General features: G+C 39.8%; 1 protein-coding gene and 1 pseudogene across 6 annotated transcripts; one reads left to right on the top strand and one right to left on the bottom strand.

Annotated features, from left to right (window-relative positions):
* Window positions 1-142,125: 142,125 nt before the first annotated feature.
* On the bottom strand, window positions 142,126-460,690 carry CADM1 (cell adhesion molecule 1). Of its 6 annotated transcripts, XM_036220674.1 has the most exons (13): window positions 460,420-460,582; window positions 207,501-207,647; window positions 205,785-205,937; window positions 198,912-199,049; window positions 196,739-196,897; window positions 184,569-184,668; window positions 181,248-181,420; window positions 176,624-176,704; window positions 167,362-167,370; window positions 165,630-165,662; window positions 158,160-158,213; window positions 146,434-146,565; window positions 142,126-144,421 (listed from the first exon to the last, which is right to left on the bottom strand). In XM_036220674.1, exons 1-13 carry the CDS (start codon window positions 460,559-460,561, stop codon window positions 144,303-144,305), a joined length of 1,440 nt encoding a protein of 479 aa, XP_036076567.1. In that variant the 5' UTR covers window positions 460,562-460,582; the 3' UTR covers window positions 142,126-144,302. The 6 variants fall into 6 exon arrangements, with proteins under 6 accessions (XP_036076567.1, XP_015990413.1, XP_036076568.1 ...); XM_016134927.2 differs by lacking the exon at window positions 167,362-167,370; XM_036220675.1 differs by lacking the exon at window positions 158,160-158,213 and having other exon boundaries at window positions 460,420-460,581.
* Window positions 316,640-316,758, top strand: LOC118603689 (annotated as a pseudogene).
* Window positions 460,691-576,716: the final 116,026 nt, after the last annotated feature.

Genomic DNA, 576,716 nt, shown 5'->3' with positions numbered 1-576,716 from the left:
CTCTGTTGCTAGCAAGTTCAAGGTGCTAGAATGCCCTTTACCCTTTTATTGAGTCCTTAAAGGCTGCCCGGTGCCCTTTGGTGACTTTTCCCTGCTTTTCCTCAGGGCTCTTTGCTGCCGATATCTATGTTAGCCTGATTTTACATGGATACAAATTTGGAGAGGATATGGTAGTGAGGAGATCATTGAGGAAGTTTCCTAATTCAACAGGTTCTGGGGAATCTTTTTTCTTTTTTGTTTTAATTTCAGTATTCACTTTTTGTGTTTCTGAATTTGTTTCTTATTTTCTGATTTCTGACCATTCCTTTTTCACAGCACCTAATTCCTTTTTCTAATGATATGATATTATCTTGACTTTATTTGAGCAATATTAACAATTTTTAAAGCTTGGTTTTGCTTTGTTTTTTAGAAACTCTTCTTTAGGAATAATCTTAATTGTATCCAAGATCTTTATTTCTCTATTTATTTATCTTGATTTTTCTTGAGTTGCAGATTTCCCCCAAGAGCTCATAATAATTAATATTATAGATTATATTTTCCAAAGATGGGCACAATAATATCTTACATCCCACATGATTTTCTATAATGAAACCCACTCCTCCATCGAGAAGTGAAGTCTGTCTTCACCCTCTTGAATCTGGGAAGACCCTGTGATTGCTTTGACCAAAAGAATAAGGCAGATGCAGGGTGCTAGTTCCAGGTACTCTTCGGCTCAACATCTTCTGCTCTTTCTCTTGGAAACCAGCCTTCATGTAATAAGTGTGATGACTCCAAGACTGCCATGCTGAGAGAAGACAAAGCCACATGGAGAGAAAGAGAGAAACAAAGCACTAGACATGTGAGTAAGACGCCATCTTGGATATCCAGCTCATTGGAGCCTCAGATGACTACAGACCCAACTGCCATCTGACTGTAACTACAGAGAGATTCCAAGTGAGAACCACAAGGTAAACTAAACAACCTAGAAGACAACGAGAGATCACTAATACATGATATTGTTATTTTTAAAATATTAATAAATTTTATTAATATAGAAATTGTTATTTTAAGCCACTGAATTTTGAAGCGGTTCCTTGGGCAGCAATACATTACCAGACTACTTAGTTTCACATTCATATTTAAAATGTGGCAATATGAACACTGGAAGTATGTGGGGTGGGCATATTGTGCTGGCAGCCTTCTTCTTAAGGATACTGATTGAACCTTATCTTTAGGAACTTAAAAATGGAGGGCTTTGCTCCAGAGTGCCAATACCACACCAGTCTCCTACTTCTTTCCAGATAGTTCTTTAGGGAAAAAAAAATCCTGTAATTTTTTTTTTTTTAGACTGAGACTTAAGTACCTGATATAGTATTCTCTTTGGGGAGGGTGAAGGCAAAGGAAGGAATGAGATCAAGTATGTCAATTATTCCATATATATTCCTCAACTCTGTTTCAAGCTATAATTCCCACTGCTTCCATAGTCTGAGTCTGAAGACTCTGGGTGAATTAAATGGCAGACATACTCCCTTCCCAACTATAGTTACTTGGATGGATTTTCTCAACTTTATCTTTCCCCCTTCACTTTTTCTCTAGCTTTCCATCTTTCAGGAATTTCTAGAGTTTTTTTTAGCTAATAGAATACCTCCAACTCTCTATTTTATTCTTATGTGTGTGTGTGTGGGGGGGGGGGATTATGCATTGTTTTATGTCTTTAAAATCATTTTAAAATTTGGTTTTAGATGATTTTAAAATTAGATAAAAATAGATGTGTTTACATTCTGGAATCTATGTTTTATCTAAATTTAAAATACTTTAACATGTCTCCTAAGAATGTTTGGGTCCTACATATTTAAAAACAAATTTAAAAAAACAAAACTAGAACCAAAAGTATTGAATATTTTTATTTCGCTTCCCATTTGGATATAGAATTATGCAAGAGAATCACTCTCAGCCTAACCATTAAAAGAAACCAGGTAACTTACAAAATTATAGATTATAAAAATTTGTCAGAGAAAAACACAGAGTAATCCAAATAAAACAAATTTCAATAAGCTAGAAGCTCCTTATATTAGAGAAAGGACTTACACTACTCTTATCCATGGCAAAACTGTAGGAGAAGGAGAAATTTACCATAGTGAGGTAAGAAGAACTTTGAAGGAAGCTCTAAAGAACTTGTTAAGGCCATTCGTGGGCTGATATAATAAATCAGAATCCATAGTCACAGAACTAGCCTCCCACATATCCCCCAAAATCCCATGGGTCCTCACAAAATGTTTGGAAATAGTATACCAAAAGGAAAAGGCAAAAGAGAGCTGAGAGAGATCCACTATGAATGAGACAGGTGGGACTACTACCAAATGGAAGGTGTATAATATTTGAAATCAGGAGGGAGGGATAGAATAGGAGAGCTGAGCTAAATGCAACAGAAGCACTCTAAGTTCACAGGCTCTAGGCAAGAAAAACTGAAATGACCAGTAATTCGAGTACTCTAGAATTTAAACTAAGGGAGATTGGAATGGAGAATAAAAGTCAAAGAAATACTCCAAGACACTTCTTAGCTTTAATCTACCAAAGACTGGCAAGAGGCAGAAATTCTGCAAGTAATCCCTTTATTCATCCCAGGTCTTCGTGAAGAGGAGGGATGCTGTTCTAAGAAGACCCAGGGGTAGAGCAACAGAACTGAAAAAGATATCCCTGGGTTCAGAAAGAAGGAAGACGAACTCATGAGCAAAGAGAACTCCTCAAAGACCCAAGAGACAGGCAATTGAGCTGTAAATCAGGGAGAGATTTTGCAGAATTCAGAAAGCATGTATTAGTTCTCAGATATCAAGCACTATTAGAGAAAATGTCATAATTTAATTATCAAAATATTTAAAGTCAGTGATGAATTGAATCAAACTAAACCACACAAAACCCAAACCTGATTTAACTACAGATCTAGTAGCCTGACATAAGAAAGGGCATGCCCTACTCTGAAGACAAATATTATTTGTGTTAGCTCTTACTTTTATTTTTAAAAAATGTCCAGAAAAAAATCTCACAAAAATAAAAAAGAATAAAATGATACCCTGGTCAAGAGAGGAAATGCTCATAGAAGCAGACCCAGAGATGACCCAAAGGACAGAGAAGCACTTTAAAATAGCTATGATAAAAATGTTTAAAAATCTTGTGTAAAAAAATGTACAAGAAGAATAAAGAGTTGGAATAATTTAGTATAAACATGGAAACTATAAAATGGAATGCAAGAAAAATGCTAAAAATGAAAATATAAAAAATGAAGGGGTCATTAGATGGGCTTAATGGCAGAATGGACATAAAGAAGGAAAGGATTGGTGAACTAGAATGCAAATAAAAAGAAACTATCCAAACTGAAATATAAGGACAACGGAAAAAGAAAGAGAGAGAGAGAGAGAGAGAGAGAGAGAGAGAGAGAGAGAGAGAGAGAGAGAGAGAGAAGGAAAAGAAAAAAACAGAAGAGGACATTCAAGATCAGTGGAACAATCTCAACAGTCTCATATATGTAAATGGACTGCCGGAAGGAGAGGAAAGAGAAAATGGAGAAAAAGAAATACTTGAAAAGAAAAAAATAATGCTCAAGAACATGTACCTGGGAAAAAGGAACCTATAACAATCAAATCTAAGATATTTATAATTCATAGTATTAGGGATACTACTTTAAGTCTACAAGAAGTAAGGAATATTGTATGTATATGCCTTGTGAGAAGTCTCCTCAAGGACACCCTTCATCCAACCAAGAGGTAACTAGAGATCCTTGGGCAAGAGGACTAATGGTGAGTAGTGAACATTCATTAGCCTGTAGAACTAAAGCTAAAACAATGGTGAAGACAAGAGTGGAAGAGTAATATGTAAATGATATAGGTTTTGACAAAGTAGAAATAAAACAACTAAAATCAGTAGAATAAACTCATTGATTGACATATAGATACTGAGTAGGAGACAAAGAAGTCTTACAAACCCAGTAGTAGTAACCCATGTAAGGAAAAAAGGGGACTTCAAGCATTAGAAATTATTAGTAGAAAGGTGAATACTAGGGCAAATAAAACAAGTTTTCTTAAAAAGCACAAAATTATTAAAAAAGAAAAAATCACATAAAGAAAAACATTAAATCAACAAGAAAAAGACATACAACCTATTTTCTTTTCATGAGCAAAAGGCTTAACAGACACATTACAAAAGAGGATAGCCAAATGATAAGTAGTATATGAAGAGATGTTCAACAATAATTAGCTACCTGTATGCATATATTTGAATAACAAAAAATTTAAAACAGTACCAAGTGTTGATAAGAATAAAGAGTAAATTGAAATTGTGTACATAGAAGATGGGTTTGTAAATTGGTACAACTACTTTGAAAAACTATGTAAGCAGTATCTACCAAACCTGAATAATTGCATAGTCTATGATCTAGCAACTGGGTTCCTGATATGTATGTATCCAACAGAAATGTATGTATACGTGCAGGTATAGACATGAACAAGTGCATTCATAGCAATTTTAGTTAGAAAATGAAAGCAACACAAACATCAACTATAGAATATCTAAATAAAGAATAGTATATTTATGAAAAGGAATATAATACGGTTATAATAAATAGCTACATGCAGTCATCTCCAAGACATAAATTTTGAGAAAAATGCCAGATATAAAAGAGTACATACTATATCAGTCCATTTACATAAGTTTCAAAAGGAGACACAAGTAATTTATAGTGATAGAAGCAGAATTGGAGAAATACTGACAAGAGATAACACACAGAATGCTAGTAACTTGATCTAGGTGGTAGTCATCAGGGTTTATTCATTTTTAAAATAAAGTCATAAGTTTGTCTACTTCATATGTTATAGTTCAATTAAAAGTTTTATTTTAATTAAGACTAAAAATTAATGAATACACTTTCCAACTCAAATGATAAAAAAAAGAATAATGAATTAAAAATAGTGCAAGAGAAAGGAAATAGTAATGATAAAACCAGAAAATAGAAAACAGTAGAAATAATAAATAAATGAAAAATACTTCTTGCTTAAAAAAAAGTCATTGTTACAGGAAAACACTATCTAATCTAATCAATAAAAAGGATTAAAACACAAATGTAAAAATTAATGATTAAAATGTGACAATAACCATTGAGACAGAGGAAGTAAAATAAGAGACTACTTAGCATAACTATGCAAATAAACTGAAAAGCTACATGAAATGGATAAATTTATAGAACAATGCAATTACCAATTTGACCTCAGTGGGCATAAAAAGCTTAATCAAATCAATTCCCATAAAAGAAATAAAGTCATCACCAAAATATACCAGAAAAGAAACATCAGGTCCAGATGATTTCACAAGTAAACTCTACTAAGACTCCAAAGATTGTAATATCTGAATGGTACTTAAATTGTTGTAGAGCACTGAAAAAGAAGAAACATCTGCTCTAGGCTGAATGTTTGTGTCTCCCCACCCCCAAAATTCATGTTGAAATTCTAACGCTCAAGGAGATAATATTTGAAGGTAGGGCCTTTGGGAGGTGCTTAGGTCATGAGAATGGAGCCCTCAATGAAAGAGACCCCAAAGAGCTCCATTATCCCTTTTTTGCCATGTGAGGACACAACAAAAAGATGGTCATCTATGAACTGAGAAGCAGGCCTTCGCTGGGCATCAAATCTGCCAGCACCTTCATCTTGGTATTTTGTTATAGCAACCTGAATGGGCTAAGACATACCAAAATTCTTTTTGTAAAGCAAATATAACATTTTGACCAAAACCTGGTAAAAATAGCACTCTCCCCAAATTACAAATCAATGTCATTTATAAATTTGATGTAAAAAAATCATAAATAAAATGTTAGCAAACAGAATTAAAGATCATGTTAAAAATAAAGAAAGAAAATAAAACAAGACCAAATTGGATTTATTCCAGTAAGGCAAGAATAGATTGAAATGAAGAAAGCTGTGTAATTTACCATATTAATAGAAGCAAATAGAAAATAAATATGATTTTCTTTAAAGATTTTGCAAATGCTTAGATAAAATTCTAATAGAAATATTAGAGGCATTCTCTTTAAACTCAGGATCAAGGCAAGGTTGTCCATTATGTATTGAAGGCATTAGCCAATGGGATCAGACAAGAAAAAACCTTTAGAAACCCGTGAATTAGAAAAGAAGTGTATCTCTACTGATGTGATAATATACCTGAGAGTATATGTCAAAGCACAATCAATACAAACAATAAAATGTCTAAGTAAGATAACAGAATATTAAATTACCATGCAAACCAGTAACTTTTATATATCCACTCAATAATCAATTCAAATATATAATGATGAAGAATTCTCAATTTTAAAAAATGAAAAAAATTAGGAATTAGGCTTAACGCAAATGTGTAAACTCTATATAGAGAAAACTTATTTGGTTCTGAAATCACAAAAATAAATTTGAAAAATGAAAAGACATTGTTTTTTCTTGGATAGTATGGTAGACAGAATAATGGTCCCTCAAAGGCGTCCACGTCCTTAATCTCATAGCCTTTGAATACGTTACCTTATATGGCAAAAGGGACTTTGCAGCTATGATTACATTAAGGATATAGAGATGGGTATATTATCCTGATTATCTGTTTGAATCCAATATAATCACACGTGTCCTTATTGGAGGGAGCAGGAGGGTCAGAGTTAGAGAAGGCAGTATGACCACAAAAGCGGGGTGGGGTGGGTGGTGCAGAGAATAAGAGAGAGAGAGATTTGAAGATGCCATACTGAGTTTGGAGAAGAGAGAAGCCACAAACCAAGGAAGATGGAAAAGACAAGGAAACAAATTTTCTCTTAATACCCAGAAATCAACATAGCCATGTTGACACCTTCATTTTAGCCTAGTGAGACTTATTTTGAACTTCTGACTTACAGAATTGTAAGACCATAAATATATGTTTTTTGTTTGTTTTTTACTTTATTTTAAAATAATTTTTGTTTTTTAAATTAGTATTGGTATACAAGATATTATTTTTATTTGTACAACAAAATGATTAGACATTTCAATAACTTATAAAGTGATCAACCCAATAAATCTAGTACCCATCTAACACCATACATAGTCATTACAGTATTATTGACTCTATTCATTAGGCTATACTTTATATCCCCATGACTATTTTGTAACTACCAATTTGTACTTCTTAATCTCACCTCTTTCACCAAGACCCCCAATACCCCTCCCATTTGTCAACCATCAAAATGTTATTTGTATCTATAATTTGTTCCTGTTTAGTTTGTTTATTTTATTCCTTAGATTCCATATGTAACTGAAATCATGTCATTTGTCTTTCTCTGTCTGATTTACTACACTCAGCATAGTACCCTCTAGGTCTATCTACATTGTTGCAGATGGCAAGATTTCATTCTTTTAAAAAAAAATTTTATGGCTGAGTGATATTCTATTATATATAGGTACCACCTCTTCTTTATTCATTTGTCCATTGATAGACACTAAGATTTCCTCCATATCTTGGTTATTGTATATAATACTGCAAAAAACATATGGCTGTGCCTGTCCCTTCAAAGTAGTATTTTGAGTTTCTTTGGATATATATACCCAAAAGTGGGATTAGCCTTTGTTTTAAGGCCAATTTTTTTTCTGGTATAAGTATTGCTATCCCAGATTGTTTTTTCATTTTCATGAAATATCTTTTCCTACACCTTCACTTTCAGTCTATGTGTGTCCCTCAATTTTAATTGAGTCTCTGGTAGGTAGCATATGCAAGGGTTTTGTTTTTGTATCCATGCAGTCACCTGTCTTTTGGTTGGAGCATTTAATCCTTTTTCATCTGAAGTAATTATTAATAGATATGTAGTTATTGCCATTTTATTATTCATATTTTTGATATTTATTTTTCTCCTTCTTCTTAAATAACTCTCTAACATTTCTTGTAATATTGGTTTGGTGGTAATAAACCCCTTTAGCTTTTTCTTATCTGAGAAGCTCTTTATCCGTCCTTCAATTCTAAATGATACTTTGCTAAGTAGAGTAATCTTGGATCCTTGCTTTTCATCACCTTGAATTTCCTGCCAATCCCTTCTGGCCTGTAAAGTTTCTGTTGAGAAATCAGCTGACAGTCTTATGAGAATCATCTTGTAGGTTACTAACTGCTTTTCTCAGGCTGCTTTTAAGATTCCCTTTTTAGCTTTACTCTTCAGCATTTTAGTTATGATGTGTCTTGGTGTGGGCCTCTTTGGGTTTATCTTGTTTGGGACTTTCTGAGCTTCCTGGGCCTGTATGTCTATTTCCTTTGCCAGATTAGAGAAGTTTTCTATCATTATTTTCTCAAACAGGTTTTCAATTTCTTGTTCCCTCTCTTCTCCTCCTGGTACCCCTATAATGAGAATGTTGGCGCACTTGATATTGTTTTAGAGGCCCCTTAAACTATCCACATGTTTTTGGATTCTTTGTTCTTGTTGCTGTTCTCATTGGGTATTTTCTACTACTTTATCTTCTAAATTGCTGCTCATTCTTCTGCTTCTTGTAATCTACTGTTGATTTCCTCTAATGCATTCTTCATTTCAGTGTTTGTATTCTTCATTTGTGACTGGTTCTTTTTTATGTTTCTGCCTCCATTTTTATGTTTTTTATTTTTTTGTTAAATTTCTCACTGAGTTCATCTACTCTTCTCAATTCATGCAGGTGTGGGACTAGCCCGTTTCACATCTTTGCCCTTTCTTCTAGTCTCACGGTGGCCTCTTATGTCTGTCCCTAGTTGTAGGACTTCTGTTTAGACAGACTTCAAGCAACTCTCAATGGTGGCTGTTCTGTAGTTTAGTTGTAATTTTGATGTGATTGCCAGAGGAGGTGACCACAGTGTCTACCTACTATGCCATCATAAGAAGTCCAAAGTATATTGTTTAAAGCCACTGAGTTTTTGGTAATTTGTTACAGCAGCAATAGGAAACAAATACAGATTTAATGACTCAACAGCTTAAAAATGCCAGTTTTCCCACATTAATATGATCCCCATAAAAATATCACTTAATTTTATTTTCTAGAACTAGATAAATTGTTTCCAACTTGCTCATATCAAATATATAATATATATTATATTACATATTTATATATTACATATGCTATATAATATATGTAAATGTAAGAATAACTAGGGTAAAAAAACCCTGAAAGAAAAAGAGAAGTGAGGGGAGGCTAGCCATACCAGAAATTGAAACATATTACAAAACCACTATAATTCAAACATTTTGGAAATGGAGCACAAGTAGATAGACCAGTGGAAATGTATGAAAAATCAAGAAACAAATCCAAGTATATCTATAAATGTAGTATTTGAAAAAGATTGCATTTAAAGGGCTGAGGCAAAAAAAACAAATTTTTAATAAATGATAATGAGACAACTTAGTATTCATTGGAAGAAAATAATATTGGATTCATTCCTCAGATCCGATACCAAAATAAACTCTAAATGGATCAAAGGTCTAAATTTAAACTAAGTACTAAAAGGAAATATGGGTGAATTCTTTTATAACCTACATGTGGAGAAATTCTTTCTAAACTATAATTCAGAATCCAGAAAAAATAAAGGTAAACTCAATCATATACATATGAATAAAATTTACATGACCAAAATTAAAGATAAAAATAAACAAATTATAAACCAGTAAAAACAATTGCAAAATATGGATAAAGGGCTAATCTCCCTCATATATAAAATAGTTAATTGCGAGGAAAATACCAAAACACTATTTTCATAAAAAGTGGGAGATAGGGAAAAATGCATGAATAGACAGTTCATACATAGGTAAAGATATACGAATGTCCTTTAAACATAGAAAAATACTCAACTTCACTCACAATCAGAGACATGCAAAATAAAACTATATTGAGACATCATTTCTCACCGTTAGATTGCCAAGAATTCAAAAGCTTGACAACATTCTGTTAGCAAGGCTGTTGAGAAACCAACAATCTCACACACTGCTGGTGGAAGTACAAAACAGTATAATTCAATGTAGGGGAATCTGGCAATATCAAACAAAATTGCATCTATCTTAACCCTTTGACTCTTTAATATCACTTTTAGGATTTTATTCTTGAGATATACTATGTAAAGTGATGAATGTTAGCTAAACTTATTGTGATAATTGTTTCTCAATATATACATATGTCAAATCATTATGCTGTACACCTTAAATTAATACAATGTCAACTATATATCATATATGACATATATGTCATTATGTAGCAATTATATGTCAATTATGTCTCAATAAAATGGGGTGGTGGGAGATATACTTCCAAAATTTCCATGAACTTCTAGTTTCTGGTCTGACATGTAAAAAGCTTAGAAGTCATCACTTTCACCCTCACAACAAGAAAAAAAGCTGAAGAAACTGAAAATAAACAATTCTTAGGGTCATCAGATAATTGAAGACAAAGGAGAAACTGCTCTGAAAACTGGATGGACAAATACAGAGAACCACAGCCTACTGAGAGAAAAAATGCCACTGGAGCTGGCAACTGGGAGGAAATCAGTGGGGAAATAAAAGTAATTGGCTAATTGCTCGAGACCAAATATGCACTAGCTTGACACAAAAATCCTTGAGGCCTTCCATAATGGGCTTCACACCTATGTGAGTTTTACCTCCAAGAGGCTCACAGTTTCTGAGTAAAGATCTGAAAAAAAATATCCCTTGTATTTCCAGAAAGGAAGGGGAAAATTATTCATCTCAAAATAAACCCAGAGTTTTCTCTTTCTCTTAACAAAGACCTGCCCTCAAGAAAAAATATTTTACCAGAGCCTAATTGACATGAGGGAAGAGAAATACCCAAGTCTAGACTCCTCTAGCCTTTCTTTCTCACCTAAAAGGGGGGAAATAAGCTGACTTGTGAAGGTCACAGCCTTAGACACAAGCTCACTAAAAGACTGAGACCTAATCATAGGATTATAGAACATTCCCCCTACCCCGTTGCCACCACCTCACATCAAAAAGGTTCTTATATAATATCAAAGAAGTATAATGGAAAGAACTACAAGTCTCAGACTTTATTTAAGAAGAATTCTCTAGGAAACCAAAAGACCACTAGGAGACAAAAAATGACACCAGAGGAAAGTTTAGCCTCTGACACCTATAGCTACAACACATAGTAAACACGGCCTAACTTTTAGCCTGATAAACATAAAACCTCACACTCACAGCCTATTTATCTCACTACCTTTTACTTGATACAGCACATCCAATTTTATAGAAAAAAAGGCAAAACACACGGTCTGAAGAAGCAGAGAAAACGTTATAACCAGATTCTGATATGGCAGAGATTTTGGAATTATCAAACCAGAAATTTAAAATAACTGATTAATATGCTAAGTACTCTAAAGGAAAAAGTGGACCACATGCAAGAAAAGATAGGGAGTGTAAGCAAAGAGATGACAACATGCAGAAAAAATCAAAAGGAAATGCTAGAAATCAAAAACACAGTGATAAAAATGAAGAATGCTTTTGGTGGGCTCATCAGTAAATGGGATACACCTGAGGAAAGAATCAGAGAACTTGAGGATATCTCACTAGAAACTTCCCAAACTGAAAAACAATGAAAAAGAATTTTAAGAAATGAACAGGATATCAAAGAACTATAGGACAATTACAAAAGGTACAGCATATGTAAGGTGAGAATACCAGAAGGAGAAGAAAGAGAGAAAGGAGCTGAAGGTACACCTCCACAAACGTAAAAAAACATATGCACACTGTCATTCATGAGCATTATTTGTAGTAGCAAAATACTGGAAGCAACATAAATGCTGAGCCATAAAAAGCTAGATAAATAAATAATGATTTATCTTCTCACTGTGTAGCACTATATATCAGCAACGAAAAATGGGGAAGATTTCTACTAACTGATGTAGACTGATTTCTAGATACATTGTTAAATTTTTTATTAAAAAATTTTGACTTAAAAAAGTACCAAAGAGTTATACATATTATTTATATATTTTAGTATATTACATTATAAACTGTTTATAGATAAATTAGAATACGGTTTTCTCTGTGTGTGTGTGTGTGTGTGTGTGTGTGTGTGTGTGTGTGTGTGTGAAAGAAGGGCTTAGTTTTGCAAAAGGAAACTTGGTAAAGGCAAAATAGAAAAAAAATCATGATCTATAATGGGTGAGTGGAAAAGGGGAGGGAGTAAGACTTCTCTAAATATAACTTTTATACTGTTTGGACTATTAAGCCATGTAATCCTTTTGCATATTCAAAGGTAAAATTACATCAAAAAGGGATGAAAAAAAGCAAAGCATAAAAGTGAATGCAAACAGAAATAAATGAACCTAACAAAATATTGAAAGATACCTAAATGCCATAAAAGACTGAATAAACTATGACTTATCCTCTCACAGTATAGTACTACAGAGTAGTATAAAGCAGTAACATAACCATACAAAGAAAAAGAATTTTTGGAGTTGCTCTGGTTATATATACATTGTGGCATATATTCTAAGATTTTTTTAAAAGGCAAAAAAATTTAAACTTTATTTCATAAGTTTGTAGTTAAAGGCAGTATTGGTATAATAATTCTGAAACTCTTTATTGTGTATAGTAAGTGTGTAAATAAATAAATTCAGCAATGTTTTGGGGAATAGATTTCTCACTGAGGAAAGGGGAGAATCAAATATGATGAAGATGGGTGATGTTTAATTTCAATTAGAGGTATCAATATAATCCATGATTTTGTAATATGTTTTCTAGCTCAGTATACTGAGATGCCCTATAGGAAATGACACCCAGCATATTAAATGATATCCTCTGAGAAACTTCATTGGCATTCCTATTCCTCCGCTTCGTTCCCACCCACTGCCCATAGGTAATCATTCCCATTTGTTTCTGATTTATCCTTATTGAGCTTCTTTTTTGCAAAATAAGCAAACACACATGCACACATGAAACATTCTTAATTCTCCTTTCTTACACAAAAGGAGGCATATAATTAAACTTAGTGTCTGGTACTTGATTTCTAAATACCAGTCTTCACTAAAAGAAACTAAGTCTCCTTAAAGAAATGACTGATTCCATATCTGAGGTAGAAAAATAAAGTGAGCTTAGAACATTTTCCATGCCAGAAAACAAGGGAGACTCAAAGACCAAAGGTGATAATAACCAAAGGACATAGGAGCTGGCTTGAAAAGGCTCTGATTAGAAAAATGTCAGACGATTTGAGCATCAAAATTACTGGTGAAGGTAATAAGCTATAATACACAGGAATTTAAAAATCCATGAATTCATAGTGATACTCAAAGAAAGACAGAAGGGGGAAGGAAGGTGAAAGAAAAATGTTCTTTATGGGAAATTGCCATCTAATAAAGGCAGAAAGAATGAGAATTAGAAAAACCATCATTTTGGAGTCATCAGTATAATAATTGCTTCAAGTAATGATCATCGACAGGCTAAAACCATTGGGTTAAAGATTATTGAGGAATAGTATATTTACAAGGCTACAAAATATCGCCCATCTCTCACCTTCCCACCCCACAACCCAGTTTACTTATTAACTATAAATATAAAGATAATGGGCTATCTTTATTTATCTTTTTTTCTTTAAGGCGTAAACTCAAAGATAAGAACAGCATATTCTCAAGTTAGTGCACACCTAAGCCCTCGCTGCCTCCACATCTCAACACAGTCCCAGGGAGGCAAAAGCCTTCACGCTTCTCAAGTTGAGGGACACAAAGGGAGGGCATGATAACCGACCATTCAAAATAAAACAAAACACTACTAAGGAGAAGATTTTTAAAAAATTTGATTACATAATTTTTTAAAAAAAGCAACATTATTCCCCTCCCCTGTGTGGACTCCAGTGAGAACAGCCCTTCTTAGTGAGAAGCTGGGAGGCTTTCGGGCAAGCAAGGGATGTCCAGTAACAATGCATCTCATAGTATTTGGAATAACTATTCCAAAAAAGAACAATGTACAATCAAAGTCCTTGATCACTTGTAGAACTTTAGGGATGTGATAATGAGCTACCTTTATAGAGAGATTTGTAATATACCACATTATCCAAGGGACCAAATTTAGCAACACTAATAATGGAACTAACTACCTGATGTTATAGACCTCCTTATGTGATGTATGAGAAAGACACCACATCGACTATGTAGTATTCTTGCTAAACTAAAGATAAATGATAACCAAATGTAGTACCTGATCTTTGATTGGATTTCAGAATGGGGGAGAGAGGAAACAGCATTAAAGAAAATATTTGAATCAATTAGGAAATGTTGAAAATGGGCTATACATTAACTAGTATTGTTGTATTTACATTAAATCTTTTGGGTGTAATAATAGTGTTGTTATGTAGGAAAATAGTCTTTGAAGAATCATGCTGACAGTTTAGAGATGAAATGTCAGAATGTCTGCAACTTACTTTCAAATGATTGAGAAATAAAATTATATGTTCTTAGAGTAAAAGACATGGAGCTAAAGCAAGAGTGAGAGAGAGAGAGAGAGAGAGATAAAAGCACAAATGTGGCAAAATATTAACAACTGATAAATTCAAGTGCGGATATGTTGATGTTCACTTTATTATTCAATCTTTCTATAGGCTTGACATTTTTCAAAATAAACACGAAGAAAATACACAGAAATTAGAAATAAAAGACTTGTAAATGAGTGAAAATGGGAAATTTAAATCTATTTTAACATAATTTGTAACTATAACCATGTAAATTACTTCTACGGTAAATAACTGAGTAGCTGAGTGGCAGGAATGATGATAAAACTGTACAAGTAAAAAGAAGATTAAATGTTATGTTATTTTGAGCAATAAGTAAATTATAATTTTAATAAAAAATTTAATTTCCTCATATTTCTACTACATAAACATTGAACAAATTTAAAGACTATTATTTGGAACTTCCAGTTCAAGATAGGGGATTTGATGTATGCATTTAGCTCTGCTCTCGTCCAGATTCCAGATTTATTTTAGTTTTGGAATGAACCCACAAGGACAAAGAGTACTGGAGAGGAAACTACAACAACAAAATTTTGAAAGCTAAAAAATAGATGGGCAGGTCATACCTGACTCAGCAGTTGGGAGAATGCGGAAGCCTGAACCTGTAGTGAAGAAAGTCAAAAGCAACTCAATTTACACTGCAGAGCCTCCAAAAGGCACAGAAATTGGCAACACAAGGTATTTTAGAAGTAAGGGCCAAAGTGTCTTAAAAAGAGGACTGGCTAGAAGTTTGTTAAGAAAGAATCTTTTTTATATTCTTAGTAACCGTGAGTCAGTCCCTTCCCCATAAACTGGAGGTTTATTCTCCAGAAAGCATAAAACAGAAATGTTGAGGGGAAGAGTACCATACTAAACCCAGAGAGCTTAAGTAAAAGTTTATGTCAAACTATTGAGAACAGACCTCCAACCCTTTTTCCCCACTTGACTTCCATTAAACTAGCAGCCAGGCACAGGGAATTAGAAGAGTCTATACTGATGTGACCAATCCAAAGAAGAGACTTAAAGATGGGAGTTTCCTAATGTGACAGCCAGACAGATCACACAACAGGCGAGTCACAGCTGACAACTTCCACCACATAAGCTTTTAAATGCCCCAGACTTAATGTGACGAAGGATCATGAGCACCTGCAAAAACATTTAATGTAAAAGGCAAAGCTCAAAAGAACAAAGAAAGAAAAGTAACAGAGAAAACAGAAATGATTCAAGACGACAAATAAAAAAACTCTCATTAAAATTCTCAGAGAGATTCAAGATGGTGTAGAAGGTAAAGGCTGTACACACCCCCTCTAGCAAACACACCAAAATTATAAAAAAAATTATAGAGCAACCAGTATGTGGAGTCATCAGAGGTCTGGCTGAACAGAAGCCCTACAACTAGGTCACCTCAAATAACAACAGGTCACCTCAAAACAGTAGGCAGGGTGGAGACACAAAATGGCCCGGTCCCACAATCACAAGTGGCAATTGAGAATCAGTTGGCCTACTTTGGCTACAAAGCCACCTCCCATCCTGAGGAGAAGAGTGTCCCGGCTACACACTGGGCTTCTCAGGCTAGGGTTCCAGTGTTGGGAAGAGAAGTCCCCACTGCCTCTGCCTGTGAAAACCAGTGGAGGTTTGTGGCTGAGTGAGATGGAGAGCTGTGGCAAGTGAAGACCTTCCTCTTAAAGGGCCCATACCCAGCATTATTCACTGACACACTTGCTTACTCTGAGCTCCAGTGCTGGGGCAGTGGCTCGAGGGGTGCCAGGGATATACAGGGAGGCGTTGAGCTATGGGGCTTCAGGGTGATGGCTAGAGGGGTGATTTGCTCCCAGACAAAGGTGGAGGCAGAAGCCATTGTTCCTTTGTTGAGCCCTACACCCTCCCAGCCTGCAGACACAGGCACCACCAACCTGAATAAGAAAGGTTGCTCTGCCCAGGACTCTCTCTTCCTCTCCCAACTTGTGGGTCCACCCAAGCCACTTCCAGTAATTTTATTCCATACAAACTGGCTGTCTTGGCAACTGATGTGAACTCTCATAAAATTTCTCAAAGGTTCACAAAACTGAAAGAAGCAGCATCTGGCCTTGGTGTGCCTTGTACCTCTTTGCTGAGCAGCCCCAAACCCTGCACTAGTTGCAGCCAGCCTCAGTTTTGGACTTGATCCCTCAAGGCACCTACAAGTCCAGCACAGGTGGCAACCATGTGTGGATTGCTTGGTAACTATTATCAGGTGGCTCTGAAGGTGCACAGACTGAGGCTGAACTTGGCCTGTGCTAGACCCTTCCCAGGTCTGTGCCAAGGGGCCCCGCAGCACACCTACTACATAAAGCCACTCCACCAAGACCAGGAGACTCAGGAGCCCTGCCTAATACATAAAAAACAGACACAGGGAGGCAGCCAAAATGGGGAAACAAAGAAGCATCTCCCATATGAAAAAACAAAACACTGCTTCAGGAAAAGAATTCACCAAAATGGACAAGCAATCTACCAGATGCAGAGTTCAAAACACTGGTTATAAGGATGTTCAAGGAACTTAGGGGAAGAGTAGATGAACTCAGTGAGCACTTCAATAAAGAGATAAAAACATAAAACTGGAGGTGAAATTATAAAAGTCAGAAATGAAGAATACAATATCTGAGATGAAGAGTATATTAGAGAGAATCATCAGAGTGGAGGGAGCAGAAGATCAAATCACTGACATAGATGATGAGATAGCAGAGGACACCCAATCAGAATGGTAACAAGAAAAAAAAAAACCAAAATAATGATAATATAAGGACCCTATGGGATAACAGCAAATGTAACAGCATTTGCATCACACGGATACCCGAAAGAGAAGAAGAGCCAGAAGTTGAAAACCTATTTTAAAAAATAATGATGGAAAACTTCCCCAGCCTGATGAAAGAAATAGACATACAACTCCAGGAAGCTCAGAGAATCCCAAAAAAGATGAACCCAAAGCGGCTCACACCAAGACATATCATAATTAAAATGCCAAAGGTTAAATACAAAGAGAAAATCTTAAAAGCAGCAAGAAAAAAAGCAGTTAGTTACTTACAAAGGAGCTCCCATAAGACCTGCAGCTGATTTCTCAAAAGAAATTTTGCAGAAGAGTTTGTCGCAAAATATTCAAAGTGCTGAAAACCTAGGATCTATAACCAAGATTATTTTGTCTAGCAAAGCTATTGTTTAGTATCGAAGAACAGATAAAGAGCTTCCCAGAAAAGAAAAAGTTAAAAGACTTCATCATCACCAAGCCAGCATTATAGGAAATGTTGGAGGGAGAAGAAGAAGAAGAAGAAGAAGAAGGAGGAGGAGGAGGAGGAGGAGGAGGAGGAGGAGAAGGAGGAGAAGGAGAAGGAGAAGGAGAAGGAGAAGGAGAAGGAGAAATATATAGCAAAAATATGAAGAAAGAATGGCAGTAACTATATATCTATTAACAAGTACTTCAAATGAAAAAGAATTAAGTGTCTGATCAAGAATTGACCATATACTGGGACACAGAAATAGCCTCAACAAATAGAAGAAGGTTGAAATCATAACAATCATATTCTCTGATCATAATGCTTTGAAATTAGAGATTAAATGCAAAAAGAAATCGGGAAGAACCACAAATACATGGAGATTAAACAATATACTACTGAAGAATAATTGAGTCAGAGAAGAAATAAAAAGAGAGATCAAGACATACATAGCAACAAATGATAATGATAGTACAACATATTAAAACTTTTGGGACATGGCAAAAGCGGTCATAAGAAAAGTCCATATCATTACAAACCTATCTCCAAAAACGAAAACAATCCCAAATAAACGACCTAATGCTTCATCTTAAAAAAACTAGAGTAGGAAGAACAAATGAAGCCTAAAATCAGCAGAAGGAAAGAAATCATCAAAATTAGAGCAGAAATAAATTAAATTGAAAACAAACAAACAAAAAACAATAGAAAAAATAAATACAACAAGGAGCTGGTTCTTTGAGAAGGTTAATAAAATTGACAAACCCCTGGCTAGACTCACTAAAGAAAAAAGAGAAAGGACACAAATAAACAAAATCAGGGATGAAAGAGGGGAAATTATGACTGACATAGAAGAAATACAGAGGATCATGCAAGAAGACTTTGAAAAAGTATATTATGACAAATTTAATAACCAAGAAGAAATTGACTGGTACTTAGAAAAATAGAATATTCCTAGACTGAATCAAGAAGATCTGGAAAATCTAAATAGACCAATCAGCAGTATGGAAATTGAAACATTCATCAAAGCCTACCAAACAGGAAAAGTCCAGAACCAGATGGCTTCACCAGTGAATTCTACCAAACATTCAAAGAAGATTTAATACCTATTCTCCTAAAACTCTTCCAAAAAATTGAAGAGGAGGCACTACTTTCCAACTTATTTTATGAGACCAATATTACTCTGAAACCTGGTAAAGATAACACAAAAAAAGAAAACTACAGACCAATATCTCTCATGAATACAAATGTAAAAATCCTAAATAAGTACTAGCGAACCGAATACAGCAACATATTTAAAAGATTATACACCACAATCAAGTGGGCTTCATCCTAGAGGCACAGGGATGGTTCAACATATGCAAATAGATTAATGTGATAAACCACATAAATTAAAAAAGAAGAATCGTATGATCATATCAATAAGTGCAGAAAAAGCCTTTGACAAGATACATCCATTCATGATCAAAACACTTAAGAAAATCGGTATAGAAGGAAAGTACCTTAACATAATAAAGGCCATATATGACAAACCCTCAGCTAACGTTATACTTAATAGTGCAAAACTAAACACCTTCCCTTTAAGATCAGGAACAGGCAAGGTTGTCCACTATCGCCACCATTATTCATTATAACATTGGAGGCCCTAATGAGTGCAATCAGGCAAGACAAAGATACAAAAGGCATCCAAATAGGAAATGAAGAAGTCAAATTGTCACTATTTGAGGATGACATGATTCTCTATGTAGAAAAACCTAAAGACTCCACAAGAACACTACTAGAAACAATAAGCAAATACGGTAAAGTCTCTGGATACAAAATCAACGTTCAAAAATCCATAGCATTCTTGTACTCTAATAACAAAGCATCAGAAAAAGTAGAAAAAAATAATTCCTTTTGCAATTATAATAAAAAGAATAAAATACTTAGGAATTAATTTAACAAAACATGTCAAGGACCTATATAATAAAAACTATAAGACCCTATTCAAAGAAATTGAAGAAGATACAAAGAAATGGAAAGGTATTCCATGTTCTTGGATTGGAAGAATCAACATAGTTAAAATGAGATTACCTAAAGCATTATACAGATTTAATGCAATCCCTATCAAAACCCCATCAGCATTTTTTAAAGAAATGGAACAGAAAAATCATCAGATTTGTATGGAAGCACAAAACACCCCAAATTGCCAAAGCCATCCTGAGAAAAAAGAATGAGGCTGACTTCAAATTATACTACAAAGCAACAGTAATCAAAACGGCATGGTATTGGCAGAAAAACAGAAACATGGACCAGTGGAACAGAATCGAGAGTCCAGAGGTAAACCCATATTTATATGGGCAAATAATTTTTGACGAAGAAGCCAAAAACATACAGTGGAGAAAGAAAAGCCTCTTCAATAAATAGTGCTGGGAAAATTGGAAGGCCACCTGCAAAAGAATTAAACTAGACTGTTGTCTATCACTACACACCAAAATTAACTCAAAATGGATTAAGACCTGAATATAAGACTGGAATAAAAATGCAAAGAAGAAAACATAGGAACTAAACTCAAGGACCTTGGACTTAAAGAGGACTTTATGAATTTGACCTCAAAGGGAAGGGAAGTAAAAGCAAAAATAAATGAATGGGACTACAACAAACTAAGAAGTGTCTGCTCAGCAAAAGAAATCATCAACAAGGTAAAGAGGCAAACAACTGAATGGGAAAATATATTTACAAGCCATGCCTCCAATAAGGGCCTAATATCCAAAATATACAAAGAACTCATACAACTCAATAACAACTGCAACAAAAATCAAATGATCCAATCAAAAAATGGGCGGAGGATCTGAACAGACACTTCTCCCTAGAGGACTTACAAATGGCCAACAAACATATGAAAAGATGCTCAATATTGCTAGTTATTAGGGGAATGCAAATCAAAACCACAATAAGATACCATCTCAAACCCGTTAGAATAGCTATAATCAACAGAACAAGTAATAACAAATGTTGAAGAGGATGCGGAGAAAAAGGAACCCTCATACACTACTGGTGGGACTGAAAATTGGTATAGCCGCTGTGGAAAACAGTGTGGAGTTTCCTCAAAAAAGTAAGAATTGATCTACCATATGATCCAGTAATCCTTTTATAGGTATTTACCCCAAAGACTTGAAAACCCATATCCAAAAAGATATTTGCACACTGATGTTCACAGTAGCCCTATTCACAGTGGCCAGGACATGGAAGCAACTAAAATGTCCTACAATAGATAATTGGCTAAAGAAGTTGTGATACATATATATAATGGAATATTACTCAGCCATAAGAAGAGATGAAATACTGCCATTTGCGACAACCTGGATGGACCTTGAGATAATCATGCTAAGTGAAATAAGCCAGACTGGAAAAGTAGAAAATCACATGATATCACTTATATGTGAGATATAAACCTAAAAGTAACAAATGAGTAAGACAAACAGAGACTCAGGAACATGAGCAATGGACTAGTGGTTACCAGAAGGCAGAGGGTGGGGGAGGAAGGAAGAGGGAGACAGGGTAAAAGGGGTCAAATATAAGGGTGTTGGGGGAAGGTGAAGTGGGTAAAGGGGATCAAATACATGGTAGCTGAAGGAAACTGGACTCTGCATGGTAATCACACAGTAGAATACATAGATGTCAAATTATAATAAACACCTGAAAATTATATAACCATATTAACCAATGTTACCCCAATAAACTTAAAAAAAAGAAATGAATAATAAATATATAAATAAACATAAATAAAAAAAATAAAATAAATTAAAAATCTTCCTCCTAGAATTTTACCCAAACTATCAATTAAATGTGAATTTACACTAAAACATTTAAACGTGCCTTAAGGGCTTTGTACTAATTATTCCCTCTGTATGAAATATTCTTTCTAAAAACAATATTATGGCTAACCACTGCACCTCCTTAAGACTGTTCTCACATGTCAGCTTCTCAACAAGGCTACCTTGACTTACTTCAACTGGCACTCCTGATCCCAATGCACCTCTGAGATCTAAGCAAGAGAGCCTCTGATGAACACACACATCATTAAAAATATATGAATATCTTCATTAGTTGGAATCTGACCCTCCGAGCTGGTCTAGCACTATCACTGTAAATATCCACTATTGTGACTGACACCATTCAGGCCCCCCAAAAATGCATCTCTCAATCTCTTTCCCTGTGTCCTTGAAATAAAAGAAAACTGTGTCTGAATGTATGAAGGTTTATGGATTGGACCACTGCCAACATCAAAGAGGACACTGCTTTGGAGTGCAGGGAGGATCTGAGCAGCAGAAACACTTAAGGAAGAGCAAATTAATCAATTTATGAAATCTTTTCTCCCAGATGATGTGAATGCAATAGATTCTTATATAAGAAAGTAACATTTTCCAGTGATGCTGTACATCCATTTTCTTACTTTTCTTTGAATTCGAACTTATGTTTCCAAGGTACTCACAAATTCAAAAGCTATCTACAGCAGTTGCACATGGCAGCTGAAGAATATTTTGCAATATGAAACCATCCATATTGCTCTTAAATTTATGTATGTGTAGGTCTAGATGTAAGTCAAATGTGATTTCAATTAAATGGGTTCTCAATTAAACTCTTACTTCAGGCTCCACAGATGTTAGAGGCAGGACTTTCTGATCCCCTCATTCTTCTCCACTTTTTCTTTCTTGGTGGCACTTGCCACTTCCTAAAATACTATTTAATTTACTTATTCATTATGTTTTTTTTTTTTTAAATCAGACTTTCCCTACTAGAATGTAAGGTCCTCAAATGCAGGGATCTTGGATTTTGTTAATTGATGAGCTCAAATACCTATGCCCCACGCCTAAAAAATATTTTTTCTTAGAATTCTTAGCAAGTGTTCAATGAAATTGAATAAATGAATGAATGAATGATGTATTAATTCTATGTATCTTTTTTCAAGAAGCAACTGAAGAATGCGCACCCTAAAAAACAAGGAATAAATCAAATAATAGGAATACATGGGGTTCGAAAAACATGTAATCATATATAAAAGAGAACCACAGGGCATTTTCAAGATGATGGGAAAGAAAAGCCCAAGATGGTAGCTGTGGAACAGGCCTGAAGATTGACAAGTACACACCAGGTTAGGCCAGAAGGCTTCAGAGAGATTTTAAGAAGATGAAACTGACAAAATAACTAACAGAGTTGAACATATTGAAAGGAAATCTATGCAACTGAGGAAGTATTTGAGGTTGAATTATTGACAATAACAAGGGAAAATAAATAAGCAAGACAATTATTAATTCCAGGAACAACACGGTGGAAGATGAAGAGTAGGCATAATATATCACAGGACTTAGAATAGTCATAATAATGAAAACCAAAACATTGATGCGAGTGTGCAGTGGGAACCAGGGGAAAAGACAACCAAATCCTCATTTCAAGAGATTATGCCTGAAACGAAACACTTAAGGATAGTTATAAATGGGGTGAAGGATTAAAGAAGTGCAAATTAGTAGTTGATAGTTGGACACAAGGATGGGGAGCACGAAACAGGGAATGCAGTTAGCATTAATTTGTTGGCTAAGTGGAGGGCCAGGGGAGAGAGGGAGCAATTGAGGTGATTGTTTTACAAACTATATAGATATCGAACCTATGTACTATATACTTGAAACTAATTTAAATAAATTTATTTTTTTAAAAGAATAGTTATATAAAAATTGTACTTAGCAATATAAGGATAAATACCCAAAGAATCAGCTAAGAGACTAGAGATGAGTTGTTTCTGGAAAGAGAGCAAAACAGGGGTGGAGAGAGGGGAGGACTTCAGTTTCTCATAATAAACCTGGAGGAATAGCTGATTCTGTAAACTATATGCATATAAAACTTTTGATGAAACTAAATACTAAATTAAACACAAATAAAGCTCACAATATATGCATGTATAGACATATGGATGTAAATGGAGGGAGAGGAGGTTCGTATGCCAAAGCACAGTCATTACTTGTGGTAACCAAGGTACCTCTGGAGAAGGGACTGAGATGAGGGGAGGAGGGCAAGTACTCTCATGTTTTGCTCCATTTACTTCTATATTGTTTCTATCTTAATGAAAATGCACTCATGTATTATTTGAGAAATTAGACAAAAAGATACAATATGTGTGTGTGGAGGGGGAAATGCCATTTTGAAGAAGTATCAAATTAACAGTTAATCTGGAGCAGCCCCTTATCTAACTGAATTGGAACAGGAGACAGAGAAGGGGGGGAAAGCCAAAGAGCTCCATGATGATAGGAAGTTGAGGATCGAAGTTCTCCAGAGTCCAGAAGAGAACTTTCAACCCTGAACAAAACATTCTGGGTCTTAGAGTGGTGGCAAAGGGCTTCTGCAGAGAGACTGGTCCTCAGAACCCAGAACCATCTCCTCACAGCCAAATGCAACAGCAAAGCCACCAGTAAAAACATGCCCATCCTATACCTAGAGTTTAGGTTTGTATCATTCTGTGAGGTGTTTTCTTTTGTTTTGTTCTGTTCATTTTTTTTTTTTAAGCAAAGGAAGAGCCTTCCTTAGGATAGGCTGCATGAAACCTGCGTCCTGCCCTCTGGCCAGCCTCACAGATGGGCCGCTTGGGCCAGCAGACACAAGCCTTGCCCTTGAGTGTTCTCAGCTCATTCAACCCTGGCCTGCTCCCCTGCCAGAGACTCCCGGGAGCCATATGTTGTAGACCATTACAGCAGAACATTGCCTCTGCTGCAGGGGCAGCTGGCTAGCCCCAAGAGAGCTGGGCCTCAACAGATGTTATACCTCCCTCCCCACCATCACCAGTGAGCAAGGGAAGTGTGTCTCCTACTGGACCGATCAGGGCCCTCCAGCAGGCAGCAGGATGCCTGAGAGGCAGAGCCTTTACCTAAAACAACACTTCTGGCATAATTGTCTGCCAGAAAAAAAAAAATGCTGTTTTGCGGGGTTTACATGATTTTTGCTTGGAGTGGGGTATCTGAAGAAGGAAACGAACTGTCAAATCACAATAAATTACCTATCTATGCATACATTAAGCCTTGCCAATTTTATTTATTGCCTCAATCAACATTAATTGAGAAATACTGTAATAATAGCTAACATTTGTTCAATACTTAACAGTGTGTCTCACTTCGTGATAATATTTCATATCTGTTATCTTGGTTAAACATCACAAACTTAGATGAGGAAATGAGAATTGAGTTAAATAACTAGCCCAAGATGATGAAGAATTCTGAGCACTAATGTTAAACTACTTGTCTCTAGTTCTTAAGTATTGCACTCTACTACCTCCCATAAAATTAGAAGCAGGTTTTGAGAGATACTCTATGTCAATACAAATTTATATTTACTTTAAGTTCCAGTCTTTCTAAGCCATCTGTGGTTTGAGGACAATGAAGTTAAGTACACATGGTTGGGTTGGGGGAGAAAGCCACTAGGGTGGTGATAGCCCAGGCCTTGTGTACTCAAGGTAAAGGACAAATCCAGAATGTGTTTATTGGTGCAACAGCAAATTCATTACCTGCAGGCCTGTTTCTCAGTGGTTTAGGAAGCATGTCAGACTGAGGATGCAAGAAGCTGGCCTTCAGCAGCTGAGCAAGGAAAGGGCAAGCAGAAGTGATGGATGGGATTGAAATGTTGGGGGAGCAAGAGAGGGGGATTAGAGGGTCAGTCAGAGAACATTACCTGAGATGCCATCAGAGCCACTAAAGGCTTTTGAGGAGGGCAGAATTGTGATTAAAAAAAAATTGCATAGCAAATATGTATGTATAGCACTTGTATGCAAAATGGAGTGGAACAAGAAAAAATGAGAATTAAAGAAGCAGTTCAAAGGGTCATGAAGCCATTCTTATAAATCTTAAAAGCCTCATGGCTATGGAAATAATGGAAATGACATTTAAGATGATCAAAACAGCCTTGAAAAAGAAAGAGAACCCGGCTTCCACCACCTTCTAAGAAATGCCCTCTGAACTGCTTCCCTGCCTGCTTTCTTCTTCATTCCTTCTGTCCTCCTACAGGAGAATTCTCTGTTGACAGTGACCACGATGGGGCAGGAGGCCAAGGATGATTTCTTTTCCATGTGGACTGCTTTGCAATTGCCCAGTGCCAGCAATACATACGCAGCTCTGTGTAGAGGGGAGTTCGCATTGAATCTGTTAGAAAGGAAACTCCAAAAACCTCTGTCGGAAATGACAGCTCTTGACAAGATGAAAGGAGGTGTCTTGCTCAGATCTTCACTTAAAACAATCTGGAGTTCCATTAGTATTCATTGAGGAGATGCAGCATGGAACAAGTACAAGCCCCATGAATAAAATTAAAACTGGTATTGACTCTCAGCACAGATGGAGGGTGGGAGGGGGCTGCCAGGAGCTGGCCAGGCTCCGACACCCTTGATTCTTAGTGGTCAGATGTGACCCATCAAGGCATCGCATGTACATTTTAATCTGGCTGGTGTCAACAACCGGCCCACGACTACACCTTTAAGCCAACCCACACCCACGTTCCAAATTCCAGGAGTAGAGTCAGCCACAGGCACCCCCTTTGTTCTTCCCTGATGAACCTTGTCCGGGTGCTGCCTCCGTCTGGCTCTTGACTCTTGCCTTCATTCCGTGCTGCGATTCTTACCCTGACCTTTGAACTCCATGTTGGTATTCATTCTCACTCTCTTCTTGAGGCCTTGGGTTTATGTGTTTTTACCTTCCCATCCTGCCAGACCATTCTACCCTAATTCACAAAATACCCTGGCCTGGTTTTCCCACTGAGCTCCAATCCCCAGCTTTCAATCCAGACTACTTAAGTGGAAGCTTTATACAAGTGGGCAGTAGGGTAGGACCCAAAATTGTTCCCTCCACAGCCCATCAAGTTAAACCTCATCACAGTCTTCATTTCCCTGCCCCAGCCCCAAGTGTATAATGTACACCTGGGATGGGGAAAGGAGAATAATCCCCTAGAAGGTAAAATTATTCCAGAAAAAAAGAGTTGATAAATCCCACTTGCCTTTTTGGGCTTCCTTTTGTGATTCCTATAGTGTTAGGATGTCCTGGCTCTTTGGAAGTCTGATGTGTCCTCAGCACTTATTTGCAAGGCCATGTTAGCTCCTAATTGTGTTTGCAGCTGCAGCCATAGGCTCCAGAAGGTCTTCTGTGCAGGAAAACACCTCCGTCTGTTGCTGCTGCCCGTATGTTTCCCATTTCCTAGACCCGCCTGAGCAGCTGTCTCCAATGAGCCACAGAAAAGATTTCTGCTCCAGAGAATCCGAACTGAGTAGGGCATCCCTGAGTGCAAGGCCCGCCACCATGACAGCCTGTGCACTGTGAGCATTTAAAGCATGGGAAAAGACACGTTGGCTACTTGGCAGGACCACCGCTCCACACCAGGTGAACTTCATCAGCTAACCTCTAAAATGACAAAGACAGCGTTTCCAGTCAAATTTCATACAGCTTTTCAAGTTCATTTTATGAGAAAAAGCAAAAATTACTTCCTCAGTAATGTTCAGGGATTCTAGAAAATGTTATCTTGGGCTCCCTTGCCCCCACAAACCACTTACTCTCTTCCCTCCTTACCTCGGTCTTACTCCCCTATTCTGTTTTAGTCCACCTCACACTACAGCACTCCCTTCTCACCTTTGCCTCCTGAAGGCCCGCTCTGAGTCTGAACAAACTAATTGGTTCAGTGTGACCATGGCTCTGCTTTTCAGATGATGACATGGCTCTTGGTCCTACTGAGTCCAGAGGCCGAGGACCTCCATGATAAATGGCAGGGACCCTCTTATAGTGAAGGCCTGAGAAGCCAGGACCTGGAAATAGTGGGACTGGGACTTTGGTGCTCTGAGCAACTACCATCAGCACACAATTACTTGCACAGAGAATCTCTCTGTTGTCTGTAGTCTAGGCATAAAAAGGATTGGATTGGAGCTGGTTCAGAAGAAGTAACTAACTCTTCTCCTATTGTCATTTGGTGAACTCCAGATACCCCAGGTCTCTGCAAAATGATTCAGATCTAATATGGTGCCTCCTTTAACTGAGCTACATTTAACAAAGTCACTTCCATACCCCACCACATTCCAGAAGCTGCTATCAGAAGATGTAGCTGGTAAAGTTGGGTGATGGCCACCTTGGTGATGAAAGTGGAGACCCTGGTGATATCAATCAATAATAAAGTTTTAGAGCATGCCCATATCTACCCATAGAAGGCTTCAGGATCTAATTCAAATCTCATGGCCACCTGGATGCATTCCTGAATGACTCATGGTGACCGGATCTCTCCTCCAAATGATGTAAGTACTCTCCTAATGATGTGTTTTGCCCCGTACTTTAACAACCACAGCAAATATTTCTGTCATGCTTACCATGTGCTAGGCATCATACTATGCACTTTACTAATATTGTAAACCCACGTGATTCCCACAACAAAACTTTGAAGCAGATTCTATTGCTATCATCCCTATATTTTAGATGAAAAAACTGGCACTGGCAGGTTGGCGTGCCTGGATTTGAAGCCTAAAAGTCTGGCTTTACAATTCAGGTCTCTTAAGTAGCAGAATAAAATTATTTCAATGACAACATCCCTTTGTCTATTATGTGTTGCTGTTGCTTCATTTTTGGTCATTTCTGGTGCTTATGCTTCATCCTTAAATTAGATCATAAGGTACTTGAAGGCCAAAACTGTGATCGATACATCTTTGTATTTCTCACAGTGTCTTACATACATAATCGCTTAATAAATGATTACTGATTAACATGGTGAAGAACAAAAAAGGAAAGTAATACAACAAATTCAGATCTTTTCTATAACTTATTTGCCTCCTAAGAATCTCTCCAAGAGTATATTTTACTCCCTCAGGAGAAATTATTTTAAAAACTAAATAACCAAGTACTTAAGAGAAATTCATCCCTCCTGATAAACTGATGTTCATGCTGTTTCCTGTTTTATTTCTGCTTATAAGAAGCTCAAGGCTATGTTTTTTCTTTAGAAGACTTGTTATACTTAGTCTAAATATTCTGGTTCAATTATACCCCCCTTGATTATCTGACCTTAAATATCTTAGCTTTATACATTTTTCTACCCATGTATTTTATTGTAAGCTATCTAACTTTCTTTTTGGATGTCAAATAGTAGTCAACAGGAGGTGTGCTTCAGTTTCCTCATCTATAAAATGGGAGTATATAATGGTTCCTACCTCACAGGGTTGCTGTGAGGATCAAGTGAGTCGAAGCATGAAAAACACTACACTTGAGAGAGACAGAGCCTGGTAATTAATAAACATTCAAATGGTAGGGAAGGTGAGGAGAGGAAGGAAGGAGATCGGGATATTCTTCCAGGTGTACATAGAACATTTACGTGTATGTGTGTTGATAATAATTTATATCTCTGGGCCATGACTCTTTCCTGAACTCCAAGCTTATATATCCAACCATATACACGTAACCCCCACTTCTATAGCTAATAGACACCTCAAACATGTCCAAAACTTAACCCCTAAATTACCATCGCAAATCTTCCTATAATCTTCCTCATTTCAGGTAATGGCAACTTCTCTCTTCCAGTTACTCAGGCCAAAAAAAAAAAAATTAAAATTATCTTTAACTCCCCTTACAGCCCACATTTAACCCATCAGGAAATCTTTTGTCTCTACCTTCAATATAGACCCAGAAGTCAATCTTCACTGCTGTCATTCCCCACCCCTTTATTACTGTCACCCAACTCTAAGGCACCTGGAATACTACAGTTGCTTCCTAACTGACTCTATCTTTCCTGTCCCTAGATACCCCACAGTCTGTTTTCCATGAGTGATCCTGCCAAAACTAAGTCAGCTTCTCATTTCACTCATAGTAGAAGCCAAAATTTTTACCCCACACCAGGTGGACCTCTTCAGTTATCCTCCAAAATGATGAAGGCACCATTTCCAGACACTCTTTATACAGTCCCTAAATGACCTGCCTCACAGGTCCTCTTTGACCCCCTCTCCTTCTCTGCCACTCACCTCACTGTCCTTTCTTGAGAAAGGTAGACATGTGTTCACCTCCAGCCCTTTTTCACTTCCATCTTCCCCAGATTCTTCAAGGCTGTCCCTCACTTCTTTTAAACCTCAGAATGTCATAGGTCCTTCCCTGACCACCCAATCTAAAATTGTGACCTACATGCATATGTGTACACACACACACACACATCCCATCCTTCTCCCTTGCTTTTTCTCTAAATAGCTCTTAGCACCATGTAACATACTATATGGAGATGCCGTATAGCTTACTGATCAAGAGCACAGCCTCTAGATCCAAATTACCTGGGCTGAGTCTCAGCTCCATCGTCAGTAGCTGTGTGATCTTGTGCAAGTTACTTAGCCTTTCTGTGCCTATTTTTAAAATGGGATCGTTGTGACAATTAAATGAGTTAACATATATAAAGCATCTAGAACAATGCCTGATATAAAGTAATCACTCTGCATGTGTTAGCTACTATTAATTTTGTTAATATCTGTCTCCCCAATTAGAATAAAAGTTTCCCCATAAGTAAGTGTTATGTGTTTTATTCACTGCTCTATTATGGTACCTAGAGAAGTGCCTGATATTTATTAGGTGTTCAATAATGTTTGCCAAATGAATAAATCTAGACCCTTGGAGGAAGGTCATATATAGAATTAGCAGTAATTCATTTACAAATGGCATTGAAGCTTTAAAAGTGAGAAAACAGAATAGAGAGAAAAAAAGCTAGAATGCTAAGAGAAATTGAGGTCTAAATATTAGATTTTTTTTTTTTTTTGCATCAACAGTTATGGGGTAAATAAAAGAATCAATAAATGAGTCCAAGAAATGGCCAGCAAGTTTAGACAAGACTCAAGATAGTGTATTATTATAAAAACCAAGGACAAGAAACCTTTAAAAAGTAGATGCGAGCAATAATGTTGAACACTACCAAGAGAGGGAACAGGTACAACTCTCCACTGGATTTGGCATGCAAAAAAGTACCGATTCCTCTCAAAAGGGCAAATGTAGTAACGAGGTAGGAAGGCAGTCAAGGCCAAAATAAGCCAAGGAGGAACAGCAAATTAGGAAGAGGAGGCAGCAATTATTGACTCCCCTGGATGTTAAATAGTGAAAGCAAATGGAAAAGAAAAAAGGTCAAACTATAACTTCTTATTTTACACATAGAAACCAAAGTCTTTACTATGACATTTTACATGAAATATTATTTTCCAAGGGAAGGATTGTTATATCTTGCTAATTATTTTAATATACAATACATTTATTGGTCACTATATATGCACTGTTTTTATGTATAGAAAATCTATCCCTCTCCTAGTTACATATTATGAGATTATGAGCGTTATTTATTTATTTATTTATTTATTTATTTAGAATAGGTACAATTTGGGTATATGTGCATATAACTGGTAAACTTCATAAACTCTAATTTCTTTTTCCCTCACAGAACTCAAAATCTCTTTGTGGGCTGAATTCACGAATAAATGAACATGCCTAGATGAAAAAAAAAAATGATGTGTTCTAAATTAGGAGCTTGAGAGAATACCATTCCCCACCTACCCTACAGAGGAACTAATTGATTTTCTAAATTCTTTCATGTCACCCAAAACAAGTAGGATTATAACTTGAGTTCATTTTTTTCATTATCTGTCCTGTGCAACAACTGTTGCAACAGGGTTAAAAAGCAACTGTCTCCCCCACAAGCACCAAGGAGGCCCATGTGAAGCAGCAGGCCTCTGGAGCTACCTGTAATGGGCTGCAGAGAAGCAGGAGAATACAGAAGCCAAATCCTGGAGGGCCTCTGGTCTGCACGGAGGCCAGAGGAGTGTGCCAGCTTCCCGGAGTTGTGTTCTGGAGTTAAATCCATAACACTCAGGACCAGGTTGTAAATTTCAGGCCATAGTTCATTAACTCCAGAAGTTCAAAATGATACCCCCTGCTCGCCCAGTCAATGCAGCTGAGAGTTTTCCCGGTGTGTGATGATCCATCAACAATTGGATTCCAATATCTTTTGCTTCATTAATAGAGTCACACGGGCCCCTCCTATGGAGCTGGGTAAAGCTCCTGCCTACATGCTTTCCTGACTGGGCTGCATTTATACCAGCCTGCATTTTTGAGCCTCGGCTATAGGCAGACTCCAGGTGTGCCTTTTCTAGGTCTCTTCTAGCCCAGAATCTCCAGTATGACTGAAATTAGCATCAAGGGACCTCCCATGGGGCTGGTTTAGCTTTAATGAGATGATTCCAGTGTTGATTCAAGGAAGTGTTTAACTCAGAAAACGCTACACAGCTTTAGGAATTTGTATTATTTCCTAAAATTTACATGCATGACATAGTTTGCTTTCAACTTGAGAGTTTTCTACAGTCTACGATGAAAGTCACTTTTACTTATTGGGCTTATTGGAAGTCACTTCACCTACATATATTGGCCAAGCAGTTGTCATCCCCTAGTATGGGGCTGGGGCAAATCATGCCAACAGCTGCCCACTTGAGCCACAGCCAAGAAAAGGACCCTAAACTCAGAGTTTGTTAAATGGAGTGTGATCCAAAGAAGCTGAACGCATAATGAGGCAGGGTGTAAGCACAATCCACGTTCAGAGCACAGTGGTAACTGCCAAATTAGGAAATCAAAATCAGTCACTAAGTCTAAAGACAAGTTTGAACTTGGAAATGAGGCAAAACCAAAGGCAGCAGACTATCCAAGGAAGTAAGGGCAACAGTGAAGGCAGTGGATTCTAAGCTATTTACTATAAACATCACTTGAGATGTGATGGGTCAGCCTGGCTTATGAGCACAAGGTGGTATTTGGCTTGGGCATAGAATCACAAGCCTTTCCCCTTCTCTTACTCAAACCTCCTTCTTCCACCATCTGACAGCCCTTGAAACAATAAGGGTCTGCAATACAAACAGGAAGGCACCACTGCCACAATTTTTAAAACCTTTGTGAAATTCAAATGAGGGTTGTCTTTTTATTTTTTTTCCTTAGCAACCTTCCCTTATTGGGAATTCATTTTTTTTTTCCAGCTCCCAAAGTCTCTTGCCTTCTCAGCCACTGAAACTACATATATTGTGGACTTCATAAACTTCCATTGCTCATAAGCAGTAGTAACATTTTCTGCCTCCTGTTAATAAATTGTTCCTCTCTTTGCACGGCAGAGAAAAGATGAAGACGAAATTGGGGGGAATTATTTCCCGAGTATTGTTTCTCTAACAATAGCAGTCCCTGCTCTTGAGAACTCTATTTTGCTTAATATGTTCTTTCTGCAAAGTGGTAAAATGTGACAGTGTAATAACCCAAAAAGCAGCATGAAGGGCTTCATTCCTCAAAGTGTCCACTGAGAAAACATGCAAGTGTTTCCATCAAGAAGGAATTGTGTGTGTTGAGAGAAGGTAAGTGCACAAAATAAGGGTCTGCCATAAAGTGGGTCTAGGATTCAAGGATTAAATGTTTGGATTTTTTGCTTCACAATAGAAGCATTTGTAGAAAGAATGGGTCTCTGCCTTAATGGGGATGTCTCTCTCTCTCTCTCAATCTCTCCCCACCCCTTACACACACACACACACAGAGCGACTGTGTCTTTCAGGATAAAAGGAAAACTGGTTAGTTTAAACATAAAAAAGATCTGACCAACAAAAACAGCAATAATGCTGAGCAAAATCAGAATAGATTTCAAAGACAATGGACATTGGGGAGAACTTCTAGACATCATGTGTCTGGACTCATGAGACATACAGCCAAGAAGTATTTTGGAGAGGGATCCAAAGTGACCTTTGTAAGTCAGTTCAAATATCTGTGGGTATCAGACTGAAGGAATGGACTAGGTCGTCAAATCTGTGACTTCTAGAAAATACTTTCTTTTTTTCAATTCCTTATCATTTTCCCCTATTGTAGTTCCTAACTCCTCCTGAACACACTCTTGGACCACCTTATGTCCTGGCAACACCTTGACACACGAGAGGAATGTTTGCCAGGGTTGAAAGAGGTTGGGGTACAACCTAAAGCAGTCAAAATATGATTTGCCTTGAGAGAAGGGTAAGATACCAGTCTAAAGAGACCAAAAAAAACAGACGACAAGACCAAGTATGCATCACACCTGAAGTGAAGGTCATACGTTCGAGGCAGACGCAGAATGGGATGCAGATTCAAGTTGGGCCAGGAAATTCAGGGCTCAGAAAGAACTTCTGTGCCCGTGGGGCTACAACACATGGTCAGGCGTGTTGTGTCCTACACGCAGTGCCTTCATGCATTAATGGTCCTAATTCTTCACCCTTCCCCTTGTCATTCTACTGTTTCTCTCACCAGAGAGGCAAATTAAAATTCCTTGCTCTATGACTTTGGATTTGGCCATGTGACCTGCTCTGGCTGGTTAGCCAACATAATGGCCAAGGGCTTCAAAAGCACTTGAGTCTGCTTTCTACACTCAGTGATTGTCACGAGAAGACCAGATACAGATTAACCTGTCAGTCCTGGGAGGGGGATGAGGGACATATGGAACAGAGAAGAACTGTCCCAGCTGTGCCCTTCTTAGTGAACCTACCCTTCCTTGGCCACCCAAGCTATGTGAATAAGCCTCCAGAGACCAGAAGAACTGCCCAACTGAACTCAGCCAACCTTCAATCGACCATCAGATTCATAAGAATATAAGATTGCTATTTTATACCATTATGCTTTGAGGTGGTTCGTTACACAGGATTTTGCGGCAGTAGCTAACTAATATAGAGAGGAAGATGAGTGGGGGCTAAAATCAAGCCTGCACTCTGCTGTGCAGCCTGGCCTGGAGCTGTGTCACCCTGAGTAAAAGACTCTGTTTTCTAACTCACACAAAGGTACCACGTGGGGTAGTGGCAATCCCTTTAAAATTCAATGCCGTGCATTCCTCCCTCTCTCTTTCCCATTCTCCCAGTCTTCCCAGTCTAAAAGCCTCTTCCTAGCTTTCCTTGGCCTCCTCATAGTCTGAAATTCAGGCTCTGCTATTTAGCCTTCTTCTTGTGAACACTTTAGGCTCTCATAGCCTTGCCCTTCTAAAGCTCTTTCTGTGTTGATCTCCTTCCCTGGTCAGCCCCATCCTATGCCTTTTCTTCTGTCCCTTGCACAGGTGGATAAAGGGTTCTACTGACAATCCCCACAGTCACAGTCCCTAATTTCAGCAGGCTGTCACAGTGCTGAGCAGGCTCTGCACCTCTCCAGGGTTGACTCCTCACGGTGCTGGCCAGCTTCCTTCACCCAGCAGGCAGGGGTCAGCCACATTCTACAGGTAAAACAGGGTGCAGATGCCGGGGAGAAGAGAGAGGTAAGACAACTACGCAGAACACGGAGCAGAGGGTGGTTAGCATCATCAGTGAGCTACAGATTAAGGGCTGCCAGTGTTCAGGGGAGAAGTTTACTTTTAGCTGAGGGTCTCAGGGGAGATTTCAAGGAAGAGGTGACTTTGAAGCAAATCTTGAAGGCTGGAAAGGCTTTACAGATGCAGAGAAAGGGAGGTTGGGGTGAGTGAAGCCCTCCAGGCAGAGGAAGCAGCAGGAAAACAGGTACAACGCCTTCCTCAAATTTATGAAATCACCTCAGAACTGCTGAGAGACATTTGGCGTGGGTCCATATGCAGCGTCGGCACACAGGGATGGGGAATCTCCTTCCGAAAATCTAATTTGTCAACACCCTGGGCTCAGAGGAGAAAAACAGAAGCCAGAGTCTCGTTAGCTTTGAACGTCCACAGTCCCTTGTAACCGAGTGGCTGCTGCGACGTAGACGCGGCCTGTGTAAATAGCGCCGGATGGGATTGCAGCTAATAGGGTTATTAATACCTGTCACATCCCAGGATGGCAGAATAATGTGGAGGTTTTCTACTATAGATTAAAACCAACCAACAGGGAATGTTCCGAGTCTGGCAGGCACAGCTTTCTCTTCAGACAACTTTTCCTCCAGCCATGCAGACGGGGGTAAGTAATTGTCCTGGGGAAGAATTGTCACATGGAAAATGCAAAAGCATGAACAAACCTGCCTCACTTAGCCTCAGGCAAGAACATGGGTGTTTGAAATTCACAGATAATCCCAAACCTCACTTTAGCCAGCAGCTTTGACCTCTTTCCTGGCCCAGGAAGCCACTTCCCCACCAAAAAAAAAAAAAAAAAAAAAAAAGATACATTTTTATTTGGGCTTCATGTCTTCTGCTCCTGGAAAGAATCAGAACAAGGTGGGAAGGAAAGAGAGAAGGGAGTAGAATGTGGGGTCTGGTTGTTCTGCAGAAAGCTGGCTCTGCAGCTGGGGCACACGCAGGGCAGCTCCAGAAAGGACATGTACCACTTGAGCTGGGCTTGCCCCTGTCCCCTCTTGGGCCCACAGCCGGTGACTGGAGCATGAACATCTCTATACCCTTTCACAAAGGTGCCCAGGAAGCCCACTGGCAAATAGGCCAAGGGAGACTTGCTGGAGGCTTCTCCTTAAATAAGACACACCAGCAGCATCTCTCCCAGGAGATCTTCCCCAGGACAAAGCACCTGGTGAAAGCACAGTGGCCCTCGTTTTGGCACCCTTGGTCAAAAGGGTCAGCAGGTATCTCAAGAGAGACTGCTTATAGCATTGTCCTAATCCGCCTTCCAGGTCTACTTCCCTCCCTTTTCAAAAGGAAAGTCCTCGTCACTAGTGAAAGGTTATGAGTGTCTAAGTGAAGCTTTAGCTAGTGCCAGGGGACACACACCACTCTTTACTAGCTCTCTGCCGGGTGTCCATCCTGTAGGGCTCACCAGTCACGGGCTCCAGGCAAGCCCTGGGGTAAATCTCTGGTACCCAACAGAGCAAGAGAATAGAATGAAACATAGGGCTCACGCTGTCCTCTTTGGATAGGCCTGCCCCACAGTCACGCTGGCTTCAGTCCCCTGGAAGAGTCAGGTTCATTGAAGAAGGTCCTGCCCTGATACAGTGATGGTTCCCTTCAGAGAAGGAGACTCGGTTCTACCTTTGTTTTGTGGGTTCTCCGTTATTTCCCCTGTGTATTTTCAACTACTTTCGGGAGTCAAATTCTTCACTCCCTACTGTTATAGAATGAAATTGTTCCCTTCCCCATCCATATGTTGAAGCCCTAACTTCCAATATGGCTGAATACAGATAAGGCCTTTAGGGAAGTAATGAAGGTTAAATTAGATCATGAAGATGGAAGAGATATAAGAAGAGGAAGAGATATTGGGGGGTGGGTCGGTGCATAGGGAAAGGGGATGAGAGGACACAGTGATAAGGTAGCCCTCTGTCAACCAACGAGAGAGTCCTCGCCAGAGAGCAGCCCTGTCCACACCTTGTGCTTGGACTTCTAGTTTCCAGAACTGTGGCAGAGGTGGGGGGCGGGGGACGGGGGGTGGAATTTCTGTTGTTTAAGTCATCAAGTCTGTGGTATTCTTAATAGCAGCCCAAGAAAACTAATACACCTGCTTACCCTTTCTGCTCCTGTGCACCTTGGTGTCTTACTGGAGAAGAAGCTGACTTGTTCTAAATTAGCGTCAAGGGCAGAAATGTTGCACACTTGATTTGAGGGCAGTGTGACTAGTAGTTAAGGACATGAGTTTTGAACTGATGAGCTGGGCCTATGAGAAAGTTAATTTTCCTCACCATTCCCAAGGATCTTCATCTGTCAAATGGGATGAAAATTGTACCATTATCACAGTCATAGTAAAAGTAAAATTAAATAACAGCACAGAGTAGGCATTCATGTTTCTCATTATCTTATTGGCCCTACCACTAGTGTACAGTATGACCTTGGGTCTGATTTCTCCAAGTGTAAATAATGAAGATCGATGCTTCTCATGTTCCAAGTATGGCAAGAGTTTGAAAAGAAGTAAAGATAAAGAAGAGGTAGGAAAGAAAAATGCCTCAGAGATATAAAATTGCTTTTATCATATCATCATTGTCATCGTCATCATCATCATCTGGCTCTTATGTTTCTTCTCTATATGAGTGATGTCCGGCAGTCATGCCCTGAGATTCCACCCTGTACTCTGACTCTTACCCTTGTGGCTGACTCATAGGTATGGTCAGCTGGCAATGTGGTGACCTGCTACTTGCTTCTGTAGCCGCTTGCACACACAGAAACCCACTTCCCCAGCTTTCCTGCACCACTCAGACTCCAGTAGCACAAACAGTAGCTGGTGGGAGGACAGGCGAGAATGCTGAATGAGTCACTGTTGCACCTTCTCACCACCATCCCTGCCTGCTGGGTCCTGGTCCAGTGCCAACAGGGAGGGAATGCCCTTGCCTCTCTCCTTCCGATAGTATTAGACAAATGAGGTGGGGGCAGGGGGTGGTGGAGTGCACACAGAGAACCCACAGAACACAGTCACTATCCAAATGCAAGCTGCATTGTGGAGAACTGAGTGACAGGCCTGCCCTCTCCATCCTCCCACTTCAGCAGGGCTCTGGAAAAAGACAATGCCCAGCAGCTGGCAGCCCTGAGAATGATCCTGGGTGGTCAGCTGCTTGCAGCCCAGCTCTCTCCTCCTTTCCTGAGAACCCATATGCCCATTCCAGCAGCCGAAGCACTATGCAATGGCCAAGGCTGGCTGACAGGGCTTCTTAGACATTTCTGGGTGACTCTTTGATTGATGGAACAGTCCAGAAGGGAAGGCCTTTGGGTGTCTCAGGTGCCCCTGAAAACTTAAGATTTAGACCTGGATTGGTTTTGTCTCCAGCAGCCATTGACATTCCTTCTACCAGAAACTTCAAGAGACTCAAAGCAGAAGAAAATACGGGCATGCTCAGAAGGAGAATGAGAGCATTTTGGAATGCATTCTCTGTGGCCAAGGCCAGCTTACCATAAAAGGCCTTCACAAGTTCTTCCTTCTCTTCCCCAACTCCACTCAAAAAAAAAAAAAAAAAAAAGGAAAGAAAAAAAGATAAGAAAAGAAGAATAGTGAGAAGCACAATAAACTCAGCAGGTGACTTTGGTATTAATCCCAGGACTCTCACACATGGAACAATTTAAAGAGCTAGTAAAGAAGAACACATGAGAAGTGTTATTTCTGAGTGGGGACAAAGCACTCAATACTGCCACGATGAGCGAGTCCCTGCACACTGCCCTCCGCCCTCTCTGCTGTTTACAGTAAAACTTCATCACAAGATGCTATTAAGCTTGGCAGTTACTGTAAATGCTACTGTCGCTGTTGACTTCCACAGCCCCAGGAAATTTTATCCAAGACAGAGTGGCTTCAACAGAGAGACCCAAACTGCCACTTGTTTCTCTTCAGAAAGTAGAAGGTGCCCTAGAGAGAGATATTAGCCATTCTTGGGCTGCCGAGTGTCGGCTCCCTCCCTCCACTCTCTGTGCTATAAGGACGATAATGAAGTCAGCAGGGCTGGTGGGATAGATTCCAGAGCAAAATGAAAAGCAGTTTGGCCATTACGAGGAAGGCCAGAGAGTATCGTCCAACCTCTTCTATTTGTCTTCTCCGCTACCTTGATGGAGGGAAAGAAATAGCCTGTTCTGGGATCTATAAATAAAAAATAGACACGGGGCCAGTTTGAATTATTCGGGGTAGAGAGGCAACAGGATCTGCACTTGCCTGAACAATGATGACAAGACACAAGGACATACCTGAATTTGTCAGCCACCTACACCAGTTTCCACTTCCCTTCCCCAAAGCAGATATAACCTCTGAATATAAGCCACTGAGGGACTTGTTTAAAATTCTCTGTGATTAATTCATGGCATTCATCTTACTTTCATCTGAATTTTAGAAGAGGGAAAAGCTTTGGTGCCTCACCCAACATCCTGAAGCAAAGCCTTATTCATCTCTATATCTCTGGTGACACATGAGGCATTCACTAAACACTGGTTGAATAGATGGTGTTGCACATATGAGCCAGATGTGGAAAGAGCAGTGGGCTTTTAAACAAGAAAACCTGGGGTCGAACCTCAGCTCCGTGATTTGTTAGCTATGTAACTTGGAAGCATAAATCCAATTTCCTCTTTTGTAATTTGGGGGTAATAATATGTACATTATTAAGCCATTGGGTAGATTAAATGAAATAGAGATGTTAAAGTGCTTATCACAGTGTCTGACACATCAATAAGTCTTGTTGAATCTGAATCTGAAGGATCAAATATTGACCTCAGCAAGACCTCTAGAGAAATGCCTACACCTCTGAATTGGGCACAGTCAGCAACAGGGATCATCTGCTACAAATCCAGGCTCAGTTGCCACTCCCTCCCAGCATCTCTGGGCGCTTGATTTCTATTTCCTCCTGCCCACTCCCCACCTGATGCATGCTTGGGAAAAGCTGAAAAATTTTAATATCATCCCAAGTCAAATATCATTATGAAAGTAAATCTGCAGGGAAAAAATTATATAATGCAACCCAAGGCCAAATGTAAATGGTTTTTAGATTGTCCATTATTTTACATTACCTATGCCCAAGAGAGACTGGGAAGATAACCTAGATTCACGCAGATAATCTAGGGTTATACTTCTGGACAGTTTGCTTGTTCTAGATTCTAAAGCAAAGACCCTCAGCCTGGTCCCAGAGAGAAAGAATCTACTGCTTGCATTCCAAGGAGCTTACAGTCACTCGAGTTAGGGATGATAAGTGGGCAGACGATCCAAATGCCTGGGTATGATGACTGTGGCTGCTAATGGCTACCCTTAAGCTGTGGAGTGGTCTCATGTTCTGGAAGCTTCTGAAATACAATAACTTGCCTGGTTCCTTAAATCTGCTGAAGACTATCAGCAGGCTCTATTCTGCTCCAACCTCAAAAGAGTAATCTTAACTGTAAACAGGGGAGGACTAGCACGCCTACGTTTCTCTCAGTGTCAGCTATTTACACTCTAGATGTCAAGTCACGGGGTATTGTCTTATCCATTGAGGAGTAGTTCCAGAAGCCATGTTTCCTCTCTGATAATTCAGAGGTGATGATTGTCCTTAAGTGTCCCAGCAGCACTCCCCTGCATGTCTGTAGCCTGCCACCTCCAATTCTGCCCTGCAAACCCCTACAGATTGTCGGCCAGGAGATTAAATAGCCACCTGGAACCTGAAATTCAGCTCTGTTCTCGGATGACACCACTCCATAGATTATGAACTCAAGAAGAGCAGATTTTTGTCCACTGTATTCATCGACATGTCCCATGTGACTAAGATATTAGAATATTATCTGGCACAAAGTAGGTCTCAATAAATAATGAATGTCTTACCTGTCTCTTCCCTGAACTCCTAGTCTCTCTCAATCTTCGAACACAAGTTCTTGTGTCCCCACCTCTGGAACACTCAGTCTCTGACTCGCTCCTAAATAAAGTGTATGGTATAGTAGAAAGTCCAAGGACTTCACAGTCAGAAAAATCTAAAATCTCAACTATACTACCCATAAGTTATGTAGATCTGGGTAAGTTGCTTCATTTTTTGCTCAGCTTCCTTATCTCTATCTCAAAAATGGGTATAATAGTATTTGCAAAATTGTTTAAAAGATTAAATTATGTACAGAAAGTCCCTAGCAGAATACCAGGTGCATAGATCAGGTTTGGCAAATGTTATTCTCTTTTCTATTTTCCCACACACAGAGATGTGGTCAAGAGTCAGTGGACAACTTAGATACCATTCTTTGCATATTTATGTTGTCTAATAATTGCTAGTTCCTTTGTTTTTATGTTCCTTCGTTCATGAAAGAAACATTTGCTGAGCCCCACAATGTGCCAGGCATCCTACTAGTTGATGGGACCCCGAAGATGAAAAGACATAGGCACTACCCCCAGAGATGTCATGGTCTGGGGTAATGCAGCAGACACTTGTATAAAACTAGATAAGGGTGACAATAAAGAAATGCACAAGGAATGTGAGGGCCCTGAGGAAGGCACTGACCTTTGACCACCTGACTCTACCTGTACATGAATTCTTGACCTTGCTTAGAGAGCCAGGACCCAGCCCTGACTGTCAAAGTGATGCTAATAATGGACAATAATTGGTGCTGTTGAGGTTCAAGATTACCTGGTCCTAGAACTGTAGAATATTAGAATATGGAGTTTCCCAAAACCCATGGAGCAGATCATTCCAGTAAATTGCTACTCCTTCTCTCCACTACCTCCCCCAGCCCTTCTGCAGCAGGTGTTGCTGTCAACTCATCTCTTCCTTCACCCACTCCTGGGGTAGGCAGGAATTTTGAAGGAAAAAATGTCTCCAATATTATTTTGTGAGGGAAGGGGAAACAAACTGACATTATGTACCCACTTTGTGCCAGGCACCCTGCTATGCATTTTACGTGTTTGCTCATTTAATTCATTCACAGAAGCTCCATAGGACAGATGAGTATTGCTTTACCCATTCCACTGATATGGAAAGTTAGAGTATAAAATACTAATTTAAAGTTAGTTACCAAGTTACAAAGAAAGCCTGCTTTGGTCAAGACTAGGCTGTCCACTGGCCAAAGGCACTCAGCTGAGGGGCTGGAATTCAGCCTGTGCTCTGCTCACAGAGATGAGCCTGGTATGGGGGTGCTGCATCCACCTGGGGAAGGTACATACAGTCTGCTTGCCGTGCCATTCCTCAACAGGCTGCACCCCCTTACTCTTCTTCAGACAAAGGTGCCTTATGGGCTGACAGCAGCCTCAGTTGGGAACCAGATTAGCCAATTCCAGAGTTCGAGTACTCGTGCTGCTGCCCACCTCCCAACCCCAATATCTTCACTTTACAAATGAGGACACAGGGGCTACCAAACTCTAGGCATTACCCTGTGGCAGTTGTTGAAATAACAGTGCAAGTGAGAATTACTGTCCCCACTTAACAAGCAAGAAAACAAAGAGTGGAAAGGCTAAATGGGTTGTCTTAAGTAATATGAGTTAGTGCCAGAAGAGGATTTGAACTTAGAATTCTTTGACCCTGAAGCATAGCTCTTTCCATTATGTCAGGGTTCCTTAGAATAACTGTTTGGTCAGAGTCGTAGAGCTACCTAGCAGCTCAGCTAGGATAAGAACCTGGCTTTCTGGTTCCAAATTCATTGAACAGTTGTTGTTGACTGGTTGGGAACAGTCCTGGTCATCTATTGGTACATAACAACCCATTTCAAAACATAGAGATTTAAAACAAAAACAATGATTAATTTTGCTCAAAAGTCTACAATCTGGGCAGGACTCTGTGGGAATGGCTGGTCTCTGTTCTCTGTGGTTTTCACAAGGATAGACTGACTGGAGGATTCCATTCTAAGAAGGCTGTCACTTTGGGAACTCAAATAGGGCTGTCATCCAGGGGTCTGGATTTTTCTCCATGTGGCCCTCTTGGCTGGAGTGACTCAGACTCCCTCATTACATGGTAGCCAGCTTCCAAGAACAACTGTTCTAAAAAACCTACAAGTTTTCTTTTGACCTAGTCTGGAAAGTTTCAGATTGTCATTTCTTCTGCATTCTATTGATCAAGAAAATCACTAAAGCCAGCCCAGACTCAAGAGGAAGAGAATTAGACTACACTTCTCAATGGGAGGAGCAGAAGAGAATTGGTAGCAAATTTTAATTCACCACAGGGACCTAGGTTCTGGAGAAAGTTATCACTGGCACTTTTCAAAACAGGCTTCCTTCAAGTGTTACAGCACCAAACTGTCTTGCTACACAAATAGCTGAATGCCCAAGGGTCGGGATGGGTAAAGGCTGGACAGGCACTCACACTTCTGACCTACAATGACTGTGACAGCCAGAGAGACCTGAACTGGTTCTGAGCCCAGAGCTTTGGGCACATCACAACCCTGGTTGCCCCTCACTAGCAGAAAAAATCACCAGAGCAAAATCAATCAGCACAGCATCTGGTCTCTACGCACCCGCTGACTCCAGCCAGGCCCTCGGCCCCTCATTGTCACAGGTACTAAATTCCCCTGGACATGCATGCCAGAGAAAGCCAGGGTCGAAAAATACTAATAAATCTATCTGAGCACAGTGCTCTCTTGGGGCTTATCAGTATTTCAGTTCTAGTCACAAAAATAACATACTGTAAAAGACTGATTAGTCATCGGATAATTGAGTTCTTAAATGTCAAAAACAATATCGTATGAATATTCAACAGCTCATGCTACTGAAACTTACCTGTTCCATCAACAATGACTAACATTTCTCCCCCATTGTTCTTTCCCAGAAATTATGTTAATATGACTTTTCTGGGGTGATGAATGTGGTTCTCTTTAAAACATATTGTCTTACAGGTTAATGCATAATGAGCTGGTTAAAGGGAAATGGGTGGGGAGTCTCAGAATTTGCATCTCTCTGCCTTAGCTTCACCTCCCTGTGCAGACAGAGGGGGCATCAGAGCAGAAATCCTTCCGGCAGTGGATAGACTCTAGAGCTCTACTCTCTGTGGATTCTATTTCATATATCATTTATTTATGTGTTTATAGGTTGCTCGAGACCTGGGGGATGCACCATTTTCATGCAGCTTAAGTTTAAATAAGGACCAAGTTTCAATTTTATTTTATTTTTTTTATTTATTTATTTATTTATTTATTTTGGAAGCTGGTGTATAACTTAATTCCATGAGAAATTAGGCTATGGCAGGCTAAATGTATTTGTAAGAACTTATCTATGTTTTTCTGAATGCATGCACATGCCCGCATTCACGCACACACACACCCTTTCTATCTGGTGGGGGAGAGGGGAGGGTGTATAGTTGTGGGTAGGAGGAATTTCCTGAGCCTGGAGTCCGGAGAGAAAGGAAGTCCCCCAAGCAGATCCTGATTTCCATTAGCCCGGCCTCAGCAGATGCTGCAACAGCTGGAGCCAGGAGCAGCTTGGTGGGGTGGGAGCTGATGTTGGGGTCAGCTCACAGGCCCTACAGCATGTCAGGGACCTTGCTCTTAGTGGGAGCAGCAGGATATGGCAGACACCAACTGCTCCTTTACTGGACACTGTCTGCTCCGGAGGCTGTTCTGGCTCTTCCTAGCCAGAAGTATGAGACCCTTTAGCTGGAGTTCTTAACTGCCCGCCAGCCTCAGCCAATTCCAGCCCAGCCCAGCCCAAGGGGACTAGAATGTCCATGGATGAAGATGCTCTTGGCCCCTCCCTGGTTCTCTGTTTTGAGGATTTATAATCATGTCCACTATCCAATATCTGACCCCTGCTTCATCCTCGGCACATTTCTGCATGTCCTAAACCTTCAAGAACTTTATAACGTTTCTGCTCTCCCACTCCTTTCTCTTCCAGTAGAGCTTTTACAGTCATGTGTCACCTAATGATGTAGATATGTTCTGAGAAATGCATTAGGCGATGGTGTCGTTGTGTGAACACCACAGAGTGCACTTACACAAACCTAGATGGTACAGTCTATCACATGCTTAGGCTCATGGTACAGCCTACTGCTCTTAGACTACCAGCCTGGACAGCATGTTACTGTTACGGAATACTGTAGGCAATTTAACACAATGGTAAGTATTTGTGTGTCTAAACTTATCTCAATGTAGAAAAGGAACAGTAAAAATAGGGTATAAAAGATTAAAAAAAAAAATAGAACACCTATGGGCACCTAGCGTACGTGGAGCTTGCAGGACCAGGATTGGCTCTGGGTGAGTCAGTGAATGAGTGGCAGGTGAACGTGAAGGCCTGGGATGTCACTGTACACTTAGGCTGCACTAAATTAACGAAAACTTATTTAAAACTATTCTCTTTCTTCAATAATAAATTAATCTCGGTTTACTGTAATTTTCCTACTTTATAAACTTTTTAATTTTTTAACTTTTCATCTTTTATAGTAACACTTAGCTTAAAACACCAACACATTATACAGCTGCACGAAATATTTTATTTCCTTATATCCTAATTCTATAAGCTTTTTTCTACTTTTAAAATATTTTATTTCTTTTTACTTTTGAAACTTTTTTTTTTGTTAAAAACTAAGACACGAACACACACACCAGCCTGGGCCTACACAGAGTCAGGATCATCAATATCACCATCTTCCACCTCCACATCCTGTCCCACTGCAGGTCTTCAGGGACGATAACACACAGGGAGCTGTCATCCCCGATACCAATGCCTTCTTCTGGAATACACCCTGAAGGACCTGCCTGAGGCTTTTCCTGCGGAGAAGCCATTCTTTTCAAAAATATGTCCACGGTGGTTTGCTTGGTTTGTTTTTTGTTTGTTTGTTTCTTTTTTTTTTTTTTATCAGAGATTTGCTTGTAAGCAGATAATGCACCATGAGCATTCCTCTCTATTAATAAAAACCTTTCGGCACTGGGGTCCATGTGTTCAAATATTTTAAGGAGCTCATCGAGGTTTGCAAAAGCTTCTGCTAAACTTTCACTGTGAAATTTCTTGGGGGTTCTTTTTTGTCTTCCACTGCAGTTTCTTTTTCTCTTGTCTATTCTTTAGCTATGTATTTTTGTTCCAGGTCCAACAAGTCCTCGTTAGTCAATTCCTCAGGAACCACCTCTAGGAACTCCTCAATGTTAGCCTCAGCCACCCCAGGCTAAAGTTGTTTGCCATCTCGACCATTTTGCAATCTTCATTTCATGATGTTATGACAGCTACAACATCACTAAGCGATAGGAATTTTTCAGCTCCGTCATAATCTTATGGGACCACCATCATACATGTAGTCCATCATTGACAGAAATGTCATTATACAGCACATGACTGTATTGATTTCCCAGACATCTTGGCAAAAACTCACATAGATACAGAAAGCAGTCTCAGATCTTACCGTAGTTACCGGCCTCATCCATGTTTTCCAGTCTGTCCCACCTGACATGCTTTCTCATGCTTCTGTCCTGCAGATGCTGGATCCCCTCAGGAGTACAGCAACACAACCATCTGCTTACAGAAAACATGTCAAGAGCCACTTCTTTCCTCTCCCAGGATTCCAGGAACTCAAAGAACCAAAAGGAAACACTGAAATTATTCATACATCCCAGATTTTCCTTCCGCCTGCTGCCCAGTTTCAAATGCACAGGCCTGGCTTTATACGCGGTTAGGTTAGCTTATCAATGGCAGATAATAAGCAGCTTGACTTAAAGCTGTTAGGCCGTCCATGAGAGTTGAGTGCTGCCCCTGCACAGAGCCCTCACGTGAGGCATCGGGGGCTGGAGAAGGAATCTCAACTGCACAGAAGACCGTTCCTCCCCCAGAGGGACTTACAGACTATTTTCAGAAGCAACACTCTACGGAGAGCTGCCCTGAGCAACTGAGCAGGCAGGCAGGCTGGCTTCTATCTCCCGGGGAGGGTGTGGGCTTGGCTGCCAACCCACTAGGCCAGAACGGACTGGAAACTCGGCCTGGCCCTCACCCTTGCCAACCAAGTCTTAGAAGCAGAGGGGTTGAGTCTTCTTAAGCATGTTTTTAATTACTGCAAAAATGTGTCATCCTAAGCGGCAGCGTGGTTCTGAGTTACCCACATGCAGATTGATGCTCTCTGTATGAAGCGGTTAGCACAGACATTTAAAAACAATTAGGATCGTGGTGAGGCAGCTAAGAAAGAGCTCGTTAGGCAGGGGGATGGGGAAGTCGGGCCATTACGCTCACCAGATAACGAAGTTATTTGTACTTTTGATAGGGAGGAGGGAGATGATTGCTTTCTTTAATATTTTCCTTTTGATGTCAGAAAGAAGCTCTGGACCCACACATGAGCAACGTTCCCAGATGATGAGACAAATGCAATTTTAATGCTTTAGGAGGCCCCAGTGATGAAGACGGCTAGAGAAACGGCAGCTATCTCTTTGACAAAGCCTCTGACACCCTGTCATGCCCAGCAGGTTGTGGGGGGTGGGGATGGGGCAGGCCCAATCAGAACTGGGCTTGGGGATGCAGGTGAGCCCAGGGTACTGCAGAAGCCCTCCCTGTTCAGGGCCCACAGTGGGGACCATGGCACCTGCCTTAGGGAAGTGTCCCCTGGAACCAAGGAAATGCTGGGGGGGATGTCACTGGGGCATCACCTTCCTGCCTTATGTCCTTGGTTAATGCCAGGTATGAGGCAAAACCCTCAAGGGTTTCTGAGGGGTGGTGGGTAAAGGCAGGGAAGGGAAGAGAGAGAAAGCTATCTTGCAGTCTCAGTATGGAGTTCCTCTGTTCCTCCACAAGCCACCACAAGAAGTCTCAGAAACCTGATTCCTGGGTTTCCAGGGAGCAGTGAGCTTGGATATCTTGCTCAGCACCTACGCTTACTCTCACCTGCCCATGCAGAGGCCTCTGAAGACAGTATTTATGTTAACCCACTTTGTTACAACATATATTCATCACTCAAACATTTATTGAGGGGACTGGGCCAGGAAGTATGCCAGGAGTGGATGGAAAGGCTGAGAAAGAACTGTGTAGCCATGGTCAGGGGTCTCAGAGCTGTGAAAGGCCACTGCTCGAATCCACCACCCTCTCCCCAGCCTTCTCATCACGCTTTCTCACTGCACACTGTTCCCTAAGGTCTTGCACACCATGGAAAGAACATGGGCTTTGGGGTCTGTATGATCTAAGTTTGAAACCTGGTTCAGCCACATCTAGCTCTGTCATCTGGGGTAATTACTTGAACCCTCTCTGACATCGTTTTCTTCCCTTTAGATTAGGAACTGTTGTGGAGATTAACTAAGATGATATATGTAGCAATTGTAATAGTAATAATACCGGTATGAGTAGTAGTGATGTTATGTGGGCCTTTGTTGTACCTATGCTTTCTTCACAGATGAGAACTCTGCATCCACAAAGATCATCTGAACTTATACTTTCCCCAGGGTTTGCACCACGGGCAAACAGCTCAGATTCTCTCCGAGCATGAGTCAGTGAGACCTCTTGGCCCATCTACCCTACGTTTTCCCAATTACTGGTTTTTAAAAATGGCATCAAAAATGTGAGGTACATTAGGCTTGTTAAGGATTATTCTCTGATAACGCCAAAAATATTATTCCAGTTAATGGGGAGAATGGTACTATTTTAAATAAACACCAGTGAAGGTTTGCATTTATTTTCAACTCAGCTCTCGGCATAGGAGTGAGCCAAAGACCACGCACCTAGATTTATCTCTAGGCCTCTCTCCAAGCTCTGGGCCAGAAGCAGAGAAATCGCAGCAGAGGGTGCTAAACTGACCGGTGGGAGCCAGCTGCTGCCCCTTCCTGTGGGCAGACCCAGACCCCAGACCTTTCCCCGTGGTCAGCCCAACTACTTGCAGGCACCCAAGACACTGGGAGTATTTTTGAGCGCTGATGATTTTGTAATTTGCAGAGATGTTGATATCTCCATATGCTGCCTCAGAGTGGGATTGTCTCACAACAAGCATGAGAGAATCACACCTCGGCGAGGAGTTCAGTAAATTCATCTGTGAAACATATTTCAATTCCAAAGGCAATTTTCTAATTAGTAACGACACACAAAGCCTTGGCAATCTGAAGGCAGTTCTCTCAGCAGAGCTGGGTCTTAGGCTAAACTAAGCTTGAGAACGAGACACCAGCTGCCTCCTTGGTCCAAGACACGGGTTTCTGAATACCCGAGGACCTTGATTTGGAAAAGAGTGGGGGCACACAGCCTGTTGGGCACCAGAATACCCATGAGCAGACAAAGAAGTGGATCTTCCTCTCCACTAAGACCCATTCTCTACAGGCTGGCCTGGGAGCTAATAGGCTTCTCTGGCAGTACAGTGTATTCATTTAACATTTATTGAAGACTTGCCAAGGGTATAACCAAGAAAGACATGGTTCTTGCCCTCCTGGAGCCTATAATTAATGGGAAAACATAGATATTATTACAGAAATAATTGAGTAACTAAGGAGTAGCAGAAGGGGCTGTGACAAGGATCCCAGCTAGTTGGCAAGGCAGACAAAGTTTTCTCAAAGAAAATGATGCTGAAGCATAGTGAAGTAGATTTGAATTCCAACTGTATCACTTTAGGTGTAAATTTTGGCTAGGTAATCATACTTTCTTAGTCTCAGTATCTTCACCTATAAAATGGGCACATGAAAAATACCTCATGGGTTTACTATATGGATCAACTAAGATAATATACTTGTAGTGCCTGGCACATCTTAAGGCTCTTAATAACTGCTCAGAAAAAAATACTTCTTGCTATAATTTCAAAAGGCCTCCCACCCTGTGGCAGATGAGATGCACAGGAAGCACAACTCAATCTTCCACTCCCTCCCTCCCCAAAAGAGGACCGACAGGTTATCTGAAAAATAAGAAATCTGCAGCATCTGACAGGACAAGCGAAGAAGTACTGCAGAAGCACATCTGACAAGGATCCTGTAAGTAAATCACATCCCATTGGGTCTTACAAGCTTAGAACTGAGGCCACTGAGAATGGCCCTTGTGAGGAGGAAGACCCAGTGCCAGGGGAGGAGACAGCATTTCTAGTGCCCAGGCTGCAGGGCTTGGGCATCCCTGTCTCTGCAGGAGCAGCAGCATGCCCCCACCTGTAACCAGGGGCCTTGGATCTCCAGACTACACTCCCTTAGGAGACTTGAGTTTTAATCCAATTTACCCCAACTGCATGGCCTTTATCATCTCCCTGTCCTGGGTTCTCAACTTCCCCATTTCTAAAATGGGAAGACTCCTTCCCCGTTTTTTCCAATGTCTCAGGCAGGCTGTAAAAGCCAATGAGATCCTGGCAGAAGCGCGTCTTAAGCTCTCAAGAAGATATCCCAAGGAGTAACACCTGCAACGAATCGATTCTTTTTGTCTCCATGAGAAGGAGACAGCAGCACAGAGAAGCCTGGGGACCGAGGCACCCCCTCTTCCACCCGCATTTGTGAGTTCTTCCCTCCTCTGCTCTGCCGCATCCAGGGGTTTGCACCTGCAGCACCTTGGGAGACTCTCCCTCTCTCTCCTTTACATTTCATTCCACTCCCTTCTGCCTTCCCCGGGGCCACACTCCCACCCGCTGTTCCCAGAGCCCTGAGCCCTCTCAAGCTACAGGGCCGTCATCGTCCGCGGCCCTGGGCATTTGTTTTCTCGCTGCACGGGGCTGCACACTGATACATTTGTACCACAGGAAGCAGAAAACTAGTTTAACATCTCATTTATTTCATAGATGAGAAAGTAATTCCCTGCTGAATGATTGTCCCGAACCAACAATTCAGAAAGGAAGAATTTACAGTGCTGCCAAGGACCGGGGTGCATTACTGTAGCGCCGTTATATAATGGAGCTGGAACCTTTTTTTCTCTCTCCTGTTAGCCTGAAGAGAAAAGCCATTAAATATGATTAAGGTTAAGAGATTGCTAAAATTACAAACAGCCGCCATTCAATTATTTTGCTCTATAAAATGCAACACAGATTGGAGTTATTTCTCTGAAATGTGTTTTTAGAAAATAACATAACACAACTAATGTGGTTTGATCTAGCAAATCAGGTTTCAGATACCACTTCTAATGCAAAGCTAAAAGGTTCATAATTTAACTCAAAGTTTGTAACTTAAAGTCGTCAGGTGCTTACTTTAGAGAAAAGCTTCATAAAGAGAAAAAAAAATCAATATCATCCCAACTAATATTCTGAAGTCATCTGCAGCCTGAGAGTTAATCAATTTTATCACCCATTAAAGGGATAGACAGAAAAACAACAACAACAACAAAATTTTTAAAGAACCAGCAACCACTTGGCCTAACAGATCTACATTTGGGGGTAGACAGTAAATCTCTCAGATACTTTGTCAGCTTTCACAGGGTCAAAGTTGGATGCTGAGGGTGTTGGTTTCCCGGGGAAGGTGGGAGGTAAGTGGAAAATAGCTCCTCCAAACCTATTCAATCCACATGGCTCAGGAGACGACTCCTGGTAGCAGAGAGAAGTCCAGAAAAATCCCCTAGACTTGCAGGTCACATAGCAGATGACCTACACTTAGCTTAGAGAGAATAAAAAGCTCAACTGCATTGAAATGAATTTTCTGTCCAGTTTATGTTGAATGTTAAAATAATTGGAAATTCAGAGAAACCTCTATGCAGATATATTTGTGGTTGGAGACTTCTGGTTATTATGGTTAATAAAACAAGAATTATATTACACTCTGCTCACAGACTCTAGCCAGGACTCAATAGTCCCTCTAGACAGAATATCAGCCATTTGTGAAAGTAAACTTTGTACACAAGCTAAACACATAAAGCCGTATATTGGAATTGGACAAAACATTGCAGGCCAAATAAAAGCCAGCTACATGCCATATTCCCAAGGGCAGTTGGGGGTGAACTCCTGCTTTCATGAACCACACGTAGATTTTTCTCTTTCTGTTCCAGCAACTAAAAAACAGTAGCCTCCCACAACTGGTGGCTGATAGGGAACTGGACGGAATCTCTGCTCTCTGATCATATTTTCAAACCTAGATTCACTCATACCTCAAATCCCAGCACGCTGGACATGAACAGACCTCTACAAAATGGAACAGAGATAAGGAATGTCAGAAATTTGTGAGAGGGAAGGCACCAGGGAGAAGGTGCAGAACCACTTTGCAGAGGATCCAGTCACCTATTCGTTACAGTGATGATGTTACCCAAAGCAGAAATAGAAACTCATAGTCAGACAAAAGATTTAATGTGACTTATAAATGTATGCACATAAAAAGAAAACAGGAACAAGTATTTTACACTAGGAGAATCTCTGAAATTCAGTGACAATGACCACTGGGGACATTGTGAGGACAGAAAAGCTGTACTCTCCCCATCTCCTCTGAGCTCCCAGACCTACACATCCTCCCCTCTCATCTTGCAAACATCTTACATTTATTCAATATCATTTGTTGGACACCTACAGTCTATGCCAAGCATCGTGCTAGGAGTTTAATTCCAGCACCAAGGAGCTCTTTAGTGAGGGAGAACTGTATGTGTACAAGTAATTATAAATCAATATAATAAATGATTGAGATGGGAGCAATGTGTTACAGAAGCAAGGAGAAAGATGATGCTCTGACTCCCTGGGGCACACGGGAGAGGCTTCATGAAGAAGGGAGAATTTAGTCTTGGCCGAGCGTGGGTTAAGTATTAACCAGGCAGCCAGAGGGAGGCAGGTAGAGGATGGAGGGTACACAAAAGACACAACGATGTGAATGAAAAGGCCTGTCAGAGAATGGTAAGTAGTTCAGCATGTCTAGAGTATAGGACAGGAAGGGAGAAGATGAGCCCAGAAAGACTGACTGAAGGCAAATTGTGAAGGTCCTTGGACAACACACTGAAGAAGATGGAGAGCCACTGAAGGTTTTCAGCAGGACAGTGACATGATCAGTTACATCTGAGAAAGACAGCTCTGGACGCAATGTGGTGGATTAAGGGGGATGGGATGGCATGAGGGGCAGTAATGCCGGGAAGAAACCACGAAGTTCTGAGCTAAGGCTGTGGTTGCAGAGGTGATCAGGAGGTGATTGATTTAAGAGGTATTTAGACAGCAGACTCTATCGCACTTGGTGTTGATTGAATGTGAGCAATAAAGACAAGGGAGAATTCAAGAACGAATCTGTAGCAGAGATATCCAGCAGGCATTTTGGAAATGAGGTTTCTATGATTCCAGAGGGAATTTGGGCCTCATAGGTACTACAACCACTGCTCAAGGTTACAGACAGACAGCCATGGTTCCCAGATTCACAGGCACAAGTGACCCTTTGCTGTGGGTCAAAAGTCCCTAACTCAAAATCAAAGCATAAGAGGTGAATGGGAGAGTGGGCTGACTGAGGATGCTAGCACTCACCTTCGGCAACTGCACCTGACACCAGGGCTCTCTTAGGAGCACACCATCCAAATATCTTCCATTCTTTCAAGTTTGATAAAATTTTTTTTTTTTTTGGCAGGGGGAAGGACAAACAAAGAAGCACTTACAGCCATGGGTCCATCTGAACTCTAATAGACCTCAAGAGACACCTTTCCTATAAAAAAGCAGTTATTATGCCAATGTAGCTAACCAGGTATGCCTATTCCTGATTTTATTCTAACCCTCAAAGTGTCACCTCTGCCAACAACTTTCCATGACACTCCCCCACCCACTCCTTCTTCCACACTTAGCCGACTTGAGTACAGACCCAGCAGCAGAACCTACATGATGAGAGGTGGGTCACTGCTCACCAATAAGGGAAGAAAGAAGAGATGCTTGCATATTGCCAAGACTTCTGTTGTACAATGTTGTGACAGGCAAGGCTGGCGATCCTTATATACTTAATCACGTTCCATTTCCAGCTGGCACAACTCAATAGTTTATGACACAGCACCACTTAATAAGACTCACTTTCAACTTGGCACAAGGGTTGATGAAGCCAAGGGAGGGAGTGATGAGGGAAGCTGGGAGGAAAGAATGAAAATGATAGGACCTTTTTTAAAAAACAGAAAGTCTGTTGTCAGTTTAGATTATAGTCTTAGCAACCAGGGCAGGTCCTTGGAGGTTAGAAACATCTCCCAAACAGAGCAGAACCTTCTGTACAGAGGCACTGAGCTGGAAGAAGCCAAATCTCTTCTTAAGAAAATGGGATAGCCATGGATATAGGGTCAAGACAGTATTTATCTTGGCTTCTGAGAACAGAAGAGACCTTGAAAGCAATGGTTCCTTTTCACCACTCCTGACCTGGAGAGGTGCCCAAACTTATCTCTCCCACTAATCAGTAATTTCTTTGAAGGCAAGGAGCGCATCCTCTTCTTATCTTTGTAGAACTGTGCACCAGCAAGCAGTTGCTGGCTCACATTGGGCAGCCAGCAAAGATGTGTTGATCTGACAGAAAACATTGTTTCTACCCAAGAGAAGGTCTTATCTCTCTTGATGAGATAGAGAATAAATAGAAATTTAGAGTGTGGAGGAGCCTTAGAAATCAAATCATCAACTTTTCTCATTTCACCCGTTGGAAAACAGCACAAAGATGTAAAGAAAATTGCAAACAATGACACAACTCAGTGATCCAGCCAGACCCAAACCCAGATCTTCTGAGTTTTTGTGCTACTGTTCCTTTAATGACACTTCACTGACTCTCCAGAATAAGGGCATATGTCTTCAGAGGCATCTATTCACACATCTACCCATCCCGCCATCCAACCACCCATCCATCCATCCATCCATCCATCCATCCATCCATCCATCCATCCATCCCTCCATCTATCTAACCATTTTTTCCCTCTCTTCTACAATGCAAGCCTAGGTGTATGCATGGGATAGTGGGGGGTGGAGGTGGTGAAGCACAAAAAGGTGAATGAAGTCATATCCTGCTCCTCCTATTTCTTGGAGGAGAAGGTAATGCAGGCATGAAAAATATAGCTGAGCCCAATATTCTGAAAGTTAGAGCATGTGTATAGTGCTTTTCAGCACAGAGTATAGAGCAGGTTAGGTAAAACGGGAGTGAAGTGATTTGGGAACCCTTCACACGAAAGAGGTCCAATTTTAATTTTCCTAAAAAAGAATAGCTGGTGGCCAGTCACAGGAAGAAAGGAAGGTGTTCTTTGGCTTCAGGTGTACCATTCTGCTATGGCTCTTCTGCTGTCCCTCAGAGCACTCCTTGAAGTCTTTCTCAAGGGCAATTTTATAGTCATCACACAACTGGAAAGCATTTCTTGCATTTGGTAATTAGGCGGCAACTGGACACTGTCACTGGTCTAATAACAAGGTCAGATCTGCCTATTGTTTGCTCTTATATTACCGTATCTCAGACCTTCTTAACAATTTTCACCATTGTCATCCGGCATTTATTTATGTCATCTGTATTGATGTCTTCCTGTCCTACTAGATGGGAATAAGGTCCTAAAGATAGAAACCTCTTGGCTGTATTTCCAACGCCTGGTGTGTTTGTGACACACTGTAGATGCTCAATAAGTATTGAGCAACTAAAGCATACATGAACTGTAGGAACAGAAACTCATTTTCATGGGCTGGAGAGCTAATGAAATACAAACCAGGATGACAAATGGTGATCACTTTTTCAAGGAATGTATGGTGAAAGGAAAGAGATGGTATGGAGCAGAAGGGAATGCGGGATTTAGGGAGGGCCTGAGTAGGGGAAAGGCTTGTCTAAAGATTGAGGGGTAGAAGCAGTGGCCAGGTAGGAATTGAAGTTACAAGGTAGAGCAAGGTGGGAGTGATGACACGGGGCCAGGTTTACAGAGGAAGGAGATCACAAACACGGACGAAGTCTCTGCCAAGAACAGGAGGACATGTTTTCCATAATGGAGAGAAGCGAATACTCCACATAAAAATTAGATAGTCACAACACACTATGCTGATATCTTATCCACCTTAACTGTTGTGGAATATTTTTTTCAACTTGAATTTACCAAAAAAAAAGGGGAGGGGGAGGGATATTTATGAATTTTTTTAACTTGGCTCCAAGAGGAGGATAAAAGTGTCTCCTCTAGACAGCTGTGGTCCTCCATCCACTGTCTCATGAAATCCACGGCACAGGCTCCCCAGGCCCACCAGAGAACACCTTCCTGAAAGTCTCTGCCCCTCCCTCCACCCTAGGATATTCTCTCTTTGACCTCCTCCACCCCACTTTCTGCATCGAACTCTGTAAGTCCAAATCTCCAGTGTCAGCACAACTCCCTAGCTTTTTCCATGTTGTCCTTTCAATTAGCTTCCTGAACAAAGTGCTCCAGCCCAAGAAGCTTCAAATCTTGGTGTAAGTCTCTGATTTCAGTCACTCAAAAACAGAACTCAGGGCGAGAGATTTCTGGGCACTGAAAGCACCTGTCATGACATTGCAGAACTGGGTGCTGCCCTCCCAGGATGGTCTCCAGCAGTCATTGTTCAAGTCAGGTACTGCTGTGGAGGCTAAACTGTCAGCCTCTCTATCCAATGGCCACTCCCCTATTTGACCAGGGCTGCTCTCCAGACCCACACACCAAGCCCCATTTCCCTCCTCTTGACCGGAAAGGAAAATGGACACTCTGCTCAAGAGTATGGGAACCATGGTGATGGCCATAACTAAGGCATGGGAAAAGAGAGGAGCTAGTGAGGGCCATAGAGAGAAAGAGACCTTATGGCATAGAGCACCAGCCCCTTCTGTCTGGACCGAAGAGCAGCCCTACTGGCAGAAAGTGCTACAATTACATCTTGATCCTTCTCTGAAAGCAGAACCACCACTGTGGAAAGTCCCTGTGACCTCATACAAATCGAAGGGGAGTTTACTGATTCTTTTCCCTCCTGAATGATTTGTTGGACAACTTGGCTTGTAAATGCTTATAGAGGGATGCTGTTATCTTGCAGGTGAGAGTGGTATAATAGATGGAGCACAACCTTTGGAGTCAGACTGTTCTAGATCTCGATTCTTCATCTGTTAGTAGCTGTGTGACTTAGGGCAAGTCACTTAGTCTCTCGGCCAGCCCCCGGATTCCTCCTCACACAACGATGGTGATGATATCATCTTGCAGGGTTGTTGAGAAGGTTGGAAATGAAGTAGGGGAAGCACCCCACACCATGCCTGGCACATGGTGAGGATTCAGCACAGTGGAGCTTATTATTGTGACTGGGGCCTGTGAGAAAGCCCAGAGGAAAAGGCTTGAAGACCAGCACAATTCGTCTTGGCCCTACACTGCCTCCTACTTCCCTTTCCCAGTTCAGCTGTGTCCTCAGGAGCTATGATACTTATAGCCAGCCAAGAGGTCAGGACCAGGAGCAATGGCCAAGGACAGTGGAGGAGGAAGAGCACATCCCTCCAGCTCACCCTTCTCACACTAACACGACAACAGCAATCAGCTTCTCCTCTTCCCTAAGCTGTTTCCATGGTTCCCGCCCAGACTGCCTCTAAAAATCTGTCACACTTTTAGCATAATGTGCAGCGAGCACCATGGCAAATAGCAATGTGTCACTGGCAGGGTCCAGGCGGGGCTCTTACTCCTCTTCCTGGGGAGGCTTCTGGCCCAGAGGGTCAGGCTGGGCACCTGAAGCCCAGATCTCCCTTGAGTGCTCCACTCTGTCCAAATTACCTGTGCATGCCAGGTCCTCTCACAGGTGGACCCATTAACGGCATCGCATGTACAGCCTGTCAGCTCTCTAATTATACCCTTCAGTAGAAAGCTGGCTGGGAGAGTTCCACGCTTTCCATTGTGTACCTTGCTCCTTGCTGTTGTTAAAAAGTTACGGTGCTGCCTGCCAGTCAAAGGGTAGCTTTTGCCCCTGGTTAGTTGATGTATTTATTTGCATTTTTTTTTGTTTTTGTTTTGTTTTGTTTTTTGTTGTTGTTGTTGTTTTAAGGTAAGCTGGCTTTTGAAGGGAGAACTGAAAAAAAAAAAGCCACAAGGAAAGAACATAGAACTTGAAGTCAGGAAACATGGCTTTAAGGCTCACTTCATCATTTCTTTGTTGGGCAGTTCTGAACATGTCCCTTAACCTTTCTGGGTCTGTGAAATGGGGATAATAATAATACCTGGCCCTTTAACTTCGTCGTGACAATCAGATGAGATAGTGTACGAGGCAGTCTTTCTTAGCTATGCAGCAATAAATAAAAGTTCATTATTCTTGCAGAACCATGAATTTTGGACCTGAGCATGAAGTTAACTTGTTGAATGACTAGATAAATCACTTAATCACTTAACCTCTATGAGCCTGTTTCCTTATCTATAAAATAAGATTAATAACATATACCGTATCTTATAGAGGACCAGCTAAGATTAAAGACATGAGATCACTTTGAAAAATATGAAGAGCTCCCTCCATACCCATAAGGCAGTGGTGTCACTTAAAGCAGACTTACAAATGAGAACGAGAGATTCGCAGGTTCTGGATATTTCACTGGCCCCATTCTGGAGGGCATGCGCCACTGTGCTGGAGTGAAGGGGCACCAGGAAGCAGTGGGAACACAAGCCGTGGAGAAGGTCTCAGTGGCAGTGCAGGGACCACACAATGTAACTTAATAGAACAAAGTGTTTTATTCTATGTTCCAAATGTTGTGCTATGTACTTCACGTACCTGATCTCATTTAACCCTCCTAACAGCCGCATAACTCTTTGGTATGTACTATTATCTTCATTCGGTAGCTGAGAAACTGAAGCTCGGAAAGATTAAGCAACAACCCAAAGCACCATATCTAATTAAATTTAGTTCTATCTGATACCATAGCCAAATAATAATAGCTGTTAACATTTCTTGAGTATCTACTGTGTGCATGGCGTGTTCCAATGCCTCGCATGCATTAACCCATTTAATTCACACCTGTGATATAGATATTTTGTTGTTCCTGTTTTACAAAGGAGGAAACAAAGGCATAGAGTGTTAAGTAACTTTCCTAAGGTTTCGCAGCTAGTAAAACCACTGCATTCTTTCCGCCATCCTTGAGTTGTGAGTATCCCTAGTGTCCCAAAAGCCCATTTGGGGTGGGGCAGGAGCCAAGGATTCTGGTTGCTCAGATTCTTCATCCCAAAGTGGAAACAGTTTCTTACTCAGGATCTAACACTAAGACTGTGCATCCTCTCTACCCTGCACCGTGCAGGGTTTGTGCTTAACAAAGACCCATCATCTGTGGAATCATCCTTTTTTGTCATACTGCTAATGCTACTACCAACTTGCGAATGACTATTCCGAGTTAACAAAATATTGTTTACCAATTGCCTCACTTCATTTGAAAACAGTCATATGGAGCCTTTGTTGAGAGGGCTACAGAATTAGCTTAGGAACAGGGGATAAGCATTTAGTATGTTCTGTGTCATGTGATCACTCACAATAGTCCCATCACACAAATGAAAATTCCAGGGCTCAGACAGATTAAGTAACCAGCTCAAGGTCACACGACTAGTAAGAGGCAAAGCAAGGTTTGAACTCATCCATGCACTTTCCACTGCACCCTGAAATGTTCAATGGAAAGCACCTCTGAGAGCTCTTGTACATTCACCCCAGGAGATAGAAGGGACGATAGCCTGGGAACAAAGCTCCAAGGATAGGAGCTGGTACCAAATGCCAGGAAAGGATGAGAAGTCCTTACAGAACCTATATCACTCCTTGCAGAGAAGCTACAAATCACTGCCCCTGTCTCCAGGGCAGTGTCCCCTTCTCTAATGCACATGCACACGCACACATGGCACACACACATACACACACCTGCTCCTTTGTGATCCAGACAGAAAGAATTCACCTCATGTAACTCCAAGGGCCCGGCTCCTGCTACCTGCCTCACCAGATGTCACCACCAGAAGTCATCGATCAACAGCTCAGCCCTCATCCTCCCTGACAGCAGGGCAACACTCTTCACTTACCTCCAAAGGGCCTGTCTCTCTCAATGGACTCTGCTAGATAGATACAGAAAGTGAAGTCCCCAGCAAGCCCTACTCTACTCCAGGATTCCCACTTTCTAAAGAAAACATTTCTTAATGCAAAACAGAGAGCTGAGAGAGCACTGCCCTGAAGAGAATCCACCCTTTCCTGGCCAGCTCAGTCTCATGACCAGTGGGGCAGCATTTATGACAGCTATGCAGTTGGCATCCAGAGCAGGGTTCAAGTCTCAGCTTTGCCATGTGCCCTCAGCAGTTTATTCCCCCTCTATGGGCTTCTTTTCCCTCTGCACAATCAAGAGGTTAAACTCAGAGTCTCTTTGGGCTGTAAGAATCTACGCCCATGGTCTCCACCAGAGCGATTCATTTCTCAGTGCCCTGCATGGACCGTAAAGGAACAGTCAGTGATGACTAGAAAAGTTCAGCTCTTCCTTGGAAGCTGGAGATCTGAGGCCTTCAGATTTCCCACCTTCTTTCTGCCAGCTCAGGTAAGAACCTCAGGCAGCTGCTGCCCTGATTTGTGATAAACACAGCTCCTGGCAAAGAAGCTGGCTCAGAAAGGGTGTTTGAGAAAGGTTTGCTGGATGGAGGGATGAGGAAATGAATGAGCATCTTTGGATTGCTGCTCCCCTTGCTCCATTATCTCCTGGTCTACCCAAGGTGACCACTTCCTAGAGTCCACTTCAGGACCCCACCTGGCCCCATGGCCTTCACTTGGATGATGGTTTGCCCTCAGTGCTGTGGTCCTGGCCTTGCCCATGCCCTTATGGATAAATGCCTCCGTGCAATGAGTAGCCTTTTATATCTGACAGGTAATTAGCTAGGGAGAAAGCCAATTAAAAGAGAGATCACCTTAATAAGAGGATATGGGTATGCATTTGACTACAGATGCACAATGAATTACTTTAATTTCCAAAGAAAATTCTTCTCGTCTGAAGAGCTTGCTTTGCTGCCAGAGAGATGGATCTTTCCCCACACTTCAGGGGAGCCCAGTGTGAGAGAAAGGCTAAGGATGCAAATATTCGAATCTCTCCTTTACTGGACATGTTATTCCAACATCTGTACAGTGGTCCGGGTGTCAGCATCCCTCCGCCCATGATGGCTGTGGCAGTGACAGGGCAGCTGCCCAAGCAGCCCCTGCAGCACCCACAGAAAGAGGAGCCTCTGGCTGCTGTCACTGAGCATTTATTTCTGTGGGCAACAGGCTTAGGAGAGGAAGTAAGCCCTGGGACAACCTCACCTGGGCACTAGAGGGTGCCTGGGATTTAAATTCTGTGCGTTGCACTGAGAGTGAACTTCCCCTTTGCTATTGAGCTGGACGAGCTCAGTGTCTCTGAGGACCCAGCTAAGATACCACCTCCTCTGCAAGGCTTCCTCTGACCACCTAAATCTTTTTTTCCTATCGTTAGTTACCCAGGGGCAGCTAGGGTGAAAGGCAAGCCTGGAGTCAAGTATCTGTTCAAATCCCTGCTCTGTATAACTTTGGGCAAGTTAACTTAACTTGTCAGCGCCTGACTGTTCTCATATGTAAAATGGACTCACAGCATCTTTCTCATATATTGTTATGAAAATTAAATGAGATTACGCACTAATACATCTGAAACAGTGTCTGGTGCATGGTAATCGGCAGCATCATCTCTATTTTCTGTTTCCTTATTAATGCCCCTCTGGGAACTTGCCAGTTCTGAGAAGGCAGAACACACACACACACACACACACACACTCACACACACACACACACACACACATTTTCCTGTAGTTCCATAATATTTTGCTCAGTGACCAAAGGAAGGATCAGGCAGTACTGCACCTCCATATCGAACCCCAAGTGGGCTTCTGGAAGTACACACCTTGCAGGAGAGCATGACCTGTCGCTTGGCACAGCTCTCCCTCCTGTGGGCTACTCCCTTCCGCACAGATTATAGTTGATAAAAGCAAGTGAGGACGAGAAAGAGAAAAGAACAAACAGCTGAGTGTAAATGTGTGGGAGATCCCAGCCTCCCCAGGTGGGCTGGGGCCTCTGGGGAGGGAAGCAGCGGCATCACCCCTCAGTGCGGAACCCAGGAGGTACTGGTGACATTAAATGCCGATTACCCCGGGCTGTGGTTATAACGCTGCGGCGGCCCACCCCCTGCAGCGCCTGATTGCTTAAGCATTTCTTTGCAAAATGTTTATTTTATTTATTTTTTCCCCATGAATGTTTAATCAGGTACCTTGACGAGGCACACAGCAGCCTCTCCAGAGAGCAACAGAAGCGGCGTGATCAGCCCTGTTCGTGCGGTCACTGCCCTGCGCTCTCTGTCTCACTGTCCGCAGCCCATGCCTCCAGCGTTCCCCACCCCACTGCACCAAGCCCAGGGCACCCTGATCCTTGGCTAACAGAAAGACTAGAGGTGCAGCCACACTGACCCTGCACAACCTAGCCTTGTGCGATCAGATTCCTTGTTTCACTTCCTATCTGCCAGCTGCAGAGCCTGACCTCCAGGGTGCAGAGGGAAGGCAGAGGGGCTCTCAGCCAGCCCTAGCCAAACCCGTGTTTGGACAATTCTGCCTCTCAGGACCCATTCTGAAGCAGAAGGAAACCCAAGGCCGGCCCACCTGAAAATCCTAAAGTGGCTTGTTATCACCTCATTCCTGGCCTCCCCTCGGTTTTTCTTCTTTACCGAAAGCCATCTGCATAAACAAAGACCAAAAGGATTGTCCTCTCCTCCCCTCACCCCCGTGCTGGCAGAATGTGTTCCCAAAGTGACTAGCCATTTTGATGGCCCGTACCTCAGAGGGGTGAGACGCTGGAGTTATCTGGGACCCTCAGCTGAAGGGGGACAGCCAAACTCTCCTTTTTCTTTCCCGTTCCCACTCACTCTCAGCTCTGCTTCAGGCAACTCCTGGCTTCCATCTCCCCTTCACTTATCCCCAGCCGCCTGGGATTATGGGGAAAGCCATTACCTCAGGATTAAGCTTCCATTTGATTCTCATCAAAGACTCTGGTCACCGAGTATTTGCTTAACACCAGACCTTTCAGGTCCCATCACATTTAACAAGGCCTGACAGATTTGGGATTAAATAGAGAAACCCAGACAAATCCATACTTTCATAGGAGCCCCCGGTGACTGCAGCAGGACAAGCAGGATTCTTGAGAAATGGCGACCCTAAGGGTAGCTTCTTCCTTGGGTGACCGTGGCAAGGGCTCTGCTTCCCAGGCTGGCACCCCTCACCTCTGTTCAGCTGCCCCTGGACTGGATTTGATGCTTTCATTCCTTAGAGTGAGGGAACTCAACTCGGTCATGTCCAATGCAGCATTGATTCAGGAAGGAGGGGAAGATGGGGCTCTGGGGGTGAGGCAACTGAGACTGTAAGGGAGGAACTCACCTCTCTGCATTCCTGCTCAGTCTGTCCCCTGGGCCCTGCGTTTTACTCAGCTACTCTGCTCTCCCAAGGCCTCCCCGGGAGGTGGCCCTTGGATGGCTCTCTCTAGATCTTATCTCTCCAGCTGCAGGTGCCCACCACCGTCACCCCAATTCCCGACTCTCAATCAAGCTCGACGTAGAGCAGCAGCAACACTGAACTCTGGGCAGGAGACTCAGCACAGCCTTGCAAAATGATTTCAAAAAATCATTTAGTTACACATGTAATTGAAGAGACAGCACGATGACATGGGAAGCTTAGAGGCTGCAGAGCAGGTTGCGAATCTGATTTATTGGTCATGTGGCTTTGGGCCCTCGGTTTTGTCATCTGTAATATGGGAGCCAATAGTAATTTTCTTCTTCTGAGAACTGACAAATGAGCTGAGAAGGTATTTTAAATTCCCCAGCCCGGCGCTTGGCAAAGTCATGCAAAGTAGATGCTTTATTACTTCCTTTCTTCTTTTCTTCTTATTTGGTTATGCAATTTGATTAATTAGAATATAATAATATAACGCCTCCACCTCTTGCTTTCCCATTTAGTATTTCTACCGGAAGCTGGTACAGATTAACTTTTTCCCTCCCGGCTCCTAAAAGGTGCAGAGTTGGATGAAAATCATACACAATGAACACCAGAGAGGTATCAATTGTTGCATTTCTTTGAAGCCTGTTGCTCGATTTCTCTCAGGCTCTCTCCCCAGTTCTTTTCAGCCTCACCTAACTGCTAATTTGCCCACCTCCCAAAACCTGGCTTAAGCTCAAACTTTTTATTTATAGTGGGGAGGGGTGAGAGGGTGGAAGGCTAGGGAGGCATCATTCTAAATTTTATTATCAAAATAAGGAAAAACAATGGCTTGTTTACTGAAAATTAATTTTTTGGAAATTACTTTGTCATTTGTTTTCGTCTTCTTAATTAAAATTTACTTGTAGAAGAAAACACGCCATAAATTAACTCAAACGCAATAGCAAATTAATTAGCATTTAGTTACTAGACATTACTCACAGGCTGGACAAATTGTTTTCAGGCTGTTTTCTGAATTTGGCATCAGAAGATGGGGGCGGGGTTGACAGAGGCAGTGGGCTGTTTTGGCTGGTGCTCTCCAAAGAGGCCCTGCTGAGGGAGGTCCTTTTGTCACCTGCCTTTCCAGGCATACAGGCCACTCTTGGAGCAAAGTCTCTCTGACCTCTGGTCCAGCTCAGCCCTTTGTATCTTCACAGAGGATACTTCCTCTCTCCCTGGAAACAATCAGGAGAAAAGGTATCATCAAGACAGCAAGGCTTGTTGGAGCGGTCTTGCCTGGGGGCCAGAAGATAGGCACAGGGACCTCAGGAGGCCCCTTCTAGCCACAGGGATCTTAGGCTCTGTGAAACACAGGCTCAGAAAACACAGTGCCAAGCCCTTTCTTTCCATCCTTGTTCTGTGAGAGAATCCTGTTGGACCTGAGGAAGAACTTCCCAAAGGAAAGAACTGGAAGGAGGAAGAGAGAAAGGAGTGAATGCAAGAAAAAAGCTCAATTGCACTGCTTCTCCTGACAAGTCATCTTAAGTCTTGCAAAAGGGGATAAGATGCTCAGAGATAGGTGGCAAAGGACTCTGCCTGGATTTGGATGCCAGCTCACTTTGCTGCTGTGTGATCTTGGGTAAGTTACTAAACCTCTCTCTGTCTTGCTTTCCGTGGATCACAATAGTTCCTATCTTCGAGGGCTGCTGGGAGGGGTAAACAAGGCAGTACACGTGAAGCCCTGAGAAGAGGTTCTGGCTCACAGTAAGGGCTCAGAGAGCACCGGCAATGGCTGTGAGGGTGGCTGGGTGCACTTGAGCTTGAAGCCAAACTTCTCTGTGCCTCAGTTTCCTCATCTGCATAGTCAGGACAAAAGAAACTTCTTGTTTTGAGGAGTAAAAGATATAATATATGCAAAGTGCTTAGAGTAGGAGAACAGTCTCTGGCACATAATAAATGCTCAATAAATAGTTGTTATTAATATTATTATAGTATTATTTCATCGATACCCTTTTTGACACTGTGATCAAGTCAGGAATATGCAGCCAGAAGCTAATGAGGGGGCTAGTTCCCCCTCAGCAACCTGAGGGGAGCAGAGCTACCAGTGCAGAGGTGGGATCTTCCTGAGAGAGACTCATACAAGGCACCAGGCCCTGCAAATGAGCAAACAAGTCAGCCCAGGCCGCAGCAATGCCACTGCTAACGCAGCCTGATTTCCTTCTAGCTATGAAGAGCAACAGCCCCATAAATAGTCCACCTTCCTGATAAGCAGGAGGATGGCCTGAATTGGGTACTTGCTGATAAACAATGAAGTATGGCCGCTTCCACAGCAAAACGAGTGCACTCTTACAGAGGACCACGGCTCCTGGGGGCAGGGAGGCGGATGTGGGAGTGACTTGAGTCTGTGATCAGAAGAAGGGTTGTCACAAGAAGGATTCAAACCTGTCCTATACCCTCCCTCCACCCGCATTGTCTCCTCCATGCACCAAGGGAGAGGCCCTCCAGAGGTGGTCTATCCGCTCTTCCAACAGTCAGGCACCAAGGACAGTCACGGCTAGGGTTGGGGGCAGTGGAGAGGCAGCTGAGCCCTCTTACCAGATGGGCTGTCCCCTCTTCAGTAGACAGAAGACTGCTAGGGACAAAGCCAGAATACCAGGCTGAAGAAGTCTTGCTGGGCACCGCGTCAAGAGCAGGTACTTAGAGCCAAGCAAGCTCATTCAAATCCCAGCCCCACCCACTAACCACCTATGTGGCCCAGGGTGAGTTAGTTAAGGCCTCTGTGCCTCAGTTTTCTTAGCTGTAAAATAGGGATAACTATAATACCTAGCCCACAGGGTTGTTATGAAAATTAAAGGAATTAATTTGTATAAAGTGCTTACTTATCCCAAAATCTGAAATAGAGCTCCACTGTGTAAGGATCTGCTATTATTATTAAATAATAATTTCTTCTGTAAAATATGTGCTGTCCATTGACTTAACACATTTTTATGGGGCCTTATTATGTGAAACACATTGTATTTGGTGCCAGGAGCACGAGAGCAAGAGAAACACAGCCCTGGCACTCAGCAAGAGGTGCCTATTACATAGTAAGGTGCATTCATGTAAATGGTGGTGTCCCCATCAAATCTCTTATTGCCTGTCATTTATTTCATTCAACAAATATTTATAGAGCATCTACAATGTGCCAGGTACTGTGAAAGACACAGGAGATCTAACAGGCCACACAGAAGTCATCCCTACCTTCAAAGCTTACAGTCTAATGATAATAGTGGCAATAACACAGTCTCTGTCACAAATACTGTTGTTGCCTACAAAGCATCCATCACCCTTTCTTTCTTTCTGTTAGAGTCCCAACGTGGTCCAATACTATCCCTTCCTCAAAACCATGGGCCTGGTTTATCCAAGGGTCCCCTGCCTTTGTCCTAGAAATGGACATAGGAACCAATTCCTATAGAATAAGATGTGAGAGGAAGCCTGCTGGTGGGTTTGGAAAAAGCTTCCTCTCTCTCCCACGAGAGAGCTACAGGGAGAGACAGTCTCTCTCCTTCCTCAGAGTAGTGCTGTATCTGCAGGGAATGCCTGAATCTGCAGAGCCATTTTAACCCAGCCTGAAGATAAAGCTGGTACCCAGAATGGCATAACAGGAAGACAAAAAGAACCTGGGCTCCTAAAGACACCCCAGAGACCAGGAGCCCACCAACCCCGAAGCCTGATCTTACCTTTGAATCTCTTGTTATAAGAGATAATAAATTTTCCTGTTGTTAAGCCAGTTGGAGACAGAGTTTCTGTTCTTTTTTGCTAAAGTATCCTGTGGAATCATAGGCTAATAATAATACACATTACTATTAATGGTTAACATTAAAAAGCACCTGGCATTTCACAATACACTTTCACATTCATTATTTTATTTGATCTTCAAACCAGCACCATCTTTTCATCTTCATTTCCTAAATGAAGAAGTGAAGGCTCAGGGAGTTTTGGTGACTTGCACAAGTTCATATGGAAAATGAGGAATTGGTCCTGCCCATCCCAGCTTAGATCAGCTAACTCCAAATTCTGTGTCTTCGCTCTTTCCACCAGGGTTGCCATTGCTCCAGCATTTTTAAAAACATCTTTCCTGGAATAAACTAACCCATTTTAAGAAATTACAAACATTCCCAGAAAGGGGCTTCCCGCTGGTCTCCAGAGGAATCTGGGTATGCTGGCTTGAACCACCAGGGTGTGTCTTTCTTATAAGGCTTCAACAGTTCTCATCAGAAGTGTGAGACCTTGGGTCTGTCAAGAAGGCAGACAAAGACTGAACTCTAATCTCTTGGCGGTGACCTCCGTTGACTTCTCCCAGTGGAGAATTCAATCCACAGACACTGGTACATCACTGGAAAAGAGAGACAGTCGGTTGTTGCCCTTAACAATGACATTTGTATTATCTCCCAGCATAGTTCCAGAGGGACTTGGTGCCAAATTCAGGGAAGAAGGGCCATAAAATATGAAAGAAGAAGGCACACGAAAGACCTATTAAGAAGCACTGGCTCAGAGAGAAGCAGGGCACAGAGTAGAGCCAGGCCTGGGGTAGAGGTGTCTGGGGGTGATAGTTGTCCTAATCAGGCCTGCATGAAAGGTGGACGAGGGTGGACACCTGCCTGTGTCTGGGGTTAGAGCAGGGCAAGTCAACAAAGACCAAGGATGAGCTCATGGAAAAGGCCAGAATCCCAAGGTGGGTCTGATGTTAGGGAATCCTCAGACTGAGAGGCAGACTGCATAGGCAGAGTGAATGAAACTCAGTCAGAGGCTGTGGACTGAGATGGTCCAGCTGAGGCCTCTCAGGCCACACTGGCTCCTTTCTCTCTTTCTCTCATTCTTAAAGGAGCTGTGTACAGATTCTGAAAGTTTTAGAACGGAGAGAACCATTAGTCCTGGGAGTTGTTGGGGAGCTGGGGAAGGGGTGCTACTCTTCTGTTGGAGTTGATGACTGTCCAGGGAACCACAGAGGAAGTAGAAATGACATACTTTTGGAGAGGTACAAGACCCCCACAATAAGATGAAGGGCCACCTGATCAGAAGCCACACTGATGGCAACTGCAGGTGCCAAGAGGCTGGGGAGTATGGAGACTGGCCCCTTCATATTTAAAAGAAGCTTCTAACGGTCTCCAGGAGAACACCGTGACTCAGTACCTGCAGGTTACAGCAGGGAACAGAAGGGAAGAGCAAGAAGAGCTGTGAGGGCTGAGAAGAAACATCGGTAATTTTTTATAGCAATCTATACCCTTCCCTCTGTGCTGATGTGGCCCGGGAAATTAATGTTACATATATGCCTGTCATGGGTCTATTCTTTATTCTTGGAAGTGTGAATTTGAGATTTACAAAGAGCTGAAGTCTTTTGGAGATAATCATAATAAATAAAGTGGGTAACTAAGGTGGGTTTAAAATCACATTTTGGCCAGTAACCACTTTTTTTTTTGGTAACTTTTTTTTTTTTTAATATACTTTCTAACAATAAAAATCCTGAGACTCAGAAAGAGTATGTGATTGCCCAGGATCATATAAGTCTGCTCCCAGAGTTGGCATGTTTGAGCAGTGAGCACAGGCTTTGAGTTCAGATCATGGTTCTGTCACTTTCTGTATCTATAAAATAAAGATACAAATACCTATCTAACGGCATTTTTCTAAAAGTGTAATGAGATGATGTATGCAAAGGCTTTGGTACAAAATTAGCTATACCGATGGCACATAAGAAACATTAGTTCTTCCCTGTCCTCTACCTGAGAGTCTTGTCAGAGCAAAGGGTCACAGTTTACTCCTTTTAGGACGAACTCTCTCAAAAGCTTCAGAATTTCTACATTACAAGCCTGACTGGGTGTTTGATCTTCTGGAATGAATTCTATGTGGATAATGTTATTGATGCCATGAAATACAGCAACATTGTCTTTACTTCTGGTCTTGGAGCATACTTTCTATGGTCTAGGAGATACAGAAATTCTTCATGGCATTCTAGGGTTCTTAGCTTCCCGCTCACAGTAGAAATGGCAACAACAACAAGTATTAAGTGAGCACCTACTATATGACAGGTACCATACTATTATTTGCATCTAATCTTACGTAACCCTCACAGCAGGCCCATGAGATAAGAAGCATGACTTCCATTTTCTAGAGAAAACTGAAACTTGAAAGGTTAATTAATTTATCCAGGGTTACTTAGCTCATTGTGGAAGAGAATGAAATTAACCCTTGCTGCTTCTGGTGCTAATGTCTAGGCTCTTCTTAATAACTCCCACAATCCCAAGTTACTATTTTATTTCAAAATGTGCTGTTTTATCTATCTTCTTAAAAAAAAAATCAGAGTAATTGCCAAGACTTCATTGTTTCTCCTTATCAGTCAAAACGCACAGCAAAAGTTGTATAAGAACTTTGTTCTTGTTCAGATTTCACTCCGGAATGAATCTGTCCTTTTATCTAATTTTAACTCTTCAGCCATCCTTGTATCTAAATGTGTGAAATCTCTGACCTTTTCAATATCTCCACTGGGCCATTGGACAGCTGCTCCCTGTTTCACTGTGGACAGCTTGACTTTGGTGTTCAAAATGTGGGCGCCTTTACACAGACTTGCTTCTGGCATTACTCCATCTGCATGTGCTACTTTTAACTTGACAGCGATCTCACCTGCAGATTTATTTGCCCTCATCCAAAATGTGACTTTAAAATTTTTCTCTAAACATCAGTCATTCACTTTTATGTCAACACAGGACAGCACACACTTCTGGTTTGAGGGTTGTCTTTGAAGCTATTTCTTCAAAGACAGAGTGACCTACCCTATACCATATTTTAGTAATAACCAAGGATCCTCATCTTCCAGAAACTATCTGAAAACTTCATCTCAGCATTCTAGATTCACACCACAGATATCCAGATCTCTTCATGTAATAGCAAGACTCTACTCTCTATCAAAAATGCAATCTAACAGTTACCCTTTGACTCAGTAATTCCAGTTTTAATAATCTACCCTAAGGAAATAATTGAAATACAGACAAAGATTTGTGTGATGTTCACTGCATATTATACATAATAACCAAAAATCGGAAACCACTGCAGTACCAACAATAAGAGAATGGTTAAATATAGTGTGTAACTATAATGAAATATTATGAAGCCTTTAAAGATCATGTTTTCAAAGAATATTCAAAGATATGGGAAAACGTTCATGATATAGAATTAGATTTAAGAAAAAAGGAAAGAAAAACTATTTTTGAATATATGAAGGGTTGCTAAGTGGAAGAGGGAGTTAACTTATTTTGAGTGGGTCTTTGGTGAGACATAGAAGTAGCACCAATAAGAGAAAGCTACCTAGAAACATATTTGGGGGCAATTATAATTTTGCTAATGGTTATAGTTGCCCAAAGTTGTAAAAGGTATCCTGGATAGGTAATGATCTCCCTGACCCAGGAGGAGTTCACCCTGAGCTGGGCAACCATTAAATGGGATGGCAACCACTAATGGAGACTCACACACTGAATGTGACATTGACCCCAATAACCCTCAAGGATTCTTCTCCTCTTTTATCTGATTGTGCTAGTAGCTTTTGCACTCCAACCACATATGTGAGCATGATCAGTACTAGAGAAGACTTAACAGAGAGGGCATGAAGGATAAAGGCATGGCCATGGAAAGCAGAAAGTCTCATCAGCCATAAAAGTATCCAAATGACAGCAGATGGGTCCAGCTGAGAAACTGCCCCGGGACATATTTTATTAAAGCATGGCTGCCCCTGACTCAGACTTCATGGGGTTAGTCTTTGGCCCTTGCAAATAAAAAGATACCCCTTTTTTTTTCTTAGTGGCCTGTTTTGCATAGGACATTCCTTATATTCAGACAATTTCTTCCTGTCCACTTGAAGCCTATAATCACCTTTTCAGTATGTAGAAATTTTAGAGCTAAAGGCACAGAACAGTCTGTGAGGTTAATAATATTGATACTATACCACTTCCTCGAAAACAGGTTCACAGAGGTGGTCCTTATCACTTTGTTTGCTGTAGATCAGGGTTATTTCATGTATGTTTAGTTTATTCAAGGATGTTGGAAAATATTGGGTTGTGATGTCAGGCCACTGGGAATGAGTAAAGAGAGGATATTTCTATAAGACAAAAAGAAACCTGAAGAGCTGAGTTTTTAAAAAGTCTAAGGAACACCTAGCACCTAGACCTTGATTTTTAATACCATTCGCCAATAAAAAAAATCAAGGCTTCTTAAAGAAATGGCTGATTCTATGGCTGGGGCGGAAAATATATAAAATAAGCCCAGAGCACTTTTAGTACTAGAAAAGTAAGGACATGGTCAAAACATAAAAGAATGAGCAGGTCAAAGGGAGCCAACCCAAAAGAGCTCTCACTGGCCAAAGCTGAAAAAACATTGCACAGAATAAATATGTAATATTTTATTATAACCCAAAATATAAAATATATATCCCTGCATCCATACTGATATTAGTTAATTAATAAAGGAAAAGAGACAAATCTCCTGGACAGAAGAATTCCAAATAGTTTATGTAGCTACTCTGCCCTCAGTGAGAGGATGAGCAGAACATCTCACTCCTTTCGTGTGTGCAGCAAATAGTGACTTCCTTTCAAAGACTATACAGTATGGAAAAAAAGAATACTTCACAGCAGAGGAACCTAACAAACGGAGCCGAGAGTTTAAGGTCAACATCAACAGTGATGAGTCGTGGTGATAGCATGTACCCTTGATACGTTGGGGTGAAAGCAGCACTTTACCTTTGTGGTCTTCCTCCCAGGAATGCATAAGCCCAGTCAAATCATGAGCAAAACATCAAATACGTCATAACCGAGGGACGTTCTGCAAAATACTCGGCAAGGACTCTTGAAAACTATCAAGGTCATCAAATATAAGGGAAGTCTAAGAATTGTTATAGCCAAGAGGAGTGTAAATAGACATGACGACTATGGGTAATATGGTATCCTCAGTGGGGTTCTGGAACAGAAAAGGACGTTGAGGAAAAGTAAAGAAATCTGAATAAAAGTACACTTTAGTTAATAATAAGCTACCAGTACTGGTTTGTTAATTATGACAGATGTATCGTACTTATGTAAGATATTACTGATGAGGGGAATTGGGTGGGGTATGTGGGAACTGTACTATCTTCCGATTTTTCTGTTGATCTAAAACTATTCTATGATAAAACTTTTTAAAAAAGTCTAAGGAGGAAACTAGAGAGGATTTGACCTGTGTGAGTACTTTACAGTAGGTGACTGAAGCCAAATGATCAGAAAAAGGAACAAATTTGGATGGATTTTCAACTTTGGGAAACCAAGGACAAAGCAATCTACCGGGAGAATGGGGGCGCTTTGGGGAGAGCTAGTTTCATCCTGAGCTTGGGAGTTTTACCTGGTTCCTGCCAGAAATGCTCCAGCCTTTACATAAATACTCAGGCCTCCAAATCTGAAAGAGATAATCTGTCTGGTTGAGAGTAAAGAGAGCGTGGGCGAAGATCTGAGGCTTTGTGTTAACGAGATGAAGCTAAGTTTAGAAACTTTGCCATACACCAGCCATTTGAAGACCTGTATTATTTTCTATCATCCTAACTCCAGGATTTACTCACCTGGAATAAAGTTGTTCTTTCATTTTTAACAGATAGCTGAGAGAGTCAATGGCCCATGCACCTTCCAGCAGAGAAGACGGGGATGTAGACGAGGAGCTGGGAGCAAGGCTGCAGGCCCACGAGTCATCATTTGGAGTGGCACATGAGCACATCTTTGTTTTACAATCTCCAACTCATGTTCCTTGGAAGCAGAAAAACTGGAAGCCAGAAAGGATAGTTTGGAGGAGTCCTTGGTTTCTGCCATCCCAGAACTTGGGTAACACTGAGACCTAGAGAGATCCAATGAAAAGGTGACCGGTAATGAAAGAAAGCCTGGGAAGCCAAACACATCCCTTTCTCGGCAATCGGAAATTCGAAATTTAAAAGGGCAGCGCGTGACTTCATGTGATTTAGAACCCTGTGTGCCAGGCCCCCGACTCCTGAGTTCCTGGTGTCCGTGGGTCCAACCCTGCCTGCCTCCCCGTCTGTTGGATTTACCTCCACTTCAGACCAGCCTTCTGCCACAGGCTTCTCTGGGGCTGCTTGGCTCTTTGAGTCCAGAGGGTTCCCTCAAGCGGCCCCTCCTTAATTCTCTCACTTTCTCACACCCCAAGGAAAAGTAGTAGAGAAAAAGTTTGGGGGTTCTTATGATTAAAAAATTGGCTGGGAGATGTTTTATGCATGCATCTGTTATGCTAAAATAACCATCCTTTCTAACCAGGCCCACCTGCTGTCTTTTTCAATTTTAAGTATTTCTAAGTAGCAATCAAATCAGTATAATTTGTTCTTTATCTCGGCAAAACCATTGTGAAAGAAAAATGTGACCATTATGTTACATCAGGGAAAAATACAAGCCCTTTATTTGCAGCCTTCTCTATATTCTATCAGATCTCACAGTTGTCATTATGCCAGTTGTATTTAATGTTGTTCAAATGAACAGAGCTTTCTTTAATCACTACAGCCTTCTTTCCCCTAAATGCTTTTTCCAAGGTTATGGTTTTCAGAGATAAATACATAAATACCAATGTTATGAATACGTTAAGGGTATCCAAGAGACAGCTTTCAGGATTTGTAGCAAGAACCTGCTGTCATTGGAGTTACACAATAGCGGGCTGATGTTTTGAGTACGAAGTTACTGGGTACTAGGAGAAGGCCTGATACCCTGCACGGAGGCGGAAGGCTATTTTGAGCCGATCACAATAGACCAGTCAGCAAATGCTGACTTTATAAATCTGGTATCAGGATCCTCACTGCTAATAACCACAGCCAGTGAGTCCAGAGCTAGGAGCGTCCTCCTCCTTCCGATCTGTCCTGTAGGCTCTGGATCATACCTGCAAGCAGGGTCCCTCATGTCCACTTGACACCAACGGCAGGCAGACATGAGGACAGAGGTAAGGCTTTTAGACAATCTATTGCAAATAGAGTTATTTGCAAATTAGGCACCAGAGGAGTAAAAAGCTTAAATGACATATCCAAAGGCATTGGTCCAGTTTGCTGCAGAGCTGGATTGGAATTAGGACCCAAGTCTGCTAAAAATGTATTTTGCTTCACTGCTGACTTGAGTACTCCAGCTTTAAGCAGACATTACATGGGATGATTTCAAGGTTATATGAATCCTACATCTATTCATTTAGACATTTCCTTAGCAAATATTTACTTTTTGCTGAGATACTGAGAATAATAATAATTATTATCGATAGCTAATAGTTTTGAGTGCCTGTCACCATTCAAAACACTTAATGTAAGTGAAATCATTTATTCTTCAAAGCAACCCTAAGGGGTAGATATTGTTATGCCCCCATCTTACAGATGAAGGAGGTTAGGCACAGCAAGGTTGAATAGCTGCCCAAGGTCACTCATTGAGGAAACCATCTCACCCAGCTATCTGAATCCACAATCAGTACTCTGAATCACTGTGAAGGAAAAATGTGCCCATATCATTGTAAGTGCTGAATAAATGTTTGCTGAATAAAAGCATTGTATCTTGCCCCTGAGAAACTCACAATACAGAGAGGAAAATTTATGTAAACAAGTAACTGAAATGCGAGATATGATATAATGTTTCAAAAGAGAAACATAAACAAGTACCAATGGGAATGCAGGGGAAGGAGCAGTGAATTCCAACCATGAGACTGGGGTGGGAGCACAGCTCAGAGGAAAGCGGGGATGGGGTGGGGGAGAGATGAGGACATGGGGGGGGGGGTAAGAGAAAGGGGTCTCCCCTTGAATCGTCTGCAATCTGGGAGGATCACAAGATATCTCTGCACCTTCTCATGTCTAGTAGGAGAATAATGGTTGTACTTTTAAACTCAAATGGTTATGTTAGGATTTAAAGGAGAGAGGGTAAGTGAGTTATTTATAAATTATAAGTCTCTCGTTGATTTTATGTATAACTGGTAAACTGTGAGCTCCTTGAGAGGAAAACATTTTACTTATTGATTGTTTCAGCAGTGTCTGACATGCAACAGACATTGTTGGATCATGGGAAAAAGGGAGGGAAGGGAAGAGGAAAGAAAGGCTAGAAGGAAGAAAGAGGGGAAGAAGGGAGGAAAGGAGGAGAACAGGCGGGAGGGAGAGAGGAGAGCAATGAACCAAAAGGTCAGAAGGCGTGCTGTATCAGTCAGGCCTCTCCACAGAAACAAAACCAGTAAGATCATACATACACACAAAATAAAAATATTTATTCTAAGTTATTGGTCCATGAAATTGAGGGGGATGGTAAATCTGAACCCTATAGGGCAGGCCAGCAGACTGGAAAAACCCAGGCAACAGCTATTGCTATAGTCTTGAGGCAGAATTTCTTCATTGGGGGAAACCTCTGTTTTTGCTTTTAATGCCTTCAACTGATTGAATGAGGCCCACCCACATTATCCAGGGTAATTTCTTTTACCCAAAGTCAGCTGATGGTAGATGTTGACCACATCTATAAAATACCTCATAGCAACACATTAGTGTTTGATTAAATAACTGGGTACTGCTGTTCCAAAGGGAAGAAACTCGTAGGGTGAGGACCAGAGAAAAGGAACAGAAGGCAGAGTTAGAAATTTACCTTTACCCAGGGGATTTGCCCAGTGGTCTGGGTGGAAAGGGTGGGTTGCCAGCCAGAAGGCATGGTAGTGAGTTGGGTGTTTGGGGGGGTATTTGCTCTTCCATGTGAGATCAAGTCAAGGAGATTGTTAAAACCATGGGTTCAGGGAACCCACTCCAAAACCACTTACACAATATCTCCAGCATGGGCCCCACGATAGGAACTTTAAGCCCCCAGGTGATTCTGATATAACCAAACAACATGGTCACCTAAGTCAGAAAGTGGGAACCGGGAGTGCTTTTTGCAAGAGGCTGGACTGAGGAATCTCAAAGATCTGGGTTCAAGTTCTGCACCTACCTAACTCATGAGCTGTGTGCCCTTCGGTAAGTTACCTTCCCTAAGCCTGAGTTTCCCCATCTAGAAAATGGACCTCTTATTACCCCTAGAGTTGTGAAAGTGAAATAACATATGTAAGGACAAGACAGAGCCCAGCACCTCAAAGGCACTTCACAGACATCTGTGTAACTGCAGTCACTCATCTTGGGACAGTCAGTATCTGGTACTGTGGGTGCCCCCCAAAGTTTGCTACTGAGAGGCTCTGGGATGGAGCATGTTGGAAGGTTGTGCCACCCTGACCCAGGACCACAGCCTGCCCAGGGTCCGTACCGAGCACTTTGGGAACCGCAGGGGGCTCAGAGCCCACCTCCAGGTTCTTGTGCCACTGCTGGGACCACAGTATGTTCTGGGGAGGTCCAGCCCTGCCTCTCAGCTCAGGAAATGCTACGGAATGCAAACATGACCTCTAAGCTTCTTCAAGGTGACTGCCTCTGAGACTGAAGTTTGCACATGGTGGTTGTGCTTTGCTGCCGCTGCTTTTGTTGCTTCCGTTATACCACACCTGTCCCTAATAAGCTTCCTCATCCACACGCCCAGTATGTTTTTGTAATATCTGTGGGAACCATGGGCTATTCCATGACCGCCAAGACCTTGGAAATGAAAACTGAAACTTGACTGGCTCCATCTCCACCCGCTTTGGGTATCCAGTCCCTAGAAGGCAGCAAAGTGGAGTGGGAAAGTGCAGGCTTGAGAGGCTAAAAGCTCAGCCTGGCCTTGCTGTTTCCCAGCTCTATGACCTTAGGCAAATTACTCAATCTCTCTGAGCCACACGGTTTTGTCATCTGTAAAAAGGGAATAAATAAAATCTGAGTTATCAGGTCTAGGGATCAAAAGGGATTACCTATTGTGTGGTGATGCTGGGGCGACTCTCCTCCTCTGTTTTATCCTCAGGCTAGCCCCTCTCTGAGGCCTGCCCTGCATCTCCCCCCCTCCCCTCCACAACACACACACACACACGCACGCACGCACGCACATGCACATGCACACACGCACGCACACGCACACGCACATGCACACACACACACGCACACACACACGCACCCCAGTCTGTCTCGTTGATATCACTTAGATGTTAAGACAAAACTTATTGCTTTTAAAAGGATCTTACTAAGCTGTGGATGATCCAAACATATTTAAACTTTACATATTTGCAAACTAAAAAAAGAGATACAGCCTTGAAGACCAAAATGCTTTAGAGTTCACACACCCCAAAATCAGCCCAACTCCAGCTGGGTCACCTCGGACAAGTTGTTTAATATTTCTAAATCTTCCATTCTTCACCTATAAAATGGGGATTGTCCTGAGGGAAGAAATGAAACAGCTACACACGTGGAACAGCGGCACAACTGCCATTTTTTTTTTTTAAAGACCTAAGGCACCTGGTCTTCCTAGGTGGTCTCCCATCCAAGAACTAACCAAGCCCAACCCTGCTTAGCTTCAAGATGAGGCGCAGTCAGGGTGGCATGACCATAGTCAGCACAAGTGCAATCATGCCAAGTGAATTTCTGGTTGTTGGAATACGTGCATCGAAGGGACCTTCTGGAGCCCACAGTCTTTTCTGCTCTCTCTGTCCCCAGCAAACTGGGCTTCGGGTTGGCACTGCACTTCCCAGAGGCTGGCCCGGCTGTAGGAACCCAGACAGAGCTGCCACAGACAGACATCTCAAAGACCCTTAAACTAAAGGAATTTCTCAAATAGCCAAAACTAACCCCCATGAACCAGAAATCCTTAATTTGTTTATGAATTCAGCTTGCACACTCCTCTCCCATTCCCTCCCACCGCAGACTCATAGACCTTTTAATTCTCAATTTTCTCACAACAGAGGAAACTGGCAAGCTAATGACTGAGTGGAGGTTATATTCTGGAATCCATCTTCAAGGCCAGAATATGCTCAGTTTGGAATCTGGTACCCTTTCTATTCAAGAGCGTGCAGTGTTTTGAGAGGGGCACTGAGTCATCAAAGAGCTAGCCTATTTTGTTTCTAGCTCTACTCGCTAAGGCGGGAAAATAGATTTCGCTCTATTTTACAAAGATGTGTGACTGCACAGGTGAAGACAAAGGGATTTTCTCAGTAACACTCAGTTAATCAGAGAATTTAATTCACTGCCACAGTCGTTGCCACAAATATTGTGTAACTGAGGTGTTAGATTGAGTGATTAAACATTGTTTGGGAGTAAAAGTGGGGGAGGAACAGGATTCATCTAATTAGATGATTCTCAGGGCTAAGGTGGCACAGTGAAGTCTAATAATATTTAAGAATGGGAGTCCATCTTCACTGAGTTCCTCCCATGCGCCAGGTGCCATGCAAAATACTTCTGGATGATCACGTCTTAACTCCCACTTTAGAGATAAGGAAACTGAGGCTCAGCATGAGGATGTGATTTGCTAAGGTCACAAAAATGGCAGAGTTGTTTGACATGAAGTTTCCATGTTTTATCCATAGTGGGCAATGTCGAAGTAAAATAGCACCTTTAATCCTTCTAATATCGAATACTGGAATTTTATAACAATGAGAAAGTGAATTGCAATTCTTCATCCTCGGATGTTGCGCCAACTGAAAGAGAACCACTTCTAGGAATGAGGGTCCTTTGTCCTAAGAGGGTTCATGTAGATCCAGCGGATCAAAGGGAAGGAAAGGGAGGATCTGACTCAGGAGTGTGGGGGACAGGGACGTCGTCAGATTAGAAAAGAAAGGAGGGAACCCGTTCCCACTTCTTCTCCACACCCCTGCACTCCTCCTCCTCCTTCTCCTTCACCCCCGTCCCATCTCCCCCCTAATACCCTGATTCTAAGAACACTTCTTCAGGAACCTCTGGCAGCAGAGAGAAATCCAAACTGGCTTTGGAGAAAATAGAATCATTAATAAATATAAACCATAATGCCCATCTTTATTAGTGAAACTAAGAAATGGGAATAAAAATGAAAATAAGATGCTTTGGAAGGTTTTAAAAGGAAGGAGGATATAGTCACAATTCTTTCCAAATCATACTTTTTTGATTAGAAGTTTTAATGCAGCAAATCCCTCCCAGGATGTCTCAGGATGTAATTCAGATTTCACATTTTTTAAACTTTTGAAATAATAGTATTTAGTATTTATTAGAATATAATAATAATCTACTTTAACTTTTATTTATATTATATAAACATTTTCCTGGCATGCAATAGTATAGGATTATATAAATTATAATAGTTAAATCCTATTATTTTACTATTATAAAAATGACAGTATTTTTCACCAAGAAAAATACTAGTACTTTTGCACTTAAAAATAGTATAGTACCCATGCTGCTGGAATACTCAAAGCCAGTGTTGCAATCATGAATTATGTTCTCTTTCTGTATCACCTCCCATGAAGCCAGCAAACATTTTTATAGCTTCTTGAGAAACACTTTCTTTGCACATTAGCTCATTTGCTCCTCACATCAATGGTACAAAGCAGGAATTATTTTTATACACATTCTGCAGGTGAGAAAACAGAGTCTCAATGTCACAGTTTGAAAATGAGACAGGGTTGGACCCAGGTTTGGGAACTCCTGATCGCAAGCTTTGAGACTGCTTCCTCCGGCGTCTTCTATGTGTGCTTTCTTACGGCAGTGGATCAAGTTTCTGTCTGAGGTCTCTGCACCCTGAATCCTGTAATCCAACCTGCTCTGCTCTCTCAAAGAGCTTTTCCTTTCCTGATGGAAATAGAAAGCAAGAAAAGCAGCGGGCAGCCAGGCCCACCATGTGCAAACATTCCCCCAGCCCTGGCTGGCATTCTAAACCTCCAAGTCACTTCCAGCCAAGTCAGAGGGAGGGTTCTGCTGCTGCCAGGACAGAAAGGTTACAACCATTTTCCCGTGAAAGGGTAAGGTGATCAATAACGTGCACAAATTGTCGTTTTTCACTCTGGGAGACCTCTTGACAAGAACTGGGAGCAGGAGTTGCAGACACATGGGGAGGGAGAACATTCTTCTCTCTTTAGGCCCTGGTTCCCAGCTGCACCCACAATGAGCCCGCACAAGTGGAAAAAGACAGTCCCGCCTAGCAGTCCCCTCACAGTGACCCCTTAGGGATAACTGGGTAGAGGCAAGGGGCAGCGGCAGTGTCAGCCCCTGTGGAACCTGCCCACGGCCCGAGGTGTCTGAGATGAAGATGGAAGGTTTGTAGGAGGTCAGAGGAAGAAAAAAGCCAGAGGAAGAAGCACTTAGAATCGCTAAAAGCAGAACTGGCTTCATGGACAGACATGTGACCACATGGAACCAATGCTCAGAAGGAAGCCCCATGCCTGGGGTTTAGTACTCTGTAGTTGTCTTAATAATTTTATCTTTGAACTTGGGTTTCATAAGTAAAGTACAATGAGACCATGGAGACTGCATTGGGGCTTGGAACTTCAGCTTGCTTGTGGTCCTGACTCCCACCTCCTACCTCCCCAGGACAGGCTCTCAACAGCCCACTCCTCTGACAGCACAGGTGCCCAGCAAGTGTGCTCCACAGCGCTGTGCCCAGGTGTCTGTGCAGGCTTGTACTTGTCCATAAGTTTCATGAGCCTGAGCGAGCACACAATAGCAAATATAAAAAACACCACAACACATCCAGAGAAAGAAAGGAAAAGCTTTTCCCTTCCTTTTTCAACAGAAGCCCCACATTTTTATTTTGTGCTCATCCCTGAAAATTGGTCATTGACCATGCTAAAAGGTATATTTATTCAATGGGAAACTGAGACTCAGAGATGTAGCGTCCTCCCCACTAGTCTCTTGCAATAGAAGAAGATCATTGTGAAGGACAAAATATTTTATTCTAGACACCCCCACATCCTGTGGCAACATTCCTCTTTCACCCCTGGCTTTTTTTTCTCTATCTCTCTGCCTTCCTTCCTGTCAAAGCCAGATCTCAGCTGACCTCACGCTGAAAAGAGATAGACTATAGTTATTCATGCTGTAAAGATACTAAAAGACACTAAAGATATTTGTCCTATAGATATAGTCATACTACAAAAATGATAGAAGATACTAAAAATGTCAATAATGACTTCAGATTTTTACCCCTTTTGAAGAACCTAGAACATTTTTGTTGTAAACAATGCCTTAAACGAGCGAGTTACTAATAGAAGAATTTCAAGTACTTTAAAAAGTCAGTGGGATAATAATAATGATAAGAAATAAACACGACTTATTGAATGCCTACATTGCCAGACATGAATAATAAACATTCTTTCTAATCCTTACACATCACCTCTGAAAAGAAGATAATATTACCTCTATTTTACAGAGGAGAAACTTAGGCTCAGAGAGGTACCTCACCTATAGTCATACGACCATAATGTGATAAAATGGGATTTGAATTCATATTTTTCTGACTCCTGATAGTAACTTTGGTGAACAGACTAGCATCCTACTGCCCCTATACATTAGGGTGGTACAGGATTTAAGAAGGAGGCCAAGAGGGCTTTGATTAAAAGAAATAGCTCATCTAGGATTTCATGCTGGGCCAGGAGGGCTGCTGAGGTCAGCAGAGTGCTGCCCCATGTCCACTCAGCCCAGCTCAGAAAATGCGAGGGCACTGGAAATCTAAAATGCCCTCTTTTCATCAGGGAAAATTAGACTGAAAAACGATCAGCCTAAGCCGGGGGTCCCCGACCCCCAGGCTGTGGACCGGTACTGATCTTTGGCCTATTAGGAACTGGACCGGCTGCACAGCAGGAGGTGAGTGGTAGGCAAGCTAGCGAAGCTTCATCTGTATTTGCAGCCGCTTCCCAGAGCTGGCATCACTGTCTCAGCTCCACCTCAGATCACCAGGCATTAGATTCTCACAGAAGCACAGGTCGCTGGTGCCAAAAAGGTTGGGGAATGTTGGCCTAAGCCATCCACACTGCTTCTCATTAAAGTACCTGGTAGCTCTGGTCACTCAGAATTCATTCATAAATTCATTTTTAACATTTTTTGAAGGCTTACTTTATGAAAGACACTGTGCTTGGTACTGGTGGTTCAGAATAAATGAAACAGACATGGTCCTAGGCCCTCATGGAATTCACAGTTGTGGTAGGGTTGTGGCTCCAAACATTTTTGACCACAAACCCGATTAAGAAATTCATTTTACAAGTCAACTCAACACATAAAACCAATCCACACTCACGTATACTGAAACAAAGGTTTCACAGAACATTATTAACCCTTACTACATATGATATGCTATTATGTATCCTATTAAGTTCTGTTTCACTTTTTAAAATACTGGTCATGAGCAATTGAATTGACTTTAAAGCTAACCGATGCATCACTGGAAAAACTTGTAGTGGGAGACACAGTCAAGTAAATGGTAATATGCTAAGACATTCTAGGTTTATGGAAGCACATGGAATGAAGGATCTTGAACCTACACAGAGGGATCAGGGATGGCTTCCTGGAAGACATGACTGATAAGCCGACATGTGAATCTGAGACAAGTAAGCAGGAGCTGGATCATGTAGAGATTTTTAAGTTCTGTAAAGGAATTTGGACTTTATTCTACGAACTGGGGAAAACCACTGAAGGCTATTAAACAAGTGTGGTCATCATGAGTGCTGCCGACAGTCCAGTTCTCCATGTAGGCACAAGTTAGCCCTGCATGATTTTAACTTCCTTTTGAAGTTAGATGTAGCCATGGACTTGTTTGGTCCAGTGAAGTATGAGCCCAAGTGATGTGTGTCACTTTCCGTGGAAACTTTAAGAGCCAATGGACAATTTGCCACGTTTATTTTCCCCTACCATGGTAACCCTTAGGATGAAACCCAGTGATCCTAATTGATAGAGGAAAAAAAGTGACATAATTTCTTAAAGTTAATGATAAGAGCTAAAAAAAAAAAATTAAAGCAGAGAAAGGGCATAGAAATGTATTCTGTGAAGACTTCACTGAAAAGGTAATTGTGAGTAAAGAGTTGCAGATGAAGGAGGAGTTAGCCACACCCAGGGAGGGAGATCATATCACCAACCAAAGGAAGAGCAAGTGCCCAGGCCCTGAGACAGGAGCATCCCCAGCAAATTTGAGAAAATACAGGAGTCGGTTTGACTGGAGGGAATGATTGCCTAGTATTTTCTCCTGGAGCCACAACTTCTGGCACTGTTGATCCACAGAACATTCTGGGAAACAAGGCCCTGGCCTGTCTCAGTGTAGAAAGGGGCAATGAGTGGCTGAGGGACTCATAGGAGCAGAGTATCCTCGTCTTTCAGAGGGGTCCCCAGAGGCTGAGATCGGAACTCTTGGCAACTTCTGCAAAAGTAACATTAGCTCCTCTGGCCAAAGAGGGCAATTTTCAAACCCCCGCAACTCTCTCCTGAGAAGCAACTTACTTTAAACAAACAATTGTACTGCGTGCCTGGGATTTTAAATCTCTTCTTGCTAAAAATAAATCTATTGTGGAAAATCCCAAAAGATGAAGCACATCCCTAACCTCAGGGGGTCAAACTCCCCTCCCTCATGTGTGGAGCTGGTCTCCAGCTCCTGTCATTAGCAGTAATCTGAGGTCAGGAGGGGTTGCCTGGCTGTTCGGAGCTGCGTGGGCTGATTGCTGATTTCCTGGGGCCCTTGAGGGAAAAACACAAATTCTGTGTTAGAACAGTGCCTTTGTTTATTTATCAGTAATGATCCTCTCCTTAAGATTCTTAAATGCATGGTTCTCCCAATAGTCTTAAATCTCCATCTTGTCCCTGATTACTCACAACATCTGCGAACCAGAGGGTCCGGGAGATCAAGGCCATGCTCACCTTCCCCCCAGCCAAGATTAAAGGAAAAGACAGAAACAGCGTCCCGTGTCTTCTCCAGGGTTTCTAGGGAAAAGGACAGGGAGCTTCATCTCCCAGAGGCAATCTGCAGTGATAATTGGTCCCAGACCACGTCTGTTCCTGCTGTCCCAGCTGTGTGGGTCCTTGCCACCCTGCACACATGTGTAGTAGTAGAGCTGCCATGTGTCTGCTCTCTGCAGAGCTCTGTGCGAAAATGGTCTCTCTTTGCTCCAAAGTTATACACTTATTCCCAGGCGGTCTACTGGTCATAGCAGAGACTTAGAGCAAGAGTACAGGTGGGTCGGAGCCACCCCCAACCCCAGCATTGGAAAGGGAGCTCGGGGCACATGCACCACCAAGCATTATAGCCATTTTAGCCTCTTGTATCAACTGACCAGCTGTTAGATGCTGAAGACTAAATTATGAACAAGGCACAGTCTCTGCTCATTATTACAGATGTATAGCTGTATATAGTATGTGTATGTACATGTGCATATGTATGTAAATGAATGATAAGGTCTGATTCATGCCATATCATACGTGCATGAAAAGCTAGAACAATTAGAGGTAAAGGTATGTGCGATGAAGGGAGAAAGTCAGAAAGGGCAAAGACAATAATATGTGATTGGGTCTTAGAGGATGAATACGGGAGGGCATCTCAGATGGCACAGGGATATGTAAAGGCACAGCGATGTCCAAGTACGTGGCCCATGCACCATTTCCCACACAGCCGGTTTCAAAGTTCACAGGAATCAAATCATTAGCCCGTGCGCATTAGCTCTAACCACCTCAGAAAGGGTAGCTGCATCATTCCATCATTGTGTGAAAGGACTTCTGTCAGCACCGCACAAGCACATATGCATCTCAGCCAGCTATGTTCAAGGCCTGTGCCAAGTAGAGGGCCTACGAATAAGTATAATAATACTCAATAATAGTAACAACGAAAAGGAGTTATTGAACTCCTAATATGTATAGGTACCAACCGGGCTCTTTATCACATTAATTTATTCTCCAAATAAACCTATGGCAAATGGTTATTATTATTTCCACTTTATAAGTAGAGGAATTGAAGCTCATAGACACAGTCTCTACCGTGAGGAACTCACCAATAAGTTGCAGAGACAGGATATGTGCTTAGAAAAAAAAGGAACAAACACAACAATGACACATTTATTGAGCACTTACTATGTAACAGGCCTGGTGCCAAGGGCGTTACATGCATTAGTTCACATAGCTTTGTGATACCTATGAGGTCAACACAATTTCTATACCTATTTCACAGAGAAGAAAACTGAAGAACTAAAGCACAGAGAGATTAAGTTGTTTGTCCAAGATTACACAGCTAGTTCAACTGCAGGGCTCATAACTCATATACCCATAAGTTTAACTCCCATAGTTTACTTCCTCCCACATGCATTGAGCTTCATGAGGTGCAGAGGGCAGATGCTAAAGAATTTAGATGAGGGAGCAGACATCGTCTGCTTCACTGGTGGGAGTGGCAAAGCTGAGCCTTCTAGAAAGGGTAGATTTTAGATGGACTAAGAAGCTGAGGTGGCCAGGGCCAGGGCACAGACTTGTTTCGCTCCAAGCTGGCAGTCTCCAAGGAGCATCCCAGGGTGACATTCATTCCCCTCAAGAATTCACTCCACCCAAAGTTTGGTTGTCAATCTCACAGGCTGAAGCATTTGATTTTGTTAGCCCACCAAGAAAAGAGTCATATTTTAGAGGATAACTAATATTAACATTTAACATATATAAACTTGGAACTCCCTTTTCATTATTTTTTTTATCAAGAATTATATTGTCCCAAGACAGATTAGTTCTGTTTATCTGACTAATACATCCTCTCCTTATGTAGAAAGTCAACTCATAATCACAACACTAACAACAGCTCGTGTTCGTTGCATTCTTACTGCACAGCACACATGTGAAGCATCACCTAAGCAATAAAAACAAAAGAGAGTTAGATAAATTTAAAGTATAGTGGCATCACACTAAGAAGAATTGATGTGTCCATCACCTCGACAGGGATGGTGTGACCAGTCGAGATGAAAATATATGAAATATAATGGCCACAAGGCCCACTCGCATCAGCATAAAGGGGCTGGCCAGAATGCTGCAAGTCTGTTGGGCCAAACTCCGTCTCCTTTGTGTGATCATTGCCTTGGTGACTCTCTTTTCTTTATGCATTATGGCTGAGCAGTGTCACTTCTGATTAACACATGCTTCCTGTAGGTGTGTTAATACATTCAATCAGGTTACTGTCAAGTTTTGCCACCCAGGGAACCATTCTGTCTCCTGAAGGTGACTTTGCATATCTCTGCTCTATACAGATCTTAAAGTTTAATTCTCAGCAGACAATCCTAGTCCCCTTATCTACAGATCCTTGGAAGATCCCTCACTTCGGCCCCCATACACAGGCAACATCAAAAAAGATACCAAACGTACTAGAGAGTAATGAGTTTTACTGAGGCAGAACAATTGTGCAGGGGAGTTACAATTGTAGAAGCAGGTTGGACCATGGAGCACTGAAAGCCAGAATTATCACTATCAAATATCACTTAAAAGTCTACTATTATGCCGGATACTGAATGTTGAAAGCCCAAAGAAAAGGATCTGTCTGTCTGTCTATCTACCTACACACACACACACACACACACACACACACACACACACACACACACACACACAGAGTACCTGCCCTCTGTGAGCTTCTATTTTAGAGCAGACATTACCAATAGGATCATGAATTTATTTATTCACTTTTAGATATACTTGTTCATTCATTTATGCTGCACAGATTTATGAGTGCATTCTGTGGGTAAGGAACTACTCTCAGCAAGGCATCTTGTGGTCTCACAGTGGCTCATGTCCCCCGCCAGCCTTAACACAGGTGGAATAGACTCAGATAAGGAGGAGGAGGAGGAGGAGGAGGAGGAGGAGATCTACCTCGTAACCAGACCAGTCTCACTGCCTCCATGCTACGACAGGTACTGAAGTGGGAAGAATATGAAAGACAAGACTATACATCATTTCTGCTCCAAATCCAAAGCCTGGTCAGGGTTGGAAAAAAAGGAGTAGATGAAATTTGAGTCTGATTTGGGATTTGAAATGTATATTTGACCGAACTGTGTTTTTTCAATACCAAAGGTGACCATAAAATTGAAGACTTTGTCCAAGGTGCCAAGGGGCAGAAAAGTGGCATAGCTGAAAACAGACACTGGAAAATAAGAAATTTAACCCGAGTCCATAAGCATTTACATGGTTTTTCTATTGGTCCAATTCTTCCCAGCCCCACTCCCTCCACAATTGTTACTACATCGTCTCTCACAGGGACCCCCGCAGAAACCTGCTATGGGCCCATCTTCATCCACTCTTGGGCTGATCCAAATTACTTTCCATATAATAGTAAGACTAATTTTTTTTTAAACTTCCGATTATGTTAACCTCCAGATTAAAATCCTCTATTAATTTCTATTGCTCTGGATAAAGACTATAATCTCCACAGTAGAATTTATGATTAAAAGGACATACTTGGGAATCAGATACACAGATTTTAATCCTGGCTCCGCCATGTACTAGCTGTTGGTGAGCGAATTGTTGGCACCCTCTCTGTGCCTCAGCTTCCTTAGTAAAATGAGGATACTAAGGAACCATTACCTCACGGGATAGCTGTAGGATCAAATCAGTAGATATGTGTTAAGCTCTTAGAACAGTGACTGGTATATAGTGTCCCATGTTGTTGCCTTAGGGAGCTGGAGAGCTGGAACTTAGCTAACAGAGTGCAGTGGGCTACCAGATGGGACTGGGATGGCAGGCTCACTCCTGTGTTCTCACTGCCTGGCATGGAGCTTGGGTGTGGGCAGTGTTTAACAAATGTTTGTTAGATGGATGGATGGATGGATGGATGGATGGATGGATGGGATAAAGTCCTCTTCCTAAACACAGGTTGCTGGCATGAGGCCTGAGCACCACTCCCACAAGAGTCTGAAGCCATCTGTGCATCTCCCCTTCCTCAGCAATAAAGGCTGCGTGCAAGGGGCTGTGGTAACTTAGCAACGAGGGCTGCTATAGAGACAAAGTTGCAGCCAAGAAGATCAAGCACAGGTCCCACCTTGCGCTTGAGAGCAGAGTATGTGCAAATAGGAGCCTGCACCTCTGCCCCATGGCCCCTTCTGGTTTTGATACTGCTGTTAGGAGCGGGTCTGGCCTAAATTATCTCAGGCTGAGTATAAGGAGTATCTTAGTAGGCAAGAGTGGTCTTTCTGGCAGTGTGGAAAACATGCTATGCTTTTTGGGGAGGTGAACTGTGGGATGTTCTGCCAGGCCAAGGGAATTTTGAGAGAATAGGAATCCTTTGGAACCCCAGGCACAACAGTGAGAAAAAAAGCTGAAGAAGGAGGGAATCATGGAGACCTCTAAAAAAAGACATTTCAGCCATTATGTGAGGTCCCAAGCTCGTGGTGGGAGGATAGCTTCAGGACTCTCCCCAAGCTACAATTAAACAGACAAGATGACCTTGGAATGAGGGTGGCCAAAACTTGTTATGGCAGGGAAAGCAGGGACCAGCACTCAGACAGCTGACTGGCATGCGCACAGTAAGAGGCCTGCCCACAGAGGGCGCAGCTCTGCACTGGAGTGACGGGCCGCGGTTCTGGTGATGAGGTGACGATCTGGTGCGCCTGCGTTGACATTATGCTCCAGGCATGTTCTTTCCCTTGTAAAAGGACACGGACTAGATGATCCTCAAGGTCTCTCCAAGCTATTGGTCATAAACTCATGCCAAATCCCCACCCCACCCCACAAAAAGATTTATTCATTTGTATTCCTGAAATAAATAAATAAATAATCACAAGTTCTCTTTTTCAGCTTCATTCTCCTAGGACCAATTCCATATTAGATGTCACTTGCTTAGAAGCTACGAGCTCCTCCCAGCCTAACCACCCCCACTCCTACTCCGTGAGATCCTAAGTGCTGCTCACCAGAGGGGGAGATGTGTTCAAACTTGCTCCTGCAGGTCCCTGAGTGAGAATGTGAAGCTGTATGATGAAGTGCCTAAAGGACCCCAGATGGGCCCTTTGAACCAAACACCTGAAGCCACAGTGTGTGTGCAGGAGTTGGGGGCATCAGGGAAGGTCCAGGGGGGAACTAGACGCTAAGGAGACTCCTGGTGGGACCTTTACCATTGTGATGGAGATGGGAGGGGTGAGATGGGCTGATGTTAAACGGGAGGAAGCGGTTCTAGTGTGACACACCCGAGCCAGCTAATCATTAGTGCCAGCAGGCAAGGAGGGCTTGGTGCAAGGCCAAGAGGGTGGCAAGCTGGGGTGGGACGAGGCGGTATGGGATGAGGGAGCACAATTCAGTGTGGCTGCAGCAGCAGGGCCCAGCAGGCCTGCCTGCTCCCTTCCCAGTGCTGAGAAACCTATGCTGGGAAGAGACCTTCCCAGGGAAATGCTTGCCAAAAGGTGGTCACCGGTAATGAGGCAATAAACGGGGTAATTACTGGGTAATTACTGGCCTTCCAAGTGTCTGGGAAACCACAGGTGAGAGAACTTAGCCAACTTGAGGCCTCACGTCTCCCGTGAGCTGGAAGCCCAGCAGAAAATTAGACAGTGTAGATGGGCTAAGGTGAGGCTGCTTTGTGAACATGCACTTCATCTTTTCTTTCCTCTTTGCCTTTTCCTCTCCTTCTGGCACAGGTTCAAGGCTGCCAGCAAGTGCCCGAGGCCTGGGTATTGGCTGGAAAATAGAGGTTGCTGCAGAGTCTCCCGGCTTCTTTGAAGACCAGACCTGACCCCATCCCACCTGCTCCGTCCATTCTTCCAATCCCGCTGCATCCCACAGAGCTGAGCACCTGATCTCTGATGGAGGTAACTGTTTACAAGAACCCAAATCCAGGACTAGCCCAAGACCGGGCCCAGCTGGGAGCCACCTGTTAGCAGAGGCCAATCCACTCGTGTTGCTGCAGGGTAGTGACTTGGTGTCCAAGTGCAGCTTCTTCGCAAATGTCTTCTCTTCTCTTCCCCTTTGAACTCTGGGGTGTAACCCGTAGTAGTTCCTTTCTTCTAATTTGCTAATTTGTACTAGCTAACCTAGAAAAAAATGGGAGTGATTAAACATGCAAAATGTCTGAAACTGTAGAAGCCATTGAATAATATGAGTTCATTTGCTCTGACTGAGGAATGTGAAATTGAACATGATATTTTTTTGTGTGTCTTTTATAGATTGCATGTCACTTTGTAACTTTAGGAGCATTAAAAATGTATAACATAGAGCTTGTTCTGCTCATAAAAAGATCCTCTTTGGCATATTAAAATTTAAAGTATAGTTTATTCAGGCAGTGATTACATTTTTACTAATTGAATTTACCTTTAAATATTTCAAATTTTTGTAATAAATTGAGCTACAAGATACGAAGCCTCAAGGTATTTGTATTCAATGGTGTTTGAGAAACAGGCAAAACATTGAGAACAGACAAAATCACCAGCATTAGAATGAAGTGGAAAAAGGTTTTGTTTTTGGTGTCTTCTAGTGCCCATAATAGGGACAAAAATCACAATAACACATGACATAGCCCTTTACTTTATAAGGCTTCTTTACATATATTATTGTATTTCATTTTCACAACAAAAATCTAAGTAGAAAAAGGAAGGCACGTACATTTAAAGACAAGAAAAATAGAACTCAGAGAAGCTAAGTGGCTTGCTCAAGGTCACACAGGAATGGCAGAGCTCAGAATTGCCTTCTGACCCCAAACCCCATGCTCACTTGCTGTTGGAAAAGATTCTCTGACCAATCGTCCCTCAACAGATGAATGGATTGACAAAATGTGGTCTCTACATACAGTGGAATATCATTCAGCCTTAAAAAGGAATGAAATTCTAATACATGTTATAGCACATATGAAATTTGAAAACATTATGCTAAATGGAATAAACCAGACAAGAGCAAACTTTGTATGAGTCCATTTGTATAAGGCACCTAGAATAGACAAATTCATAGAAATAGAAAGTAGACTATGCATAGTGGTGGTGGTTGGCACAACATCGTGAATGGCTTAATGCCACTGACTTACACACTTAAAATGGTTAAAATGTTAATTTTAAAACAAGAATAGAAAAGATCCCCTGCATATAATTTTTGCCCCCCAAGAAATCCATTTTATTCGTTCAGCTAGTCCTTTCGGCACTTCTTGCTTCTTCCAAATTCCCTAGCTATTATTCACACACTTCTGAGAACCAAAGATTTGCCTTGGTTACCGCAAGATTCTCTTCTGTTACAAACCAACCTAAACCAATTTTATTCTTTCTGCAGATAGTTGAGGGCATGCTCTCATTCCCAGGTGGTATATGACAATAAAAACAAGTTTCAGTCTGAATTCTCTTGTGCATACAAATATTTATTAGCCAGCTGGCCTCAAACAAATAGCATAACCAATAAACTCAGTGAAGTCCCAGCCTTCTGACCTTTGAGGCATGTGACAGCATATTGCATGAAGATGTGGCAACATTCCTGTGGTGGGTTAGGAGGAGTCGGGCCCTGAAATTCTCTGTTTGGTGTCTACAAATAGAACTGATTTAAAATCTTAGGGTGCCATCCCAAAGAGCATATGTTACCACGGGCCTCAGGAAATGTATATACCTTTCCCATACAGGTCAGGGAAACCTCACGTATACCCCTGGTCAATACATACTTCTTAAATTCTACTTGTTTGACCAAAGAAAAACATTTCCAACATCCATTACGCTCATTAGCAAAGCCTCTGGGTTGATAGAGATAAAAATAGCTAAGTCTTGCAGCGGCTGCCAGAGTGTGGCTTCTGTCTGGAGTCTTTCAGATGTTCACCAACCAGCCCTGGGCTACAAACAGTCGGCCTTCATCTCCGTGGGCTGCACATCCATACACTCAACTAACTGTGGATCTAAAATACTTGGGGGGAAAAATGCCACGTTTTTGCTTACGTATGCTGTGTAGTTAGGTCTGTGATAGTTGCATCTTGGCTGAGCAGGGACAAACTTTTTCTTCTGTCATTATGCCTAAACAACACAGCAAAACAACTATTTACATTTCATTTGCATCGTGTTAGGTATTACGAGTAATGTAGAGATGATTTAAAGTTTATGGGAGAATGTGCCTAGGTTATATGCAAAATACTGCACCATTTTACTAAGGGAGTTGAGCCTAGTGGATTTAGGTGTCCACGGGGGTCCTGGAAGTAACCGCCACAGATCCAGAAGGACAATCGTATTGCCAATTAGGATTCTTCGCATGTTAACCAAGCGCCTCCTAGAATTTGAATCAAAAGGTATCTCATAGAGTTGCCAGAGAAAATATATATAATATTTGGAACATACTAAGAAACTATTTGATATTTATCTGAAATTCACACTTAACTGTGTTCTGTATTTTTATTTGTTAAATTTGGCAACTCTACTCACACTCTATACTGTATTGAAGTGTTTTGAAATAAACTACAGACTATATAACATATACTTTTTGTAGGAAAAATATTTTAAGTTAATGTTTCCCTGATTTGACTGTGAACATTTTCGAGTCTGACTTCTCATTCTGCAGAAGGCCAATGATTCTGAGCAGGTGTAACGATAAGCTACTTGTTTTAAAACTGCAGAAATGAAGGAATGTTCCTGCCTTTCTCCATGGTCCTTCACTTAATCCTTTGCCACCTTGGAACATATCCACAGACACTGAGATTGGGGTTCTAAAGGGCACGACCTACAAACAGAACAAAGTTCCTAAATCTCTTCTCTCTCTCTCTCTTTCTCTCTCTCTCTCCCTCACATGTACAGAAATGGTAATGTGTCTTATACTCTTGCATGTGAGAATGGTAGTGCACTACTTGTTCCTGGTGGACAGGAATTACAATGATCTGATATTCTAGGTAGTTTCACATTAAAATCTTTTCCTTGCATAAAAGATGTAGAATTCATTGGTGGAGGGTGGAGAGGGAGAGGAATAATAAAGACAGGATAATAGCACCTTATCTGAAAGATTTTAGTCATCATTCTAAAATAAAATGAATATAAATTTTGCCCCTAAAATGAATTGTATTTTTCAGAATTTCTCTAATTTAAATTTCTACAATTGGTCAGGGGAGAAAATGCTCATGGGAAAAATAAAACAACAACATTGTCTTCCATTCCCGTTCCCCAAGTGTTTGAGGAAGGGAACCAACAGAGGAAATCCTTTTCTTTTCCAGTTGTGGTTTAAATGACTCCTCCCAAATGCCCCAGAGAAGGTGAATGGTAAAAAAAAACAAAAACAAAAACAACAAAAAAAAGGCAACTCCCCCACCCCCACCCACCCACCCACCCACACACACACACACACACACACATCTGGCCTCTGTACCTTGAGAGCTCCTGGGAAAGGTCACTAAGCAGGTCAGACCCTCTGCAGGGTGCCTTAGGAGGCTGGGCTCCCACCACCTCACTCCCTGCAGCTGCAGCTTAATAAAGCTTAATAAAAGGTGTGATTGTCATGGCAACCTCAGCAACACTTTCAAATAGATGGCCAATTATTATTCACTCATTTACTGTTTATTGTAGCGATGCCAATCACAATGCACTCCAGGAGTGTATTAATGGAGATGTGATCTGAGCTCCGGGCCCTGGGGGAATGGCATTGTAATGCCTCATTCATTAGCATAGTGTGTTCAAGGTGGGTGGGCACACAGCCACTCCCCCAGGTCCCTTGGCACCCTGCATAGCCCAAGATCTCACACACGTGCATGTGTGCACTCATGCACACACACACACACACCACACACCACACACCACACACGCATGCATGCACACATGGAGGAATGGACACTGCCAAGAGGTCATTGCAGAACTCACTACCCTGCAGAAAGGCCCCCAGTGCACACACAGATCCCAAGATAAGCGGAGGGTGGGGGGGGGGGGTTAGGGAGGGTAGGGGACAGAATCCTTTACTTGGCCCCCAGCCAGTATTTTCAGCAGGAGTTTTATTATCTTCCACCCTTCCCTCTGAACCCTTTCCTCATTTCAAATGCTATAAACAAGCACACTGCCTCCTTAAACCTCAGCCAAGCTCTCAGGGGAAGGTATACCAGCCTGTTCCTCTTCCCAGTTGGTGGTTCGGGACACTGGGAAAGAAAAATACAGGTAATGCTCTTCCTTTTATGAAAACTCCACCTTTTATTAAAACCCTTCACCCTGTTCCAAGGCCCACTCCTTGCAATCCCCCTCCTGCTCCTCTGAACCTGGCAATGTGAACACCCCTTCATGTCCTCCTGGTGAAGAGAAGCTCAGGCAAGGTGATTTATTGAGATGTTAATTTGTGTTTTGTTCTGAAAGTCATTTTCTCTCCCTCTTCAAGAAGCCAACCATTTCCTGAAACACGTTGTAGGAAGACAACTTACATTCGTGGCTTCTTGGATGGATTATGCCAAGCTTTCCAGAGAAGGTAGGAAGAGGACTAAGTAAATCCAGGAGAAAGGAGAGATTTCCAAGGCTAGTCAGGGCAGAGGCCCTTAGAGGGAATATCTTGTTGGTGCATCCAAGGGGCCTTAGCATGAGTGCCTTCTTATTCCCAAATCTGGTAGGAAAGCAGCAGAAGCAGCCACGCTTCAGGTCCATATTGGCCTAGAAATAGTTTATGTCAGTGAGGACCAGCCGGGACCAGCAGGGATCAAGGACCAAAGGCCTCTCCAGTGCTTGTTCTGTGCACACCCTGGCCCAAGAGAAAAAGGCCTGGGAAGAGTCTCTGCCAATCTGGTGGTATGGGACCCCAATCAATATCAGATTTCATTTACTTTAAAAAGTAAATAGAATAGCATGACATTCTTTGTTCACTAGCATGTGTGGGAAAATCCAGACTCACTACACAGACTGGTAGCTCCAGTTACTAGGGAGACACCACCCTGAGGCAGCCTGATCTTCAGGGCCAGCTTATTCTTGTTCTGCCCACTGGATTCTGGGGTCCTGAGGCTCGGGCCCCACCCTGACTCCTGCAGCAGCTCCCACTCACTGTGCCAGTCAGGACCAAAGACGGACAGGAGTGGGAAGGTGTGAGATGACTCACTTCCTTTTGCTTCTCTCTGTCTCTACTCAAGCTCAGCGTGTGGGGGCAGTGTTAAAGAAAAAGTATTCTGACACTTGTTAAAACGGTGGGGAAGGCTTTATTCAGCACTATCGTGATAGAAGACAGAGATGAGGCTCAACACCAAATCCAGCAAGGACAAGTGAAGATTTATAGCCAAGGAGCAGAGTGAGGAGGTCGGAGGATGGAAAATTACCAAGAGGAGACATCAGGGGTAGGGAGATTGTTGCTGAAGGCAGAAATGGATGACCAGATATCAAGCAGGGCATGTGTACGTGTGTGTGCGGTGGGGTTCTTTCTAAACTGGCTTAGCGGGATCCTTGTTAAAACTGGACTTTGCGAGGATGGACTCAGAAGCCGAAGGTCACAGCCTAGTAGAGAAGAGGGCTCAGAGGAGCCTGACTAAAGTTTGGGCAAGGGAGAGTCTCTGTCAGCACTCTGTCGACGCTGGAAAGAAGCTGGGGGCAGGAGGTGGAAGAGCAGAAGGAGAAATTGGTCAGGGTTCGGTATGTCTTTGTTTTCTGGCAAAAGCAGGCTGCACTCAATGGGCAGCCAGCTAGGAATAGTGTGACTACAAAGCAAAGCGTTGAGAGGGCTGCGTGAAACTATCAGGGTTTCCTGTACCAGGATTAGCTAGACTCAGTGATCCCAACAGCTGTCACTATCGCAGGTCAAATAATTTCAGATATCCAAGAGATTCTTCTGCTTTAGGCCTTTCCTCAGAGAGGGACTGAAATCCCACATCACCAGCTTGCTCTCTGGGGACTGTGGACATGTACAGCCCGAGCTCAGTTACCTCTTCAGCGAGGTGAGGTTAATACAACCACCCTTAGGGTTTGTGACAGTTAGTGATAATGGGGTTTATAAGGTCAGGAGAGGCATGCAGTGAATGTGAGCTCCCTGTCCTCACACCAGTCCAGGAGGACCAGATGAGTTTAAGGCTCTTCTTCTCACCCCAGAGTCCCAGAGAAGGCCCGCAGCCCTCCTAGAGAAGGCACAAAGCCCTGCTCTCTGAATGATCCTGTGCCTTGTGACTTCCTTCCTACTATAGGATGGTGCTCATTACTCCACCCACACATGGCCAGCATTAACCCATCTGGACAATTCCTGAGAGTCAGTCTACATTCTCCGCTTGCTTCTTATAGTGGTGATGAGGTGCTGGAGGGATGGGGAGTGGCAGTGCCACAGGGACTCTGAGAGGTCAGAGACCCAATACAGCCATGGAGTTAGGCGATAATGGTGCCAACACTTTGGGGTTGACTTGACTCTCTTCTGTCAAAAGCTCTTGAAGGAACAAGACCCAGGAGTGGTTTTGAGACGGAACAGCTGGGCAGGGCTCTTGCAAAGCATAGTGCCCGGAAAGCGGACTCAGGTGAGAAGTGTTTGGGGGTGGGGTGTGTCTCTGACAGTTTGACTTTAACTCAGCTCAACAAAAGCATCTAGAACATTTTCATGTGCCATCTACTGACTGTACAAGACACTGGGAATACAAGTATAAATAAGACTCAGCCAGGGATTTTAAAAAACTGTGATACACTGTAGGCTGGGCTCCATAGCAGAGACTTGAGGCAAGTGGTGTGGGAATGCAGGGTAGAACTATTGGATCTTCCTGGAGAGCTGGGGGAGGCTTCATGGAGGAGGTGAGTTTTCATTTGCTCTTTAGAGAAGGGAATAAAAACTGCATGTGCAAGGCATTGAAGTATGGAAACACACAGCCTGAATGGAGAGTGGTGGCTCCAGCTGTGTGCTGGGAGGGAAGCACCAGAAAATGAGGCTGGAAAGATGTGCGAGGAAAGCATGCAAGGTCTTGGAAAGGCCAACCAGGCTGTTGGAATATTAGAAAAGTCATTTCGATGGTAGCCTGGAGGATGGCTTGGGGTAGGGAAGCATGGGGATGCCACTGCAATAGTCCTAGCAAGGGACAAGCCAGTGTGGAGCCTTAGGTGACAGATGACCTGATTTGAATTCTGGCTCCCCACACGCACTAACAATAGGACACGGGGCGGGTCCTTCAGCCTCACTGATCTCCAGGACCTCTGCGTGTAAAATGGGAATACTGGATAATACTTCCTTTGTGGTTGTGGTGAGAGGATTAACTGAGAGAATCTTATCAGCTACCCAACACAATGGTCCTGGCTTGTGTTGTAGACATTCAATTAGTGAAGGTCCAACTTCAGGCAAGATCATAGAAGGGATGTGTTTGAAGTAGAAGCGAAGGACATAGAATAATGTCTTACACATAGTAGGCACTAAAAAAAATATTTGTAGAAAGAACAATAAATTGAATCTGGAAGAAGGGGGAAAGGGGAGTCCAATTGGATTCTGAAGGCTCTAGAATGATCTCTTGGATGGGCATTGATGGCACAGGAGGGAGTCGATATGGCTGCCTTGGGAGCTTATTCCTTCTGCTCTCCTGACTTCCGTCACCAATTCTCCTCTTGTCCTTTAAGTGGCCTCATCCCTGCACCACAAACAAACTTCTTCACCAGGGAGGCGGCTGCTCCTATTTATATTTAGTTCTCTACACGTTTTTAAAAGAAAGGAAAAATACACATTGACACAGGTGCACTCCTTAGGGATTCTGTTGGTGGGCGGCAGTTCTGATATCTGGTCAGAGGGAAGAGGGAAAAAAAATCATGTTCAATGGAGAAAAGAACTCAAATTCCTCGTGTAGCTTCCATGTGCCAAACCTGAGGCATTAATCCATTTAGTCCTCACAATAAACTTATGAGTTTGATACTATTATCATCGTCCGCATTTCACTGAAGGGGAAAATGAGGCCCAGAGAAGCTAAGGGACTAGTCTAAGATCATACAGCTAGTAAAGAGGGAAGGCAGGGTCTAACCTGGCTTCGAAACCCTTGCTTTTTCTATTGCCCCTTCTAAAGAGCCAGCAACTGAAAGAGAAAGAAGAATAATAGTGTCTTAGTACGTTAGGGCTGCTATAATGAAATGCTATAACTTGGGTGGTTTATAAACAACAGAAATTTATTTCTCACAGTTCTGGAGACTGGGAAGTCCAAGATCAAGGTGACAGCAGATTCGAGGGCCCTCCTCTTGGTTCATAAATGATACCTTTTTGCTGTATCCTCACATGGTGAAAAGGTCCAGGGAGATTTCTCAGGCCCTTTTTATAAGGGCATTAATTTCATTCATGAGGGCTCCATCCTCATGATTTATTCACTTTCCAGAGGCTCTGTCTCTTGATACCATCAACTTGGGGGTTAAGATTCAATGTACGAATTTTCTGGGGATATATTCAGACCATAGCAGATAGTAGCATAGATATGAAAAAGAAAGTGTCAGAGTTTGAAAGACTGAAGAGTAGACACAGGGGTGGTACATTTATAGTGAGTCCACTCCTCCAGCCCTGAAGGGGGCAGCATCTCCCAGCTAAAGCCCACTCAGCCTCTGCTCGAATAGCGGCTGCTGGGTTGCGTCCTGCACTTTCCCCCTGATTGCGTTACTCTGCACCCTATCCTTCAAGCATATCCCCCATGCTCCCCCACTAGTTGTCCCAGTGCCCTCAGGGGGCTGGCCCTCTTCTCAGAGGCTCTTCCTGTTCTCATATGCTCTTGGCCCTGTGGAGGACTGGCCCACACATCAGATACTAATCCTCAAACAAAAATAGGCTGAACTGGTCAACTCAGACATCCTGATGCACATCTCCAAACATCTGAATGAGCTCCTGGGGCCTCTGAGGCTCAGTTGGACCCAGTGAGACCCAGTTAATGAGGCACCTTTTCTGTGAGCATGCTCTCTTGACTATATTATTTAAAATAATTATTATTGCTGCTGTTGTTGTTGAAAGTCCCAAGCTTCTAAGCATGGCTTGGTCTTTCCAGTGACCAGTCCCCATCCTGAAGCTATCTAGGTGCTCCCTACTACCAGTCATCTCATTAGCATACAAAAATACACTCTTATCACCCAGGAAATTCCAAAGGACTTAGAGGCTCTTTGTCAGGAACCAAAGTCAAAGAGCAAATATATATTTCCTATTTTACCACAGAATTCAAAAGCTGTCTGATGAGTGATGAGCTGACTAATAAGACATGAGGATGCTGGAGCGGTACCGTCCTCGGGAGGGGTGATTTGGTCTCAGGAAGGAGGACCTTTTGAATTGAGTGGGTCCCTGAAGGCTCCTGTCCATGCTCAGCATCCAGAAACAGGGCCAGGTGACGCCATTGTTCTGTATCTTGGTGGGCATCCGCAAAGTGCAATCCTGAGCAAGTCACTTAAACTCTCAACGCCTTATTTTCCTCATCAGAAAAATGGAAATGACAATACTTGCTTTGTACAAATCATAGAGTTTCATGGGGACTTAATGGGATAATGGATGTGAAACACTTTACAAACTGTAAAGTACCACACAAATGAGGTTTTGTCATTAATTATAGATGAGTATGCACATGCCCACACACCCACCGTCATCGGCACCCATTCATTCATAAAAATTCTCTTGCTCCAAAGGGAAATTAGCATAATGATGCAGCCCCCTGTTAAATCACAGGGACCTCCCTGAACCCTTCAACCTCCCTATGCCATTACCCACTTAGACTGAGTGGGTTCAGGAATATTGAGGAGGGGCTGAAGAGCTTTGAGGAGAAGCAGGTGTGTCTGGAGCACAGACTCCTCAACATGCACCTGCCCATTCTGCCAGGGATTGGGTTATTTGCATTTCCGTGATGCACAGGCACCTGGGAACCATAGGAAGAGCCCACCCCCTAGGAGAAAATGCTTGACAGGGCAGGGTTAACTCTGCATAGGCGGTTCAAATTCAGCATCTCTCTTTGGATGCCTACTGTTCATTCATTCGTCTTCCTATTCAACAAAATTTATTGAGCACCTACTATATTTACATAGAACTGCACTTAGTGTTGAGAATCCAAGACAAGCGAGTCAGCCCCTGCCTTTGAGGAGCTCACAGAGGCAGCTACATAAGCAAAGCCAGACTGTGTGAAACTGAGCGTACTTGGGAGTGGCCTGCAGCTCTGCACAGCTACAGGGGAGATTGGCTGAGCACTGCCAGACAAAAGGGAGACGAAGAGGTCAAAGGCAGGAGCCCAACCCCAAAAGGCCTTGACTCCACGCTGATGAGTTTGAACTTTATCCTGTGTGCAACAGGAGCCACTAAGGATGTTAGAAAGGGGGCGATGTGGGCTAAGCAGATTTCCTTTCTTTTTTTAGAATCTTTCCCATCTTTTACTATATTCCTGTTCAAAATTGAAAACAGTTTCACAGGGTACTAAAACTGGTGAAGGAATGTAAAGTTATGGAAAGAAAACTTGTATAACTTCTCCCACTCCATTTCTACTACTCTGCATCAGTGGTTCTCAAAATATGTTTCTGAAACAAAAGCATTAGCATCTATTGGGGGTTTTTAGAAATGCCATCTGATTATAGCTAATCATACTGTATTATATATTTGAAAGTTACTAAGAGAGTAGATTATAAAAGTCCTCATCACAAGAAAAAAATCGTGATTGTATGTGGTGATGACGGTTAACTAGACTAATTGTGGCGATCATTTTGTAATATATACATATATCGAACCATTATGTTGTATACCTAAAACTAATATAATGTTATATGTCAGTTGTCTCTTAATAAAAAAGAATAGGGAAAAAAAAGGAAAGAAATGCAATCTGCTACAACTTCTTTTGGTGATTCTAATGCTTATGAAGGCTAAAACACACTGTTCCACACCTAGCAATTTTCCATACTTGTTTCCATGCTCATCAAGCAAATATGAACATATACACACATAAATATGCCACTGTTTGCACTAATTGTTTTTTCAAAAATACATCGTACCCTTTACTAAGCAAGCTGCTTATCTCATATGGTGATATACCTTCTAGTCAATAGATGTGGAACTAACTCATTTTAAAAATGTGTATAATTTTCCCATGCATGAATGTAGTAAAATTTATTCAACCACTTACCGTTGAATATTCAGGTTATTTAAATAAATTTATTTAATTATGTTGACACCTAAAAATAATGCAATGGTAAATAGTCTTACCCATATGGGTAAGGATTACATATGGGTGCTTTTATTTCTATGGAATAGAGTGCCAAAAGTGGGAATGCACAAATCAAAAGTTATGGTATTTTTAATTTTAATAGGTATTGCTAGATTGCTAATCATTAAAATTATAGCAATATTACAGTCCCATCAGTAAAATATAAGATACCTGTTTCATCACATCCTCACCATCACTTGATCTTGCAGCTCTTCGAATTTGCATTTAGAAAGCTCACTATGGCAATTCTGTGGAAAATGGATCTGATTCAATGGGGAGAGGGGCAAAGTTGGGAGCCAAGAATCCAGTTGGGGAACTTTTGGATTAGTCCAAGGGATACATGGTAAAGGGGTACATAAAAAAAGTGGCTGTGGGGAGGGAGAGGAGGGGTGAGATCTATGGTAGACACTTTCACTGACTGATTCATTTAATCTACATAATAATCTGCTTTCCAGATAAGGAATCTGGAGAGTTTGTTGTTGAGACACTGTGACTTGCCTACTTGTCCTAGGGTTGCTGATTACCTCCCAACCCATCTACAGCCCATTATAAGGGAAACTACCCCAGCACAGACCCCCATTGCCAAAGCAGCACAGAACTCCATTCTTCCAGCCTCAGATGACTGGATAAATGGTGGACACAGGACCTAAGAGAAACTGATCCATAGTGATTTATGGCCTGAGAGGTTGAAAAAGATCAGGTTCTTTCTGGGGTTTGAGCAAAGACATTGAGAGGAAAACTGCCATTGGCGCTAGCGGGTGGTACAGCAGAAAGTCTGCAAAGACAGGGCTGAGGAGGCCATAGGCACAAATAAGTTGAAATTATTAGTAGATATGAAGAGTAAGCAGTGTACGCTGACTGAATGGAGAGAGAACAGAACAGATGCACAGAGAAAGGCCAAAATGCTGAGAGAGAGAAAAACCAGGCTGCCCAAGAGAGACAGAGAAGCAGTTTCTAAGAGGTACTACGGACCTGAAACCACATTCACCACTATTTCCCATGCAGCCTTGCAGCTCTGCAGCCCCTGCCCTCGGACCTATGAGATGTCTGTTTCTTCAACAATTTCTCCTGTTCAGGCACCCTTAAGTAACCTTCTAGGGATCTCTGCTCCCTATAGCCATAGCTCTGGCAAGAACAAGGCCTCAAAAGTTCATAAGTATTAGAGTTTAGATGTACCAAATCTAAAATTATTTGACTTCAAGCAAAAGCTATACAAAGAAAAAAGAATACTTTATTAAATACCATCTCCAAAAGCACATCATTAATGGAGGCAGAGAGGGTCCTGGAATCCTGGTCATCAGATTGCAAAGCCCACATATGTCCTACCTGCCCTCCTGAGATGGAAAAGGACAGCAGGCCACAGGGTCCTGCTGTCCTTTCCCACTTTACTCCCCACCTGTGTCCCCTTCGTCATCTAGTTATGGTTCTGAAACCTCTTGCTCTATGCTTCGGCTGAGGGGTGTGAATTCTAGTTCAAATGAAGGTCTTGTCTAACTTATGGTTCGCGCCTGGAGCCTGAAATGTGCTCTGAGGTGCTTAGCTGGAAGACCCCAACACTCAAAGGAGGTCACCCTCAGAGAAGTTACTTAGGACTAAAATCTCCATACTCTTCTGGTATAACATTTCCTCAATTAGATCTCTTTAAAAACACATCTATTTTAGCTTTGGAGTGAGTCATTAGCCTCCATCAAGACAGGAGCATGAATAGGTTTAAAACTAAAAATAACTAACACTTATTGAATGTTTATTATGCTTCAGGCATTGTGCTAAGTTCTTTACATAAATTCATTTAAAACTCCCAGTAACCCTATGACATAAGTATTATTATCCTCATTTCTCAGATAAGAAAACTGAAGCTAAGAGAAGTTAATTAACTTGCCTAGGAATATAAGGCTAATGTGTGGTGGAACCTGGATTTGAACCTGGGCAGTCTGCCTTCACTGAGCCTGTCAGATAAGCAGGATACTCTTGCAGAGTGCAGGCCCTAAGGAAATGGATCATGAGAGAAGGAAGCCTGCCGGTGGGCAGAGAACAGTGGGAGGTGCCCCTTGTATCCAGTGCTCTTTGATGAAATCAGACCTGGGCCAGGGCCTAAGGGAGTCCTTAGCATCTGAAGACAAGCCAAGGTTGCTGAGTGACCAGCTTGGAGAGTAGGTATGTGACTCTAAGAGGAGAAAGGAGGAGAGAAAGTTGTTTCCTGAGAAGACAGAATGACTCCTTTTCACACATTATTAACTGGGGGCCGATCGCAATTCCTCCCAGATTTCCATCATCCTATGGCTGCCTCAGACTTTTCCAGAGACAAACTGGTACCATGTCCCTAGACAAAGCCCAGGAGCCAACCGTCCCATCTAGCCTTCACTAATAGCGTCCCAGCCACTTCCCCGGGGAATCCCACCGTAGGATTCCTGGTCTTCACGGGGAATCTGCAGGCATGGCACTTCCGCCTGGTTGGGAATTAGGAACCGCCGGCGCTGGACCCAGAGCCCTGGCCAACTGACTGTGGAACCTCGGCTGAGTCAGCTCTCCTCTCTGGTCTCGCGCTCTCCCCTCTGAAAAATATAGGCATTTAGTGATATTGTCGATGATGCTTCACAATTCTGCCAGTTCAAAGTGTCCAAAAAGAAAGATCGTTAGCTCTGGAGCCAGAAAGCCCTAGGTTCAAGTCCAACCCTATCACTTAACAAGTTGTGTGACTCTGGGTGAGTCATAGAATATCTTCGCACCTCACTTCCAGCTCTGCTTTCATTCCAGCCTCGCTTGGAGTGAATCATGCCTATGGAAATGCTTTGAAGTTGATAAAGCCCTTTATACACACAAGTGCAAGGTACCAAAATCTGTGATTTCTTCTTTCTTCAACCTCTCTTGAAACTAGATATGGCAGGATCTCACACTCCAGCTCCACGGGGAACAGAATCTGGAAGGATGACTTGGAGCCAGCATCGCCCTCTCCCGGCCCTGGCCCACTCAAACCGTGCATACTCCCAGCACAAGAGGTGGCTCTCCTTCACCACTATTCCCGTAGGACTTTTCCACCTCTCCTTATCCCAATGTCACCTCTGGAAGTCAAATCTGCTCCCTGGACTGTAGTCACCTCCAAGTTGAACTTGGGGCCACAAAGATTTGTGACAGAAGGTGCCCAGCCCCACCTGCTCTAGAAAGCAGAAAGAGCTCACCGCACAACCATCTCATAGTCCATTTTTCAAAGTTTGACGTCAATTTGCGGCCTTAGATTGGTTTTTGTTTCTCCGTACTTTGTTTTCTTTTTCGTGATGAATGGTTATTGTCAAGCTGGCTTAGAAGAAGCGATAGGCAGGAGGTGGGGGGTGGGGTGGAGATAGCAGAGCGGTTGGTTTCTTGGTTGGGTTATTGTTTACATTTCTTTTTTAGGGAAGAAAATGGAGTGGGAGGTACCCGGGGTCACAGTGGGTCATATGAGATGGATACTGGGGTCATGTTGTAGCTGCCTGGTCCCTTCATTCAGGCCGAGAGATGCTGAGACCTCTGCCTCTTTCCTTCCCCCACAAGCGCATGCCTGGTCTGGGGGACGGGCGGTATGTCACGGCTGCGGCAGCTGATGCTGTCAACTGCAGATAAATACAACCAAAACAGACCCAGAAAATTATTTCCTCTTAATGGAAAAATTATCAGGCCCTGAGCAGTCTGATCTAAGAGCTTTTAGATGTGCACAGAGAAATATACTTGAGTCTTCTCTCAAGCTCCTCTCTGCTCTCCACTGTCCTTCTACAGAGAACTCTTCTTCTCCCAGAAACCATCTTCTCCTAGACTCTCTGCTGGGAAGAGCACACACCACTGGTTTTCCTGGCTTGAAGACAATAGCCTCTCACAGATCATGGATTGACGAGTGTTTTGGGTCATGGGGAGGGAAATTGGAGTCAAAAGCCATAGTTTCTAAGTAACCAAGGACCTTTGGAAAGTCATTTCTGTCCGGACCTCAATTTAAGTCTCTGGGACATGAGCGAGGTGGGCAGGACGTAACATCCTTACAAGTTCATACATCTGAAGACTTTAAGAAACTCAAAGGTCTGTGGTCACAGTCCTATAGGCCCAGGGACATTGGATTTTAGGCAGGTCACTGCCTTATTTATGATGGTGCTCGTGGTACATTATATGATTTGTCCACAGTTCTTCCTTTCGTGCTCTGCCATGGCTCATAGTCTGCAGCATAAATATCTCCAGCCTATGGACCCTGGATTGTGACTTGCTTTGATTCATGGAATGTTGGTGGATGTGCCATGGGCAGGAGCTTAACTGTGCTTGGATAGTTTGGCTTGGTTGCCTGTGATTCTGCAGTCTGCCACGAAGCTGCCAGTCCCTGAACTGGAGACACGCGAGGCAGATTTGAACACAGTCCTCATCTGGAAGCAGAGCCACCACCACCCTCATCACAAACAGACCTGCGAGTGAGAAATGCAATTGTTTGTCATTGTAAACCTGTAGTTGTTGCAAGGATATCACAGCGGAAATCTGACTAATACAATACTCCAACCATCTCCCATCAAGGCAGGGACTGCCCCAGGTTTCTTCTCCTGGTCATTGGGGACCTCCTCAGTATTACAGAGGAACAGAGAAGAAGGGCCAAGAAATACAGACTGAGCCGAGAGGTGGCCCTACTTTTGTGACACAATCTTCACAGGCTCTACTGTACAGGCTGAATGCGGTCCCGGTCTACCTCCTTCTTTTTCTCCTAGACACCCCTCAATGTCACAATACACCTACTGTATTAGTCAGAGGAGGTTAACTGCTATCTCAAACAATTCTCAAATCTCAGGGGCTTGAATAGTGCATATTATTTCTCAACCACATCACAATCTGAAATGTAAGCAGAGTTGGAAAGGGAGGCTGTGCTCCTCACAGTCATTCAGCTTCTCAGGATCCATCTATCTAATGTCTTGGTCTTCCTCTAAAGCCTTAGAACCCTCCCCTGGATCCACTTTATCCAGCCAGGTGTTGAGCAAAAGAGACAGTGTAGAAGACCTTTTAGGAGATTTTAGAGTCTGAGTCTGAAAGTGGATGCATCTTTTCACCTGCATTTCATTGGCCAAAACTCAGTGTAATGACTCCATTTATCTGCAAAGGAGTCAGGGAGCTTAGAAAATGTAGTTTGATTGTGTGCCAGGACTGAGAGGAGAAGCATTGGTATGTGTGAGCAACCAATCTTTACTACAGCTATGGTGTAATTCTATCTATGTCTATACTATATTGGTCCCTCCTCTGCCCAAGGCAACAGATTCCCTATAAAAATTCCCTGTGGCTAACCTTTCATGAGCTCATGGAATTTCTCTATGTTTCACCTGCAATTGGAACTCTGCCTTTTTTCTAGTCTCCTCAGTTTCCATTGCCTCAGATCCAAATTTCCTAGCTATCCCCAGACTCTTCAGATTGATTTGTTTGACCTGCCTGACTCTGGTCCATTTCTCCACCAGGAGACGTCTTCGAGGATCCACCACATCTCAATCTCTTCTCCAATCACCACAGCCACTCCTAAGCTTGACCAGTCTCCTGAGATACCGTTCTCTGTCCATGCCAGAAGGAAGAAAGGGCCTGCATTGAATCAGAAGAAATTGAACTTATTTTGAGTAATTGGCAAGGGAGTAACATTACAAAGATAGTAGTTTAAGGAAGAGTCTTTTAGCCGAATGAATTAGAACTGACTGAAAGGGATTGAGATTGGGGACAGGGAAACAATTATATGACTGTTACCATAATCTAGGAGAGAGATGTCAAGGGCCTGAACTAGAAGAGAGGTTGTGAGGTAAAGGGAGAAGAAGGCATCCAGGAGATGAGTGAGAAGGCAGGTCTATGCTTTCAAGCACCTCTGGCTGGGGAGCTGGAGAGAGGGAGGAGGCAGGGCCACGTCCCAGGTTCCCAGCCCTGAACTGGTGGTATACTTCCCAGCATCTCTGATTGCTGAGCCCACCTGCTGGCTTCCCTCAACTCAGCCCCACCAAGTAGCAAGACTGCCCGACCCTTCCAATCTACTTGGAAAAAATGTGGAGTTACATTTAATTAAAAGTATCTACACAGAAACGAGATTAATTAAGTCTCTTTTACCCAGGAGCCCTCTCTTTGTGTTCACTTAAATGAGGTTTTAAATGTTGTCTCAATGTTATATCTGGGCAAGATTTCTCCAGACAACACTTCGCATGGTTCTGAGGCTCCCGCGTAGCTGGCTAGAAATTATTTAGTGATGAGAACAATCCAAGGACAGTCTTCTCCCCCCTCAGTCAGCTGAGCTCCAGGCAGGTGGGGACCTTGGGCCACAGAAAGTATAGTTTTATAATGAAATAGAGGGAAGTTCTTTCAGACAAGAGCTGCCTCCCAAGACTACCTCTCGATGAAGCACAGGTGGTCGGGAATGGTCTTTGGGGTCATGTTTATGGAGTGCTCACCTGATCAGAGTTGTTCTGAATACAAATGTGGCCTCCAGGAGGCAAGTGGCTGTGGCAGCACCACCTACGCAGAAGAAGTCTCTTGCCATCAGCGATTCGTTAACATGGGAGTTGCGAGCCAGACTGAGAGAGTGGGAAGCACCCCAACTCTTCACAATCCCTCAGGCTGCTTACCTTTCTCCTGGTGTCTTTTCTTAAAACCACTATTCCAGAAAAATTTATAGATCTAGGGCATTCTAAGAAGGTACCAGTAGAAAACTGGAGATGTGGAGTACACTACCGTCATTTTCCATCAAGTACAGGCAAGCGTCTGAACCCAGTACAAGGCCGATGACTGGGCAGGGTGGAGGCAGGAGCAGGTGCAGCCACCATCACTGCCTTGGCCCCTCAACGAGTCTTCGCTGATGAGCATCCCCAAGGCCAAAGGAAGCATATATAAGACCCCAAGCCTTGAATTTGTTCTTGAACCTTTTTAGCCCAATCAAGACAGAGGTCTGTACAGACCCTGATGATTTCTGTCCCTGGGTTCTATCATTTAAATAAGAAGAGGATTCCCACTATTGGATCAGATGGCACCTTTTGTAGTGCGTAATTTAGATATTCAGTTTTATCTGTACTGCCCAGACCTGGATCATTATTAATTTAACTCGATAAACACATATTGAGCTCCAAAAGAAGTATGAGGCATTGTGTTAGATGCTAAAGTTGGAAAGCCCGATGAGACAAAGGCCTCATTCTTGGCTTCTTACAGTCTCTGGAAAAGAAGATGGGTATCTGGCATTACAGAAGAGCAGGATCAGTGCTAGGAAAAGACTTCTGCCAAGCAAACTGTGGGAGCAGAGAGGAAGGGCATAACATCTGGCCTGAGGTGTGGCATCTTGGAGTACTCCCCAAGGAAAAGGTAAATGTCAAAGCTTGTAAGATGCATGGGGATGATCCAGACAGAGAGGGAGGTGTTCCAGAAGGATGAAACCTTCTCTGTTTAGCCAGGGCACTGTGAGCAGTGTAGCATGGCTCAAAACTGGATGTGAAGCACAGCAGCCTGGCTTCAAACCCAGCTCTGCCTCTCACCAACGAGCCAACTCTCTGAACCCACAGCTTTCTCTACTGTAAAGTGAAGGAAATAATGCATTAGGTATTTGATGGGTTTCGTGAGGATCAGATGGAAGAATTCCTGAGCCTAGCCCATGCCAGTCTCACCAGAAATCTGAATTTCCTTCCTTGCCTCCTCTTCTGTCTGTGAAATGTATTGTTAGAGTCAAATGTGTTAGTTCCAAGTAATAGAACTCACTCTAACAGATTTAAGCAGAAAATGAATTTATTTAAAATCTGTTCTGTAGTTTCCAGTTATCAGGAAGGTCATTGGAAAACCAGCCTTGGAAAATAGGTGAAGGGAATCTACACTTTGTGGCCAGGAGCACCAATACAATCGGGTCACAGAACTTGAACCTGAGGGCACTCCTGCCCTCCTCAGCTGGCACCACCAGCTCCGCCAGCACCTACTGCTGGGATCTGCGGCCCCTGCCACAGACACCAGAAACGAGTCTCTCTTGCTCTTTGTGCTTGACCTGCCTCCTGGGAGGTGGGGGAGTGGGAGTTCAGCCAAGGGTGAGAGGGCCAGATTGGCCTCGTCCCAGCCTGTGCCAGCCCTGCTTCAAATTCCTGCTGGAATTTTCCATCCGTTTAGAGGAGAGCATGCTCCGCCCATACTGAGACTCAAACAGTGGGGGATCCCCAAACCGCCAGCAGGACAGTGGGATGCTGCAGAGCCCCTCACCCCCAGAAGGAGAAAGCAGCAACGACGTCCACTGCCGTCCTCTGTGCCTGGGTCCTCTCCTGCACAGCAGTCTCCCTCAGTGGGCCTGCAGGATGGCCCACGGGCAGGCTCTCTTTCTTCTCCCCGAGCCTTCTCCTGCCTCCACTATGGGGACACTTCCTGAGAGGGTGGCCAGAGCATGGGCTACAGGAGGGTGGGGTTCTCCAGCTCAGACATTCTGCAGCAGTATGGCATCTGCCACTGTCACAGTTCCCTCTTCTCCAGCTCTCTCCAGGGCCCCCGGCCCCCATTGATATGGTAAGCACGAGCCTCGGGTAGCCAAAGATTAATTGGTGGGGGACTGAGAGATTTCCCTTTCATAACAATGGGCTTTTCTGCTTGTGCTAATAAGATGCCAATTAGGATATTTATATTTTAGGTTCAACTAAAGTTATGCCCACCTTCCTGGATGTGGGTTGTGGGGTTGGGCTCTCCCAGCTGGGCTGTCATCAGGGTGGACATCAGGGTGGCCCTCAGCTGGGTGAGACTGAGTCCCTCCTTAGGACATTGGGAAGGCTGCTGGCTCTGGGGAAAACTCGAATGAAGCTGAGCCTCTACCTCATTCCTCCAGTTAGGTTCCAACTGCTCAGAGTGGCTTCAGATGCTGTCTTATTACATATGCCAAATGCTGTTTCAGAAGAAAAAAAACACGGAAAAAGAAAAACTCTATTAGATACAAGAAATGAGTTCTGTTTTAACTTATTTTCACTCTTCCCTTTATTTCTCCTACCTCCTCTTCAAGATCATATCTAATGTCATGCTCCCCATCGCCTCTATTGGATAAAGTCCGGGCCAGGGATCCTGGGCTTCTGGCACTTAGTCATTGGTCCTGCCCGGACATGGCCGCTTTCATTCTCACGACGACAGGAGGGAAGTGCCTGCATTACAGAGTGCTTTCACACCAATAGCATGCTTAAAACAAAGGGTCTCAGAGTCCCTTGGGGAACACACGGTTTGTGCCCTGTTAGATCCTTTTCGGGGACCGTCTGCAGAGAATTTTCAGGGCATTTTCCAGCCTGTGCTAGAAGCTCAACAAATTCAGGAATTAAGGTGCATATTGCACAGGCCAGCACTTCATCAAGCACTATTCTGTTCCATTTGCTAATTGTTTCATGCCTATGCATATTGGTTCCCTAGCTGGCCTGTGAGCATCTTAAGGGCATGGACCATAGCTTCCAACTCCCTGCTAAGCCCACAGTTCCAAACATCATAGTGAAGTCACAGTTAATTTCGACTATTTGGCTGAGCTCAGCGTCAGCCTCACCAACCTGACCCTTTTTCTGAGTGAGGGGCTCTTCCCCGGGCTGATGGAAGGCATGACTGGGCTGGAGTGGAGAGACTTGAGCCTGACTCTCCACAGACATGGCTGGCTTCTCAGCTCCTGCCTCACCACCGTATTCGTTTTCTGTGGCCGTTGTTTCTATAACAAAGTACTACCAAGTAGGTGGCCTAAAACAACAGAAATATATTCTCTCATTGTTCTGGAGTCCTGAAGTTTGAAATCAGTTTCCCTAGGCTGAAATCAGGGTGTCAGCAGGGCTACATCCCCTCCAGACGTTCCAGGGGAGAACCTGTGCCTTGCCTCGTCTGGCCCCTGGTGGGTGCCGGGGCTCCTTGGCTTATGGCCACATCACTCCCGTCTTCAAGGCCAGCATTTTCAACTCTCCCTCTGCTCTGTCTTTATGTTGGGTTCTCTTGTGTGTGTGTGCACGTGTGTGTGCATGAAATCTTCCTCAGACTCTCTCTTACAAGAACACATGATTGCATTTAGGGCCCACCTGGGAAAATTCAAGGTAATCACCCCATCTCAAAATCCTTAAGTTAATCACATGTGCAAAGACCCTTTTTCCGAATAAGGAAACATCCACTGGCTTTTGAGATTAGGACTTGCTATCTTTGGGGGTACTCTTCACTTACTGCACCACCCCTCACTATCTCTTCTGATCTTGAACTAGTGTTCTAGCATCCTAGGGCAGCCTCCCTGAGCCTCTGTTATCCCGTCTGTGGTCCAGAAATGGTTTTCTCCCAGATATGCCAACTTCTTCACAAAGCAGTGGTGAAGACTGAGAGGTAATATATATACTGAAAACATTTTCTAAGCTGTAAAGCTCCACACAAATGCAAGATGATATTATTGCCTTGGGAGAGTGGCAAGTTCAGCACTTGAGAAAACTATCAGATTTTAAAACATGTGAGGGAATAGGAAACCAATGTTATTCAAAAACCTCATTTACACCCCACACCAAAGTCTCCCACCCTCCCTACCTCCACTCTCCCCTGAGGCTGTAGGGGTGTGACAGAGGCCTATCTTGGGGTGGCTTTGTGGCCTAAAAACAAATCATTCTTCACAGCTTGCTTCCAAGTCCAATAAGCCAGAAGGAATTGGTAGAGAGATTTAACGATATGTATTTCAAGAAAAAGATGAAAATGTGTCTACTTTTAGGAGATGCAGTAAAAATGTATCAGCCGCACAATAAACTTTGCAGTGAAGATGCATAGAGGGGAAACATATAATGCAGTCAGGGCAGTAATGTCTCATTTATAGGGAAATCTTCGGAGAGATCTATTCGAATGTGCCCCCTCCCACACCTTATAGCACAATCTCTGCTAACTGTGGGGTCTCCCCTGCCCCTCCAGCTACCTCCAGCCTCTACAAGAAGCCCATTGGTTCAAAGGCAGCCTGACCCTTGGTTTCCCTTTGAAGTCCCTGTAAAATATGCTTGCTGAAACAGTTGGTAGACCAATTACACCAGGGTTGGGAAACTACAGCCCACAGACCAAATCTAGCCGGCTTGTTCTTATAAATAAAGCTCTATTGGGTCACAGCCACGCTCTTTCCATCTATGGCTACTTTAGTGCTATAAAAGAAGAGTTCAGTAATTGCAACTAAGATTGTTGGCCTGACAGTCTAAAATATTTACTCTCTGGTCCTTTACAGAAAAAGTTTGCTGACACCTGAGTTACGCCATTAAGCTACATGTTGTTTTTAGGCAAAACTGCCCTTAAAACTAATAGCAGAATAACAGCTAATGCTTCTGGGGCCTTATTCTGTGCCAGGCATGGTGATGTGCCAAGATGGACAGCACCTTATTTAATCCTCACAAGCGGTCCTATGAAGTAGGTGATACTAGTTATACAGATGAGAAAACTAAGGCTCAGGGAAGTTAAGCAACTTCCTCAAGGGCTCAACAGCTAGAAAGCACTAGAATTGGGATTCATACCCATGTCTGTCTGACTCCACAGCCTTTGACACACTACGGCTTGGGTTTCCAGGTAGGAGATTGCAAAACCCTCTTCCTGTCTTCAGCAGCTTCTAGGTATTTGGGATCTTATTTTCTATATCTAATTTCAGCACATCCTGCATCCTTAGCCTATATACCAAGTCCCCTCTGCTAAGGAATGGAGAAAGGAAGCTCTTCCTAGCCTGCTTCCTCCTTTTTCCCCAACCTTTATTCCCTACCCACGCTGCTCCCCATCTATACATGCATGCTCGGACTGGCTTGGCTGAGTTCGTTCCATATTTCTGCACAACCCCACGTCTCAGCTGTCCTCCCTGCCTGCCCTACTCCTGGGTGAGTTTCTGACTCTGCGCTGAAGGCTCCAGTCTGCTCCCAGTGGGCACCAGTAGAGCGATGGGAAGCAAGGCATTTGCATTCCACTTCCCAGAGCTGTTCAGATTTTACCTGCAATTCTTCTGACAAATCCTTATCAGCGATGCCCATGGCGAAGTCTGTGGTGACTTTGTTCATTCTTATTAGCTCTGCACAGATTAGCTCTTCATAGCGCTTGGCTGGTTCATACCGATTCCTGATAAATGTTTTGACTGATTTCCCTGACTTGGGAACCGCTGCGGACTGAGGCTGGGGTAGAGGTGGAGGACCGTGAGGAGAGGGGTGCTGGCAAGGGAAAGGAGAGAAAATTGTGGACAGGATTACATCTGGGCCATGAAATATTCATCACATGCCTGCAAGAGCGGGGTCAACGCTGCTTCCGCAGGAACAGCTTCTGGACCCAGGCAGCGCTTTGAAATGCACCAGCCCAGGCAGGCTGGGAACCGCTGCTGAGTGGCCCCCCTCTGCATAAGAGGCTTCTTTGAGAAGGGGGCAGAAAAAGTTAAAAGGAAAAAGGAACAAACTGACTCACTTGGGCCTTACCGTCCTCCTTGGTCCCTCCTTTCTCACCTGCTCTTCACGAACAGTTTTCGATGGCGGAATACTGATGTTCCAGGTGGGCTCAGCTGTCCCGTGCTGGGCTTCTTTCTCTTCTTCCTCACAGCCCCAGAAAGCTTCCCTGGATCTCCAGAACCCTTTTCTCTCCTTTCTGTGAATTCAAACTCCCCTCTCTGAGAATTTTAGACAAATGATAATCACAGTGTTTCATCACTGTTTCCCCAACTAGACTAGATTGTGCTTAAAGAGTTACACACACCTCCCTTCCGCTCCCGCCCCCCCCCCCCGCTCCCCCCAAGCTACTAGCACAGGCCCGGGCACATGGTAGCTGCTGGGAACATCTTCGCTGAATTCAACACGCTCCATTTCCCGGGCAGATAGCATTAGCCATGCTGCACCAGCGCAGGCATCGCTAAACAATTTCTACACTCTTTTTTTCCCCAAACCTAGACGAAGCTTTCCAATTTTTCTTAATATGAGCCTCCAAGCAGCCACTTCCAAATCACACAAATCATACAATTCCAATCAAAATGGAATTGACTGGGACACAGACGTCTATTTGCCATCCTGGTCCTCTGGTAACCCCTTGTAAATTTCCTGCAATCAGACGCTACCTTTATATTCTAAGAGGCTGGTGCGGTGCCCCATGTAAAATAGGTGTTCAATATGTATTTGGAAATGAAATAGATGACTGTTCCCCTGCCTAGACGTATGAGTGTGCATTCTAAGCCATCCCTGAACCTATAAGGGAAAGTTATTCCACAACTTCCCATAGGTTTCTGGTACTCTTAAACATTTTTTCACGTCTACCCCAAATCCTTCATGCTGCAGTGCAAGTACACTCCCGGGCTTCTCACCCATGGGACATAAAAGCTGTAGGCGTTGAGAAGTAGGGATCTCCTTCCTCACTGCTCTTTGCCACTGCCCAGAAGTTTCACTCCGGCGCCCAGCCACCTCACTCCAGAAAAACCCGACTCTTGCCCAACCATGGCCCCCTCACTGCAGCCCTCAGAAGGGGACGCGCTCCCTGCCACCAGAGGCTTGGAGACTGTCGCGGGTCCTCTTTTGTTGCAGCCGCAGTTTACTCATTAGCCTTTTGCCAGATTTATCTTCTCACTGGTAGCCTGCAGGCTTTGATTTGTCCTCCTGTCACCAGGACGAATGTTGATGGCAGCACCCCCCGGGGGCATCAGGCTCTCCAGCCTCCTGCCAGAGGCCTCAGGGAAAATAGATGAGCAGCTGACCTGCAAAATAAATACCAGGCTTCCAGGTTCTGATAAAGATTAAATATTAGAGGAGTCATTTCGAATGAATATATAAAAGCAAATGGAAGACACCGACAGAGTGAAATACAGGCAAACAAAGAGAGATGTCTTCGGGGAAGTTCAATGGCAGAGAAGTTGGAGGCTCAGAATATAATCTGCCCACAAATACCTCCGCTTCAGGAAAAATTCCAGTTACCTCTGCTTTCCTCCCCTCCCCCACCCAGACAGTGAAGAAGGGCATGTGCTAAACTCCAAAAGCCACATGCCAGCATGATGGTGATGCTGAAGTCAGCTCTGCCGATGCTGGCCCATCCAACCGAGGGAGAAGCCCCATTACTCAACACCATCTGCCCTTGGTGTGGGGCAGCCAAGAGCCAGGATTATTGGCGGGGATGGGGCTCCAAGGCCCCAAAAGAGGGAGGTACTGGGTAAGAGCAAGGTCAGGCATTGCCACCACAGAACCAGGAGTGAGGTTTGGAGCCAAAAGTCAGCAGATGGAGCCAGTGTTCCTTGAGCCTCGGGCAGATATGGTTTCTGGTCAGAAATTTGTGCGGCTTGGTTGCATATCCAGAACCCACATAACCCAAATTTCTTCTCTAGGATCAAAGGATGCTTCAGTTGGAAAGGAACAAGTGGGGAGCTGGAATACGAGGGGAGAGGGTACCCCAGTCTGCCTCTTGCCTACAATGGGTCTGGCAATGTGCTGGGCACTTAACACCCGTGTCTCACTTACCCCTCCTGGCAGCCCTGTGAGATGGGCATTGCTATCCATAATTCACAGAAAGGAGCCTGAGCTGTGGGGTGTCATGACCTCGAGGTGTGCGGCAGAGAGGAAAAGGGAAGCGTGTGGACTAAGCTCTTACGATGGCCTGGGGCACTGTGCAGATTCTTTATCTAGTTCATTGATTCCTCACAACCCTGGCTGTGGGGACTAGTGACCCCATTTTTACAGATTAGGCACCTGGGACTCAGCGAGGTTGCGAGTATGCAGTTTCAAAGCAGAGGTCCCAGTTGTGTCTGGCTCCCAATTCCATTCTCTTTTCTAACAGGGATGATTTGTAGACAGCCTTAGGGGACTGGGGAGATAGATTAAGCATCACCGAGTTTTAGGCGGAGCTTCCAACTTGAGTTGAGCCATAGAAACTGAGCCCTAAATGTATGTGGCTGCAAAATGGGGGATCAGCTCTCTTCATCCTCTTCTTCAAGCAACAGCAATGCCGGCCTCCAGGGCTCTAATTCTCTGGTCTATGTAGTCACCAGGTGGCAGGACTAGAAGCTCAAAGGCTTTTGTGAGACAGCCTCTCACCATAGTTTGCCTGCCTCCTCTGCTCCACCAGAAACCAGCTGCACAACGCCAGGGGGTGCTGCCCGCGTAGAACACAACCTACAATGACCACCGTGGCTGCCCAGACACAGCCCAAGCCTCCAGCCCCATCTTCCTCAAGGGTGCCGCTCTCTCCATAGATGTAGTATAGAGAAAAGGGGTGCCCAGCACAAAGGGCAAAGAGGGTAACCACAAGTATGTTTCAACCTTTGAGATTTAGAGTGAACCTAAGGTGGGCAGGCAGGGCGTAGGCCCAGGGGTGGTAACAATCACCTTCATCCTGATAAACAATTTAGTCTAGGTCAACAAATATTGGCTGGGTACTTGCTTGGTGCCACAGTCTGTGCCGGCCACAGACCATTCAAAGATGAACAGGGCGGCCCTTGTCCTCAGGAAGCCCACTCCTTGTCTCATGAGGCAGACAGACACAAAAGGTCAGTGTGATCTGTAATGAAAATAACCTCATTTTCTCTGCAAATCAGCAGTCTCCTGTCCATTTTGCATTGCATCCCACAAGGAGTGGGTGTTGTTATTTCCATTTTGGGGGGCCTAATGAGGTTGTGGGACCTGCCCAAGGATACCTACCAGCTGGTGGTAGCTCTGGGTGCAGCACTAGGGACGAGAGCTCCCTGATTCTCTTGGGCTCCACCTGCAGCACCGGGCCACGCCTCTCAGCAAGTTCAGCAGGTTCACTGCTGCCTGGTAACTCCTGAGAGCCAAGAGCCTGATCTTTCATACCGGATGGTTCTGCAGGGCTCCTACGAGCCAAATCACTGGCCTGACAATTATAGCAGAGAGGGTCTATAGAGTCAGGGAAGAACCAAGTGTCCAGAATCATTCCCATCTTCTGGACATCACTCCCTCCGCACCGCTGTGCACCGTTTCCCCGAGCACCAGGGCAATTTAGCAAGTGTATTTTGCATCAGTCCAGCAATTTCTCATATTAATTCTCCATGGGCTTTCATTTCTCATGGCTGCCTCTCCTTCTCCGATACCACCTCTCCTGGCTAGAGGCAGAAACAGGTGACATCTAGGGCTAGCTCTGTTCACCTGGATGACTGATCCGCTCCAAGCTGGACTCTTTTAGGGTGAAGTCTCATGGTTCTAATGGCAGTCTGAGGTCTTTGATGATACACTTGCATTGCTTCCAAGCACTCTTACTACAAGTATGATGAGGTCCATTTCACAAAGGCAGAAACAGTCACACAAACATTACTGACCTGCCACATTAGGATGCTGCCTACTGATTCCCACATTCATTTTTTTCCCCCCACTCTTCTTCCCATCTCTCCCAGGAGAAAAAGCAAAACTACTCCTGTTATTTTCCAGCCAAATAGAACAAATGCCTTAAGGCACAGCGCAGTCCTGAAGCCCCCCACCCCCTATGCCGGGTTAAACCCCTTAATGTGTACTCTTCACAAGGAGGTCTGTGAGGCCAGAGCAAGGGGGAGTGGCTGCCTCGAGGACCAATTTACAGCCCTACTGCTGCAATACCAGCCCTACTGTGGATGCTAATACTGCAGCATTCAATCTCAATCCCACTTTTCCCCTCCCTCCTTCCTCTTCCCTCTCTCTCGCTCTCAGCTCGCTTGCCTTTTTCTTCCACCTTTCTCTGTCTTTCCCTTTAATATGCAGATGAACAAAAGGCTGGGCTCATTCTGATAATTCGAGATCCCTTGCACTGGATGAGGACATGCCAGGATTTGCGGATGAACAAAAGGGAAAGTTCGAAGAGGCTGAAAATTACCGCGTGCCTATTAAAATCCTGCCAGGCTGAAGCCATCCTGACTGTGACTAGCAAACGGGCCTGTAGCTCCAGGGAAGAGGTACTTAAGGGAATTTGCAATTAAGAGAAGCTTGGAGTCTTGCCACAGAGTGCTTCCATTGCCTTATTTATTTATTTTTTTAAATTTAAAACAGAATCACAAAGCAGAAACCTAAATGGAAGATGACAATATTATAAGGTGACAGATGCCAGTTTGGCAGAAAACACCGGGAAGACCAAGTTACTTACCTGTGGCATTCGCACCACTGCCACATGCTCAGTACTCCATCTCCGTCTGGAAGGCAGAGTCTTGGTGGCTGTCCAGGGACAGCTGTCTAAATTCCTGAGAACCAGGCGCATCCAGGTCTCTCCAGCCTCCCTGGGTAAGCTTGGGCATCTGCAGGCAGGAGTCCCGGCCTCGGCCCCAGCAGGCACGCCTGCTCCAGGAACACGGCCTGCTCCAGCTGTCCAATGGGGGGTGGGGAGCTGCCACCACCCAGGCCAGTCTTTCCAGGGACTTGGCAGCCCAGTCTGCCAGGAGCCACATAAATCTTAGAAGAAGATTTCAGACGCAAATGACACAGGGTTCTGGGAGGGAAGGTTTGTAGCTAAGGGCTGGGACACTCAGGAGAAAAAGGGGCTGCTCGTGATGACCGGCTTTACAAGTTGGCAATCACCCCGTTAGGGATTTCCAACCTTGCTGTGCACCAAAGTCATTTGGGGAGCTTTAGATTCCTAGGGACTACCTTCAGATATCTTGGTTCAGAGGAGCCTGGTAGGACCCATGGATCTGTGTGTTCTTTTTTGCAACAGTCCCCAAAAGATTGTGAAGTGCAGGCAGGTTTGAGAACCAGTGGCCCGTATGACAGGATTCGAAGGCCTTCTCTCCTTAAGAACTCCCCGCTGCTGCTGCGTCTGCTGCCCTAGTGCCTCCTTCTCGGGGGCAACACTTGGTTAAGGTGGAGATACCATGACATCTTGATTAGCCTTCTCGATGCTTTCCAGCGTGACATCTAGCTACAGCTGGCATTGCTGGGGGAAGGTGCACGTGTGTGGTAGGGGACGGGGATCGGACACAGGGGCTGCAGCAGGACACTGGCACCTGCTGGTCTCCCATCCCTTTGGGGCACTTAGTCACCTGTCCATGACTGTCTCTTTCTGGAACACGCCCAGGCCCCTTACTGGTAGCAAACTTTGGGCCCAGTGCAGTCCTGAAGCCCCTCACCCCTGTTAAACCCCTGTTTAACCTGGCAGAAGTATGTAGATCACAAAGGTGGAGCCCTCATAAGTGGAACTGATGCCCTTATAAAACAGGCCCCACACAGCTCTCGCACCCCTTCTGCCATGGGAGAATTCAGCAAAAAGGCTGATCTATGAACCAGAAAGTGAGCCCTGACCACACCAAATCTGCCAGCACCTTGGTCTTGGACTTCCAGCCTCTAGGACTGTCAGGAATAAACTTATATTGTTTATAAGCCACCCAGTCTATGGTATTTTGTTATAACAGCTCAGATAGACTAAGACAGTAGCATCTATAGGGCAACTTGCCTGTCTGCATCTCACAGGTGAGAAAACGGGTTCAGAAAGGATAAGCGACTTGCTCTGGACACATGACAGGTCAGGATGAGGCAGGATGAGATCTGACTCTGAATGCTGTGTTTTCGCCAAACACTTGTGCAGGCATTCACTGAGTAGGACTCAGGGCAAAAGTGCTCTGCAGGCAGGAGGGGCCCCTGGTTTATCAGGGTTGGGGTTCGGCATTTACCCCTAAGCAACAAGAGTAAGATCCTCTGTTCTCTCTCAAGAGAACAAGAATCATAGAAGCATTCAGCTCTTGCCTTGTTCAGAGGAGAGTAGCCTCTTGTGAGAATCTGTGCCACTTAACAAGGTTCTCAACTCATCTATTTGGGGCCTGAAACCATGGGAGGCATACAGCTGCCTCTGGCGAAGTGATGCCTCTCGGGTAGTAAGGAGGAGAGTGGTTGAGAGTGAGCTTTGCTCCTGATCATGGCTGCTCCCTTGGGAAGTTAAGGCCCAGTGCACACACACATAAGTGTGCATGGGCTTGTGCGTGTGCAGACACACACACTCACACACACACTCACAAGCCAGGCCTCTGGATCTCAGGCATGAGGGTTCTCCCTTCACCAAACAAGAATCTCTGCAAAGGCAAAGACTCAGCAACCCTCCCAGGCAGAGGCTCACAGAGACTCCAGGCTGCTGAACTCCAATGTCCTGGGCATGGGGTCTTTGTCCTGGACTGGTGTAGGAGACTGGCTACAGTGTGGAGCAGCTGGTTCCACTGGGAATTTAGAGCCCAAGACTCGAGTCCACCTCTGTGTCTAGTGGGCAGTGTGACCTTGCAGTGGTTGCTTAACCTCTTTGCTTCAGCTTTCTCAACTGAAATATGTTGTGGTTATGCTAAACATCCTTTCCGTTCCAACACAGTGAGTCCGATTTCTTGATAGCCTCTCTCTTAAAAATAACAGCTAATGTTTACTGAGCCAGCCCTGCATGCTAAGTGCTTTGTACACATCATCTCATTTAATGCTCAGTGAGAAGAAGCTTTTATTAACCTTAGTGAGCAGATAGTAAAGGAGTTCAGAGAGGTTAAGTAACTTGCTCTATATCAAATGGCTGTCAAGTGGCAGAGTGGGGACTCCAGAGCTCTCGGTCTTACTTTAACCACCATGCTATATATATTTTTTAACTAATTAAAAAAGTATTTATTTCTTTCTCTTAGAAACAATAACTCACTTCACAGAAATAAAATTAGTTTAGGCGAGAGGCAGGAAACTTGTAAAATCATTAAATTCACTGCTACTATTCAACCAGGAGTATCGTTGAAACGTGCAACCAGGGTGGCCTTATACATAATCTCTTGCTATGCTTTTGTTTCACAAGCCTCTTCTCCCAGAGTCTATGGTGGGTGTCTTTTGCTTCTATAAACCAGCAGCCATTGAGCCTTCTTCGGGAGAAAAGAACTCCAATTTCTTTCCAGGGAATCGCTTCTACTGCTGTTTTGGATGTAGTTGGCTCCATGGAGTGGGGGCTGAGGCTGTTGCGTAACCCTGGAAAGGTCAATCATTTTCCTGGCTACGGTGACAGTTTTGGAGATGTTCCTATGACTTATACAGATCCACTGAAACAAAAGATGTTTAAAATTTTTTTTTTTTTTAATGAGCCTGTTGAGAACTATTTTCTCTCCTCGTGACACTAGACTTGGCCCTGGCAGTATGTGGCTTAGAGCTGAGGCCGGTTACCTTGACACCACCTAAGCCCTGCCTGAGAAAGGAGTGAACACAGAGAGCCGGGTTGGCGGATGGAGACGTCGCTTACCCTGTATCCAACCATTCCTAAAAACCTACATCTGCCCTCTGGAATTTTAGGTTCCATATGCCAATAAAATTCTCTCTTCATTTGAAGCCTATATGAGTCTGTGGTCTGTCACTTGCATCTAAAAAGAGTCCTCAGTAAATGAAAATAATGAAAATAAATAAAAGAAAATGCAGAACTAAAGAAGCCAAGAAGCCCAATTTTCTGGCTTCAGCCTCCATCCTGGTGCAAGTGGGCCACTTCCAAGGCGAAGTCTCCATTCTAGCAAAGATTAGAATCCACCTGACATTTCTGGGGATCACTGCTCCTCTGAACTGAGTGGGTGTCTGGGATTTTCCTGATGATCGAGGCCGCTTCTGGCGCCACTGGGACAATGGGCTAAAGAGTATGAAAGCGCAAGAGTTGGTTGTGAGAAGTAGCCCGTCCCCTTCCTTGGGGAGGGCCAGCACTTCTCCCGTAGCGCTGTCCTCTCCCACCAAGCCACGGCTCGGAGAGCCACGGACTAGGAAACACTACTGGAAGGTAATTGTAAACAGATAAATTTACAAACGTAAATTCATATGTATTATGGGTTGAATTCTATCCTCCCCCAATTTATAAATTGAAGTCCTAACTTCCACAGAATGAGACTGAATTTGGAGACAAGGCCTTTAAATTGGTCATTACAGTAAAATGAGGTCATATGGGTGGATCCTGGTCCAGTATGACTGATGTCCTTAGGAGAAGAGAGACTCGGACATAGACATACAGAGGGACAACCATATGAATATGCAGGAGAAGGCAGCTACCTGCAAACCAAGGAGACAGGTTTCAGAAATAATCAACTCTGCAGACACCTTGATCTTGGACTTGAAGCTTCTGCGACTGTGCATAAATAAATTTCTGTTGTTTAAGCTACCTAATCTGTGACACTTTGTCATGGCAGCCGTAGCAAACAAATACAATATATAAATTAAATTATATAAATGGGTGTATACCTATACAAATATGTACTTTAAAATATATGTGTACATACGTGTGTGTGTATACATATACATGTGTATCTCTACATATTTATCTCTATAGTAGGATTCTATCTATGTATGTATATTCTCGTATGACACCTCCATTGTTTCTCCACTGTCGCAGAATGAGATCTTAATCCCAGAATTTGGGGCCCTCCTTTCTTCCTCGGTTCCCACCGCCCCAGTGCTTTCCCCAGCATAGCTTCATTATCACTCAGCTCCTGGCAATCTCCCAAACGGGTCACCCTCTTGGCACATGCCATCCTGGGAGTGCCCTGTCTAGATGCCAGGCAAACGGACTTCTTACCCTGAGGAAACTGTAGCTCTCTTGGCTTTCCAAGAGAACATGAGTCACTTCCTTCCCTGTTCCCTCCCAGCACCTTGTACACACCTCTATTAAGACATTTATTCCATTGTGTGGTAATGATTCGTTTATGGGTTTGTCTCCCGCCAACAGCCTGCGAGTTACTTAAGGAAGGAGCTGGTTCCTTGCTGTCCCTGCAGTGCAGGCAATGTATCGGTTGGTATGAAAAGGGGGCAGACTGGGGTGGGCGGGTGAGGGGGTGCTCCCAGGCTGGGTGTGCAGGGGGAGTTAGCCCTCAGCCTCCCCTCTCAGGCTGTTTTCTCTCCTGTCTCCAGATGGGGATCAAAGGCACAATTTCTGGCTCTCCTCCCCAAGGGGAGCCCAGCCGATTGGACAAACAAAAGCCTCAAGTTCAACGAAGGTGGAGAGAGAATTGCGGGAGCTCTCGACAGCAAATTAGGCATTTAAAGCCAAGCGCAGTGGCTTTCGGAGATTAAATGCATTATAGATTTGCTGAAAGAGAGGCGAACCAAAGAAAAGGTAGACAGATCATTGCCACCCCTCAGGCGGCCGGGTGGGAGAAGACGCGCAGCGGCGGTCGCACAGTCACGCCGCGCGAATACGAGACACGCGGGCTTAATTTTTCATTTGCAATCAAGGCCACGTCCCCATTCTCGCAGTCTCAGAAACATCGGTCCTTCTTCAGGGCAGGCCGCATTGCCGAGAGAAGGGAAAATTACGCAGTGATAATGGTGCTGATTATGGGACAGCAAGTGGTTGAGAAGCTCAGCCAAAGCCTACATACATACACGCAGGAGGGAGGCCCCGGGATGCAGGCCCGTTGCGCCACCGTCCCTCGGCACCCTTGCTAGTCCAAGCGCTTCTGCACCCCGCCCCACCCCCGCAACTGCCGCGGTGGCTCGTCTCTTTCCTGAACCCGGACATGTTCAGGCTTCTTGGGAAGTCCTTTTTTTCTCCATTTCATCCCCCCCCTTCATTAAATCCAAGGAAATAAAAGAAGACAGTTCTAGACTGCAGAGAATTCAGAGATGGCAAAGCATTTGGGATTACGGGAACCAGATTCAGGGAATCAGAGGGTCTGGGCCCTGAGTCCCTGAGCCTGCCACAGACTCGCCTGTGTGAGTCCCGGTGAAGCAAGTGTCCAGCTGGACGCATGGCTGCACCTCGGAAGGGGGAGCAGAAGCAAGCGAGCACTACTGTTGGAGCCTTCACAGCCTGGAAGGGGAAACTCATTATGCTCCTGAAGAAATATCAGAAGAAGACTAGCTGATTCTCGGTCTTTTTTAAAAAAGGAGACGAAAAATTAACTTGAATCACAGCTTTAGGGAGTCAGGTTATACCTTAAAAAAAAAAGAAGAATTATCACAGAGGGGAGTTGTTAAAATATGAAATTGGATACAACAGGAAGTTTCAAAATTTCCTTTTTTTTTCTAGAACTTGAAAGAATCACAGCAGTACAAATTAGTCTGGGATAGACGGTATGTGCCTCCTCTGAGTTGGGGGTGGTTGGCCCCCACTGCCCTCTGAGTTTTCTGACCCATCTTAGTTATATCTACTATTTATCAAGTTCCTTCTACAGCCTGGACACCTACCCAGGCACTCCAGATATACGGCTTCATTTAAGCCTTCATTCAGACCTAGCAGGTGGGTGTTTGATCCCTAAAATAAGCACACAGAAGTTTAGTGGCTTTGCCAAGGTCACCACCAGCTGCACGTGGGAGTTGAACCTGAACCGAAATCTGGCTGGTTTCAAAAGTCATACCTCTTCCAAGGTACATGCCTCTCTTGCTGGATAGGCCAGCAGGGAAAGTGGGCAGCAAGGGCTCTGAGGGCATTTCCGCACAGCCCTGGGTGGGGACCAGCTCCTCAGTGCTCTGTTAAAGGAAGGGGTGACATCTGGGAGGCACATCCTGCGTACTCACTTCGCAGAGCTGACTGCAGGGTCCTGGGCTGGGCTGTACACGTGAAGGAGGGGCCTTGCAGGACCCCCAGCAGGCAGGAAGTACCAGGCCCAGGACTTCAGAGACTGCAGGCTGACAGCAGCCACCTGTGATCAAATATTCCTTTTGCTTCTTTTTTGGGCTTGGCATTGCTGCCGCAAGGCCACGTGATGCCTGACAGTATGGGGGAGCAGGTCATTAAGTCCTGGAAGAGAGAGAGGGGCTATCAGCTCTGGGAGGACTGGGAGGGGTGGCTGGGAAGCCCCAGAACCCCACAAATGGCCCTAGGAGCTTTCAGTGCCTCAGAGGCCCCGAGGACTCAAGCCCTCACCCTGCCACTGTGAGACAGGAGAAGCACTCCCGGATCATGTGGCTTTCAGAGAAAAACGCCAAGCTGCCTTCCTTCTCTCAATCCACTAATTTCCATAAGAACTAGTGCTGAATGGGATCCCAAAACCAAGGGCGCAGGGACGAGGCTGTAGGTGCAATTAGCGACAGACTGCACAGGGCACCAACTCCTGGCTTTGTGTCCTTGGGCATGTGTGACTTCTTTAATCCTCAGTTTCCTCGTCTGTAACTGGCCACAAGATAATGCCTACCTCCAAGGGTAGTTAGGAAGGTTAAATGAGTTAGTACACCTGAAGTGTTTGGAACTGTGCCTGCCAGATCATTAACATTACGTAATTGTTAACTGATAGTGGCCATTATGTCACCTCCACTACCGCTACTTTAGAAACCACTACTATGAAAAGATAGTGGAGGAAGCATTGCGAACACAGAGCAGGAGAAAGGAAGAAGAGGTCTTTTTCTAATGTGATCCCTTCCCATCACCCAAAAACCAGAGGTCTACCCACAGGCTCTGTCCAGGCGGTCAAAACCCAGTCTTGCTTAGGCAAAGACTTGCTCTAAAGCACAGGCTGCAGGGAGACAGAACTTGGTGGACAAGGACCACCAACTGGTCCAGGATTGGGCACTGAAAAAGTCCATTGTCTCCGGAACCTCCTTAATCCCAGGCAAACTGGGGTGGTTGGTTGTCTTACATCAACAGTCGCCTCCGAGAAGACCCCAGTGGGGTCACGCAGTCAAGCACTTATGCAGTCGCTTAGTACACACTGCACTGGGGACCGAACACCCTCCCTCCCCCCATCCCTGACTCCTTCCTTCCCTCCCTCCCTTCCTTCCTTCTTCTCTTATTTTATTTGTTAATTTAGCCTAAACTCTTTTCTGCTCTCCCCCTTGATGTGCTTGCTTGTCAGGCGCACGGAAACACACACACACACACACACACACACACACACACACACACACGAGGACGAAAGAAGAGCCAGCTATTAAGAGACTGGGGAGAGGCCAGTGTTGAATTACCAGGCAGGGTATGAGGTCTGGAAGGGGACCCAGCGCATGCTTCATGCTGATTAATACAAAAACTCCTTGCTGGGGAGAAAGGAGGCAATTTTTTTTCACCAAGTCCAAATTTCTTCAGGGTGGCCATGAAGACACTGGCACCAGAAGCCCTTGGCTCCCTGAGGTGGCTGAGAGAGTGGAGGATGGAGAGGAGCTAGAGCCCCTGCCTCCAGCTATGTCCCCTTCCTCCCAGCGTGGGCTTCAGTAGCTGTTAATTTCATAGAGCCTTTCTTGGCATGTGAGTTGGACTACTCCTTGCTGACCAGGTGTCAGTGCATGTTTGTTTAAGAGAGAGAGTAGAGATTAGAGAGCAAGCAAAGGGTCGGGATGCGGGAAAGAGTGTGTATGTGTGTGTGTGTGTGTGTGTGTGTGTGTGTGTGTGTGCGCGCGTGCGCACGCATGCGTGTGTGCATGTGCGCATGCACACACACATGCACGCAGGTGGACTGGGCTGATTGACAAGATCTGTGAACAGATGTCTTAGTTCACAGAGGCAATTAAGCGGGAGCAGGAGGGAGGACAGGTGGGGGGTTTGAGAAGGGGTGCTAAGAGAGAGCTCCAAATGGATGGGTCCCAGGGCCTTGGTCGACCCACTTTTCTAGGGCCAGGGATTAGGAGGGGGAGGGACATTAGAGACTTCATATCTGGGACCCACACTGCCCCTCAGAGCCTCTGTCCCAGGATGGTCCTGACCTTGGACACAGAGCTGCAGCCACCGAAGCGGTGGTGGGAGCGTCTCTTCTCAGCGCATGCAGGCAGAGGTTCTGGCCCTGACAGCTAGCCGGGCCTTGGCTGTTCCTCATGCTCCTATCCTCAGCTTTGCCCGCCCTCACGGGACTCAGTGAATCATAAGGAATAGGACAAGCACAGTGAAGCGCCTCTCCCCTGCAGTCCCGCTCTGCATTGCAGTTGGGAACCAGAGAAGGAATTCTAGAAGGATGTGTCCAGAATCGCAAGTGTTGTCTCGCACTGGTGTGTTCTCTGACCTCCTTTTCGGGTCCCTTGCACCTTTCACAAAGTGCCATAGTGAATAGGTGGGTGGCAGAAGGGGGTTTCTTACCTCCATCGGCCAGGGACAGAGCTCTGGGCAGGAGAGAGCATTGGTGCTGGGTCTCTGCTCCCTGCAACCCTCATTTGGAGCAGAAGTTGGGCTGGCCCCGTGAGTCTGAGATGTCTCAAACTCCAAATGCAAACCACTCCTCACAAAGGGAGCCAGTGGAGAAGTGAGGGTGCCTCAGTGCTGGGCCATCCCCAGGGACAGGAAAGGGACGCGAAAGAGAACAAGCAGCTTGTCATGCGTCCTCTAGGTGCAGGCGGCCTGTCCTTGTCCTATTATATACCATACTAAGCATCTATTTTTCCTGCCCCATGAAAATGTAAGCTTCATGAAAGCAGGAAGGTTTTTTTTTTTTTTTTTTTTTTTTTTTAGCTTCTGTCTCCCCAGCACCTAGAAGAGCTCCAGGTACCTAGCAGGTCTGAATAAAAATTATTGAATAAAGGCCTCAATTAGGCAGCATTATTGTCCCACTCACTCCTATTTTACAGGTGATGAAAGAAACTGAGGCAGAGATTGGTTCATTAATTCACTCCCAAGGATTCCTCCTAGCATTAGGATTTTAGGGAAGGCATGCTTGCCAACAATCACGACTCCTCGGAAGTTCTTCTACTTGTCTGACTCGCTTCCGCTGTAACACAAGAACAGCCTGTTTCCAGCCGCGAGGGGCAGCTGGGAAACACATTTCTGTGGGATCCCAATTCAGGTGAAGCGAATGGTTTCAGGTAAGGCTGCCGTCTTGGAGAGAAAGTCCTCAAGTCCCTGTCCAAGTGCCCGGCTGTAACAGGAACCGCCTCCCTCTGCACCTGTCTTTCACGTGCGAGGGGAGGGAGGCTTTAATGTACTTGAGCTATAGATCTCACAATTATGCTCCCTCTCCCTAATTTGGATGTTAATGTATTAGCTACAGCTTTGCCTTCTAGGCTAGAAATTGTTTTTTTCTCCCACCCTGAAATTATACATCCAGATAGAGTAGTGTTCATTAAAGCAAGATTAGGAGAGGATAATACGTGAGAGGTATGTAATCTTTTGCAAATGGTTAGTAAATTGGAACTATCCCAATTACAGTGTGGTTCGTCATACAGGGCTGAATTACTCTGCCTGGGACAGGAGTCTCAGCCGCTGCTCTGCTCAGCTCACATTTCATAAATATTGTATACACATGATATTCTCAGCCATCTGCTTCACTGGTTGCCGAGCACATTTTCTGACTTTCTGGTTGACTGCAGAGTGGCAGGAGCAGGGCAGCCATCCTGCTTGCTTGCCTCAAAGCCCAGCGAGGCCAGCCTTCCACAAGCTGGCACCATATGCCTCAGGTGCATTCCCATGGACCCACCCCAGGCTTGCTGGTGTCCTCCCGGCAGGGGAGATGCCCCGCTAATGCCACCGTGTGACTCCAAGTGTCCCGCCGAACAGAGACCTGTGTGCTGTGGGGCTCTGCCGGCCAGGATTATCTCCAGAAGAGGCATGCAGAGGGCGATGGAGGTGACAAAGAATGAGCTTCACTCCCTAGGCCAGGGTGGTGTTGGGGTCCCAGCGATGCCTGAGTCGGCTGTGAGGTTCTGCCTCTGCCTTGCAGGGGCAGACAGTCTACACCATGGAAGGATGCACCCACTGTTCTCGCAAGCAGTCTGCTCAGCATCAGAGGCTGAGCACATCTCTTCCATTCACCCTTTTGGGCCTGGCCATACCTGCTCCCTCTGATTACCTTGTTACCTCAAAATCCCATTTTTTTTCAAATAGGCAGTGAAGCATAGTGGTTAAGAGTGAAGATCCCAGAGCTAGAGTCTCAGAGTGAGTCCTACCCTGTTATTAACCAGTTATGGGGGCCTGAGCAAGTAGTTCAACTGCTCTGCATCCAGCTTTTTCCATCTGTGAAATGGGTACAATAATAATAGCATCTATCCCAGAGAGTGGTAGTGAATCCATACTTAAAACAGTACCTGTAATGTAGTAGCCGCTCAGTAAAAACTAGCTATTATTTTATTGCAAAGGTGATTGGGATCTCTTCTTGCAGATCTGAGCATCTCGCACAAAGAACATAGCAGAGTACTTGTGTTAGATGTAAACTCTAAGCAGGAGGGAACCAAAGAGATGGGGCTGGATCCTTAGAAGTGTTAACTGTGTGCCTGGCACCATGTTTTACAGAGGTTATTTCATTCCATTTTTCCTGGGTCTTTGAAGTATATATATCATTTTGCCCATTGTACAGACGAAGAAGGTGAGGCTCCTAGCATTTAAAAAAGTAGATTTCCTGTTGTTACCTTGTTTAAAACTTTCAGTTTACCATTTGTTTTAGGGTAAAATCCCAAATCGTTGACATGGCCTACAAAATCCTCCATAATCTGGTTCTAGCACAAGTTCATGTTCACCCCACACTCACTCTTGGTTCTCCTACCTTGTTGACCTGTCCTTTGTCCATACCACACACGCTCCTGCTTCAAGGCCTTTGCATATGTTGTTTCTTCTATCTGGGCTTGACCTTTTCCTCCCTTTCTGCTGAAATAATTCCTATTTACTCCTTGGGTCTCAATTTCTGTTTCTCCAGAGAAGTCTTCCTGGGACCCCCTCCTGACTTGATAAGGCCCCACTAATATATGCTTTAATAGAAACCTCTATGTCTCCTTCATGGCATCTCTTACAATTATAACTAAATACTCAACTGTGTGTGTGTGGAGGGAGGCGGGGGTGTTGGCCTGACTAAACATGAGACTCATAGGCAGGGTCTGTACTAGTCAGAAGAGACTGGGTTCTGCAAGGGAAATGTAAATCCCAAATCTCATATTCCTCTCTCATACTACATGTCCCATATGAGTCAGCAAGGGCCTCTGTTCCACCTGGTCATTCAGGGATCAAGGACAGTGAAGGCTTCAGCACCTTGTGGTTGCACCATCTTGAACACCCAAGTTTCTTAGCGTCTACAGCAAGGGAACACAGAGACTGGAGGATCATGTTTAAGCACACCCCTTCTGCCCTACTGCTAGGGGGCTGAGGCATATAGAACAAGCGGGATATTTGATCTGCTACAGAAACCTTATCAAACTTGTTCCTTGGAGTGTTCTCCATGCCTGCCATCTTGCTTGACATATAGTAGGAGCCCCTCTGCCCACAAATATCTGTGTAATGAATGAGTGTGTCAGTGCAATTCGATCAAGATCACATAGTGATCAAACATTGGTGTTGCTCGGCTTTGGACCACGATCTTCCCAATTTCAAAACCTTTGCCCTTTGCCCTCTACCTTGTCATCTTCCCAGGTTTATAGAATGCTTTTTTTTTTTCTCTCAGTATGTAGAGGACAGGGTATCATGCATTTAGGCACTTAATAGATTTTTTCCTGATGAAGGTGATGAAAGTTGCATGTCCTCCAATCAGCTTGCAATCAGCCATTCAGCCACTCACCCAAGATGAGTGGCAATTCAAATTCAGCAAACACTTCTTAAGTGCCTACTATGTGCCAGGTATGTCATCTTGGCTAGTGAGCACAAAAGCCAGGTGAGGTGAGCTCTGTTTCCTGCTTCACAAAGACACTAATGCTCACTAGTAATGCCTGGATTCAAATGCAGGTTTGCTGTCTTTAAGCGAGCGCCCTTTTCTCTAGAGCAGGCATCAGAATAACCTGAGGGGCTCCCTGACATACAGATTGCTAGGCCCCACCTTCAGAGATTCAGATTCGGTATATAGGGGTGGGACCTGAAATCTGCATTTTTAATAAGCTCCAGGCGATACCATGTTGTAAGGTCACAGTTTGAGATCTGCTATCCTGCAGTGTGCAGCCTGATGAGTGAGTGGTGAGGAGCATATTCCGCTTTAACTTAGCTCAGGTGTCTTGGCTGGGGGAGGTGGGGATCAGTAACATAATACCTCACCTCGCGGCTGGTACCTAGCTCTTCTTTGTGAGGCTGCCTGCTATCGAAGTGTGTAAAATGAGGGGTTAGACTGGACGAGCTTTGAGGTGCTCTGCAGACCTGACATTCTATATCCTATGATTAGATGAACTAAACCAAAGCTATAGATTCCATTTAAGTCTTTTCCTAGGTGGGAAGTACTACAGACTAAAAATTGTGTAACAACAAATGCCCAGGAATGTCAGGGCGTTACTGGGTAGCCGCTGTGTGTTCCACATAGTGCAGGGCTCTGGGGAATGGAGGAATGGGCACACATGCTAAGATGCGACCCTGCTGCCCAAGACACTAACAGCCTGATAGGGAGACAAAACACACACCTGAGACAGGAGAGGAAAAAGCGTCAGATCATAACTGAGTGCTAAGTGGTGTGAATCTGTTTCGGGGCTAACGGCAGGGTCCTAGAAGCCCCAGGGAGCTCCTGAAACCTTGAAGTTTGACAACAACCTATAATTAAAATTTGTGTAGCAGCATGGCATTTTTGCCTGCATGATCCCCTTAACCTGGTCAGTATTCTAAGGGTGAAAAAACAAGCTCAGAGACTTGCCTAAAGTGAACTTTTATTAAGCGAACAAGTTGGGATTTGAACCCTAGTTGGCTGATAATAACGAGGAGCAAGAGAGCTGGTTCAAGCTAAGATCTGCAAGGTGCCCATTGCCCAGGCCACAGGGAGGGTCCTGGGTGAGAGGAATTAGCAGAAGAGGTTGGGCTATTTGCCAATTCATTAGATCCAAAGTCTTCCTGCGGATCTTGAGTACTTGGACTATTAATGATCGTGGACTGGCTGAGAGAAGTGTAAGAGAGTGCTAACATGGCTCTCTGGGGGTGTTCACAGAAGTTGCCAGGGCCCAGACGGAGCAGCGCTCAGGAACAGAGCTAGTCTGGATTCTGGAGGCTCTGGCTTTCCACTGCCTCTCTCTAGGCCACCAATGGGCCAGACATCTTTGTGTGAATTGGAAAGATGACATGCCTTCCTCCAAGAAGATGCAACTAGGCATCAGGACACCAAGGTTAACTGGCAGAGGGTAAGCTGGATCCTCATCCCCACACACCCCCTTGATGTGAAGTGAACAATCTGTACAACTGTGTCTGGTACCCTTGCCTTCCTCCTGAAACACACACACACACACACACACACACACACACACACACACACTCATATATTCACACACACTCACACACCTACAGACCAACACCCTCTCCTTGCCCAGAGAATTCACTTTTCCGAGAGACGAGAAACCTCTGTGACTTGAAGCTGCTTCATCTCTCCTTCCCAGCAGGCTTTCTAACTGAGTCTCTTCTAAGAGGGGCTGCTGGCTGGGCTAAAAGCAGCTATGAGAATAAAACCCACAAGGTCAGGGAGAAGCAGAGCAGGAAGCAGAGAGGCTGCATCTGACTTTAAGGACAGAGTAACAAAGGAGATAGTGCTGAGAAGCCTCGGCAAGGGCAGACGCGTCTTTGGAGGCGCCCCCTCCCCCATCAAACTGTTAACATGGAATAAAACGCTCAAGTCTTTATTATAAAAAAAAAAAAAAAAAAAGTGGCAGCAGAAGAGTGTGAGCCAGTGAGAGGTAAAAGAGGAGAGAGCCACACTGAAATCAATACTGGCCAGGACAAGCATTATCCCATGTGGAACACCTCAAGCCTCTGCCTAGAAAATTTGATTGGATCTTCAGAAAAACCTATTAGTGTGTTGTCAGGACCTTCTGGTGATAACTGACCAGCTCTCGCCAATCGATGCTCTTCACTTGTGGAGCTCCTGATTTTTTAACAGCATAATTGTTTTTTTTTAATAACAGGCTAGCTCACCCACTCCAGCAAGCAGGGAGCCAAAGTCAGATGCCCGACTTAAAATATAGAGAAACGCGATGCTCCAGCCACAGCCACTTCTTCCTAATTGCACAAATACTTTATGGATCACCAAGATGGAAAACTGTGGTGGGGGGTAAGGCTTTTTTCCAAGATGTTAAAGAAAAGTCACAGAAGTAATTACACAAGTCAAAATTATTTACTAAATGAAATCTGTTCTTCACAAAAGAGCCTTTATTTATTTTTTAATGAAAAAGGGCAAAAATTGGACGATGTCATCATGGCAAGGATACCATAAATCCAACAGTGAAATTAGTCATCAATTATTACAGCTTTTAAATTGTCAACTCAAGAGCTGGCAACACATTTTATTTGGGGTTTTAAATGCAATATAACAGCGGAAGTACTTTTGCTCTCTACCATGTCTTGGACCTGAGATGTCAAGGTACCTCACAAACAAATAACTCAACAATTTGGGATAGAGGCCCTTTATAAATGGAGAGCAGGGCCCAGGGAGGAAGTGATTTGCCCAAGGTCACGGGGCTGAATCAAAGGCCCAGCTGGAAACAGCACTCATGAATGCTGGCTCCTGAAGTTAGAACTCATCATCACCGGCCTAACCCCCTCCCACGTGAACCAAAACAAAAAACCCAGAGCGGAAGACAGCAGCAGGGCAGGACAGTCACCTGTCCTCCGAAGCCCAGAGAGTCCACGCCGACAATTTGCTGCACAGATTGGAAGCTCGGCGTGCAGGTCAGAGCTCGCTACAGACTGCCAGTGCTGAAACCAGGAGAATCAATCGCTAATGAAAGTTTACAGTGTCCTGTGCATATTTGGGGCAGCTCGGCTTTCCGCCCTGAGCCCTGGGTGTGTTCATCAGATTCTTGCCGAGGGGCAGTCTTCCAGGAGGGCTTGATGACTCACGTAACAGTCAGTACTCTGCCCACCTGGGCCTCTCCTGGGTTGGTTCCCTCCTAAACCTGGTCTGAGTGTTCCCGGTTGGGGTGCAACATCCGGAGGGGTGGGGAGAGATTGCAAAAGGGTGAAAGAGAAAGAGGAAAGGAAAATAAAGGAGTAGTGGCACTGTTTTAAAACCTTTGTGGGCTCTAGGACCTCTTTTGACAAAGACTCTATTCTGCACTATGTCACATACATTAAAAATCTCACCTCTAATACAATTTATACGTGGTTATTTACCAGTTTTGTCTGATCGCAGTTTGCTGGTTGACAATGTTATGGTTTTATAGATATTTAATTGAACGTTCAATAATTTTGCTTATATAGTTTTCTTCTCTGTATTTCTTTCTTTCCGGGTCTCCAATAAGTTCTCAGGCCCTTGAAATATTTATAGGACACAGGCACTGTCCGCATTGACCTCAATAGACAAAACAATCCAGAGAGAGAGAAGGAAGGAGAGATGGGGAAAAACGATGTTGATCAGGACAGCAAGAAACGGAATCAAAACCAAACCGAAAAAGAAATTTAACAGAGCAGACAGAGGGAGTTCTGGAAACTATAGAATTGCTGGTTTGAAAGAAGAAAGCGAGCTTACCAGGATCTTTTCAGGAAAGAGACAGACAGATGAAAGACTAATCTAACCACAGATGAAAAAAAAAAATCTCTCTCTTATTATTCAATAATTTACTGGGCACAGGCCCAGATACCCTGCTTGGCTTCAGAGAGTCAGAGCTGGATCAGATACAGTCTCTACTCTCAATGAATTTACTGTTTTATTGAGGGAGACAGAGAGGTAAACACACAGTTCAGATATGTGATAAGGACACAAATTGAGGAAAGCGTGAGGGGTTGGGAAAGCACAGCCAAGTCACCTAAGGGAGAAGGACGCTTCTGGAATGTTCGAAGGCACAGAGGCGTGGATGACAATGAAATGGAACTTGAGGGATGTGGGGCAGGGGGTCTGCGTGATGGAGCGCCACCAAGTGAGACTGAGTCGATAGCAGATTGTGAGGGTTTAAGTTTGTTCTGCCGTCACAGTTCCCACAATAGTTTCCAAGCAGGGGAGGGACCCCGTTCACCAGGGTTCAGGCCTGACGATGGCGCAGAGGCACGGGGAGCCAGAGGACAGGCTGTTACATCTCTGTGGTTGAAAGAAAAGGGCCTGGACTAGGCAAGGGAGATGACAATGATGAGGTTGGGTCAAGTTGGAGAAGCATTTAGCAGGCAGCAGGCAGGAGACAGGCACCAGCTAGATATGGGACATGAGGAAGGGAGAAGAACCTGGAATGGCTGGCGATGCTGAGAATGGGAATATAAGGGCAGGAGCAGGTCTGAGGAAACTTTTCATTTCCCCAACGCTGTGTGATCCTAAGTAAGGCAGGTGCCATGCTGGAGGGGTGGTGTCCCAACGAGGCCCTTGAAAAGCTGCCAGGAGAACCCAGCAAAAGTCTTTAAGAGGTGAGTAGCATAGAGATGTTATGAGTGTCATTTGGGGCACTTCTGGCCAAGACAGAAACATTACCCAGAGACCAAACACTAGAAATTTATCCACGCAGCCTCAGAAGGAAAGGGTGTGAAGTCAATAGGGACCGAGAGAGGGAATATGACCGATACATCTAAGGCCTGAACACAAGACTGGGGCTCCTGTTGTGATTCAGGGTTGAAGGAAGTTTATTGGAAGTTAGCTAATGAGAGCTCCAAGCTATACCCAGACACCTGTATTCTCCCTGGCTGTCAATGTAACCTACGTAACCGCTAGTGCGGTGGCAGGGCTGGATTGAGACACAGATACCTAGAAATCATACGAAATTCATTGGGTTAAACTCCTGTCACCCAGAGTTGACCCTTTCCTACCAAGGGAAGTGATGAGCCAGAAGTAAGTACCGTGCGAAGCTGAGCCTAAGTAAATCTGTGATCATGGACATTTTAAGCCACAGCTTCGGATTGGGCTTTCAAACAGATGGATACTCTAGCATGACATTGCCAAGATTAAAAAGAGAATGCTAGTTTAATACACATGGCTGCAGAGATGGCTGGGGCCATCCATGGAGCTGGAGTCCCAAATCTTAGCCTTGGACTTGCTCAGCATTCGTGGGAAGTGAACAGCCTCAGAGCAAAGCGACTGCATTTCTTTCCCGGTCTTTGATGCTGGCAATGGGAAGACAAACGAGGGCTCTCTGGTTGGGGACGGCATGAATGAACCACACATATCCATAAATAAACCAGGAGCCCTCCAAACACGCTGCTCATTTGTTCACACAAAAGCCAGGCTGGCAGCCCTCTCGCCGAGCCATGTTCACAGTTGGATCCTTAATGCATTGTGAGTGTTCAATCAAACTTTTAGTGGTGAAACTCTGGGAGCAGAAAGCCAGCTCAGCCCAAATGGTCCCTGTGCTTTTCCATCTTTTGTGGCTGCCTGGCTGTGCTCTTATGGGTTTTGTTGTCAACAAACTCCTGGCTTGCCTTCGAGCACTCCAAATTATTGAAAATGACTACAGCTTAAGACTGGCAGGATGATTGTTAAAAACAGCCCTGGCATTAATCATAGCTTAAGAGCTTTTGGAAAATGATTCTAATTCAGAAGGGGTGGCTTACAAAGAGGCTTGTCGAAAGCGAAGCAGGCATCAAATTCTGAAAGGCAAAAAGCCTCCTTGGTACCCACACCTGGCTTCTTCTGAAATCCAGCTGGCAGAAGTAGGTGGGGGGCATAGCTTCCCCCACCAGCTCACCCCATCTGAGAGTAGCTCAGGTTTTCCACGAGTCCCACGGCAACCTTCCCCCTGATCTGGGCCCTTGAAATGGGAAAGACTTTAGGGAGTGCCCAGAGCTACAAGTCTTACTGGAAGTCCTTAAAATAAGAGGTGGCTGGGCGCCTCGTTTTCCATCAACAGTTGGAATGCCTTAGACTGGCGCTAAAATAAGCCGTGTGCATAGAGGCAGCTGCGTGGGCAAACACATGGTCAGCATTAGTAAGGAGCCGGGCAGGGCAACGCGCTAATACTTCTGCCTTTTGCCTGCCTGGCACAACAAAGGAGAATGATTTTTGCCATCAGCATTCTCCCTATCACAAAATCATTGCGCAATTTAGTATGATTAATGGTTTCCATTTAGGAGAAGCTGAGAATGAAAACAGTGGGGGAGAAGCAGCAACTCGACTCAGGGTGTTCGCGGCTGCGACTAGAGTAGAACGGAGAGAGATCTGGCCGCGCCTGCCGGCCGTGCCCTCTACCGCCCTTCCTGGCATGACTGGGGAGGCACTCTGGGGTGAAGAAACACATGGCTTTGGACACGCTTTTGCAGAAACAGTCTGAAAGCGGCAACCTTGTGATGCACTGTTTACTCTTTCATCCTTGCAGCCTCCCAAACATTTGTGACTGAGAAGCTACTCCCTCTTGGCTCGCCAAAGGGGTGTCATTCTCAGAGGTTCTTAACTAAGGGCTGGGGCTGAGGCGGCACGGTGACAGGCTGTGTAGCTGCAGCGAGCGGAACTAACCACACTGCTGCTCGCCATTCCTGATGACCGCACGGGGATGCCACTTAGGGGAGGACCCCACCCTTGTGCTAGGATGATAGTGGTGGCCTTCAGCACAGCCACTCTGTCTCTGGAGCCCCTGGGCTGGTGGACCTAGTCTCAGGTCCCGTTGGCTGGCTCTCCCAGGAGTGCTTCTTCTCCACTCTGCAGCATCCTTTTCTTTCCACTTCTGTAGGCACCGCTTCTTGTCAATCTCCCAGCTGCTGGAGGTGAGTGGTGAGATAATGGCCGTCATAGCCAGAGACTTGTGGGTGCTGATAGAAACCAACCAGGAAAACAGAGGATTCAAGAGGGCCTGCATTTTTTTTTTTTTTAAAGCAATAGCCTTTGTAACTGAAGCCAGAAAGGGAGAAAACTGGTGATCTTGGCTGGATCTAACGTGACTCAACGCCTTCTCGATGCATTGGTGTCTCTGCAAGGAAATCTATTATTTTCCATAAACTGTCTTAAGCATCTCCCGGGCTACATTTCTGGCTGTGTTAAGAATCAAGCCATCAAGAACAGCTGTGAATGTTACACACTTTCAGCAGCAGCAATGGGCTTTGGCAGGGAAGTAGGAGCAAAAAACCCAAGTAGGACATTTCAGTTGACAGTAATGGCATTTTCCCTTCCTTGTCCAAACGATAAAAGATTCATGCTCCTAATTGCAACACTATAGCTGCCCCCATCACTTTATTCTGGGAGAGGAGGTTAGAGAAAACAGGCCTAGAGAGAGGGAGAGAAAGAGAGAGAGAGAGAGAGAGATGGATAGTAATTTCGTCACTAGCTAACAAAGACTGATTAGTGTGAAGACTTCCTTCCATAGCAATACTTTTTAATCAGGTCTGCTGTGTTTGGGCAAACAGCTTTTGTGGATTAGCTAGACTGGAGCCTGCCAGCATCCGATGCAAGTTTAAACGATGAAATACACAACTACAGAGAAAACAAACCAAAAAGAGTAATAACGTCACACATTTCAATATGCAGCAACCATTAAGGGATTTAAATATTTGCTTGCTATTAAAGGCTTGCATTAGGCTCTTCCAACACCAGCTCTGGAAGACTGAAATATCAATTACGGATCAATTTTCCCCCTAAGTAAACACTAATGCAGGATAAACAGTATTAGAAGATGCAATCGTAACATTGCTGACTTCAGGATGGACTTCCTGCTGGTAACAGCAAGTTTAAGCCTGGTGATTAATTAACCTGAGAAGATAGCACTTAAGGGAGATTTAAGGCGACCACGTCTGCAGTGTGACTGTGAGCCAGTGCACGTCTGGAGGGCAGCTGGCGAAGTCCTGGGCCCAGCGTACGTGTTGATTCAACCCTCAGTAGTGGTCTTCACTTTCGAAATCACCAATCACCGCCCCATAGCTTAACACCTCAAAGGATCAGGAGGTAGTTAAATGGGAGTTAAGGGTGGGTGTGCATGAGGGAGACAGAAGCAGCTGCGGGCTTTAAGTCGGGTTCCTTGGAATTAATTCCATATTTAAATATGTTTAAGGCCTGAGTTGCATTTCCCGGTACTGACCGCCAGGGGCAGTAGACATTTTACGTTCTCTTTGGAATGAAAATGGAAACATAAAAATCGAAACAAATATCATTTCCTGTGTACAAAATTGCCCTAGAACTTGAGGATTGGAAGACTTGAAAACAGAAGAGTCTTGCTTTCAAGTGTCAGTTTTAGGGTGCTCACATTATCCTTGTGCCCAGCACCCTTTTTGGCATGTGTAATGTGGGGGATGGTATGGGTGCATTAAATACTGTGGCTCCTATCAGGAACGCATTTCACAATTTTGAGATGAGTACAGATAAGACAAGGAATGTGGTTTGACTTTTTTTCTAACATACCATACCTCATTCTGAAGACCCCTCACAATATATGCCAGCAATGGTGAGGTTTTGCTTAGCCACTACCAAAAATGTCATTCCCTGCAGGGAAGAACATATACTCTGTCTTGGCAGGTCCTTGAGGATGATGGGACTAATAGCACTTAACCCAGGGCTGGCTGGCTGATTTCTTCAAGGCCACCCGAAAGCTTCCTGTGTTGAGGACAGACTTACAAATGTTGAGGTTTGAGATACTAAGTACAAAGTGGGACTCAGGCAACCAGGTGCTTGATTAGCCTACCTTTAAACTACTTGCTCAGTGTCTACTATGTGTCTACCACTGACTTTAACATATTGGTTCCTAAAGGTCATTTAGATGATCGCCCAGAGTCCCCCTTTCCCTCTCCTGTACAGGGATGGGACATCCAAGTGCTTCCTTTGGAAATAGCTCCAAACAATACATGTGTGGCTGTGGTGCCAAATTTCACTCTGAAGGAATTTGGCTGCCATTTATTCATGACTAAGGGCTATATACTTGGCATTCTGGCAAAAAGGTATGATTAGTCTTGGGCAGAATTTTATAATGATAAAAAAATGCCTTTGCTTAGGCAGAGTCTTTCTACCGGTAGCATGGTTACTGCATGGTTGCTTTAAGGTTCTGGATGACAGAATCAAAGGGACATTTCTCCATGGAGTAAGTCCACAGCAGTACAAGAATTACATTTCAAGTAGACAGAGGACAGTGAAAGATTGCACCAATTAACATCCGCATATCACCTCAGGGTTCCAGTTGATGTATTTGGAGAATGCAAGCAGGGCAAACATTGGAAAACTCTCCAGAGGAAATGAAGTCCATTTCCCCTTCCATACCAAATGAAGGCCCAGGCAACTTATCAACTCTTGCGCCTTGGACTGCTTCCGGCACTTTCTCACTTGCATACCCTGTGGAACACCAAGGCAAACGAGCAGCCAGTCGCCACTTCACATCTGCCTCAGTTCAACGAACTTCTTGGTTCCCTTTTCTGTAGGTCATGGCCAAAACTGGCACCTCATGTTTCAGACAAGCGGAGAGAGTTGGGGACAATAAACATACTGTGTGCCATGTGGCCTGGATTAACTATACTAACGAAGGGTGAGGAAAGGGGTCATTAAACATTCTACGGCAAGCTTTAGGAGGGTGTGACGTGTCCACATGCCTGAGGTTTCACAGCTAGTAAGTGGTGGAGCAGAAACTGGAACCCTGGCAGCCTCCCTTAGCATGCTTTTGATCTCTACCCTCTAGCACCTACAGCAGACTTTTCACACAGCTATGATCAACCGGAGTTGCCCGCTGCTCCCTGCCCTCTAGCGGAGGCTGGGAGAGGCCCCTGAAATCCTGACACCTCTTCCTGGACTTTGAGAACAGCCATAAGACTGATCCCCCTCCCTCCAGACATCCGATTTCGCTTTATTCTTTACTTACAAGTCAGAGGGCTGGCTGGGCTTACTGCCATCAATATCTGTGACTCACATTCCTTGTCCACTTAATCATCCTCTGAGATTCAGCTGGGGTCCCAGTTCCTCCAGAAAGCTGACTGCCCACTCTTCATGGATTTCCCTTCTCCAAGAAATTGCCACAGCACTGTGTGGGCTCCTTCAACTTGTTGGGTGGAGCCCCATCCTCACACCCCTCAGGACCATTTCATGTTTTCATGTGGATGAAACTGATGCCCTGGTTAGCCTCCAGGGACTTTACACTTCTCTGTCTTTCTCACAATGCTGGCTATACAGTACTCAACAACTGTGCATCTCATCAACTGATTTTTATAGAGACAGGCAAGAGACCAGGCCAGGATGAAAGAGACTGAAATGCGACACATGGCCTTTGGCTTTTCTGGAGCTTACCTTTTCTCCCGCTGCTGAGCTTTCCCCTTTCCCTGCCCAAGAGAGAAGAGGGGAAACTCAACTACAGCCGGGTGAGTGGTGGGGAAAGGGCACTTTGGAGCTGCTCAAATATTATCTGCACATTTGTAAGATCAGTCACCAGGAAGGGCAGTCATTGCTAAGTTGGCCTGCAAGGCAAGGAGGATGAGGACAGATCGAGTCCCAGCAGCCTGAACAGGAAGTGGCAAAAATCTTCCGTAGGAGTCCAAGTCAGTCATCCGCAGGGCGTCTTCTTTTAAAGGAGAGAGAACTTGAAATGAAGAGGGCGGAATGAACTGTTAAGACACGAAATCCCAAAGTAAGAGACAGGTGGAGCAGCCAACACAGGAGAGTTGGTGAGGGTGGTGCGTGAAAAGAGGGGGAAGGGGAGGGAGGCGGGAGCCGAATCCACGGCAGGGGCCTGTCCCCGGCTGGCTCGCGGCTGCATCGCGCACACCTGCACAGAGCGCTGAGTCCACGCTGCCAAAGCACCTGGGCCACCTGGCCCCTGAGGGGGGAGAAGAAGAGAACAAGGAAAGGAAGGATGAGTGGAGGAAGAGAGAGAAACTGGATCAAAGAAACCCAGCCGGCAGCACTTCTTGTCATGCACACTGCCTTGTGCTCTGTGCTCACGGCCTGAGGGCGGAGCTCCGTGGGCGGGGCCTGAGGAGGAAGCCGGGCCGGGGCCCATCTCTTCTCTCGCGCCGAGGTGTCCAGTACAAAGTCCATAATGAGATTAAAGGATCACTTTGTAACATTAATTTTTTTTTATTAAGAAGACAGATATTTTATAGTACTTCTTTTTTTCTTTTTCTTTTTTGTAAAAATGGTATACATGAACCAATACAAAATGTGAATGGTAACATGTGGATATGGAGCTTCTTACACCGTAACATTGTTCATGTACACCTCAAAAAACAGAACTGGCCTAAAGGGAAAAATAAGACGTAGGTGTGACTAAAGAACAAGCTTATTTGGCATCAATTGTACATCCTTCATTATTTTATATTCCTTTAAAAAACACAAAAAACAAGTTTGTTCTTTCTTCACTCAAAAAAGTGATCAACCTGTACAAAGTAATACTCAACAATACATTTCAAACAGTGCACTGTATACTTAAGAAAAAAATACATAAACCAATATACAACTAAAATTCATAAATTCCTGTTTTTGCTTTGTTTTATTATTTTTTTTCCAATGTGTGGGGCCTACACTTTGCAATCTACCTGAGACGGAAAACACCAATCGAAACACATGAACCTGAGACATGTCAACATTGTAAGCCATAAAAGTTACATTAGGAACACTGCACTACTGTACACTTTTCAAAACAGAAAGATGGGAGGTCCCAAAAATGAGATGCCAATTCTGTGAGCGATGGTAGGTTTTTTGTTTTTTTTATTTTCCTAAAAAGCACAACTGAAAAAAACCTTTCAACAACATGCTAAATGGTTCTCACCCTTTGATATGTATATACTATGGTAAGAATGGGTGCTAAAAGCTCGGAATAGAGCTGCACGTTATAAAATCCATTGAGAAAAAGGGATGTTCGTTGTGGCTTTTTGTCTTGGTTAAGTGCCTAGGGATAGGAGAGGGGAAAACAAAATGCTGCTCGATATGGATTTTCTTTTACATACCAGTCCGTTCCCAAAAGGCCCCCATATTGCAACGGTTCTATTAAAGGTTAAAATAAAGACAAGAAAAATAAACACACTTTCAAATAACAAAGAGTTGACACTTTTTTCCTCTTAAATAAATCAGCGTAAGTTTTCCACATAATGTAACAATAGTAAAAATGCACCTTGCAAAATCCAAAATTACTCACTGAAAATGTTATATAATATATATTTATATATATATATATATAGATAGATCTATCTTTTTTGATGCCATCTTTCCATAGGGACTGGAGTCTGGAGTCTGGAGCCTTACCAAAACACAAGGTAAGTTTTTAGTTTTGTCCTTCAGGACTACTTCTAGATTTCCTAGACGTTTCAGTGAAAATCCCCACATTTCTTTAAAAAAAATGTAAATGGTAAGTTGACTCCTCTACCTTCTCCCAAGGCTCCCCATCTAAGATATGTTCAAGGTAACTTATTTTAGTAACTATGTACTATGGCTGCCATCATGCGAGGATCTGTAATTTTTTGGCAGATGGTTCTTAAGGCTGAGGAAAGAGGCCAAGGCTAGTGTATGAAAGGTAAAAAGATAAAAACACTCACATTTGAGTTTTGATTAAGTAACTGAAAACCCCTACATGCTGTTTTTCCACCTCTGCTCTGACCTTTTGAGAACTGAGATCGACAGCAGACCAGTGTGAGAACAATACTGGCCCTTCTTTTGTACCTCCTGCCTTTGTCAAGCCAAATCTGAAGGAATGAAAGGTTCACACGGATTCGAGTTGGAAATCCCAGCATGACAAATATCTGTAATATACAGTACATGCAGGCCACATCCTACTGCCTTCCTAACTAAGCACAAAGGGAAAAAAAAAACCCTGTCCCATTCAGTCATTCGCGCACCGCACGGACTTGCTTTTTCCTACAAATTAGTGAGAAGTAAGGCCGATTGGGAAAGGTGGATGGAATCATTTGGAACAGAAATAACCAGAGCAGAACTATCTTTCCCCCCTCCCTACTTCCCCTCCTGTGGCAACTCAAATTTGTCCACTTATATAAAAGGAATAGCCCTCACTGTCAGGTCTGTTTAGGGCATTGAGAAAGGAGGCCGCCTTCCACCCCAAAGCTTTCTGGACAGTGTGGGGTATCTATACTGAGCCGACTACAGATACAGAATTAAACACAGATTCAATCTCATTGTGACACACCTCACTTGCAGATAACCCTGTACAGTAATGTAGTTCCACAGCAAACAGAACATTTTCTGAATCACAGTCTAAGTTTCTAGTCTTCACTGCTCTAAGTATTGGAAACATGGGCAGCAGCAAAGAGTTCTCATTGTTTGTTCACCCAAATCTTTACGACAACAGAGAAGAATGCATTATGGATACACTAAATTCTGAACTATGAAATCTAAACTGTGCTGGTTCTCCTTTTATGAAACTGAATTTTGAACAGAAAGTAGTTACTTCAATAATAAACAGAAAAGTAAAAATAATCGCAAAATAAGGGAGAAAAGATTCTAAGGAATCCCAGCAGGCAAATTCCAAAATGAGAGATTTTGGAAAAAATCCAAAAATTTTTGGGAAAAAACAAATGCGCACAAAAGGGGGAATAAAAAGGAACACAACAAACAAAAACAAGGCACAGAATTTTCTGCAATCTATCCAAACTAAATCCAAGCATCCAAGTTTGACTTGGTAGGAAGAAATAAAAATTCGAAAATCAAACAAACAAAAAAGAGGTGTCAAACAGCAGAGTGTACTTTTCAAAGAACATTTTTTTTTTTTTTACACAGCAAATCCCAAGCCTCCCCAGTCTCGCACCTTTCCACCCATTCATAAAAAAACACACGAATTTCTCGCAAGTTCCAATATCACTGTCTCTTTATCATCTAAATAGGGCCAGTTGGACACCTCATTGAAACAAAAAGGCTGATCTAGATGAAGTACTCTTTCTTTTCTTCGGAGTTGTTCTGTCCTCCTTCTGCATTGATTATAGCTGTGTCTGCGTCTGCTGCGTCATCGGCTCCTTTGGCTTCATGAGTGAAGTATGTACCTGAAAGATGAAGGGGTAAAGCACCGTGACTGTCTGATGGCCTCTGTGTAAAGTGGTACAGAGATGGCAACTTGCTTTATAGCCATCATCAGCCGAAGTGGTGTGCAGGCAGCAGAGGGGAAAAAACAATTGGAAGAAGAGAGCGAGGTGGGTGAGACAAATGGGGATCCGGGGGTTCCAAAGGCACCACTCCAACTGAACCGCTGCGATATAATTCAGCAAATGAGACATTAGAGCAGTGATTATGACCAGAGGATGTCAGCAGAGGAAGACGTGAGTGGGAGCTAAAAATGCAGAAAGCTGGAGAGCTGCTGACTAACATATAAACAGTAAACACCCAGGACCAATGACCAGATGTGTGCACATACATGGTTAAAGACCAAAGCAAGAAGGAGCAATTAGCCAATAAATGAATTAGGGCCCTGATGATGCTCTGTTGTCATCTCGTATCATTTGTACCCTTATCTCCTGTCTTCACAAATCATTATTGCCTATCCATACGTAAGTGAGAATGTGCTCAAACTTGTATGTACAGGTATGTTCGATTTTCTTTTGCCTTCCATGTCAGAGTGGGGTTCCAGGTGGAGAAAAGATCTGACATTATGACAGCTGTAATCGAGGATGGGGATCTATCTTAAGCAACAAGTGTTTCCCTCTCATAGTGTAACTCTGGTCGGACCCAGATTCATGGATTTGCTAATTGGCACAGCCACTTTATAATGACAATAGACAGAAGGGTACAAAATTGGTGACGCTCTTATCACCAAGTCCTAACAGTTTACAGAAAGAAAGACAAGGACTGCACCTCGGTAGGATATATAGGTAGAGCTTACACTGCCTATCATAATCCAATAACCCTCCTCTCACATATTGTATTTTTGAAGACTTATGTAAAAAGAGCATGATGCATTTGTTGTGTATTCAGAGTGACAAACCTGAGAAGGCAGAAGCTGTTTAAAGTTTCCCTCCAGTAACCCTCTTTTCTCTGTAGAGTGACACATCTCCCCACTTCCCTTGGCTCTCCACAGCGGCAGCACAGGCTTCTGCCCTGTTCTCTGGCCTTACCTTCCTGGCTCTGTCACGCTCACCCCTGAGAGGCTGGGAGTTCTCTGCCAAACAGACTGTCTCCTGGATGTGGGCAGAGGGTGAAGTACGCATAGCGCTGAGGGTCCCCAAACGGTTTTACGCTTGAGACTGTTACTTCAGATCTCAAAGGAGGTTGTCAAGTACCTTGGACTTCCACTGCTGTGCTCAAGGGACTACCCCCAAACCCAGTGCTACAGTTGAGCAGTATGCAAACACCTAGAGTTCATACTATAGGAAGCCCCGCAAGCTCGCTGCACAGCGCTTGAGAAAAACAACTGAGAAAGACAAGGGCCGACAAAGAAAAGGAAGAATAAATTACCCAGAGGGGAGAAGAGGATCAGAGCAGCATGGGGCAGAGAGGAGAAGCATTGGAAAAGATGATTGCCCATCCAGATCGCACAGTTGATAAGTGTGTGATTAATGGCAATTTAAATCAATTGCACTGATAATTTTAAAAATACATATTTATGTGGCTTTTAAGGCACATCAAACCAAGGAAGTGTTCCAGCCGCTGTGACCAGCTTACCTGGAGTTTGGGGCCAGGGAGCAGAGCTAGTTCACCTGCTTCACGGAAAGCAGTAGGTTACGGGTGGGCTCTTTCCATGTTTATCGTTTTGGGGTTCACGCCACACCTTGCACACCAGCCTCTACTTTGTAATTTTTATTCTAGCCCCAATTATGGATTGTAGAAAAACGACTCTATAAAGCTTCATATTTAGAGAAAATCCAAATCAAGGAGTGCTACTCATCAACTCTCAGAGTTCTAATCAGCAGCTGCTAAAATTTTTTTTTCCCTCTCCCAGTTTCAGGAATCAAAGAGACTATGCGGCCACATAAACCATAAATTGCCTATCAAAGACAACCTTGTAAAGTCCCCGAATGCAGGGGCCGTGGTGACACGAGGCCTCCTGCCTGCCAAAGCTTACCTTTATGTCTGGCAAAATAGCGCCCCAGAATGATGAGCAAGCACAGCATGGCGAACACCACCACGGCCACGACGCCGCCAATCACGGCATGATCCACTGCCCTTATTGAGCCTTCTTCACCTGCTCGAGAATCTGTTGAGATCAGAAGAGGAGTAGGGATGTAGAGCTCGTTATGAGACACCAGAAGCCCTGGCGACACTGCTTCCAGGGTCAGAGGGCACCTTCTTTTTTAATGGAGGAGTCAGAGAGAACAATCTAGAGATGGATCGAATTACACCGAGGGAACGGACTGACCTGTCCAGTGCAGAATTGATCCTTGCTCCCCACAAGGCAATTTCATTATAAGCAGCATAGGAGCACTAATGCATGTGGAACAAGCTTAGGGAACAGGGAGGGAAGAAATAGGGTCCATCCCATTCTGACTGGTCTTAGTATTCACTCTATGTGTATCCAGTTGCAGATCCTATTAAGGACGATGACCTAACTATTTAAGGGCGCTCGGAATGGTACCTTCAGGCAGTAACAGGAACTGTGGAGGGGAGGCAAGATGCCCAGTGACTTATTTCTATAGATGCCCAGAGACTTACTCCCTGCTAGGCATATGCATAGGAAAAGTAAGGAGCTCCAAAGCCACAGCTGCCTAGAGATAAAGCAAGGATTATGAGACTAAAGACAAGTGACATGCTTGCTACATTTAGGATGTATGAGGGAGTAAGCCTCAATCTAAAACCTAAAAACCTATTTCAAAAAAGACAGCAAGGAATGATTGTCCATCGCCACTGACGATTTTTCTTTTATTTATTTAACACTTTACAATGCAATTAATTTTCCTTTATAAGCATCACTCCCTCAGGATGTCTTCTTCCGACTGAGGAATGACATGTTTGGCTGGGGAACACTCCAAAATGAACCCAGAATGAGCTATGGTGATGTGGAATGGATGTATGGCAGTGTAAACAATTTTAATTTAGGACCGTGGCTACATCACCCCTTGCTGAAATCCTAATGGCACCCGGGATTTATAATGTAGTAAAAAACAATTATTCTCCCGTTGATTAATACATTAACATTTTGGAGTGGAAGCTAAACAATTGTCTTTTTTTTTTTTTTTTTATTGAGTCAAGTACGACACCTCCATTAAAATGATTTACTAGCTGTACCTTACAATTTAAGCACAGCAGCAACAGAAACGGTAAAAATCTTTTAACTTTACATGATTTGTGAAGTCATATGTGAAGGATTTACCATTTAAATCTTTCAGTACAAGAAGCACATGGCCTATAAATCTGTCCCCCTTGCAGTTGCTGGACGCCTAAGAGAAATGCATTTCACCAGGAAGACTGAGAGTGCAAATTCAAGTCAATTTTTAAGAAAGATTTATCTCTGTCTCTCTCCAAAGAACAGAGCAAATCTCTGAAGCCTCCACCTCTAATAATATTTGAAGTTTATCGATCAAGTGTACAGATCCGTGACAGCTAAAGGTAATGGTGCTCTTTTGAGCCGAAACCTGATACAACGCTTTCAGCAGGAGGGCGTGATTTACACTTTCTATCGATATTTCCAATTCTGCTCTGAGATTAACTACTGAAGGATGTGGGGAAACAGCTCGTGACTGAGGGGTCCATGGAAAGAGCTTTAATTGAGAGAGTTTAATTTTAAAAAATGAAGTATTTAAAGTGTTTCATTAAGTTACCGTTGAAAGGACTACCAAAAAAAAAAAAACAAAAAAAACCCAACCCAAATCCAAACCCAAACAGAAATGCCAAATCATATGCAGCAGCAGGTCGCCCAGGACAACAGGATGATGGGAGTTTAATTGGAGAATGGAGATGGGTTGGAGGCAGAGTGCACTGCAGCCAATTAGCCCACTCCGTGATGTGCGAGCCCCTCCAGCAACATGTCTAATAAGCTCGACTTGAAACGTGGCGGAGAGGAATCTCCCTGCTCGGCCGAAAGTGGTGCCTATTGCAGATGCAACAGCCTCAATGTCTTGAAAGTCATTTCAACAAGCAGAACTCAGCCATGGAAACTTTTTATTCCTTTAAGAGACAAAAGAGCTTGTCGAAGGGGAACAGTCCCCTTGGGGTGCCCCTGGACATGGGGTATGTGCTGGAGGATAGTGTTTTACACACTGGAGACTCTCACCCCAACTGCACTGATTCAAAATTGCTCACAAGGAGACAAAAGTAACAGAAAAGCCAGCAGGTTGTGTTTCCAGGGAGCTGTCAAAATGAGGGGTCTTGTCAGAATAGAATGAACTAATCTCCAATTGCCATGAGCTTCAGACCTATTGAAAAATAAAGGTCTTTCAACTATCTCCATGTCTTAGAATCGGGTGAGGAAAACAAAGCGACGTTAGCCATTGAGGTGTAAGAGGCAAGAGGTAAAGACAGGTCCAGTCCTGGAAAGACTGAGAGTAGAGAGAAGCTTTGAGAAGCTGTCCCAGGCAGAGGCCTAACCCCTTTGGAGAAAGATCTCTCGTGTCCCGTTAAGACTGCCTCCTCCATGCCTAGGCACAGGAACATTCTAGAAGCCTGTGTGTGTGTGTGTGTGTGTGTGTGTGTGTGTGTGAGTGAGAGAGAGAGAGAGAGAGAGAGAGAGAGAGAGAGAGAGAGAGAAAGAGAGAGAGAGAGAGAGAGAAGAGAAACTCTGATAAAGAAACACAAACAAACAAAAAACCTTACAGGGCAGTATCTGTGGGATTAATTTCTCTAGCTCAAACCATTCATTTGATCTTTGCTCCCCATGAACTTCATAGCTACAGATGCTCAGTGCCATTTTTTCCCCTTGCACTTTGCCCACATTAAATGCCTGGATTCTAGTTATTTTCCCCTACATACTTTAAATACTTATTTACAAGGGTAACCTCTCCAGCTACCTTCTGTACTCACTTTGATCAGAAAGTTTACTACCACCAGTTAATCACCGAGACATGTTTCCTGCCTTCAATTACTGCAGATGGACACAGAAGGTAAGTGATGTTTAATTTACAGGGAACATTGCAGGTTGCAAGCTCCTCTCCGCCTCTTCCCACCCCCACCCCACCCCCGGGTTTACTGCTGGAGGTATTGATAGAGCTGCGGTGGTTCGCCAGCGCCTGTCATGGTTTGGCATCTCCTATGAAGAGCAGTGCTATTTCTGGACTCTTCTCACTCCTTCCTTTTGTTTCCATGTGCAGGATGGGGTTTGGGAGAGTTTTCACAGGGCTATTTATTGGCCCAAGGTGGTGGGTGGAACAGGGTGAAAGCTGGTTACCTATTACTAGATAAGTGCCTGCAGCTGCCTCAGTCATGGTGCCTCAGTCATGGTATGAAGGATCAGCATGAGCTGTTACTCAAAGAGGCATTGGGCTGCTGGAGCAGAAAGAAAGCTGGAACCTGAAGGAAATACCAACCACCGAAAGGAGCGTGACTCAGACAAAGGCCGTTAGCTGCTTGGCCTTTCCTGTTCCGGTCACAAAGCAAGAGCTCTAGCCGGTTCCCTGAAAAATTACTTTTAAGTGAAAAACTTGGGAATGTCTATGACTTCTGCCATCAACCAAAGATCCTGCTCCTGTTGGGGTGCAGATCCTTTCACTCATGTCCCATGAACTTCTCTGGTTTTCCTGGGGACATCTCCAGATTTCTGGCTCCTTTGTTAAATAGGGCAGAGAAGGACACCAAGGAGTGACTCTACAACTGCCACCAGCTTCAACACTGAAAGGTAAACATGCCTGATCCTGAAGCAAATGGACATCTCCAAGGTTTAGAAGGTAATGTTCTCTTGTTTTCTAACAGACTACAATTGTTCCTCACATTTAGCAACAGGTATAAGAGTGTTCCTATTTCTGGGACTAAAATTTGCCCCATCATCCTGAAGAGCAAAGCCATATGTCTGGTTGGTGTATGCCTATGGCATAAAAGTTATTCCAGCCTTAAGGAACCAAGCATGTTTGGGCGACACCTTCCGACTGCATTGAAGAATTCCATCCGAGTCATTTCACATGTGACCTCAGGTAACTCAGGCCTAGTCATTCCATGAGTCTGAGTTTTAGGTGCACTTTGCAAATGCTGGAAGTGTTCATGACAACTCATACTTATGGCACGATCCTTCTTGCCTGTACTGTCCCATCCTGCAGTCGTGTCTATGGCTCTGAGTGTGACACGAGTCTCTTTAAGGACAGATCAATCATGAACTGTTTAGTATTCGTGAGTTAGCATCCCTTTTGGCAAAAAGCTGGAACAACTTGGCTCTAGGTAAGTGCTTTCAAGCTGCTTGCAGAATATTAAGTTGGCTACTATAGCATGGGTCACAGCTTCAACCTCCTGGGTTCGCGTTAGCATCTTAGAAAATGCAAGGACAAAAATATTTCAAAGAAACTCCCAAGAGTGATGCCCCAAACTGCTTGGATTTCTTTACCATAGATCAGGCGACCTGGCTTGATCCATTCCTCCTGGGTGCTGTAGAGGGGGAGTTCTTAAAGGTAGTAGTTCCCTAGGGCCTGACAAGAAAAGTGATGGCTAGTGGAATGTCAGTCTCGCCCTCCCCCTAGGGGACTCCTCTTTCTCTACTTGCTTTCACTCCTCAGATTACTTGCCAGAATCATCCTTAATGCAGCCCTCCAGTTGCGCTGCCTGTGTTAAAAGAGGGCTCTGCAACAAATCCCAGTTTCTATGGCTACTTTACCACCTGGCATGGAACGCGTAACATAAACTGCCCGGTGAATGCCTTAATCATGGATCTGTGATAAGCCTAGAAGGCTCTGCTGCCAAAAGCAGGGATCCATGGAGAGCCAGTACATCCTAGACCAGCTCCTGGCAAATAGGGACTCTGGCAGGAAGTCACTGAGCAGAATGCTCTCTGCAACTACAGCCTGCCCATCTTGCAGCCAGGTCGCATGGTCTGAGGGCGACCTTTTTGTCAAAGGGTCACCAAGTTTTCTACCTCTGAGGAGCTGAAGTGCGATACATATACAGTAAAATAGATGGCACAGGGCATGACCACCCCGAGCTGGCCTTCCTTCACATTTCAAAACATCCCCGGCTCATTTAAAGACTTGAGGAGAGCCAGACACTCACCTTAAATGCTCATATCTATTCTTTTCAAAGGTTATAAATGACCTTAGGTCCCAATTTAAAAATGAGTAACATGGGGGGGCTCTAATATCAGTTCTACTTCGTGTATTGGACAATACAGATGTTCTACCATCAGTAATTTGCTCATCTGTGGATGACTGAAGAAAAGTTTCTGCAACAGTTCTGTAGCTTGGTTTGGGTCTTGTCTTTTTCCTGGGCTGAAGTCTTGCTGGACATGCCAGTTTAATTAAAACTCTTAGGGTCGGAGCTTATAATGGAAATGCTGTCTCCAGCTGCGTAGGGCTGTAGGGATTAGTCTATCTCACAAGAAGCTTAATGACCATGATGTCATTTGCAACTTCTTGCTAGGAAGAACGAAAAAGCCTGACAGTGGATTTTCCAAATCTGAGGCGAAAACAAAATCTGACCTCGAAGACAAAGCAAAACAAACCAAAAAGCCCGGCACCATCTGAATAATGTCGCTACTCATTCTTACCACCTATTGTAGCTCCCGTCATGGCAACAAAAATAAGTGTGCATTTTAAAAAGCACAACTTTATTACTGAAGGGGAACAAACTGAATGGCATGCGCTGACAAAACGCCACATTATTTGCTAATCCTAATATGTTATTCTTCTTTAAGATTTGCTTTTCTCAGCACCAATTCAATTATAGATGCTACAAATCCTTCTGACATTTAATTCCCTCTTGTCAGAGAGTAGTAAATGTATACAGTACATGCACAGCTTTCCCATTAAGATGTTAATATATATTGGAGTACACTAGCCTCTATGCAGCATAACCTTTCTTTTCTGTCTTCTTAGAAACTGGAAGGGAAGGAATAATGTAAGGCAAGAAAATCACGAAGACTCCTATACAGCATCCCAGGCATCTAGTGCTACCCTTCAGCTGCATTTCATTCTAGCAATGTAACTGCAGCTACACTAACATTTCAAAGGAACTATGTTAAGCTGCTCGAAGAAAAACTGCAGTCATCATCATCATCGTGCCACCCGGAGTTCAGTGTGCGTTCATTTGAATTAGAAGTACTGCACACAGGCTTTGGCTGTACATTGTCACTGCTCAGTGATGAGGACTCGGGGCTCTCTTAGGCTGTTACTGCCTACCTAATCCTACAGAAATAGGCCTGAACATGAGTTGCAGGAAGAGTTAGGATCTCATCTCCTGCAGAGTCCACTGGACTCGCCATCAGATCTGGGGTAGACGCTGGGCTTCACCACTGTCCTCTGTGACTTCAAGCAGATCTTCACTCTGCTACTCTAAGCCATCGAGCACAATCACACATTTCACAGGGTCGTTTTGGGAGGTCAATGTGCTGCTGACTATGAAAGTGTCTCCCTGGCTCAGGGCTTGGCATATCATAGGTATTCTGTGTTTGCCAAATTTAAATGTTATATTAAAGCCCAAGGAGAACTTCATTTCAGTTCTGATCACCGACTCAAGCAAATACTTATCAGCTCGTTGGGGGGTAAGGGTTGTATTGCACACTCAGCATTTGTTCTCAGGTAGTGAGGTGCCCCATAAATAGTTGCTGAGTTGAAGTCACCAAGCTCTCTCCATTTATGCAGACTGGCACAATGTGACTGATGGCCTACCCGTGTGTGCTCAAGGCTATGGGCCTGGCAGCTGAAGGCCACCTAGTCCAAATTATGTTCAGGTGTACCATCTTGAGTATCAGGCTATGAAATACTTGTCAGCTAAATATATGAGCAAGTGTTGTTGTTGGTTTTTTTTTTTTAATGTTGATTTTTCTCCCTTCCCAAGTAACTTCATTTAGTTAATTTAACCAACAGTGGAAATGACTTGTTGCAACAGGATGAAATCTTCCCTAGACATTTAGCATTACCAGAGAGACCAAAAGACATCCTCAGGAGTCCTCTGTCTCATAATAATCAGGGCTTAGAAATGTGATGTCTTTTCCATTTTAAGCACCAGGAAGGCACTAAGAATAGTACTAGAGTTTTCCTTAAAGGCATATACACCCGATAAGAGGACAGGGTTGTAAACTATTTCCAAGCACACATTTCCCACTAGAATCTCTCTCTGGAGAAAGATGCTTCAGTGGACCTCAGGCATTTGGGGGGTGTGAAGATGAAATAATGAATATGGTGAAGTCACCCCAAAGCAGTGTCCAATCTGTAGAACTGGAATTCACATTTTGCCTTGTGGCTTGCCAACTTTTTAATTTGGAGGAAAACTTCCTACTTGAGGTCTCCTTCCTCCCCATGGGATAAACAGTAGCATGTTGGATTATGGGAAGATCAGCAATACAATGAAGTTCAGTCACATCATGAGAAAGTCACAGACAAGCTGGCATGGATTTGTCAGTCTACTGTCTTGTACTAAATAAAATTTTTAAATAAGAGAATCTTCAGGTTTAACCTTCTGCAACCCAACACTTACTTTCTCATGGCATTTAGAACCATCTCAGTGGGAAACTCATCCCATAATTTAGGACAGTCAGGGGGACAATGGAACTGAAAACATTTGAGAAGAATTTAAGGTCTTCTCTGAAAGGGAAAGAGCTTGATTTAATGCTGGAAGAGATCTATCCAGGTCGGCGAGCACGTGGCTACGCCTGACAGGCTGCAGAGAGCCAGACTGCCCTTCCTCATTCCCGGCGTGCACAGGCTGCACTGGAAAGGGTCCAAGCGGAAAAGGAGTCCCAAGACCCCAGAGCAAAGGAAGTACAGATTTCACAGGGGGAAAATAACTACTTTAAATCAGAGTCTCTATCTCCCATAGAGGCAGGAAGACCCAAATGTTCAAATTCTGGCTGTCTCTCGAATAAATCATTTAGCCTCTAGCACCCCCGTTTCCTCATTTGTAAATGGAGACTAACAACATTCCTTAACAATCTCACAAAAACCTTCCCAGGGCCGGCTCATTCTCATCCATTGGTCTTCCTGTCCCAATGGCTTCCCTGGAGAGCTTTTCTAAACCAGCCTCCACCTCTTCCCAGCCCTAGTCACTCACTCTCACTTAACCCAGTTCTGTTTTGTTCCCAGCATTTATGCCTGTCTGACATTATCTTGTGTTTTGAGCCTGTCTCCTCCACTAGAACGTAACTACCCAAGAGCAGGGGCCCGGCCTGGAACACCAGGGCGGCTCCAGCTCCCAGTTGGTCTTGTTCACTGCTCATCCCTGGTGTCCATTCCAGAGCCCAGCCCGTAGGAGGAACTCAAACAACTGTGCTGAGTGAATGAAGATCAAATAAGATCATTAATATGTGCAAAAAGTCTTTCTAAGCTATAAATACTACATAAATATGAGTTAAATACCACACTTTACATTTGTGGGCCATACCCTGAATGGCCCTACACAGCACACCTGGTTTTTGTTGTTTTATCATCATCATTATTACTGTCTCCCCTCAAAGAAATAGACTATTTTCCAAATCTGGGCCACATGTTAGGTGGAAGCTAGTTAAGAGTCCTTCAAAGTGCTATGTCTACTGACAGTTCCTCATGCAGACTGAGGACACGATAGCCAGATGGTCATATATCCCACCCCAGAATGGATCATCTGGATCCAAAGACCCTGAAGTGCTTCTGTTATCTAAATTCAGGCTAGATTTCGAGCCTATGTTTCCTTTGTAATCCATTTAGGGAACTATAGTTGGCTCACCTGGATTCCTCCTTAACACCTGGCATGGATTATCAAAGCCATTTAGAATTTGCCCTCACCCATACTTTCCTGTGGATTATGAGGGAGACGTTGTAGGATTTTTCCAGATCGCTTTCTTGTTTGTAGGGCAAGAGTTGAAAATACATTTTGGGGAAGCATGACAGCTCTGGAATTTCTTGTCCGTGCCTTTGATTCAAAAACAGAAGACTGATGGATTGCTTTGATTGTGCTGGAGGGCCATTCCCTGGCACACGGTATATTTACCGCCGAACTCCACTAAACAGTCCCCAAGGCCCTTTCATTGCTGAGGCAGTTGGAGACAATTTTAAAAAGTTTTAAAATAAAATAGAAGGATAAATATGCTTAAAGCTATTCTATTCCACATGGGTGGCAATAACCACCAGCTGTCACTAAAAACAGCAGATGTAATTGATAAAATAATTCAAAACTCTTGTGGATCCATCATCAATAAAGTTAACACCCAAAAAGTAAATGAAAGGGTTCAAAGTCAAACTAGATAAGCTCCCCAGGTCTGCCAATAATTAAGTCACTGAACTACACACAAGCATAATTTTTTAATGCAGATTAAAGAGGAGGATCAGCTGGGCAACTTGCTTTGCTGGGTGAGGATAGAGCACCATATGTTGCTTATGAAATTGTCATTAGCCGAGGAAGCAGTGGCAAGTGGGGGATGTGGGGGAGGTGGGGGAAATGGGGGCGAGTAGAAGACAGACTATCATTATTCTGAAGGAAATGCGGAATATAACATTTATCCATAATAAGGAAAGGATGAAATTTCCACCCAGATGGGAGCGGGGAATGAATGGTAATATTATTCATTACCACAGTTTAGCATTAAATGTGCAACACCTACTCTAATTTATTGATGGACTGTTTAAGACGGGTGTTAACCTGTTTGTCTTGTATTATAATTGAATTCAGTCTCTAGGCTACAGAAATTTGAGAAGTTCATCCTTTCTCAATCAATATGCTCCCCTTCAGTGACCCATTTCAAGACAGCTTCATAAAAAATAACGTATTTTGTTTTAATAAATTTAAACACTATGACAGCTGCTCAATTTTTATTGGTTGTTTTTTTTTCCCTTTCAGATGTCTCTTTGCTGCCGAGGGAAGTCAAGCTCACAATCAATAGTAATTGATTAATCAGCATCCCCTTTGAACAAAGGTGCTAATCAGTTTTTGATTAGTTCATCAAACCAGATGCAAAGGCAGCCTGGCCCCAGCCTGATAGATCATCAGTGTTCTACATGACTTATGGTTCCTGAGCAATATATGACTGCCCCGTTCCTGGAGGGAGTGGGGGTGGGAGACAATGTAGTTATTAATTTAACCGAATTATGATGAACACAAACAGTTGTTAAGTTTATTGCTCCTGACTTGTGGGTAATTGATGGAACTGCAGCAAGGCCATATCTGACTTGGTGCAGAGCTGAGAGTATTTCTTAATTGATGATGCTGGGGGGAAGGGGCGGATGGCTGATTTTGTCCCATTTTCCTAAAGAGGAGAAAAATTATGCAAATCTGAGTGATCCTTGCCTGGCTAATATGCCAAGAAGGATCAGGGTCAATGAGAACTCTGTCTTTTCTTAGGATCCTTGAGAAGATCCAATTGCCCAGGCCACTGTGTCAGAGAGCAGTTTATTTTGGGTCAGGATCAGAACTGAGTAGAGACTACTTATGCCTGGCACTGCATTCTACGCAGGGAGGACTTATCTACTCTTATTTTTAAAGAAAATTGGGCTAATGTTTTTGGAACTTCTCCAAATATACCACAAAAAAGAGGCAAAAATGAAACACTTTCTTGATGGGCTGGCTAATTTCTAATCTTCTATTTATTTATGTAAATTTATTGGGATTTGGAATTCATTTATTAATCTAAGCATCAATTGAGTGCTTACTATAGGACAGCAGTGAATAAAACCAATAGGGCCTCCCGGAGCTTTCACTCTGTGCGAAAACCCAACAGCTAAGCTTGAACTGGGACATGCTGCATTAACAGAAAACTAAAGGCATCCCTGAGGTTTGGCAGAAGCACACGGTAGGCAATAAAGCTACTGCACTGGAAAGACTGGGTAGTACTATCTTACTCTTTCACTGGGTAAGACCTGTAGTTAATACTGCACCTCAACAACCAACTATTCAAGAGAGCTGTAGTGAAATATCTTCAAGAAGGGGTACCATGGAACCTCCTTCCTTCCAACGGACTGGAGTAAGCGCCTACAGTCCTTCCTATACCTTGGTTTCTCAACACGGTGACGAGGAGGGGGCATTCCTTACTGACTTATTAAGTGACTAATCAAAACGTTTAAGAAGCTGTAACTGGTTGACAGTGAAGTCCTACAACATCATGGGAGCTCATATAATTGTTCAGCTCTGACCGTTTCAAATCCCCTCCCTCTTTAGGATATGCTTCTTATTCTGGATTAGTAACACCTAAATTCTGGAATCAAGCATGAAACCTACTTTTGCAAGAGCTCAGTGGGCTGTGAAAAAGGTCTGAGGTGGATAATTAGTTTACACCATGGTGTGTGACAAAACAATTGCCCTCTCCCTCCTTTTTGCCCCTCCTTACCCCCTGCTTCTAAGATTATTATGACATGGCTTTTCTAGTCTACTTTACAGAGGTAAATGGTCAACATGAGTTTTTTCTTAAAGATCTTGTCTCATAATCCAACATCCTTAAACTGCTTTTTAATGCAACGAAATTTCTCTTGAACCTTTGTGTATCTAGAACATAAAAGTTCATTTTAGTACAATCCCGAAGACGACCTGACCTCCACTGCATTAATAGTACGAGCCCCAATTTGAAATACACATGCCGCTACTACAGGGAAGAGAGGTGGGTGGGAGGAAGAAATTGTTAATAAAAATTTATTTTTCTTTAGTCTCAAAATCCACAATTGTTAATTGATTGCTCGACAAACCAAATGGCCATTTCATAGAAGTGGACAGAGCACCCACAGGTTGGACACTGCAGCGCCTTACCTAATGACTAGCCCTTACCTGCGAGGTCCTCACTGTCCAGTTCTTCTGCGGAATTGGGCAACTGAGTAAGGCCTTACAAGTAAAAACAAATCGTTTTTCTTTCCATTCCTCAAGGGACATAAACAAAACACTTAAGAACTGAGGATGAATTTCTTAAAAACATGAGCCAAATCTCTTGCTATCGCTCTCTTTTTTGGATAGCTCAAATGTATTAATATGTAAGTACATTTCTCCAATCATTTAATTTTGTTACTGATACACAATCGAGGCAGAAAGATTCCTCAGTCTCCACTTTCAAAGCACATGAAACATGAAGGTGAATGTTTAAAATCACTCATAACAGCATGCAAAAAAGAAAAATAAAGCCTGATTGTTAGCTGTTGATGCTCTGATATATCTCTTAAACACAAATATATTTAGATGTTACATACCAATGTATGTAAGTTTTATTTCACATTTAACTGTAAATTGAAATCCTTTGCCAATACTGACAAATATAGTTCATGATCAATTTATGATGCTCTTGGATCACTTGTTTCAAAATGGTATAGCATCTGCTAACTGCAGATTGCAGGTTATGCCTTCATCAGGAAATCTGATTTGCAAAATGATTTTTTTTAAAAAAGAAAAATGTAACAAATCAGAGGAATTCCTGAAGAACAAAACCCTCAAAGCTGAAAAAGCAGTTAGGTCAGGAGGTAATCAAATGGGGGCTTGACGTGCCTATATTCCAGTCACCGCCAATGTTGGCCAGCTGTGATGGCTCTCAGCTAAGCTCTGATTTGAATTAAAAGAGGTGAAGAGGAAAGTAGATAAACAGTTGAGGGGCTCAATTAGGAAATGGCTTCCACTTCCTCATGCTTTATTTGCAGGCTGATCTTTTAATGGAGTTTACTAACCAACACAAAAAGTTGGACGGTCAAGGAGGACTTTACTGTTCTTCCCCGTTCTTCTTGAAGTCCTGTCTGATTGCTCCTGGTTCTCTAAATCACACAATTTGCTGATACTTCTCTAATGGGATTTGTCACTTTTGACGATGTTTGTGGACCTATTAAACTGCAAGGTCCTTGAAGAGAGAGGAATGTCTTATTTATTTTTTCAGCTCTTTCCTTTTCTTATAGCCAGGCACAAAGTATATGTGCTGTACATATCTGCTGAATTAATGATTTGCAAGTAACACTCAATGAACTATTAACTAGAGCATAAAAGCAACCAAAACAAATGCTCTGGAAACAAGTAATGTCAAACCAATCGCACTATTGAAAAAAAAAAACCCAAATTAATAGAAATGCTCATGTAGAAATGGTCAGTAAAAGCTTGGATTTTGTAAGTTGTTTTATAAAGGAGTAGTCACATCATCAGCTCTTGAAAAATTTCCATCAAGACCCCTGGGTGCCAATATTCATTCAAGGGTTGGTGTCAATTAAAAACAGGAGGATTTCAAGTCCATGGATGTTCTCAGACTATGGATTTAGGTAACTAAAGGGAAAGCAGTGAGTGATGCAATAAATTTATACAGGTAACTGAGTAGGGCTGCTATACATTTTTTTTCTGAAATCTGATTGGTTCAAAGTGTTCCTATTTCTAATTGGTTCTATCCATTGTATAAAGACAGATGAATACAATTATTTGAATAATTGTTATAAATGGGCAACATAAAATACTTCTCTGTAGTTAATTATGAATTTGCAGTTCTCAGAAGGCTAATCCCTCACTTTTACGTGGCCCAATGAATATCAAAGCATTCTACATACGTGCTTGGCGCTCACTGAACCATATTAAACAAGGATGTTTCAAGTAGGCAGCTTTACTGCTCAATGCTTGTTTCCTTGGAGAGGGCGTTAGAAAGCTAATTTTAAAAAATAAAGACAAATATGTTTATGAAATATCATTGATATGCAAAGTTTCCCATTAAAAAGCAACAGACAGTTGATATACACCTCATTAAAGATGAAACTGTCATTTTTAATGGCATAAACTTTAAAATATACCAAATCATCTGGAATCTACTGCTCAGATTACATCTGAAAGTAGGAAGCCATTTGGGTTAGTGGCGTTAGTATTTGCACTACTATTGTATTTTATAAATCCATAGTGCTCCACTATAGTTGGATCATTGCTGAATAAATATAATTAGGAAGAGTTTACTGAAGCACTGAGTGTACAAGTGATGACATGCAAAATTTACCTCCTAAAATTGCTTTGATTTACGTAGTTTTCCTCCACGTTAAAAATTATACACCTCTCAATTTCTCAAAGAAGACAAAGATGCATTTTATGAAGCAGAGAATAATCTTCGAAAGGAATTTTTTCAATTTAACAATAAGTGGGAAGCCACTTGTTTTTTTTCTTTAAACTTTCATATCATCCATTAAAGCTCTTTCATCACTTCTGATTAAAATGTACTCAACCAAATTCTTTAAACTTTGCTAAACAAATGAAAGTTTGCTAAACAAATGACCATATGGGAATCTCAAGAGCAATTAATAAAGTCCTAAGATGCAAACATGATAATTTAATATATACGCTACAATGGTCTCTTCTGTGGAGCTGTGTATTTTGCTTCTTCATGGTGCTATAATGTTCTACACATAGCCTGAGCCTCCTCGAATAGTGCTTCTGCAGTTGTTATTCTTCCTTAGAAACAGAAATTGCTATCTTCTAAAAGTGACATGATTTTAAACCAGTTAAGAAAAACTTCAAAAATTAGAAACAGTATAAAATCCTAGATTCATTTAAATAAATTCAAGGTCAAGGTCAAGTAGAATTTGAATGTTCTTTGGTTCATCAGAGTTTCTTTTTTCTTAAGAGAATTTCAAAAGAGAATGATTCAACAAAACCTCTAGGAAACAAAAACTTAAACCCACTGGTCCTAGTACCCTTCCCATTAAGAAAAGATAGGCGATGGTCTCTCTCTTACCTAAACGGCATACATCTGATCACTTGGCCGTATTATGAAAACTGTTACTTCCATCACCAGTCATAGAGATTTCAGACGCCCCCGGTAGTTTTAATCTAAAAGCTCAGTCATCCTGTTCTTCCTGCTTTGTCAGCTTTTGTGGAGAGTTTTTCCCTTCTTCCCATTAGCAGAAATTTGGTTCACGCCGTTAAACAGTAGCACATTGTTTCCAAACTGCATATCAAGGCTGAAATGCAATCTTCAGGTCCTGCAGCCATTCATAAACCTCTTTAGCTTTGTTCTTGAGCAGAACATACAATGTCTGCAGAGTGCCTTGACTGAATGACAGCCTTTGAATGCCATTGTTGTGTACTCATACAGAGAGATGTGCATAAAGGTACATACACAGATGGTGGACATAGAGGTTGTAATAATGCGCACTGCTGGCTATTTTTCTTTAAAATGGGCTTCAGAATTTCCCCACAATTGAATAGAAAGTTAGATAAGAATTTCATGTGCTTTTAAAATTCTAGCATGGCTTGCACTACTTATAAAATAAGTCAGGGAAAGAGACATCTATTGAGGTAGTTACCTAAAGGCACCGGACTAGGGTATGAACATGTACCTAGCACAAGCCAAACATTTTGAAACCGAAAGTGAAAGTGAAAAATTATCCTAGAGGGGTTCCCAGTTTGAGTCTTACCACAATTATATACTGAACTAAAAACTATATTAAAACTCATTTGGGAGCTCTGAATTCATGAGATCATCAGCATCTAATATAACAAGAGGTGGAAGGTAAAAGGACAGGTAGATCTGAAAATATTAAAATAGGAGAGAGAGAGAGAGAGAGACAGAGAGAGACAGAGAGAGACAGAGAGACAGAGAGAGAGACAGAGAGACAGAGAGACCTCAAACCCAGAGGAAGCCAGCTGACTGCAGTGCAGCAAAAGCACAAGCACTATTCCAGAACATGGACATGCTGTCTGTCACCCAAAACCTCACATGGGGGAGGCGGGTGGGATGGGAGGGGACACACAGAGTGGAAAAAGAACAAGGCACAAGACGCTTAACAGAGAAGCACTCACATCTGAACAAACAAAAACCATCACGCGCACCCACACATCAATAACCATAATAACAACTATACCATCCGTGCTTTAAGTCACTCATGCATTTCTGCCATGAAGTTCAGACCAGGTGTATCAGGATTTGGCAGAGTGTGTTTTGCATTGCTCAACATGCACACATAACACAGGATTCTTCCTGTCCAGGCCTTAAGGATGAGCTCCAAAAATACAAATGCTCAAGATCCTTACTCAAAAAAGACCCCTTCGGTCACCCTGATCTAAAAATTCCACTCTTACACTCACATTTATCTTTACTATCAATTAGATCCTTAGAAACACATTGTGGCTGATTATTGTTTGGTTTCTTTTTGGAGAAAATCCATTTGATTTTGAATCATGCCCATGCACTTCTAACCTTCCAATACATGCTTATTATTATTCCGGTCAGATATTGGTAAGAACAAATGGTCAACATACATAAACAACTGGTATACTTCATACATACTCTAGCAACACAAGCATGAATAAAATACTTTAATGAGTCTTCAAAGGGAAAGTTTTTTGTAAAATTATTATTTTTCCTTTTTTTTTATGAAAGAGAAATATGGAAGGAAATCCAGTATAAAAACTTTTAAGACCAGTAAATTGGTCACAACTGACTGACCTAATATGTCTTGTCATTTAAGTTGCCAAGTTATCAAACCACATTTTCCCACATTTTAGGCCCAGATCCCTATCATGAGCATCTCAAGATTATTCTTAAATGGATCTAAGTCAAGTGGTTGCTGCACCAAAGAAGTTGGGTTTTAACCATAATTCACTCAAATAAAATCAGTCCTGTATGTTCATCTATTTGGAAATCTGGTCCCTGCTTTGTACTTTCCACCATATTCCTATTACTGTTTCTACCCCAATAACTGATCTGGAAGACTTTTTCCCCTCTGTCCAGTAAAATTCTAGATATTACTTTGGCTTCATTAAAGCTTTTTGCTGTGGGCTGGAGAGTATGCTGTTCAAAATAGTGGTGGGACCCCTCTTTGGGCATGTTACAAGGATTTTAGGCAAGTTGGAGAATATATTTATAAAAGCACTACATAGGGATCAACCTGGGTTATCACTTCTCTCCTGCTATTAAAGAATCATATATATGGTTGAAAACATATTATGATGATATGTATTATTTTGATATGTGTGTGTGTGTGTGTGTGTGTGTGTGTGTGTGTAATTTATTTATTCTTTTTTCCTCCGCAAATCTCTTGGCTCTAGGTACATTTGTTAGGTAATGCCAGTCAATAACATCCTACTGAGGTATTGCTGGCTTGAACACTGTCCCGGAACTAATAAGACAGTGGCTGCTGCTCACAGCACACAGACATCGGTTTCTTGCCAGAGGAATGCTATAAAGTCCTATTCCAAGTGTCTCTTTATTACACCAAACAAAGAGATCACCTTCACTTTCTCTCTCTCCAGAGAAAGACCCGATCGAAAACAGTGCCCTAAAATCAGGACTGGCCCTGAGTAAACTTCTCATTTTTTCAGGTCATGGGACATATTTCCTACTTTGAACGCCCCACCCAACTCCAAGGCCTACATCCATTAGAATTATGTTAAGTACATGGATTTTACTGAAGGGACCTAGAAAATAGAACTCTGGAGTCTTAGGAGATACGTAATCAATATTTCTTCAAAGATCTTCAAAGAATTTGGGAATCTTATGGTTACATTTGACCCTGGAGTTAATTATAGGAAGCTCGGAACAAAGCATCTTAAAAAGAAGAGAACAAAATCTCTTGAACTACATTAAAATAGCCTTAACGCTCTGAGAATAATCGATAAAAGTCAGGAAGTGCTCAATTAATGATGAAACCTACAAATAACTAAGCTTAATGGAGTGCAATGTCTGAGATGTAGCAAGCACTATGGGGCATTACCTTAGAAAGTAGAAGTTTTATACCTAATTGATATTTCATGATTGTCGGTGTATTTGGCCCTTTAGCTTGTTTTATGAACTTTTTCCTTTGCACAAATGGCAGTGTGAGGTAGGAGTGGGGTGGAAGGGCTATATTGCTTCCTCAAAATTCCTGATCAGCAAGTCCAAATATGGGGGTGATCCGCCAAGCACCAAGGCCTGACCTTCAAAGTCAGCTTACAAAGGGCAGGTTTTCCTTAGAGATTTTCAACGGATGAGTCCTTAAATGTAGGTCTATTTAAGGAAGCAGGTCCATGCTAGCGAGAGATGTTGCTCTAAAAGTTGAATGAATGGTACGGGGTTGGGTGATCACCTGTAATCATTTAAATCAGGGGTCCCCAATCTGTGGCCTGTTAGGAACTGGGCCACATAGCAGGAGTGAGCGGTGGGCAGGTGACCAAAGCTTCATCTCTATTTGCGGCCGCTCCCCTGCACTAGCATCATAGCCTCAGCTCCACCTCAGATGGTCAGGCATCAGATTCTCCTAGGAGGCCCTGTCCCTGATGCCAAAAAGGTTGGGGACCGCTTTGGGGACCAGTTTAAATAATAGATTTCAACCCTCCACAACATGCAAAGTCATCTAAGTAAGATCTTTACCAAATAATTCCCTTGGATTCAATTATTAAAATTCAGCCGATTTTTTAATGAACATATCTATCTGTAAGCACAACATCAGCCTGGTTAGATTTGAGCTAATAACGTAGTACACAGATGAGACACAATTCTAATTTTTCGACTGGAGAAACCTAAGAAGTTAATAGACTTATTCCACCCTAGTAAATAAGTCAGTGGTGGAATTGGGGAAAGGATTTCCTGATGCTTCCTCACCTTTTGGTTAAAATCTTAACTAAGATTTTAGTATTTTTCCTACAAGATACCAATGACACAAGAGAATTTTTTTAAAGTCCCAGCTAATGCTGTTAAAATATTCTTGGTTTGGAGATGTTTCCTGCCAAATGTTAGCATAAACTTTTATGCACACAGAGATTAAGGGTGAACCAGAAATGAGGTTGTGGAGGTAAACATAACTGGGGACATAATTAAAAGAGCAATAATCTTCCTCATCACTACCTCATGAATTTAAACAGGAATCTTCTGCTCTGACCTGTCCTCTAGTCTCAGTTACTAAGTGACACAAATGACTCCACTTCAACATGTACCTAGGAGCCTAGTCTATAAACGAAGAAAGCCATCGGCCCTTTAATTCAGATGCTATGATTTTTAGGCAAATATTAGTTTTTTTGAAGTCCCCTGTTTTTCGGTGTCTGGTGGGGTTACCTAAATAAGGACTATGTGCCACTGAAACTCCTGCCATTCCTGCCAGTCAGTGAGGAGGAGGCTGCACCTCAGACTGCAACCATTGGCTACTGAACTCACAACAGAAATGACAAGACTCGACATCTTTCAAGCCTTTAAAAATTACAGTATATTTATGAGATCAGTCTACTTGAAACACGATTGCCCTTGAAGACTACATTTCTCTTTTTCCCAGGCTTGCCTTGCCTCTCAGCAGTGCTGAGAAAGTAGATAAACAGTAATGTGATACCAACCGTGAACTGCTGGTTCTGTCGTCGCCGTTGTGTCTACAGACAGGAACAGAGGATTGGAGGAAGGGAAGAAACAGGAGGAACGGCATGCAAAAAAAGGGAAAATGGAAAAAAATGGAACAGATAATATATGAGCAAGCTTTCAAAGAACATCGCGTGACAAGCAATAATAAATGAAAAGCCAAAAGCATTTGAAGTGAGTTGCACTGTTTTAAGACATGCCTTCAGCTCAAAGCTGCGAGCCAGTGAGGAAAACAGTAAATTCTTTGGTTCTGCGGGTCTTGCCAGGACACATCTACTTGCTAGTCAATAGTCAGGGAAACATGCAAAATGACAGAAATGCCAGTGAAAACTCAGTGACTGGTAGGTGGCTCTTAACGCATCAAGGCTCAGGACTGTGACAGAAAAGCTCAGTCAAAAGGCTGGCTAAACAACGGATTCATACATTCAAACATTGCCTTTGTTTGAACCCAACCCACCTGGGCACTCGGGCGTCATGACTGCCAATTAGGCTTCACTGAATCAACTGCACTTTCGGATGATTTTATGGCTTATGCTCAGATGCTTGGAGATGAATATATGGGTTCAAGTTTTCTATCCAGTGTGCTATTTCAGTAGAGTTCAGCTGGAAAGTTCAATTAACTGGGAGGCCATGGGAATGAACATGTTAAAGGTTTTCAGATTAGTTTCTGTACACACACACATACCCCACTAATCCATTCTCCACTCTGCAGATCTTACTATGTTACAATCTAAAAGCAGAAGTCTGTCATGGAAATACCCAAGTCCACATAATTTGCCAAATGACACTTCTAATCATGTGATATTTCAAAAATTAAAGTCTCTAGTCATCCTTGTGCTCACAATTCAGAACCAAGTTCACTGCCACGAGCTGCCAGGAGTCCTGCCTTCATGGCTGCATTAGAGATAGCCCTGCCAAATGCCTGTGCTGTGCTAGAAAATGTGGTCTGTCTCTTTCCTCTTCTAGTCCTGATGCTGTTCTAGTTTTCTCCTTTTACCAGGCTTCAAAACTAAGCCTGCCATACTGGTACCTCATCACAGGTAATTCTTCAAGGGGCTCAAGAAATTTTCTCTTTCTTTTTGGCTAGAGGGGAAGTGGGATAAATACCTAACAAAATGAACAACGGCATTCTTTTTCCAGAGTCATTTTAACACCACTATTCTAGCCAACTTCATTCGTGTCAGCCTATCTGTCCACGTTTTAATTTTCAGTTCTACACCTCTCAAATATGTTTCCTCCCACATTCCCCTTCTGGCCAGAAAGAAGTAGACACTGACACATGAGCTGGTCAATCTCTAGCTGGACTGGGATTCTGGATGAAAACCATAAGTAGATACTGGTCCTTTTTTATAATGCAGCTACTTAGCTGGTAGTTATTTTCATGAGTTCTGGAGGCTTCAAAAGACTTTCGGACTCAATACAGGCAATGTTTAAATGCACTAGAATGATGAACATAACTTTTTTTTTTTTTCAAATGAGCCTGGTGCTTCCGATTTATAAATATGACCCGTGAATTCACACTGGTGTTTTTCTTCAGTTGGCATGCTTTCCTTAGGATCCTATACAATAAAAAATTTAGCCCTTCCAAGGAGCCAGAATTAACCAGAAGTCTGAGAGGCCACTGTTACTTAATATAATTTTTAAGTGGGTTTCTGAAGAATAGATGAAGGAAAGAAAAGCATAAAATATACCATATAAGAACATGATACTTACAAGTCAAGTCTGTATGCATAAAATAGCAGTAAAAAAAAAAAAACAATACTGAAAATCGTACAGTCGAAACATCTCTACACCAGATTCTCATGACGTAGTTGACATATCTCCTTACTTGAAACATCCAAGTCAAGTGTTAGTTTGAGGTGCTTTCAATTTGAAGGGCAAAATCAAATGCACATTTGTATAGAAACACTTATATGCATATTAGTACATTTTTATGGCTAGGCACTGGCTCTTTTCCCAAACAAAAAAAGCAATAAACACTTTGGCTCATTATTTTTTTTAGTAGCATTTCTAATATGCCTTTTTTCCCACCAGGTAAATCATTAGTATAAAATGAAAGAAAGGGGGTGGAGAAAAACCTAAGGGTTAGAGTCTTTAAAAATAATTTCTTAGCAATAACCAGTGACTCCCCAATTTACCGTCTTCCTACATCACAACGTAATGTTGGCTTTATGATGAAATTAAGCTAAGTGAAGCTAGACATCAGCTTCTATGTGGGTACTAGAAAATAAATAAAGGAAAGTTCACAGTGCAGCTTGCTTTCCCATTTTTGGGATGGGAAATCCATCAATTGCACCCAAAAGGGGAGGAGAAAGGGATGCTGAGAAGGAAAAAACACATTCTAAAACAGTTAGAGGCAAACACAGGTTCAAGTCAAACGACACAGTTACTGCAGCTGGTAATGGCAAAACCGTGGCCAGCCATGGAGCAGGAGACTACAGCAGTTTAGCTGAGGCATATCCGGGGAGTTGGGACTCCGCTGATTCCATTTCTCTAAGAGCATCTGGTGTGCTATCTGAACAGAGGCTATTTCAAGTAAAGAATTAAAAAAAAAAAATCTTCAGAAGTGACTTTGTGCTCCCCGCAGGAGAGCACTGTGACAGGATCTAATTCTCTTCCATAACTGCATTATGACTTCATGCAGAAACCGCAGACACCCTGGCTCTGAGGTGGGCGCGGCTCTGTGGAGCAGAGATTTTAAGGGCATCTTAATCACAAGACTGGGGAGATGCACGAGCTTGTGCCTGTGACTTGTGGGGTCACTCTAGATTGTTTGATAACATTCTAAGTGTACAACAGGCAAAATGCAAATAGTGAATTTCCAGTATGTCATAAATGCTGTAATTAGCTTGAAAAATGAGAGTGCCTAATTGCCCTAACAAAAGCTTTTTGAAATTTCATTTTGTTGCTGTCTTTAAAGAATCACCTTTGAGCTAGGCCTATGAGGAAAAGAGGTCACAGAAAGTTGAGCTGGACTTAGGTGGAGTAGGGTTAGAAATTAAAAAGGCTTTGCCAAGCTATTGTCTCTATTTTAATTTTAATTACAACAAGGGCAAATTTATTGTACATTTACTTTATATGGTCAACACCAAGCAATCCCATGTTCTTGGAAACCCAGTAAGCATGTAAGTTCTCAAAGGTCACTCTCTATCTCTTTTATGAGTATAATCAAATGAGGTGTCCAAGGGTGGGCTGGGCACTGCTATTTGAAAGATGCACTTTTCACTAAATATTGACTTTTCTTTTTTTAGTCTCTCATCCACACAAACAGTTAATGGGACCGTATCTTGAATAAATTAAACATCACCTATATTTCATGTTGTGGTATATGATACTGACAAAATGAAAAGGCCCTGACAATGTGTGAGATTAGAGACACTAACCATTTACCAAGTAGAAAAAAATGTCACTGCCTCAGAGGCAGCTGGGCCATATTTAGTTGAAACAGTCATGTGTAAGCTCCACTGTGGCACATTCTAATCCTTTCATATGGATTCTCTCCAACTTAGAATTGTTCATTGAGTGTGACAGACTGGGGGTTTAAAACTAATCCATAAATTAGTCCGTGGTCTCAAACACAACGGGTGCCATAAATGAAAATGAAAATCCTAGAACAAAATTAAATTCACAACCTTAAATATTTTTTCTTCTCCAATTGCTCTGTGGTGTTCCTGCGCTACAACGTGCAGATTCACTGCAAGACTGCATTTTGGGGTGTGAGTGAGTAGGGTGTACATTAAAAAATGCACAGTGTAATAACCCAGAGAACTCAATCTGCTCAAAAGAAGAGCTTAATTGTAAAGAATTTAAATTCTCCCATTTTGATTGTCACAAGCTTAAACGAAAGCATACTAAGCAGTCCAGACATATTTTAATACATCTTTCCTCAGTTTATTTTCTTAACTACAGTCAATAAGGAGCCAATGGGTTTTCTTAATTGAATTCTCCTTCAGTTTCTGTTATGGAGATGCTTTAAATCTAGATGCTAGGGCAGGCAAGGAATTCCCCTGACAATTTTATTTTCATACTTGTGTTATGTTGGCCAATATATATTAAATATAGTTTTTTTCCTTATTTATTCATTCGTTCATTCATTCATTCATTTATTTAATTTAGACTTATTTGAAATCTATTGAAGGCAAAAATATGTGCTGGAAAATTAAACTTTGAAATTTATTTTATATTGGTTTCCTGGTTACTTTTCTTTTCATCCATGTTATGCTTTACTTAACCTCCTATTTCTCAGGGATGGGAAAAGTGGATGGGAACAGGCCTAAACAGGAGAGCTATAATAAATCTCTCTTACTTCTTACTGTCATCTCCCCTTTGAGTGAAGAGACTGTGTGTGTCGCTGAACAGCAGAAAGGGAAGTGATTTTTTTTTTTTTTTTGGTTAAGCAATTGAAAATTTTGTTAAAAGCTTCTTCAGAATTGTTCACTAGTGCTGCTATGCCCCTGAGACCTTTTCATTTGAAAACCAGATGTTCTGAAAATAATAGGAATCTGTACAGTGGTTTCATTGAACAAGGAAAACAATTCCTATATCATGTAGTGTGTGAATGCTGGTAGAAGGAGGGACGGGAAGGGGCAAGGCACAGGGAGGGGAGGAAAAGAAGATGATGTTGCAAGGAGGGTGATGGTGGGGAGAGGGAAGCGGCTTGAGAAGCTGGTATTTGTCCCATGGCAGCCACTGGAGGGCTGGGTCCTTCCTGCCAGCTCTTTTATCTCTCACTACCAAGAGAGCTCCAACTCTCACTTTCTAATCCTGAGAAACCTGTGTTTGTAATACCACTTTTAGCACTGTTGATAAATCTTTCGAATGGAAACATGTCAAGTCTTTATCTCTTGGACTATTCGAAAACAAGGAGCATTACGTATGGAAGTTACGATTAGGAAAAAATCTAACTTGTGTTCCTTCTCTTATTTTCTTTTCTTCTCTTTTCTTTCTTTCTTTCTTTTTTTTTTTAATGCAGAACCTGGCAAACCTTCATCACTGTAGTATTCTAATTTCTTCCCTTCTCTCATAAATCAATATGGGTCAAAACTGGTTGGCTATTATGCTATTTGTAATAGGTTTATAATTATCAGCAAAATAAAAATGTACCTACTTAAGACAGTATGAAAAAAATGGTAATGCACTTTTGGGGCAAAACTTATGTAAAGGTAGCTCATTACCTAAAAGGCTGCTCATAAGTATTGACTAATGTACTAATAATGTTTTTGTCACCAGGCATACTGGCATATCAGTAACACTCAATATGTATTCAATAAATGATGAATGAAATTGGTCTTAATGGAGTAGGTGCCAACTCTAGAGAAAATGCAATTTAGTAAACATTCTAGGATGAAAGATGTGAATTTCCTATCAACAGTGGCTTAATATATGCCTGGAACATAGACACACACCAAACATACACACTGAAGATAGATGCTTGAAGTAGAGTTAGGGCTTCATGCTTAATTTCTAAAATGCCACACTTTCCTTCTTTTCTTTTCTTCCCCCTGGCCAATCTTGCTTGCTGTCTCTGACTTCTCATTTCCCAAAGTCATTACAAAAAAAGATTTTTTTCTTTGCCAGAATGATACTGCCACCGAGGTCTCAGAAAATCCAAGTCTGGTTCCCTTTAGGGCAGGGTTTTCTCAATCTCATCACTTTGGGTTAGGCAATTCTTTGTCGTGGGGTCTGTCCTGTGCATTATAGGATATTTAGTGGTATCCCTGGCCTCTATCCATTAGATGCTAGTAGTACCCCACGTTGTGACAACCAAAAATGTCTCCACACATTGCCAAATGTCCCTGCGGGTATGTGGTGGAAGGCCCTGGTGGGAGTGGTTGGTAAAACTGCTTCTGGTTGAGAACCACTGCTTTAGGGGAAGGAAACTCAAGATCTTATTTAGGGTAATTATAGAGAGAAAGGGTTCATCCATGAGGCCCCAAAAGTCAAGGGAGGTACTTATGTCACCCTTTCGTATTCAGATTTCATCCATTCCTTAATGGCACGGACCAAATTCTACTTCTCCTGTGATGTCTCCTCACCTTCTGCCTGTGCCACTGAGTCAGCCCTAACCGATTGTATCATATCCTGTTATTGAGGTCCAATGTACACGTAAAATATAATCATATTTTAAAGGGTTAAAGGAATTTTATGGCTCCATAGGCACCAGCACGGTCCTATATATATTATGCGTACTTGATTTTTATTGAATACATCCTTAAAAGCATATACCCCTTACACCATGTAAACATCGACAACGCAGAGCAGAAGGAATCGGTAGCCAAGACCCTGGAGAGCAGATAGCTCTACGTGGAGGAAAGCTTTCTACTGCAATTTAGATGATCACGTTAGAGAGTCAGTCTTAAACTCAGGTATACTTCTTTCCTCTGTATGTGAAAAACTGAAAACATGCCATGGTGTTGAGTTTCTCCAATTTGGCATGTTCTACAAATATTACGGAACAATAAAGGCTGTGCTCACCTTCTTTATGTGATCTGATCCGCACTACACACATGCAAAAGCTTATGATATTAGACTATGAAAGCCAAAATAATAATGTGAGCCTGAGGGTGGGACTCACTCTCTCCAAGGTATCCTGGAGTTTTGAGTCCTTAGATACCAAAAAGAAAAACCTTGCCATTTTCTTTTCTAAGAAACACAAAATATTTAATTGGGTATATACTTTAAAAAAGAGAAAAACTCATTTAGAAATGACCTACTTCACTCTTATAAAAGGATTTTTAAATGTGTTTCTGAATTTGGCCCTATAGCTATTCATTTCTTATTCTAAGGTGATTTTAATTATTTAATTTATGACAGTCACATGTAGAGTGTGACCTAAAGGTTGAACTCCCCCTGGCCTGAATTTCGTATTTAAGCTGCTAAGGGTGTGTAGACTGAGTGCTAAGTGCTTTCTGTGGTACTCCTCAGCATGGATCTAACTCAGGATGCAATCAAACAGAAAGAATACAATATCTGTATTAACCAGGGAGAGAAACACAAAATACTTTCCTAAGATGGTCAAAGGAAAAGCTTGATCACACTTGCAGACAGGGGTGAAAGTTATCACCAAACAGAGAAACAGGTAATTCTATGTACACATAATACACAAAGTCAATTAACTTCGAAGAAAGTTCAAAACAAAACAAAACAAAACAGACACTCCCGCCCCAGCGATGGCAGTAGGTTCTTTGATTTTGGTTTCTGAGAGGAATCTGCATGAAAGATTCTTAAGCGAGTCATGGCTAGCCGTCTTTGTATTTTAACAGAGGTCTACAGGGACAATTTAAATGATGCAGTTTGCTCTTCTATAAAACAGCATATATTTTCATGAATGACACCACACGGACAACTTGACATGATTAAAAAAAAGAAAAGCATGGGAGTTTGCGAATAGCAATAGTTGGAACAGAAATATATCATCAGAATATAAATCAACATGAAAAAGGGCAGACACCAAAAAATCTTAGGTAAAATAACATTGAGACTCTGCATGGCTCCTATCCCAACTCTGTCCCTCGTGTGTGTGTGTGTGTGTGTGTGTGTGTGTGTGTGTGTGTGTGTGTGTGTGATTTGGAAAGAGAATCTAATGACATTAAAGGCCTAATGTGGTTGTAAAGCCACAACAATAGTGATGTGGCAAACTAAAACCAAATATTCCTTTCGCTACTCTAGAACCTGCAAAAATTCTTCCGTAGATGAAGCTATCCTCCACATGCAGGAGACCCGCTCCATGTAGGATGGAAGGAAGGCAGGGACACCCTGTTCAGCCCATCCATCATGTCTGTGATTCTGAGTGGGCAACCTCAAGTCAGACTTGGCTTATGCTTCCTCTCTTTCAAGGGTCTTCAGGATGAAGCTTTAACCTCTTTTGAGGGAGCTTGGTGCCTGGGAACTCAATGATGGTCTGCCTTCCTGACAAGGGGAACAAGTCTACTATGTTGGTTACAGAAGATAAAAGATAACAAGGGAGCACTTCCTTTCAAGAAATCTGAAATCAACTCTGACCTTTTGAATTTAAAAATCTTTTTTCTATTGTATTTGTGCATTTTCTTATAATGAAACTCTGACCTGGGGAACGGGTTTCAGTTATTGCATTCGACTGGGAAAGAAGAAATAGATGACTGTGGGCTTCTTCTTTTTTTTGTAAGCTCAGGCTTTACGTAACTGTCATTAGATTTAGCTGTTGAAGCTTTTAAGGCTAATGGTGGCTATAATATACCAAACAGTGCAAGAGAGAAGAAGAGTGGAAATTAATTTAGCTATCCATTTGTCAAGATTCAGTCTGGAAGATTTTTTAGGAACCGATCTAAATCTAGGGGATAGCCTGGACCTTTAAAATGGGACACAGAATCATCCAGCTCCATAACCTTTAATCTGTTTGAAGAAAGGAGCAAATGTTAAATTGCACAAGTGTACTTTCTGGGCAAGATAAATAAATATAAGACTGCTTGTTAAGTCGCAGTAAGCCTGTAAGATCACATCCATTAAGGCAACGAATTCTACAACGTTGTTTCAGTGGCAATTTTAGTTTAACTACTCTTGGGTGTGCCAGTGAGAATCTGGGAATTCATTATCACAAATGCATTTTGTGTGTAGAGACGATTCAATTGCTAACATCAGAAGGCTAACTAACGTGCATGCATGAGATCATCTTACACTACCCTGAACCGAGGGGCCAGGAGAGGAAAGAGAGAAGCCAGGACGAGGCCCTGTTAAATGTAGCTCCGATGTGGACAGAGAAATATAGCATTGTTTGTTTTTAAAATTTCCTCGTAAGTGGAGTCTCCGCAGTAGGAACTGTGATAACAGTGAGTTGTAGCTGTGTGAGGACATAAGGTTAGCTGTAGTGTGGAGTAAAGGATTAAATGCTGGGTACAGAAATGTCTCCTTCCAATTGCTGAGATTGATTGTGAGGGGGGAGGAGTTCACGGAGTGCCAAGAAAGGTCTTAAAAAACAAAAACAACAACAACAACAACAAAAACCAAATCTAAGCTAGTGAGAGGCCAGCCACAAAAGAAAAGTGATTTTCCATATGAAAGAGAAATGTGTTCGTACAGAGTAAGGCCTCAGCTGCTTTAAATTGTAAACCTGGGTAGCTATATATGAAACCTTCCACAATGAGAGGTAATAAAGGCCTGCTCATCTCTGGGCAACTTCTACAAAGAAAATACAGACTACCACAGGGTGTTCTTAAACGGTTCACATATGCAGGGGAGTGGAGAATGGAGTGATGTAATTTACACTAACATCCAAAGGGCAGCTCACAGGAAGCTTTACGAAAGCCTGGTAACAAGAGCTCAAGCCTAAACTGGTGTACGACCTGGATCAGAGGTAAGGAATAATAAAAGGTAAATAGCCTAGTTCGTAGGATGGAAAGTTGATAGCATGGTTGCTCTGGAAATCAGAGTTAGGAAGGAGCATCTTCACTGTGCTTATCAATGATCCAGAAAGTGGGAGGAATCTATTCACTATACTGACAGAGTTTACTTACGAAGCAGAAGGGACTAACAAAAAACTGAAACAGAAATACGCACAGACAAAAATTTAGGAAGTAGCCTCCATGGAGATGAGTTTAGAGTGAGACACAAAACAATTGATGGATTTTCAGAAGATTTTAATTTAAGGCACTGATGCTTTTATAAACAACAATCAGAAAAATCCTTACTAGTGGCTTATTTAAAGTTCTCTTTGTTCCACTGTATGGTTAGAAAGGTGAAGAAAGCTAAGATCAGACAATCTTTTGTTATATTTCATAAACAAATGAGGCCTCCTCTTTCATTGACTACTTTGAATTTTCATCATATCTATCTCACTGTCTCCTGTGAAAATTGAAAATATCCCCAGAAAGTCAATGTAAAGAATGGTTGCCGTATCTAGGGTGGTAAAGAGGACTTACACGTGAAGAATGATGAGTAAAATGTTCAGCGTTGTTAAGGAAGTCAAGTGATAGGAATGTATACAGGACGTGTGGCTCCGAGAGACCTTGCAGTCTCATCCAATGACAGAATGAACTAGAAAAGTTATTTTTCAAAGAGTTTTTTTTTTTTCCCTCAGAATAATTTCTTGTACATGTTTCTGTGGCAGCTACCTGGAAACGGTGGGTGGGGAAGGCTTTACCAAAAGGAATCCTCCATATCTAGTTGACATGATGTGGCCATAACCCTTGCTATCTTGTCAGGCACAGGACACTCCCAAGTTTTCCAGACAAGCAACATCAAGTGATGTGAGAGCCACTGGAGACCAGGAAGGGGATGGATGGCATACCTCCTACCTCAGTGACAGTCAGAAAACACGAGATAGTAAATCTCATTTTGAATACGTTTCATATAATCCAAAGAGACAAAGCCATTGAGTTATAACCTCTGTGGCTGCCTCTCCCAACATCTAACTGAGGGCGGCGAGGCGTACATGGGTACTCAGCACGGAAAAGACGGTGACTCCCTCTGATCTCCTATGACCACCCAGGGAACGCAGACAGGCAGTAATGCCATCAGCAGTACTCTCTGGGGCAGGAAGGATGACAACGTACTCAGGAACATGGCCCATATGGGCATGTTAAAGGGTGTGTATTTTCCTTCACATGGATTAAGATGAAATTGAGACAAGGAGAAGATCCAAAGCCATAATACTTACCGTTTCATCAACCACGGCTAAGCATAAGCTATCATCGTGTCCTTTAAGAGCAAGGCTGCCTTTTCCCTAGCCTCTTGCTTTGAATTGTGATGCTTAAAAAAAGAATTCTCTCTTATGGGTAAGCAGCAAAATATCTGATCTACTGTTAAATGCCTGGATGTTAAAAGATTTTCTGAGGTCTTTAAGATTCAACCTAAGAATATAGTATCTAATGTCTCTGAAGTTCCAAAATAAAGGAACAATTAAATCCCAAGGATTTAAAGGGAACTTTTAGGCTTCTTTTTATACATACCAGAAAGACAATATACATTCAGGGTATTTCCAATGGTAATGAAGGTACCATACCTGTGATGATGGTAAGGATGGTGGTGGTGGTGGTGGTGGTGGTGGTGGTTGTTGTGGGAGGAGGGATAGTTGTGGGGGGATCTGGATAAAAAAAAAAAAAGGAAAATCAAACCCACAATGCTGAACACAACAATGATCAGTAATGACAAAACAAAAGCATGAGGACATTGAGATGTTCGATGATTTCCCCCTTTAAAAGCAAGTTTTTCCCCAAAGACTTATGTCTTCTAATTATATCCCAAAGTCTTAGTTGGAAGAGCTAAGAAAAGAAGAGATTTGTATTAATGAAGTAAACTAGGGATGAGGAGAGTTGAAGTAGAGAAGGGAGGAAAAAAAGAACAAAACATCTGACACCTCCCACATCAATTTGATTTCAAAAGTGAGGTTAGACCAACTCAACACCCAAGAGGGTGTGAAGGTTTTCATTTCATTTTCTACTTTTACAGATGGGAGGAAGGAGGAGATGGCGCCACTCTATCTAAAGGGCTCCTATCGGCCAAAGATGAGTGTGTTCCTGCTCCCTTGCTCTCTACGACTGTTAACTTCATCATTCTCCACCTGTACATCCCATCAGGAAGTAAAACTACTTCCATACTTCTAAATAAAGAAGAGAGAATGTCACCACTAAATATCAAGTTCCAGGCATGAGAGATTTTACTGAGATTTTATTTAAAGTCACTAAAAATTTACAACTTATCAATATTAATAAGTTAGTTGCCTTTGCTTATGTTAAAAGCTTGACCTAAGTGCACAACAATGATAAAACTGATAGAACGTTTTCCATCTTGTAAACAAGAGAACTGAGCATAAATGAGGCTTGACCCTCAAAGCCAGGAATCCCAAAGGGAATACATTGTCAGATGCTTGATAACTGTATATTCTTCTATCGTTTCAGAAATTATTTTGGGGAAAAGGGAAGGGCAAATATGAAAGAGAAAAAAAAATTCTAAGCCCAAATGATCAAACTGAATGTGTTAAATTGTCAGCAAGACTTTGAACTAAGCGATCATTCTGCTATAATAGAGCATAAGATGATTTGAAGGCTTTTGATTTTAAATTTTATCTAAAGCACATCAATTTTTTTTTCTCCCCGACACATCTGGTGTCCTTTTATCTCCAAGTGAGCTCTCAGATTGTCTAATTAATACATCAAAACTTTAATTATATACTGCACCTTTACTGGGTTTGATACAACTTCCTGAAAGTTTATGAAAACATTATCTTGGTTCTTGGTTATGAGGTCTGCTTAAAATGATTCTTACTACTGATCAATAACCCGAGGTTTTAATGCTCCTCATGGACTTCTGTCACACATACACAAATGTACAAATATGATAGTGAAGAATCAACAAATTGTTGATAGTGAAGAAACAGCAAACTTTTCTGTTTTACAGGAGACATTGTTCATTTCATTTAAGATGAGGACACAAGCAGTTTAAACTACTGTTTAAAGCAGCCTCACTTGCATCCAGAAGGAATTGCTAAAAACAAACCAAACAAACATTCTTCTCTACTTTTTTAGAAGAATAGGCAGTGTGTTCAGTCTTGCTCCTTGGACACTTTCTTATGGAGGCCATAGGTGGGGAAGCATTTTGTGACCTGGCAGATCATGTCGATGTACCTGTACCCTGCTGCAGGTGTAGCCGTAGATACAGATGAGTCAGGTGCACTGCCCCTTGAGCCAAGCACTGAAGACTTCCTGCTCTCTCCAGTACCTAACTCAATGGTACCCAGAGAAGTACCTGCCCAGCATGTGAATGGCTAATGTGGTTTTTCTGTTTTGGTTCAATTACAATATTTATCACTGAAAAGAAACGTGTACCTTGAAGACTTCCCCTGATATACTATAATGCTATTTCTGTTCTTGTCTTTAAAAGTTTGGCACAAAATATGTGATGTCCACAATACAATCAAAGAGGACCTGAAGGTGACTTGAAAATATGATTATGAACAAAGACTGGACCAGACTAATGAGGGAAGAGACTTCAGAAAAAAAGGTCACCACTTCCTTACATTATGTGAAAAATCACACATTTAGAATTATTTTCATTACTGCTGGGGCGACTGTTGTCCTTCATATCTGGCTCAAGTGACCTAAATGAATTAGATTCTGTTAACAGGTAAAACCTTAATGCTTAGATCATTTCTAGCAATAAGAACAATATAAGACCACTATTAAAAAAATACACAGTGGGAGCTAATGAGCTGGGTTTAACACATAGAAGCTAAAAGAACAAAACAAATGGGGGCTCAGGCACTAAAAATTAAACATGGTAAAGACATGTTAACTCTTAGTTCATAAAGTACATTGAAAGTCACTGTAGTAGTACAGTAAAAGAAAATCTATTTACCACCTTTTCAATTTGCTAGAGTATTCTGTTAAGAGACCAGCAACACCTTAGGTTAGTACGCTAGCCTGCCATGCCAAGCCCTGCTAGGAGCACAGATTTAGGGCGGAAAGAAGGAAAGAGCTAGCAAATCCCTAGTTAAGGACAAGGGCATCATCTAGAGTTGGGGAGATAGGTGTGTGTAGAGGTATTTGCCTAAGCAGCTAGGTCTCTGCTTCTTGGCTTTCAAATAGTGCTCTCTGGCCCCGTAACTTAATTCCAAAAGAGCAGTCTTACATTGGAGGGAAGTGTAGTATTGGAAAACAGAGTAAAAGCAACTACAGAGAAAGATATAAATTTTACTTTGGACTTTGGAATCAAAGCATCGTGGCTCCGATTTAGCAACCTTGTAAACTGTGTTAAGTTATGTGACCTTTCTAAGCTTCATTTTATCATCTGGAAAATGGGATGATGACAGTGCTTACCTCATGTTATTGTGGAGATCAGAGGTGATCATGCATGTAAAACAGTCATCGTAGGGCGTGGACGAAGTGAGCACTCAATAAGTCCTAGCCATAGCTAGTGTCCAAAATTATTCAACTATAGCTGTCCATCAAATCCACAAAATGTTTCTCATCTTGAGATGTAGGAACAGTAGGTACAAAAATAAATCAACATTGTTTTTCTAGATACTTTAGTCTTCAGAATCAAGGAAGCATATAATAGACTGGTAGAAATTTGTCACTGCTTGTTCTAACCTGCCGTTTATAAAATGAGCTGAATGAAAGTCTGTAAACCTGGGTAATGGCAATGTAGGGACTCGCATGAGGTTCAAACCCTGATATACAGAGAGCAGATGGGAGGAGGGACATAGAAGTGGATGGGAGGGATTTACCTTTCCATCCTCCTCTATCAGCAGACTGTGACTAGTCTGAGGAAGAGAGGTAGCTCTGTGGATTGTCGACTTAAAATGGAGCATGAGGAACCCCCCATGCCTTCTCAGGAGAGCCATTCCCTTCACTTTAATCTCTTTAGCTACTGTGGAAAATTAACGATATAATATGTAAACCACAGACAACTTGGGTAGTGAGCAAAGAAAACATACTTTATAAGTCTACAAATAAGGTGATTACATATGATCCTTTAATTTTGCATCATGTTAAGGAAATAAACCCCTCAGGTATAGGCTACGAATTATACATTAATATCCACTGTAGATGTGGTGTAAAGCATGCTTCTATTTCATCAAAAATTCTTGTATTTCTATTTTCTTCATAAGGAAAGCGGCCAGCTTCTAAGACATTATAGTGTAAATATTCCACATGTATGTCTATGTGCGTCTATGTGTATATTCACATACACTTACACTGGGATTATATACACTGCTAATGCAAAGAAGGAAATGAACTCACGTATTCATATATTTTATAAGACACTGAAATTTTCATGTCTATGGCTACTCATTCTGTGTCATGTCAGTTCATGACTATTTTTCCTGGTATAAAGCTAACCAAGAGAATTCAACTGAACAGGAGATACTCAATTTGTCATCATAAGACTAGAGAGGCAGTACACTTTTCACCTAAACAGAGAATATTCACCATGCACAAAACTGACGATAAGATATAAATGGGAAACAAGTTTAAAATGCCTGGCACATGGCAGATGCTCAAAAAGTATTTGTTAACTAGAGAATGAAACTCATAATATGTTTTAACAATCCTGTAAAAAAGATATTAAGAAAATAGACAAATTAAAAAAAAATTGTGTCTAAAGCAGTAGCTATAGGTCGGTCATTCATGCAACTACCAAGGACTGTCTATGTTTTCCAAGTATTTACTGGCTTGCAATATCTTCTGTAAGGTAATAGCTTCATGCTGAAAATAGGATAGCTCTGCTCATCAAAGCAGGAGAAAGGCTCGACCAGGTATCATAGGAGAATACCACTGGGAATAAACTTTCTGAGATGAAAAGCCATTAATTGGTAAGGCTGAATTTTGCAGTCATTATTTCTAATGTAACCTCCACAGCTCGTGCCCGAGGACACAGCTTTCTTACTCAGCACGACCAGAGACCGTGATCTAGTGGGAAATCCACATGAATAGAGGGAGTGAAGAAAAGTCACTGCCCGCCTCGTGGAGACATTGGCGTCCACCCCAGGCCAGGCTTCTTTAAGTTCTTGAAGGAAACAAATGGGGTTTTGGTTTTCGACTTGACCAAAAGCTTTGGGAGTTGAACTGTAAGTGGCAGTTATACGTAAATGAGTCTAACAGAAGGTGTTTTATCTTCTCACGTACCGTATACATACAGCATATAATCCGAATGAGCTTTGCCCACTATGTTTGAAGCTTCACAGCGGTATGTACCATTATCTGTTTTGTTCAGGTTATTGATGAACAGGTTGGGCCCGGACAGTACGGCATGTTGAGGCATTTCATCATCGACTCTCACCCAAGTTACCATCACAGGCCTGCAGAGGAAAGGGAAACAGACAGGTTACATTATTATTTCCCATTAAGATGTCCGCATCAAACTTCTCGCCCACACATTAAATGAATCACAGGCAGGGTGACACAATTAAAGAGGACCTACTGGAGATATTTTAAGTACACAGAATTACAACTGCGATGTCTCCAAAAATCTGTTTGGAATGTTAATTTTTTTTTTTAAAGTATTATCAGGTGTTTAAAAACTTTCAACAGACCACAAGCAGGAGTCTCATTATTTCCAACTCATCTTCAACAAATTAGCAAATAAACCGACGTGCCCTATTTTTATGCCCTGCTGTGTGGTTTCACACCAGTTCAGACAGGACAGAACTCACCCATTGTTAATCATCTCATTAATTAGGGGAAAAAAATCCAATTCTTGGCTAGTGATACATGCATTAATCTGATGGTTACTAACATACCAAGACACTTGCTTAGAAGACACTTGTGATATTTAAATGAAGTTCGAGTTTTATAAAAAAGGAACGGACTTTTACATCTGCATAATCCTTTCTATTGGCCTCTGCTGTTTGAAAAAAACATCTCTTCTCATTCTGAAAGATAGTCACTTCTTCTGTCTTTAACTCCTACCCATTTCCTGCCCTCTTCCAAACCAAGATGCCACTGCCCCAGCCCACCTCATCTACATGTTTCTTGGCAAAATGCCTTCCTTTATAGGCTCTCTCCAAGGCTCACACACCATTACCTCTATCTGTCGTATGTGCACCTGCAGGCCCCACAGCTTAAGGGAGATGCTCCCCAGTTAATCACTGCAGAGTGCATCTCCACATGAATTCCTCAGGTCCTATGGCACTTGCTCATCAGGGACGAATTTGTTTTAGTGATTTAAGTACCGCATTTGTATCCATTAGGAAAAAGAAAATCTTACAAGATGCTCCGGAGCCAAAATTGCACACACGTAAAGTATCTTTCAAACGTACTGACTTTAAAACTTCCGATCTTCAAAGTGGCTCCCCCAACCTCCTGTGAAATCGAGGCCACATCTAGCATTGTGCCTGAAAACTTTCACTTTAGAGGAAGGGAAACACAGATTCAAGCGCAGAGCTAACTTCCTTTCAGTTTCTATCGCTACCTCTAGGAGAGTGACGTGACAGAAGACCCGTGCATAATGATGAACGGATCCGCAAGTTAGCCCTCTCAAGCAGCATTCCGGTTTTCAAATGGGATGTGAAGTTACAATTTTTCTTTAATTACACATGGGTTTGTCATCACGACCTAGTGAATTATTTAAAAATTAGTACTGCATATGTCCTGCTTGCAGGCAATGGCAAATGGGTCTGCCTGGCAATCAGACCTAACGTCCTGCTGTTTGACAGCTGAAACAATCAGTGGGGGTAAGTGCTGAGAATATTCACAACATTTAATGGCAAGTTAAATTACCATTTTTATTGTATGCAATTTCTTGAGAAAATAAATAGGTAATATGCTAGAAGGGATGGCAGCAGAGCGACGCGTGCGTGCTTATACAACCATATACTCGTTCCTATTTGAGAGGAACAAACGAATACCCTCTCTGGCACAAATGTCCCGAAGAAAATGTGTAACTACTGTCCCCGTGGCACATCTGATTGAACACAGTACCTTCTTCAGGAGAAAAATAGAGAAACAAAATACAGGTTAGCAAGTCATATTCTGTAAATGCGGTTAATGTGGCTGAAGATAGGTATTGCAAGTGGCAAGAGGCCCGTGAGAACTTTTTTTTTCTCTACTGGATTGTTTTGGAGGTAAGGTAAGCTGCTAAAGTAAGCTGCTGGTGGGGCATGATGCAGTTTTGGAAAAGAAAGATCTGAGTCTTTTGCATCTTTCAAAGAGAAAAAAGACCACTCTGCCAAAGCTTGAAGCGTTTAAAACCAAATAACTTTGGAACACCAGAGGAAAAACATAACAGACCAAGACCACCTCCTACTTCCTAAAGGTCATCTTTAAAGCTCCAACTGGTTAGTACACAGAGAAGCAAATTCTAGTCCAGGGAGAGGTAAACACCAAACAGGGAGGGCTGAAGTGAGAAGAGAGCGCCGGCAGCGGCCAGACTCCCTTGGGCTCTCAGGTCTCTCTTGTCATAGAACCCTGCTTAGGTGCAATGAAGAGAGTTCTCGGCAAAGCTTTTGGGGAAGCTTTGTTAAGACACTCTGAGTTCCTTACATGAAAAAACTGTGATCATGATGCTGGTAAGCAGAACTCTGAGAGGAACAAAAATCATACCACAGGGACAGCAGAGGGAGCTCAATGCTGTTTTCTTTTTTGTTGGGGAGCACTAACAGTTTGAGAGCTAATCCCAACATTGACCTGTTATACCATTTTATGATTCTTTGGGTTGTTCTTTCCAAAAGAAATAGTTAAAACCAGTCTTCATTCTACTAAAAAGATCAAAGATTCCCTCCATCTCCTCAAACTAAACTGAATAATATCTAAAATGGTATCGTCGCATGGCTTTTGTTGTTGTTTTTGTTGTGTTAATGATGATAGCTACAGTTTCTCTAATTCACTTTCATTCATTCAGCAGGGGTGAAGCAGCTTCTTTACACTTTTCAAAAAAAAAAAAATGTGTTCGTTGGTTCTTTTCCTGCATGCATACATACATTCCTTGAGAAAAGGTCCTGAACCATTTCTTCCGAACAAAGACATTTCTAGGAGTCACTTTTCTTTGAAGGAAGGAGAAGCACAATTACAGGTGGGGCAAATTCATGTGCCTACAGTTGGCACTAAACACAGCAGCTTAGTATATGTCCAAAGACCATCTTTCTAGCCGCTTACACATTACCACAGAAAGTAGCAGACATGTCATTAGATTGTGGGTACGCTAAAAATTTATCAGGATTGTTTTGGGGTGAGAGAAAATCGTTCTGACAACTATGTTGATGATAATAAAATAGAATTAGCTAAGTTTTCGATCTTGGCTGGCATTTCATTCCCCTCCCCCCTACCCTCACCATTAAGAACCATGGTTATTTATTTCCCTTTTCATTGAATATTATTTTATTTCCTGAAAAATTTTCCATCCTTTACAGCAAGAGACAGGTGACAGGCCAATGAGTCGTGAATGCATATCTCTGTGTTGTGACATTCACTGCGCATGACCTTCTGTCAACCTTGGCCTTCGGAACTTACTGGGGTTTCCCGATGGCTTCACATGTTAACTCAAGCGCGTCCCCTTCTCGGGTTAGGCCTTGCAGAGGGTAAGTCATCTGAATATGCACTTGAGGCTTATCTGTATGACAACAACAAAAGTATCATGTTTAGCAAACGATATCGTCAGGTAAAATCAGACTTGTATGCTGCCACAAACCCCATACTACCGGCATTCTCTCTCTCCATCCTTATGCCGTCAGTAACATCCTTCTAATTAGTTAGTAATCCTGGCATTTGCTCAAATTAAATTGACTAATAACTCTAAGGAGTGAACTGCGAATAGATAAGAGATTCATAAGCCAACTGCGCCACATCAAACATTTCCTGTGAAATACATTTTGTTACATTGAAGTTTATCTCCAAACTCACTCAAGCTAAAGGAAACTCATTTGCCTTCATGCTGAGGTGAAGCCACAGATATTTGTGGTGCTTGGAATTGATACATTTTATCATATATCACATATTACTATGTGACAATATGTTGTGACGCTGCATATTAATAAATTTGCTTCTTCCATGTTCTTGCTTTCAAAGGAGAAAGGCAAAACTTCTGAATTCTATTCAAATGGCTTTAAAAATAAAGAAGTGGGACGTTTTGGTGGCCCCTAATTAAACTCTTTGACTTCTAAATGTAAATATATAAGAAGGAAACTGACAATCTACTGAGGGCCTACTACGGTGGGAACAGTAATTGGTGGCGAATAATCCATTTTAGGGATGAGAACACTGGTATCAAGAGTGAAGAAGAGAGAAACCTAATGAGACAGCCCCACGAAATATATGTTGGGAAGTGTTCTTGATTCAAAACCACATTTACCAATAGCAATCCATTATTAAAATCACGGATAGCTTTCTAATGCAGCGAAGTAAGTACTTAGGTAGATGATAGAGGTATTCTTACTTCCACCAGATACTTAAATACTGAGTCTGTGGGGGGTATGGGTATGAGAGACGAATGATGGGAGGTATAGGAAGTAGGGAGGGAAGTGGAAGAGATTGGAATTAAATACACACACAAATACATTTACAAACAAAACTTGGATGAAACTGGGAGGTATTTTTTTCCTATTCTGAACTAACAAGCTATTAATCCCTAAGTCAGTTTTCTCATTTAATTCTGTGGCTCTGTAAATGTATGTTTTGGGAAATTTACCCAAGAGTACTAAATGTGAGAGGGCAAGACATCAGTTGGCTGAAAGGTCAAAACAATTTCCATAACTTTCCTTTCTCAGACAATCACACCACCTAAACAACAGCCTCTTAGCCTTTCACAAGCAGTGGTTAGTTCATTAACATTCATCCTATGGAATAAGGGAGAAAACAGATATGGCAGGGCTCAACTCATCTCAACTTGGACCCAGGTAAGTAAGTTGCACAAGGGAGTTCTCTCTAGGGATGGCTGCTTTCCAGACTCATTTTGGTATTCTTTGTTCCTATCATGGATCTTTCTCTTCTGTTTCTGAAAATCATGTGGCATTCAAAACCTTTTGAGAACGCCTTCTTGTATACCCGTGTGCACTGCATACAGTAAGTTGGTCATGCTTTCTGAGAAGCTAAGTCCCTTGCCAGAAAACATAAGTTAACAGGCCTGAAGCTCCAGCTGACCCTTCTGAGTAACAGGGTTCTATTCTTAGACTTGCTGGCAAAGGAAACACTTAAGAGCAAAATGACATAGAGGGTTCCAGATACTGATAACTGGGCTGGGAAGGTAGTCATTAAAGACAGACAAAAATACAGGAAGAACAGGATGACCTTGAAAGAGCACTGACTGCTGGGTAGAAACAAGAGCTCCTGGGCACTTGCCTCTGAGAGCTACAGACTGTATCTTAGGCTAAATACAACCACTGGGTGACATATGTGGGTCTATTACTTTTAGGGCTATAATGCACACACATACATAGTTGGTTAAACTTATCAAAAACAAACACATTATACAAACAACAACAACAACAACAACAACAACAACAACAAAAAACAACACAGCCAATAAGAAACCATAAGTTCATACTCAGAAACAGCATCATTTACGAAATTCCTGGTTAGGGAACCTCTATCATTCTTATCCATGAACCATTCTTGGTAAGGATAAATTTGAAGCCCAAAATTTGAGCTGAAATGTAACATTTGCTTATAGGTTAATCTCTGATTCATGGAAGGGCTACATTTTCTATGCATTGCTGACTTCAGCCCATTAATTAAGGAGAAGCAGAATGCTTGTTGGCCTATGTAAAAGGCTTTCTGTCCCCCCCCCCCCCGTGTAATTTACAAGCAAACAGAGATGGTATATTTTTCAGCACAGTGCACTAAGGGTTTTACATGCTCAACTTCCATTAATAATAAAGAGGGTGTTGAAAATCTAATCCACTCTGCCTTTTCAGTACCACTGAGTTTGTTTTAGTTAAATGCTTTTTTATGTTATTATGGCTGTTTACCTGTTGTCAATTATACAAATTAGGGAGAAGAAGCTAAGGATCTCCTATACCTGAAACTTATGTTAATAACAACAAAAAAATCATATACTAAGCTATAGAAAATGCACCTTTGATTTTGATAAGTGGTTTTCCTAGTTTACTCTTTAGGTTTCTGGAGAAACATCTACCATCTACTTAAGAGTACAGCTGCCAGAGTTACCTTAATAGCTGGGTGAAAGTAAACATTAATCTTGCTTATATTATACAGAAAAATGCCCTCTTCTGTTGACACATGTAGTATTTAGGCATATCTGACTGTGGGAAAGATAGGAACCAAACAGAAGGTCTGTGTGTCCTGATTCCTCCCTGGTTGAAAGAAACTTATAGACAAATCTCACTCCCTGTCCTTTGCCCAGAAAGAGGAACTTTTAAATATTCTTTACCAGGTGCACTAGAAACCCTGGGATTCCACCGGCACCTCTAAAACGCAGAGATGTTAATGTTTCATAGTTAAGATCCTGACTACAATATAGGTATGTCAAAATACTGAATAATCCTGATGGCTGACTGAATAGCCCAGAGCTCATCATTTATTTTTTAATTATGTTCATAAATCAAATGTTATAACCCACCAAATCTTTTCTGAAACAGAACCAGACTACAAGATTTATTTTTAAGTAATGAGGTAAGGCCCAGTACATTTTCTGGCTGATCATTTTACGCCTCAGTTGGTGTTGTAAGGCACAAGGCTAAAAGCCAGATGACACTTTCTACCCAAGTGCAATAACTGTCCAGAAATGTAGTGCTCAGAATGGCTTAATGTCATTATAAAATGGAACTGCTATATAAAAATCAGAAAAATAGTCAGGTCTGTGCACTTACAGAACATTACAGTTAAAGAGATGGCATCACCAACAGCCAATCGATTAGGTCAAGGAATCTGAGGTTTTCATAATATGCTGTAAATTTTTCTTTTTAAACCTATAAAAGACATTTAGCAAGACTGCTACAGCAGACAAAATTCATTCATTAGTCAAAGTTGCACAGAGGGTTAAACACCAGGAGGCTTTAGGTCACACTACGGTAGCAACCAATTAAAAAACTAATATTAGAAAGACATTCTGATTTGATGAGACTTTCTTGAAATGTACTTTGCTTTCTCTATAAAGGGAAAAAATATACATTAAAAGAAAACTCTTAAAGAGGTTAGAATGGCTTGCTGGCAGATTACAATTGATTTCATGCCAGTCTGACCTTGCACCACACTCTATGATCTTTTCAGAAGACGAAACTCAAGACTCTATAACCTGTATTTCACTTTCCTATGTAAATGAAAACTCATGGTCTCCTCTCTAGATTACAACATTAATGTTATCAGGTCTCTGAAATTTTTTTTATTAAAAAAAAAAAAAAAAGGTACTCTGCAGTTTCCTTTTGCCTGGGATGTCATCCTCCTCATGTCCCGGAGAGGAGCGGAGCCGAGGCCAGTGAAAAGGCCTCTCTGATATTCCAGCACGCCCTCTATCTGAGGGCTCTGGACATTTTCCCGCTCTTCCTGAGAAATCTAAATCAGGTCTGTGGGCGTCAAATGTTCTTTGACAGGCTGACTGCAACCAGGCCCAAGGGCTTGAGTATAAATATGCTCCTACAATTGTTATTTGGAATTCAAGCTCTTCATGTCCCTCACTTAGATTTTGTCCAATATTCTGAAATGTCAGTTAGAGTGGGACTGGATGCCCATGGAGCCTGTGCTAAGCGTTTAACGGCCGACCAGGGAGAACTCAAGAGCAGTGTACCAAGAACTCAAGGGTCCGGACGTATCAGCATGGCTAGGGGAGGGTTTGAGTCAGTGCCTGTGCATTCAGGTGGGGAAGCACTGACTGAAGAGTCTTTGTCAATCACGGAGGATTACTGCTGTTTGGAGAAGTGTGACAATGCAAAGATTAACTTGAGATCTGGTGAGTATTAGGGGCTATTTCTGCTCAAAGCAAGACTCGACCCCTACGAATGGCTGCTGAAATTGTTGGGGAGAGGACAGCTCTGTACCGAAGGAGAGTAATTGGGACTGGTTAGAGCACAGAGTCACACTACGCTCTCAGAGGAGTTAAAGAGAACACCTTGCAGAAGGTTTTCTTTCTATTGTCATAATACATTCATGAATAATTTTTACTGCCATTTGTTTGTTTGCAAGGTGAAGGACCTCCCGCTGTTACATCTGTTGTACGAATCGGAGCACTTCAACTGCACTTCTGGAGGAGGACTGAGCTATTATGAGGGATGAGTCGAATCTGGTGGGACTGATGTGGAATCAAAGAGCATGTGCCACATTACCACAGTAGAATGCAATTTTCTCTTGTTACAATTTGCAAGTGGTTTTATAGATATTGAAATTACTGTTTACCCAACAGAATCAAATTTTGTTTTGTGATGTTGAGGCATAAAGTTATGTTTCCAGTGCTTTTTAAATGGGGTACACACTCACAAAATGTTCTTCCCTGTCTTGGAGAACTCTTTCAAAATTTGAAATGAACTCTGAGCAAGAAAATACTCATAGCAAGATTTTCTGGGCAGCCATGGCCCACTCAGGGCTGTCCTCTGGCAACGGCCAGGGCGCAGAGTAGGGCCAGGCTGGGTGAGCGCATGGCCATGACCCCGTGGCTGCAACTCTGTTCCATCTTCTTTATGGTCAATGCCTGTCCTAACAGCTGGCAGCAGGCCGCGGCTGCAGGCAGCTCCAGCAGAGCATGGGGTGTGGACACCTGTGGCTGGAGGAAGCTGCTAGTTTTATAAATTCAGGATGAATTTCCACTAAACTCTCTAAGACATATGATTAAACTATTGTGGTTTCTCCTAGAAGATATGCTCTGAATGCAACTACTATTTTAAACACAAAAGACATTTTTTCCCATAGTATGATCAAAGGAGCATAACCGGTGACTCTGTTTTTGTTACTCACTGATGGTCTGTGGATAACAATACATTTTTTGGCACGAAACCCAACATTTCAAATCTGTAAAGCAGTCCCAAATTTGTGGCTAATAAAAACATTTATTATCTATTAAAAAAAGATTCTTTGCATAAAAATGTTAACTCTGTAAAAAGAAAAGGTTTTGCTTTTTTGTATCCCTGGTGGCTAGAACAGTACCAGTGTCTTGCATGTAGGCATTCAATATATATTTGCCAAATGAATGAATGAATGAATTATAAAGTAGAGAAATGTTGGGGCATGGATTTCTACTACTTCTGCTGATTAAAAAAAAATCAGACCATGAATCTATCTTAGTCCAGTTATAAACTAGGCACATCACAATTTTCAAGAGTTTATTCAAGCATGCACGAATAGGGCGGTTCAAACTCAAAGTGCTCCTAAGGGAAAGGTTTTTATGAAGAAAATGCAGAAGTCAAGAAATGAAATGATTTGGTTGCTTATAGCTTAAGCAGTTACCTCATCTGGGAACACCCAGTTGACTGTTAGTTTCATTTTCGTGGAGGGCACTGACTTTGGTTTTGGTTCGCTTACATAGAGTGCCAAGGCCTTAGAGAAGACACCTCGGTCTACCGGCCTCCTTGTTTAATTACATTAACGGCCCTCATCACAAAATATAATTGTATTTTTCTCTTGGAAGGTCAATCCAGCTCCTAAATTGTAAAGTTCAGTTCAGATGTTCTGATTTACATACTTCCATTTCACCACACATTTATTTAGCATTTCTGGTATATCTCAAGTTGGCATCTTAAGGGAAATCATAAAGGATGTTGTGTGACCATTCTCTTTAGACTTTTAGATGCCAGCTTCAAAATCACTTAACCTTTCACAGAATCATAATTTGACCTTGAGTTAAAATCCATTAAGTTAGGAGTACACATGAGAAGACTAGTTTCACTATGCAAGTATTAAATGTCCACAACCACAGAGACACATCTTTCACAAGCACACCAGGTTAGACAATGAAAAACAGGAAGACAGTAAGAGGCCTCTTTCTAAGAGGCAAAGGCTCTCTTCCTTAGGAGTCATTCAAGTCTTGCTCACAATGTATTTGGCCAAACATTTACTCTTTGTATTTCGAATATTGGTTACTCAGCTTCCTGCTCCTTCTGGCTCTGCAGAATGCATCACTAACAACCTATAGAGTTAATCATATCAGGAGCTTGGACTCACAACTCCCACTGTGTTACCACACACACAAAAATGACAGGTTAAAACATTAGTTTGAATCAGGGGGTCTCAATGCCTTATTTCTCATGAGGAATAATAAATACTAAAATAACTTCCCTGGGATGCAATTAATTGCTTTAAAAAAATGAAAGGGAGTGTGGGAAAGAGCATATTCTGTTAGAGAGAGAGAGAGAGAGAGAGAGAGAGAGAGAGAGAGACTGGAGATCAGAGAGAAAAAAGCCAGCTATTACACTTTGAAAACTACATCCTAAGAAGAGAATTAATGGGGGAGTGGATGGGATATAGAAACTGCTCTTGGAAACTGCATCTTATCCTCCACTCCAAAAAGGAAAGATTTTCCAATTTCCAGGTTTTTCTCCCTCCTTCGCTGCAGGGCACTATCGATACCAGAGAAACATTTATTTTGGCACAGATAAACAACAGGTTTTGATCATCTCCTCGATGCCCAATTTTCCACCAATTGAGGGAATGAAAGAAGAATTCTAGCCTTCTCTGGACCTTGGATGAACAGGAATATGGATTTACAAAATACCTGACTACATCGAGTCAATAAAACTCATTTTGAAAATGATGCCCATGTACATGATTAACTGTCAGATAATAATCAGAGCAGGGAAGGCATTCAAACACCCATTTCTAGAATCTTTATTTTTCATGCTTCCTTATCTCTTAATTTTTTTCTTTTCTTTCTTTTTTTACACACACACACACACACACACACACACACACCCCTTGAAAAATCAGGAGTTCTACAAAAAACATTTTAAAAGCATGGCTACGATGGAGGAAAAAAGCAAGAGCCACACAACAGTAATTCGAGAGCTTCAGATTCACCTCAGTCCAGAGTAAGGCTCTCCCCGCTTTGCACAGTAATCTGAATTCCACACTGAGGGTCACAGCTTTTCTTTGAATTCCAAGCTTATGTCGCTATGTGTTGCCACCTTGATGCTATTTAGACAGTTTTCTTTCAATGCACAGTGAACTGTTCTCATTTAAACAGGCTTTTATTTGACAAGAGTACATTCCATCAGATCTGAAGCTCTACTAACCGGACTACAATTGCATCGCGCTCTGCTATAATCAACCACGTTGTAAATTCAAGCAACACTATGTACCCAGACGTTCGAAAGTAAAAAATGCACAGAAAGAATTGAGGGTCATATTGCTCAGAAGATTCCAAAGCAAAACTGTTCTCTGACTAACAGCTAAGGCGAGAGAGCTTTGAATTCAAGTTTGCAAGCATAATTTTTTTGTTTGTTTGTTTTAAAGATGTAACTGTGTGCTGCTGCTGTATCCTTGCCGAGCCTGAGAATGAAAGCTAGAAAACCAAGAGCCCTACTGTATGTTCATCATTCCCAGCAACGTTCCTGTGAGAAAACCTTATTAATGAGCTTGCAAACGAGCACCCAACAGGGAAATGTCACAAACAAGAGCAGCTAATGCCCCAGAAAATCAAATAACTGAACACTTGGCTGATTGTAGTGCCTTTCATATTTATAATAAAAATGGGGGGAGGGGGAACTTTAATTCACTAATTCTGAAGGGGTCAACACCTTGCTAACAAAACAACTCATTTATTTATGTTCAAAAATCTCCAGATGATAAATTACATTGATGTTAATCATGTCAACGCATACTACACAATTAATATCTGTACTCACCAAAAACTTAAGGATTACGAAAAGTATGACAGCATACACATCTGGCTGATTTTTCACATAATTGGACACAACAATTTCTCTTGGTACACAGAAATAAGGGTCCTAACAAACAAACACTGCAAAATTCTGTGTTCAATTAATTAGGACTTAAATCCACAAGACAAAAGCAATTCCAGGTTGTAGCTCAAGCCTTGTCATCTATGCAATACAGTAGCACTGCACCCATTTTATCCCTCCTTCTTTTCTTGTTAAGCTGACAGTAAGATATTTATTTAATAGCATACAATGTAGGTTTTCATTATTTAATTTCCTTTTTTAAAAATAGGATTTTTTAAAGAAGACATCATTTACATAGAATTCAACTCTATTTTGTGTTATTTAATCCTGTTCGTATTCTGCCTAACATCTGTTCTTCTTAGATGAGGCAGAGAGAAGTCTCCATACACCTTCATGTGACAAAACGGGCCAGGCTGAACCCAGTGAATGTACTTAATACTAATCTTATCATATTAGATTTGTCCCCAAGGTAATATTATTTGCCTAGAGAAGAGCAATTCTTAATCTAAGGTCCATGAACTCAGTATTTCCTGGTGATTAAGTTAGTATTTATCGCTGATAAGAAATCTTTTTGAGGTGGCAAAAATAATACATTTAAAAATAAGTTGTGCATTTATTTTAATGTTTATTATATATAATATACATAGCAAATAAAACCTTTATTTTTATAGGTATTTTTACATAGGTCTTGGGTAGGCTAAAGTATAAAGTAATTTAAAGATAAATTCTAAATAAGAACAGAGATAACCCATGAATATGGTAAAACTTCTGAAAGTGCCTCTCAAATAACCGAAGTTAGGAAAACTTGGTAGGGTCAATAGACTTTGTAAATTATAAGCAAAATGTGGTGATTATGTGATTTTGTTAGGCTTTTCCAGGTCAATGATCCCCAAAAGACTAAGAACTGCTGACTCCAAGGATTTGAGCCAATTAATAAATAAGGGTCTAATGTCACTCCTCACAGGGTATCCAAAATAATTCAACATCCATGGAGATTGGCTACTGAATCCCAAGCATCAAAGTATCTCTTATCTGCTGCGAGAGGACTCCTAGGGGAAGAATGAAGTTGAACCACTGGCCAATGACTGATAAAATTTTGGCTCCCAGTGACCGAGTGCCTTAGGCATCTGAAGCATGAGGTTTTTTTTTTTTTTATTGCTTAGCTGCTGGTGTTCAAGAAGAATAAAGCTGATAGGTAATGATGTAGAGAATTCCAATTGTGTTTGAAGAAGGTACTTAAGGAATTCCTGGCTGACTGCAAAGTTCTCAGTAGTGCTCCAGGACTGGAGGGCAGTGAACCATCAGGTGATTTTCTTGAGCACAGTGTCTTAAGATGGTAAACTAGATTCTAAATTTCATCGGATTAATATAATGCTTTGTGTTTTTTAACCTTCTTATATGCAAAAAGACTTTTTTTCCTTACATACATTCTAAAAACTGGGAGTATCAAGGATATAATGTTTGTATGGCTTATGTTGGATAAAAGAACAGACTCTCCCATAAAAAGATGCCATGTTAGAGTTAAAAATGATCAACAGATGTGTCTTCATTTTTGGAAGGCATTTTAGAGTCATTTTCCTGCGGTTAAGGGCTAGCAGTGCTTTGTAAGATTGAAGTAAAATAGATTCAAATTTGGTACTTTATTCCTTTTCTTAGAGGGACAAATCTCACTTGAATATACAGAATATGGAAGAGAAGGCTTCTAAAGATCATTATCAAGTCTTCCAAAGGGTAGGAGGTGTAGTACTTGAAATATTTTACATTTGGAAGTGAGTGTAATTTTGTAGGTAGGTGGGGCTATATTCTATTTAGAAGATACTCTAGGAAGCTAGTAAAAGAGTTTAGGGGTAAGAACTGGGTGAATATCTACTCAGGTCTCACAAAAGAGCTAATGTATTATTAAAGTTAATGGGCCCCTACAAGGGAAGTTAATGGATATTAAGTTTGCTTAAATGAATTACATATTAACAAAGTCAAAAGAAATCTACTATCTGCCAATTTAGATAATATCTGATCATTTATGTTTTCCCATTATAGGGACATTACACCACAATAATTTTAGCGATGTGAAAATTATAAGCATGATATCCATAATGAAGCTTCATAATGAAGTAGATGAAATGGATTACAAAGAAAAACCTGCATTATGTAATGTTAAATTGAGCCAAGCTCAAAGAGTAGGAAAAGGTTGGAATGGGATGAAGGTCTCTCAGACGCAACTTTTTATAACTCTCCCTATCCTGTTTTGCTCAATTTAAACACATGATAAAGACTTTAGTAGATTTAATTGTGGTCCCTAAAAGATATGCTCACTTCCTATCCCCTAGAACCTGTGATTGTGGCCTTATTCAAAAGAGGGGTCTTGGCAGATGGAAATACATCAAGGATCTTGAAATAAGAACATTCCAGATTATCTGGGTGGGGCCTAAACTCAATGACAAGAGTCCTTAGAAGAGACACAGAGAGAAAAGGAGAGGGCCATGTTAAGATGGAGACAGAGATTGGAATGACGTGGCTATAAACCAAGAAATGCCTGGAGCCACCAGGATGCCTCCTAGAGTCTTTAGAGAGAAATTGGCTCTGCCATCACATTGATTTTAGACTTCTGTACCCCAGAACTGTGAGAACTGGGTCGTTTTAAGCCACCAAGTTTGTGGTAATCTGTTATGGCAGCCCTAGGAAATAATAGATTTCATAGAAGGTAATTCTTTTCCTTTATCAGATACGTAATCATTGCCATCCAACCAACCCCTTGCAACATTTTCATCAAGCACATTAAAATATCCTCTGGAATTTTTCAGCAGTCACATTATGCGAGCCTTTTGATAAAAAGTGAGAAGTGGCTGCTCAGCCACAACCTTGGTGCAAGGATGGTTTTGTGCAGAAAACAGCTACTTTTTTTTTTTTGACAAGTAGGAGAACCTAGAGATGAGAAGAACATTTTTTAGTCCATAGGGCACAGTGAGGAGATAACCCCACTCACCAGCTTTTATTGATAAAGCCATCAAGACTGTGGCACTGATCCCAAAGATTCCACTTTTAAACTCTCTGCTATAATTTAAGCTAAAATGGAAGAGAATGCGTAATTTAAAACAAAATGCTGATGTGGAATGGGAATAAAAATCTCTTCTATAAAAAATCAATACTTGTGTAGGGTTAACAAAGTGGGGGAGGTTGCCCTAGATTTTAAGGTCGACATAGAAATGATTACAGTCAATATTCATAAAATTAATTAAGTCATATGGTAGAGCAGATTGGAATCATTTTAAAGTTTTATATTTAGGTTAAATCTAGTGTTTTCAAAATCCTCATTGGCACTTTGTAATATGGCAGCATTTCAGTAAAATAATCCTTTGCTTATTTTTCTATGAAGACAACAAGATAAAAACTCTATTTCATATAAAAACATATATATTCAATAAATGGCTTCTGAAGTATTTTTAAGCAACTACTACTCTATGTCCTCAGAACAAAATATTTGGGTACTGGTTTGGTTTGAATGTGTGTCTCTCCCCCAAAATTCCTATGTTGAAATCTGAATTAGAAGGTGGGCCTTTGGGAGGTGCTTAGGTCAGGACAGTAGCGCTTTCAAGAATGGGATTGGTGACTTTATAAAGGAGATTCCAAAGAGATCTCTAGCTCCTCCCACCAAGTAAAGACACAGCAAAAAGGCACCAGATATGTACCAGGAAGGGAGCTTTCACTAGAACATGACAATGCTGGTGCCTGGACCTTAGACTTTCAAGCCTCCAGAACTGTAAGAAATCCATTTCTGTTGTTTATAAGCTACTTGATCTGTGATATTTTGGCATAGTAGCTGAATGTCCTAAGACAGGTACTCACACTGTACTTCTAGATACCGCTGGGTCTGCAAGTTTCCAGTGACAGCAGGGTGCTCCACCTGACAGATCACTGGGACCCCATCGTCCTCCTTGTGCACCTTCAGCATTAGCTGACTGGTCACAGTGTACATGTCTGACCATTCCTCCACCTCCGATTTGCCTGGGGGACATGAAATAAACCAAGAAACCAAAGTTGAGTAAATGTCTATCACTCTGCTTTTCACATTACTTTTTTAACAAAGATGGTGGAAGTCACTTGGGATAGGTAATCTGTGGAGAGAAGACTGCGCAAATGATGAGTTCCTACTTTTCGATCTTGCAGGATAGTATTTAAGATATACTTCAACCCCACATAATATATACACCATTTTCACTTAAATATGTTTCTTCTATCTTAAAATTTCCCACAAAAGGCAGCTGAAAATTGAACCATTTTGACGTCCGACTGCTCAAGGCATTCAGGAAGAGGAAAAGAGAAATGCTTTTCACCCCTAGAACCATCTGTACTTGAAAAGTTTACTAGGCTGTCATTCAGTTTAAAAATTCCAGGACATCATCCAAATCCCCTAAGTAATTCAATCAGGAGTAGAGATGTAAACAACCCCCTTCACCCACCCCCATCAGCAATAATTAAGAGGGAAAGTAACAAAGTGGATTTACATAATTGAAATTGTAATTGAAATGTTTAAACTCTGAGATTTTTGGAAGACCACAAAAAAAAGCAATGGCAGTGGGTAGAGCAAAGTAAGCTATAGGCTGCAGGCCAGATGGGAGACACATCCAAGAACACCCAGAAAAGGAGGGAGGAGGCTTCCGGCTAGGATGAATAGGCCAAGGCAGCCCCTTTCCTGAACTCAGCATTTCCTGGGACACGACGCACCATTAACTTTCTTTTAATGTTTTGTACTTATCGGTACACATTTAATGGCTCAATTCACTTAGAAAACCAGAGGGGAAATGAGAAACTCCTTCCTTCCAAAACCATACCTAGGAAATAGGAGATTAAAAAAGAGTAAGCTTTTTGAAATTTAAGCTATATATAGTTATATAAGTTATATATAGATTTATATGTTTCTAGATATAGATTTTTTTATATCCCCTTTCTAAAAAGACTTATACTTTTCTTCCTGGAATTCTTTTTTTATTTAACAACCACACACAGAAAACTCACCTTAGCCTAGATATAGCCAAATGCTATACAAACATTCATTCGTTTCATCTTCGTAAGAATCGCATACTGTATGTAATATTAATAAACCCATTTTAGATGAAATTCAGGCACAGAGCTAGCATATCTCTCAAATGACCAGAGCAGTTCAGCCTGAGTCCTTTGTGCTGGGTACTACTTGCAAGGACACCTTTTGAAAAGGAAAGGATCGGAATGCTGACACTCATGAGAACTTAGGTTAAATGACAAAAAGGACCAAAGAGAGGATAGGCTACATCCTTTAGCCCATGCAATGGCTAAAGCAGCAGATAGTTGAGGATCCAGGAATCAAAACCTCGAATGCCCTCGCACTGACGGAGAGAAGATGGGAGCAGAGTTACAGGAGTTGCCTATGCTGCCATCATAAAATCATAAACTTTCCAAAAGAATGAGCTGGTGAAGTGGCAACTGAATTACAGGTTTCACAAGAAAGGTGGTATCTACAAATTTACAATTAAGATAAAATTCTTGCTCTGCTTTGCACGATACCATTGTAGGGAAGCACATTGTCACAATAGTTGATAGTGCAACCGATGTTAGAATGACTTGAAATTCACCATGGTTAAGACTGTGATATAATTTAAAAAATGGGTAACATGCAAATTTCGAGTTCTGTCCCACCCTGTGTCACAGGGTAAAAGCAATGAGAAGTGAAGGTACAATGTAGACAGACTGAGCTCGGGGGACACCTAATAAAGGCAGTTCTTCCTGGTCAAAAGAGTAGAAATCGAGCAACAAGTTAACACCATAAACCCTCAAACCACAGAATGAAGAAATGAATTAGAACAAAAAGTTGTTGTTATGCTTTGGCTTCAGACACATTAGCAACTGATGATAAACCATATCTAAATGAATACTTTTGTCTTGGGGGCATGCATTACATTTGTCTTTCTTTTCCACCAAGGCACACCCCTGCTGGAATCGAGTGCGGACTAACTACTTCAGTACAGGGCAAGGTGTATTTTACCTTTTAGCTCCTTGTTCCCTTTGAACCATCGAATAGTGGTGGCTGGTTTGCTGGCCATGGCAGTGCAGTTGACTTCAATCTCCTCGCCTTCCACTGCAGTGTCTTTCTGGATATCGATCATCAGATTACGCGGTGGGACTACAAATTAAACATGTATGCTTTTTAAACACAGAATCTATTTCTAGATATGTTTTCCTATTTACTAGAACCTAGTACCACTGCTATCAAAACAGGAGACAAATAATGGACATTCCTGATGGGAATTTAAAATAAATAAACTGCCACCGAAGGGAGAAAAGAAGACATACAAAGTCATCATCAAATAAAGTGAATTATGTAAAACCACTCAGTTAGGAATTTTGGTCTGAAAGGTATCTTATAAAGTGACCAGCCCCCACTCCTAAGTTATAAGTGATCAAGTTTTAACAATATAGATATTAGACTAGTTAAAAATCAGTTTCTACAAAATTGACCAGAAAGGAGATACAAAAGAGTGCACACTATTGTATTTATCATCCTTGCCTGGAAGTCTCTGAAAGAAATATTTCTCCTTAAACTCAACCCTTAGACTTCAATCTTCACATGAAAGATTCCAAAGTCAACCAGCAAAGATAAAAAACTTGGAGTTCCTTAAAAGAATCACTCACCATAAACACACACAGAAAAGTTGTGCCTCAGAACTAGTTCCATTCAATTAAAATTATTCATAGAGATCCAGAATACAATCATTACCTCCAATGGATGGTGTAGTAATAAAATACTTTGGCTATGAAGATGCAGTAATATAAGAAATGCCAGTTAATTTGCAGTAACTTTCCATATTTTGAAATCTAAGGCTCCAGATTTTAGATAGCAAAGGTAAAAAAGACTATTAAATGCGTAAAAGTAGATTTATGCATCAGAACTAAAACCACTCTTCTCTAAGCATATTAAACATATATGTAATAAAACAGAATAAAATATTTTTGGGCTAAAATACTGGATATCAAATCAAGAGTATATACGATGATGGTGATGATGAAGAAAGCATGCTATCTTTTATGAAACTGAGTTGACAGTGAAACTTCATATAAGGTGCAACCTCACATCAAGACTGAGCTTCTTGAAATAAAAATCAGTAAGAATATTGAATTCAGCAGAGTGAATCTAAGTATATGTGCCCTGACCACCATGAATAAGCAAAGACAGTTCTGAGACTTGTGATTAATAAGTTTCTCAACTCAGAAGAGAAACAAGAAATTAAATATGTATAAACATGCCATCCTGATGATCAAGTTGAATAATAAATCTCTGATACTGCTTCAGTAAATTATAGGATTAAAGCACGTATTTGGGATTTCCAACTGTTCTAGTCCAATGTGAAAATTCTGCCCACAGGAAGACTTTTATACTGAATTAAAGCAGGTGAAAATCCATACCGAGAATGACGGAAAAGTAAAAGTAAAATGATTTGTTGCATATGTTTCTCAGCAAGAGTGTGTGGTGGTAAAAGGTGTAACTATTAGAGCAAAAGCAGGCCTCTTCTTTGATCACCGTGAAAGAGGAAAATAACACATTTGCTCAATTGGATGTGTTGCTAAAGTGATATGGCCCAAATGAGTAGTTAAACATAGGAAAGAACTACCCTAGTTACATTTTAAGGAAAAATAAACGTAAAGAGAGATACTCTAATATCCAATTTGGAGTTGCACATCTGCCAGCATTTTAGGAGACACAGGAAGGCAGTGACAAAAGTAAATGAAACGACTTTGGCTAGCTATTTCCTTAATGCAGTTTATCCTTGCTAGATGACAATCAGATAGATTATAGATTTTCATCAACATGTAATTAGTTAGTAGGAAATACACAGAGATACTAGATGTTTAGGACCAACAAATACTACTGAATTCTGAGTGCAGTATAACAGAAACATTGGGGAAAAAATGCTATTGTTCAAGCAAATGTTAGAGGGAAAGACTGTTCAAGTCTAAAGAAAGTAAGAAGACCTTGGCGAGCTGTGAGGAACAGAATAAGAGGTGATAAAAAGGAAACAACCAAGGAGTAAAAACTCCTTGGAATGTCTTCCCCACAAATATAGGAATGAAAGTGGAACAATAATAATTCCTTTCAAGGTGCAGGCAAAAATAAAAATAAAGTGATGAAAAAAATTTCTGATGTTGACACATGTGATGATTCCCAATGGGAAATGTAACTGAGAAGTGTAATTGATGGGGTACTACTCAATTTAAGGAAACTCAAATTGAGTATGGGCTACAAGGAAGCGGGGGGGGGGCTCCCTTAAGATATGACAAAGAGCAAATAGCTGCGGCTACTAAAATATGCAAAGCTCACTTTCCTGGATAATAATACAGAACAGGACAGATCAGATTCCAGTTTGCATACATAAATCTAGGAAAGACTCCTTGAAAGTCACTTTGGGAATCTTTTTGATGGGAAGAGATCCAAGAGTTGTTAAAAGGTTCCAGCATGTATCACTGTCAAGTCTCAATGGCATTTAGTCTCATAGTCTTTGTCAGACACTTGCTTTCTGTGTATTCCTGAGTATTTTTCCTTCATTCTCTTCTTTTTCATGTTGAACTTGGAGATATCGTAGCTTTCTTTATTACCTCCACTAGCTATTCATCTTCAGCAGTATTTCATAGTGGAGGAAGTATTTATTCTCTCCACAAGATGGAGATGGTCATAAAGATGATGATGGCATGTTCTTTTCACATTGTCAATAATGTCTGCTGGTTCAAAGTAAGGAAATGGAAAGGGGTGGGTAGAAATAAATCCAGAGGAAAATTTACAAATGCCTGTTAGACTCCAGAGGCTGACAGAATGACTGGCAGCAGATAGGTCCTTATCTGGATTACCTATTGTTTGGTTTTATCCATGTTAAGTCCACTTCTTTTGCAAAAGATAAATAGTTGACCCGTGAACATCACAGATTTGAACTGTGCAGATCTACTTACATGCGATTTTAAAAAAATAAATACTGTAAATGTATATTTTCTTTCTTATGATTTTCTTAATAATGTTTTCTTTCTTCTAGCTTACTTTATTGTAAGAATGCAGTATATAATACATATATAAAATGTGTTAATCAAGTGTGCTATTGGCGAGGCTTCCTGTCAACAATAGGCTCTATTAGTAAAGTTTTGGGGGAGTGAAAAGTTATGTGTGGATTTTCGACTGCATGGAGGATTGGCACCTCTAACCCCCGTGTTGTTTGAGGGTCACCTGTACTCTAAAGTTCCCTAACCCTTCAGAGTGATTCCTGTAACAGTGCTACCTCCTCTGGTTATCTTCTTAAAGATCTAGGGTCATCTTTAACTCTATGGCTAAGATAAACATGTGGAAAACCTCAGAGGTGATGGAAATTACGACCAATGTAGAAAAATAAGGGACTTATTTATTGTCGAGAAGAACAATTTATTGTTGAGAAGAACAATACATCTTGAGAAGTAGTAGAATGATTTTTTTCCAAGTCCGTAGATATTTTTTCCCAAAACTGTGATTACTATTCTGATCTTTGCTAAGATTAGAAGAAATAATGAAGGTTAGTAGGAGTTAGTTGGTTTACAAATATAAAATAAAATTTGATAATATGAGTCCTAGTGGTTTATTGATATCAAGTATGAAGTTGACTTCTCTCTCTCTCTCTTTTTTTTAAGAGCAAAAAAGTTTTAAAAAATATAAATGAGGTGATTCTTCCTTTCTGAAGAAAGGAGATTTGACAAGAAATTTTTAGTTTATTTTGGTCTATTAATTCTACCCTATCTTCCTTTTAACTTTAATATGTCTACTCTACTACAAAAGAGGTAGTAAAGTATAAAGAACCATTATTAAAAAATGAATTAAAACTGTTACTAACCAGAGAATACACTTATACATGGTCCACTAAACAGACACATTTAGTAAAAACTGCCTGTAGCCATTAATGAAAATAACTAGATATAGCTAAGGAGGTGCATATAGATGAAAACCTGAATGAAAATCACATAGAAGAAAATACTAGAAAATAGCAAAGAAATGTCAAGGCTTCTCTTAGCTAACTTCGAATCTATAAGAGTGCTAATTATAAACATTACGCCTACGGTATTTAAAAAAAATCAGCAATATCAAGATGAGTCACCTTAATTACAACAAAAGAGGAGTCTTAAAGCTGATCGGTATGTGAAATCTTACTCTAAGACCCTTTAAAATAATTAGTTTCTCCTGTTCCTGGAATCTTAAGAGTGAACACTAATCTTAGAAGGACAGGACTGTAATAATATTAGCTACTATTATCGGTAACTATATTAATCTTAAAGCAATGTATTCTCTCTCTTGTTCATCTCCTCTGATGAATAGCAGTATAAAGAGAGTTCTACACTATGATCTGGAGAAAGAAACATCACAGGTAGAAGGTGGGAATAAATATCCTAACAGGCACCCAAATGCATGCAAAATATCATAGGAGAGTTTTCACTTTTTACATGGGTAAGATAATAAACATAATAATAACTAACAAATACCTATCTCTATGTCTTATAATTATGCTGAAATTTTTGCTGAATGTTTCAAACAACTAATAGACATGCACTAAAATTAGCATCTTCAGCCTATCAAGAAGGCTGACAGCTGTGTAGGTACAGATAGAGTCCTTTTCAGAGAACCATAGATAGACACGAAGATGCTAATATATCATTCTTCATTCACTATAGTATCTAAAAATTCTACACCTTATGAGAAAGGTTTGAATATATGAGTATCAGTGGAAACTGTCAGATTTTGGAACATGAAAGACTCAAACACTGATGACAACAATTTTACTCTATCAAGAAATTGTAAATTCAATAGAAAGAATGTTAAATGAATGCAAAATATCTGCAAAAACAGCACCTACTAGTATTATGTTTAAGTGTATTTAAGTCAATGCTTCTATGCAATATAAGCAGGAGTGTATTACTTCCAGAATAATCAGAACTCCAATAGGATTACAGGTATAATAATGCCTGGCATGCTGACTCCTAGTGCTGGCGGTGTATCCAGTCAAACTGGCCCAATCCAGTGGGTCTGAGAACAAATGTACCAGATACTGGACACTGACAGGCAGTTAACTGTTTGCCAATGGCCAGATATAGTCCTGAAAACAAAAGCTATACACCTCCAGGGAAAGAAATCTTGAAACGGCAGCTTTCAAGGCTTAATTGAAAATAACGTAGGCTAGAAGACACAATGGTTATGAGACAGAATACTGAGTTCTGTTTCAATGTCTGTGATTCTTGATTCTCACTGTGCTTTGTAACTGGGCAAAATGATTAACCTCTGATTATCATCTCTTTTTTTGAAAAAAAAGATATTCATACTTAAAGGTGTATGTAGTGCAACATTCTGAAAATTTTAAATGTCACAAGTAAATTCCATTTTATTGCTTTCACTTTTGTGGAAAAGCCAAAAACAATGGTGGGTCAACCAGTGGGTGGATGGTCAAGTTGAAGTCTATGCAACTAATAACTTACTCCAACAAGCAAAAGACGTTTTCAAATTCTTCTATGCAGAAAACTACAAATATATGCTTAAGATCTTGGTACATTTGCAAAATACCAAAATAGTCATCCCAGCAAAACCTTCACGTTTACTATTTCTACTGGTCTAATATGGATTAAGGCCAAAATTGGAGACAGACAGGTATACTCGAAAGCTGTCCATCATGAAACACAGACTACATTAAAAACTGTATGGCCAGATTTGAAACATGACTCTCTAAAATCAGTATTCTTCTTCTCAAGAACATATATGTAAGCATTAGGGATATGTTTTCATTTAATGAATAAAAAGAAAAATTTCCCTTTGACAGCTGTGTTTAAATAAAGTAATGAGGCAGTAGCTCAATGTGTATATCCATAAATACATATATGTCCACACATACCAAAAAAATCGTCCTTCATATTTATCTTTCCTCTTTAATCTTCATATCATTACACAGAAAAGCTGCAGTCTGCTGCCTCAAATAGACTTTGATTCATCATCTTCCTGAAGGTGTAAATCAGAGATCTTGCCTCACGCTGTAGTGTACATCTTTTAAAACTCCATTTCAGCAATCCTAGTCAGCTGGTGTTATACGCTGGAGTATAAGTTTGTCCAAAAGGGGTCTAATTCAGACCACCTTCCACAGAGGGATATCTGGTATCCAGAAATATACACATGGAAATCTGACTACTGAGATTTTGCTGAAAGTTATATCCTGGCTATCATAAATGAAGACACTCAGCTCACTAGAGGTGTCCCCAGCAGCCTGTCAACAGTCTCTGTTTATTATTAGCCTTCTCTCCCTAGAAGCTCTTAAGTCTTTTAGGTCCAATCGTTGCAATTTGTGGCAAAGTATGTGTTCATGGGATATGATTTGTACAGCATAATCTAGAGTATAAGCAATAAACAAGGCAATAAGTAAAGTGAAAGAAAAGAAGATCAACAATATTAAACGAGATGTAACTCAGGAGGAAAATCGTTAAGTGAATTTCATAACAGCTCTGCCACGGGGTATAGTTGTGGTAGCCCGTCTCCTCCTTTCCTGACAGAAGGGAAAAAAAATCCTAGTGCTTAGAAGCAATGACATTTCACATGGTGAGTGATTCATTTGAGGGTTCTAAATTCTCTTGATCTTTGCTTCTGAAGCTTGAGACTTGAAACCCAAGAGCAGGTGGAATCTATAAAGACTGCTGATTGCCATCCCTTAGTGTTTGGTAAAATAAGCCATTTTAAAAATTCAGCAATATGGGTGGTGATTCTTTCTAAAATAAATTCGAACAGTAAAATTTACCATTAACCTTTCCCTTGCTGCTGGAAGCCGTCTGAGAGTAAGCACCCCACTCTGTTCCCCAGGACAAGCCCCCATGCATTTCTTACCCAGCACTGTGATTGTGGTGTAACTTTCCTGTGGAGGATCAGTGTAGAGCTGGCAAAAATATCTCCCTTCATCAGAAATTGAGACATTTGTCAACGACACTCTGAGTTCACTGCTAGAAAAATTCAGCAACTGAAACCTGCTGTCCTTCAAAGCTGAGAAACAAAACACAGAGTTCGTGACTGTGAGAAAGACAACGGACTGTCTGTTTTCCTTACCTTGGTGAGGAAAATGTCAGGTGACTAGAAAGGCAGATAACAGAGTGGAAACTCTGATTAAGTCTTCCTGCACCTGTTGGGGAAGTACCCTTTGTACTTCCTGAATTATTATTTTGGGTTTCTATAATAACTGCATGTAGACAAATAACCGTGTCCAAAAGGAAATCCATACATGTGGTGCATGTGTGAGTACGTTCACACATGTGTGCATGCACACATACCCTGCCACATTTTGAAGTGCTGTCAGTTTTCAGCACTTATTCCCAAAGGTTTTGGATTTTCTATTGGAGATAGGTAAAATGAAAACAGAAGGACAGGGTGGGCCATGAGTTTCCTTTGGGCACCAGAAAGTCAGGGCGTAGGACCTACAGGCTTTTCAATTGTCTAAAAATCCAAGGCCTTAAAACAGTGGTGCTAAATTATAACAGAAAACCAAAATATCATTTGTAATTTCAAGTCAAAATGAAAATCATTAAAAAAACTTTATAGAAAACCATCCAATTTAACTTGGATGCATCCTGGTATTTGATATGATTTGAGGTGGAGCTGCTACAAGTATGCGCCCGAGGGCCCAGAGAGGCCTTAAACTTTCCTACAGGTTCCTAACTACAGTTAGCGCTACAGTATGAAGCTGAATGGGCATAAAGTAGGAAATCGGAGTCACCACAAAAGTAATATATATGGACTTGTTTATTTATATCAAATATTTACTTTATAAGTCTTTACATTAATTTTTGCAAAAGGTAGATTATTATACAATGACAAAAAAAATTACTCGAAGAATAGAAAGCTGGCTTTTCTCCTTTTACCTTCCTTCATCCTTTTAAATATTCTTTAGATTTATCAACTTTCCACAGGTCATAAATATACTGAGGTGAAAAAGAGGACAGGCAGGCAAGAAGAGACATGCTCAACACCTGTTTTGGATAGGCACCAAGGTTCTCAAATAATTTTTGGAAAGATCTGATTCTTGTTTTTGCCAAGCCCTGACACCCATGTGAACGATTACTATGATATACAATTAAGTTTTGATAATTGGCTTTTGTGATATTACATTTGAAAAGATTTTAGTACATGAACACCTCCACATCTCAGAGGTGTGATGGTGACAGATTTGGTTCTGTCTTTATAGGCACAGATTGCCTTGGAAACGTCAGTCTTCAAACCAAACAGATTACCTTTCAGAATGCTATATTTTCCTTGCCTTACTCTATTTGAGTTGTTTGTGTCAGCTAAGTATTTGGGACTCAATTGCAATTCACCTTGAATTACTACAATCAATTTCTATTGCAAAGTAAGACCGCCTTACTTTTAAAAGGCACCATTCAAGGTTTCTATTAAGTAGGAAGATTATGATTGCATGTCTCTTCTTCCCTCTGAAGAATTAAGCACCTAACATTAAAATTAAAAAAAAAAAAGAGGCCTTGGCAATCTCTTTATCAAGACAACATGTAGGGGAAAAAAAAGTTGCCATTGAATACTATAGAGATAGAAACTTACGCCTGAAGTCCCTGAAATAAATGGTCTGCCTGTTGGGATTCAGTAGTTGAATCACAGAGTCGTCACTCTTATTGACTTGGCAGCTGATGGTTGCAACTTCTCCTTCGATAACTGTCACGTCTTTCGTAAACAAATTCTGTCCATCACCTTTAAACAAAAGGAAAAAAGGTCAGAAAAAAATTTCCATTAGTTAAAATTTGGTTAATGAGATCAATTAAAATGAGAAAATGTGTATGTAGAAAATGGACACCAGTAACAGCATTTAGTATGGCTTGCATACCTTTCTCCATAGATCACAAAATGACTCTGTTAATTCGAGATACATCCGGGCACAAAATATGACTAAGCCTGGAATCAATGTGCTCTCAAAAGTTGTGATGCCAACATTCCAGCCTCCAGTATTTTATACTAGTTGAGTAGTGTATTGGAGAGTTATGGAAAGGTCAGAGGCTTTTATGAGGAGCTGCAGCTGTCACGAATGGAGCAGCAGAGATACATATACTCAGCCTCAGCTCACACGCCCTTTTGCTAAGCTATTTGGTCACCTCACAGAAAAGGGGCCACTTAATAGAAGTTGGTCGGATGGACCAGTAAACAACCTTGTCTTGTCAGTGGATGTCAGCATTCCTAATGTACAGTGGTTCCCCCTTATCCATGGAAGATATGCTCCAAGACACCTTGTGGATGCCTGAAACTGAGGATAGTACTGAACTCTACTTATACACATACTGAACCCTATATATACACACGCATACATACACACCTATACATACATACATACCTATAATAAAGTTTAATTTATAAACTGGTCATAGTAAGAGATTAAACAATAACATAATAGAACAATTACAACAAGATGCAGTTTACTCTTGAATAACACCCCACCTGCCATTTTATACTTGGAAAGTCCAAGTATAACATTTGAATCCCCACAAAACTTAACTACTAATAGTCTATTGTTGACTGGAACTTACTGAGCATATAATCTGACTATTAACCCATATTTTGTATGTTATATGTATTATATACTGTCTTCTTATAATAAAGTAAGCTAGAGAAAAGAAAATGTTATTAAGAAAATTATGAGAGAAAATACATTTACAGTACATTTTTTTTTTTAAAAAACCCACATATAACTAGACCCGCTCAGTTCAATCCTGTGTTATTCAAGGGTCAGCTGTACTGTAATAAAAGCTATGTGAAAATGTTCCCCCTCTTTCTCGCACTCATAATTTTTATATTTCCCAATCCAAACCTAGTCCTGAATCTGTATAACCTCCCTCATTGCAGTAAATGGCTTGGTGTTACTGCTTTCAGGGGATCCCTTGCTGAAGTCTTTGTATAGGCTCAGTGCTTTCTGGCGCGACATGTTGCTGTTGATCAGAACACGTCTTCTGTTCAAGTCTTCCACTCACAAAGTTAATGTCTTTTCCATGTTAACTAAGAACTTATCATACACTGTGGCTGTAACTTTTGCAGTCTGAAGTGCAACAGCAAAACTAGCATGTATTTCTTCTTCACAATTTCATAGACAGAAGATTCATTCATGTCATAGATCTTAGCATCCAGCATGATTTTTTCATTCCTTATTAAGTCAAAAACTTTCACTTTTTCACTTAAAGAAATTACTTTACAGCCTCTCTTTAACATATCCGAAGTACCAGCATCACTATGCCACTCTTGTGCTTTAGGGTCATTATTAAATAAAATAAGGGTGACTTCAACAGTCAGACTGATAATCCAGATGGCTGCTAAGTGACTAATGGGCAGGGAGTGTATATGGGTAATGTGGACACGCTGGATACAGGAATGATTCACGTTGCAGGTGGTACGGAGCAGGACGACTTGAGATTTCATCATGCTAATCAAAATCGATCACAAATTAAAAGTTATGATTTGTTTACTTCTGGAATCTTCTATTTCATATTTTCTGACTACAGCTGACTGTGGGTAACTGATGCCACAGAAAGCGAAACCATGGATAGACAGTTCAGTTATTTATTGTGTGGGAGTGAGGACCTACCTATGACCCTTTGGAATCTCGATCAAATCCTGGAAGGTTTACAGTTCAGTTTCTTACTCTGCTCTCAGATACTCACACCTTCTTGACTCACCCAAAGTTCCCAGCAATACTGAACTATGTACTTTTCTGCAGATTACCACCTTTTAACCATTTAGAAAACCTCTTCCAGAACACATCAGAAGTCAAGGCTTTAGATCCACTGATATAATAGGGCTTATCTCCAGATCTGCTTTATCTGTTGCTTTTAACCTTAATGACAATGGCCAGGGCCCCTCACATATGTCCTAATTGTTCCACAGCACAAGTAGGAAGAGAGAAGAGTTTTCAATTCAAAAGGAAAAGATGAAGTAATTATAAAATGTCCAATTCCATATCAGGCATAGCAGGAGATATGAAAGAATATGACTTTGTTCTAGCCTTTAAGAAGCTGCAATGTGGGTGGAAACTGAAATCTAATCCCCATTTATAGAACATAAGTGTAGTACGGTCAATAGGTATAATGGTCAACCAGGAAGAGGGAGGCAGACGTTACTTTTCAGCTGTATGATCTCAGGTAAATCTTTTAAAGAACTTGGGGCAGTTTCTCCTCTACGAAATGGGGATAGTAATTAAAAGCTACCTCACAGAGCTGTTGGGAGGATTAAGAAAGATAAATACAAGCATTTAGCACTGCGTCTAGCTTCTCATAAAACTGAATAAATGGTAGCTGCTGTTGTCATCACCATCATTTCTTTAGATGTCAGATCCAAACATTTATTCAGCAACTATTATGTGTTAGGAGTAGTGTGGATATAAGAAGGAAAGCTCATTGTCTCTTATCTCAAGGTGCTCTCTGTGTAATTATATATCAACTCGGCGTGGCTTATTCACTCCCTAAAAAGCTCTGTCACATTAAGAAACAAAGGTCAAAGATAAATACTATTCTAAAAAAAAAAATTAGACAGCATAAATAGAGATGCAATTAGAGTCAATGGAGGATTTCACCTGCTATCATATTTCTGCTGAAGGATCCTTTTTGGCAAGACATAGTGAGGAAACGTGAGAAGAGGTGTCTAAAATGGCTTTCAGCCAAATCCACCTAGAAATAGACTAACCTCTGTTAGAGGATTAGAAAAGAGGAAACTAGAGGGATAAGGAAGAAATTATTAGAGCCACAGATAAACAAAACTGCCTGGTGTTTGAAATAAACCAAAATGAAACCCAACCGTGAGATCTCTAATCCACAGAATTAACCTGGGTGTGAGAACGCGAGCCCACAGGGCTTGTAGTGAGTGAAAGGGTAAATCTGCCCTGGCTTGATGCGGCAGTGAACACTCAGTGGGCTGAATAGTGTTACAGAATAACAACAAAGAGAGCGATCAGGAAAAAATGAAGGGATGCTTATTTTTTCCTCAGTGGATTACTGTGACAAACACAGAATTCAGAACCCAGCTGGAGGGAGCAGTTTATTCCCAGATTTGAGAAAAGAACAAGGAAAAGGGAATTCCTGCCAATCAAGCAAGCTTTTCAAGGTGGTTTTGCTGGCCTGGCAAAAGTATGCACAGAAAGGACAATAACCTTATTTCCTCAGGGTAACCCAATCTAGTAAGAAAATGAAGGAAAAATTAAATCGCACAATTCAAATGCTGTAACTGTCTCGAGTCATGGGACTTGCCTTGAGGAGACCAGAATATCAAATGGGGTCTACTGGGTGGTGGGGGAGATTTCTTCTATCTAAAAGAAGTTTATCAGCAGCACAAATAAGAACCTTCTGTTTATAAAAGGAACATAGAGAAAGGCTACTAGATGACTGGCCTTAATCCTGGCGACATAATCCATGGCCTTATAGATACTACTGTCTTGCAGCTATTGTAACTTAAAGCCAGTTGCAATTCAAATTATGCTCTACTAGAAAACTTCCTGTAGAAATAACTATATACTTTTAGTCTTTACTTGGAATTCCAGTATATTCTGAGTAGCATGCTATATTCATATTAAGGCTATAAAACATTTGCACAGGAGATGAGATTAGAGAGGAATTGACTATGTTTTTTGTGTTTTAAGCAATAAAGGTAATAAAACAGAATAAGAGGGTTTTTTTTCCCTTTGTTTTTAAAAAAGTCTAAATGTTCTTAATTATCAGTTAAAATTAAGTAACATAAGACCACATTGGTATAATGTATTATTATGGAATAAACCATTCAGGTAAAATTTTTTGCCATCTGCGAGTTTTTGCCCTTCCTAGGCTTTGGCACATGCTGTGCTCTGCCAATCTGTGGTGATTCATCACCATTGTTGTATTAGTTTTTTGAAATCTCTAATGCCACCTGAAAACACAGTATCTCATAAAATGACAATTCTTAGATATGTTAATATGGTTATAATACTAATGCTAAAAAATTATAAGTAATAATGAAATATTTTGCTGAAAGATATCTAAGTGCCTTGGCTGATGGTAATGGCCCAAGGATGTCTCACTCTGTAAAAATCATCGATAAATTATATGGGTCAGCTGGACGGTAGTTATATTAAACAGAGCTCCATATTTCATGGCTCTATAAGATGGCTGAAATGGAATAATAATGACCTATTTATTCAAGGCAAAGGAAGTGAATTAACAGTGATGAAAATATGATATGTATGTCAGTACTCTTAACTGCCTGAAGCCGTTATGTAAAAATAATTTCTGCTCACATCCTCAAATATTTCTTCCAAACAGAAGGGTGCACTGTGACTTGATAAATTTCCCCTTGAAACAGATATCATGACAATTATTAGGTTGTTACAGAACACTATTTGATGTGTAGCAGAAGGGTACAAACAGGTAACTTTGGTTCCTTTCTTAAATAATCCATTTAAAAAATCTTTCCAATTTTCTAAAACTTAATTAGCAGATACATTGTCAAGGCAGAAATAGCACATGTTCTGGGGCAAAGAAAGCAAGTAGGTACACTATACCATGGCCATTAAAGAAGGCTGTTAACAGCAAGGTAATTTATTTTAAGGGTGGAACAATGTCTGACATGTATAGACATTTTTGACTGCTAATTGGTATATATGGGTGAGTTCTGGGAGACACAATCAACTGGATTTTAATTTATACCAGCAACTGTATTCCCTATGACTTTCCTATTTGCCCCACAATTTCTAAAAATAAAACTCTGGCATTGGAGAGGCCCATTCCCCCACAGGAAAATCTCTCAAAGTAAACTAGCAGTTGCTAGGGCACATTCATAATAAGGAAGAGAAAACATATTACCTTAAAAAAGATAAAATCTATTTTGATGATTAGTGAAGACCATTTCAGCTGAGTTGGTTAGGGCTGGAATGGGGGTGGGGATGCAACTGGCTCATAAATCCCCTATTAATTCATTCTTCAATTGGCTTTACTCATAGAGTCTTTCCTGAAACATTTTATTATAAACTTTATTTAAATGACATTACACAAAATACCAGCATTGACTGTAATCTATTCATTCAACAATATGGCCACCTGAAAGGGGTGATAGGCCAACTCTTAAGGCAAGAAGCCAAAATGAGAAATTGTGCTCTCATACACCAGGAAGTAGGAAAGGGAACATTTACCCAGGGGTAGGCACTGTGCTGGTTGCTTTGCATACTTTTCCCTCTCAAACTTGGAGTTTTCAATATCTCCACTTTATATTTATAGACTAAGAAACTGAGACACAGAGAAATCTAAATAAGTTGTCTGATGTAATCCAGCTAAGTGGCCGAGCTGGTGTTTGAATCCAGTTCTATCAGCTTATCCAGTCCATACAGTTTATACTTTTTAACCAGCCAACAACAGTATTTGTTGCCAACGTTCCACTGGCTCTGCCTTGGAATATTTACTTGTCTTTAAAGAAGGTTGTTTCCCTGTGAGCAACTTCTGATTTTTTTTATTTCCATAATTTATCCGGAACACAATTACATGCTTCAAGATGAGAGAGGAACTGTCCTGAATGTAAAACACCTTGTTTACTACTGCTTCCTTCTTTTAGCACTCAGCACACTTTGCCCCTAGAGAATGCCTTTATTGCCAGTGCATGGTGGGCATTTGCCAGCACCGAGAGTTCTCACCCCCACTGCCCAGCTGTTAATAAATAAAGCACTTCATTTACACCAGGAGAGTCTCTCCAGTCAAGTCTATAATAAAAGGGCAAGTCATAGTTAGAACAGAATTCGGTTTATACTATGGCAACTATGTAAACTCTTACTGACACTGAGGAGCACCAATGACTCTTACCTGTGAAGACAACCTGCCCAGAGAAAGAGCAAATAAAGTCCCCCAACCTACTCCTCCAGTAGCAAAATCATATTAGGGAAACCTTTTCTTTCTCTCTCTCTCTCTTTTTTTTCCTCTGCTATATGGAAGACTGAACCTAACATTAAATCAGCACTGTCAGGTTGTCTAAATAGGCAAAAGTCAAACTAAAAATACAGATTGTCCAAAAAAAAAAAAATCATCCTGCCAATGATCAGTGTGGTCATTAATTTACAAAAGCCACCATAGTTCTTGGAATTTTACACTAATTAAAGGCTTGAGATTATTAATCCTTTCCCTCTAAGAGGTATCCAAATTTAGACTTTATAAAGAGTCAAAAAACTTGCATGTTTTTGAAAACCTTTTCTATTAGTATGTGAGCCCTCTGTGTCTTCGAGCTTCAAATGGCTTTTTCCCCAGTCTCATTTCTGTTGGATCCCATATCACCAACTTGAAAGAACCACCCAATAAAACCATCACCAACAGAGGTATTATATAATTCTCGCTAACATTTCTGAGAGCTAGCACTAGAATTGAATACATTTCAGGAGAAGAAAAAAAAATTTAGATTCTGTTAAAACCCAGAGGGAAAAATTTTTCTAACTGCATTCGCTCCCTCAAGTGAATGTAAACACAGTGTTCACTACAAATCATTAACAAAGCCATTAAGATTTGATTTCTATCTAAGCAATTATTGTCAGCATATTTTGTACATTTCCTTTAAAAGATTCAATCCTATCTTTCAATTCATTAAACTGTTCCTTGCATTTACAGAGTTTTATATCAAATCGGAAACCTATTTGAATTAATAAGAATTAAAGTAAAAGTAATTTGAAAATAAATTATTTGAAGTTCAAGCCATGAAAGCTTTTGATGAAAGAATTTAGTCCCATTTAAATATTACAGTAACATTTTTAGTCATCCAATGTGCAGACGAGAGACAGTGAGAACCAGTGTCCAAAATGAAGAGTCCATCAACTGTGGGTTAAAGTTAAGGGTGAGACCTCTTCAACATAAATACAACTCTTTATTTCAAAGAGAGGCAATACTTCAACCTTTATGAATACTTGATTATTTATTTAAAATCAAAAGCATTAAATCTGTCTACTGTTTACAAAGCTTCTATTAGCCTTCTAGATCCTCATCCATGTTTTGCTGTCCTAAGCAGTAAAGTTGAATATGTTGATTGTCTGCTCCAAGGAGTGTCTGTCTATTTAATGGTCAAAATAATGAATGTGAACCATATAGCTCACAAGCTTACAGTTAAAATAAACTAAACCAACTCAACAAATAACTGAGTGGGCAAGAGTATGTGACACTGACCGAAATATTTCATTGTGCCACCTTCTTTTTCATGAAACCTTTATGGCAGTGGTCCCCAACCTTTGCAGCACCAGGTACTGGTGCTCCTATGAGAATCTAACATCTAATGCTCTGAAGTGGAGCTGAGGCGGTGATGCTAGAGCTGGGGAGCAGCTGCAAATATAGATCAAGCTTCGTTTGCTTGCCTGCTGATCACCTCCTGCTGTGTGGTCCCTGTTTCTAACAGGCCATTGACAGGTACTGGTCTACAGCCCGGGGCCTTGGGACCCCTGCTTTATGGAATCCAGAGAGGAGATACATCTAAAATCACATGGCAAGTGTGAGACACAGTCAAGAGTAGAGATTATATCTCCTAATGGGTCATCAAGGTATTTCTATTTTTGGCTATTTCTAATAACATTTATTGATTTGTTTCTAACTAAAAAAAGCAATATATTCTAGGTTTTGTGTGTGTGTGTGTGTGTGTGTGTGTGTGCTTTTTTAAAGCTTTGTTTCACAAGTAGTATTTGTTAACACTGTATCCTATGGCATGGAGATGGTCAAGATCTCAGAAGAGTCTCTTGTGATATAACTACTGTTCTGTTATTTGAGCTTAGGGAGGAAAAAATATTGAATTTAATCTAATCTCCTTTTATAATCAATAGAAGGTGAGGCAAATTTTTGAATGGTAAGTTAAAGAGTAATCTTCCTCAGTGCTGGTTTTTTCTTCAATTAAAATTGTTGATTTCCCCTGAATACAAAACAAAAAATATCATCTGACACAACATTAAACTATTCATGAATATTCTGTATACACATTCTTGTTTAGTTGACTAATGGCAAATTAACGTTCTCTATTTTAGCTTAAACACATACTATAGGTATGTTTGATTAGCACTGAATTCCAAAAGCTGATTACTATGCATGCTTTGATTATGTAATTACATAATAGAGTATAATGGCTCCTTTGGAGTCATTATGATCTATATGGCAAATATGTTTCAGTTTTGCTATAGTTTAAATACACGTTGAGATGACAGCTCATAACAAGGCTCCACTTTTCAGTCTTATCAGCTAAATGGGCATTTTCCCATTCATCCTAACATCTTCTTGACACCAATTAAGGCCTATTGTGTCAAGATGCACACGCTTTTGAGAAATTCCCTTTGTTTTCTTGGCATTCAAAAAAGGACATTAATTTTAAAGGCTGTATTAAGCAAAAGGCCTGGTTTAAAAAAAAAAAGCTGAAATTCCATCCTTCATCCACCCTTTGAAAGGTCTGCAGGGAATCACATCTAGTTCATTAATCACTGTTCAGACAACCACAAGGGGGTTAAAGATGGAATTTCACCTTTAACTCCAAAATACACATGAAGGGGGAACAGCCGAGAATACTGATGTTTACAGTGGTGGCTCACCACTATGCATTCAGGTCAGGGTCTGTCTAAACATCAACCACATCAACTTTACAAAGGTCCAGTTCTGCAAATCTCATGTCTTATGACATTCCTTATATTTGGAAGCTCCTTTTGAAAGAGATAGTTAAGAAATAGCACAGCCAGATTTCATCTTCACAGTTCCCAAACCTAGTTCTTGGTGGATCTATGGCTAATGAAACTTACGTAGTGAATAGATTTTTGTTAATTCTACTGTCAAGTTATAAACTGGAAAGTAGTCAGGTTTAAAAACATGACAAAAGTTATTATAAAGAATTATGTAAGGTTTCTCTTGTTTCCCTGAAATCTTTTTACACTATTTCATTTACAAGAAGTTATTTCTTCTTTTCTCTCAAGAGAATGATTTCTTATACCATGCCAAGCCAAAGGTGACCTGAGTCTTAACTTTAAAATAAGCGTCAAGCTGTTTTTATCTTTGTGTCTATTGTTCTTCAACATTAAGACTGAAGAACTGAGGTCAAGCACGGTCCAACTTGTATTTACATATAGGATGAGTTTCTCTTTTGTGAAAAGAAACATTGATTAGACGTGTGAAAGTTCTTTTCAAGGAAGACTGTGACAAAACTTGCTATAGCATCTATGCCTATACTATTTTCAATTTTAAACTCACATTAGCCTTTCCTTTTAAAAAAGTCTGAGCTCAATGGACTTTTTAATCACAGTCCACAGTACTAAAGGGGCAAAGCAATTATGATGCTTAAGTTGTGAGCTGCCTGATCCCATAAAATTTAGAGGTGCAATCCCTTCTAGAGGATGTTTGTGGGGAGTGATACCCATCCACTAAACATAAGATCTGAATTAGCTTTTCCATTAAAATTCACTCATCAAAGAAGCAAAGGGCAATAAAAGAAACAGTAATATAAAAATAAACCATAAAAGATAATAATAATCACGGAATCCTTTTGCTCTTCACACTAAAAGGTGAAAATCCCAGACTTTATTTTCCACTCACTCCTTTTCATAGCTGGACAGGTTTCATGGCCTTTTTGTTCATCAAAGATAGCATCTTTTTTTTTTGGAGAGAAGATAGCCTAACCTTGAAGAAAAACTCCCTCCAGTGGACAGGTTTTGTGAGAATTAAAAGAGAGAGGAAAAATAGAGCTTCCAAAGTAGAAAAGTCACTGTTTTATTTGCTTGTGAGATGGCACTGAAATCACCTTGTGGAAGAGTCATTTTAAGCCTGTTAAATCTGCTTAGATATTCTTAGGAGAAAAGGGACTCTTAAAAAATATTAATTAAGAAAGAACCACAATCAGTCGCCTTGGACTTTGGAGAACAATTTGAAGACAGAGGCTTCTTACAAAACCAATTGTGTTGGCAAAGAAAGTAGTTTCTTCTCAATGGTTTGATTCTGTGATGCTCATTCATGGCACAGGAAGAATAGAACAGTTTTAGATGGAGCTGTGTCGGTAGCAATTCAAAGCTGGGTGGTGGTTCCAGCATTTCAAAATATATTGATTCTTTTAGATGAAATGTGCTGAAGGCCAACTGTTGATATTCTGTATCAGCTACTTTGCTAATGAACTGATAAATAGGATACTATGCTCTCTGGGATATATTAAATGACAACTTTTCAGAGTGAAAACTAGTTGCATAAATTTCTGCTGTCTGAGCATGGGCTCCCTGGGAAGAAAGTCATATTCTGAAAGAGATGAATTGTGTAGCTAGAAGCTGGACTCTAACAAATCTCAGACTTGACTCACACCATCCAGTGTGGTCATGGGTCCCAGTTAGCTTAAGCCTGGGATAATGGGAATCCACAATTTTAATTTACATATATCGAGCTATCTACATTTTCCAAATGGAAACTATTAATAACTAAAACAAAAGTTTACATGCTTAAAACTAAAAAAAAAGAAAAGAAAATATTTGAAAATCACAAAGTTAGTTACAAATATTAGGTTCTATTATTCCTATTAAGACTTAAGGGAATCTGGATTTTTCTTTTACCCCAAATCATTTATTATATACACTGCTGCTGCCTCTGGTGAGCTCTCACTCTGTAAGAAAATATAATGTTGCCTTTTTCTAACTAAATGAAAAGAAGAATTTAGGATTTCAACTTTGGAGATGGCCACCTACTCTACTGTGGTCACTATCAATTAAATAGTTTTCGATACCCCTCAGTCACAGCATGTTAGAGACGCAGACTGTTTACAATACTTGCTGTTACTAACGGCTCCTCTACATTTTTTTAAATAGAATTTCCTTACAACCCCAACTTTAAGTCTCAATGAATATGGCACGTCTCTATACCCCATTTTTAAGCCCTGCTTTTAAGCCCTCAATTTAATATCATTTTCCCTTTGATAAGAGGTATTATGATTAAACTTGGGCCACTTTTTGTTTTGACTCACTAAAAGCTGATTTTTTTCCTTTTGCACTGCCTCCAGGGTGTTAAAAGACTAACACTATAGGATATTTAAAATCACAAGGCTATAACATGTAATAATAATTATTGCACACAAGGAAGAAAAGGGAAGTGACAGCTTTTTTACCACATCTGGAGGCAAGAGAAACAAATTCTTTCCAAAGTATTTATTATTATTATTTTTTTTTACTATCAAAAAAATTCTGTTTTTGAGGGGAGCATTATTTTAATCATCTGCATAACAATTGCTAACATATTTTCAAAATGTTTTCTCCGTGCCAGGAGCTATGCTTTGTCTTTTTTTAGGTTATCTTATTTAATCTTCACAGCAATATTTTACCAGAATATCCATTATATAGTTGAGGAAACTGAGATTTATTATACTACATTATATTATATTATATGTTATTATACTATATTATACTGCAATAATATACTATATTATACTATGTATTGTATACTACGTGTAGTATACAATTATATTAATGAGGCTTTATAATGCTAAAAGAATGAAGGGGAACTAATGGAAGAATCTACTATATTTCATTTACATGATTTAGAAGTAAAACTTAAGTAATACTCTCGGCATATAATAATATTTGAAGCCTACCAGCAACAGGATGTTTAATTTGCAACACCGCTAAAACTCGCTCTATAACCAGAGCCTAAATATTGGCTGGGCCTTTAGTATTCAGAGAAAAGATGTCTATTCTGCAGAATGATCCGGACTCAAAAGGCTGCTCAACTCCAAGTTCAGGCATTTACAGTATCTGCTTCAAGGGCATTCATTAGTATTGACAATCTATGTGACTGAAATTCGGCTGTAACAGCAGTCTCTCTCTGCCTCTCCTCGTTCACTTTCCTGCCAACAAGAGCCATTGAAAACCTTCCAAATTTAAAGCTTAGAGCCGATAGGACAAGCAAGTAAGGATATTAGTTGGAACTTATCAGATATGGACTCCGAGTGAATGTCAGCTTCAACTATACAGACATTACTATACAGAAACAGAAAATAGGGAAATGAGGAGAAATGTTTCATGTTCTTATGCTAGAGAGTATTCCAAGTGTGTGTAATATGGTTTGTTCAAGAAACAGCTGTAAATCCATGATAATCATCATGCTGAATAATGCTGCGACATTCAACTTACTTACATCTCCTACCAGGAAGGCAAGTAGCTTTGGACTATTATATGAAATGACAATTTCTTAGCTGGAAAATTGGGTTCCATGACTAAGGCCCTTATTTGGTAAGTTATTCTCTCTATCATCCGTCATTCATAAAGCAACTGGTAGTTTTTTTAACCTCTGGCTCTTGAGTTGCTGGCCCCAGCTGAGCCTGAGAAGAAACACATGAGTTAGAAAGCTCTTTTTAAGCCAGAGTTTGATGAAGGGATGCCTGTGGAGAGTGGCCAAAGGAGATTCCAGATTCTACTTTCATAATTGCCAGGTCTCCAGTACAAAGCCTATCATGTCAGTCAGATATGCACCATAACTATACATATTTGTGCCACTATAAAAATAACTTGATTAGTATTGTCTGAGTGTGGGTTGCTCATGAATTATCATTAAAGTTAGAGATCTGTCATAAGGACATTACTTGGTGCCTTATTTTTCACTTGCAAGAGGGTATCTAAGGAGGAATGAGAACATCAGACTCGGAGAACAGGAATTTGTGCCACAGTTCTGAGCTTACCGGTGGTAAAACTAGGAAAACTGAAAACCTGAATCTGTTTTTATATTTTGAAAAGGGCAAATGGCACTTCTTTGGGGTTTATTATGAGAATAAAGTGAGGAAATGTGTGCGACAGTATTTTTTAAGTCCCAAAATGCTAAAAACAGGATATAACCTTCTCTTCCTCCAGCTTCTTTATCAGCATCATCACTATCTCCAAGCAGCCTCTTTCCTATCACTAGGATCTTATCTTCCATAATCTGCTGGATTTTTTTTTTCCCATTTCAGATCTTTAGCTAGTATTCTTTTTATTCCAAGGCTAACTGAAATACACAGAGTAAACTGAAACACCTTCATTGCTCATGTTAAACTGTAAACTAAAACCACTCTAAGTATGAAAAGTATAAGGCGAATAGCAGATATAGGCAGGGGACTGGTCATTTGAAATTAGGTTCAATCTATAGCATTAAAAACATGACTTATTTTTGATGGCCCTCCTTTAAATATAGGACTGCAATTAGTTCCAAGAACAAGCTGCATGTTCTAAGGATGTGAAGGGTCACCTGTGTTAGGTTAATAACGTATACATCGCCCTCACTGGAAAACTGCAATAGTCAACACCTCAGATACCTAGCTAGCATCTGGAGGGAATATGACATTCCACAAAAATGAGCTTCCCATATGACTGAATCTTTCTCTAAAGACTAAAATTAAAATAAAATGAAACAAAATAATTTCCACAAAGCTTGCTGACTTCCCCATTTTGTCCTATACTCCCATACTGGGAGGATTCCATGAGTTAAGACAATATGTAGGAATGTTTGGTCCTTCTCTAAAACAATCTCAGCCTTGTGAGGCTTGTATGTTTCTCCTGTTGCTTCCCTCCAATGCTGGCCATCACTTTTCACAGAAAATCCCCTCCTTTACTATTAAGTGTAAGAGCTTTGAGAAAGCTACTGGGGTTGAGGTTTTTCCAGCTTACTAGTGTGTTCCTGGATGTGTCTAGGATGTCTGAAGTCTCTAGAAACCTAACCTTCACCAAGTAATATGTTTCTGTGGCACGAAGAGGTATCCTTTTCCTCCTTCATGTGACACTGGACAAAAGAAAAGTAAGCGCACAGACAAAATATAATTAATACGATTTGGTCTAGTTTGACAATTATACTTTGACACTAATAGATATTCTTAGGTAAAAATCTACGTTTGAATGCAGGAAGCACATCAATAAGAAATTGGTGACTGACATTAGCTTGTTACTGACATTAACTTCTTACGTTGTTATTAATGGTTCAAACCCTCTATTACTAATCTATTTATAAAAGCAGGAAAACTGCCCTTGGTGGAATTCCTACTCACCTTGCAGAGTCCAGCTCAAAGTCATTCACTTTCTCTATGAAGCTCTCATGACTCCCCAGGTTTTTAGGTTTCTGGCTCACAGTGTGTTTACTTGTTTTAGTCTCGGCACTCATTACACGGATAGTTGTATGATCTTTCGTTTATAGGGTTGTTTCCTTCTCTCGATTTTGATCTGGGTTCAAATGTTGGCACTACCAGTTATTAGCTAGACCTTGGAAAAGTTACTTAAGCTAAGCCTCAGGTTTCTCACATGTAAAATAGGTATAAAAATACCTCTCTCACTAGGATATTTTGCAAACCAAATGGGATAATCAGTGTATCCATACTGCATGAGAGCCCCCAAAATACTCATTAATATTATTATAATTATTTTTGCTCCCTGAGAACAGTCTACTTCTTCATCTTTTATTCTCAAAGCATAGTACAGTGTCGGCTTATAAAGCAAGTGTTAATAAATGCTTGTTGAATAAAATTACTAAATAAAGGGCTGTTTTAAGACCTTATTAGGCTCTAGGCACTCTCATTTTTGGAGATAACAAGTCTATTAACATCAAAACATATTAAGTTGTATCCATATCCCACATTAAATATAATTTTGAATTTAAAATTTCAAAGGATTTTTATAATTTCGCTTTTGAAATTATTAATTCCAATTGTATATTTTATTATAAAGCCAATACATTTTCTCTTCCATGGCTCATTTTCACAGGACTCTTGAAAAGAGAAAGGCCCTTGTATTGTGCCTATGGTGCTCAATGTAGAAAATGGCCCTGCTTCAAGAGGTCCCTAAGGTTGTGAGAGAGACAGACAAATGTACACACAATGACAACACAACATGATAGGACTTAGAAGTCACTAATCTGCTTTGGGAACCTGGAAGAGGGACAACTCAGTCGGGATGGGGGTGCAGATTCTAGAGGGGGGAAGAGGAAGCATTTGAAAGAAGAATCATGGCATGTTTAGAACAAGGAAAGAGCACAACATGCTCTGAAGAGTGACAGAAAGGAACGCTTTATGGAAAGGTCGTGAGGTCCAGATATTGAAGGACACTGTATGCCAGCCTAGGGAATTTGCACTTTATCTTGTAATTAATAGGGAGCCATTAAGTGATTTTAATCCAGGGAGTGATATGATCACGCCTGTGTTTTGAAAGATAATGTCTATGTGGAGAGGGAGGGAAGACTGGAAATAGGAAAATGGCTGGAGCCAAGAAGATTAGTTAAGAGACTTCTGCCACAGAGTAATCACGGCTGATAAGAGTCAGGTAAGGGAACATGGAGAGGAGAAAGCAGAGCTCACGTTGGGAGGAATGAGTGAGGAGTTGAGAACACTTTGAGTCTAGGAACACGGGCTTTGGCATCAGTTGGTTTTTCAATTCTGTAAAGGAGGCCTAACGTGTTCCTTAGTTGTCTCTACTAAACTGTTAATGTTTAGTGGGCTTCTTAGACCAGCGGAGAGCTACCTTTAAAAAAAGAGTTAGAAGGCACATTGCACGCACATTCCCACCACTTCTGTTGTTCACTACTGAGATGGATTTTTATAGTACTCACTTGTACCAAAAATAGAATTAGGAAACCTGATGTCTCACCCACCTCTACCCCCACTAGAGCCTTGCTATTTTGAGTGGTCAACCAGCAGTTTTGAAAAATCCCTGGGAAAGTATTAAGAATGCAGAATCTTAAGAGTCATACCAGACCTACTGAGTCAGAATCTGCATTTTAACAGGGGACTCAGATCATTCATATGCACATTACAGTTGAGGCACTCTGGCCTAGAGTACAGTAATTCTAAAAGCTTCCTCGAACATAAACATGAGACTGATGGCTTAACCTAGGAAGATCTTAGCAAGAGGTATATTTCTAGACAACTTGTTTCAGGGAAACTGGTGAAACAATGAGTCTTGGGAGAACGATCACGAACCCCTAACGCCAAGTGAGGTCGGTCTGCAGGGAGAAATATGGCTTCGGCAACTTCTTGTTTAAAAAGAGATTTTTAAAAATTCAGGTTTGCATGAAGAAAAATTGATACAAGTTATTCATAAAGTTAATAGGGATTAGAATCTAGCATTCTTCCTTAAGTTTCATAGAACCATTACATAAATGAAATACCCTCTCCCAAAGCAGCTAGCTGACTGCGATCAAAGCATTAGATTACTCTGCATTCAGCTGCAAAAATGACTACTCTAGCCAAGGCGCTCTCACTTACTGAATTTGTCAGTTCACACGCTGTACCCTGGTTAATTTTTGCTTCTCTGGTTTTACCGTTACTACATGTTTTGTACTCACGTGCACTGAGACAGCAAAGAAAAAAGAACAAATGGGGAAATGAAGCAAGTGGCCCAAAATGAAAGGGGAAAAGAAGCTGCTGAGGTGTTATGAAAGTGATGAAATTCAACTATATGATTTGAAGGGAAGAGAAAATAAAAACTGTACTACCCATTACAGCAGGCCTTTTCACTCCGTGTCCAGTAGATAAAATTTGCTGCAAAAATATAGGTAATGACATAAACAGTAGTTTAAGAGAAATAATAAGAGTCTTAAGCTGGAGGCAAAAAGAAGCAAGCACGGAAAGAGCCTCCTACAATGCTCAGGGGAAGAAAAGGTATAAACGACAGTTTCTCTTTTACATGGCCTCTTAATGAGCATCCATGGATCAGCCTGGACCGCAGGCCTTGTTTTCGGCTGCTAGATGGAGTGAATGTGCCTTGCTATTCAGATGCAGGCTAACAGCATCCTTAGCAGCTGCTCACAAGAGGAAATACACTTACCTTGAAAGCAAAGAAGCAAAGGTTTCACCAAGAGTAACAACCTCAGCCTGGAGAGGTTCTAGCCCATCACTCTGAAACTTTACATACCTAGAATTTCAGTCCCTGTACCAGCTTCCCAATAAAACTTTAATATTATCTATCTATCTATCTATCTATCTATCTATCTATCTATCTATCTATCTATCTATTTATTTTTTGGTGGGGGAAAAAAGGGTGGAGCAGCAAAATGGTCAATGCTATGTTCTAGTTTCTGTTTTTCCTGTTCCTTAACATATGGCAATTGCAATTGGTTTGCACTTCATTTCTCTGACAAATGTGTTCACGTATGAAAGCTCTCCGCATTTTTACCACTGGTGCGCCCAGATGCTTTTACTGCAGCGGGAGCAGATCTCTGAATGGTTTTCTGCTGGGTTACTGAAGTGCAGTTTCAGAGAGAATAATGTTCTGAATTTTGGTCTCTTAAAAAAGTCGTTAGGTTTATGGGCAGTCATGCTTGTCACATTTAGAGTGTGAATTACGTACTTCATGGAAACACAGTTAAACCCCCACAGTTGTGCACAGCCATAATTTCTGCAGAAAAAAAGACCAACAATCGGGGGACTTTATTACTACTACTTTTCATGTATAAGATGCCAAAACCAAACCAACCCTCTCAACATTACAAGGTAGTTTTTCTTTTTAAAAAGTTTTAATTTTTTTTTTTTTTAAGTAAAGAGAAAGAAAAAAGAAAACCCCTAATGGGCTGCTTGCTGTTCTATTCACATTTTAGATTTGTCAATTTTTGAGTGACTGCCAACACCAGGGACTCTTTGTAGCACCTTGTACTTGGGATATAATAAAAACATGAAATGATTAAAAATACTGTGAGTGTAACTGCAGAAGGGAATATATATCCTGGGCCCTAAGGAAGGCCGTGTCTTTGCAGAATCAGACAGACTCCATTTATGTTATTAAATTGTAGCACTATTCACTGTCCAGGCTGGAAGCTTCCCCACATCTCAAAAGCACTACTATGGCCCAAGCAAACATTAGAATATTAACCTTTAGAATGCTGGCATCTTCTAGCCTGGTAAGTTAGAAGAGCAGGAATTACAAATCCAGAATTATGACATTGTTTATCTACCACAATGTTCATCTGTCATGTTTCATTTTACCACTAATTCACCCATGAATCAAAAAAAGCATGAGGGTATGAAGATTGTAGAGGTCGTAAGCAGAATAAATTATTAATATAACTGGTAAGGCTAAATAATATTAATAATAACACCAAAACTGGGACTCTATCTATTGAGAGGAGTTCAAAGAAATGTTGTTTCTTTGAACACCAGCTCTATGCCAGGCACTGTGTTGGTAGTTTTGTACACATCTGTGGTTCTCAGCTTTTTTTGGCATGCATCAGAATCACCTGGAGGGTTTGTTTGCTGGGCCCTAGTTTCTAACTGGGCAGGTCTGGGGTGGAACCCAAGCATTTGCATTTCTATTAAGTCGTCAGGTGGTGCTGCTATTGCTGATCTGCGGACCACACTCTGAGAACTGGAATACATACTCTCAATGAATCCTTCACCATGTCTATTTTATAGATGAGGAAACCAACGTTCACACAGAGGCTCTACCACTTCATAGCTATATAAACCTGGGCAAGATTCTTAACTTCTCTGGGTCTCTGTAAGGGTGACCATCCCCATTGGGACTTTTCTCATGGCCAAATCTCATCCTTTCCATCTAAGTGTCCCCCTGACTTTATCTGAATGCTAATCCGTGTCCCTTTTCTACTGCCCATTACTAGTACTGTATCAGCTCAGATTTATGATCTGCCAGCAGTGTTGTGATTAGATGTCATCCCTGTCTTTCTATTACTCCTATATTGATAGATAAAATTCTGTGGTGATGCATCACCTGCCCTTTCAAAGGTTACTGCCAGCAGATGCTAGGAATCAATACAGTTCTTATCTGTCACAAACCACAAGAAAGCATGGTAAACAAGGCTCAATGAAAGGCCTGTGAACAGGTCAAAGAGAGAACTCCGAGATGCCCCGTGCCACCAGTTTTGTTCACCAACCTACTCTAGAACTCGGCTTTGGAGCTCCACTATCTGTTTCAGATTATGGCCACATAATATAGTGGTGCTCAGAACTAGGCCCTGTGTCCAAAACCATCTCTGGTGACCCTTGTCATGGACACTGAGAGCTGAGGCCAAGAGTCTAAAACTCTACTTTCATTGTAATGTGTTACCAAGATCAATAACATATTTGAATTCTTTGGAGGCAAAGGCTAAATAAATCTAAGGGGACATGGTAGGTTCACTTAAACTTTTCGTTTTCTCCATCCTCCTCTCAATAGATAAAGTCCCAGTTTTTGAGGAAATAAAGCACAGTCTTTTTAATGTGTTAGATGTTTGTAGCTCAATACATAAAGAAAACCAAATGATGGTTATGCTCTAGATGCCCTAGAAAGCTTTTTTTTTTTTTTTAAATTAAGTTTATTGGGGTAACATCGGTCAATACAATTATATAATTTTCAGGTGTACATTTTAATTTAACAACTGTATATTCTATTGTGTGTTTACCACACAAAGTCCAGTTTCCTCCAGCTACCATATATTTGATCTCCTTTACCCACTTCACCCTCCCCCTCCCCCTTTTATTTGACCCCCTTTACCCCATCTCCCTCCCCACTCCCTTCCCCTAGGAAGCTTTTTTTTTTAAAAAAAGAGTAGGCAAGTCAACTTTCTAATTTGATTTATTTACAGAGAAAAAGTAGTCCTAGGGTCCCCACATCCCTGTTAGAAATCTGCCCCTTTAAATCTGAGTACAGCCCAAGTGGAGCTAAAGGAATGGTCCCTCCAACACTACAAGTGGAAATCCTGCCATCATCCACAGGTTTCTTGAACTCTTCTGCATCGTTACCTCCCTCTCCCACTTCTGGCTCCATGCCTTCCCACCTCATTTCACTTTGGTTCCAGCCTCCCATTTGCTCACTCCTATCTTGAGCTCTGGTGCCTTAGTCAACTAACTTGCTTTTTCATTGTCTGATCCATCGTCAAGATGATGGCTCGTCTTTACCCTCTTGTTTGAATGTTCATAGACTCACCTCTCTGGCTTGGTCTCAGGACAGCCTCGAATCATCTATGCACACAGAGTCAGCCCGAGCTGCTGGGGCTCAGCATTCTAAGAGCTGTTCCATTCCATGGTTTGTCATCCAAATGTACCATGTCAGAAAGCTCCCAATATGGCCAATGGGCCCTTAGATTTGTGCCTGATGGCCTGAGTGGCCTAGGTCAGACCTAAGTTTTCAGAATAACGATGGTTACAGTTGCTGACAATAGGTCAAATGGATACATGAGAACGGCCGACACTGATAGATAAGGGGATGTGCTTATTTACCATGTTGTAATCAATTATGAGATTAAGACTTCCAAATGCTTTTAATGTGACTATCAGTACCTTTCTGGATTGTGCAATGTAGAATTCACCCACTTGCTACACAGGCCAAGAACCTTTTCTTTTTTCAACACTTGACTTATAAGCCAGGAGGGGAGAGAGGAACCATGAGTATATCTATTACGAACACTTTTTTTCTACACAAAGCCATCAAAGATATTATTTAAAAGCATACTGAGAAATGGTGCATAAAATGAAGCAATATCAAATTATTATTTAAGCTACACAAGAATACTTAGGCCCGCTTTTCTGAACTCTAGAAGGATTCTCATTTTCCTGAAGGCATCTGCGATTCAGGCACTGCATGAGGAGTCCTGGGACACCTCTACACCACCACTTTTAAGAATACTTTTCTCACCATTTTAACTTATATTCTAATTATAAAAGTTATACATAGGAAGAAAAAGTAAAACAAAAAAGTATAAATAAGAAAATCCCTCAATTTCGAAATAATAACTATTATTTTAGTGTAGTCCTTTTCCTTTCCATGTACAGTAGTGTGTGTGTGCACACACACATAACATTCTTGATTAATGTATATGGTACACCACACGAGTAAATCAGAAATCATTTAGCCATTCACTCTTATTATATATCGAAGCTGTTTTTAAATTTTATTATTCTAAAAAATGCTGCAATGAAAATCCTTTTGCATAAATATTTGTTTTGATTTCAGCATATTTTGAAAACATCTTTTTAACATCAAAAATGTCAGGCACACCAATCTAGTTTTACTGGTTAATTAAAAAAAAAATCACAGCAGCACCTATACGCTTTAATGTTACATATTTTTATTGCTAAATAATACTCAAAATAATAAAGATTTCAACCCAGAATAATTTGAGAACTTTTATCCCATATCAAAACTCTATAGCATTTCCTAGGATCTGAAGCACATACACAAAAACTTGTAACACTGTTCTTACTTTTGAGGCATTTAGAATCCAAGAGGAGGAAATTAACTTCAAAATATGTCATTCCTACTAGAAACACTAAAAACGCTTTAAATGAAAGATTGAGCAAGGGGTTCACTGGTGTGAGTTACAAAGGGAGAGCAAGGAACCCGTACAGTCTCTCACAACTGGGTTGAGTGCCTCTCCTATGTGCTCTCATAAGCACCCTACTTGTCCTCTTTCAGCCCTTGTCTAAACCTCCACATGCCCCGCTAGGCTGTGATACTAATAAAAGCTGGTGGCGACAGACATTTCCTCTGAACCAGGCCCTGTACGCCAGCCTGAGCAAAGGAAGAGCACGTGTTCATCTTCTCCACCACTACGTCCTTGGCATTCCATGCAGTGTCTGGCAACGAATATTTGTTGAATGGATGAATAAATAAATGAGTGAATAAATGAATGGGAAAAAAAGAGGATTAATTCCACGGGTTCTTTATCTAAGCTTTCTTATACCCCTTTTTAAATGTTTTATTTTGAAATGCTTTAAAACTTACAGAAAAGTTGCAAAAACAGTGTTCTCATGAAATCCTCACCCAGCTTCCCCCAATGTAAACATCTTAATCATGGTGCAATTATCAAACCTAAGAAATTCACATTGTATAACAGTACTGCATCACCTCAACAGTTTGAAGAGTACTGGTCAGCTAAATTGGTCCTTCAGTTTAAATTTGACGTTTTCTCGGGGTTAGATTGAGACGACAGATTTGGGGGAAGGCTACAACGGAGGTGATGCACCCTTCTCACATCATATCAGGGGATATGTGATGTCAGCATCTTCTACTGGTGTTGTTAACCTTGATCGCTTGGGTAAGGTGTTGTATGCCAGGTGTCTCCACTGGGAAATTACTACTTTTGCATTTCATTCCTTAGAATCGGAGTCACTGAAGTTCAGCTTACACTCATGAAGAGAGGAATTCTGCTCCACCTCCTAGAGGGAGAATTACCGAAAAATCTGTGGGTATGTGTATATGTTAAAACCACCAAAGCAATTAATACATATTTTGGGGGAGATACTGTAAGGCTAGCAACTATCCTGTTTTCTCCTTAAATCTTTGCTCATTAATTTTAGCATTCATTGGTGGATCTCACCTTTAGCAATTACTACTATGGGGTGTTCAAGTGGTGATTTTTTTATTTCACTTCTTTAATTGATATTCTTCTGTATAGAAGAGCTTTCCTTTTTCTCCTATTTATTTATTCAGTTATTTATAGTTGTATGGACTCATGGATGTTTCTTTTATTCTTTGGTTTATAATCCAATATTATCATTATTAATACTATTGTTTATAGATTGTTCCACTTTTCGCCATTGGGAGCTCTTTCTCTTACCTTCAGCATAACAGAATTAGGAAGAATGTAAAACTAAGTTATCGGGAACCAATGGAAACAGGCAAAAAATGAAAAGAGTATAACAGAAAATGAACAACATCTTAGAGAAAGATTTTAGAAAAAGACAGAGGAACAGTACATTGTTTCAAAATCAGAACAACAATAGCAAAAGATCTTGGAATCTGCTATCGTATATGTCTGTCTGTCTGTCTGTCTGTCTATCTATCTGTCTGTCTATCTATCTATCTATCTATCTATCTATCTATAACTTTTCTAATTCCAGTTTGACAGTTTATATTCATGTGAGGCAGCTGGGTGGTGAGGGCACTGTAATGAGAGGAAGATGAGCTAGAGAGTCGAATTCTAACAGTCTCAGAGGCTCCCTACAGACTACTGCCTCCACCCTGTATGTTTAAATACTACTCAATTAGGATCAACATTCATTTTTTATTAATGCTCTTCTGAGACAATGGCTCTTTTATCTGCGTTTTATCTTCCAGCTACATTAAGACCAAGGACACTCTCACAGAAGATCTAAAGGAGGAGACCCTGATGAATTGGGAGTTTAAAATACAAATGGAACTTCCTTTGTCAGTCTTGACTTGTTTTATTAACATCTGAAGGTTGATTTATAGCAGATTAGCAGGCGGGGGAGGATTGTTTGTCCAATCACTTTACTTAACACACAATTAGAAAAAACAAACATTCAAAAATGGCTTCTTTCTATGGGCTAATAGTTGGCACATTCAGTTCTAAAATAGTCACTTCCATTTCTGTCATCTAGTGTCCTGACCAAGGACAGGTGTACCCTATTTCAAGACCACATTCAGGTGTAAAAGACCTGGTTTTTCCATGAACACAGTAAAAGTGCCTGTATAAGGATATTTGTGGTAATGATCGTGGAAGTCAGATGGAGCAAGGCTCAAATTCTTTTTCCTCCTGTATAAGCTTTGTGACCTTGAATAAGTCATTTAACCTAAGCCTCCATTCTGTCACCTACAGAAATGGAAACGTATCAGGAATCAAAGCAGAAGACTGATGTGAAGATTCAATAAAATGATGCATATAGCTAGGGCCTGACATTATAAGAGTTTAATAAATACTAGCTATTACATAATGATGATGATGATTTCTCTTTCTATTCTCATTTCCACACTTAAAAAAATAAATAAATAAATGAGGATAAGCTTGAAGTAGGGTGACCTCAGTTACCAAAGAGGAATGGCATGGAGGTAAGCAAATGGTTGTGTTTCTCCATCCCTTTGTAGGGAAACGAATACATGAAAGCTATTATGCTAGTAATGAAAAGTCAGCCAGCATTAAGAAAAAATTAATGCACTCATTAGACTGCGTTTAAACGTGAAACAAAGTATACTTACTAGGTTGCACTCTACCTTCCCACTCCTCCTCCCCTGAGTACCATGCTTATATCTGGAGAACAATGTTGTGCCAGTTTTTAAAACAAAGAAATTCTAATCTCCTCCTGTTTTTAGGAATTCAATATCAACACTGAACTTTCCTCTTTTCCTAACTAAAATAAAAAGTGAGTCTCACCTCCAATGGGAAGGAACCCGCATGTTTTGTCATGGCTTCTTCAATGTCTAGAATAGTGAGTGCCTGACTTTTAACCTTCCTGGGCCTCTGGTGTCTTAAACATAAAATGGCCCACACCAAACCTGACTGACATCTTGACTGGTGCATTTCTGTTGTATTTTTTGAAGCTCCTGCATTTTTATCACTTCTCATAGCTGACACTTAGCACTATTTCTATCCATAAGGAAGATGTTTTCCTGTATGTATCTTAGATCCTTACATGCCTCAACCCTCATGCCTTCATAAAATCGTGGAAAAGATTTCCTCATCTTGACCATTGAATATACCTACCTCTGCAATAAGCGCAAACGCTCTCCTACAGTACAGGTTGACTTTTTAGATGTATTTGTAACTGGCAGTTCATAGAGTCAATTAAAAAAGCGACTTATAATGGGGAACCATACAAAAGTGCATGCTGTAAACATTTATTTTAACTTAAAACATATAGCTGTACATCCATTTATAATCTCTTGGTGTAAAGTCCAAGCTTTTTGAGGTGTTTTACGAACCAATGAAGTTGATTCTTGGTAAGACTATACTTCAACTAGTAGGACACTGGTGCCTAAAATTGTGCTTCCTGGACCACAGTCTCACATCACAAGGAAAGTCTGTTAGAAACGCAAACTTTCAGGCCCCCACTCCAGACCTACAGATCAACAACTCTAGAGGTGGGGCTCAGGATTCTGTTTAAACAAGCTTCCCGGTGATTCTGAAGTCTCCTAAAGTTTGAGAAAGAAGCACTGTGGTAAGAGATGAGATAGTCAGATGTAGATGGGCAGCCTCTACCCACCAATATTCAGTGTGCTCTGAGTCAGTAGGACTTGCAGAGGGCCTGGAGTGCACTAGCTATTTCATTGAATTAGTTACTGTACTTAAGATAAACATGAATTAGTCAGCTATGCCTTAATATTGGGTAACTAATCCTTAGAGTGGCTTTGATAGATGCTGCTCATAGCAGCAAAAGGCAACACAACCATAACTAACATCTTCAACTCCCAATTTTTCTAGTTCTCAACTGGGACTATGTATAGGGCTTACTGTGCTATTCCGCTCTGCCTATGTCCTCCTGCTAATGATCCCTATGAGATGAGAGTCACCTTGATGTCTGCATTTCTTCAGCCAGTGAAAACCCAGTCAGGGCAGTGGGCTCACATCCCATCAACCACGTAGGGCTGGGCCATGGAGTGAATTAGATCCCTTCCTCGTGAAGCAAACCAAGTCATACACTGTGTGTTACCTTCTCTATTTACTAACTCCATGCCTGCTCTGTGCGAACCAATGAATTACACTCTTTTTTCCACTACAAATTTATAGCCACAGGAGTAAAGGCACGTCCTGGGTTCTTTCATCATTCAAAACTTTGTTCTGTCAGTAATCTGTCATTCTTTGTAGTTCAGTAAGCTCTTTCAAACATACGATATCTATATTTCTAAGTGGAATCTGAGATGAATTTTGATAAACATGCATTCTGTATCTTAATAAAAAAAGGGATTTTCCCCCTTAACTACCTGAATATATAAATGTTTAAAGAGTTTCTGAAACCTGCCTTTGCATTAGGTGAAAATTCAATGTCAAAATAATATTAAAAATACACAAAACTGTAGAAAATTGTTTTAACCATGATGTGATAAATAATAAATCAGAATACAAGTTACTCTGTGATTATGGGTTTTCTCCATTCTTTAAACTTGCCTATTCCACATCAGTGGATCGACAGCCTTTTAGTTTAGCAATTATGCAGAGACAATCCTGTTAGGACTTGATAAAACATTGTCATTGTTTTTGTCCCTGGCATGCAAAGACGATACAGTAAAAGCTATAGTGTACCAAGCTGCCGTGCACTGAGGCACTGTGCCCAAACGAGATAGTTCAAAGCAAAGTTCCGATGGATTGCTTAGAAGTAAGTGCGTGAGGGTGAATGTAGGAGATATAACCCCAATATTACTTTGTCTGTAGGTGATTCTCCATCACTATAGCTCAGTCTACCCTTTAGCTTGTTTGGCTGGCTAATATACCATGCTCCATTTTTGGAAGCTAATGCCTTTAGGTGCTGAGCCTTTTCCAAAAGCCAAGAGCTTCATTTTTAGCAGTGTAGTCTCAGACGAGGCCAGCCAGTATGCTATCTCCTTGAGGGATATTTACTTACATATTCAGTTCAAATTTACAGTGCCTGGCTTGCGAATGAAATGCCACTTAAGAAGAGAATGCCATACCATTGTGGGAGATAAATCAAACAACCACTTCTTATTTTAGCACACGCTGGAAATCACACATTTCTAAAGCAGTATGTAGGTTATCTGCACAGCAGAAACACGTTCCACCCCTTTCAGTACATTTCCCTGGCTGCTACACAAACTAACCTAAAATTGCTTTCTTCGGCAAAAGTCTCCTTACTGGAGAAACCAATTAACCCCTTTGCTTCCTTTAAAGAATATGATGATTAGAAGGCAACGGAGCTGGGTGAAAGTTTAACCTTTGAGAAGGATGCTTTCAAAAGAAGTAAGATTTAGAAGCAGCCCCCTTGGAGGTTGGAATCATATGTACGACATGGTCACTAGGCTGAAATTCAAACCCCAAGGGGACAAACCTGAGTAAGGATTGTCTTGTTAGCAAAAGGATTATTTACTTCTGAGAATATATCATTAACACATACCAAACTCGGAGAAGTGGTGGTTTCACACAGCTGCTCCCTTCTGCTGATGATTTCACTGAATCATCTTCAGTAAGTCTTTACTAAGAATTGTTTTTCCAGTAGTGTTGATGGGTTTGCATTGAATCATTCACACCACTGGCCTCGCAGCCAACAGCCCACACATTTGTGATGCAGCTGGCTTGGGATAAGAGGCTGGTGCCTTGAGTTATTAGCTGCAGATAACTGCTAACATTCAGAGACAGTTGCCTCCTTAGAAGACATTCTTGAGTTTTACACTTGGGCTTGTCTTATTTGGCCACTGTACTAAAATATTTTCAGATTTAGGGATATGCATTTCAGCTTGGGGTGAGGGTGGAAAATTTGCAGGAAAATGCTGGAGACTTATTCTAGAAACATCCTTTTCAGGCAAAGAAAAAAAAAATCCTTACCACACAACAATTAACAAGTCTTTTCTTTAAAGCCCGCCTGAGCTCTCTCCTCAGTGAGTCACAGAGTTACCTGTTAGTACAGGAAAGGGGACACAAAAGACCTTGGGGCCCATGCTCAGTGAATAGTGACAGGTCTCCTAGGAGGAGAGGTCTTCCAGTCCCCAGCTCAGTACCCTGGAAGCGCTGCTGAGGGTAACCAGAGCAGGGCCTAGCACTGCCTCCATTTATTGTCTGCAGATTTTCCTCTTTGCTTTCCTGATGAAACTGTCAATCTTCATAATGGCGTTAGCAATCACAGAAATGTGCTGTGAAGCGGCTTTAAAGGCATCTGATAAAGAGAAAGCCCGTGCTCTCCCGGCCCCGAGCCCCTCTTTAGAGTCAGTTATCGGAGATAAGGTTGGGCATTCTGAGTCACACAGAATACAAGAAATTTGACTTGGCAAGTCAAACTGCCACCACCTCGACAGAACAAGCGAGACTGCAGAGCCGCACTTTTCAGTCCTTCGCACAGGTAGAACTTGACATCACAACACTGCCTTGTTCTGGTTGGCTGCACTGACCAGCAGGAGGTAAAAGTGGTTGGCGTCGGACAGGGACTGGAGTCCCTAGTTCAAAGTATTTCTTTAGCTTAATATGGCTTCTAGACGGGAGTCCCAAGAATAACTATCCTCATATGTGAACGCAGCACGGTGCAACTTCAGTTTGCTAATTCAGAACCTTTGAAATGCTGACATTCAAGCGAGCCCAGACCAACCCAGTGGCCTACACTTTACTTCTGTGAAAGGTGATATGGCAGGATAGAGACCCCATGTGGTCAGAACCCCAACTTCTAAATTCCCCCCAAACGCCATCTAAAACCACCCCAGACCTGGGAGAGCCTGTCATTTCTTCCCAAGGCAACTCTGTCCCAGCAGAGTACCCAAGCCAACTGGGCAAATGACCAAACGGCAGCATGCTGCAAGTGCCCTCTTCATAAGCCCTCCCTATGCTATTCAGGTCTCCTAAATTGCAAACCATTCAAGGACAAAGTGAGGTTTATGTTCCCAATTAGTTATTCTTGAAAACGAGGAGCTGTACTACACATTAAAAAAGGAAAACTGCTTAGTACATACTCTGTGGAGGCCTCCAAACGGCAGGTGATTCCACACACCATATGCGATTCAACTTCTAAAGGCACCGAGGGGAGTAGAGGGCAGAGCTGGAGCCTCTACTCTGACTCCAAATCACAGAAGCCAAATGATTCAGATTCTGAATTGCAAAGTAGTGTGAGATTTCTTACACAAAAAATACCTATCAAGTCATGTGACTTAAAGCATCTGTCACCAGCCCAGCATGCTTCCCCTCTTACAAAGTGGGAGTATCTTTAGCCATGCCCATTTGTACATATTTGGATAGGAGCCCCAAGAAGGAAAGTTATTTCCCTCTGGATTTTATGAGGATTTTAAGGAACAACTTCTCTGCTCTAGTATCTTAGAAAGAAATTTGACTGCACCAAAATAGGTCATTTGTCAAACAGTTATGTGCTGTATTTTTCCTGCTGGAAATTATGCCTTCTGCAAGGAAGGTTTAAGCAACGAAAAGAATTTGTGTAAAAGTGTGCAGCAGCCAACTCCCACTATTTCCTTCTCAAATACATCCCAAAAGGGACATGCATTTAAGTAGCACAGCAGGCCAGTATGACCAAAATGACAGAGCTCTTTCCAATTTATCCTTCTAAAAGAGAATAAGCAGACACACAGTAACAAATGCCTTTAGTCTAGATTTCATATCAGGCACTTTGATGAATAGTAGCCTAAAGGGCAACATATTTATAAGTTTTAAGTCTCTCCTGCAACACAAACTGTCCTGATTTATCCCTAAGATAAAGGCAGTTCTGAGAGCTACTTTGCCATATTTATTATTTTACAGAGGGGGAAAAAATGTTGATTCAGCCTTCAATCTGCCACCATTGAAGTTATAAATGTTGGTAAGAGACCAATGCTGATGTCTATAAATATTAATCTCTTTGCCATACATTCTGACCTGCCCCGCCCCCCCACTTTTCTGCCAAACATTTCCTTCTTATTCTTGCTGCGTCTACAGGATTTGCTTTATTGTTTTAAATCTTAAAGAGAATGGAAAGGGTAGCTTTTTTGAAACCCATTACTGACTGGGTAGCTGGCAGCCCAGCAAAGCTCCAGTTCAATGTTTATTTAAAAGAAAGCTTCATGGACAAATGTTGATACCTATTTTGCCAACTGATAAATAGGCACTCTTATCTGCCTGTATGTATTTCCTATGCTCACCCCTACCTCAATAAAAACTTCAGTATGGAGTACTAAGGTTATAAAATTCCTTTATTTAAAATATAAACCTCTTTACTCTGATCCTTGAATTAAAACAAAATACTCCCATTTTTCTCAGTTAACATATCATTTTGGGGATCCACCTCTAGTCAACTGCTTACTTCAGCTGTCTGTGAAGCAGCACTGGGAGTTTATTCATTAGCAGGTATGAAAAACATCTGAACACAACACAATCAGCAGATTGTGTTTGTCTACAGTGTCAAAGTGAACTATTCATTAGCATGTGTGAGAAACAATCAAGTCACAAAAGGGTATTAAGCCAACCTGGATGAGGGAAAGAGCCTTAGGAACTGATGTGTTAATTCACTGTCTTGGATAAAACACCAGAGACAGGTTCTTAGTACAGCTTCATCTTCACTGGGCTAAGTATCAGGTTGGAAAATGGATGCTCTCCCAGAAGGTTATACTGAAGATCTGCGTATAAGATTTCAGGCTAGGTGTAGTCAACTACTTCTCTACATGTTCTTGTACATTTGTATCCATTATAGGTGAACACAGGTCATAATCTTTTCTATTGTAAGACGTACTTCTTGGAGATGGAGACTTGTGAGAGACTCTTCCATACAAAGAGACTAAGGATTTTCAAGACAGTTTTCAAAACTTTCATTAATATCATTCTTGGCTAAATTTGAAAAATGCTTGGTATAAACACTATATGTGCTGGTTGGGTTGACTGCCAAAGATCCACTGAGATGTGGTATTCCATGTGGATATGCATCTTTAATTAGTCTCAATAGATTTTGTATGTACTCAACATTAATCTACACCACCTGTCCCAGACTAAAAGCATGAAAATGGTTCTTCCTAAACCACTCTTGCACAGAAAATGCTCCGTTACTTCTTCCAATAAACTCTGAAGGCTCTCTGGAAGATTTTAAATGTTGGCTTAACATCACTTCTTCTATTAAAGGTTTTTTTTAGAAACTTGCAAATACTATTGCTCTATGATTTTGTTAAAGCCAAAAGAAAGCAGTTCAAAGATGTTATTAAAATCCTGACCTGAGACACAAGCTAGAGTCTCACCCCTGCATTTTAATTGCAGTCATTGCATTTCACATTTATATTAAGCCTCCTAGCCAAAGGATTACGTTCAGCTATAGCATTTCTTCAACTATTGTATCCAAGCTCAGAAATGAGTTTTTTGAGCACGCTCAATATAAACAGATTTTTTTTTTTTTTTGCTTATTTTCAAACAATTTACTTGGGTTTCAGATCTGTCCAGGTGCTTATAAGCTGACGCTCATGTCTTACTATGCAAGAGAAAAATTGAACACAAATTAAGTTAAAAATCACTTAGAATTAAATAGAACTCACACAACAAATTGATCATTATGAGTTTAACCTCAAAAAAAATAAATAAATAACTCTTCAGCATTCCACGAAGCTTAAGTTTTCAATAGGAGCCAACATTAGCAATCTGAGGACAGATTTTATGATATTCACCAATAACTCAGTAATTGCTTTTCAGAAGTATGGAAACACAAAACAAAAATATGCCCATGACCAAACCCGTGAGAAGAGACCTATACTGATCCTCTTTTATTTCCTAAAGAAAGAAAGCACCATCACAAAGTTTATATGATAGAAAGGTAGAGAGAACAACTTCAACTTCTGCTCATTGGTGAGCAGGGCAGAAGCCTTTGTGTCAGGTGCTCAGACCAATACAGTGCCAGAAAGATAAAGCACTACGACACCAGGACTGGTTCCTAGAAAACTTCTCCGTTGTCTACTCATGAACACATAGTAGAGATCTAGAAAGATACTAAAAGCCATATTTCCGACATGAAGGCTAAAGAACAGAACTGTTTTGCTCTGTGAAGTCACCTGCTTTCACTCTAAAAGGTTTGAATGGCGACTCTAAGCTAGATGTCAGAATAAGAAAAACCATAAAAATTAAAAAAGAAAAGAAAACTTTGCTTGACCATAACCAACAAACTTGAAGCATCATTGTTGTCTAAAAAAGTATGTCTACACCCCTGTGGTAGGTTATCATTTTGCTATCACATTAAAATTAGAAACATCACTTAAATATTCCTCGTTAACTGAACACATTATTCAATTCTGTGCTAAATTTCAAAATAGCTCTTTCAACTAGAAACGAGAAACGAAGTCATACCAGGTATCAGCTTGATAATTAAATGAGTTCACCAGTGTTTCAAAGACAGAGGGGAAAAAAATGCAACCCACTGATCTTTGTTACTAGAAGCATCATGATTTCTATCACATGTTTAACCAAAGACTAGGTACCTTAAATGCCAGATACAAAAATAAATTGTGTTTGGCTTTTAATTAAGTCTTTATCTTTGTGTAAAAAAATTTAGGCCTGGGGGTTTAAATTGTCATTTTACACAAAAGTAAACGGTAAATGCCTTTCTACATGCAAAGACATTAGATATAATTATGCAATGGGTAAAGTGTGTATCACACTATAAATGTCATTTGGTTTTACAGTTATAAACTCATCAACTTTTATCAAAACACTGCCTAGAGAAAAAATGAGATGGCTATAGCTAGTGACAAATTCAATGCCATCTTTGAAAATATATGACAAAGAAGTGTTACAGGAAAATACACACAGGCATACTAAAGTGGTGCTCTTCATACCCATTTAATAGAAATTCCGTTCTCTCCAGAAAGTCCTCCAACCACAATACATTTCGGTGGGATTTTGAGGTCTATTTTCCTCCCTGAAAATTATATCCCCTACCTGATGCTTCTAAACATCAACATAAGGTTTAGTGTGTAATTCCAGCCAATTTCTGCAGGTAGAGAAACGTGTGAATTCATCTAGATGAGCTTTAGGGTTTGATTTCAATTGCTTATTCAACCACAAACCTTAGTGCTTCTTAGTTAGTAATCTCTTAATGGAGTTCTGTTCAAATGGAAACCCAGGGACTATTGCTGCTAGGTTCCCTTTAGACAACAGGGGTTTGTTTCCTATTTCTTGCTCTGAATCACGGAATGGCACAGGTGCTTAAGCACGAGCACCAGGCTCTGCTAGCACACTGTGTTAACAGTTCTCCTTTCTGAGTGCCATTTCACTATCCCCATCAATCTGATAGTTATCGCCCAGGGAGATTTGTCCCCTGAAAAACAAAATGGCTGGGCTTAAAAAAGTCTACTTCTTTCTCTGTCCCCATTTCAGTTTCACACAACTTGTTAATATAAAATCTTGACAATGGTCCAGGGTAATAATGCCACTGGCAATGTTTCTGTCAGTGCCACTCCTGCCCTTTGTCACTCGGTGCCTAAACACTGGGGGAGTGGTCAGCAGCAACAAAAGGCAGAAGGAATAATAACTAGCTCTTCAACATATAATAAAAAAAGTTGATCCATAAGAAAATATTTTGATTTATATAGTCCTCATGCTGTTAATAACTTCATTATACCTTCCCTTACAGGATAGATGCTTCAGATATCTATAAATACCAGTATTTCTTGGGTAGAATAGCTTCCTAGAAACCCAGCAACTGCAAAAGGAGTGCAGATCTTGTGTCTTCTCCCTGATCTGAGCTTTTTTCACCACAAGCATTCTCCTTTTGTCCCTGTCTTGATCCTTCCCATGTGCCCTGGTTCCTCTACAAACCCCCTTCCCACTAATTTGACTCAGAACCATGCCCTCCCACCATGGTCCTTTTCATCAATGGTAACCGAGGTATTTTTCCCCCTTCAATCAAGATTTCGACCACTCTAAATGGTCATCCACCATTCTCTTCACCAGCTCAAGGGGCAGAGAATTACCGAAATGCCCTTGGAAAAACCCTGTTCTTTCAGTTTCACAAAAATCCTCTCCCACTTAGCATCATGGCCCAGGATCGGGTCCATCAACAGCATCATGCTGCCCCTTTTCAGCTTTATCATAGTTGTGGGGATACAATTTTCTTTCTCCGTGCCTCTAAAGCTACCTCCTCTCTCTCCCACATCCTTCTCAGCCCTTCGCTGCCTAGGTAATTCCAACCCATTTTTCACATCCCAGCCCAGATACCATTGCCTTCATGAGGCCTGATCTGACTCCGCCCTCCCTCGCAGGTTCAGGATGCCTTTTTGGACCCCACAACACCCTGCGCTTCTGTATCTTAGAGCTTATAAGCTCTTAAATTGCTTTACGACATAACCTTAGGAAACAGATGCTTTAGGGTTTCCTTCCCATCTATAAGATGGAGAGAAAAATCTCTGTTAATTAAATTTGTGTGCCATATAAGATTAATGAAAAAAGGTAAATATAGTTCATTGATTGCAAAGAGACATATGAACTCAAGAATGGTATAATTGCTTGCTGCTTAAGCCTACTCTTGTATTTTGCAAGTAACTTATTAAATAAAAAGTGAGGCATAACTAAAAATAAAGGTGTTTTTAAAGGAATTTTAGAGGGAGTTGGAGGGAAAGGATTAAAAATATATTTTAGTTAAAGGTTCGTTTTAATTATTTTAAGGGGACTCAGTGAGCCTTAATAAGGAGATAAATAAGAATGCATTAGAAGATAATGGTGCATTTGATCTTTAATGTTCTACATTTCTTTTTTGCCCACTAACAGAAATGCATTTTTTCTTTAAATTTAAGCTGATTCCATTAGCACCAATTTTCAATTTACCAGTCTTTTTAAATAGCCACAGAACATCCAGAAAATACAGAAAAGTATCTATTCCATGACTAAGGTTAGCAGAAGCTTAGTTATTACCTTTACTTGTATTTAATTTCAAGCTTGCCAAACCGTAGCTTCAGAAAGAGGGAAGGAAAAAACAGGTTATTTAAAGTTAATGTGTTTTATCATTACCCATCATTAAAAAATGATGCTGTTGTACCATTTCAGAAGTAGCAGGCAGTGAATATTTAATGCTTATGCTAGTATTTATTAATTTCGCATTTCTACAGTTTTAAATGACTATGAATTCTATTTTTTTGCAGACTCTCTGGCATCTAATTTCTACTCACAAAGCATTTGTATTTGTGCTTAAAAAGCTACTCAGTAGCACCTATAACTCGAGGAACTGTTTAAAACAATAGGCACCACCAGGATTAGGACAGAAAAAAGTCACATGCGTGGGCATTTGGTAAAGAGATAGCATATGGGAGAAGGGAAAGTAGCTGCAGCATACCACTCACGATCTCTGTGTAGAATACATTAGACCAATAAAACAGAGCCAAGTCAACAGACAAAGCTAAGTGGAGACCAATAGAGAAATATACACAAGAATATGTGCATACATCCTCACAATGAAAAATAAAATATTATATATTAAGTCACAAAAATCCACAACGATTTGGAGGATATCAACACATACATTAGTGCTATGTTCTCATTACATCATAAACATCTGGAGGGCAAGAAATGTCTTTAACATATAAATGTCTTTATTTTCCATGTGTCTAGAAACTAGCTTGTTTTTATTGACAAGACTATTTCTTTGATAATTAGTCGTTGATTGGAATACTGCAAAAAGCTCAGTGGGTGCAAATGAGCTATTCCTACCCTCAAATCATCTCTATACTGAGACAGCATTCTGATTCTGAGCACCTAAAAACTCCCATTCTCCTGTCTTCGCTGTCATCTGTCCCCTGTTTCTTCCCTGCACTAAGTATCCTACTGGCTCTGCAGAAGCGGACAAAGAAAAGTCGATCTATGTCAAACACTAATAAAGACCACATTTTCTCAACAAGATTGCATCCAGTAAATTGTGAGCCTGAGGGCAAAGTACAGAATGTTTGGGAGGGGGGAAGGGGGGCTGTCAGCAAAGGAGCATCTCACAGTTGGTAGCCAAGAGCCAGCTTGAGTAGACAAGAATATATTGCTGACCAGCAAAACCATACCCACCACAAAGTCGGCTGGAGACATATCTCTTGCTATGTCAAAGTTTTGTTTTGTTTTACCTATTAGTATTATTATAGACACCCTGAAAGCTCACGGTCAGCCACCAGCTCTAATATTGTTACAGAGACTTGATGAAAGCATGGCCTGACAAAATACACTGGGCCCTGAAATGTATGCTAAAGATAAGGTATGCTTTCTTCTTCAATGTAATAACACAGAATATGTAGAACACCATCACTAATAAGGACAACAACAACAATGGTTCCACGGGCCACTGGAATTTTGGTGACTATTCCACTTAATGTCAAGATTGAAGCAGAACTTAACTAGCAGGAATGCTAGCTATAATCACCCTCACTGCATCCCTTCTGATGACAAAGATTAAAGCAATATAATTATCAGAGTCAAACTGGTAAAAATGGGAAACTGAGAAGCCCTTATATACTTTACAATGTCCTTGCTCCAAGTGGTTTTACATACTACCATCATTCCTGGTTTACAGAAAAAAGCTTCTGTTGAGGGAAGGACAACTGACTGTTGTGATATTTTATTGTTTTGTGCCATAGTCAACATCGAATGTCATTGATTGTACCTTTACTATAGACTAAATGTTGAAACTACAATAAATGAATGAATGAATGAATGAATGAATACACTATATTCCCCTTCTAGTTGTAGAGACAGGATATATAAACAAAAAAGAGAAGAATATAAAGCCACTCGTGCTAAATACAGAGTGAGTGGTACGGGCGGGCACTAAGCTCTATGGAACTCCTTTCCCTATTGCTGGCTATTATACAACATTCATTTCCACTATCCATTTCTTTCATCCCTAATAACATACACAGGGTGCTCATGTACCTCTCTACCTACCCTTCAATTCTTACCTTTCCCCAATCACATTCTCATCCCCCTTTTTCATGGCTGCCCATCTTTACAATAAATTCCCTCCGTACTGTGCCCTGTGGATTGCCGTGAAGGCTTGCCTGAATACACTGCACAGAAGTGACCCTTTTTGCCTCTCTGAATTCCATATGCACTGTTATAATTGTAAATAATAATACAGGCTTCATAAGCTAAAATGAGAAAAAATACATAAAGTATTTAGAACAGTGACTAGCACATGGTAACTGCTTAGTAAATGTTAGCTATAATTATTATTGTTTACAATTTATTATAATTATATGTGGTAAATATAATCAAGTTTAAGAAAAAAAACTTGTCCTCTAGAAACTCAGGATTTAATAGGGTAGATAAGACAGGTCTTAATATAACTAGGATGGAGAGGATGTAATAAAGGCTCCGTGAATGTTTTAGAAAGGTATAGAGTTAAGATGGAAGGAGGAACTTACTTTGTGATTACTATGGAGGGCTCTCAATGTCAGAGGAAGAAATATACATTTTAACCCCTAGCTATTGAAAAGTGACTGAAGGTGGTTAAAAGTCTGTGAGTGTGAAGGGAATGTAGTAAAGAGGTATCACGCATTACTCTATATTTCAAGAAGAATTCTACAGAGGTTTATAAGGTGGATTGAATTTTGTATGTGTGATGAGGGTGGGAAATAGGGGGACCACAAAAGTGAAAAGACTAGCTAAGGGGTTATTGGAGCATTGGCAGGCAAGCCAATGCCAGTCTGAACCAGGGTGGGAGGAGCAGCAGTCAGAAATAAGAAAGATCACATCCTAGAATTACAAAGGAGGGTTCACACAGCCCAGCCGATCTCTAAATGGAAGTGTGGGAGAAGAGTAGAAGGAATGATGGTAAATGCCAAGAGTGAGTCTGGAGGGCTAGGTAGGACTCATCAGTGAAGACAGGACGCCTGGAGGATGCGGGCAGGGAAAAATCGGTGATGCATTCAAATAGTTGAATGATGTGTAGCATTACATTTCTGAAGTGAGTTCAAGTATAAAAAAAGATGCAGATTTGAGTATCATCGAAATCAAGATGACAGCTGAATCTGACCTTCAGAGGTCATTGAAAAGTGAACAAATCTACAGGATTGGGCAAGATGGTCTCTAAGAATGTCAACCCTTCCAAATCCAACTCCTACTAAGCCTTTTATGGGCAAACACTTTAACAACCCACAGATCAGAAAACTAGACACATTAGCATTTATTTCTAATCATTAATTTTATAATTAAATTGATATTCCATGGTTGAAAAAACATGAAGTTTGGATATAGTCAATGCAACCAATGAACTGGCAAGTGAAATTAGACAAATCAGACAAATCACGTATTTCACAGAGCCCACCTAACAATAAAGTGTCAGGCTAAGAAGAGGGCGAAAATCCCGTGCTCAGCTATGACTCTCTCTTGAATATCCAAGATTTACTTTATGCAAAAATTGCTTTTCCTTTTTTAAATGAAAAACAGTTAAGAGCCCAGGGATTTGTTATTAGATAATGCAGAAAGAATTTTGCTCTTCTGTTTTCCAACGTATAGAAGAATGAATTCTTCCCTATTCTCCCAAAGAAGAGAAACACTTAAGGGCCAGGGTAAATGTCACAACTCTCTGTCAAGTATCAGTAATGAAATAATTCCTCTTTAGTAAACGATATCTAAAACTAAAGATCTTAAGCAAGGATGATGGGGGAAAATCCCATTTACAAAAATACATGTAAATTTTTACACAAACCCCAACATATTAAACACATATTTTGCCATGGGCACCAAATTCAGTTTAATTAGAACAACACTCCTTCTAACATGTGTAATATTTAGCTCCTACTCAGCACATCATGCTGCAACGCTCCCCCGTCCCCAAATGAAATTACGGCAAGCCAGTACCCTAGAACGAGCGCGTGACTTGCATACTACACGGCTGTGCAAAGCTAAGCCCCTTCTCATAAAAGGACAACAGATTTGGCTGCCCTGCATGTTAACATCAAGCCACTGAGTTTAATCCAGTTAAACACAATCCTCAATTAGTAAGACATTTGCTTTTCAGTTAAGGATGTGAATCTTGAGTTAATAACCTCTACGGACTATATTATTTGTGTTTAAAAAGTTATCAAGCAAGAAAAGGAGCACAGACAGTGTGGTGTGTGCAGGGCACGCAGTGGTAGTGGGACAATCTCAAACACACAGACCACCTTTTCTGGGACACCTGAGACCAGAGACTCGTCGCTTGCAAGCCAGTTGTCCCACTCTTCCAGCACTCGGTTTAGGTGGTAGATATAAATGTGGCTACAAAATGGAATGCCTTTTTTCACTAAAATGGAATCTGAGCAGTTTTCTTTCTAGAGGGCTTTTAAAAATAAGCTTTTTATTGCTTGCATCTCTAAATTGCTTTATTTGGCATTGTGATGAAAAATCCTGAATTTATATATACGTAGCCACCACATAAGAAAGCAGAAAAAGAAAAGGAACAGGGGATTAATTATCAGTCCTACAGAATGAACTTTACCCTGATAAGGTAATATAGTCCCTATAGGCACAGAAGATGAAAAAATTACAGCATGCCTAATATATAGACAGTTATTCATATTGTGTACAAATCAAAGCAGGCCTCATGTAGCAGTTATGGCTCAGATCTTCACAGATCCACAGTATATTGCCATCATCAGAATGAAATAAGGCAGCGTGCTCTGGGTATGCAGTAACACTGCTGACCAGGCCAGCAGACAGGAGGACATCAAAAAGGTACATTTTCTATCAAGATGTGGCTTTATCATCAGGTTTACTGATTTACCTAGGAGTGTGGTCTCTCAGTGATTAATGAAGAATTCTGCCATGACAAGTAACTTATCCTTAATGCATCCTGCTCAAAAACAGGCAGCAAAGAGCCGCACATCTCCCCAGACAGTTTGTCAATTTCAGCTTCTCAGTGGAATAGAAATAAGAGCTCACTAATGACAATTGTGAGGGCCATGGCCCCTTTGGCCTTGACCTAATGTTTAGCTATAAATGGATTAGATTCCCAATAGATTGGGGAACCCACACAAGTACAAGGCAGAATCTGTTTTTGCGTCATGTGAAAAAAGGCAAAGAAAGAACCGGGCCGTGCCTTTTTGCTTGAGCTTTCTTAAAGGCCCGAGTCATAGAAGACCCTTGACCACAGTTTATGCTAAGCCATTCTGAAAAGACCTAATGAACTTCTCCAGAGCATAGGAGGCAGGCTCTTTTGAACTATAGGGAAGGGCCAAGAACTCCTAATAAAAATAAATCATAATAAATGAAGGTATTAATTCAGACAACATCGAGAGTTTGGCTCTAGGGAATTATTGCCCTCAAGACTTGAGCTTAAAGAGAACTCCAAGATAAATGATACTTTTACCTCCTGAGGGAAATGGATTTTTAAAAAGGGGGACAAAAATATTTTTTAAAAACTCTCCTTTTTTTCCCCCCAATTTCCTATTGTATATTATATATAAACTTATTTCAAAGTTGTTGGGCTTTTGAAAATCATTGTTATCCAGCTTAAGATTCTGAACGGCCACTGCCAATTTCATCTGCCAAATAATGAAACTTGTTCTTCAAGGAAATCATTTAGTTCTATGAAAGTTTAAAATGAGTCTGCTAAAAAAGATGGATCTTCAGATCCAGGGCAAATATGCAGTACAAGGTACACCTTAAGTGGAAATACATGAGCTATCTATAACTACAGCGGTTTTCAATGAAAAAGAGCTTATTTTCTAATACAAAAAAGAATTTACTGTTCAGCTAAATATTGGATGTGCAAAAAAGTAAGTTAAAAGGCATAATACCGTATTTAATAGCTAACTGAAGAAAGAGACAAAACACCACGTCATTGACATTTAATTACGAAGCTACATAACTGGTTCATTTTTAAGGTGTACTTGTATTTACAACACACACTGAACTGGCTTTACAAAGTACAATATGTAACAAAGACACACAAGCCATCCGTCTTGGGAGATCTATTGGAACTGTTTGGCTTATCTGGATTCAGTAAGTTCTTTCTAGGTCCTCATCATCTAATCATTATTTTTTGGTAGGTTCTTAATAAAAGTAAGAATTGAAAATAAATAAATAAAAGTAAGAAATGAAAAAACAGTATTGCTGATTATTGCATGTCAAGTACTATGGTGATCTTTTACATGGATTATCTTGAGCTGTCCTCACAGTAATCCTATGGGATCAGTCTAGTGATTAACCTCATTTTGTAGATGAGGAAACAGGGTAAGCATGACCAAACAGGTGCCCAGGCTGGGACTCAAAACCAGTTTTGTCTACACTATGGCCCAAGCCCTTAATTTCCAGGATATTATCTCATATGCACTTTTTAAAGTATGATGACTTATACACATGACCATGAAGAAATATAAAGAGTCAGACAAGGCATTCAAATCCGAATCACAAAACAAGAGGTATCTTAAGTTTTATTGAAGACACTATAGACAGCGATCACTACTGAGTTTCTATTATAACACTAGAAAAATATAGCCCAGAATGCCCTGGGCTTTGTTCTCATTCTTTTCTGGGTAATTTTGATTATTTGGCCTCTGGGGAGTTGTGAAGGGGGGACCAACGGTTCTCCTAGGGATTGTTACAGCTGACAGATGACCAAGGTGACACTCCATGGAGGCTGCATTTTGGATTTCTAGCTAATGCATTTTCATATGCCAATTTCCTCAACAGGTGAAAGTGGCAGAGAGGCTGTGGATCAGGGGACAGTTAGGGTCTTGGCAATTATTTACAGGGGAAAGAAGGAGCTATAAATGAAGATACATTGATAATGAAATGGAAAGAAAATCTAAGTGGGGTTAGGAAAGAATCCAGGGTTTATAGTAAAATAGGGTCTTCCACAGAGCTTAGAAATTACTGGCCTTAAACATACACCAAGGCAAAGGGCCCCATGAATCTATCTCCTGCCTCTCTGTGGGCTGAATTATACTCCACACGATATACTAAAGACAGTCATGAACAGCTTTTATAGCTTTGATGAATGGCTTTTTAGTTCAGGTTGCATTATGAAAACAAAACAAGTGGTCGTGAATCATAACATTTTATGGGTCTGCTGTTTCATATAGTTTTCTAAAATTAAGCCTCTAAATTATACTCCACCCTCATTAGGAAAATAGTCCCAGAAAGAGGAAAGTATTTTAGAGGCTATGCAAAAGAGGTGATGGTAAATCTGTGCCTGGAGAGCCTGAAGAATAATTAAATTGATGGGTGCTGAGGAAGAAATGATGTGGTGATAGAAAGAAGACATGTTGCTGCCTAGGAACCGAGTGCCAGAAGACACCAGCTATCATCAGCTGGAGTTCACCACCCATAAGCAAAAAAGGTTCAGAAGCTAGCCATTTTCAAATTTTAGAAGGAGGCCTCTGAAAAAATACAGCAAGGGGAAGCCAAAAAAGGAGGGGGGATGGGAAGAGTTTTTAAGTAAATCAGTAAGTGTTTACTGGGTATTTACAATCCATTGAGTGTGGTGCAAGACCTTATAGTTTGAAAAGCAGCATAAAAAAATTAAAATAAAATAAAATGAAATAAAATAAAATAAAAGTAAAAAAGTTCATTATCCACAATGTAGTTATCATTTAGCTAAGGAGATAACAGACAACAAAGAGAACAATGCAAGGTAGCATAAAATTAAATGCCAATTTCCCTGGAAGCTCGTATAGTCACTCTAGACCAGGGGTCCTCAACCTCTGGGCTGCAGACTGGTCAGTCTGTCGCCCGATAGGAACCAGACCACAAAGCAGGAGGTGAGTGGCAGGGGTAGCAAGTGAAGCGTCCTCTGTATTTACAGCTGCTCCCCATTACTGCCTCAGCTCCACCTCAGATTATCACCGGGGATTATATTCTCATGAGAGCACCAGTCCCTTGCACCAAAAAGGTTGGGGACCACTGCTCTAGACAATTCAGGTCAAGGTGAGGATCTGGGAAGAAGACTGGGCAAGGCACCCCTTCTGAGCTCCCATAACACCCAGTAACCCCTGTTGCAGCACCCACCATGCTGCTGTAAATGCCCAACCTTGCCTGCCACTCTCTAAGGTCTGTGAGAGCAGAGGCCATACTCACCTTGTTCAGTACAGGCTCTCCAGGGCCTGGCACTCAATAAACATTTCTGGAACTGAATACAATCCAGAGAGGTAGAGAGAGAAAGAGCTCTTAAGGGGGTTGGATCTTGGACTAGCTCCTAAAAGATGACATAATTATAGAGGCCGAAAGAGGCATTGCATGCACGGAGACGAGCAGGAACCAGCGTGGAGGCTTAAGTCCACAGAAGGTGTCTGCTGTGCATAGGAAGAGAATTACACAGGCAGGCCACGGCTGGACAGACAGCACTTGTAATTTAAAACTTTCTGCTCCTAGAAATGGGTCAGTTATTTCATGACCTTGAGATGATTTATTAATATGTTAACAGAAATATGTGTGAATTATTTAGATACTACTATAGCAGATTTACCCACTGCCAGAAGAAATCGCTCCCATTCCCGGCACAAGATAGGGGGACCGCAGGCTGGCCAGTCCCTTACTGGAGTAATGCTCCCTCCCTTCATTCTCTTCAATAGATTTTAATGTCAGTTTCCCTGCTCTAGTTTACCAATTATTTAAAGGTTAGAGTCAGTCAGACAAGGTTTGTTTAAAGAAAAAGAAAAACATAGAGGAAGATAGTCTTCAAAGAAGAATAAAGCAGATTAGTGTAAGCCTGGAGTCTGTCACAAACCACAATTCCAAATGTCCAGTTTCTCCTTTCCCATTTTTTCCCTAACACCACTACACCCCAGCATCTAATCAATATAGTCACTGTGATGAATTTAAAAAAAAAAAAAGGAAGAAAAAGAAAAAGAAAAAAATTTTTCCAATGCTTTAAAGGTATGTTTAGGCTGCATATTAATGTGAAAGGTTATGTATTACTTTGTGCCTTAGTATTTTCTTGACTTTTTTTAAAAAGGCATTTAACTCTTTAATTAGCGTTCTCCTATTTTCATTACGTCTAAGTGGTTAACACAAGATTTTCTAACTTTGTTCCTATTAAATGAACTGACCAAAGTCTTTACTTCCTAGCTAAATGGACTCCATCCAAGAATGCCATGGAAGACAAAGAATACAACTGGTTCCATGGCTCAATGCGATGAAGCGTTCCCCCTCGGCCCCTGACAGCTCAATCTCAATGCTTCCTGACAGTATGAAGGATTGCTCATTTCTTATGCTCTCACTGGTGGCTCTTAAATGCTCACCAATGAACCAAATGTTGATCAGTCAATGCCAAGGAATCAGAAACCCAAGTGCCAACCCCTGATTTATATAGTCCAAAGGCTCAAGTTTAAAATCAGATCAAACACCTTAGAACTTACTAAAATGTTTTAATAGATGCATTCACAGTGAAAAGACTTGTGAATGCAATTTATAATTTAAAGGGAAAAGGCTAACGTTATAGCTCATAGCATCTAACATTTGTTGAACACTTATTCTGTGATAGGAAGTGTGTACTTCAGATGCATTAACTCATATATCCTCAACAAAAAACCCACTGAGGTCGTACTCTTATCCTCCTTTTACAAATGAAGACACTGAGGCACAGCTAGTTAATGTTGAAGCCTGGAACCTTTGATAGAGGTTTATAGGTATAGAGTCTGTGATTCAAAATGGTATAATAAGGGAAAGCACTAGACATTAACTAGAAATATGAAGAAAAGTTAACAGTCATCGAATGACTCTTAGGTGTTTTCACATCATTTGTTTCATCATAAAACAAAGCAGTAATATTCTAGCCTCATTTTAATAGATGATAAAGCAGAGAAATTAAATAATTTGTCCAAGAGCATGTAAGTTGTTGTGGCTGAGCTCAGAGTTCATGACCTCTCCATGAACCTTCACCTCTCGCCACTGCAGCTTTCTAGTTACTTCCTTCCTGTGGAACAGAGGCTGGCTCTTATTCCCCAGTAATTCCCACAGTCTAGCCTAGAGCCTGAAACCTTGGCGTTCAATATTTACTTTTACTGGGTGACATTAACTTCTCAGCCTCAATACTTTTTCATCTATAAAATTATCAGATATAGTTGTTGTGAGGAGAAAATGAAATAATTCCCCCTCCTCCACCTCACCCCGGCCTGATGAACACAAATTGCATATAGAGTAGTCCCCTCCTTATCTGCAAGGGATACATTCCAAGACCCCCAGTGAGGGTCTATTTGCCTGAATCCGCAAATAGTATTGAACGCTATTCAACTTTAACTCTGCCGGAAATGTGGTGGCAGCTTTTTAATCAGCAGACACAGCCTCTCCAGTAATTTTTACATTTTTTTTAAAGTCCAAACCTATTTTTGAATCTGTGTAACCATCCCTTACTTGCAGTAAATGGCTTGGTGGCACTTGTTTCAGAGGATGCCTTGCTAAAGTCTTCGTATAGGCTCATTGCTTTCTGACGTGACATGTTGCTGTCAATCGCAAAGCGTTTTCTGTTTCAAGTCTTCCACCCACAACCTTAACACCTTTTTCATCTTAACTAAACACTTATCATGCACGATGGCCATAACTTTTGCAGTTTGAGGTGTGATAGCAAAACTATCATGCTTACCGTCGATCTAAGCAACTTCAACATGATTTTTTCTTTCCTTATTAAGTGGAGAACTTTCACCTTTTCAGTTAAAGGAAGCATTTCCCTTTGGCATATCCAAATTGCCAGTATCACTACTCTTGTGCTTGAGGGCCATTATTAAATAAAATAAGGGTGATTTGAACACAAGTGCTGTGATACTGCTACAGTTAATCTAACAACCCAGATAGGTGGGGAGCATTTACACAGAGGATACACTAGACAAAGGGATGATTCATGTCCTGGGAGGGATGGAACTGGGTTCGAGATTTCATCATGCTACTCAGAATGGTGTGCAATTTAAAACTCAAGAATTGTTTATTTCTGAAATTTTCCACTTAATATTTTTGGACTGTAGTTGACTATAGCTAACGGAAGCCACGTAAAGCGAAACAGCCGATAAGGGAGAACTACTATACTTAGGTTGTACATTTGATTTCTTAAAGAAGTGTGCACTGTGAGTACTTATTATACGTACATTGTGAAATGATTACCATAGTCAAGTTAATGACCACATACATCCCCTCACGTGGTTCACTGCAACCATGCGCACTCTAAAGCCACAGAAGCACAGACAATAAGCATGACAAGGTCTTAGGTCTTCGGTTCTTCTAAACGAAGTGGAATTTTAGATGTGTGCAACTAATGTTGTCTAAAAATTAGCAAGCTTAAAAAAATCTATGCCCACTGGTTTATTTTGCAGGTAGGGCAAACATGTATCACCCACTGTAATAAATACCCAACAATGAGTAATATAATTCTCTTTCTCCACCTGCCATATTCACATATACACACTTCTAAAACAAATAAGTTTTATTAAAAAAAAAAAGGAATTCAAAGGGAGTTTCATTTTCCTTAGGCCACTAAACAGCTATTAGTCCTTTTGTTAAAGCCCAGGGCATTCAGCTTACATACAAAACTCATTACTATATGCATTTTAGAAGGATTTAAATGCAGTGACCTGACGATGGGCACAATAATGAAACAAAATTCTCATTACCATACTCTAAGAATACAAAAAAATTAAACCTTGATAATATTTTAATGTAAAGATAAATGCCTGTTTCAAACTTAATCCTTGGCTGCTTAGAATTTCTAGTCGAAACAAAACCCAGCTGGGGTAAAACATACATTCTGATCAATTTGTTATGTTCTGGATAGCTCCTAGCTTCATAGAACTACCTTTCTCCCCAATTAAGGAACACTTTTACCAATCAGTTTTCCTGGCGACTCAGCCTCACAAAAGAGAGAGGGAAGGGAAGAAGCAGGGGGTGTCAAGAAGGTTGCCGTACCTCCTGTCACATCACTACTGATTAAAGAGGCTCTGAAAGAACAGAAGGAAAGTGCATTTCAAGAACAACAGAACCTTTCAGCAAAAGTATATTCGCCTAATTGAAAAGCGACTCAAAGCTGTTATTTTTATACCCTAAAATGCTGAATCATTCTTCAAATAATTTCGCAAAATCAATAAATGAGAAGTAGTTCTCTCCTGACCCCTTATCCTAACCCTTTCTTGTTTGAAACACTGCCTTTCCTTTCTCTCCTGTTTAGATTTAGGGCCAAGTTTCCAAAGAGACACTGTGTTCTCTTGATTAAGAAAGACATGCTATGCAAGGAAAGGGGCTTGTATACCTTGCACAAAAGTTCTTCACACATTTCTACATTGACAATTACAGCACTGGTGGCAAGGTTCTTGGGGATAGGACTAACACGTGCCTTCATAGAGACTGCTTTATTATTAGCTGCTGTTATTTTGTTGAAAAGTATGATGGAGGGAAGGCAAACCCAGATGCCCTGTTTAAGTCAGAAAAACAGGGTGGCCCTTTGAGGTTTTCATGATCTGGCCACACAGACATGACAGAGAGAAGTGTTCAAACACAGTTCAACACATTCTGCTTGAACAATGCTACACTAGAGTCATCTGGGTGTCTGACGGACAGCACAGAGCATCAGCTTTGCCAAATGATTATTTGGTGCAGTGAAAGTGGCAGTGGCCTTTAAGATTTGGCTACAAGAATTACTGAATTATGAATTACTATAAAACACAAATCTTAATTATTTATAGAAGGAATAAAGGAAATTGGAAGAATGGTTAATCTAACCATTCCTTTTGGGATCTGTAACATATCAAGATAGATTTTTTTCACTCAACATATATTTATTGTGACCTACTCTATGCCAGTACTCTTGTAGGTGTTGAGCACATAAAGGTGAACTAGTCCATAGTTCAGGTCTCTAACTTTGTGGAGCGTACAGTCTAAGTATGGGAGTCAGGTCATCGAGAGACAATAATACATAATATGTCATGTGATGATCAGTGCTTTGAAAAATACAGCAGGTTGAGGGGAGTTGGAAAGTACCGTGTGTGAGAGGGTGGTCAGCAAGGCCTGTGTGATGAAGTGACATTTGAGTAGAACCTGGAGGTTATGTGGGAGAGAATCAAATGGATATCTGGGAGGAAGCATGTTTTAGTTCTAGGTAATGGGAGCAATAAAGCAAGAGCCTTACAGGGAGAATGTGCTTTTGGTGTATTCCAGAAACAGCAAGGAAGCCAGCATGGCCAGGAGTAAAAGATGAGAGGACAACTCATCTTCCAGGAACTTACACTTAGAACCAACTAAAACAATAATTTCCTTCTAGAATACCAGGAGAAAAATTATATTTTATATCAAATACTTCAAAGGAACTACAAGGTTTTGCAAATTGAAGGATTTCATGACTGTTTATTTTATATAACTGACAATTATCAAGCCATTTCTACATAATCTGAATGTTTAAACTAGTTTATTCCAAAAAAAGAGCATATTAAAGACAAAATAAAAACCAAAAACTACATTCGGGCACAACTTGTGATCCCTCCCTGATGTACCCTCCCCTACTTCTCTCCCCTCCTCCCCACTTCCCCTGGAAGTCAGGTACAATGTCTCCCTCGTTCCCTGAGACTCTCATGCATTTCTGTATCATGGCACGCATCATGCTGCTCTGCCCTGTCACTTGTCTCCTTCCACTAGAGATAAAAAGGTGTTATTTACTTCATTGCAATGGCTCCTCAATGCCTAAGAAATGCTTATGGAATGGATGAATAAAAACTTGGATAGGCAGTCAGCGTCCCCATCTTGACCACACTAATTCCACTCCAAAGGTAGGTAGATGACTCAGGAGGCCTAGAGGCAGCCCCGATCCCTTTTGCCTTCCTCCCTCTCTGTCCTCTACCTGTTTACCTAACACTACCACCAGCTTTGGATGAACAACAATTAATTTTGCTTAAAAATGGCTTTTCAGGCTGACTATTCTCAGGAAGAATTGAGGACTCCCAGGAAGCTTAAATAATATTTCTGGAGATGAAAGACAAGAGCGATATTTATTTATATATCTGCCTCTTTAATAACTGTTTACCTTTAAGAATGGGGGAAGTTCCAAAACAGTGCTGTATAACAGACCCTTCTGTGATAATGAAAATGTTCTATATCTGCACTGTCCAATAGAGTGGCCACTGTATTTATTGTATTTATGAGGCTATTGAGTACTTCAAGTGTGGCAAGAGTGACTGAGAAACTGAATTTTTAATTGTATTTAATTTTGCTTGGCTTAAATTCAAATAGCCATATGGGGCTAAGTGGCTTCTGTGATGCATGGTGGAAGGCTAGAGCCTCCTATTATGGTGTCCTCTCCTTCAGACAGGTCAAAAGTGACTTGAACACAAAGTTCCATGAGGGCTGGGTCCTTGCTGGTCATGCTCACAGCCTGGAACAGTGTCTGGGAGGTTCTCAGTGAGTGTTTGTGTGTTACACGTGCATGCATGAACAGATGGAGGGAGGGATGGCAAGGTGAAGCCAGAGTTTGCAGAGGCCCAGCTATACTCACTATGGATATGCCAGCATTTTCTCCACATGGCAGCACTAAAGTTCTGAGATATTTCTTTCCAATGAGAATATTTTTCTGTGTGGACTCGACAAAGTACTACTGCTTTTTTTTTTTTTAAACAGAATATTTTTAAATTAGAGAAGAATTCCTATTATGAGAAAGCTGACTCTACTGAGTTGATCGTTCTTGCTCTAGACTACTGCATTAAGTCTGACAGGATGGAAGTCACTTAGCTAACTCCCTGTCTTGCCCTAAAACATTTCAAAAGGCAGGCATACTGTGCAGGAGGAATGAATTTTTTAACCTCATTTGTGATTTTCAGTAGGAAATTAAAACCTGTACACAGGAAGAAAAACAAGTCCTGATATATTTGATCGGGGGTGCTTTATGAAGAATTTTTTTTTTATCAGGTTAGGAATATCAAATGAGAAACAGAAGCCCAATAAAACACCAGCATTTGACAAAATAAAACAGACGCTGATGGGCTTGAGCTGTTGATGGCTGAAGGGATAAGAAAACTAAAAGAAAAGAATTAGAACAAATAAGATGGATGATGTAATTACAAACTGAACACAAGCAGAGAATTAGAGAAATTTGTTTGTTGGCCATGGAAAGTAAGCTACCTCAACCTTTAAAAATACAAAGTAAGAACTGTTTAGAGCTTATCATAAAAACATTCTAAAAAATTATAACACATCATAAAAAAATTCTATATTTAAATATCCAAACATCAAATTGGGCCCACAGTAGGTTGAGGGTTCACAATGACTGGCATCCTGTCTTCAGCAAACCTAAACATCTCCAAATATAATAGCACAGATCACCTTCAGCCGCCTGACATTAACTATATTGCTCCCCACTCCTTGTTCTCATCTGATTGCCTTCAAGATAGCGCAGGGCCCAACATGAAAGTATCACTATGGCAACCTAGGAAGCTCTTTTATCTGCGTGGAGGAGGTTCTGTGAGTGGAGCTGGAAGATCCAGAGGGGAGAGCCCTGAGGAGTGTCCACTGTCAAACCTTCCTAGAGATTCTTAACTGAAGGATGTGTGTTCCAGAAAATGATTAAAGCTTTGAGAGGAAAAAAAAAATGTTCTAATTGAACATACAGTAATTCCGAATTTTCTCTTTGTGTGACAGATAAGATATAATCGTTGAATTTCTTTCTCCAGAGGCTTTGTAGGAAAAAAACCCTTTGTGGAAGCAATATCTTCAGTGTCTGAAAGATAGTCTTTTTATATGAAACAAATTCTGCATTGGGTTACTAAAAGCATCCACCTGCTTATCAATCTAAAAGCTGCATCTCTAAAGGTCACAAGTGAAGGAAAATCAGATAGACTCATTCTAATTCCTAGCAAACGGGAGCTCATTTCTCACCAATCCACCCTGCAGCGCTCAGTAGCATGACCTTTCACTTACAAAGAGAACAGCAGATTTCTGTCTCTCATGTGCTATCCTTCCTTCCTCTTCAGGAATTAAATGCAGTTTTGATATTATCATTACACACTTCCATAACATTCCACTAAGAGAACCTATAAATTAGCATTACTTAGCCAAAACGTCCAGCCAAATCTCTCTCACAATCACCTGGGCCTGAAAAGAAATAATTATAAATAGTTTAGTATATAGTACTAGAGAGTCAGAGAAATCTTATAAAACCTGTCATTTAGAGCAGTGAGTGAATAAAAAAATTAAAAATGAATATTTAATTGCATGTTGCTCTTCCAAATTTGGCCTGACAAATTCAGCTGGGAGAAGAATTCTAAGAGACTACAGAGCTGCCTTTCTTTGGCATTTATGAGAATATAGGCCTCTGAGTGACATTAGGGAGTAATCTGTATATTGAGAACCGATGGAAAACATACTGGGAACAGGATTTCACGTGTAAGAGCAATGATGACTAGGGGCTTATCTTCATTTTCTTACCACCCACTGCAACAACAGCTGGAGGGGTCAGTGACCTGGTGTGATGGCAAAAACAGTTATTTCTGAACAGTCACTGACAACATTGTTCAAGTCTAAAGTCAAAGGACTCCAAATGCATACAGACACACCAAGATGGAAGTATTAAATGGAATGTAGGCAGTCCTGTTTACATTAAAACAGCAGGCAACTGCAAGACTGTATCATTTAATTTTCAGAAGTCTTTTTTTTGTAGCTTCATGCAGTAATTTCAGGCAATCTGAATTTAATTTATACTAAGTGTATTAGGTTCATTAATAATATGCAAGGGAAAAGGATTTAAATTGAAAACAAAAAGCAGTCAATTTGATTTCTACATGCCTCAATTTCCCTAACATGAAAGAGTGAAACTACATCACATTCCTATCAAAGGCCAATTTAAATTCTCTGTGGAAGCCAGAACAAATCAGATGCTTAATACATTTTAAATTAGTAATAATTAATAATTCAGAGATGACAAAGTTTCTTCTGAAATAATAATAACCTACACTTGTATAGCACATTATGGTGTACTGAGTACATTATCACATTTGATCCTCCCAAGAACCTGGGTGCTAGGCAGGACAGACATTGAATGTCCATTTGTAGAGAGAGAGAATGACATAGGGCAGCAGTTCGGCCAATGATGTGTGAAAGATCACTCAATGGGGTAGCTAGAACTCAAACCCTGATCAAATCGGGACACCCAATATCATTTCTACTCTTCCAAAAAAATATTAAAAATTTGGTCACAGACATTGCTTTCTTTTTGCACATGTTGAATCAATATTGATATTCTAATTTTGGAGACAAGGACCCCCTTGCTATTTGCATATTGTAATAGCCTTCAGGATAATTACTGCATAGATCTTTTGAAAAAAGAAGCTACATGTTTACACTACTTCACTGCTTTTTGCAAAGTGGGATACATGACATTTACCAAATGCTGTAGCACAATTAGCTGTCATTTAAACTACTGAAAAGAAATAACATTAAGAAAGAGAAATAAGCAAAAAAAAAAAAAAAATTCAATGACTTCTTTATGGCTAAAAGATTAAATTTAACTGTTCTGTGTGACAGAGACTTCACAAAATTCTTTAAAGATCTCAGGGATTCTTATGCCTTATTCCACTCCACATGAACAACAAAAATTAAAGTTTCTGACAGTCTCAGCAAATCCAAAACCATTAATTTGAGCCAAACAAATGTTATTCTGTACTACCCTGGAGTCAGTACTGTTGAATGACACAACTATAGTAGTTTCTGTCTCATCATCAATAATATTTATTATTATTGGCTATGATTACCTCCATTATTATTCTGCTTAAACTAAGAAACAGCCCAGGATTATGCAGATTTCAATTAGTAATCAACATACTCTAATTTAAGTCCTAATTTCAGGCATAGAACGGAACAAAAAGTAAACCTTTCTTCAACACCATCAGGACAGTTATTCTTCATAAATAATCATTCAGATCAGACTCTATAATTGAGAGGTAAATAAGAAAATCAAGATAGTACCTCTTGAGTCCTTTCACAAGCATGAATAAAAGATCCAAGTATTAAGAAATGGCCATGGCTTTCGATGTCTCCCATAGTCTCGGTATGGAGTTCGAATGGAAAGAAGTAAGTAAATCTTAGCAGTACAGGTAATAACCAGGACAGCGCTCATATGACTAATTGGCAAGGAACAAAATCAAAGCCAGCTGCCTCTTCAGATGCAGCCTCTGGGCTCCTCACAGGGAATCTGAGCTACCTTTGCTTCTACCCCAGAGAAATCCAGCCTTCCCTCCATTAGTGTTGTCTATACTCATTGCTTCCACTTCCTCACTAAACAGTCCTTCACTCAGGTCCTACAATTTTATTGCAAACTATGGAAGCTAGTCTCTTGAAACAACTTCCTCTTAGGCATTACATTTAACGGTCTGTTTTTATCTACGTCAATCTCTTCCAGATGTGCCACTCCCACCTTAAAATCCTCCCTGCCTTCAGCTTCGGGAGTCCCCATTACCCTGGCTACCTTTTCTGGTTTTCGTTCCCCTGCCATCATTCCTCTTCTTTGTGCCCACGAAATGTGGTTATTCCTCTGAGGGTTCTTATAGTAATAAAGTGGACAGAGGAGCAACTGTAAAACTTTCAAAAGGTACTTGTGACAAAGCTCCTAACTCCTGCATAGAATTTTATCAGCTCAATGAGATACAAATGCTTCTTACTTAATAAATACAATTAACTTAGACTCATTTTTTTTATCACAAATTACCTATCAATTCAACTATTGATTGCATGTAGAAGACTCCCAAATCTCTCTCCAACATTTTAACACACTTCATCCACTCCAGTGTTCCTACTGACGATAGACTCCTAGATATTTCCCCCTGGATCAATGAGTGTTCGACAAGCCCACAACAAAATCTATCACATTGATCCATCCAGCTGCCCCTCTTCCTGGCCCATCATTGTTAAGGGCATCCTCCCCAGTCATTTTGAGGCTTCTAATCTGCCATCAATTGCTCTGACTTTGTACATTCTACATCCTAGAGGTCTTCATGGCTATTCTCCACTGTGTATGCCCTGGTTAAAGTTCTCACTACCCCTTGGCTAGACTACTGTGATCTCCCAGTCTTCAGTTTCTCCACTCTGCAATCCATATTCCCTTCTGCAATCCATACATACTTCTATTGTTTCCCCTTCTTAAATGTCTTCAGTGATTTCTTGTTTTCTACTGAAGAAAATCCAAAGTTCCTAACATAATACAGAAATCTCTAAAGGATCTCCTACAATTCACTTTTCCAGAGTTATTTCTCATGTTTTTTTTCTCCCCAGGTTTCAAAGTATCCCACAACACACCATTCTCTCAACAAGACTTGGGGTTTCCTGATTTTTGCTTTATCTCATGCTGGTCCTTCTATTTAGAATACCTTCAACTATTATATTCTAACATGTCATAAATCTTTCCCATTTGTCAAAGCCCACTTTAAGCATTCCTCCTTTCATCAAGCCATTTTTGATTGACCGAAGTAAGTTTTCCTACACCGAAGCATGCCATTTTCTAAGTATTTTCATATCAAAATTATTATATGTTTCTCTTATAATTAATCTATATATATTTCATCTCTTTTCCAAATGGGAACAGAATCTCACTTTTGAATCACATAGGGTCCTACAGACAATGTGTTTGTCTTAACAAATATTTGACAAATAAACTAATGAATAAATTAGTGAATTAAATTCCTAACTTCATACTGCTAATTTTTAAAAAATCAGTACTTAGCAGATTGCAATGTCTAGGAAGAATAAGCTCCTTTTGTATCCAATAAATGTAATGCTTCAAGTATTCCTAAAGTACACTCTCTTCCTTGCTATATATACAGTATTTGGCTTTGAGGCAGACATTAGCACAAGGGCTTCACTGGATATGCAATAGCAAATTAACTTCTCATAAAACAGTTTACTTCAAGTTTATTAGAAAGCTCTCAGTTTTACTGGTTTTCTTTGCAGAAAATTTTGTGTTAACAATGATCAGAATGGTAGAAGGCAGAGCTGTAGTGACAGAACCATCTAGGATCAGAGAGACCTGGACGATGCAATTAAAAGGTGGACAGACAGGTAGACAGATGTTCAGCTGCATGATCAGGAACAAGACTGTATAAAAAGCCTTCTTTGATCATTAGAGATACTGCTATAATGAAGCCCTGGATACCTCCTTGGTGTTTCTGCCGGCTCTCATCTCCAGCAGGTGTCTTCTAGAATAAAATAAGGCAAACACAAACAGATCCACTGCCAGCTAGTCAAAGCTACTTGGCATTTTTTCCTGTTGATTAAGCCACAAATAAAATCATACATGTTGTGCTTCTGACATAGGCAGAGCATGCAGTTCATGAATTTTTACAAACTACATCTTTCTGAAATATTTCAGCATCCATTACTCTGCTGAGATCAAACTAATATACATATATATATATATGTGTGTGTGTATATATATGTATATGTATATGTATGTGTGTGTGTGTGTGTGTGTATATATATATATATATATATATTTTCAATAGAATAGCCTAACTAATCCAACACACCCCAATGGCCAAGAACATGACATAAACTGTAAGCACCAAAATGGATTTAGAAGCCAAACTATAGGATAATAAATTTGGAAAGTGAAAGGTAAATCATGAATCAGTAGGCAGGAAGGACACCGGGGCTTAAGAATAATGAACTCTTGATTACTTAGAAGAATGGAGAGCTGCATTATTGTGGACCAGTCAAAATGGCGAAGCCAAATGTCATTCATATTTGCTTCTGGAATGCACTGTGTGGTCCCTTGCAAGTAATGGTGGCTTCTCATTTCATTTCTACATAGTTGAAAATGAGAGTAGATTCCCTGATCGCACACCATCTTATGTAGATGGTAATTAGGGATTCTCTGGGGAATAACAGTTGCTGTGAATAATCCAAATAGTCGAGACTTGAGCACAAGTCTCAGCACTATTATTGACACCCTTCTGTGTTAGGCATATCAATTCATCTTGTCTTAGGTTCATCATCTGCCACACAGACAATTGTGACATGTGTTATTTGTCTGGGAGGGATTTTAGGAGTATGATTAAGATGCCAGTATATTGCATTCCTCTGTTTAGAAGAAGTTACCTGACTCATGATAGCATCATTTTTTTCAGAGTCCACTGACTGATTCTGGCTCTAGATTTGGGGCGACGGGGAGGAAGAGGAGAAGGAGAAGGGAAGGGAAGAAGGCAGAGAGAAAAAGGAAGAGATCCAGTCACTAGACCTATTTTTATGGCTTGGGGCAGAGATGAATGCCCCAGTAAATCACGCTTTCAGAGACAGGTGGTCCTCTTTAACAACAATTTTTCCTTTTGGAGTCTTCAGTTCATCTTGTAAAAGACTTTAGCTCTATATGTTCATGAATTATTGATCCTGTTACGACAGTAATGGAACAACTCTAAAAGATCTAATTGCCCTATACCAGCATGGTGGACCTTTGACGAGTAAATGGAGAGAGAGATACATCTTAAGTTACAGGTCAGAAAAATCAGCTAAGACACCAGTGTTTTCCCATTTCCTTCTCTACATGTTAGTTACAAAGCCCATTCTCAGCACACTTTAATTAGCCGGTCAGTATCACGTGGCTTTGGCTAAATACAGAAATATTCACAGAGCACAAGCCAAATGAGAACGGCCGTACTCTCTCTCAGTTACAGTGGTTCTCTTTGCACTAGATTTCTGTGAGCAGCCCTTTGCAGCACCAGTTGAAATTTCAATATTATGTTCCAATCTGTGATGTTACCTGAACATTGTCGGGTCAGACACTCTCAGAATACTAATATTAAGAAGATCACCATGACATCTGACTACTGTAGGTAACAATGACCAAACCGTAAAGGTAATCCTAAATTGGGTTCTCTTTCAAGATATCACTAACTCAAATTGCTTTTGTCATAGCTCTTTTCAAAAAAATATTTTCAATTTAGAACTGGAAGGAACATGAAAGCGTAGGCTTGACTGTCCGTGAAGTCCACAGCTATTGCAGTGCTAAATGGGCGCAGTAAGACAAAGGCGCTCTCTCCCTTATGCCCAATTATGGGATTTAATACAGTTGAACACTGCATTAATTTTTATCTTCGACAGGTCCAGGATTGGCCACTTACTTTATCTGCAGATGGGATATTCTTAAAAATATTTTTCCTGTCCCACAGGAGAACATATTTTTTCCAGAGTTCATTAGCAGCAATAATTGGTGAACAATGTGTACGTGCTCCCCCACCCCTTCGATCACCTGGAAAAAAATAAGCATCAGTAACTCTTAATGAATTCTAGAAACAATGGCTGAAAATGAGTGAGAATGGCAAGCCTAGATACCAATATGTATCACCACGGAAGAGCCATTTAAAAGGTATTTCCTCTAAGTTAGGAGATATTTATACAGTATATAGAAGCTCAAAGTTGGACTGCTTTATTATTTTGGAATTCATTCTTATATTCCTGCAGAGTTTTTCAGTTTGACCTATTTGTCTTAAGGTTGGACTGCATTATACATTCTTAAGAAGCAGAAGCACGACGGAGATGGCCCTGAAAATCACCATCAACATTGTAATCAGTCTCTTTGATAGAGGTGATACAGAGCACTGACACTTTAGCCACCATTTTCCCTTAAAATGGTACTCTCATTCATTTGAAGACAGAAGCAGAGGCCTCCGCCTTAAATTTGCAATGTTTAAAAATGAAATAAATACACTGTTTGATTCAATGTTGAAACATTAACAAAATGTACAGAAGGAATCTACATCAGAAAAAAAGGAAAGAAAACTTAGCTTGCAGTAATCTTTCCATAAAGGCATCCAATATTCCTTTCTGATTGAAAACTGATTTCAGATTAGCTACTCTAAATGTATTATTAAAGGCAAATACAACAGATTTTTCAGTTGCTCCAGTCTAAATTAGGCTACAAATAGGGAAGTAAAATAATGAAAATTTTAAAAAACTACCCAAGTAGATATATTAAACTCACAATACCATTAACTGTTCAATGATAATCATGAATAACTTTCCCAGGGACAAGTTGCTGTAAGATAAGAATTTTCAGGGGGCTCCCTCAGCTAAATTATGGCAATAATTCCTACCCTCTTCATTCCAAATGGTGTTACAAATAGAAGAAAGAAACTCTTTTCCTGGCTTTTAGGCTTTTAATACTCACATCCTCACTTTAAAAATGGACCTGTCATCTGTCTTTAGACAGAAATGTCTTTTCTAACAGGAGGGAAGGTCTAAGATGCTGCTTTGAGAAGGATCAAATTAAGGGATCAAAGAATCCAAAAATACAATTTCATACTGATATCTGGCTTCCTTCCTTATTTTATTCCAATACAAAGTAGATCTTATTTCTTAAGCACGTATAAGTATGTCACACAAAGCAGGTACTACCCAAAATCTGTCCCGAAGAAGAACTCTTCAAACAAAATTTTCAGGAGTAATATTCCTAAACCTGTACAAAGAGAATGCTCATATCTTTTATTCGCAATATACTTTAACAGCCTAGGTCCGATTAGATTAGAAGCAAAACTATGAGAAGAAAAGAGAAAAAGAAACCGAGACTATGTAGGGCTGCTTCCTCATAGTTTCTCCATGATGGTCGTTGATTATGGCCACCCTGAAGAGGTGAATACGTTATTTAAAACTATTAAACATGCACGTAGGCTCTGGTCATAAAATCACATTTATGCTCGTCAAGCTCAATTTAAGGTGGCACTCTAGACTGGGAAAGTTTTGGGAGGGGAGCTTCTCTGACCATCTAATGAAGCCCTAGACTTTCTCTGGACAGAGCATTTTACCCATTCCCCCTTTCTTTTCTCCAGATAGAACTCCTAACACTTCCTTTATCGCTCATAGTTTCTCTTGTACTTCAGGGGATTTAAACTGAATGATGGCGGAAGAATCCCTAGTCTAAAGCGAAATTTTGTATTGATATTTAGGATGATTTGAGCATCAGCACATTAGAGTGAAAGCATGGAAGAAAGATTCTGGTTATTATTCCTAAAGCTGACACCCTCACAGAAGAGCCCACAACTACTGAAATGGATTTTATTTTTGAAAAGAGAGAGGATAGTGAGCTGACCAAGGCTAATGAAAAAGCCCAGCTTTAGTTCCTATGTGTAGCGGTATGACACAGCCTAGGGGGGAAATAAACATGACAGTAATGAGACATGAGTGTTGTGAAGTTTAGTCCAAAAAGCACTAATGGTTTCTAGCTGAACCAAGAAGATATTCGATTCACTCCTCTTAGCAGTCTTACCTGAAGTCAAAACAAAGACATAAACAAACAAACAAAACCCCCCTGCTCTACTAAGGTCTTTTGAGAGTGTATCACATAAAAATATTTGTGATCCTTTACAAGATGCAACATCACATTATATTATTTAAAACTCATATGTACACCTTCATACTATTCTGCTAATACAGCTCCACACTACTTTGTGTGAGTGGAAATACAGAATAAAGCTTGAGCTCTGGACCTAGTCCAATCCTGGTTTCACTGTTTATTAGGTGTACAACCTTCACTAAGTTACTTAATTTCTCCGAGTCTCGCTTTCCTCATGAAAAAAATTAAATTAAATTAACAAAAAGAGCGATAAAAGTACACGCCCTGTAACATTATAAGGATTAAATAGCAAATTTTTGGTGTGATGGAGTTTTTCTATATCTTGATAACACATATAAATTTGTTAAAATTTATAGAACTGTGCATAAAAAGGAAAAAATGGAAATTTTACTGCATGATAATTTAAAAATGAAATTAAAAAATATATGTATGCATATAAATTGCATTGGGCAAAGTGTTCAGTAAACACAAATAAACACAGAGCTTATCATGGTGCCTAGCACATAATAAGCATTTAAAAATGCTCATTACTGATGTCGTTGCTGCTAGAGGCTACTGCTGTAGTTATTAGCAAACCAGGTGGAATACATGTAACCAGGGGGGCAAAAATAAAAGGGGAAACTGGTAGACCCAGGTGAGGTCTGATGAGGAAGGGGGATGGAGTCATGAAAAGGAAAATGGGGCTGCGCCAGCTCGTCCCTAGGTTCTGGCCAGGAGCTGTGTGCGAGTGGAAGAATGGCGCTGTTTCTGTGCCACTCCCAGGTTAGAAAGAAGACACATTACCAGTTGCAATTACAAGATGCCAGAAGAAAAAAGAAAAGAAAAAGAGCAGCTATTTCTGCTGCTAGACATGAAAACAAACCAACTGAGAAAAGCGCTTTGATGAGCACACTGTATGCTGCTGGGTGTGTGGGCTGGACTCTGCCTAATATTCCAAAAAAGAAGGAATGAATAATCCCACAGGTTAGGACTCAAATGGGTACAGAAAAGCTACCCAAGTATACATTTTATTTCCAATAACCTTAAATTCTGTTCTCCTTTTTAACGTAAAGGTTCGGCACACAAAGTTAGAAAGAGGAATTCTTTTCTTAAGGAGGCAAAGAATACGGGAAAAAAATTCAATACCAGACATCAGTATGCATGTAATCACTGAGATTTTCTATGCCTTCATTTTAAAAAATGATGTTTTTGCTCAAGAGCCAGTAAGCCATTGGCTGCCATAGACCATATAATGTGTTGATGCTCCCGATGGGCAAGCAGACGACAGGAAAGCACTTATCTGGTTGTAAAAATGTGTTCCCTCTCAATATGCAACTCTATTTTTCTTTCTGCAATAAACTACATTTTGTTTGATGTGGTATCTGATAGTTTTATAGTGTTTGTTCACATACTCACTAATTTGCAAGACTGGATAATTTGCAATGGGTCTCATAGGTTATTAGTGCAAATTAAGCAGCATTCTGTAAAAGATAAAGCAAGAAAAACTGATACCCTGTCATAGTGCACAGTTAAGTATCTTATTTTGATTTAGGAATTTGACACCTTGTATTCTTTCTTCCACAGTAGAAGTGGATTTCATCACTACCACTCCCTGGCAGGGTGGGAGGAAGCATTAATGAAAGAGATTCTAACCCATCTTTAATCTCCAGGTTGTGCTATAGTTTAAAAATATACAACTGTATTAATATCCCTTCCTGGCATTTGTCCACCCTAAACCGTTTATTTATACTTGAACCTGAAAAGAAGGCACAAAGGCCTCCTTCTTACACAATCCCCTAGGCCTTCTTTTTGGCATGGAAAGCACACATATTTTTGCAAAATGACTCAATGTATACAGCTGCTTTTTACAGTTTTCATTAAGAATTCAAGAGACAAAAACTGTTGGCTTCCATAGGAAGGTGACCAAATCTATAGGGATATTATGTACAAATAGTCTGGTTAGAATAATAAATGCTGCATGTGCTTTATAATGTTAGACATGTACAACATGGATTCATTTGTGATCTGAGTCTGATTTTTAAAAACAGATCCTCGCTTGCCTTGAGATAAACTTAAGTAAATAATGTTTGCCATCAACTCTAAATGAAGAATGACAGTTAAATTTTATAATCATCTTCACAGCTTCAGGACTTACTTTATATTTTCTCAGGCTCATGACCCAAAGGTTGCCATAGCAACTAGGAAATCCTACCTTATCAAGCGCTTACATTTACATTCCTTGCAGCAGCTTCCCTTTATGAATTAAATCCATCATGGTTTTCTATTCTCAAAATAAAAAGTTCTTAGGATTATCTTGCAGAAACAAGGATCAAATGCTTTGATAGAAATACACTAAGCAAAAGTTAATTCAATGTGGTTTTCTTTAGGAAGAGATATAACCATGGCATAATAAACAGCTTATGTCCAAACTTCCTGGCATCAAAGAAAACTTAAATAGAGACATTGTGCTAAAAATGACACATCTACCACCTATGCATTTCATCTTAGAATTATCAAAGAAATAATCTGATTGGATATCATACTTCAAACAGGTATACAGACATACAAAGAATTAAAACTGTCTAAGATAAAACCTTGTTACATACAAAGATAAATATTAAAATGGATAACAAACAAATATATTTAAATTCACAACTCAAATAAGAAAAACAAAACAAATGACAAGCTTCACTTTATTAAGTTTTTGTCCGTTTTTTTTCCTTTGAGTCAGTTTTCGTCCTTGTCTTTGGAGTAGTCAATTTACCTGGTAATATGTGATTATTGCCTTTCTATGTTTATAGCTGTGCACAATAATTACGTGAACAACGGGGAAAAAACTATCAACCTACCATCTCTGATTAGAAATGTAGAATAAAGGAATGACTACTCCTGTTAGTTGGCACTACAGTTGAAGATGGCATAGACTGTCTCACAATGCAAAAAACAAATTTATAGAGGAGACAGACGCTCAGCTGGTGAAATGAATACACATTCAGCTAAGTGAGAAACTGACTACTGAGAAATACACTGGAACCCAAATCACTTGGTGGAGCCCTCAAGTCACTGCTTGACAAGTGCTTAATGGAGATGATGTCCAGATAGAAAAAAAAAATTAGATTCTAGCCTCACCTGCCACCAAATCCCCAGACGGGCCAGCAGATTATGGGTACCTTCCAGAGACAAGTCTCTGATTATGTATACAGACCTCAATCCAGTTTGCATTATCAGAAAGAACTTTCCTCTCTTACTGGTTTCAACATGTATCCATCCAATTTTGTCTTTGAAGTTCCTCTCATTTTCTGTATTTGCAGTCCTCTGCTTCCTCTAGTCAGTTTTTGCTTTTTTGTTCTTTTGGTCTCCGCTTCTTATCCACACTTTGATTCTCAATCTTTTCTCTCCTCTCTAGCTTGGAGAGTCACAGCACAATGAGATAAAGGATAAACAGAGCAGTGGCTAGCCACAATGGAAGAAGGATTCTTTAAAGTTCTATTAAAATCTAGTTCCCTCCACCATCACTAGCTCACTCCCTTTTGTATTTTTTGCAGCTAATAGGAAACTGGCATCTTGACTTCAGATTTTATTTGGATGGGCAACAGCCCAATTCTAAAGCATTCAAAGAGGTGAAGCACCAAGGGTGCTCTCAATGGTTTTTTAGTGACTCATGTTAGAACTGGAAACAGACTGGTCATTCATTTCAGGATATCAAATTCTGTTACAAGTAAAATAAAAGTATACAATGGAAACTTTCAGGCAGTGTAATATTTAATTTCGATTACATACAAATCCAATACATTTTTTAAGCATCGAGCCACTTTCAGCAATAAGCATCATTTAACCTCAAAACTTTATTTAAGGTATATCTGTGTGAGACATATACAAACACACATACACACATGCATACATATACGTCAACAACTAAGATTAATAGTCATCCATTCACTTTAACAGTACACTGTTTAAAAAATTCCCAGTCACTGATACAGAACAGGATCCAAGAAAACGTTTACTTGTGCACTGAACAGTTTGAGAGAAAAGGCCTTTTTATGTTTTCTAGATTTATGAGTCATTGAGAATTAGGATTATTTTACATAAAGTAGTAAGCAAGATGAACTGTCATAGTATTATCTTCTCTAACCAGTTTAGAAGTAAACGAAACACTAATACAAGGGAAATTTCTGGGAAGCTCTTTGGTTAAACAAGACTCCATTATACGGTAATGAAATTCACAAAGGCACATCAATAGCCAATACATAGACGTGCACATGTTTTAATTTGGTTAATGCACTTTTTATTCATTATTGGGCCTCAGTAAAAACCTGATATCCAACTCTTGGATGCACTGTTTAATTACTTATGCTTCACTTTTTAAAATGAGAAGCATTTAAGCTGACCATCAATACTTCATGCGGAATAGCAACCAGGAGTGAGTGAGTGGGCGAGTAAGTGAGTGATACAGAGTCAGATGTCATGCTGTTGCATTAAAACAGTTAAAGTATTTCAGGCCAATCAAAAGCTCATTATAAGATTATTTATAACACATTTTCAATGCTTTCATTTCTGTTAATCTAGATTTCCATACTCGAGGGCAAATTTAATTTCCCACACTGCAGAGATATTTGTTATAGATACGCCTCCAACCCATTACAAGTATTTGTTGGTCGTGTTTGCTTGGTAAAAACTTCATGCAGAAGCAAGCATGTATGATAACTAGAGCTTAAGTAATTGTTTGACAACATAATGTCCCTTTGCGAAAAGCAACTTGAAAGGGTAAAATATCCCACCAAATTCTGCAAATCAGAAAATACGTTCCTCAAACGGCCCATCCTTCCATCCATAGGAAGGCCAAAAAAGCAGTTATTCTGTTTTCAATAAGACAAGAAGGCAAAAAATATAAACACAAAAGAGTAAGGTCAGAAGAACATTTAAAAATGGATTTTCATCTATTTAAGCTCAAAAAAATATGCTGAGGTCCAATTACAAGCTCATCCAATACTCCTTTAGGACCAACTTAAAGTACCCCAGTCCTTCCTGTCCAAGTGTTGTGTATCAACCTTGAACTCTGCATATGGTGAGACTTTAATTAATGAGGTTAAAAGGTTCAAGAAAAATTACTAGACCTTATAGATTTAAATTTTTCAAGGTGTATTATCCTTCAAAATAGTTGCCTGGAAAGGCCCCCACACTATTTGAATTATTCCATTTTCCTTTACCTTCCATGACCATCAATGTGTCACACTTACGTCCTAGTATTTTATAATTACACTGAGGCTTTCCCTTTTTTTAAGCCATGACTATAATGTCTACCTTAATAACGTGATTCCAAATGACTGTGGGCTGGTTCCAAACAGATCAAATAACCCCAAAGGATGAAGATCTACTATTGCTAAGACTATTCATATAATCCAAATAAAATTCATAAAGAGAAGTAGAAAAAAATTTTTGCTCAATGGCAGCTTCAATGAAGTAAGTCTGTATAGCCTTCTAAAATGATTACTGTAAAAGACATAAAGTATACATGTGTTTGTTTTTACCTAGGAGAAGGTTTTTGTCCTCAACAGGGAAAATTTTAAACACCACAACAGAAGATTCCAATACTCTGAAGCAAAGCATGCTACGATCGGCTCAAGAAACCTAACATATTTTCTAGAAGTAATTTTTGGGAAATCCATGGTTTAAGTTCAGATATAAAAAGAGGTAAGTCAGAGACAGCAGCAGATGCACGCATATACATTGAAACTGTAACCACGATTAATTTTACATGTTTTCAGTCACTAAATATATTGGAGAGCACTTAAATGAAGACCATGAAAGATAACTTCCATTTAGCACAAAGCTGACCTTTGTGGCTCCTATGGAAAATCGGAATGTTAGAGTGAATTCTTTAAGAAAGTAACCTATTCACTTTTCACATCTGGTTTGCTTGTAGTGAGGCACAGCTATCAGTGACACCAAAAACTTTTTTGTAGTCTGCGCTATTTCTTTAAGCATTAACTTTCATGAAATGTGTAATATAACTATTACACATAGTATACATGCTAATACATCAATCTTTCACTTCTGAATGAAATTGACTCATTCATTCTTCTATTTATTTAGTCAACAAATATTTACGGGCACTGTACTAGATATAAATACGAATTATGATTTACCTCTCTTCACTTTAAATTATCTGCATAGACAATAAGCCCTGAATTAATAAGCTACATGTTACACAAAAGGTAGAGATTTGCTTCCACGACCTGGCAAGAAACATTTAAGCAAGACATAATCTTATTCAAAATTTAGAATTAAATCAGAAATGCTCTCCTGAAACCAATAACTTTGAGTTTCAATTTTCTTTTATCTTCTTTATTTTTACATAAGTTATAAATCTATCACTATCCATTCATTCTTCTAAGACATGGGAACATTTAAGTGAAAGTTGTTTATTCTTGTTCCAAACCACTGATTAAATTTAAATAAAATGTTTTTGGGTTAAAGGAACATGTCATTTCTTTTAAAGTTGTTAACCCTCTAAAAATGTGAAAAAAAGGAAAACCAAAAGAAGAATTGTCAATGCATAATTTTAAACATACAGATTAGCTTTAACCCATGGGCTTTTCAACATACAATCCAAGGATTCTGTCAAAGTAAAAAAGAAAATAATAGAAGAAGTGAATCGTGGTGGTGGTTGGTGTGGGGAGGGAGGGTCATGAACTATCAGTGCTTTTAAAAAAGTTCAATTGCTTTGAGCTAGGTGGTTATATCAATTTGATCGACCAGAGAAGTTTAACAATGGATTTCAGTCAGTCCTTTTTGTCTTCTTACTTTTGGTCAGTTAGGAAACGGGAGGTCAGTTCTTACAAGTTATGGAGAATTCAAATGGCAAAAATCCAGGAATACCAAGTTTCTTGTGAAGTTAGGCAGTGAGACTTGGCAGCTAATATAGAGCTGGCAACGTGGACTACAGCCCCCTGCTCTGTCTGGCAGTGTGATTAGAGGCAAGCCACTCAACTTCTGTGAACTGTCACATCCTCATCTGTAAACAGGAATAAAAAATTGCATCTATCAAATGGGAATAAAAATAGTAACTACCTCAAACAACTGATGCTTTGAGGATTACTGAGCATTCTCTGTGTGCATGGCATCATGCTACACTATGGTGATACTCTGGAGAGTAATCCCTAGCCTCCAGCTTATAAATGTAGTTACAGAGGGGGAAGTAGATACTGATAACAGTTGTTTTTCTGTGGCTGTTGGCACTGTTTAGTATTTGGGGTGAGAGGGTTAATTCAAGGTGGGATGTTTAAAACTAAAAAAAAACAAACTTTGGTAAGTTCAATCTTCAAGATCACTTAAGTTTCTCTACTATGCGTAAACATTTATTTTAAATTCCTTTAAGGGGAAAAACAAGGTAGAGGAGAATCCTACATGCACAATGGGAAAAGGCAAAAGAGGAAACTCATTCAAAAACAAAAGGCCAAGATTTATATTCCAAGAACTTCATATCTAGCAGAAAATGCCAGAGAAAAGAGAAAATTCCTAATTTATCTTAAATTATTTTGAAGCTCTTTATACAGTTTCTTACTTAAATTATATCGATGACAATGTTCTAAAAGTTTATATAGTACCTACCATCTTAAACAAAGTAAAATAAAGATAGCTTCACTTTCATTGATGATTCAGGTCACACTGACGTCTCGTTCACTGTTATCAATGGACTTGTCATGCTACTAAAGGCTACTTATATCTACGACATCCCTCTACACTGTACCTCTCAAACCTCAAATCTTCTGGCTCCAATGTATGGGGACTGGAAAAAAGATAACTAAGATAAGATTTTGTAAAAGGCTCTATAAGGATTGTAAAATTAATAAAAACTTGGTCTTGGTGAAATGTAGGGGGAGGATGTTCCTTGAGTAATCCACATAAATTTTAATGCAAATACTGTATGACATTTTTGATGGCAGTTCCAGAGGCATTTCCCACTTACTCTCTACTCCTCAGCTGTGTTCTAGATAGCTGACGTTATCTAATACATGACCTCCAGATAAGTGAGGTAGTTCTGTACCACACCACTAGATCCTAGAAAGAATAAAAAACATTATCTTCAAAGGCAGGTGTGTGTGTAGTGGGGGATTCCTTAAACATGTTTCTGTTTCTGACCTCTAAATCCACTGTCTAAAATGAAAGAAAAAGAAGAGGACTATTTGTAGGTAATAAAAAAATCTGTGGCATCTTATCATTTCACCATGCTTTGAGCAAGCTTTTGAAACCATCTGATAGCAAGGGATTCTATTAGTTACATGCATTATACGCTGGAAAAACAAACAAGTGCCACTTTACATAGTTCAACCAATTCATGATATGACATCTCCATAACGCAGGGGAAAAGATGATCTTATTATTCTGTTTTTCATGACTGTAGAGAGCTCACTATACTTAACTTTCCCTAAGCCTTTCCTTTCACTATTCACAGTGATGGAGGATGCCACTTGCTGATTTTTGTGAAAACAGTTCCATTTAAGAGCATATTGTAGTAAAACAACGACAACAACAAATAACAGAAATTTTAAATATTTAATCAAGGAAGACTGCTGAGGAAAAGAACAAAGCATAATACTCATCATTATCTTCATGACTAATGCTTGTTGGGACCTTACTACCTGTGAGCCACTAGTGTAACACCTCTCATTCAGTCCTCAGCAGCATGATGAGGTAGTCCAGTTATCGTTTCAGCCTCACAGACAGGTAAATAGGCTTAAGGTAGCAAGGAGTTTGTGGGTGAGGACAGGCAGGAAGTAGGAGAATATCCCCCCATTTTCTCATGAAAAGTTTTTGCTTTTATGACATGAAGAAAATTTTACCATTTTCATCCAACACAGCTACTGTGTATTTTTTCTTGATTTTTGAGGGGAAAAAAAATGAAATAATCAGGTAGGCAGAGAAGGGTAACAAAAAGATTCCCTATGTACAGGAAAAATAAATACCAGTTTTTCCATACTTTGAGGAAAGATTTTTAGATTAGTTACCATCTACTGGCATAGGGATAAGATTTTCCTCTTTTAAGATATTTATTCCTCCATTAATTCATTCATCAAGCATTTATTGAGTAGATGTGCCATGCAAACTTGAACGGAACACGTCCTCTTCCTGCAAGAAGCTCACAGTCTAGTATGAAAGACAGAAATGTAAACAAAAATTTATAGAATGTTGTGACAGTGCAGTGACAGTCATATGAGATGCTATAATAAGTGACCAAGTAAGATGGTCATTGGTTAACTATCAGAAAAAGAAAAAAAAAAAAACAAAAACCTTGTTTCTTGCCCCAATGCTACTTCATTTAAATTTCAGGAACTCTATATTTGGAAAACCTCGGTTTAACATGCCTTAGACGTTAAGCACATTGACAACATTAATATCACCACTAGATAGGTGTGCTTTCTCCCCATCACCTTCAGCAAGCAGTTCCACACTGAATCTCATGTGTTGATCACTGGAGGGTAGGGTGCTATATAAAAATGCAGCTGAAAGATACTAATCCATTAATAGTAGCTTCAATATAGCTGAAATCACAGGACTATGAGCTTGTAGTGAATCATACTCAGAAAACATTCCAAAAAATATCTACTTCCACTGTGCACAGTAGCACCAATACTAAAACAAGCTCTATAAAAAATAGTATATTTAAAATGAAACCACCTTCCTACATAAAATAATATTGACCCTGGCTTAGAATATGCCTGATATTCTTGTCCCTCCCTCACCAAAGATAAAACAAAATTCAAAGTTATTTCATGTTCACACAAAACCAAAATTGTTTGCTTGTGCTATAACTTAAAAAGTCAGATGACTGTCATCTAAATCCTATCTGAAAAATAACTTATATTGCACAGCAAGAATTATGACAATCCTTTGTTTGTGGTAAAGTAGAAGAGGAGATGAAAGCCAATCTCAACAGAGGTTTAAAATCTCAAAAGTCTTTTTTAGAAGGAAAAGATATTTCATCCTAAAGCATCAGGAGATGGTTGGGCATATACTTTCTCTAAACAATGTGAGGAGAAAATCAGACATTGTCTCTAAAATCTAATCAAGGCAGGGAAAATTTGTTTTAGATCCTTGCAGAAAATATACTAGAAAAGCCAAAAGCAATGATATTGGCAACAATTTCTCATGTCAACCCCAAAACTATATCTGAACAAAGATCCTAATGGAAACCTAATTTTACATTAGGCAGTTACCATCTGTATATAGTATACAATAATATTTGCAGACAATAATGATTATGCCTTCTGGGTTTTCCCAAATAACGATTAGCGTACCAACAGTACATACTATGTCTTCCCAAATGAAGAAGAAGGAATTATAAATCTATCAAAACGTCCCTATTTTACCATGCTTCCCAGGAACAAAAAAAGTGGAATGAAGCAAACACTCAAATGTTATAAAATAGCATCTATTTGTTAGAGAGATTTACATTGTGGTTTCAAAGTGTAAAAATATATGTGTGTGAAGTACTCAGCCCTTGATAACTAGGAGGAAGTGAGTTAAAGGCTCTGCCAGTTATTACAATCATCTTTACAAATAACCTGGACCCCAAGATACTAACAGAGAGAATTATCATTGTAGGTCGCATTAGCTATTTTTTAAGTCTAAGATCAACTGTGGGACTTTGCTAAACAAAGCTGACAGACAGATAATTGGGTAGGAAAAGCCCAAGGTCCAAGAGTCCACTCATTTTTCCCCCATCTTCCATGTGGCCTGGCACAAATCTGGCCTGCTACTCTGAACTTCCCAGCATTGCCTGCAGCTAGGTGGGCCAGGTGGCTGAGTTCTTTCCGATGTGAGCAAAAGTGACCTGTACCATTTCTAGTCTGGTACCTAAAAAGCCAGCTGCTCCTCCTGCACTTCCTCTTTCCCCATTCCAGGAGGCTGAACTGGTATGACCAGAATAATTTCAGCAGCTACATGTAGACAATGGCAGAGCCATCATTAGCCTAGGTCACCAAGTGGAAGCCAACCTATCCACAGACCTGGGACATATACCCTATATCATTAAGTAAAATAAATAACATTTCAAAATATTCAAGTCACCGCAAATTTGAAGCGTTCTTCCCTCACTAATACAGTCCTAGAAAACTGCTAATAGAGATGCAAGAGTACTGATAACGATGTAATGGATAATGATCTCAACTGACTCATCATGACTGACCAGTTAATCTTCAAGGTCAACTAAGTGAGTCCACTGGAGCACCACTGCCTCAGGATACCCTGTATAAACACCACCACCACCCTCAGCTGTAAACTTGTAAGCCTAGAGAAGGGCAGGAGTAGAAGCCATTCTCTTCAGGCTTCTCTCATCAAAGCTCACTGGTAAATACTGTGCAAGGGTGAGTGAGTGAACACTGGGGGAGAAAAGAATGGTTGGGAATCACTAAGTAATAAAGTTAATGAGCTCAGGTCCTGATTATGCATCAACATAAGTCACCTTTCCTCCTCATCTCTGGTAAAAACTAATGTAAAAAGTTCATACACACAAAATAATTGCCGCTGCTCTTCAACTCCAAAGGACATGCCTCACTATGATTGATACAACTAAGCCTTACTAATTTCTAAGAAACATGAGCAGGGTAGACAGAGATTCCTCAAAGTCAAGAATCTAAGACTATAGAGTATAATCCTGTAGAAAGTGATCACTTCCCATTCATTTATGAAATATTGATTTTAAGTGCCTTCCAGGTACTATGTGGGATGCCATGGATATGTTAGTAAAGAGACTGTATGAAATTTCTGTGCTTGGGAACTATGAGCAATAGAATTCCTGGAGCCAGCCTGTATGCTAGACATAGCACCAGGGAAAGACGAACAGTAGCAAAACACCCACTAAGCAATCATCCACAAACCCTGCCAGTAGAAATACAGATTGCAAATAGGATTTCGTTTCATAGGCAAAGTGACCATACAAAAACAATAACTCTAAAGCTAAATCAATTTTGACCATGACATATTGGCATCTAGAACAAATGGTCACTTTGAGTGAGAACTTGTTTAGTAAATTAGAGGAGGAAGTTCATGAAATGTTAAAAATTCCAACCAAGCAACTGGGATGTAAATTGTGATCTGATTCAGAGCTGACACGTTAAACAGTTTAATTTAGGTACAGCTCTCAGCAGTGCTGGGCATATGCAAGAGAAACAGATGCCTTGAATCATTTCAAAGTACATTCCTGTCGGAAATGTCCTTTGTGACACTAAAATCAATTTCCTACGCCTTTACTAACTATTCTACTAAAAGAAAAAGGAGGGGAGGAGGAGGGGAAAAAAAGGATTCTTTTAATCGAATGTCTTCCCACTGAGGCAAAATTAAACCCAAACCTATTAAACAGTACCAATTTATGTTCAATTTTTATAATTAGTGTTGCTTTGATAGAAAGGATGGCAACATGACAGGATGGGACATGGTCCATTTTCACTGTGGAGAACTATAAAGTTTTTGACTTGTCCTGGGACACTGAGGGAACCCTTGTAAGGTCTGTTATGTGAAAAAGTTAGACTATAACTCTTGCTCAAACTAGCCCAGAAAACTGCATGAGACCAGATTCTATTTTACTTAGGAATTTCAAATACTTATCCAAACTCAGAAAGTGTTCCCCTCACCCTCCTGCCGATTGTTAAATTCACACGGCCACTTCGCCTAAGAATCTGCAGTGCACCTTTACATATACATTATGAAGGGTGCTCTCGCAGAGTTGGCTTGGAAATTCAATTAAACTCCAGTCTCATATGTTTTGCTAAAAAAAAAAAATCGTGTGTGTGTGTGTGTATAATCAAAACGCTATCAAATAAAACAGAAACAGGAACACACACTGAATATCTAAATACTGTAGTGTGTCACATCTTTCCTGAAGAAGAAAAAGGCTCCCAGTCCCCTTTTCCTGTAGCAACACCAATTAAAGACAATTGATTTCTCCTTTCCTGTTTTAGTTATCTTGACCTACCACAAAAGCCCATACTATAGCTAAAAACAGAGTAAGTAATAATACAGTGCAATTTTCATTAGACTGAGATACAGTATGGCACAAGTTTCTATACCTGTTTCCTCCTGCACTTAAGATATTCTGTGAAGAGAATACTTAGAAAGTCACATCTGACTAGAACCCAAATAAATGTGCCAGCCGCGGCCATGACTGAGAATAACCATCTTTCAAAGGGAAGTTGTCATTTATTGAACTAAAATTCTGTGTGTGTGTGTGTGTGTGCGCGTGTGTGTGCGTTTCAAGTTATCTGGCTTTTAGGGACCTACCCCTACCATTGGGACAAGCAAGCTAACTTATATCCTAGAATGTCTGATCACAATTAAGTTAGCTAGAAAAATCACAGTGACTTATCTATGGAAAATGAGAAAAGGGGTTCATCTTGGAGGAGCAAGTAACTCAGTAGCCAAGGGAGCATTTCAATGTCAGAACAAGGCTCTCTTTCACACCTAAGCTTGGTGACATTTTTCATTCTCTCTGTGACAGCCAGAGAAAGGAAAAGGAAGAGGCAGAGGTTTGGGCCACAGTGTGTGATAGCTCTGAGGCAGAATGCTGATCCCTTCTACTTGGCACCTTCTCTTGCAAAAGCCAAGAGGATTCACAGGCATCAAAAGCAGCAATAAGCAAATACAGGAAATTTTACCCAGACACGTGAAGCAATAAACTCATCCTTAAATGTAGTGTTGCATAAACAGTATTTTGCGCAAACCCCCAGAAAACTGTTATTTTCTTTTAGCAAAGATATCTGGTCGACAGTGATGTAATGACACAAATTCCAGTGATCTATGCTTAGGGCTCTAAAAAGATTTAGCACACTGGGTTATCAAGAGAAACCATGCTTAAGTTCTGTGGAAGTGTTCTACTAGTATCTTTTACAAGAAATAAAAATTGACTATATAGCAAGATAAAGTGAGAGAAAACGCCACATGCTATACTGACTTTCCAGTCAGCAAAAGTTAATGAGTTGCAGATCACGAGCATCTCAATGTAAAACCACAGTGTATGCATGTTATGAAATTACTCTACAAAAGATTGCTTAAGCAAATTTACAATGAAAAACAACATCAAAACACCAAGGAAGTGGAATGAATATAAATATGAAGCAGCACCTCAGATGTCTTATTTTAAGAAGAAAAAAATGGATCTTCAACCTTCAACAATGACTTTTTCAAACTATGAAGCAAGATCAGAGAAGCATCCAGGTCATCTTCATAACAATATATATTTTACACAGGCAAATAAACCTAACCACGGAAAACTGATCTTCAATTGCCCCTTCAGCCATGCAGAAAGCATGAAAAATCCATCCATGGGCACTCTTCAAAGGGTCGAATTGAATAGCAACACCTGGAGATGAACAAGAAAAATTTAAATGGGGCCCATGGGTCTCTAAAGAGCTGTTTTTAACTGGCCCATAAGCTAATAAGAGCGGTTATAAACTGTGAACAACCAATGCCCTACCAGGAGGAACATTTATCACACTAACATGCCTGTAAAGTGGAGAGGGCTCATCCACATGCTCTCTGCAGTTCCTATTAGAATGTTAATTGTTCAAACTGAAGAAAAGGAGACATAAGGAATGGCTTTTATCATCATGTGTTAAGTTTATTTTTGTTCTTCTGACCAGTTCCCAAGGGGCAGGAGGCTAATGACTGTTCTTCATCATCAACTGCAAAGGATATTTACATCCATCCTGTAACCATGACAGCTGTGTCACTAATTCCCTAACTGCCTCCACCACATGAGCCAATCATCTGGCATGAAGCTGCAAGATGGAGTGCCCTGCAGTCATTATTCACCAAGCACTTTCATTAACAAACTGCCCTTAATTACAGCGGTAATTGCAAAATTATTTCATAGCAGCAATTATTTTTCTCAGCCAATCCAGGCGATTTAAGTAGGACATTGCCTATGAAAATGGCAAAAGGCCAAGTAATCTATGACCAAAGATATGTTTTAATTGTACTACAAACTTAGTTTCAAAATATTGCATCTAAGGGCTTCGAAATTATATTATACACTCGGTTACGCATTACACACACACACACACACACACACACACACACACACACACACACACACCAATAAAGCTAACCATCTCTACTTCTTTATTTTAATTTGAAAGAAAAATGCATAACATTCACATTAAGTAGCTAAACTAATGTTATTGTCGAGCAAAGTAAAAATAATGAGTTTCGAGATCTTAACCTATATCTTGAGAATTGCTGAACACACTAATCCATCCATTAGAGACATCAACTTCTCCCCACCCATTCCTTTCACTCAACAGCCCTTTGTTCTTTCCTATTTATACACTTAGACACCTACCTTTGATAAGGAGTGCTGCTGACATACTTATCTATCCGTTGGCCTCATAAACAAAATCATAAAGGGGTTTCCAGAAATCACACCTTGGTATTCAAAGTTACAAACTGAAATGCATCTATGCATCTCTATTTAGTTTCCTCAAGTGTTTCAACTTGAGAATTATTCAATATTTATCCTGAAGATCAAACTAGAGTCACAATTCCCTATTTGGAGAGTAGTGAATTTTCAGTGAAGAAAAAAGAAGTGTGATCTGGAGAGACTCGGGAGGTGTGGCTGAATCAAGATAAAGCTGTTAATACTGCAGTCAGATTATGTAGAGACCTGAATATCATTCTAAAGAGTGTGAATGTTATCTGGGAGATGGGGAAGTCCTGTGGAAAGCAAGGGATGGAGACAGCCTGAATTCAGATAGTGGCAATGTACATGGAAAGGAGAAGGTTGAGAAATTCATGAGCGAATTTTGCCAATAGGATTACACTTGGTGACTGTTATACAGAGATCGCTCTGAGGTTTCTAGATTGTAAGAATAGGTAAGTGGTGAGCTAGAGAATGCAATAAAGATGTAACAAACTTGAACATTTTAGGTTTTAAGTATATGTAGGGAATTAACCTATAGATATTAAGGAAGTAGAAAGAATAATAATTAACATTTATTGCTTACTTATTATATGCCAGGCACTGTGCTAAATCATTAGGTATATTGTAACTTACTTGAAATTCAAAACAATAGGATCTGTTAATTAGATCCCTTTACAACCATTTTTAGAGACAAGGAAGCTGAGGCTCAATGATATTCAATTGCCCTAGGTCACTATGGCTGAGAACGCCAGTTGCTTAGCAAATATCCATTCTTCTCCTTGGAAACAGAATCCTTCTTTTTTAGCTGTGGTAGTAAAGATAACATTTCCTATCTCCTTTACAACTAGGTAACTGCTGTAAAGAAGCAGTGTTGTGTAGATTGGCAACAAAACTGGTTCTGCCTGGAGGAGTTCTTCTTGGTCTTTGCTGCTGCCTAAGAGGCAGCTGCTCTAGCTAAAGCTCCAACAGTCATCTTGGACTAGGAGATGACCTCTAACATAAAAGTCACCAACTGCGGATGGTGAAACAGAAAGACAGGAGGAAGATGAGTCCTGAAGACTGGGTGGAGGTCATAGCTTATCTATCTCTAGACTTCTTTTAGGTGACAAACTAGGATTTAAGCCATTATCTAGGGAGTTCCTCTTAGAGGGAAAGTAAATTTTTAAATGATACAGTCACACAGTTTAGTAAGTAGCACAGTCAGGATTTGAAGGCAAGTCTTTGTTATTCTAAATCCTATAGTCTTAACGAAAAGGCTAGACTACTCAGGAGAGAATGAGGCTGCAGGTGCAGACTGTCAGTTACTGGTGTATGCACATCTCGACAGACTTCCTTATTTCCTTTAACACAAAAATAATACAAAATATTTAGCATCATTGTAAAAAGGAAGTATTATCATTAAATAAACAACCTGGATGATAATTAACACATTACCGATTTTAGAGAACTAAAATAAATAATTCTAACATCTCTAAAATTCTTAGGCATAATTTTATCTTCCTGTTGAGGTCTCATTTTGGGGTCCGTTAAAATTTTTATTATTATTATTATTATTATTATTATTATTAAACAGAGCTACAAAAGAATTGAAAAGTTACCTATATACTGAGCAAATAGAAAATAATCTAGTTCCTTCTTTTCTAAATTTTAATTAGATGAAAACCTTGTTCTGTAAAGAAATGAAATACCAATGATTTTGCAATAAAGTATATTTCCATATAAAAATAATTTGCAATTTCTCCTGTCAAAATCATTAATAATTTGTAGGCCAAAATTAGTTACATGTTAGATTTCCTGTGCAGTGAGATGTTTATAGATATTTCCCCTATAATACACACTGGTGAGTATTAACTAAAAGGTTCTTTTATTACTATAAGAATTGCAAAATAAGTCTTTACACCTTCAGTTTTATATCTTCAATGCCTGAGTGCATTGCAGTTGGTAGGAATCCAGAAAAGAAATGCTTCATTTAATTAATTATAAAAGGTTTCCAAAAAGAACATTTTGTAGGATGATGTAGTTACAGGTTTTGTGGTGACAACACCTTAAAAATCAGAGGAAATAGTTTCTTTAAATAATTTAGAAAAAGATCAATATAAAATGTGGGTTTTCCCAGAGAGAAATTATATCCTCTTTGTTAAAATATTATTTTTGAAGTTCATGATTTAACTATAATTCCAAATCTAGTCTTTGTAGCAAAGAAATGAGACAAATGGAAATCCTCTATCTAAAGCAACGATAGCTATACTTTAAAATATCCACATAGCTCATACTTTGAACAACATTATAGCCAGTAAGTGAATGTACTTCATTCTGATGATTTCATATATTGCATTAATGAGAAAAATTGAGGCTTATTATCTTAGGATCTAAAATATTGTGTAATTACAAGTTTTATGCCAGCTTTCAAGTAATTCAGTTTTTCAAAGACAGTAAAGGGAAAAGAATCTGAGCTAGATGGTCTCTCCCTTCACAATGAAAGAAAATAATTCAGCTTAACAATTTGGTTTTCTCCCTGAAGAGCTGTGTGATCAGTGAGAAGCACTGGATTGATTCCATATTCTCTCTGCTTATGTATGTTTTTTAACATCCTCTGGAGTAAATACGCTTGCGGTAAGCATATAGCACTTGGGGAAAAATGTATATTGCAGGACACTCTCTAGGCTCTCCGTAGTGACTAAAAGCAAACATAATAAAACAACTTGCCATAAATTCAGTGCTCCTCCATTTACCTATTCTTTTCTGAGTACTTTAAAACATGCAAATCATATTCCAATGCATTCTTAATGTTTGACCCAGATTACACAAAAGAATACCAGGGTAATAAAAATCTTCATATGCTTTACTTGCAAATATTAGAGAATAGCGATAGGCAGTAAACTACAACCATACAACGTAATGAATTCCTCTTCCTAATGCCTACTTTCTAGTTCCAACAGAACCTCCTGAGGCACTCAAGTCTTGCTATCAATCGTCCCTATAAGATTTTCTGACCACATTAATACCATGTGCTTGTCTTCCTAGTAATTTTGCAACAGTGATGCGACACTCTCTAGGCAAAGCAATCCATAGGGTTAGAGCACTGCTTGAGGGAACCAGAAGAATGCAATCATCACCCACAAATGCACCATCTGCTGTGTCTTACTGCTTAATTAAACTAAAACTGGTAGGTTCTTAATTCTCACAGCTCATAAAAATAAAGGTCACAACAGAGTATTAGCATCACGCATCATCCACATAACAAACAGTTGCTAAAGTATAATTTGCCAAGGTATCACTCAAAAGAAAAAAGAAACACACCTTTTAGCAGACGTCAAAGCGTAACATGGTTCTATTGGTCTGATATCAGAGCAATGACAGGACAGCTGAACTGTCAGCCTGAGTGAACAGTATTCAATTCCTGGTCATTGTTCTTTACCTCTCTCCTATAGCACATGCTGAAAAAATTCTTCCACACATTTTAAGAACACTCGTGCATTTATTTGTTGTCTCATTCACTCATTCATTCATTCATTCTTCAACTATTTTTCAAGGAATTACTTATATAAGGCATTGTGTTTAGTATTTTGGAAGATATAAAGTTGAATCAGATGCAGACTCTAAGTATGTAATGCTGCTAATTACATATATGTACATACACACATATATACACACACACATAGTATGGACACAAACATTGATACATGAATGTATAAGATTTATTGAGATATAAATCATATATCATACAATTCACTCAAAGTGTACAATCCAATGGTTTTTATTATATTCAGAGATCTACAACTAACATTACTATCTAATTTCAGAACATTGTCTTCATTCAAAAAATAATTTTATACCCATTAGCTGCCACTCTTGTCTTCTTTCCCTAGCCTGTAGTATACTACTAATCTACTTTCTGTCTCTACAGCTTTGCCTATTCTGGACATTTCATATAAATGGAATTAAATAAAATGTGGCCTTTGGACTTCCTTCACTTAGCATATCGAGGTTCATCCATGCTACAGCATGTATCAATACCTCATTCATTTTTATTGCTGAATAATATTCCATTGTATGAATGTACTATTTTGCTTTTTCGTTCATCTGTCCTTGGACATTTGGGTTGTTTCCGTATTTTGGTTATCATGAATAATGCTGCTATAAACATTCATGTTCATGCTTTTGTGTGGACATACGCTTTAATTCTCTCGGGCACAGATCTAAGAAGATAATTGCTGGATTATATGGTAACGCTATATTTAACTTTTTGAGGAACAACCACGCTGTTTTCCAAATTAGCTATACTATTTTACATTACCACCAGCAATGTATGAAGATTCCAATTTCTCTACATCCTTACATCCTTGTCAACGCTTATTATTGTCTATTTTTAATGTTAGTCACCCTAGTGGATATGAAATAATATCTCATTTTAATTTTGATTTGCATTTCTTTAGTGACTAATAATGTTAGGCATTTTTTCATGCACTTATTGGACATTTACATTTCTCCTTTGGAGAGATGCATATATATTTTGAGCAACTTTTATCAACCATTTGGTAGAAATATATTAAGTATTATATTTGTAATCTTCCAGTACCAATGTGTGACATTTCCCATCAAACCACTAATATATTTTCTTATCCTTATGTTCCTTTTGACGTTTAAATGAACATGTTAACACAAATATCCAAACATAGAGAAGTCTTGAAATTCTACAGCATAATTTAATGGGAATAAAGGTGGGAGGGTAGGTAAATTTCACTTGACTACTTAGTTCTTTCTTGCCAGTAGCCCATTTCCCAAATCTACTGAAAATCAACTAGTAAGAATTTCTTAAGAAGATAGCGACTTGGAAGTGGATGATATAGAAAATTCAAGAGAATGAAATGATGGTAAAAAGAATGAAGCAGAAATTCAGCTTCAGAACAAGGAAATTCAAGAAATGTAGAGGTAAAGCAATAGGACTTGACTGATTTGGACTTCAGCAGTGGAGAGGTTTTGAAGATAAGAGGTATTTCTTAAGTAAGTGAATCAATTATGGGGCCATTAGCCTATAAGAAGAGAGAGGAAGGGGAGGGAGAAAACAAAACAAAATGCAGACCCACTGAAGGAGGGCTAGTTATATGATGGTGGGCTCTGTTGCTCTTTTAAGGGAAGAGATTTGAAAAAGAAAATAAATAATGGTATCAATCCAATCTGGGCCACAGTGGATTTGGTCCGGGATATGTGAGATGGTGTTCCAGAACAGAAGAGAGGAACACCACGCACAGAACCCAGTGGAATGCAGCTAGGTTAGAGAAGGTCTGGATTAGAGATGTTCTTGGGGAAAAAAAGAGCTACAGTCTGTTCACACAACAAAGAAAAAAGCCCTACATAGTTCTTAACGCCTTTCAAGCCAAATCATTCTAGTCTGAAACAATGAACTTAATTCAGTGATATAGTTATGAGATACTGACAAATGAAAATAATTCTGATTCTTCTTACTGCACCCATAAAGATAACCATGAATTTCTCTTTACACTTCTCTGAACTGAGCCATGTATCCTTAAAACTTTCTTTGCTGTGTAGGTTTTAAAATCTGTAACATTTCTCTCCGAATAAGACAAATAAAAACAAATAAACAATATCCACGATAAACATGATGATTTGGGTGCTACATTTTCTATGAGAAACAAGGCACAACTGTCGAGCAGTCAGCAGTACCTTTACATGTGATATACTCTGGGCGCCCAATCCATAACTCTGTTCTCTCTTGTTGGTGTGGCCGTGGAAAAGGTGCATGACAGCAGAAACAGAGACCTTAAAAAAGCAATTAAGGGTGAGGAATCTCCTGCCAAACAGCTAGTACGGATGCAACCTTTTTTCTACAGAGCTTAGCAGTATTCTATGGCCAAGAAGAAGCTTGATAAATACTATATGATGAACAAATGATCAAATTTATAAAAACTAAAGATGAGGAGTGACCAATGGGAGGACCCAGGTGCTATGGAGAGGCTGAATTGGTTTCTGTGCTTCCTGCTTCCTGTAGGTGGCGCCAAACTCCTTGAAGAGGAACAGAAAGCAAAGTTAAACGGCTGGTGGGCTGGCGAGTGTCTTATAATGAAGAAGCTCTAAAGAATTTGCTTGTGAGTTGGCAGTTTCTCTTTCAAGGCAGCTTTTCTTCACTAATACTGGCAAGCTTTAAATTTCAAGAGTTATTCACCTACATCATGTTATTTACGAGCTGCTTTTTCCCCCTCTAAGTGCCCAGCCTCACATTGACAATATGACCAGCTTCCCTGCACGGTTCAACTGTGTCCATCACATAAATGGAAGGTTCATTATAGCATTTATTAAAAAGATTTTCAAAGGTAAAACAGCATTTTAAAGCCACTATGATCCCTTAAGATCTGTAGGAAAAAATGTTACAAAACTGTTAGTTACAACCATCAGCCAGAAGTAACCCTGTTTCTGGTACCCAGAGCCACAGGTAACCAGCAATAACTTGGATTACCTTCTCAGAGGGCTCTCACACCCCTAATTGCTCCCAGTCTTTCAGGCCTTGAGGTAAAAGGTATCAACCTCCAGAAACACATCTCAGACACACATCTCCTGGTAGTCCTGCTGTAAAAGGCAGCTGTGGATCAGATCTCAAAGAGTCCTTAATAAGGGTCCTTGCCAAATAGAAGCAGTGGGAGGCAGCAGGGAGACAGGAGGGTTGGTCAAGTTGGAATAAAAGGAGCATGAAGAGAGGCATGTGTCTCTGAGGACATATCCAGGCAAGCGAGAATTAGATATTTTGTCCCAGGTTTTCACTATTATTCTCTAGATCTGATTTTTATAACAAACAAACATTCCCTGCCAACCTCCTAAAATTTTAAAACAGCAGCAGCCAAGACTGACTTCCATTCGGCACAATTACATAAGACCGAGCAGTGCATTGCTCTCATTTTTGGAGCTTTGTTTTAAGCTCTCTCATTAATCTTTCAGTCTTTTCCCATCTCTGCCTGACTATAACTGCCCTGAATTTATCCAAGCCTGCAGTATGCCAGGCTCACTGGTGTCTAAATCACTGAGAGCTGAATACACAGTCTACTCATGGGACTCCACACTTCCATCAGAAAGAACCAATCACAGCTTGGGAGAGGTAAACCTCTTTTTAATTGTATTCTATGATAGTAACAGGCATTCATTACACATGGACCTTAAAACAAGATTTGCTCTTGGCTGCTCATAATTGTATTTCTACAGCAGTTTAAACCGTTGGCACCTGCAATTGCTAGCAGGCCTAAGCTAAGAATTTCTATTATCCCAGTTTCAAGGGTTACATTTAAAATAAAACTCAGAGGGGCAAAACATTACATATACACATATTTACACAAATTAAATACTATGCACAAGTCAATACCTTCTGCACACAAAACTACATTAAACTCAATTAGCCCTAAGCAAAACTACAGGAAGCAGGTTTTCTGTGAACCAACGGAGCTGTTCCGTATAAGAATGTTAAAGCAAGCTAGATTAGAGTCCTGCAGAACTGCCAATGAATGTGTTTAAAAAATCATTATCAATACTGATTTCTAAATTAATTAATGTAAATGAATTAACATAAAACAATCCAACCCAAGGAATTTATACACAAATAACCTCTGACCAGAATTCTGAGTTCTAATAAAGAAGGGCTTTTCAAGAATATATATATTGTTTGGGGCTTTTCTAGAAGGGTATTACTAACCAAGAGCCACAAAACAGTCATCGAACTAAAATGCAATGTCCTTCTTGTTATGGTTTCCTACTTGATTATGACCAAAATTAAATTATACAAATATTTCACTAAATATCTTCTCAAATCTTATAAATATTAATATGAACTCAATCTCCTATGTGCCCAGCATTTAAAAATCCATTTAAAAATCTTGGAAACTAATTTAAGATTTCCATCTAGAATACGAATTAGCAAGTCCCCTTTCTAGCTCTGTTTTGCTCAGCACCCATATCTGCACATTTAGTACTGAATGTCAGTTGGTAGCACTTAAAGATGATGAATATTAAAAGCATGCTTCTGTCTGCTAACATATTAGAGCTCAGCACCCATTGAATTTGTCTTAAGCTATGTTTTCAGCGAAGAAACTACTGCCTTTAAAACACCAAAGCCTTCTGTAAACTCCCAAATTGTGAAAAGGGTACAAAGAGGGTGAAATTTTATTATTAAATACATCAGCTGAGAGGAATGCACAAAACTGAAATCTTTATTAAAACTAACCACCTTACAGTACTACTTGACTGTACTTTCTAAAGTATTTACTTGAAGATTGCATCTGAATAATGAATAATAATAATGCCAGCCACTATTAATTGAATAGCTATTATTCTCAGGGCACTGAGCTAGGCATTTTACACATATACATACATACTATTTTATACACACGCTATCTTATCTACATACCCCCTTTACATACATCTTATTTGCATACATGGACGCTATCTTTACATATGCATCACCATATAAAATTTTCAACCCTGCGAGGAGAGCGGTATTGTTATTCTCAGAGAAGTTAGATGATGTTTTTGAGGTTATAAGCAAATGAAAGATAGAACACAAATTCCAGCTCAGGTTTCTCTCTCCAGCCCCTTACACTCTACTATGTAGCCAGCTTAGGCATTAAAACCTCCTGAAGCGCTTGATATTTGCTGGATACTGCTCACTCTATTGGGTCTGGGAGTTTAATACCTATTTATTTTACATTTGCATTAAGAAAGCCTTCTCAAATGTAAATCTTGTTTCCACAAGGGTTCATTCATCCAGAAGCCTAAACAAAAGTACACCTTTGATTGGAATACATAAGATATTATTATCATTTAATTAAAAATGGTTTGTCGGGATCACCTATTTAATATATGGAAGAACAGCTGGTTTACTCTGCCAAATCTCTGCACAGCATACCTGTTCATACCCAACTGCCTGGTCTGGAAGGCAAGAGTGGATAAAAGCAGATAGCAATTGAGATTGGGCTTTGCAGCCTGAGTTCAAACAAAATACAGTGTGACTTCTCAACAGACATATGGCCAAGCCTCAAAATCCTCATTTGTAATATGAAGATGTTAGTACCTAGTTCATAGATTACTGAGGAGATTGAATGAAACGATGCATACGGAATGCCAGACACAGTAAGTACTCAATAAACAATAGCTATTTTCATTCTTTGGGGTGTCAGATTGTATCAAAACATCTTTACTGCTTTCCTTGGATGCTATATGGTTCTTTAATTTGTCCATTAAGAACTGTCTTACACTCAATAAGTATTTTTCCTACTCAATTTTATGCCATCAGCTCCACAGCTCTCCAAATCATTCTAAATTATCATTCTGTTTCCCTGGGCTTAGAAAGATTCAAATTCTTTTACCAAATTATATACTAAGATATGCTTTAAGAGTTGATTTTTCTAGCTACATAATCACTTCTGTTGACCTCTGATTTTCAACCAGATTGGCCAAATCTTTCTGATATGATGACATCCAAAACAATCTGAATTAACCTTTTGAGAGCCTAAAAATTAGGACTTATTTAAGTTTTGATTTCTGCCTTCCCCAGCAGTTACCAAAATGTTCATTACTGCATGCTAATCTCAACATTTCTTCCATGTTTTACATCATGACAGATGTTTTGTCCAGATTTCAGGGTAAATTTTTTATTTTTCTCTCATACAAGGGAGAAACAGTGAAATTACTTATAAAGTTGTTTGTAGATGAAATTACATTTTCCAAGTATAGATAGTTAATTTATATACAACTTCATTCATTTCTTCAACAAATATTTCCTTAGTGCCTACTATGTGCCATAACAGGTGGATCATATGCTTTTGCAACAAGATTATGTCTTAAGTGCTAAATTCTGTTGTCTGCCTAAATCTCAGAAGTTACTTAAAGGAGTGTTCAAGATTTAAATTAATTATATATTATTTGGAAGTATATGTAGTATATTTATATTTCCAAATTCAATCTCTCTTTGAAAATGAGATAGAAATCTGAGCCTGCAGATTAAAGAAAAGGAAAGGAATGTGAAATTATTCTAGTTTTCTGTAGTTGGATGGGATTATGGTGTCTGTTTGATTCTGTTTTCTGCATTGATATGAAAAATGTCCCTGCAATAATTATCACCGTTGATCCAATTGTTATGCTCTTCCTCAATAATCTCTGGTTTCGAGGTTGTGTCTTTCTAGGCCTCTGTTGCATTCCAACATTTTCCTGAAGTTTATCCTCTATTGCTGGCTGGGTTTTCTAAGTCTGCTTTTTATTATTTTCAATAATTATTGATTTTATTTATTATAGAGTTTTCATTTCACTTTGTTCTTTTAAATTCTCAATTATTGGAGGAATCTCTTTATGTATCTCATTGAGGTTACAAAGCAGAGCTTTTCTAGCAGTTTCTTATTTCATAAAGCAAATCTGTTTCAGAAAGATTTTACTGTAGATTCCTATAAGTTTGCTTTGAAGCTGTTGATTTTTGTTTTAATTATTCATCTCTGTTTCTTTTTTACATTCTTGAACTTAGTTTGTCAACCTTGGTCTTCAACATTTACCACTCTGAGGACTGCTTTAAAGCCCTTAACAATAATCCAGCTTCGTTAATGAACTGACAAATCTCTTGAATGCTTACCATGTGGCTAGGAACTGAGCAGTGCTGGAGATTCAAGGAGAAGGAATTCACCACCAACCTGTCTTCCTTCCCAGACCTTCCGGGGCTTACTAGGGGAGGAAACAAACAAGACCCACACCAGTGACAAAAAGTGGGGTGGGGGTAGGGCAAAGAATGATTGGTGGCAGGTACAAATCCTGGTGCTTGACTTCTTCTAAGGTCAAGCACAGAACCTGGGTGGGAGCCAAGAATCTGTTCAGTGAGAGCAGTCTCTATCTAATTCTTCCCCTGCACTCCACAAAAAAAGCTGAGTAAGTCAGAGAAGGAGCAGGTAGAAGCTATTTACCAAATCAACTGAAGCAATTAACAGCACAAAGATGAACAAAAGGGAAAACAAGTCAGTACAAGAAGTGCAGGATTCCAAATACTTGGGGTAGAGGGGTTGCATAAGGAAGGAGAAGAGGAGATGGAGGTTGCTGAAGAAGGGTGTTTCACCCACAGGTGAAAGGAATAAAAAAAAAAAAATTCCTTCCAAAAATTAGATCGGGCTCAATTTCTGATACTCCTTGTGGTTGCTTCTGGGGATTTGCTTCCTCTTCAGACAATTCCATGGATATTTTAAAGGAAATAAGGAAGATATCGTTCAAAGCACTGTTTTCTTAGAAGTCAGTGGTTCAATTTCAAATGCAACTTCTCACTACTATTAGGTTCAGTTATTTATGCATTCTAAACAATGAATGTTTTTAGGCCAAGATTTCCTAGCCTATCCAACTAAACAAAAGAGCCCCCCTCCAACACATACCCTAGACACACATTTCCATCCAAGCCCTGCACACATACATATCTGTGAAGCTTGCGATCACAAAACTCATTTAATTTTAAATTAAATTAAAGACTCAAAAGGTAAGCACAGTGTTCAGGTTATTCCAACTCATGTCCAAAACTTACAATTTCAATGATTCTCCATCCCACTGATGAGGACTCCTACTATAATAAAGAATTCATGAACCATGGAACCAACTGACAAAATATAAAATAAATAAGTATCACTCACAGCTTAGAAGGAAAAAAAAAGCATTTGCACAGTCTAGTTTCTAACTCACAAAGGGTAAGTATCTGGGGGAAATTCTTATCAAGATCTTTATCCAGTCTATATACCAGTACAGAAAAGAAAATGTGGTACAAAGGCGGATTTTTAAATAAAAACATACAGAGTTAAGAAGTCCCCAAATTTCTGAGCTATCAATTGATTTTATATATATATAATCAATTTTGTATTATGTGTGAATATATATATATATTTTTTGCATTATGTGTGAATATATATATATATATACACACAAGTACACGGGCAAAGCCAGCTGAAACAATAAAATGAAACTAAAATGAAATTCAGATCTTTTTTTCATCATCCAGTTCTAAGGTTCCCTTCTCTCTAGGTGTATGTGTAAAAGGGGTTAGGTAGTTGACTAATTTTTTAAAATTTCAACACTGCCCCAGTTTTTGTGAGGTTCTCAAATAACGCCCAGGTGCCTAAATGAAAGTAGTGGGAGGAAAAAGGATAATAGGGAAAGACCTTGGGTTGGGAATTATCAAAGGAAACTATGTGAGAAAATCTATAGGGCAAACTCAATCACTAGGGAACCATCTGATTATTTCAGAGCTAGGTATGGAAGCAGGATATTGGAAGGGAGTAGATAGCCTCCTCTCGCTCATCTGCCTGCACTGGGAAACAAGGACAGAATAAATGATGTGAACAAGGAATGGGCAGGAGAAAAAACTGCAGGCTCAGGAGAAAAGGGGGGAGACGGGGCAGATAAAAGTTAGAAGGCTATTTCAAAAAGGAGACTAATAGAGTTTGAAATATTGCAAGTGGAGCAGATCTATTAGGCGTGGCATGTGTGTTCACAGTTGAAGTGAAATGAAGATGAAGGCCATTTTAGTTGAGGGAGGAAAACTATGAGATCTGGGTATTATTAGCAAAGTAATCAAAAGGAATGCTATTACTTAAGGAGGATGCTGCATTGAATCTTGTGAAATTATCCTGAAGCTCCAAAATTAAGTGAGGTGAGGCACAGGTAGCAGGAAGGTATTTAAAGCTGGATTAATATGATATTTACATATATTTTTTAAAGTGGCAATTTCCATATGAAGAATGGGGAAGATTAGAGAGATTATAAAACTGGACCCTCAACACATCCTTGGCTTGATGTGCCCCACTGACTTGAAGGCGGTTAGAGTGGTGGTACCTGATTTATGTAAATTTCATGAATTTAAGGTCATTCAAACATAACAGAGTAATCTGATAGTAAATAAAGAGAGTCAAGAAATAGTTAATCCTACTTCTCTACTCAGGAATAGAGATTTTTTCAAAGACCATGCTTGGATTTCCCTAGGCTTCCCTAAAACCATCATTCCAGCCAGCTGAACACTGCCTGACATTTTCTCACTGTTCCATCCCTAGCACTCTTCACTTCTCACCCCACACACTCTAAGCAATGTCGAACTCACCTCACCGGTCCCAGACCAGCACTTCAAACTGCTTACTAGACTTTCTCTCTGGATGTCCTATAAGTTCTTCAAAATCACTAAGTTTATCTTCCTACTTGCCCCTGCTTCTATTTCCTTAGTCAACCAAGCCAGAAAATCATTTTCAAAAACATCTTTTCCCCCCTTTATCTTTCCCCTGCCTCCAACACCAACTGATAAATAAATCTAAAGGATTTCAACTCTTTTGCAAATCCATTGGCTCTTTTCCAATCTGACTGTCAGAAACTTAGAGTCGACCATCTCTTCTCATCTGATCCTTTATGTGGCCTCCTAACTAGCTTTCCACTTCTCTGAAATATCCTCTACATGATCACCAGGGAAGTCTCTAAACAAGAATCTGATCAGATCTCGTTCTCACTTAAAACCTTCAATGGCTCCTTGTGCCTACAGGATGAAACTCAAAACCACTTAAACTCCCAGTTATGCTCTTCTTTAGAAGAGAGAGAGAAAGAGAAAATACCTGCCGTGTTTCCCTCAGAAATATTGGGAGAATCAAATAAAAGTGTATGAAGCAGCACTTTGAAAACTACAAAACATTATCCAGTGGTTCTTAGCTAATTTTATGGGTCCCAGTCCCTTTGGAGAGTCTGACAAAAGCTCTGAAGTTCTCTCAAAAACACAAACACATATCTCCTCATGTAAAATTTGGCACCCAGTTTTTGAGCACCTCAAAAACAATCCAGACTAAGGATTTACTTAGGTTTTATTATTTTCACATTGGTACACAGAATTAGAGTCAGCATCATCTCGATTGCATTTCTAGTCTCACAAACAAGCAAGTGGCTCTCCTGTGGGCAGTCTGATTATTCATGCAGATGTCTAAAATATTCATCAGCAGGGTCACGGGGCACACAGGCAGAAAACTGGTACAGTAGTTAGAGTGTAGGGCTCATAGTCATTTCATCTGAGCACAGCTGTCCCTACACACACAACTGTCTGAATAGAACAGGTTATTTTGAAAACAATCAGCTGAATTCAGTCAAAAAAACTGGCCAGTGAGTCCTCCTCTGACTGAATGAAAATTAAGCGAAGTTCCTTCCTTTTCACATAGCTCATCGATGCAAAAACAGGCACACTGAAGCTATTCCATAGCATAACTGTTCATTATTCACGAGCCTGGTTCTTGCAGCTGCATCTTTCACAATTTGGCTTAGGTTCTATTTGTCTATATGTTCTTCCACATGTTTATGCATATTTACGCTGTATATTTTAGTTCTCAAAAAACTAGAAGGCAAGGAACAATGCTTACTCTGCATGTTTGTACAGGACAGATGACACAGAACTGCTGGGATAAAGTATCTAAGGGACAAAAAACCAAATTCTTCACCATAGCGTGGGCCTGAAATCCTCAACATAAAAAATTGATCACATTCTTCTTCAGAAAAATATGATCAAAGCTTGTGTTAATGACATATGGTTGATTCTCAAGCCCATCACAGGTGATAATGATACGCCAACAAAGGAAAATACCACCATAAACGTTTGTCAGTATTTCGAACAGTAAATACACATTCCGTAGCCTAACATCACATATAAGGAAGGGGCTCTGTGTACTATGATATATGTGTATTGAACGTAAGAACTGTGTTCTCACCATAAGGTTGGCCTAAAACCAATGTTAGTCTTTAAAAATTAACTGTTCCTTGCTTGCCTTCTGAAAATTAATATATTTTTTTGGCACATATATCTTAAGATATATCCTTTGGAAATACAAACTTATGTCTTTCTTTTCTCTTGATAAATTTCCACAAAACAGCCATTCTTAATCATTCCAAGGGCCTTAAAGATGAGCTTTTCAAGAATACCTGCATTTCCCTATTTTGTCACGAGATGGCAATATCATGCATTAGTAAACCATAAAAATCATAAGTCTTAATTTATTATTTTAGAAGTGCAGTTTTCAAACTTCATGTCAGAACCCTTTAAAACTGTTAAGAATTATTGAGGACCCCAAAAAACTTCTGTTTATTTAGATTATATCTGTTTATTTTTACTATATTAGAAGTTAAAAATATTTTTAATTACTTTTATTAATCCACTTTAAATAATAAAATCCATTATATGTTAACATAAATAGCATATTTTTGTAAATGTAACTACATTTCCAAAGCAAAAACATTAGTGAGACTTTTTCTGCAAATCTCTTTAGGGTCTAGCTTAGCAGAGGATACATGGAGTCTTATATCTACTTCTTCAATGTGTTGTGATATGTTTTTTTGGTTAAAGTATATGAAGAAAATTCAGACACATATGCAGGTATGTAGTTAGAAAGGGAAAGTATTGTAATGGTCTTTTCATATAATTACAGATATTCTTCTTTGATACTATACCAAAACTCAACAAGTGGTGGTAGTTCCTTAATCCTAAATTAGAATGTGGAATTGAAAACCATTCTCAAAAAACTTTCATAGTCTGCTACATTAAAATCTATCGGTCTGTTCTGTACTTTGAATGAATCTTTTACCCTTTTTTTTTTTTTTTTTTGCCTGGTTTTTTAAAATATCACGCATTGATCTTTTGGAAAATAGTCACTGAGTTACGTGGATCTTCCAAATGTTGACACCCTTCACTATTATACTTTTTAAAATTATATTCATTAGTATCATCACCAATCTCATCAAAAGTCTTGGCGTATTAGGAAGCTGTCAAGTTCACAGTGGAGAATACAAGTTTTCTAAGATTCTTAGTTTTATTTGAAATAATTTTATCATTAACAACAAACACTGTCCCTTGTTTCTCTTAAACTATAGGCTCCAGGCTCACTTTATTTTTGAGAAAATGTCCATGTAATATCCAAGTCTGAATAACCACAGTTTGTTAATCATTCTGTCAAGAAAAAAATGGTGTTTCATGAAACATTCAACTAGTTTAGCCTGTAACTCAATCTCACAAGTACTTTTCCCTGAGACAATCATCATACTGTGGTATATTATAGCAGAAGTACTTTATGTGTGCTTCTTTTTCATCACGCAGATTATTAAAAGACATGTCCTCAGGTCTACATTTAACAAATTTAATAATTTTTCCTGCCACATCAGGGACATTATTTTTTATAGAAAAGTCCCCATTTTATAGAAAGTGAGGCTCTATAATATGAAATTATTTACTCCACACAAGCCAGAAAATGGCACAGAGGAAATTTAACGTGGGGCTTTGTTCAGTCTGTGTTCTTTCCACTATATGACACTGAATAGAAAACTAAAATGGATTTATGTCAGCATTTAAAAATAAAACTGAGTGACAACTCTGGGGAAAAGAAGAATTCCCAGTACAGAAAAATCTCTATTACTAAAACACTTGACTTAGGGGAATCCTTATTTAATTATCTTGTTAACTCTTCAATTATCCTACACTTTTGATTGCTATCCTTAAAAATTTCAACATATATTTATTTGGATTAAATTATGAACTCAGTAAACACCAGATTTAAATCCTTCCCTTATGTGTACATTCACAATTTAGTCATCTTAATAGGATTACTAGCTCGCACCACTATAATTGGAAGCATTATCATTTCACAGTAGTAAGGTAAGAAATAAGTATAGGAGTATATTTTCAACCTTTTCTTAAAGAAGTAGAACATTAAATAGTTAACATTTTACATGGCATCTCAATATGGGGAAAAAGTAAAATCAAAGTAATTCTATCTGACATTCCGTGCTGCTGTCATTAGTTACCATTATTAATTACTATATATTTGAATTCGTAAGAGCTTTACATATAATTTAATCATTTAATCCTCATATATTTCAAAAGTGCAGCAATCATATTAATATTACTACCAATTTCCAGATGAAGCAATTGAGGTTCAGAGAATTAATTAACTTGTCCACTAATACAATTAGTAAGTAGATGAGTTTAAAACCAAGTCTAAGCTTGATCGAGTTCCTCTTTACAGGGGTTCTGATATACACCAAGCAACTAGATCCTTGATGTTCTCCAGTTACTTAGTTTCCCATTGAGATTTAGCTGGTAGAATCACTTTAATGCATGTGTTAATTTGATGTGTTGAAGACATTAAATCTCACAGTTAACACAGATTTCATTCTTTCCTTGTAATTGTATATCTTCCTAGTTTACCGACTTTGCTGTTTTGTCTTCCTCAGCATAAACTCTCTCTTCCAGTAAAGCTACATTGCTCACGATTGTTTTTTTTTTTTTGAATACACCAAAGATAGCCTTCCTCTACCATTCAACCTGCACCTCCTTCTTCTGTCTACTGAGATTCTGCCTTTTATACTTCTATAAAGTCTTCCCCCAAAACTGGAGGTAGGTATTCTGTCTCTACTTACTTGAACCTCCCTTGGCTATTCAACTGTTTGTTAAGGCTACTTAACTTTTCATATGCATTTGTTCTATCTTTGTGACTAAGCTGTAATTTTCTCTGCCCTCTTTGAATTGCCCACAATTTCTATCATAATAATGTAAAAACTAGAGGCCCACAAATGTTGTTGAATTAATATTCATGGAGCTGTGATGATTTATCAAAAATCCATTTCTTAAGGATCGTACTGGTGCTTTTACTAATAAATCACCTCTGAGATAACCAGTTAAAAACAATGGCCATTACTAAATTGAGGTTGAATTTTTTTAAGTTTTGCTTCCAAGAGACTGGGTTGGAAATAACCTAAGCACAAAGTTGATTGGTTCTGAGTGGACTATAATACCTTGTGCTCTAAAATACTGGTCTAAAATATTGGTTCTTCTGAAGTGGTGAATGACTGAATTAGGAGAAAGTTCACACTTCTACAAATGCTGAGGGCAGAGGAAGAGGAGGAGGAGGAGGATGAGTATATCCGCATCATCACCACCACAAGCATCATCACAGATAACACATGTACAGTGTTGCTATTAGCTAGACACTATTTTAAGCACTTGACATATGTTAACTCAGTACTCACAAAAACCCTGTGAAATAGGAACCATTATTAACTGCACTTTATAAGAGAAAATTAGGTCACAGAAAAATTTAAGTAACTGCCAAAGGTTATAACAGCTAGTAAGTAAGTAGTAGACCTGGGATGCAATAAATTCACTTAAACTGTTTACATATTTGCCTATCACTAAATTACCTAGTATTTATGTCTCAAATTTGAGAGAAATTACCATTTGGAGAAAGATTCAAAGAACTACCAAAATCTAGACACACACTAGTGTGCTCTATTTAACTATGAATTTACTGTCTTTTTAAAGAATATTATAAATCCTTGAACCCAACATGCTTTTTAAATATCATAATCACTTAAGCCTATTGAAGGCTACCCAGTAACCAATGGCAGATGTTTACACACAAGAACTACACAATACAGGAATCACTGTCTGCCTGCTACCACAATTCGTCCCAGCATCCCTACTTTGGTCTATGCCACGGCTCAACTCTCCTTAAATACTGGGCCATTAGATCTCTCTTTTCTTTCTCTCTAAATCTTGATTCTTCAACCTTTCCTGCATTAAAAGTGATAAAAACAGGGAAGGAGATGACAAGTGCTATACATAAGATCCTGTAACCTTCTGTGCTAAAGAGGTTTGTTCCAGCTTTTTTTTTTTTTAAACCAGCTAAAGATCTTGTGATTAAAAAAGCAAACAAATCTAATCATGATTTCATGGAACTTTTGTCATACCTGCTTCATAAAAGCTGCTCTTGCCTTTTGTCTCTTCACTAATTTTACTTCATTCAGAATTTAATTTTAATTTTTAACATTTTCCAATTATTCAATGATATATGGCCATATAAGCAGTTATCTAATATCAGAACACAGGAAATGAAGGAAAGAACATTAGATCCAAAGTTAATTACCATTGGGCAACTTTCATTTTGGCAAGCCTCTTAACATCAACTAAGAGATAGAATTTCCTTTCAATCTGTAACACAAGTGCTTCAAAGCTTTTATAAAGCTCTGGCATTGAACCTTCTTAAATATGTTACCTCTTAAGTCCAACTGAGATTCATATTTTAGGTTAAAAAGAAGTAGAGGAGAAATAATGATCCCGTTAAGTATCCTAAATTTTATCTGTATTTCTAATACGACTACCAAACTAACCGGGATCAAATTTAAAATCAGTCTATTTACCAAGCCTACTCTGCCATCCCAAATCGGGGCATCCAAGTTTTAAGGATGGGATTCCAACTTAAGCCAGGTGCCATAAAACCAGTGTTGCAGTGTGCATGCTGAACACTGGCTGACTTCTTACACAGTTGTTCTCAAGTCCACTCTAATCATATCTTTCTCCCTAAATAACTGAAAAATTCTTTTGATCATGGTGACTACTTAATATTCATATCTAATATATCTAAAATGTTTATTAAATAAAAATAAAAATTAAATAATGCATAGATTTATGGCTGCATTTTTGCTTTTATGCTATTCGCGTCAGGTCTATGATCATCTTAATTTCATTCTTGGTCACAAATGCAAGCTCCATCGTTCCTATGAAGAGATGCAAAACCCTTTATGACAATCCCTTTTATGACATTTTCTTTCTAGGAACTCTCTGACAAACAGGTAGAATTGGCTACACTAAAACAAATTTTTAATGATGAGGCTTATATAGATACTGAAATGTATTAGAGTTTTAGAGTGGGGTTTCAAAAAGAAAAAAAGTCAGATTGTAATACATGTAGTAAAACAGGATATATTTAAAACCAAATTTCCAATATTCTGAGTGTCACAAAACAAAATAAAATTTCACTCCAACAAATGGAAGTACTGGAATCTCTAAATGAAGTCTCTAAAATGTACTATATTTCAAAAAACAACACTGAGTTCCTATTCCTACTTAAGAAGTGACGACATATCATACTTCAAAAAAATTAAATTCATACTAGCTCAAATAGAAGAAATGTCCAAAGTTAACAGCTCTCAGACTAATAGAGAAATCTGCATATTCTAAACTACTTTTTTTTTTTTTTTAGATTTATACCCTTCTAGCTCAGAGATATAATCAGTTTACTCATTCGACAAGTATTTCTTGAGTATTTTTCTGTGGCCAGTCACTAAGTATATCTTAGTGAGCAGGACAGGTTTATATTCTGATCAATTTAAGTGGCCTCCTGCTGGGATATAACAAAGCAAAAAAATTTTAAATGTTAGTAAAAGATCAGTGATGACAGCTAACTAGCTTTAATTAATAAAATTTGAAAGCCTCAAAAAGCATATTCATTCCACCTGCAGAAAATTTAGTTAAGTTGTAAGTAGAATATAAAACAAAATACAAGATAACCTCTAATAAACAAAGCTCTTCACCAAGGAATGCGAGAGCTAGAAAATTCTTTGTTTTGCAATTTTCAGTTTGAGTAAGATAACAAAGTTTACAAAGAAGCACTGTGCTTTTGCTGAGGAGATAAAACATTAATCTAACTGTTGACCTAGAAATAACATATAAAATTATAAATTTGTCACATGAAAGCTTTAAGGAAACAAGCAACCTAAGTAGCTCACAACATTGGCTAACGTTAGATTTAGGTAGACTGTGTATTTATAAGTGTGTGGCAGAGAATTACATAAGAATACTTTTCCAATTGTTTTTGACTGTTTTTTGAACAAAAATTAAGTAGCACGACTTCTCCTTTACCTTCTGGAGTTCAAGTCTAACACATGCTGAAATGACTGTCAACTCTTATATATGTAACTTAAGTCTCACAGCAATACAAAATTACCAATATAAGCTTGGTGAATTGGGTTGCACATTATTATACAAACTGGATCAGAGTACAATTTACTTCTTGCTTGTCAACATAAATGCTTTAACATCTAATCCAATGTTCTAGGCTTACATTTTATGAATTCATAAAAAAATGCATACCTAATATATAAGATCTCCAGTTATGCCCATCTACAGAGCAAAAATAAATTATGCCAGCCATTTGTCATAACTGTCACTGAAAAATAAGTAACAACTCAAAAGGCTTTAACTTACCTTAAGAATTATGACTATATTAAAATACCTATACTTGCAAAGCCTTGTCATCACACTATAACAAGAGATTTTTTCTTCAAAGACATCAGATTAAAGTAATCATAGAGAACCTAGACGCTGAATTTCAATCTGATGAACTAAAGAGTTGCATGTGTACTCTGGCCTGAGTCAGTCTTAAGTAATACCTGATGTAGTATCGTGTTTCTAAGAGAAACTAGAAAACCTAAAAATTGTCTATGCCCTGAAGCAGATGGAGGGAAGATAAAGAGAATCTAGGAGGAAAACAGGGAGTGGAGAGGAGATAAGCTCCTTACCAGTCTGTCTCCGAAGCCGGTGGCTAGTGCTTAAGCCCTCAGGCCCCGAAGACAGAAAGAGCCATAGGGCAGGTCTTGCTATGCCAGTAATAACCTTCCCTATCTCCATCTATCAAAATACTACACATCATCAATATCCAATGTCATCTCTTTGGTGAAGCCTCTCCTGATTTCCCTGAGCCAAAATTAATCCTTCCAATTAATGTGTTTCCACAGTACTTTGTCCCTTTTCAAAGACAGGCATCATGTTGCATACTTCATCATAGTTATTTAGTTTCATCTCTTAATTCTCACATTAGATTATAAAGTCATTACAAATAAGGAACTATTCATTCTTGTATAACCTACTATGCCTAGATTGGCAAATTGTGCCTACTATGTGCTCAATACAAGTTTGTCATTTTTTAAGTATACGAAGCTTTATAAGAGCCCTTTTAAAAATTAAAGACATTTTGGAAAGTTAGGAAGAGCACAGCAATTTCATGTCTAAGAATTTACCCTAAGGAAACATTCACAAAGACATACAAAGGTTTACATGTATGGATGTTCATTACAGCATTATTCATAAGTATAATGATTATGATGGTAATAATGAAAACAATTATCATGTACTGTGTCCTTATTTTAATTCAAGCACCGTGAAAGCACTTTATCTGTATTACCTCACTTAGTTCTCATGGCTGTCCTATAAGGCAGATATTGCCTAAGCTCAGAGAATTTAATATAATTGTCCAAGGTCGAACAACTAGTAAAAGATGGAGCTAGAATTTAAACCCAAAAGGACCAACTCCAAAGTCTATGCTCTTATTATACATAGTTTGCCATGTACCAAAGATTGTTTTAGGTATTTTCCATATCCTTCCTACTTAACTCTCACAGCAATCTTATGAAGTAATAAGCACCATTATCATCCTCATTGACCAATAAGGAAACCGGGGTACAAAGGCTAAGAAACGAACCAAAGATCTCATAGGCAAGAAGTGATAAACTCTGGATTTAAATCTAGGCAGTCAGGCTAACTTACTTACATTGCCTTTTCCTTCTTATAAGAACAAACGACTGGAAATGACCTAAATATTCAAAAACGGATTTAAGTATATTTTTGAATATATGAAATTTGAATATATGAAAGAAACAGCAAATAAAAGGGCAAAAAGCTGGGGACTGCCAGTATCTATTTCTCCAAATTATTTCATCAGATTATGCACATTATTTATCCTTATCTTGTACATAAAGTGCACATCTGTATCATATATATTATAAAAATGATAGCACAGAATAACAGAAAAAGCACTTACAAGGAAAATTGCAACCTGAATCTCAGACCCAAATATACCACTTGTTATCTCTGTGTTGTTAGGCAAAATCCTAGCCACTCTGAGTCCCTGTGTTTTCTTGTATAACGGAAGTCCAGATTGAGTTTCTTCTTAGCATCGATATTCTATATAATCTCAAAATAGCAGAGAAAGAGACAAAGCTTGAGTCAACACTAAAATCTGCCAATTAATAATCAAGGTAGAGTTTAAGTAAGAGTTTAAAATAAACAAATAGCTCCAATGGAGTTTTGATAAAATTTAATGTTTTCAGATAGGGTACCCTAAATATACTTCCAAATGCTTATTATGCCAAATTCTTAATCTCCTTCTGGCAATGTGACTCAAGAGGTAAAGTTGTCCACATTCAGAGTTTGGTGCCAACATCAATATGTCAACTCAAGGTGATAGCCACTAATTTACCCCCAGTCCTCTTCTGTTTCCCCACCCCCCACCAAATTGCAAGAGCAAAATTAACTACTACACTTGTGCGAATCAAGTCATTAAAACTCTGGCATGGATCTCAATCCCAAACTTCAATATCATATCTCTGTTTATTAGCTATTTCTCCTTTAACTGGCACTCTTCTAAGTCAGGTCAGTCAGGGTTAAATATCAGTCATCATTTATTCACCCAAGATCCTGATTCTCCACATTCAGTTTGTCACTAATTCTTAATTCTTCTCCTACATTGTGATTATGTCTACCAGGGACAACTTATGCACAGAGGAGGTGCTACTCCCCTATTCTTTTACCCATGACAGACGTCACTAAATGATCATAGAACTCCCCCCATTAAAGCGAGACATAACTATATAATCCTTCTAATCACAGCACTCCAGGAAGCCATTGCCACACACTGATTTTGGAATATAAGATAAAACTCAGCTCTCATCCCTGGTCTACATATTGTTAACCATGATTACTCCTGCCCCTCTAACACAAACTGTTTATCATACCACGACGGGACTACCTACTACAATAGCCCACCACCCACTTGTATCTCCCTGATACAAGCCTCTCTCCAGGCCATCCCTTACATCGTCTGTCTCCAGCTCAGTCAGTCATCCTCAATGGTGCCCTGTTACCTGGCTACCGGTAAAATCATAACATATTCTCCTTTGTCAGATGTTTGAGATCCACTACAATTTGGTCCAAATCTTCCTTTCCAGGCCTGTCTTGTACAATCCTCTAACATTGGAGCTTTTCAAATATTTATGTTTTAAAATTCTTTCAGCAAACGAAATTTTAGTCAAAATCTCGACAAATTTAACTGACAAAAACAGCACTGTCTGGGTTGAAACAGGCCTAGATGGTCCAGCAGCAGTGTACCACTCAGGACTCTCCTTCGGCAACCCAAGCGGGCTGAGGCTCTTCTACAGAAACACCACCAAGAACTGACCACCACCAAGCTGACCAGAGAACATGAGAATCTAAATCAGACAGACTCCTAACCAGCACTGGTTTGTAAGCTCTTCTGAGACTACAAAACAAACCAAAGACAGAACTAATCAGAAGAGCCTGAACACCTAAAACCAGAGTCCAGCTATACAGACATACATCCCCCTCCTCATACATAAATTTAACATGATTTTTTCTTCTGCTCTGAAAATGTCAGTACTCTGAGAGGGACAGGACAAGGTTAAGAGAATCTGACAGAAAGGACTGGATGGAGTTGAAAGCTGAAGTCCTGCAAGTTTATCTACACAAGCAGCACAAGTTCTCCTGGCATATTCCCAACTCAGCCCATTGCCCTCCAGCTGCATAATAGCAATAATTTTTTTAAACACCCTCATTCTGTCCTACCACATCTCATAATGTGTAAAGCCCAGCTGGATGGTGTGTAGGATTTTGTCAAGCTGTCTTTAATCTTTAGCTTTACCTCCATTCCTAACAACTGAGCTGGCAAGTACTTAAGTTGCTGATGTTTACATCCTGCTTGTTTTATTGTTGATTTCCAAGAAGCACTTTCTGTTGATAGAGGCCAGTGGCAGGGGTGCCATTTATCAGAGCTTAACCACGGTACTCCTTTACCCTACCAGGAACCAAGAACCCTTTTGCTTTACACCTCACAGATGTTCAAGCATTTCTTCAATTTTTTTTCTTTGCATTTAAATTTTATTTTTTAAAATTCTAAATTAAAAAGGGAAAATGGACATGCATCAAACTGTTTCTCCGAAAACATTAGCTGAAATCATCTTCTTTAGGTTTTCCAGATGTCCTTAGGTTTTCCAGATGTCCTTTCTTTTTATCCCTCATTATGCCTAACCATTCAGTAAGTTATCTGCTGATCATCACCACCACTGAAATCAGACAACCTCTGATGGACTCCTCTGCTAATCTGAATCCTATTATCTTAAAAAGTTTCTCTTCCCAGAGATACTCACTTTGCAGGCTGGATAGGGGCAGGGCAGACACAGTCCACTTTCAAATATCCACATGTGGTTTAGCATAATCCCTGACAGCTTTTTAATCCTACATACTACATACATGGCTCAACTTGTATTCTTAAGGTATGTGCCCAGGAACTGTGAATGAACGTCAATATGTAGATAAACAAAAACAGAATTAGATTAACCTACAGGAGTTAAATTCATAAATATTACAAAATCGACTCTAAATAATTTTAGGAATCTGTTGTTGAAAAATATTTCACGAAGCTTCTTTTTTGTTCGAGTGAGTATGGGAGAGCCGACCAGCATTCTTTTTGGAATCCGACTTTTCCCTGGCTCCTCTGGGATGAATAGGAGCTGTCAGGGAGAGACCTAGATTGGGCCAAAGGGATATGGACTAGGCCTCGGAGTCCCCTCAAACTCACCACACCTTATGAGGGTCTGCCCCCAAATTCAGCTCCTAGTTTTTGTTTCGTTTGCTGTTAAACCTTTCCAGTTTATAATAGTGACCATTACGAGCAACAACTGCTAGCAAACTGCCTGAAGTAATTCCTTCTACCTGACCAGAGTATGCATAGCCCTGCTTTAAACAAAATAATAATATCATACATTGTCAGAAAAGAACATCTATTGGTTTATTTAAGAAGTCAAAGGGCTAGAACGAAATCTAGAGTACCTAAACAGAATGAGTATATGAACATACATCTTCAATGCAACACCAACAAACTAAGGTGGAGTTCAGGTGAATACAACAATCCTCACTGACATACGACTGCCCAGGATAGACTGCTATTAATAATCTATACTTCTTTTGCATTCTCAAGTCAAAGGTCAAGGATCGAACCCAGTAACAGCCAGCTTCCTAAGCAAAGGCCACCTAGCTGACTTATACTGTTGCAGGGCACTGGCTGCCCGCCCCCCACCCTTCTTCCTGGTATACGTCTCAGTCCCCTCCTTCACTATTATACTCACCCATTCAATAACTTAAATGAGACTGACATAAAGCCGAGAGCAGGTGTGCGCAATATGTTGCTTTCATCTCCCCTCTCGGAGTTATTAGCACCTCCTATCACTCAATTTGGCAGGTCCATTTTAATATTAGCATCACACACAAGCTGTATCCTTGAGAAAGGAGGCCATTTCAGACTTTTCTGGTGAACTATTACTTAGATAATAGAACATTTATTTCATGTCATTATAAAATTAAACTTTACCTCCCGGTCTTTAAAAGGCTAATAGTTCAACTTCCCTCTTTGACATGCAAGAAGATAAGATTCTCCTGACAGGAAAATATGAAAGGGCATTTTTAACCACTTGATCAGTCTGTTAGGCTGCTGAGTACAACAGATTATTTTTTTCAACTATATAAAAACATGTACAATAAAAACCACACGTTACTCATGTAAAGGAAGTATAATGACCTCACTTTCCGCTACAGTATCTAAGTTATGTACATCCAAAGTAGGTTTCGGAATCATTCATTATGTCAATCATATATTATAACTCAGCTTTCACCAAAGGTATTGTCCATTACACATAGCTACAACCTGTTTAACCCTTTTCCCGTTTAGAATAAAAATGTGCAGCTCATAGCCAACGTTCATTTAACATCATGCATAGGATTGCTAGGTTTTCTAGGATTTGACATTTTCAGTGATCGAACTACTAAAAACAGAACATTATAAATAGAATGTCATTTGTTTCCAAACACTATCGATATACTAAAGCCATGCAAAAATAATAATAAAAGCGAGATATTTCATGGCAAACTTTGGAGTTAGTTTAGGATTGTAATCCATGAGTTATCTTGGAGTCGATGCTGCAGCCACAAGCTGCAAGAATTCTCTCAGCAAATGGAAAATGGGTTAAAAAAGAAAAACATTTGGCAAAGTGGTGCAAGAAAAATAAGGTTAACGTAATGCTCTGCTTCCTCTTCTACAGTTTTATATATTTTGAAGGAATTCTTTGGGAATGTATTCAAAAGAACAGAGCATTCATTTTTGGAAGTTAATTACATATTATTAAGTTCCAAGTATCTTGGGAAATCAGTTTGAGTGCTTAGGCTGTGCTTGAGGATTGAAAAGCCAAACCACACCAAGATTTATTTGTTAAAGGTGAAGTAGGTCATACTTACCCCACACATATCAGTTATTTCTAGATAAACTTAGCTAGGATAGACATGAGTGAAAAAATTACTATTAGAAGTTTTCTAAGTTTGCTAATAAAGATGGTAAATTACTGGGCTGAAATCTGTCATTTGTTAATCAAATTTAATAGTAATTTCTTCCTGCAGACACATGCAGAAGACAAATTATCAATTTCTGTAAATCATAATTAGTTCAGAGGCAAGTTCCAATTCTCCTAAAGATTAGCTCAGTATAGTTTAAATTAAAGGCACTCAGTTACCATGCAAATTATAGAAAACCCCAGCCTTCACTGAGGTGCTTGAAATCCTGGGTTAGACCACTTGAAAATTTGTGGTAATAATTCAAAATGCATTCACTCTGTTATATTCACCGATGCCAGTTTTCACTAAGTGCGCAGGCAAGAGGTTGTGTGGAGAAGTGTCACACACAGCTCTGTTTCCCCTGTTGATGGCTTTGCTGCCGCTGAGACTCGGGGCCCTTTCAGTCTTTAATTTTCTTTAAGAGTGGATAAGTGCCGTGAGCAAAACTGCTCGCCACTGCTCTTGAGGTGCTTATTTAAAAAGAAATAAAACATGATTAATTTCAAGTGCTTTACAATTAAAAATATATGACAGGAGGGTCATCTGAGCAATTTAACTACATCAGAAAGGGTCACGAGCCTTTGAAGTTTGAGAAACCCTGAGCTAAACTCAGTGCATGTATTTACTGTCACTGGTAGCATATAAGATTATTAAAAGGGACATGCTAATGTGACATTTTACTATTACAAAGGAAACTCAGTACTAAAATTAGAGCATAAATCAGGCAGATATGCTTCCAGACATGCAATCAACTCTGTCTTCCACTCATCTTCCTTTACGCATCAAGGGGTTATATTAAATTTCATTTTGTATTTATTTGTTAACTATATGTGTTGCTTCCTTCCTAAGTTCAATGTGAGTAACAAAAATTTAGCTGCATCCTAGTAAAATAGATTAAGTTTAATGCAGATAAAGCAAGGCGATTAGGGTGTCAGAAAAAAATAGACTTTAAAAATCAAGACTAAAATATAAACCTATTAGTTTTGAATATTTATCTAGATTACATTTCATATGCAAGATCCTCTTCAATAAGGCTCTCTTCTTTATTGTAGTAAAGTATTTACATCCATAAAATAGTAACATTTGTCTTTGAAAAAGAGCATGACAACCCACCCAATTCTGTTCCCAAAACAATGGTTAGTTTGGGGGTGTAAACAGCAGACAACATAAAGTAAATCACTGTCATGAAATAATAATTAGCATTGTAAAAATAACCTCGACTGCCTCAGCTGACTAATGCACAATTCCTATTTGAGCCCATATTTCAAGTCTGAAAGTCACCAAATGAAATTAGCACTTTCACTCTGAAGGCAGATTCTGTTGGTATTTTTGCCTGGAAGGAAAAGGAAACCATTTCATACTGTCTCACTAATCCAAAATAGCAAAAACTTGCCATCTTTGTTGCTTAAAGGGAAAGCTGTTCAAGGGCTTGGAAGAGAAGATGATCACAGTTCATTCCAAGAGCATTCTCTTCCTTCTCCTCCTCACCCCGTTGTTCTAGGTTTCCCTATCAGCAAAGAGATTAATGATGCGTATTTCATTCAGAGGGTACATGTCTATAGAACTATGGGACTGGGCAGTTCAGTAACTGAGAGCCCTTGAAACAAGGCCAAAGTATGGGCTTGACCCCCACATGGACGAATTTTCATCTGTTTCACTGCCTTAACTTTATCTCTAACACTATCCGGTACATTGCAAATGCATGCTATATAGGTCAAAGAGTGACTCATGAAGTACATGAGACTGTGGTTCAGTGGATACTTACCATGAAAGGGAGGGAAGAAAGACATAAAAGGGGGAGAAAGGAGAGAACCAGGGAGAGAGAAAGGACCCAATAAAAATCCTAGAAGTGTTCTGCCTTATTGTCTGAGAGCCTGTGTTCCTATCTTTTTATTAAAAGGACAACACATTCATGTGATATATATTTAATCATCAAATGGGACTAACACAGTGATTAAGAAAATGGCTAGCTAGCTAATTTATTCTGAGTTTGTCCTATACAAACTTTCAAAAAATTAACTAAGTCTACATAAAATTAAACAAATGCTTATGAATTAAACACTATATTTCATGCCTTAAAAGAACTCAGCACATTAGCAATTAGCATTTGCTTTGTTTCGAATTCATTGAATTTATATCATCCTTCAACACTGTTTAGCTAAAAGCAAACAAAAACAAGAAAATCACATTATTCTTTCTAAGCCATATAAAAGTGATCTGGAAAGTCACGTTTAAAATCGCTATCATGGATTAGCTTAAGGCAATTATTTTACTCGCTGCATTCTTTTACGAGAAGTTAAAAAAAAATCAAGCTTCTTGCCTAACAAGAAAAATGAAATCCCATTAGTTGTGTCTCCAGTGTATATTAACATTCCTTTTGTTTAGAAAGGTTAATATCCCCCAAATAAAGGAGCATACAGTGCCTGTTAAAATAATTACATCATGACATTTTAGAAAGGTTGGCAGATAGACGTGGTTGCAAGCCAAGAAACAAACAAAAGTAAAAGCGAGTACTTTTTAAATTATCCATGACTTCAAAAAATGGAAAGCACTGGAAATTCCACCATGTTTGCAATTTCCTGCCAGCTTGTCTGGTCTATGGTATTTGGCTATTCTCCTTCTTCTTCAGTATCTTTCTAGGGTAGAAATTTACTAAGGACGTACCTTCATGCTCTAAATCAGATGATCTATTATCTGAAAAGGAAACTACAAATATGACAACAGAATTTCACAACAGGTTGGTGGCGATAGAACGAGGTATGAAACCCAAGTATTTCACGGTCCCTGGGAATCCAAAAAGACAGTATTTGGTGTCATTAAAAAAGAATGTTTGTCCTATCCTCGGCAAGCTGATCTAAAGGCACACCATCATTACGACTGAAATCAGTGACAATTAGTCTTGGAATTCACTCCTATAAGACTTAAAAGAAAACACTTCAAACTTTATGCAAATAAAATAAGGTAGTCTAACCTTGATGCTTGAGGCAGAAAGAAGCAATTCTCCACATAAGTAAAACAAATTCTTAATCTTTCAAACCTTTGGATACAGCAAATATTTCTTAAATAAAAAGAAGACACAATCGTAATATAAAACCTAACTGGCTCTTTCTTTCTCATTTTCTAGGGCATCAAAATTCCCCTGGAGCTCCAGAATGGGGTGTCCTGTTCTGCTACTTCTTCCAGGGAAACAGCCAGTGAAATAGGCAAAACAAAGATGAGGAGAAAAACAATGGTTGTTCCCACCACCACTTAAACTATATAAAGCTTTGTCGGATAATGATAGCTCAACCTCTGGACAGCAGGTCAGGGAATCTAATTGAACAAGTGCTTTAAGAGGCTTATTAATATTCCCAAAAGTCATAGAATGCTTTACATCAGCAATTCCCAATAACACCAATAACAAATTGTACATGTGCAGTGATAAAATGCCACTGCCTGAAGAGTCCAAAAAAGAATATAATAAATACAACTGAAAAGACCCCACGTTACCATAACAAAATATCCAAAAGAGTATAAATCTGTAGGAAATTCAGTGCAACATCTCAGCTGACAGACTCACAACAAATCTGTGAAGAAAAGCCTGCCCTGGCTTTACACAAAGGTAGAGCAGCCAGCCATCCCTTTGGGACAGGGCTTTTCAGCACTGAATGATGCTCCTTAGTCCCAGCTCATGCAAACAGAGTGCTCTGCACTTAAGAAGCAATCCCTGCACACTTGTTGAATGAATGAACGAATGAATGATTTATATGGAATAGTCTTCCAGAGCAGCCTCTAACACATTTAAACTGACATTTTTACTTAACTGTCGCAGGCTATGTAGGGTGTTGGCTAAAATAGGGAAAACATTTTTTTTCTTGAAGCCACCTAAAAGCTTGTCTCCAGGAAAAAATATTAGAGAGTGAGCAAAGTAAATGCCTTTCTCTTCCATATTAAGGAACGTATGTTTCTCAATAAAAAGAAAATGATGATGGCGATGATGGTGGTGACGGCAGCAAACTTGTAGTATCTGTTCAGTGCTGGGCACTCTTCTAAGTATCTTACACAAATTAACTAGTTTAATCCTCACAACAACCCTATGAAATAGGCATTATTATTATCCTCATCTTGCAGCTGTGTTAAGACAGAAGTAAGTTTCATTCAACTAATACCCAACACAGGCAGAGTCAAGGCCGGGCGGTCTAGCTCAAGAGTCTGCACTGTCTACCAACACTATCTGTAACAGTACTGTTCAACAGAACTTTCTGTGATGATGGAAATGTCTATACCTGTGCTGTCCAATACAGAAACACCGGGCCACAGGTAGCTACTGAACATTTGGAATGTAACCAATGCAACTGTTGTACTGAAGGTTTAATTTAACTTAAACTTAAATGTAAATAACCACCTGTTGCTATTTTTACTTAAGTTTAATTCTATAACACAGACAATTTGCTCAGCTAATAGAATGTAAGATCTGTTAACATATATCACCCTTTGTGAAATCAATTCTTTGCAGTTTTCTATGAGTTCACAAGTCAAAGTTCAATAACTACTCAATGTACCATATGAGTAAAACCTCATCTTGTCCCTGTAAGTATGTGGGGTAGGAGGTCAGGGAGGATGGAGAAAATAGCAAATAGTCTTCTTCTAAGTCATATTTCTCAAACAATCTTAAAGGAACCTTTCACATAATTCATTTAACAACTACTACTGGACATCTACTATATAGGTTATGGTGAGGATAAACAGATATAATACAATAAAAACATATTCTCACACATCATCTACACAACATTTTTGGTCCACCATTTGACACATAGTATGTACCCGATAAATGTTGAACAGACCAATGGGCAAATGCTGGGACCTTATCCTCAAGAAACTTACAATCCAAGTAAGAAGACATGATAAAATTTTATAGTTTTCCATCACAAACCTGTTCCACATTTCCTTTATCTGCAGCACTGACTGAAACAAACGAGCTAAAAACTGAAAGTCACCTTCCAGTTATGCTGACTTTGTCTTCTTTCTGTTTCTCAGGCCATTCTATATATTTGGTCTTTACTATCGCGGCTCCAGTATGGCCCCATTTCATTTAGGATAATAGTCTCTGTCCTGGTCTTTCTTCCTCCAATATAGTCATCTTTAAATCCACAAAACTCCCAGACTGATCTTCTTAAAATTCAAGTCTGACCTGGGCAATATTCTGGTTGAAATCCTTTAGCAGGTTGTTACTCTTATTGATAAAATCCAAGTTCCTTAGCATGGTACACCATGGCCACAATAACTTGGTCAGGATAATAGTTCTAGCCTCATCACTCACTTTATTTTTTATTTTGGAAATAACAAATTCCTTATAGTGTTCTGTTTATGTTTGTAGATCTTAACTTTTTCAAGGACTGAAAATCTAGCCTTATACTGTATACTTTCAGGGCTAAGTACAGTACTTCACAGGCAGTAGGCATTGAAAAGACATTTACTGAACTAACTAAAAGAAAAATGATAATGAAAATTGTAAGTTACATTTGTCATAAGTTATACAAATAACTTAAGAATGGCTTCGGGCTGATTAGGAAAGGAATAAAGCATAAATTGGGAAGGCATTCTTAAGGGCATATGAGCAAGAGAAAATTTTAAGTCAAGGGAATATCACAAACATTATTGATTATCATCTCAGGTATAGGAAGAATGGAACTTTTATCACATTTTCTGTGCCATTTACATTTGCCCACTGCCTGCCTAGCTATCACCCAACTCCTCTTCAAGAAAGAAGGATTTTTTAACCTATCATAACAGCACAGAATCTATGGCATTGAGGGCTACAAAGGGACAGGATCACTGAGTTAAAAGTTCAGCACCACTTTTTAGCACTCTCTTGAACTTCTTGCTTCCTGGCTTCTTGTAGTAAGCAGAAACAGACTTGCTCTCATAACCTCTATCTGTTCCTTCTCAATTCTCAGTTTCTTCAGTGGCCAAAAGGCAATACGAGTCCAAGATTAGGATCTGGAACAGGTTCAACACCCACAAATCAATCCAAATTAACAAAATGAAGGATAAAAATCATACGATCATCTCAACAGATGTGGAAAAAAACATTTGACAAAATTCAACATCCATTTATGATAAAAACTATCAACAAAGTATATACAGAGGGAAGGTACCTCAACATAATAAAGGCCATATAGGACAAACCCACAGCTAACATCATAATAGTGAAGAGCTGAAACCTTTTTCTCTAAGATCAGGAAAGACAAAAATGCCCACCCTTGCTATTTTTATTCAACATAATATTAGAAATTCTAGCCACAGCAATTACACACACACACACACACACACACACACACACACACACACATCCAAATTGGAAAGGAAGAAGTAAAACTGTCACTATTTGCAGGTGACATGATAACTGGATGAAGAAAGCATTTAGATTCCACCGAAAACTATTAGAAGTAACAAATGAATTCAGCAAAGTTTCAGGGTACGAAATCAAGGCACAGAAATCTATACTGTTTCTACACACTGATAATGAACTATCAGAAAGAGAAATTAATAAAACTATCCCATATATAATTTCATCAAAAAGAATAAAATATCTAGGAATAAATCTAACAAGTGAGGTAAAAGACTAGTACATTGAAAACTGTAAGATATTATGAAAGAAATTGAAGACACAAAAGGAAAGATATTCTCTGCTTGTGATTACAAGAGAATAAACATTGTTAAAATGTCCATACCACCGAAAGCAATCTGAATATTCAATGCAATCTCTACCAAAATTGTAGTTGCACTTTTCGCAGAACTAGAAGAAAATTTTTCTAAAAGTGTAAAGGGCCACGAAAGATCCCAAATAGTTAAAGCAATCTTGAGAGAAAAGAACAAAGATGGAGGTATCACACTCCCTGATTTCAAAGTATACTACAAAGTTATAGTAATCCAAACAGTATGGTACTGGCTTAAAAATAGACATAGAGATCAATGGAACAGAATTGAGAGGCCAGAAATAAGCCCATACATATATGGACAATTAATTTACTACAAAGGCACCAAGAACATACAATGGAGAAAGAACAGTCTCTTCAATAAATGCTGTTAAGAAAAGTGAACAGCCACATGCAAAAGAATGAAACTAGAGCATTATATTATACCACACATAAAATTTAACTCAAAATGGATTAAATCTTGAACATAAAACCTGAAACCATAAAATTCCCAGAAGAAAAAAACACAGGTAGTAAGCTCCTTGACATTAGTCTTAGCAATGTTTTTGTGGATATGACTCAAGGGCAAGGGAAACAAAAGCAAAAATAAACAAATGGGCCTACATCAAACTAAACTTTTGCACAGCAATAGAAACCACCATCAAAACAAAAAGGCAACTTACTGAATGGGAGAAAATATTTGTAAATCATATATATGAAAAGAGGTCAATATCCAAAAATGTATAAAGAGCTCGCTCATACAACTCAACAACAAAAAACAACCCGATTTAAGAATGAGAAGAAGGTCTATGGCCATACCACCCTGAACAAGCTCGATCCCACCTGATCTTGGAAGCTAAGCAGGGTTGGGCCTTGTTAGTACTTGGATGGGAAAATACCTAGGAAGACCAGGTGCTGTGGGTGTAAAAAATTAAAAAATAAGGGATTGTAAATTGACAAGGTTCTTGCAATTTGTGAGTCAAGCAAGTTTGCCTAGTCTTAAAAAAAAAAAGAAAGAAAGAAAGAAAGAGAATGAGCAGAGGATCTGGATAGATTCTCAAAGAAGACATACAGAGAGCCAAAAGGCATGTGAAGATGTTCAAATCACTAATTATTAGAAAAATATAAATCAGAACCACAATAAGATATCCTCTCATACCCGTTAGAATGGCTATTATCAAAAAGACAAGAAATTACAAGTGTTAGATAGGATGTGGAGAAAAGGGAATCTTCAATACACTGCTAGTGAGAAGGTAAATTGGTGAAGCCACTATGGAAAACAGTACGGAGAATCCTCAAAAAATTAAGAAAGAAACTACCACATGATCCAGCAATCTTACCTGTGGGTATTTATCCTAACAATACAAGATCAATAATTTGAAAAGATATATGCACCTCCGAGTTCATATGGAACCAATCTAAGAGTCCATTGATGGATAAAGAAAATGTAACACACACACACACACACACACACACACACACACGGGCTCAGCCATAAAAAATAAAATCTTGCCAAGTTTGCCTAGCATGGATAGACCTAAAGGGTATTATGTAAGTGAAATACGTCAGACCGAGAAAGATAGAATGATTTCACTCATATGTGGAATCTAAAGAAAAACAAAACAAAAACAAACTGATAAAGAGAACACAGTGGTGGTACAAGAGGGTGGGTAAAATGAGTTAATGGCATCAATAGACTTTTAGTGGTGATCACTTTGCAGTTCATACAGATGTGAATGATAGGTAATGTTGTACACCTGAAACTTACATAATTTGATAAATCAATTTTACCTCAATTAAAAAAAGATTTGGAACAGACAGAGGAGGCATAGCTTGGGTTTGAGTTTGAATCCATTACCTAATCCAGCTTCTATCAGAGCCCTACATCAGTCTCGAGTGCTGGTTACTTCGATTCCCATCCTGTAATTTCTTATACTGGGAAGAAAGGGTAGTGAAGTGGGAGAGGTGATTAGCAGGACAGGGTTTGAGCCTTCCTAGGTCCTTGGATACCTCATCCCAATTCCTAACTAGGAAGTACAGAGTATCAATTTATAAGGAATGTAAAGTATGTGAAGGGAAGTGGTGTAAGAGAAGGCTAGAAAGCTAGGTTATGGTCAGACAGACTGATTACCAACCTAAGTAAATTTCTAAGTTCAAAGCAGTGATAGGTTCTTTGTTGGTTTGTTTTACAGTTATTTACTATCTGCCTAGTATCTAGCAGATAGTAAGTAAATAGTTAATAAATATTTAATCTGGTAGCGCTTTGAATCAACTGACCTAGAAGCAGAAGAGACAAAAAAAAAAAATCAGGAAAAACAGTTGAGATTATTACGATAATGTAGTACAAAGAAGGATTTTAAAAAGTAGCTGATAAAAAGATAAAGGGAAACTATCATTTACTGAGGACTCACTATGTGCCAATCATTATGCTAGTCATTATTTTAATTAGTCTTCACAATTCTATAAATTAAGCACGATTATTCACGCTTTCAAAATAAGAATCTAAGGCACAGAGAATGTGTAACTTACCCAAGGTCACACAGCTGGTAAGAGATATGCAAGCTTGGATCTAGCTGCAGTCAGGGACCAAGCAAACTCTTTCCTACTCACACAACCCTGATTCTCAAGACTTGCAAATCACCTGGATGAAGCAGGGTTGAGGCAGAGAGTCAACACTAGTCAACACTAGGTTTCTGAGCCTTGGTGATGGACCCTTCTGTTAAATGAGCCAACAATTTCTAAGGCTGACTGTGTAGCAGGCCCTGATCAAACTGCTGGGGACACAAACTTCAATGTGACATAGCCTTTGACTTGAAGGGATTTGCAAGTGGCATGACAATTACGGTATAAATAAAACCCTAAATAGCTATAGGGAGGTCATGAGAAAAAGCAAGTTTATGTACATAAGGAATTTCCCTAGAAACTACAGGACTATAATAACTAGGAGTTTTCAAATAAAATCGAAACAAAGGGTAACCACCACAGTCTCCGGTGTTCCTTGATATCATTAAAAAGGACTCTCCACAAATTAGAGATCATTAACTTAATTATAAGATATTATGCATTCATTTTATTCTCCACCAATACACTGCAGAAAGGATTTCCCTAAACATCTCTAATGTATCCACCTATGCCAATTGAAAGAAATCCTGTCTGTGCCCATTTCCTTTCCTCTGAAACAAAAACACTCCTGTACATCTTGGAGAAGTTTAATTTGATAGAATTATACTAATCGAAATTATCAAATTCCAAAACCAAAAACTTTGAGCATTTTCAATCCAGAACACAAAGATAAGAAAATAATTCAAAAGTCATCTCAAGAGAAATTAAGTTATAGGCAGGCAAATTACCTAGAAATCAAAAACTAAATACAGTTCAACTGTGAACTCTCTCTCTCTCTCTCTCTCTCTCTCTCTCTCTCTCTCTCTCTCTCTCTCTCTCTCTCTCTCACACACACACACACACACATACACACACACACACACACACACACATTCAATATGCACAAACAGAGAAAGTGGGCTGATCACTGAATTATTCTCTTATACTTTATGCATTTTTATGACTCTCTTCCCGAAGTACATTATTTGTTATATAATTCACATGGGAAAAGCTGTTACTGTGCCCTTTTCATAAAATAAAAAACGAGGGCAGTAAGGTCAAGTAGCGTGACCTAAATAACCTGTGATTTTGGCAGAGCTGACAAGTAAATACAAGTATACTTCATTTTACTGTGCTCCGTTTTATTGTGTTTCACAGATAATTGCATTTTTTTTCCAACTGAAGGTTAAGACCATCTACCAGCAAAAAGATTACAACTCGCTGAAGGTTTAAATGATGGTTACCATTTTTTAGCAATAGTCTATTTTTCAATTAAGGTATGTACATTGTTTTTTTAGACATTGCTATTGTACACTTAATAGACTACAGTGTAGTATAAGCATAACTTTTATATGCACTCGGAAACCAAAAAATTTGTATGACTTGCTTTATTGCAATATTCACTTTATTCCAGTAGTCTGGAACCAAACTCGCAATGTCTCCACAGTATGCCTGTATAAAAGTATTAACAATTCTGATACTTCTAAAATCTCCAAAAGCAAAACCACAGACAGAAAAGACGAATTCCCTCCACTAAAGCAGAAAACATTTATGCACATTCCCCATTTACGTCCTTCACCTAACACAGACCCTGGCACAAAGTGTAGCCTTGATAGTTTTGAATGAATAAACAAAGAAATTAGAGAATATTAATGAACGATGAATCTAATGAAATCAGTGGTATATTCCACTTTCCTACAAGGGATTGTTTTTAATGGGCCTAATAAAGCATTCCTGGTTTGTTTGTTTGTTTGTTTGTTTGTTTGTTTTAAAGAGCAGTTACAGGGAAAATAGTCTGTATAAATCTCAATGTGACCTCTAACTAGCAGTATATGAGAACACCACTGTTTGGAAACTACTACTTTTAAGCTAAACTCAAAAAATTTTGGCAGTGTTTGTAAGTTTAATGCACTACCATTAAACACACAAAACTGGAGATAAACTGATGTTATAACTGCTTTATTTTTAAAATGCAATTACCTTAAGTAAAGAATATATTTTCAGAAATGTAACCATTCTTTGTATTCTACAATTCTTACACATTGGTATTACAACCAAAAGGGGGGGAATGAATATTCCAACGCTGTTATAATATTACTATGTAAACACTTTTATAATCCCTTTTTGGAATTTTAATGTTGGCCTACAAAAATCAACTACCTTTTACAGGAACCTATCAAATAATACAACGGTGAAGAAATTTACATATATGCAGTTTCCCTCCCTCTCCTGGCATAAAACCTCAAATGTGACAATGGAGAAGAAGTGTTCCTGAGACCCTTCAGGAGTCTGGCTGGATCTGCTGGCAGAAACCTACGTTCCCTCCCCCAAAGGTGTTTTCTTCCGCATGCCCTATCCTGCATGGCATTAGGGTTTCAGGCAATACAAACAAAGCGCTGTGTAAGATGACTACTTTGCTCTATTATTACTGGGAAAATAAACAAAAGGAAAAAGATTTTCCTGTAAGAAGACCTTACAGCACTAGGTTCATTCATTCATTCATTTTTAAATGTTTACTGAGTTCCTACTGTGTTGAATATGAGGTGCTAGGGACTGAGTCTTATAGTCTTTCAAATTTCCCTGTCACAGCTTCATAAAAATCCACATAAAGTAACAAGAAATGTCAAAGGGCTCAAGTGCAAGGTTATCACAAACTTTAAATCAGACAGCCTTGATTTTCATTTTCTCTCCACTTAATAGCCAGTGGTCTAGGGCATGTTTCTTCACTGTTCTAAGCTGTTTTCTTTTCTATAAAATGGGGATAATAAGAAACATGTCATGAAGATTAATAAAGTAATGTATTTTCAGCATAGTACATTGGAAGTGCTCAGTAAATGATAGCTGTCTGCGGCTTAGCTAAATAACATGGCTATTTATTCAGACATCATAATGAAATGAGTACTTAGTAGATACCTCTCTCACAGGTTAGGCAATGAGAACACAGATTAAAAAAAAAAAACAGCCTGTTTTCTTGGAAGTTACAGTGTAGTGTAAGAGACAGATGCTAAACAAGTGATTAGCTGATTAGAAAGTGGCAAGTGCCATAAAAATTATATTTTTTTCTAATAGCTTAACTGAGGTATAATTAACACACAATAAACTCCACATATATGAAGTTACAGTTTAGTAAGATCCGACATGTATACAGCTGTGAAACTATCACCACAATCAAGATAATAAACATACCCACCACTACCCCCAAAACTTCCTTGTACCGATCTGTATGTAATCCCTCCTTCTTGTGCCTCCACCCACCACCACCGCTCAAGCAGTCACAGATCCACTTTTTCTCACTGTAGCTTATTTTGTATTTTCTATAATTTTATATAAAAGGAATCATACAGTATGTGCCTTTTTTTTTAATCTGGCTTATTTTACTCAGAGTATTTATTCTGAGATTCATTTGTGTTACATCAATAATTTAAAAGCCCATTGGACAATAGGATCATCTCATTTAGTCTACCATACACAAATCTGTAACTTTTGCTTCAAAATTCATCCTTCCCACTAAACACTCCTATAAACTCTGAGGAGCATGAATAAATCTAGAATTAACCACTTTTCTATGAGTTTGCCTCCCAAATGCAATGTGCCAAATATTATTTCCTATTAGTCAAATGCTTTACATGCCCATTGATTATTTCACACAGATCACTATTTTATTGTTAGAACAGAAAGATAAATGGTTTGTGCTCCTGATATCAAGCAAACAAAATCAAGATGAGTAATCCTGAATCGATCAGCAAACCAGCCTCTCTGGAAAGCTTTGTACACATATATGCACTACTATTTTTTTAAAAAAAGGTTCTACAAAAGTGAAAGGCACATCTGTGTGGTTTGTCAGAAAATGGTGAGATTTTTTGAGAAAATGCTCCATAGATGTTCTAGGACCTAAAATACTGTTCCTATGAAAACTGACAATTTTCCAGCTGAGTGGTTAAGCACACTGCTCACAGGAGCGCGCTTCTGGTGGAGAACCAGTGCAGATGGCAAGGAAGCAATTCCCTTTACCAGATTATTGGGTAATTTCAGGATACAAAAATTGGATTAAAAATTTTCTTTCATTTCAACACCAAATTTCTTCAAAAACTCTCATTTCATTACTAAATTTCTCACATTTCAAACTCATTTAATATACCAAGATAAGATGATTTATCTCAATCACCAAGTAACAATGGTTGCCAAGTACACAGTAGGTACCTCAATAGAGCACAGACAGTAACATCCTTGGTGGAAGACCAGCCAAAGGCAAAGATATCACATAGTCACATTACAAACCTCCTTAGAGAATGGGTCCCCTTCCTTGATTACAGTGAATCCTACATTTTCGATCAGTCATTCCACAAAACCGCACATCTCCTATATATTCAGCCCTGAGCTAGTTGGCCAATAAATATTTACTGAGTGTCTATTATGTGTCTAGCACTGAACAAGGCATTTTTAAAGATGAGCAAGATAAGATGGTCCTGACTCAATCTTTATTGAATGTTCTAAACGTCTTTAAATATAAGAAAATGCCACATGAAAACACACTCACATTGGCTCTGAACTACTCCAAATGCAATTTGTCTCCTACTGGGGCTAAGTTTGAGACTCTTGAAAATAATAAGGTATACACTAAAATGTGACATTATGCCAGCTTCACCCAATGTTCCTCAAATATCCTCACAATAGCCTTGAGATTTCAACTCCTAGGTGTCCTTCACTCATTTCTGAGCCTTCAATAACAACCGCAATAACAGCTACACCCATTTATTGTGCACCTACTATGCACCAGACTCTGCTATGTCAAATTCTATTGGCAACCAGCTGAAAACATTAATTATATAGAGGGCAAAAATAAGCCTTTTTTGGTAATAAAATAATATACTTACTATTTTGACTTTTGCTTAAATCACTTATCTTAAAGGTGACGTTGATATTGTATGTATTATTGAAGACTCAAAAAGCAGCTAAGTCATGTAAGTACAATACAACACAAATGAGCCACCCAAAAACAACTTGCACTTTTTACTGACTTCGTGGCTGCATTCTCGCCAAAAACGTACAGTGAAATTAAATTACATTGCTGATAAAAGTTTTATGTTCTCAGGTACAGATGAAATGGAGCATTTGCCAAAATCTGCTAGCACTGCTTACGTGATTATTAATGGTAACAGGGATTGCACATGAACAGCATCGAATGGGTAACTAGAGATAGAAAACCATATACACACACATTCCAGATGAAATCCTAGAATTAAATGCTGACACCAAAAAGGCATGCAGGTTAAGCGACTGCAGCAGATGAAAATATTTCAAAGCCGGATACATTTCCTGTTGAAAATTCCTTACATTCCATGACTAAATCCTAAAGGCCACAAGCAGCATTGCAATCTACGATTGTGCTGATGCACAGAAAGGGAACTATACTTGTGCGGTGGTGCTGTCAGCAGAACCCCTAGACAGAACACAGTTGCATTCTTAAGGCAAAATAAATGTGTCTGGGAGGTAATTTACACATTTTCAAAGACAGAGTGGTGACTGTGACCTTGAGCCCTTTCCAAAGGTGCTCTGACTTTAAAGTCTTACTGGGCTCCTGTAGCCCATACATAAGATCCAACAAGAATTTATTATTTTAAGATTTTAATTCAACAGTAAGATGAAGTGGCCTTGATACATCTATGGTCCTCGTGGAGATCACTAATATTTACTGAGTACAATTGTACTTGGCATTCAAGTACTCAAACTACGTTTTAACCTATAATTTATATTCTGACTAAAAATCTCTAAAATGCTATAATGTCTTTATGTAATTGAGAATGCCCGACTTCTTGAATCTCAAATTCCACTACAAAGTAGGGGGCAAGGAGGCAAATTTGCTAAAGAAATGGAAAACAAAAAAGCACTGTTAGGTACGTAAAACACCATCCATTCAGCATACAACATTAAATCACCATCAATATCCAGTACTTGTCTCTTGCAACCTCATTAACAAATAATCCTTTTAATAGTAGAGCTTCTTGACGGGTTTCCAGACATGCAAAGCTGGGTACCTGGTACTTCCCTTGCCAGAAAGAACTCGGTAGGATTATAATGAAGTAGTAGTCATTGTTGTAGGTGACCTATGGCCCATCAAGGAAGTCAGAATGCATAACTCAGTTCCACCTGCGACTACCCAGCTCTCACTTGAAACATTTAAAAAGTTCCAGAGTAGATCCAGCACTGCCGCCTTGGAATATATTGAGTAACCCATGTCTTGTTGAAGTTGACCCAAATGGCATATACAGCCATTATTTATGATTGCTTATGGATCTTTGCCATATTTTGCATCTGATTGGGAAAGAAGCAATTTTATGAACCCAATTTATTTCAAGGAAAATTCATACTGTATCTTCATATAGTGTATGTGTACAGGGACATGTATAGTCATACCCACATATGCACACTCACACAAGCAACCCTGCCCCAAATCACACACCCAAATCTTATCTTTCCATATTCTGAACAATTTTAAACTCTGTTGATTCACTTTGGATATAGGTAGTTTGTCTCATTTAAATAATGGAGTAACATTATTCAAAAACAAGTTCTAACAATGGCTTGTAATAAACTCTTCACTGAGGTTAATGACGCCTACTCCTATGGAATAGTGATGAGGCAGAATTGCTTAAAAAGCACTTGATATAAAATAAAATGAAATCAAGTGCCAAAACAAGGTCAATCCCCTTTGCCCTATCTTGTACCACTAAGAATTAACTAGATTAGCCATTTGGAATGTTGCTTCTCAAAGGAATGTACCTTGATATCAGAAAACGGACAGTTTTGTATTTTTTTCCTTTTAAACCTAACTAGGTTTCCTGTTTTCTATCTTATCTTCAAGAGAAAAGATTGCTAAGTAAAATTCCCACAGGCCCCTAGAGCACTGAGACCTAGTCAACAAAAATAGTTTTAATTAACAGATAAATTTGTAGTTTAGTTGGTAGGAAATTTACTTAAAGCTGTTTTAGGAAAATGCCTGGAGAATAATAGTATAAACAGATTATTAGAGTGCTGTTTTTTTAAGTGTTTCTATAATACAGTCTTCCATATCTATGCAGATCTTGGCAGAGATAGATGGCTTAAACCTCTATTTAACAATGAATGATTAAAACAACGTAAAAGAGGCAAGGATACTATTTAATCATTCTTCACAAATAGACATCAATAAAGTTAGGAGGTCACTAAGCATTTTTATGTTTATAACCCCAAGGGAAATACTTATCATTGTTTAAATGTGTTCAAGTAACATCATCACTTTTGCAAATCCAACAGATTAATATTATTAGACATCTACATCATGTTTCTCAGTCAGAAAATGTAGTTCAGCTGATATTTCTTTCAACAATCAAGGACCTACTGGGTGCTAGGAGACAGAAACAGAGTAAAGCTGTCATTATCTGTTAAAGGATCAGAACTTAACGTTTGCCTCATTCACTGATTTCGTCAAGTCCCTACTGACAGAAAAATCAGACAGACATGCCCAGTCCAGATAAATCTTCCCTTATGAATCAATCACACAAAGCCTAGAGCTCAAGCTCTTTTGCCTCTTGTCACTACACTCAAAGTTCTTTTGGCCCCACACAGTAAAACTGGCACCAGTTCCATGATCAGCAGGATATGGCATAGCTAGCGCCAAAATACCGCATGCGTTCAAGCACCAGTGACCTTAAATGGAGGTCATTATTGCCATCTCCTACCGTTTTTTGACAGTTGGCTGCTGTTCTCTGAATGTCAGAACCCTCTAAATTCTACTGAATCATTCAACTTGTGGACCAAGGTTGATTAGGAGTGCTCCAGGTAATGACTTTTCAATATTAAAGAAAACAGTTCCTTCTCTTCTTATAAGGGCTGTGTGAAAAAGGATTCAGAAACCCTGGACAGTGATAGATTTGTTTATTTGCCAAGTCTGTTTTAGGGTAATTTTCCTTTTTAAGCAACAATCTGGATGACTAAGTTAAGAATAATGAAAAGAATAAGATGAATGCATACAAAGCACAATACAGGAGGTTTAAGATAAACAGAAATTTGTTTCCTTAAATTCAAGGTCCACTGATCATTGCATCAGTTCAACTAGGAACGGCTAAAGAATGTACTTTGTTCCGTAATGAGAAAGGCTAAGATTCTTAGACTATTCTACTGTTTTCACTGGGGCTTGAATCAGATGATCTTGGGATTGCTTCTTTGTATAATTTTGAACATATCTGTAATCCTTCTAGGTGAAATTTAAGATATGTCCATTCTTATTCTGGCAATGAGTGTGTCAGTCTCGAAATCAACAGTTCCTGAAATATTTGCTTCTATAAACTCTTCTCGACCAAGTTTTCCTTTCGAAAGTGTCCTAACATTTACGTTTACATCCATCATTGTGTCTCAGGTACTTGAATCCCTCCCAATTAACATTCTCTTGTATCTTTCTTTCCCTCCTTTTTCTTTTTAAGTAAACATTTGCTGAACTCAACTCCTTCTTTGTATTCCCAATAGCAACACCTGGACTTGGTCTGGTAGAAGCACACATCTATCACCATCATAAATGTCACTGTTTAAAAAGTCCTTCATGCATTTTCTATAGTGGAATCAAACATAAAGTAAGAGGAATGGAGAGGGCAGGGAGCAGAGAAGAAGGAGGCAGAGGACAAGAAGTAGGAGAAAGCAGCAGGAGGAAAAGAAAAAGCCTTTTACTTAACTTGAGTGGTAGGGGCCATATTCACTCTGGTAATATTCTTCTGACATAGTGTATGGGCATCTGTGATGCTGCTAGAATCCTGTCACCGTCAGTACTATACTTAAGTCACTGACAATTTCACTTCTCCAATTCTCTTTCACATTAGGGAGCATACTGCTCTTTACTTTTGAAAATTTTGAACAGCATCACAAATCAATCAATTAATTTACTACATACACAATAAATACTCAAAGTAGTAAAATACCTAATTCAGCCTTGTAATATCAATGTTGACATGTATCTCATTTAACAAGTTTCATTATATTTACTTAACCATACTCTGCTTTTAATTTGAAAAAGAGAAAGGAAAACAACAGTAAAGATTAAATTCTCTATCAGTTTTTAACTGCAGCTATTTATAAATGTTTATAGAAAAACCGGACAGGCTTGATTAAGCGATAACCTCCAATCCCTCTGTAAAACATGCTAACTGATGATGTTCAGGGTATTCTGAACAGTCAGTCATATATGTGGGCTTCTCTAGTACGACCATGCATGACTAGTCCCACCAGTTAAGTCACATATTTAACATGAGTTCCTTGGGTTTGTTTCCAAATCTGTTTGTTTATTCCAGTTAGGTATGTTAATGGAATTTCAAAGTATAATTAAACAGTATATAAACAAATGATACCATGTACATCAATGAACTCTGAGTGTAAAAAGAAAGTGATTCATCACTTCTATCAAAATTAAGCAGAACATTTGAAAGAACATCATAAAGATGAGTCATTTAAAAATTATCATTGAGCCAGATGTAGGTTAGATAACTTAAAAATTTCAAGGTGAAATTCAGTAAAAGTCTAGAAGGATTCTGCACTGAGATGGATTCACAATTTCTTTAAGTTACTACTCCAATGTAAATAGACATGGATTGGAAATCATAGAAATTGAATTGTGGGTATGCTTTATACAAGAAAGACAATAGGAAATTCCAACTTGAAAAGAAAATGTCTTGACCTAACATCTAATACTGGCAAATTTTTAAAAAAAGAAAATATATGCGTACATAAATGAATGTATTTATAATCTGTTAGAAATTTTTTGATTAGCTAGCTCCTAGCATCGAGCAAACTAGACAAGAAGACTTCTATTAACTTTTTAATCGCCTCATATATTATTAGCTCAGGTGTCCTGAATGCAGCAAAATAATAAAAAAAAATTATTTTTGAAATATCAAACCCAAAAGGCTAAAATGCCCACACTGCTAATCCTGTTTAAACTAAAAATCGATTTTCAGGACCAAAACATTTAGAAACTCATTCTTGAAAACAAGGGGAGATTTTACCCAAGTGCCCCACAAGAGTCACAGTTAATGTGTGCACAGCTATTTACTGACCTGGCATTTGTGAGAACAGAGAGTAGGTTTATATAAGAGGGCTGCTGCCATGAAAGTGCCAGGATTAATCCACACACTGTGTGGCAATATTTTCATCCAGATTAATGGCTCCTTTTTGCCAAGGCACATTTATTTCTGTCACCAGAGTCACATGTTATCACACAGCCCTCCACAGATAGCACTTATTCTATACTCTGCTCTGATCATATAATGCATGCGCATTTGGAATCATCAGAGGCAAACATCACATTTCTCTGCGGCACAAAAACAGGCGAACAAAAAGACTTGCTAAGCATATTGCCTGTCTCAGTGCCTCCTTGATAGGAAAAGTCAGGAACCTACTTAAATATTTATTTTTAATTCCTCTGGCTAAGATTCCGACATGCAAAAATACAAAATGCATAGCTTTTTAGTGTCAAGTGATGTCCAAAGCAACAGAGACTACATTTTACATGCAGGTCATCTGTACCGCATTTTGTAAAATGGTAAAGAAGGTTAGTCTTCTAGTACCTAGGAGTTCACGTCTTAGCAAAAGTCCCATTCTAAATACAGCCAGTTTCTCATCCTCTTTTCCTCCACTCTTCACAACAACATGCAAGAAGTAAGTCATTTTGTTACTGAATCTGGATAACGTAACAAGTGGAGCTAGAGTAGAAAAAGAAGAGAAATAGCATTCCAAGAAAATTTTTGACTTAAAATTTCTTAGAACATGCAATTCTTCCAAATAGGTCAAAATAATTTCCCCCAAAAAAGCTTCCTTAAGGTGTCAAATGAGGAGTGATACAGAGGGAACTAGAAGCATATAATCTGACTTACTCAAGGTCATATTAAGTCAATGACAAAAGAAAAAGGAGGCCTAAATTACTTTCACTTCCAAAGTAATCATTCTAAATTATTTCACCAGGAATTAATGTGAAATGGTCTGAAAAGAGCTGAATGCTTTTAAACTATTTGACATGTGGACAATCCTTCCTCTGAGTACCATGCATCCTGACAGCTGGTATTTGGGATATTTCAGACCTTGGATGGGCCATGCAATGTTATTCATATATGATAAACGAAATCTTCATAATTTACATAAGACTTATTTTGTAAGACTTATTTTTTGCACGACATTCTGAAAACTGTTAAAGATGAAAACAAACAAGAGGTGTTGGCTAGATGATGCATTTACTCTTAGAAAAGCCTCCAGTGCCCACACAGAACTAGTCTTTGTTCAAAGAAGCTCTGTCCCTTTACTTAAGGTACAAAGTATGGACCTATAAATCAAATCAAGAGTTCTCTTTAATATGTTCTGTTTTAATGATAACTTTTCTTTTTATTCTAATTATAAAACTAGTGCATATTCATCACAGAAAATGAAAAAGAAAAGAATAAAGGAGCAAAGAGAGATCACAGGAATCTGACTGCCCAGAGTTAACCACTATTAGCATTTTGTTTCATTCGAGGTTTTTATTTTTCTGTGCACTTTTAGCACATTAATATAAGCATAAATTTTATATTTTTTAACATTATTTTAAGGGGATTATTCAGCTGTTTTGTGATTTTACTTTCATTGCTTTAAAAAATTGAAGTCATTCCTTTTCTGCAAATGCTAAGGGTTTCTTTGGGAAAAAAAAGTAAGATCATCTCTAGAAGTAGACATTTTATATATCCAAATTTAAGTGAATCCTAAATATAAAATCTCCCACTTCCCATATGAGACAATACCCTCAAAAGAGAAGGGTTTTTTTTGTTTTGTTTTGTTTTTTACGTTTCACTATATTAACCTTTAGGACTGAGATTGAGATAGCTAAATGTCTAAGCGTATTTCCTTCATTTAGTTACATGTACATGTTCCAAATCACATGGAATATTATGGAGCATATTTAACTTACAAAAAAATTTTGTTTTCTTTCTTCTCACATTTCATTAAGAACTCCTCAGGCACGAAAGTGTTTTCATTATCACTACAGCAGGTTTTTTAGGGATACTTTCCTAAGCGAATCATCTTTCCCTGAAGGTTGTTTGAGACACAGCACTTTTTAAAATTCATGTATGACACAATTGCCACATATGACACAATTACAAATACCAATTCGCTAAATAGGACAGTTTTTCACACATCTTGCAGGCACATAATTGTGATCTCCTTTAGCAAACACTTGCAACATTATTTTACCTGTTTTTTAAAAGGTTTGTTTACAATAACAGCCACCATTATTGTAATTGAGAGATCATACCAAAATCACTAATTCTGTAATTTCTATCCCTTCTTTTTTAATCTGACTCTGTCAAATCATTGCTTTAAGCATCAAAAGCAAACATTCATGAAGGCCATTTTGATGTTCAAAATGTAACTGAGAGATTGATCTATATGAGATCTTTTATAAGAACACACACACACACACAGACACACACACACATATATAAAATGACTTTTTTTGAGAGATAATATTTTAGGGGAAAAAAAACAGTTCTAAATATTAGGAGCATAAACAGTGACAAAAACACATCAACGGCCCACAGTAATCTTCCTTGTCGCATGTTTTTGTTTGTGTCTCACTGTCTGTCCCTTAGTTACTGTAATTCTAAGATTAAAAACACCACTACAGCAACCATATTTTGAATTAAATCTGTAAAATAACCTCTAGTCCAATGCCATCCAGTAGAACTTTCTGGTGTGACAGAAATGTTCTCATTTGCGCTGTCCAACATGGTGACCAATAAACACATGTGGCTACTGAGTACCTATAATGTAGCTACTGTGACTGAGTAACTGAATTTTTAATTTAAATTAGAATTGCTGCAGGTGCCTAGTGACTACTCCATTTGACAGTGGCAAGTGGTGTGTCAGTCCTTCTTATAGCTCCCCAGGGCTATATTTATTCATTCCCCAGAGTGAATAAAACATGTTTTGTGTTTGTTTTTTATTTTGTGTTGTGATTTTTGGCAAACAATAATAATTTTTTAGATAAATCATAAGAAGAGAAGCCCCTCTTCCTTAATAAGGACATCATGGAAACACCGTAAGGAGCTTGGTTAGGCTGTCCTATGTAAAGAGACTCAAACACCACAAACCTGGTCTCACCGTAAAGCAGCAACTAAAAGAAAGACAATTTCCACAATCCATGCATTTATTTCCTATGGCACTTTCTTTGTAACCCTTGGGCAAATCTGCAAAACCTTTTTTTATTTTTAAATTGTCCTAGGATTCAATGAGTACTTACAGAACAAGTAATATAAACTCAACATGTAAGATTTTATAATCGTATTTGCTACCAGAAGCCTGACAGAAGATGCATTAGTTAGCAAATCATAGTCACAATTTTATTTTTCAATTATTTTGAAAATTGGGGAAAAAAAATCTCTCTCAGATGTTCAAGGAAAAGACAGCTAACGAGTTACCGAGTAAATTAAGACACAAAATTCTGATGCCACATAAAATTCTGAACAAATCTGAGGGCATATTGACATCCTGGAATCTTCGTAACAAAATAAATATATTTGCATACAACATTAACAACTAATATAAAATTCAACCACCCCATTCATAGAATATTTTTTATTTCATTACTATCCTTACAGATTTCCCCTGTCCACAAGCATTGATTAGGAAGAAAAAACAGTACTGTGTCTGATTAGGCTTCTGACTCTAATATTAAAAGAAGGGAGAAGCACAAGCAGAAATCGAGCTACAACACATTATTCTGAAATGCTGCCACAAAGACATGGCACTGATTCCATCCACTTCCATTTTCTTTGCAACAAATCTGTCATTTAAGACTAAGATGTTAAGATATGACTTATCCTCGCTGAAGCCATCTCCTTATAAATGCAGATCTCCAAACAGGCTGCACAGCCCTGATCTCTTCCTCCAAGTTGCTCTTGATTTAAGCAGATAATTTTGCTCTCTTTAATCTAGTAGAACTGAATAAGTTCTTGGTACTTTAAAAAGAATTATATAAATTCTCTCACCAGAAAAGTACAAGTATGGTTTCTAGTCTATTATGGGTAAAGTGTTCCTTATATTGCCACAGAACTTCCTAGAGCAGTGAGAAAAATATCATAGAAGATGTATGGTACAGGGACCTTAATTACAAACTGCACGAGTTATACAGAAAAGATTTGGGTTCACTTATGGCTGCTGTTATGAACTCAATGTTTGTATCCTCACGAAATTCGTATATTAAAGCCCCAACTCCCCCAATGTGATTGTATTTAAAGATAGGGTCTTTGGGAGGTAACTAGGGTTAGATGAGGTGATAAAAGTGGGTTTCTGGTGATGGAATTAGTGCCTCTATGAGAAAAGGCACCAGAGAACTTGCGAACTTGCTCCTTCTCTCTCGCTCCTTCTCTCTCGCTCCTCCTCTCTCTCTCTCTCTCTCTCTCTCTCTCTCTCTCTCTCTCTCTCTCTCTCGATGCACAAAGAGGTAGTGTGAACACACAGCAAGATGTCACCCGAAGCTCTCACAAAGAAATCTACTTTGCTGGCACCTGATCTTAGACTTGTTAGCCTCTAGAACTATGAGAAATAAATTTCTGTTCTTTAAGCCACCCAGTCTATGTTATTTTGTTACAGCACCCCAAGCTGACTAATACAGCTACACCCCCAACTTCAGCTTTGTAGTTGGCCACTCTGATTTCTTTATATTCATCTCTGAAGGAAGAGTCAGAAGCATCCACAGTGAGTACTTAATGTCATCACAACCCAGCTATCAAAGAATTCAGCATTAATTAGTAGCGATTTAAAACTTACATTTAAGTTTTACATTTAAGATTTAAGCTTCTGGCAAATATGAATAAATATAACAAATATTTATTTATAAAAAATAAATAAAAAATAAATATTTACCTTCCTACCTAAAACAACAACAAAGACATAATGAAAGAAATGATGGTTTTCAAAACACTGAACATGAGGCAACAAGGACCATAATTCCTGAGAGACAGGAAGCAAATTAAATGAAACTTACTACTCCCTGTAGCTTACTTTCTAGAGAATATCCAGGACACAACCTAGGGAGAGGGCACTGGGATGGAGCCCAAAGACCAAGACAGTTCGAGTTTATAGGAACCCCAAAGATCTGCAAAGGGTCCCTCACAAGTATTCAGCAGAGCACTGACCTGGAGCTGGGGAGACAAAAAGAAAAAAAAACACTATCTGAAACATGAGAGGGAACAGTGTGCAAGATATTCTGGGCTGGGAATAGCACTTGTTCTCACTGGACAGAATGAAAATCTCATAATTTCTAATCATTAGACAGAGTACTCAGTAGTGGGAACAATCAGCCCCAGACTAAACACTGCTCCAGATGAACCTAATAAATCTTAAAAGCAGAACCGAAATGATCAAACTATTTCCAAGTAACATAGCTGCATACTAGAACAAAGTCAAAAGTACATACAAAAATATGCAGCATCAAATAAAAAATAATTCATAATGTCTATCATTTAATCAAAGATTAGCAGCCATATAAAGAAGCAGGAAAATAAGACCTATATTGAGAAGAAAAATTAATCAATTGAAACCAACCCAGGCTGACATAAATGACAGAATTAACAAAGACATTAAAATATACAACATAACCATATTCCAGGTGTTCAAAATAGAGACAGGGAAGACATTTTTTAAAAAGCCCAAATGGAACCTCTACAGGTAGACTTCAATGCGTGAAATGAAATAAAAGAAAGAAAAAGAAAAAAGAAAAAAGAAAAAGGAAAAAAGAAAAAAGGAAAAAAAACCACTAGATAATATTAACAGCAGATTAGACATTTCAGAAGATTTGTTTCTTTGACAAAACAATAGGAACTACCCCAAATGAAACAAAGACAAAAACAAAAACAAAAACAAAAAAACAAGAAGAATTAAAAATAAAACAAAAATAATCATTAAGCTGTGGGACAACCACGTATGTAAGAAGTGTAATAAACTCCAACTACAAAAAAAAAAAAAAACTACATCCAATCATGCCATTCTAAAATTGTTCAAAATCAGTGATAAAGAGAAAACCTTAAAAAGAGGCAGGGACAAATGACACATCATGTACATACAAAAAAAAGAATAGGATAACATCAGATTTCTCATCAGGAATGATGCAAGTGAAAAGACAATGCAATAGCATCTTTGAAGCATGTAAAAAAAAATTGTCAACTTACAATTAAATATCCACTGAAATTAAATTCTCTTCCAAAAACAAAAGCTAAAAATATTCGTCATAAATAGGTATGCGTTATAAGAAATGCTAAGAAAAATTGTCAAGCAAAGGGAAAATCATATCAGATAATCCATCTGATATGAGTCCACAGAGAAAAGTATACCAAAAATGAGAACGACATGGATAAATGTATAAGAATGTTCTTTTATTATTTAAAAGATATCTTTAAATATTTATTTAAATTGCTTATTTTAAAAAGCTAATTGACCCTTTAAACAAAAGTAATAATGTGTTGTAAAGTTTATAAGCATAATGGAAAAATAAAATATATGACAAAAGTAGCACATAGGTTGCAAGAGGAAAATAAAAGTAAGATGAAAGGTTCTTATACTACACATAAGTGGTATAGTATCACTTGTGGATAGACTTCGACAAGTTAAAGATGTATACTAAACCCTAAAACAACCATAAAAAATACCATTTAAAGAATTACAGCCAATAAGCCAACATAAGAGCTAAATTAGAAACATAAAAAGCACTCAACACAATAAAAGGCAGAAAAAGAAGAAAAAGATAATAAAGAACAGATAGGAGAAATAAAAAATAAATAGCAAGATGAATCACCCTAACAATGTCAATAACCACATCAAAAATAAATGTTCTAAATACCCAAATTAAAATTGTCGGATAGAATTTAAAACAAAAACAAAAATAAAGCCCAACTACATACTTACTACACGAAAAGCACTTTAAATATAAAGACACAAATAGGTTAAGAGTAACAAGATGGAAAAAGATATATCACACTAACACTAACACCTAGTGTAAATGCTTCCCATAAACACTGTATTTAGTGTTTGAGATATCTCAAGTGTAAAACTGCCAGTGAATTCACATGACATTGGTTAAGAAGAGTATGAAAACGGTTTCTTTGAATTTATTTTTATATCTTTTACAAAATCTTCGGTGAAGGTCTAATTCATTGTTACAAATATCCCTTAGCAATATCATCCAATGTATTCTTCACAGAATTCAGTGCCAGGGAAATGTCTGCGTTCCATGTGATTTCATGAGCTTTTTTTAATCAGATAAGGATAATATGAGCCAAAGTTTTCCCTTTATGTCTTGGCTAACAATCAGAAAGTTCCAAACTGAATTTAGTGCCAAAAACCTAAAAATAATTTCATTCCAAGCACTGGGCAGGATTCTCACTCTCTCCTTCTAATTGGTTTTTGACCTCTCCTAAAATTATTTTACTTGTGTTGTAATACTGGAAGCTACTTTAAATTCTTTTGTTAAGAGTTGTGTTTTATAATAGAAAGAGTATCAGGAATCAGACGTAATCATTTGTTCTAGCACTTATAATACATGTGATTTAAATCAGAGAGCTTGCTCTGAAGTTTCATTTTGTACCCTAAAGTGAGAACAGTGGTCACTTCACCTCCTTCCCAAGAATATTAAAATAGTAAAGTCTGTAAATTTAAAAACACAAAACAAAGCTAAGTTGATATTACATGAAGTTAAAGGTTTATCACAATGCGGTTAGATTTTTAAAATTCATTTACAGAAGACCTAACTCTTCTTCCTCCAATTATCAATATTAAATCAATTAAAAGTTAGATAGACCCACACAGACCTATATAGTCTGTTTTAAGAAAGAAGCAATAAAATGGCCAGACAGAGTCAGATTTCAGAACTCTAACTACAGAAACAAGAACAAGGAAAACACTGACACTCTCTGGTGAGCATGGATGAAAGAAGGCATAACCCAAACCAGCCCTGAATCCACAGAAGGATTAAAGATGGCCCCCAAAGGCCTGTGAATTCAGGTATGCACTTGCTACTCCTTTGATTGTCAATTAACATTTCTGCATAAGAGGAAAGAAAAGGAACAAGGGTACAAGGACATAAATTGCTCTGATATTTTATCAAATACAGAATTGCCCTTAAGCAAATCTACTCCAAAACCAGGCATTCTGCTCAAAATAGAGAGGATTCTCCCACTGGCCTCAGGCAGAGCCTTAGTTGTGAGGTTCACCTGTATTTTAGCATTCTAAATGGTCAAAGGTAACTGCAGCCTAGCTTTCAGAGGAGTTAAATAACTGCAGTCTTTTCTACTACATGTGTAAAGCAGTGAGTTAAACAAGAAAAAAGAATTCAGATGGTACGTAGGTGGCTCATCAAGAATATGGTCAATTAAGAATGAAAAGGGGAATTTCTTAGAAGAAAATGTGAGGCACAGTTTAAATATCTATAGCTTTAAATGGTTCATAAAATAGATCAATGGTTTTCATATTTTGGTGAACATCAGAATCACCAGTGGAATTTACAAAAATGCGGATGCCAACCCTTCCCTACCAGATACTGTAACAGCATATGCCTGATGTATCCCAGTCGGAGAACCTCCAATATTGGTATCATTAGGAAGCAGGATGTTTGGTATAAGCGAATGAAGATACAAATGCATGATTTAAGTAAAGGCATTGCGTGAAATAAAAACTATGTACCCCTGAATTTGAATCGGAAGGGTCAAGCTGAAGTCATTATGCATTTTATCCTTATGTCAACATAAAGACACATGACTCTATACTTAAAAAGATCTAAAAACAATGGTCTATCCCAAAGCAATAAGTAACCCCTAGTCACCAGATTATAGTTTCTAAATAACACCATCCAATTAAAGGAACGAGCTCCTACAAGAAAAAGCTGATTCCAAGTGTCTAAAATAAAATAATAAAATAAAAATAAAATAAAATAAAAACCTTATAAATAAACTAGGACTATCTTATTATTAAGAGGAAGAAGGATGCTAATGAAGATTCCGGGAACAAGATAAAAGGTCTTAGGAACCAAGACGAAGAGGCTCCTACTGGGAAAGCAGAATAGTTAAGCATTATTAGAATAATAGTAATGGATTGAAGCATAAGAACGTTTAAAGCTACTCTTAAAATACTAAAACAAAACAAAACTCCCATGATTACCTTTGAAGGATGCTAGAGAACCTACTAATTATTTAGACAATCAGTAAATAAAAGTAAAGAATCAATCATTTCTCTTGCCTTTCATATATGTATTGCAGCTGAAACGATGAAAGTTTCTCTTTATAAAGAAGTAATGACAGAATAAAGATTATCACCATCTTGCAGCACCTATTGAAAGAATAAATATGGGCAGTGACTTTCAAATCACTAACATCACACACATACAAAAAGGTACAGATGTTATACACCTACCTACGCAATGTTCTTGCCCTTCATATACCCATCCCCCCCAAAAAAGAAAATCAAACTTGCATCAGATATACTTCTGGTGTGATTTACAGAAAATCAAGATAAACAAACATGTTAAACAACATCATGAGGCTATAAAAGAAGCAAAATCAAATTGTGGAAAACTCTATAGAAAAAACTGTCCAGTTTCTTCAACAAATAAACTTAAAGAAAAAAAGAGGGATGGAGAGAAAAGACATAGGTTAAAGAGACTTGACATATTTATCATCCAGTTGTAATAAATGGAATTTATTTCGCTTGAGTCAAAAAAAACATTTTTGTAAAAAGTAATAATAAGATAAGACAATTATAGAATTTGAATACTGACAGAATATTGTTGATACAAAGAAATTACTGTTCATTTAGGTATAAAAATAGTATTGTGCTTATCTTTTTAAAAAAATTCTGTATTTTAGAGTTATATACTGAAACCTTTATAAATGAGATGATATAATGTCCACAATTTAAAATGATGGGAGGGGCAGCAGCCTAGATAGATGAGATTACAGATACAATAACATTGACCACGAGTTAATAATTGTTAAAATTGAGTGATAGAAACCTGAAGGACCAATAGCCTATTCCCTCTGCTTTTGTATACCTAACATTTTCCACAACAAGAAGTTAAAAAATATCAAAAGCAAATGAAAAATACAAAACTATGGTTTTCAAGTTCAAGTCTGTCTTACCAATTTTGAGAGGACACAAGGGAAACTTCTGGGGTATTGGCAAAATTCTATTTCTTGACATGATGGTTATGCTGGTATTTATTCTGTGATAATTACTGACCTGTACAATTATATTTTATGCCAACTTTCTGATATTATACTCAACCAAAAAATGGTTGAGATTAGTATGCAGAAATCTACCCTAGTATTTAAATACATAGGAAATGTATTTGATAGAATGGAAATAGGGAGTATTTAATATTTTGTAATGTATAATACTTACATAGTGTTTATAGACAATGATCAAAAGCAAAAAGTGTGTTGTGAATGCTGTATTATAGCCTTTAATCTTATGGGAACTAATCATAAGACACAGACTCACAACAGAAACAGGATATATTAAATGCAGAGAAGATGCTAATAATAATAATAATAGCAAATACTTATGAAGTATTGTAATTCCATACTGTACTGTTATTTGAGTTTAAAGGTGGTTATAAATTCTTTTGACTATTCTTTCACATAAATATACTCAACTTTTGCTTATAATATTAAATTCTTTTTTGCAGACATACTAGCCCATTACATTTATTGGTATGTTTTACACTATGACATGAAATTACGGTACTATACAAAAATAAAAGCCTAGCAAATAAACATGGAATTTATTTTAAAAAAAAACAAAATGAGTTAAGAGGCCATGTTGGTAAATAATTGCAAGCAAGACCTTTGGTATCAGGCACTCAGAAATCTTTGCTCCCCTAAAAGTCTTGTGGCAGTAAGCAAGTGCTTAATCTTTTTGTGCCTTAGTTTCCACATTTGTAAGTGTAGTAGTAGTACTATCACTGCTGGTTACTATTAAGATTAAATAAGATAGAACTCTTAACTCAGTGCCTGGCATACAATATCTGCTCAGTAAAAGTTAATTACTACATATTTGTTACCATTATGATTGTAAAAGGATATCCCTCTGTAAGATCTTCTTTAGTACTTTTAAAATATTCCTCTAAAAGATATATGAAGAAAATTACAAAATAGAGAAGATGCTCCAACACTGGTTCTAAAAAAAAAAAAAAAAAAAAAAAAAAAGAGAGAGAGAGAACTCTATATTTCAAATAAGAGGGATAAACATAAAAAATAAAGAGGGATATGGCGTGGCATAGCACAAGTGGATGGCTAAGAATTTAAAAGCGAGATACCAGAAAAGCTAAAATCAAAACATAACTGTTGTAACGGTTTCAGGCAGAAAATATAAAACTTCTCTCAGACTTGAAAGTTTACAAGCCAAGGAAGATTTAGAAAAAATTATTCAATAGTCATAAACCACTGGTTGAGAGAATCAAGTCATGTGGTACAAAAACCCATGGGAAACCCACTTGAACCAAAGAGCCATGAAAAACCCATTACTTTCGTCTGAAGCAAGCAACACTTACCTGAGTATGAAGAAATAGTGCCAATCACTAGGGACCCCATCAAGTAATTCCTGAGGACACTGGCGGCCCTGGTTTCTCTCTGAGGCTCCACAGCCTCTCAGAGCCCATAGGACTTTGAAGGTACTTAAATATGTGGTATATTTTGACAATAGCATGTTTTATAAGTCATTTGTCATCAGCAAACTTTAGACAAGGTTAATGAAAGTTCTGTCACTTTAATGTCTAGCTGGCTTTAAATTACAAATGTCATGCGCCATGACTAAAGAAAGGGCACTGCAATAATACCATAAACCATCGTCTCCAGGGACATACAGGTAATTGCATAGCTCATTAAAAAACTGTTTTAATTATTAATTGACCGTGTCAGAGTTGTCCTTTGAAGTCAATTTTAATTTTTTTTTTCCTTGCAAGCGTTATGATTTCAAGCTGACCTACAGAACTTTGTGCATCACCTAAAAAACTGCCCACAGTCGTTGGGAAGAAAGCAAGCACTCCAATACTTGGAATTATTCTCAAGTCATTTTTCGAGAGGTTTGATGTGTTCCCATCACCTTATAGAGAGAGACCACAGAACAAAAAAAGTAATAAGTAAATAAAAATGCCAGGAGTTGGAGCAAGCATTCATCTTTTTGTTAAATTTTCTTCCAGGATGATGCAAAATAAGTACTAAAAATATTTGCAGGAAACCACAAGGCAATCTGATTAGGACTTAGCTAAACTTACAAAGGGAACAGCTAGTTAAATTTCTAATTTAATAAATAATTCTAGAAACGAGCTGGTTATAATCACCAAAGCCAAGAGTCATCATTCACAATGGGCAACAATAAGAACTCACATGCCTCAATCTATCCTTAAGTTACACGATTCAGGTGAGAAACTCGTAGTCTCACATTTTTTTTCCCCCAGAATGAATCGGGAAGATATGTTATAGAAAGGCAACAGTATGTCCACTCCTGCAAATAAATGCCAATAGCAAGCTGAAATGACTAATTCTATATTTATAAAGAGATAAACATCCATAATGTCAGATGACAGAGTACTCACTGATTTATTAGCAAACTGAACTTTCACCATAAGAGATAGGAATTTCTCAAAAGCTGGATCTTATAAATTAATCCAGTCTTTCTTGAAAACCGTTTTAAAAAGCCAATGCCAACCTTAAGTTTGAATGATTCATTGTCTTATAAAAATTTGAATATGACTGGCAGCAAATTTCTGGAACAAGAATCCTCTCAGCAACACAACCTAAAACCTCAGTTACACAAGTATTAGACAGTTAGGGTGCAGTAATGAAGCCGAGCTCAGGCTATTTCCATCACTACAAACACTGACAGCAAGTCTGACCACCAAGTTTGCAAGGCTAACAACTTACAGCTCAGACCTGGAATCGATTTATGCACTCCACCGTTGTTAATGGCCACGCAGGGAAAGTAACGCCAGAAACCTGACAGCACCCTCCAGACTAACAGGTCATCTCCCAGAATGTGAAAATGAGGTAAGTCAATTCTGCTGCATTGTCTGCACCTTGAGAATTAAATAGCAACTACTAACTGATAACAGAAATGACTCTCATTGGAGGCTGAACACCTGATTCCCCTTTGCCCTAACTATTGAGCAGAGACTGGCAGGTAAAGGAATTAGAGGGAAAAGTCATTCCCACTCACAGTTTTCACTTATGGACAACTGAGCAAGCGAAGATACAGAGCAAACAACCTAAGAGAAAGGTAAGTACATAAATACATCATTATTTAAATAATCAAACAGAAATATAGTAAGAAATGGGACCCTGTACAATGAGGCTCACAAACCAAATCGAGCTCATTGTCTGCTTTTTTATCTCCATAAACTGAAAATCATTTTTATATTTTTAAATTGTTGAAAAGAATATTTTAAAGAATAATGTATCACGCGTCAAGAAAATTATACAAAATTCACAATTCAGTGTCCATAAATAAAGTTTTATTGGAACACGGCCATGCTCATTCGTTTACATATTGTCTGTGGCAGCTTTCACACTGTAGCAGCAGAATGCTGTGGTTGTGAAAGACACCGTATGGCCCATGAAGCCTAACATATTTACTATCTTGCCCTTTACAAAAAAAATTTGCCAACCTCTGTGAGAATGAAATGGGACCTAACCTTGCTAGCATGTCAAGTGAGTCAGACCCATCTCCATTCCTTCAAGCAATCCTGATATTTAATAATTTAAAGCCTTCCTCCAAAAGAAGATATATCACAATAAATGCTAAATATCTCCAGCTAGAGGGTACAGCATGAGTTTCCAAATTGATTATAAAGTTCTGTCTCTGGTATATACATATAAGTGCAATACAATGTACGATATTTAATTAAATTGAAGAATGGCTGCACAAGCCATGTTTCTATTAGCCAGGTCTTATTTGATTTAGCAGCGGTAATGAATGCTGAATCAGGTTAGTGTTGTTAAGCTTATCTGGCTTTGCCAATCTACTGAAATTAAGATAATAAAACTGAAGATATGTAATATTGAAGACGTTTAAAAAGAAAACTCGTTTATCTTCAATTAAAATATCCACATACTGACAATAAACTTATTACTCCTCCCTACAGAAAGGTTAGGTTGAAGAAAACAGCACATTAGAAAGAAATTCAGTTCTGCATGGGGACCGTGAAGTTACATTTTAGAATGAGACCAAAAATACCCCGGTTTTCTTCATACCAACATTTCACACATTTTTTTGGGGGGGGGGGGGAGAGGCAAAACACAGAAGCTCAAAATATTCTCTGACAAAATGATGTACTAGATTTTTGGCTTCAAAAAATATAAAATTTTCTGCATTGAGTAGGGAATGAGTGGGGATAAGTTTCTTGAAATGGGCATAACCCTGTGTGGGCTTGTTGAATTATCTGCTTGGTTGAGTCATTGGGGGGAACTATGGTCACTACCAATCTGATCAAGTTTACTGTTTGAAATAAAAAAAAAAAAATTCATTCTGGCTCATTGCAATTTTCAGATTTTATAAGTTTATTAACATAAACACACAGAAGATATTCCACACTGAAACTACATCAATCATCTTGATATAAAATACAGTATATTTAATATTTGATTTAGGCACCAATTAATTTTACAGAAGAATAATAAAACAGCAGCCTTTTCACTCCCCCTACAGTATGATAAAATCAACAGATATAGGCCAAGTCAGTGGGTGGAAAACAACCCATTTGCAGTCATTCCAACCCCCAAAAGACACTGATTCCTAGGGCTCAGTAGCCCCATCCCGTTCAAAACCAGACTTTATGCTCAGAAAGAAAGATATGCCGTTCCTCTATTTCCCCATTTCCCATAATTTAGAAGACAAAGTGAGTATGGTAAATAAGTCAGACAGGAAACCAAGAAAAGTACAATTTGGGGGAGGGGAGAAGATGTATAAAATGCTCAGTGAGCACCTGAAGAAAAGTTCCACAAAACTGCATTTACACTGGCACTGATGTCAAACTCAAGCTAATTCACATCCCTCACATGCCGGTCCTGATTATGCTCTTAAAAGTGCTACTGTGTGCTATCTTCAAAATATTAAACCATCCATCAATGTAAGTAATCCCATTAAACAATTTCTGGCTATGACTGCCATCCAGCTGAATGAAAATGAAACCCTAATGATTATTTGAAATGAGAACCAAATGATTTAAGGGAAAATATGAAATGTTTTCTGAATGTATCAAAAGGCAAATAATAATTTTAAAACTTTTTTCTTTTCTCTAATACCAAAATAAATAAATAGAAGAAGCAAGCATTAGGCTATCTTGCAACTTTTATGTATTAGGAAATTAGTCTTGAAGGACTACAGTTGCCTAAGCGCTCTTTCATTTTTTTTAGTAACAGAGTAGATAGTGAGACTCTATAATTGTAGGTTATCAAGCAAATGTCAGACGATCACATATGCATGCTGAAATGGGGATTCAAGCATTCGTTTTGGACAAGGACAGTGAATTGAATCAGGTCATGTCTAAACTTTATCTCCTAAGAATAATATTATTTAGACACAGAGACTAGCTTTAACTTAAATATGGAGATTAATATTTGTTTTAAGCTCTTCAGTGGTGACACTTGTAAAAAAATCAGAAATCACCATTTACTTCTCAGAAGTCTTGAGAGTTTCCCTTTGACACAAGCTCAAAACAGAAGGTGAGAACAACTTTCAAGATCATGCAAAATGCAAATCAGAGGAAAATCGCAAAGTATAAATACCATTCAGAAGAAACTCAACCACAGGGAGTAAAAGTGAGAAAGCAGACCATCACATGATCGCAAGGTTAATTCATTAATTATTAGGAGTCGGCAACATTTAGCAAAAACAGCACAACTTTGGAATCTGATGAACCTGGGTTCGTATCTCAAATCTAATCTTTACTAAGCTCTTCGACCTTGGGAATGTCACTTAACCTTTCTGAACCTCAGTTTTCTTATTTATAAAATGGGGACATGTTCCTCATTGAATTGTTAAAGGATTAAATGAGAAAACATACATGTAAACTCTTGAACATTGTATTTAACATGCTAAGTACATAATAAATCCATTCCTTGCCCTACACAATTAAACAATATTCACTAAATTTGAGAATGTGCAGGGCACCATTTCTCAAGTGTGACAAATGAAATAATTTTAAATGGTATATAAATAAAACTTAATTTTTTAATATTTAAAATTTTATATATTAAAAAAAATACAGCTTAACAAACCTGTGGTTTCATGGTAAATACCAATTTGGATAAGATAGGTAAAAAACTAAATCAACTTAAAGGGAAATATAATGTAAATAATAATATTAGCAATATAAAGATAATGGCAAAAAAAAAATCATACAAGAAAGAAACTATCTTTTAGGAATATAGATACATAAGAAAGGGTTTCTAGCCTCAAAAAGTTTAAAATCTAAGGGCTATGTAGTTATAAGTAAACAAACAAATGAAATACACCACATATTTCAAGCTCAAAATCACATTCAAGAAGAATGGTGTTAAAAGTCCCTGTCTTCTTTGCTCCTTTAACATGTTTCACATATAAATGCTCTTTAAAAATAAATGAGTTTAACAATTGTCATGCTGAGTTGTAACATAAGCTGATTGGAAGTCCTTGTATAGTAAGTAGTAGCATGTTAGGGATTTGCATGTTAAATCTTCTCTTTGAATTATCCATAAAATTATTATTTTCTCACTTTTATTTTCTTTATAGGAAAGTAAGAAAACAAAGGTTTCTGCTGGTTTAACAGCTAAATCTCTCAAGGTACTTAGAGCAAAACAAGGAACAATCTACTTAAAACTATAAGATCCAAAAACACTAAATGGTCTTAGATTTCAGCAAGTATCATCCTTAGAGACCATGTACGGGACGGGAACAAGCTGAATTAGCATTTGAAAATAGAGTAAAACAAATTAATTGTCCTTCAAGGAAAATGGGTAGTAAAATAAGATAGAAAAAGAAAGGGACTTTATATGTATTTCCAAGGAAAACCTCAAACTCCTTAAAAGCACTCATAACATGCAGGACCTTCTTGAAACTCTTATGTATCTTGAAAACAAAACAAAACAAAACAAATGTCTTATTATCATCTCATAATTCATACAATATATTAACTTTTGCTTTTTTAATCTCTCTTTAAGTTGTCTTCCAGCATGATGCTTCTATAGCATTTTAATAGTAAACCTCCATCATGTCAAAATTTATCTATACAGAGTATTGGTTTAAAAAAAAAATTTTTTTTTTAATAAAAAAATAAAAAGCGACAGGCAACTGAAGATACACTGAAAAGGATCTAATGCCCAGGGAACATAGAGTTCCACAGCAGAGATGTATGAAAGGGGAATATTCCATGCAAAAATAAATATATAAAACAGAATAAGTAAAAAGATAACTAGCAGTGACATTCTCTAAACTACAAGATATGTTCCTACAGTTTGGACCATACAAGTTTGGACCACACAAGGTGAGAGCATGTTAATGAGTAATTAGGATTCTGTATTAGCTAACAGGCAAAAAGAATAAAGCTTTGCCATATCACAAAATCACTGTGTCATATTGACATTCATTCCAACTGTCACTAGTGTATCGATTTTCTCAGAAGCTTTATGATTCAGCTGCCTCTGAACCACAGTTAGAGCAATGCCCACCTGCATCAATGGCTAAGTACAGATGTAGAAAATAATGAATAGAAGTGGTGAAATTAATAAATGATCATTTTTCTTTATAATTTGCTTTGAGGAACTAGGAACTATGTAAAAAAAATCTGTAAAAATAGATTTTAGACTGAATAGAGTTTCTTAGGAATTTTTTGAAATGTATCAAATAAAATCCTGTTTTCTTTAAAAGCAATATTTTAATCCAAATATCTGGTTCTTTGGCTTCCGAGTTTTTTTTTTTTTTTTAGTCAATTATCCTTAATTATCTTTCATACCAAGAGCCAAGAGTAAGGAACTGGGGGAAAAAAAAAAAAGCAAGTTGGAAGCTCGGTAGACCCCAAGGATTCTACAAGAGTTCCTAAAAAAAAAGAAAAAGAAAAGAAAAAAACGCAACTGATCATCATCTGTGTAGAGAAACACAAATCCCAGGGTCATTCCCACTAAATCATCAAACCAGTGTGATGAGTACTGCTGTCAATATGGCTATTCTACCTTGACTTTTGAATGTCAAAAATAATATGGACAGAATTGACTAAGAAGTCTCGGAGGTACTGCCTTTAAAATTTTTAACTTTATGGCCATTAAATACTGAACAGATAATTTGATTTATCCCCTTCAGTGCTTTATGGACGTACAAAGTACCTACCTTCTCCTGTTTTATTCAAATTAATGGTGCTCTTTTAAAGTGTCTGTCCTGAGCATATACTACAGCCGACTCATTAAAAGGATGCTTCGTCTTCTGCTTACCAACTCTTTGCTCCATTTGCAATGAGAGGGCAAACACCACACTTAAACCCACACCAACAGATGAGGGAAAAATCTACTGAGAGTCACTGCAAAACCTGGAATTTTCCCTCCCCAAATTAAAGCGCATGGTGTGATTTGACAGCCGATTAGCTGTTACCATGGGAAACCACAACATGGTCCATTCCTCTGTTTTTAATTAAAACATTTATAAATACTTCTTTGCAACCAGGTAGCTCAGTGCTATATTTTAAAATCAAATCTGGAGAACACAGGGATGCCAGTATCTCTCTAAAGGATGAGCCAAATGAAACTTGAATTTTGCATTGGACAGGGAAAAAAAATACACCCATGGACAGGCTGTGCAATTTACACTAGCGATAAGGTTATTTCTATCAAGTATGACTAACACCTACAAATGTACAACCTGAAAATAACTCTGGTGGAGGTGTTAGTGGAAAGGGGTTAATGGAAATAATGTTTTCATTTTAAACAATATAAATCCACAACTGGCATTCCATTGGCCCGTGACCTCCCCTTACCCAATCCTTGTTCAAGTCATTTGCTAGTGTAATTGAAACCTTCTTTGAGAGTCTTTAGATTTCATTTCATGTTTTGGGGACAATGCAGCTAAAAGACATTTACCATCCATCTTTCTTAACATTCCTAATCTAAATAGAAGACCTAAATCCACGACTGTGTTTTTGATGGATCACTAGCCTTCCTATACAGTAGAGCTTAAAGAGATCCTATTATTGCTTTCAGAACCTTACAGAAAACATACATTCATACTCATTTCAGTTTCTACCACCTAGTTGAACACCATATATTTATTTTTAAATGTTTTTTTTTAAAAAACATAAGTTTTCAATTACAATTCAAAAGAACAAGTCAAACGTATGTAGAAAAAAAAAGGCTCAATAACATGACATGTTAAAAAATATAAAATTGTAGAAACAGATTTGCTGCTCCTGAGTAAAATGCTCAAGATACTCTAAAGTTTTTCTAATATGAGTACTTTTAATACAGGTCTCCACCTATTAATTTCTCTTATAGTTGAAACAGCCTATGTATGAAGAAATGCCTCCATCTAGCCATTGCAGTGCCATTAATCTGACTCCAGTAGGGGACATAATTTTGACGATTATCTCAATTATTCTATTATATGTTCATTCAAAATAATTGTTTTTATTTTCAGTTTGTCTTTGAATGTGTGTGAGTCCTATCTAATATAAAGCCAAATTAACTGCTTATAGCTAGGAAAATTCGAAGGAGTAAAGAGAAAAAACCCACCTCATTTAGGCACATATTGGACTAGTGGCTAACCTAATCAAGGAGACCTCACAATCTGTTCATCAGAATATCCTTCCCAAATACAAGTAGATTAAAGCCCTCACTTCAACATTCAAACAGGCCTCTCAGAACAGTTAACAGGCTGCACAAAGACAGCCTCCTTTCATATCCATTTCTACTCTCTTTGACTTACCAGAGTCACAACTGCCTAGTATAAAAATGCAAATGAATCTTAATGACAGCCCTTTGGACACAAATTCTAAAGTGTCTCTGGGTGTACAAGCTATTTTATTTCTTTTTGTGCATGGGATTTTTCCTACATAAGAACATCGAGATATTAAGGTTACATGGGTTATCTCTAACAAAACTACCTGCAGGGATGAAAGGAGAAATTGCCAAGTTTGCTGTGCCCTTCCTTCTACAAATCAAGATCTGTCCAGGAACACCATTTCACCTGAAGCAGCCTGGTAGTTGACTAAGTCATTCAGGTTTACCTGTTGCGAGCCCATCATTCAGAAATCCCCAACTGTAATTTTGAACAAGAGGAGGATATAAGAATATCTCATAAGAGAAGTCCACAAATTCCAAACATTTAAAAAAGAAAGCTAAGTTTCACAATGACCCTGTCAGTGCTGATTGAGCTGAATGAGAAGGGAAGGTCTGATGGTGAGATGCCCAGTTGGAAGAATGCATAAGAGGCCGACATGAGAATGAAACGGCAGACACCAACTTTATTATGCGGAGCGCACTTCTGTTTCTAGAAGTGCAGTTCTATTGTGGGGAGTGCAGTACTGCAGGCACTTCTTGTGCTCCCCTTTTGCTCTCCAGGGGACCACATGGCTCCACACATAGCAGAGTACAATAGTGGCATTCAGCCACACATGTGTGATGCAATAAGCTGAAGTATGTTTACATATTTTAGGCACCAGCACCCTATTACACTAATGTAACATTCTAAATCCGGGGTCCTGTTTCTAGCCATGAGCCTGGATCACAGCCAGACTTGGGACCCACCAGGCCTAGGACCCACACACCCAAAGAGGGAGGAACACATTTATATCCCATGTGGAGTTGAAGTATATGTCAGCCTTTTATATTAAATATATTTTAAGCATTCTTGTATTTATAAAAAGCTTTTCATCAGGAGCTTAACTCTTGAAAATGTACATGCTTGATATGCCCACCACTCTTCAAAGTTCAACTAGAAGAGTGAAAACCAGTGAAATTTCTCGCCTAAAAGCTTACCACAAATTCAGAGAGAGAAAAAAGCCAAAAAGGTAGTCAAACAGTGTATGAAATTAGGGAACTTGGTCAACAAGATACACTGACAAAGAAGCTAAAAAGGGATATGTTGTGAAGTCTGTGGCACTTACCCCATTTGTGGACCAAACCTTTCTTATTTCCTACCATATAAAAACCCTAGGTTGGCTACAAGAATCAAGAGTGGCTTATTGTTCCCTCTGAATTCCTAAGAAGTATAAGTATGCATGTCTAGGAAAAAAAGTTAGGAGAACAAAGTAAAGGAACAATTGCAGGGCTACAGCAGGGAAGGTACAAGATCAGCCCAGAACATCTATGTCAGAAAAAATAGTTCTCAAAACACAGGGGAGCACGTCACAAGAACATAGGAGACAAGCTGAGGGAGCGCCCACTGATTAAATCTGAGAGAATTTGAACATAATATGTTTAAGAAAATAAGGAATAAACCACTAAAAAGAGTTTTGAGGCAACACAAATGATAAAAGATTAGACAGACAGATGATAGATAGATAGATAGATAGATAGATAGATAGATAGATAGATAGATAGATAATGGATGGATGGATAGATGGACGATGGATGAGAAGGAGAGTTCTTTATAGGAGAATGTTGACTACTGACTGGTAAATGTTGATGCTATTAGCTGGAAACTCATACAAAAGACTGGTTCAAGCAAGAATTGTCAATAGAAGTTAAATTGGAGGAATTTTTAAAGAAGAATAGATATTTGTATAACTGAAAGTGTATCCCCAAAAACTGCTTATTAGTTATAAGAAAAAATTCATTCACCACTTGGTGAAGAAAAAAGAACACAGCTACCAGATAATCACAATTAACATCACCACTGAATGACACTGGGTACCTCTGGATATAATATACATAAGGACATGACTTAAGTATTTATTCCAGCTGAGTATACATAGCCTTAGCCTCATCATGAGAAAACATCAGATGACCCCAAATGAGGAGCTTTTTTAAAAAAAATGGAGGAGGAGGGCTATATTTGTTTAAATGTCCAGTCATAAAAGACAAACAGCCTGAAAAACTGATCCCCCATTAAGGGAGACATAATAACTAAATGTAATATGTGATGAATGTTGTACTACAAGGGAAAAAATGATATAAAAATACCATTAGATCAATTGACCGAACTGAAATACAGACATATTAAAGCATTATGTCAATGTTAAATTTCCAAAAGTTATAATTGCACTACAGTTACACAAGACATGTTGTTATTCTTTGGAAACACATTCTGAAGTATCTGGAGGCAAAGAGACATGATGTATGCAATTTACTCTCAAAAGGGGCAGGAAAAAAATGTATAAAGATGTGAAAGATCACACCATGGAAAAAGTGTTCATACACACAAATGATAAAGCATATGGAGCAAAATGTCAGTAAAAGTAAATCTCTTTAATGGGAATGTGGTGTTCTTTGTACCATCACTGCAACTTTTCAGTAAATTTTAAACTATTCCCCAAAAAAAGTAAAAAAAAAAAAAAAAAAAAAAAAGACCAACCACCTCTCCCCATACAACCCAGTGAATTTAAAATGACATATGGCAGTGTTTCTAATTTCATAACCTTATTTCTGTTAATATCACTTAAATGTGGAGAAAAATATGGAGAAAGTGTTATGCACAAAGATGGCTGCCACAGCATTGTATATAAAGGCAAAAAATTTAAAAATATCAAATGTGTTTTTTAAAACTGGGCTAATGGTTAATAAAATTAAGCTACGTAAATTCCAAAGAACACTAGGCAGCCTTTAAATATACATACAAAAGTTTATACCAACAATTGGAAACACATGACATGATATTAAGTGACAACAGGAGTAAAGATGATATATACAGTATGATCACATGTAGGTAAAGCAGAAAGATAAAAAGAGGAAAAAATTATAGAAAAAAGGGTAGAAAGAAATCCGTGAATATGCCAAAACTGGTCACGTCTCCTGAGATGGCTTATATATGATTTCTTTCCCTTCTGCTTTCTGCACATTTCAAATATACAATGCTTACATAATAACATTATCATAAAAATAAATTTTATTTTTAGAATAATTTATAGAAGTAAGTTTAATTTACTTAAGTTCTTCAGGGACACCTACTGTATAAAGTAAATGATACTGTTGACGTTCAGCTCTACAAATCTAATTTGAGCTTCTTCTAGTCCCAAAGATGGGACATTGTTAAAATAAAAAAACAGGAAGTCAAGCTAGGAGACATTCTTTAGTAGAAGTTATTTACACTTGTTAATCCACACATTCATGAGCTACAGGTGCCTCTTTTCTGCTTATTATGAACCATCAAATGATGAGATCACTTTACATTATCCCACTGCACCCCACCTCACCCCACCTCAAAGAAGGGAAAAAGAAAAGATAACACTAACAAGAATGAAGCATAATGGTGGCTTCACTGTCACGGTACTGTAACTTGCTGAGCCCAACAGTCCCATTTCTTACCCTTCCCGCTCTGATGCTCAGGAGCATACACACGAGCTATAATTCTTTAATTCAGTTCTAGTAAGTAACTGGTATTCTACAATGCAATTGGTCAAGTCAATAATTCTGTCCACAGAACCTGTCTCTGCATAGAGTTCACTGTGGTATTATTCACTGAGAGAGAGAGAGAAGGGAGTGGGGAAGGAGAGAGAGACTAGGTGGGAGAGACATCAGGAGCAAAAGAGGGAGGAACAGGAAGGGAGAGAGGGGGAGAGTAGGGAAAACTGTTTGGTTAACTGAAAGGTTGAAAGTAGAAATGAAACAGTACTACCATTCATTTTATATAGCAAGTGAGGCTCCCACAGTCACTATGAAAACGTCAGGCTATTTTTTTTAAAAGTGGGGGGGGGGGGGGTTCCTAGGAGATCTGTGTATAACAAAACAAAAGGGAAAGTTTTTTAATTAAACAATTATTATAGCTCAGTTTCCATTTAAGATTTACACTTGAAAGCACTTGATTATATTTATTTCTTACTGTAGCCTGGTTTTGAGTAATCTTGAACTTCACCCGAAACTCCTAACTCAGTCAATGAAATAATTAAAATTCTTTTGCCAACTTGATCTGGATGAAAAAATCAAACACTTCATTTAAAATTTATGTGAGGCACATTCATAAGAGTACACTAATTTGTCATTCAAATTTCAAATGGAATCTACTTAATGATTGCCAATAGGAATTCAAAGAAGAAAAATAGTCATACAATTGACAATTACCCAAAGTTCCTGTCATGTTTTATGAATCAAGGATTGTCTCCAAACTTGTGAAAGAAATCAATGTGTATTAGCTTCTAGAATCTTATAACCTATCTGCACTAAACTATAAAAAATGAATACAATTAGACATACAAGTTAAAGAATTCATCAATTTGAATGAATAAAAATAAAGAACTTCTCTGTGATCTCATGTTCCTTTTCAAAGCAACACAATTCTCAGGGCTGTTTACCACTATTTCTTCTTCCTTGCATTCATGTTCTTTATCAGCAAGATGGTCACGATGTCTTTCAGACTCGAGTGATAAATAACAAAACAACATAGTTCCATTCTAAAATATGAATGGCCTTGGAACACAGCTCTAAAAAGCAACTGCAATGGTTATGCCAGAGAAAAATAACACCCAGCAATGCTATCACGCTATCACATACTAAATTAAGCAGGAAAATGAAGGCGTAGAAATAAAAATAGAAAAAGAAGGCAAAAAAGAAAATGAGAAAGATGGGAGGTAGGAGGGTAAATCTCTGAAATTTCAACACATAAATAATAAAAAGTGAAAGCTCACTCCTATTATCGTTCTCTTGTTTTCTCCTGAAACAAAACTAAACACGAGGACTTAAATACAGGATAGATTAAATTATTTCTATCCAGTGGTAAATAAATACCACTCCAGTTTTACCTCTTGCCTCTCCTCCTTCAATTCACATTTACAAAACTTCTTCAGAGCTGTGTGCATTCTGACACAGGGGCCAAAAAGACATCTTACTGATGCTATAGCTGGCGGGGCTGACCAAAAGCAGAGTTCTTACTGATGTATTCAGGCAGGAAGAATTACTTCCAAACCCTCCGGGAACATAAATGGAAGGTTCTGGACCAAGGTGATTCCATTCCTGTTGCCTGTTGTCTATCCTTTGAGAGAGAGAAAGAGAGAGAGAGAGAGAGAGAGAGAGAGAGAGAGAGAGAGAGAGAGAGAGAGAGAGAGAGAGAGAGAGAGAGAGAGAGAAAGAGAGAGAATCTGCATAAATTCTATGTCTAATTGTACTCATTTTAACAAATCAGAATTAAACCTGATTATTAAAAATAGTTGGCCCACAGTGACAATATCGCTACTAAGAACAAATATTTCTACAAAAGTAAAAACAGTAAATCCAAATCTCGCCCTAATGTCATATTCTCCTTATGCCCAATCCCAACCATCCCATTTAAAACTGCACCATTCCCTAGCACTCAGTCCCTCTCAGCCTGCTCTATTTTGTCCACAGTTGTTCTTACCCTAAAAACACTAGAGAACTTGTTCATTTTGTATGTTAATTGTTTAATTCTCACTCCTATCCCTCTCCCCAGCCCTATCCAAATATAAGTTCTACAGAGGGTGGGATATTTGACTGTTTAGTTTACTAATATGCCCCGGTGCCTGTCACACAATAGACATTCAATAAATGTCTGTTAAATGAATGAATTATTCATTAAGCTAAATGATTTCTTGAAGCTCTTCTTATTCAAGCAGAAAAGGCAAAAATTAGGTGGGGAATCTTTAAAGAGTTATAATAGAACAGATAAAGGGTTATTATCTTTATTATGGAAAGCCTACTTACAAATGATTAAAGACCACATACATACATTCTTAAACATTGATTCAGAAATAAGTAAAGAACCTAAACAGAACAGCAAGTACTTAATAAACATTTAGAGAAAAATAAACTCACCAATATGAAATGAACACTAAAATGATATTTTTCCTCTGAGTAATTAGCAGATATTTTTAAAATTATTATTTATTAAAGTAGAGTTGACAGCAAAGAATTTCAAACAAAGAGTCCCTGACATATCACTGTGCAGTAAAATGGTCATTCCCGACCAGTAGGAATGACATTAAAATCACCATTCTAGACAGTTTTTGGAAATAAGAATTTAGAACTAAAAAATGTCCCTACATCTGATCCAGCAATTTTAATTGTGAAACCTTATTCCAAAGAAATACTCTAAGTTATAGACAGAAATCAAATACAAAGATGTTCATTAAAGCACTATTTACAATAGTGAATTCCGGAAACAATCTAGAGAATTAACAATGGGGAAACAGTTCAGTCAATTATGGTACAACCACTAAATCAATTATTATTACAGTCCTTAAACTGTATGCTTGAATAATTTTATAAAGACAAATAATACAATGTTAAATAAATAAAAGCAAGCAAAGTCTGTACAGATCCATGCAGGGCAATATGAAAGGAAGGCAGATGATATTATTATGAGTATTATCTATGAGTAATAGGATTATAGCTGAATTTTATTTTCTAAACTATACTTTTATCAATTTTTTTATTCATTAAAATAAACATGTTCTACTTGTATAACAAAAAAAGTAATGAAAGATTTCACAGAAGAGTTGAGACAAAATATGCTTTTGAGTTATTATTAGCAAGAAGAACAAAGTTCCAGAAGAAAAGAGCAAATGTTAGCAGTACCAGGAAAACACAGAAGTACCATTTTTAAGAAACAGAACACCCTTAATCACCTTTAAATAAAAACACAGCAAATAATAAACCACAACCCTGAATGACCTCTATAGGGTCCTTTCATTCCAAAATTATATTGTTAGGATCCTTCTTTCAAAATTCAATATCAAATTCGACAGGGAATTTTTAAACAAGAACACTTACAAGTTTTATTTCCTAACTCACATTGCTATGAAAGAGGAACAAACCTGAAAAAAAAAAAAGAGAGAGAAAATAAAAAGCATGTATTGCATTAGCACTGTCCCTTCGCCATGAATATAAACTAAAATTATTGATAATAGACTTCCAAATAAATCAAACAAATATAGAGTCACTGATCACAATGATAAATCATTTGCTAGGAAAAGCCTGAATTTATAAAAACATCTCTATCTTTGTGGATGGTCAGAAGAAGAAACTACCCAAGCTCTTATGAAAGTCCTTTTTAATAATCTGTACAAGCAGAGTAATCATTTAGACTTAGAGTAAATTCAAATGTTTAAAAAGAAGATGATGGTTGTCCTTACAGATACAGATCTACAGACGTTAACATCTGCACGTGCTCTTCCAATATCTACAAGACTGTCAACAGAAATATGAACATCCTTTGCAGTCATCTGACAGCACTGCTTCATGAAATTACATCAGATCTCTATCTAAACCGAGTTTTAGGGCTATGCATAGATACAGTGTAAAAGAGAATATGAAGGAAAGGTAAGAAAATTCAAGCAAATCTATTTCTTTTCTTTTAAGATCAAATATATTTCTTAAGGCTAAACATCAGAAGCAAGATGCTCGGATAGCAACACTTTCCTTTATAACCTTTGCTTTGAATCTAGATCCAGAGGGAAAATCATGTTTACAAGAACCACAAGACATGTGAAAAGCAATAACCAAGATAAATGAAAAAATACTGGGTTAAGGTTTAGTCAGAACTTTATTGCAAAGGTACTTTGTTTTATGAGATGAAGAAATCTACTTTTCCTCTTCTCCACTAGCGTTACAGATTGAAAAAAAAAAAACGAAAACATGATTAAACTATTTTTTAATGTCACCTCATTTATAAAGAGCTTCAGGAAAACAATTTGCATGCAGGCTGAGCACGATGGTATATAGCATGAAACCCAATATCAAAAACTAAAGTTCAATTTCCACTGCTAATCAAGTTTCTAAAACAGGAACTCTGTTCTTTCCCCTACTACCTAATTTTTTTGTTGTTTCAGTCTTAATTCAAAATCTTCTAAAATTTGGGAGTCTTTTTTTTTTTTTAAGACAAAAGTAACATGTCAAAGAAAATATCAGAGGTAATTAGAGCTCATCAATTGTTCTCATTCCAGAAGAACGAGAAAAAAAGAATGAGTCAGAACTTTTGGATCAGTTTAATGATGTGTGTTTAAGAAAGAGGAAGCGAGAGAGTACCGTACGGGACAGATTCAGCATAAAATAGAGAGAGACCAAGTAGATTTCAAAAATCAAGAACATCCGTGATACTGAAACTTGCCCTTTATATCTGAATTTTCAGCCTTTACTACAGCAATCTCTAACCTTTCTGGCACCAGGGACCTGTGCTCCTATGAGAATCTAATGCCAGATGATCTGAGGTGGAGCTGAGGCAGGGATGCTAGCGCTGGGGAGTGAAGCTTCACTCACAAGCCTGCTGCTCACTTCCTGCTCTGTGGCCCAGTTCCTAATCTGCCCATGTCCCTTACTGGCCTGAGGGTTGGAGACCCCTGTTTTACTGCATGTAAAGCAGAAGGCTGCCAGAACTTTCTGTATATTAGAATCATCCACAGTTCTTTTAGAAAGTCCAAAGCCCAGACCACACCCCCAAACAATTAGGCCACAGTTTCCAGGGAATGAAATTAGGCATCAGGGTTTTCAAAGCTCCACAGGTTTGGGACCACTGACTCAAAGTATTGAAACCTCTACTTCTTTTAAGATTTATCATAGATGTCATCTCGGGTGGGGATTGGGGGGAGAGAGAAAGAAAAGGAAAAATCATTGAACCAATGCATTAATCAATATCTGATTTTTAAAGAAAATCATGTACACATATACTCACTGCTGTTACTGAAGCTAGCTTAACAAAATGCTGAAAAAATCATTATTAAGGTACATGGCATATTATGCTGACTTGGGTTTATACCACACAGTATTATTCTGTTGTGGATGCTGATTTGGGTTAGAGAACAGAAGGGAGCGGGTCTTATTACAAACTCAAAACAAGGCTATGCAGATTCTAAGTTGACTACCACAGCTTTCTAGTGACAAATTGGCAGCAATTAGAGGTGTCTGAAGAAGTAAACCTGCTTGCCTCGCCTACCATAGTTTTCTTCTAATAAGTGAAAGAACATTAAAACCCTCTATTAAGTTCAAAACTGGAAAAGGATGCAAAGAAGACAATCCTAAACCTTGTAAAACATTTTTTAAAAAAAGACTCATTGCATTAACGTTCTGATTGTACATATTATTAATACATGGTCCAAAAGATTTTGCTCTTTACATAACATTTTCTTCCCCACCAGCTCCTATATCCCCCATATCTTTAACCAAAAAAAAAAAAAGAAAAATGGTTGTAAGTACATGTATTCTGTTTGTACTATTTGTTCATGACATTCACAGAGATCACGCGTGCAGAGCACCACCTGTGAACTTAGCTTAAATCTGCAGAAATCTTTCATCCCCAGGAAAGAGTATAGATTATTTTTATGCCATCCAAATGGGAGAATGTCCCAGATAGCAGATGATGAAGGGGCCCCGGAGGCACCATAATGCTAACATGCTTACAAGCACTACAAAATTTGGCTTCAAAGACACCTCTGAGTTTGACAGCACTTCTACAGAGCTCCGTGAATAGCGAAGACATATTTGCTAATGGCAGGGGCAGTGGTAGCATGGGGCGTAAGGCAAAAAGCATGTCCTTGTGATTGTGACCACATTAGATTTAAGATAGAAGACATTCTCTTAGAAGAACCCCAGGAAAATTGGTGTATCAATTTATGTGCTACAAACATGGCTGGCTTTGTTACTGTCGCATAGGATTAAAAACATAAATCCTGACCACTCTCAAAGACCTAAGGTCAAGCTGTATAACATTTTTTCGTTAGAGCTGGCTTTTGGCATTTTGGTGATTTTGACGACATTTATAATGGGCGAACTTTCAACAAAGGATCACTTAACTAACTTTTTTTTAATAGCACATAAAGGTGAAGGGAATACTTCTTTGCAGAACAGATATGCTAGAGATTAACTTTAGAGTTGTTCTGTTTCATCTTAAATTTTCTTCTGCCTCTATCCTGCCGTGAAGTCATGATGCATCTGTGACAGAATAACTCCCATGGCAACAAACTGACATCATAAACACCAGATTAAGACTTGGCTGCAAAGCCAAAGGAGATGATGGGCTGGGAAGGAAGAGGCTATAATTCAAACAAATCTCTTCCATAATAGCTATGGGAATACTAAACATTGCTGGCCAAGTAAATTGCTTTCTGTATAAGTGTTCTCCTTTTTGAAGTTTGCCCCAGTGTGAAAGTCTCTCTGTAAGTCAGAACCTTAGTATTATTTTAATGTACTGCTCTGTATTTAATAATCTTATGCTTCAGACATTAGTCTGTTACCATGGGAATGACAGCAGCACAAATACAGGATTATGGCTATCAAGCAGGAGAAAAGAAATTATGAATAAGCCTCGTTATGTTCAATAATTAGCAGCTACATAGTAAAAAACAAAACCATGAATTTAGGTTGATGCATTTATCTCAGTGTTTGAATACAACTCTGAGTGTGTTACTGCTTTAAAATGAGATTCTAACAAACTGCCAAAAAATTCTTGACTAGCAGTTGCTACTCAGTGCTATAATTTAAAAACTCATCCTGTCCATCTCTTCTGCTCCTATTTTAATTCTTTCTATTAGTTGCAGAAGATTGGCAACTAATAGATGATACTCAACATCTCATGACAGATACCAGTACCTTGAGCCAACAATTTTAAGAGAAGAGAATGGAAATACTAAATATTACAGCTCCTCTACCTTAGCTAGGTACAAAAGGGACAACTTCCAGATGACAGAAAAATGTTGCCACAATAAAAAAGAAGTCTCCACACAGAAGCAAAATGGGACAGCTAAGTGCAAGGCATACAAGACTAACTGGGACCAACATCTGATCCATGTAGCCCTGTATTCTTTCTTCTAAAGTGACAATAAAAAACATTATACTCTATGATGTTTACTATGATGAGTAAAAAAGTGTTCCATGCAGTCATAACTTTTCTTAATAAGACACAGAATTTCACTAATTGCAGGAAAGATTAGCAAAATGGAGGAGGTACACATTTAGAGATTATCAAAGACTTCTAAAGTATTATTTTTCTAAACAAAAGACTACATCCAAAATAAAAGCATGTACTAGAGTAATGCCATAGCATCGTCTTCCCTGAATATTTGGGAATATGAACACATTGCCAGACCTTCAACATCTGTGGAATCACCTGCTCTCTTAATGAGAGTAGCAATCCTAACATTGTTCCACCTAAATCATGTGGCAAGAACAAAATCTTAATCTACTCTTAATTCAATAAACATTTAACTAAGATTGTCAGCTCCTTGGTACTTTCAGACTTCCCAACATCTCCCTCCTTCCATGAGGTTTCCACATTCTAAGGCAATGGCACAACACATCATTGGAGGAAAATAATTTTAGAACATGCCACCCAAATTAACTGGTCTTGAATAGGCTCTGATTAAAATATAAAGATCTTTTAAAATAATTTAAAATGATTCACTGGCACTAATTTGGAGATATTTTAATCTCTGAATGTGCGATGAGCTGTAGTCTCCTTTGGCCCCAGGCTCTCTTTAGAGAAGGACATTTCTAGTTTGGCCTTTAGCAATGGGTAAGGGTCATCTGAGCTGTACAAACTAAACTGTCCATGCCTGCATTTCCCTCTGCCTTTTCTGATTTATGTCTTTCCAACTCAGGCACTGTTCTCTTCCACTTTTCAAGCCAGTCTGTGTATACTTCCCCTTCTCAATGAATATTGCTCTTATGTTTATAAGCTAAATAGCTAGATAATTTTTAACACAACAATATGACAATTATTTAAAGAATCATATGAGATCAAAAGACCTCAGCTTACATTCTTTAGTCATTTGTTTGAATTCCATTTTAGATTAAACAAAGGGATATTTTCCCAACATAATGTTCTAACATATTCACAAGGATTCAACTAAGGCCAGTTCTGAACCAATACCTAAGCCACACTTAACTCAGCTTTTCTAATGTGACTGTGAAGTTCAAGGGGATGTTTGCTGCTTTGGAAAGTGCCTTCTGAGACCCACTACAGATTCCTTCACAAAATCTTTGGCGCCTGGTCTCCAAGATTTCCTGAATCTCAGCCAAAAACACTTCAGACAAGAGGAGGAGAGCTGACCTCTATATTCTTGCTCTTTAGACCTTGCTGTTTTGTTCTGGATAAAGCTTGAGTTGAAAAGAAATGAAGAGGGGAGGGGAAATCTACATATTGGAACAGTCTGATAAGCACTGAATTTCCTGACTTAATCCTCCTAACAATCTGATAAAGTAGGTATTATTATACCCACTTAAGAAATGAAGAAATCAAGGGAGAAAGCTATCCAACTATTAACTTCTTGAAAGCAGGAACCCCATCTTTTTATTCTTCTACGTAATCTCAGAGATGACACATATAAAAGAGTTCTTAGCAAAACATGTATAACAAGTAAGAGCAAAAAATTTACAGGACTCTAGTCTAGTATCTTTTGTCAATGCAATCCCCTTCCTCCTACCAGGCCAGAGCACACATGTCAACCACAAGTCCCTACCACAGCGTCAGAGATGAGGGATAGAGCCTCAAGCATCCATCCATTCTGAAGTCGATGTATCCAAGCATAAGATTTTCACTTACCTAAAAGAAAGAAGAAAGAAGACCATTATTGTAATGCAGGCATTTACCTCTTAGAAACTTTATCCACAAAAATATTCAAATGTACTTCCATTTTATAATCAAGTGTCTTGAGCACAACAGCATAAGAGCTATTTCTTCATAGCTCTTAATTTCTCAAGGCCACCTCACATTCTTTGTTACTGAGTATTTAAATTCCAGCCTTTTGCCCATCTTAACCTAAAACAGTCTTTATTTTTTTTTTTGAAAAGTTCGAACATATCAAACTGATGTTTGATGAGTCTTCTCCAGAAAATTACATGCAGACATCTTTCATATAGCTTCAGTGGGTTCACAGTCCTCCTGCAGTCTACCCATTGACCTTATATGATACACATCTGATACGAGACTAGACTATAGGATATTCCTGAATCTTAAAAATGATTCAAATTGCTTCAGAATCCCACATAAAATTTAAATTCCTAAAAATACGAGTGAATTTTGCACACAGCAAACAGAAAAGGCACATTCTGACACATCAACAAAAAATTTGGTCAAGACTAGGTTGTAACCAAAGTTTCTAGAAAGAGCAAAGAGCTGACAATTATCTAAATTTTGTTGGTTACAAAATTCAAAATTTAAATAAATTAAAAACATCGAAACAAATAAGAAATTAATTACCAGGAAAACCTGGAAAAGAAATATTGTGCTTTATGTGATTTATATGTGTGTGTGCATCTACGCTGTATGTTGGAGGGTGGGGATGGGGGGATGGGGCCAGCATTAACAGACAGTGAGCTTTTATAAGTAATGTAGTTGCTGCATAGATAAACAAACAGGAAAATGAAACGAAACAAAAAGCTCAGAAACTGACCCAAGTATACATGGGAAGTTAATATACGATAAGGTAACATCTCAAATCAATGGAGTAAAAGATGAACTTTTTAATATCCAGTCTGGACAAATGGATAACCACTGGGAAAAAAAATTAAATTGCATCTGTATCTCGCATTATACGCAAAAAAGTTAAATTGCATCCATATCTCACATTATATAACAGAATACACTCCAAATGGATCAAAAATAAAATTACACAATTATTGAAAGAAAACCAGTGAATTCCATTATAAACTGAGAGTGAGAAAAGGCTGATCCAGAAATAAAAGATTAATAAATTTGTTTACATAAAATTTACTTTAAAATGGAAATATTTTACATAACAAAAAATGCTATCAGTTAAAAGACCAATAACACACTTAAAAAATACTTGCAACTTATCACAAAGGGATATCCCTCACATACAAAGAGTTACAAAATCTAAAAGAAAAACCAACATCCCCAAAGAAAAACATGGCAAAAGATATGAATAGAATATACTGAATAATAAGTGAAAATGGCCCAAAACATATGAACAGATGCTCAACGTTACTCCTAATAAGAGACATGCATTTATTTTTCACTGATCATGTTGGCGAAAATCCAGAAGTTTGACAACATGCTCTGTGAGGCTAGGGAAATGGCACCTTTGTGTATTGTTAGTGAGAAGGTAAAATGGTACAAACCCCTAAAGAAGGGGACTTGGCAGATTCTAGCAAAGATGTAGATTTATAAATCAGTATAAACGGAAAAGGATAAGTCAAAAAAGGGGAAAAATGGGCCCTAATAAATGGTGCTATAGCATTCCAAAAAAATAAATGTATAAAGAAAGATGGAAACAGAAAATCACTTGGCGAACACCAGAAGCAAGAATAGATGCTAAAACTGCCAAAAGAAAAACAAAAATTTAACTGTGGAGAAATGTGGCAGATAGCACCTTAACCTACTGTGGTGGACATAAACATTTATGGAACCTGGATAAAAGGTCTATGGAATTTTTTGTGTTATTTTTGCAATTTTTTTAAGTCTAAAATTTTTCAGTTAAAATTGTTTTCAAAAAAACGTTTAAGCATTTGAAAAATTTTTAAAAAGCAGAACTGATATAGATATACACATGGAAAAAACTAAAATTAGATCCTTGCTTCATGCCAAACACAAAAATAAAAAACAAAATTCTAAAATTTTCAGGAGAGGGAGGAAGGGAGGAAGAAGGAGGGAAAGGAGGAAGAGAGAGAATGGGGTGCGGGTAGAGAGAAGAGAGAGAGAAAGCATTTTCACAACTTTGAGATTGCACACATTAAAATTAAAAAGTTCTGTACAAAATAACCTGTATGAACAAAAGTAAAAAAGCAAGCAATACACTTGAAATGCATATAACCAACAAAGGATTAGTATTCAGAATATAAAGAATTTCTACATGACAGAAAGACAAAACAATCCAATAGAAAAACAGACAAAGGCAAATGACAGAAGAGAAAATCCAAATGGCCAATAAATATGAAATTAAGCTCAATCTCATGATCGGATAAATTCAAATTAAACCAAGGAAATATCTTTTCACTGCCATCGAATTGACAAAAATGTTATCATCTGGCCATACCAGATAACATGGTCTGATGGAGAATACGGGAAACAACGGGAGCTCGCTCACAGTGCCTGTGACAGCATCAGGGAGCACAGCCACATTAGCGAGGGACAGACTTGTGAAGGACAATAAGGTATATCCAAAGTGACTCCACCTCTGGTATAGTACCCTAGAGAAATTCCTACAGGTGTTCGAAAGCGAAAGACACATACAGGGAGATGCGTGTAAGAATGTACATCGTAGCACTGGGAGTAAAAGTCAAAAACTAGAAAAGACCTAGAAGCTCCTCAAAAGGTGATTAAATAAATAATTCACAAAATGGAGTAATAGACAGCAGTGAGAATAAAGTAGTGCTACAAGCATCAAAATGAATAAATCTCACAAAGGGTGAAGATGAAAAGCAAATTTCAGAATATGGCAGCTCGAAAGTATATCATTATATTTAATACTTTATTTAAAACATGCAAAAATACTGCATACTACATATGGATACATGTTTGCAGGAAAACAACTAAAAAAGATATGGGAATAATAAACACTAAATGCAAAATAACAATTTAACCCTGAGGAGGAGGACAGGGAATAAAGTGAGGGAGAGACCAGTGTATAGAGGGCTTGCACACAGGGCAAAGTATTAAAGTGGGACAAGGCATGACAAAGCTAGGTGTGGTTACTTATTTCCTGTGTATATTATTTTCTGTAAGCTCTTCTATAAATGCAAAACATAATTTCAGAAAGAACATGTATAATAAAATATGACTCTTCAATTTGATTCTGCTTAACTTTGAGGGGTTTTTACATTTCTTTTCAGTAAGGTATTTCTTTTTTTCTTGATTTTTATATAGGTATAAAAACATGCAAGATATCTTTAGACCCCATGTTCTATTTATTTCCTAAAAATACCCAAATACTTCCTCCTTCATTATTCATATATTCAGTTGCTCCCTTAAGGATTTCTATTCAGAAAAAATGAAACCAAATCCCTCTGGAACATGCTAGACCTCAGAATATATTTAGGATGTTAAGATGTTTTAAAGAGGCTTAATTTTTAAAAAATCAGATCATCTACGATGCCTTTAATGAAGATGAAATAACTAAATAAAACTGCAATTTCCATAATAAATGTCAGGTTATACATTACTGTGTAATTTGTATGTTGAAAAGTAATATATAACTGTGAACTACCCCACAGTTAAGGAAGCATAATAAAAATGTAATAATCTAGGATCATATATGTGCATACACACACACACACAAACACACACACATGTGCGCGCGAGATGCAGTTTCCTATATCACACTCAGTGTGATATGTTACTGTTACTGAATTTCACCAGGAACTGTAATGACTTACCACCTGCAAAGTCAACAACACTCTAGCATAAGAAGCGCTACAAAGGTTTGGGTAAAGGCTAAAAAGTCCCAATTCACCTATTTACTGCACTTTTCTAAGACTGTGAGCACTTCTGGTTAATAATGTTAACAACAAGGTCAGGGTCTTTCAAGCTGAACCACTAGATAGTTCAATGCGAATCCGTCACGACGAAAAAGAAAAAGAACCAAGCACAGGTACGGCACGTGGGCCGGCAGTATCCCGGTGAAGAAAGGCTGGAGCATTCGTGTTCATTAAGGGCTGCTGAAATGACTAGATATACAAACAACAATCTGATGATCGACATTAGGAATGTTTAAAAAACACACCAAGAGAACGACTTTTATTTCATGATTAACTTTGAAAAATGACAGGTTGTCATCTAAAGCCAGAGTTTTAATGTTTGTATATTGAATAACAATAAACATTTTAATAGCAAATAAGACCCTTAATTATCAAATTTCTCAAACGTGTTCTCCTTGTTCTAAAGGGCTGGGGGACATAACTTACCTGTGAGCTCAGAAACTGAATGACAACTTTCAGCCCTAAGCAAATTTTCAGTCAAACAGGGTCCTATGAAAAAACTTTTCGAAGGAGGTGGCAAATGTTGGTATTGGCAAGAGCATAAACAAAAGCCACACTGTTCATTATTTTTACATGTGAACATCGGGGATAAGAGTAAAGCAATGAGGTCCATCTTTTAAAAACAAAACAAAACAAAACAAAAACAAAAAACAAAACAACAACAACAAAAACAGTCCAATGTATTAACTTTCCTCTGTCTAAAAAAAAAGTGTCAATTTTAGTTCCTCAAACAACAATTTTTTCCCCCAGCACAATAGCTCATTTATTTATACTACAGCTAGTTGGCTGTCCCTGATCAGTTGCAATCCCTCCACAGCTCAAGATCTGGGACTGAAACCAAAAGGAATAAATCAATGAAGGCCTGGATTTCTATCCTGCTATGCAGGCCAGCACTCTCCTAACATGAGGAACGGCCAAAAGCAGTGGGGAAGTTCACAACTGCGCTGGTCAGTGATCTAAAATCCCACGACATGTGAGGATATGCTCCCATCTATTCCTGGGAAATCTCACTGAATCCTCCTTTTACTATGCTATATTACATCACAAAAGTTCTAATACTTCTTTCTAAAGCACATTTTCAGCATCAACTGTACTCCAAGAAAATTAGTTAAGACATTGCTCTACTATGGAAGGGCTCCTAAATAATCAAACTCCTGAGATAAAAGGCATCACCATTGTTTCATCACACAGAAGCTAGGGGCAGAGGGAGGTGCTGGCCAGAAAAAAAACACATATTCCAACAGAAAAGTTACATTTTGATATTGTTTCAAAAATACTGGCAGGAAAAACTGGCAGGAAAGTCAAGATTTTGTGCTTTCTGCTGCTACTGAAATGAAATAGATTTTAGTTTTAATATCCAGTCATATGAAACAAACCAAAAGCAAGCAGACTGTCAAATACTAACTCTAGATGCAGTGTCACACATCAGCAGTTCAAAGAGGTCAAAAAAGAAGCCCAGGCAGTTATAACGTATATGAGGAGATGAGCAACGAACATTTTTTAAATCCTGATCTAGGGAGGAGGCATAAAAGAGTCCACCTGTGCAGAAGACTTCAAAAGCTAGATAAGGGAGGACAAAGAAAGAGGCTTAAATGGAAAACTCATCAACAAGCCAAGAATATAATAAAGCAAAACCAAACTTCAATTTTTGCAAGAATACTGGCATTCGGGCCCTCAAAGAGGATGTCGCAACACCTCTCTGTGTACAAATGAAATGTGAAATCCTGAAATCCATGCAGCACACAGTCACTGAAGCAACAGCCAGGTAGGGCTAATCCCCAAACAAGATGTCTTAAGAAATTGTATTCTCCGCTTTATCCCTTTTTTGTTTTCTGGATTTTCTTTTTGTTTTGTTTTGTCTTGTCTTTCTCTTCTTTAATTGTTAAATATTGGCATCCAAAGAAAGCAATCACGAAAAAACAATCTTCATTCACTCAAGGGGACAAAGCAATCGCTCTTGAACCCAAGCGTTCACCAACATCAAGGGCATTGGAATGATGGGTTTTTAACGAAGCAGTAGCCCAGCTAAGGAACTGGGAACTGGGGAAAGAAAAGTGAATGAAAAGTGCTGAAATCTGACTGGGTGGCCAAGAAGAAAAGTCAACATATATCTACTGAAAATGCATGCAGTTTTAAGGAATCTGAGTTCCTTTAGTTTCCACACAATCTTCCTCAGGGAATGCTTCCATGTGCTTAAAAAAAATCCATTTCGCCTGCTCCCAGATATATAGCATTAGGGCAGGGATAAATTTCAAGCTGGCGAAAGTCCAAATCCAACAGTTGCAGCTGTAGTAGCTGCCTTGTTTACAAAGCAATTCAGGAAGCTTTTAGAGGGCAGAGTGCACCAGACAGAAGGGGGTCTGTAAGCAAAACATGGATGGGTCCCAATGCATTCAGAGCAGACAACACATCTGTTCCCAGGTCCCCCTTGGAAACATGCCGAATACGAATCCAAGTCAACCTTTAATGCTCATTCTTTCCTGAAAAAAATCATACCTACTTAAGCACTCAAATCAAAATTATATGCTCGTAGCTATTGGGCCCTTGGGCCGTCCCCCATGTTCGAACCAACAAAATACTGGAAACGACATGCCACACAAGCTCTTGAGCATACTCCTATCAACTATGACCAGGGCCACTTTGCTCATTAACCATGCCTTGCATAAGTATGCCTTCCATTGCCATCTCACGCCTCATAGGAGCTCTGCAACTTAGCTTCTCTCTGATAACGTCTATGTCCAGCACCATCAGCTGAGAAAAGGGTAGGCCCCAGAAGCAGCCTGTTACCCTTGGTACTTCCCCATATCCTGAAAGCTTACTCTCACTTGCTTCTATTCCCCTTTAGTCCTTTATAATGCTGTCTCTTTGCCATTTTTCTTTTCTTGGCATAGTTTAATTCAGAATTCCTCTCTAAGAACAAGAAACACAGTCAAGAAGGGGGAAGGGAGGAAAAGAGCAACAGAATAAATGCTGAAAAGGAAGCCGAGAGTACATTATGCCTGTTTACAGAGCTTTAAAAAATGCGCAACGACAATGATGTGGGCGAGGATATGATGGGCACAGATGGGAGTAATTAAAGCAGAAAGGTGCTCTTAGATGTTTAAAAGGGGGTAATTTAGCTAAGAGGGAAAGTAACCAAACATATAAGAGATGGAAGAAAATAACACTTAAAAGCTGAGTTTAACATGGAGCTTAAATATTTAATTATTAATTAATCAATTGAAACAAAATCAAAATATAAAATCTACGCATTCCTGAGTGTGGCTAGCACATTGTCCTGTCCACATGCTCAAGACCATGACACCACATCAAACCTTTCTTCTGTGGGTGCTGGGTAGAATATCTGATATAGCCACAGTAAGAGACAACCATAAGCCAGTTGTTCCCCTGACCATAAAAACACGTCTCCTGCTCTCACATGAAAAGCATATACCCTGATGACAAACCACTGCAGATTTACAGTGGGAGAAAATGGTAAGCATAAAATCCTAACTATTTCTTTGTGCATGCAACACCTATACAATAAATCAGCAGAGAGCCCTGCTCTGCCATACCTCTCACTACGTAATTACACATATTAATTACATGTTTAATCGCACATATTAATAACACCTAGTCTATAATTGCAATGCATTCATGTAAACCTAATCAAGGAAAACTAGAGTGTTTGTATAAAACTTGCAATGAAAAATATAACGACTACACTAACAAGATAGGGATAGGAGTGCATATCTGTGACAAACTGTTTGTGTCAAGAAAAATAGAAAGTGATTCTCTTTCCCGAACATTATTTCAGGCCCATTTAACACAATCTGTACCACTCAATGAATGTACAGTGTCCTACACACGTCAAATCAGATTTGGATAATGTTCCTGACTTCAGATAAAATTTCATTACTATATTTAGTTGTGACATCATATGAAATGCTTACATTTTTAACCTTAATAAAAAGTAGAATATGGTAAAAAATTAAGACAGCCTCATTCCAGTCTCCCATGTGGTATTTAAACAGCAAAATAAGCCTACCCATTGGTGACCCCATACAGTCTCTGACTTAATTTCACCCTTAAAATAAATGATTAAGAAACTGTGTAATTCCTTGTGGTCAAAGAAAGTGAAAGTTAGTGGTTATCCTATTTTATAAGAATTTCACAAAATCAAATTTAATCATCAGTGATCATTTGTTGCCTGTTATTTTATACACCTCACTGGCAAACTAGAACTTCCTAATTTGCTAAAATTTCGTCTCTCCAAATAGAACCAGAGTTTGATAAAAACAGAGTCAATTGAGACGTAGCAAATGCTTTGAACTCCAATAAGCTAAGATGGTAATTAAGTTTCCTCATTCAAATTGTTGTTGGATTTTTATGAAGCATGTCCTTACCAGACTAAAAAATTTTTACAAAACCCTAAGTGACAGACTTCGAGATATTTTAAATGTAAAGCTTGGAAATATTCTAGTTTCACTTTTAGTGATATGAATGTCTTTTTTTTTTTTACTCAAATAAATCAAGTTGTTTTAAGAAAGCACATAAACAACACTATGAAATGGACCTAAGCAATGTTAAAAATGAATACCGCATCTGCTTTTATAAACAGCTTTATGAAGCAAATTTAGGTATTTAAAAAAATTATACCGACTCTGCATTTCGAAAGTAATTCATAATTATATATCTAAACGAGGAAGAACAATAGTGTTCCAACTGATTCTAAAGTTGAGGAACAGTGACGTAGTCAGCACATTGGTGACAAAGCCCTCCTGTAAGTCATTCTCTCTCAGAGAAGCAAAGTCAATACTGAAATTCGTCTTGTACTAAGTCTGTCATTTAGGGTAACCCGATGGCCAGTTAGTGAGGTCCCTACTTCTGCGACATCATTTACCATTAACATATCGTTAGCCAATCCAAAACTATGGGCATTTTACAAGCAGCAAGAGCCCTTAACCATTAAAAATAACTTATAAGTAGGCATGCACCAGAATGGAAGAATGCAATATTTTCCACAAGAAATGATATCATTTATCGTTTCCAAAATTTTATTCACATCTCAATTACTGTTCATCTGTCACCCTACTCCTAAAACCCCAAAGCAAGTAATCAACTGCAAGGTAAATTCTCACTGAACTTCCACTTTGTTTACACATTAGAAAAGAAATTAAAATCGATATCATTCAGCCATTAAATTAGTCACTTTAAGGTTTCTTGGTAAAAATCTAAAGAAATGCATGGTTTATTTACCCATGGAGAGGTAGGGGTGAGAATTGCGACATGAGAGGTAAGAGAGGATGTGCATACGCAAAATTTATATATTTAAATGCTTAGAAGATCTAAGCATGTTTGCTCAAAAGTATAATGAACTCTCATATATCATTCAACAGTAAATTTACATTCTTCTTTCAACAAATATTTATTAGATTATTACTTTGTGGACAAAGAAACAAAAGATAGATGTAGCATTCTTAGGCCACCTTAAACCAGATTTCTTCAGGTTTCCGCCTTCTGAAAAAATGCTATAATTTTAATAATAATCTGAAATAATGATCAATCACAAGTACTAACATTCATTGAGTACTTACTATCTGCCAGGCACTATTCTAGACACTTTGCAAATATTAACCCATTCAATTCTTGAAAGAGCTCTATGAGAAAAGTACCGTATGTTTCAACCTTATCAAGATAGAGAAAGTGCTGCGCAGTGAGATTACATAACTTGAACATGATTTCAACAGCTAGTAAATGGCAGAGGTGGGACAGGATCCCAGAAGTAGGGCTCCAGAATTTATTCTTAATTGCTAGACTAAGATTAATCTCAAGCTGATATCTATCATCAGTCTCATGATACTACACTAGTCCTTTATGTAAATACTATATACACACACAGAGCATATCATTGTTAATCCATTAAGTAATGCTGCATTAAAATGAAGTTCTTTTCTAGAACAATTTGCTTATTTTTGTGTGTGTGACCTCAATTATATTTAGCCTGATAGACTTCTATTTTCATGAAAGTATGTGATTAGGGAATAAAAAAGAAAGCCAACACTTCTACTATGTAAAGAAGAACATTTTTATGATATACAATCATATATTTTTATTAGTTCGAGGAGTCCTACTTATCATAGTATTTATCACTTGAGCCCCATCGTTAGTTAGAAGGCAAAGTCATCATAGCATTAAAATAACACATCAACCACTTATAAAATTAATCCACACCCAAATAACACTAAAGTCTATCTCTATCTATAGAATTATAACTCTTTATAGGTCTCTGGAAAATTCTATACTGCTTATACAAAAACAAACTGCAGCATAAAATTGCAACTGTTATCAAAGATGCAGAATTTCATGAAATCAATGACAGCAATGACAAAGTCTGCTTGAAGCATAAGCAAAATCACTAACCAATAAGTATCTGGCAAAGTTGGACCAAACAGCAACCAAGAGGGAAACTCTACAAGGATGAAGACATGCTAAGCACTAAAATGAAGGTAAGGACATTCTGTCACCCAACTTTATCAGAAAATTTGTGCCGCAAAAACAATCAACACTTAATTCTCTGCTCATTCTAGGAATTACAGAGTTGCAATTATATTTTAAATATTGTTAAATATATGATAAAATAATATTCCTAATTTTTAGTTTCACTCTCCACAATAAAGTTCAATCAAATCTCCTTCTACTTACTATGAAATTCTGGTACCTGCTTCAAGTGAATCCACTTCAGTGACCGTTTCTAGTTATCATTTATTCTCTGATAAAGACGGTCTCCTGTGCACAATCTATATTTTAAAAGGAACCACTACTTTAGACTTAGATGAGGAAGAGAACTAGCATATCTTGTGGCAGAGTGGTCTAACAAGTCTGAAAAACTAGCTTCAAATCCCAATTGAAATGCACAGTAGTGCAGTGCATTTGGATAATCTCTTAACCTTAGACAGTTTTCACACCTGGAAAATGAAATATTCCCTCCTTCATGGTGCTGTTATGAAGAGGAAATGAAGTAGCACATGTGAGAGCAATTTTGAATCGGGAAATGGCTAACCAAATGATGGTTATTCTTATACTCTACCTCCATTTTCATGAGCTGATAGTTTATTCCACCAAACATATATTATATATGGATTGGCAACTGGTTGCCTATGTTAGATGCTGTGAGAAACAGCTAAAAACTAAGACAAGATATCTCCTTTTAAAAGTCTACTTGTTTTGTGAGCTTTCAAAGGTTATAAGAGAAGACATATGTGAACAAAATTAGCATGCATGGCCAATAAGTAATAGGACATTAGAGTTGTAAAAAACAAGAAACAATGGAAATTCTGAGAAACAGTTTGGTTTCAATTAGGATAATCAGGGTAGGCTTCCTAGAAGAAGCTGTGAGAAAGTAAGACAAAGCAGGGTGATCTCTGGGTTGAAAGACCATACATCCACCTCACCGCATTTGGTTCACCCTGTTCCTTTTGTGTCCCTGCAAAAGGAGTCCCCTAAACACGAACAATGGTGATAAAGCAACTCGGGGCTTGTGAAGACCTTCAGTTCATCATTATCCACAATGCCACCTGCCATGTCTGGCATGTGGTTTAAATACTGTAGTGGCATAGCTCTTCTGCTGATAATGCCAAGTCAAACCATTAATATACAACTCCACTGAAGACAGTGACAGAAAATTTCAGCTCCAGGTCACGTGTTTATGAAGAGATAATCAAAGACACATTTTTGTAAAAATCAGGAATCATATTCAAAGCTGTGCATCTCTGGCCAATTGTCTGCTGCTTTCCTGTATTAAATCTCCAGAGTGAAAAAATATGAAACAATATATTTCTATTTTTGCCCATCAGAACCACTAAACCCTGATATGAGGTGAACTGCTCAGATTGTAAACATGGAAGGAATAAATCTGCTGGGTAACAGTAAACTCAAGTAGCACATATCACATCTAGTATTCTTGTAGACTCTCCTTATCAGTATTTAAGCAGCAGAGACGGTTAGAACCAACAACCACAGATAAAGCACACCACACTATTTAAATTCATCTGCTGTTCTGGTATCCTAGTAGTCTGCCCTATACAAACCTAGATGGTTTATTTTCAGATTTGACACATAGCCACAGTACTAAATTTTTGGGTCTTCTGTCAGAGACCATAAGCCACTGACCCCCTCCATGCTGGTTAATTGCAAGGATTATAGGCACACACACAACAAAACGGATAGATTTTATACTCATAGTCTAACTATTCAGTCATGCAACAAGATGCGATAAGCTAGTAACGGGAAAAAAAATTAGAAAATGTGCTATATAAAATTCTGGCTTTTTCAAACTAATTCACTAATTAGTGTTTAGACTGAAACTTATCAGTCACAGGGCATTCAATTGCAATTGACAGTAGAGAGGAAAAGGGGGAAGTTTCTAAAATAATTTAGCAAAAGCAGTTTCAGTGCATTGAGTGGTTTTTAAGACCTTTATTAAATATAAACAGATTTTAAAGTAATTCAATACATCACTTGCAGGTATGTTTAAGAAACACAGGAGAGGAGGAAACCTTTAAGGGGAAATGTGGTCCAATACACGTCCTTCTTTAACCATCCAGGGAAAACAGATTTCAACTCACTTGAAAACTGTCTGCCTGGAGACTACACAATTTCCCCCAGTAGCTCATTAAACTGTTATATCACCTTGACAGTCAATTCTGCAAAGTTAAATGCAAATCAAAACACTTTTAATTGAATCATGCAATACATGACTAAGGGAGCTCACTGTTTATAGGAAACTTGTGGTGAAGTAATACTTCACTGTGCTAGAGTAACTACATCACCCCGATAGACATAACTCAGATTTTTAACATATCAAGTCTACATAATGCAGAGGACACCTGTAGTGAAAAGATACTGCATTTATACTTATCTACCTCAAATTATAGTACTGCTCTGACTCTTTAATGCCTTATTCAGTAGAAGCAATATTGATGAGTAGTAAAGGAATTCAACTTGACATGAAAAAATTGCTCTCTTTTCTCCTACCCTTCACATATGAAAAAGCCTTTCTTCAACAAAGTAAGATTTTATGAAGACACTAGGAGAAAAACATTTGCTTAGCTATCCTTGAATGCAAAGGTCACTTGTGGCTCGATGGTTATGCTCTGTGTATTTTGATAATGCACAGAAGAAAATGAAACTTCTTTAATAATATAGCCCAAGGGTATAAGGAAGGTGGAACACTCAAGTGGTTTATATTATTAGCCTTAACAAGAATGGACAGTCCACTAGTCTACTGCTTCATTTGATCTATTTACAGTCAAGATGGCTACATTTAGAAAAATCCTATAGTACATGAGAACTGAGAGATAAATATCAAACTACTATACTTCCAGGCTTCCAAAAAATTCTATTAGCCTCAGGAAAGCAGGAACCATTAAGGATACGCTTTAGCTAAAATCCACAGCAGAATCTCCACCAGAAATATTATTCCATATTATACACTTTTTAAAAATCCTACTGCAAACTATATTCAGGGCAACACTTTAAGTTGCTCAATATTGAGATCAGGGTTTATACATATTAATATGTCAAAGAACCTATAGCCCAAACTCCAATGTTTATCACTACCTGAAAAATTAAATTAAACATACCACATTAAGCAACCAATCAAATTCTATCTCCATTAAACCCAAGCCAAGAGTGAGGCCTTGACAATAGGATTGAAGAGATTAGGGCTTAATTTAAACAGAGTGACTGCAAGAAAACAATTCAAATGTGAGATTTTACAGGAGCAAGTACTTAAGGCACCTCAAGACAAATATTTACATAAACTATACAACATCATAATCTACTAAAGATAAAAGATTCAGGAATCCATTAAATTATAATTTAGAATACAAATATTATAGAAGGGAAGAAAAGGAGATTGCACAGTTAACTGGGTGCTACAAACAAATGCACAATGAAGGTTCTTTTGAAGGCAAGAGACAAGAGCAAGGAGCAAAATGTAAAAGTATTAACACAAAGCAAAATGGGTCTCTAATTCTGCTATGGTCTGCTGCTGACGGCATATTATACTTCCCAGACAGACCCCTTTGAAGTTTTCATAATTTAGAATTCTCTTCCCCTTTCATTCCATCCTTTTACTGTCACATTTACACACCTTTTGCTTTTCTCCAGTGCCTAAATAATTTCCGTTTGCTTCTTTGCTCATAGACTGCCCATTGTTTCGATCTCCTACTCACTCTTCTTTCTCAAAGAAGTGTTTAATTCCTCATAAACACTCTGAAGCACTCAAGTAAGTTTAAACATTTCTGCCTTTTCCCCCCTTTCCCTAATCTCAGTAGAAGGTAAAAGAATGCTGGTGACTCCCACTGATGCCCCTCCTCTGCCTTTAAAAATACACCATAACCAGACATATGCCTTTTGAATTTTTAAAACCCAAACTACTCATAATAAATATTACAAATTACAATCATTAGAGATTTCCAGTTTGCAAAAGTCACCCAGTTAATGAAAGCTATGTTTCCAGGTTCATAAAGCCAATACCCATCTGGTCTTTTAAAGTAGGAAATTATCTGAATCCTCTAGAGAATTAAGAAATCTTTGACCATGAACCTGAAAAAGAGCCCCTGAGATTCAGTAATCTGATTAGTTAAACTGGGTGAACACAATGACAGGATATACCTTAAATGGGAAGATCGGGAACTGGGAACAGATGCTAGAGTCAAGGAAGTGGCTTCTGTCCAAACCCAAAGTCAGTTACTTGGCTCTTCTACAGAGATTAGTCGAGGAACACATTTTTGTCCTTAGCCACTTTCATCTCAATTGTGCCCACGCCCCTAATATTTATATGCATAATGAGTTGATTCCTTGACCCATCAATTCAGTTTGAGACCTCCCACGACATGGTCTAAATCCTATTACATTCTCCAGTGTTACCTTGAGGCACTCACTAGAATATTTCTCAACCAGGTGTATATGTCAGAAACACCTAGGGAACTTAAAAAAATGCAAATGTCTAGGGTCCCATACCACAACTACTGAATTAGACTCTCCAGGGAGAAACCCTTAAGTAGGAATACATTTTAAGCTCTTTAAACTCCTCTGAAACACACCATTGGTTAAGCACCACTGACTTAGAATTTAGAAAAATGGGTGTAATTTAACAAAGAAAGTCACAGCCACACAGGTCCACCACGTAACTAAGAAGATAAGCAATAGCAGAGAACTTGACCCCCCTGCTCCTCAGCTGATTGAATGCTGTCAGCCAGGCTCTGGTCCCATGAGCAAAGGAAGCATTTGCCATCCCTGGCACGCCTTTGGAATATTCAACAGGTTGTTCCAGGGGGTCTGGACACCGAAAGTTGCCATCATACTACTAGAGCTGGCATCCTGGGGTGTCACAGGTGTATTGATAATTGACTCAGTCTGTTTTGCTTACAATTTCCTGCCCAACAAATTGCATGTTTCTGCAGATGTCTAACAAATTCAGGACATTTAATTCCTCAGCTGCCACTATCCTGCTGTTTCCACCCTCCTCATCCATTGGTTATGATGGTGTCCAAAGACCTATTCACCAGCATTAGGAAAGGTCATTAAAAAGCTCTTAGAACCATCTCTTACAACCATCTGTTCCCAGATGGACAGGTCTCTAGCCAAAATGGATGAGGTCACCACCCCCCCTTAAAAGATGCCCAGATAACCTGATTCCAAGCAGTGCCACAGTTGATTTTTTAAATTATTGTTTGTGGGTCCTGAATTATTTACATTTGAGCTGTAAATCTTAATGACCCATGCCATGTTCTTCTTGGCTTACTGATGGTGAGCAAAGCCAAAGCTGTTTCATTTACCTGATTCAATGCTGCTGTAGGATGGGGGCCAAAGAAAAGTGTATTTTCCCAAATTGCCTTACACAGGTTCTTGGAACAAATCATTCTTGCTTGGATCCTTGTCTAGGTCATTTGCCATATACTTATCAGTTAATTCCCTATCATACTCTTTCATACTCTTTAACATCGGATGGTACATTTTCTATGCAAATAACTCACTGTGTAGGGATTTTTTTAATTCATTGTTCCTTGAATTCCATAATATAAAATAAAATAAAATAAAAAATTGTATTTTATCTTATTTTAATTCAAACTGCAATGACTTTTTACAGTGTGTTTGCAACACATTACAGATTCTTACTATGGTGGCACCGGCTTCTAGACTAAAGGGTTTAAAGTCCATAATGCACCCTGCCAAAGTTTGGCAAGATCTTCATTCACAATTAAACCAAATGCCTGTAAAGAGAGGGTGAAATGGCTTTACTACAACAATACTATTCAGAGAAATCAAATCAACCCAGGGTTTCAGTTAACTTGAACCAAATGAATATGGGAAGAAATGATTCTTTTGCTTACAACTACTTGATAAAACTGGAGATCTCTGTTCCAAGTACTGACCTTCAAAGCACTAATAAAGGAGAATTCTGAATTCCTGTACTCCAACCTCCAGGACTGCCTCAGCCACACCTCTTTATAGTAGCTGCACTTTTTCAGTTCACTCTTTCTGCCTGCCCTTCAGAACTTGAAGCAGACGTGCTCACCAGCGGTGCCAAACTGTTAGACTCATCAAGTTTATGAACACTGCATACAAAATGCAAACATTTTCTTCCATTTGGGCAAACATTGGCACAGGAAACTTTCTTTCCAATGTTAACAGCAGGGAGCTTAAATAAAAGTTCAGTTTCTAGAAGGGTGGGGGAGAGGAAAAGCTAATTCTAAAAATATGTCATCAGCAGCATACCATTGCCAGAGAAAATTTTACATGTTTCCCTCAAGCACCGTTCACTCAAATGAACTTGACAGCTTCAGAGATCATTTAAAAGAAAAAATTTGTTGCGTGAGGCCTGCCAGATACAAAAGGGATCATGTCTCTACAGATAAGACTTGATAGATCCCCATCTTAAATATTTCTGTACGATGATTATGCAAACTCCAAATTAGCACTCTGTCACACATCCACGCACAGGCTTATGCCCTCAGGGTATTCTCCCAGCCCATTCATGGGAATCCTTACTGGAATCTGGCAATTAACTTTAAAATCATGCTACTGTATTAGTTTCCCAGAAAATAAATGAAAGAACATCTGAGCATACAAGTAAAATTACACAGTTTAACTTAAAATAAGCAGTTTTCCCCTTGTCTTCAGTGTGTCCAGGCAAGGTAAACAACTTTAACTGGGTTACAAATTATAGATGTCGGTGCTTCCTCTCCAATTCACCAAATGTTGGAAAACGCTGCTCTTGGTCAGACTGTTTTCTAAAAGGGGACTATTCAGGGTACTTTTCTTTTTAAACATGATATTCAAGTTACTGAAAATACTGTAAAAATCAGATGTAAATATGCTTGTTTGACCTGAAGCTGTAGCCCTCAAATATCAGATTAAAAGGAAAAGTAGGCAGGCATTATAACTCCCCAGAAAACCACAAAAATAAAAGTCTCCATCTTCAAGTTGATCTCCAATTACCACACTGTGCTAGTCTGAAGAAATGCCCAATGCAGTGCTGAGCTGCGACATGCCAATCACACAGCTCTCCCATCTCAACAGGGACAGCATGGCATCTAAGCTATCAAGTCAGATGTAGAAGCTGCACACATCTATTTGTTTTCTCTTCCTCTTAGCTGTAACCCAGATTTCCAGATACTGGCTGAAAATGAATAGACCTTTAACAAGTGCAACTGCTTAGAACAGCACTGGTAGTTCACTTTGCCCTTCGAAAAGACGAGAGGAAAACTATGGGCTGATCTTTATTATTAAATATTCAATGTGTTTTTAACACATTAGCCCTTTAGATTTAATTCTAGACTTAATACGCCTATTAGGAAACTGACTGCTATGGTTTTATTGCAACTATACAGTTTTCTGACATTCAAAAACAGATTTTCAAAAGACTCTATACCCCAGAAAATTCCAAAGTTCAGTTTAACTGGTTTCAAAACATGTACTTGGAAAAAAAATTTCTTACACAGAAAAAATGAAAACAGTTACTAAACACACTAAAATACAGATGTAGAAAATGCTGCAAGTTTTTTTCATATATTTGTGCATTTTTAATACAGGGGAAAAAAGGCTAATCTGTAGTGACAACTAAAACTTAAATACGTTTTAATTTATGTCATCATCCACCTCCAACATTCAAGGAAATCCCTAAGGAAGACAACTGTTAACATTAGTTTGATGCTGGGAATCCTACATTTCCATTAAATGGTAAAATTACAGAATATATATAAATGATGTGACCATATTTAGAAACTTCAGTGGATTTTTTTCCTATAAAGAAAATCCTCAATAATATGCTTTTACACTCATCTCTATGGATTGTACTTGCACCTGGATAAACTTAAAATACCTAACACTTAACGAGGAGGCAAAGCACTTCCCTTTAGACCTAACAAAACCCAGAACTTTGTTTTTTTGTTGCTATGCAGCAAGAAGAGGGGCAACCAAAGGGAGGGAGAGCATATAACTGAGATTAACATTATGAGCATTTCCAGGAGGGACAACAATTTTTAAAATAGACAGCAATCTATCCCGTCTTTTTAATTAGAAAGAGAGCGTGGTATGTTCTTTATCCATGCATCATAGTTCTTATTCTTTCAAGAGTATTATGGCAAGCTCACTTTGAACGTTATTAACTAATATTTATTTAAGTGCAAGGGAACTTGAAGTTTTTGCTCATCTGAAATGCAGAACACATACATATTTTACCAAAAGGTTTACTATGCATATTAATCTTTTATGCATTTTATTCCTCCAAGCGTGAAAAGAAACAAGTTGAAGTAATAGAGGTTGCCAGGTGTTGGTGGCACCCATTCCACTGTAATGACAGCCATGACTTAAGGTTTTGTCTCGCTCTACTCTTCCTCTGAATTGCAAATCTTCAGGTTGCCACAGCAACTCTACACACTGACAGGTAAACTTCAGGAAGCATCCTGGTCATCATTCCCATCTTGTTTGCTTTGCATCAGAGCATTCCCAAACTCCCTGATGCATGGGAGCACCAGGGGATTGTGCCCCTTACTGAGTTATTCTAGTGCACTGTCCAGTAGCAGCGATTAATCATTCCTGCTTCTTGAGCTGACATATCGAGGTGGGGAAATGACATCCTAAATGAGCAGAGCTGATTACCTGGGAAAGCAATTCTTCAAGATAGCACAGCTTAACTAATAGCTCCATCTGCTACACATAAACATATTCCAAAGCCCCAGAAGTAATGTCAGAATACAACTAACAGAGCTCGATCCTGTATGCCAGATTTCTGTGCGTCATCACAGGTGTTTGATGAGCACAGGAAGTACCTGAACTTTTCTTCATCCCTGGGAGAACCAGTGCCTTATCATGTTAGGATCACACACAGACTACCCAGAAAAAGATATTTTAGTAGGCATTCTCAGTTTAGTTTTTTAAAAAATATACGTGAATAAATTTCAATAAGAAGCTACCTGAAGTACATACAAAAAAAGTGGTAGGACAGGCCTGTAATACAACATACTTTTCTAAAACACAGACCAACAAAGTTCAATGATACACTAAAGATAATGATATGTATTGTATAAAAAAATGTGGCTTGTTTTATAGTGATTAAATAAAAATAGACCCTTTAAGAATTGTGACAGTGATGTAAATTAAACAAACTTAAGAAGGCTGTGGTTAGAATTCATCGATAAACTCAGCCGACAGTTAAATACAATTTGGCTAGGAGAAAGAGAGCTATAGTAAGCTATTATAGACGAAAAATATAAATGGCTCTCTGAATTTTTTTAGAAATCTAAATAATCAGCGGCTTCTTAAGTTACCCTAGAGATTCTGTTTGCTCTTTTCTTATTAATAAATCTTTGATAATATAAATCAAATTCTAACATCTCAATGTTGGGTGTTTAAAGAGGCTTTTCAAGTTTCTATTTTCCTGACCGAAGTATTGGCATTTTACAGTAGCTGCATTTAACACTGCTTCTGTATCAAATGGGAACAGGCTCCAGTCCTTTCCACATTAGCTGTGATTTTAATAGCATGCCAAGCAAAACAGGCTAGCCTAATAAGTTTCATTGCACCCACTTCAACAACAGATAAGCACCTCATTTTCATACAGTTTCCACTTGTTGCTAGGTAACCACACCATAACGAGACATCTCTAGGCATTATGCAGAATGCATCCTCTTCACCCAAATTTGATGTGCTTTGGGCATTAAATACTGTTATTCTAACCATACCTATCACTCAAACAGTTTAAGCTCTGGTTTAAATTGCGACATAGGTTTGGGGGATTGTTGTTTCTAAGAGGATTCTGATGTGCAGAGATTGCACAAGATACACTACAATGCGTTCCTCTCTTCCCCCAAAACAAACCCACTGAATTACCCAGTGAACTGACAGCTTGACACTGCATAGACAAAGTAAACCCTCTTGAAAGATGTCCACACTATGCCCTCTTAACAGTAGACAATGTCAATTAAAAACTTCCTTACTGCTTTACGTGAGCATAAAGGGAACTTTGTAAGCAGGGGTCTGTGTGGAGTTGGGTTTCACCTGCGGGCTTCAAACAGAAACCCTTTAACTAGGCGCATCTAGGCCAAAGCGGGAACCCCATCTGTCAGCCAAACAAACCAGCTTTCTGCTGGAGAAAGGGAAAGCTCTGCGGGAACAGATGCAGCCCGACCTAAGATACTGAAGGACTCAGGCGACAAGGAGGCAGGAGGGCTACCTGCAGGAAAGGCAACAAACACTGACATTTTAAAAAGAAAACAGATCTGAGCAAGCAGTACCAGGCATCTCCCAAACACAAATTTTCTTTTGAGCTTCAGGAATATTTTATCCTATGTGATTAATGGATGCTAGAAAATGTTTATTACCTCAACTTGTCAACTAGGCCGAATGGTCAGTCTCTCACATATGATATAAAATCAAAGCAAACTAATCACGATCAGGAGTCATACCAAAACATGTGACCAGATTCTGACCCTTGGCCTCTTTTTGACGCACACTTTAGTTTTTCTATAGTTTCAGTGTCATGGAAAGTATGGCTGCCTTCTCTCTTCACAGGCAGGGGGAGGTGCGGGTCACACGGCAGCTTCACACCCCAGCTTAAATCTTAGCTTGCTAGCAACACTTTCCCTTCCTATCTTTACCCCTGTTTTCTAAGAAGCAGGAGTTCAAAGGGTTTTACCTCAAGGTCTTCTCTAGATGTAACTGGTATGGAAGCATCTAGTAGGAGAATCACCCCTTTACTCTATGCCAAGTAGGACAAGGTCTTTGTGGGCTCTGCTGCACAAGGTTTGGTTTCATCCATGAAATTCTTTTCTTCACTCACCTTCCTTTCCTTCCCTCTGCTCCTTCCGGTTCCCTCCACAGCCAAGATAGTTTGGTTTATTTTATATTTTAGTTCATGTTAAAAATTGGATTATTTTAGTTGGAATGTCAGGACTGAATCACTTCCATTCACAGGGACAGACTAAGACGAAGAAGGAAGAGAAATTCGATGGATAAGGCAAGAGCTGGGAAAACACTGCTGAGTCATGTATGTTAATAAACTTCACTAATGTGTTCTGAAACTCATGAAAACTGTGGTTTGGAAGGGCATGGAAATGTAAGAGGGCATAATGAAATCATCTTTATTTCTGTTCCATGTAAGCACATCGCTTGGTTCGCTCTATTAAAAAAACATATCGCCTAAGTCACTGACAAAGTTTAAAATGATCAGAGCCAGATGTAGAACATAGCAATTAAAATTTAATATGTGCATGTTCTATGGTCCAACAATGCTATTTCTTGGTGTGTATTCTAAATTAACTCTTGCTCATGTGCAAATGGAGACACATACAAGAATTTTTATTGAAGTATGGTTTACAGCAGCAGTCTCCAACCTTTTTGGTGCCAGGGACCAGTGCTCTTATGAGAATTTAATGCTTGACGATCAGAGGTGGAGTTGAGGCGGTGATGCTAGTGCTGGGGAAGAGGATACAAATACAGATAAAGCTTCACTTACTCACTCACCCGCCACTCACAACCTGCCGTGCTGCCCAGCTCTGAACACCAGTCCATGCCCTGGGGGTTGGGGTCCCCCGGTTTACAGCCCAGGCATCTATCAAGAAGGGAATGGCTAAATAAACAGAAGTACACATGTGCTATGGAATATAAGGTAGCACAAAATAGAAGAAAACCTGCATATAACGACAGCTTCTAGGACAGTACTAGTGAAGAACGCAAGCTGCAGAATGATAAATACAGTATAATACCATGTATGCTAACCTACAGATTTTCTATGCATTTTATGTTTAGATAAATAGATAAATGATAGATTAGATAGATGATAGATAGGTAGATAGACAGACAGACAGACAGACAATTGAAAAAGTACAGAAGCAAACAGAAGTTAACTAAGCTAAGATAGATTGAGGGTCACCATCAGGAATTCAGCCTTATTAAACATATTTTTAAAGGGAAATATATTTCATGTATTACTTTGCTAATTATAAATTAAAGAAAAAAGGTATTTATAATAAACTGGAAAATAATTAAAGGGAATAATGTCAAGAACTAAAGGAAATAAGTTAGAGTTTTCAAAATTCTATCAAAGGACTAGTAGATAAGCTTGTTCTATCTCCTTTGAAAGAGTTAATTTTGAAAACCATTCCAAGACAAGGGTACAAGTATTCAGGAAAAGAAACAGTTCTCAGTGGGTTGTGACTTTATGTAAGTTTAAAATATCTAGACATTTAAATTATCTAGATATTTATAGGTTCCTTTAGAAAAGAGCCAACTTGAACAATATAACTACCCTATATTCACATGGCAATACATCAGTTAAATTAAAAAATAATAATAAAATAATAATTCTTATAATGCCTTCAGGATAATTGGCCATGGAAGAAAATATATAAATGAGACTCATTTATATAAAAATGAATCCATTAAGAATGGCAAGAGTCTTTGCATCTGGTGAATTTTTTTAAGAGTTTGGAATTGTGCCTAGAAGTCATCAAATTTGTTGCTAGTGAACCCCCATCTGTCATAGCTTGAATCTGAACTATATATAGCTCTTATTCCCCAAATCAATATGTGTGTTCATGTAATCTAGTATCCAGTCTAGAAGCTTTGCAATTGTCTAGAAGCTCCTCAATTCTTATTTTCACTAGTCCTTGCTTTGTTATAATTCTTAATATACAACTGACAGAATGTAGAAGTCAGTTTAAAGACTTCACTCATCAAGGCTTAGCTGTGGAGAAAAAATAAAAGCTAGTATTGTGTGTGTGTGTGTGCAAAAACTCAGAAAGGATAAAATTATAAAACATTATACTAGTTATAATTAAGTTTATTGCCTCAAAAGATTTCATAAACACAAGTATTAAACAAGACAGTCTTAGTAATTTCTCATCTATGAGGCCAGGTATCCAGTAAGCCCAACTCTCTAGAGTGTCAGAGGGGAGTGTCAGAGCTCCACAGGGGACATCTAAGTCACTCAAATGGCACAGTCTTACTTAAGTCATGGAGGACACTTAACAATATTAAATGTAAGACAATGAGCCTTCACCATTTACTTCATTGACATATTTTTCATACACTTCTACTAATCTTAGTTATTTTGTTTTCCAGCTTACATCAGAATCAAAACAAATTTTTGAAAACTGAAAAAGGATGAGTACAAAAGAAGAGACAAGAAAAACTATTTTAAAAAATTATTGAGAAATCAAAAAGCATAGCAATCTATTTGAGTGTGGAATGGACAAAACAACTCATTTATATGAACAACTTTGAAGCAAAATATGTTAATTAGTATTCTAAAAGATCCCAAGTCATTTACACAAAATGGGATTCTATATACTATATTTTGTAAAAGGCAGAGAACTGTATATTATATTATGGAACAATTTCCACCACACAGCATGCATTAAGTTTCCCTACTGAGCTCCACTGAGTTAACAGTGCCATGAGGTAACTAAAAAAAAAAATGTGATTTTGGTATTAGTAATATGCAAAATAAAGATGTCCATGAAGGAAAGAACTTAGTGTGGCTTGTTCCCTACTCAGTGCCCAATTCCTAGAGCAGTGTCTGGCACTCAGTATTCTGAGGGGATGGAGGTATGAATGAAATGAATGAGTGAGAGGCTAAAGAAACTTATGTATCTGCAGGTTGAAAAAAATGAATTCAGGATTTCTCCAAACTCTACAAATCTATAATTCGAATTAAATATATACATATATATGTATGTGTGTGTGTGTGTGTGTGTGTGTGTGTGTGTGTGTGTGTGTGTATCATGGTCACCTTTGGAAAAATAAATTGTAAGGAATACCATGAATGAAAAGTTATTATGAAAAGAAGGTAATGTAAAACAAATGCAGAAAGAGAATTGAAAACTATAAGTTGATGTCTTTAATTCCAATCTTATTCAAAGGACTCCAGAGATCCCACATTTCCGAACCTCTTCACTTAGTCATCAATCTCAAGCTCTAAATGGAGAGATGGTGCACATGCATACCTATCGCATGAAGATCTCTAAAGTTGGGTGTTTAAAGACCCTGACAGTCTTTGTTCACTTAAGATTTACCTCAAATTTTCATTTTTCACTTTGAAAAGTTTTCTTCCTATAATGTGTTTCAAAAATAAATTTCATCAACATTAAATCACATCTTCTTGAATTATAAACTTATTAAAACAAGAGAATTAGCCTTAAAGTGCCAACATAAAAGCAAAGGAATGTGCCTTTAGTGAGAGCAGCCTACCTGATTTATAGCTCTGTCCGAGGCATTCAGAGCCATGCTAAGTAGAAAACAAAGAGGTTATCAAGTTTCGGTAATTAATATGAGTAAACATGAGTTGAGCTAACGAAAGCAATTACTAGGAATTTTAGTACTATTATCTCAACATTTCATGTTTTGCCTATTTCAATGGAAAGCAAAGATTAAAATGAATGCCTCAGGTCTAGAGATTTGGTCATTTCATTTGAAAGTCACCATCCACCTGTGTAGCAGAGTTGACAGCTAATTTAATACTCTCCTCCAGATAAAATAAATTACTCCAACTTCAGTTTATGAAGAATAAAAGACTCCCTAGTATTTTAACTCACTTTTTGAAATCAGAAAAATCACTTAAGTTTTCTGAATTAAAATCGACAGGGAAGGTAGGAGGCAGCACTGTTTGTTTCTAATGTTATCTTTCCATTTTGCTGACAATGCTGGAAATATTTTACTTTGATACTACCTTCTGGCTTGGGTCTGCTTCTTTTTGCATATCTTTCTGGAGTCATAACAGTACTTCTAGTACCTTACTTATATGAAAAGGAGGGGTAAGAACTGCAATTTCCTTTCTCAACAATAGAAAAAATACAGAAAACTGAAAAACAGATTAACTACTATAAAATATAGACAAAGTTTAATCTTGAAGTAAGGTTTATTTCATATTATTTGTCAGTATAACAAATCAATAAATGGCGTATGACTATAGCATCCTTCAACCACCTTTCTTCTCACAGCCCATATTCGATCCATCACCAAGCTTGCAGGTTTGACCCCCTAAATTCTACTCAACTCAACCCACCTCTCTTCACACTTCCCACACCACTACCCTAATATAAGCCACTGACACCTCTAGTCTAGGCAAGAGCCTCCTGAATTATCTGTACCTATTTGCATCAGACCCCTCCAATATTGTAGTCATAATCATCTTTTCTAGAAACCAACTTAGGATCATGTTACCCCTCATTACCTACTTAAAATGCCTCAAAGTCTTCTCACACCTCCTAGAATAAAGCCCCCATCCTTCCCACAGTCGGCAGGGCCCCGAGGAGCCCAGATGTCCCCACCTCTCCACTATCCTCTCTGCCTTGGCTGACTCCAGCCACAATGGCCTTCTTTGAATTCTTTCAATGCACCTGGTTCCTTCAGGAAAGCTCTTCCTACCCTTTATAGCCTGGGTAACTTACACTGACCCTTCAGATCACAGTTCAATCATCATTTCTTCAGTGAAGACCTCCCTGGCGATCCAATCCAGATCAAATTCTCTTAATATGTGATTTAATTCCACTATAGATTTCTCCTCCATGACACTTGTGCTGCTTTACAACTGTACTTTTGTGTGATTGTCTGGTTAATCAATAATTATATTAAATATATCTAATAGTTGCTCCTTGACTATAAGGAACACAAGGACAGAGGTCAAGTCTGCTTTTGCTCACCACTGTCCCCTTAACCTCCCACCCTGGCACCTAACACATTAAGTAAAAACTAATTAAATAAAAACACCTTGAGTTAATTTATGCATGCATTACAATTCTCTATTTGGAATCTGCCTTCCTCAGTGGACTGTGAGGTCAGAGATTCTGCCTTTTTCCCTCTTGGCATCCTCTGTATCTAGCCTAGAGCCTAGCACATGGTAGAGAGTCGATCAATAATTGTCTAATGAATGTTTGAGAATAGTAAACAGATGTTTTTAGAATATAAAAGCAGTAGCTCTGACCATCTCAGAATGATTAAGAATTCCAATATTTGTATTGCTCTGAAGAATCAATTATCCAAACTTCCTGCAAGGTTGTTATATGAGAAGGGATTTGTTGAAATGAATAAGGCGGCCCTCACAGCCTCAGGGTGTTACACATCCACCTACTTAAAACTGCTCCCTTTACACAAATGCAACATGCCCAACTCACAAATGACAAACCAAAATCTGTCCATTCAAATTTTGTATTTACACAGGAGTCTATCTGTTCACAAAGAAAAAAGAATTAACTCCTATACACTTCTAGAGTTTGATTTGTTATCTTAGATTCCCACAGTACAGTTTCTTAAATGGTCAAGGCCTAGCTTCCTGGTCAAAACCAGGTAAACAAAAAGAGTAAATAAATAACATTCTAAATCTTGGTTAACAACCTCCAAGTTGTCAAGTTCAACACCTCTTTAACAGGATTTTAAGGCCAACAGGAGTATCCAAATAATGTAGCCATCTATCTTTTTTAGGGGGACAGATGTACAGACCCCAAAACACTGCAACACTGTGACACATATCTCTTGACTGTTGTACAGTGGCTTTTCTTCTTCTGCAAAGCCATGTAGATAATATTTCAACAATAACCACACACTTCTCCCTGTGGTATAGACACATACAAAATACATTAGGAAAAATGCCAATAACTGAAATGCTTTTCTCAGTAGCTCTATTCAAGTGAGTGTCTCACAGGTGCCACAGAAGTGCACAGCTTTCTGAATCTGGTTCCAAAGGGAGCTCAAAGTCAATAAGCCTCCTCAGCTATCATCCAGCATGACTAAATCACTCCAAGGGCAAACCTTTCTGAGTTATGTGACCATTTCTTTTGCAGAGTTTTACCGAAAACGGCATGCCATAAACCAATTTAATTCAAGGTAACCCAAGCTGCTGGATAAAAAGGAGCCAAAGAAATGAACAGAAGGAAGAAAACGCAAACGTTTCAAGTTACACAGGATTTTCAATCACAGAGAAATGAGCACAAATTAACAAACCAAAAAGGTTCCCAGGGCCTATAGGCATCATTCCAAATAGAATCCCCATTTCCCATTATTGGAATAAACCTGTCATTATGTTGGAGAGTTTGCCTTTTAAAGGGGTGTGGCCAAGGAAATTCTTTGCCAATGAAACTTACACTGTGCAAACACGTCAGTTGCTTCAATGATGTTCAGAAGACATTCTAGAATGCCTTTTATGTTGTTCTTTTTTGAGCTGTGGATGGGAGGACAAGCGAATTCTCCCCTCAGAAAATACTGAGTTATTTTAATAGGATTACATTTTAGATTGACAATGTTTAAAATAGCCCCCTGAATTTATTAGTCTGCCAGCACTTCAAATAAGTAATTTTAATGCTAAGATCTTTAAGTTTAAGTAAATGACTGGCAATGAGTCAAAAAATTTCCTCCAGCTTTCTAAAACATGACACTCTAGCTATCAAATGCAAGTTCATGAACTCAGTAGTAAAGCACTTCACACTAGTTCTCCATGTCTATGATTTGCCACATTTTTAAATACATGGATTTCTCTGAACTTTTTTTTTTTTTAATTCCTCTTTGGTTTCCAAAAACATGGTCTGGCTTGACAAGATATATTTGACTGCAAGTTTCAACTGAGCCTCTGACAAAGGTATCATATTCTTCAGTTCTTAATGCCTTTATTACTTCCTCATCACCTCTCCCTTACCCTTCACCAGAGATAAATCAATAATGTGTATAGACAGAACCTACCATATACAAGGCATCCAGCTAAGTGCTCTAAATCAACCTAGTGATTTGAGTTTCCCTAGTCAAGAGGACCTACCTAGCCTCAGAGCCTGGGTTGGAATTCAGGCTCTGCCATTTACTGTCACTTTCAAAAAGTTCTTAACACTCCTAGCCTGGTTTCCTTGGCTATACAATGAGGGTGAGAATAGTGTTTCCCTAACAGAAATCTTGTGTGAATTGAGATTATCTGTATATAGCACTCACCGCAGTATCGATGCCCAACAAGGGCTCCGTTACTACTGTCCTTTTTGGCTGGTTTTCACTTCTCCCTTCCCATTCTTTAAGACACCAAATTCCTATCCCAGCCCCAACTAAAATGGGATGGACTACACCCCTTAAAAAAGGAGTTTTTCTGAAAAATTAAGTTCTGATTAGAGTGTCAGTTCTCTGAGGATTATTATAAACCTTTCACTTTCTTACATAGTTGCTACCAATTACAATTAGAATATAGAAAGGATGCAAAATTAACTAATAACATGGGTTGGAAAGCATAAACAGCAAAGGGTTAGCAAACTACAGCCGGTGACCAATTCAAAGAGTAAAGAAAGTTTATACATTATTAAACAGTTGAAAAAAAATCAAAAGAATAACATTTCATGACACATGAAAACAATACAAAATTCAAATTTTCATTATTCAAAATAAAGTTTTATTGGAACACAGCCACACTCTTTAGCTTATGTGGTTCCTATAGCTGTTTTCATATTACAACAGCTAAGTGGAGTAGTTGTGACTGAAATCGTGTGGTCCACAAGGCCTAAAAATATTTACTATTTGACCCTTTACAGAAATACGTTGCCAATTCCTGGTCTGAATCAATGTTTTCTGGTTTAAAAAAAAGTTTAGTACATGACAGTGAATGTTTAAGAAACCTACAAAACCCTCTGGAAAATCTCACATGGTACTATTTGAGTATCTACAGATTCTCTGTAACAGATTTTACTAACCTATACTACAGTGAAAGGGGCTCTGAACTTGACAAAGGTAACTACGTACTGATCATCTTATTCACCAACCCACTCCACCCGATTAAAATAAATTAGAAAAAAAAAAAAAAAAATATATATATATATATATATATATATATATATATATATATTCCTCATACAAAGGAATGCCCACTTTATATGCAGCATATGGTACAAAGGGGCAAGATGGTCCCCATGTTGTTCTTTCTTTCCCAATTCTAAAATCGTCTACAGCTTTTACTTTGGGTAACTATCATTAGAGCTTTATCCAAAAGTGTTCCTGGAAACATGATTTACCTTCGTGGGGTTCTTCGGGTCTTTGCTCTCAACTGCCACTCATTTATTGAATTTTAGTTTTCTATATGGGGGAAACCCCACTGGCATTCTCTTCTTGACTCTCTGCTCTGTATCTTAAATTCCTTTGTCAAATGCTTTGATTCTTTTGAAATTAAATACAGCTGAGGTGATAACAATGACAACATATAATCGATTAGCTCTGCCCCACAAGTCCAAGTCTTGAACTTAATTCTCAATGAACCACTTAGCTTCTCTGTCCCATGATTTGGCAATTTATGTATGTACTTATCAGAACCAAAAGAATGAAGACAGATACATGCAAATCCATCTTCCCCTGTGCCCTTTCAGTATGAGCAGTGAGTGCCTCCATCTATAACAACGTGCTTGTAAGTTTCTGAAATGGAGGGACTAACTGACGCATCATACGATCTCATCCTGCTTCTAAAGTAGAGCTTAAGAGTGCAGTAATAGTGTACTTGATTTTTGCTGAAAAAGGCTCTCTTTCCATGGTTAGTCAGTAAAGTGAAGAGCTGCTACAGAAGGTATCTGAGTCTGATTTGAACTTTGTTCTCTTTACTTTATCCCTAGCAGCTTCAATACTCTTAATAGCATTGTCAATAAAGATATGAAAGGACAATAGAATCCAAGTAATTCTTCTCGTGAGTACAACATCCATTGGAAAAAATCTTCTGAGCAGCACTAAGAATTATATCTACTAATATACAACAAAATCTGGTCAAATAATAAGTTCTAAAAGAATGTATATCCCTGGATGCAATGTTTCTGCCCACCTGGAGATATTTCTACGCCAAAAGATAGGGTAATGGTAACAAATGCAAAACCTGTCCCAGAGGTGGAATGGAAAACTCTATCAGATTACAGAACACATAATTCTTAGCTTGTTCAATCCCTTCATGATCTGAGAAGAAAAGGCTTTTCCTTTTTTGTTTTTTTCTTTTGTTTTGCAGGGATGAGAAGAATGCTAGGCTCCAGTAGACAAGAGCAAGGCCAAATTCTCTCTAGACTTAAGTAACTAACACCATTTTAAATTATATTGCCAACCTGCATCTGCCAAAATCTGCCAGTTGTTGCTATCTGATTTAATCTGACTATTTCTTGACTTGACTTGGAATGCTGTCCTAATTCTATCCAAAAGCTGATAGATAACCAGCAGTTCCACAGAAAACTAGCTGAAGAGAGAAACAGGAATATACCAAAGCAAAAGTCAAGTCAACAACTTGCAATTCCCTTTCATCTTAACTCCCAAATCCTAATCAAACCAAAATTAAAACTTCAAAGTTAGATTATAGAGACTAAAAAAAAGAACTTCCTGCTGACCTTCTTTCCTTAGGAATCATTTCCTGCCACAGATTTAATTTATTACCAGAAAAATGATATCTGTAACCAGAAGTTACAGTGTAGACATTACATCCAACTCATTACCAGGGTGGAGAAAAGGAGAGAGTTTGAGGAGGTTTTTCTACCCTTGATCAAAAGAAATATGTAATGGTGAAAGAAAAAAAAAAAAAACAGGAGACTCTCAACTAATAACACATAGCTTTAAGGCTCCACATGAACAAAAACAGAACTACGGGAATCTCATGAAATGCCTGATTGCTGTGCAAATATATTTTAACATATTAGTTGTCATAAAAAGTCAGTGGGATTTGAGAGCACATTTCTGTTTTGACATCTGGCCTATAACAAAATTACTACTGATCTGTTGTGAGCTTCCAGCAAAACAGTATAACCTAGTCTGAGAACAAAGAAGCATCCACTAAATAACAGGCAATAATCATCCTGTATTTGTGCCTTTGGTCTAAAATAACATCATTGCTGATGTTCTACTTTGGTCCATTTGGGGAAGAGCTTCCTATTCCTAAACAGAGGTGTCCAGACGTTTTTCTTAAAGTGAATTTTACCAGTTCAGGATTAATTTTGTCTTTAAGTAGCCTGGTGGCAGCAGCAGGATAATGCTGACATCTACCTTGAGCACACACTTCGGTTTGCTGATTCTGGAAACTGACAGGACTAGCATTATTTTCCAACAGATGTTCTACAGGCAGTGTAAGGAAACGATGAAACAAATTAGAACTGTTCATAGTGGTTTGGGAGGAGTTAAAAAAAAGAAGAGAAACAAACCATTGGATTCATTTCTGATTTATTTTCACAACTCTAAGAAATCTATAGGTTAAGTATCACTCAGAAAAGACACAGCTTTCATCAAAATGATCATCTAGGATTTTTAGTGGGCTATATTTTTCAATGACACTAATAAACTATTAGAGAACTTTAATATAACATGATTTTTTCCAAAGAACTAAGCTTTTTTTGTAGCATAGTTTAGCTGAATATTGACTATTCGTTCTTCACAATGGTAAATACCCTCCTCATTTCAGGCTTTGGCCATATGCACCCCTAAATATATCATTGCCTCCTTTTCAGAACAAAGCTATATTAACCAAGAAGCTATCTGATGGTTTCTTCTGCCTGCATCAGTCAAAAGAAGACATATGATATAGATCCAGTGCATCTGTGCTCTAGACCGCATTGATTTGTTGCATGTGTGGTTAAATCCTGTCAAGCAGTATTAAAGGTGAAGCATTATCATCAGAGTGCCCACTCTGAAAGAGGTACAGTGAGTCATCAGTGGGTCTTCTAGCTGCCATGGCAAGCCATTACAAAACTTTACCCTTTGCAATCTATGAGCCCCCAGCACTACTTCCAGCAATGGACTCCCAGTAACATGATTTTATAATGAAAGGCCAACTGGGTGTTCATTACCACCAAAGAGAAACTGGCCAAAGGTTAGAGAAAAAAATGAGGTAGAAGGCAAGATATTACAGACATAGGAAGGCCATGTTCTCAAAGGTTTGGTGCCATCATATTTTAAAAAGAACCTAGACAGATGTCCATCTTGGATAGTTTAGGCATAGTCTTGACTGCAGGAAAAAGATAGACCAGATAGCTGCTCTCTTTTAGCAACTCTTCATGACTTCAAACATCTTTGCTTTCTTGTTCTGCCCTTATTGGCCTCTGGATCACTGATTTGTGTAGATTAATACACTGAAACACTGCATATTTCTATTTGAGGCCTCAAAGAATATGGTATGTTGACAGACTACAGCTTAAAAGGACCATCTTTAACGTTTTGCAAAAATGTCCACATGCTGAGCTCAGCAATATTAAAGGCATACAATTATTATACTAAGTCATGAACGTACTCTCATTTCAGAGTTATCTATGGGAAACTGTCAGATCAACTTTAGTGATAAAGCACAGCCAAGCGATGTTTTGAGAGAGGGAATCCATAACGCTCCACTAGCACAGAAGGCCTTTTAATAATGTCTGCACTGAAAGCACAACAATTGCTCATTTTTTTTCTGGTTTATTTTTTCCCATCAAAACACTACAGTAGGGTTCAGAATTTCTGAAATAAATCAGATTTTAATAAATTCTGTTATGCCTTTATTATATGCTAGTAAATTTTTTAAAAAATTTGTTCCCTGCATCAACAGCTCCACAAATTCAGCTCCACAAGTGGCAGAAACCAGAAAGCACAGCCGCCATTTATCCTAGATTTGCCAGGGCAGGTCTGATTTCAAATATTCTACCCCTTTGTACTCATAAATCACTGACATGTCCCAAAAATGAGAAATTCATATATTTTAATGTTCAAACTACATTTTTAAAATTTCTATCCATAGCAAAAGAAAAAAAAGTTATTTGGCATAATTTTTCCCCATAATCTTTTGCACTTTAGTTTTGGTTCAGAATATATAATCACTGTACCAATATATTAAACAGCAAACATTCCATCTCCTGGCAGAGGCTCTCTCACCACACATAATACACTACACTTGTTTAACTGCCTGCATTCTCACAAGAGTCTAAGCTCTTGGAGTGCAGGGATTCTATCTGTATTGTTAACCATTATCTCCCAATGTCTAGCCTGGCACCTGGTACAAAACAGGCATTCAATAATTACTTGCTAAAACCTTGAATAAAAAATAAATCAAATGTAAAGAATGAAATTATACCCTCCAACTGTGAAAAATCTTGAACCAATTAAATAAATACAATAAGATGCTTTACTACTTCAGAGACATGAACTGTTCTTCCTCATATGCAAGTATCCATAAACTGACTCCATAGAGACAGCAAAGGGGGATCCAGAGGAAACACCACTTACTCCCAGTGAGGCACTAGTCTCAAGGAGACCAGGAAGCCACCATGTTAATAGTGATCCAGCTCATTCTGGTTCTTGAAATTTTCCTTCAGAGCTTCTGAAAAACCAGTGGATAATCAGTGATCCTTTGGTTTTCTTTCTTAAAGTACAACATCGGTACGTCTAGTTCAAGATATTAGTAATCACTGCTCTTAGAAATATGGAATAGGTATATGTCTTTTTTTTCTTCTAAAAAAAATATAAAACAAATGACTAGGCCCCAAGGAAGTGAAGTCCTTGACTTTTCAGGATTGTCCCTGTAGATTCAGAAATCATGTACACATTGGCTGAGGGTTTCTCCCATTATATGAAAAGGGTAAGATATTTTGTACCTTCCAGGAAGGATGGAACACACCAATGAAAATAATGACTCGTACTACAATGCCTTGAGGGTTTGACCATTCAAATATAAAACAGATAAGGCTCACAGAGATACTGAATACACTCTAAGACAAAAAAAAAAAAAAATGAGATTAAAAAATAAAAAAAAAAACAACCTAGATTGTGGATTCATTTCTACCAAGATTTCTAATGGTCATTTTAACTCCTACATGGAACTGCAAAAACACTGGAGAAAAGATTAAGCCCCCCACTTGGGAACTGTACATGAGTTTTTATCATGACATTAAAAGCAGGTGAGGGATTTTTTTTTGTATGAGAAAATTGCTCATTGTGCTATTAAATTTATAAACATGATCAAACTTTATAGAAAGTGAGTGAGATACTGACTCTCATTCACACCAACCACCTGGATGCTGCTGGCTAACATTGTCAAAAAGAAATATAGAGTCTGAAATCAATGAAAAGTTATTCCAGGCCATCTTCGGGACCCAGCTTGCTATTTTACAAGCCCCAGTATTATGTAAAACCCTAGGATGAGGCAACTCTGACAGTCATGAGAATTTCAACTGATCTTAAATTCAATGAGCAACATGAACTCCAACATCTTAAAAGTTACATCTATAGGTGGGAGGAAAAAAACAAGAAAAGAAAAGTGATAGTTACTTCTACTCTACACTGGTAGAAACAATATATGTGTAGTAAAATATATTAATAAGAGCTGGGCATTGTACTAGGAATGCAAAATCCAATTAAGCATTACGATCTGATCCCTACCTTCACCGAATTAAGGTCAGCAGGGAGCCAGGTGAACAAATAGGAAACTATAAGTGAACAAATAGGAAACTATAATATAGTACATAGAAAGTACAGGCAGATAAGAGGTATGTATTTGCTAAGAAGGGATGGTGGGGGAGGCAGGCAGAAGAGGAGTGTGGTGAACAAGTGAAGAGACCATCTAACTCTACCTCGGCATTAAAGCAGTAGAAAAACAATGTGAAGAATAGTGGTACAGAGGAACCAACTCTGAACTGAATGATTCAATGATGAGAATGAAAAGGAAGGTTGAGGGTACAGCATTGGCAAAGGCATAGAGATGCTAAAAGCATTTGATATATAAGAGAACTTAAAACAGTGCACAGTCAAGGATGTCACACTAAATGGAGAGTGATGAGCAAGGATTAGACTCTGGGGAGCAAAGTAAGGGACCAATGGGTGGACGTTACAGAGAATAATTAATATCATCATATTTAAAAATCAATCTATTATGGCTATCTAAAAATGAAAGGGCCTACTTCAAAGCTTTTTGCCGAGTATAATCTCTAAGGTCTCTTCCAACACTGCAATTCTGGGACTCACTAATTCCAAATCCTAACATCCAACACTCCCCAAAAAATCCACAAGGAAAGTTCTCATTTGTAACACAAGAGAATAGACTGAATATTACCATCTCTCCATCAGTGCAGGTACATTAGCCAAATCCAAGAGTTCTTCCTTCCTCCCATTGGAAGACCTAATGTAGCTTTAAAAATATACCTACCACAAGCAATGATTTATGACAGATCAGCAATCGTGTATACTTAATTCACTGAGTTTACTCCTCCTGTAAGTAGCAGGGGAAAGAAATTAGGGAAAACAGTCCCAAACTGCTATGTTTTTTGCTGATTGCCAACTAGACTAAGATGTTAATATCCTCAATAAACAGCATGTCTGAAAGTAAATTCATATTATCGTGACTCTCATAAAAGGCCATTTGCTTCTTCTGAAGCAGGATAGTACAGGCATTAATAAGGAGGATAAGTGCAGCTGTTTAGTCCAGCACCCCTGAGGACAAGATACATGATCTAACACCTTTTATTTAACAAGGTTCCAAGCCAAAAGAGTCCTTTCATCAGCATGTTTATAAGCTTACTTGCATATGCTAATGACAGTTTTATAAGAAGATACAAGAAGGCATCATTTCTCCTCTAACCATATGCCAAGGCATACATTTGAAAAAAAAAAAATGTTGCCTTATCATTCACAATACACTCCAGTACATCTTTTATTGAAAACTAAATTTAACTATTCTGATACTAAAGACAAATAGACCCAAACATTCTCTGGCTCTGAGCCAAAGGCTCCTGTGATTTACTATTTAGGTAAATGAAGGTGAAAGAATTTGAATACCAAGAAAGCAATATCCATATGTAGACAGATCCAGCTAGTAGAGGCCTCGTCCTTTAACCAGCTTCTCCAAAAGCCAACAACCTGGTCTTTTAATAATCACTCCCATCACCACTTTATATATTACTTATGTAACAAAAATAAATCACTGCTGTTTTTGATAATACAAGTTATAGAAGATGGTGCAATCTGGTCACAAAGCCCCACAGCAAGGTAACTTGGGGCTTCTTCCAAACCTCTTTTGGTTTGGAGGCCAAGTCAATACTTCCAAATCCAGTGACACCTCTCTCTGGAGTTCTTAAAATCTGGCAAATCATTAGTAACCTTTGATCAATTTCTCTCACCTATAAAATTCAAAGACTATGTGCCACATGCAAATTTTTTCTCGATGGAATAAAAATGATTAAAGCACATGGTTATAAAGGGTTTTAATGTCCTCAAAAGATACTAGATTTCAATAACATTGAAGATTTTTTAGTTATAAATATCCCCCAACAAAAGGAAAAACAAACAAAAAAACGTTTAATTGGTCTTTTAAAAATATTTTCTGCATATCTAGTATGCACTAAGCATTTTGCTACATTTGTGGATACAGTGAAAAGATAGCCAAATCATAAGATGCCCATACTCCCAAAATTTCAGATTACTGGGGAACATGGTCATAAAACTTGGTAAATTATAACATGACATATTAAGTGCTACATAGAAGAATGGACAAAATGAGATAGAAGCAGAGAAGGGAGTACAGAACTTGTTCCATATTATGTCAAGGTAGGAGACAAGAGGTGGTTGGTTGAGTTTTATATATGTACACTGTATTTCTAATAAATCATTCTGAAATCCAAATGAACATAATCTATAGCCAAGATTAAGACCATTAACATAACTCCAGTTAGAATTAAGGAAACATTGCTCCATCTAGTTCTAGTAATCAAAGAATATAAAAGATGAAAATGAGTATAGCTGCCAGCTAAAGTCAAAATAAATTCCAACCAATACTCAATGATAAAGAGAAAATTCATTTGGAAAAATGCTTTCCAGAAGAAATCAGTAAAGAGTTAATAAAGCCTTCTACAAACTTTAGAGAAAAATATCTCTATAAAAACATACATGTAATAAGGCTACAGATCATTGGTTAGCTGCCAGAAAAATGATGGAATATGGTATAGTTTACTTATTTCTTTTTAATGGCTCCAACATTCCACCTGAAAAATTGGTCCTGGAGCTGTATAATTGGGGATAAAAATTAAATGACAGTTTCCATTTGTCACGATGAAAGCTGATCACTTGTATTTTTTCATTTACCCACACTAACTAAAGTGGTTCCTAAAGTCTACCAAGTCAATCTTTTTCCTAACAGTGAAAATAATGCTGTTACTAAAATAAAGTGAGAAATGGAATAAGCTGTTGGCATCTGAACATACACTCTGTTCAGGTTCCCTATCTTGGGTTTCCACGTCCAAATGAATGGGAGGAGGGGCCAGATGACAAGTTTGGGGGCTTGAAAATGTAATCTGAGAATGTGCCATTGGTCTCATTTCCCTATTTATCAATATTGTGAAATTAAATTACCGACATTTTATATTATCAGTATAAAATCAATATGTCTTTGTTTTTCTCATATTTAAAAATATAGCAAAGATAATATCAGTAACCAGATAAGGGACACTGGCAGGAGAAATTAATCCTAGATCCTATGTATAAGGATGAGGGGAATCCATGGAGCTAAATAAAATAAGGTCCTGATTGCTGTTGCTGTGTTATTGAGGGTGAGGATGTGAAGGGGAGAGGGTCGGCTAAGTATGAGGCACAGAAAAGGACTAATAATGACTACGAGAGATCGCAGTGTCAATGATAGTTTTAACCTTAAAACATAAAAAGTTACATGTGTTTGGCTTTCACTTATCCTGATCTTGGAAATCCCCCAAAAATGTATTTGAGACTTAAAATTAGATTTATGCCAAGCTGACTTGAAGTGCATGCCTTCCCTTTCATTCTAGACTCAGGCCAATTTGAGTTTGATTGGATTTTCATCAGTGACCTCTGATGAAGTATTTCAAAACAAGGGTTGAACCAAGTACTAGAGGGGAGGAGTGAAGAGCACTGGCTCTGAAGCCAGACGGTTGCTCCCTCACCCACCGGTAATGTGCCCCCGGGAAAGTCATTTAACCTGTCAATGATGCCTCAGTTTCTCACTCAGACCATGGAGATTATAAGAGAGCTAACTGTGAGTATTAAAGGAATTAGTATGTGCAAATTGAATATTATGTGGAATAATGAGTAGCACATAGTGAATCCCTAATAATGTTACTACTATTACTATTATGCCATGTAATAGTGGTTAAAAAAATCAAAGAATCGTAGTCAGACAGAAAATTACTAACAAGAAATTTAATAAAATTATAAACATGTACTATTTTAAGAAAGAAGAATATGTGCAATCAAGCTTATAAAATAGATAAACTCCAGGGTGATTATTCATATGAAAAGTATCTATAAAGAGACTCAGTTTGGAAAGGGCTCCCCTAGTGGATATAAGCATTTCAATTCAAAATGGTGATATTACTGAGTGCCCATTAGATGTCAAACACTACAAACAATTCAAGGATGACTAAGACAAGGCCCCTGCCCTCAAGGAGCTTATAGTATCATGGGTAATAATAATAGCTACCATTTATAGATCATCTACTATGCGCCAGGGACTGTACAAAGTGCTTTACATATATCCTCTCTCTTACTTCACATGAATACAATGAGCCACGCACTGCTGTTCGCATTATACAAAGTAAAAGGCTAGAACACAGAAAAACGAAACATTGGCTAAGGCCTCATAACAGCTAAGTTTGGGCGCTGAATGTCTACCTTTCTAGGTCTGACTCCAAAGCCACATTCTCAGTAGCACATCATCTGTCTTCCATTTATTTGTAATTCATCAACTACTTGCCAGGGACAGTATCAGGCAACTGAAAGCTCATGTTTGGAACTGCTGCCAAAAGATGTTGAGCTAGAAATAGCCACTGAGTTAGTAAGATGAGGGGAGCTTTAGAAAGGCCATCTCCCTTTATATATTAAAGATAGGATGAAAGAACTAAGCCTCATAGAGGTTAAGTAATTTACCCAGTCAAAAGATAAAGTAGTCCTAAAAATTATAATGTCAATCAGTATGAAAATGACACTTCTTTTACAAAAATCTGAAGAATAAATCCATGATCCCAAATGAGGCAAACATAAGAAGCCTAATAAATCCACAGAGGTTCCAAAAGAGCCCGACTGAAAATTCAACCTCAACCAGGAAACCACCTAGAACAGGATGTCCTGGAAAGACAGTCTTGGGGAGAGAGGCAAGGGAGAGAAAAGGTAACATTTCAGATAAAAAGCCAAGAGCCATCACCATCTTCTCTCCCCATTCCCCAGGTAGTGGTCTCTGGGAGCTGTCAAATGGTCAAACAGATATGGAGCCTGAGCTCAAACTCATAAGGATACAACTAAGACATGGCTAAAGAGAAGCTTCAGGGACCCCGCTGAAATAGATACGACCTATTCCTTTAAGTCTCAAAATCTGAGAATTATGGTAACAACAAAATAGGTAGTTAGTTATATCCACATAGCTACCTTTGTCTGTAGGACCAGAGAGAAATGAAATGAAGGAACGAACTAAAGTGATTCCTGGTCTAATATCTGGACAAGGATATTTGGTGCAATTGTCAGTTTCTAGAGTGGATTGTCATTATTTTTATTTCTAAGAGGCTGGTGGAAAGCACAAGACCTTAGAAAAACTACAAACCTGCAAATATGCATCTGCCATTTTTTAGCTATATGGCCCTGAACAAGTCATTTAATCTCTCTGAGATTAAATCAATTTCCTCACTTGTATAAATGAATAAACAATACTTAATTCTAGTCTCTTTAAGATTAAAAAAAAAAGCATTTCCTTATTGGTTACTGGTTTATTGTCTCTCAACTTCGAATTTATCCTTTCTGCATGCTCTATGAAAATGGATCTGGGCCCTTTAAATGTTTTTCCTTTACCCAATGGCATGATGTTAAGCTTTGTCAATAGAGGGTGCTGGGGGAACACTGCAGAAGTAACAGGGCTCCTCAAGCACCTAGCTCGGAAGGTGCACACAGATTCTCCAGTTTCCACGTCCTACAGAGCAAGGAGACAAGGAGCATCTAGAGGCTTGCAGCTTACCCCAGCACCCTCCACAAGTAATTTTACTGTATTAAACTGCCTCCAAAGAGATACCTTCCACATGAAGTTTTCCCCAGCATCCTAGAGAGCAGATTTCCAGTAAGTTCTATAGCACCACAGCAACTTCTCCCTCACAGCTATATCCACTCTAACAATCTGGATCTCAGCATGGAGGAGGAGGAAGGGGGCTCTTTCTTGGGTGCTGTATCTCCAGCCCAGTGTGGTGGCTGCTGCTTGTATCTGCTATTCCTGTATTCTTTATAGAGTTCTGTTTACTTCTAACCAGCAAATACCTCATCCCAGTTCACTGTTACAGTGAATGAGTCTATACTGAACTTTCCCTATTAAATTACTGTGTGGTTTCTCTCTGATTAGATCCAGATTAACATATTTTCTTAGACTAGTACCTGACATATAGTTAATGTTCGATAAATAGTACATGTCATAATAACTATAAATGATTGAGTTCTCTCATCCCTATTCTTAAAAGGCAATCCTTTCCCTTCTTTGTTCTATTTTGACCAGAACATGAACCTATTTCTACTACAAAAATCTCTATATAGTGTAAGTGGAGTAATGAGTAAGTTAGGAAAAGAATGTCCCTACAGTTTCTGCCAATTATCTGATCAGAAAAAAATAAAGGCTGCCTCATAATTAATTGTCCCCTTATTCAGCACACAGTTTAGAAAATTCTTAGAAGATTCTTTCTTCAGCTTCCTTGGTTGACATAAAGACAATATGACAAAATGTGACAATGTTTTCTTCTCCTTGACAAGGATAGTCCCAAAATGATCTAAAGAACTAAATTCATTAGTATATGAAACTTTTTTAAAATTTAAGTAGTAATCATTTAATCCTCTCATTTTTCAGCTTATTAAAAACTACAATGTTTTGAAAAATCATAGAAAACACGAAACATTACCTATCCCAGAATAACTGATTAATTTGTATTAGTCTTCAAATGTATAAAGTTTCTGTCTTCAAATTCTTTATTTCCAACCTTCAGAATTATTCTTCCTCTGAAAAAAATACTATCACCTTCGACACAATCCGATGTCATCTGTATTTTTACTTCTGTCTGTAAGTCTCACCTAATTATCAATTTAACAAGGAGCAGAGAGCAAAGGTGGGGGCAGGGGGTCTCATCATCTTTTAGGCAGGCACCTTGTCCAATTTCAACAGCTAACCCCCATTTGAAAACGCCCCAAAATAGATACTGCGAGACACAGCAGGACCCCAATATAAAGCAAGCCTCCTCATTAAAAGTAGGAATGGACTTGCCAGAGATGCCTGCAGGGATGCTCAACAATAGCAGTTATACCCCATGCCTTTTCCGACCTAGATTAAATTACTGACAAAATGGACAGACTACCCAAAACTGTGAACGATACATTTTGCCAATAAAAATAATGATTGTGCTTGGTATAGCACACATACCTGCTGCTCAGCTTGTCAGCATTTTCAGTTAAGGGGCTCAATGGTCTTACCAGCCAACCCTTTCCCTGCCAAAACCAATGAGCTACCTTTATTTCTTAAGTCCCCTCAGGGCTTTGAATTACTATCCATATTGCACTTAAGGTCAGTCCTGTAAACCTGTTTTCCCCCCTGGAAAAGCCATAATCAAAAGCAGCCTATACTTAAAACTCAGATGGAGAAAATCCAAGAATATGTGAGCTTCTTATAATTTTCCACTGTCAGTTTTTCACATTTGCATTCTTAAAAGTACCATCTAGTGCTTGAGATGGCAAGGTTCATTACCTAGCAATGTCATCACTTAATGCTCTTGGTGTTTTATATGAAAATATGTATTTCTCTAAGCCATGTATAACAAAGCAATATTTCAAAATGGCTTAACTTTGTAGTAACAAAAATTCCAGAGTTTAACAAACTCATTATATATTATAGTCTCTCTCTCTCCCTCTCTCTCTCTCTCTCTCTCTCTCTCTCTCTCTCTCTCTCTCTCTCTCTCACACACACACACACACACACACACACACCCCTTAAGTATGCATTTTGTTGAAATTTATGCTTCATTTTATACTAGGGAAAAAAGATTATACCAGAACTCTTTATAACAAACAAAATCTGGTCAAAGACTTCATTCATTCATTCACTCATTCATTCAATTCATTCATTTAAGAAATAGCTTACCACTTTAAAAAGCTGTTAGAAACTTTGAAAAGAAAGCTCCTTTCACTTTACCCTATGGTTTATTTTTTCCTACTGCCAGTTCAGTGTAATAAGAATTTATTTATTCGACAAATATTTATTGAATTCTTATATTTCTCAGACACTCTTATTTTTAATAATTGTTTATTTTTCAATTATAGTTATAATATATTAGCTTGAGTACAACATAGTCATTAGACATGCATATAATTATGAAGTGATCACCCCGATAAATCTAGTACTCATCTGACAACATAGTTGGTTATCACAATGTTATTGACTATACTTTACATCCCCATAACTATTTTTGTAGTACCAATTTGTACTTCTCAATCCCTGCACTTTTTTCACCCATTCCCCCAACACCTCTTCCATCTGACAACAGTCAAAATGTTCTCAATATCTATGAGTTTGTTTCTGTTTTGCTCATTGGGTTCTTTAGAATCCACATATAAGTAAGATCACATGGCCTTTGTCTTTCTCTGTCTGACTTACTGCACTCAGCACAATACCCTCTAGGTATATCCATGTTGTCGCAGGTGGCAAGATTTCATTCTTTTTTTTATGGCCAAGTAATATTCCATTGTATATATGTACCACCTCTTCTTTATCCATTCATCCATTGAGGGATACTCAGGTTGCCTCCATATCTGGACTATCATAAATAATGCTACAATGAACATATGGATTCACATCTCTCTTTGAAGTAGTACCTTCAGTTTTTTTGGATACCCAGAGGTGTGTTTACTGGGTCCTTCTTTGTCTCTTATTATGGCCTTTGTTCTGAAGTCATTTTGTCTGGTATAGGTATTGCTACCCCAGCTTTTTTGTTGTTGTTGTTGTTTCTATTTTTGTGAAAAAATTCACAAAAATAATTCAGTCTGTGTGTGTCTTTCAATTTGAAGTAAATCTCTTGCAGGAAGCATATGTAAGGGTCTTGTTTTCTCATCCATTCAGCCTTCCTTTCTCTTGACTACAGCACTTAATTCATTTACGTTCAAAGTAATTGTTGATAGATAATATAGTTATTGACATTATTCACATTTAAAAAAAATTTTTTTCTTCATAAATAAGTACCTCTTAACTTTTCTTGTAATACCGGTTTGGTAGTGTTGAACTCCTTTAGCTTTTTCTTCTCTGGGAAATTCTTTATTTGTCCTTCGATCCTAAATAATAGCTTTGCTGGGTACCATAATCTTGGTTGTATGTTCTTGCTTTTTGTCACTTTGAATAGTTCTGGCCAATCCCTTCTGGCCTACAGAGTTTCTTTTGAAAAGTCAGCTGACAGTCCTATGGGAACTCCTAAGTAGTTAGCTATTTGTTTTTCTTTTGCTACTTTTAAGATTCTTTGTCTTTAATCTCTGGCATTTTAGTGACAATGTGTCTTGGCATAAGCCTCTTTCGGTTCATCCGTTAGGGGCTCTGCACTTCTTGGACTTGTATGTCTATTTCCTTCACCAGGTTAGGGAATATGTACATCACTATTTGTTCTTTTGGTTTACAATTCTTTGCTCTATCTCTTCTCCTTCTGGTATCTCTATGATGTGAATGTTCTTATTCTTGATGTTGTCCCAGAGGCCCTTAAACTATCATCATTTTTTATGATTCTTTTGTCTTGTTGCTGTTCTGATTGCGAGTTTTCTGCTACCTTAACCTCCAAATCACAGATTCAGTCCTGTGCTTCATCCAATCCACTGTTGCTTCCTCCTAAGGTAGTCTTCATTTCAGTTCTTGTATTCTTCACTTCTGACTGGTTCTTTCTTACATTTTCTATCTCCATTTTTTATGTTTTCTATCTCTTTGTGAAAGCTCTCACTGAGTTCATCTACTCTTCCTCTAAGTGTGTTGAGCATCCTTATAACCAGTGTTTCAAACTCTCCACCTGGTGGATCGCCTCCATTTTGTCTAGTTCTTTTTCTGGAGCTTTGTTCTGTTCTCATTTGGGACGTGTTTCCTCTACAGTCAACCTGAGCCAGGTGCTCTAGATGTGTTACTTGTGTGAGTCGTGTGTGACCTTCTATTTTAGCTGAGTCTTGGTTACTGTTTGCGCATCAAGGGGAGGGACTGACCCTGGGGCTGATTGGTTATAAGGATCTGCTGGTGACTGCAGTGGAAGAGCTGCGGTGCAAGGACTGACCAGAGCTATGAAGCAGGATTCACTTTAACAGGTCTCTTGTGGCTGCCCAGCCTGCCTTTCGGATGTGTATTCCTTGGATGTGGTCCTGTGTGGTGCTCTGGCTCAGACCAAAGCCGGCCACCAGGTGTGCAGGCCGGGGCCTCCTGGGAGGCCCTACCACAGGCCAAGATCAGCCACAGTCTATGCCCTGCTGGGGGCCACCTGGAATGAGCCACCAGGCAATCCGCAGATGACCGCCACCCGCTCTGGGCTTGGAGGTGCTTCAAGAGGCCAAGTCACAAACCAAGGCCGGCTACCAAGGGCAACCAGTATTAGCCAGGTTCATGCAGATCAGAAATGGTGACTGCGTATGCATGCTGGGTTGGGAGAGGTCTCAACAAAGGAACTATAGCCTCTGCTACCACTTCTCTCTGGAACAAAAGTGCCTCTCCAGCCCTCTCCCTGAAACTAGACAACTCAGTTCCTCCCCATATGTCCCTAGTGCCTTCTGAGCTGCTGCCCTAGCACATGGAACTCAGGGTGAGAAGATTACTCAGCTGGTAAGTCCCTGTGCATGCTTGGGACTCCCGCAGCTCTTCGTCTCACTCAGCCACAATCTCCACTGATTTTCACATCCAGGTTTTGTAGGGGCTTCTCTTTTTGTCACTGGAACCCTCGGCTGGGGAGCCCAACATGAGTCTAGGAACCCTTGCTCCTCTGGGGTGACCACCACAGCCAAGATAGCCCTCAACTTTTAACTGCCACACAGGGATATGGGACCAGCCCATTCCATGTCTCCGCCCCTCCTACCAGTCTCAACATGGCTGCTTCGGTATGTCCTTAGTTGTAGGACTTCTGTTCAACTAGACTTCAGGTTGTTTTCATTAATGGTTGTTCTGTAGTGTAGTTGTAATTTTGATGTGGTCATGAGAGGAGGCAAGCATAATGTTTGCCTGCTCCACCATCTTGATCAGAAAATGCTCAGGGAAGATTTTTTAAAGTTGTTGTTTTTTTTCAGTTACAGAAGAGGCTACTCAAGTATGAGTATTGGCCACACTAGTCACAGAACTTGTGTGGCTTTCCTGAAATACTGAATGGTTTTCTTAAGAGATTTGACTCTATTGGAGCCTTTTTCACAGTGGAGAAAGTCATTGAATGTTCCAAGAGCTTTGTTCACATTTTGAGTTCTTAGTGCATTATTGAGAGTACATATGGGGATTTTTGCACCAGACACTGTATTTTCCTATTTTTATCCCATTTTTTTTTTCTGCGAAGTACTTATAGTCTTGAGATAGTCCTACTATGTCCCTGCACACACTATTTCTTTTTTATTTTCAAAATGCAATGAAGTTTTGGAAAGAAATGATTAAATTATCAAACTTTTCAGTGAGGTTTGCTCATGATTTTTAGAGTTTCATGTATAAAGTTTTTTGAGTTTGTTTTGATTTTCCAATTGTGAGAAAATGGAAGGCCCTTAAGCTAGTAATTCGTGAGATCCATGAAGCATTCTCTATATTAAGAATCTGAAAAAGAAAGTCCAGAATGACTTCCCCTCCCCTTTGAGGTCTATTCACCACCATGGGGTGGGAGAAGGTTTGAAACATCCTCTACAGTACTTCCAAGAAGTTTGCAAATTTTTATTTTGTGACCCTTCTTAATGTATCAACTTGCAAGAAAGTGGGAGGGGCTGGAAAATGTTTTTATCCTAATATATTGGGAGACAGAGCACAAGACTTGTCCCTTAAGATAGACAGTTGGACAGATATACAATATTCAGCACCATTAACAAGTGCGTTTTCATGATGAAATTTGCCTAAAGGGGTATTCTTTGACCCTCCTTTGTGGTGCCTAATCTGAATGAATGCTTGAAAAGGTAGTCTTCTCAGCTTCACAAAGTGGAGGTGGGGCCTTCACAGTAGGCAAATGGATCTTGGCCCTCAATCAGGTATGCACCTTACGTCCCATCTCCTACTGGAATTTAATGTGCTTTTTGGTTTGGTTTGTCATTTTGCTAGCAGCTTTCAAGGAATTCGAAACATGGTATGATGCAGTGTCTTTCTATTTTTTTTTTTATGAGGTTATACTGTACCGCTTTTCCTTGACCCTGTGGGAAAAACCAGCTTCTTAGGGTTTAAAAATCTTTTTAAAACTATAACACAAAAGTGAACAGGAAACACTGAAAGAGAAATGTCTTCCTGACAAATTGTGATTTTGTTCCAAAAGGAGCAGTTTACTTCCACCTTGATTTACCTGGCAGGAAAGTATCTTTTGTAGATACTACTCAAGTTTTTCTTAAATTCATCTGCTTTGAATTGTGTCTCTGGGAGCCATTCATCTTTGTCACCCGCTTTCCTTCTGCTATTTTTAGCCAGGTGCCAAAGACCTTACAGCTTTCTCGAGTGAAGGATAAAGAATTAAGATCTGTTGTAAACAAAAGCTCATCACAGCATTGTTTTTTTGCAGTGAGGGCTTCTTTCAAATTTTCCTTTGAGTCAGCTTTAATTGCTTAGAACCTGGAAGACTTAGGCCCTCTAAGGGAGAGACTTTTGTCAATTTTGCTTCCAAATCCTAAATCCTTGGAGAGAGGCAAGACTCCCTCCCATACATACACACACATTCCATTAAAGTGTCCAGCAAAGGACACTTCTCTTCCATCTCTATTTTCATGTCAAAATGATAAGCCATACGTCATCATATTAAAAAAGTGGGTGGAGTACCTTCTAGATCTGGGAGGCTATATCTGATAAGATGATCCATTTTGGAATGTGCCAGTATTTGTTTAGCTCAATCAGTTAATTCTTGGGACTGAGGAATTAGTGTTTAAATTTCATTTTCTAGGCTGCTTTAGGGTCTGGGATATTACCCTACCTAATGGTCATAAGGTCTTATCTCCTTGACTTGGATTTATGATAAGAAGGTATGTTTCTGTTGTAAATCACAAGCAGTTTGGATAGAAAAAGTTCAAGGCGCATGCCCCATGAGGAGTACCTCTCTTTCTGTGCAACCAGTACATTTAAATCACAAGTAGACTAGCTAGACAACTAATGCAATTTTATCTAAGTAATTAAATAAAATTAATCCAACTACTAACTAATGTAATTTTATCATGCAAATAAATGTAAGATGCTTATATGTTTCATTTTTCGCTTTAAGAAAGTGAAGCTAAAATCATTTCTTTTATTTCCACGTTGATCACTCCTACCTTCCCCCCTCAATTATTTTGGAGACTGAAGCACTGTATAATAGATATCTTCCAGTAGCAATATTTCTTTTCCATATACACTCTGTACTTATTTTTTAAAAAGGAATAGAACAATATATAGTGAAATATTGCATATGTACAATGCCTAGAATTTGTATTTTATTACATTCTTCTAAGATGAGTTCTGTGTTGGTCTTATTTTTATCTCTCCATCTATGTTTGCAGGGTTGTCTGTTTCCCCCAAGTGTTAATGTAAACACATTTTATTTTGAGACAGATCAGTTCACTTCCCTCTGGAAATCCGTTCCTATAATGTGGTAAACCTCAATATAACTCTCTGGTCCGAATGACATTTCATAACTGTGTACAAATCAAACATACTGTTGATATTAAATGACAACATTTAATGCTTATGTCAACAATTCACTTAAATCTCATTTCATTAAAATACTCCTGATCTGGAGAGGAGCCACTTGTCTGAACAGATAAAGCACTTGACTTTCACCTCTAGTTTCCAGGTTAGAGTACAGTTGGTGAGCTGTAATTCAGACGGATTTCATAGCCAGGGGGATTGGGATTGAAATCTAGTTTACATAATCAGAGGAAACCTTAGGTCAAGAGAGCATCAAAACTAGAGGTTTCTGCTTTACACCTTGGGTACGTCAGCTTGTCTTTGGGAATGATTTCTCCCCGCCCCCCCCCCCAAAAAAAAGAAAGAAAAAAAAGAAATGTTCAAAATAAGAAAGTTAAAGTAGAAATTAGCATGGTTAAGAAAGTTGCCACAGTTCAACACTGGATGACTTATTCTCCCTCCATCACTTACCCTTCACAACTAGCTTCAAGCCCTACACTCTCGCTTTGAGGCTATTTGGAGAACCTTTCTCTTCCATTCTAGCTCTAGATGTGCTCTTGTCCTCTTCCCAGGATCCTCTTGGCTTTTAATGTTTTTCAGAGTGTAATCTTAATTTACATACCAGTCTTTTATACATATTTACTCCTCTGATTGTTTCCATGTACTTGGGAAAGAAGCCCACCCCAATTAGGAACCCCCTCTCATGCCTAAATTAGCAAGAACGATTGTCTCCTGCATTTCAGGGTCATGGTTTCATCATCACTTCAAGAATAGCCTCTTCGTCGGGATTGCTCATGTCTTAAGCTGAAGCCAATGAATAGACTATAACTATAAGTGGTCTGTAGGGAACATTTGAATAAATAATAACAGTTGCTGCTGTATGAATAATCTGATAACATTTTTGTTTCATTCAGCTCACTGAAGTTTAAGGCTTGGCTGAAAATCACCATCTGAATCCTTTGTGTGCTGTATTTCCTGTGAGTCCTTAGCAAATGCAGGATAAGACAGAGGGGGGACATGAGCCTTGTAGCTAGGAGTAACTGACATCTCCAAGTAGCTACAAGTGGTAAGACTCTGGGTTTGTGCTGACTTTGTACATACCTGTGCAAATGCAGAAAGACCCTGAAATAAATTACAACCCTTTTCATAGTGGAACAACCGTAATGTGAAATAAGTGGCTGTTAGGCTTCTCTCAGGTCTTGATAACTTCAGGAAGGTGGATAATTAATACAACCAAGATGACAGTTGGACGTAATTGGCTGTATATTATGAAGTTTAGACATTTCTCTCCCTTCTCTCTCTGGAAGAAAGAAATTGGTCTAACACATATGCGTAGAAGACATAAAACTTGTTACAGCGGTATTTTTATTTCCAAATTATTCTTAAAACTATTCAAAAGTAACTACAGAATGTACATTACAGAAGCAATTTCATGGATCCTTTAGGTTTTCATGTAAATCCAGATAACTGAAATCTTAGCCCTGAATCATTACTGAAAAGAAAGGAAATACACCAAGTTGATGCTGTCTGGGTACAGTACAAAGGAATTAGGGGTGGAAGGCAGATCTCACCAGAGTCTCTTCAATTCTTTCAAAAAAATTGTTGTCATTGCTAATTTAAGGGACATCTGAAAGATGACCATTATTTGAGAAATGTTTCTGGACTAGAAACTTGCTAGCTTTGAGTCCCGCTAACACTCACTGGCAATGATAGCCATTTTCCATTCCATGAGATCAATTTGGAACTTGAGCATAATTTTATTTCTGCTTCACAGTTCTTAAAATCCTGTTTGGAAATGTCATTAGGAGGATAAGGGATGTAATGAAAAATACGTTTTCTCATGTACCAAATCAAAGTGTATAGTTATGGAGCTGGCTATCTATACTGAACAACAGTTAACAAAATGAATTGGCTGCTTTCTGTATTTGAAGTAGTATAGTGTAAAATTCAATGAAACATTCAATAACTGGAAAGATCACATCAGCATCAAGGACGCATTTAGCAGGTTTCGTCCTACCACATTACTAGAGAAGAAGCACAGTTTAGAACCAGGAATAAAAACTATGAATGAAGTTCAGAATTGTGGGAGGCCTGGAGGTAGAAAGATAAGGGGAAGTGACTGTGTCTTAAACCCAAACTTGGATATAAGGGGGGAAAAAAAAAAAACAGACAGAAAGCTAGGCCTTTGGAGACCAGAACATTATAAGACTAGTATTCTTGTCATCATCTTTAACTGAAGCCTGAAAGTTATATTTTGAAATGCAGCTGTCAGACCCTTTCTTAGGACAAAGGACCTTAATTTTAGTAGTTGAACTTCCCAGGTCAAATAGAATGGCTGTCAAATTCTAATGCAGTATGGAAAAACATAGGGTGGAGCGAAGAGACTCTGGTCAAGATGGCGAGCCAGAGAGACGCTGTGCTTGCCTCTTCTCATGACCACATCAAAATTACAACTAAATTACAGAACAACCATTAAGTCTAGCTGAAAAGAAGTCCTACAAATAAAGAATACAGAAGAAACCTACTTGAGACTGGTAGAAGGGTCAAAGATGTGGAATGGGCTGGTCCCACATCCTCATGTGGCAGTTAAAAATTGGGAGAGGTATCTCAGCTGTGGAGGTTCACCCATGGAGGAGCAAGGAGTTCTAGCCACACACCAGGCACCATAGCCTAGTGTTCCAGCACCAAGAAGAGAAGGTTCCACAAGTTTGGGCTATAAAAACCAGTGGAGATTGTGGCTGAGTGAGACGGAGGGCTGCTGGAGCCCCAGGCATCCCTCTTAAAGGGGCCACACATGGATTTACTACTGATGGACTCACTTGCTCTTAGCTACAGTGATAGGGCAGCAGCTGAAAAGGTAACAGGGACATATAGGGAAGAAATGAATTGTCTTGCTTCAGGGTGAGGGCTGGAGGGGCAGCTTTCTCCCAGACAGAAGTGCTGGCAGAAGCCACTCTTTCTTTGCTGAGTCCTTCTCGACTTCCAACATGGAGGCACAGGTGCCTCCATACCAGATTATCCATCAACCTGACTAACACCGGTTGCCCTGCTTCGCCCAACCTGTAACATCCACCTAAGTCGCTTCCGATGGCTTTTCCACACAAACAGCCTGCCTTAACTCATGTTCCAGACTTTCCTAAGATCTCTCAAAGGTTCACAAAACCAAAACAAGCAGCATCTGGTCTCCACATGCCCCATACCTCTCTCTGAGCAGCCTCGAGCTTGGCATTAGTGGTAGCCGGCCTTGGTTTGTGGCTTGGCCTCTTGAAGCACCTCCAAGCCCAGAGCGGGTGGCAGTCATCTGCGGATTGCCTGGTGGCTCATTCCAGGTGGCCCCCAGCAGGGCATAGACTGTGGCTGATCTTGGCCTGTGGTAGGGCCTCCCAGGAGGCCCCGGCCTGCACACCTGGTGGCCGGCTTTGGTCTGAGCCAGAGCACCACACAGGACCACATCCAAGGAATACACATCCGAAAGGCAGGCTGGGCAGCCACAAGAGACCTGTTAAAGTGAATCCTGCTTCATAGCTCTGGTCAGTCCTTGCACCGCAGCTCTTCCACTGCAGTCACCAGCAGATCCTTATAACCAATCAGCCCCAGGGTCAGTCCCTCCCCTTGATGCGCAAACAGTAACCAAGACTCAGCTAAAATAGAAGGTCACACACGACTCACACAAGTAACACATCTAGAGCACCTGGCTCAGGTTGACTGTAGAGGAAACACGTCCCAAATGAGAACAGAACAAAGCTCCAGAAAAAGAACTAGACAAAATGGAGGCGATCCACCAGGTGGAGAGTTTGAAACACTGGTTATAAGGACGCTCAACACACTTAGTGGAAGAGTAGATGAACTCAGTGAGAGCTTTCACAAAGAGATAGAAAACATAAAAAATGGAGATAGAAAATGTAAGAAAGAACCAGTCAGAAGTGAAGAATACAAGAACTGAAATGAAGACTACCTTAGGAGGAAGCAACAGTGGATTGGATGAAGCACAGGACTGAATCTGTGATTTGGAGGTTAAGGTAGCAGAAAACTCGCAATCAGAACAGCAACAAGACAAAAGAATCATAAAAAATGATGATAGTTTAAGGGCCTCTGGGACAACATCAAGAATTAGAACATTCGCATCCTAAGAAAACAAGACCCTTACATATGCTGCCTGCAAGAGACTCACTTCAAATCGAAAGACACACACAGACTGAAAGGGATGGAAAAGGGTATTTCACAAAAATGGAAACAACAACAACAAAAAAGCTGGGGTAGCAATACCTATACCAGACAAAATGACTTCAAAACAAAGGCCATAATAAGAGACAAAGAAGGATCCAGTAAACACACCTCTGGCACTACTTCAAAGAGAGATGTGAATCCATATGTTCATTGCAGCATTATTTACAATAGCCCAGATATGGCAGCAGCCTGGGTATCCCTCAATGGATGAATAGATAAAGAAGAGGTGGTACATATATACAATGGAATATTACTTGGCAATAAAAAATAATGCAATCTTGCCACCTGCAACAACATGGACAAGCCTAGAGGATACCGCGCTGAGTGGAGTAAGTCAGGCAGAGAAAGACAAAGGCCATGTGATCTCACTTATATGTGGACTGCAAAGAACAAAATAAACAAAACAAACAAACTCACAGATACAGAGAACATTTCGATTGTTGTCAGATGGAAGTGGTGTTGGGGGAGTGGGTGAAAATGGGAAGAAATTGAGAAATACAAATTGGTAGTTACAAATAGTTATGGGGATGTAAAATACAGCATAAGAAACATAGTCAGTAATCTTGTGTTAACCATGTACGGCGGTGTTAGATGGGTACTAGATTTATCGGGTGATCACTTCATAAGTCAGATGGGTACTAGATTTATCAAGGTGATCACTTCATAATCACTGTTATACTGCTTAAACTAGTATAATATTATAATGCAACTGTAATTGAAAATTTTTAAAAAAATATTTTAAAAAACATCTTCCCTGCAAAGCCAAAACAAGACAGTCCTTTGAAATGCTCTTCTTATGAGAGGAAAGAACTTGTTAAACTTGTGTGCCCAACATGGAAAAGCATTTTACAAGTCACTGGCCCATTAGTATTTCTATCCATGCACAGCAACTTATTCAAAGATTAAGTTGACAGAGCATGCATGCTATGCATTCTTATTTGGAACTGCCAATAACTGGCAGGATCCAAAGGCAACTCCAGAGTTCAAGTAAATACCAGGAAGTGGCACCATGCTTTTGCCTTTCCCCTTGTACATCCTACAACCAGCACAGTGGCATGGTTCTTAGAGAGCAAAGAGAACGGAAGTGGTTGTGGGGTGGTTAGTTTCTTGTTTGTGCAAGACTTTTAAAAATCAATGATGGCAAAAGATAATCTTAACAGGTTCAACAAAAATCCAACATGTTTGAATCTAGTATAGTGAAATAAACATCTCCCCCTAAAGATGTATCATTGTCATTAATGGACAAAAATAGTAAAAACTGAGTAGATGCAAGCTATTAATTGTATCCTCAGCAAATGTGAATGTATATTAGTAGTGATTCGCCCTTTTTGTAAGATGTTATAAAATATACTGATATAAAAAGGAACTTGAACTTAAAAGTAAAATCCAGAGATGAAATCTGGCTCTACAATACCCTGGCAGTAGAAAGGAAACAACCGCTTTTTTTTTTTTTTAATTCCAAGGTCACAAGTAATGTACATATAGAGGCTAAGTATAACCTCAATGGTTTTATATAATTTTCTCAAGTCAGATGAGTCTGAGTAAAAATGTTTAAGTGAAAAGAACATTCTTAAAGTCTCATCAAATTATCATTAAAAGATTAGTACTTGTGTATATAGATAAGACATACGACAAGTTGAATAATACAACAGAAAGAGTACTGGACAAGAAATGCAAAAACCTAGACTTTGATCCTGGATCTTCCACTATCTGTATGATTTTCGGTAAATCACTCAAATCCTGCTTAACATAGAGACAGTAATTTCTGTCTGCCACAAAGGGTTTTTGCAAGGATCAATAAAATAATGTATGTCCTGTGTATTATACAGTACAAAAATGCCATATCAATTTAGTATTTCAAATTATATTAATGTTAAGATTAGGCATGCTAAAATTTTAACCGTTCGCCAAATAACTGAAGAACTTTAATGGTTCCAAACCTACCTCTGCTCATACTATTCCCTCTGCTTGAATTGCTTCCCAATTGCTAGGCCACCAACTTGGTAAAAACAGGCACCTCTGTCTCATCCACCTCAGAATTCCTAAATGTTGGCATAGTGCCTGGCACAGATTTCATAGTTCCTATACACTGAGTGTCTACTAAAACACTAAGTACTATAGGGCTTGGGCATATGCTTCCATAATCCCTCCTCAGTACTCTGAGGGGTTACAGAAAAGGAAACTGATGCTCAGAAAGGTTCAATAACTTTGAAAGGTGACAGAGGCACATCAGTGCCAGACTCAGAATCCAAACCCAGGTTTTTCAAATTCCCAAACTATTCTTTCCACTCTGCTACTCTGCCTTTCACCTTATAGGTGCACAGTAACTTGAATTTAATACAAGTTTTCATTATAATAATGTTACATAGAGATATAACTCAAAGTAAGTATTTGAGTATAAACTAAAATTTCAAACTTGACTTTTAAAATCCATGGGCTTAGCCTGGATGAGAGCTTAAAAAAATAAATGCCTGAATTTGCAGATATATCAAATCACAACTGAGAAATTCATTTTTAGTTGGCCAGCACAAAACAGGATCGAAAATTGAGTGAGGGGTAGGAGTGAAAATCTGAACCTTATATCTTGCCAGAAAATCCTTAAATAATTCAGCTCCCATCTATTTAAATAATTAAGCAATTGCAACTTTATTTAAAGAGCACTTACATGAATCCAAATGTCTAGGCTGCCAAGAAAAGTGGAACAGACTTTAAAACATCCCCCACAAAAAAAAAAACCTCCTTTCTAAAAGGAAAACCAGCCTAAGGTTTTCAGCCTGATAGATAATTGTTTTGTAAAATTAAAAGCCACAGAAAAATGGAGTTTGGAATGGAAAATATCATCTCAACCGTAACACTAATAAAAACAGCTAATGAATAAGTGCATTCTGGCAAGAATATATAAAAATTGCAAAGCCCAATGTGGACAGTACAGAATACAGAAGGAATCCATGTGAGTAAACATCAAATGAAGGATTATCCTTATTTGTGAAGAATCCATTCCAGCAAGAAATTGAACTAAAAACCTTCTGCACCCAAGAGCAGAAGGACTACCTGTAGCACTCACAGAAAATAGTTACAGATGTGCTATCCTCTTTCCCCTGGTCAGTCTTAGCTGGGGAAGCAAGAAGCTGAAGTGCCCTCCAAATCTCCACAGAGACTCTCCAACCCGTCAAGCTCTGATTAATTTTCAAAAATATAAATGCTTATATGTAGTAAGGAACAATTTGACTAAAATTATAAAGGCTTTAAAAGAATAAGCTATGCTTTCCCAGTATGTTCCACACCAAAGAGCAAAAACAGGCAGTGAGAGGCAACTAGGATCAAGGCCCAGCTTTGACAGCTGTATTATCTTCAGTCAAGAAAACGAAGTAATCTATCCAAAGCTCAGTTTCCTCGTCAGTAAAATGTGGATAATAGTAGACATTTAGAATAGTTATAAGAATCCAATGAGATGATGAATATAAAATGTTTAGCAGAGCGCTTGGCAGACAATATATGCTCATAAATGTTATAACAATCAATATTACGATGATGATGATGATGATGGTGATGATGATGACGACGACGATGATGACGATGTTAAAGATGATGACAAGGATGACGATGTTATACTCTGCCCTTGTCCATGCATCTTGCAATTAAGAAAAAAATTCTCTGGTATTCACCTACAAGACCTCTGTACGTTCCCTTTTCTCCACATCAACATTTAGCACTGTTCTCTTTTATAGGGGTTCAGTAATGACACTTCTCTTCGGGAATACCAGTTCTGAAACTCAAAATCTCACACACACACCAATAACATCCTACCAGACATAATTTCCTTTAACGGTTTGTCCGCAATCAGATAAAATGACTAGCCCAGATATCACACTCAACTGAGATTTCCATTTCTAAGTTAAGACATACAAAGATCTCATAGATTTTTAAAAATTAATCAAAGCCCTTCAAAGTTGGAGCAGAGCAGATACCCGCTCTTACTTCCACTTCGCAAATGAGGCATAGCAAGGCTCCACAATTTAGTTAATCACTCATCGTGTAAACAAAGAAACCTCTCGAGAGCCAAAAAGCAACATGTGCATGGATTCCCGATGCATAAGAGTTTAAAAAAAAAAAAAAAAACAAGAACAATGCAATCTATTTAGTAGAGAAGAGTACACTGTGCCAACTAAATATGTTGAGTTCCATAATTATAACTGCAATAATGAATGGAAAAGAGTGTTATTGCTGCACAATGCACTTCTGTCTTCCAGTCATTTTGATTCCTTTAGAGTCTTCCTCTGATTAGATTTTCCTGCAGCTTACTCTCTACTACAGTAATATTCGCCCCACCCAACAAAATGCCTAACTTTAACAAATAATTTTAAGACCAAAAAAAAAGTATATTCCCTTGTTATAGTTCTATAATTTTTAAACATAAAACTTACAATGCAATGTCACAATTACATTTTCCCAAGAGAAATTAAAAGCTATGAGTAAAATTTCATCAGGCCGGCCTTTCTCTTCAGAAAAGAAATACAGAGATCTCCTTCCTCCTGCCCCAGTTTTCTCCCCTGATAGAGAGGCAGCTCGGAGAGAGGATGAGCAGGGTCTTATTTCCCCCCCAGAAGTCCAGTCTAACGAGAGCATCAACCAGTTGTCTTTCCACCACTTGTGAACCTGAAGAGACTAAATTGAGAGGACTTTCACATGCAGAGTTAATTCAAAATGGCTTAGTCACTGGATGCAACCATCTCAGAAATATAAAGAATTTAATTCTGGACCATATGTGCATATAGTTTCTCTTATCCTCACACTTATGCTTCAGTGGGTTCAATAAGTTTTAAAAATAAATTACCTCCTAGTACTTCACCATAATAGTTAGACTTCCTGGCCTTTCCATACTCAGGCCAGACTGTTTCTGTGTATATATGAGTAATTTGTTTAACCTTCTATTAAACCCTCTACTGATTTCCCAAAAAATAGGAATTAAATTTTGGAACTGTACTTTGCTTAGACCAAAGTTGGTACCTGCAAATCAGCACCTAAACACCAGGCACCTTTTTTCTCCAGTTGGCAGGTAGGCTCACAAAGAAGATTAAGATTCTGTTTCTAGGGAAAGCTCCCACCAATGCTCATGCTTTCTTACGCATATCAGTCTTATCCCCTGGCCGCAAATGCTGCAGCAAAAGCAGTCCACACAGGGTTAAAGAAGCCGCACATCCACTCTTTTTATTTAAGTTGACTCCCAGTGCAAACCTATTCTCTTTGGCCATGGGTATTGGTTTGCCACACTGTAAACAGCTCTTAAGATCAGTCCCAAAAGCCAGGCTTTCCAGGTGCTGGAAGTGTCACACAATATAATTTTTACAAATAGCCCAAAACAATACAACTAAGCAACACACAGCTTTACTGGTAAGTTTGACAAAATCTTTTCCCACCAGTAAACCAAGTGCCAGAAAAATACATCTGAAGGCCTAAAAATCGTGCATTAATCTTTTACAAGATTTTCGTGATTCCCCTCAAAGATCTATAAATTCTCCATCATTTTTTAAAGTGACAATAAAAGGTGAAAACAGAAAAATAAAAGCAACAATAATAATGTATTTATTAATAATTAATATGGTCAGACCCTGCACTTTTTTTCTCATGTATTTTATTCTCCCTTGTCTCAGCCCTTTTAACCATACTGCCATGGTTCTCTCCTGGTTTACCGTAGGTAAAAGCCCAGGTGCCAGAAAAAGGAAAAAGAAAATCATTTCACTTATATCGACAAGTGATCACTCTCTCTCTGTTTCCCATTTTTCTTTTACTAAAATCCTTGTACAACCACAGATTGGTTTCTTTCAAGGATAGATTAATTTATTTCAGGTCCTGAGCCTAAGAACCCATGCTAATTTGCATGGCTAAGTAGAAAGGCTCCAAAAACAATTAGACAAAAGATCTTTAGTAACTTTGGGTTAGACTGCTAACCTAAAGTAGAATTTCTTCATAGGAGTTCATTAGTTCATTCAGTAAATATTTATTAGACCTCTAACATGTAAATGGTACTGTGTTTGGTGGCATACAAAAATTTTTTAAATAATTATTTATATATATTGTTACTTCTGTGGCACTGGTAGGGTGATAAAATGCAAACACAAATAATTCTAAACAATACTGAATATTAAAAGTCTAATAGAGAATAAGAACAGTAGTTCAGATAAAGCCAAAGTGATCAGGAAAGGCTTCATATTTACATAGAAATGTAAAGGGTGACTAGTATCTCAATATATTGGAGAAGATAAATATATATTCTTTTTAATTCTTAGAGGTGAGAAACTGCAAACTGTAGATGACAGTAAGTTAGAACAACAGACTGGCACAGGGGAGCAGTTGGTGAGCGCAGCAAGCCAAATAATTTTGCTTTTAAAACGCTGAAGCTTTGGAGCTCGGTAGCGATAAGAACAGTGTTTAAGGAAGATAAATCCGTCAGCAGTACATGGGATGGATGGGGTCTATAGGGACAAATGCCATAGGAAATAAATAGCTGACCCTGAGCCATGGCAGTGGGAAGTCCACTGTACTAAACGTTTCATTAGAAAGGTCAAGTGAACCTGGTGACTACTTGCATGGAAGGAAGATGAAGATTTCTGCAGAGATTCAGGCCTGGGGCAGCCCAGGAAAACGATGGTGAGCAATAAAAGAGAAAAGGAAATAAACCAGGGCAAAGCAGTTTAGGTGGTGGTTGCTTTCAGTGGTGGTTCCAGAGGCAGCCTTTCAAACTGGGGGTTTTGTCCTTCTCGTGCATTTGTCTATTTGCTTGGGAACTGAGATGGGGATAGGTGGAGATGAGCTCTGTTTTAAACAAGAGGAGTTTGAGGGGATAGTGTGACTCCAGGGGTGGCGAGAACAGCAGGCAGTTGACAATGCAGTTAAGGAATTTTTTTTTAAAGGTTAGGCTAGAGAGAAAAGAAAAGCAACACTTGAAGTTGTGGGAATGAATGAAAGCTAGAACACCAAAGAGGGACTATGGAAAAAGAGAAGAAAATGGCAGAAGACAAAACAATGGGAAAGCATTTAGCTGCTAGAAGGAAAACGAGCCACCACAAGCGCCAATTCCCCTCCCCCCGCCCCCCCCCCAAAAAAAAGTCAACCACAAAAGGTAGAAGCAATGCTGCAGAAGAAATAGAGGAATTTTAAAAAAGGAAACAGGAGATAATGGTGCCAAATGCTGTACGGCAGGCAAGGAAGATCATATTTAACTTAGGGCCACTGGTGCTTGGTGACCTTCAAAAGTACAGCAGAGGGGACAGAAGTTAAACTGTGAAACCCATTTCAGAAAGCAGACTGCTTCAGCTGGACAAATCAATGGCTAAAGAACAGCTGAGGAAGGCAACAGTTAAATAGGAAAGGAACAGCCTTTCATATCACCTACATAACATCCAGCAGCTAAATGTGAGCACCTCGGGGTTATCCGTTAGTCCTCCCACTCAACAGCATGACGCTCCCTCTGCTGAACCACCCAATTTAGGTTTGCAGGCCACCGTGACCTGTGCTCAGCAAGGTGGACCGACATCATCAGCGGCCTCTGCTGACAAGTGCCGCATCTCATCTCACATGGAATTAAAACAGATAAGACCAGAGCAGAGCCCCATGAACCTATTAAATATTCTACAAGTAATTTATTTTTGACGTGGAGGAGAGGGAGAGGACAGAAAGGGATGTTAGAAAACGATCATTACGTTGGAAAGTATCAGAGTATCAACAAGGTAAGGGGTATAACCAAACAAGATTTAATTATTCTGTCCCAGCAGAGCTTGGGAGACTATTCCCTTGACTTTGCGGCAAGGAAGATTTAAGGAAGGCCCTTCAAGTCTGTGTATCAGTCAATATGGCTAGCACCTAGAGCATCCTTTTTTAAAGGTATCACACGTAAGAGAGGCAATGGGGTAAAGGATAGAAGGGGGAGAAAGGAAGGGAGATAAGTCAAGGGGATATCAGTATGATTTGCAGAAGGGGAGGGTAACAGGGAGGGAAGGGGATGAATAGCATGAAACAAAGTTCAGGTTAATCTGGTAAAGCATATATTTAAAATAGCTGGCAGGATTAGCTTTATTCCAGAGTGTTCTCTTTAACTCTTTTAAGTCTGCTTAAAACATGAATCCTTCCAGAAAGGTGCACACAGAACACGGCATATAAGCAGGAGGTTCACAGACCTGCTGAAGGCCATCCGTGGATCTCCTGAGGGACCCCGACATGGGCGTCTACTGCTCTATCTCACCAAACTTATTTTTTCAGCACCTACACTTCTGACCACAACCACTGAAACTAGGCTATCCAACAAGGCCAATCCGGTCTCAGTTTAATAACATCTCTTCTCCAGAAAAAGAGAATAGCTGGGACTAACTCCCAAGATCAAAATTTGCTACAATATTTATATTTCCCGGTTTTCAGTCATTCTTTAACATGCCATTAACCTTCTCTGATTTCAAAAAAAAAAAAAAATGATTTTTCACCTACACACAGCAGCCAACAAAACAACCTCAAAGGAGAATGAGGTATATATGTACACTCATGTTTCAGAATCATACTTAATACAGATCTGCCTTCCTTTCCTTTGTAAAAATCCAGGTACCTGACATTTCACTGGCATTGGGTACTCTCTGAAAGGTTATGTTTTTATAATGGAAAAATTCTCATTGACCCACTGGGGTTTCTACTTCCTCACTCATCAATTAAAATCATCAGCAAATTTCAGCTTGCTTTAGTGAAGTACAGGTAAGTGTTTTAATGCTCCCAACATGCAAAAGAGATGATATCGCTGAAATGCCACATCTACTTGGTCATCTCCCAATCTACATCTGAAGCCTGAAAACAATAAACATTGAGGGGAAAAAAGAAAAATAAAGGCCACATTTTCAATAGAAAAACTCAGTTTTCTAGCTCCCAGGTGCAAGTTAATTTGTTCCCAATTTTGGTCCCATCATTGCTTTTAAGAAATGCAGTATTATCCATAGGCCTACAGCTCTGAGATGAATCATCTTCAATTCAGACTTCTGCAGTCTTGTTTGTTCAAGTCTGCTGACAGAAACGCCAGGCACTCTGCATCTATTTCCTTTTCCTTTACATTGAATCAATTAGCAATGTTAAATATTTAACACATTAGTCTTATTTCACTGAACAAAACAATTCACAAGCAGCCTCGGGAGTGGTAGTGCAAGATAGGGAATGCATCAGACCTGGAGAAAATCGAATGAAGGGAAAAATATGTTGTAGGTGAATGTGTATTTTAAAAAATATAAAATCTATTCACAATTCACTGAAGATGGATTGCTTGTTTCTTTCCTTTTCCTGACAGGTCCTGAATCTTTATAGAGAACATTAAATTAAAGCACATAATGGGTTTATGTAGCATAGTGCACACTGGAGACATCAGTCACATCCCTTAAGTATATTTCTCATTTTCTAAGCCTGACTTAAGCCCCGTTTCCCCACTGATGAGGGAAGTCCACACTAACCCACAAACCACATCTGCGGTCCAGTGTGCCTTTTTTTTTTTTTTTTTGGTGTTGTCAATAGAGGCTGTGTCCTCCACTCAAAGTCATCATGGAATATTACATTTCCAGCACAGTTTACAGGAAATAGTGAAAAGCTAATAAGGTCATTCAAGGGAGAACTTTAATTTTGTTCCCTCTCACCCCCACTTCCACTTTGAAATACACTAAGGTGGGGGAGGGGGAAGAACTCATAGATGCCCTGCAGTGCCCTGAATGAATGAGTTGGACAATTTCTACTCAAGCACACAAGGCAAATCCTCTGCAATACAGCCAGACGCTTAGAACCAACAACCTTAGGTCACTTAGGGATGTCGCTTGTGGGGTCCAGAACTTTCTATGCCAATATCAGCATACTTTATCAATCTCTTAATCCAATAGCATGCTTTAAAGTGATTACCAGGAGGCACTCCTGTCTATCAAGCACGGAGCTTACAATGTTACAATGTCAGGCTGACCCACAGGAATGCTCTTTAAAAGATATCCAAACTGTACAACCACTTAGCAGGGCAAATCTGACTCTAAGAAAGAAACTGAAAAGAACAGGTTGTTTGCCTCATAGCTAGATTTCATTTGCATTATACAAACTCCTGTATCAGATTATGTGAAATAATTAGAGCCCTTGATTTCTGCCTGGGAGCACTATTACCTCAACATACTGTGTCAGAGTTTAAAGGAAAAGTCATACTTACGAGATTCAAAGAGAAAAATAAGATTACTTCAGCAAGATTCACCAATAACCTATTGCATGAATTTTGGGGTAGTCTCATCACATCCAATATTATACTCTCATCAGAAACTTTTTCATGGTTCTAGGCAGCCATATTCTGAGTGACAGAAAAGGTTTCTATAATACTTAAAATCAGTAAAAATAAGATATCTGGTTAATACCTTAGCATATAAAGCCCATGGGTATCTACAAGAGGAAATATATTTACTTTGGTTACAATAGCTACTATTGATGGAACCCTTACCAAGTACCCTGTACTAAGGTAAATATTTTATAAATATAAATATAAACACAGACATGGATATTCCCACAACCTCACAAGAGATTCTTATCCCCATTGCACAGATAAGAAAATTAGGGATCAGACAGGTTAAGTTACTTGCACAAATCACACAGTGGGTATGGGGAAAAGTGAGATATGAATCCTGAAAGGCCTTCACCATTGTATTTACTTACTACATTTGATAGCCTCAGATTTATGTTCCCAAGTGGTCAATTTTGATGAAACAGTATAATTTTTTACAGGAATGAAAAGTGTTGTAAGTTTTAACCTGGGAATTTAGAATGCATTTACCTAGATTTTTCTTGATGTCTTGAAGAGCACTTTAGCGTTAATTCTAGAATAGATTTCTCCTAGAATGGGTACCAGGTAACTTACTGCCTTCCAGTGCGGAGTGGGCAACAAACATGATTTCCATGTACCCAATCCATAAGGCATTATGGGACTCAAGCAATACAACCATGATTTTTAGACAACGTTCATTTAACCATGCAAGTAATTAATAATTTATGTTATTTACTTTCTGGTAAAGACTTTAATAGCCAAAAGGGCTATGAAAAACTCTTTATCATTTCCCCTACCCTGGGCCACACTAAAACCAGAACCACAATGACTTATACAGCACCCTACGTCTGCAAGGGTTACCGGTCTACCAGAGTGAATGAAGGCAGAACTAGTTTGACATTTCCTGCTGACTATGATTAGGGCATCTTTTAATGAAGCTCACTTCAAATGATTTTAAATCCATTTGCTCATGTCAACATCAATGTACTCAGCATTATCTACCAATTAGTAAACCGGGAAATATTCTTTAGATAATCTGAAATCTCAGTAAAATATTCAGCATGCCATTCATTTACTATAAACTGCCCCATAAAAACAAATTAGCAAAACAGCTGTCACAGGACAACATAAACATCCATTAATACAGCCCAACTACTTCGGTCTCTGGTGAGATTTTTCAGGAAAGAGAAAAATGCAGTGAAATTATAAATCAAAGAGAATTTCAGATGCTTAGCATGTCTTCGTACCAAGATGCTGAGTAAATATTAAACTGAGAGATCAAACTTGAACTGGGAAGGAATGAGTTAAATCAAACATTCGTAGCAATTCTTTCAATGAGGATCTCATCTTTGTGCTGTAATAATTCTAGAAGGCCTATACAGCTCTAGCATATGCCATGCTTCATAAAGATCAGAAATGTCAAAGAGCATGAAGGCTAACTAAATATGAATATGATTATGAATATGCAAGGAAACAATCAACTCAATTGCAAGACCTAGATTTTGCACAACTCGCTTACATACATTGCAGAAAGCACCTTCCGAACTTACAGGATGCCAACAAGTACATCACTTACCAGCCAACATTGACTCATCCTTTCCACAAATCAGCCTGACAAAATTCTATAATTTAAATACAGCAATATTTCAATAGCCGCCTTCCACTTAGGACCCTTTCAGTATTTTTCAGTTTAATGCATTGGTTATAAATAAACTGCAGCAGCACCTGCTAAGAGGGATTAAAAAACCCTTTTATATTATGAGAGACCGGGTGAGAGCTTGTTCTCTGATGAACACACTCATGATATTAAGAAGACATCTGTAGTGGAGGAGCAGTATTCTTCAACAATGATTTCGATTTAAGAATCTAAATTAGGCTTCAGTCACTGATGACTACTTCGACCTTCTAAATGATATGGAACACTTCAGAGTGGGTACCTAACACAAAGGCTGCCAATCAAGGAATGGAATACACTTCAATACGCAGACCCAACTGATTGAAGGTATAAAGGCTTGAAGGTGCAAGTCTGCTCTTTCCTTAGAAAAGCCATGATCCCAAAATGATGGATGGACTCACCAGAACCAGTACAAAAGGTGCCCACAAACACTTTCACAAAGTGTTTCCTAAATGCTGAGGGGGGCCCCTAACTATGAAGCAGCTCTATTTCTAGGACATTTCCATTTTGAGTTTTGCTAGGTATTACCAAGGCATAAAGAAATAAACACACTCTAAAAACAGGCAGCTTGTCACCAAGCCTCTCCTCAAAGGCCATGTTGACCAACCAATACCATTGCAATCTTACAACCTTTTCGAAGGAGAAAAGAAATCGAAAACATTCTCATCTTTTTAAGAGCAAATGAGTTTATGGGCACACTAGAGTTTGCTGAAACAAAAGATCTTTCAAACAAAAGAAAAAAATCAAAGGAACCGAAAATAAATTTTTTGTAATCACCAACCCAGTCACATATCTATACATCCTCGTGAGGGAAGTCATAAAGTTGCCCTAAGTTTACACTTATCTTGACATTAATTATTAAGAAAAGCTTTTCATCTTGATTATAGCCATTAATAAATTAAAAGTGAATATATTTCTGTAAGTACTTCAAACCAGGTGCTACGCTCAGCTTGTGGCTTTCATATACAAAAAGACTTAATTAATACAAAAGCATTTTGTATATGATATCTATAAGAATAAATTCCAAAGTATAAATGTTAAGAATTTGCAGTTTCACAGAAATTTTAAATTCCTATTTCCAACATTTACCAGAATTTTTATTTTTTTAAGTTTTTCCACATTTTGTAAAACAAGATATATGTTCATTGGAAAAAAATTCAAGACACAGAGAAAATTACAAAGAAGAAAGAGTGTAAGCACCATGTCAGTCTTTTACTTTCCTAGTACTACATTATGTGGGAAGAAAAAAGCTTGAAGACAGTCAGATTTGGAGCTTTCTCTACAATAATGAAGCCTCTCTTAGAACAGGTGATTTGCCAAACCCAGAAGAACAGATAAAACTTCATGAATAGAATACTTATAGCATATTTTCACTTGTGAAAATTCAAAAAAACTACAGTTTCTAAAGAAAGCAATTAACAACTTCGTTATCACGGAAATGGATAATGTACCTTATACTTTAGGGGGTGTAGTATGCCCCTATCCATGTGGGTGGTCTGGCTGTGTTTCTTTCAGAAAGGCAAAGGGTCTGCCAGTAGGGGAGTGGGGGAGGCATATTATTCTAGTTTATGTAAATTTTGAGCTTTTAAAAACAGAAATGAGGTGCTCCAAATTTTCATCTATCCCAGTGTAGTAAATAAACTTAAGTTCATAGGAAAATCCAGATGGGAGCATGATACCTACCTAAAATGCACTGTATGTGTGTTCTATCCTACTTAGAGGATGGCTTAAGATTTAACAGTTCTGTCGGAAAAAAACTCATGGAAGCCCTGATTTCCATTTCTATTAACTGTGGTTATATCTAAGTACGTTTCTTGTAAGACACTTCAACCACTCTAATAATAACAATAATAATAATAATAATAATAGCTAACACTTATAGAGTGCTTACCACTCTATGTCCCAAGGAGTATTCTAATAGTTTTATATTTATTAACTTATTTTAATATAATAATTCTTAGGTGTGTATCATTATTCTCCCTATTTGACCACTTAGGAAAATGAGGCTCAGCGAGGTTAAATGACTTGCCCAAGACCATACAGAAAGGAAGTAGCATAGCCAGAATTTGGGTCCTAATTGGTCTGACTCCTGTGCCACATTATTAAATTGTACGAGACAGTGATTTTGGATGGCATGAAACTAAGTTATCTCTACGTATTAACCCATGGTGAAGTAGACCTGTTAATCATAACCACGTTATCCTCAATTTCCAGGGGTTTTGTTTTACCTTCTGGTTCGGTGATCTTTGGTAAGTCTGAGCATAAGTTTTCTAATCAGCAAATCAGCAAATATAATAATAATAATAATAATAATAATAATAATACCTACTTCATGTGATATTGGGAGCTAGTATACAATGCATGTATCCTAGCAAAGTACTTTGTAAACTATAACATCTGAAATGCTATTGCAATGATTAAACTCTTCATGTCATCTGCTCACCTCCTCCATGTTAGACCACTGGACAGTTCCATTAAGAGGATGTGTTAGGAAAAGAATAAAAACTAAATAAAGAACCAAGTACCAGTGTAGTTTGAAGCTGTCTTCAAATTATACTGATTAAACTAGCTATTGACAATGAAGCAAGATTCTTGGTAGGGCATTGTGTCAAAAAGCCCATTTAGCTAGCCTAATTTATTCTACTGGAAAAACCATAAAACCTTTCAGATACTATTAGAAAGTAAGATATCATCCATTAAAACTAAAGTTGAATGGAAAAATTTTAAGAAATGCAATAGATTTGTCAAAAAGTCAAGTAATAATTCTTACCATTCGTTAAAGATTGTAAAGCACTGAAACGTCAAAGCCCTGCACAGATTAGGACGCCTGCACAGAACAGAACCAGTAAATGCCATATATATCAGTCAATACACTTACTAAGTGCCTACTATTCAGAGAATAGAACTGCTTCTGTGAAACAATCATTTTTTTAAAACTGCCCTGTCCTACTTGAGTTAACAAAAAAGGTACAATTTATAAAGCCCCTAATGTAGGTCAGGTATTGTATGAGGACATTACCTACCAAATCTCACTTAATCCTTGCAATATAACAATCACATGAAGTAGGCGGTGTTATCCTAATTTTTCAAATGAGAAAACTAAGACCAAATATGTGGATCAATCACTGTAAGAACAGAAGGACCCAGAAGTAAAAACGGGCCCTACTGTCTACAGTGCATGCCCCTTTTTCCTCTTGTCATCTAAAATGTCATAGACTTTTCAATCAATATGCTTCTAATATCAGAGGAGAGGGAATTAAAAATATCTTAGGCGGCTTAAGACAAAGCCAAAAGTTGCCTGAATACAGATATCACTGACCTTGAAAATTCATGCACACTTTGCATTCTACATGGTTATATATATGTATTGTCTTGATATTTTTCATTTTTTTCCCTCAAATCTTCCAGTGAAATTGACATATCAAAAACAATGTATCAAATATATCCAATGCCAGTTTGGGGGAACATAATAAACCATTTTATCTGATGAACGGACAAAATATACATATAGCAATCAGCCAAAGCACTTACATAGTAGCATGGAGCAATAAGGAGAACTTGGCACATTATGAACTGAACACCTATTACTCAGAGAGAGTAAACTGAGCTTTTCTTAAGGAAGTGAATTTTGAACTTTATACTTTAAATGAGAAATTAAAAGTAGCTATAAAAAAGATTGAAGTTAAGTTTTCGAAATTAAGAAAACTAACAGAAGCTAAGAAATAGAGGTGGGCTAAGAAGTAGGATAAGACAACTCAGTATTTGGGACTGAGAACGTGAAATGGAAATATCCCGGGCACTGATTATTAAATAAGTAAGCATCAAGATGACCTGAAGGGCTCATTAAGCACAGATTGCTGCCCTTTCCCCTTCCCCATTGAGTTTCCAATTCCGCAGGTCTGGAGTGGGCTGGCATCAGTAACAAGATCCCAGACTATGCTAATGCTACTGGCCTAGGCACCATGCCAAATTTCAAGAGATCAGAGAAAGGAGGGAGCATATGCACTAGAGTTTTAAAGATAATATGGCAGTCGAGTTATGCCCTCTCTTTCAATCTGCAGATCCTGGGGGAGAAGGGAAGCATCCTGGATGGAATAAGTATCATGAACACTGGTAATAAAAAAAAAAGATTTGGTTTGGCATGCATGGGGTGGAAGCCACTGAACTAAGCTGATGGCTCTAAATGGAGGGAGGAGGAAGAGGGCAATAGTCCACGGGAAGCACTAAGGAGTGAGAAGAGCTGGGTCCAATGCATGCATGTAGAAACAATCAAATTTTTTATGGACTGGATCAGACAAGGTCCAGAGAAATCAAGGTCAAAAATAATTCCGAGGTTCCAAAAATCAAGTCTATCTTACAGAAAATAAAAGGGAAATTGAGAGTGGTTGCTTATTTGTGAGGGTAAAGAGAAAGAGTTCAGTTTTGTGTGTAGGTTTCCAGTAATAAAAGGCCATCCCACATCTCCTAGGGCAAAGACAACAAAATCAAAACTAAAGAAATGGAACTACATCAAACTAAAAAGCTTTTGCACCATGAAGGAAACCACTGACAAAAAGGCAACCTACTGAATAGGAAAATATTTGCAATTGATATATCTAACAAGGGGTTAATACCCAAGATATATAAAGAACTCACACAACTCAACATCAAACAAACAAACAAACAAACAAATGATGTGATTAAAAAATAGGGAACATAAATAGGCATTTCTTCAAGAGGACATACAGATAGCCAACAGACACATGAAACGATACTCAAACATCACTAATCAAGGAAATGCAAATTAAAACCACAATGAGATGTCTAAATGGCTATTATCAAAAAGTCAACAAATAACAAGTGTTGGCAAGGATGTGGAGAAAAAGTTTACTATTGATGGGATTGTAAATTGGTGCAGCCATTATGGAGAACAGTATGGAGACTTCTCAAAAAATTAAAAATATAACTATCATATGACCCAGCGATGATACTTACGATATTTATCTGAAAAAAAAATTGAGCAAGTGGAATATTATTCAGTCATAAAAAAAAATTTGTGACAAGGATGGATATACAGGGTATTATGCTAAGTGAATAAATCGGACAAAGACATATTGAATGTTTCCACTTATGTGCAGAATATCAAAAATAATAACATTAAGTAAACATACAAAACAGAAACCAACTCATAAATGCAGAGAACAGGCTGGTGGAAAAAGAAAAGGTGAAGGAATTAAGAAGTAAAAATTGCTAGTTATAAAATTAGCCACAGAATGTAAAGTACAGAATAGGCAATATAGTTAACATGTTGTAATAATTACATACAGCGCCAGATGAGTACTAGACTTATCATGGTGATTACTTCGTAAGTTAGATAAATGTATAAACATTATGTTGTATACCTGAAACTAATACAATATTGCTTGTCAACTATAATTTAAAAATAACTAATAATAAACTTTTAAAAAGGGTCATCCTAGTAGCTGTATTCTATAGTTAAGTAGATATCAGAGCCCATAGAACAAAGCAAGCTTAACAATGGAATGCAAATAGGCTTTGGAGTCTTTTATCTTTTGAAGAAAGTGAATAAATGGGTTCCCAGACCAAAAAAAAAAAAAGCTTATATAAAAATAATGCCATCTTAAAAGTCCTTGACACAAGAAAAAAAAATAAAAAAATTTTATAACTATATATGGTGATGTTAACTAGACTTAGTGTGGTGATCATTTTGCAATGTATACAAATATCAAATCATTATGTGAAAATCTGAAACTAATAGAATGGTACATGTCAATTATACCTCAATAAATTATACCTCAATAAAAAATATTTTTTTAAGTCCCTAGGCTGATCATTAGAAATGATTCTCAAAGACAATACAGGTGTGTATGTGTGTGTGTGTGTGTGTGTGCACCTAGTTATTAAGTTGTCAATGTACAGGCTTAGTTCTTAAAACTCAGAAGTTAACTAAATATGACATTCTTCAAAATTCCCCAGTTTGCGAATATTGAAATGCTAATTTATTATTCATTGCCACATTAGTATCACTCTCTCACCTCTTACTAAGTTCCTTGCATAAGCTGTTGGGATGTAAGTCACTCTCAGCCCATCTGTGTTCTCACATTCTCAAATCCTAAACATTCTTTTCTTGCCATATAAGAAACATATATACTGCTGCTCCCTTTAAAATAAAGAAAAAATGCATACAGCTATCATGGATTTAGAAAAAAAGTTGTACTTCATTAAAGACATTGATAACTGGTGATTAATAGCCTAGTAATCAGGAAAAAACTCTGATTTCACATTTCAGATAATTCAGAGATGTACTTGTCATGACTACTCTTTCAATGGTATACTGCTCAAACATTTCCTCAAAACCAAAAATTTCAGCCAGGAGATACATAACGAAGATGAAGATAGATGCCAACATAACTTCTCAGCACAGCATAAGTTTTGGAGTCAGGGAGTTTGAGTACTGGTTTGAGTACTGGTGCAGTCACTTGCTAGCGGAATTACTTTAGCCAGGTACTTAATTTGACCAGTATTCAGTTTCCTTATCAGTAATCGGAGGTTAAAAAAGATCAACTTCAATTGGCAGAAAGACAGACACGTTAATCAATTAAAGAGAAAAAGAGTCCAAAAACAGAACCACACAAATATGACGAATTAATTTTTGACAAAGGCACAAAGATAATTCATTTCAAAGGAGAAAGGATGATCTTTTCAACAAATGGTTCTGAAACAACTAACTGAACATTCATCTGCAAAAAAGATAAACTTCAATCTATACCCACCACCTTACACAAAATTAACTCAAAGTGAATCACAGACCTAAATGTAAAATGTAAAACTGTACTATTTTTTGAAGAGAATAGGAGAGTTTTGATGACCTTGGGTTAGGGAATAAGCTCTTAATTACCTCATCAAAACACAAGGCATAAAAGATAAAATTTTAAATTGAATTTCAGCAAAAGATACTGCAGTTGACCTTTTAACAATACAAGGGTAAGGGTGATGACCCCCCACACAATCAAAAATCCACATATAAATTCTCTGACTCCCCAAACACTTAATAGCCTGCTGTGACCAGAAGCCACTGATAAGATAAATAGCTGATTAACACATATTCTGTATATTTATTATATACTGTATTCTTATAATAAAGTATGCTAGAGAAAAGAAAATATTATTAAGAAAAACATAAGAGAAAATACATTTACAGTACTATATGTATTTATTGAAAAAAATCCACATGTAAGTGGACCTGTGCAGTTCAAATCCATGTTGGTCAAAGATCAACTATATTAAAAGAATAAAAAGACAAGCTATAGACTGTGAGAAAATATATGTAAATCACACATCTGACAAAGGACATATACCCAATACTCTGAAAATTCAACAGTAATAAAAAAATTTTTTTTTTAAATGACAAAATACCTGCATAGACACTTTACCAAAGAAATATACAGACAATAAAATAAGCACATTGAAAGATGGTCAATAACAGTAATCATTAGAAAAATACAAAATAAAACTATAGTGAGATACCAAAACATATCCATCAGAATGACTGAACTTAGACACATGCACACATTGACAATATTAAGTGCTGACAAGGATGCAGAGCAAATGGAACTCTCATGCACTGTGGCAGGAATGAAAAATGGTACAGTCACTCTGAAAATTAGTTTGGCAGTTTCATTAAAAGTTAAACATATAATTTACTATATGACCTGGCAATCCTACTTCTAGGCATATACCCAAGAGAAAAGAAAATTTATGTCCACAAAAAACCTGTACACAAGTATTTATTGCCACATTATTCAGGCTGTCAAAAACTGGAAACGGCCTAAATGTTCTTCAATAGATCAATAGATAAACTGCGGTACATCCAAACAATAGACTACTGCTCAGCAATATAGAAGGACTGATACATGCAATAACATTGAAGAATTTCAGATGCAATGTTAAGTAAAAGAAGCATATTCAAAAGAGTGCACCCAATGTGACTCCATTTATCTCCGATTCTGGAAAAGACACAGAAACAAAGGAATGAAGAACAGATCGGTGGCTACTTGTTTCAGAGCTTCATGAATTAACAGTTAGGTGGACTAAAGTGTATTCTTTAAGTTTATACTAAAAAGCTTAGATGAATAAAGTTAACACTAAAGGAAGGAGACCTTCTATGCTCTTGAGAAGAAATGCAGATAAACATCATAATAAATCACAGAACTCCAAGTATCAACTCAAAAACTGTCAAAAAATATTTTTAAAATTTTTTCTTCATTGTAGTCGGCAAACTTATTAAATCCCTTGCATAAAGAAAAGAAAAGCAAGGCAGATGTTTTTTTTTTTTTTTAACAGGCGAGTTTTCTGGATTTAAAAGGTGATTTTTTTAAACAATAATTCTTTTATATTTTCACATTGTATCATTGTAAAATTTTAGATTCACATTTAAAATTAAAGGTGTATTTTGCAAATTATGTCATTAAAATGCATCTTTCTGAAAACAAATTAAACCATAAAAAAATTTTAAAGGGTACAAAAGGAAAGAATAAAGGGGTTTGGTGAATGAGGAAACAGCATACTGTTTGTGGTGGTCACACACCAGAGTATTTATAGGATTCTGTGCATCTGTCAAAATTTGCAGAACAGCACCCTAAAACAAAATTATCACTAGAAAAAGAGTACTGACATCATAGAAGAGGTGTGAGAACTCAATAAGATGATGAATATGTGCTCAGAGTAAGCACTCAGTAAATGTTTAAATTATTATAGTATTTAATATGCAATTCACATTCAAGTCAAATGAATACTTTTATCAAGGATCAATTATGTCCTGGCACAGAGCTGGCTTCTACAGTAAATATGAGACACATACTGTGTCTATACTCTCAAGGGTCTCAAGAATGGAACTTACGTTCCAGTTATAAATCCAAAAATTAAGGCTAAAATTAAGTTATACGATTATATAGGAACAAAGGCAACACTAAATTATCAATAAAGATGACCAAGGCTAAATAATCCAAGATCCTTTCCACATGGTGTGGTTTCTAAGTATATATACTGAGGTGACTGTGATTTGTTTGCCTTTTTTTCCCCCCAGAGGCAGATTCACCTCACCTTGGAGGCTTAGGCCCAGAGGCTTAATTCAATATTACAAAGGGTTTGTATTCTCTATGCATGCATCAGTAAATGGCAGCAGGAGGGGACCAGGAGCATGCTGGGTGGTAGGAGAAAGCAATTCTAGAATTAAACACTCTGTAGTACATAATCCACACTGAGAAAATGCAGACTTTATTAGCATCATTGAATATTCAGACTACTCAACATTTACACGATAAGAGAATCAGAATGATAAAGATTTCCAGGTTAAAAACTCCCTAGGAAAAACGGTAGCTTATAAATCAACAACTGTATACACCTCAAAATGAGTTAGCTTCATTTTGGCATCCTACCATGCTTGCAAACAAACTCTGGGCCACACCACAACTGGAAGTTAACAAACAAACAGCACAGTGAATTTAACAGAAAAAGACAGACAACACTCAAGAAATGAATATAATATTTTAGCAATTTTATTTACTACAATCTGCAATCCTTCCTAGCAATGGTCTTCAAATGGTGGGTCTTAAAATAAATGGAATGGGTCCCACTCATCTTTTGTTTAAATGAAATAGACTAGAAATAGATAGGAAAAGATAGAGTAAGATATGGCTAGGATACAAAAATGAATGAACAGATTCAGGTGGAGAGGATAAAGTGGATTAGGTTTGGATTGAGAGGAAAAAGAAAACATGAAAACATACTGAAAAAAAATCAAGGCAAACAATTAAGTAATATATTGTGCATATATGGTTGTATGAGTCACGGTCAAAAAAAAAAAAAAAACTTTTAAAAACACTAGCTTAAATCTTAACCCATGGCATAGTAATCTCTTATCTAAAACTTCTTTAAAAGTATGTTTTCATGTTCTTCCCAAGGACAAGAATCCAATGGTTATTTCCAAGAAAAGGAATTACCTATAAAAGTTTATGTAACCAAGGCAGAAAATGAGAAAATAAAAAATATAAGGCTGTGTCCTACATTTGTATTGTTGCCAGATCCATAAAATATATCCACAATGTCAACACTAAGACCTAAGATCTACCTCACAATGTGGCTTTATCCTTCAGATAGCATCACTGTACTGAAACAATCAAGCGCACTCGCAGCAAGAGTCTGAAATAGTGATTCTTTTCTGCTCCATACTGTGTGCTAACAAACTAAGCTTATACATAAAACGGCAATAAACGGCTGGCCCATGTGCACTTGCTTTCTAATCCTATTTGCATTGATGACTCCTCTCCAAAAAGACAAACTGTACTAGATAAGACTCCTCCAGATTGCTGTTTCAGTTGGGGTCCAGGCAGACACTGGGAACGAACAAACGAAGGAACACGTGTGTGTGCGTGTGCGCACAGATGTGCACACGCACGCGCACACACACACCCCCAATATATTCCGGACAATAGAATCGGGATCTAGCAAATCATAACCAGATGAAATCCTGAAGACCATAAATCCCATTCCTAAATTCCCTGGTATACAGAGCTTACGTAATTTTAAAATTAAAAAAAAAAAAAACAACTAGTATTTGGGCCACCAAAAAAAACTCGTAATAAAAAGCATAATTGGTTGCAATTAAATAATAGAAATAAAACATTATCTTGCAAAATGATAATCTAAAGAAAACGGTATGCTGTAAAACAACCGAAATGTAAGAAAAAAAAACATGATAGATATCTAGGAAAGAGTTAAAAATCAGTCAGTATAAGGGATATAGGAAACATCAATATAAACATTTCTTCAAAGTCCAAGGTATTTAGACAAACACAAACAGTAACTAAAATGTTTCCTCAAAGTCTAATGTATTTACATGCAGAATCCATTTCAACTGATTATTTTAGATCTTTTAAAGAGCAAGCTTTGTACCATTTCTTCTCAAATTCCAAAGGTAACACATTTGAAATAGAAATTTCGAACAATATATAAATTTCAAGCAATATGTAACTTAAAAGTCCTTCATAATCTCACTCTCCGGAAATAACCACTGTTAATAGTTTTATGTCTATTCTTCAAATTTTAAGTGAATATACTAATTATAATATGCATTATAGACTAATTATACATAAAATATACTTCTTAAAGAAAAACAGGATCATTCCAAGTTTACAGTATTTTGAAACGTGATTTTTTTTCACCTACTGATATAAATCTTAAAAATCTTTTCCTTTCAGTAGACGTAGATCTACATCACTCTTTTTAATGGATACAAAGCATTCTATTCTATGGGCAGACCATAATAATTTATTTAACCAGTCTCTTACTGATGGACATTTGGGTTGTTTCCAAATTTTTGCTATTAAAAATAATATAGCAGTTACATCCTTCTGTATATATATTTAAATTATTTCAGTAAGCTGAATTCCTTTAAGTAGGTTTTTGTTTGGGGTCACGGAATATGCTAAACTTTTCTTTTTAATTATCCACTTAACTTTAATTCACACTACCAAAAATCTTCAAGGTAGCAATTGCTTTAATTGCTTAATTATTTTGATTTTCATCTTTAATACTTTTTTGAGAATAATTTATTCTACTCAAAATTAATTTCCTAGGAATTAAATCGAAAGGTATGTTTTAACACATTCCTGATCACTTATTAGAAAATATGCTTTGTCTATATTCTACATAAAAATATTCCAGTTTCACCAGAGGGGAAGGGGGAGGGGGAAGGAGGCGGTAGAAGAGGGGGGATTAAAATCATTTCTGCAATTTAAAAAGTAAATAAATAAAAATTAAAAAAAGAAAAAATATTCCAGTTTTAAGAAATTTTATGTATCCTGAAAATCATTCAAATGCTCTAGAACTCCACCTTAGATTTGGAAGTTCTTTAACTCAAATAGATTCACTGTAATCACAGTTTCCTGTTTGTCTTCCAAAAACACACACACACACACACACAAGGATCCCCATCCCACATACAGCTTCAATATCCAACCAAAATAAAAAAAAAGGAACCCTACAAAATTGTCACTCCTAAATAGTGCATAAGAAACTCAAATATAAAAAGTCATTCAGAGTCTGATTTCCAGTAAATCACCCAGGACACATTTCATGGCAAACAAAATACTTGCTGAAAAATATAGTTACCAGGGCAACCATAACTGACCTTTTATGTTTTATTTATCAAACATATTGCCGAATTATTCCCATTCTTGGAAACAAAGGAGAAAAAATGTATTATAAACAATGATAATTAATTAAGGGTCCCCCGTTCCACACTAAATCACTCCTGCCAAATCTGTGTTTATCCAACAGACACGCTATTATCTGCTTCTTAGTTCTTGTCTGGGCTAAGGATATAGATGGCAGATCCCAAAGAGAAATTCACAAGTTATCGATATTAAACTTGATATTCTAGATGGAGAAAGTATAATATGAGAATCAATTCTCAACAGACATTCGGACAGACACGGGCATTCTGTGCTACTACATCATCACAATGCCTGGCACCTAGTAGGAAGTTATTCTCAAAATATGGAATAAATAAAATTTAGAATGAATATATGTATGAATGCATAAATCCACCACCTATCTTTAAAATTAGATAGCTTATAAGACTAGAAATTCAAAACAACTCACCACTTTTATGCTTTTATAAGTCTCATAATACTCTCATCTAATCAAATATCATGTCCATGTAGGGAAAAAATGATAAGCCTACTTATTTTTGTCATTCTATAATACTGTTGTACCTGTTTAAAACTGGCACAGAGTGGGAAAACAAGTTAGAGGAGAAAGAAAATGGTTTAGGATTCCCAGTGTCCAAAATAGGATAGTAAGAGCATTTATAATGAATGGTATTATTCCATAATCCTTATCAAGAAGGTACAAGGGTACAGAAAAGAGTACTGGGGCTTAGCCCTGGCTTTGGATTTCCTTGACTAAGTCACTGAAAATATTTCACTTTTCACAAGCCTCTGAAAATACTTCACTTTTCAGAGTCTCAGTTTACTCATTTATAAGATGAGGTTAGTACGATCCCTAATTTCTTTCAGCACTAAATGTCCATAATATGACCTGCCTTCCCTCTGAAAGGGAAGAAGGTATCAAGGACACCTCAGTAGTAGAGTATGTATCTGGGAAATAGGAGCATGCAGTCAGCTGCCCAAGGAGGCCAATCTGCAGCAGCCAGGGGACTGAGGCCACTCCCATAGGGTTTCCAGCCTCTGCCATAATCTTCTGAGTTACCATAGGGGTCTGAAATACCTTCCTTCTCTTCCCCCTGTTCCCAACACCCTCTCCCCACTGCACAGTTCCATGGACAATCTGCAAGTACAACATAGGCTCCTGATTTCCCAAAGAGATCTTCCCTCTCACAGGTTCTTAGCCCTCCAGTATACAATCTAATTTAGCTTCACCCTTGTCCTCAAGGCCCTTTCCCTTACCTCCATCTCAGGGGGAAAAAAAAAATGGTGTCTCCTCCTCTCCAAGCGAATGTCTCCTCATAGGCTTAATCATGACCCTTGCTCCATCAGTCATCAAACTACCCTCCTTATCTTCAACCTCCCTCTATACTACCTCTTATTTTTGATATATATAAATCTTCTCATCTCCCTAATTTAAAAAAATACACTTATTATATTTCCCTCAGTCCTACATCTCCCTACATCCACTTCCATCTTCCTTGCCTTACCTTTACCAGCCAAGCCTCTAAAAATACTTGGCTGTATTCCCTCCTCCTATTCTGCACCATTTGCTCTATCCACTCTATTTGTTTTCTGCACTCACCCAGCACTGAAATTATCAGGCAGCTTGTCCCCTACAAATGCCTAAGTGCTATGTCCATGAATGGCCTTTTATCTTATCTGACCTCCCAGTAGCATCTGACATTGTTTCTCACACCCCTTCTTAGAAGGCTCTTTCTTGGATCTCAAGACAAAAAGCCTTTCCTCATGTTCCTCTAAATTTCTGGCAGTTCCTTCTTCATTCCTTTCACTGGTTTATCCTCCTCTACCTAACAGTATCTGTTGATATTCCCTGAAGTTCTGTCCTAAACGACTCTTCTTACTCAGTGTATACATTCTTAGATATCATCCATGACCATGGCCCCAACGAGTGCTGCAGTGTGCAGCGGGGTATCTCCATCTCAATGTGCCACAAACACCTCAATGCCTTATTTTAATCCCCAACATTCCCCACCTTCTAAACGTCTTATCTTGATTAGTGAACCTATTACCCATCAAGGTAGCTAAGCTCCAACTAGATCATTAACCTAGACTCCTCCTCTTCTCTCTCATGTTGTCATGAAACTCCACCCTCAAATAGGTCTTAAAACCAATTTCTTCCCAAACTGCATATCAAGTATCTTAGTTAAGGCCCTCACAATCTCAGCTAGTCTTCCACAGCTTTTCTATAACCACACTCCTATCTGTGGTGTCTAATTCTCCCAATCCATTCCACACACACAGCTGACCTGACTTCCACCCCCCTCCAACCTTCATGATCCAACTCCTTTGTACCCTTTCCAGCTTGACCTTTTCCTGCTCCCACAAAGGCTTTTCCCTCCAGCCATGCTAAACTATTTGCAGTTCCCAGAATCCCCCAAGCTTTTTACACATCCATACTTGTCCATATATTCTCTCTCTACCTAGAAAGTCTCCTAATACCATCTGTCCTAACTATTTTTCAAGACCCAACTCAAGGGACCTCCTGAAAGTCTTTCCTGATTCAAAGTCTCCTTACGGTGTTAGACAGTCCTCTTCTGTGCTTCTGCAACATTCCCAAACTATGTTTATTATGGTTCTTAGCACATAGCATTGTTTTGGTTTTTTACTGTCTCCCATGCAAGAATCTAAAATAGAGACAAGGGAATATATGGACAGAAGAGATCCTATATAATTTGTCTTTATAAATCTAGTACTTACCAGTGTCTAGCACAAAGTGGCTGATACACATATCCACAAACACATACAAAGCTATACATGCAGTATTTATTGAAAAGTCATTAAAAGGTTGAGGACAAAATTTACAGTCACATTAATGTTAACTATTAGACAAACACTACATCCTGAAGTTTCTCTGTATTCACCATAGCGCAGAGCCTTCTTGAGATGAGTTACAGCATAGTTTCATTTATCATTAGAAGTAGAGGTAGAAGACCTTATGATCTTGTTTCTCTTATAAAATGGTCAATTTCATTTGAAAAATATCTGCTGTGCACTAGACATCACAGGATCCCTTAATGAGGGATCCTGTCTCACAGAATCTGTGGAATACATTTCAAAAAAGGTTTGTTGTAAGGTTTGGGTATATATGTGTTTCAGTGCACCAATGTTGTTTAAAGTGTAAAAAAACAAATGAGTCCACACATAAAAATTGTGTTTTCAAATGGAATATTCATTTCTTATGTTAAGTTTTGAAAGTTAACTCAGGTGTCCTTCTGTTTCCTCTCAGTTTTGTTAGTTATTAGACTTCAAATCATTGTCATTGCAAGCAGTGAATGTGCAATAATTATTTCATATTTTTCTTTCTCATTCTCTATCATCTTTAAATCCATAATATCTCAATCCAACTGATGTCAGTAAATCCAGTCTGTCTCAACTTTTCTCTAAAACTCTTAAAACTATTTGAATGAGGTGTTGAGCAGCTGTCAGTTATGGATTTGAAAATAAAAAAGAGCCTGAAAATTGTACGTTCAGTATAAAAAGATTAGGTGAAGCAATTCAGAATGTTTAAGAACTTTAAATCAAGTTAAAAGCAGTTACTATGGCCAGACCTCATGAAGCCCTGTTTAAGAGTCACATTAACCTGGCAGTCAAAACTATTTAAAATGAATAATGTTTTTTTTCACATTTCACTCACTTTCAGCATCAAAAAAAAAAAAAAGATAACAATGTGAATTGGCATATGGCAGTACAGTCATGTAATAGTAACCTTCAAGATTTAGCTTTCTAAGGACAAAGCTAGGGCTATTAATCTGTGCACTAGATGAGCTATACCCCTCTAAGGCCAAAACGGATAATTCTTCAAATGAAGAAAGGATAATTAAGATATTCCAGAAGCTTTTCGACATGAAAAGCAAGAGAAAAGCAGAGGAAAATGCACAATTTAGATGCACACAAAAGCAGAGTTCAAGATTCAATACAAATCTACTGGATTTGGAATGAAGGCTAATACTCTAAACCAATCCCTCTTCATTTCTCACCAGTTAACACTATTGATGAGCATAACAATTTGGCATCTTACTTTTAAATCTAGAGCCATGCCACCTAATACAGTAGCTACCAGCCTTACGTGGCTATTTAAATTTAAACTAATGAAAAATAAAAAATTCAGCTCCTCAGTTGCACTAGCCACATTTCAAGTGCTCAATAGATACATGAGGCTAATAGCTACTATATTGGACAGGACAGATATAGAATGTTCTCACCACCACAGAAAGTTCTATTGAAAATCACTGGAGAGGCATTGCTTAACAAAAAGATGCTAAAGATGCTAGACTAGCCAGCTCTACATTTCAGATCTCCACTGCTACTTTCTGATCATCCTACCTTTAGAAAAAGGCCAATCATCTCCTAACGGTAACATGCAAAAATTCCAGAAGAGTATATCTTTTACATGGAAGAGTTAAGGAAATGCAGACTACCGCTGAGCAGGTTGCCATATTCTGCCTGAGCTACATTCTCACTACTCAACAGTAAATCAAAATGCTCCCACACATCAATTTAATTCGTAAACCCCTGCTGACTAATAGTCGCTAAGGAACCACGCACAGTCTTTCAGGACGTTGCACAGCGTGTTGAAAACAAGGGTAGCAAACCTTAATCTACCTAAAGAATCGGAGTTGCCAGTAAATTGATCTAGGTTCTTCCTGCCATCCTGAAAGTGCTCCCTGTGCTACACTAGGATTTGTTTTTGTTCACTGGTAGGAGTTATTAAAGAAGCACACTTCCAGAAAAACAGCTCCCATCCATCCTCCCTCCAGGCTTCAGGCTGCCAAAACCATCATTCATTACATGAAATACGAGGACAGTTGGGAGGTTCATTCATTTGCTCTTTATTCAACACCACAACCTCAAGAATCTTAATTAAACTTTTCAAGTACAATGGGCAGGCTGAACAGGTTCTCCACAGTCTCCTATACTATGGTAAAGGCATAATTTGGTGTACTGGTAAACTACAATGAGAACTGAACTCTTTGTAGTATATTCCAGTCCAAAAATCTGGAACCTGGTTGCAGTGTTGCCACGTCCTAGCTCTATGACCGCCTGTTACCCAAGTTTAATTTCATTCTAATACAACCTCTTCTCTAGAGTTTATTCACTTCCAGAAGAATCCTCCCCACTTCCGGACTCTTCAGCATTTTAGTCAAAGGACTTCTATCCCACTTCGACCCTGCCTATCTTCCACCTATTCCTCCCACCTCCTTCCACAACATTCATCTCCAGTCCTCTGACAGTCCTTTCTGTGTTCATCACAGTTGCTTATCTTGTACCTTAAAAACACGCCTTCCTTAAGGTTCTGTCTCTACACACCTCCCCTCAGGATCTCTCATACACTCATCTCCAGCACCCAACACAATGTTTGGCACACACTGGGTATTTCAATACATGTGTATCAAATAAATAACTGAATCAACGCATAATGCAGAACTCTAGCTATCAACTCTTTACGGATAATTTTCATATCTCATCTCTAGCTCTACTCTCTACTTCTCTCCCAAACTCTAGCACCACATTTCCAATCACCTTCTAAACATTTCCACTATGTTCTAATGGTAGGTCATGTTTAACATATCCAAAACCAAGCTCATTGTCTTCCCTTACTAAACCCACCATATGACATTTTTATTTGTTTGTTGGAATAGACATTCCCCTACACCACTCAAGTTCAAAATCAAAGCACACCTTCGTGTCCAGTCTTTATTTTTTCTCAAACCCCATTCTCCAGTCAGCCACCAATTCCAATCAACTCTACCTCCATTCTTCCTCCACTGAACTAGTTACTTGAACTATTATACCCTTAACCAATCTCATTTATAATCTAATCACAAACCACTGACAGATTCACATTCCTAAAACACTGATGTGGTGTTAGTTACTTCACTGTTCAAAATACCTTCAGTAATTTCCAAAGACTTCCTGAATTAAATCTAAATTTGGTATTCAAAAGTTTTCCACACCTGGACCCAGCTATCTCACCTCTCACTAGTCATTTTAGCTTTCCTTCTCTCTCAACCTAGAATTCCTTTCTTCTTATCTCTTTCTCTGTGAAAATCGTCCCCATGTTCTCAAGATTCTGTTTAAATGAAAAGCCTTCTAGACACTCCAACTCCATGTTAACTCCCTCCTTTATATCTCTGTGATGAAAAGATAGAGATTACAGTGATCTGAAATCTCAGCTCCTTATCCACTTCTCTGCTGTGGCCACAATCATACCATCAGGGACCTCAAAGAGAATATGAAGAGAGAAAAGATGAGACAACTAAACATTCCTTGTTATTGCCTGTGGCTTTAGACTCAGTTCTGATGTGCACTCAGTAAACTGGGTTTCATTCTCTCCAGCCCTGTTGTGCTGAACCTGAAGGACTCATTCCGTTTAAGCCATGGTTTTCAAACCTTTTTTAAAAGAGTTAAACTCTTATTTCAAAGGAGATCCTATGGAGATCCAATAAATAAATGTGGATCTTCCCCTGTTGAAATGGTAGAATGCTCTGGGAACATGAGCAGCAGATAAATGTTATAAAATGAATTTAACTCTTATCAGTTATGCCATTATAAGTAATTATATATATATTTTAAGTCTATCCTTTTCTTGTTCCTTTAGTTCACAAAAAGTTCAGGTCAAAATCTTCAACGTGATGACCTCATCTTAAAGAAATCCTAAAATCTTGAAAAATATTCTATTAAAGCATATCTCTGTATGCACTCACCTTATGAAGCAAAGATAAAGAGATATAATCATAGGTAAATTAATATGAAAATGTGAGATATTTTTGGTTAAAAAAGGTGAAGAAAAGTTCTACTACTACTTTAGCCTGAAATTCTAACCTTCTAGGCCTGATTCATGCTACTGTATGAATGGAATATAATATTTGATGGATAACATTTTAAGAGGAAAAGAAAACTGAATGGGATGGTTATTTAAAGAATCATCAACTTGTTTTCATGCAAATGATCAGGATAATGAAATAAGCAATCCTGCCAACAGGACCTAGAAGCAATTGTTTTTAAATAGAATGCTTGAAACATTACCCATCTAATTCTAGAAGAAACTGATTAACTAAACTCTTCTTTTTCTTAGGGAATACCAATCATATACTATACATTAACAAACTGACAAAATTTCTATTTCAAAGATACAATTTTTCTTGACTATCACTATCAAATCATGTAGTTGACAGTAAGACATGCTGATAAAGATATATTTACCAAGACTTATGGTATAAAGGAAGGGTTTGAAGGATTTCTTAAGAAAGCAAGCCTTAAAAAAAGTCTACAACAAAGGGAAAATGGTACATGGAGACTATGTCATTCCACTCAAAGCCTCAACTAATTGCAATAATTCACACATGATACCTAAGTAATGCAAGCCACGTGGCCTAAGACAATATAGAGCTATACAGTTACAAGAGAAGCTTCGATAAAATGCTACGATTCCCCATAATTCAAAACAACAAAACATTTAAAGCACCAAACACAGTCTAGGCTGGATGCATGCCTTAGGTGGGGAAAAGAGAAGTCTAAATGGATGGATAGAAATAGAAAGGAACACTTTAGAAATAGGCCATAAAAGACAAGTTATGATAGGTCCTCCTCCCCCTTCCAGTACTGTCAGGAAGTTAGAGTTATTGAGCAGACATCACTTACGACAGTGAGAAAAAAAGGCTGGCTACCCCCTCCCCTCAAAAAAATCTTTACAAGGTCACAGATATATCAGTGTCACTAATGCATTTTAAGAAGATTACAGCAATAAACTCTGGTTAGAGTGGGTTCCACCTCTGTATGCACAGAAAAGAATGAACTCCACACTTCTCCTAAATTAAAAAGGTAATACTAGCAAACTCTCTCTCTCTCTGCTTGCATATAAAATTTCTCCCATGTTCCATGTAAAACCAAATCTTTCCATTTAAAACTAGATCAGTAGTAGGCGATTAACTTTATAAGCTTAAACTCACAGTCTCATTTAGCACTAACTATACAGTCATGCAGAGTGGAAGCATCCCCACAAAACAAACTGCCTTACCTACCCATCTCATTTTCTTCAGCACAGCAACAAGCCCTTTCTCATATTTGATCCAACCACTGTGATCTTTTTTTGATCCTGTTGCCACCGACTCTACATATATCTTTATTACTGTACAGGAAAACTGTTGCCCTGAGGTTTAAACTTCCCTATGTTCCCCATGCCTCTCCTGAGAATTAATCTCAGTTTCAAGAAAAGACTCTCAGGAAAACTCAGGTGAAAAGGAGCAGATGGCCTCAGAGATAAGTTTCTTGGTTTGTTGCTTCAACTGTAAAGTGTCGATAGGGCCTTAGCAATGACTCAACGTCCAGCCATCCTAGGGATGTTAAGTGATTAAATAAATGGAAACAAGTTCTCTTATCTGGGCCGGTAGTCTAAACCTAACAATTACCCAACAACCAAATATGAACGCACTAAAACTCAGTCCTTCAGCGATAAAAAACTCAGGCATATTAACAGCTCTTCATCTACTATGAGAGAACAAACAACTTCTAATGAGAATTATAGTTCTAGAAGCTGATAATGAGACAACCACTAAATTAAATTCATAAACACAAAGGCCTAGTACAAATTCTGTATCTCAACTACCAGTATTCCTAACAACTGAGAAAAGATAGGCTATATACATATTGGAAATCAGATTGTGTAACAGAAAAGTTATAAGTGAATAAACAATCTTGAGAGATTCATTTTTATACTGGTCCTCAAGACTGACTTAATATCATTGTGTTCTCTGTTCATATTTATGTTGAAAGGGCTAAAAATAATTTAATGGAAATGAGTATCTAATTTTTATTTCATTCATTGCTTCAACAAATATTTATTGAGCACATACTATGTGGGGACATCAGGCTCTTTACCTTTTAGAAGCAAAGATGAGTAAGAAAGAGTCCTTCCTGTAGAAAGGCTAAGTGACATATACCCATGAACACATGTCAACATGTATTTAAAAAGTGTCAAATGTCATAGAATGGCTAGAGAAACTATAATGGGCATTGAATGAAAAACAAACAAGATTTGAAAAAGCAACACTGGACTTGGGTCTTTATGTATGCATAGGATTTAAACATGCTGACATGGGAGGCCAGAAGGTAGGACATTTCTATTGGTAGAAACAAGTTGGACAAAAACGAAGGACACTGGGGCAATTAGGAGAAGGATGCTTGATAGGAAGGAAGAAGATAAGTCAGGAAAAGCCCATAGAGCAGTAGAGAAGAAGGGCACAAAGAAAAGGTACCTAATCTACCTGAAAAGTCATGGAAGTTTCTTTGAGGAATCAGTGCTTGAGCTGGATCTCAAAAGACGTGTAGGAATCAGCCATATATAGAGAAGGGTGTTTCAGGAGGAGGCAGTAACATAGAAAAGCAGAGAGGCCTGAGAGAGCATGACATATCCAAGACACCTTTACTTTGGTAAAGATCACAATGTGTAGCACCTAAAGTAAAGCAAGTTCTAAAGCAAGAACATGGTGTGTACAACTGGCAAGAGATGAGCTTAAAAGGAAGACAGAAGTCAGGTGATGAAGGACATGGTAGGCCATGCTGAAAGGGTGGCAAGCTTCATCTTTAAGGTGCCAAGAAAACACATAGATTTTAAGCAAGAAAGTGACAATTTAATGTGTGTTTTAGAAAGAGCCATCTCGAAGCAGTGTTAAGGAAGCATTACAAGGATGAAACAACAGATAAAAAGACCAATTAAGGGACTGTTGTATCAGTTTAAATCTACTTATCATCACCTGCAAATTAACATAAGGGTAAACTAAGACAGTGGTGGTAAAACAGGAGTTACTGAAAGAGATAGACAGGACTCAGTAATAGAAGGGTAAAAGATAGTGAAGGAAGAGGGATTCTAAGATGTCTCCCAGATTTATTTAACTCATTGTGTCAATGGTAGTACCCTTCTAAGTATAGTAAATGCAGGATAGAAAGTGGTTTAGGGAGAAAAGTTGTTAAGTTTCATACACCTTGAGTTTTAGTAAAATATAGTTAAGTGTTTAAAACTATGGATTTTGAAGACAGACCTGGTGCTGCCATTTATTATTTCTGCCAATTGGACAAGGGACCTATCCTCTCAGCTTCCTCATCTGTAAAATGAAACAAGAGAGGTAACTACTTATAGGGGATTTAATGAGATGATGAAGACACTGAATAAATGATAGTTGCTGTTTTGTCATTAGTATTATTTCAGATAACTGTGGGACATCCAAATTGAAATGTCCAATAGACAGTTTTAGAACATGGTCTGAGGTTTAGATGCAAAAGACTGTACACTTAACAGTAAAAAAAAAATTAAAAAAAAATAGAGGAGGTAGAATTGGGGCAAAGGTCTTGAAACACAGATTTGCCAATTTAATGGATGTGGAGAAGAGTAAAACATGACTGATGAGAAACAAAATAAGGCATCATTATTAAACACAAGAGACACACACTGCATTATATGAAAAGGAGCAGTCCTTATTTTCTTGAAAGTAATTTGGTGAATTAAATGAAAAAATAGATAAAGAATTCTTCCAACTACCCAAACAAAACTATTATCCCAGAAGAAATAAATGAAAAAGAAGACAGTAAAGAAATTGGCTTCTCAAGTAAAATAAAGCCAAATGGAGACAAATCGAATCATCAAAATATAAGAAACAAGGATTTGTCAAATTAAAAGACTGTAAAAGAAGATGTTAACATGGCTCGTGGAAAGTATGAAAAAAAGAACACTACCTATTATTTTTTCAAAAGAGCAAACAGAAAGGATGTATGAGAAAGGAATAAAAATGGCTACTAGAGGAAAGTGGGTGATGAGAGCCAGGCTATAAAGTATAGGAAGAAAATGAGACTTCTATATAGAGTTCTGATTTTTGAGCCTTGTTATTTGTAAACTATGAACACAGTACTCTGTCTACCCTCAATGGGATCTATTTCAAATAGTTAAAAAAGAAAGTGGCAAAAAATCTTGAGCATTACTAAGTAAATTTGTGGTCTTAGTGGAATAATTCCAAACTATTTTGTATTAATTATAAGACATTAGTGTGGCTGAGAAACAAGTTTCTCACCATGGGGGAATAAAGATACAAATTAGGAATGGGAGAAGGAGAAAAAGAACCGTGGGGTGTTAGACTGGAATTAAAGATATCAATATATGATTCAAATAAATAAATATAATATAAAGAAAAAATATAAAGGTAAACTTAAATTTATATAAAAAGAAAACATAAAGGTATTTATTTATAATAAATATATATTTATATTATATATATCCTAGCTCTGTCCACCGAAACAAGTCAATAGCAATGAGCATACTTCTTTGGTGTCTAAATACCACTTTCTCACTAAAAGGAACCAAGACATCTTGGAGAAATAGCTGATTCCACATGTAGGGTATGAAAAATACAAGGTAAGCTTAGACATCTTCTTGCGACATAAAATAAGAAAATGCTTTAAAACTAACAGAGATATAGCAAAAGGATACAGAGCCAGACTAAAGGGATTCCTGCTGACCAAATATGACAATAATAAAATATAGCGCACTGAAATTTTTTGTGATCTGTGAGTCTATTGTGATTTTTCTGCTAAGGCAGTGGGAGAGGAGGAAGAAAGGCAAGTTCTTTCCTAAAGAAACCTTCCACCCAATGCTGGGGAATGACAGACTTAGAAAAATCACAGTTTTGTAACCACTGGTATAACAATTGATTCAGAAAAGGTTTATCGATGTTGCTAAAAATGATAGGTAAAATGTTGTTAGAGAACACGATCATCACTTTCAAAATGCACCCCAAATTACTTATTAATTAAAAGGGGCATAAAGAAACCTATAAATCCACCTCAACGAAGCAACTAAACTTATATTGTTAACCAAGAGATCAAACTTACTATCACTAAAAATAGGACAAAGTGATATTGTGCCCCTTTTGATGTGATGTTAAAAGTGGGTGGCAAGGTGGCAACATCAGCTATTCAGTGTTCTTGTAATCTGAACCAAACCATAAGGAAACAATCAAACAATCTAATAATTTGTAAAACTGTGGGACAGTCTATAAAACAGCAGGTCTGGGCTCATCAAAACATCGATGTCATGACAGACATCCCCACTTTAAAAAAAAAAAAAAAAAAAAAAAAAAAAACCTTAAGAGAAAAGGTGGAGAGCAGGGAAATGGTTTTAGATTAAGAGAGAAAGAGACATGAAAACCAAATCAAATGTGTGATCTGATGGACTGTAGATAATGAAACACAAAGAAACATAAAGAATACTTAATGGGACAACTAGGGAAATCTCGATATGGACTAGATATTAGATAATAATACTGAATCAATGTTAAATTTCTTGAATGTAATAATGGTACTGAGGTTTCGTAAGTAAGTGCCCTTATTCTCAGGAGTTATAAACAAAAGTGTCATGTCACTACGCCTGCAACTTGCTTTCACGCAGTTCAGAAAAAAAACACATATATGTGTGTTCACATTATTTAAAAAGCTAGAGATAAAGCAAATGGGCAGAATGTTAACAGTTGAAATTAAGGAAGGAGTGCAGAAGCATCCATTGTATTTTCCTTTCAACTTTCCTGTGGTTTTCAAATTCTTCAAAATAAAAGTTGAAAAAGGAAATAGACTATAACCTTCTGGAAGACAGCTAATGCGCCTAACAAAGTAAAGTGTCTGATATAAAAGCATATGCTCAATTTAAAAATCATTTTTAAATTCTCATTTTTCTACCAAGTGACTTATCAGTTAGCTACAGAAATACAAATTCTTTATTTAAATGTAGTATATAAAATATAGGAGGCTAGATAAAATAATAAAGTCCTCTCTGTGTTAAAAGTCCCAGAAATTTGAGATTATAATCACTGTCAGTTTCTCTAAGGTACTGGATGATTCCACTTACTTCCAAAAAACATTCAACTCCAGGTCGTTCTTTAGCTTTATCTTAGAGACAGTCGAGTTCATCCTGAATTAATCTTTTCAGCACAGTATTCATTTTTCCAGTATTCTCAAACATGTGAGGGACTTACTTACAAATGTGATTAGTAGTGCTAGTAGTAGCCAGAGACATATCCCTCATCTTTAAGCACTGTCTAATTTAATAAAAGCCAGATGTGTGTGCGTGTGTGTAGGTATGTACATATATACACACACATATACCTATATGCAATACTTTCTTTTCAAGTACGTTTATATATATGATCTTATTTTATTTTTAACACCCTGTAAGGTATGTTGTTTTTTCCATTTCTAACTCACAGGTAAAGCACAAGGTTTTAACATTCTATAACCTAAACTGGGTATTCCATTGGCCAACCTGGCAGAGAGATAGAGAGATTTGCTTCAAAAAAGGGAAAGGAACAGCAACTAACATTCAGGTGATTACTAACCAAACTAAAGAAAGAAAACAGAGGTCTCTTTACAAGGATGTGTGCTCATAAGATATGCACAAGGAAAAGTGAAGTTCAGTGTCATTGAAGCTAATCTCTACTTGAATCTTTTAAGAGATAAAACTATCTGAGCAGTAATTTAGTACTAAATTAACTTGGGTTTTTTTCTCCCTATCTTTGAAGTTTTTGTTGTTTAAGTGTTTCTGCAAGAGAAATGAAGCAATGTTCCTTTCCTATTCAGAAGAGAGAAACAAGCTGATTACTTGTAGTAAGATCTGGGTGGCGTGGCTTACCATAGGCATATTCAGCAAAGAGCCAAATACATACTACATTTTTCATAAAACCTTTTTACTCCAGAATAATCAAGTTTTCATGTCACTGAATTATCATACTACATACATAACCTTCTACTAGCAAAAACTAAACCTGAAGAGGAAGGATGCCAGACAAGGAAAAAAGTAAGGGAAGAACTACAGCAGATAATTACTACCAGATAAAGGCTTTGAAGATCCTTAAGATAACAAGATTAGCAGTTAGACTGAGAATAAATGTTTCATTTTTTTTTTCTCTTAAGCCAGTGACAATTCACCCACAATGTTATCAACTAAAATGTGCTCTACCATGATGCTGGAGATGACTGTGTTTAGACAGGTAGCACTGCTCCCAAAGTCCAACCTATTGAAAACTCTGGCTAATAAAGGCCTGAGTTTTAGCACACTTCCTTTCTGGCTCACCAGGTAGGTACTTCTTAGTAATGAGACATATGAAACGTGAGCACTGAACACTCCGTATAGGTTGCCTATTGGGGGTCATCTTCAGAGGGGCTAATCTCATGTATGGCAAGTCAAGAGCTCCTGACTCTTCCAAACTTCCTACTCCTAAAGAACTTACCTTTTTGTCTGAAAAGTCTTACTTTGCCAGCTTGTAATTTGCTGTTATTCAAACATGGACTGCCAAATAGATGCAATGAATGCACTTTCAGCATTCTAAAGTTTAAAATTTTCATTAAAATAATGACCGTAATATCTATATACTTTGGCTTACTGTAAAGAAACAGATTCAGATGTATACACACACATACACACACACATATATATATACATACATATATATACACATACACATATACATATACATATATATGTATATATCTGAAAAGCATAAAAAGAAATATCTATGTTGGAGTATGTTTTAAAGAAGCATGTGTTAGTTAAACTGAAAGGTGCAAAGGAAAGATGTTTACTCGCAAGTAAAGGAGAATCAGCTGTCCTATATTTATAGAGTGAAACAATTAAGATATACACATATAAGAGCGGTTTTATGCAAAGGCAACCAGCTGAAGACTGACTGATCAGTGGAACCACTTTCTTCCTCTGTTTCACTGGAGAATCATCAGTCTTCCAGTCCCATCAGGATTGGGCTGAAAAGTAATAAGAAATGAGGGCAATTAGAGAGAGAGTGAGACAGCAATTGAGGAAGGAACAACCTAGACAAAACAGCATGGATTTTGAATCCCATTCAAGAAGCCAAGAATTTGAGATTAGGTTTTCTGTAAGGGAGGGGTCGTGATCCCGTCCATAAAGAATTAAAATTGAGGTAGGTAGATTTATATTCAGACTAGCAGAGCCTGGGTCAAGAGAATTGGCTAGGAAGCTTCTGTTAGTAAAACATAGTCTGGAGAAGAAGAATGTTGAGGTTTCCAGAGAATGTCGTGGAGAAACAATCAGCCCATTTTATTTCAGTCCAAGAGTGAAAACTAAAGAAGGAAAAAAAGATTCCAAATTTAGGGGCCTTAGAGACCAGGATGACAATGGTGTCATATGCAATAATGTTGACTGTGAGAAAAGTTGACACCTATGACAGAAAATATGAAAGATTCAATTTCTGACATGTTAACTTTTAGGTCAATCCTAGCCAAGTGAAGATGTGGTACAGACAATAAGAGATACGGGGCAGGTGAACTCTTTGTTTTTAAGCAGATTCCTCCCCTCCCCCTTCAGGGACCTCGTAACTTAATTCCAACTTGACATAGCAGTCTAGTACTGGATAGCTAGAGAGGAATTAGAATGCCTACCTTACCAAAGAAGGCTGACAAGAGCAAGATACTTATTCCAGGCATTTTCAAAAATCTGTGTCACTAGAATATCAACTTCGAACACTGAGTAGCATTTAAATATATATCACAGCACTTTCATTTCAAGCCTATTTAACATTTCTGAAATATCTAGATCAAAATGTTGGGTCAAATGACTATATTCCAGTAAAACATCTACTAAAATAAAAAAAATTTCCCCACCCCAGAACTCTCTTAAGAGATTCAAGACATCTGTCAGTCGTAACAGATTTTCTTAGTACCCACTTTCTCTCAACCTTACAGCCAAGTTTCTTTTTTGAGTAATGATAAAGGCCACACATCATTTTTGCAAGTATATAAATACTTCCCTCTCCCTTTCTTCTAACCCTAGTTCAAGGCCAACTGCACCAAAGCTTTTGAGAACCAGCACTGGAAGATCTTCAAAGAGAAACTGCCCATTAACCACAACAGCAGCTGCTGGCTAGAGCCTGCAATTTAAATCTCTGAAAAAGAAACTGTGGCTTCTGAAATTTAAACAAGGAGGTGCCACTTGTAATTACAAACATTCCAGTGGGTTCCTTCCTTCATTGATGGTTTCCAAACAAAGGCTGTTTATTCGATTTTGGTGGCGCTCCCCAAACTGTGAAGGTAGGCATTCCTTTGTGCTTTTCTTGTGCTGCGGCCAGCTCAGAAGAGGGGTGCAGGTTTTTACCTGGCCATGGCTGCTTAAACCCCTCAAAACCATCTCATGTGTAATTGCCTGTTTGGCTAAAAACCAAAAAAAACAAACAAACAAATGCTTCAGATTTAAAGTCCACATTAAATGCATTTAAGAACTTCTTAAAATACGCACATACGCAAACACAAAACCTCACATTTCACGAAACTTAGAAAATGGAAACAACCTATTTTCTGAGAAAACAAAGAAGTTCAGAAATTAACAACGAAGTATTTCAACATTTCTAGTTAAAATTATAAATTCATATTTTAAATCAATGGGGCAAATACTGAGAAGTAAAAACAATAATCTTTTCTCTTCCTACCCTGTGCCCCTATCCTACAAAAATAAGGGCCAAATACTTACAGCTTGTTGTATGGGTTTCCCACAGCGCAGAAGGCATTTTGTGATCACTTCAGCTACAGAAAACAGGCTGAAATTAGCACTAAGCCAGTTAGAAATGAGAAAAAGAATTTTTTTCTTTTAAGCTTTATATTCAAAAGACATAAAGGCATTTATATTCCTTGGAGGTATTTAAAGATAAATATATGAATGAGGTATCTATCTCACAGCCATCAAACTAAAATAGGCTTTCCTACAGAAGTCCTCATATGGAGCACATTCATTATGAGAACAACTGGAAATAGCCAATCTCACCATGGGTGCTTTCCATAGCACACCAGTTGACAGATTAGCTACAATTACTGCATATTTACACAACCATATTTACACGACAATAAAACTCATCTTATCCGATCCAAAAAAAAACCCTTGCTCAAAATAAGCCAAACCACACAAAAAGGTCTCCTCGGTGCAGGCAGTAATCACACTCTGGCTTCTATGGTTTCTGCCCCAGTTTTTACCCACTATAACAAGCCTTTACCTTCCTCGATAAAGCAAGGGCAAGGCAAAACTTCCGCATACTAGTTTAGAAAGATGTACATTTAGCTAATGATAAGCTAATGATACTCTGATTACCGGCGGGGGTTGGAGGGAAGGACTATATCTTACATACAAAGATTTGTTCTAAAGTAAATTACAGAAGAAATAATAGGACTGTTTGAAATAATCTGGAAAAGGGAGAAAGTATATAGAGTATGCAATGACCATGAGTGGATAATTATTGAACTGGGTGATTTATACACAGGGTTAATTTTGGCATTCTTTCTGCTTTTGTGTATATTTGAACATTTTTTACAGTAAAATTAAAAAATGAAGTATGATCAATGTAAAAAAGTCATCTTGAGAAAATAAAATAACTTTTTTTCTTTAAAAAGGAACAAATTATATTCAGCTTTTTCACTGCTTAATGAAAAGGGACAGGTACCTGGTAAGAAAATCAAGATGTGTTCCTGCTCTTGACTTCAGGATCCTTCCTTTTTTTCCTTAGTTATGTGGAATGAGTTCTAGTGTTAATATTAATCCTTGAAAAGGCAAATCAAAAGCTTAAAACTATAAAGCCGAGCCTTCTAAAACCTAGTTTTCGTGCAGTTGACTTATTATAGCTACACAAATCCAGAGCTCTGCCCTATGAAGGTGCTTTGGACAACAGTCATGTTGTGGCTGCCAAATAAAGTCCAGAGGTTTCAGAATCATTCGTCAACACTGAAGACAACCTTACCAAGAACTGGTCTTTTCTTCCCAGAGGTCACTCCTCTGACCCACGGGTTCATTACCTAGAAGAGCAATTAATCTTGCTGTGTTCAGAATACAAACTATTCCTAGCCAAGATACCGTCCACTCATGATCCATATTCCTCACTGGGCATCCCTGCTGAGAAGTAAAACAAAGTTTCACTGGCTGCGCATCAAGGGACTTAGACCTGTTCCCCATCTAGGATGCACGGCTAACTCAGCCTCAGTTAAATGGTAAGCAAGGTCCTTCCCTCACTTGGTTTCTACTGCCTCACCGCAAAATAACAGGATTTCACCAAACGATTTCTAATATCTTTCCTCTTTCAAAAACTCCATGATTATAAGAATCTCTAATTCCTCAACAGATAATAATAAGAAAAAGCTGTGGTGCTAAAATGGTGCATTTTTCTATTAAAATACTTTTAAACATGAATATTGTATCGAGTGAGTTTGTGTGTGTGTGTGCGTGTGTGTGTATACGTATATATATATATGCACACATATGGATATATACACATTTGTATGAGTACAAATACACACACAACATACACTCACATACACAGCAACTGATATCATTAGGTGCTTATATGGAACTAATTGCTTCTAACTCAAAGCAGCAAATTTTCAATTCTGCAACAGATGTCGCTGTGTGATTTCTCCTTTCTGCGCTGGATTTTCAGTTAAAAATGCCCGGCATTAATGGTCAGTACTATTCTTCCCAAGAAAGAGATACAGCATTTGAGCCCTTTGGATTTATTTCTTATAGCTTTTCTTCATATGCTGGTAAATTACCATTCAAATCATAGCATCGATTAGTTTAGCCCAATTTAAGAGATTCGCCCACATAAAAATGGGCCTTTTTGTTAAAACACACACGAACACACACATAACACACACACACACACACACACACACACACACACTCACTCATTCATTTTTAAAATGTAAATTCTAAGTGGTTAATTAGACATTAAAATGTTACATACAGGAATCCAGAGAATGAGACAGTTTATATTCACAGCAATATTATCAATTTTTTAAAGCTCGAAAATCATTAGCAAGGAATAATAATTCACTTATGTATGGGGCCACAATGTACAAAGTGTGAGCCCAAGTAACTAAAAACTTCAAGAGCACCATTAATGACAATGAAAATTTTAGATTTGTTTTTACAGCATTTCTTTGAAAATAAATAGTAAAGCTAATATTATAATTGCAAGATATCTTACCAATCCGACATTTGTTATCAACCACTTCTTGACACGTCATAGAAAAGTGACATCTCTTTCCCTTCAACCAATATATCCTCCAACGACCATCAATCTCAACAAGTAGCTAGTATTTTCTTCTGTTGAAAGTCAGAGCTAGGAGAAAGGCTTTCAAAATCTCCCTTTTAGACCCAGGAACCTATTACCTTCCGGAGTTTTTCAGGGAGTGGAGCAATGTGCAGTCAGGGGACTGAAGACCAACTAGGGTAAAGATATGAAGTCAGGAAGTGAGAGAGGAAGCGAAAGTGTCCTGCTTGTTGGCTTCTTCCAGGTCCCACTCCCCTTTATGAGGAGGGCCATTAGGGAAAACTGGATAAAGCATGTACAACATCCATATGAATAAAGCTCTTTGTTCCAGAGAACTGCCTCCTCTTTTATTCCCCCCTTTTTCCGTATTTGTTCATTTCAAAAGATTGCTCAATGGGTCTCTTGTTCCTCCAAAATGTCCCAGGCAAATAATGCAAGCTTGTCTCGTCACACAAGTCACTAAATGAAGCCTTGTGCGTCTCCAGTGACACACTGTAAATATAAAGTGGCATTAATGAGGGATATTTTATCAAAGCTATCACAGACAAGTGCAAGTCCCTCCTGTGGCTATTCATTTTGATGCAAGGAAAGGAAACAATAGCAGGGCGGTACTTTTGTAAAGTCCTTATCCTCGATATTCAAGCCCCAACAAGCCACAGCAAGTAAAACTCAGCCCCCAGACTTCCCAGCACCACTACAAACCCCCACCTATCAGCCATCCTTGGAAATGCTGAAAAAGGCAGGAGAATGAACGACCACTGGTACACTCAGGATGGGAAACATCATGCATGCACCTAAAACGTAACAGGCATGATTTACACTGGAGTAATCGTAGAAAACCCTATTTTAGCTGCATTTCATTAACATCAATTTCATCCAAACATCACAGGAGGGCTGGAAGATTTTCTCTAGGGGATGAATGGCTTCAGTTACAGTAGACAGAACCAGAACCCAATGCACAATTGCCCTAGATGGCTATCCCAACGAGGATGTAAATGAAACAAGCCTAATGAAGTCAGAAGGCAGCTCCAACAGGTTTCTCTAACCCTGGGAGTGGGAACTGGAGGCCTCTGAGAAAGCTTAAATTAGGACTAAGGAAGAAAAGTCCCTCAGTGTCCACCTGAAATTTACTCTGGTGGTATAGGACCTGGGGCTAGACCAAGACCCCTTCTCACACTGATAACGCCCGGGCGGGGGGGGGGGGGGGGGGGGGGCGCATTAGAAGAAAAAAGATTTAAAGAAAATCATCTCACCCCCTCACTACAAATCGAACCCAATTACAGTCTAATTTGAACACAATCTGATAACCAGCATACAAACAGGGATGTACACAAGAGTGAGAAGCTGCTTCCATGGTAACTAGCAACAGAATTTTCTTGTAGCTTTGACATGCACGGTTGAGTTCCAGACCGCTCCTTTCTAAGTCAGCATATATTCCTCGCTGGGAAGGCAACTTCTTACCACGAGATAGTTACAAATATAGTATTGTTGCTACTACTCCATGCCTTCAATGAGCAGGGTTGAAAGAGAAGGCATAATCTAATCCTACTCTGCTGCCAAGCAGCATTGCACGGCTCCCATTTTTAGTAGAAAGGCAATATCCCCGATTAGTGCCTTCCCCGACCCCCGCCTTTTCCCCTCCCTGCAGCCAATACAAGTCTATTGTTGCCTCTATTATGCGCCAGTTACCGAGCCTTTACTCACGCTCACGACACTGGCGCTTTTTACAATGCAGCAGCACGAGGGATCTCTTTCAGAAACATTTTATTGAACCCATCCAGTCAGAGACATCACCCGAAATGAAGTTGTAACCACACCGGCCTCGGCTGAACCCAATTATCTCGTAACTCATAAATTAAGAATTCACAAAGGAAAAACACATAAACAACACCCGGAAACAGACTGTGGCGTGAAAGAAAAAATCCTCAGCTCTGGAACCGAGGCTGCTGCCAGATTCCCACCCTCATACGTCCCCAGCATGTTCCCCAAACCAAGCCTGTTTTGGGGGGAAGTAATCAACCCAGCATTCCCCAAATCCCAAGCTAGCACCCCCGCACATCCCCATTTTCTACAGCGTGTCTCCTGCGGTGTTTACGTAACTGTGTGTCCTCTAGCGTGTAAACAAAAGGCACAGCCCAAGCGGAGAGGCGCCCCGAGAGCGGTACCGTGGCCCCAGCACTGAGCTCGCCCGGGCTGGGGGCTCTGCAGGTGGGGGCTGAGCTCTCGCTGTCCTCCGCCACTTGTTGCTCGCGGGTCCTGCAGCTCCTGAGCTGCAAGGAGGGGCTTTGCAGGCGCCGAGCGCTGCTGCATTCCCTCCTGCACCTCCCCCCGCCCTCACCGCGGCCCCATGCCTCCGTGTTTCGGCTTCCCGCCCGACGCCCGCTGCAGGCGGCCAGGATGCTGGGGACGCCGCGCGGCCGCTGAGCTCGGCGGTGGCGGGAACGGGAAGCAGGGTGCAGCACCGCCGGCCTCTCCGCTGGGGAAGAGCTCCGGCTCCCTTTTGTTAGCAAAAGCAAACACTGCCCTCTTCTTTCCCGACCGTGCCAACGCGCCGGGCACACGGGCAGCCACACAGCGTGCTCCTGCCGACTGCTCAGCGTCTTCGGGGAAGGCACCGGGCGCGCAGAGCCGCCCCTGGGCAAATTCCCAAGACAGCTCTGCACACAGGTGGCGCCCGGAGGCCCGCAGGGTGCCCGCCTGGCCGCAGAGGCCCCGAACGCTCCCTCCACCACCCCCGGACTGCCGAAAGGATGGGCAGCCTGGAAATCCGGTGTCCCCACTCGCAGCAGAGGACGCCGTGGGGTAGGCGGGCTACGGGCTCCCGGCTCCTTCCCGCAGAGGCAGCAACAGCAACCGCCCCCCGCGGGGCCGGGCCCGAGGAACTTTCCCGGCCTGGAGCGGGGCCAAGGAGACCCGCAGCCAGGCGAAGGGGGCGGAGGGCCCGCGGTCCGGCTGAAGGGAGCACTAAGGGCGCGCAGTTCTGGAGACAGAGGAGAAAGACAGAGCGCGGGGAGAGCAGGAGCGACCAGACAAGTCTGGGGATGTCCTGTGGACCAGTGAGGAATCACGCTGGAGGCGGCTGCTAGTCAGCCATGGGGAGGCTTCGGGGATAAAGAATTGGGGGGCCCGCTGGTGAGGTGGTGGTGAATGGGCAGCCCTGGGAGACGCGAGAAACTGCAACTTACAGGGACAACGGCGAGTTTGGGGGGGTGGGGGTCCGAACAGTTCTGAGGGTGCCTTCAATTTATTCCCTAACACATATTCTCTAGCACCCAGATCCCCCATTCTCACTCCACTCTACTCCGCGCCAAGCCGGGGAGAAAAGGTGTGGGTGCAGCCATCCCTAAGGGCTCTAATTCACACCAATCTGGGCAAGGGAAAAGAGAATTACCGATCCCCTCAGTTCCTTCCATCTCAGCCCTGAGTTTCCTCTCCACACTCCCTCAGCTTCGGATATAGGAAGTGGGGGAAGGTTGTCATGGAAACGTTTCCCCCCTCCATGTCTACGGCCACTGGGGTGCCTTAGGAGATTTAGGGGGCCAGCGAGTCGGTGCCCACACCTACCTGTGGCGATCAGTGCCGCGGCAGAGAGAAGCAAGAGCAGAAGCCGGAGTCGGAGCCCGGGAGGCGCCGCCGCCGCCGCCACCGCCGCCGCTGCCGCCGCCGCCGCACACTGGGATCCGCTCGGCAGCACAGCACTCGCCATGTCGGGCACCTGCCTCAGACTGGCGGCGGTGGCTTCCTCCCGAGCCCGAGCAGACAGCTAATGAGATGCTAATGACATGCACTGGAGGCGGGGTCCACGCCGACCAATCATAGCGCCGCAAGCCCAACCCGGCTCTCCGAGGACTCGCCCCTTCCCCCACCCCGGCCGTGGCGCTGGCGTGCGGCAGCGCGCCCGCGCCACCTAGGGGCGGGGCCAAGGGGAGGAGCGAATGCAAATATGTTTATGTTAAAATTCGTTTTGCTTTCCTGGGATCTAGGAAAAAGTGTTTTCCCGGACCCCTGGTGCGTGGGGGTTCAGGCTCAAAGGGGGCGGGTCTAGCTTCCCGTACACCTTGACTAGGAATGTTTATAGCAGTCGCTATATCAGACCAACAACTGGAGAATCTCCCTTGGAGGTTCCCCTGTCCGGTACACAGAGTACATCTGTCCTGAAAACCAGAGGTTGCAAATTTCCATCACTCACCTTGCACTTAAGGAATAGATCTTTGGGAAACGGGCTGTACGAGAGTGAGAAGGAAGCGTGCAGGTCCCCGGATTGACAAAACAATCTGGGAGAAGTGCATGCGTGTTTTGCAAATCCGGCGGAGCGGGAGCGTCTGCTCAACAACCTAGCGGTAGACTTCGGCATAGTTGGGAGAAAGGAGCCTGAGTCGGGCTGTGGGATTTTCGAGTCGGTGTCGTTGTGGTAGATTCTCAGGAAAGGTAGCTAGCTCAAGGAGGGTGGGCTCTGGCTCCCCAGCTTGCTGAAGGTTTCCTTCCTGGCTTTAATATATGTGTGTATTTAATATATGTGACCATATATAACATTAAACATGTAAGATTACACACTCGACAACAAAAAACCTGTCAAGGCTTCAGGGTGGAGTGTGGGGACGAGGGATGGCGGGCTGCTAAATAAGGTCTGCAATTTCCTCCTTCAGGGCTCAAACCCACTCCCCGTCCTCTACGCCCCCAGCCCCTCCTAAGGCATCTGGGGACCAACAGGTGCTCTGAGCTTCCCGTGTCTCTGGGAGAGAGTCTCCCACCTGAAGAGACTCTCTTTCGATTCGCTCACCAACCTCCCTGAAACTGCCTTTGCTTTCTTTTGAACCAAGCAGCCGGCTCTCTTGTTTGTCTGCTTTTTAATTACTTATTTTCTTCCCCTCTAGAAGATCATGTGCGCTCTGACCCTCTGCTGCTCAAGCATCAAATTGAAGGACGAGCCATATTAAGTGTAAAGGTTTATAATAATTTAAGTATTCATAGAATGCAGAACAATAAGATGTAGGAAATACAATTTGCATAATAAATATCAATATCACAACAACTAAAACAAACCATGACAAATTATCTGTGGCTAAATGACCAAGAGAGTACTGAATATAAATTGCTAAGTCTGAGCTTAGTCTAGGGGAGCTGCACCGAATGACTTGGTTGGGCCCTCTATCCTCATCTAGCTAAAAAAGAAAATAGGAATGCATGAATGAATGAATAAATGAATGAATAAAGTTATGTATCAAAAAGGAAGTCAAGATCTGCCAACCTACCAAGTGAATTACACTTAAAAACAGCCTTGTATTATCCATTATGCATAAACTAATTTCAAGATTGCCCTGTCTTCACTGCCTTGGATATTCTGCTCCATAATTATAGACCCCAATGCAAGAAATGCAGGCAGTCCTCCAGAAATGGAAAAAGCTCCAGCAGGCAAATCACTACATGAAACAGGAAACTATCACCACATAGTCAACAGTATAACATCCAGTCTACAACATCCTACTTATCCTTATCACCTCTGGAAATAGAGCTACCTAGATCAGAACAAAGGCCAAGCAGAGTACCAACAAAATCAAGATAAACAATTTGAGCCGTATAAATTCTGAAAGTGATGAGTAAACAATAAAATAACGTTCTATATTTCAGGAACAATACCACCCTAGCACAGAGCTTAGCACATAATAATATTAATATTTATTATTGTTACTACTTTTGCATTTATTGAGTTCTTATTAAGTATTTTGCATGCATCTCATTTAACCCTTAGAACAATCCTCATGGTACATACTATTTGTCTCCCATTTCATATTTTTTAAACATAGTTAGAAAGATTAAGTCACTGCTCAAGGTTAAAGTTCTAAGGTGCAGAGCTTATGCAACTAACCACTATGCTATACTGTACCTCAACACATATTTGTCAAGTGAATGAATAATTTCACATTATAATTCATGAATAATAACCATAGGATAGCTACATTTTTAACATAAGGTAAAAATATGCCAGCAGCTCAGAAACATTTTTTTTAAATAACAGGACTGCATTACTCCTAAGGAAAAGCATTCCTCATGAAGCTGAATCTCCAAGAGAATCTAGTTAGGCCCCAGTCCTCCCACACTAGGAACACAGTATGGGGACATTGGAAGATGTGGAGTGTTTTCATCTCCCTTCATTCTCTTGGCACATCAAATGAACACCTACTCAAATTTCCAGTTGGCAAAGAACAACATGGGACATTTCAGTAGGAAATGCTAATGCTGTATGACTTACCTCACCAGAGGAATGCAAATAGCTTTAGAAATTTTCACCAAAAAATGCCACCTGTGCCATAAGTTAAAGAAACTTGCACATCTAAATTCCCAGGTCATGGGACATCTTTAGCACTGGGTCTACATGGAAAGAAACAGAGCTGAAAATTTAGGATTAAGCTGTCGCTACCCTATGCACTAGCCACACTCCTCTCCCACCCCCAGCTCTTTCACACTAAAGATCTCGCCAAGTGATTTAACATATGGAACATGTGAAGTACGTATCAAATTCCCACAGCCGCTAAATGCAAGTTATGACTACTCTGGCTTTCTCATAGTAAAGCTCGTCATTTTCTGTTTTGTGGACTAGAACTCCTCGCCAACTGCAAGTTCCAACATTTTCCCCCTTGCTACATGGATTTAACCAATTTTGAAAACCAGATGGTGTTTTTGCCATTTATAACTGATAATCAATTGTTTTGTGAATTTAATTTTTCAAGAAAGAACTGAAATACTTATCAGAATTACAATCTGGGTGCTACTTGTGTTAGGATAAAGTTGCCAGAAGAACCAAGAGCCCAGTTCTTTTTTTCTTTCCTGAGAAAACTTTAAAGAGTGAAAGGAAGAGGAACCCTATATTGTTTGCCTTCAGTAACACTGCTGAGAAATATGGATAAACAGACATGAAAAATAAGAACAAAGGGAGATTAATGTTCTGGGGAATGCATCAGAGATAATCAGTGAGAACTAGTAACATTTTGCTTTTAAAATGCTAATTAGTTGAGTATGAAAACAATAAAGACGAATTTTTAGGGAAAAGAAAACAGTATTTGGAGTCAGCATTTGCCCTGCTACTGGATTGAGTACCCATAGGAAAGCAGTTTAATCGGTTTATGAACTGAATATTTCGCCCCCAAATTCATGTATTGAAGTCCTAATCCCTATATGATGATATTTGAATGTGGGACCTTTGGGAGGTAATTAGGTTTAGATGTGGCATAATGATGAGGCCACTATGATGGGATTAATGCCTTAGAAAAAGGCACCAAAGCCCTCTCTCTCTACATGCAGGCACTAAAGAAAGGCCATATGAGTAAGCAACTAAAAGGCAGCTTTCTGAAAGCCAGAAGAGGGCTCTCACCAGAATCCAACCTTGCTGGCACCCTACCCTCAGACTTCCAGCCTCTAGAACTGTGAGAAAATAAATGTTTGTTATTTAAACCACCCACTCTATGGTATTTTGTTATAGTATCCCGAGCTGACTAAAATAATCCCTAAGCCTCAGCTTCCATTGTCAAAATTATAATAAATGTCAGCTATTTATAGAAAGTGTTCCATAAAGTAAAGGAAATTAGTAGTATGTTAGAATATTGGACTTGATAGACTCTTGGTCTGTCTAGTAGACAGCTCATCTATACTTAGATTAAGACTAAGCAACTCATCTTTGGGGGAAACAATCTATGAATCTTTATGAGATATAAAGCCAGCTAAATCCATATTCCTAATTGAGTAACTAAACATTTCACCTATAGGTTTTCTCTTCTAAAATCATAGAGTTGATGGTAAAAGGGAGCACTAAAGCAGGTTGCAGAAACAACACATAACCTGGGTCAAAGAGTAGCCCCATGGAAGGAAAATTTGCTGTAGGGATCCTAGTCACAGTTTGTTCCAATCAGATATCTAAGAATATATCCAAGTATACATGGCTGATCCAAATATATATTCAATAAAAAGAAATTATAGAGCACCCCAATGGAACTGTTAAGTTCTGAGAATAATACAAAGATGAATGAGAGACTATATCTAGGAATGAGATACTGTCAGGTAACTCAGAGTATAGTCAGCAAAACAAACATATACCAAATTATTACATGTGATAAAGGTTTTTTAATATGTGCACGCAACTCTATGTGAGCAGAGAAAGGAGGCACCCAACTGTACCCAAGAAGCAGGTGTGAATGTCTGTGTATGAGGAAAAACTTCACACGGGAGAATGTTTACGAGCTGAGTCTTGGCAGTTTAACAAGACTCCACAAGGTAGACAGGGATAGAAATAGAAGATGTGACTATATGAAAAGTCATTTATAAGGCACAAAAGCTTAAGAAAACATGTTGTATTTGGGGGAATGACAAATAGAATGGCTGGATCACAGGCTATCAGACAGCAAGTGGCAAGAGAAGAAGCTGAAAAAAATATACACAGGGGCCAGGGAATGCCTTGATTGACAATGTAAATCATTTCTTTAATTAAAATAATTAATTAATTTTAAATAAATAATTAATTCTGTATTAAAAAAAGAAGTTTCAATTAGTGATTATATGTAATGGGAACCCAGTGAACCAGTGGAATTTCATGGTCAGATTTACATTCTAGCAAGATTGTTCCAGTGATATCATGGTAGAAAAGTCTTAAATGAATTCTAGAGATAACTTTCAGCTTTTGAGTAGATATTGGTACCATTCACCTAAGACGAGTATAGGGGTATGGAACATGTTCATTTGATTGTTTATTGTTTTGTGTGGTGGGGGGGAGGTGGGGAATGGGCAGTGAGAAGAAGATTAATATTCCACTTTGGGATAGTTGGCTTTGTGGTGTTTATGAAATATTCAGCCAGGCAATAAATCATCTGAAATGCTGGTTTAAAACTCAGAAAACTAACTAAGCTGAGTCAAGAGCGTGTAAGTGGAAGTTGAAGCCATAGACTTGGGCAGAGGCTCAGAACAAGGAGGTGATCGCCTAGAGAGAGTACATGGAAGAAGTTTTTAAAAACAAGCCAGGAGTACCACTATAATGAACACCAATTATTTAAGGAGTAAATGGAGCTTGAGAAGGAGGGACATGGAAATAGGGAAAGAATAAAAAGAGAACTAAGCAAGGAAGAGGTGGTAATTAACTACATCAATTGCTACGAAGAAGTCAGAGAAATACATTTCACAAAAATTGTGAAGTTGACATTAGAGATAAAATTCTGAGGTTCAATGTGAGACCAGCCTCACACTCAGTATAAACATTTTGATTAAGTTTGATAAAACAAGGAGAAAGATATGTGCTAATTTTGCTTATCTTGCCAGTAGGGCAGGAAGATGTGATTTGCTGGTGATTTTCTAATATGAAAGAAATAGCTTTAGAGTTTCTCAATTTGACATTCAATTTCATTGACACTGACAGACAGCCTTGGGTGGCATAGAGGGATTGTTGGAACTGAGGTAACTGAACTAATTATCACATCTAGACCTTAGTTTTTACTTCCAACCTAAAATATGATTGGTCATGATGCTGCAAAAGTTTTCCCTATACTTTAAAAGTCATATTTTCCTGATATGATATCATAATTGTCAGATCTAGCTTTGTGATAATTCCATCGCAGTACAGCACAACTTTCCAGGCAGCAGGATTTCAGCAAGATCCATTAAAAATAGATATTGATATCTATAGATTTTCATAAAGCTATAAATATAAAATAGCCATATTATGAATATGAGATTGTATCACTCATGCTGCTAAAAGATGACAATGGTAATATAACTTTTTGTAAAATGGGTTGTAAACAGGACAAGTTCTGAATAGAAATTGTCTTAATATCTATTTTGCAATCCTGAACAAGAAAAGTTTTTAAGAGAATGGTCTCAAAAGCCCATCCTTGGGGTCTTATGATGGCTCTGTCCAGGTTTTCATGTTTGTCCTTATAGTTTTAAATGACACTCAGATCCCTCAACTGCATTTTGAATTGGATATTCTACTTTTGTTTCTTCTTCTTTCTGGTTCACCCTGCATGACCAATGGACTGCTTAGACATTTTGTATTTTTGAACCAAAGTGCCCATGTTTATTCATTCTTCAAACTCTGTCAACTTAAATCAAACCATCGTCTGACTTAGAGCAAATACCGAACCCTAAATTTCCAAAGGACTGTATGTAGTTTAGCAATGCAACTCACGTTAATGTCAATGCCTGGCTAAATCCCATGTGACTCTTTGAAAATGTAGGGGTTTGTCGAAGGGTTCCAGAAGAGGAATAACCATCTTACTCTTGCAGGTTTAGACTTTTTTTTCTTTTTAAAAAGTTATTTCAGCTCTCCCAGGATACCCTTCTATCAGCTAGCAGGAACCCCATGTGGTGCTTTGAATATCTTCTTTTACCTGTCCCCAGACTGTAAAAAACTGAAGTTCATTTTGTTTAAAGATTGTGTTTTGAAGAAAAGCAAGGCATAATTTCAGTCTTTCATGTTCATTGACAACATTGTCACTTGTTAAGCTATTTCTCTAAGATTTTCATTAGTGTACTAATATCTCTCCATATATTTCATTTATATGGCTTGGTCTGAGATGAATAACTCATTTACACAAAAATCTAAATATATTTACAAGATGCCAATACACGGAACCGGCATAATCTCCTACATTGCAGTTAGTAAAAGTGGCAAATAACATATAGTTTTGGAGACAATTAGTAAAGTTCATGACTTCAATTACCAAAAAAAAAAAAAGCCCTTATGATTCATAATATTGTTATTTATCTTTCATGTAAAGTGTTCCTCTTGTCTGTGTCAGCTCTGGCCCAGAAATAGCATTGTCAATAGGGAAAGTGTATAGCTGCAGCTTACTGCACTAGGATGAGAAAGAGGAATCAAGGATCAGGACCCTAGAGTCTACTACTCTTCTTGGAGAGCTACTCCATGGGACTTTGGATTGATCTTATTCTGCTATGCCATCCATTCATGTCCTCCCACCAGAGTCAATTACCTGGCTTCTCAGTTCATACAGCCAACCCGAGGAGTACATTTTGCTTGTTAATGTGAAGGAAGGGAAAATCTCATGAAGTCAATTCAAACTTAAGAAAGGTTAGGAATTCTTAAGTTGGTAAGGTCTCTGGCATATTAGTCTCCTGAAGAGGCACTTTGTAAAGCAAGATCATCTTAATACCAAATGCCACCAACTTACTTCATCTGATTCTGCTCCTTTTGAACATGAAACAAGCCCAAAGAAGGGGCTTTCCTGTCATTTGTTCAGCCCTCCATTTCCAGACAACACCAATGAGTCTACATTCTGCTCCTAAAGGATCTCCTAAGGAGGGTAAAATTCAAGAGGACCCAGAATCAACATATTTGATATTTAAATTACTCTGTGCCCTCTTCTCAAACTTACAAGACATCCATCACACTTATATTCAGGATAATAATATTATGCTGGTAAATTACATATGTTCAGCATGTACTGCAAATAGAATTTCTGATTTATAACTTACAAAATGATCACTTCCATCCTCTGGATTTGCATTGTGACTCATCCAGGGGCTTTTACTCAATATATATTTTGTTATGAAGGAGAAAGAAAGAAAGAAAGAAAGAAAGAAAGAAAGAAAGAAAGAAAGAAAGAAAGAAAGGTCACTCTTCCTTCCTTTCCCCCTCCACCATTGATTGTACTAGTAAAAGAATCTTTTGATTCAGAAGAAATACTATTGAGAACCTAAAGGCATGTCATCCCGGTAGCATCACTCCTTCCTTATCTGATCTTTTTCCAATTGATAATGCTTTATACAGAGCCATATCCTTTCAAAACCAATGGTAAAGGGGTATTTGGAATAAACAGAGGGCCTCCTAGTCAGTGAATACCTTGGCTTGCTATGGATTATGACTTTTAAAGCCAGTTCCTAGGAACTCAGCCTTTTATCTTCAAATGTTCAAAATTAATTTGCCAAGCCATACAGATGGGTTCTCTCCCTTCACTAAAATTGTCTTTAAAATCACTGAAGTGTAGACTATGTTTTCCATATGGAAACAGAGGGGAGGTTAGTTCTAATTTTTTTCTTCTTCTTCCTTTTTAAACTATGTCATTGACTTATTTATTTTGAATAATTGAGAAAAGATCTGTTTTGCAGAGGGCAAGAGGGCTGCAGCTAATGCACAAACATCAAGTGCACAACACTAGCTCAACTCAACTACCTGGGGCCTGGGAAGACTCCAACCTGCCCATTTCTGTTTCTCAGAGGCAGGCCGAAAATCACCCATATGGAACTGTTTTGCTGAATCAGGTTACAATGGCCAATTTCATATATTTACCATTTGCAAAAGATCGCTCCTTCTCTGAAAGACATTACAAATAAACACACACACACACACACACACACACACACACACACACACACGAAAGAAAGAAAGAAAGAAAGAAAGAAAGAAAGAAAGAAAGAAAGAAAGAAAGAAAGAAAGAAAGAAGAAAGAAAGAAAGAAGAAAGAAAGAAAGAAGAAAGAAAGAAAGAAAGAAAGAAGACAGAAAAAAGAAAGACAAAGAAAAAAGAAAGAAAGAAAGAAAGAAAGAAAAGAAAAGAATAGAAAAGAAAAGAAAAAGAAAAGAAAAAAGAAAAGAAAAGAAAAGAAAAAAGAAAAAACCCACTTTCTTCCTGGAAGAGACTTAACTTTAAGGACAGCTGAGCAATCTTATTTCCTAGCATTCCCACAAAGCCGCAAAACTCAGAATCACTGAAAGGACACCAGGAGAACAACCTAAAAGTCACATTAGGAAGACTATTACCATAGTCCCCTACTCACTACTAAATAGTCATTTTTACAGAGCACTTACAGGATGTAATTGTAGGTCTCTGATCCCCCATAAAGTACATCATTTACAGACACTTTACATTTCAGTTAAACCCTATACTCTTGAAGGAATTGTTTTTCTGAAGGTTAGTTGTTCATTCTTTTGACTGTCGAATTTGTTTATTAAGGTAAAAAAGCAAAAGGGAAATAGGAGCAAATTAGTATTTTAGAACACTATGTGCCAGGATATGTGCCAGTTTCCTTACCTGCATAATGTACTCTTTTTTAGAAGCTCTCCCTTTTCTTTCTCCGCTAATAAGCATATCATAAAGAGGTCTTTTCTGGCAGAAAATTTGAGATGGGCTTATTTTGATCCTAAAAAAGGTTAAGGGGACATTATTTGAATTTTTGCTGAGGGTATCCAGATTGTCAAACTACTTCGCTGGATAAAAGAAATAATACAGATAGAATCTGTATTCAAATCCTTTATTGCTGTTTTTCTTTGGTTAGTTTGAAATGCATTTTGACAAAGGTACACAAATTTTAATCAGAGCTGAGAAGTACGGAATGAGGGAGAGAAGCATCAATATTTCCCTCAAGGTTTAAGATATTTTTTTCTAATATCTCTCTCCATGATGCTCAAATTTTGAATAGATCTGCCTTCATCTTCCTTTACAATTGCTTTCCTGGGTATTTCAAAATTAATCACTCAAGCAAATACTTATTGACCAATATACAATGTTCAACACTAAGAAAGATACAAAGCTGAACAAGACATGATATCTTATCTCAAAGAATTTATAATTGAGTTAAAGAGGCAAGATCTGTGAAATGTTAACTAACAGCTAGAGGCAGGATAGGAGAAGCATTAATATGGAGAGGGAAAGAGCTAGGCAAATATATTAAAATCCTGTTAAATGATTCCTTACTGTGCAGATACAGTTACTTTGAAAACCAGTTTGTGTCCCTTATATAAATAAAATGAAAAGATCTTATATAACATGATTAACTATAAGTACAACCAAATTTCAGAAAACATTGCTACACTTAATACGTCCAAATTGTATGCCTACCAATATCGATGCCTTGTTATTCTGAGTTGCCAACTTGGGGAAAAAGAATCAGAACTGGAAATTTGCATATAATATCACTTCGTATAAAAGACGCCCTCTCCCTTCCTGTCCTTTCCTCACTTCTGCCATTCAAAAGCCTGAAGGACATTGTAGCAGGCTGATTAACAAACCCCACCCCACACACCCTCCTGGAATATCTAGGTTCTAATTCCCAGAATTTTTGAATGTTCATTCACAAGGAACTTCACCTTATATGGAATAGTGGTCATTGCAGATGTGATTAAGGTAAGGATCTTGAAATGGGGAGATTATCCAGGTGGGTCCTGAAAGCAATCACAATTATCTGTATAAGAGAGAAGCAGAGCGAAATTTGACATACGCACAGATGAGGTGCTATGAAGTCTGAGCACAGAGAGATTTAAAGATGTTGGTCTTGAAGATTGAAGTGATGCTAATAAAAACCAAGAAATACAAGCAAGGGACCAGAAGGTGAAAGAGGCAAGGAACAGATTGTGCCCTGGAGCTCCTGGAGGCAGAGCAGCTCTGCCAATACCTTGATTTCGGCCCACCTTGGTTTTGGACTTTTGGCCTCCAGAACTGTGAAAAAATAAATTTCTCTCATCTTAAGCCACCATGTTTATGGTGATTAGAAACCAAAACAGACAGTAATGTTTATTGACTGTTCACTATAAGCCAGTTACTCTATGTAAGACATCTCATTTAATTCTTGCGACAAGTATTATTATCATTATTATTATTATTATTATTATTATTATTATTATTATTATATGACTGAGAAAATTGCTGTGCAGAAAGGTTAAGTAAGTTGCACAGATCTATCTGATTTCAAAAGCTCACGCTCTTTAAGCCAAGCCATATTTTCTCAGCTCCCTTTTTCCCCTTGATTGGCAATCATTCTTGTGTCAAGTTGGGATAACCCAGCCTGATGTGAAATATAACCAGCTTAAACATGTACATGTGTAGATTTCTTTCCTTCTGTGTGCTCCATAGGTTTCATTCTAATCTAACACGTGAGCTCAGATCCTGACTTAGTTTAAAACACATAAAACAAAACAAAACGCCATTGTCTTCTCGTTGTGGAATTTGGGCCCGTGAGTTACCCTATGAAACAGTCTCTAATTTATTAGCCCCTGCCTGCCTGGGGAAGTTGTATCTCGGCTCCAGATTGAAAAGTTTCTTCTGGCTACTGCTGCAAACACATCTAATGATAACAGTGTGCACTGCTAGTTAACATTTTGGCAAAGGTTGCTTTCTAATAGAGAAGAGAAGCTGAGGTAGGGAGAGTGGAACTTAATTTTGTCTCTCTTTCCTCTCCTTCCCTTTGATGACTGCCCTGGCCTTTGAAGCTGGGTAAATACACAGCATGGTGGGAGGGGATGCCAGCTGCCCAGACACCACTGGCAGAAGACAGAAGAGCTGTTGCCTTCCCTCCCCAGACTGGGAGGTGTGCCTTGTTGCAACAGTTCTTCTCTAGGGTATTATACATGGGGAGCTGTCAGATCAGTCCTAACCTATATGCTGGTCTTGAGGCCTCAAGTAAGATTAACTCTGGACAAGAGTTTTCTGACTTCAGCTTTGTCTTCTCAGATGATAGTCCCCTCTTTACATCATCATCTGTGATATCAGAAAAATTAGTGGGGAAGACCCTCTGTCCCTTTCCTCTTGCTTCTTTACCCCCTGTTCTCTGCACTACCTCCTGTCCAAATCCTTTTGCAGTTTCAGGGACTGAACTTTATACATATTTTTTCTATTAAAAAGTAAATTTCTACATGAACTAGCATTTATTAAGCATCTGCATGTCACAAGCATTCATTAAGCACCTGCAGTATACAATGCTATTTGCTAGTTTTTGTACTATAATAAGACTTAGCATAGTGCTAAAATAGTGAGCCACAGCAGCTGTATGGAAGGGGCAACAAGCAAGTAGAAAAGGGCTGTGAGTAGAATCCAACATAGCTTTTCCTTCAGGAAAAAGACAAACCTTTCCAAGGATAGCTTCCTACTGAAGCAGACTCACCTAGATGCCACCAAAAGCACTCCAAAGACTGCCAAAAAAGCCCCAGGAGACAGATTAACCCTACTGACCAAATAATTAGAATCAAGCAAACCTGGAGGTCAAAGAGTGGAGGCAAACAAAATCAAGTGCAAAGGAGGAAACTTTTGAAAGGGAGAAAGGATGAAGACTTGAGTAAGTCAAATACTCTTTAAAGGACTGGAGAGAAGGGATCATGCTTAGCATTCCATAGATTAGGGGAAAAGGATGACTAAAAAGTACATTTTCTCACACAGAAGACGACAATCAGCCATGAACAAACTCAGGTAGAAACTTCTGGGACCTGGTATTAGATTCTATTAGGTACCACACTTCTTTCCTTGAGGACTCAACCAAAACCTCATCTTTTCCAAGAAGCCTTCCTAGTTTAAGAAACAATTATAATAGTGCTACTATGTCTTTTAATAATAATAATAATTAAAATTTAGTGAAAACTTTCCATATACACACCAGGGTTTATGCTAAGAGCTGTATCAAATTTAATACTTACTGTAATATGGAGATTCTATTCCTATTCACAGTTCCTTATCTACAGATAAAGAAACTATGGGTTGGAAATATTAAGTAGCTTACCCAAGATAATTGTTAGTAAGTGCTGGAACCAGTTAGGAAATTGGACCTAAGTATTTTTAATTCTGAACTTTATGTGAAATTTCCAAATACATAGTAAACAGTATTGCTGTATACACACACTTGCACACATATGCATGTGCCCTCTTTGGCATCATTCTTATGGAGACAATTCTCTGCAATAGTTCTTTAGTTTTCTCCAAATCCCTTCGTGTCATGACATGCCTTCAAGCAATTTATTTCTGCTACTCTTCCTAGAAATGTTGTCCTAGGATGCAGTGATGCTTATCATGTCCTCCACAATATAAAAAATATCTACCCATCTGTAATTCTCTGTTTTTGGACCATGTCTTTGAATACACCTTGATCCTCCGTGAAGCCTTTATTTTAACACCTAGCATAATATTCATTCTCTTTTCCCAAGTTAAATTTACTACTACTATATGCAAATTTTTCTTAGCCATTAAGGTTCAAAACCAGAATACAAAATAAATGGCAAAACAAAAAGTCATAGGTTTCTCCATAGGACAATAGAGAGCTCAGTGGATGAGTACATTTGCAGCCTGGTGCCTTTTATAGGCTTTGGCTGAGAATGTACCCTCTGTCATGTTAACTCAGTAGTACTCAGTAGCTCGAAGTCTTTAACATGTGTTAGGATCACCTGTTTGTTATACCGCTGGTTACTGTGTCCCGCTTCTGGAGTTCCTGATTCAGTACACTGGGGTTGGGCTCTAGAATTTACATTTCTAACAAGTTCCCAGATGCTGCTGATGCTGATCTGGATGTCACATTTTGAAAACTACTGGTGTCAAGAAGTGGATTTATATACCTATTTTAGAACTAAATAATATAATCATTCTGGGCTGCGTGGGACAGTGTTAATGGGTATACATGTCTCACAATATAATCACTATATATCACATATATAACACTATATAAGTCATATTATATATATCACAAAATATGTGAATATATATATATATAACTGCCCAACGCATGTACATTCAGATTATTTCTTTTTTATCCTTATAACTTCCCCCATGAAGTAGCATCATAACTAGTGCACCTAAGACAGTGAACTCTAATGTAAGACAGACCTCAGTTCAAATACCCAATCTTCCAATTACTAGCCGTGCCACTTTGGGGAACCCACATTAAGCTCTCTAAGAATCATTTCTAAAATTGAAAAAATATGAGTGTGTACTTTGTGGTGGTGTTGTGAGGATTAATGGAGGTAATACGGGAAAAGTGCTCACATACTGACATTTGATAAATAGTCCACGGGCACAGGTGCCCTCGTTTTAGTCCTAATCTCAGACAGTAGAAAAATTAGAGATTTGCTCAAGGGCCCTAACCTGCTGGGGGCAGAGCTGAGCCTCTTGATTTCAAGGCCCAGATTCCGGTTTGGATGATTTCAGCACACTGCAGATTCTATAGGTGGCTTTGGGGAAGGTAGTACCTCTGTTAATGAAGCCTTGGGGAATGGAGCTTTTTTATTCCACATTTTAAAAGAAAACAAAAAACCCTTCATAAATCATTTGAAGAAAAGCTGCATGTATTCACAGCTGCCCATGACAAAAATACCTCTGAGCACAGCTTCCATAAGTCCCTTCCCAATCGAATGTAAATAGGGCTCATCCTAGGCAAATCTGTGAAGACAAAGATATCTTTATTCCACTTCAGTGGCAAATGTCAGGTGTTCTCTTTCTTCCCTTTCCTTTTCAAAAAAAGATGATGCTTGCTGTCAATAATTTACCCCCATTGGTAGATCGACTTTAGTGTGAATGGGTTTCAATATAGGATTGCATCTGTATTTTAAGTCTCTCATATTTAATTACGGGAACCAAAACTTTTTCTTTATTAACCTACATTTTAAGCATTAACTGGCAGACAGAAATGAAGGAAGTTAAGAGAACCTTGGGATATCGTCTCATCTTTCTGAGACATTAGAAGGATGAACTGAGAACCGTCGCACTCTTTCATCTAGACCAGTGACTTGCTGGGGAATGGGACAGGGTGGATGGGTGTGGGAGCTCCCAGAGTTTTTCTTACCCATGCCATTGCCAAATTCCCCAAGTAAACATACAGGTAAAATCAGTGTGTTGCATGGCAAACAGAATTTCAGGACAGGTCTTCCAACCCCACTCAACCAGATTGCCATTCCTATGCTCCTCTTCCCTGCCCTCTTCCCTCTCTTTCTTACCTGACTACAGATTAGGCTCCTTCTTCTAGTCTAGTATATGAACTTGGACAAATTACTTAGTCTTTCTGAGTCTTATTTTGAAAAAGAAATAGCCTCTCCCTCATTGGGAATAGCCTAAATGACAGGAGATACTATATATAAGGCTCCTAGGACACAGCCTGCACCTAGTAGACACTTAATAAATCCTTATTCATTCATTCTATTTGTCAGTCTGCTATTTGGTCAGCCATTAAAAGAAATATTATGTGCACCTACTATGAGCCAGGCACTAAGCTGACTACTGCAGATATAATGACGAGTGAAGCATTGTTCTCTCATGAAATGCATGGTCTAGTGTAGTGGTCCTCATCCCTGTATATAAATCGCGACATCTGGTGGAGGGAGATTTTCCTGGATCCCACCTCAGATCTCCTGGCTGAGAGTCTCTGGGAAGGACAATGTATTAAAGGCTCCTCTGATGTTTCCAATGTATAACCAACATTGAGAACCACTCTGGGGTTAATTCTCTTCTCTTTCCTCCACAACCACCCCCAACATTAACTGTGTCTTCACCTTTCTCCCCCTTACCCGAAAGAAACAGCACAGTTTGTTTTCTCATACGTGTTATTTTAGTTGCTATTTTATATTTTAGTATTTAATATTATTTTGGTCACAATCTTTGTTGACTAGTATGCTGGCACACATCCCTCTACTGCCTATATATTTCTGTATCTGTAATAATTTCTGTGTCTGTTTATGACAGAGAAGTTTGTCATTGAGATGAACCTTCTTTGTTAATAATGGTTGTGTCCGTAGACTTAACCGCGTTGTCTGGCTTAGACTATTGTTTTTCTAGAGCACCAGTGTTCCTTCTTGGTCCTTTGCCCCCATCTTCAGACTCTACCATAGGGGCTGGTTTCTTTCAGTTCAGTTAATTAATATAACAAATTGTGGTAATTTGGAGTTCAAGTTTCCCATCTATATCAGGACAGTTACTGGTTGGCAAAACGATATCTTTGAGTGACAGAGGCCTTATAATTACTAAGTTCATACCAAGTACTGTAATTATCATGATGATTTATCACTCAACAAACTCTTGATAGTACAACCAGGTCCTTCAAAGATCCAACCAATTTAGCTCTGAATCAATATCAAATGTTATCCAAAAGTCAAGTTCTGTTGTAAGACACTAGACTCTTGACTGATCAATAGACAGATAGACAGATATGCAGGCTTTGGGCTGGTCAGTTATAATTCTAAGCTGCCAGTTTTTAAAAAAATAAGGGAAAGAAAAGAGGAAAAAGGTTAAAATCCCTAGATTGGATGGAATGAGCTGAAGTGTTTTCAAATGGATTTGAGAAACTGAACTGTTCCCAGGCGGAAAGATAAAATGTGAAGCTGCAGTCGGTCTGGCTTTTTGGCTCGCCTAACCTTTTTACTGTCGGATAATGAGGAATCAGCTATAATTTAGACACAGTATTCTTTTCACAGATTATAGTGAGGTTTAGGGGGTAGGAGAGAGAAAGAGGAAGGAAGAGAAACTGACTTTATAGTCTTGCATCACTCCCTCTGGCAGAAGAGACTAGTACGCCCTCCCCAAGAGGCACATTAGGGGAGCGTTGCCCTCTGCATATTGTTGTGACGAATTTGAAGTCAAGAGAGTGCTCGAAATGGATTTATTACAATTGGAAGAAAAGGAATTGTAATCTTTATGAGCCAACGACATGGAGTCTTATAATAAGAGAATGAAGGATCATTTCAAATTTAAAGCAAATTAGATTACTGGGGTCAAATCCTTCAGCAGAGACATCATGCCTTTAGAGTGTTGCTCATATATTTGACATTCGTCCCCATCCCCCAGGTTTTGCATTAACTTTAAGTGCTTTTTAAAAACATATTTAATACTCTTATGGAGTGAAAGTGCCCATAAAAAGCCAAATAATGAATGGATAGGAAAGGGGGAATCTATTAAAGGAATTCACTGACCTGTGTGCTAAACCAGGTCTTGCTTTCATTTACTTCTAGAACTGTAAGGAATCTCACCAAGTCATCTGGTCAAGCACCAAGTCTCTAGGTAGGCACACCCAAACCATTCAGGAAAGGGTGTCACATTTTCACATTTTCCGTGGAGGGAGATTTTCTGGCTTTTTCAGTTGCTTGTTCTACTTTTCGATCTCTGAGCAAGACCAATAAATTCTGCCTCGTGTCTATCCAAACTCTTGCCTTACTATTTAAGACTTTGTCTCTAGCCTGTCTTTTTCATTTTCCCCTAGTCCTTCAGAAATACACCACCCACATTGTTTTCCTCCAGGACATTGCCTATAATTAAGCTTCACTCCCAACCAAAGATCTTTCTCATAATATCATTTAGCTTTTAATGTAATCTATGAATTAACATCTATATGTAATATGTGTAATATGTATCCATCCTGCTATAGATCTGTTCTTTCTGTTTCTCACCAAAGCAGGAGCTAGCATAGTTCCCGTCCTTCAAACCCAAATCTAAGTTGCAACACTGTCCTCGTTCTTGGCCATGACTGCAAGCTTCTTGGGGTCTATCTACTTATTTTCCACTTTCTATTTTTTATGTTTCTCAAGAAATTGGCAAAGTAATAAGAAAAAGATTCTAGTTTTAATCCAATGAGTCTGTGACTCATTGAAGACTAAAATAAAGAATGTGAATCCAATTCTGGTCACAGAATTAATGGGGTTTGAGAGTGCAAAGGTGGAAATAAAGAGATGACATTTTCTACTCTCCTGCAGTTTCAGCATTAGAACAATGCAGTGGCTGAAGTTCAAAGCTCTTTCTCTTCTAGCTGAGTCAAGTCTGTGAGTATACACAATATTATTTGCCTTCTATCCAATGGTCTCGACACACCTTGTTAGCACATCTCAACAATTACTCCCATTGCAGAGACAGAGAGTAACAGACAATAATTAGGAACTGAGCCAAGTTGTTCTGGTAAGTGGTGGCTAGAAGTAAAGTCAAGGCTGTGTACCCCACAGATTATTTCTTTTTAGCCAATTTATCTTAATCCTAAAGGGACTTCCCTTGTTCCTCTCACAAGCATCTCCCTTGAAACACAAATGGGTGCCGAGACCCACGATAAGCTTTGGAATAGTAATTTCTCTGTTCCTAAGAAAGGTCTCTCTGGAGAGACTTTGTGCCAAGTAGAAGTTTAGATAATCTAAACATTTAAGTTCATATTGATTGCAGTAAGATACTGTACCCTGACCTGCATCACAAGCTCTGGACTGTATTTCTCTGGAATATTAGCTTTTTATATATTAACCTTCCACCAGCTCCTTGTGGAACAGAGTACAGGCCAAAATTAGAGGCCAGTACAAAGGTTAAAGTTTTACCTATTAAGCTGTGTAGGAGCCTGACCTTGAAAAATGAGTTTTGCATTAACTCAATATTTCTACAGATTTTTTAAAGAATCTAAATAATTGGGTAACTTAACTCACTCTTATTTTGTCAATCTTCTTTTTTAAAAACATGACTGGGAAAAAAAGGCACCAGAAGTGCAGGTTTCTCTCTTTATCCACGTTGCGAGGTTATCATTTACTCACATCCAACTCTGACTGTGGGAAGAGTAGGGATCTCTAAGAAATGCGGATGCTGTAGACATAAGGAAGAAAGAAGTTTTCAGGATAAAGGTGAGCACTCAGACAAGGAAAACCATTAAAATTTCCTTTTATCTTGGGAGAACTAGTTAAGTGATTTACTCAAGGTCACACAGCTAGTGAGTGTCAGAAGTGGTCTCACATTCTGGTACCCTGCCTCCAAGTACAGCACTTGACAAAGGAGAGGTCTACTCATCCACAGAAAGGCAGTACATGTCTGGTCCTTCATCAAAAAACAACTACCTTCAGGCCAGATGGCTAGAGATATAAAATTAGTATTAATTTTTTTTTCCAAAAAGAAATGGAGAATAGAGCAGTGCACTTGAAAGCTCTGTTCAAGAAACATGAGATAGATTTATATAGGATATGATGCTGTCAAGGACAGGCTGGCAAGAGGCCCGCAGGAAGCTTCATGGACTTCAAACCAAATTATTATAGTGATTTCAATCAGAGGATGAGATTCCACAAACAATAACATTTACAAGGTAATCTCTATTCTAAGTAATTACCATTTCCCAAGAGGCAGTTGGTAGGAAGGGTATAGCCATCCCTGGGAAGATGCTTCTGCTTGTGAGTATCTTCTTTACCTTCCATTAGCTTTTGGTTTAACATAGCATAAGATACATTTTGTGCTTACACACACACACACACACACACACACACACACACACACACACACGGCTCCTCAAAAGACCACAGGATAGCTCATCTGTAGGATCTTAATCATTATATGTGTAAGTTTCAGACTTGCTGTACCAATGGTAAAGAGCAAAACAGTGCTGGGCAGCGATGTTCCCGTATCAAAGAACAAAGTTGAAACTCCCATACAATTATGTTTGATCACAGTAGAAGGTGAAATCATTAGATATTAGCGAGGTGCAGTAGAATAAAAATGATGTGTTAGCGGGGGTTCATTACACTGTATTTTCAGAGCCAGGAAGATCAATGCGTTCATGCATCATGAATTAGGCTCCGGCTTTAGCCTTCCCTGCTCTCCGGAAACCCAACATGATCTATCACCAGCCATACATCACCATTTTAGGATTGCACATTAATGAGAAAGCTGCAGTTTCCGCCTGTCAAGCTGACCAGCTGCCTCTTTCTTTGCAGAAGGGCGAATGTTTCTGGTTCAGGATTTTACTTTTAAAACAAAAAGGGGTATAAGAGATCAGCGTCAGCTGGACAGTCACATGGTCTGATCGTTGTGTTGTCCCAATGCTTCATCTGCTGGTACTGTCCTTCCTGGCCTCTGACCATTCTGGATTCAGGCCTGCAGGAACTCACTGTTATGGTTTTAGATGTCAAATAAGGACACGGCCTCTGTGACATGCCTACAGTCTTCTGGGGCATGCTCTCTCTCTCTCCATAAGGTGTGTTTAACATTATTAGGTGCATTTAGAAGTTTCAGAGGGAGATTCATATGTTAAATGCCCCCCTCTTCTATGCCCACTACCCCTCCATCCTCCCCACCTTCCACCTCTTCCATTAATAGAGGCTCTTTCACAGCCCAGCAGTTTGCCACTAACACTTTCCCTTCATTTATTCTCAGTCCACCTCACTTCTCCCCCACCTGACCCCACACCTGCTAGTGCGGCCCCTCTTCCCTGCTGGTGTTCAGATACCCGCAGACAGTTCTGATCGCTGCTTTTAATCGGCGTTTAGCAAGTCTGTCCATATTTAGTTTTTTTAATCTCTCCTCATCATTCAATCCCTTCAGCCTCTTCATCATCTTTTTTTTTTTTTTGGTGTGTTGCTCTTTCCTGAGTTTTATCCAATTTGTCTACATCATTCTGTCTGTGACATGCCCACCGGCCCTGAACTCCATCAGTGCAGGAAGAGTGGTTGGTAGAGCCTCAATTCACCCTTCGCTTTTCCTCTAGCACTTACGCAGGTCTATTCCTCACCAATAGAAGAAGCAAGAGAAGTTGGGATGTGAATTTTGGCTGGGTAAGACCTTCCATTTCCCTGTCTAGCTTGTTGCTGCAACAAAAGCAAAGGCAATAGAAGAGGTGATGTTAGAATGAAAGAGACTGAAACTAAGTACATGGAAGAACTTTGCAATGATCAATTCGTGGGTAACAGAAGAGACCACAACCTCATCTATCTGGACTCTGAGAGAAGGAGGCCACCTTTGGAGATCCCATTGTTCTCCCATTTCTATCCAACAGGGCTTGCAGTGAGCATCAAGGTTGATGACTTGGTGGATATGATCACCTTAGGGAAACCAGCCTCCCCCAGATAACATATGACATATGATGAAACTGAGCACCTGGAAATGGAATTCTAGCGGAGTTTGTAAGACACAGGTAAGAGCTGGCTTTGAGACCTTTGAAGACCTCAGTTTGGGGGGTTATGACTTTATAACAGTAGATATGGTTTGTATGAATACATTTGTTGAAGAAGCTATGGAGCAAGAGCCCAGATTCAGGTGGCTCATACTTTAGAACCATTGGAAAGCAGTTTCTAGGGAAGAGTTGGGTTGGGGCTCATTGGTGGAGGGCAGAGTTTTTAATTTGAATGAGTAAAAAGAAGAGCCATATGTTGGTGAGAATCTTCCCATTTATTAGTTCTGAATCTATTCTTTTATTTCACTCAGGCCTTTTCTTAAATGTCGCTTCCTTTGAAAGAACTTCCTTGAAAATATCACTTAAAATAGTACCCTATTTAGCTTTCTGTCCACTTCCCTGCAAATATACTATGTTCTTTTTGCTTAGCACTTTATCACCCAATTCCCCCACCAGAATGTTAGCTCCCTGAGAGTAAGGATTTCCCCAAAAAGGCAAAGGTGATGCCAGACATTGGTCCCATGTTTGATTGTGAACCTACTAACTGCTATCCTGTTTTCGTGTTACAGATCCCAGTATGGACTGGTGCACACATGGGTTGGCAAGATTTGAGTCAGTCTGGCTCTCTTGGTTCTCCAATCAAAGCCCTGCTGAGTTCAGGTGAGAGAAAATGAGTTGAGAAAAACTGTCCCCTCTATATTGTTTCCTTCTTAACAGCTTGAAGTGAGAGAAAGAGTCAATTGTGGAAAGATGGAAGTGGAAAGAGCATTCCCCCTCCCCCACCTGTCTCCCACAGGCTGCTAGCAAACCTGTTTATCCTGTTTTGCTTTTAAAAGCCCTGTACCAAGGAGAGCTCTGTATTGGCTCTTTCCTCCATGAAAACATAGCTGCTTGTCTTTCAACAACCACCTTGCTTTTATGAATGGTTTAAAGCTCAGAGAGAGATAGGGAAAGAGTTTCTGACTCTCTGAAGGAGACTTCTCACCATTATGCCCAACTCTGAAGGCTACTGAGATCCCAGTTGATCTCTGTTCCCCAGTGCCAGTAATCTACTCATATGTCCTGAAAACCCTAATCAAGATTTCCTGAGGCTTGTGTACATTTTATAAACATTCACTTCATGAATTTTATACTTGCTATGTCTTCAGCTATACAGTTATACTTCTTCATTTTTTTCTCATTCCCCACCCACCCCTGGAAACTTCATGAGAACAAGACAGTTTACTGATTAGTTCACTGCATCTTAGATTCTATGGCTGGTATGTAGTAGTTACTTAACAAATACTTGTCAAATGAAGGAATAGACACATCCCTATATTATCTTGTGTCCTTAGATCTGTAGTTCTTAACGATGATTCTATGCAGTAGAATTACCTCAGAGGCACTTTAAAAATATTCCCATACCTGGACCCTATCCTAGACCATTTAAGTCAGAATCTCTGGAGACATGGTCTGGGAATCAGTGTATATTTTTAATTGGCTCATGTGGAGACTGGCAAATCCAAAATCTGCAGTGTGGGAGAGGAGGCTGGAAACCCAGGAGAGCTGATGGTGCAGATGAAGCCCGAAGTCAGTCTACTGGAGAATTCCCCGGAATCAGTATTTTTAAACAGCCCTAGGGGTGATTCTAAGGTAAGCAAAGATTGAAAGCATCTATAGATGCTTCTGTGTTTGTAAGTGATCTGCTGGTCTAGGTGGGATTGTGTTTGTGTCTCAGATATAGCACAGGATATAAATGTCATATCTTGAGATTCTGTCATGGTGGCTCATTACTCAGAGTGGGGAAAGGAAGATAAGGTGGGATCAGGACCTACTCTTTAGGCCATGTGGGTGGGGAGCCAATACATTTGCAAGAATAACTGAATAATGGTCTTTTTAGTTGTAGTGCAGATATAAAGCCGATAATGGTAGGTGGAAGAGAGGGTGGTGGGCGGGGGGCTGTGGGGAACATTACGAAGTTACCTGTCCAGAAGGAAAAGAATATAGTAAAAGTGAACTAGAGTGGGGGTGTTTAGAAATTCGGACAGACAGACAGTTGGTCTCTCTACAGAGTATCAGGGCCCCAGATAGCAGGGTGGAATTTAAGTTGGAGCCAGTGACCCTGAGTGGTTAGAAAGGGACTTATTAGTGTGAAGCAGAGACTTCTAAGAAAATTGGAGATTGGCCAGGCTGATGGAATAGAACTCAGGGTGGAGATGAAAAACAGAGACATCTACAACACAATAAGGTGCTGCCAGTGAGCTAAGGCTCAGAAATAAAGCTGGAGCCATACACCTCAGATATTAGGAAAGGAAACCTGAATAATAATGTAAAGGGATACTCAAATCTAACACCATCGGATGGCTAGAAGGAGATTTAAGCTACTTAAATAATTCCTGCCATGTCTATTCTGTCCATCAATGTCCAGAGAACCTGGCAAATAAAAGGAAGGAAAAAGCTAAAATATTCTTGAATGTATGTGCAGGTGAGGGACATTAGTAGACATAGTTTTTTTTTTTTTTTTAAAAACAGCTTTATTGATATATAATTCTTCATACCATACAATTTATCCATTTAAAGTGTTCAACGGGTTTTGATATATTACATTATTAATTTTTAAAATTATGGTAAAATATAGATAACATAAAATGTGTCATTTTAAACATTTATGTGTACAATTCAATGGTACTAATTACATTCAAAATGTGTGTTCATCACCACTATCCATTACAAAATGTTTCATTACCCCTAACAGAACCTCTATAACCATAAAGTATTCACCCCCCAGCCTCTGGTAAACTTTAGTCTACTTTCTGTCTTTATGAATTTCTGTATCTAGAATATCCGTTATAGATATTTTATATAAATGGAATCATAGGCTATTTGTCCTTTTGTGTCTGGCTTATTTACTTAGGAAATCTAGTTTTAAGGAGCTGGAAAAGGTGGTTGTATGGCAGGGGAAGTGAGTGAAAAGTTGATAAGTACATTTTTTCACATTGGTGGTAGTAATGATCTTATTGCTGCTCCTGCTTATAAGTCTTGTTTTGTTTTGTTTTGCTAATGCTCTGAGGGCTAGTAGCATTAGCCTCTTCCAATCTCCCTTATCCACCATCCCAATCACCATGGACACAATTGAATGTTCTCTTCAGGGTTGCTTTCCAATCTACTAATAGATCAAGTACTAAGACGTTGTTGCAGCCTCCCAATTAATACATATCTATATGATAATTAGTTGAAGGAATGCTTTGAAGTCCTGAGATAGAATGTTGAACTCATTCTCTTTCTGAAGGAAAAGTCAGTGTTTCCTCTGAATTTTCAACCCAGAGGGAGAGTTGCTCTCAGCTCAGATAGTCAGCTCATCTTAGGCTGTTCCTTTTAGAAGGTTCTATCATAAGGACTCCTCTCAACTTTCTGTCTCCTGCCCTTCTCCTTGCTGTTTTCTCTTCCCCCCTCAGCAACTTCTATCTCTTAGGAGAGCCATAAAATTCCCTTAGTGCTGCTGGGGTCCAAGCTGATCTGCTAATATTCACACTGAACCCTTTGATGTAGAAATATTTTCCCAGCAGTTGCTGAAAAGGGAAGAGGGGCCATCTTAGACAGTTGTCATTTACAGTAAAAGATCAGGGTCCTCTGTGGTAGAAAGGTGTTCCCACTCAATTGGGCCGGGAAGGCAGGACATATTCAGTGTGATAACAGACTGGTAGCCCAGAATCATTCTTTCTAGATGCTCTAGGCAAAGAGAGCCAAGGATTTGTACTAGAGGAGAAGATGGGGAGGCTAGAGAGGGAGTCTGAAAGGGGGAGCTGGTTGGGGAATGAAAAGAGAACAAGGCAAGGGAAGCAAGAACTGAGAGATGACTTTGCCTAAATCTAGGTAACACTCACTGATCTTATTGCCCAAATCATATATGTTGCTCAAACTTATAACTGGAATTCCCCAAAGGTTATTTGTGGGAGAAGAACTCTAATGATCTGGAGGTACTTGCTAAGATATTGATCATATAATATGTGTAATACAGTCACAGTATAAAATCTGATTGGGTTTTCATTATTTTCAAGTGCTGTGGGTTTGATCTCCCTACTTTGGGACACAAGAGACTTGATTTCAATGATTAGCCAAGGCCTATTGGTTCAGGTAGCTATCTTGAATGATATCTGATGGGGTTAACTGTCGACATACTTCAAGCAGTATATCATATTTAACATGGTTCTAACTTCAGTTCTCTTTTCACTAGAGAATTAGAAAAAAAAATCTTTAGCCAAGCAAGTTCTGTTTCTATTTGAATTCTTGTAAAAAAATTTTTCTTAGTTCTGTATCTTCGATTATATCCCCTGTTGCTATAAACAGTGTGCCTAATTTTGAATGGTTGCTTTCTTTTATACTAATTGTAAAAAAAATTCGGTTTCTCTGACAGCAATTTCTTAGTGTTCCCTTTAAGTACAGAACCTCCATTAACTTTATTTCTGTAGCTCTAGCTACTGCCGTTTATAATAGCTACTATACAGATCCATGCGATACGGAACCACTTGTGTGTTCATTCTATGAATTTTCGATAATTTTACCTATAACCTCAAGAACATTAACTTTTTATAGACCATAGCTGCACTCCATCTGCTTTGTATGCCTTCTGAGTTAATGTGAGGCGCTGGGAGGAGTTTTATAGTTCCTGACTTTTTTGGTGGGCATAGTAAGAAAAGAATAATTCCTCACTTTAGTAATAACCAGGAAAGTTTTTCTCACTATACAGAACTTATTGACTACATATTATTTCTTGCATTATTTCATCTTGAGGTGCTTTTTACTGAACAATTTCATGTAACATCCATGTGAACATATGAACATTTATGTGTGGCAAGAACACAAAATTAAATGACAAAGTCAGTTGCTTATTTTGATTAGAGATTTTATTTTTAATCCCAAAACTGGTCATCAGAACAAGCAATCCAAAATGTTCCAGAAGAGGTATTAAAAGCCTCTTAAGTAGGAAGATCTGAGTTCTTCCAATAAGAGAACTTTGTTCACAGGGAGAAATTTTCTGTGTTGCTGTGCCTTTTGTCATCCAAAATAAGACTCAGCCTGGTGTAAAGCCTCTTCCTGGGGCCTTTGGAATGAAGTTGGTGATGGTGAGGCTGTGCAAGCTACATGTTAGTTAGGATAAGTAAGACTAGCTGCTATATTAGGTTAACATTTAAACCTCAGAGGCTCAGTGCAACAGAAGTTCATTACTCACTCAAATTATGCCTTATTGAGGCTGTTCCTAGTTGAGTGGCTTTCTAGGTAATCATTCGTGGACTGAGTCTCCTTTGTTTTGTGGTCTCCCCCTCTGTAGATCTTCAGACTCCCCTTCGCTCAATCGGAAGAAGAGAACAGAGATTGTGTTTAAAGGGGAGAAGATCTACAGGCCAGACCTGTAAGTGGAGAACATTTCTTTCTCCCACATTTCAATATTCAGTCATGAAGTGATACCTCCCTCCAAGGGAGGCTGGGAAATGCCTGCCTATGAGGAAAAGGAGATGGGATTTAGAAAGTATATAGCAGTTTCTGCTGCAGTCTGGGAGAGCCTTTTGGCTTTTACTGCTTACCTCAGATTGCCTAGAGGCATAGTCTTTTCCTCCAGTCCCTCCTAGTAAGGAGAGGACAGCAGTGAACATATCCTTTCTGCCATTTAAGTCTTATTATGCTCCTCATGAAAGGAATGACATCTGTATGTTGAGTATCTGTTATATGCCAGGCACTATGCCAGGGATGTAGACATGGGAAACAGTGTCCCTGATTTAAGAGGATTTAGGAACAACTTGATGAAAATGGAAAAACACCTTCTCTTAAAACATTATCAGGAAGTTTTTCTGAGAACCAGTAGTGAAAGAGATTATTCCAGAACATGTTCTTCTTATAACACTTCAGTTGGCACTGTCCACCTTCCTGCATTCCCACATCACCAATGACAAAATGATAAATTTAAAATTTGAAGCTAATATTTATGGTCCTTTATGATCTGGCCTCTGCATACCCCCCATTTCTCACCATACTCCCCTACACACTCCAAACAGGCTGATGACCCTGCAGTTCCCTAAATCAACCACACTTATACTCAGCATCGTGCACACAATTCCTTCCTCTTAGAACTCTCTTCCCTCTCTCTTTGGTTGCTGAATCTTTTTCTTATTTAGATTCAGCATGGATGTCATTTCTTCGAGGAAGCCTGCACTGGCCTTGCTCCACCCCTAGAGTTTGATATAGGCGCTCCTTCTCTGTGCTCCCACAGGACTCTCTATTGTCTCTGTTATAATTCTTAGTGTTTGCCTTTTTATCATCTGCATCTCCAAGCACCAGGCCACTTTGCTCATTGTTATGTGTTCAGTGCCCAATACAGCGCCTGGACCACAGCAGGCACATGGAGACTAGGTGAAGCACAGCTGGGCCATGTTCTCACAGTAGCATCTCTATTACCTGTGGTTCTCTTCACCCCATTTGTAATTTACAAAAGAAATCAATGGATTTCCATCACTGACCCTGATTTTCTGTTCTGTTGTTATTGTTTTTTGTTTTGATTTTTATTTTCCTTGAAAAATTTCACTTAAAGTAGTGACCTCCCACCCTTAGCTCAGAGTTACCTGGCATGATGAATTGTTCTGGGTTCCCTCACTTACAATTCTTCATGCTAGCATATGCTGTGTGTATTGACCATAGAGACCCATGAAAAGTCTTTCCCATTGGTCAGGCTTCTCTCCCCACCTGCTCCAGATTCTCACAAACACACCTGGACAGCCCAAACTGAAACCTGAAAAGGAGAAGGCAGTGTGCATACACATGGGCATGGAGCCTGATCCTGATTTGGGCTTTGCCACACTCGCGTAATATGAGTAAGGAAGTGAATTCATTGCAAGGCAGGCACTTCCAGACCCGTTGGGCTGGTTGAGGTCCAGACGCTCCAGAAAACATGGAATGAGATTTTCTTTCATGAATCCTGAGATGCAGTCTGCATTATGACTGCAAAACCATGGGTTGCTTCAATGATTCCTTCATGGAATCATTCATTTATTCAACAAAACTTATTAAGCCTCTTATAGACACTGAGGTTACAGAAGAGGGCAAGACAGGAAGAACTCTTGCCATCTTCTAATGAGGAAGAGAGAAGCTAAACAACTACATAGAAAGGAAACAAATATGAAACTATTTCAAATGGTGAGAGGTGCCTTCTCAGTTTTCATGGAGAAGCCAGATTCTTGCTGCAGGTGGAGGACTTATGACCCTCTTCTGAGTCTGAATCATGGTTATCCTCTCAGTTGATAAGGCCTCTTGCCCTCTCAGGACATCTAGATGTCCTAATAAATCCTTGTTCACACACTTACCCCTATCCTACTCCTAGCAAGCATCAGCTGCTCTCCAAGCCCATGTCAGCCCATTTCCCATTCTTTCTGAACTTAGGAGCAAGAAGTCAGGAGATCAGAAACAGCTGGAACAGAACCGGGCTGCATTTATGTTGTCTGTTAGGCCTTACTTGGTGCCCAGACTTTGCACCCCTCTCCTCTTTAAGCTGAATCTACTTGGCTGCCAGATCTGCAGGCTCAACTCTGCCCAGGCTCCAGGATCAATTCTGACTTCAGGCTGGAAGAATTCAAGCTGCTGCTGCCCAACAGTGTTGATTCGCTGTTGTCACCCTGACTACTCGTTTGTTGTCCCTAATCTTGTGACTCATTCTGACAAGTGGACAGTCTGACACATATCCCTGTTTCTAAGTCTCTGCCTTGGTTATTTTCTTGGTGCTCAGGCCCTCAGAGGCTGAGGACATTCCTTGCTTAAGTGTCTTGCCCTTGTTTCCAAGTCTCCTGAGGACTGCGTCTTATTCTTTGACCTTGTTACCTGCAAATGGACATCCCCAGGGGTGGCTTTCTACCTCCTGGAACTTCTGTGTACTGCCTACATTTGACTTATATTTTAGGTGTGTCTCCGTGCCTATCCCCCAAACAGGTGACCCCAAATGCTTCCCACAGAAACCTCAAAGTTAATTTCTTGCTGTCACTCTCATGTGGCCTGTTACTATATCTGTCAAATTCTGTGTTCTTCCCACTAGATTGGTGGACTGCTCTCCCCTTGGTGCTTGCTCCACCTGAGTAAATGAGTTTAATTCTAGAGCTTGGAACCCCTGCTGTCTTTTCTGTCCTAGCGCAGTTAATCAGTCCATGCCCAGCTGTGGTCTAAGATACGACTCTGCCTGTCCCTTGGGAAGCACCATCCTTCTTCCATCTTTTAAGCTTTCCCGATGCCTCAGTTGGGTAATCAAGAGGTACTCAGGGCATCAGATAGCCATAGTACAGAGAGAGGGACTAATGGAGTCCCTTTAGCGACAGTCGGAAAAAAAATTTCAACAGAAGGCCAGGGCAGCTGCAAGCGAGACATGGCAGCTTTGCTAAGTAGGGATCTCAAATCCCTATGGTCTGAGGACAGATGTCCCATAAACCCATGTGCAGCCTAATTTATATTGGATGGTTAGTTAGTTCTGCCATGAGAAGGTTATCTTGCTTGTGCTGGATGCAAGGTTGTCCAGTGGGACCCCTCTTCTCTAAAGCTTGTCTCACACCCAGGAAGGGGCACCAAACCTTCCCCTCAAGGAATGCTACTGAAATCTAGCATTTGCAAGACTTGTCCTAATAGTCTTGACTCGAAAGCCCTTGCTCCATTTTAACTGATTTGTGCTTGACCCCAGGCTATGCCCTTTGGGTTTCCTGTTTGTTGCAGCCAAGCCTCCAGGTTCAATGCCTCAATTGGCCTGCTTCTCTTCCTTCCAGCTAGCTGCTGCTTCTTTTTCTTTCTACTTTTTTTTCCCCTGCCTGATGGCATTCATGTATTTATTCATTAGAGATCCCTACTCCCAAGGAGCTTATAGTTTAGAGGGAAGACAATTACATAAATTGTTCCTGGGTACAATCGTGATTAATGTTACCAAGGGAAACTTGAAGATGAAGTGCTGACCTTCACCTGGTGCATCTGGAATGCTTTCCAGAAGAAGGGACTTTGGAAGCAAGGTGAAAGACACTGGGAGGCTGGTGTGGGGAGACAAGGAGGGCATGAAGAGTGTTTCAGGCTCTGTGGAACAGCTCCTCGTTTCCCACTCTATACCCAGGAAACGAATGAAGGCCTGGCTTTCTTGGTGCGAGAACCTTCTCTTTCACATTATGTCATGGAAACCCTGTGGATACATCTTTTCAATTCCCTAGATCCACCCTTGTGTTGATTTGGTTCTGGGAGGTGGAGTGAGAGCTGTAGGGAGTGCATCTGGGGCATTCTGCATCCTTATTTTCCACAGTGGGCAAAATAAATGGGAGTAAGTGTTTGTGGCCTCATGAAGTTTATTCAAGGCCCTGGCTTTCTTTATTCCTTCAACCCTCATTCGGTGGGCTCAACCTCTTCTGTCACGTTTCAGAGGTGAGGATTTGTGTCTAGCATAGAGCCTGGCTCACAGTAAGCACTCCACAAATGTGGGCTGATTTGATTAGATTTGATCTGGGTCAATGTAAATAGAAGCAGGAGGAGGAATAAAAGAGTGAAATCAAAAGATGATGACTATAACGGGAGCAGTGATATAATTTTAACCTGAAAATTATCTGTGAATAGACTGTACAGTGTATTCAAACCTCAGTCTTTTATAATCTAATTATATGCAAATAGCCCTGTGGTCTTTCTAAGCATCTTGTATACCTGATAGATAGAACATTTGGAGGGAATCCCAGGAAGGCCCCTTGAGGTAAGAAGAAATTAAAGACAAGGGACTTGGAATCTTTGAGTTGAAAGGCAACAACAGTCATTTAATAGAAAGTGGGCCCTCCATACTGCCCTCTACAAACATTCCTTAATACTTCCAGTCAGATTACACTCACTGCTTTACTTCATTATTGAAAATCTTTAATAGGTAGAAATGCCTAATATTGAGCCAAAGTTGTAATTTCTCTTATTAGTACGAGTCCTGGTTTTTGAAATCCTTTAGCATAAATCAGATTACCTTTCCATACAATTTCCATTCGAATGCCATTATTGTGCCAGCTGAGATCTGCTCAGGCATTGGAACTGCAGAAAGGAACCTGGAGGGTCCCTGAATCACAGACAGCTGCTTTTGTGCTGCCCTCATGGCTCCATCTCTAGGTCACATCTGCGCATGATGACCTAGTCAGCTCTGTGGTCCAGCTCCTGTGACTGGGACTACATTTATTTTTTAATGCTTAGATTTCTGCTTCATTTCCCTGTTCAGGACCAATACCTTGGAGCCTTGTCTTCTCTTATTTCCCTGTTTGTGACCAATACCTTGAGGCCTTGCCTTCTCTCATAAGGTAGAGCCAAACCCCTATTCTTTTAGGCGAGTCCCCAGTATTTGATTCCAAGTGCTTCTGCTTGTCTTGTCCTTGTCTCTTTGCCTGTTGCCAGACTCTCCTGGTTCTTTCTAGCCTTGCCTTTGACATTAACTTCCTGCATGACCTCTGGTTCCCTGTTTCCTATCCTGTAAATTGAATGAGATTGAGTATATCAGTGATGATAAAAACTCGTCACATCTTAGAATCACCTGGAAGAAACTTCACAGAGTACCACCACTCAGGATGAGAACTAGGGTGAAGCAAGCCAGGCTCTTAGTGTGCAAAATATAAGGAGGCATCACTCTCAGAAGACAACCTGGCACTTGTAGAACCCTAAGAAAGCTACGTCCTTGCATTTGGTGTCCTAGGAGTCTGGCTTGTCTCACCCTAAAACCAACCTTGCTGAGCCCAAGATCAACTCCCAGAGATTCTGATCTGTTAGGTCTAGGAAGAGGTCCAGATATTGGTATTTAAAAATATATGCAGGGTTATTAATATGTGCAACCAGAGTTGAGAATCATTGCACTAAATGATCTCTTTGGGGTCTCTTGCCCGGAAGTATACTCCAGGACCCCGAGGCCCTTAACTGGACTTCCCTACCCATGTTTAACCTTGAGACTTTGCTAATCACTTGTGATGCTCCACTCTGTTCTGGAAGGTCTGTCTCATTTACAGATTCCAGGCAGGCTCACTCTAGTCCATCTTCCTCCTACCAGGGCTTTGTTCGGACCAACTGTTCTATTTTCCAGGCAAAAGCCTTCATAGATAACTAAGGTTTCAAGTCTTCCATACTATTAGTTCTCCTTTGAACATATAAAAGGTGCCTGTGTACCTTTTATATGATGTGATTTGAAGAGTTTGTGATACTGCAGTATTCTGGTATGTTCTTTTTCATTCATTCAACAGGCATGTACTGAGTACCTGTGGTGTGCCCTGCTCTGTGTTATTTTCTGAGGACAGAAATATATATGATATACTTTATGGTTAGAACAGCTAATGGTAGATGAGTCTTTCCTGAAGAGTGCTTTGATTGTTAACAGGTGTTACACAAAAACAAAACAAAACAAAATTTCCTAATAAAAGAAATCAGAAAGACCTTTAATACAGGACTTCTCATAATGTCTACTATGCTAATATGCACTGTGCATCTCCATAAGGGAAAGCCAACTGCTCCGAAAGTGATTCTTAAATATACATGATTACTAAGCTCTCATTTAACATAGAATATTCCAAAAGACACTTTGGGAAATGCTGTCATAGATCATAAAATGTTAAATCTGAAATGAATCTTAAATTTGGACATGAGAACTTTGTTAATATGACCCAGCTCTTTGAGCAGCCACATCACTATGTTGAGTCATCACAAGCTTGAGGCCAGCTAAATTGCTTGGGTCTTTCCTCACAAACTATCCTTAAGCAGGTCTTTCGCTTTCAGAGTCTGAGCTATAGACATTTTGGGAACCTAAGTATACGACCCATCAAGTTTAACTTTAGCAGTTTTGGCCCATGGTTAAAGACTGTTGGGATCTTTTTTTTTTTTTTTAATCTCTATCTTGTATAGTTTATTAGCTAGGTTTTCCAGCTATCTGTTGTCTATAACTTAAGTAAGTAGGGCTTTCCTTGGAAAGGCCTTCATTCAAGCCTTTGAAGAACATGCTGAATGAGACCAGCCCCTGTAACACACTACTGGAAACTTCCCTTGGAATTGGCATTGATCCTTTAATCAACACTGTTGGGTTTAGCCATTCAGCAAATTCACACAGTTCAGCTATCACTATGCCCATGACTCTCCTTCTGGGTCAAACCATAACATGAGAGATTTGGGAGATCACTTTTTGGAAATCCACATTCCCTGGTTTGGTCCATCTGGTAATACTTCCAAAGAGAATAAAATAAGGTTAATTTGTCATGTAAGTTTTTCAAAGAAGGTAGTATTTTATTTTTGTGATTACAAAAGTAATCTAAGCTCGTTATAGAGAATATGGAAAATAGAGGGAAAAAAACTAGTATAAATAAGAAAACCACCTGACACCTAACCACTGAGACATAATTTCAGTTAACTTTTGTTATCTCTTCCTAGTCTTTTTATTATGCACATATATTGATTTACTCAAGATTATTTATTGCTCATCTTTTATGTGACAAACATTGTTTTAGGTGCGGCACTAAACAAAAGAACAATTCCCTTCCCCGTACAAAAAAAAAAAATCTCTGCCCTCATGAATCTTGCAATCTAGTAGAAGGTTTACAAGTGAATAAATGAATGATTGAATGAATGAATGAATAATATTTTAAATACAATCATTATTAAAAGATACTTGAAGAAATATCTTACTTTTCTTTCCCAACTTGACATTAATCAAACTAACTATCCCTGAAATGACTTGGTGTTAATGGAGCCAGGCCAGCTTCTGATGATTCCTGTTTTCCTTACTAAAATTTCCAATATTCTCTTTAGGAGTACAATCTAGAATTTTGTGGGGCTCACCAGCTAATGGTTTCCAGAATGCAGCTTTTACCTCTCTCTGAAAATCGGAATGAAAGCGCTCATCTCCAGTCAGTTGTCACCTCTTCTTTTTCACTATTTCTGCAGATTTCAGATTTTAATTCCCTGATCCCACCTGTCTGGACAATTTATCTAGGCTTGAAGACTTGAACTCGTTTATGGGCACTCTTTTACTGTCTCTCCACCCATCATGGGCTTCGGTCTATGCCTACTTGAGGTTATTTTCCCTTCCCAGATTGAAAATTAGTATTCTTGGTGGATAGGGTAGAAGTACAAGGAGTAAAGAAGTTTGGTTCTCTCTCTGCTGTCTATTAATGTGATGTTATCTGCCTCAAGTAGTCTCCCCTTCTCCCCTTCTTCTGGAACTAAATTTGAAAAGAAAGATTATGGAGGAGTCCTGATAGTATTCTCGTGCGACTGAGTTATTGTGTTACCCTATTGTAGTTGCATACTCTTATTTTACAAATAAGGAAACTGAGGCTTATGTTCAGTAAGCGGCATGGTAATAATCTGACCCCAAACTAGAATAATAGCGTTCATTTGAATCAACCTTGCAGTATCTGAGGGAAAAAAAAAAAAAGCCTTGCAAAAAACAGATCACTAGGGGAGGAAGAGGACCTCAGGAGAAATTTAATTGAGAACCCCTGACATGGGGAAAAGACAATGGATTTCATTGAATGAGCCCCAGATTGTAGCAAGTTTTTCTTTGGTTGTAGAAGTCCCGCTGGGACCATTCTAGTCTGTTCTGCTTAGGGTAATGGCAAACCCCATCCTCTTTGCCTTTAGTTTTGGGCTCCCACAAGGGAAGCCAAACAGCTGGTTCTTCCCCACATGTGGCCTCCCCAGCCTGACTCTCTGCATTAACTGAAACCCTTCCTCAGGGAGCTGCTGACAGCTTCCTTTGATTGGCTATTGACAGTCATGCTGGGGCTTCTAAGCAGCATCTTGTTAACCTTGAAAGATGACTATTTTAGATTTTTTGGAGTCTGTCACCACCTGCAGACAAAAGTAGAGGATTTAAGAGGTGAGCAAGTAGGAATTCTGTGACCTTCAAATAGAGATATCCCTAAAATCAGTGGACACACTCCGATTGCTACCTGTCTATCTTTATGTCCTGGCTCTATCCTCAGTTCATTGTGTTAGATAAGAAGTTTCATGTTACCCTCTGAAGGGCTGAGATTACTGGACAGGCTTAGAAGGGATCTACAACACTATTCTCTGTAAACATCCTTTGCAAATGCTGGTCTAGTACCAGATTTGGGTAGATGCCATTTTGGCATAGAAAAAGCCATCTTTGGGGGCAAAGGTCAAGAAGGGTAGGTATATAAAACATAAAAATCAAGCTAATTTAGTCTATTTAAATGCATCAATAAATAAAGCTATTTCACTTGTGCACTTTCTAAACCAAGACCAGGAAACATAAATTCTCTGTAATAAATAATAAAATATAAATTGTAGCTTCATTTTCTAGCCAGGAGAGTCAGAAAGTGGCCAAGAAAAGGAGAGAAGATGGCAGTAGGGGAAAAGGAAAGAAGACTGGAAACCTGTGCCAGAGAGAAAGAGAAAGAAAAGGCCAGTCATATAGGTATCATCTTTAAGAGGTGCTACCTCCTCGCTCTTCTCTCTCCGAGATCACATCCATCTGCTGTTAATACTTGAAGGGGTTCTTTAAACTTTATAGAGGATCAGGTCAGGACTTACTTTGTGGAATAAATAATATGATTTATTTGTAGTTAACTGCTCTACCTAGTATACCATTAGAAAGCTGGCTCAGTCCTGTACTAGATGCCTCTAGATGCTTTGTCCTGATCCTCTCTGAACCCTATTCTCTTATTCTGCAGCGGACACAAGTCCCCTTCTGCATCTCCTGCCAGTGGAATTTGGACCTCTCTCTTTCTTGCTGCAAAGCTGATAGGCCAACTGCAGAATTGCAGTTGGCCTCCAACTGTTCACTCTGGAGTATACAGATGTCTGTATTTCTTCTACTTTAGCTATTTCTGCTCCTATTTGCTACCACACATATTCATGCAAATACAGGGATTTTAAGGAGGTGCAATTCTCTTCCAACGTAAACCTGTTCCATGAATGCCTTCTGCAACAAAATCCCTATACAAAATATCTGCGGATGTCTTTCCCAGCTGTTGAAGAAGAGGCTTTATCGTCTTCCATGGGTTTAGAGAGAAAAAGAGGAACTTAAGGATGAAGAGCTGCCTGGAATACGTCCCCCTCTTCCATTAGCAGCTTTTTCCTGTATGGTTTCATCCCATGTCCAACCATTAAACGGCCCTCAGTCACGGCAGCTGTGGCTGAATTTTATTTTGTTTGAATTAACTATTTCCTTCCTATTTTATGTATTCTATGCTTTTGTACTTTCCTTTGATTCCTGATATTTTTGTCAGCCTCCATTATATAAGGGGCATATTACCCCTTCTATCTGATGGCAACCACCTTCCATGTTAACCCAGGCCTCAACACCTTGGCTTCTTTTCCACTGAGGGCCTCAGACAATTGGCTATGGCTGCAAATCTCCACCCAGGACCCATTATTACTGAGACTGAGATCATCCGAAACTTCCAGTTTCTAGGATATTAACCAAAACCATCCTCCTTCCAGCCCGGACTATGTTAATAAAGCAAGTTTGTTCTAACAATATCTCTTTTACTTCCTTTCTAGCACATATGACCAACTTGTAGTAGGCCCAGTATCCTTGTTAACTACAAGTGCTTGGGATTGTAAAAAAACATCCTCTTTCCTTCTGTGCCACCCTCACCCTCACACACGCATCTTTGTTAAAACTATCTGCTTAACATTCTTCAACATCATTCACAGCTGTGTCTCTTTTGAGCTGCTAAGAATGAAGCCTTTCCTCCATAGGAGAGCTGCGTGTGCATGCAATTATATTTATCTTAATCTCTATGAGGTTGTCAGGAGCAAGGTGCAGGCCAGAGGAGAGATGTATTTACCAAAACTTAGAAGGGTTCCAGAGAGAATGAAATTATGATTCCGAGTTTGCTTATATAATCTGTTTCCCTTGACCAGTGTAGAAACAGTTATAGACTGTTTCAGCTTCAACGTGGTGGTAAATCACCTGGAGGTCTTGTTAACATACAGATTCTGATTGAGCACGTGTGTGGAAACAGGCCTCCATATTATTCCAGTATCATAGGTCTAACCAGATTGTGGACCACGTTTTGAGAACTAAGGGGCTGAGGCTCCTCTCACCTTTGGTTCTGGACTTATTCCCATTGCTGGTTCCTCTTAGCTACCTGAGCTTCACCATTTGTAAAACGAGAGTATGGAATTGCCTGATCTTTTAGCCCCTCACAATGTGAATACACTATGTAAAGTGTTAAACCCTGGTCAACAAATGTCAACTCTTCTCTAAAATCTTTCCCAATTCTCCAGTGGAAGTTCTCGCTCTGATATCCTTTCATGTTCAATTCAGTGCAGCTCAGAAGCCTTCACTGAACATTTTTGATGTGTAAGGCAGTGACTTTCTCTGAGACTGAAGAGATGAATGATGCCATTAACAAAAGTGGAAAGTTTGGTTATGCAAATGGACTAGCAGATGGGGAGCAGATAACCAAGTTATTTTTTCTCTACACATATTCAAGTTATTTCATTCCATAATTTTTTCTCAATAACCAAGTTTGTATTGGCCAAAATATGCATCATGTACCTGTAATATGCGGAGTTGGAGAGGTAGAATGGTATGGCACTCTCGGAAGCCAGACCACGTATATTTGGAACTCAGCCTCAGTGCTGCCTAGCTGTAAGATCTTGGACAAGTTTCTTAACTTCTTTGCACCTTGGTTTCCTCACCTTAGACAGAGAAAATAATAACACTCACCTCATTATGTTGTTAGGAGAATTAAATAAATTAATATTTGTAAAGCACTTAGAATATCATTGGTACATGGTATTTTAAAAAATGTTTATTCAACAAATATATGTTCTGAAGGTGTCACTCCTGAAAAGCCCGGGTAGGAGATATAGATTTGAGAGCTTTTGATATGTAGATGTTGCCAAGGACTAGAAACAAAAGATATTTTGCAGGGAGAACTTAAGTTGCAGAATAAGAATCAAAGAGAGAAGAAATGATTGTTTTAGGGAGTACTAACATTTAGGAGGATGCAATAAAGGAGACTGAGAAGTAAAGATGACCCAGGAGAAAATGAAATCAGATGTCAAGTAAGTAGAGAATTTCAAGAAAGGGATAGTGGTCAGCAATGATAAATACCATAGCAACATCAAATACGATAAGGAATAAAACAAAGCAATTTGTTCATATGGCTAATAAAGCATGTTTCAGGCTACATATCATTCCTATTTATGTCTGTCTTTATCCACTAAACCATGAGTCCTAATGTAAGGGACCAGGTTTATTATTCAGCCTTGTATTCCCAGAGGCCTACAGTATAGCAGGGCTTGCTCAGTTTTGTTAAAATATTATATCTGTTGCTAGACTCTCTAATGATTCCTGTTCCTTAGTGGTCCACATCACCCTGCTTGTCAGTTGAATAATGAGACAATAAACAAAGTAGAGAGAATCTCAATTCCTGTCCTGCGGTTTCTTTTTCTGGGGGGTTAGGGAGCAAAGAGAAGGCAATGCCAATACTTCTTAGTACTGGGCATCCTTTTCACATGAGCTTGGGTCATTGTGGAAGTTGAGATCAAGTCATATGAAGACCGGGGTCGGGGAAGAGCTGGCTGGTGAAAATCTCGGGCAAAATCTTCATCTCCAGATGGTGATGGCAGCCCTTCCTTTCAGATGTGAACTAGCAAGGTCCCACAGCTTGTGTACAGGCCTGGACTTTCAGGTTTGTCTACGTCTGAAGGCTCTCTAGTGACAGTCATCTTTGCTCCTAGTTAGATCAAGTGACCACAACTTGGTGGTGCCAAGGAAGAAATTGGTTGGTTCAGCTTCAAGATTCTCAAAACTTGGATCACTCCTGAAGGTGATCAGGAAAGTAGAGTTCAAGAACTTCTATAGGTGGTCAGATGTTGGCAGAGAGGGGAAGTCCTTGGCACACTGGTCTCTGCCGGTGTTTGGGCTTCTGCGGGCTTGTAGAATTCATTGAGACTGGCAGGGAAGGGGGATGGTAAGCCAGAGGAAGGAGGGGGAAGTGTGTGGGTTGTAGGATTGCAGAGTCTCCTGCTGAGATATTGTAATCCCTAAGGCCCCCAGGTGAGAGGGAGAGAGTAAAGACTGGAGGTGGTGGGGGTAGCTCTGACTCATTCTGGTGTTGACAAATAGGCTGTATACCTTTAACTTCACTGGACTTTGCCCTTACAGGATATACAGCCAGCATCAGCACACTGCTAATGGGGCTTTGAGAGTCTCCTTTTGATGAGCGCGTCCCAGAAAGCAGGTATTAGCCATTTCTGCTGGGGAGGCAATGAAGGCATTTGCAGCTGAAATCGGCTTTCCTGGATGCCCTAATAAAGCAGAGACTTTCAAAGCCCCATTAGCAGTGTGCTGACTGCAGCTTTACATCTGTACTAGCCCAGTTCAGGAGGGGAGCACTGAGCACTCATATACTGAACCTCAAGGAATGAACTGCCTTCAGACCAAAGCCAGCTTCTTTTCCATCAGTAAGCTGTGAGCTCCTTGGGGGAGAGATCTTGTCTTTTTATTCTGGGGGCCTAGTATGGAACCGGCACAAAACAGACTCTCAGTATATGCTTATGGAACTGATAAACATCTTTGTGTGGGGGGATGGGGCAATGTCTTCTGCTAAAGGAAGTTAGAACATTACACATGCACAGCTCCTATCTCAGGGCGGGCCGTTGATGAGTGCTCAATATATGATTTTAGATGAATGAATGACAGGTAGGGCTAAGGGGGAAGGACAGGGCAGAGATAATGTGAGAGATAAGGAAAAATAGCTCCTTCCTCTGCCCATTACCTGTCAGTAGGAAGACCATATTTCTCACTCAGCCAGAAGTCACTGCATTTCTATATAAGTAGCAGATCTCACAGCTTCCATGTCTCCCAGAATGAAGCCAGAAGACCTTTCTCTCATTAGATCCCAAAGGTAGCGAGTGGCATGGGGACAAAGGAGCTCTTGGTGCCAGGCTCTTTTACAAATTGTGTATCCCAAGGAATTAATATGGAGAGGATGATCTTCCTTCTGGGAGAGGTATTAGCCTTTTAGAAGTTATATGACTTGTCTAGGTTCACCTGGATGTAAATGACGGAGCCAGAATTCAAGCCCCAGTCAGTTTGCCTTCTAAGTTCACATCTTGCCAACCACCTCCCACTTTCCCTCTGACCACAGAACTCAGCAAGGCTGTCATTCTGAATGTCAACTGTTTCTAGATGGATGACCTCCTTCACCTGCCGCCCCTGTGTGTGCCTGCGAATCATCAGGCAACAGTCTGGAAGTGGATCATCCCCAGTGACCATCAGCTTCTTTCTCCTCCTTGAACCAAAGCAAATTCCTGGGGGGTTGGTGGATGGATCAGTGCAGAGCCCTGTTAGCCATCAGTTTCCATCCAACTACATGATGTTTATCGAGGTGGATGTGCCCTCCACACCTCCCATCTCATCTTTCTGAATGAATATGGTTTCAGACAAGACCTGCCAAGAAGCTCTGGAAAGAAAAATAAATAATAAATAAATAAATGGCATGAAATAGATACATACATAAATGCTTAGTGGGCCAGAGCTGCCTGCCCTTGTGTGTTTATCCCAGTTATTTGTTTGACTCATAATAGGCCTGGTCTCAGGAAGGTCTTGGGTAAGCCGCTGTCGTGTGACTGGGCCTCTTCACCCCATCGTTCTGCCATTTGAATATTTCCAGTCAGGATTTAGTCACTGCACATCTTTGAGAGTCTTCTAATCAGAGAAATTAACTCTCATCAGACACAGGAATTAATCTTTGTTAGTGTTGTTGTCAGTCTAACTTTGGCTTTTTCGGTGCCAGACATGGAGAGGGACGTCCTGGGAGGAAGCTGCCGCCACCACTGCCAGGCCTCGATGGGGGCATGCAGGGCTTTACCTTAGAAATGGATGCTGGCCCCTCCTTCTGCTCAAGGCAGAGTCCAAGAAGCCCCCAAGGACTTCTGCTCCGGTGTTCAGCACCCAGCAGTGCTGTGTGCAGGCTTTAAAAAAGTTGAATGACTAGAATGGTGAATATGTAATGACAGAGAGGAAGAGGAGGTGCTTTGGGAAAGATGCCAAAACAAAATGACAACCAGGCAGGAATTGTGGAGGAGGGGAATTCTTCACTGTTCACCAGTTTGTTAAGAATATAGACCTGTCTTTCGCAGTCATCCTTCAGTGGGTGTGTGTGGTGGGGGTGGGGTAAGGGCAATGAGGGCGGGGACAAACCCTCAATTGCATTATTGAATTTCTGAGACAACTTCAAGATTTGCAGAATCATACCATCTTCGGGCATAGAGAAAGTATAATGCAAAGATTATCAAGTTGCTAAAGAGTAAATAAACATGATATTAACACCATATTCCATAATATATATTTCATATGTGCTCATTTGCTCATAAAAATGTATTTTGGAGAATTGCCTGATAACATCACACTTGTTCACACTGCAGCACTTTATTTTGTTAGTGTCAAGATATCTGTGTACTTGTCGGTCATCACCAGAGTTCTAGAGCAGATTTTCATTTTAAGTTACAACATTCTTTGCATGTATGTTTCTTTTTCAGGATGAGAAAATTGGAAGGACTTTGTTTCTGAGTGAGGAAAAGCACCAGCCTGGGAATCAGGAGAGAAGGTTTCCATCTTACTTTGTCACATTGTATTCTGTGACCTTGGAAAAGTCACTTTTCCTCTGGTCTTCAGTTTCCGCATCTGTAAAATGTATTTACTAGATAAAATTTGTAGTCTATCTTTGACCAGTTACTGAGAAAGTAGAGCAGGAGAATGGCTTTAGCTATGTATGGTGGATAAGAAAAAGGATCAGTTTCTTTATAATTTATGCCAGAATTTATTCCACTTTCAGAGCCGCATGTCAGAGCTGCGGGAGTATCCCACCTGGATAGGGCTTTCTGTTTCACACTCTCCATTTCTTGGATGATTGCTTTCCCTGCTACTGGGATTAAAAAAAAAAAAAAACCTCCAAGACAAGTCACTTTCTCATTGGCCTGTGACATGCTACATGAACCATCTATATTACAGATGCAACCATGGATGCCGCCAACGTTGATTCATACCTTAGTGACCTCATAGATCACTGACAGCCATGCCACCTGGCAGGCTGCCTGGAATTCACCAGGGCCTGTCAGAAGCCCCAGCTGTACCTCCGTTTTGCAGGTGACCACAGGCCTGGCGGTCACCCTTGGGTTTCAAGCCTACTATTGTCAGTCTAAACAACAATCACATTCTCAAATCAAAAGTCAGAAATTGTAACAGGAGCAGTGCTGCTCACAGAACTGAGCGGCGACTTCCAGAAGTACAATGAGATAACAAAGTCTCTTTCAGACATCTTTTCATAATCCAAAGCCCTAGGTAGCCGATAAACAATGCACTGCCAGCCAGCCTGGGTTCTTGCTATCTTGTTGACTGAAGCATTCATTGTGAGGCTTCTTGGGCTGCCTATTAAGGGGGAAAGGACAACTCTGACCACTTCTGCATAGAGCAGATTAATCTGTGGGCTGAGCGACACATCTTTACTCTGTGGTCTTTGTCTCATCGGGAGTCACCAGGGAGGGTGAGTTGCTCTCTCTGGTTTTGGGCACTTGCTTTTTAATCTTTTTTACTGCCTTTGATTTTTACTTTTGGCTCCAGGGAAGGTGGTTGTCATGGATGTAGCTTCATGCCTGGCTTAGCACGCTATGTGCTGGAGGAGTGTGGTAGGTAACTCTGAACACCAGTGGGTTCAGGGCCAAGGTTACTAGATCTCCTTTCTTGGCCTTCATGATTAAAGGATCTCATAAGATCAAACAAGGAACACAGCTATAAACCCCCTCCCCCACCCCGAAAGAATCCCAAAACCACCTCTACCACCACCACAATCCTAAAACTCCACCAAATCAAGTTGCAGGAGATTTAAGAAGGATTGAAGAAAGAGAGGTCTGAGTAATACAGGTCAATGTCATTTTCTGGCAGTAAAAATCATTATTTCCCAAATTTGAAAATTGACCCCCTATTTTTAGCCTGAGTCTTAAAAGAAATAATGCTATATACTTAAAATAAAAGCAATGGAAATAAAATAAATTTAAAATAAGCTTTCCCTTTTTGTTCCTTTTTCATGGTTCTATGAGTCAGCAAGTAATGTATAAAGCAAAAAACAGTGGTTTTGAAATCAGATTTAAATTTGCCTGAGTTCCTACCATCTCTATGTCCTCGTTTACAACTCTGTAATGTAAGGATAATAATTCTTTCTTTGTTCTTGTTGTGAGGTTTAGGGCATTGATAAAGAGCTTGGCACATAGTAGGTGTTTGTTGAACAAAAATGCCAGTTACGTGGGAGCATAAAATCTTCAGAAAAATATGACTCCTTCTGTTTAGATTTGCCAAGAATCAACAATCTAGGTTTAGTAACAGATTTGGTCTGTTAAGTGGCGAAAAGGGCCAATTTTTATGCCTGGGCTTTCTGCGATTTTTGGGGGGAGATGGGTGACTGTCTTGAAGCCAGTAAGAAAATCGACACTTAATTTTTTTTAGGTAGATAGGAACAGTGGTGGCATGTGTCCTGTGTTGTAAGATTTTTCTGCCTCAAAAGAAGAATACGGGCCACAGTCTCGTATCGAACTCCCTTGGGGCCAGATAGGTTTCAGAATTCAGAATTTTTTAGATTTTAGAAAAGTAGTAGGGTATGGTTACAATATATCATGTAATATACCTAGCAGTGTCGAGCAGCAACTTGTAAGGAAAAACCATTCAGATTTCTGCAGCAAATATTCATCCTAAGTGGGATAAATGAGGTCTACAAAGAATCTCAGGTCAGGTTTTGCTGCCAAATGAGTTCTGAAAAATCTTGCAATATTCGGAGCTTTTTTGATTTCAAAATTACAGATTGTTGATTTATAATAATACTAAGGATGATGAGAAATAATAGCATTTGCATTTAATAAACGTTTTCCTTGTGCCAGGGACTCTAAGCGCTTGACATATATTTTCTTACTTGTTCTCTAACAACAGTCCTGAGAGGTTAGTATTATTGTTTTTCTTTTAATGATGAGGAGGATAAAGCTCAGAGATACTAAGAAACTTGCCCCAGGTCACACAGCCAGTAAATGGCAACCCTGGGATTTAAATCTAGAGCCAGCTAATTGCAAAGCCTATGCTGGTAAAATAAATTCATGGAAAAAGCATGGATAGTAGACGTTGACTTACTTATCCCAGGAGACCAGAGAATTTGTCCTGTGGATGATAGAATATTTGCAAGTCTATTTTAGCTGCATGATTTGAGCTGGCATGAAAGTGTCTTAAACTGGCCAGTAGCTGAGAGGTATGACAACATAAGAGGTAAATAAGTTGTTGATGGCATAAATGTGGTCATTTCAACATCGGCAGGCAGGCTACATCAATACAAGCCTAGCCCAGACAGCCTTTGAACCTCGGTCTGGTCTCCCACCCTTAAGGAATACCTTCCTGCAGCTTCAAGTGGCCTTACTTGTAACTCAGCTGTCCATGAAGAGTGAGTGACCTGCCTGAGGCCTGAACCAGGCCTCATCTCTATGTGTGACCTCTATTGTGTGGGTAGAGTACTACAGAGGTAAAAAAAAAAAAAAAGTAAAAAAAAAAGAAAAGAAAATCCTAATGAGTCTTAATGTGGGAGGAAATGACCATCCTAAAAATAACACCAGGCCCTGTGGAGTAATGACATCATTAGCCAACTCCAGCCTTGAGGGATTCTAAGCGGTTTTGACTAGACATTTTTTTTTTAGCACGAGATGTATCAAGTAGATCTATTATGCTTGTCAGCCCAAGCAAGGGTTGCAAGGCAAAAATTAAGTGAAAGGCGCATGTGAAGGGCCATGACATTTCTTTTAATCACATTTTACATAATTGGAATTGTGGCTATTTCCAAATCTTTGGCGGGACAGTCTTCAAGATCACAACAAAACAGATCTGGGAGGAGAGGAAATTCTATCGTCTGGAGAGGACCTGACATTTTCACTTAATTCTAAGTTTTTGGGAGCAGAAGGAGCCTAGGGAACTGGATTAACCAAAAGCTGATGAGGAAAACGGAAGTCGAGGTCATGGAGAATTTCTCACCAGTCTACCCTTTTCTTTTCAGCTGATGTGTGAGTAGGTTTCCTCCTTCGCATGGTCCTTGACCTAACAGGTCCTTAGGACCATGCGTAAAACAGCCTTTGCTTAGCATCCTCTGTTAGACCATGAGCTCCACGAAGCCAGGCTGATCCAAACTTTCACCCCAGCACTCGGCAAAGCACCTGGCAGAGAGTGGAATTCTTGCTAAAAATGTGTTCAATTAGATCAAATGACTGCAAATTCATTTAATAAATAGTGAGGGATTATTTTGTACATCTCTGTTTGTTCACTTGTTCAGAGGTTATTATTAATATACTGTAACCCCAGGAATAGAAGGAAAGTCAGTCTTTCTCTGAGAAGGTGGAGCTGTGAAGTGTGCATTGGGCTAGGAGCAAAGAGGCCTGTATCCTGTTACATCAGCCATTACATGTTTCTATCAACTCAGGCTCCCTTCGCATAATGACAAAACCTGTCGTGTCTCCGAGTTTCACAGAGGGACAATCAGAATTTGATTATAATTCTAAGACGAACCAGCCTACTCTTGAAACTCAGACCTAAAGGGTTTCCCCCTTTCCCATTTCACTGGTCCTACAGCAAGTGTAGCCAGGGAATTCCTGTGTGTTCACCAACCTGAGGATGCAGGGAAGATGAGGTGTGGCCACTCTTTGTGTCTGGCCACATACTCGTTTCTTCCCAGTACAACATGTCTGCTTCAGCTGCCACCCTCTCTCCCTCCCTGTGTCCTCCTTTCCCACTTGCAGTCCTCACTCAGCCTTCCCCTCTCTTTGCTCTGGTCCCCTGGGGCCTGTCATAATTAGAAAAGGAGGAAGGAGAGGAGCCATCCTAGCCCACCGGGGCTTTAGAAGGAGCTGGGACTGCGTGTTAGGGACCCGGGGCTGCAAAGGTTTCAATGTCTTTCTTCTTTTTCAAGCAAAATACCTGCCAACACAGGCAGGTCCTGTGCTGAAGTCAAGGAGTATCCAAGGCAAGGAACACATGGCTTTGCATGTAGATATATGTATGGCAAAAATATGAGAGGGAGAGAGAGAAAGATCGGGGAGAGGGGGGAGAGAGAGAATGTGTAAAGATGTGTATGACCTTGGGTATGTTGTGCTTCAGATGTGGAAGCAATGCAGAAAAGGTATTTTTACCTGGAAACTTTAATCCATATCAAGTTTGGGAGTACAGATTCTCTAGGGACTATCTTTGTAGTCTCCCCTCTTTCCACTCTTACTTGGCACCTCCAGTTCCTCCATTTTACCTTAATAATAAAAAGAAAGCAGTTGTTGGAGTAGTTGGTCAGAGCCATACCAAATCGTTTCTCCCTGCCCCAAATGCCAGGTGTTGGCATGAGCTGAGCGTGTTCATGCTCGGTGTAGTCGCACGTAGGAGATGGATGCAGGTATTTCCAGCTTCCACTGTGCCACAGTCTCACTCCTGTGCTGGTATTTTCCTGGGCAATGCTGAGAGGATTATTAATGTGTCTCCTTGCTATTTTTCTGCCCAGCCCAGGGGACAACTGTGGCTCATAAATCTGCTCAGTATGGAGTGAGAAAATCAAGGAAGGAATACAACGAGGAGGTAAACAACCATTCAGAAAAGATATAGACCGAAGGTGTGAAATCCAGAAAGTGGGGAGGAGGGAGGAAGTGCTCTTTTGAGGAAATAACATGAAGGAAATAGATAGCACCAACCAGGCAGGACCAGACCTGGGACAAAGGAGGTCTGGAATCTGGTCTTCAAGACGTTATTGTAAGCATCTTGCTTCAGCTAATCTCTCTGGGCAACAACTAGGCCATCTGTTAAGGTGGGAATCTTACCATGCCCTCACTCCACGTTGTGCATTCCTGGGAACTATAGCATGTGTGGAGAAACAAAACAAATTTATACATGCAAAGTACTCAAACCCTACATGCTTGCTCATGCAACTTAACTAAGAAAAATTACCCATGGCGAAGATTTCTAAGCAGCACGATAAGTGCTGGGAGGTTGTGTGGCCAGTGGGAAGGACACGGACCTGGAATCAGGTCTGTTACTGATTCTCTGAGCCTCTGGATACCAATCCATTGACCCAGGGCCAACACCTGTTTCCTCATCCTTTAAGATCACTTGGAACTCCAGACTTCTGTGGTAATGGCAGTCATCACCTAAGGGATATGAAGCACTCGAATTTCTCTCAGAGATTTTGCCACAGGCTAAGGGGAGATCCTTAGCCTGCCCTGTAACCACATCTGTAAAATGGGATCACAATATCTGCCCTGCTGGTTTCTTGTGAGCTTTAGGGATAGTGTATAGAGAGAACCTGGTACAGTTCCTGGAGCATAGAGGTGCTCAATGAACAGTAATTATCACCATAATTGGACCATTGGGGTTGAAGACTGTGAAGGAGAGAAGAATGAAAATAAATATATCCCTCAGGCAAACATCTCACAGACCAAGTAAAGTGTGTGTGCACATGTGTGCATAAGCATGTGTTTGGCTGTGCATATAAATGTGTGCGAGAGTGAGTGCATATGTGTGCACAAGTGTGCATGCACAAGTGAGTTGTGGTACAGGTGTGTGGTAGTGTGTGAACACGTGTGTATGTTTGTGTGTATGTTTGAAGAACTACTTATTAGTTCTTCAAATGGGCTTTGTACATGCTCCTCTCTCTCCCTGGAATGCCCTCATCTCCTTTCTTATCCCATAAACACCTATTAATTTATCAAGATTCAAATCGGATCATCTCATCTTTGCAGCCACCCATGAACTTTTTGGGAAGAGTTGATCATTCTCTCTTCTGTCCTTCTCTGTCTTTAAAAAATCTTAGGGAAGCAGAAGCAGGTGGAGGGATTAATTGTATAGGCTCTAGGCACACATATCAAGGGGTTTGAATTTCAGCTACTTAATCTGTAGCTAAGTGATCTCTGACCTTGACCTTTGGCAGCCTCAACTTCCTTATCTGTAACATGGGAATACTAATGGTGTCTTCCTCTTAGGGTTTATAAGAATTTTAGGTAATATAATGCGTTTAGAGTCTTTTATACAATACCTGGTAGATAATAAGTGCTCAGGCCATGTCAGTTATCATTGCTCCTCCTACCACTGCATGTGCCATACCACATAGTATTATAATGTTACAATGTTTCAATTACATTTTCATTTCCTCAAATCTGTGAATTCTCTCAGGGCGGAGTTTTTTCCTCTAGCAGCTTCTCTGTAGCCTAACATCCAGTGGTAGTTTAGTAAGTGTAAAGGAAAGTAGTACCCCTTCTCTTCCTTAGTTCTCAGTTTTTCTCATCCTAGGACTCCCCAGACTCCCCTTCATGTTACCATGAAAAGGCAGATGTGGAGAGTAGAGTGCAGCCTCGTCCCCATACAAAAGACATCCTCAATCAACACATAAAGATCCACACTGTATCTATACTTAGCCCTTCAGCTCTCACATTTATTACATCACCAAGGCTATTTTTTCCTGCAGTTGTTTTCAATAGACTCAATTGAAACATTAGAAAGACCCTTATGGCTCATCAATGAGTCTGCGGCCAAAACTTCTGGTCGGACAACACTGTACTGTTGCTGTCCATAGAAAGCGCTCTGATCTGCTCATTCCCCAAACATGCAACACCAAACCAAATTGTACCCAAGGAGAGAGAGGGCTAGCTCACCACACAGAAATGACCCTCAGACGCCCCAGTGCAAAATGCATACAAATGGACCATTGTATAGCACATGGGCTGTCAGTCTACCTAACTTGTGATCTTTCTTAGTTTTCTCCCATCTGTCCATCTTCCAAAGGGGTTTGGAAGGTGAGTCTGCGTCTCCCTAGTTTTTAAGGCAGTCTTCACTGGGGCACTGGCTTCTGTCCAACCATCCGGTGAAATTGGAACTACTCTGTTATTTGGGCCCCAAGATTTGGTGTTAGATGATCCCTTGGTACCCAGAAGCCTGCTAGTCAGAGTATTTTCTGTGCTTTTACTAGTATTCAGTCCAGAGACCAGGAACTCTGCTCTGATGCCTGACTCTGGAATTTTCTCCCACTCCATAATCTTCTGGGTTCCCTGTCGAGTATGACCAAACCCCTTGCAGCTGGGACCGCTGCCCTGAAACTTATCAATAACAGTAGCTCTAAGAATTCTTTTTTTTGTCTTTTTTCCTGGAGCTTGTTCCATATCTCTACATCTCTCTGCCCACTGTAAGAGTCTTACTGTATGTAGGTAGATTGTCAATGCTGTATCCTTCTCTTTGGCCTTACCTGATCTCTGACTTTTTGACACCCTCAGACTTGTGCTTGCCTTCGCTCAGTTTTATAATGGCAGACATATATACATTAGAATCTTTGGGTCCACCCCAAGGTCCCAGCCAGCAAGGTCTGTCCAGTTGCTCTTAGGGAAGTGAAGCAGTATAAAAACTGGGTGGCTGCTAGCTCTCTGTCTCCACTGTTCCCTAATAAGAGTGGGATATGGTGTCATTCCTGAGCAGGAGGTTTGGCTGAGTGTGTATGTGTATGCATACATGTGAATATGAAATAGAAAGGTCAGTTCAGTTTTGGATGTGTTGAAAGTGAGGTGCTTATTGCATATTCACAGAACTGTTTCCAGTAAGTGACTGGGTTTATGAGAGCAGAACTCAAGAGGGAAGTCTGGGCTACAGATTCAGATTGAGGAATAATTAAGACATGTGAAATCATTGAATCCATGTGTCTGCCTAGGAAGATTATGCGGAATGAGAAGAAGTGGGAGCTGAGGCCTGAAGATTCCCAACATTTATGGTGTGGGCAGCAGAAAGAGAGCTGCAATGAAGTCTGACAAGAAGTAGCTAAAGAAGTAGAAATAGAATTTGGGAAGAATGGTCTCCTCAAAGCCAAGAGGGAAGAGGATTTCAAGAAGGAGGAATGGTAAGTAAGATAAAGGCTGAAAAGTGACTATTGGATTTACTCATAGAATGTCACTGGTGAGTTTGGAAAAGGCTGTTTTAGTGGCCTTGGGGCAGAAGTCAAGAAGTAGGCCATGGAGTCAATGTCAAGAAGTAAGGATGCTTTGGATAAGCTGGCTTAGAAGAGAGAAAGTGGCAGGTGGTGGCTAGAGAGGAATGTAAGCTTCAGGGAAAGCTGGGTTGGTTGTTTTGTTTTTAATGGAAGAGATTTGGGTATTTTTGAGTGCTGAGGGGAGTAGAAAGAGAGAGAGTTTAATATATTGGTTGGAAAGGGGATAACTGTTGGAGAGAAATTTCACATGAGGCAGCAGGGCCTGGGATGCCGAGCACGTGTGCTGAAAGAAGCCTTCAGCAGGAGAGGGCTACCTTTTCACCTTTAGAATGGATCTAGCAACCAACTATTAGAGGAGGAGAAGGGCCTACAATCCAGCATTTGGCAGAGATCATCCACACAGACAAATTAGAGTTGCCTGAACTTGAAATAACCTAAAATGATGAAACTCTCCAAGTGGCATTTCAGGGGCTCTGACCCACATTCACAGTGACCCATGGTGAGACAGGAGGGATTGCAGGTGACCCTGAAATGCCACCACACAGCACCTGCCTAGTGCTAACGGAAGATGTAAATCTTGCTAGGAGAAGAAGGCCAGCTTGGAAGGTGCTGTTCTCCCAAGGGGAGTGCCGGACAGGGGGGCTTCCCTTTGGGGACTGATTGCAAGGCTCCTCTGATAGAGCCTCTCCTTGCCCGCTACCATTTTTCTTCATTATTTCTGCTATGTTGCCCGTCATGTTGTCAGTTTCCTCTCAGAATGGCGATAAATGGCACCTCTCATGTGGTGTCCTTAGGGGACACCTGTTATTTATTTCGATGATGGGCAAGATGCCATGGTTAATTAAGAAAAATTGTGAGCTGCCCACGGCCAATCTATAGTTTCTTGTTAGCTCAGCCTTACGGTTCTTCACCCCACATTGGAGCCATTTCCCCCACTGAGAGCTTGCAGGGGGCAGGAGACAATGGATAATGAGCATCGCTCTCCCTATCTATCCCTAAAAAGAGTTCCACAGCCCTCTTCCTGCTGAAATTCATGATGAGTCATAGATAGCCTAAGCTGGTCACTTCTTCCAAGTCTCATGTCTGAGTAGGAGGAGTCATTCAAGTCCTTCCCTTTGTCCACCCTGAGAAAACTGAAGACACAGCCAGCAGAGTGTTTTCTCCCTCATGACTTGGCAGGGAAAGAAAGACAACTTCTGTGGCCAGGGCAGCTTGGACACAATGACCTAGATAACGGAAGTGACATCTCTCTTGTCAGCCTAGTCTGGGTTTCAAAACAATAGGCATTGCTGGTCCCACCCATATGTAACTAGTTTCTTCTGAATTCTCCAGATTTCTGGGCTCTGTGAAAGGTGATGGGAAGTGTGGGGATGGGGGATGGGCAGCATGGGAAGATCTTATTCATGAAGGTGGCTCCTGCCCTCTGGGGCTAGAGGGTAGGAAGGGGACTCAAGTTAAAATGTGAAACATTCTCTCGGGGTTGGTAGATATTGGAGTGGAGTGTAGAAGAATGTGGACAAGACTTTCTCTGAAGATTTTCTTAAGTAAAAGAGAGTCATACCTCAAAGAGGGTTTAGGCAGAGGCTTCCTGGGACCAGAGAACTGCCCAGATACTTCCCTGTGCTCCATGGTCCCTGCGCATTTTGGAATTCTTGGCAGAAATTTTCTTTTAACTTAGGTGCTCAGGTCACCTCTGTGCCTTGCGGACTCTTTATAGTCCTAACTAAAGAGGCAAAGAGTCTGGGATTCAAACGTAGGGTAAGAAGAGGAAAGAATGACCGGGTTTGGAAAAGAGTTGGCTGGAGGTTGAGTCCAAGCCCAGCATGAAGGTACTGGCGCTATGAGGACCTACAGAACCCTGAGTCCAGAGCCTGGAATTGCGACATCGGGCTCATTGTGCCTTCTCCCTCTGTCAGGTTTGCACAGCTTACAGCCTTTCCTGTGGGTCAGGCTACCAGAGTGCTGCTTGAGAAGAAATTACATTGTATTCTGAGACTCGATAACTTCAGAGCAGGCTGTTTTCTTCACACTGGGACGCAGTGCCGCCTTGCTCTTCTATCTCTTCTTTGATTTCACATTGTACTTGCTTTAGGGCAGAGTCCAGGGAACAAAGCCCCCTGTGTGTGACTCCCTCTTCCTGCTCACCCTCCGTGGCCACTCCCTGCCCCCGTCTATCAGTCTATCAGCGACACACTCCAGGCAGACCACAGAGATGCTATCTGGGGTTGGCATTCCAAGGACCCGGCTGCTTCAGGAATTGCAAATGTCTCTGATTAAAACCAGCGGGGCTAATCTGAGCACAAGTTGCTACAATACTGAAGGAAATAACAGTTTGCTGGGTTTCTTTCACTCCCCAGGTCCAGGAAAGAAAACATTCACAAGTTAAAAAGGAACAAAGAAGAAAAGGGAAAGGAAAACAAGCTGGATTAGGAGGGTTTGGACCTTCTGCCCAGGCCAGGCCAGCTGCTTTCTACACGCAGAAGCCTACACCCAGTCTTACCTCCACTTGTCTTTCTGGGCAGATGCAACTTCTAGAAATCATTGGGAAACCCCTGGAGAATCCTTATGCTCTAGATTCCTGAGATTGGGGTTACCCCCTCCAGGATCCAGATCGACTTTGGCTAAAGAGCTGGACAGGCAGGGAGGAATGCTTGGGCAGCTGAGGGACGAGAGAGGAGCCCTTTATAATCCCAGGAGATCCACAGCTTTTGAAACTTTCAGCCACTCTGTTGTTTTTAGGAAATTGCCTCTGCGCTTTGACCAGTTCTTATGAGACTGAATGTTAGGCTGGACAGGGTTAGTAGAGAACAAAGGAAAGGAAATATCTGGAAGAAAGAACACATGTACAGAAATCCAACATTCCTTGGAAACTCTAGGAACCTGAAACTCACTCAGTGGATTTGAAATCGTCACCATCATAATAATGTGCGTATAGCCAGAACCAATGTGGAGTGCCGGGAGCAGGCTGGGGGACAGTAGTGGAGTCCCTTTTCAGCATCTGCCAAGCTCTCTCAGGCCAGCCCTGAGGTATTACTGCAGCTTTGCCTGTGTCTGCTGTTGTCTGAGGTCTCAGGACACCAACTATAGTTACAGCCATGCTCAGCTTCTAGGAAGTTCTGACAGTAACTTCCCCCTAGAGGCCTGGCAACCTTTGGAGATGACTATTTCACAAACTGTATGGGGATTTGTGTGTGTAAAACAGCAAGCAGGTTAGTAATCTATGTATCAACGTGGAGTCCTGTTTGGCAGTTTTTCTGAATCCCATGATTCTGGAAACATTTCTCCAGGTTTGGGATCTCCATCCAAGTCCCTCGTTACCTCTCTCTGAAAGAAACCTGTGTTCTTTTCTCAATTCAGTTCATTTAGGGAGAACTGGGACTTAGCCCCTGCCTAAGAGTCCACTGGGCACATGATATTTTTTCTTGCGTTCATTCAGCAACCATTTATACCTGATTCTGAATGCCCAGTACTGTGTAGTTATTGGGTTTACAAAGATGAGGTCACCAACTTCAAGGAAGATACAATTCAATGCAGGAGACACACACAGAAATAATTAACTATGATAGAAGGTTGAATGGAACAAGGGCTAAATAGCAGCATTTGAAATGATTTCTGCCTGGAGATTCAATCTGCGGCCATCTGAATTTAGGCTGAGCTTCTGGCTACCTGAGAAGTATGTCTATTGTCTACCAGTTCTTCTGAACTAACTAAATATCACTCATTCTTTAGTTCCTGCCTCTGAATGTCTGTTTTCTTCCTCCTGCCAAGAGTGCCTTGACATGGTTATCTTTTAATCGAATGATGATAATGATCATTTCTCAATGCCCAATGCTTCACAGATACCTCTGGGCCTTGGAGAAGTCACTGTATTTAAGAGAACCTGAATTTTTACCCCAGGACATCTAATTCTTAAGTGCTCTTACTTCTACATCATCTTGCTTCTGTATAAGTTTGGGGGGTGAATTTAAGCCCCATTCAAAATCATTTTAAGATGAGATGGAATATAAATAATTTTTTAAAAATCTTTTTAAAATTCTTGAGTTAGATCATGATGTATACTTGAAAGCATAGAGATTTACCCTGTTTAAAATTGAGTGATAGTAATATTGGATAATTCTGTAGTGCTTTAAAGTTCCCAAAGAGCTTGCATCTACATTATAACATTTCATCCAATTAACCATTACCTATAGAGTCAGATGAAACCAACATTAGTTCTTTCAAGTATATCATCTATTTAAGTAACACTGAATAATGGTTAACTCTTCTACATGCTCGACACGTGAATTTATGAAAAATTGTAAGGAGTTATCATTGTGAAGAGGAAACTAAGAAACAGAAGGGTTAAGTAACTTGCCCTGGATCACAGAACCAGTAAATGCAGAGCTAGGGTTTGAACCCAGGCAGTTTGTCTTTTATGTACTATACTGTACTGAGGAGAACTCCTTCAGCTAATTTTTGAATCAGGCTTCCAGCTATAAGGGGTCAGCTTTTTATCTCAGCTCCCAGCTAGCCAAAGATCCAAAGCTTGTGTGTTTGACTTATTTCTTAGGGATTTCCAGGGGCAAGATGTGCTATAAGTCTTAAGTGGTAACCAGGAAGCTTCAGGCAAAAAAGATTAGACATAGAGTTGTATAAGAGCATGACATTTTGGGGGAACAGTATTCAGTAGGACTGGCTGCAGGTACAAAGGCTAGAATAATGTAGATGAATGTGGACAGTAACTTGGAATCACACTGGGCCTCATATGCAACACTAAGGAATGATCACATTACACTGAAAGTGACGGGGAACCCGTGTAGGATTTAAAGTAGGGGATTGGCATTGCTGTATTCGTTCTATCCTATTCTATATCAGAATAAGAAAATTATTCTTATGTTGGTATAAAGGATGAAATAGAGAAGGAGGCAACTGGTTATCACTGGGAGGCTTTTGCAATGATTCGAACAAGAGGTGATGAGCTCAAGACATGAGGTCATGACTACCTCCAACCTGAGATAGTGGCAGGGGGAATAGGGAAGATGAGACAGACTTGAGGGCTGTTTGAGAGTAAATGGACAAAACTTTGCAACTGGATTAGGACAGAAAGAGAGGGAATCAATGTGTTCATAACCAAAGCTTCTGTCTTGGCTAAATTGGGAGATGGTGATCCCGTTAGCTGAGAGAGGCAAGACAGGGGTAACTACTATTTATGGGAGAGATAATCAGTTTGGTTTTGGAAATTTTGACCTTTAAGTCTTCTGGGGAAATCTGGTTGTAGCCATCTTATAGGTACTTAGAAATGGTACTTAGAAAGGTGAAAGTACACCTTTATGGAATACGATGAACAAAGAAAACAAAAATTCAATTTTCACATAAAGATATACAAGTGGACAAAAGCATATAGAAAAAATAAACATGATTGAAATAATAAGAAAAATAGATATGCAAAATTAAAAATAATGCTACTATCTATTCTTGGCAAGGGTTTGGGGAAACTGGTACTCTCATTCACTGCTGGTGGGAACATACATTGGTACAATCTTGTTTGAGGGAAATTTGACTATACCTATGGACAGCCTTATGAATGTTTGTATATTTTCTCCCAGAAATTTAGCCACAAGGATGCTTGTTGCCATGTTGTTGATTGTAGTGGAAAATACTGAAACAAGTATAATATAAATAGGAAGAAAAGTTTAACAGAATTTTGATATAGTTGTACCATGGAATGCTGCACAGCCACTAAAATGATGTTGAAGAATCATTTTTACTAATTTGAAAGGCAAAAATAAAAAAGATTACCAAGTCATGTATAAAGTATGATCAAAATTTTTGAAAACAAGAATTTAACATTAAATTCAGTATTTCACACAGAAAAGTCCATAAAGTATGAGACTGGCAGAGAAGCCTAAAAGGCTTTTTTTTTTCTTTTTTTTCTTTTTTTTGCATTTTGTATTTTTCTTGCTTGCCTGCATTTCCAAATGTTCTATAGAAAACATGTATTAACTCATGTAATTTTAAAAAGTAATTTAAAATCTGAAGTTTTGAGTGAACAAGATTATTTTTACAAAAGGCATGGATTTGAAGCTTAAGAAGAGATGAGTACTAAAGATAAAGAATTAGGAGTCTTTAGCTTGTAGGTGAGGGTAGATGAAATCAACCAGGAAGAGTAGGTAGGGAGAAGCAAGAACTGAGTCCTGGATAAAAACAACCTTTGTAGAGTTAATAAAAGGGAGTCTGTGAGGGCACCAGATGAGAAATGGTGGGGAAACGATGTTAGAATAAGAACAAGTAGTGTGCTGTGACAAAGATCAAAGTAAAAGAGATGTCTCAAAGAAATAAGTGATCAATTGCGTTTTGTGCAACAAAGAAGTTAGGCTAAAGAGCAGTCATTGGGCATAAAGATGCACAGGTCCGAGAGACCTTAGTGGGTGAGGTTTCAGGAGAGTTTAGGAGGCAGGAGCCAGAGGCTCCGGGCTGGGTGGTGCATGCGCAGTGAGGAATTGGAGATTGCATGTGGAGACTGCTCTTTGAGGGATCTTGATGGAAAGGAAGATGAGAGGACAGTAGCTTTAGGGGAAGCAGAGCTGAAAAATGAGATATTTTTAATGAAAAGAAACTTGAGTATGTTTTTAAGCTTAGTGAAAGGAGCTGTTCTTGGAGAAGAAATGGAAGAGATGAAGAAAAGTGGGGATAATTAATTGGACAAGATTTGAGGAAAATGGAAGAGAAAAAAATAAATAGCATTTGTGAAAGGACTGGTCATGGACTGATGGAGAGGTTTGTCCTGAGAGGATGATCACGTCTTCCTTTGGGGAAGGAGGAAAGGTATCCTGGATTCTGGATCGAGCTGCCCACATTTTCCTTTAAGGACTATGGGATTTACCTACTCCGCCATTGGACATTCCTTACTTTTTTGAGAACTGCCTCAGTTGAAAATGGTTGCCTCAATTGCCACATCTTTTCCTAGAGCATCCGATATCCAATGACTGGTCAACTCGGGATAGAAAGGTCCAGCTCCATCTTTCTAATCTAGACAATTCTCAGGGTCATCCCATCTCCAGAGCTCTCTCCTAGGCTGGCTGAAATCTCATTGTGATGGCACCACAGCCCAATTTCTCCCTCTCCCCAATCTTGATTGCTTCCCCTCCCCACACAGGTGTTGCTCCTGAGAGCATCCCCTAATAAACTTCCTGAATGTTAAGCTCCTTCTCAGGGAGGCCAATGTGTGACAGAACATGCAAACTTAGATGAGAATATATGTAAATTTTGGGGAAAAATTTGTACCTTTTATATTCTAGTTTCTTCTGTAAAATTGGAGGCAAAGTCATTTCACAAGAATAAGAAAACCATGCTATTCATTGCAATGTTGTAGTGTTAGAGGAAAAATTAAAAAGAACTTAAATGTACAGCAATAGGTAAATGGCTGAGTAAATTCTGACATATCGCTTGAAAGAAATACATGATAATTAAGAAGACAATATATCAACATAGAAAATTGTGATTTAGTGGGAATGAGGAGGCTCATATCTAGAGAAAAGGCTTGAAACATCATTTAGAAAGACCGCTATGGAAACAGGAGAGGGAGCTTACTGGATTCCGATAAAAGGAAGGCCAAGTAGCCTGATGGTCCTAATCAGCTAGTCATGCAATCATTGCCAACAATTTTGACATGGAAGCAGTGGTGAAGAAGACAAAGCCAAAGTAATGCAGAGTAAGAAAAGCAAGGTAATTCAAGAGAATAGTGTAGTCATAATGGTTCAGAACCTCCTTTCTGGAAGCAAGGTTTTGAGTTCAAATCCTGATATTACCGCTTATGAAATAAGAACAGGGCTGGCTTTCTGGATGTGTGACAAGTGCCCAGGACAGGGTCCTGTCCTCAGAAGGATCCTGTATTTTGTCAAAAGCTCTGCTAACAATCTTGAAATTCTTAATAATTTTATCTTTGAACCTGTGTTTTATCTAAGTCTGATGGAACAATGGAGCATGCATGTGAGCAGAGGAAGCATGCACACGTGCATGACCTTCATTCCTTGATGCCTCATTTGCATATGGCATTCAGAAGGCTATGCAGCTTCCATACCATGCTGAATTTGTACTCTGAGTCTTGGTGAACTCTCAAGCATTGTGGATCCACCAAATTTGGTGCTCATGTTTCATATCAACAATTCTATAACTGAGTAAGTAGGGCACTGACAACCTCAATCGGGCTATACTTTTTTTTTTCAACCAGAACTTTGAACACAGAAAGAAAGCAGTGGCTTTCTAAGAAACACAAGCAAACAGGAATCCTATCATATCCTTTCTTATTGTCATTACTTTCCTATATTAGCCAACCACTTATGATGAAAATCATGATTTAAAGGAAAAGGAAAAGATAGGGCAACATGTAGTTCCCTTTTCGTTCAGTTTTTCCTTCCTCATGAGTAAGTTGAAGATAAGGAGTGTCGATGGACTGTGCGCATATCAAGAAGTAGAATAAAAACAGCTGGCTTTGTGTAGTGTTTCCACTGCTCAGGTAAGAACAAAGTACAAATTCATGTGCAAGCTATGAAATACCAGTGATTCTGCACAGGAGTTAAATGCTCTTATATTAGCATTTAAGACTGGCATTGCACAATATAAAGATGAACAATAAAAACTTATGCTAATAATTTAAAATTTTAACTTGACTTAGAATGATGATTTCTCGAATTATGTTTTATAAGTAATAAAATATATTTAAAATGAAAAGCTTCATATATTAGTACTTTTAAGGGCACTTTCCCCCTGATTTTTAAGCAAGGACACTGCATTTTCATGTTGCCCTGTGACTTGCAAATTACATGTTTGGCTCTGGATGGGAAGCCTTGGGCAAGTTGCTTGACTCAATTTTCTTCATCTGTAAACTGATGACAAAGATGAAGGTAGTTAATATACAGAAAGGGTCTAGCACAAAAATGCCATTCTTTTTAGAGAAATGATTACATGGTTGAATCTGAAGGTAAAGGAAGGAAAGTCAGAAAGACTGGTTGAGAGATGAGAAGAGTTTAAGAGACTAGAGGTCTTCAGGAGGGTGACGAGCAATTCTAAAGGAGTCACAGATGGAAAGATAAGAAGTCAACTTTGGAGAGTAGGCTTTTTGAAATTAAGAGTTTGGCAATGAAGCAGTTTTAGTTAATGATAACTGCTAGGGTGTTGCCATGGAAATGGGTCACTTAATTGGAATTGAGATTAATTCGTTGAAGTAAAAGAAATCAAGAAACTTTGCCGTTAAGTTATTAGATGAGTCATCCACTTGAAGACTAAAACCATTTGGGATGATGACAGAGTTTCAGGCGTGGAAAGGAGTCATCAGCTAGGGGTCTGTGAAAGTGACTGAGGTCAGTAAATGGCTACGATAGGACTGGGAAGAGGCTTGCCCAGCTGGATGTGCTCAAAAGCCTCAAGAGGAGGAGGGGTGAACATGTCTATTTGCTCCAAAAGGCTGAAAGCAAGAGTAGCTAAAATTTAATGCAGGAAAAAACCAAAAACATATATTCAATCCCAAAGGAAAGTAGGTTGAACCAGGGACTAAGAGGAAAAACACAAAGATCTAATTGGGACATGGTTGGATCATAGACACAAAATGAACCAAGGATCAGAGAATAGCAAAACAGAGAAAGCAACAGAATAGAGCCATGAGTAAGTAGGGAGAGGACCAATAATTGGATGAGGCCCATCAGACTAATAAGAATGCAGTTAAATGCCTGATGGCCCCTGCTGTAGGCATTCTTAAGTAGCTTTTGGGAGCCTGTATGAGCTGCTGAAAGCCCATCCTGTCCCCAGAGGATAATCATAGCTGCTAAGTTCTCTGGGGGCAAATTGTTCACCACCCATCAGTGGGCTGCTGAACACATGATAAAAACATATCCAGAACAGACTCCAAGGTTGCCAATGTCAACATGTTTTCAGGCGTCCTCACATTTAGTAAAAACAAAACAAACAAAAAACTGTTGGCCTTGTTAGGTTTCAGAAGGTGGAGGCGCAGTGTCTTCGGTCTGATCCTTGGTCTGTGGGGGTCACTCAGCTGTACCGTGCTCCTTGCTCAGGCCCACACGGCTGAGCCGATGATGTCTGTGCTAACTTATTCATGGGAAGCCTTCATGGAGTTTCCAAGTCCTTGGCCAGGGTGCCCAGTCCTCACAGACATCCATGCAGCTGTTTTCACCTGAGTCCTCCCTCGTGAGAGGTGTTGTGTTCCTTGGTGTTCAGGTCTCTGCCTCTCTAGAGATTGTAGGCCTCTTCCTTCTCCTTTCCCTTCCTGGGAGCCAGTCTTCCTCTCCAGGGTCAGAGGCAGAACCTCCTCTGTGGCTAGCTCTTTTCTTTTCAAACCTTGTAGTGCAAAGCCACCAAGCTCCTCCTTTACATGACGACTCCTATTTAATTGCTTGATTGTCCCTAAGTTTTAACAAAAATAATGGCATCCGGCAATTTCTCTTTGGTGCTGTGAAACAGTGGTAAATGTTATTAACCAAATGAAGCGACTCAGACCTGAAGCACACAAAAGACTGGGGAAGAAATGGACGAAGGGGTGAGGAGAAGGGAGGGAGATACGTTTCATGCCCTCGTGCTGTGTCTATTGCAGAACAAAACAAGACATAAGGAATCCCTGAGTCAGTTCTTCTGCTCCACTGAAGTGTTAATAAATTTCCCTGCTACATGCAAGTTCTGTGGAATGTGAACATGGTCTTTGGTGGACTCAGGACTCGGCGGGGGAACAGGATGAAGGTGTGGAATTAGTTAGGTGACTATGGCTGGAAGAAGGCTGCTGAACCCGAGGCAGGAACTGTCTAGGCTTTGGGCATCTAATACCCAAGAGGAGCCAAGTTCTTGCTGTGCCCAGTGACCTTCCACTTCCTGCAGTTACCCAGAAAATGACATTAAACCCAATTGCTCTATGTGTTTAGACATACAAATGGATATCAGAAAGAATTTGCCTGAGGTTGGGGTTGATAAAGAGAATGTATTTCCGAGCCAAACACAATAAGCAAAGTGCACAAACCTTCTCAGGATTACTTATTAGCCAAGGGAAAAGGGAATTGGGGGAGGGCGACTGGTCCAAAGATGAGGCTAGGATTCCTACAGCCACAGAACCCAGTGGATCTCAGTCTTTCCCTCTCATTTCTGGTAATAAGGTGAAAGAAAAAGTTAGAATACTCTTTAGTTTTTGTAAATGGAAAAACAGCCTTCTGTTAACACTCACCTCCCCACCTGAGCTCTTACCTCAATGCTAGGGTCAGGGAAAGACTAAAAATAATAGTAGCTCCCACACTTTGCCCAGAAGCCACATCTTTTTTCTTCTTCTTCTTTGTGCTTTCCCTTTTCACGCCTCATTCATTTCCAGAAGTGGTAGCAAATCCATCCATGCTTTTTGCTTTCTGTGGCTGTGTACGTGTGTGTGTGCATGCGTGCGTGCATGCGTGCGTGCGTGCGTGCGTGCGTGTGTGTGTGTGTGTGTGTTTGGCAAGGGGCATTAGTAAGAAAATCAATATTTGTTTCAAATGTTAAATTTACAGGAAGGGCCTGAGGGAGGAGAGAGAAGTTGAGGCAGATAGCTGGAATACTCAGAAAAAGGGCCTTCTTGCAGAATGGCCAGCCAACCCTGGAAGGAGGATGCCGCCCCTGAGGGAGGGGCTGCTCAGACAGCTGGCCCTAACCAGGAGTGGCTCCACGGAAGGCTCCATGAGACTGGTGCAGGGCCGGACAGGCAGGAGAGAAACCTGGGAATGAGGCTGGTAGGCGGACTGGGTGGGCCTTGAAGGGTTTCATCTTGAGAAATAGTAGGGATAATTATCTTAGGTCTACCTCCCAATGGGTGAAGTCAGACTGGTGCCAGGCCAGGCCTGACATCCAAAAAAGGACTTTGCAGAGATTCTTCAAATTAGTCAGGAGGGAGAGTTTTGCTTCATGAAGGTTTCTGTACTTTCCCATAGAACCATCTGTATTGGCTCAGATGCAGGGCTGAGAAAGCTGGTGATGGCTGGGTAAGATGGTGGAAGCTCAGCCAAGCATGCAAGGGTTCAGGGTCATTCTCCACCCCCAGACTCTAGTGGGAATCCCAGGTAGGAGCCCATCGCATTGTCTATGCCATAATAAGTGGGGCCAACTGAAGCTCGGTGAGCATGTAGGGGACCCAAGCCCACCAGATACTGAGTTTAAGACAGCAAAATACAGACTATGCCTCCAGGTATGGATGGAGCTCTCACGTGTCCCATGCTGGAGTCAGCTTCTACTTCGAGCCTAGGAGAGTCTGAGTCTGCAGATTAAAGGTCCTCAGGGCCTATACTAAATGGAACTGAAACTCAGCTGGGACCCATAGGCCCAGGGAAAGACAAGGACTAGGAAAATCGGCATTCAGTGGTTTTCCTAATGAAGGAATGGCAGGAGCCCAATTTGCTTCTGCAGGTGAAGAGGAGTAACGCAGCAGCCATCCAGAGCTTTGCCACCGTCCGGTTGTGGAATCCTCAGTAAATACTTGAACCTTGGTATGTCTCACTTTCCTCCTTAAGGAAATCATATTTAATAGATAAGAATTTCATTTACAATTTAGGATTATAAGAAAAACTCTAAAATTTTAAAAAACTCAACTTAAATCCAATTCTGAGTTTCTATTCTGAGAAAGTTGGAAATTTAGTCATAGTCATTAATGGGACTTCCCATCCTAGAGCCGTGCAAAGGTCCGGGGGTCTAACACAATGCTGAAGCATCTAGAAGTCTTTTTTTATTCATTCAGCAGATACTTTTTGACTCCTTGAACGAAGCACTCTTACAGGCACAGAATATATGGACAGAAAGATAGGATTCCTGCTGTCAAGGAGTTACTTTCTGTAGGGGTTTGTAGGGAGAGAGAAGTATGTGTGTGTGGTAGGGGGAGGGGCAGACAAGAGACTTGTAAACAAATGAATCAACCAATAAACATGATGATTTCAGGAAGAAGTAAATGTTGTGGTTTAGTAGAGCCCATTGATGACATAGCTGTTCCCAGCCTGAGTTCTGAATTGGAGAGAGAGATATGAGTCAGACAGTGGAGACCCAAACACCAGCTTTATGGCTCATCAAAGCTAGGCTGGAGGATATGGCTCAGGAGTGCAACAAGAGTGGGCTTCGTGGTGTTGTACCTTGGAATTAGAAAGACTTGCACATCCAGTCCCAGGAAGTGGTAGCCAATCATAGGCCTCCCCCTGGAGGGGCAGAACCTTTACCACTAACCTACTTCTTGGTCCGGAGCAGATCAGTGTTCATGTTCTCTGCGGGAAGCAGATTCCCACAAAGAGAGGGAGAGGCTGAGCTACCTGGTCTCAGCGACTTCTCAGAACTTGACAATCAGATCAGACACACTGCAGAGATGTGAGTTAAGGCTGGGGAAAGACCAGTAATATTACCCTGTCTAAAAGAAAGATCCTACACGTTGAAGGGAACTTCAGCAGTGTTCACTCCTAAATCTATAAAGAAATAATATAAAATGAGAGGCTAGAAAGTAAAAGGTGGGGAGGCAAGAATGTCGGTATTCATTTAATCAGAGTGGTTGGGAAGGGCTCTCTGAGAAGGTAACATTTGATCAGAGACCAAATGGTGGGAAAGAGGCATCGTGTGAATATTTGGAGAAAGAGCTGTTCAGATGGGGGACAGCAAGTGTGACGTCTCTACAGAGAAAGTAAGTTTGTTCTGCTGAAGGAACTGAAAGGGACCAGTGGTGCTGGAGTGAGTGAGAAAGCAAGGAGTGATAGAAGATAAAGTCAGAAAGGCAGGCAGAGCCTGGGTCTTGCTGGCCCTTCGTGGGTCCCGGTGAAGAGACCAGATGCTATTCTAATTGCAAAGTAGCCCTTGGAGTGCTCTAAGTTGGGGAGAACCCAGAACAAGGGCATAGCTGACCTAGAAGAGGGAGCATCTCTTGATTTCTTCTCTAATATTCTTTTTGTTATTATGTCTTGTCTCTTCCAAAAAAGTGAGGATTTGCTATTCCTGCCCTATCTTCCTCCAACAGTCATGGTGAAGATGAAAATCCAGTGCCTGTGACAATGCTTTGGGAAGTTGCAAGTGCTGTTCACACATAACCCTCTAGTCTTTGCCAAGCTGCTATAGCTATGGCCAGAACTTGTGGCCATTAACTTGGGGCTGAGCAGCCTGGGAAGTTGAAAAAGAAGATCAGATTCAAGAATTGGAAGGAGCCCTAGGGATGATAGACCCCAATCTCTGCATTCTCGGAGGGGCCTGGTCCAGTAAGGTGAATCAGGTAGGGTGGAAGTGGAGTACCCCCCAGGATGCCAGATTCCTAATCTAGAGCTCATTGCACAATGTTAAAGTAATGCTCTCATTTTCCTAACACAGAGTTCTTCTTAAAAGCAGATAAGAGAATATACAAGCATTCACGGAGCATCTACTATGTTGGAAAGCTGTCTGTTTGTCCTGACATTTACTCCCTCATCTCTTTTCTTTTTCTCTTTTCTCTGTCATCATCTACTCCTCTTTTTCTCCCTCTTTTATTTTTCAAGGACCTACTAAGTGTTGAGCTTACTCTGAGATCTGGAGTCTCCCTGATACTCAGTTTCCCCTCCGATAAATAGGCCAGTCATAATTGCCTTCCCTGCGTCACTGGGTTGTTGTGAGAATTCAATGAGATAACAAGTGCAGAACACTCTGTAAACTGTAAGGTTTTACTGAGCTATAATGAGAAATGTTTTTAATCATTAGCCAATGGAAGGTAAGAAATCTTTAGGCTCACCATAATAATGAAACCTTACCCACATTTCCTTGGCCTGACTTCACCACCCCTGGCTCCCCCCAGTTCCCTACCCTGTAGTTTATCTTTTCTGCTTTTGTTTTCTTCTCTCTCTCTTCCTCTCTCTCCAACTCCCAGGGGAAACTCAGCCGGACACAGCAGCTGGAAGTCAGCCAATTGTCTGCTTTTCTGACCTAATTATCTCAATGGTCTTGCCTGGGGCACCGAGGGTCAGGGCATGGATAGGAGATCACACCACAAACTCCCAGGTTGGCTGGGAGTGGGTGTTCCCTTGGCAGCCTCCCAGCATTCTGACCAGTCCCACTGGCACAGGATTTCAAATCTGGGCAGGTTGGGAGGAGAAAATGAAAATAGAGGAGTAGGTTTACGGCAGGATTTCTCAGTCTCCTCTAATGTGGGCCAGATAATTCTTTGTTTTGGAGATGAGATTTTCCTGTAGGATGTTTAGCAATGTTCCTGACCACTTGGTGCCAATAGCACTCCCTACAGTTATGATAACCAAACATGTCTCCAGACATTGCCAAATGTCCCCTGAGGGTGAATTTAATTCCTCCCAGTGAAATCCGGTGGTCTAGAGTATTGCAGATTAGATTTGACTGTAAAAGCAGTAAACACCAGATCAACTTTTTTGTTATTCTAGTGTTAATCTGTGTGTCTATTTTCAAATTTTGTTCATAATGTACTGTGTGTGTAAGTGTGCGAGCAATATTAAATGACTAAAAGAGTTTTCTCTAATTAAAGGTGAATTTGTTCCAATTTGATTGGTATATTAGTGAACGATTTAAACATAATGCAAAATTTGTATTGTTTATGTGTCATGTCATCCTTCAGATACACTGAATGAATACAGACAACTGAATCCAGCTGAACTGAGTTGCACAGGAATATACAAAGTATCGGGGCAGGGCGAGGAGAGGACAGGAGGATGGGGGGGAGGGAGACAGAGAGAGAGAGAGAGAGAGAGAGAGGTAGAGGCAGCTTGGTAGCACTTTGCTTTCTTTTTTGGGTATTACAGAGACCACGTTCTTTTTACAGTCACTTCCTGCCCTTTTTCTTTCTTTGCCCAGTAGATGGAGTCAGAGAGGATGGAAGCTTATTGGAGGCAGGGAGACTGGGAGGAGCTGAGTTTGAGGACAGAGAAAGTCTCTGGATTGTTAGGGAACTAGAGTAGCGGTGGAGGAAATGATAGAAAGCAAAAATAGATGACTTGTACAAATGGGTGGACATCATATAGAAGACAGTCAAGTCAACTTGAGAAGAATTTTCTAACATTTAGAATAACAAGAGAATGAACTGCTTGGGATGGAATGAGTTTCTCATTCCTGGATGAATTCAAGAGGAAGGGGTATTGTAGAGGAAAAGAAAACAAGTAAAAATTTGGACTTAATGACCCATATGGATTTTCCCGACTTTAAGATTCCATAATTTTGTGAAAAGTGTTGTAGGTAGTGATAATTTAAACAAGGGAATGAGTTCCTGGGACTGGTGTCTTAGGAGGATGAATTTGGAAAGTCCGAGGGGTCCTTAAGAAGGGAAAGAGTTTGTGGGGAGGCTTGCAGAGGAAAGGTCTCTGCAGAGTGTATACTGAGGCAAAGAGTAGGAGAGAATGGGCATAAGATGCTAAGGAAGAGGATTTGAGCAGAATTTTAGGATTGATCTGATTTGTACCAAAGGTAGGGAAGATGAAAAGCAATAGGCAAAAACAAAAACAAAAACAAACAAACAAACAAACAAACACCTCCTAACTGTGCGTGGATGATTAAAATGATGTCAGCCATGGGAGAAGATGATGAATCTGGTTTTATGCTATGCTATTTTTGAAATGGTACATGCTGTAATCTGCTTGATGATAGGTTTTATGTAGTAATCATCATTGTATCTCAAGAAGCATCTAGCACAGTGTCAGGCACAGAGTAGGCACAAAATGATGATTTGTTGACTGTTAGTTGAAAGTGTCCTAGTAAAAAAATATAGTTCCTGATATTTCTATATAGATATAGATATACTTTTAGATATCTCCTTGAAAAAGTGACCATTTACATCTCACCTGACACATTTGGTGGAATAAATAAGTTCATGTGACATTCTGGTAGAGACTGGGTTAGCAGGGGAGCATGGAAAATGGAAGAGGGACTTTATAGTTTCTTAAGATGTTTACAGCTTATATTATACAAAAGCAGCACTCACAGGGTCTAGACAGACTGAATGCTAAGTGACAGTGAGAAATCCAAGTAGAAATGTCCAGAAGGCAGTTGGTGACACTTGACTGGAGCTAAAGAAAGAAGTCAGTGCTGTAGCTTGAGATATGGGAGAAGTCATACTTCAAGGTAAAGTGTGAAGGCTGGAGAGCCTAGGGCCATACCTGAGCCTCAGGCAGGCATAGGTAGAGAGAAGAATGAGGGAGTGGAGAGGGGGAAGGTCAGTGAAGGAGAGGTACACTGTTTAGGAGGCTGTGGGAGAGAAGTGGGAGTGTCTAGGAGGACAGAGTCAATGCCGTCAAAAGTCAAATGCAGCAGAAGATCAGGGAATGGTGCTCTGAAAAGCGTATTTGACCTGGCACTGGGGTAAGGCTGCAGGTAATGTCAAAGAATGTAGCTCTAATGGAGTGGTAAAGATAGAATCTGTATTGCAGGATGTTACCAAATCAGTGGGCAGTAAGGAGATGAAAGTAGGGGTATAAATTGACAATTTTCTCTATGAGTGGAAGGCAAAATTTAGAGATGTGTGGTTAAAATAAGTGGTTCAGAAGGAAAGGCCTTGAAGGATACAGAAATGTGTGATTTAAGAAGTCTTAAAGGAGGCTGGATCTGCATTGGGTTCTAAAAACAAGACACCTGGCTGGCAGGGAATAGTAGATGGAAGTTAACATGTGTACATGCGCCTCATGGTAAAATCTGGAAAGCCCCTAGGTTAGTAAAGTGATTTTGAAAGGCTGAGCACTTTGAACTGAATATAGTTCCTACTCGAAGATGTTCTTAGGGTAGTACCCAGTGTAGTATTTACCTCTAGCGTCCTCTGAAAGTTGGGAGAAAGTTAAATAATCAGTAGCAACTATCAGTTTACACATGTAATTGTTGAGGTGATTGACACTTTCGGCTTGGTGTTGAGAGTCAGAGAGACAGAGCTGATGCCTTGAGTTCCCTTACCGGTGACAAGAGCACAATAATACCTTTCAAAGGGTTGCTGTAGGCCTCGATGAGATAATATATGTAAAATCATTTAACACTAATGACTAACCCAAGGTGACCACTCCGCTATAGTTTTTAATGTGATTATCAGACCAATCAGCTATGCATTATCTTTTGAGAGGGAGAAAACTAAAATTGTTAACCAAGGTTGCCCAGTAAGAATGTAGTGGATAAGATTCAAACCTAGTTCTTCTGGTGCCAGAGTCTGCTGTCTTCTCTTGTTTTCCTTCCCTCCCCCCCTTTAACATTTGGGAACATTAAATATTTTGTCTCATGTTTGTTAACTACTTCTTATGGGTCAGACACTAAGCTGCAAATAGTCCTAACTGTGCATCTCTCTCTCTCTCTCTCTCTCTCTCTCTCTTTCTCTCTCTCTCTCTCTGTACTTGTTTAGTGTTGTGTTGTGGGAGCGGGGTAGAGAGAAGGGTATGAAGATAAATTAGACAAAGATTCTGTCCTTGAAGTATCCATGGTCCAGGCTAGTGAGGAAGGTATTACATAGACAAGTAATTAAAATAAAATGTGATAAGCACCAGGATAGACTATAAACAGAATGTTGTGGCAACCCGGAAGTGAGAAAAGCTATGTCTGGGAAAATTGGGAAAGGCTTCACAGGAAGAAGTGATGCTCATCTTGGATCCTGAAGAATAAACCAGCATCTGTCAGGTGGAGAGCAGGGAACAGGTGTTTCAGATAGCAATAACACAAATGCAAAGGCCTAGGTTCCAGTGGCAGCCACGGCATGGTGTGTTCCAGAACAGGAGAGGCTCTGAGGCTCAGGGTTTAGGTGCTTGTCAAGGGGAGTGAAAGATAAACCTGAAAAATAGGGTAAGAATTAAATTGCCAAGGGACTTTTTTTGTGTGTGTGGCGAGTCAAGGAGCTTGGGCTTTATTTCCTGATGATGGGAAACTAGCAGAAGTCTTTGGTAGGGAAATGTGCATATTAAAATTTTTTTCTTCAATATTTCAGTAATAATTCCATTGAGATGTAATTCACATACCATATAATTTATTTATTTAAATGTAAAATGCAATTTTTTTTTGGTATACTCACCGAGTTGTTCAGCCATAACCACAATCGATTTTAGAACATTTCATCACCCCCAAAGAAACCTCGTACCCTTTAGACTAACGTCTACCCTGGCCCTCCACATTCTACCACAGTCCTCCCAGCCCTAAGCAACCACTAATCTACTTTTAGTGTTTATGGCTCTGTTTATTCTGGACATTTTATGTAAATGGACTCATATAACATGCACACTTTTGTGACTGGTTTCTTTCATTAACAAAGTGTTTTCAAGATTCTTCCATGTTGCCAAATAATTGTATTTATCAATTTTATTTATTTATTCACTATATCTATCATTTCATTTATCCATTCATCATTCATTAATAGGCTGTTAGATGTTAGCGTTGTTTCCACCCTTTCGCTACTATGAACAATGCTACTTTGAACATTTATGTACAAGTTTTAGAGTGAAATTATTGCTTTTATTTTTCTTGTGTATATACCTAGGAGAATAGTTGGATTATATGGTAAGTCTATGTTTAACGTTTTGAACCTTTTCTAAAACAGCTACACCATTTTACATTCCCACTAGTAATGTATAAGAGTTCCAATTTCTTCACATCCTTGCCAACACTTGTTAGTATCTGTAAGATTTATCTTTCAGGAGGGTTACTGGGGCAGCAGTTTGAATGACAGGCATAGGGAGAAATCTACAAGGAGGAATTTTCAATGGCCCACATGAGAGATGATGGCAGAACTGGCTGTTTATTTGGTTAATATTGTTACTGACTATATGAACTTCTTGACTTAGTCTCTTATACATTTATAGATGGGGAGGTGAGCATTCTGCTGTGACAGAGAAGTCTCTTTTTCCCTTACATGGATAGCAGTATGTGACTTCAGGGTTCTTTTTAAGCCAGCAGGAAAAGTTTTCAATCCAAGAAGAAACAGCTTTCTGGTGTTTGCTGTTGTTAGTCTCCCAAGTAAGTTGATCGTGGTGAGACCTTCCCTTGTTCAGCCATGTGACTGGGCATTAAGGGGCCTTATCTTCTCAGGGAGGGGCTCAAAATAGACAGTGAGCTTTTGGGGGCAGAGGGTGAGCTGAGATAGCAATCGTCAACACTTTGGAGAGCAGGAAGCAGAGCTCCTTCTGATGGGATGGAATCCAATAGATAAAAATCCCTGGCCAGTTTAGATGAGACTCCAAATTAGTACCACTTTCGAATACACAATACTCAGTGAAGGAAGGTGCTGTCTGCCCTGAGAGTTTGAAGAACAACACTTTCCATTTCAGTCCTTGCTTCCTCACCAGTATTCTCCGAGGCTCTGGGTCAGTTTTAGTCTTTCCTGTGTGCAGTGGCCGCATGACATTTTTCTTTTTTTCTGATGAGGGCTAAAGCCTGCCTACTGATCTCTGTCGACTTACATAGCAGAGGCTCAGAAAGCTCTTAGTAGCACCACTAAGACTCAACTTAGCATTCATTCATTCAATGAACATTTATTGATTTCCCAACTATGTGTTGAGCTTTATGCTAAGTATTCAGGGTGCACAGAACAAGACAAAGCTCCTGCTTTCAGAGAACTTTCAGGCCAGGTAAGATCTCTATAAAGGGAGAGTGTGAGTGTTGTGAATGTGTGTGAGGATGTGCAGATGCAGACTTTGAATACAGTGTAGTCACTTGCCCTTGAATTAGTTAGAACTGTATTCTTGATAAGCAGTGCTCTTATCAACATCAAAGGGCTATGGATAGAGAGCAGACTTTCTTCTCCTGAAACAAAAAGGAAGGGTGTGTGTGTGTGTGTGTGTGTGTGTGTGTGTGTGTGTGTGTTTCCTCCAGACAGGAAAATCCAGAGTCTAAAGCCCCCTCCCTTCCATCTCTATCTATCCTTCCACCCGAAATATCTAGTCTGCTACAGGACAAAGGGAATGGAAATCGTGGGCCAGCAAAACCCAGAGTTTATACAAATAAAATACACACTAATGCAATAAAGTCTTTGTGTAAGACAAAGACTTCCCTTTAAAAGCAGGAGGTAGAAAGTGCAGGGGATCACAAAAAAAAAAACAAGGAAGCGATGTTTCTCTCCCAATTATTGTGCACTCTCAGCTGTATTTTGTTGACCTCGCTGATTTCAATCAGCTTTCAGCACATCCAGCCTTCACCTGCTATGAATCAAAACCTGGAGGGCTCTCTGTTCTCTCTGCTCAGAAAAAAACCCTTTGATAAGGTTGTTATGGATGCAAGGCAGAGCAGGTTGGGCTGGGTACTTTTCTTAGACTGGCATTACACATTTATGATGCAAACCAATGAAGAAGCAAGAGCTCAGAGTGCAGGGTCGGGAGAAAGGGCCAAGTCGGAGGCTCTGGTGGGGCAGAGTTTGACTTAGGGAGACCTGGACATGTACTCCTGTTTGTCTTACTCTATTGGGACAAAAGGGCAGGTGCTGGGAAGAGGTGGCAACACGTACCATTTGAGGAGCTCAGCACAGTGAAGGTCCGTCATTATCTCTGGGCCCTTTGGTGGACTGATGTTTCTTTGAGGAAGGTGAGTGGACTGATGATTCTAAACACTGTAAGTCTCTTTGGTGAAGCATAATCTGCATGAGGGCAGGGTGCTTTTCTCCCCCCTCTATGTTCACTAGTCTGTTCTGATGTCTAGAAACATGCCTGGTTCACAGTAGGTACTCAATACATATTTTTAGAATGAATGAATGCTAGGCACCGGCTTTTTTAGAGGTACCCTGTTGTGGGTGCATAGACTGCAAAGCCATCTCTCGTTGGCTCTGGTGAAATTAGAGACTTCTGGCTCCAGACTGCCATAGTGACTGACTGCTGGGGTGGGGAGTGATCGTGAGTCTGTAAGACAGATGGTGGAGGAGAATCAGGTGGTTCAATTAGCTTGCACTAAAAAATACAGCTGCTCATATACATATCATTCCATAACACTCCACTGTTTCCAAGGGAAAGAATGGAACCCTCTCTCTTCACTTTCTCCCATGATTAAGCCCCCAAGCATGAGTTTATAAATGTCTTTCTTCTTCAATGCTACCCATAACATTTATTTATTCCTATTTAGATGCTGGCTGTTTGTGTAAACTTGGTTTTACTCTCTAATATATCAGTTTCCTCATTTGCAAAATGGGGTTCATAAAATCGCTCTCATAAAGGGGATGAGAAGAATTAATGAGTAAATGTATATAAACTCACTAGCATGTAAGACATGCTCTGTGAACACTATCACCAGCACCATGGCTACAGCTACTACAACTAAAACTGATTATGACTTCTAGATATAAATGGGAGTCTAGGAATCGATCACCCTTTGTGATTCAGGCCTGAGGCCTAAAAAGGAGGTTGGAAGGAGATAGTCATTGCTCATGGCTGGGACCATGACATTTAGCCTGAGCTAAGCTGGCACCATTCTCATGACAGAGGTTTCCTACCAGCCTCTTCTCCAGGCCCACACTAAACACGAGCCACCCTTGGGTCTCCCTAAGTAGCGGTGCCCACAGCCTGGGCTGTCCTCAGTGTCCTCCACTGAAACTCCACTTCTCCTTGGAAACCAGATCTCATTGCTTTAGTGCTTCTTCAACTTTTGTAGGGTCCTCTTATAAATGAAGCCACACAGGGTCTTTTTGCCACCTTTTGCACATATTGGGGCTACATAATCTATATTAGAAATTGGATCACATGATCTGATGAGGGATTTGGTGTTGCTTTTGGGTAGAAAAGTCAGTCTAAGAGCTGTATGGAGAGGCAGTAGAATGAGGTAGTTCAAATTACAGGCTGTACGGGGCAGGGATCTGCAGGCAGGTAGCAGAGTTAGGTTGCCTGGGTTCACATTCTCACTCAGTCCCTCACCAGATGCATGACATGGGACATGTTACAAAATTTCTCTGTGGATTAGATTTCTAGTCTAGAAAACAGCGTGATGATTCATTCAACAAATTAATGAATGAATTCATTCAACACCTCTGCATCTACATCATGAATGGATTCAAGGATTAGATGAGACATAGAATAAGTTGCACTTAGAACAAAATCTGTTCATAGAAAGCACAGAACAAATATTAGCTATTGTTATTATTTTATATGCTTTAAATGCTAAAATCTTGTGAAACTTCCAATACCTGTCATTGGTCCTCTTTTGTTAAAGACAGACTTGAGAATAGGAATTATCCAGAAAAATCTTAGATATTTGGTTAGTGGATCTGTCTACCACATTTTTAAAAAGTACCCAAAACCTGAAGATACTCAATAATTAGTTGTGGCTTGGGTCTTCCATTGTTCCATCTCTACTTCATTCCTAACTCTTCTCCACCAAGTCATCCTCTCTGCATTTTTAGGTAAAACCTCATTGTTTTAACTGACACCACCTTGTAAGTATGCTGTGATGAAATCTCAGCATTTTCAAAGTGCTTTCAAGATACAGCACTTCATTTGCTCCAAGAGCTGAGGGTCCTATGCCTGTGACTAAAGCTGACACTAAACTCCTGTGACCTTACATAACCATGTTCCGTTTCAAGTTTGGAACCATGGTGATCTAGCCTGTGTCATTGCCTGTAGTATCTAGGCTCTGTGTGAAGAAGAGCTCTTAAGAACTCCACTTACCCACCCACCCACCGTAGACAGAAACACCGCAGTGGACTGTGAGTGACTTTGGGAAGAAACGGGTAAGGATTTACTTCCAGGTCTATCAGTTAAGAGGGAAAAGGCCAAGTAGATGACTGACCTCAGTGTCCTCTGAGAGAAAATGGTGTAACAATATGTATGCCAAAGAGATGTATAAGGATGACATAGTGTCTAGTAAAATATGTACACACAAATCTTACTTTACTTTAATCTTCTCACCTCTACCCTCCCCACCACACTACTTTTTTTGTGCACCCCCCTAATGTTCTCTGAGCTTGATCATTTTCTTTTCATCTCCACTATGCTCTGAGTTGTTGCGGTGCAAGTGTGTGCTCACATATGTGTGTGTGCGCACGTGTGTGCGCACATGCGTGTGTTAGTGGAAGGGAGTGGGGATAGACGACATGGAGCCTGGCTCCTTCTCTGATCTGTCCTGCGGGAGGAGCCTAGCACAGCAGCCCCATGTGGCTCACATAATACCATAAGTAAAACACAAACAAAGCAGAGGTTGTTCTGCTTGTCAGCCTCCAAGACCATATGGAGCTGAGACATGATTGTATTACCTTTGCTATACTGCAGTTGAGCTTAAGAGAAAAGCCATAATAAACTATTCTGGGGAGGTCCCTGAGCTCCACACACAGAGCACAAACAGATACACAAGAGGGTGGCTGCTTTCTTTTTTTTTTTAAGGAGGGAAAACCAGAGAAAAACAAGAGAAAGAGAGAGTGAGAAAAAATGGAGGGAGAAAAAAAGCAAAAAAAAAAAAAAAAAACAAAAACAAAAAGGAAAGGGAGAAAGAGGAGAGAGAGGTATGGTGCAGGACTCCTCCAGTAGAATTGCAGCAGCGGGTATTTGCTTCTGAAAGGATTCATGCCCTTTTGGGACTCTGTGGTTCTACCTGGGGGGACGGTAAAATCTGACTGTAATTTTAGCTCTTCCGTGGTATATGTCTATGTTTGCGGGGGAGTTAAGACTATTAAAGAGAGGATGCTAAATGGCATTTAAAACTATCTGGAGCAGCATTAAATCCTCTCATAATAGCTCTCTCTTATTACCCCCTCCTCGTGCTCCTCATCCTGATGATTCCAGTCCAATGGGTTGACCAGACCTTTCTTTCCTCTTCATGTGGTTGGGATGGAGTGCTCAGGAAGTCTGTGTGTGTATGTGAAAGTACTGGGTGTGGGGGTGTGTGGGTACAGGGGTACATGGTTCAGATAGAAGCTCTTCGCCCCTCTGTTTGAGCAAACTGTATGCTCACTGGAAGCCTTCCCAGATTATGGGGGGGGGGGGGAATTAGAGAAAATAAATAAATCAGAAAGAAAAAAAATCCACAGCCACCAGATGTTGCTCCTGAACAAAGCCTTACAGTAGGAAAGAAGGATTCCCAAAGTGGCAACAAACTCACGTGAAAATGTCTGTGAGGTTAAAAAAATTCTGTTTGTATGCTGTCTATTTCAGGTGTGAAGAGCAAATCCCAACACTTTGAGAAGTGTCCTCTGTTTTGAAAGCATGTGCAAGTGTAGAGTTCAAAAGCGATGTAATCATCAACAGTAACTACTGTGTAGCAACTACGTCCTGCTCAGACTTCATAGCCACTCTTTAGAGTGCTTGACTTACAGAAGCCATATACCGTGGCAACTGAGGTGTGGGGTTTTGATGTAGAAAAACTTAAGTTCAAATCTGAGGTCTGAGACCTGCTGTGGGGCCTTTGGATATTCAGTGTAGAAAAATGGCAAAAGTGAAGTTTGGGGCAACAGGGGGATAGTACAGATTGGAATGGGAGGACAGAGGACTATGGGGAGAAGAGAACTAATGGGCATAAATATTTGGAAATTATTGCTAGGTGATCGATCAGTTAGAGGCTTTGTGTTGGGGAGGGGAGGGAAAAAAGTAATTGATTCATATAAAACAGATTTTTTTTTTAAATCAAGCAATTATAAGCTTCAGGAAAAACAATGTCTGAGAAATGATAAATAATTATGATACACTACCAGGCTCAGCAGTGAACAGTATTTATGAGGAGGAGCAGAATTTGCCACTCCAATACATGCCTTTTTTGGGATATTGGTTATTTTAAGCTGGCTATTTTTAAGAACAATGACTCAGAAAGAAACTTTAATCTTCCCCCTAACTGCTTAAAAAATTTAGGCAGAGGACCTGCTCCAGGATAGAGCTATTATCACAGACAACTATAGTTTGATATGAAGTAGTATGATACACAGGGAAGGCCCATTTGATCAAAGTCTTCTCTGTGTCCAGTTGTTAAAGATGGCCCAACCAACATTTATTTACCAAACATCTGCACATGAATTGCCTTTCTGCCCTTTGATGTCTCAAACCAGTACCCTCCCCCTACCTTTTCCTTAGCCCAAGATGGCATATAAGCCTTAACTGGCTCTATATCCTCTGGTCTCATATTCTTATGGAATCCCCATATGTACATATGTGATAAATTTGGTTATTTTCTCTTGTTAATCTATCTCATGCCATTTGATTATTAGACCAGCCAGATGAACTTTGGAGGAAAAGAGGAGAAATTTTCTCCTCTCCCATACTTAACACAATCATTACAATATAAGCACAGACTATTAATTTAAGCCCAAACAGGATATAATTAGCTGGAAGGATAGGGGAAAGAGAGTAGAAAGAAAGTGGCAGTGTATTAGAAAGCAAAATCCTCAACTACAATAATAGGAATTTAGTAGAAACTGTCTGAAACTGAGAACTCAAGAAACAGCAGCATAAATATGTTATTTAAAAGTGGAGGCAAAAGCTAGTAGAAACTACTAAGAGCTGAGAGAAGTTACCTCTGTGGGACTGAGGCGGGTAAGTCAGGAGACTGCTATTGCTTGAAGTGAGTCTTTCAGTACTATTTATTATTTTAAACTATGTACACAGATTACTTTGATAAACAACTTTAAAAGTTAATACATTTAAAGTGCTTAGCATGGTACTTGGCACATAATAATGCTTAGCAAGTGTTAGCCATCATTATAGAACTGGAGTGGATATGACAGGTTCATTATCCCTTCTCTTGCTTTTAGCCAGTACAGTCCCTAAACTCCCCCAAAGGGTGGGATATCACAGGGTAAATCCAGTAACTCTGCCAGTACCAATCAGCTGGCCAAGACATTTTCCATAGTCTGTAATGTCCTCAGCAATGTAGAATGTCAGGGCCTACCCTGAATGCAATTGTCAGATAGGGAAAGTTGCCGTAATAATCTTTCGGTCCACGTGGAATGCTAAATAATGGCCCCCCAAATATGTCTGAGTTCTAATCTCTGGAACCTGTGAAAATTAGCTCATATAGCAAAAGGAATTTTGCAGATTTGGTTAAATTAAGAATCTTGAGATAGAGAGATTGTCTCAATTGGTCAGATGCGATCACAACATTCCTAATGAAAGGGAAACAAGGAGGAGTCAGAGTCAGACACAGGAGATGTGATAACAGAAGAAAAAGACTGGAATGATGAAAGTTGAACATGGAGGAAGGGACCACAAGCCAAGGAATGCTGATGGCCACTGGAATCTAAAAATGTCAAGGAAAAAGATTCTCCCCCCAGGAGTCTACAGAAGATATCAGTCCTGCTGACACCTTGACTATAGCCTAGTGAAACTGATTTCAGACTTCTGACCTCCGGGACTGTAAGAGAATAAACATGTGTTGTTTTAAGCCACTAAGTTTGTGGTAATTTATCACAGTAGCAATAGGAAACCAATAGAATCCTGAAGCATAAAAATTTTCCTCCCTTTCTATTCAGGCTCTGCCATCCCAAGCAGTATACACCAAATCTGATAACCAGGGCCCCCCTGAGAATGTAAAAATGTATTTGAATTAATGTGTCATGAGTTGTTATATATCTTTCCAAGATATATATACATCTTGGAAAAAGATTCCAGGAAGAGAGACTCAAGGGCAGAGAACTATTTTTCCTCATATTTGTATTTCCAATACTTAGAACAGTGTCTGGTTAATAAATGACTGCTGAAAGACTAAGTGGCTAAATATATAAACAAATAAATAACTGAATAGGGACCCTAGTCTCAAAGAAAGACTCGGTTGCCCTTCATTAGTCAAATATATTTAATGTTCTTTTCTGTTAAGAAAATCTTCTTGCTGCTTAATTGAAATCCCCCAAGCTGAATTTTAAATGCTGTCTCCTTTATCCTCAGTGGATTTAGTGAACATCTGGTCACCTCTTAAGTCACTCTTAGTTTTCTTTTTTTCAGGCTATATAATCCCACTTTAATGAACTATTCATACCAATCTTCCCTTTGTCGTGATCAGAACAGACCAGCTTCCTTGATGGGTTTTGCTTCGGGCTCTGACCAAATGGAACTCTGTTGGGGTGTTGCTTCTAGTGTATTCTAGTTCTCTCATTTGCACAAATTTGATTAGGAACTGTGGACAGAGGGACTCCTTGGTCTTTGTTGCTAGCAGTGTGCTTCCAGAAAGTGAAACAATCTGAGTCACCCAGGGATGGGCCTGTTTCAGTGACCTATCTCTGTAACCTGTGGAGGCAACACTGTGAATGGTTAAACACATAGATTTTAGCTTCTGATAAACCTGGGCTCTAGGCCTGGTTCTCTCACTTACTATGTATGTGACTTTGGGCAGGTCACCAAACCTCTCTATGCTATACTATCATAATCTCTAACACAAGAAGCCTTACATTTTGTTGTGATGATTCAATTACATGATATAAATAGCATTCTTAACTGTGCCTGGCACAAGTTAATGCTTGCTACATGTTTACTGTCATGGTGCAGGCATTGGGAAAGGGCGTGGCACAACTTATCTTTCTCTTTCCATGACATTCAGGGCCATTTATAAGTGGAGGAATTGGATCAGCCATCTTGGGCAAGGAATATCAAAATTTATTCAATCAGCTGATAGACATTCATTTCATTTCTTTAAAGGATTTATCAGTGTAGTAGGAAAATATACAGATAAATTCAACCTTGCAATACAGTGCGATAAGGGGTCCTGGAGTGGCTTCAAGTTGGGAAGGTATTTGAATGAGTTGTTTTAAAAAAATTTTATAATTATATTGTTTTCAATTATAGTTGACATACAATATTATATTAATTTCAGGTGTATGATACAGTGATCAGACATTTATATAACTTATGAAGTGATCACCCTGCTAAATCTACTACCTACCTGATGCCATACATATTTTTACAATACTATTGACTATATTCCTCATATTATACTCTACACCCCCATGACTATTTTGTAACTACCAATTTGTGCCTCTTAATCCCCTTCCCCTTCCCAATCTGACAACCATCAAAATGCTCTTGTATCCATGAGCTTGTTTCTGTTTGTTTGTTTATCCTGAATGAGTCTTAGAAGATGAATAGGCGCTCTTTAGGAAGAGATAATGGCATTCTAACCAGAAGAAAAAGAACATACAAAGCCACCAAACATGAAACCGCATGATAGGCCCAGCGAAGAGGGAAGTCATGAGTTATATATCTTATTTCCAGTTCGCTCTACCTTCTAAACATATGGTGTGATTGCACTACTTGGCCTCCTTAGAGTTGGGTTTGACTGTGTGACCATGTGACAGTGAGTTGTCAGTAGAAGTCATGATTGCCACTTCCAGGACAGAGCATTTTATTATTGATGTAAAATCTTTCCAAATTATCTTTTCTTTTATCACAGTCATTAGTAATATTTGAAATGGTGGCTGCTCTATTAGTCTAGTCTTGGAGTGAGGAGATACAGAACAAAGTCCCCAGTTCTGTTCTATATTCTCTTGTACTGTTCACAAAGCAATACGCTGTTATGAGTCAGTAAGACCATGAGATAGTTACTGCAGCTTAACTTAGTCTATCCTGACTGATAGAATAAATAGAGTCTGGGGAAATAATAATATGTGTTTTCCCCCTCGTCTCTCAAGACTTCCCAAAGACACAGAGATAGAGTTAATAAGATAAAAGATGGGGTAAAATAATCTTCGAGAGCAGCTTTAAATGGGAAACATCAAAGATAAAGTTTATTGATGTGTTTAAAGTTGAAATTTCCATCAAATTATTTGCCTTTGGGGTAGGAAGGTGTTCAGGGATTGGCCTTAAGAATGGACATCATTGTTTCCCTTGGCACCACCGCCTTCCTGAGTCATTGCTCAGCACCAGTAGTCTGGGTTCCCAGGGCCGAGATCCAAGGCTATTCTTAATAATAAGGATGACTCTCCCTTGGGCACAGTTTTCTGCCTAGGGCGATGTACTTTCACATATCTTATTTCTTTGATACATCACAACAACTCAATGAGGTCGGTGTTGTGATCAGTCCCATTTTACAACTGAGGAAACGAGAGGTTAGAAAGGTTATGTGACTTGTGTAAAATCACACACTTAGTAAATTTTGGAAACAGGTTTTGATTTGGGGTCTGCTGACACCAAGTTATGAATCCTTTCTGCTTAACTCCTTCCCTTCATTTCCTCTCTTTTCTTACCTGGAGGTTGATTTAGTCTGCCTTTCTAAATACACTCAGAAACAGAATTTTAAATTCATAATAGCTCAGGGACAAAGTATTAAAAAAAAATACCAAACTTCCACAGGAAGTTTTCCTCAGCCATCAGCTGGAATATGAGTAGTATTATTATGACCGTCAAAATACTTGAATTAATGTCTTTTGCTTCACACCTACACAGACCTGGATTTTAGCTTTCAGGAACTTAGTCTTTTCTACTCTAGAGCTTTTGTTCACCCTGGAATGCCTCAGACTAAAGTCCCTTTCTTCCACATCTCTTTGGTCCAGCTAAAATGCTTCCTTTCCCAAGGATCCTTCCCTAATTACTCAGAATCTCCATGTTCCTGTGACACATACTTCTGGTTTGGTTCTTATATGAAAATGCTCTTTATTATGGTTAATTGTGAAACATATCTGATGTCTTCACTAAAATGTAAGCTTTTGAATATAAGGACCATGGCTTACTCATTTTATTTAATAGCAGAGTAAAAGGCCCTAGGTTCTAGCCTGGCCTCTGTCATTAGCTAAACTCTGTAGACTTTGACAAATCGCATCACTTCTCTGGGCCTCAATTTTCTCTTTTGTAAAATATGACAGTTGAGATAGAGGTTTTAAGGGTTTATGACTCCTGTAAAATTATATGCAAACATTTATATTTATGTGCAATTTCTTTAGAGATGGTCCAAAATGCGCATCAGATTCTTAAAGGAGTCTGTAATCCAAGAAAGTTTACAAACCAATACATTAAAGAATCTCTAAGTTTTCTTAAAGCTTTAGAATTCTAACAATTTGTTCTTTAAAAACCTGTCAATCAATGGAGCAGAAGAGAGCCTAGAAACAGACCTACATTTATATAGTCATTTGCAAAAACCATCTAACAAGGAAAGGGAAGACTTTCAATAATTTTTTTCTTGAAACAACTGGTTATTTGTATGAAAAAATAGTTTACCTTGATCCCTGCCTCACACCATATACAAAAGTTAATTTGAGGTAGACTGTGAGCCTGAATATAAAAGCTAAAACTATAAGGCTTTTAGAAGAAAAGCTAGGAAAGCTTCATGACTTGGAGTAGGTAAAGACATCTTAGGACACTGACAGCAATAGTCATAAAATTAAAAATATAATAATTATAACTTAGACTTTATTGAAATAGAAAACTTTTGCTCACCTAAAGACATGATTAAGACATGAGTAAGAAAATAAATAAGCAAGCTGAAAGAAAATATTTGCAAAATATATCTGACAAAGAACAGAGATTCAGGATACATAAATAACCACTACCACTCAATAATGAAAAAAAAAAATAAAACCAGACAACATAGTCAAAAAATTGGGAAAAGACTTGACCAGATACTTCATTCACTAAGGAAAGTTTACAAATGGCCAAGAAGCACATGAAAAAAAATGCTCATCAATGAGAAACAAGTATACATCCACCAGAATGACTAAAATTAAAAAGACCCAAACATCAAATGTTGGCAAAGATGAGGAATGACTATAATTCTCATACATTGTTGGGGGCAATGTGCAACCACTTTGAAGAAAGATCTGGTTGTTTTTTCTAAAACTAAACATACATATGTTTTATCAGCAATACGACTCCTCGTTATTTATCCAAGAGAAATAAAAAAAAAAACACACATATCTGCAAAGAGTCTAGTAGAAGAATGTTCATAGCAGCTTTATTGATTATAACCCCCAACCTGGAGACAGCCCGGGTGTCCATCAACTGGAACATGGATATATACACTCAATAATAACAAAAAAAGGAACAAACTAGTGAGACATGCATCAACATGGATGAATCTCAAAAATATGTTGCCTTATTTTGTGAAAGTAGCGTTACAAAAAAGGGTACATATTATATTATTATGCACACATGAACTTCCTTAACAGGAAAAACTAATATATAGTGAAAAAAATCACAACAGTGGTGGTTTCTGTACGATGGGAGTGGGACTTCTTAGGAGGGACACAAGGAAACTTTATGGGTGATGGTCATGTTCTGTACTTCAATGAGAGTTTTGGATTATAGAGGTGTATGCATTTATCGAGACTCCTTGAATGACACACTTAAGATTTGTGCATTTCATGGTGTGTAAATTTTACTTCCTCCCCAAATAAACCATAAACAAATATCGAACTCTAATGATATGCATGCTGAAGTGTTTAAGGGTGAAGTGGACTGATGTCTGCAATTTACTTTGAAATGCATCCAAAACCATAAGATAGATTGATGGAGGATATGAGAGAAGGCTATATGGACAGTATATACACAAATATAATAACATTTAAGTGGTGGGCACATGCCGTATAATTCTTTCAACATTTCTGCTATATTTGAAATTTTTTGTATTAAAATGAGGAAAAATCTATTAATCACAAAGCCACCAACCAACCAACTAACCATTCGATTAGTAAATCAGTTAAAACAGTGTTTCCCAAACTTTACTCATTTGGATACTCCCTGTACCATTATTTTTTAAATAATTTACCTGAACTTGACTCGCTTTTAAAACTTATGGTCTACTTTCACCTCATCCTGAAAAATAATGATATGCGACATATTATATTTTTGTAATACACATAATATACATTAATAGAAATATCTAAACATTAACTTAAAAATGTTCACTCATATGCCAAATGTGACATGATTGCACTTACCCCCAAAGTGTACATTTCACACACTTTAGAAGATCTGATCTTTGTCATATTCTGTGAGAGAATTCGAAGTGGAGCATGTTGTCCCTGGTTTCAAAGAGCTTCAGTGCCAGCCTCATCAATCTGTAGACAAGGAAGAGGACAGACTCTGTGCAAATAGGAGTAGCAGCCCAGGCTGGACACAAGCGGCTGGGAAATGTCTGCAGCAGGCCTCACCCTGTGGAAGGCCAGGACAAAAATCACTGGTGACGCAGGGGTCAATGGCTTGTCTCCTTGTGCAAGACAAGTGGGGAAGAGACTCTTTGAAGCCTCAGGAGCAGATATTCAATTGGATAGACCCTCAATCGTGAAGCTTTGCGAAAGGCTTTTGAAGAGAAGAAGAAAACACACGCACAAACAAGCTATCTAATCACAAGGCCCCCCCGTGGCTCCCACCCAACTCCCATCCTCCACCTTCCACCTATTCCACTCCTCTCAATTGTCAATTAAAATAAACAGCCTTATATTCCGAGGCCTGGCTTCAATCTATCTTGGCCGGGAGGATACGCACAGATTTGTGGCAGTGCCCGAAAGTCCTTGCTCAACCTTTTTAATATCTGAACAAAGCAATCAAACCCGATAAGATCTAGCGAAGGCAAGATCACTCTTCTGTCCCTGGGATGGAAGCTTATTAGTCTGTGGCCCACATCATCAGAGTTATTGTGCCATGTTAAATTTATTGGTACTATCTCACCTCATTAAATACTTAAATAGACCTGACAGGACAAAAAATCGGGCTTTTTAATTTTTTTTTCCCTATCCAAAAGGAGCCGGTGTTTCCCGCGTCCCGGTTCACCTCTGCTGCAGCTGTCGGCAAGGAAATGAGAAAGCTGGGCGCTGAATGGAAGCTCCAGGCTGGCAATTTAAAGATCCTTGGGATCCTACCAACCCAGCCTGACTTGGGCTGGGGGTGATAAAAGCACCCCTGAAGCATGAGTGTCTTTTAGGGGTCGGGGTGAGAAAGACAGAGGGGCAGCATGTTCGTTCTCTTTACAGTGTTACCCAAATCTGATTGTGTTTTCTAGAAAGAGCTTGTCAGTCATTTAGCTGGGACCATGGACAGAAATAAATGCCAGGGTGACCAAGGAGAGGATATAAAGTGTGTGCATGTGGGACTGGGGTGGGGGAGAAGGTGGCAGGTGAGCAGCAAAACAGTGAGCCCGCAGTCCACCCTCCCGTACTTGGGCACTCTGGTTTTTATTTAGCAAATTGCCCTGGTATACAGGGCTGGATGGTGGCCAAGACCAGTATTTTCCCCGATTCAGAGCTGCAGAACTTGGCAGGCTGGTGAAGCCTTGCAGGGAGGTACTCAATAGTCTGAAGAAATCGAGCAAGTTACAAGTAGTAAAGAGGTAGCTGTTGAAGAATGCTGATGTGGTCCTATGCCTTTCCCCAGCCCCTAGCTGCCCGCATGTGTATGGTTTGGGTGGGTGAGGTAGTGGTGGTTGGAGTGGAAATTCAGAACCTGGAGAAAATTCACAGCCTAGAAAATGTTCCTTAGAGTTTCATGAAGAGGTTGGTGCTGGTTTTCCTCATTTATCAAGCCAATTTCCTTCTCAGCCAAGGTGATTTGGGACACAGCACCCCTGCATCCCCTTCCTCTCCTCATATCTCCACCTGCAGAGAAGTTCTCTTTTCCCCAGCTGTTTCTCTCTCCCAGCACAGGTCTTTGTTTGCACCTTGTTAATAAGGTGGGCAAGGGGCCAGGAAGCAGCTCCCGGGCGCCTTCCGTTCCTAATGCCCTAAATGGCCATGACACCGCTCTTAATTTCCGTTTTAGTGCAAATGCTGGCGAGACATCAGCAGGCAGAGACCTGGGTTCTGTGACAGTATCTTCAAATGTGGCCATTAGCCTCCTTGTAATTAGATGCCACTTGGAGCCCACTGTCCTGCAGTGCCAGAGCTCTGTGGACTTACATAACTGTCCCCTTGTTCAGAGCACAAGGCTCTTTACAAGCGTTAAAACAGCTATAATCCCTTGCCCACCCTGAGAAGGAAGGCCGGCCATCACCAGATGGGTTATCTATTTTATCAACTTAGAATGGTATGGGGCACGTAAAACCCAGAGCCTGTGCAGAAAACCTAGATGGTTGACATTTACCAACTGGGGAGCATTGCTGTTTATCTCATTTGGAATGTTCCATAGTAGACTTGGGGAAGTAAGATGGTCATTAGCCTTGGGTGGGGTCTTCTGCTGTCTTCAGTGTACATCAAAAAAACGTTATATGGGGACTAATGTGGAATGTTAAGTGGGCATCACTGTAACTGAGCTGTGGTAGTAATTAAAGAATGTCAACCATGACAAAGTTTTGGGGAGAACTGAAAGTCTGCCTGTGACCATGAACATAAAGGACCAGTTTGGTCTGAACCAAATGCTGGTTGGGGGTTGGGGGAGGAGGGCAGAGGGCAGAAGAGGCGTTTAATTACCACCTGGGTGGCAGAATGTCTTCATATAGAAGCTGCAGCCTCAATTATCTGTAATTATGTCTCTCATGGCCTTATATTAAGGGCTAGTACAGAATGAGGGTCAGTTGCTGAGGTACGTGTCCCAGGTGGTCTGGCCAAAGGGAGACAAGGGGTGGGGAGTCACATTTGGGCATGTGCGATTCTATTTCAGATCAGCCTTCCTTCAAGGACTGAATGACAGGACTGATCATTCAAATCTGAATCAATAATACCCCTGAGTGTCTTCAGGGGAGCCCAGTGAATTTTCAGATCCATTGACTTTGTTTGTCTTCACTGACTCACTGGGAAGGGTGGAAGCAGCAAGTGGGGACTCCTTCCCATCAACCCCATATATCCATGTACTAGGTGAGTGGTGAACTTCCCTGGTTTCGTCTGGTGTTCGTTCTCCTCTAGGACTGGGTTCCCAAACCCAGTGAATAGGAATCACCCAAGGTGCTGATGCAAAACAATTTCCCACAATGAATGTATGGAGTCAGTGAGTTTTCAGGAGTGGAGCAAATTAATTGTATTTTAAACAGGCGCTCCAAGTGCTCCTTAGGTGACTGGTATTTGGGACCCCTGCACCAGGCTTGCTGTCCATCTAATTTTCTAAGTGGGGAGGGACCAACCCCTTACCTCACAGAGACCTCCTCAGCCCTTGCCCCCAGCTCCATCCTTCCAGTTTTCAAACTGGTCAGGCCTAGAGACTGTATTTTCAAAATTTAGGACTCATTGAGAAGGTACTAGGAAAAGAGAAAGAGAAAATAATCTGAGATGTGATGTGTTTTTTGGAACATCAGTTGACTCCTCTAGGTGAGGATGGCCGTGGAGGTAGGAATTTATGAAGTGCTGTAGAAAAGGAGGGGATTTCATGCAGAGCAGTCCTCTCCCCCTTGGAGTGTGAGTCTCCTTGTCTGTAAGAGAGGGAGACTGTGATGGTGCCGGGCACTGGAGGTGCTGGGAGTCACCAAGAGGGAGAAAACATAGACCTATCCCCAGAGGAGCTAACTCTGAAGAAGGGCACACCCCATAACATCAGTCAGTAGTGGCAGGTTAGAACAGGGGACCCCAGCCCCCACACCGCAGACTGGCACTGGTCCACGGCCTATCAGGAACCAGGTTGCACAGCAGTAGGTGAGAGGCAGGTGAACGAAGTTTCATCTGTATTTGCAGCTACTCCCCAGCGCTAGCATCACCGCCTCAGCTCCACCTCAGATCATCAGGCATTAGATTCTCATAGGAGCACCAGTCCCTAGTGCCAGAAAGGTTGGGGACTGCTGGGTTAGAAGGTAGTTGTACCTGAAACATGCTAAGGAGGAAAGCGCAATTGAAAAAAAACCTTCAAATTTGCAACACTCTAAAATTTAACCCTGCTCTGTGGCTGTGTTAGTGTCTGGTATGCAGTGTCTGGTTCGAACTCAGTATATTGGAAAACATTTCCTTCTCTTCCTCTAAAACTTTTGTTTCTACTACCTAGTACTTATGCACAGAGGGTAGGGGGCTTTCAACATTTTTATGAGGATATAACTGGATGCAGGCTTTGCATAGTACTGGCCTTGGATAGTGATAAATTACTTATATTGTTGTTATTATTATTTTTTTAGGATATCGAACTTGCTAATAGACAAAGATGAAGAGGTTTGTGTTTGTAAGCAGGAGGTTAGGAAATCTGAGTGTTTATGCCAGATTTTCTGATTCTCTAATTCATTCCTTGACTCAAGTATTGGTACTTTAATATAGTGGCTGATAGGCTAATGATTAATTCATTTATTTATTCAATAAACAACAATGGATTTGTTATCTAAGTTCTTATCCAAGAAAATCAAGCTGAATGTTTTTCTTTTTTCTAGTTTCTCTTTTTTTGGTTTCCTTCCAAAGCAATTAAGTGGAGGTAGAGAGCAACAAGGGAAAGATGTCAAGTTTAAGTCCTCTGGGACAAATACTTTCTGCAGTGCTGGCCCCTAGAGAAGGGGGCCTTGAAAGTAGAGAGAGAGAGAGAGAGAGAGAGACAGCCGCGTCTTCTTGGAATCTGACTTTCTTTCCTTCGTTCTCTTTTCCAGTCCTCTTGGTCTTCCCTTATTCCTTTGTTCTCTGATGTTTTCAGCCTTGGGGTGGGTGGCCTGGTGGGAGCGGCAGCCCAGTGTGCCCTGTGGGTTCCCCAGACCCGCTATCTTATCCTGCCTCTTTCCCCAATAATCCAGGGAGTTGAAAACTTCTGGTGCTCCTGTCTCCTGAGAGCCTTTTTAATATTATTTCATTTCTTTTAACCTTTATTAAGACAAACATTGAGCAGAGAACAGTCTATACTCCCACTAGAGACACTCTCCATTTCGATATTAAAAAAACAAAACAAAAGAAAACCTAAACCCACCCAACCTGAGGCCTGGAGGGGAGAGTGAAGAGAGAGAGAGAGAAAAAAAAGAAAAAGAATATCCGAGAGATATTTTTACCTTCAAAGATCTATCACTCATTATTGCATATCACAGACACGTCTACAATCTCATCTTCTTACAATTCTCCGTGAAATAAGTGTAAATGGAAAATAATACCCCATTTTGAAAGTTCAACAAAATGTCTTTATCCACCAAATGTAGCCCCAGCTGTCTCATTTTCAGAAACAAAGCCTGATTTTAAATAGCAACTCACCACCCATATAAACACCGGCAGCTCTATCCAGCCTCCCAAGACAGAGGCCGCTGTGGTACCCCATGTCATCGCCCATCTCCAGTAGACATGGGATAGACTTCTGTGGAGGCCGAACACCCCGCCTCCCATAGGTCTCAGGAGTCCTTCCCTCTGAGCAAGGAGAAACTGTAGAATTCTGTAAACATTTAAAACGGCCTCACCCTCACAACCTGGGAAGAGAGTTACCTTCTCTGTGCCTTTGTTTTTTCATCTGTGAAATGGTCACAATAATAGACTACTTCATACCGTTGTTATGAAGATTAATTAAGATGCTTGAAGAACTTGAAAGGGTGCCTAGCACATTTCGGTTGTTATTGTTGATATTATTCTCAATATAGCACCAGAATGATCCTATTAAAATATAAATCAGATTATATCACTCCTCTGTTCAGAACCTTCCAGTATCTCCCTCAGGAGAAAATCCCAAGTGCTTTCCTATGAGGAGCTAAGTGAGTTGATCTCCTGCACCTCTCCCGTTTAACTCTCTTCCAGCCACATGAACTTGCATTTCCTGAAACATACCAGGCTGTTCCTGCCTCATGGTCTTTTCACTTGTTTCCTCTGCCTGGAAAACACTTTCCCCAGAGAACCTCATGGCTTACACCCTCACTTCACTCAAATATCACCTTTTCAGTCTTCAAATATCAACTATTCTGCGAGGTCATTTCTGACTACCTTGTTTAAAATTAAATCCAAATCTCTCTATTCCTTTTTTAATGCACTATTTTTTCTCTCTAGCACTTATAACTACCTAATATGCTACATATTATACTTATCTATTTTGTTTACTATCTGTCTCTTTCCATTAGACTGTAAGCCCCATAAATACAGATTTTTTTTCTGTCTATTTGTTCATTGATATATTCCCAGCACTGAACTGGTGCTTGGCACATAATGGACTTTTAACAAATATTTGTTCAATGGATGAATATGAATACAGTTAAACCTGATGATCTTAAAGATCTCCTCTTTTAGGTTAACATTCCACGATTGTTTAATGTGTCTTCTTAGCTATGGAGAGGTGATGTTTGCAGTTACACCATCTAAAAGAGGTTAAGCGACTTTTTAAGAGCTGCAGGAGAACTGGTGGAATCCAGTTCTAGAATCCAGGCCTTGTGACACTGACTTCATTTCTCTTCCTTCCACTCTGCGCCTCCTGCTAACACTGGATTTGACCTACATATATTTGCTAAATAAAGGGATGGATGGATGCACAAACAAATTCCCCTCCTCCTTGGGAAGTGGGCAAGAGATGTTAAAACAAGTCTGGTCTGAGGGGAAGCCTGGAGTTTGCTTTGACAGAAGGAGGCTGACATGAAGCTCGGCCAGGGAGGAAGGATCCATCAGTGCTTATGCCTGGCCATGAATCACCCCCCAGTGATTCAGGAGCTGGGAGACCTGTCAGGGGAATCTCAGATGGAATTGATGTATCAGAATGTCACTCTCTCTAAGTTGTTTATTGGAAGTGACACTGAGAGAGATTGACAAGTAGTCACTGGACAAATAGGTAGATCACAGGCTCACAGAAATGCCTGGTGGCCCCTGCTGCATGGGAGACTTGAGATGAGCCTCTGAAGAAACTTCTGGAGAGCTTGTCCAGCACTGTGAAAGTTGGACATGAGGAGTATTGGGGTTAAACGGTAGTGACCCCTCCTCAGGACCTCATAGACCACTTAGGTGGGGGGAGTTCTTATTTTTTTCTTCAGCTTTATTTCTTTTTGCTCTTTTGCCTTCTCAAGAGCCAACTGGACCACTCTGCACCAACCCTTACAAAGTCCTCATGAACAGTGCCCTTAGTCGGTACTAAGAGTGTGAATTGACCAGAACTCAGCCTGCCACTAAACCAAGGATGTGGGGACTATTACATCTTCTCATTCTTGCACCAACACATTCTCCACCTCCTTTTAACCCCAAAATGATGGCTAATGATTACTGACCATTTATTTCATGCTAAGCCCTTAACATGCTTTAGCTTGTATTACCCTTGCCATAGCAAAATAAAGTACGAATTATATCCCCCATATTATAGTTGAAGAAATGAGACTCTAAAGTTTAAATCTTCTGGTTGGGTCCTATGGCTAGACAATGGTTGAACCAGAATTGCAATCCAGGCATCTGTGACTCAAGGCTTCATTCTTAACCCTCCAAGCATCAGTGCATGGTTTGTCAGAACCAGGCCTTCATCCTACCGGTCTTTGAAGCCCATCACTGGTAGGTACTTCTGCTTTACTTTCCACTCTCCCAACACAGATCCTCTGCTTAACCCAAACCCATTTCCTTCTTATTTGTTTTCATGTAAGTTTCTCAACGGTCTTGTTGTTTTTACACCTCAGATCTGGACACGGTGCCCAGTTAGGGTTAAATTAACATTTGTCAAATAAAAGAATGACTTGTTTAGACTTCATCTCTCTATGTCTTGTACTTGTCTCCCCTATGCCAAATTTCTTTCCATGCCTATTGTTCAGTCTACATCTCTCCCTACCTTCAAAGCTGAATTTAAAACCTGATAAACTTTCTGTTGGTTTTGAGTACACCTTGCTGTAAAGTTTAAGGGGTAATTTGAGAATATAATAAATGCCTTAGAAATATGCTAATCCTTTGACTCAGTAATTTTATTTCTAGGGATTTATCCTAAAAGAGTAATCACATATGTACTTGAAAAGTTGAGTGCCAGGATGTTCCCTACAGCAATGTTTAAGGTAGAACAAAACTAGAAATCTCTGGAATGTCCGTAATAGAGGACGAGTAAAAAAATCACACATTCTCTTTTATATTCATACAATAGAATACTATTAGTCACTAAAAATAATAAAGATATATATATATATATACATAAAGAGGAAATTAAGTGAAAAATTGATCATAAAATAGTATACCCAGAATAATTTGATTTTTATTATAATTGTGTGAATATAAATATATGCATCAAAAATGTCTAGAAAAGCATGTATCGACCTATAGACAGTGGTTATGTTCAGGTAGAGTATTATGATGGATTTTTTCCTTCTTCTTTTCACTTACCCATTTTCTAATTTTCTGCAAAGCACATGTTTAAAAAGGAAGAAAAATGGGCATTCTTTAAGAAATATTCACTGACTACTCTTGCCTTCCTTAATCTTCCCCAAATCTAATGGCCCCTCTGCCTAGTACTGTTTTTAGCATGTGCGCTAGATTGGACTGATTGTAAGGATATAGCATTATTCCCATAGGTGAGGATTTTCTCCTTATAAGCTCCTCGAAGGCTGGAGTACCCTCTTCAATCTGTTGTTTTTTTAACTGCAGAATTTAGTATAAGACATAGTTCATGGTGTTGCTTAATTTTTTTCTCCCTCCCCCTCATTTATTCCTATGAAGTAAAAAATGAAGTGTGGAATTCACCCAGCCCTTGGGGAAGAAGGTGGATGAGGCTGTTTCCCCAGGGCTAGGCAAAGGCCCAAATTAGCCCATGAAGCCAAAGGCAATAAATTATTCAGGGACCTCTGAGGTCAGGGTCCTGGCCTCCTCCGGCTGCAACCCCGACCTGCATAATGGGCCACAGGCAGTTATGATTCATGCAGATGCTGGTTGGGCTCCTGCCAGCCTGGCCTAAAGAGACTCCACAGTTGGAATTAGATAGGCCTGAAAATATGGCCCCTCAGGGACAGCCAGATCCACGCTCTGGGGTGCTGGGCAAGCCAGAGCCCTGGAGAGGGTGCTGAGAGTCAGGACTGGAGACACATGGCTGCCTCAGCCTTCTTCTGTCTGTGCAGCTGGAGCCCCAGGGAGAAATCTACAGCCATTACCCAACCAGACAGAGCAAAAAGAAATGAGTTTAAAGTACCAGAAGGAGGACTTAGATAATAATAACGTAGTGAGTGGCTTGGGCAGCAACTGTTGCAATAATATTACCTCCCATTAATATAGGACTTTACTGTGCAAAAAAATGCTTTCACATATATTATAGTATTTGACCCTTACAACAACCCTGTGAAATAGTCTTCACCCAGATTTTCAAAGGAGAATGCTGATACTCAGAGAGAGTAATCAATTTGCCAAAAGTCATATAGATAGTAAGAGGCCAGTCTCCTGACTTCACTATGCTAAGAAGATCTTACCTGAGTGAACAAGAACACGGCATAGCTCAGTGTTAAAGGAATTTTACAGTCGTGGTGTGTTAACAATAGAGGATTCCTCAATATGTTTGGATAAAATTTAGACAGAGAATCTGGCTTAGGGGGATGGTTGAAATGAAATGACCCTTGAGGGCCCCAACTTGGTGCCAGGGTACCTGGAAAGGCAGAAGGGCCAAGGTCACAGACAGAGGAGTGTGGTGTTCATGACTTCAAATGCATGCCCCGGTGGTACAGTGATTCGCTCCTGCTTTTAAATATCAGTGGATGAGGATGAGGATGTCGACAATAGAATTCTCTCTTCTCTGACTTCAGATGAGACCCCATGGTGCAGCAGGTGGGCTCATGAGGGTATAAAGCAGGGAGATGAGGAACTAGCGTGGGGAGAGAGTCACACTTGAGAGAGTTCTAGAAATTAGAAAGAAAATGTCTCTGAGTTCGTCCTTGTGATTGCCATTGGAGGATGGCAGGAGATTGAGTTGGGGGGAAAAACAGCCAGGAAAACAGCTGCTCTGCCCATTCTATAAACAAAGAAGATACATCCCAGTGGCCCATTTTATTTTCAGAAAGGGCTCCAATAGCAAAGGACTGACTGGATTTTTCCCTTGCCTCATCTTAAAGATTCAGTCATTCTTTCATTTCCTTCCAGGTGAGGTGGTGAGGGTTCTGCAGGTCTCCCAGCCACCGAAGTCAGTGCTTTTACCACCCTCACAATTATTCTCTGATGTGGCTCCATGGGACTCTCTTGGGTGCTGGGAGCCTTAGCAATGCAGCCCAGCCACTGCCAAGCCCTGGCCTGAATCATCTTTGCCTCAAGGTTGGAGTAGAATGGTGCCCTATAGGCTCAGGACAATTTTGTTTCAAAGATCATATATCTGTCGAGGTCGAGTCCGGAAGATGGGAACCACTGTAGGTGTTTTTTTTTTTCAGAAATCATTTTACACAGAAGATCGGTTCAACAGAAGCAAGCAGTTATTACCTAGGTCTGGATGAACAAAGACAAGAGATTGGGGATATCAGAACCTAGACGCTCCCAGGAAGGACCCTAGAAGATCTGGATCTAGACTTTAAAGGAGTTGGTGCTGCTGATACACACAGAGCTTGAAGGAGGAGCTCTGAGGTAAGGGTGTACCCACTGCTGCTAGTCTCTGGGGAGTTTATTGTAGCTTAGGGGCTCAGCAGAGCTGGGACTCAGACTTCCGAGGGAGCGACACTTGGCTGGTGCTGGGACCTCTGAGGGCGTGCGGTGGAGCTGGTACCGGGAGTGCCAAATGAAACCAGAGACTAGAAATAACTGCTGCTGTTGGGCAAGGGGCACCTATGCTGGCGTGGCACTGGCAGAAAACAGCTGGCAGAAAGGAGCGAATCCTCCTCTCCCCCAGCTTTCCAGGCTCCCTCTAGCTCCCCCTATTGGCAGAACCAAACAGGAGCCAGCTGTCCAAGGAGAAAAGTAATTTGCATAATCCAGTCTAGCATCTCAAAGCAAAACATAGATAGGTGGGGTTGGAGCTTAATACCCAGCATGGAATCTTATTCCCAGAGGATGTATTAATGGGGGAATATTTTCCAGACAGACACAAGGAATTTCAGAAGGTAGTTTGGGCTCTCTTATAGCACATGCACTTGGCTAGCTGCTTGAGTCACCATGTCTAATCTCCCATTTTTTAGCTTTCTCTGATAGGTCCTAGGGCTTTTACACGCTGCACTGAAAAAAAAATTCTGGGGTGGGCACGTCTCTACCTTACCCCTTTTGGGATCATCTTGATCCTTTGCCCCTTGCCCTACACTGAACAAAGCTCACTTCCAAGTCGTAAGAAAAAGGGAGATTCAAGTGTCAAACAATAATAGCAAGATATTATCAGTGTAGGCCTGTGATTGTGTCATATAAAAAATAAAATACACACCAGTTAATCAAAGCACTACAGACACTTTTAAGTAATCCCACTTTGGCTTTGCATAACTCCATACACTGCCGGCAGCGCTCTTGTCTACCACCAGAGACCGTAATATACATCAAAAATTCTCCTTTAAATTTATTTTCAGTAAAGATTGGTCTTTTGAACTGCGGCAGTGGAGGCTTAAGGGTACAAAATCTCTCTTGCCTTTTTCTCTTTCTTTTTCTGTCTCCCCTGTCTTTCTCTTTGGTGGGGCGGTGACTCTGGGGTGGGGGAAGAGAGCAGCAGTGGGTTCCACACATCTTGTCGAACCTTCTGTCCTTTGCATGGATCAGTTCCTCTCATCTGCCACTTGATTAAGACATTAAAGCAGGAAGGTGAAAGAAGGTTGAGCTGTAGCAAGAGGGAGTGGAAAACAATTCCCCTCCATTCGCCTTGGAGAAAGGCTCCAGTTGCTGGGCCCAAAACGGTATTAGGCTATCCCAGCTGTGATGGTGCATTAGAGCCTTCCCAGAACCCAGATTTTGTAGAATGCACAACACTGGGTACCTAGGGGTACTGATGGCACTCACACACTGATGCTGAGCCCTGCCTTGCTGCCCTCGTGAATAGGATATCGAACAGGACAGCTTTCCCATCTCAGAGACGTACTGAGGCAGCTTGCTAGGAGAGACAGTACATTTTAGTGGCTAAAGCTTAGTCCTAGGATTGAATTGGAATTTATTACTTCATAGCTGTGTGACCTGATATCAGTTTTCATTTATTTTTGTTTTTTTGCTGTGGTAAAATATACACAACATAAAAGTTACATTTTAGGTGTAAAGCTCAGTAGCATCAAGTACTTTCACGTTGTTTTGCTGTCATCATCAACATCCATCTCCAGAACTTTTTCATCTTCCCAAACAGAAGCTCTGTGCCCACTGAACACTACCCCCACTCTCCCTTCCCCCAGCCCCTGGAAACCATTATTCTACTTTTTCTCTCTATGAATTTGACTACTTTAGGTACCTCGTGTAACTGGAATCATACAGTATTTCTCTTTTGTGACCACCTTAATTCACTTAATATAATGTCTTTAAGGTACGTCCATGCTGTAGTGTGTGTCCCTGAGGTCAGTTTTCATTCTAAGTACACTGAGAGTTGCCAGCTCATATACTCTGCTTCTTCGCCTTGCCTCAAATGAAGAGTGGGTTGAGTAATATTTATTGGAGGAAAGATGAGACTATACCCATATACTCTTAGAGCTGGAAGGGATCTTCGCTATCATCTGTCTCTATTTCCCAGCATTGGAGGACACCTCATTGTCACCTCTGAATGGAAAGGTGGGCTAATAAGAGTAGTAATCCTCCATATTTTAAAAGTAATTTACATATTTCCCCAGCTGTTTGTATCCATTATCTCATTTGATCATAACAACAATTCAAATGTAGGTCCAAGAAGGTCTTATTTTTTCCCTTTTACTGAGGGTGTAACCAAAGCCCAGTGGGCCGAGTTGAATTTGCTCCTGACCTATTGTGTGGAGGCTCTTATTTCCAGTCTTTTGCTTTTTTGTACAATATGTACCACACTGCGTCTACAGTAACCCAGGTTTGCAGACCTGTTTAGAGCTCATTCTTTATCCAGGGTTCACTTACCTCCTTCCTATCTTCTTGGAGTTATTGCCTCAGAGTCTCAAGTCAGCTATTTGAACCTCTTAGATTTTGTCTCAGAAAAAGAAAGGGTCTAGGGAAGGTACTGTCAGATAGGAGCTGGGGTGAAGGTAAGAGCTCAGAGCAAAGGGACCCATTGCACTTGAAAAGATTCCACAGCTTCATAAAGGCTACCGTCTTGTGATATCGGAGATTCATTCCAGCATTTGGCCCAAGTCCTTCCACAATTATAATAATTTTCTTCTCTCTTGTTCTGAGATCAGTGGGAACAGAGAGGAGCTGCTACCGTCATTTCTCATTCATCCTCCTTTGCCCGTGGCCGGACACATGGACAGAGATTTTGCTTATTATCTCTACTGGCAGACCCTGCTTGGGTGTGAGTGCTCAAGATGACATGAAGGTCATCCCTAGGGCTTTCTCCCCAGGGGTCTCCCAAATGTTGGGTGAAATTTAAGAAGCAAGCTGCCTTCCATCTGCCAGTTCCAGGGGTCAGGTGTCCCCAGATGGTGCAGGATGGGTAGGGGCAAAGGGCAAGGGGAAACATGCCAATTGGAAATCAGGAGAGTATAAATAAGAACTGTTTTGTTTGCTGTCCATGTCTTTCTTTTGATCTCCTGAAAGAAGCACAACTCTACAATAAATACTCCAGCCTTACATAAATAAGTGCCAGCCTTCAACCACCTCCTTAGCCAGACCCTGGATCCCTAAGAATGAAAACACAGGTATATTCCCTAAAGAGATGCCATGGCTAGGAACTGAAGGTGTCACCAAATCCTTCCGTGAAGGTGGTGAGACAATGGGGTGAACAGTGAAATGGTGTAGGGGTGGGGTGGGAAACGGGGGTAAATATTATAGACTCTGCTTCTCCGTGGACAGGAAAGCTTAAGAGAAATGCTGGTTTCCAAGCAATCTAGAGATGGGAACAGATAAAATAAGCTTAGTTGGGCTTGAGCAGTCCAAAGACTCTGGAAGCCCAGGCCTGAGCCTCTGGAGCTTTCCTTTCAGCTGCTCCAGCTGCACATTCCTAAAAAGCCAACACTTGTGTGAAGCATCTCCCAACTCAGACATGAGTCACGCCAGCTTATTTTAAGGGCTGACCTCTTCCCGGGCAGGGAATCTGGCATGGAAAGCCACGTGCTGGAAGGCGACCATGGACCCAGGCCAAGGGAAACAGAGGCCCCCTACAGCTCCCTGACAACCGCCTTCCTAGAAGCCCAGTGTGAGCAGAGGCTGGAACAGCTGTCAGCACTCACACCCCTCTCTCGCACTGGGGCAGGAACAGCGGGATATGCAGCACAAGTGGCTCTTGTACCCACTGAGAGGCCGCTGAAGGCTGAGGGGCAGGGGCCCTACTTTTCCCCTTTCTGGGGCTCTGGCCTTATTTTTAAGTCCACACCAAATTGTCCTGAGAGTCCACTTAAACTTTGGGGATAAAATGAACCCTAGGAGTACGAAAGCTCGTGTTCACTCAGCCAAATGTATTTAAGTGTTTTAATAATTCATATCCCCATTTCCATATACAGCCCTACTTAAAGAAAGATCCCAGGGAAACCTAAAAGCTTTTCTGATTGCACAGGCTCATCCAGCGTCTTCATAAAAGGTTCTCAACTGGCCTCTCAGAAACGACGGCATCAACGCTTATGAAGAAAAACTAATAGTTCCAGCTGGTAGTCATTGAAAAGTCACTTAATATTTCTCAGTGCAAGAAGCTATACTTAATAGGACACAATGTTTTTCCCTAAGCAGTTGGAAAAAAACCCTTGACATCATATTAATAATGTCAAGTTTTATTGGCTCTCTCATTTGACATGATATTAAACTTTTCAGACTCTATCTCGACTCAGGTACAAGGTTGTTAAAACGTGGACAGATTGGAGCACTACAAAATGTAGCAGGGTAGAAATGTCTATCCAGGTGAGTGGAGAGAGGTGGGAAGGAGTGAGACATGGGGCTCAGCAGGCGAATTCTACTTTGCGGAGAACCTCTGCATACCTTACCCCTTTCTCTGTGCTGTCTTCTTTCTGACACTGAAGGATACAGGCAGCATGAGAGTTCAAAACTGTATGGCCACTCATTGTCCTTTGCAAGTCTGCTTCTCTGGATAGAGTAGAGTGACAACAACAACGTTAAGATACATAACAGAGCCTGTGGAGAAGCATAAGCTCAGCTTTGCTCCATGGCACTTCCTTGGGACAAGGTGCTCCTGGTTTCCTAATAATAACAACGTACAATAATAATAGCTAACTTACTTGTGCTTCCACTTGGCTGACACCATTCTAAGTGCTTTACCATATTAACCTTTCTTGGCTCCTCACAACAAACTCATTAAGTTAGATGCTATTGTCACCACTGTCCCATTTTTAAGATATAGAACTAAAGAAAAGAATTGCCCAAATCTCATGGCTAGTGAGTAACACACCCGGGAAGCTTCTCCAAGCAGGCTGCAGTTTGACCCTCTGCGTTTATCACTCTTCACTACAATGAGACCCACTCTGGAAATGCCACATGTCACACATGCAAAGGCCAGGAACCCCAGCCTGGCCTTTAGACCTCTCCCTAACCCTAGCACCTCCCCCTCTCCCCACCATTTCACTGTGGGGGACTTACATGAAAGCAAGCAGGAGGTACCAGCAAGCAGGCAGCATTGACTTTGCCTGTCAGGTGCGAAACCATAAATAACATATTTTAAGCAAAAAACACCCCAGCAACCCAATAATGCATGTCTAAAGCCATTTTGATGTTAGAGAGATACAGTAATACTTTTATGCTTTGTTTAAAGAAATTGTTTCCAGCATATTTGTGGTGAAATCACTCCAAAGAGTTTATTTTGGATGATTGATTTATAGGAATCCGGCTCACAAGCCCAGAGGATGACACTTAAATCATATCTTCTTTTCATTTATAATAAGGAACAAAATGATCATATTTTGACAAGTTTGATCATTTTGGGGGTTTAGCAGATTCCCTCAGTGGGCTCAGTCTGTAGCTCATGGAACTGAGAGAATATTATTACGTCTCATTAAAATCAGCTGCAGTTGTTTCGGCTAGCTGCCCCAAAGAAAACAAAGCGATTGGTGGTTTATTCTGGAGTTGTCTACCTACTGACTTTTAAAAAGGGGATATATCTTTAGTTGTGATCGTCAAAGCCCATCTTCCTTGGTTTGAATTTAGAACATGCCTTTCAAGAAGAGCCTGACCCCCGCCCACAAAGGAATGAATGACTTGCCTACTCACAGTCTTTCTGTGTCCTCCACTCTGACCTTCTGACCCTCTGACCCTCTGACCCTACAAAAGCCTCCTCGAATTCCTGGGGCTAGTGGGAATCTTAACTGCCCAGCTAGTGGTGAGGGTGACATTTGCTGTCTTGGTGCCTGCCTTCTCTCTAAACCCAACAGTGGGTTTTGTAGTCCTCATTTGTCCCCAGATTTGCAGCTGGGACAGAAGCTGCCAGCATAACATTCCAAAACCCAAGCTGCCGTGTCTATATTTATGCCACTTTGGGTCATGCTGAGCCACTCCTGCCCCATCTGGGAGGGTCTGCGTTGCTCCGCTCATTCTCCTGCAAACTATGACAGGCCTCCTATTCTGGTCGCCCCCTCAGGCAGGGGCCTGCCCTTCACCACTCCCACTTCTTCTGGAGAAGAGAGTTCAGTATGTGACAGCCGCACAGTGAGAAGACCAGGAAAGTTTTCCTGGAACAAAACCTCACCAAGTTCTCGGGGTCTGTGGCGGTCTGTGTGAGAGTAGTCCAGTGAAAGATCTTCCTTCTCTCATCTCCCTCTTTCATCTTCCTGAATCTCCTCCCCTCAACTTATCTTTCTTTTTCTCTCTGCCCCCAGCCCCCTCTCTCTTTCCCATTCACCATCCGGAACAGCCAATTTAGCGGGTGGCCATATGGCTCCAGCGAAGTCCCTGGGAGCAGTGACTGCAGGGAATAGCACAGACGAAGGGAAAATCAAAGATGAAATGAGCATTTGGATCTTGCTGAAACTAAAGCTGAGCACCCTCTGTGCATTATTCATGTGCCACATTGTCACCTCTTCCCTATACTCTCCACTGAGCTGCAACACAGCTCTGAATCTTCCCAGCTTTGAAATACTTTTCTCTAGGACACTGACCTACCCCCAAGCCCGCAAATGACCCAAACAGGGCCCTGTTCTGGTCTGGCTCAGGTACAGCTGCAGGCCAAGTGAGCAACAAACTTCGGTCACACTCCTTTAACAAGACACTTCAGGCTGTGGGTAATGATCTTCGTTTGGTGTCAAGCGCTTGATACCTGAACCAAATGTTCAATATCCTATGCAAGCTACTGGCCTCTATTTGACTGTTTTAAAATGTGAGTTATTGACCTTAAGCAAGTCATTAGGCTTCTATGATCTTCGATAGTCCATATCTAAAACTTGGAGCTCATAGTGGCTTCCTTACAGAGATGCTGACTATGAGAACTGCATTACTTTTTACATGTAAAAGTGCTTTGTAAACTGTATAATGCTGAATTAATATAAGAGCAGTTAAGAAAGGTTAAAATGTATTGAGCATTCATAATGTGCTGGCCATTATATTATGTGCACTTACTCATTTAATCCTCACAAAGATTCCTCTAAGTTTGACACCATTATTATCCCCTTGCTTACAGATGAAGGCATTGAGGAGGCTCAGAGAGATTAAGGGAAGCCCACAGCCCATGAGTGACACAGCTGGGGTTCCAACCTAGGGCTACCTATAGAGCCCCCACTCTTACCACTACAATAACAGATCATTATTATTATCATAAATATCACTCTTCCCTATCATTCCACGGTACCCATTCCAGATTGAGGAGAAGTCCATGCTCCTAGCTTTGCACACAAACTCAAATGTTGTTTTATTACCCTATCGAATACTTTCCCCTCCCCAGAATGTCCCTAGATAAGAGGCAGTTGATATCCTGGGCCTCTTTGCTACTGCATTTGTACCAGTTTTCCATTGGCCTGAATGAGTGGGCCAGTAGCTATTTGCAAGACTGGCTATGAAAAGTCGACTCTTTTGGGATTCCTGAAACAGAGGCACTTTAGACGTATACTGCCTCCCCAATCCCTGTGGACCCCAGAGCCAATCTCTTACCCATTTTCTTTGGAATGCATCTATGGGAACTACCCCATTGGCAGGAATAAGCTACTGTCTCCAAGAGCCAGCACAGAACTTCGGGAGAGCTAAATGTAGAGTTGAGAAGAGGCCGCTGTATCCGATGGAGCCAATGAGCAATCTTCCCAGAGTATTACAGTGACACAACACTTAGCCTTCTTCTCCTCACGGGCAGGAGTTTGGAATAATTACCCAGGGCAGACTCAGTCAAAGAGGCAGTAAGCTGGCTAAGGCTCTTAGAAGGCAGGCCTGATGACATTGTTATGTATCCGTCCCAAGGCTCAGGACACGGCAGGCAGGGTCGGGTATTAGCTGATTATCTGATTCTGTCAGCAGAGAGCTTTCAGCAAGTCCAAAGAGCCAGTCCCCAGATTTCCTCAGGGAAACGCTAAGCCTAGACACCTGCCTGGGGTTTCCTGGGTGGATTTGTGCCTCCAAAAAACATCCTGGGTTCTTACTGTCTTCATTCAGAGGTCGAGGTGGAAGCACTAGAATGTCTTTCAAGCTTCACTTTGCCAAAGATTCCCAGGAGATTAGGTGACAGACGTTGTGGCTTCCCTCCCTCCTAAATTTGGGCCACATACTCTCTCCTGTGAGAACCTTTGACCTCTACCTAGTTAGATTCTGGTTTGAGCTGTTCAAAGTTTCCCACTTGCAGCCTTGCTGGGGGCTGTTGAAGGAGATAGTGAATAGTTAGCAAGGAGGGAGTGAGAAAGAGCCTTTTCTGTGACAGAGCTCAAGGTCTAAGGTAGGGAGATATGTAGGTGGACATGAATGGCTATTTTTTCCAATCAGGAAAGGCTCAAATGGTGGCAGGAGGGACTAAATTGAGCTGTAAAGAAAGACTTACTTAGTTTTGAAGGTAAGCCAGGATGCCTCTAATAATTGTGTAGCAATAACTACATATTATTATTTATTATGTTTACTATTCTAAAGATTTCTTACATTACCTCCTTTAGCCGTTCCAACTACTCTATGAGAGGGATATGATCATTAGATTTCCATTTTACAGCTAAGAAAGCTGAGGTTCAGATAAGTTAAACAAGTTACCCCAGGTCACAGCTAGAAAGAAATGGAGCCAGAAGTTAGACCCAGGCAGCCTGATGCCGTAGGCCGGGCTCCTAACCGCCACTTTCCAGCTGCCTCCCTGGGAAGAGAAAAGAAATGCTGGAGATAGCTTTATCTGGTGAGGCTGGGTACACACCGGGAGACAAATAGGTGGGTGGGGAGACTTTGTGAGTTTGTGAATCTCGGGAAAATGTGGGGATTCTCAGTGGCTATGAGCCTGGCATTCTCACTGATGAGGCTCCCTTCCCACACAGTTTCTGCATGCTCCCCACTTCCTAGGAGTTAGGGGGAGGGAGAAGCGAGGATGAGTGATCCTCGTGGGGCTTGAGTCTGGCCCAGGATACCTCTGCCCTCATCTGCTCTGTTCTCACCATAGTTGCCTGACTCACACCTGTTGAGTTGGGTCACTGACTGCTAAGTGGGGCCAAGGGGTCAGTCACCTTTTCCACCCATCCTCAGTCCTGATCTGAGTTATCTCACACAAGTGGTGTCCCTAGACCCTGTAGCTGTGGCCCTCCCAGTTTCCTTTGTAGCTTAGAGGGTTTTTATCTGGCTCGGGAAGACTGTCAGTTTCAAGAGCCCCCTGACCTTTTAATAAACATTTCCTATGTTATCAGAATATTTCCTAATTCACTCCCGTCTGTTCCTGAAAATCTAAATCCTATTTAAGTTAATGCCCTTCATTTTCATTTATAAAGACAGATACAAAATAATTATTTCCTATCTCTGTGGCTTCCTTATCTCTCGTCCTAATAATGCCTTCGGCAGACGAACATTTCCCGTCAGTTGAAACAAAGTGTTTGTTTTTTGTTCTTTAAAGAAGAAAAATAAAATGCTTTCTTGGGCTCTGTTTCATCTCTCTTTTTTCTTTCGGCCTTTCTCAGCCCCCGTCCTCCCTTTCTATCTGCCTCTCTGCCTAGATGCCTCTGCTCCCCTCTCTGCTCCCCTCTCCTGCTCTTCTGGCCCCTGCCAGCGAGGCCGGGGCTTCTCTCATTTCTCTGTTGGCTCTGCAGTCTCTCTGCAGCCTCACATCCAAGTTTCATCCGCCCCTGAGCCTCCGTTGAGCTCAGGTCCCCCCAGCTAGTAAAATTGGTTTGGATGAGCAGACGCAGTCTCAAAAAGAAACATTCTTTGGTTTCCTCTCATGAAAACCAGTGAGTAGAGAATTCACAGTTCTCTTCAGGCATCTCTTTGAAGTATTTGATTGAAAGGAGAAGGGATGGGCAGATAGAGGTGGGCATAAGGATTCCAGGTTTAAACAGCACCTCTGAATCCAAGGACCCAGACTTCTGGGGATCCTCTCTGTTCCTTGCCATTTGGGCCGCGACAACATTGACTGTTATTCTTGGCTGTTCTGTACCCAATCCAGTCTTTCACCCTCCTCTCTTTTAGTTTGAGATAAAACTCAATACACAATTTAAATCCAGGTTTTGGAAGAAAGTCATTAATGAAAGCAGACTGATTTTAAGGGGATCAGTTCAGTTCTCAGCAAAGAATTGTTCAAACTAAACAGTTGGCACCTGCTGAGTGCCTTCTACATGCCAGCCACATAACTGAGGTCATTTTTTGCTCGCAACCACCCTGTAACCTAGGTGCTGTTACTTCCCTATTTCACCCATGAGGAAACTGAGGCATAGAGAGACTAAGTAACCTACTCGTGTCACCTCGACCAGCGATGGAACAATCGGGCTACAGTCCAGGTCTGCCTAACTCCACAGCCTGTTCTCCCAACTTGCGCGTCTTACTTTGTGCTCCTCATTCTCTCCCCCTCACCTAGGCCTTCAAGAGAAAAACATTCTGTCACTCCTCCAGCTTTAAAATCTTTGTCAAGGCCAAGAAGGAACTCTGAAGGGCTCTTTTGTGAAGGTATCTAAAGGGCGAACCCTGACATCTTTCATCATTCGTAGGGAATGAAGGTTATGAGACACAGAGAGAAAACTGCAAGAAAAAATGTCCGAGAGCGTGGTGCTCGTGAGAGGTCAAGGACTGCTGGATGGACACTTTGGACTTCCTTGACATCAAATCCCTTTGTTTTATAGTCAAGGAAGCTGAGACCTTGGAAGGGGCAGGCTAAACCTTGCCTTCACTTGGCTCAGCAGCTAAAACACACTGATCTAGCCATAGTCCCAGAGAGCTTCATTTCATCTTCTGGAGGGACACACGAAAACTACGTGGGCAGGGAGTTGGGCATCTTCCTCTGTAAGACCCAGACATGGGGCTCAGGGAGGCCAGCAGTGGCCAGAGGCCTCTGGGTGATGAAGGAGTAATCATGATGTCAACACCCTAGACAACCAAACTCTGAAAGGAGCAAGTGACGCTGAGGCCCCAGGTCATCAGAGCAGTGTCCGTTTTTGGTTATTGGCTAGTGCTGGCCAAGCAGTGCTTGCTTTCTTCTGGCTCCCTGGAAGGTCCTGGGAAACCAGTGACCTGGTTGCCCATGTTACTGGACTCAGTGACATGCATAGAAATCTTACAAAATTATCAATACAATCTTTGTGAAGTTCAGGCCAGAGAGAAGAAAGAATAGTATCACAAAGTAGGATCCCATCATTGAAAACTATTTGCAAAGCAGTGTCAATCGAACGACTCTTTCATAGTATGGGTCCCTGAACTCAAACCTTAGCCAGTCGAGATAACATTTTCTAGTTGATGTTTGAAAGGTGATTAGAGGCCTTCCTGTCTCCTTGTCCCATGATGCTACCATTAGAATGTTTTTCTTGCTCCTAGGAAGTACCTCTAAAAATAGACACATGAAACTAGCAAAGGGAAGCATATTAAATCACCAGTAGAGCAGGTCTGAAATGGGGCTATGGAGGAATGGGGCTCCAGGACAAGTGTGCTTTGGTGGGTGTATGAGTTGCTAGTGATGGAGAAGATGATGGGTTTGAAATGACCTGAGCATAAGCTACCTCACTAGGGGATCAGGAACCTGGGGGTGGGGGGATGGGGAGAGAATGGGAGAAGGCTCACGGGAAAGAAAAGGACATCCTGAAAAGTGGCTTCCTAAATACAAAAGAAACTTTGCCAGTTTTACGTTCTTCCTTGGGCTAAAGGAAAGTACTGCATGGTCTAAAGGAAAGGAAATAGGGTCTGGGCATTCCCTGACTATTCTGTTACCAGAGGGGCCACCCTGAACTTTGGTTTCTGGTCCTGTAAAATGAGGGTGTGTGGCTATCAGTATTTTCCAAACTTCGATTTACTCAAGTACTGTTTTCATGAGTTTTGTCAGATATTTAAATATTTTTCTATTGATTGGCTTACTTTTAAAATTTGTCCTCACTCAAAACATACTATACGTGATACATGGGTTTGTTGTGCATGTCATATTTTTCTAACGTATATTAAAACAAACAGAACTATTAATATTCTTTAAGGCTCATCTGTGTATCACCTAAAATCACCTTTTGTACTCCCCTCTGAGGGACTCCGGACTAAGTGATGGCAGTTCCCCTCTAATCTGTGATGCCATTATGCATAGTAATACATTCCTGTCCCTTTCTAAGTGGAGGCCAAGATTTACCGAAGGCCTGAGTCCCTATTGGGAAAGAGAACAGGATCTGCATGTTTCGTGAATGCCGAAGACAGATTCTGAGAGGAAAGACAAAGTCATTGTTAATTGCAGCCAATTACTCTATCGGGTGGTACTGATCAGGACAATGACTTCAAGTCTAGTGTTGTCTGGGCAAGAACTACAATACTGGTAAGTAATTTTGACTTGAATAATTTTAATGCTAAAATTTGTTACAAGTATTTAGATAATTAAAAAAAACTCCCATGCCTCCATTAGAGCTTAATAAGACAATTTTGTAATTAATAACCCACTAGTCACACCTGTAATTTGGGGTATGAAAAAGAAGAAACATTAACTATCTGTTATTTTCTTTTTCTGAAGGGTAGAATTATTTCCTCTCAGCCCCCCTGGGGCCTGAGAGCACCCACTGGAAGGTGTCCTAGGTTATTTCAATTCATCCCTTATCTAAAAGAACAAAAATTCATCAAGGTTGACTGCACTGTGTATCTCCAGCTGGGCCTCTAATTCGTTCTGTGTCTTTCCCTGACCACGAGAGAGTGATTGATTTCTTTTCTTTTCACTGTGCCTCAGTTTCATCATCTGTTAAATTAATACGAGGTGAAATGGCCTGAGAACTGTTATGCTTAAACACCGTGTGTGCAAGCGCATGTGTGTGTGTGTGTGTGCATGTAATGTAAGCTGCTATTGCATATTTAAACAAATACGGACACTAAATTGCTTGGAATAATTTTATTAATTTGTCATTGTATTTATTCTCATTCATTAAATACCTATTAAATGCTATGATTCATCATTCAGTCCATCCATCCATCTATCCATTGGCCTACATTTTCAACAAGTATTTATCCAGTAGCCCTTGTCTGCCATGTCCTGAAGGAGATATGAAAGCATTCCCACCCTCCAAGACCCTGGGATATGTTTATCAAAAAAATATTGACAAAGATAGTTAACTAACAATCTCACCTAGCAGGAGCCAATGACATCTTGAACGATATAGAGAGTAAGTATTCTAAGAAGCAAATATTTTAAGAATTTAGAGAAAGAGAGATATTTTTGTTAGATAGTGGATTCAAAAGAGTATTTGAGGAGGAGGGGAGACTTGAGGAGGATATTAAAAGAGGAATTGCATTTGGGTTGGCAGAGAAGATAGCAAAGGGTAAGAATCGAGCATTATAGATAATTAGCTCTGCCATGTATTTACTGCGGGACTTGGCAAATCTCTTAACCTCTCTGGTCTTCAATGTTTTCCTCTGTAAAATGGGAGATTGAGCTAGTTGCTCTAAAATTTTATGATCCAGTGAAAATCTAGACAGGGAAGAGCATGAGTGAGTTCAGAATGGAGGTAGGGGAATGGCTTAATGACCTTTGAAAGACCTTGTTTGCTTTGCCCAGAGTGACTGTTCTGCATTAGAAAGCGTGGACTCTGTTTGAACTGAGAGCCATAGCCTGGAGGTCTGGTCAGAATTCCCTTTCCCTGGACTGGAAGAAACACAGCCTCACTATCTTGCCAACAACCGCTTGTGGCAAATTTAGCACCCTGCTTGATGCAGCATTTGGAGGAAATTTTTCCATGAAAATAAAAGTTTTTTCTTAATTATTCAGCACACTCATGTATTTAAAAATACTGTCCACTCTCTAACTAGCTGTCTTTTTAACAAAGCTTCTTGGCTTACCAGGAGCCTGGCCTCCATTGTCTAAAGCTTCCTTTTAAAGAACTCAGGGCCAGACATAATCCCAGCTGTCCCTGGGTTTAGAGGGAAGCTTCCCCCGCAGAATGAGGTATCTAAAGTGCCTTTCAGCAGAGATATGAGAAAGGCACATCCGAGCTCCCTAGGGACTGGTGTAGGCAGAGTGTGGATGAGGGTGAGACAATACGACAAGGTCATCTGGCCCAAGTGTAGATAGTGAGTTCTAGGGGATTAGAGAAGTCTTTCTTCACACAGTTTCTTGTTCTAATTTTATTTATCCAGTTATCTAACATCCATTCATCTCACCATCCATCTAATATATTCATTGCCTGCTCTGTGCCCTAAACTGTTCTAGTTCTTGTGACCTCCCCCCACCCCACCCCCACCCCGTGTATAGAGAAGAATCAGTATAGGATACTGTTCAGGGCAAATTGGTAATTTTTCTAGTGGCCCAGAGGAGACCTTGCACTTTCTGCCTTGCTCAAATTTAGTATCTTTGACTTCTTCCTTTCTAGTTGCATGGCACTTAGGGGAGTTTGGCTAAACTGATGAAGGTTATCCACCTTGAAGAAGAGTCAGACTCAGCTCCCAGAGAACAGAACTATGTCTCTATCATTCACCTCATACACAGTTCAACCCAGCACTAGATCAGTCCAATGACTGAAGGATTTACAGGATGAAAATGCTATTTATCAAAACAGCAGCCCACTTAGATGCCAGAGTTACAGCGTTTAATACAGTCATCAGCCTACATGTGTCCCTTAATATTCTAGCCTACTTCCCCAGCCCCCTTGCTGAAGATGCCATGAATGGCAGTTTCAAAAGAAAAAGAGAATGTCTGAAGTTGGAATTTTGAATCATTTTAGAGCGAAGCCAGAGAGCTGGGAAGAATTGTCACTTGGCCTGTGATCATTCTGTGGGTCTTTCCAATAGCACTCACCTTTTCTGGGTAGCTGCCTTCCTCCCACCAGGGCAGAGGCATGGATGGAATGGTGGTGGTGGTCGGCGAGGGGGTGGGGTTTCTGTGAGGTGGGATGGGGTGGTGGTGAGGAGTGGGATTGGCGGCCATCTCTAACCTTGGGCCACAGAAGATAGTTCAAGCTTAAGAAAGCATTTTAGAAATATATCTGGTAGGACTTCCTAACTATTAAAACCCCAAAAGAGACTGAGGAGTTATTAATTAGCCATGACCTTTAGTTTCTTCATCTGTTAAATTGAAATAAGAATACCTATCTTGAAGGCATTTCTAATGGTGGAATTTAAAGAGATAATGTATATAAAGGCACCTAACACAGTGGTTGGTACATAATAGTCACTTACTATTTGTGGTTGGAATCTGAATCTGAACCCTAGAGGGAGAGAAAGGCTTTGCAAAGAAGGTGGCCTCTAAGCTGGACTATTTAAACTCCTAAGAATATTGTGGCCAATAAGACGCTGCCATTTGATCATCTCCCTCATGGACAGTCCATCTTGCAAATGGCTCTTCTGATATTGACTTTAAAAATGAAATGATTATCCTGAGCCTCTTTTGGAAACATAAAAAACGTAGTGCAAAGAGATCACTGCCTTCTTCAGGTTCCATGATTTGCTCATGCCAAGAGCCAGGAGGTCTCATGGGCCAGTGGCGCTGAGACCTGGACATGAGCTATGGTTCCTGAGCAGGTGGAAGAAAGTAAAACCCAATATTTTGTCAATAAGTGTCTTGACTCTGTATTGCTGAGCTTATTCTTTCTAATTCCCCATTCCTTTCTTACAATGAAAGGTGAGAGGGCAAAGAGTCTCAATAAGGACAAAACAGTTGGAGAATAGGCTGACACTACAAAAGTGAGGCTGTAAGACAGACCTTGGCAAGGACTTCCAAATAGAAAGGAAGCAATGAAAATTGGAGTGGATAGCCAGGGTCAGCCTTAGATTCTTTTTCAGGCACCTCCAAGAATGGAAGAGGCTACCAACTATGTTAAGTCCTCACTTAACATCGTCCAATAGAGTCTGCGACTTTAAGTGAAACAATGTATAATGAAATCAATTTTACCATAGGCTAAGTGCTGATATAAACAAGAGTTAAGTTCCTATGGCATCTCATCAACTTTATAAAAAAGTTTAATGAAATGATGTTATTCTCGGACCTACTGTACTGTCTACCTAATTCAGGAACATCATAAGATCACCTTGTAAGATTTCTTCTGAATTCTCTGGAGACAAGATGGGGAAGCAGCTGTCATGCTTAACTTATGAAGCTGCTGGGCATGGTCGAGGTCAAAGGCAGTCCCTTAAAAGGGTACTTTTAATTTCTGCCGCCATTTGGTAAAGGAAGGCACTGGGCTGGGAGATTCATTTGACAAGTGGGGTCTGGAAAATGGCAGTTGTTGATCCCAGGTAACCAGAAAGACTCCGAGTGAAGGCAAACATAACTGGAGATAGATCGAGAGGTGAGGGATTACTCCATTAGGAGGCTGTCAAGGCCAGCTGTCTTCTGAGTGTCTGGAGAGAGGAATGCATGTGCAATTGGCCTCAGTTTTAGGATGGGGAAGAAGGGTGAGGGACAAAAGAAAGAGCAGCAAGAGCGATAAAAGGGCACCTCTAGAGTAGGCTCTATTTCTGCTTGAAGCATGGGTGCTTCTAGCTTTGGGCAGGTATGCCTTGTGCTGCAATTGTGCCAAATGAAGTTGAGTGGTTGGCTAAAAAAAACTCCACTTACTCATTTACATGTTGTTTTGCATCTCATTTGCATACTATTTACTTAATGTCATAGGCACACAACTTCCCAGCTCTTGCTTATTCTTCTCCCCAACCCCCACCAAGCTCCTTCATCTTCTTCCTTTCTCAACACCTCTGCTCCCCTAATTTTTTCTTCCCAGTTTGTGCTCTTTCTCCAAAGTAGTAAAAAGAGCACAGGTTATGGAGATGGGTAGACCTGCACTCTAATCCAACATCCTCTGTTTATCTATCTTTTGAGCTTCAGCAAATCTGACTGTCTTACTCTCATCTATAAAATGGGAGCAGTAATACTTACATCTCAGAGTCGTTGCGAAGAATAAATTAGTCAGCAAAAAAGTACCTGGGGTTACAGTAGGAACTCGACCAGATAAATGACTCTGGTCTTGACTATCTCTTGATGTTTTCTACATCAATTTGGGAAAACTTTAAAGCTCTGGAGTTCCTACTTGGTGCTTTCCTTGGAACTTATAAATAAGCCAGTTGCTTCTTCAAATAATCTTCTTTCTTGGTCATGTGTTCAAAGCTGTATTTAAAGCCAGGGCAAGGAGAGGAGACATCATGCCTGCATCAGTGTTCCTCTGGTATTTTCCAAGATCCTCTAACTAAGGGCTTTTCTCATTTATCTTCCCCAGTGTCCAAAACCTGAGGATGTGCTGCTTGCTGATCTCAGGATGGGCTCGCTTCTTCTGCAGCCTTTCTCCCAGGCCTCACAGCAGCCTGATCCTCAAATCCCCAGCTCCACTGGCATCCCGAATAGGCCACCTATCCCAGCCTACCAAAGATGCTTGGGTCTGTTTCTGAGAACCATTCACCTCTTTTTCCAAACAGCATTTTGCTTCTCTTTAGGCATTAGATTCAGAGTTTGTTTTGAGAGATACATAGTGAGAAGAAAACTATTAAATTTCTACTCTGCATTCTGAGGACTCACTTCTGTGATATTCTCCTTTCTCCTCATCACTTCCAGTCAGACATTATTGTTTTCTCTCTCTCTTTTTTTTCCTGAAGGGCAAGAGATTACTTTGTAAAATAACAAGAATAGCTAACCCACAGGGAGTATTCACTGTGTGTCGAGCACTGTTCTAAACACTCTATGTATATCTTCTCATTTAATCCTCATGACAACCCTGTGGAGTCACTACTATTGTTACCTCCATTTTATAGATGAGATGAAAAATTAACTTGTCCAGGTAAGGAGATTGGAGCCAGGATTCTAATCTGGGCAGCTAGCTCCCAAATCATTCTCTTGACTATAGGTCATTGTGGATCAACATATGAGAGATGTGAGTAAGATAAAAGCAATTATTCTTCATGCTTTCTAAATTTGTGATGAAAAGTGTAGACTTTTGTTGCATTAAGTAGAATTAGGTTAGATATCAGGTAGAACTACCTGTTTCCAAGAATTAACTGCAGAACCATCACTATTGTATGTATAAGATGTGCTAGCACAAAATGGAGGCTCTCTTCGGGTCTGCAAAAACGATGTGTTTCTAAGGATAAAGGAATGGTATTTGTTGAGTGAGAAGTTTAGGCTAAGGGTAGGTTTAAGGACTTCTGAAAGATGGCCAGAGGATCTATCAGTCAATCAATTCATTAATCAATATTTGTTGGGTTTCAGTAGAAGGTGCTTTAATAAGAATGTGTTGAGGATCTTCTGTGCAAGGCCCTATGCTAGGCAGAGAGCAAGGATGGGCCAGGTAACCTCCTTTTGTTCTTCCCAGGCTCAGAAGACCATAAGGCCTCATTATTTGGGCAGACAGAGGGAAGACTCCACAGCCAGAGACCATCGCCATGGTCTAGATCTCTGCCCATACCTGCCCAGGTCTCAGAGCCCCTGTCACTGGGCTGGGATAGCCCCACAGGTCTGGACTCAGTCCAGACTTACTCTCAGAACTCCTCTCCAAAGTATTTCACTATAATCATGTCCTTTATCAGCAGGCCTGTGAAGAATTATTCCTCCAAATTCCCTCCATGGGTTCCTCTGAACCGTCTCTCGTTGTTTCCTAGGAGCTCTGAGTGTCAGTTCCTTCTGACTCTATCATCTGGTCATAAGTTTACAAGGGAGTCATTTATTCACTTAGTCATTTGTTCATGTATTCTACACTTATTAGTAGTCTCACATGCGACAAACCCAGCTCTGGAGCCCAGGGAGAGAGGGATCAAAGTGTTCTGTAAGCGCCTGCCCCCAAGGGCCTGCTGTTAGTGGGGAGACAGACAACTCCACAACACTTGCACCATATCTCCAGGTCCATCCTGGCTCAGGGGGACAAGCTAGAAAATCTGTGCCTTGATCAGGGTCCCTCCTAGATCCTATATTTTTAGTAGGGCTGTATTTGCCATCCATCATACCAATTAATTAATTAATTGCATTTTATTTTATATTCTGAGAGTTTGGGTGTTTTGAAGGCAAAAATGTAAATGTATGCAAATCATCACACAAATTTATGCAAAGACAACATGGAAATGTGTCCCCAGATTTCCTGGGAAAAAATCTGGAGGTTTTAGCCAGTCCCTCAGCAGGCTGCCTGTCCCCAGGCCTGTCCTATCCCCCTTTTGTTTGGGTTCTTAATCTGTGTTGGGTTCCCCGCTTGACCACTCTGAGGTCAGTAATGCAGATAGGCAGCCAGCAGCCTGGCTATCTATTATCCCCAAACCTCTCAGCTTCCTGAACCACCAGAAAACAGTGAGGGAGTTTCAAATGTAATCGGCTTTTATTTGAAACAATCAAGAGATTTCCTACCACTTTCCCCTATGATTAGGTCTTGCAAAACACCTAGATGCTGAATTTCAGGTTTGGGGCTTGGCTTGACTAAGGAACTTAGTACAGAAGGTTGGCAATGTCTGCTTGCTATTGAAAAATGAATCAAAACTATTTTATTGACCATCTTCTGTATGCATAGCCTTGGTTCCCACGAGAGCTAGAAGAGGATGATGAGGGCTGGAGAAGGACTGCAGAGACTGCGGCTTTGCAAGGTAAGGCTGTCCAGCAGGTATCATAGTGATAAACAGCCTGTCTCCTGCTCTGGACAGGAAACCTCCTGGAAGCAACTTGGTGGGAGAAGGGGCTCTGAGAGCAGAGGCTGACAGGGACAGTATGAGATGGGGGATCAGCCATCAGCTTGCAGAGTGTCATCAGGTAGTCTGGCTTTGCAGTCAATAGGAGCCTGACAAAGCAGGTTCTGGGTAGCCAGGGTTGGAAAGGACAGTGGGAGGGAGGGAGGGCTGAACTGAGGGATGAGCTAGCTACTTGCTCACATTTTTACTTCTCACCAGGAAAGCAAGGACATGGTACTATGGCCAGGTCTTTGCTCAGGTACACACGAACTCACATGCTGTCAATGTATCAAGCATGGCCAGAGCCTCATGAAAATGTGTAAGCTGAAGGCTGCCTGAAGATTTGATTTAGGCTGAAGAACTTCCAGAGGGTGGGCGTTGTGAGACACTAGAACAGGTGACTAAGAGAGGATGTGAAATCTTCCGCTGGAGAGCCTTTGAAACAAATTTGAAACCCATTTGTTGTGTGGGAGAAGAGGCACAGTTCTGTCTGGAGGCAGGGGGATGGATTAGATGACTTCTGGCAGTCCAAAGAGACTAAGGATAGATCTTCCCAAGTAATATATGTACAGTGACAACTTGCCTACCTATGTGTGGCCATACCCATGGATACTGAGTTTAGTCTTTCTCACTCTCTTTTCCCTTCTCCTTCTGATGAGAGTCTCAACAAATCAGTGGGTCAAACCACCCTTTCCAGTCTGAATTGGAGCTCTGTTTTATGCTGTCGCTAAAGTGCTCCCCCCTCTCCGTGTGGATGCAGAGTTTCTCCCATCCCTTCAGGTCAGCAGTGCTGTGTAGCCTTGTTGCCATTCCGGCCAGAGCCTGGAGCTCAGCCCTCTGGAGGGGCACAGGGCAGCGTTCTCGCAAGCAAGCATGTCAGAGCAGCTCTGGCGTTTCCCTAGAACAATTCAAATTGCTTTTTTTACACCTCACTGCACTATGCCAACCCTGATTCACATTATTTGTGCACTCGCTAAGTGTACATTATCTGATCCGTCACCCTGTAAAACGTTGCAAGAGGAATCCGTGGCTCCTTGTCTGCTGCTGACTGTGGGTCAGGCACAGAGTCTCTGCACAAATATTTTTGCAAAATGGGAAGGAAGGAATAAACCCAACAACAATAGCCCACCATTGCTGTGGGTTGAGAGAGAAAGTCCATGTCTCTTGCCCCAGTACCTCAGACTCTCCTGGATAGACAGTTCATCCAGAAAGACCCAGCACCTTTGCTTCCCATGGCCTCCTTTCTGTGTCACATTATTTAACAGGAAGAGACAAGCAGGAGGGAAAATAAGTCTTTGAACCCAGCTATGCAGATTTCCTCTGACTGGAGCTAACAGGTCTGGAGAGAGCTGGAGGCAAGAGATAGAGGGGGGATGGGCATGTGAGGGAGAGCGAGACATAGTTCCTCTCTGTCCTGTGACTGTCTCACCTCCTCTGGGATGAACAGGGCTCCCTGTCCTGCCTAGTCCAAGGTACTCTGAAGATCGACCAGAGACCCTGGAATCCTTCCATTCTGAGTCATCTGGGAACTTTGTTAACTGGCTGCCAGATTCTCCTGTCAACCACTCGATACAGCTTAACTCTAGGACACTCAAGTGCACTAGAATTATTAGAAAAATGAATGGATTCCTACTTTTGATTAGTATCATTCTACCCTTTTGTTTCTCTCCCCTACAGTCTGGGTAAATGGGACACTATTTTGTTGTTAGAGTTCTGACTCTGTCCCAAATGGTCACTGGAACTTTGGCAATCCATCATACTAAAGATCAGGATTTTATTTCTAAATGGGAACAGCTAGAATCTTCTAGAGACTGGCTGAGAGCCCCTGTTCAAATTCGAAAGCAAATCCCACTTCGTGCAGGGAGAGCTTCAGCTTCATCTTCACATTCAAGACAATGAATGACTTGCTCAGCAAGAGTCCAGGTTTCCTGGACTGTCTCAGCTCTGAGTTTAATTCACCACATGCATCCGGAGAGCACAGGGGTACATGAGCCTATCCCAGGGCCTGTGAAATGGATGAAGCAGAACAAGAGAAAGACCTGGTCCCTGCCCTGGGGTTGCTTATGATCTGTTTGGATTGACAAATAGCTGTCTTTCCCAGCTGTCCCTGATTTGGATCCAGCCCCAGGGCTCCTGAAGGGCATTTTGCAGCAGCAAAGCCCAGGGGTCGCCCAGCTGAGAACCACATTTCCTTTCTGTTGGCAGGAACCAGCAGCTTCCACATGGGAGCACACATCTCTCTGAAAACAAGAAATCTGATGCCTCACTGACAACTCATTTTCTCAACCTTCATTCTGGGGAAAGGCGACTTTGTGTTCCAGCTGCCATATTGTAGCCGCAACCCCTGATGCACCATCAATTAAAAACAGCAACAATTATTCATGGGGAAAAAGCCACAGATAATAGACTTCCATTAGATTAAGTAGTTATAGGAATAAAAAAATAAAACCTATACTTCGGCTAATTAAACCCACTCACCAGCTGATTAAGATGTGTTGTGAGACCATGGAAAAGTACCAACCACTAACTGTAAGTAATCCGGCACAGATGGGAATTAATGGTATATTCCCTGGCATAGAGATGATGGATCTCCACAGAGGTTAATCAGGATCATTAATAAGCACTGACAAGATGGACAGTACCAAACAGTTGGCACCTAAAGTTGGGGTCAGGACATGCTCCTAATAAAAATGGCTTCGCGATCCTACTCCACCTACTGAGATCAGCTGCTGAGGAGGGAAAGGTGTGCTGACCTCTTGAGATGACATCAGGTTTGAGGATCTACTGCAGTTCTAGACCTGCTGTCTGGGCTGAAGCGAGTCGAAGAGAAATTGTGACCCAAGCAAAGAACACAGAGCTGGGACTCAGGTGCCTTGCTTTGCAGGACCCTCTGTGCCAGACCATAGTTCTTCAAGGGTAACTTAAAACCAAACCAGAGGCTGCCCCAGACAGCATGCCCATTACTGAGAGCTGCACTAGTGAGGAGGAGGGGCTTTGGGTACCATGGGAACCAGGCCTACAGCAGGGCTTAGGGGCCATAGTGGGGCTACATTGACATGGCCCATGGCTTTTGTTTTGGGGGCTGAGAATCAAGGGCAAACCCAAGAAATAACTCCTGGGAGACACATCTGTGAGGAGAAAGATGAGCATGTCCACTGCATTGGGACTGAAACGTGGATCTGAAGGGCAGGAGTTGCTGGTCAGATCTCTCTCAGACAGAGTGTGTCCAACGCCAATTTAGCAGCTACTCTCCAGCCGGCTTGTCCTTTGTAGCAGCTGTGAGGAGAGCACCCGGGCCTTGCCTTCTAATTACTACTAATTGGGTAAATGCTGAGACGATCTCTCTCTCTTTCTCTTCACTCCCTCCCCCCACAAAGGCAACTGAGAGATACAGAGAGGTCAAAAAGGGACTTTTCTGAATAGAGACAGGCAAGGAGGACATGGTGTGAATATAAAGCAACCACTGCCCGGGAGAGGGAGGAGAGGCTTCTGAGAAGGAGGCACTGAACCAGGAGAGCGAAGAAGATTGGCAAAGGTGGGGGTGTCGAGGTTTGGGGGCTAGGTCACTTTCCGATCTGGCTTCCTCTCTTCT

This window comes from Rousettus aegyptiacus, unplaced genomic scaffold (assembly GCF_014176215.1).
Source record: "Rousettus aegyptiacus isolate mRouAeg1 unplaced genomic scaffold, mRouAeg1.p scaffold_m13_p_5, whole genome shotgun sequence".
NCBI classification, from domain to species: Eukaryota; Metazoa; Chordata; class Mammalia; order Chiroptera; family Pteropodidae; genus Rousettus; species Rousettus aegyptiacus.
This window is presented reverse-complemented; position numbering and strand designations above follow the sequence as displayed.

Coding starts and splice junctions, on each gene's coding strand:
- CADM1 (XM_036220674.1), bottom strand. CDS start 460,561: ATGGCGAGTGCTGTGCTGCCGAGCGGATCCCAGTGTGCGGCGGCGGCG. Junction 176,705..181,247: donor TTATATGCTGTATGTATACG/GTACGTGAGAAG, acceptor TTTTTTATCCAG/ATCCCCCCACAACTATCCCT. Junction 158,214..165,629: donor GACAGAACCAGCAGTTCACG/GTTGGTATCACA, acceptor TTTACTTGTAAG/GCCTTACTCAGTTGCCCAAT.